The 558640-nt window shown below is 42.7% G+C and overlaps 9 protein-coding genes, 2 non-coding genes and 4 pseudogenes across 42 annotated transcripts; 5 read left to right on the top strand and 10 right to left on the bottom strand.

Moving 5' to 3' along the window:
* Nucleotides 1–14026: 14026 nt before the first annotated feature.
* Nucleotides 14027–47503, top strand: GSS (glutathione synthetase). Of its 4 annotated transcripts, none has more exons than XM_059705943.1 (13): nucleotides 14027–14131; nucleotides 22103–22237; nucleotides 28755–28900; nucleotides 31076–31151; nucleotides 31444–31583; nucleotides 32225–32341; nucleotides 37506–37586; nucleotides 37688–37765; nucleotides 39305–39371; nucleotides 43785–43979; nucleotides 44442–44523; nucleotides 45813–46002; nucleotides 46969–47503. In XM_059705943.1, the coding sequence occupies exons 2-13, from the start codon at nucleotides 22109–22111 to the stop codon at nucleotides 47090–47092; spliced, it is 1425 nt and encodes a 474-aa protein (XP_059561926.1). In that variant the 5' UTR covers nucleotides 14027–14131; nucleotides 22103–22108; the 3' UTR covers nucleotides 47093–47503. The 4 variants fall into 4 exon arrangements, with proteins under 4 accessions (XP_059561926.1, XP_059561924.1, XP_059561923.1 ...); XM_059705941.1 differs by lacking the exon at nucleotides 14027–14131 and adding an exon at nucleotides 20384–20517; XM_059705940.1 differs by lacking the exon at nucleotides 14027–14131 and adding an exon at nucleotides 20554–20574.
* A 454-nt stretch (nucleotides 47504–47957) lies between these two features.
* ACSS2 (acyl-CoA synthetase short chain family member 2) lies at nucleotides 47958–113678 on the bottom strand. Of its 3 annotated transcripts, XM_059705936.1 has the most exons (19): nucleotides 113406–113677; nucleotides 104409–104604; nucleotides 64136–64227; nucleotides 63826–63929; nucleotides 63502–63574; nucleotides 62533–62608; nucleotides 62259–62373; nucleotides 61712–61750; nucleotides 56642–56779; nucleotides 55326–55496; nucleotides 54899–55032; nucleotides 54547–54679; nucleotides 54409–54465; nucleotides 54141–54221; nucleotides 52877–52985; nucleotides 50099–50167; nucleotides 49579–49755; nucleotides 48938–49012; nucleotides 47958–48793 (listed from the first exon to the last, which is right to left on the bottom strand). In XM_059705936.1, the coding sequence occupies exons 1-19, from the start codon at nucleotides 113581–113583 to the stop codon at nucleotides 48666–48668; spliced, it is 2145 nt and encodes a 714-aa protein (XP_059561919.1). In that variant the 5' UTR covers nucleotides 113584–113677; the 3' UTR covers nucleotides 47958–48665. The 3 variants fall into 3 exon arrangements, with proteins under 3 accessions (XP_059561919.1, XP_059561922.1, XP_059561920.1); XM_059705939.1 differs by lacking the exon at nucleotides 49579–49755 and having other exon boundaries at nucleotides 113406–113678; XM_059705937.1 differs by lacking the exon at nucleotides 61712–61750 and having other exon boundaries at nucleotides 113406–113676.
* LOC132239535 (mortality factor 4-like protein 1) lies at nucleotides 83414–84750 on the bottom strand (annotated as a pseudogene).
* Nucleotides 84529–88541, bottom strand: LOC132240100 (small ribosomal subunit protein uS4-like; annotated as a pseudogene).
* A 3564-nt stretch (nucleotides 113679–117242) lies between the features above and the next one.
* On the top strand, nucleotides 117243–138209 carry GGT7 (gamma-glutamyltransferase 7). 2 transcript variants are annotated; one of them, XM_059705921.1, is made up of 15 exons: nucleotides 117243–117459; nucleotides 124135–124370; nucleotides 124722–124873; nucleotides 126090–126207; nucleotides 127087–127154; nucleotides 127365–127438; nucleotides 127760–127956; nucleotides 129804–129891; nucleotides 131424–131551; nucleotides 131726–131814; nucleotides 133374–133523; nucleotides 133629–133746; nucleotides 134519–134656; nucleotides 135786–135878; nucleotides 137466–137528. In XM_059705921.1, the coding sequence occupies exons 1-15, from the start codon at nucleotides 117291–117293 to the stop codon at nucleotides 137526–137528; spliced, it is 1881 nt and encodes a 626-aa protein (XP_059561904.1). In that variant the 5' UTR covers nucleotides 117243–117290. The 2 variants fall into 2 exon arrangements, with proteins under 2 accessions (XP_059561904.1, XP_059561903.1); XM_059705920.1 differs by having other exon boundaries at nucleotides 117245–117459; nucleotides 135786–135885; nucleotides 137466–138209.
* Nucleotides 138210–153032: 14823 nt separating this feature from the next.
* Nucleotides 153033–258831, top strand: NCOA6 (nuclear receptor coactivator 6). 14 transcript variants are annotated; one of them, XM_059705923.1, is made up of 16 exons: nucleotides 153034–153242; nucleotides 170407–170482; nucleotides 188547–188650; nucleotides 194254–194535; nucleotides 199469–199624; nucleotides 209529–209651; nucleotides 221191–221319; nucleotides 222004–222864; nucleotides 224892–225038; nucleotides 227963–229079; nucleotides 235355–235476; nucleotides 238853–241846; nucleotides 244695–244763; nucleotides 247803–247839; nucleotides 252474–252622; nucleotides 258270–258831. In XM_059705923.1, the coding sequence occupies exons 4-16, from the start codon at nucleotides 194301–194303 to the stop codon at nucleotides 258311–258313; spliced, it is 6183 nt and encodes a 2060-aa protein (XP_059561906.1). In that variant the 5' UTR covers nucleotides 153034–153242; nucleotides 170407–170482; nucleotides 188547–188650; nucleotides 194254–194300; the 3' UTR covers nucleotides 258314–258831. The 14 variants fall into 14 exon arrangements, 13 of the variants coding, with proteins under 13 accessions (XP_059561918.1, XP_059561906.1, XP_059561910.1 ...); XM_059705927.1 differs by lacking the exon at nucleotides 170407–170482 and having other exon boundaries at nucleotides 224928–225038; XM_059705926.1 differs by lacking the exon at nucleotides 170407–170482 and having other exon boundaries at nucleotides 224925–225038.
* LOC132240311 (U6 spliceosomal RNA) lies at nucleotides 160303–160408 on the bottom strand. Its single transcript, XR_009454241.1, has one exon. It is a non-coding gene; the product is annotated as a U6 spliceosomal RNA (small nuclear RNA).
* LOC132240408 (small nucleolar RNA U13) lies at nucleotides 177745–177851 on the bottom strand. Its single transcript, XR_009454317.1, has one exon. It is a non-coding gene; the product is annotated as a small nucleolar RNA U13 (small nucleolar RNA).
* On the top strand, nucleotides 238213–238312 carry LOC132240331 (U6 spliceosomal RNA; annotated as a pseudogene).
* A 1182-nt stretch (nucleotides 258832–260013) lies between the features above and the next one.
* TP53INP2 (tumor protein p53 inducible nuclear protein 2) lies at nucleotides 260014–268696 on the bottom strand. Of its 2 annotated transcripts, none has more exons than XM_059705951.1 (4): nucleotides 268458–268696; nucleotides 264561–264735; nucleotides 263870–264038; nucleotides 260014–263392 (listed from the first exon to the last, which is right to left on the bottom strand). In XM_059705951.1, the coding sequence occupies exons 2-4, from the start codon at nucleotides 264682–264684 to the stop codon at nucleotides 263140–263142; spliced, it is 546 nt and encodes a 181-aa protein (XP_059561934.1). In that variant the 5' UTR covers nucleotides 264685–264735; nucleotides 268458–268696; the 3' UTR covers nucleotides 260014–263139. The 2 variants fall into 2 exon arrangements, with proteins under 2 accessions (XP_059561934.1, XP_059561933.1); XM_059705950.1 differs by having other exon boundaries at nucleotides 263870–264158; nucleotides 268458–268693.
* PIGU (phosphatidylinositol glycan anchor biosynthesis class U) lies at nucleotides 268352–377920 on the top strand. Of its 2 annotated transcripts, none has more exons than XM_059705945.1 (12): nucleotides 268352–268445; nucleotides 295992–296056; nucleotides 309486–309545; nucleotides 312703–312765; nucleotides 320196–320305; nucleotides 322531–322631; nucleotides 335537–335634; nucleotides 352279–352433; nucleotides 354025–354168; nucleotides 356298–356422; nucleotides 363170–363312; nucleotides 377498–377920. In XM_059705945.1, the coding sequence occupies exons 1-12, from the start codon at nucleotides 268367–268369 to the stop codon at nucleotides 377609–377611; spliced, it is 1257 nt and encodes a 418-aa protein (XP_059561928.1). In that variant the 5' UTR covers nucleotides 268352–268366; the 3' UTR covers nucleotides 377612–377920. The 2 variants fall into 2 exon arrangements, with proteins under 2 accessions (XP_059561928.1, XP_059561929.1); XM_059705946.1 differs by lacking the exon at nucleotides 268352–268445 and adding an exon at nucleotides 287985–288760.
* Nucleotides 369073–372235, bottom strand: LOC132239533 (large ribosomal subunit protein eL8-like; annotated as a pseudogene).
* A 196-nt stretch (nucleotides 377921–378116) lies between the features above and the next one.
* Nucleotides 378117–379795, bottom strand: MAP1LC3A (microtubule associated protein 1 light chain 3 alpha). The gene is made up of 4 exons (XM_059705965.1): nucleotides 379486–379795; nucleotides 379121–379176; nucleotides 378932–379038; nucleotides 378117–378707 (listed from the first exon to the last, which is right to left on the bottom strand). The coding sequence occupies exons 1-4, from the start codon at nucleotides 379523–379525 to the stop codon at nucleotides 378545–378547; spliced, it is 366 nt and encodes a 121-aa protein (XP_059561948.1). The 5' UTR covers nucleotides 379526–379795; the 3' UTR covers nucleotides 378117–378544.
* Nucleotides 379796–400345: 20550 nt separating this feature from the next.
* On the bottom strand, nucleotides 400346–422996 carry DYNLRB1 (dynein light chain roadblock-type 1). 6 transcript variants are annotated; one of them, XM_059705960.1, is made up of 5 exons: nucleotides 422237–422528; nucleotides 412277–412352; nucleotides 411115–411263; nucleotides 405975–406142; nucleotides 400346–400722 (listed from the first exon to the last, which is right to left on the bottom strand). In XM_059705960.1, the coding sequence occupies exons 1-5, from the start codon at nucleotides 422253–422255 to the stop codon at nucleotides 400679–400681; spliced, it is 456 nt and encodes a 151-aa protein (XP_059561943.1). In that variant the 5' UTR covers nucleotides 422256–422528; the 3' UTR covers nucleotides 400346–400678. The 6 variants fall into 6 exon arrangements, with proteins under 6 accessions (XP_059561943.1, XP_059561942.1, XP_059561947.1 ...); XM_059705959.1 differs by lacking the exon at nucleotides 422237–422528 and adding an exon at nucleotides 414002–414059; XM_059705964.1 differs by lacking the exons at nucleotides 411115–411263; nucleotides 422237–422528 and adding an exon at nucleotides 422590–422996.
* A 5365-nt stretch (nucleotides 422997–428361) lies between these two features.
* ITCH (itchy E3 ubiquitin protein ligase) lies at nucleotides 428362–558362 on the bottom strand. 6 transcript variants are annotated; one of them, XM_059705913.1, is made up of 25 exons: nucleotides 558253–558362; nucleotides 553663–553746; nucleotides 523397–523487; nucleotides 512636–512777; nucleotides 508774–508898; nucleotides 506431–506568; nucleotides 499607–499652; nucleotides 487615–487772; nucleotides 486015–486204; nucleotides 483890–483985; nucleotides 482035–482209; nucleotides 472795–472864; nucleotides 464126–464210; nucleotides 460938–461066; nucleotides 454659–454731; nucleotides 453522–453593; nucleotides 449975–450063; nucleotides 448179–448338; nucleotides 447784–447917; nucleotides 447247–447387; nucleotides 439405–439525; nucleotides 438902–439006; nucleotides 435893–435989; nucleotides 434265–434337; nucleotides 428362–430631 (listed from the first exon to the last, which is right to left on the bottom strand). In XM_059705913.1, the coding sequence occupies exons 3-25, from the start codon at nucleotides 523464–523466 to the stop codon at nucleotides 430532–430534; spliced, it is 2589 nt and encodes an 862-aa protein (XP_059561896.1). In that variant the 5' UTR covers nucleotides 523467–523487; nucleotides 553663–553746; nucleotides 558253–558362; the 3' UTR covers nucleotides 428362–430531. The 6 variants fall into 6 exon arrangements, with proteins under 6 accessions (XP_059561896.1, XP_059561897.1, XP_059561900.1 ...); XM_059705914.1 differs by having other exon boundaries at nucleotides 553676–553746; XM_059705917.1 differs by lacking the exon at nucleotides 434265–434337.
* Between the last annotated feature and the right edge of the window lie 278 nt (nucleotides 558363–558640).

Raw genomic sequence — 558640 nt, 5'->3', positions numbered from 1 at the left:
TCTTGAAGTAGAAAATAGCTCGGTGGTGTGTTTGAGGCCGTCACAATGCTAGTGCCGCTGGCGTGGGAGTGAGGGGAGGGTTTTAAAAGGTGAGAGTAGACAGGCAGGGGCTGGCTCTCAGAGTCTTGTAGGTCTTGGAAGGGGCTCTGGGCTTTATTGCATGTGTGACAGGATGTTAGGGCAGGACAGGAAGTGGTCTGAAGTGTAGTAATGATCACTCTGGCCGCCATACAGAGAACGACTGGAAGGGGCAAGAGATAAGGAGGCTGTGCCCAGCCAGGTGAGAGAGGAGGGACCTGGCTAGGCAGAAGCACTGAAGGTAGAAGAGAGAAGACAGAGAGCATGAACCCAAACTCCGAGGCTGGGCCAGGTTGAGGCTGGGCCACAGGGGCCATAAAGGGAGGTAAGGCTGGACGGAGCAGTTGGGACTAGACTGTGAAGGGCTTCAAAAGCCAGATTAGGATTTGGTGCTTTATCCTGCAGGAGTTGGGGAGCCATCAAAGGCATTTTTATGTTTTTCATCAAAGAGTTCTGAGCAAGGGCATCTGACCATGTGGTCAGATTTATGTGCTCACAAGATCCCTGCGGCAGCTGGTGTGGAGGATGGACTGAAGGGGCGAGACCGGTGGCAGGAAGACTGACTTAGGAGGCGGCTGCCATAACGGTCCACCTGTGAGGTGGGGAGGCCAAAGAGGGGCCCTCTACCCTTGCACCCTGGGGGTGGTGGGGCCCCTGCTTGTCCAAGGCTCGTCCCCCTTCTGGGGCCCTGGGCAGCTGCAGAGGTACTGAGTGGGCCCCAGCTCTGATACTTCAAGCAGAAATAGGATGAGGGCAGCCAAAAGGCATCAGGACTGTTTATCCGGAGGAGCGATGCCTCAACATGGATTTATGGCTGAAAGGTTACTAGGGGGAGGGGGTGGGGAACCAGCTGTCCCCCATCCTCACGAAGGGCAAATAAAGGAGGGGACTGTGGCCTCAGCTGCAGCAAGAGGGAGGGAAGTTAGACACAGGAGGGGCAATATCCTGGCAAGCATCAGAGGATGAAAGGGCCTTTCAGCGATCATGCAAACCAACTCTCTCATTGGGGAAACTGAGGCACAGAGGGAGAGTCAGGTCCTTGCCTAAGGTCACAGTGAACTAAAGCACCTCTCCCTTTCAAAGACTCAGGGGCCTCCCAGAACACTCCCAAGAATACCTCCCGACTGCCCAAAAGAAGCTGGGATCTGACTGCCGCAGAGAAATGCGCACGGGCAGCCCTCCTGGAGATGGAGGAGTGGGCGGAAGACCGTTGCTGGACTGAACTGTTCTGGGTCTCTGATTTGCTGAATCTGAGTTCAACCTTAGTCTTAGGCCCCCACTGTCTCCATAGCTGTGTGTCTGTCCCCCACCCCAACCAATCTCGGCATTTTGGGTATTTGGTGGGTGTATCCTTTATCTCCGAAGGGTGTTGGTCTTTCTCTGTCACCCAATCTCTCTCTGGCCTGTAAGACTCTCTATTTCTTTGTCTTGGCCTCTGACTCAGTCTCTCTAGAGCTGAGCTGGGCCAACCTCCCACCCCCAGTGGGCCCTCACTGGTAGAGCGCCCCCCTGTAGACAATGCTCAGGCCCAGTGCCCGAGCTGGAACAGGTGACAGCAGCTGTGGATCTATCTATAGCTCCGTTGCCTTTCAATTGTTCCTAACTTCAAACAATGGTTGGGTCCTGGATTAGAAACACCCCCCCACTCGGCCTGCTGAAACGGATCCCAGGGGGCAGGGGGTGAGGCTCATGAGGCCCACGTCATGGTCTCGTGTGTCTGCCTCTGTCTGGACCTCCATGTCCCCACCTATAGCGGTGGGGTCACAGGCCGTCAGCTCGGGGCTGTGTGAGTAAAGGACCAGGGGACAGGGGAACAGGGTGTGCGAACAGCAGACCTGCATGTGCACATGTGAGCACGGGGTGTGTGGGTTTCCCTCCTCCAGCCTTGGTTGACAGGCAGTCGTGGGCACTGGGATGCTAATTCCATGAGGGCGGAGACCTAGTCCTTCTTATTCTCTGCTGAACCCCAGCCTGAGCCTGGCCAGGGCAAATATTCAATATACATTTCTTACTTTGACCCTTCGGAAGAGTAAGGGGGTGCTCTGTAGCACAGGACTCACCCATGAGCAGCAGTATAGAGTAGTGACAAAGAACAGCTTATCTAGAGTCAGACTGCCTGTGCCTGAATCCAGGCTCTGTCAATTACCAGCTGTGAAATCGTGGAAAATTACCCTTAACAATGGATATTCATAAAGAGCACCTACCACATAGGATTCTGATGACATTATAAGAGTCAAAACATCTGAAGTGCTTAGAATAGTGCCTGGTACATAATGGACACTCAATAAGTTACTGTTGCTATTTCCAAGATATTAAGTAAAAAAGATGAGATATATAAAATTATATGTGTGTGGGATATGTAAAAAAATCAAAGAAAGAAAAGTTGTTTATGTGCTTACCTGTGAAGGGACCATCTTTGGAAGATAGTAACAAAAAGTTGGTGAGGCCCTAGCTGGTTTGGCTCAGTGGACAGAGCGTTGGCCTACAGACTGAAGGGTCCTGGGTTTGATTCCGGTCAAGGGCACATGCCCAGGCTGCAGGCTCAAACCCCAGTAGGGGGCATGCAGAAGGCAGCTGATAAATGATTCTCTCTCATCACTGATGCTTCTATCTCTCTCTCCCTCTCTCTTCCTCTCTGAAATCAATAAACATGTATTTTTTTTAAAAAAGTTGGTGAGAGTGATTGCCTGTGCAGAAGGGAATAGGTGGCTGGGGGTTAGGAACAGGAGTGAGACTGACTTTTTCCTTTGCATACCCTTTTATACCTTTGAATTTTGAACATGTACGTATTACCTATTTTTTAAGTGTTTGCTAAATGCCTAAGGGTCACTTCCAACATGATGCTTGACAAAGCAAGGCCATACTTTGTGTCAGTGGGGCGAGCCTGGTGAGCTGGTCCTCAGGTTGTGGGCTCACTGCCCTCAGCCCTGGGTCTGAGTCCCCAGGAAACCTTTCTTCCAGCCCAATAGCTGACAAGATGTGTCCATGAAAACCATCCAGGGCAAATGGTAAGCCACATGGAGGCTTCCTAGTTTCCAGGCCAACCAGCAGGAGTGGAGAGGGTGGTAGAAATAGGCTCCTGCTCTCTTCCCTGGCCCCAGCCCCCAACTCTTCAGTCCAAGCTATTCTTAGAGCCCAGATAATGCCAGCAGTTGCTACTGCTCATATCAGCTTCCAGAACCACCCATCCCTGAGGCCCCGTGCTCCCCCACCCTCTGGTGTGCTAGCCTCCTGCCAGGTCCTGCTGGCTAGCTCTTCCTCTGTCCTGCATGGGATACACACATTCTGGCCACAGCAGGTAGGTCAGGGGACTGGGTCGTCAAGCCCTCCAAGACTCCCCTTGCCAGGCAGCTGACTGGAATAGGAAGGGCTGAAGGATATCCTAGAGCAGCGGTTCTCAACCTGTGGGTCGCGACCCCTTTGGGGGTCCAACGACCCTTTCACAGGGGTCGCCTAAGACCATCGGAAAACACATATATAATTACATATTGATTTTGTGATTAATCACTATGCTTTAATTATGTTCAATCTGTAACAATGAAATTGGGGGTCACCACAACGTGAGGAACTGTATTAAAGGGTCGCGGCATTAGGAAGGTTGAGAACCACTGTCCTAGAGTATGAGGTGTCCCCCTAGGGGCCGCCATCCAGATATTCTGACCCAACCCCAGGCTCTAAACTATGCTCAGAATATGAATGAAAGGGGTGGGGGCCATGGGCATGGGCAAGCCAGGAGAGCTAGGGTGAGGGTCGAGTAGTAGGGAGGGGGCCTGGGAGGGCCAGTGTATGGAGGAGGGAGGAAGCCAACAATAGGAGGTCTGGGGAAGAGATGGCAGAAGAGGGTCTGATAGCACTGGCTCCAGAGTCAGACTGTCTAGCTTTGTCCCTTGCTTGCTCTGTATTTCTCTTGAAGCTTCAATTTCCATCATAAAATGGGCATAACCTTGTTTCATGTGGAGTCAATGTATACATACACTCGTGTGTGTGTGTGTGTGTGTGTGTGTGTGTGTGTGTTAAGTTCCACAATTTTGTCACCTGTATAGGTTTGTGGACCCACCACCACAGTCAAGATACTGAATAGTTCCAACAACATGCCATCCTTTACACCTGGCAACTTCTCATCTGTCCACTTCTAAACCTGTCAATCCAAAAATGTTATATAAATGAAATCATACAGAAGATAATCTTCTGAGATTGGCTTTTCTTACTCAGCATAACTCCCTGGAGACTGAGCCAAGTGTTTTGCTTGTATCTATAGCTTGTTCCTTTTGTTGTAGGTAGTACTCCACATAATGGCTGTACCACAGTTTGTTTAACCCTTTACCTACTGAAGGACACAATTGAGGTGTGTCTTCGGGGTGCCCACACCTTCCAAATTCTTATTCTAACTGTCTAGGGACAAATGCCAAGAACTCTTCCCACCCACTCTACCCTCTTTCTCAGACCTGGTATTAGCATTCTGTCACTCCCAAGTATGCCAACGCCCAATCCTTAGGCACAAGTAAGACGAAGAGTCTCTGGAGTTGCTGGATCTTATGTAAACTTGTAAACGACAGATCCATCTGTTGATCCTGCCCTAGAGGCCCTGCCAACTCCCAGCCTCATCTCAGGCAGCCCCACCCTTTCATTCATTCCACTCCAGTACACCAGCCTTCTGAGAGTTTATAAACTACACCAAACTCTTTTCTGCCTCAGGGACTTGGCCTCCGCTGTTCCCTCCACCCACAATACTCCTTCCCCAAACTAGGGCATGCTGCCTCCTTCTTGTCCTTCAAGTCTCAGCCCAAATGTCACTTCCTCAAAGAGGCCTCTCTTGACTACACTAGCTAAATTAGGTCCCTTCTATAAATGTTCTCTTTTCCCCATTGGTATCACATATCCCAAGTTTTAAATTTATTACCATTATTGGTAGGTCTGCTTATTTATCATCTGTATTCCACTCCCCTCAAGACTAGGTCTTTCTTGACACCCAGGAACAGACCGATCCCACTCTGCATTCCCAGCAGCTAGAGAACTTGGCACAGAAGAGGTACCTATGGGTGCCTGCTGAATGGGGATGTCCACCTGGGGTTGGGACACCTGCCTCTCAAAAACCATCTTTCCCAGGGCCCTCACTCTGCTCCCAGCTGCCCAGTGGGTATTGTGACACATGCTGTCCACCCACCCAAGCCTGGAAAATCCTCTCCTTTCTTTGCATCCCTGGGTTTAGCTGAGCCAGGCTAACAATACAGTACAGTGCTTCAGAGTTCTGGGGTCAGACTGCTTGAGTGCAATCCCTCAGTTACTCTGTTCCCCATCTGTAAAGCATGATTAATAACAGCACCTACTCCAGGGACTTAAATGAGATAATATGTACAAAAAGCAAAAGCACAATGGCTCACACATAAGTGTTCAATACATGATCATTACTGTTCTTTTTCTTATTAGCATTTTCACCCCAAACTCAGTAGAATAAACAAGGGAAATACCATCAATACAGAGTCCATGATAAGCGCCCCCGCCAAAGGGTCATTCCTAAGACGGTGGGACTCTGTTTTCATCCCTACACAATTCCCTTCTAGCTTTTCTCTCTCCAGCCCCTCCCTCCTTGGTGAAAGTATGGAGACATGGAAGGCAGGAGGACTATAGCTCCTCCCCGGGGAAAGGTTCCCATCACTAGTTTCCAGGTGACAACTCCCTTCTCCCATATATAGCGTTTTCAGTCTCGCCCAACACTTCCCAGCTCCAAGATATCCCTACACACAGCCAACACAGTACAGGCCCAGAGCTCTGCCATTCTCTAGCCACAGGCAGAGTAAAGGGTCATCTCCCCATCAAAGAGCTGCATCCATTCCGTTTTTATGCACCCATCCATCCATGCACATATTTACTGAAAAATAAACTTTGCTATTAATCTGAAAAATCCCAATGGGATATCACTTCACACCCACTAGACTGGCAAAAACAAACAAGCCTGACAGTACTGAATCTTGGTGAGGATGCAGAACAGGGACATTCTAACACACTGCTGGCAGGAGTGCAAATCTGCAAAACCATTAAGGAGAGACATTTTGTGTCTTCTAGTAAACCTGAATATGCTCATGACCTTCAACACACTGCATGAGGAGGCACATGGATTGTTTATCATTGGCAATAGCAAGGTACTAAAGACAACCCAAAGGACCTTCACAGGGGGAAAGATAAATGAAATGTGGTATTTTTATGCAATGAAACCTATGGCACAATGAAAACAAATGAACTAGTTACTCTTATCAACATGGATGACTTTCGGAGAACCAAGATGGCGGCATAGGTTAACGCCAGAGTTTGCTGCTTTGAACAACTACTTCAAAAGTGAAACCAAAAAACGGAAGGGACATCACCCAGAACCACAGGAACGCTGGCTGAGTGGAAGTCCTACAACTAGGAGGAAAGAGAAACGCACACGGACACTCAGAGGAGGCGCAGTGCTGAAGTCAAATTCTGAGGTGCGGAGTGCGCGGAGCGGGCTGGCGGCGGAGGGCGCGGTTGGCGTTTTCAATCGGGAGGGAGTCGAAGACTCTGAGCTCCAGATCCGGGCGAGTCGTTAGGGACCCAGACTCAAACGGGAGAAGTGGGACTGTCTGGCTTCGGTCAGAGCGAGTGCAGCTTTCTCTCCGAGCTTTGCAGTGGGTGCTGGGACTCAGAGAGGCAGAGCCCCTGGGGACAGGACTGAGAGCCGCCATAACTGCTCTCTCCGGCCCACCCTGTTGATCCTGTGCGACCCGCCCCGCCCAAACCCTGCACAGAGGCATTTGCCGGATAGCCTCAGGCAAAGGCTAGATTAGCACCTCCCTAGAGGACAGAAGTTCTCTCACTGCTGACACAGCTGATTCTCATAGCCACTTGGCCTGGAGGTCAAACCCTCCCTGGAATTAGCTACAACAATCAAGATTTAACTATAAGACTGCGAACAAAGACCACTAGGGGGTGCACCAAGGAAGCATAACAAAATGCGGAGACAAAGAAACAGGACAAAATTGTCAATGGAAGATATAGAGTTCAGAACCACACTTTTAAGGTCTCTCAAGAACTGTTTAGAAGCTGCCGATAAACTTAATGAGATCTACACGAAAACTAATAAGACCCTCGATCTTATATTGGGGAACCAACTAGAAATTAAGCATACACGGACTGAAATAACGAATATTATACAGACGCCCGACAGCAGACCAGAGGAGCGCAAGAATCAAGTCAATGATTTGAAATGCGAGGAAGCAAAAAACATCCAACCGGAAAAGCAAAATGAGAAAAGAATCCAAAAATGCGAGGATAGTGTAAGGAGCCTCTGGGACAGCTTCAAGCGTACCAACATCAGAATTATAGGGGTGCCAGAAGATGAGAGAGAGCAAGATATTGAAAACCTATTTGAAGAAATAATGACAGAAAACTTCCCCCACCTGGTGAAAGAAATGGACTTACAGGTCCAAGAAGCTCGGAGAACCCCATACAAAAGGAATCCAAAGAGGACCACACCAAGACACATCATAATTAAAATGCCAAGAGCAAAAGATAAAGAGAGAATCTTAAAAACAGCAAGAGAAAGAAACTCAGTTACCTACAAGGGAATACCCATACGACTGTCAGCTGATTTCTCAACAGAAACTTTGCAGGCCAGAAGGGAGTGGCAAGAAATATTCAAAGTGATGAATACCAAGAACCTACAACCAAGATTACTTTATCCAGCAAAGCTATCATTCAGAATTGAAGGTCAGATAAAGAGCTTCACAGATAAGGAAAAGCTAAAGGAGTTCATCACCACCAAACCATCATTATATGAAATGCTGAAAGGTATCCTTTAAGAAGAGGAAGAGGAAGAGGAAGAAAAAGGTAAAGATACAAATTATGAACAACAAATATGCATCTATCAACAAGTGAATCTAAGAATCAAGTGAATAAATAATCTGATGAACAGAATGAACTGTTGATTATAATAGAATCAGGGACATAGAAAGGGAATGGACTGACTATTCTTGGGGGGGAAAGGGGTGTGGGAGATGTGGGAAGAGACTGGACAAAAATCGTGCACCTATGGATGAGGACAGTGGGTGGGGAGTGAGGGCGGAGGGTGGGGCGGGAACTGAGAGGAGGGGAGTTATGGGGGGGAAAAAAGAGGAACAAATGTAATAATCTGAACAATAAAGATTTAATTAAAAAAAAAAAAAAAAAACATGGATGACTTTCCAACATAAGACTGAATGAGAAAAGCAAGCTGTACAAGAATGCATACATTACCATTTAAAGTCCAAAAAAACAGAAAAAATAGCATCATATATTGTTTAAAAACACATACCTAGTAAAAGGGTTAAAAATGCATAGGACCTATCTCATACCATACAGAAATATTAACTAAAAATGAATAAAAAACTAAATGTAAAAGTGAAAACTATAAAACTCTTAGAAAACACAGGTGTAAATCTTCATGATTTTGGATTAGGCAATGGTTTCTTAGATATGACACTCAAAACACAAGCAATCAAAGGAAAAAATAGATGAACTGGACTTCATCAAAACATCTGTGCTGCCCTAACTGGTTTGGCTCAGTGGATAGAGCGTCGGCTTACGGACTGAGGGGTCCCAGGTTCGATTCCGGTCAAGGGCATGTACCTTGGTTGCGGGCACATCGCCAGTGGGAGGTGTGCAGGGGGCAGCTGATTGATGTTTCCAACTCTCCCTCCCTCTCTGTAAAAAATCAATAAAATATATTTTAAATAAATAAAAACAAACAAACAAACAAAACCATCTGTGCTGCCCTAGCTGGTTTGGCTCAGTGGATAGAGAGTCGACCTGAGGACTGAAGGGTCCCGGGTTCAATTCCGGTTAAGGGCACATGCCTGGTTGCAGCTCAGTCCCCAGTAGGAGATGTGCAAAGGGCAGCCAATCAATGATTCTCTCTCATTATTGATGTTTCTATCTCTCTCTCCTCCCTTCCTCTCTGAAATCAATAAAAATATATATTTTTTTAAATCTGTGCTTCACAGGACACTATCAAGAAACCAGAAGATGAACCACAGAATGGGAGAAACTATTTGTAAATCCTATATCTGATAAGAGTCCGGTATCCAGAATATAAAAAAATTCTTATAACTCAATAAAAAGACAAATAGCCCAATTTTTAAATGGGCAAAAGACTTGAATAAACATTTTTCCAAAGGTGATATACAAGTGGCCAATAAGCACATGAAAAGATACGCAACACCATTAGTCATTAGGAAAATGCACATTGAAATACAATGAGGATACCATCACTAGGACTGTCATAATCAGACAATAACAAGTGTTAGTGAGAATGTAAAATTGGAACTCTAATAAATTGCTGGTGGGAATATAAAGTAGTATTGCCACTTTGGAATACAGTCTGGCAGTTCCTCAAAAAATTAAACAGTTACCATATGACCCAGCAAGTCCACTGCTAGGTATATAACCAAGAGAATTCAAAACATATATCCACACAAAAACTTGTACATTAATGTTCACAGCAGCATTACTTATAATAGCCCAAAGGGGAAACAACTCAGTTGTCCATCAGCTTCTAGATGGAGAACAAAATGGAATACTATTCAGGCATAAAAAGGAATGAAATACTTTTAAGTGCTACAAGATGGATGAACCCTGAAAACACTATGGTAAGTGGCAGAAACCAGACACAAAAGGCCACAAATAGGATTCCATTTATACTAGCTGTCCAGAATAGGCAAATTCTTAGATACAGAAAGCAGGTGAGTAGTGACTGCCAGAGGCTGGAGAGACGGGAGGAATGGGGGAGTGATTATTAATGGGTGTGCGATTTCTTTTGGGGTGGTGAAAATGTTCTGGAATTAGATAGTGGTGATGGCTGCACAATCTTGTGAATGTAGTAAAAACCACTGATTTGTAAATGTTAAATTTAAAATGTTAAATTTTATGGTATATGAATATCTCAATAAAAAATTGCACAGATTGGTAAACACCAAATTCAGGAGAGTCTTTACCTGGGGGGGAGAGGGAAGGGTACACTTCAGAGGACCTTCAGCTTAATTAACAATGTTTTATTTCACAATGTTTTATGGTGGGTATAAGGGTGTTTGTTACACTAATCTTCAGACCTTTCTCAATGTTTTCATAATAAATAATATTTAAAAGTAGTGCCCTGTCCAGGTGGCTCAGTTGGTTGGAGCATCATCGCGTACACCAAAAGGTTGCAGGTTTGATCCCTAGTCAGGGTGTGTATGGGTGGTAACCAATCAATGTTTCTCTCTCCCCCTGCCTCTCTCTCTAAAATCAATAAAAACATATCCTCGGGTGAAAATTTAAAAAAAAAAAAATTTTTTTAAGTATTTACTGAGTGCTGACCTAGACCAGGCACTGGGCTACCTGAGTGGTCTGATGGTGATAAAGGCAGATCCCAGCCTGCCCATAAGTGGGTAAGTGAACAAACAAGAGAGGCTGTAAGTCCTCTATCCTTTCTGTGCTTGTTTCCTCGCGGATGAAATGAGAGCTGGAGAAGAAGCCTCTTAGTGGAAAGTCTCTGAGGACCATGTCTCCCTGTGACCAGCCACAGCTTTGAGAGTTCATGCACGATGGGAGCACAGGCCCCGGAATCAGTCCAGGTGCCATCAATCACTGCAAGCCGGCCTAAGGCAAAGCCCGACTGAGTCTCTGTTTCTTCTCAGTAACACAGGGACAGTAACGTCTCCCTCCCAGGATTACCCTAGGGGTGTAAATGAGATAACACATACAAAGTATCTGGGACAGGCCTGGCACACAGTAAATCCTCAACACATGGAAAGGCCTCACTTTGATTCCACAGGCATTCCGGAGCCGCACTGCAGGCCTGCACTAAGGGCTGGAAGACAGAGGAATTCCACTCTGAATGGCCAAGCAGTGGACCCCCGGCCAAATGGGGAAACAGCCTCATAAACAACATACCAGGTGGTGTGATGTCACTGCTAAAAAGAGACAGCAGCCACGTGCACATTGCAGACCACGTACAATGCAGACCCTGGGATGGCAGAGACGCCCCACTCAAGAGGTCCAGGCTTGAAAAGAAGCAAAGTCTTGAGACCAGAGAGACCTCAGGCAAGTTCTCTAATTCTGGGTTCCTTGACTTGGGATCCCTGAGTGGGCCTAGGAGGTCTGTGAATACCTCTTCATGGTGTGCAAAAAGTTTGTCTAATGGAGATTCTTAAAAATGTCTGTGGCCACAAGACTAACAAACCACTGAGGTGACCTAACTTAGCATACCTTCTTATCCACCCTATGGAGATACAGTACAGTAAGTCCTCACTTAATGTCGTTGATAGGTTGTGCTACTTTAAGCAGAGCGATGGATAACAAAACCAATTATATCATAGGCTAATTGGTATAAACAGGAGTTAAGTTCCTGCAATCCTAACGAGACAATCCTAACGAACAAAATGAAGTTACTGGAGGACCTGCTGTGCCTACCTGGAAAGGCTGTGCTATTAAGTGAGGTGGTTTATGAGAAGCACCTGGAGCATCCTCCACTTTCACCTAATGTTGGTTTCCTTCCCCCTCTCCCTCCCCAGCTTATTCCCATCATTCAGGATGTATTGAGCACCTACTACTGGGCAGGCACCATTACAGGTGCTGGGTGTAAAGTGGTGGACAGACAGGTATTGTCCCTCATTTCATGGAGCTCACATTTTAATGCAGGGAAATACCAGATACATAAAATTAATAATTTCAGACACTCATAGGTGCTATTAAGAAAATACATAGGATAATGTGATACAGACAGATGGGGTGAGGATGACGTCTGAAGAGGAAACATCTGAATAACAAGTAGGAGCCAGTCATAGCAAGATCTGGGAGCAAACCATCCGGGCAGAGGGAGCAGGAAGGGCAAAATCTCGCGGGGTAGACCCTCACTCCCAGTTCCACCACTAACGGGGTGCCGGTGCATAAGTCACATTGCTTCTGAGGCTCAGCTGCCACATCTATAAAACGGGAATAAAAACACCTTACCTGCCACAATGTGAGGGGACTCAACCAAAAGGCTTTTAAGGTCTGGAATCCTCCCCAAATCTCACCAATAGACACCTGACATATCATTTGACACCCATCTTGGAGCAGGGGGACCTGCATAGAAAATCCTGGGTCATGCTTTTTGTTTTTATGCTGAACTAGAAATAGCTTTCTTGGTTCCTAGTTAACACAGCAGGCTTCTCCTGCCACCCGGGGCCTATTGTAGTAACTGCTGCTTCATACTCTTCCTCCGGGATGAAAGGAGACCAAGGAAAGACACCATGGAAACACTGTTGTAATAACCAGACTACTCTCCCTTCCCGCCCCCTAACAAGGTTGGAGGGCTCGGTCCGTCCTGCAGACAGAGAATGTAAATGCTTTAGTTAAGAAGTTGGGAGCACCCTGGCCCCTTGGTTGGACCACTGATTTATAACCAGTCATAATATTCTCTCCTAAATATCTCTGGAATCTGTCCCCTTCTCTCCATCTCTCAGCCACTGCTTCCTCATCTCACAGCTTCGTGGGAGCTCTCTCTCTCTCTGGCCTTAGCCTCAGACTTCCAAACCCCGTGCCACACTGTAACCAACGCCAAACACACATAAAAGACCATGTTTCTCCCCTGCTTAAAAGTCTCAAGACAGCTCCCCACTGCTCACTGGACAAATGCCAAACTCCTTAACCTGGCACCCGAGGCTCCCTCCCCAAAGCTGAGCTCCTCCCAGGCCTGTTCCAGCTCCCAGGCCCTTCTCAGCACCCACACCAAACTCCCCACTGTCTCCCAAACAGGCTGAGCCGCACTTAGAATGATGTGCCTTTGCTGCTTCTGCTCCTGCCTCACTGCCATCCCTACTGTCTTGCCATCCCTACTGTCTTACCTGCCTTCCCACTCTACCCACCCGAGGCCCCTACAGCCTTCCCTGACTCCCCAGAAGAGCAGTTTGCAAGTCCACCTCCCCAATCAGATCTGAGAGTAGAGGCTGTGTCTTATTCATGGTTAATTCCCCGGAGCCTGGACTGAAATTCAGTTTTCACTAAAATTCCTATCAGGTGCTTCGGGTTGAGAAGAATCCTATCACAACCCAGAAAGAAGGGGAGCCATCAAGGAGTGAGGTGGGGGTAGGTACGAAGAATCTGCATTAAACACACATACACACACACACACACACACACACACACACACAAAACCTGCCCCAGACCCTGACGGAAGTGAGATTGGACATTCTGAGAAACACTGGGTCACCATCACTGGTTCCTAAATTTAAAATCGCTGGAAAAGTGAAAATGCCTTTCTTTGCAGGCAAAGTGGTTCTCAACCTTCCTAATGCCGCGACCCTTTACTACCTCATGTGGTGGTGACCCCCAATTTCATTGTTACAAATTGGACATAATTGAAGCATAGTGATTAATCACAAAAACAATATGTAATTATACATGTGTTTTCCGATGGTCTTGGGCGACCCCTGTGAAAGGGTCGCTGGACCCCCAAAGGGGTCGCGACCCACAGGTTGAGAACCGCTTAGTAAGCTTTCCCTGCAGCTGTCCCGGCACCAGAGGAATCTGGTGGGCTTTTCTGGGACCCGACGGAGTGGGAGACAAGCCCGGGTCCAAAACCGGCTCAGCCCCTAACGTGTAGGGGACCCCGCGCGGGTCGCTGCCCCTCGCTGGGCCTCCATTACCACCCCCGCCCCGCCAGCTGTGAGCCCCGAGGCAGTGGCTGCCCCATTCCGGGGAGGTGTCCCCCTTTCACCTTGGACATCACCAGCTCGGACGCCCTACGAGCTACGCAAACCCGCAGCGCCCCGCCGACCCAGCCCGACTCCTCCTTTCCTCCCCAAAGTCTTGTCCGCCTGGGAAGCCGACGCACCCCTATACCAAGGCTGCCCTCACACGGGCGGCCCCTTCCGGCCGCCATCCGTCTCCACAAGCACGGCCTCCGGCCCCGCCTCGCTCTGCTGGCCGCGCCGGGCGGGCCGCGCAGGCGCTTTGGAGCCCGTGGAGGCCCCGCCCCCTGGACCACGGGTAACGGCGCGAGAGACCCGAGTGCGGCGCGCGGCGGGATCGCGAACAAGTAGGTTGGGGGCGAGGCGACGGCGGCCGGCAGGGGTCATGTTTCCTCCGGAGGAATGCCGCGAGAGAGGGCACTGGCCGGTGTTTGGAACCCTGGAGGCCAGTGATCTCGCCGATCAAAGTCATTGACAGGAACCAGGAAACCTGTCCAGTGAGGGGGTTGGGCTCAGATTTCCCAGGTCTCCTGACTTCAGATGCGGTCGCTGTTGGGAACATGGTGCGGGTGAGACGAGAGCCCGAGTTGTGGTGTTTTCAAGTGGGAGCGATTAGGACCCAACTTTGTCCAGAGTGAGAGCGATCCAGCCCGTAAAGTGAGGCAGGCCTGGGCAGGAGACCGCGTTGTTGCCCGGGGCCCCGCACAGGCACGGGCCCCGCCCTCGGGATGAAGTCCAACCGGGTGTCCGTGTGGGCGTGTTAAGGCTCTGGGTGATCTGGCCCCAGTCTGTCATTCATTAATCACTCATTCCCTTTTTTAATCTTTAAATTCTTTATTAGTTAAGGAATTACAAATGTGTCCTCATCCCCCCCATTAGCCCCCCCTCCCCCCTGCCCCCCACTCATGCTCCCATCCCCCTGTTGTCCATGTCCATTGGTTTGGCTTATATGGATGCATACAAGTCCTTCCGTTGACCTCTTCCCCTTACCCCCTCCCTCCCCTACTTTCCCTCTGTGGAGTGATAGTCTGATCGCTGTTTCTCTGTCTTTGGATCTGTCCCTGTTCATCAGTCTATGTTGTTCTCTATATTCCACAAATGAGTGAGATCATGTGGTATTTATCTTTCTCTGACTGGCTTATTTCACTTAACATAATACTCTCCAGTTCCATCCATGCCGTTGCAAATGGTAAGAGTTCCTTCTTTTTTACAGCAGCATAGTATTCCATCATGTAGATGTACCACAGTTTTCTAATCCATTCATTTACTGATGGGCACTTAGGCTGTTTCCAGATCTTAGCTATGGTGAATTGTGCTGTTATGAACATAGGGGTGCATTTATCCTTTCTGACTGGTGTTTCTGGTTTCTTGGGATATATTCCTAGAAGTGGGATCACGGGGTCAAATGGGAGTTCATTAGTTTTTTGAGGAAGCTCCATACTGTCTTCCATAGTGGCTGCACCAGTCTGCATTCCCACCAGCAGTGCACAAGTGTTCCCTTTTCTCCCCATCCTCTCCAGCACTTGTTGATTTGTTGATGATAGCCATTCTGACAGGTGTGAGGTGATACCACATTGTCGTTTTGATTTGCATCTCTTGTATAATTAGTGACTTTGAGCATGTTTTCATATGTCTTTCGGCCCTCTGTATGTCCTCTTTCGAAAAGTGTCTATCTAGGTCCATTGCCCATTTTTTGATTGGATTATTTATCTTCCTATTATTAAGTTTCATGAGTTCCCTGTAGATGTTGGAGATTAAACCCTTATCGGTGATATCATTGGCAAATATGTTCTCCCATGCAGTGGGTCTTCTTGTTGTTTTGTTGATGGTTTCCTTTGCTGTGCAAAAGCTTTTTATTTTGATGTAGTCCCATTTGTTTATTTTCTCTTTAGTTTCCATTGCCCTAGGAGCATTATCAGAGAAGAAATTCCTCCGACGCATGTTTGCAATTTTGCTGCCTACGGATTCCGCTGGATTTTTTTTTTTTTTGATTTTTCACAGAGAGGAAGGGAGATAGAGAGTTAGAAACATCGATAAGAGAGAAACATCGACCAGCTGCCTCCTGCACATCTCCCACTGGGGATGTGCCCGCAACCCAGGTACATGCCCCCGACCGGAATTGAACCTGGGACCCTTCAGTCCGCAGGCCGACGCTCTAGCCACTGAGCCAAACCGGTTTCGGCTCCGCTGGTATTTTTATGGTTTTCCATCTTACGTTTAAGTCTTTTATCCATTTTGAGTTTATTTTTGTGTATGGTGTAAGTTGGTGATCTAGTTTCATCTTTTTGCATGTATCTGTCCAATTTTCCCAACACCATTTATTGAAGAGACTGTCTTGACTCCATTGTATGCTCTTGCCTCCTTTGTTGAATATTAATTGGGCATAGTGCTTTGGGTCAATTTCTCGGCTCTCTATTCTATTCCATTGATCTATATGTCTGTTCTTATGCCAGTACCAAGCTGTTTTAAGAACAGTGGCTTTGTAATACAGTTTGATATCTGGTATTGAGATCCCACCTACTTTGTTCTTCTTTCTCAGGATTGCTGTAGCTATTCAAGGTCTTTTTTTATTCCAGATGAATTTTTGGAACGTTCTTTCTAGATCTGTGAAATATGCCGTTGGTAGTTTAATGGGGATTGCATTGAATCTATAGATTGCTTTGGGTAGTATGGACATTTTGATGACGTTGATTCTACCAATCCATGAACACGGTATGTTCTTCCATCTGTTTATGTCTTCCTCTATCTCTTTTTTCAGTGTCCTGTAGTTTTTCGCATATAAGTCTTTTACCTCCTTAGTTAAGTTTATTCCTAGGTATCTTAATTTTTTTGGTGCGATGGTAAATGGGATTGCTTTTTTAGTCTCCCTTTCTGTAAGTTCACTATTGGTGTAAAGAAATGCCTTAGATTTCTTGGCATTAATTTTGTATCCTGCTACATTGCCGAATTCATTTATTAACTCTAATAATTTTTTGGTGGAGTCTTTAGGGTTTTCTATGTACAGTATCATGTCATCTGCAAATAAGGACAGTTTTACTTCTTCTTTTCCAATTTGGATGCCTTTTATTTCTTCTTCTTGTCTGATTGCAATGGCTAGTATTTCCAGTACTATGTTGAACAGGAGTGGTGCTAGGGGGCATCCCTGTCTTGTTCCTGTTCTCAGAGGAAATGGTTTTAGTTTTTGCCCATTGATTATGATGTTGGCTGTGGGTTTGTCATATATGGCTTTTATTATGTTGAGGTATGATCCTTCTATTCCTACCTTGCTGAGAGTTTTTATCAAGAAAGGGTGTTGAATTTTGTTGAAAGCTTTTTCTGCATCAATTGATATGACTATGTGGTTTTTATCTCTCTATTTATTTATGTGATGAATCATGTTTATTGATTTATGGATACTGTACCATCCTTGCATCCCTGGGATGAATCCTACTTGGTCATGGTGTATGATCTTTCTGATGTATTGCTGGATCCGATTTGCTAGAATTTTATTGAGTATTTTGTGATCTATGTTCATGAGGGATATTGGCCTATAATTCTCGTTCATTGTGTTGTCTCTATCTGGTTTTGGTATTAGGGTGATGCTGGCTTCATAAAATGAGCTAGGAAGTGTTCCTTCCTCTTGAATTTTTTGGAATAGTCTGAGGAGGATATGTTTTAGTTTTTCCTTGAATGTTTGGTAAAACTCCCCTGTGAAGCCATCTGGCCCCGGGCTTTTGTTTGCTGGGAGCTTTTTGATGACTGCTTCAATTTCTTCCATAGTTATTGGCCTGTTGAGATTTTTAGAATCCTCTGGATTGAGTTTTGGAAGATTGTATTTTTCTAGGAATATGTCCATTTCCTCCAGGTTGTCTAGTTTGTTACAGTAGAGTTGTTCATAGTATTTTTTAACAATTCTTTGAATTTCTGAGGGGTCTATTGTTATTTCGCCTCTTTCATTTCTGATTTTGTTTATTTGAGTCCTCTCTCTTTGCTTCTTGGTGAGCCTGGCTAGAGGCTCATCAATCTTGTTTATCCTTTCAAAGAACCAGCTCTTGCTTTCATTGATCTTATGTATTGTTTTTTTTGGTCTCTATGTCATTTATTTCTGCTCTGATCTTTATTATCTCCTTTCTTCTGCTCACTCTGGGCTTTTTTTGTTGTTCTCTTTATAATTCTTTGAGTTGTAGAGTTAAATGATTTACTATCATTTTTTTCTTGTTTTTTGAGGTAGGCCTGCAGTGCTATAAACTTCCCTCTCAGGACTGCTTTCATTGTGTCCCATAGATTTTGGGTTGTTGTACTGTTATTGTCATTAGTTTCCAGGGTGTTTTTAATTTCTCCTTTGATCTCACTGGTAAACCAATCATTATTTAGTAACATGCTATTCAGCTTCCAAGTGTTTGAGTTTTTTGTATTGTTTTTATTGTGGTTTATTTCTAATATTATGCCCTTGTGATCTGAGAAGATGCTTGGTATGATTTCAATCTTCTTGTATTTGGGGAGACTTTGCTTGTGACCCAATATGTGGTCTATTTTTGAAAATGTCCCACGTGCACTTGAGAAGAATGTATATTCTGTGGCTTTGGGGTGAAATGTTCTGAAGATGTCAATTAAGTCCATCTGATTGAGTGAGTCATTTAGGATTGCTGTTTCTTTGCTGATTTTTTGTCTAGAGGATTTATCCAGTGATGTCAGTGGTGTGTTTAAGTCCCCTACTATGATTGTGTTGTTCTTGATCTCTCCCTTGTTATTTTCCAGGAGGTTTTTTATGTATTTGGGTGCTCCTGCATTGGGTGTATATATGTTTATAAGTGTTATATCCTCTTGTTGTATCGACCCCTTTAATATTATGAAGTGGCCTTCCTTATCTCTTGTTATGGCCTTCACTTTGAGGTCTATTTTGTCAGATATAAGTATTGCTACCCCAGCTTTTTTTTTCATTTCCATTTGCCTGAAAGATATTTTTCCATCCCTTCACTTTCAGTCTGTGTGAGTCCCTTTTTCTGAGGTGGGTCTCTTGTAGATAGCATATATATGGGTCATGTCTTTTTATCCATTCAGCCACTCTATGTCTTTGGATTGGAGCGTTTAGTCCGTTTACATTTAAAGTTATTATTGAGAGGTACTTGCTTGGAGTAATTTCTATTTTCGTGCCTGTGTTCTTTCTTACCTTTATATTTCTTCTTTTTACAGCATTCCTTTTAGCATTTCTTGCATTGCTGGCTTGGTAGTGATAAACTCCCTTAGCCTTTTTTTGTCTGCAAAGCTCCTGATTTCCCCTTCAATTTTGATTGATAGTCTTGCTGGATAGAGTATTCTTGGATTTAGTCCATTGCTTTGCATCACTTTGTATACCTCCTTCCATTCCCTTCTAGCTTGATGTGTTTCTGTTGAGAAATCATTTGATAATCTGATGGGGGATCCTTTGTAGATAACTCTCTGTTTCTCTCTTGCAGCCTTTAAGATTCTCTCTTTGTCTTGTACATTTGCCATCGTTATTATGACATGTCTTGGTGTGGGTCTTTTGGGGTTCATCTTGCTTGGGACTCTCTGTACTTGTGTAACTTTTTTCTTCCCCATATCTGGGAAGTTTTCTGTCATTATTTCTTCAAATAGATTATCTAATCCTTGCTGCTCTTCTTGTCCTTCTTGCAGCCCTATTATGCGTATGTTACTTTGTTTCATGCTGTCCCAAAGCTCCCTTAGGCTCTCTTCCTGCTTTTTAATTTTTTTCTCCAGTTGCTGTTCAGATTGAGCTTGTTTCTCTGCCTTATCTTCTAACTCACTAATTCGGTCCTCTTCTTGTAGTCTGCTGTTGAAACTTTCCATGGTGTTTTTGATTGTAGCTATATCACTTTTCATTTCTTCCTGATTCTTGCATAGGTTGTTGATTTTCTCATCCATCCGGTGAATGAATTGTACAACCATTATTCTGAATTCTTTTTCTGTCATGTTGCATGCTTCAATTTCATTAATTTCCTTTCTTGGCAATTCCTCATTGTCTTTCCTCTGGGTGTTGTGTCGTCTCTTCATTCTGATTATCTCCCGATGGTTCAAATGTCGAGTTGCGTGGGCCTGGGCCGTGTGCAGTGGGAACCTCCCACCACCCTAGTGTCACTGAAGAGCTCTAACACTAAGATATGTTGTTGTTGTGGGTTGGTGGGAACCAGGCTCGCTCAGAGTCAGTGTTGCCAGCGCTCAATGTGGCCTGGTGCACGCCCTTAGAATCAGGGACCCTGCCTGCACCGTGCTGAAACAGAGACCCCCCTGGAGCGTGTTGAAAATCAGCGCCCCCTAGTGTGCGCCAGGAGTCAGAGTTCCCCAAGAATCCAATATCAGAGTCTCTTTTGCTTCCCGCAACCTCGCCTTGAGAATCAGGGTCCCTGTGTGCCCTTGCACCAAGAATTGGAGTCACTGGCTCTTAGTATGAATGCACAGCGAATCAGGGATCTCAGGCGCAAGTGATAAAAAAAACAGTCAACTCACTGGTGCCTGGTGCTGCCTCCTGCCCAGAGAATCGGGGTTCCTGGGCCCACGCTATGCGGGACAAATTCCCGGTGTTCGCGCGTTTGCTCCCAGCCCAGGACTCCTGAAGCCAGCACTGCGCGCAGGATCAGTTCCCGGTGTTCGCGCCTTTGCTCCCAGCCCAGGACTCCTGAAGCCGGCACTCCGCACAGGATCAGTTCCTGGTGTTCGCGCATTTGCTCCCAGCCTAGGACTCCTGAAGCCGGCACTACGGGGGACCAGTTCCAAGGTGCTCGCGCACTTCCAGGTTAAAGTTCCTGTAGCGGCACTGAGGCCCGGGCAAGGAGTGGGTCTATCAGTTACTATGGCACTGTCCAGTGAGCCTGCGGGGAGGGGGATGGGATCTGCCCCGGGGATTTCTGAACTTTTGGTGTCTGCAGGTCTGTAGCTGTGGTCATAGGTCTCTGTCCCCAGTGGCTGCAGGGTCCTGGTATGCGTCTGAGATCAGACTGGGTGGTGCTGAGGCCAGGATCCTAGTCTCAAGCAGCTCTGTTTCCCAAGATGGCGTGGTCGCTGTGCCCATCCTGGCTGCCCAGGAGTGTCCGCGCAGGGAGCAGGGCTCCACCGCCTAAGACTGCCTGGTTTAGCAGCCCCTTAGAAGACCTGCAGAATCTAACTGTCCCTAGCTCATACACACACACCACACACATCCACACACTCCTCTATCACTTCCTTGCGCTCTCACACTCTCTCCCTCCCTACCTTCCTTCCCGTCGCCATTTTTTGGATCTCACTCATTCATTTTACATCCATTGACTACAATGGTAGGTGCTGGAGGTGAAGTGATCACGGACACGGTGCAGGGAGGTGTAATGGGCTGTAGAAGCCCCGGGTGGAGAACAGGGATGGCTTCTAAAACGAAGTCATGACCTGGTTGGACGTGCTGGGAAGTGTTCCAAACTCCCGCACGTTCCCAGACCTGGAAGGAGAGAAGCTGATGTATTCTGGTCACTGAAGGCCTCTCACTCTGAACCCTGGATCTTGGGTTCAGTGCTAGGCTCCTGACAGTGGAGATGGAGCGAAATCAGGAAGTCCGAGGACTGTATCTTTAGATAGGCTCCACAGGATTTGGGGGGATGGGGCATACCAGGGGTATATACAAGGTGATATAACCCTGGGTGGGCTAATCAGAGGAGGAGATTTGTGGGGGAACAACAAATTCTACTCCAAGTGAGCAGTTGGATATTCTAGTTTGAAGGTCAGCAACGCACTCCCATGTAATTTATTTGAGATCTGGGTTTTAGGGGCTAGAAGGAAAATTTTAATCTTGTACAGTGGTTCCCATCCCAGGAAAACTTGTTAAAAATACAGTTTCAGTCCCTCCCCTCAGATTTCTTGAATCAGAATTTCTGAATGGGGTTTAGGAATCTGTATTACCTTTCAAGCCCCACCCCCATCCCCACCCCCAGAATATTCAGCCAGTTTTAGAAACCACTGGTCTACCCCATCCTCCTCTGTTTCACAGGTAGAGAGTCTGCAGCTTGGGATTGGAAGGAACTTGCCCCAATAGCATATGATATTAGTGCCTCTTTCTACAATGAAAAGCATTGAGCTGAGAGTCCAGAGACATGGGTTCAATCCAGGTTTTACCAGTCATTAACTGGGGAAAGTAATTTTACCTCTCGGAACCTCTGCTTCCTTACTTTGAGAATAATACCATCATTCTAGGAATCAAAAGCGAGTGTGGCCGTGGAATTGCTTGCCAAGCTTTCTGTCTTGTGCTCATGAAGCTCCCCTGTACCATACCACCAGTTTCAGGGGTTGCTGGCCCCTGGCTATCTGTCACCAAGCCCTGCCCTCTCCTTCTGTTGCAGGTTGGAATGGCCAGCAGCTGGGGAAGTTTCTTGCAGGATGAGCAGCAGCTGGAGGAGCTGGCACGGCAGGCGGTGGACCGCGCCTTGGCTGAGGGAGTGTTGCTGAGGACCACACAGGAGCCCAGCTCCTCAGATGTAAGCCCTGGCTCCTCCACACAGCACTGATTACACTGCCCTGGGTCCTTCTGCCCATTATCTGGCCCCTGTCAGGCCCGAGGCAACTCCTTTGGGTCAGAGATCACATTTTTGCTTTTTTTTTTTTTTTAATAACTAACCTTGACCTTTAGAAGTATAAAGCACCATGCTAGAGGAATCAAATTTAAGTCTGGGATTTGAAGTGTGACTTAGGCAAGTTACTTAGTTCTCTCAGCTGCAGTTCCTTCAAATATTAAAAAAGGATAATAATGGGGCCTACCTCATCAAATTGGTAAGACAATTAGAAGACAATTCATGTGAAGCACTTTGCCCAGTTAGCTATTATTTTTTAGGACCCCTAATCCTACTTCCTTCTCTGTAGTTGGTTAGTAGTACATCCTTCCAGGTCTTTCTCTGTGCATTTATACACATGTATATGTTTATAAAGAAGTATATAGGGTTATTTTTTTAAAAATATATTTTATTGATTTTTTACAGAGAGGAAGGTAGAGGGATAGAGAGTTAGAAACATCGATGAGAGAGAAACATCGATCAGCTGCCTCCTGCACATCCCCTACTGGGGATGTGCCTGCAACCCAGGTACATGCCCTTGACCGGAATCGAACCTGGGACCCTTCAGTCCGCAGGCCAACGCTCTATCCACTGAGCCAAACCGGTTTCGGCTATAGGGTTATTTTTAAGACAGTTTTTTTTTATTGTTGATGCTGTTGCAGATGTCCTCCATTTCCCACCCCTGCCCCCTTTGCCCACCTCCACCCAGCCCCCGTATAGTTGGTTTGTTTTTTTAAGATTTTTTATTGGTCTTTAGAGGGAAAAGAAGGGAAAGAGAGAGAACCATCTATGTGAGAGGGAAACATCCGTCAGCTGCCTCTTACATGCCCTCTACCTGGGATCGAGCCCTGACCAGGAATCAAACTGTCACCCTTTCAGTGCATGAGCCACACGGGCCAAGGCTGTATAGTGTTGGTTTTTTGTTTTATTTTTACAAATAAGATGAATCATACATATTACTCCGTGGCACGATTTTGTTTGTTTTTCATTTAGCAATCTGTTTTAGAACTCAACTTCCTCCATTAGGATCAGCTTCATTCTAATGTATAGTATTAGGTGTGGATGAATCACAGTTTAACTTTTTTCTACTGGTGACTATTTAGGTGATTTCCAATGTTTTATGACTACACATAGCACTACTGGGACCATCCCTGTATATGCCTGTTTGGACACCTATATGAGTGCCTCTCTATGATTAATATATAAAAGTAGAATTGCTAAGTCCAAACCACATCTTTTAAAAAAATCTCATCCTTAAAAAATTTTGTGACTAAGTAAGACATTTTCATGCTTCAGAATTTAAAGGAGCCCTGGCTGGTGTGGCTCAGTTGGTTGGGAGTTACTGATTCAATTCCTGGTCAGGGCAAATGCCCAGGTTTTGGGCTCAATCCCCAGTAGGGGGTGTGCAAGGAGGTAGCTAATCGATGGTTCTCCCTCATCAATATTTCTCTCTCTCCCTCTTCTTTCCTCTCTCTCTAAAATCAATAAAAAACATATTTTTTTAAAAAAATAAAAAAACTTTTAAGACTATAAGAGTTTACAGTTTAACTCTTCCTTCCATATTCCCTAGCTGCCCAGTTCTCCTGCCCTGATGGTAACCTATGTTTTATAAACAAAACATTTATTCTTGTTTATTTTTTTCAGATAGCTTATTCATAAATAGAAAAATGTATATATTCCTTTTCCCCACTTTTTATACAAAGAAGCAAACTAGACAAGCTCTTCTGTACTTTACTTTTTTACTTAACATTATACTTATGACTATCCAGATTGGTAACTAAAGAGCTGCCATCATCATTTTTACCAATACACTCTTTTGTCTCTCTGTGTCCAGAACCTAGTTAGAGGGCTGGTGGGCAGTTCAAACTCAGTAAGTGTTTGCTGTTTGGGCATCTATATGAGTGCTTCTCTATGGTCGATATATAAAAGACCCGAGCGAGTTAGAATGGCTGTCACTAAAGGTAGGCTGATACTGTGGAAGGTGTGCCTCTGGCTTTAGGAACATCATTGCTTGGTTTGTGAATCTGAGATTTTGTGAACTATTTGTCTGAAACAGGGTGTAGCACTTCTCTTCCAAGATTTTATTTCTTCTGTTAATCAACAGGTATTGTGTGAAAGTCCAAGACTAGGTCTTTCTGGAAGTTAATGGAACCTAGAAAAGGCACAGTCCTCAATTTCCCAATCCAGAGAAAAAGACAGGAAGTATCCTTTGCACTTTTGCAATCATTGATTCATTTAATCCTCACCACAACTGAGATGAGGAAACCAAGGCCCAGAGAGGCTAAGTAACTTGTTAGCTCCACGTCATTAAGAGGTGTAATTGACAGAGCCGGAATTCAAACCCAAGGCCTTTGCCTCCTGAATCTATGCTCTGAGCTTCCATGCTTTACTGCCTCTCCCAGGATACTGTAGAGGCCACCTGGAGGAAGGAGCAATTGGTTAGTGGCATTTGAACTAGATCTTAAAAGACAAATGGAAGATGACACTTTCAGGGATCATTTCTATAGTTTGTTAAAAGACAAATGTGGGAATGGAATAGCATAGCAGAGGCCCCAATGCAGGAAAAAGAAGGCAGGCCAAAGTCAGCTAGCCAAGGGGCTCTGCATACTGGGTGGAAGAAGAGTCGGAACTTTGTAAATCAGGGTCACAAACCAATTGTGTGCAGACTGAATAGTTTAGGGAGTGTTTCCTGCAGTGTTTAGGGAGTTAATTAATTTTTAAAAAGTACACTTGAACAGGGTACAAAGTCCAAAAGGATATTTAGTATAGAATGTCTTCTCCAGCTACTGTTTCCCTGTCCAGGGGCAAGCATTATTTAGTGTGTGTGTGTGTGTGTGTGTGTGTGTGTGTGTGTGTGTTTAACCAGAGTGTCTGAAAAGTCAGAGCCAACATTTTTTTAAATCATGAAGTTTTTTAAAAAATCTAGATACCCAGCTTGTCTTGAAAAATCAGATCAGCCGTTAACTCTGGACCACTTTCCTGCGTACCAACAATTGGTGAGAGCAGAGTTCTGATAGCCCCTTTGTTTTTTATTTATTTATTTTTTAATATATATATTTTTTATTTCAGAGAGGAAGGGAGAGATAGAAACATCAACGATGAGAGAGAATCATTGATCGGCTGCCTCCTGCACACCCCACACTGGGGATTGAGCCCACAACTCGGGGATGTGCCCTTGATCGGAATCAAACCCAGGACCCTTCAGTCTGCAGGCCAACACTCCATCCACTGAGCCAAACTGGCTAGGGTCTGACAGCCCCTTTAGATAGAGGGGACTTCTTACTTCTTCCCATCACTCTCTGTTGTTTCCCTCACTATAAAGCAGAGTGTTTACTGTCATGTATGTGCTATAGTTTTTCTAATGGTAGAAGAATATTACTCTGTTTCTGTGTTTCTATCAAAAGTATAAAGACTGTGTCCTGGCCGGTGTGGCTCAGCTGGTTGAGTGTGTCCCCGGCACCCAAAGATTGCTGGTTCAATTTCTGGTCAGGGCATATGCCCGGGTTTCCGGCTTAATCTCTGGTGGGCCGCTTTCAGGAGGCAGCCAATCGATGTTCCACTCTCACATTGATGTTGCTCTCTCTCCCTCTCTCTTCCTCTAACTCAAAAGATCAATTAAAAAATCGGAAAAAAATGTACAAAGATAGTGTTTCAGCTGTTAGCCTATGGACAATGAAGAATAGCTATATGCTATTGATTTCAAATTCAAGTGGGCATGAGACCTGGGGGCAGAGGCAGAAGAAAGTCTTCGCAGAAAAACTTCTGGGGAGTTTTTGAGGCCAAATGGGATTTGTTGGAAGAGGCAGAGGTCTGCGTACTGAAGCCGAGGAAATGCCCTCGTGGTCATCACACAGGCACTCGGGATTCGGTCACCGCCCCTATAATCCTTAGGAATTCACACGCATAAAAGCTTCAGGCTGGAAGAACTCACTCTCACAAATACACTTCCCCAGTTTTATTTTAAAATAGATGCTGCCCCATGGCTGCTGTGCTCAGTGGTTAGAGAGTAGGCCCTCGCACCAAAGGGTTGCAGGTTGGATTCCCAGTCAAGGGAACATGCCTGGGTTGCAGGCTGATCCCAGGCCCTGGCCAAGGTGCATGTGAGAGGCAACTAATCAATGTGTCTCTCTCACATCAATGTTTCTCTCTCTCTCTCTCTCTCTCTTCCCCCCACCCTTCCACTTTCTCTAAAAAATCAATGGAAAAACTATCTTCAGTTGAGATTTAACAACAACAACAAAAATAGATGCGGAGGAGGGCAATTTGGGAATTATTTACCAAAATTTTAAATGGATTTACCCTAATAACCTGACATTTCCACTTTTAGAAACTTACCTTCTCACACACAAAATACCTAGAATGTATATTCTAGGATATTCAATGAAGCATTGATTGTAATGGTGGGAAAAAGGAAACCACCTAAATGTTCATAATGGAAGGCTAGATTTAATGAATTGTGCAAAACCCATGAATGGAATATTGCACAGCCATTAAAAAGAATGAAAGTATATGGAAATGTCTCTGAAGCATTTATAAAGCAAAGAACAATGTATGTATCATATGCTTTGATGTGTGTGAAAAAAGAGAAAATGTGTATGTACACAGATTAGTCTAAAACAGTGGTTCTCAACCTTCTGGCCCTTTAAATACAGTTCCTCATGTTGTGACCCAACCATAAAATTATTTTTGTTGCTACTTCATAACTGTAATGTTGCTACTGTTATGAATCGTCATGTAAATATCTGATATGCAGGATGGTCTTAGGCGACCCCTGTGAAAGGGTCATTCGACCGCCAACGGAGTCGCGACCCACAGGTTGAGAACCGCTGGTCTAAAAGGATATGTGAAATCCCGCTATATCATTTGCCTCTGGGAAGGAGAACTGGTTCGTTGGGGCCAGGGTGGGAGTGAGGCGTATTTTTCACTATGTATCCTTCTGTCTCTTTTGCATTTTCTGTCATGTGTTTGTATTATCTATTCAAAATACTATTTTTAAAGTGAATATTTAAATGCTGAGTTCTAATACCATTTATGGGTATTACCATAATTGCAAACTGATGTTAACTCATAGGTTAAACTCTGAAATGTTTCATAAATAAGTCACCAGATCATCTCGTACCCAAATTCTAGCTCATTTGTTGCTAGGAATCTCAGAATGCATGATCCCCTTCTAGAAATCGTGTTCTCGATGGGTTTCCTGGCTCTCCCGAGGTTCAAAGAATTGAAAATGTGGCTGAACTCCAGGCCTGGCAACCTGAGTCACCATCTCCAACACTGAGGGGGAAACGACCCCTGGAGCCAGTTCACTTCTGCTGCAGCCTTATCATCAGGACACCTCCCTCTCCCCCTCCCCTAACCAGAAGGCAAGGGGATTGGCCTAGTCTTGGATATCAGCTGGCTAGGAGCTGTGTGTGTGTGTGTGTGTGTGTGTGGCAGGGGGAAGGGGGGGACGGTCAGTAACCATCCTGGCCCAAATCCCAGTGCCACATAACAGCTTAATATAATTTTGTACTCCATATTGAGCCTCTATGAGACTCAGTTTCCTTTTTTTAAGTATGTATAATAATAGTATCTTCATCATAGGGTTAAATGATGAATCCATGTAAAGTATTTAAAACATGCCTTGTGCCTTGGCTGATGTGCTCAGTGGTTAGAGTGTCAGCCCGGAAGGTTGCAGGTTGAATTCCCAGTCTAGGGCACATACCTGCATTGCAGGTTCGATCCCCAGCCTGGGTCAGGGCATGAGTGGAAGGCAACCAATTGATGTGTCCCTCTCACATCAATGTTTCTCTCTCTCTCCCTGTCCCTCCCTCCCTCCCTCCCTCCCTCCCTCCCTCCCTTCTACCCTCTCTAAAAAAAAAAAATCAATGGAAAAAAATACCCTCTGGCCAAAACCGGTTTGGCTTGGTGGATGGAGCTGCGGACTGAGGGGTCCCGGGTTTGATTCCGGTCAGGGGCATGTGCCTTGGTTGCGGGCACATCCCCAGTGGGGGGTGTGCAGGAGGCAGCTGGTCGATGTTTCTCTCTCATCGATGTTTCTGACTCTCTGTCTCTCTCCCTTCCTCTCTGTAAAAAATCAATAAAAATATATTTTAAAAAATTAAAAAAAAAAACCCTCTGGTGAGGATTAACAAAAACAAACAAAAACCAAAACAGTGCCTTGCAACAGTTAATGTGCAGTAATTTTTCGTGGGTTTTTGTTGTTGTTGGCTATTTTTCTTTTTCTTTTCTTTTTTAATGTAAATGGATAAGATATTACAGTCTAGAAGTTATCTTTGTACCCCTTCTTCATCCTGTTCTCCTCCCTCTATTCCCAGAGGTAACCACTATTCTGCAGTATGTGTGTCCTCAATAAATGTAGGCCACACTTTCCATAGGTTATGTTTACAGGAAGACAACACATTCACAGGTGGTCTACCCCTGCCCACTCTCTCTCCTCCATCAGGTGGTGAGCTATGCCCCATTCACGCTCTTTCCATCACTGGTCCCCAGTGCTCTGCTGGAGCAGGCCTATGCTGTGCAGATGGACTTCAACCTGCTGGTGGATGCCGTCAGCCAGAACGCAGCCTTTCTGGAGCAAACTCTTTCTAGGTACTAGGTGGTGGGACACTGGGGGGCCGGGAATTGCTAGAAGAGACTGGAAGACTGGAAAGCCATGAGGTGTTGCTCTGGCATCTGACTTGGTAGAGTGGGATACAAGCACACCCCCAGGAGAAACAGAATGTAGTAGAAGTCAGGAGATCTGGCTTCTAATCCTGGCTCTACCATTTATTTAAAAACATGGCCTCAAACAAGTCCCTTTCTTTTTCTGGGCCTCAGTTTCTTCATCTGTAGAATGGGGAGGTTGGTCCTTTTCAACCCTGACATTCTGTGATTCTCTGATCTGTGACCACTTCTTTGAAGAGACTGAAATTTCCATTTGGAATTAGAGAAGATCAGCTTGGTTTTAGAGAAAACAGAGGGCAAGTGAGGTTATTGAGCTTAAAGTCAAATCTACTTCTTCTCCTGAGTGACCCTTATTGCTTCAGGGCCTCTCTGGGTGGGATGAGGCACAGACTGAGCAACGAAAATACAGAACACGTGAAATGACTTACTCCATCCACCCCTTTCTATCTCTTTTCTTTTGATTTAGTTTTCCTTCAGGTCCTTGGGCAAGGGAAATTACTTTAGAATTACATTCTTTATTTTAGAATTAAATATATATAAATGTGTGTGTGGAGGGAGGGAGGGAGAGAGAGAGAGAGAGACTAGACATATGTAATTGCATGTCTGATTAATTTTTCAAAAGAAAACAGTTATTTTGTTAGAGATGAAATATTTTAAAAATGTGTACATTGGTGTGAGGGTGAATATGACAAAGGATCATAATGGTAAGAAGCTTGGAAACTAAAACACAATGGAGCTAAAAACACAATGAATCATGAATGTGTAAACCCTACCACCTCTGATTCTGGACTGTGGGAAATGTGGCCAGTCTGATTTATGACCTTTACCCTAAAGATGCTATTATGTGGGAGACCTTCTCTGCAGCCTGTCTCTGAAGCCCCTGTTCCCTCTGCTCTGAAATACATACAACCCCCTAGCTTGTAATGGAGAAGAGCCCCAGGAACATGTGAGCTAGCTCCCTAGGGTCTGGGTTTGAGGGAAGCATCTCTTTGGAAGAGGGAAAATGTGTCTCAACTTTCCAGGAGACTGAAGCCCAGCTGGGGACTCTACTCCTCACCAGGGGCTGGGAAACCCTATGAGAGAGCTGGCTGCGGAGCAGAGGAACTTCATGGCAGGCCTGAGCCTCTGGGCTCAGCGGGTCGCTGTAACAAGGTGAGCCTGCGAGTCAGGGTTGAGCAGGCATGCAGAGACCACCCTGAATCTTGAGGGACAACAGGTGTGGCATTGGTTACCTGTGGATGCCTCTCCCTGAGGCTCCAGAAAACCATATGGATGGGCTCCCACCATGTGTCACAATAGCACACTGGGCCATGATGATGAGCCAGCAGACACGGTCTCTACCCTTATGTGGTTTATAGGCAAATAGGAGAGACAACGCTAATCATCACGCAAATAAAGGGGAAAATTGCAGCTGCAATCAGTGCTATAAAGGAGAGGCCCACAGTACTATGAAAGCACACAGCAGGGGGAGCTGACCCAGACAGGGAAGGCTTGAGGAAATCACAGCACATGAGGACAGGTCGAAGAGAAAAACAGGATACTTGGCTTGCATCAGAAAACTCCTATTGGGGCACAAGGCATAACTGCTGTCTTCCAATCTCTGAGGACAGCATGGAAGAGGAAGAGAAGACTTGTCTGGGAGGTCCCAAAGTGTAGGGGAAACTACAGAGTGAATGTGAAGTCAGTCAGAAAACTTATAGTCATCAGAGCTACTTAACTACAGAATGGTTATATCACATGCCATTTTCTGGTTCTTGGGACCAGATACTGTGTTCAGTTCTGTACATGTAATATCTTCTCTACTCTTCACCACAACTCTGTGACGTAAAAATAATTGTTTTCCTCCTCATTTTACAGTTAAGCAAACAGTCACAGAGAGGTAAAATGATTCTCTAAGGTTGCCTACTAGTAAGTGGTAGAGCTGGATTTGAACCCAGGTCATCTGGCTCTAGAGCTGGGTTTTAAACCACTATTTTCTGGCGGGTGTTCAGGTTTGGGCCAATACAACCCAGAGAGGATTCAAGAATCAATGGACGGGGTGGAACTCCTTGACCTTTAAGATGCCATGTAAGCTAGAAAATAATCTGTTTCCTCCTCTAGCACCATCAAAAGGGACACCTTTACTGCTCGTCTCTTTGATATCTACAAGCAAGTCCTGAAAGAGGGCATTGCCCAGGTAAACATTCTCTACTCCACCCGTCTGGGACCTGATGCTCCCTTTTTTTTTTTTAACCAAAGAAATTATCCCAGGCCCTAAACTCATGGAAATCTGCCTCTCATTGTCTCCACTGGATTTGTACATCACTGGCCAATCCTGGGATGACCAAAACAACGATTCTGCTGTGTTTGGGAGTGTTAGCCAGTGCCTCTAATCTCTATGTAGTGTTCGTGGTGCCTGTCTGCTCCGTGGCTAGGCCCTCAGAGTCAGCCCCTGGGCAGATGTCCTCAGCCTTCAGTTTTCCCCACAGACTGTGTTCCTGGGCCTGAATCGCTCAGACTACATGTTCCAGCGCAACGCAGATGGCTCCCCAGCCCTGAAACAGATTGAAATCAACACCGTCTCTGCCAGTTTTGGGGGCCTGGCCTCCCGGACCCCAGCTGTGCACCGGTGGGTCCCTTGGGCAGCCCTGGGCACACCAGTAGGTGACAGCCTGATGAACCAACAGTCACAGGCGGGGACAGGGATTTCCAATTCTCCACCTCTGACTATGCCTTCCTGGGCCCTGGGTCATGTGTCATCCCTCCCCACAAGCAGTTTCACTTGTAATTAGGTCTTGGCATTTCAGGTAAAGAAGGGACCTCACAGTTCATCTAGTCCTACCCCCTTATTATACAAGTTAGTATTCCAGGCAGAGGGAACAGTACCTGCCTGTTCCAAGGCAGAGAGAGACACAGGTTTCCCATCTGAGGGCTGGCATCTAATTCTAGCCAGCAGTGATGCTCCAGGTTGCTGTACTTCCAGAGGGTCTACAGCAGGGTTCCAGACAGTACCTGGGGCTCAGGGAAAAGGGTTCCAGCTCGTTGGGAGCTCACAGGGTCTCGGGGCTTCTCTGTGCATTTATACCAGGAGCTAGGGTAAAGGTAGCCCGCATGTTCTAGCCTAAGGTGGATCCTACAGGAATATGATGGAAAGGTGTTTTTTAATGCTCAGCTGATTCTCAAAGTGATGTTCCTCTAAGTGTCTGAATCTCAGGCATAGGCGTCTTTCAGGTCCATTCAATTACTGAACAGATATCTCTCCTCCAACAGGCATGTTCTCAATGTCCTGGGTAAGACCAAAGAAGCTGCCAGGATCCTCTCCAATAATCCCAGCAAGGGACTGGCCCTGGGGATCGCCAAAGCCTGGGAGCTCTACGGCTCAGCCAAGTAAGGGGGAGGAAAAGTGGCAGAAGAATCCTGCTTTAGATTCAGCATGTATGGGTACAGCAACCTCTTTGCCTGACATCATTAGGGAATGAGCGAATTGTTCTAGGAATAGAAAAGGTTAACACTTTAAGAGCCCAAATAATTTTGGGCTTTCTTCCCAAATAAGAGATGCTAACTGTAATTTAATCTTTCCATGTAGGCTCGAGGTCATCGTTATGATGGTCAGTGAGGTGCTGCCTGGAGTTCTAAAGGCTGCGAGGCTGTTTGCCTGCACTAATGGCCCCAACTCTGAGGCTCTAAGCTCTCATTCTTTTCCTTCATAGTTTTGTTGCCAGCGTGCTTGAATTTGGAATCCTCCACTCCCGTGCCTATACCTCCTTTTTTATTTGCTGTGGCTTGGGAAAGCAAATGTCTATTGAGTGTGAGAACCTCTTTGATGAATGAATGCATAAGCTTTGATTTAGGGATTTTATAGTGTACTTTAATTTCTTAGAGGCAGTTTTTGCTTCCTTCCTATTTCTCAACCATGTTCTAAGTGTGTGAAGATGCTAGGTAAGTGACTCCCTGATAAGTGAGGGGCCACTGTACTAACAGTTATTGCAATATTAATAAAGCATTAGTAGTTGATCCTGAGTGAGCTCTCACTGGTGCCATACTTTGTGCTAAGCACTTTGCATACAAGATCTCACTGAATCCTCAAATCAAACACTCCAAGGTAGATACCCTTCCTCTCCCCGGTTTTGCAGATGAAGAAAGTGAGGTTCAGAGAAATTAACTGTTCAAAGTCAAAGTGTGAGTTGGTAGCAGAGCCCAGAGTCCACCTTCCTCCAGAACTGACATTCGTGAGCACTTTATTGCCTCCCAGAGAGCCTCTCTGGGTTTGCTAAACCTCACTAAGACCCAAGAAACCTCAAACTGAGTTTTTGTTTTGTTTTGTTTTTATTGATTTCAGAGAGGAAGGGAGAGGGAGAGAAAGAAACATTGAGAGAAAATTATTGATCCACTGCTTCCTGCACACCCCCTTCTGGGGACAGAGCCTTCGATCTGGGCATGTGCTCTTGATCAGAATCGAACCCGGGACCCTTCACTCTGCAGGCCGACGCTCTATCCACTGAGCAAAACTGGCTAGGGCGACTCTGAACATTTAGAAGTTGTCAGATGAATATTTTGTCAGGTAGAACTCTAGGCTAGGTTGTATTTTTTATTGTTGTTAATCCTCACCTGAGGATATTTTTTCCATTGATTTTTAGAGAAAATGGAAGGGAGGGGGAGAGACAGAGTGAGAGAAACATTGATGTGAGAGAGACACATCGATTGGTTGCCTCCTACAAATGCCCCAACCTGGGTGGAGCTCAGCCTGCAACTGAGGTACGTGCCCTTGACCAGAATCAAACTCACAACCCTTCAATCCACAGACTGATGCTCTAACCACTGAGAAAAACCAGTTAGGGCAATGGCTAGGTTGTATTTTAAGAGAGTGAAGCCAGGAGATGGATCAGCTGGGGAACTGCTGATGGACCACTGGTGCAGAGAGGTTCTCCAGCCCAGCTGTAAGTAACATGTAGAGAGAAGACTTGTGCACCCAAAATTAGGGGCTGGTGGGTAGGAGGTATGGAGTATCAGAGCCAGGACTGGTTTCCCTCATTTTGAGAGTCAAATAGGTATTTCTGCTGATCCAGCAATGACCTTTGCTAAGTCTGTTCTTTTCTGTAAGCATCAGTTTCATTTGTAAAATGAGGGTAATGATAATACCTAAAAGAGTGGTAGAGAGAATTAAATAAAATCATGGATTTGAAAAATTCTTTTAAAAGCTCAAGGATCATTATGTAATACTTTTAATATTAATAATAATAACTATCTTTTAAGAAGTATTAGTTTTATTCTACAGAAGAGCAAACTGAGGGCTTTGAAGAACTTGCCCAGAATCACACAGCTAATCTATACTAATAAAAGGGTAATATGCTAATTAGACTGGACATCTTCCGGACAGCCTTCTGGACGTCCTTCCGGATAAAGCCATGGTGGCGGGGCCAAGGCAGAGGCAGTTAGGGGCGATCGGGCCGGTAGGGGAGGGCGGTTAGGGGAGACGAGACTGGCAGGGGAGGGCAGTTAGGGGCAATCAGGCAGGCAGACAGAGAATTTAGGGGCGATCAGGCACACAGGCAGAGGCAATTAGGGGTGATCAGGCAGGCAGGGGAACAGTTAGGGGCTACAGGCAGGCAGGCAGAGTGGTTAGGTGTGATCAGGCAGGCAGGCAGGTGAGCGGTTAGGAGCCAGTGGTCCCAGATTGCGAGAGGGATGTCCAACTGCTGGTTTAGGTCCAAACTGGCAGTTGGACATTCCCCAAGGGGTCCCGGATTAAAGAGGGTGTAGGCCAGGCTGAGGGACTCCCCCCCAACCCCCCCCCCCGCACAAATTTTGTGCACCGGGCCTCTAGTCTATATATATAAAAGCCTAAGCGACCATTAAGACCAAACAACTGGCCAGTAGCTATGACATGCACTGACCACCAGGGGGCAGACACTCAACGCAGGAGCTGCCCCCTGGTGGTCAGTGTGCTCCCACAGCCAACCTCCTGCAGTCCCTCCCCCCAGCTGGCCTGCCCCTATCAGGCCAGGCTAAGGGACCCCACCCATGCATGAATTCATGCATTGGGCCTCTACTAAGTTTAGAATTCATGTCTATCTGCCTCTAAAGCCTGTGTTCTCTCTACTACATTGTTCTCCCTCCAAGAGGAGTGGTGCCATAGTATCGATTGAAAAACTGAGGCTCCAGCATTTGTACAGCAGATGAATTTTCATTAATTATCTCATACTTGTAAGAATTTTTTTAAAGGAAACATGGAAGATTATAATTTCAATTTAGACATTTAGCTCTTTGAAAATATAGTATCTGTAATTGGAATGAGCAAAGATAAGAAAGGAGATTCTTGTATAAAAGGTTGGGAACTATGATCTATTTAACATCCTTATTTTATAGATGGGGAAGTCAGGGCTTAAGGAAAGAAACCGATTTGCCCAAGGACAAGTGATACCGAGGTCACTGACAGAGCGAGGCCTGGGATTCAGGAGTCTTCACTCCCAGCCAGCATGTTACTGCCACTTCACTTTCCTTAGTTGAAAACTTTTCTAGTCCTCCTGGTGGACTGCTCAGACTGAAGGGAGGAGGAGGAGAATATGTTTTCTGAGTCTGGCTCTGATTATTTAGCAGGGAGCAGGCTGACTTCATTAACCAAGGCATATAGTTAACCTCAGCTTCCAGCCTCCCTCCTCTGCCTCTTAGAGGTGGGCCAGGTACCACCTTTGCACCCGGGAGCAGATCAAGCTACAAAGTGGAAAGCAAGCCATTGTCCCTCAGGACTCTCTCAGAGCAATACGGCTTGTGGGAGCACCATTTGTAGCTTGTCTCACAGATACCCAACTCAAAGCCAAGACTCAGCTTAATGTCATGTCTTAACTCAAGAGATTTCAGGCAGGCCAGGAGAGGCTGCATACTAGGACCTGTATTTAGGCTAAATGGAAAAGAGGCAGGCAGAGTGTAGTTCAAAAGGTTCTGCTCAGTAGGAAGATGTAGAGACAGACAAGAAGCCAAGTACAGGAGGTCAGGAATCCACACTTAAAATCCTGAGCCAAAGTCTGGCCATCCAGTAGTCTCAGCAAGAAACCAGGGGCACAGAGCAGTACAGCTACAGCAAAATCGGAGTTGGGTGCTGTTGAGCATTGGCCTTAAGGGAGTCTTGGGGGGGCTGGATCTGCCTTTGACAACTGAAAACAGATCGGTTGGTAGCCAAACAGGCAGTTGTCTGGCATTAGCTTTTCCCTGAGTCCTTGAGCTCCTTTTTCTTTAAGAAACATGTGAATACGCAGGGAGTAAAAGACCAGGAGATTCCATTAATACTGTGGAATCAAAGTGGCCCTGGCCAGTGTTCTCAGTGGTTAGAGCACACACCAAAGGGTTGCAGGTTCAATTCCTTGTCCTGGGTGCATATCTGGGTTGCAGGTTCGATCCCCAGCCCCAGTAGGGGCACATGTGGGAGGCAATCAATTGATGTGTCTCTCTCACATTTCTCTCTCTCTCTCTCTCTCTTCCCTTCCTATTCCTCCTTTCCTCTCTAAAAAATCAATGGAAAAAAATATCCTTGGGTACATCACAGAAATGTTGGGAGGCCCCAGGAGATAATCCCTTAGTTATAGTTGGTGCTATATGGTTCCTATAGGATTCCATTAGCTATTCTAATGTTTCATGTAAGAATCACAAACTCTTATTATATCTTTGCAATCTGGTAATAGGGTTATTAGCCCCAACCCCCAGCATTGTTCTGTATAAAATATTCTTTAGTACTCTTACCTGTTTATTGTTCAGAAAGATTTTAGAATTATGTAAAGTTTTTTGTTGTTTGTTTGTTTTTTAAATATATATATATATATATATATATATATATATATATATGTATATGTATTGATTTCAGAGAGGAAGGGAGTGGGAGAGAGAAACATCAATGATGAGAGAGAATCATTGATCAGCTGCCTCCTGCATGCCCCCGACTGGGGATCGAGCCCAAAACCTGGGCATGTACCCTTGACCGGAATTGAACCCGGGACCCTTCAGTCCGCAGAACAACGTTCTGTCCACTGAGCCAAATCGGCTAGGGCTTATGTAAAATTTTAAGAAATAGTCCTCTTGGGTTTTTGAGGTGTTTTAAATTTGCACAAAAATTGCAGATCGATCTCCGAAACCGGTTTGGCTCAGTGGATAGAGCGTCGGCCTACAGACTCAAGGGTCCCAGGTTCGATTCTGGTCAAGGGCATGTACCTGGGTTGCGGGCACATCCCCATTGGGAGATGTGCAGGAGGCAGCTGATCGATGTCTCTCTCTCATCGATGTTTCTAACTCTCTATCTCTCTCCCTTCCTCTCTGTAAAAAATCAATAAAATATATTTTTTTTTAAAAATTGCAGATCGTTGCAATATTTCACCTGCCTATTATTTTTTCAAGTTTCCTATTTTCAGGAAATAATACGTTGTAGCCTCGGGTATCTATGCCTGAGGCAGTCCTGAGTTAAGAGAATATCTGGTTCAGGGAAGCCGTGCTGTCATTCTCACTCCTGAAGGGGGTGGTGTGGAGGGAGGATAAGCACGATGGGCCACCTGTGCTCTTCCTCCAGAGCTCTGGTGCTACTGATTGCTCAGGAGAAGGAAAGGAACGTATTTGACCAGCGTGCCATAGAGAATGAGCTACTGGCCAGGTAAGGAAAGGTGGGGAAGACCTCCAGATATAGCCCCAGGATTGGGGCGAGCACACAGACCAGAGCGTCCACTCCCCATGACCCTTGCCCATCTTTCCCAGGAACATCCGTGTCATCCGGCGAAGGTTTGAAGATGTCTCTGAAAAGGGATCTTTGGACCAAGATCGAAAGCTGTTTTTGTAAGTGTTCAGGGTGCATTCCCCAAGGATTCAATAGAGGACTGGTTATGGAAACTCGTCCTTTCACCCACTTCCCCCAAATGATCCTTTCTTCTGGGAGAAATGATAGCTTGCTTCCTTCTTTCTAAATTTTAGTGGTGAACTCTGAAACATCCCATCATTCCAGGAAATTTTGGAGGCTAGCCAAGTTCTGCTTCTAAAGGGCTATATCAGCACTGTTGACATTCTAGATAAGGGCCTTCTTAAAATAACCTTGGTTTTCATATACCCTTAGGCTCCCAAATTTTTCATTTTTTTTGTTTAATTTTTTTTTTTTTATTGATTTCAGAGAGGAAGGGAGAGGGAGAGATAGAAATATCAATAATGAGAGCGAATCATTGCCCCCTACTGGGGATTGAGCCTGCAACCCCAGGCATGTGCACTTGACCTGAATCAAGCCTGAGACCCTTCAATCCACAGGCTGATGCTCTATCCACTGAGCCAAACCAACTAGGGCACCCCAAAATTTTCTTGTCCCTCTTGGTGGCTAGTTAAGTCAGGCCTCAGCAGTTGGGCTGGGCAGTCAGGGAGGAAGATGAGTAGCTGTCTTATTCTGTGATTGATCTGGGACCTGCTCTTAGCTCAGGAAGACCTCAAGGGGCTAGGTCTGTGCTCTAAGCCACCACCCGATGACTTTAGTACATTTTTGTATGGTATTGCTTACAGCACACATATTTAGATCTGGAACTTTATAATTCTTAAAATTAAGAACCTCCATGGAATTTCACAATACCATTTACTACTTTCAAAATGTACTTTTATCATAACAAAATAAAGTCATTAATTTACTTTCCAGATAACCCAGAAAATTTTTTTAAAATTTTATTGATTGATTGATTTTTAGACAGAGGGGAAGAGATAACAAATAGTCGTTCCATTTATTTATGCATTCATTGGTTGACTCTTGTATGTGTCCTAACTGGGGATCAAACCAGCAACCTTGGTGTATTGCAAAGCTGCTCCAAACAACTGAGCTACCCGGCCAGGTCATAACCAGAAAATACTAAATGAACCAAAGAAAGGGGGGAAAGTTCAAAAGACAGCCTGTGTCTTAACTAGACTCATAATTTTGCATCTCCCTACCATCACTCCCACTATTTTAAAAAAATCTCAGCCTGTTTTCAACTTGTTTACACAGTAAACACAAGTACATTACTGCTGCTCAGTAATTTTAAGCCCAATTTTTTAAAAAATTACCTAATTTGATTCTAGTTTCCCTCTGGCCTTCCTAGAATGATTCTAGATCTGGAATATCCTAAAGCATTCTTTTCTGGACACCTCCATGTTTTTGTTGTTGTTGTTTTTAACACCTCCATGTTTTTAGTAGAAGCAGTGGTGGTGTGGTATCTACTCTCACTAGTTCCAATGAACCCCTGTCTAGGCTGCCCCTGTGGACTTTCAAAATAGCCAAACTCATTTTGATGTGCCCTGAAATAGATCGAACTACTGAAAACTTCAGTTATAATTTAACACAACAGCTTTCTCCATCCTGTGTTCTAGGGATGGCCAGGAAATTGCTGTGGTTTACTTCCGGGATGGCTACATGCCGAGTCAGTACAATCAACAGGTTGGTATTTTCTGTTCAACTATTCTTGGCCTCTGGGGACCCACGATCACTCCTCAGACACCCAACTCAGGTGTCACGACAAACCGTGTTTTCCCTGAGCTTTGGATTCATTACTTCCTCAGGGAACTTGCTGCTGGAATCTCCAATCCTATACGCTTTTTGCTACCTCTCTCTCTCTACAAACACTGAATTCTAGAATCTGAGTCCTCAGGAATCCACAGTGCTTTAGCCATTCACACTGTTTCTGGGGATATGCTAGTAGTGTTTAACAATCATCTTTCTGAAGGGAAAGTAATTTGCAGCATTTGCTAATTTGTATTGTGTAAATTCTCCCCATCATGGCCAATTTCAAGCTACCCAATTTAACATCTCTAAACACAGAGTTAGGAAGAGATGGGTACAGTCAGCTCTTACAAGCTGATGCAAACCAGTTTTACCACACCACTGACCATTTCCTTCCTGTCAACTCTTACCACTCCCTTTTATGCATCAGAAAGTTTATATCACCTGCCCATTCTTGTTAATGACAGTAATGAGATCACCTTATCTTGTTATCCCTACCATGTAGTTTCAAAATTACTTTCCACATCCATTATTTCAGTGAATCCTTACAACCACCCTGTGAGGCATATAAGTATTCCCGTTATACAAAAGGAGAAACCAAGGTTTGGAGAGATGCAAGGCTTGCCAAAGGTCCCACCAGGAGTTCCCAGGCTTTGTGACTCTCAATCCAATGGCATTCCCAGTATATCATTCCCCTACCCCTAATCTACAGCATGGAAAGACTAAAAAGCCTTGCTTTCAGTGGGGAGAAGGTAAAGGAAGCAATAAGTTAGGAAATACCATTCGGGGTCATGAGCCTTTGGCTCTGCCTCTGTGTGCCCATGGGTAGGTTCCTGACCCTTTCTGGTCAGAAAGCTGAGGGAACTACACTAGAAAATTGAGAGAGCTCCTTCTATATCTATTGTTCTTTGAATATGGGATTCTCCCTAAGGCCCAGCTGTAAAGGGAGCAGCTCTACAGGAGGGCCTGTGGTTAGCAATGGTAGGAACTCACTGACTAGGGAAGAGAGAAGCTATCCATTTAGAAAATGGATCCATGTTCCAGGACAGGAGGTTTGGGGGAAAGAGCCAAATAAAACTTTAAAAAGAGAGAAGTGGAGTTAATAAGGAAGGAAATTAGTGCATAAGGAGGACATTTTTAAGGAACTGAGAAGTTCAGACCAGGTTTAGAACATGGAGATAAGTCTGCAAGGCTTAGGACTTGCTAGTGGACCATGGACAAGCCCCTGCTCATCTCTGAGTTTTGCTTTCCCTGCTTCTAATATAATGGTACTTATCTGGGTTTATTTCTGATGTTCTGGGCACCTGTAACTCTGCCAGGAATACCAGCCCTAGTAGTTAGGTGCCTGGGGTTATGGGTGAAGATCAGCCACTGCAGATGGATGATTATATCAAAGGAAGAACAGCATGGGCAAAGGTGGGGTTAGGATAGGGAGGCAGGGCATTATTTCTCAGACCATAGCCTTGATCCTCCTGTGGGCAGTATGATGTGGTCTGGGGTCAAGGACAGACTGCCCCCCCATTGCTTGAGCATGGGACTAGAGTGGGCATGACCTTCTGCTGTTTCCCTGCCTCTCACACCCTAAAGTCCTGGCACACTGGACTTTTCATCTTGTGATTACCCACCTATAGGCCTTTGCCCATATTATTCTGTTAATCTGAGAACAGTAGGTCCTTGAATAATGTTGTTTCATTATAATGTTAATGAGGAGAAAAATTGATTCTGGCCGGGGGCCACTGTCTCTGTGAAGTTTGCATGTTCTCCCCATGTCTGCATGGTACTCCGGTTTCCTCCCACGTCCCAAAGATGTGCACATTAGGTGATCTGGCTTGTCTGAATTGTCCCAGTTTAGTGAGTGTGTGGGGGAGGGAGTGGGGGGTTGTATCATGTTCAGGCTTGGTTCCTGCCTGGCACCCTGAGCTGCTGGGATAGGCTCCTCTACCCGCAACCCTGGGTTGGACTAAGTGGGTTGGAAAGTCATTATTTTGTTTTTATTAATCTTTCTTTTTTTTTTTTTTTTTTTTTTAAATCTTTATTGTTCAGATTATTACATTTGTTCCTTTTTTTTTTTTTCCCCATAACTCCCCTCCTCCCAGTTCCCGCCCCACCCTCCGCCCTCACTCCCCTCCCACTGTCCTCATCCATAGGTGCACGATTTTTGTCCAGTCTCTTCCCACATCTCCCACACCCCTTTCCCCCCCAAGAATAGTCAGTCCATTCCCTTTCTATGTCCCTGATTCTATTATAATCAACAGTTCATTCTGTTCATCAGATTATTTATTCACTTGATTCTTAGATTCACTTGTTGATAGATGCATATTTGTTGTTCATAATTTGTATCTTTACCTTTTTCTTCCTCTTCCTCTTCCTCTTCTTAAAGGATACCTTTCAGCATTTCATATAATCCTGGTTTGGTGGTGATGAACTCCTTTAGCTTTTCCTTATCTGTGAAGCTCTTTATCTGACCTTCAATTCTGAATGATAGCTTTGCTGGATAAAGTAATCTTGGTTGTAGGTTCTTGCTATTCATCACTTTGAATATTTCTTGCCACTCCCTTCTGGCCTGCAAAGTTTCTGTTGAGAAATCAGCTGACAGTCGTATGGGTATTCCCTTGTAGGTAACTGAGTTTCTTTCTCTTGCTGTTTTTAAGATTCTCTCTTTATCTTTTGCTCTTGGCATTTTAATTATGATGTGTCTTGGTGTGGTCCTCTTTGGATTCCTTTTGTTTGGGGTTCTCCGCGCTTCTTGGACCTGTAAGCCCATTTCTTTCACCAGGTGGGGGAAGTTTTCTGTCATTATTTCTTCAAATAGTTTTTCAATATCTTGCTCTCTCTCATCTTCTGGCACCCCTATAATTCTGATGTTGGTACGCTTGAAGCTGTCCCAGAGGCTCCTTACACTATCCTCGCATTTTTGGATTCTTTTTTCATTTTGCTTTTCCGGTTGGATGTTTTTTGCTTCCTCGCATTTCAAATCATTGACTTGATTCTTGCGCTCCTCTGGTCTGCTGTCGGGCGTCTGTATAATATTCGTTATTTCAGTCCGTGTGTGCTTAATTTCTAGTTGGTTCCCCAATATAAGATCGAGGGTCTTATTAGTTTTCGTGTAGATCTCATTAAGTTTATCGGCAGCTTCTAAACAGTTCTTGAGAGACCTTAAAAGTGTGGTTCTGAACTCTATTTCTTCCATTGACAATTTTGTCCTGTTTCTTTGTCTCCGCATTTTGTTATGCTTCCTTGGTGCACCCCCTAGTCGTCTTTGTTCGCAGTCTTATAGATAAATCTTGATTGTTGTAGCTAATTCCAGGGAGGGTTTGACCTCCAGGCCAAGTGGCTATGAGAATCTATTAATCTTTCTTGAATGTGTGTATAGCTCACTTTTATTTCAGTTTTTAATAATAGAAATGTTTGGGTCTTTATTTAGAAGTTTGGTGATATTTTTGTAACCAGAAATATGCCATAGGAACTTAACTCTTATTTATATCAATTAGCTTATGGTAAAATTGGTTTCACTTAGTTGCAGTTTCTAAGAATCTATCGACAGTGTTAAGTGAGGACTTACAGTACTTCTTCCCTATTAAGTCTCACCTGTCTAACTCTACCTGTCACTCAGATTTCATCTTATTAAACAACAATAACAAATACTTATTGAGAACCTACAAAGTGCCAGGCAGGAAACTGTGTTAGACACTGGGGATACGGCAGGAAACAAAGACAACAAGGGACCAGTCCTCATGGAGCTCACAATCTGGTCAGGCAGATGGACACCAGAAAGTAAACAAAAATTGAAAAAAATGCTTTTCTTTTAGTTGGGGGAAAACTCTGAATGAAACAACAGGGTGAAAAAAAATAGAGAATATGGTGAAACCCACATTAAATAGGATGATTTACAAAGATGACTTTGAGGCCAAACTTAAGAATGAGAAGGATTCAATCATCCTTTGGAAAAGAATTCCAGGGAGAGAGCCCCTGGATGGTGTTGCTCAATGGTTAGAGCATTGGCCTCCACACTGAAGGGTCTCAGGTTTGACTCCTGGTCAAGGGCACGTACCTGGGTTGCTGGTTTGATCCCCGGCCCCAGTCAGGCATGTGCGAGAGGCAACCAATTGAACCGATCAATGTGTCTCTCTCACATTAATGTTTTCCATTTTCATCATAGTCATGTATCATTGAGCTAGACTGGGAGCTCCCTGAGGGCAAGAATTCTGCAGATTGGAAGGGGATACACCTCCCTCACAAGGATGTTGCAGTGACCCTGGGGATAATGAATGAGAATAGAAAGCACGATACCTGGCACTTAACGGACAGCTGATGTGAAATAAAGTAGAATTCCTCGTTTTCTCTTTGCAGAACTGGGAAGCACGCCTGCTGCTGGAGAGGTCATGTTCTGTCAAGTGCCCAGATATTGCCACCCAGCTGGCTGGAACTAAGAAGGTGCAGCAGGAACTGAGCAGAGTGGGCGTGCTGGAGGTGTTGCTCCCTGACCAGCCTGAGGCTGTGGCCCGCCTCCGTGCCACCTTTGCTGGCCTGTACTCACTGGATCTGGTGTGTAGGCAGCCTATTTCTCCCACCGCAGGCCTCTTAGGTGGTAGGGACCCAGAGCCCAATGCGTTGGGGAGGCTGGAGCTGGCACTGGACTGGACTTGGGTCAGTGATGCTCTGTCCTGGGGAGAGGAGCTAGAATCCACTGTAAACTCTCTCAGCAAAGGTGGAGATGGGGATGGTAACCGGAGGAAAGGCTGAGGCGGACAGCAAGGGTTAGGGAATATCTGTACCCACTTTCCAGATCTTCTGCTGCAGACTCCTGAATTGTTGCCAGAGAAAACTTACTCTCTTGTACTTGCTGCTGCAGGAGTCTTTCTGAGGGGCCACATGCACCCGGTCTAAAGGGGCTTACCGTTCTCCCTGAGGCTCTTCCTCTGACGCTGCTCTGCCCAACCAGCAGGACCTCGCCTCCTGCCTCTTTGGCCAAAGACTGCCAGTGACTGCTTTCTTACCTCCTGCCAGGGTGAAGAAGGGGACCAGGCCATCGCTGAGGCCCTGGCTGCTCCTAACCGGTTTGTGTTAAAGCCCCAGAGAGAAGGTGGAGGTATGTGGATCCCCCTTTGCTGGGCTGCTCAGGGAAAGGGGCTAGGAGACTGTCACCAGTGCTGACCAGCACTTGCTATTAACACAGGCTCTCACCTTGGACAGTGTCCCAGGAGACTATGACAAGTGCTTTGGAGCACAGGGGAATCTAATTAACCAGCACTTGAGGGTTTGGACAAGTTTAGTCTGAGGTGTCTGTGGGTGGATTGTGGGGAAGTGGGATGGGGATACATCAGGACTTTAGATGTCTTCCTGCCTAGTGTGAACTTCTTGAAGACAGGGATCATTTCTGCCTCACAGAACGAGAGGAAATGGTTTTTGATCTTAGTCTTAGGGGATAGGTAGGAGTTCCCAGGTGGAAAATGGGGAAGAGCATACCATACAGAAGGAGCAACCTTAAGCAAAAGCACTGGTCCATGAAAGTGTTGAGAGATTAATGCGTTACGGTGAGGCTGTAGTACAGCATGGGAAGTAGGAGGCAGGGTTTTGAGCTGGTAAAGGTAGTTTGGGACCTAATTATAAAGGACATTTACTATATGCAGGAAATTGGATTTTTCCCAAGGGTAGTGGGATGTCGTTAGAGTTTTAAGACCAGAGAGGAGGCTGGCATAGGTGTCCAGAAGAACAATGTAGAGGCTTGGAATAGCACTGTGACAGTGTGGGGTGCAGACTGAAGAGACATGTCTGAATGGGTGAGGTAATGGAGAGGAAGGAGTTAAATATGACTCAGGAATACCTTTTGCCTGATTGGGAGTAGGAAGGTCCAAGATGGGCAGGTTTAGGCAGAAGTAATGTATTCTGTTTGGATATGTTGAGTTTGTTTTCGGGACCCAATGGATATTCATGTGATGTCTAGAGCAGGGAGCTTGAGTTAAAGATTTGGAAGTTAACAAGTTGTAGAATATAGATGGAGTCTTGGAAGAGATCTTCCTTAAAAAAAAAAAATAAAAATGTGTACATGGAGGAGAGAATGAGGATCGGGGACTAATTCCTTGGAAATCCCAACATTTAATGGGGGCAGGAGCCAGTCAGAGACGCTGAAAAGTAAAAGCTATAGACAGGTAGGAGGAGAACCAGGGCAGGATGGTGTGGGGAAGGTGTGTTCACTTGTGTGAATCAAGACTCTTTTGTTAAGGTGACCTTTCCTCCTTGGGAGCCAGGCCTGCCCTGGCTTCAGTGAGCTGGTGTCAGAAACTGAGGCTGCCGATTACCCAGACAGCCCCAGAAGCGGGGGAACGGGGTGGAAAAGGTGGACACAGGGTCCATGGTGACTGGCCAGTGGAATTGCAGGTAACAACCTATACGGGGAGGAGATGGTGCAGACCCTGGAGCGGCTGAAAGACAGCGAGGAGAGAGCCTCCTACATCCTCATGGAGAAGATTGAGCCTGAGCCTTTTGGGAATTGCCTACTACGGCCTGGGTGCCCTGTCCGAGTGGTCCAATGTATCTCAGAGCTGGGCATCTTCGGGGTCTATGTCAGGTGAGCCAATCCGGAGGGGCTTTTCCTTGCCAGAGGGGTGACCAAGAAAACCTGGAGGGAAGCACTGGACAGGTCATAGCTCTGCCTATCCTTAGCTACATTTCCTTATCTAACAAATAAAACCAAGGACCCAAGACCTGCCCACCTAACAGGGCTATCAAATGAAGCCCAGATGAGAAGTGTTTTGCAACTATAAAGGAAATTTCAAGTAGTATCAATATGGATGAGAAAATAACCCTGGACTAGAAGGAGACCCCAAGGAAGAAGAGAGTTTAGGTCTAGTTCCCAGTCTTCTGGGGTTTGGGGAAAGGTGGAATGGGCCGGCTAGAGGATACTCAGTGGCTTTGAAAATCTGAGTGGCCCCTAGATTTGGATTTGAGCACTAAAGAATCAAGAATAGAGGAAGACTTGGGTATTTATAAGGAACAGTTTCTGGTCCCTCTTACTGCTTCCTAGAAAATACTCCAAGGTCAGGGCAAGATAGGAATACCAGATCCTGCCATGCTCCCCACCAGAGCCTGCCCTCTCTATAATCATCCCCTCTCACCACTCACAGCATCTCTGCCTGCCACTCCCAAACTCTCTCCACCATCCCATACCCTCCCGATCACCATATCCATCTTGAGAGGAAAGTAGGGAAGGGGATTTATAACTATAGAACATGAAATGTGAGCCTAGCATCATGTTATGTGCTTTTCCTGCTTTATTTAAGCCTCATGACTGTCTTGCAAAGTGAGAGGTATTATCCCCACTTAAAATTGAAGAAATTGATATTTAGAAAGGCTGAGTAACTTGCTCAAAGACACAGAGCTAGTATTTTCCAAGCTAGGATGCAAACTAAAATCCTAGCACTTTCTTGGGTATAGTCAGTGACTCATGTACTGCTCAGCTAGAACCAGGGAAGGTCATGGGTTTGAAGAGTGAGTCTAGGTGACAGTTGTGTGTCTCCTGCTCCCATTTCTATAGGCAGGGAAAGACACTTGTGATGAACAAGCACGTGGGACATCTGCTTCGAACCAAAGCCACTGAACATGCAGATGGTGGTGTGGTAGCAGGAGTGGCAGTTCTGGACAACCCATACCCTGTGTGAGGGCACAGCCAGGCCTGCCCAGACTTCGCTCAAGAGACCTTCTATCCCTCATACTTGTCAGCCCTCTCCTAGTCCTCTTGACAGGTGCTTTTCTCCTCCTACCTTTGGAGGGCTAGTCTCTTCTAGAGAAGGGTGAATTCTGGGTTCGTCCCATTTGAAGACCAGGAAAGCTGTGTTTCCCTTAGGTGAGATCTAGAAGCCCCTAAATCCTCGGGGTATGGGTACAACTGAAAGGAGGCTGATCAGAGGTAAGAGTCCAATACCCTGCCACCTTCCTGTCAGCCCCTCAGCCTTTTCAGCAGGTCCCAGTGTCTGACTTGGGATAGAACTTAGGGGTAGGAGGAGGGGGATGGAAGGGCATAGCCTTTCCCTACCTCTGCCTTAAATAAAACTACATTTCTGATTCTGTGATTCCTTGGTTTGTGCAATCAGGGGAACGAGGAGCTTTAATCCGGGTCAGCCCACTTAAGGTGGATTAGAGCAGGGGAAGTGACTTGGCTCTAATCAGAGTCACCCTAGCTCCAGACCCTATGAATAGGGCCCTGAAGTTCCAATCCTTAGCCACTCACTAGTGCTCCCAAGGGGTCATAGGGAGAAGAGAGGGGCCCTAGCAGGAGCTGGAGGGAGGGCAGCAATGATGGAACATCACAGTTATGAACTGGCTTCATTTGTTTTCCTGCTTAGCTCAGTAATTTGTCAACGGGCCTATGAGTGTAGACCAACCTAGTTTGCCCAAACCAAAAGTTTTAGAAGGAGGATATTGGGGTATTCCTGGGAAAAGCCACTCCCCTTAATATCCTCATGCAGATCAGAGCAGCTAGCAAGTATCCAGCCTATAAGATACCTAAGAAAACAAGTCACCACCTTCTTGAGGTCACAGACTTTATTCCAACAACCACAGGGCTTGAGCAGAACCAAGGCAAGGAAAGAGTTTCATTTGAGAGTGTCTGTCATGGGCACAACTGTGTTCAGATGAGGGTGGGAACAGAGGGCAAGGAAGACAAGTTCCTCTGGCCCTAGGAATAAAACACATTTACTCTTGCAAAGAAGCAAATGATCTGAAAACCATCTGGAAACAGCCTGCTTGCACAGCCCCTGGAGCAAATGGGCAGGCAAGCACTGCCATCTGGCACAAAAGACCCAGAGCAGAAGAAGCAAAGTGTTTTTAAAAGTAATAATTATTCCAGGTCTCATACAAAGGTGTTTCTAAGGGTAAGTGCATGCCCACGATAAGTACTGGTGCTTCCTGAGAGTTGACAGGATTACAGAGCTGCCTACCTGCTTCTTCAGTCTAGGCCCTCACTTGCTTTCCGAACACTCAGTTTGGGTTAGGGACATGACCTTCACCCTATTCTAGGCTCCAAGACCTCTTTGAAAGCACTGCAGCCTGATACTGACCTGGGTCCTGTCCTATCTTCCTGGTAGTCACAGAAAGTTGCCTCCACCCAGGGGTAAAGCTGGTCCTCCGTGTGGGTCAGCCCTGGCCCTTAGCACTCCTGGATAGGGGCAGGGAGGGTGGGCAAAACTTTGGAAAGGCAAGCAGGGGGGAGTCCGGGATAAAGAGCCGTCTTGTTCACTGGACAGTCAAGCAGCGGTGGCTGAAGAGCTGGCTAATGACAGATGGGTCAGCCACAGTAGATATGTCTCCCAGGTCATGGTCATTCTGAGCGATCTTCCGAAGCACCCGCCTCATGATTTTCCCTGGGGGACCACAGGCTTCTGGTTACCTAGTGACTACAATGACCCATTCCAACCCTGCCAAAGGCTTCCATCCACACATTCCACCACTAGTGGGCCTCCGTCAATCTCAATCCCAATCCAAGTCCCTCCAGCCTCTGAACATACCTGAGCGGGTTTTAGGCAAGCCAGGTGCATTCTGGATGTAATCCGGTGTGGCAATGGGGCCAATCTTTTCTCTAACTGTAACAACAAATCATTAGGCATTTCTTCAGTATCATTAGCCAGGCTCCCCAAAACCAAAGTAAAGATAGCTTTGTTCCTTGACTGGAATCGAACCTGCGACCCTTTAGTCCTCCAGCTGACACTCTATCCACTGAGCCAAACCAGCGAGGGCACATTATCTCTTTACTATCTCATTTATCTTAATCCACCGCCAGGCTCTAGATTAGAATCAGCTTGCTAGATTGGAAATCCCACTTTTCTGGCAGTGTAGCCCTGGGCAAGTGATTCAACTTCTCTGAGCCTCAGTTTCTTTGTCTTTATAATGAGGGTAACAATTGGATCAATTTTGGGGATGATTATATGCATTTAAAGCACTTAGCACAGTGATGGTACAGAGAAAGAATTCTATAAATGCCGGCCATTATCCTAGTGGAGAGACTAGTGGAGACTGAATGGAAAGAGGGCAATCTGCCCTCTGGGACCTGTTTGTGGTTTGGGAGCAGCTTACTCCAGCCTTCAACAACCTGCTGAGAACTGGGACATCAGGACAAACCCCACAGTGTCTGCCCAGGTAGGCTCCTCACTCTGCTTCTTGAGCTCCTCGGTGAGAGTGGAGCTGAAGGTATAGCCATCACACAGGGTGACAAAGCAGTAGAGGCATTCGCCCTTCACAGGATGAGGGTGGCTGACCACGGCTGCCTCTGCGATAGCCTTATGTTCCACAAGTGCTGACTCCACCTCTGCCGTGCTCAGCAGGTGTCCTTGTCAAGGGAAAGGAAATGCCATGAGAGATCCTGGCCTCTACCCGTACCCCTACCCCTACCCCTGCTCCATCTGCCAACAGGACAGACCTGGTCTAGTCAAATGGGAAAAGCCCTTCATTCATTCCTCACATGGCATGTTTCAGTTGCCCCACCATTCCAGTTCCCCTCCTCTAGGCACATTCCAGTGTTTTCACTCTTCCTCCAAAACTTGGGCCCAGAACTGAATGCTTCACTACAAACATGGTTTGGCCAAAGGACATCCTGGTTCTCAAAGGCTTTTAACTGGGACTTGCTGAGAGGTCAGGGCTAATGAGAAAGGAGAATGGTCCCTGGCCCTCACCAGATACATTCAGCATGTCATCAATCCTGCCAGTGATCCAGTAATAGCCATCCTGGTCTCGCCGGCAACCTGGGAAGAAAAGAGATCCACAACATAATCAATACCCACAGTAGGATGTATGATCCACATTACCAAACCACCACACCCACTGCACTAGCTTCCTAGCAAGTCTTTCTGCTTCTACTCTTGCCTACTGTGGTAGCCAGGCTCCAAAGTGGTCACACTGATCTCCACCTCCTGGCATTCATACCCCTGTGTAGTCCTTTCTGATTGTGCTAGGGTTAGTCTGTGTAGTCAATATAATTTGGCAGAAGTGATGGGATGTCATTTCTGTGATTAGATTATAGAAGACACTGTGGCTTCTATCTTGGTTGTGTTCTCTCAGATTATTTGCTCTGGGGGAAGTCAGCTGCCATGTCATGAGTGGCTTATAAAGAGGCCCAGTGGCAAGGAACTGAGGGTTCACACTAACAGCCACATGAGTGGGCTTGGAAGTGAGTCCTCCAGACATTCAGAACAACTTGACTGTAACCCACGAGACTCTGAACAAGAACCACCAGCTAAGCCACTGTGTTGCTGATCCTCTGAAATTTTATAAGATAATATAATATTTGTTTGGGCTTTGTTTGTTTATTTGTTTTTAATCCTCACCTGAGGATATTCTCTCCACCAATTCTTCAGAAAAGTGGGGTGGGGCAAAAACATCGATGTGAAAGAGACACATCCATTGGTTGCCTCCCATATGTGCCCAGACTGGGCCAGGGATGGAACCTTCAACCCAGGAACGAGCCCTTGACCGGGAATCAAACCCAAGACCCTTTGGTGTGCAGGCCAACACTCTAACCACTGAAATACACTGGCCAGGGCTATTTGTTCTTTTAAACTGCCAAGTTTGGGGTAATTTGCTCCACAACAATAGATAACTAGTACACCCACCCAAAGTTTATTCTCCATAAATTAGACAAATATTTTCTAAACAGTAAATCAGTCCTCATCACTTCTCTGCTCAAAACCTCTAAAAGTCTCCCACTGTACATTGGATAAAATCAAACTCCTCACCATGGTCCACAAGGCCCTATATTATCTACCGCTCCAACTACATATAACGTTCTCTTTGCTCACTACACTCTGGCCACACATGCTTCAGTCTGTTCCTCAGATATTTCAAGCATGTGTCTGCACAGAACACTTAACACTAACTCCAGATTTCCCATGCCGGGCTCCTCCTCACCTTTCAGGTCTGTGATCAAATGTCAGTTCAGAGAAGCCTCTCACCATCCCATATATGACTATGCCAGCAGACACTCTATCCCATTCTGTTTAGAGCACTTTTCCTTCATAGCACTTACTACTAAAATAAGCTAGCTTACACTATGGAAGACAGTATGGAGTTTCCTCAAGAAACTAAAAATGGAACTCCCATTTGACCCCATGATCCCACTTCTAGGAATATATCCCAAGAAAACAGAAACACCAATCAGAAAGGATATATGCAACCCTATGTTCATAGCAGCACAATTCACCATAGCTAAGATCTGGAAACAGCCTAAGTGCCCATCAGTAGATGAATGGATTAGAAAACTGTGGTACATCTACACGATGGAATACTATGCTGCTGTAAAAAAGAAGGAATTCTTACCATTTGCAACAGCATGGATGGAACTGGAGAGCATTATGCTAAGTGAAATAAGCTAGTCAATGAAGGAAAAATACCACATGATCTCACTCATTTATGGATAATAAAGACCATTATAAACTTATGAACAAAAATAGATACAGAGGCAGAGCAGCCTCAAACAGACTATCAAACTACAGTGGGAAGGCCGGGGAGGGTTGGGGGGCAGGAGGGGAGGGTAAGAGATCAACCGAAGGACTTGTATGCATGCATATAAGCATAACCAATGGACATAAGACACTGGGGGGTAGGGGAGGCCAGGGGATTGTCAAGGACGGGGGGGAAAAGGAGACATATGTAATACTCTTTGTAATACTTTAAGCAATAAAAAAATAAAAAATAAAATAAAAATCAATGGGAAAAAAAAGCTAGCTTACTTGTTTGCTAAGTTTACTGTCTGCATCCCTTTAATAGAAAGTAAGCCCCATGAGAGCAGAGAACTTGCCTATCTTATTCATAGTAATATCCCCTGTGCTTAGATCAGTACCTGGACATAGTAAATGCTTAATAAATATTTGTGGATGAATGAAATGGTGGATGGACTCAAGGGCAAACACAGCCTCCAGATATGGGGACACACATGACATTGTAATACTGTCACATGCCCCATCTCTTTCAACACAGGAGTAATGACAACAAGAACCTTTCCTCATACATCAAATCTCAGATGGCGCCCTAACCGGTTTGGCTCAGTGGATAGAGTGTCGGCCTGTGGACTGAAGAGTCCCAGGTTCGATTCCGGTCAAGGGCATGTACCTTGGTTGTGGGCACATCCCCAGTAGGGGGTGTGCAGGAGGCAGCTGATTGATGTTTCTCTCTCATCGATGTTTCTAACTTTCTATCCCTCTCCCTTCCTCTCTGTAAAAAAATCAATAAAAATATATTTTTTTAAAAAATCTCAGATGGCACCATGCTGAGACCCATCCTGCAGTATTCATCCCAGCTCTTACAGGCTCTGTAGCTCTGCCTCAGTATTAGACACTGACGCATTCGACACATTTCTCTCTCACTGTTTCTTCACCCTTAGCCAATTCTTCCTGAAAATGAAAGGGAAAAGTATATGTCTTGATAGGAAGTGTCGGTAGGGGAAAGCCAAGGCTCACCATCTCCTGTCACGTAGTACCCAGGGAACTTCTTAAAGTAGGTGGTCTCAAAGCGTTCATGATTCCCATAGACGGTGCGCATGATCCCTGGCCAGGGCTGCTTGAACACCTGGGGAGTGAGGAAGGCACAGTGATCAGATCTGTTACACTGTCTCACTGAAAGACAATCAAAGCTTTGCCAAATCTAAGGAGAAGTGGCCTGAATGCCATTCCTGAGATGTAAGACAAAGTACAGGCTTTAGAGATAGACAATCCAGGCTTGGAATCCCAACTATGCCACTTACTAGCTGTGTGACCTTGGGTAAGTAACTTTACCTATCTGAGCTTCAGGATCCTCATCTGTAAATCAGAGAAAAATCTGAAGATTAAATTGATAGCAGGTAGAAGATACTTAGCACAATGTTCCATTTATAATAAGCACTTAATAAATTTGAGTGTCCTTTTGGGTAATCCCTCAGGAAAGCAGGTCCAGTTTGATGCAAATGAAAACAGTCGTATAAAAATGTGGGACCCACATGAGTAAATTATTGCCCCAATCAATAACATCCTGTGGCAGCAGATGGATGAGATGATGGCTAAGAGGCAGAAGACCTAGATTCAAGTGCTGCCCTTGTTACTACCTTGTTCTTAATAAAAGTGAAGTGGGATGGAGAGTCAGGGCTGACAATATAAGTACTAATACAAATCACAACAGCTAAAATTTATCTAGCACTGACTGTTAGGTTCTGTGCTAAACTCTTCACATGGATTATCTAATTTAATCAATCCAGCAACTATAGAAGACAATGGTCCTATTACAATCCTGTTTTACAAATGAGAAAATTTAGGTTCAGGGGGTTAGGCAACTTAACTTCTGTGACCTCTTCTGAGGTCATAAAAGAGGCAGAGCCAGGATTTGAACTCAGGCAGGTTGATTCTGGAGCCTATATGATTTCCCACTATGTTATGAAGCCTCCTTTCACATTAGAATTGTTTATTAAAGGAAAAGTTGGTACTAAGTCTTCCAGACCCAAAAAGGCACCATTAGGGATCTTTGAACAGAGCCCTTAGAAGTCTCATGGGCCAAAAGTCAGAGAGGCAGGCAAAATATCCAGAACGATTCCCTGCAGGGTCTCTACAAAGGATAAACCTTCAAGTTTGGAACTTTAATCACAGCAGCTACCAGAAGAGATTAGGTTATAAACTTTGAAGCAGAGTAAGGTACCCCTTGGTGGACCCTATCCCCCAGCTCCTCCTCAGAGACCACAAAGGGCCAGGGCCTCACCAGATAACCTTCCGCTTCACCTTCCAACTCTTCCCCAGACTCATTCAGGATTGCAGGAGCTACACCAAAAAATGGAAAGGTCTGGAAGCAAACAAGAGACCCAAGGAGAGAAATGAAGCAACTCTGACTCAACTCTACCTCTCCCAAGGAGAGGCAGAGCCCCAAATTCATCACACATCTCAGTCCAGTCCTCCACCCTCTCCCTAGGCCAAACGCCCCAAGATTCTACCCCTGTTTAGCCAGGACCAGCCAAAGGAGCCTCACTCACAGCAGAACCAGGCTTCATGGGTGTTGCACCAGGGAGCGGGGTCAGCATATGGCCACCCTGTAGAAGTCAGAGATCAGGGGTTTGAGTAAGTCTTCCCATATTATCCCTGAGCCCCAACCTTCTGGACCCTTTACTCACTGTCTCTGTCTGCCAGAAGGTGTCCACAATAGGGCAGCGTTGGGCACCTACTACCTGGTGGTACCACAACCAGGCCTCAGGGTTGATGGGTTCTCCTACTGTGCCTAGTACCTGTAAGGATGCCCGGCTATGCCTTGGGCAGGGAGTGGGGAGAGAGTTAGGCTCTAAGTACCACTGGGAATCAGAAGACATACCCATGTTCTCCTGCCACCCGCGCCCCTCCGCCCCCCCCCCCAACAACCCCCATTCCAGATCAGAGAGCTGGAACAGTGGCATGGAAAAGACTGTGCACAAAGGCCAGTACCCAACTCTGAGGGACACCCATGGGGCAGCAGCTGGGGAGGGGTCTCACTTGGTGACAGGCTTATCTCCAAACTTCATGAGCAGGCGGATAGCTGTAGGTGCTGTGTAGAACTTGGTCACCTTGTACTTGTCCACAATACTCCACATGCGGCTCACGTCCGGGTATGTGGGGATCCCCTCAAACTAACCCCAGTGAAGACTGGTCATTCCTGGTCCTTCCCAATAGTCCCCTCCACCCTGCTACCATACCCTCAGACTCAGTATTTTGCCCTTTCTGACAAACCCGTGCCTTCACTCCTTTACCAGATAAGCCAAGAGAACTTCCCACTTAGGATTCATAATCCCCTCAGAACTGAGTAACAACTGTGTAAGTCCTACTTCCTCTAGACCAAGTAGCCATTAGAGGCAGTCACCCAGGATCATCTCATCCACCCCTAAGTAGGCCAGGTAGCCATGGGTCCCAGCTCCCCTCTCACCAAAACACTGGTGGCACCGTTAGCCATTGGTCCATAGGTGACATAGGAATGGCCAGTGATCCAGCCAATGTCTGCTGTGCACCAGAACACATCCTCTGCATGGAAGTCAAACACGTACTTGAAGGTTGTGGCCACATAGAGCATGTAGCCTCCAACTGTGTGTACCACACCCTGCGGGGAGAATAGGGCCTCAGGATGGGGCTTGGGTTCACCCCCACTGACCACCAAATATAGGCTGGCTGGGCAGAGCTAGAGGAATATCCTCCTCAAAGATTTTGGCTCTGCCATCACCTCTTTCACAGAATCCATCTCTTCTATCTCCTTTTCTCCATGTTCCCATATCACACTTCACACACATATACATTCAGTCCATCATTCACACCCACACCCTAAAATGGTATTTCTGAGCTACCCACATCACTCTGACATATGAACACTCTGAGTACACAATAGTGTCTCTGTTGTGCATTTGTGCACACACACTCAATTTACCCGTTGACAAAATGAAAGTGTGTGTGTGGTGGGGGGAAGAGACAATCTTATTCTCTTACTCCATCAATATCCCATCCCTAGGAAAGAGAGGCCAAAATTGTGTTTCTAAAGGCCCATTAAGGGATGTTCCAAAGAATTTAGGGATGGGGTAGGTGGAAGGCAGAGTAACGTATCTTTCAAGTCAATGGAACAGGGTTTTCTTAAGTATTTTTTGGCTCTTGTTGTGCTCTGGGAGGAACTAGATGTTAAAGTGTGGCATGTTGAAGAAACTGAACTCTAAGAGCTGTAGTCTAGGAGCCCAAGAGAGATCCCTGTGCCTACCTGTGACCTTGAGTAGACAAGGCAGCTCTCCTTCAACCAAACCATGTAGGCATGGGCAAGAAACATCAATATAAATCACATGGACTGATCCTTTTCTCCTCTTTTTGGCATTATGAAAGCCCCCACTTGAATTATCTCATCCTAGGCCTCACAATTGTCTAAATTTGATTTAGAAAAGGTAATATGAGCCCGGCCGGCGTGGCTCAGTGGTTGAGCATTGACTTATGAACCAGGAGGTCACAGTTCGACTCCCAGTCAGGGCACATGCCCAGGTTGTGAGCTTGATCCCCACTGTGGGGCATGCAGGAGGCAGCCAATCATCAATGATTCTCTCTCATTATCGCTGTTTCTATCTCTCTCTCTCCCTCTCCCTTCCTCTCTGAAATCAATAAAAATATATTTTAAAAAAAGGTAATGTGACATTTCTGAAACTCAGGGTCGTAGAGTAAAATTTATGTCATTACATGCTATACACACGCACACGCACACACACGCACACTTGCCTTGGGTTTGCCCGTGGAGCCACTGGTGTACAGGATGAAGAGCGGGTCCTCGGCATCACACCACTCAGGCTCACACTCATCCTCTGCCTCGTGTATGAGTTCATGCCACCACAGGTCAACCCCCTCATTCCAGGATATCTGCAGAAGGAAGACAGGAAAGGACAGGAAAGAACAATGGGGACAGGAGATAAATGGCACCTGGAAAGACCAGAGTGGGACTGGCAGGTGGGGTGCTGGGAAGGAGGAAGGGCCCTGGGAGGGTGGAATGGAGCAGAGAGACAGGCTTTTCCTGAACAGTATCTGGTAGATTTCCACCCCATCATCACCCCCTGCCAGTATTCTTTATCACAGCACCATATTTCTTTCCCACACAGCACCTATTTCCAGTTATTTTATTTAGTTGTTTGCTTGATTACATTAGTGACCTCTATGAAGGCAGTGGCATGTCTGTCTTTTTTCCCCCATATCCCCAACACCTAGCAAAATGCCTGGTTCTCAAAAGGCACTCGATAAATTTTTGTTGGATGAATATGCACACACAGACCTGCATACACACATATGTACTTATGGGAATAGTAGCTCATCGGCAGGGATGCGAACACCACACAATTCAGAAATGCAAAATTAGCCAGAACCTACAGGCGAGGCAGGCATCTGGTTCTGTTAGTTAGTAGTGAAAGAAGTCAATAGATCTTGGTCCAAGTGCCTTTTCCTGCATGTCCAGACTTCATTCTCCACTTGGAGGTTCCTACCCTTGCTCTGCCCCTTTATATCACTGCTACCAATAAGTTTTCCATAAAGACATTTGCTTGAGGTTCCATTCATCAAGAAGCCTTGCTTTAAGTTGGTGGAGAAGGACCAAGGTGGACTTCTAGTGGAGGGATGTCCTCCTATACTGGAGTGCTTTTGATAACTATTTCTGGATTTGTCATCCTTAACTTTTTCTAATCTCTGCTTGAAACTGCTTTATTTTCCTGGTTATATCATTTATTTGAACAACTAGTTTTCTAAGTCTGTTCTTTGCTGAGTGAAGTTGGATTCCCTGAATTTGTCCAAAAATTGCACTGGATTTCAATTCCAGTTCTGCCACTTCTAGCTATATATGACCTTACACAAGTAACTTTACCTTGTCACTCCTTTTTAAAATGAAGATAGTTGCCCTAGCCAGTTTGGCTCAGTAAATAGAGTGCAGACTGAATGTCCTGGGTTCAATTCCAATCAAGGGCACGAACCTCGGTTGCAGGCTCGATCCCCGGTCCTGGGGGTGCATGCAGGAAGTGACCAGTTGGTGTGCTTCTCTCACATTGATATTTCTTTTTCTCTGTCTCTCCCCCTCCCTTCCACTCTCTCTAAAAATCAATGGAAAATATCCTTGGGTGAGAATTAACAAAAATAAAAATAAAATGAAGATAGTCATTCTTGCCCCAGTGGTCTCTCAGGATTTGGGGAACATCAAAAGAGAAAGGTATTACCTAGTAAACATCAAGTCTTGGTTTATCCTGGGGGGGGGGTGGGGAAGACTAATAAATATCAAGAAAGATAGAACTTAGTTCAGTTCCACTGACCTCCTCTGGAAGATGAATTTAAGGGTATGATGATAGGAACTGTTTGGGGTTTGCTTTAGTTGTCCCAAAGCCCTTTCATATTCATTAGCCTCTATGTTCAATGGCCCTGGCTGGCAGGTAGACATGATACTATGTTCAATGGCCCTGGCTGGCAGGTAGAAACACCTTACTCCTGTTGTATGTCTATATGATAATCTGGTATGTGCATATCCTATATAATAAAAAGCTAATATGTTAATTAGACCGAACAGCAGAACGACCATCCGGACGACCTTCTGGACGAAGCCAGGGCTGCGAGGTGCTGTGAGGGCTGAGCCCCTTGCATGAATTTTGTGCCTCAGGCCTCTAGTTTTGTTTAAAAACCCCCAAGTGTTAGACACACTTTGATGAATTATTAAATGAATCTCCAACCACTCCCCTTACTATCTGCCCCTTAGTTTACAGAAATTGAAGTTTCTGGCACATAAGCATCATAAGAATGACAAGCCCAGGCCAAATGAGACACCATTAAAATTTTAAGAAGAAAAAGAGGAGAGAAAAGCTACCATTGAGCTCAAAAACACACCCTATTTTTTATTTTTGTTAATCCTCACCTGAGGATATTTTTCCATTGATTTTTAGGGAGAGTAGAAGAGAGAGAGAAAGATAGAAACATCGATGTGAGAGAAACACATCGATTGGTTGCCTCTTGCACAAGCCCTGACCAGGGCCCAGGCCAAGGAGGAGCCTGTAACCAAGGTACATGCCCTTGACCAGATTGATCCCAGGAACCTTTGGCCCGCAGGCCAATGCTCTATCCACTGAGCCAAACCGGCTAGGGCAACACACTCTATTTTTTAGTGGAATAGCCATATGGATCTACACATACCTTGTCACATGAACACTTTTTTTCTTGCAAACAAACTACTTTAGATGAGGTCATTAATGTATTTAAGCAGAAGTGTGTCAGTGCTTTGGGCAAATGGTGCTGGTCTACAATACTGGTGGAATTGTCAGAAAAAAGGCACTAGGTACATGTAAGCTGCAGAATGTGTTTCTCTCACATCGATGTAAGGGTAAGTTACACTGTGGCAATGAGAGGACTTATAATCTTATAAAACTGCTTCCTTTGTGAATATGTGAGTAAGAAGGTGAGGGAGGCATGCTTCAGGTGTGGAGCTGATAATCTGCACCAGGATGTAGGGTGAGTTCAATTAGTGCTGCAGACACTGGTTGTGTTTTAGGTGTGTGTGCCTATAAGGGCCCAGAGCTTTGAACCAGGAAAAAGTTTGAATTTTCTGCAATACAAATTGAGGAGTTAGTTGGCCTTTGTCCTTGGACCAGGATAGTTTCAGGGAGGGAAGCTGCCAGGTGTGAGAGAAACATGAGGAAGTTTGAAGGTGACATAGTTGAGGAGGGAACATACAAATTGTGCAGGCCCTCCCTTGAAGGGAGTTGGAGCTCTGCCAAGAATTCTGCAGCTTTGACTGCAGTTCTCAGTAAGCCCGTTTTTATGGTCTTTGGTTTTTTGGTAACTGGTTGTCTTTACCTCCAAGAAACAAAAATCCAGGAGTCTGTGGCCTGAAGGTCTCTGGTATTAAAGAATTATAAGAGCCAAACCGGTTTGGCTCAGTGGATAGAGCATCGGCCTGAGGACTGAAAGGTCCCAGGTTCAATTCCGGTCAAGGGCATACACCTTGGTTGCGGGCACATCCCCAGTAGGGGGTGTGCAGGAGGCAGCTGGTCGATGTTTCTCTCTCATTGATGTTTCTAACTCTCTATCCCTATCCCTTCCTCTCTGTAAAAAATCAATAAAATATATTAAAAAAAATTATAAGAGTTTCTTTCTTTTCTGGTTTCCCTCTTAGAAATGCCAGTGTATCTATGTTCAAAGCTATTAATAAAAGCTAACATTTATGGAGTAGTTACTATGTCCTGAACACCTTTACAAATGGGAAAACTGAGGCAAGAGAGCTTATGCAACTTGCCCAAGCTCCCATAACAGCAGGTGATAGAACCAGGATTTTAACCCAAGGAGTCTGTCTCCAGAGCCTATAGTATAATCACCAAATTTGTTACCTCCTTCAAGAGAAAAAGTCTTACTAGTAGGTCCCTGCCTGAAGTTTTTGTTTGTTTGTTTGTTTTTGGTGGGGTTTTTGTTTGTTTGTTTTAATTTATTTCAGAGAGGAAGGGAGAGGGAGACAGAAACATTAATAATGAGAGAGAATCATTGATTGGCTGCTTCCTGCATGATCCCTATTGGGGGCCCAGGTATGTGTTCTGACCAGAAAGCAAACCATGATCTCCTGGTTCATAGGTAGACGTTCAACCTCTGAGCCACACTGGCAAGGCCCCTGCCTGAGTTTTAAAAGAACACAGTGTCATCCTGGCTGGTTAGGCTCAGTGGATAGAGCGTCGGTCTGCGGTCTGCGGACTAAAGGGTCCTGGGTTTGATTCCGGTCAAGGGCACATGCCCAGATTGCAGGCTTGATCCCCATTAGGGGGCGTGCAGGGGGCAGCCGATCAATGATTCTCACTCATCATTGATGTTTCTATCTTCTCTCCCTCTCCCTTCCTCTCTGAAATCAGTAAAAATATATTTAAAAAATAAAAAAAGAACACAGTGTCCCCTGGGAATCAGATGGGTCTCTACCATGCTAATGAGAATAGAGAAAAGGGGGATTATTTTTACCATTAGCCTAAGAAGTTATAATCATAGCAGATTTAAGAGTAAGATACCCTATGAGGATGGTAAAACTCAGAAGAATTGTGGGTTTTCTCCTTTGTTTTATTAAGGAAAGCGGTTTCCTTTTAAGCATGTACTATCGTCTTTCCATTCCTGATGAGGGAACTGAAGCCCAGAGAGCAGAGGCAACTTATTCAAAGTCATACAGCTAAAAATTGGTCTCTGGACTCCAAACCCACTCTCTCCTCTATACTAATCTGCTTTGACTCCCCACTTAGGAATTTCCCTTCCTAGAACTACCTACAATGTAACTTTTGTTCAATTAAGTACTTAATTACATCAGAGTATATGTGCAATTTGTAAATCCCAAAGTAGTATATAAACATATTTAGGAATCTTCTCTGCTGTCCTATAAAAAACTTAGGCTTTCATTTGTAATACATATCAAACTCCCCAGCTTGATGGTGAATTCCCAAGGTTAAGATCTAAACCTCCTCTACCTGCTCCTCCTCCCGTCTTTCTGGCTCTGCCCCAACTAAGTGCACAGTATAAACTTTCTGACAGGTTACTTGGTCCTCTCTCCCACAAAAGTCCTGAGCTACAGGAGAAAAATGAGTTGTCTGTTGCTACTTTCCTGAGATCCATGCTCTATGTCAGTTCAGAGAGGTAGCAACAGGCACTTGATTTTACAACACTTCCAAGTGACTTCAATGTCAAAGGACCCAGGGAGAAAAGGGTTAGGTCTGGCAGACACCTCAATGGGGCAAACAGGCAAAAAGCAATGGACACACAGACAAGCACGCAGGAAAGCAGTACCCAAAGCAGTGCAGAGGTGGATACCTGGGGCAGGATGCACTTGGGTTTTTCTTTCAGCTTACCCTGTTAAGAGCCCACGGAAAGCATAGTGAGCAGGGTCCAAGTATAGTGAAGTGAGAGGGAAGGGTAAGAGGGAAGGGCGCCCAAAACCTCTGACTGCCTTCTTTTCTAATAAGAGCGATATCTTGAGAGCCAGATCTTGATCCTTCCATAGTGGGACCCCACAGGAACCCAAACCAAGCCACAGACCAGTAATCAAGATGATTATATTTAGTCACCCAAGTCAGCCCATTTCTAACCCAAGTCCAAGCCATGAGTGTCCCTCATGCCAACCTGCATGGAAGTCTCCCTCACAATATCTCATGCTAAGGTTCCAAGTTGCAAAGGGCTCCCTAACTATTTTCAAGTTCAAAGTCCTCAGCTCCCAGCTAGTCCTGCCAAGGATACATTTCTAGGATGGCTCTCAGATGCAAGCATTATAATGAGGAAGCAAAGAAGGACATCAAGAACTTATGGGCAGGAAAAGGGAGCCAACTGGAGCCCATGGAGGGCATAGCAGTGCCAGACTCACCTGCACATCCGGACATGGCCTCTTAATTGGGGGGGCCTGACTGAGAGAGTCACCTGTTCCCAGCTCTGACCTCCTCAGGTGCTTGACCACAATGCAGCATCTCACGGGGAAACCCCTGGAGAAAAGAAAAGCCTGAAGTGGTAGGATGGTAGGCTCAAAAGAGAATTTGGTAGGGCCCACCCAGGTCCATCAGGTTAGGAGAGACAAAGGAAACATGGCACTGGGGAAAATCCAAATTGACCAAAGTAATAGCCAACTGGCCAAACTCACTTACTTCTCCCGACACTTCTCCAGGGCCTCATCAGCCAGTTCCTTCAGTTTCACAAGTTTTTCCCCCCTGTAGAAGGCATCTTTGGGGAGCAACAGACATTCCAGGCCTTAGGAAGGCACCATACTCCTCACCCCTTATCCATAGTGAGCACAATGTTCACAGAGTCCTTCCTGAGTTGCCTCTTAACTCTGGTTCTTCCAGCTGATTTGAGTTGATAGAGGGTTGGCTGAGGTAGAACCAGGAGCTAAAGAGTAGGCAGTCCCCACCCTCTACATCAAGCATGTCAAACTTGCTGCCCGTGTGGCCCACTACGAATATTTTTGTGGCCCAGCCAATATAATGGTATGTAAGAAACATTTTAATAAAAATTTCATAACAATTTTTACAATATCCTGTTATACATAATTATTAATAACGGACTACAATGTTCGCTAATGACTGATTACTATAATCATATTGTATTCATTTCCCTTACGTGCCTTACACGCAGGCACACCATTTCTCTCTACTAATACCAGCAGCGAATATTTTAGCAACCAATTGCCACATCATTAGTCTTTGACTTGTTTGGTGTGCGCAACAAGATATATTTTGCTTTGGGAGAACAAGAAAAATAGGTTTACTTGCGTTATGCTTATTAATTTGTGCAGTTATTCAATGTCTGGTAGTTAATGTTCAAGAAAAAATATTAATTTTTATTAAAATGTTCTATTATTTTATGTTAATGATTACTCATTTATTTCAGCCCTTTGAATTTAGCATGTCTCTATCAAAATAAACCTGAGTTTCTATGAAAATTGAAGCTTTTATTTTTTGTGTGGCCCACATAAACTTAAACCTTGTTTATTTGGCCCGTGTTAGCCTTTGAGTTTGACATGCTTGCTCTACATTGAGCAGTCCAAAGCTCAACTAGCTGATTGGAACAAAGACTTGGGGTACAGGGCTTCTGGAGAATGGGTGAAAATTAGTCACCTGCAGTGATGAGGAGGCTGCAACTGGCATCCAGGATCCGCTCACATAGAGACTCTGCAGAAAAGCCTGCAAACTAGGGAAGGGAAGAAAGACTGAGGGAAAGGGGGGCCCAGGGATAAGTGAACAAGGAAAGGAGTCATGCCTAAAACCTTCAGAGTCTTTAAGTCAGGATCCTAGAAGAAACTGGATAACTGATATGGAAACTATAACAAAAACATTTTAAACTCCTTAGTCTGGTTCTTAAAATCCTCCATCATCCAGGCCCACCCTACATCTCCAGAGTCCCATCCCCAACCAGTCCCCCTTTCCAGCACAAATTCCTACCACAATGGAGTGGAGAGCCCCAAGGCGAGCACATGCCAGCATTGCTACCACAAGCTTTGGTATCATGGGCATGTAGATGGCCACTCGGTCACCCTTCCGGATGCCTGCAGAAAAAGGACACAGACCATGGACGATGGATCTTTCTTGCTGCTACTCGCTCCCTCTCATCCAGCTACCACTACCACCACCACCCCAGATCACCTCTTCTATTCCCATTACCTGATTCCTCCCATCCTTATCTACTTCCCCCAAGTCCTCAGATACCCCAAGGCCAGACCCTCCAGTCCCTTCCCCCCACCTTCCCACTCACCCTGTTTTCGGAGAACATTGCTGAACTGGCACACTTGGACCAGAAGTTCATGATATGTGATTTGGGTAGTCTCCTCTGGCTCATTGCCCTCCCTGAGATAAATCAGAAAGAACCAGTCATTAGGGAGTATAATCTCTTCTGCAAACAAAAAAATAGGAACATAAAATCCATTCAGTAACACCAAGGCCTGTGAAGGTGAGCCATCCACAATTTTACCTTAAACTGACTGTTCAGATACTTTGCCCTTTCAAAGTGTACTTTATACACAAGCTCTGTCATTGGAAAAATGTATTGTTAATCTCTCAGCCTCATTTAGGTTGATAAAATGAGATGATGGTCCTTTATATTCTATCCTAGGGATGTATTAAGGAGAAATTATATCACAGATGTAAAGTGGGGTCTCCAGATCACTTGCACCCAAGTCACCTAGGGAAACGTGTTAAAATGTAGATTCCTGAGCCCCTACTAAAACCTAATGAATCAGAATCACAGGATTCAAAAATCTACTACTTTATTACAAGCTGTTATAAAGAATCACTAGGTGATTGTGATATAAATTTAAAGTTTGAGAATCATCAGTCTCCATCAGCTGATTTCTGCCCTCCGCAGCCTCGCTTCCCAGTCCTCCCTAGACTTCACCTGGTTTTCTTTGATAGTCCTTCATTTGTTCATTTGCTTATTCAATAACTACTATGTACTATATACATGTATAGAAATAAGGCACTGATGAACAAGAGAAGCAAGATCCCTGACAACATGGAGCTTATATTCCAACGATAGTGGAAGAAATACACAAGTAACAAATACAACCAAGATAATTTCAGATTATGATAACCATTACTTGAGGAGAAATACTTTTTTTAAAGACATTTTAAGGAACTTTCATGATTATATGTGAATATTTAGCTATAAGAATATTCCCCCTCAGTGGTTTTTCTTTTTCAATTTTATTTTTCGAGTAAGTAATAAATACAAATGTTACTGCATAAAAAGATATATGACGAGAAATTCCCTCCCCGCCACCCCCAATCACCCTGCCTACTAGAACAACTGTTACCCTATGTTGCATAAGTTTCCAGAAATAGTCAATATGCAGACAAGGCCACTCCTTGTAGGATGGAAGGTATAGATAGGGAAACTGAATTAATGTGGAGTGATCAAGATAATCACTTTGGAAGAAGTCTACACTTTTAGCATCTTTCATAAAGTCCTTGGAATATCACTGAAGATGGAAATTTTAAAAGTTTAAAAAACTGAATTTTAATGCTGTTCAAAAGAAAAGTAAGCACCCTATAGATCCCAACTAAGCACAGTGTAGGTAGACGTGGGAAAGAGCTGCTATAACCACAGGGCAGGCCTATCAGACAAGCATAAATACATGTATTTATGTTTATATATAGTCACTGTTTTCTATACAATGATAGCATACAGTACACATTATTCTGTGTCTTATTTTTATGAGTATACTATAAATCCAATAAATCTTAAGTATAGAGCTCAATAATCTTACTTTTTAAAAAACTTAATATACATTGATATCATTCTCCATCAAGACTTATTGTGTTTAATTTTCTTTGTCATCTGCATAATATTCTACTGTTTGTATGTACCATAATTTATTTAACAAATAAATGCTTCAATTAATATCTTTATTCATGTGTTATTTTATTCACTTGCAAATATATCTGTAGGGTGAATTACTAGAAGTAAAAATTGTTGGGTCAAAGGATATGTGCATTTTAAATATTGATAAACATTAGAGGATGATACTCTAAATTTAGATGGTCAAGGAAGGCCTCTCCCTGGGGAGGTGATATTTGAGCTAAGACCTAAGTAATGAGAAGTAGGCAACTATGTGAATTCTTGGGAAGAGTGCCCCAGGCAGAGAGAACATTGAAATTTGGAAAGGCACTGAGGTGGTAAAGAGCTTGGCCATTTCAAAGAACAGAAAGGAAGCCAGTTTAGCTTAAGTATAGGGAACAAGGAGGGTAAAAATGAGAAGTAGACAGCACCAGATCATGTAGGGCCTTGTAGGCAATGGTAAGAAGTTTGAATTTTATTCTAAGTGGATTTCTCTTGGCTCCCCTTAAACACACACAAAGGCCCACCTCCACACTTTTGATCATACCATTGTCCCTGCTCAGAATACCTTCCCTCCTCCTTCAGGCACCAGCACCGCATAGTTCTCCCTAAATACTACGCTACCCAGAGTACTTATGAAGATGGTAACTGAAATCCAGAGAGAGGTAATAGCTTGGCCAAGGTCACACAATCATAAATGGCAGAGCCAAGAATAGATCCTCAGGTCTTCTGATTTCAAGTCCAGACTCTTTCCCCTCACAGTGAAAAGGACAGGGGCTAGCAAGAAGCCAGGCCTTTGGAGGTTACACAGAAGATTATCAGCCTCTTTCCACTTCCTGGCTTACTGAGTAAGTTACTATCCTTTCCTTGGCTTAGCCCCCCTAGGGCTGAGAGGAGCCAGGCAGAGAGAGCTTTCTAATGTGGGAAGAAACAAGGAGAGAAGCAGCTGGCAAATGGCCCTGAATGCCAAAGGCAAAAAAGCCATTTCCTTAACTGGCCCACTGACATGCCATAGGAACTTCAGAACCGCTCCAGTTAAGGCTAAATGCAGAACATACCACATACCCATGCACATATGTTTCCACATGTATACCAATATACCAGCTCACCTGTGTACACTGAAATGCATATTACATATAACATACAAAATATTATAGGCATAAAATCTGCCTATTTACATACATAGACACAAATAAGCATAAATATGTGGATCCAGGAGCCAAACATGGGTCCTTCTGCAAGTACACGTACCACATTTATACACCCACCTATGTGCACAGCTTGCCCCTCCAGAAACTCTCTATCAAATCGTTGTTATATTTTTTTCATGAAACTTCCCATTATTTGAAATTATCTCATGTATTTTATTTACTTGAATATTATGTGTCTTTCACTAGAATATAAACTCCATTACAACAGAGACCTTGTCTGTCTTGTTCATTGCTAACCTCTAGCACCTAAAATAGAGCCTGGTACATAGAAAGTACACAGGAATAGATAAGTACAAACCTAAACAAGAATAGCTTATTTGAGCCCATTTCTAATTACACACACACACACACACACACACACACACACACACACACAGTGTACATTTGTCTCCCTGGCTCTGGGCTCAAGTTATACATTATTAATATAGGCACCTTACTCCTTCCAGTGTCTTCTTTCTCTGACATACATACCGGGCTGGGCCCCCTGGCTGTTTGGGAGGGGGAGGGTACAGAGTACTGGCATATTGCAATACCTCAAGCCCTCTAGGATGTTAGAATTTTTCAAAGAATATCCAATTTAGTCTCCTAGCTCGAAAGAGATCCAAGAGGCCACTTTTTGTGCTTAAGGTCACATGGTAGACTGAGGCAGAATAGGTACCAGGACTCAGGGTCCAGTCCTCTTTCCTCTACATTGGGAGTTGCAAACTCAAAAATCAACAGGATCCAGGCAGGTAACATAAATGAGTGAAGTGGACCATATAAAAGAAAAATTTTGATAGCAACAAGAAATAGTTAACTTTCCTTTTCATTCTTTCTTTCATTCATTTTTTTAAAAAGAATAATTTATTGATTTTTAGAGAGGAAGGGAGAAGAGAGAAACATTGGCTGCCTCCTGCACTCCCCCTACTGGGGATTGAGTCTGCAACCGGAGCCATATGCCCTGACTGGGAATGGATTGATGCCCAACGAACTGAGCCACACCTGCCAGGGCTCCTCTTAACTCTTCTATAGGAAAACAGCAGTGCATGTGCAATGACACGGTCTAAATTTTTTGAGAGGAGGGGGGAAGGAAGGGGCAGGGACTGGAAAACTGGAGAATACTAGTACATGCTCTGGGAAAAGGAAACATCTAAATACATAAACTTAGCTCCTATTAACTTTTGCACTTCAGGAATAAAAGCTCAAATTTGCCATTTTTTTTCAGTTTTTAAGAGGCCTGGAATCTACTTCTGAATTTTTAAGTATTGACAACTAAATTTTAAAAGTTTAAAACACTGTGATCAAACAAAACTATTAATAAAATTTAGCTGATGGGTTACCAGTTGGGAACCCTTGCTGTAGACCAAACTAACTTCCCCTTTACCTGGAGGCTCTACGATATGGGACAATCCAAGGTATACAAGTCATCTCATCTTCATCCTCCAAGGAGCTTTCTCTACCTAACTTACCCTTACACTCTCCAAGTTTATTGTAATCCATATTAATTCAAAATATATTTAGAATTAGGATAGACTACTTCTCTTCATAAATATTTCTACCATCCTAGACCAAACTCACCATTAGGTAAGTCAGATCATGTCACTCCTCTACTCAAAATGCTCAGATATCTTCCCATACCATTTTGAGTAAAAGTAAAACTCCTAACAATTGCAAACTAGTTCCTATATGAACTAAACTAGTGGTTGCCAACCTTTTGGACCTCTCAGACCACCAGTGGTCCGCGGACCACCAGTTGGCGACCGCTGATCTAGACCCTCATTACTTCTCTGTCCTCATATATACTCCTATTCTCTCTTCCTCTCCCTGTCAATCTGCTCCAGCCACATGGCCTCCTGTTTGGCAAAAACACCAAGCACACTTAACCTCAGAACTTTTGCCCTCTATTTGGAGCATTCTTCCCCCAGATAGCCACATGATTTAGTCCCTATATTTGAGTTATTGCTCAAATGTTGACTTCTCAGTGAGGTCATCCTTGAACACTTCATATAAAAAGTATTCCTTGTCCCACCTCTCACAAGCCCCAGATTAACAAGCTCCAAATTAACATATTTCATGAAGCCTTCCCTATTTTCTCTTTTTCTGCACCCACCCCAAAGCTGATACAGTTCTTTCTTCTTCCCAAGGCCTTTATCTCACTTTCCTTGTGACCTATCATTTCTACCTTGCATTACATTTATTGAGGCTTTATCTTTCCCATTATACACTGGGCTCTCCTGGGGTAGGGATCATCATGTCTTCTTATACTCTGTCTCCTCCAAGTGCAGTTCGCACAATAAGTACTTAAGGTTCATGGTCAAATAATTGGAAAATGATAATTTATTAATGACAGGGAAGATTAGGGCTCCCCCTCTCTATGTGAGAGGGATAGTCATTGGATTAGAAATTTTAGTTCCCTAGACTAACAGAAAAGTAAAGCACAGGATAGGAGGAAAGAGTCAAGGAAAAAATATGCAGAGAAAACAGTTCTTCACAGAAGCTTCCGAGGGCAGTATCTAACCTGGTAAGATACACCTTTCAGAGGAGAAACTCCCAGATGAGAAGAGGAGTCAAACTTGTTATGAAAGAAACACTGGACTGAGCTGTTTAGCATGAAGAAGAGAGGATATTGAGAAACATAACAAGTCTCAAATATCTCACCCAGTTTAAGCCATCCTCATCTTTTGCCTAGATAATCACAATACTCCAAACTGGTCTCCCACTTCACTCTTACCCCCTTTCCAATCCATATATCAACCAGAATGATTTATATAAAAAAATAAAACAAACTACATCACCTCCTGCTTAAAACCCTTTATGGCTTCCATTACATGTCAAAAAATCCCAACTTTTACTATGTCTTGTACCCTCTCCAATTCATCTCCTGTCATTGTTCTATTCTGCTTAATAGGCTCCAAACATATTAGTCTTCCTATTGATAGAACACGTCATGTTCTTTTACTAGCTTTCCCCAACTCTTTGAATGGTTTGCTCTATCTCATGTTTCAGATCTCAGTTTAAATGTCACCTCCCTTTTTTTGTTTGTTTTTGTTTTTAGTTTTTTTTAATTTAATTTTATTGTTTAAAGTATTACAAATAGAAGTACATATGTCTCCTTTTTCCACCCATTGGCCTTCCTAATGAGGCTTTCCCCAACCACCCTAAGGGCATCTGCCCTTCCTGTTATTCTTCATCACAAACCTCGGTTTATTTTTACTTTGGTTAAGTCTCACCTGTGGATATTTTTTCCATTGCTTTTGAGAGAGAGTGGAAGGAAGGGAGCGGGGGGTGGGGAGAGAAACATCAATGTGAGAGAGACACATGGACTGGTAACCTCTCACATACACCCAAACCCCGGCTAGGAAGCAAACCTGAAACCCAGGTCTGTGCAATTGACCTAAAACCAAACTCTAACCCTGCAGTGCATGGGCTGATGCTTTAACCACTAAGAAACGCCATCGAGGACACTCTATTTCTTTTTTTTTTAATAGAATTTTTCTCAAGCTATAAATTTTTATTTACTTTCCTTTTTTTTCTAATTGTCTGTCTCCCCTACTTTACAGTAAGCTTTCTAAAGGCAGAGACCAAGTTGGTCTTGTTTACCACTGAATGCCTAGTGCAGTGGTCGGCAAACTGCGGCTCGTGAGCTACACGCAGCTCTTTGGCCCCTTGAGTGTGGCTCTTCCACAAAATACCACATGTGGGCGCGCACGTACAGTGCGATTGAAACTTCGTGGCCCATGCGCAGAAGTCGGTATTTTGTGGAAGAGCCACACTCAAGGGGCCAAAGAGCCGCATGTGGCTTGCGAGCCACAGTTTGCCGACCACTGGCCTAGTGCATTGCAAAGAACCTTGTATGCTCTAGTATATACAGTAGAAGTTCAATAAATATTTGCTGAATGAACCTGAAGGATTAATACGGGAAAGAAGCAAACTAGTGTTACATAACTATAAATGGAAGAGCTAAGTCAAATAGGAGAGTTCAATATAAGGAAAGCCTTTCTAACTGTCAGAGCAGTCCAATGATGGAAGATACTCCTTCAGGAGCTCACTAACTCTGGAGATACCATGTAGAATCTGGGATTTGCAGGAATACTAAAGAACAGACTCCATGATGTGGTTGAGATCAAGTAAGACCAGTGTGTATCAACTTGTGGTCAGATAGTGTTAATAACACAAATTTCAAGGCCCAGCCCCACGTAGCTGCAGAACAGGATACCTATTAGATCAGCAGTTCTCAACCTCTGGGTCACGACCCCTTTGGGGGTCGAACGACCCTTTCACAGGGGTCGCCTAAGACCATTGGAAAACACATATATAATTACATATTGTTTTTGTGATTAATCACTATGCTTTAATTATGTTCAATTTGTAACAATGAAAATACATCCTGCATATCAGATATTTACATTATGATTCATAACAGTAGCAAAATTACAGCTATGAAGTAGCAACGAAAATAATTTTATGGTTGGGGGTCACAACATGAGGAACTGTATTAAAGGGTCGTGGCATTAGGAAGGTTGAGAACCACTGTACTAGATCATTCTCCAGGGAGTGGGGTCCTTGGAATTTCAATTTTATAAACAACCCATGTGATTCATATTTGCTGAGGTTTGAGATGGCCTTTAAGGCCCTTCCAACTTAGAGATTCTTTGATTCTGTAAAATTAAGAAATGATGTGTTCTATGATCCATAAATCACTGAACAAATGTGAGGCACTCAGATGTAAGTATACCTCCAAGTCACTTTCCCTTTCACAAAGGGAGCAAGGAATGGGAACAACATAACTTGAACAATTAGCAGCCTAATGTTCCCTCTGGGCACTCCTGTCAGTAGCCAGGAGAGGAGGGGGAAGGGCTGGAGGAAGAAGTGGGAGGAAGCACACTCCAAAGATTTAGAATGCCAGAGGAGGATGGCTGTGCTTTTGATGTCCACCATGCTTATTTACAAATGAGAAACCTAATGCACAGAGGAAAGTAATGGCTTGGAGGTTACTTAGCACAGTAGTAGCAGCATTATTCTGAAGCAGTGCTATCCAACATGGTAGCCACAAGGCACATACAGCTATTGAACACTTGAAATGTAACAGATGAACTCCATTTTTTATTTTACTTAATTTTAATTATTTGAAATATTAAAAGTATCCTGTGGCTAGTTCTAGACTCTAGATATCTCTAGTTCACGGCATTCTACTTCTAAATGACATGGGAGAAAAGCAAGAAGCCCCTGAATCTGAGGTTCAGGCTATGGGACTTCTGCTTTGCAATGTGGGCTATTACTGTACCCTGTCCTTCTGCCAGCTATTTTCAGGCCTCGATCCAGGGACTTTGTGCCTGTTACCCTTGGCCAAGGTGGTTTTGGTGCCAGTTGGATTCTGTACCTATTCTCTGTTGAGAAGGCAGACCTGGGCTAGTACAGAAGGGAAATCATACACTTTTCCCACTGCATTCATACCTATTCCAGGAGGGAAATCATACACATTCATTTCTACCATCATATGCCCCTTGCTAGCCTTACCCAAAACAAGTGAATAAAGGCAACCCTCTCAGATCCTTTATTATCACAGCATTTGGAATGCTGCTTAAAACAGAATATGCCTGGAGCAGAAAAAGAAAGTGGGAAGAAAGCCAGGGATACCATTTTACATGTACATCAGGTCTTTCAAGTACAGCAGACACACTAAAAAATATTCATTACAATGGTTCTTTTGTTATTTAGATAGGTAGTATAGTTTAAATCATTGTTTTCTAGCTAGTATATTCTATTCCTGTGGGTACATGAGCTGGAAAAGTTTTAAGAGACTAAGTGTTCAGATTCCCAATATCCATATGTAATCTTTCCTAACATTGATCTGAGTTGGGCCTCCTTTCCCACTTTCTCTTTCACAAACACCCTTCTCCCAGTTTATAAAAAAATCTCTCTTGAGAGAGAGAAACCAAGATGGCGGCATAGGTAAACACCGGAAATTGCTGCCTCCCACAACAACTTCAAAAATACAACGAAAAGACAAACGGACATCATCCAGAACTACAGGAAGGCCTGCTGAGTGGAAATTCTACAACTAGAAGGAAAGAGAAAAGCACACTGAGACTCAGAGGAGCTGCGGAAGTAAAGTGCAGAGGTACGGAGGCTCAAGCACACACGTGGAAAGGGGCTGGCACCTGAGGACGCGGCTGTCCTTTTGAATCAGGAGGGAGTCACAAGCTCCCGACTGCTCTGAACTCCAGTTCCGGGAAGTCTCTGGGGACCCAGGACTCATACGGGGAGAAACTGGACTGTCTGGCAGCGGGCAGAACTCAGAACTTGAGGGCGGCTTTCTCTCAGAGGTGCTTGCAGCAATTACGTAGAGCTGAGGATCAGCCATAGCTGTTTGCTCCGCCCTGTTGATTTCCTGAGACCCCACCCCACCCAGGCTATGGCAGAGGCTTTTGCATATGAATGCCCTAACCCTTTGTGATCTGAAAATTACCTAACAAATTGCAGCTGGGCCAGACAGACCCAGAACTTCCAAGAGAAGGCCCAAGGCCCCACAGCAGCTTGCATTGCTTCACAGCTGGGCCTCATCTGGGCACCTCCAAACCCCAAAAAAGGAAGGGGAATCTGCAGATCTCTTCATAGCTTCTGCTGGGTAGCCTCAGGCAGAGGCTAAATTAGCACCTCCTCAGAGATCCAAGAGCCAGTGTACCCAGTGGTCAGAGTGGCACCATCCAGAATACAACTCCTCAGATCCATAAGGGACAGACTCAGGGGGCAGACTCAGTGAGCACAAAAGCCCCACTGAAGCAAGTCTTGCCCCAGAAGGGTGTCTTCAGCACATAAGTTCTCCCACTGCAGACACAGCTGATTCTCACAGCCAATTGGCCTGGAGGTCAATTCCTCCCAGTGATAACTACAAAAAATCAAGGCTTAACTACAACAAGACTGTGCACAAAGCCCACAAAGGGGTGCACCAAGAGTGTCCACCTCAGGTAATTGGAGAGGCTGAGCCACTGGGCCCTATAGGACACCTAGCACACAAAGCCACTCTACCAACACAGGGAAGCATAAAAAATGCGGAGACAAAGAAACAGGTCACAAATGACAGAAATGGAGGAAAGCAAATGACTGGATATAGAGTGCAAAACCACGGTTATAAGGTTGTTCAAGAGTTTTCGGGAAACCGCCAATAAATTTAGTGAGACCCTGGAAGATATGAAAAAAGACCAACTAGAAATTAAGCATACACTAACTGAAATAAAGAATAATATACAGAGATCCAACAGCAGACAAGAGGATCCCAAGAATCAAGTCAAAGATTTGAAATACAAAGAAACAAAAAATACCCAACTGGAAAAGCAAAAAGAAAAAAGCATCCAAAAATCTGAAGATAGTGTAAGGAGCCTCTGGGACAACTTCAAGCGTACCAACATCTGAATTATAGGGGTGCCAGAAGAAGAGAGAGGGCAAGATATTGAAAACCTATTTGAAGAAATAATGACAGAAAACTTCCCCTACCTGGTGAAAGAAATAGTCTTACAAGTCCAGGAAGCGCAGAGAACCCCAAACAAAAGGAATCCAAAGAGGACCACACCAAGACACATCATAATTAAAATGCCAAGAGCAAACGACAAAGAGAGAATCTTAAAAGCAGCAAGAGAAAAAAAGTCAGTTACCTACAAGGGAGTACCCATACGGCTGTCAGCTGATTTCTCAACAGAAACTATGCAGGCCAGAAGAGAGTGGCAAGAAGTATTCAAAGTGATGAATAGCAAGAACCTACAACCAAGATTACTTTATCCAGCAAAGCTGTCATTCAGAATTGAAGGTTAGATAAAGAGCTTCACAGATAAGAAAAAGCTAAAGGAGTTCATCACCACCAAACCAGCATTATATGAAATGCTGAAAGGTATTCTTTAAGAAGAGGAAGACAAAAAAGGTAAAGATAAAAATTATGAACAGCAGTCGAAACCGGTTTGGCTCAGTGGATAGAGTGTCGGCCTGTGGACTGAAGAGTCCCAGGTTCGATTCCGGTCAAGGACATGTACCTGGGTTGCGGGCACATCCCCAGTGGGGGATGTGCAGGAGGCGGCTGATCGATATTTCTCTCTCATCAATGTTTCTGACTCTCTATCTCTCTCCCTTCCTCTCTGTAAAAAATCAATAAAATATATTTAAAAAAAAATTATGAACAGCAAATACATATCTATCAACAAGTGAATCTAAAAATCAAGTGAATAAAAAATCTGATGAACAGAGTAAACTGGTGAATATAATAGAACCAGGGGCATGGAAAGGGAGTGGACTGACAATTCTTGGGGGGAAAGGGGTGTGGGGGTGCAGGAAGAGACTGGACAAGAATCATACACCTATGGATGAGGACAGTGGGAGGGGTAAGGGCAGAGGGTGGGGTGAGAACTGGGTGGAGGAGAGCTATGGGGGGAAAAAAGAGGAACAACTGTAATTATCTGAACAATAAAGATCTAATTAAAAAAAAATCTCTTTCCCTCCCTCCCCCTTCCTCCCTCTCTCTCTCTCTTCCCAATCCTTATTATTTCTGTACAATGTTGAGGTTAATAAATAAATAAATAAATAAACCTCTAAAGTGTCAAACAAAGGGACAATTTGAGAATGTATAACTGGACAGAGAAAGCCCCAAGAAGGCAAATCATAGAGCTTCTGTAAGAAATCAGTATTGAAACAAGTAACATCTTAATTCATTCAGGTGACATACTCATGACAAACAACTTGCCTTATATTAGAATTATAATTCAGAAGTTAAATAGTATTCACAGGGTCATATATTAACATACTTATTTTAACTGAGAAAGAAGTTAGGTATTTTCTAACAGAAAGTAAATCTGATTTGGTTGATTATATTGACAGTGAGAACTGCTATGCAAATTAGGTTATATGATGGAAATTTTCTATAAATTATGAGCTAAACTTGCAGTTCCAAGGTTTTGAAAAAGATATATAAAATATATACATGTATACAATATAAAACACATTGCACATTGCAATTATTTAACATTATGATAAAACTAGAAGCCTGGTGCATGACATTCATGCACTGGAGGGGAGATCCCTCAGCCCGGGACCCCACGGGAGATGTCCGCCTGCTGGCTTAGGCCTGCTCCTCCAGCAGGCAGACATCCCCCAAGGGGTCCTTAGCGCTGCCTCAAGGTGAGAGAAGCTCCCACTACTGCCACTACACTTGCCAGCCCTGAGCCCGGCTTCTAGCTGAGTGGTGCTTCCCCTGTGGGAGCGCACTGATCACCAGGGGGCAGCTTCTGCATTGAGCATCTGCCGCCTGGTGGTCAGTGTGCATCATAGCAACTGGTTGTTCCCCTGTTCAGTCGATTTGCATATTAGCCTTTTATTATATAGGATGTTTAAGTATAAACTTTAAAATGTGTGAAGTTACATAATTTTTCAAAATTCTTTTAAGTGTACAATTTTTAAAGTTTAAGGCTATTGAGCTAAATAATATTTCAAATATTATTGTCACCACATCACTGTTTACCACATCAGAAGCATCTAAGGAGGTTAAAAAAATACAAGACAGAAGTCTTATCATTTGGCGATTCTGATTCAATAGGCTGAGGGAGGTCCAGGAATCTGGATTATTAAGAAGATCTTTAGGCCCTAGCCAGTTTGGCTCAGTGGATAGAGCATTGGCCTGTGGACTGAGGGGTCCTGGGTTCGATTCTGCTCAAGGGCACGTGCCTGGGTTGCGGACTCGATTCCCAGTAGGGGGTGTGCTGGAGGTAGCCAATCAATGATTCTTTCTCATCATTGATGTTTCTATCTCTCTCTCTCCCTCTCCCGCCCTCTCTCTCTCTCTCTCTCCATATATATATTTTTTGTTTGTTTATTTTTAAAGAAGATATTCAGGTAATTATTTGGAGTCACCAGACCTAGACTTATTGTTGACCCCAAATTCAATGGTGAATTTGCATGAAATTTCCTCTCTCTTTTTAAAAAAATATATTTTATTGATTTTTTACAGAGAGGAAGGGAGAGGGATAGAGAGTTAGAAACATCAATGAGAGAGAAGCATCGACCAGCTGCCTCCTGCACACCCCCTATTGGGGATGTGCCCGCAACCAAGGTACATGCCCTTGACCGGAATCAAACCTGGGACCCTTCAGACTGCAGGCTGACGCTCTACCCAGTGAGCCAAACCAGCCAGGGCTCCTCTCTCTTTCTGTAAAAAAATATATTTTTTATTGATTTCAGAGAGGAAGGGAGAAGAAGAAGAGAGAGAGAAACATCAATGATGAGAGGGAATCATTGTCTGGCTGCCTCCTACACATTGGATCGAGCCCACAACCCAGGCATGTGCCCTTGACTGGAATCGAACCTGGGACCCTTGGGTTCACAGGCCATCACTCTATCCACTGAGCCAAATCGGTTAGGGCTCCCCTCTCTTTGAGCCTCAGTTTCCTTCTCTGTAAAATATAAGATGAAAGGGGGGAGTCAGGAGGAAGGGGAAAGTTGGTGTTAGTCCAGATAATATCGAATGTATCTTAGACTCCCTGATTCTCATTTCTCCCTTTCAAAGACAGGAGAATGGACCCTAAAAGTCAGTTTCAAGAAAAAAAGGTTTTACTAATATGGATTAAAAAACAAAACAAAAACAACTTAGCTGAGGTATAGACCAAATAAAAGTAATGAAACCCGACATGCCTGTCTTACATGGGTTTGTGTAGATCAAATAAAAATCCTGCTAATTCCTTACATGAGAACAGTATAAAACTGCTGTAGAGAATATTCCCTCACATGATCCTCACAGCTACTTGAAAAGCAGGTATTATTATCCCCATTTTAAAGATATAAGAAATCCAGAGGGAGTGGTTTGCCAAGGCCACACAGACACAGGATGGCTATGGACAAATCTGTAACCAAGCCCCACATTTCTGATATCCAGGGTAGTGTTTGTTCCACTGTGCCAATTTGGAGTGTATTTAAATAAACATGGAGAAGGCTGTGTACTAAGAATCTCTAGGAGCACTGTGAGAAGCAGAGAAGACTGCCATCCACTTTGAGCTTTAGCCTATGGTCAATATCTTGAGAACTTCCTGAAAGACTCAAAAATTCAGCCCTACCGGTTCCGCTCAGTGGATAGGGCATTGGGCTGCGAACTGAAGGGTCCCAGGTTTGATTCTGGTCAAGGGCACATACCCATCATCATTGACATTTCCATCTCTCTCTTCCTCTCTGAAATTAATAAAAAAAATATTTTTTTAAAAAATATATTTTATTGATTTTTTACAGAGAGGAAGGGAGTGGGATAGAGAGTTAGAAACATTGATGAGAGAGAAACATCGATCAGCTGCCTCCTGCACACTCCCTACTGGGGATGTGCCCGCAACCAAGGTACATGCCCTTGACCAGAATCAAACCTGGGACCCTTGAGTCCGCAGGCTGATGCTCTACCCACTGAGCCAAACCAGATAGGGCTAAAAAAATATTTTTTAAAAATTCAGGCAAGGAAGCTTGCAGATGTCTACTTTCATAGTCCCTGGCAGAGCTAGGAACACTTAGTCATCCTTTTGCTCCTACAGACTTGACCCCACTCCCCTGAAATAAGGAAAAATACAATATCCCTAACATTTTCTTCCTAAGTAAAATTCCAGCTCATAGGCAAAAATCTTGCTCCACCACATTGTGAGCTTCATAAGGACAAGCACCAAATTTCCCTTGCATATTGCTATATGCTTGGCACATAAATATAAAATTAATTTTTTCTAAACCTGCTACTGGAGCATGGCTATCTATAAGTTGGACCCTTAACTAACAGAACAAAAGTTTCACAATATTGGACTTGGCAATGATTTATTGGATATGACACCAATGACAGAAACAATAAAAGAAAATAAATAAATAAATTGGACTTCATGAAAATTTAAAATGTATACATCAAAAGACACTATCTACAAAGTAAAAACGCAACCCTCAAAATGGGAGAAGATATTTGAAAATCATATATCTCATAGGGATTACTATCCAGAATATATGAAGAATTTCTAAAACTGAACAAAAACAACAACAAAGCAACCAATTCAGCCCAGCCAATATTGCTCAGTGGTTGAACCAGGAGGTCATGGTTTGATTCCCAGTCAGGACACATGCCCAGGTTGTAGGCTTGATCCCCAGTGTGGGGTGTGTAGGAGGCAGCAGATCCAACAACTAATCCAATTCAAATGGCCAAAGGACTTAAATAGTAATTTCCCTGAAGATATAGGAATGGTCAATAAGCAGATGAAAAGATGTTCAACATTACTACTCACTGGGGAATTTCTTTTTCTTTTTCTCACTGGGGAATTTCAAATCGAGTTATATCACCTTACACATATTAGGATGATAACTATAAAAACAAAATACAGAAAATAACAAATGTTGGTGAAAATGTGAAGAAATTGGAACTCTTGTTGGTTAGGTACAGTTGCTTGCTGTGGAAAACAGTATGGAGATTCCTCAAAAAAATTAAAAATATAATTACCACATGATCCAATAATCCCACTTCTGGGTATATACCCAAAAGAATTGAAAGCAAAGTCTCAAAGAGATATTTGTACACTCGCGTTCATAGCAGTATTATTCACAATGGCTAAAACATGGAAGCAACCCAAGTGTCCACCAACCAATGAATGGATAAGGAAAACATGGTATGGACATACAATGGAATATTACTCAGCCTTAAAAAGGAAGGAAATTCTGATACATTTTACAACATGGATGAACCTTGAGGACATCAGGCTAAGCAAAATAAGCCAGTCACAAAAAAGACAAATAGTGTATGATTCCACTTATGTGAGGTACTTAGAGCAGTTAAAATCATAGAGACAGGAAGCAGATTGGTAGGTCCCTGGGGCTGGGAGGACAAGAGAATGGGGAGTTATCCTATCTAATAATAGACAAACATGGTAATTGACTGTACCTTTGCTATGCCTCCCATTGGCTAATCAGCACAATATGCAAATTAACCACCAACAAAGATGGCGGCTAATTTGCATACTGCAGGCAGGGCAGGATAGCGCCATCCTGCCTGCCCTGCTGCCATCTGGGCCTGCTATCTGCGACCCAGGGCGGCGGGCGTCTGTGTGCGACCCGACCCAGGGCGGCCGGGCGGGGCAGCAGTGATCGGCTGGCCTGCCCGGGCATCCCATGTGGGAACCAACCCGGGGCGGCACCCCAACCCCCGGATCGGCCCTGCCGTGTGTGCAACCCGGGGAGGCGGGGCAGGCACCAAGGGATCGGGCCTGCCATCTGCCACCCGGGGAGCAAGCCTAAGCCAGCAGGTGGTTATCTCCCGAGGGGTCCCAGACTGTGAGAGGGCACAAGTGGGGCTGAGGGACACCCCTCTACCCCTTTCCCCTGCCCCCTCCCCCGCCAGTGCACAAATTTTTGTGCACCGGGCCTCTAGTTGTTTAATAAGTATAGTATTCAGATTTACAAAATGAAAAGAGTTCTGCAGATGGGGAGTGGTGATGGCTGCACAACAATGTGAATATACTTAATACCAGTGAACTGTATACTTAAAAATGTTAAGATGGCAAATTTTATGTTATTTATATTTTAACACAAAAAAGAAGAAAAAGTTAACAACAACAACAAACTGCTGCTAACAGCGGTTCTCAACCTGTGGGTCGCCAACCTGTGTGTCGCGACCCCTTTGGGGGTCAAACGACCCTTTCACAGGGGTCTCCTAAGACCATTGGAAAACACATATATAATTACATATTGTTTTTGTGGTTAATCACTATGCTTTAATTATGTTCAATTTGTAACAATGAAAATACATCCTGCATATCAGATATTTACATTACAATTCATAACAGCAGCAAAATTACAGTTATGAAGTAGCAACGAAAATAATTTTATGGTTGGGGGTCACCACAACATGAGGAACTGCATTAAAGGGTCACGGCATTCGGAAGGTTTAGAACCACTGTGCTAGAAGCTAGTGGATTGTCTATGTAGCATGGCTAGCCATACAAATAAAATTAGGTTACTGTCAGTTTGGGATGTCACATTTGGATTCTCTGACTTAAAATACATAAGACAGTTATCCTCAAGAGAAGCTGAAACTAAAGTTCAACAAGGGGTCTGTGTTACTATTCATTCTGATAAATTTCCATGTATGAAAACATCATAGTAAAAAAGAAACAAACACTGGTTTCAAAAACGAGCCTCAGTCAAAAATCATATTCAGAAATGCAGGTGTTGATATACTATAAAAAAGTTTCCTGCAAGCTGGGCTGGCATGGCTCAGGGGTTGAACGTCGACCCAAGAACCAGGAGGTCACTGTTGGATTCCAGTCAGGGCACATGCCTGGGTTGCAGGGCCAATCCCCAGTGTGGGGCATGCAGGAGGCAGCCGATCAATGATTCTCTCTCATCAATGATGTTTTTTTCTCTCTCTCTCCCCCTCTCTCTTCCTCTCTGAAATCAAGTAAATATAAATATAATGAAATATATATAATGAAATATATATAATCAACCTCTGTTATGTGTTCCAGAATGAATAACTTCAGGATCTTATTTCTTTTATCTAAATAAAAGAATGATTCTCCCAGTTAGTAAAACTATAAGCTCTGTTTTTTCTCTCTTTGAAATTTAAAGAAAAAATTAATTGAAGATCTGAAAAACAATTTCTAAAAGCCTGGCTTTTCCAGAAAAGTCTAGCTATACAATGCATTGCATCTTATCATGTTAAAATGTGCATTAGACACAAATACAAAAACCATAAACAAGCCACCACTCTTCAACAATCTGAACAAAGGTAAAATGCCTAAGGAACAATGTGGATGACTTGCCAAGGATAAGCTCTTTACTTTAAGCACCAATAAAAAAGAAGAAAAAGCACAAATGGATGAGTGTGATCAGTTATATGCACTGAATTGAACCTTTGGCACTAGGAATCAGAGCATTTTGTCATATAACATTAACATATATTAAACAAGTACATGGTGTCAAAGGAATAGAACCACCAGCATTCAAAAGCAGCTCTATCAACTAGGCAATAGAACACTCTACAGCAGGGGTGGGGAACGTCCAGGCTGTGGGCTGTATAAGGCCCAAGAAATCATTTGATCTGGTCCTGCCAAGGCAACTGCAGTTGGCACTTGAAATTCGATAAATCTAGGAGCTTTTTTTTTATAGCAACATAAATTTATATTAAGTAAATTATATTAAGCAAATGATGCAGAAAAAAGGTTTCCCACCCCTGCTCTACACTATGTTTCTCCATTATCCATCAATACACTGGTAGCAACTTTGAAATAAAAAGGAAAAGAAAAAAGGAGCTGTAACCCCTTTTATTTTAAAATCAAACAGAAAACAGACATCAATTCTGTTATACACTAACATTTTCAAAGTACATAATTTGTACAAGAGAAAGACTAAGATCAGAAATGTGTTACAGAGATCCGGGAAGTCCTTCAGGACTTGTCCGCCTGGTCCCCCAATATTGCAAAATTATCTCGTGTCTTTTTCTCTCATTTGTTGTGCGGCTCCTCTTTCAGATACTGAACCCTACTCCACGCAGAACGTGGAGGGAGTCTTACTCGACATCTGGTGCCCGACGGGTAATCTGGAAGTGCAGGCCTTGATGGAGCGAGAAAAGGAAGTTTTCACCGAAAAGGTGTGGAAAACTCACCGAAAAAAGGTGAGGGGAATTCTACTGCACGCAATGCCCAGGATCAACTACAGAAACCCGGGTCTAGAACAGCTACAAGACCATGTGGATTCCTGTAACAACGGATCCTAGAAAGTCAGCCACAAAGACAGAAGAGACAGTTCAGAGATGGAGATGATGAAGATTCCTTGCCATGCTAGCAGTCAGCAGCCGTGCGTCGCTGCAGGGTGCCCAGGACCAGACCAGAAAGGACCGGACCTGCATTTTCCACCATCCAGAACCAACATTTCATTGCTGGCATGTACACACGAACTGTCGGACATTGAAACTTGGACTCAGAACTGTTGGACATTGAAATTGGGACTTGTTCTTATATTTCTAGTCTACAGATACTTGATTTTTTAAAGAAAAAATAAGGGGGAGATGCCGGAGTCCATTCTTTGTCTTCACTAGCTGAGTTTAGACAGAGACTCCCAAAAGCTAGTAACCTTTGAAGTCCTAGCAAAGGTCAGAACTGTGCACCACCCAGTTAATCTAGGAACCACCCAGTTAATTTAGGTAATAATAGTTGAAGCATCCCCACCTTAGTTCACTTAATTCCTTAGATACTTATGTAGATCCTTGTTGATTATTGTTAATCAGATACTCTGCCTATTCCTGGAAATCTATTGATGAGCTAATCAGATACTTTGTCTATTCCTGGAAATTGTCTGCTGATCTGTGTGTCATTGAAACCTCCTTACCCTAAGGGCTACTCCAGATCAATAAAAGATTGGAGCGGCCTGAGCATCAGTGGAAGTCCTTCGGGACTTGTCCGCCTGGTCCCCCAATATTGCAAAATTAAAAAAAAGAAAAAAGAAATGTGTTACAGAGATCCAAATGTAAGTGTAACTAAGTGCCTCACACAGCTTTCCGCTGGTACTCAGGAGGAGCCACTTCATAGTCGCTGTCACTAAACAAAAGTTGCAGAATTCTTTGCCAGGTATTTTAGGAAATCATGAGATAATTCAGTAATGAAGCAAGGCTCTTCTCATCCAGAGGTGTAGAGGCTAGCATCACTCTAATGTGTACAAATAATCTCAGTAGATATACCTGGGACATGGGTGCCTCAGGGTGATCTGCGATGAATTCAGCATACAGCAGTCTTTCAAATTTGTAGTGTCTGAGTACCCAACATTACATTGAAGTTACTTATTCCTTTATCCCTGTCACAACTTCATTCACAGCATATTCCTTATTATATGTTTCTCTGAGATTTCTTATAATTTGCATAATCCTCCAGAATGGAATCCACATTCTTCTTGGCAGGAAGATAAAAGAGCTGTTTCTGCCAGGTAATTAAGTCCCAGTCATCAACAAGCCATGATTTTAGTTCTTCAGCAATCTTTCCTTTAATGTCAATTCTGTTCATGAATGTTTTCTTGTTTTCAACAGTAGGATCTACTCAAGCTCTTTTTAAAATATATATATATTTTTTATTGATTTCAGAAAGGAAGGGAGAGGGAGAGAGAGATAGAAACATCAATGATGAGAGAGAATCATTGATTGGCTGCCTCCTGCACGCCCCCTACTGGGGATGGAGCCCACAACCTGGGCATGTGCCCTTACCTGGGGCTCGAACCATGACCTCCTGGTTCATAGGTCGACTCTCAACCACTGGGCCACACCAGCTGGACCTGACTGGTTTTTTTAGGTTCTTGCTGTTTCTGAAGTTAGTAACCATGTATTTGAGTACTCTGCTTTCTGGAACCCATTCTTCCCAATTTTCATTCCAACCTCTATAATGTATAAAGTATTTCACTTGTTTGTCCCTTTTGGCAACCTTTACACCCTTTGCTTCACAAAAAAGAGGACCATGAAAGCATAGCACTCTCTCACCCTCCTGGAATTTAGGCTTCGCATCCTGATTTGGAGCCATTTATAGGGATATCGTTTGGCCTCTTCCTTCTCCCACCACTTGAAAATTAGACAATCCACCAGTCCAGGAGGAAATGGTAAGTTTAATCCTCCTCCTCATTATTGCCTGCTCCAGCCCTACCTTGGCCCTTTTAGGCATTCTTCTTCTCTGTGAGGCCTCCCTATAAGGAAAGTCATAGATGTGCTTCTGGGAGTCTGGGAGGACAATGAAGGACTGGATATTCATTACCTGTTTGCAAACACTGATATGGAGCAGGTGGATCGGCACTCAGACATGGTGGATAAACTTGGCCAAGCTAAGCTTGAAGACCTTTTTTTTTAAAAAAAAAAAATCCTTGATCTTTAGGATCAGGATGTAATCCAGTTCATGTTGCCCTTGTCCAGCACCTGGATGCAAATGAGTCACTGTAGCAGTGTGCTGCCTTCAAATGGAGGCATGCATCAGCAGCTCCCGAGCAGCTTTATGATCTTGGGCAGAGTCATGTTATCTGCCAGACTTCACGTTTGTTCCACAGCCCATACTTGACAATCAGCTTCAGCTCTTGGCCAAGGTGAGATTTGAAGGGTCTCTGTGGGGGTCACTTAGGTTTTGCCACAAACCCAGCTCTGGACCACTTGTGTGTTGGCTCCACTCTCCTGTCTGCATCTAAGAACCAGCTGCAGTAACTGAGAAAAAGCTGTACGTACTTGTAACTTTTCTATACATTTAAGAAATGTTTCAAAACTTTAAAGATTGATAATTTAGATTAGGGAGGGCTCATAGAAAGTGTCCATGAAAGGGCGAGGACTACGCCCTCCACCTTGCCCCAGGGTAAGGGCTATGCCCTCCATCTTACCTTGGCCATGTGCTCGGCAAGGCTTCTTCCCGGAAGCCAAGCCTCTGCTAGCCACACCCAGGACTTCTTTAAACTAACCAATGACAATCAAGGGAAGTCGCCATAGATATGACCACATCCTGTGTAACAAGACACCGACTTGCACCTGGCCAATCGGCAGGGCCCGCAGTCCTTTCTCCTCCCCTTACTCCAACCCCCTATAAAACCTCGCTCCACACGGAGCTCTCTCTCTCTGCCACCTGCTGCTGTGCCAGTAAGGGGGAGGGGGCAGGGGAGCCAAACCTAGGTTTGAAATAAATGACTCTTTGCTTTTGCATCGGACTCGCTGGCTCCCTGTGGGTTCTTGGGAATCTTGAAATCTGGGCACAACATCCAAATACTTAGTTTAAATTTTATTCTGTAGGTTAAAAAAAGCCAGAGAGGCTTCTAGACTAAAGGCCCCTACTCCACCTTAGAAATTTTTACCTACTAAAATCCCAAGTAATGGTGGAACAGAAAAGAATGATCTTTGCCAGAGTGGCCACCCAACAATCAATGCCACTGCTTGCTAAATCACAAAAGGAAGGAAATAAGAAGCTAGTCATTACTTCCATAAGCTTAAAGTCTTTAATTAGAGAGATCTAAATCACCCACCATCTAAAGTCAATCTTGGGAAACAGTGATCAAGAACAAGAAAATGCAGGAGTAGGAAATCATCAAAGGAATGAAAAAAGAAATAACTTAAGTATGGTCAATCATAAAATACTTCCTAGAAAAGATGGATTTTGAACCAGGTTTGAAAAAAAAGAGTCTAAGTATTCATCAGAAGAAAAAAGGGTATTTTGGAAAGAATAGAAAAGTCATATATGGCTGCCAGTCTTGAATCCCTCTGCCTAACAATGTCCTTGGACATATGTGATATGTATGAGTGTTAGCACCACCTCACAGTAGTAACTCTTTTCAATGTGCTTTTTATCTTTCATCTCAGTTAATTCTTAGAGCAATCTTTTGAGATTGGCAGGATAAGATCTGCAATCCCCATTTGAAAGGTTGGGAAACAGGCTCAGAAGCATATTCTCAGATGCTGAAGGTCCCAAAGCAGAGGTTAGCACCTCTGCTTGCAGATGCAGATATTCAGGCTAAACTCTCTATATGATCAAGAGAGTGATCTTTTCAAAATGTAACTCTGATATGTCATACCTTTACTTGAAATTCTTCATTGGCTCCCTAGCATTTGTTACAGCTGTAATTTTACATCTCTATGTATAAAACACAAATTCCTGATCCTTCCCCAAAGTTTCTACTCCTAGGTTCTCCAACTCAACTCATGGAAATTCAATTTTTCCAGTTGCACAAGCAAAAATGCCTTTAAGATATTCTTGACTCCATTCTCTTATACCCCATATCAAGTTCATTAGCAAATCCTACTGGCGCTGCCTACAAAATATTCCAAAAGCTGACTACTTTTCATGACCTCTACCATTATCTTCATTATCATATATTTTCTGAACTATTGTCAGTGCCTCCTTACTGGTTCCCTTGCTAATGCCCTCTGCCCCACCCACTATTCTCAAGGTAGGATACAGACGATATATAAAAGTAAAAAAAAAGTTTAATGAAAACATGAATGAGAACATCTCAGCTAAGGAAAGGATGCTATTTCTTTGAGGTTTGCTCTTAAATGTTTTGGGGTTTTTTAACTCTCAACCGAGGATATTTTCTCCATTGATTTCCAGAAGGGAGGGAGGAGTGGAGGAGAGAAAGAGACACACACACATTGATTGGCTGCCTGCTTCCCACACGTGCCCCCACTGGGGCCTCTTGGTCTGTGGGCCAATGCTCTAACCACTGAGGTATGTGGCCAGGCCTCTTAAATAGTTTTAGCCTTATAAATTATCGTTATAAAATGTGCTTGACATTTCTAAAGCCAGCCCTAAACCCTCTAAGTAAACTTCTAGGTAGACAAGTGACATATTGTCAAAGAAGCTAATGCTGTGAGTAGAAGCATAGTATCTACAACAAAGCACGTAGGTGTTCTTCTTCCAGAACAAGTTATATCAGCTATGTGACTCTAGCTAAGTCACATCGACTCTCTAAACCTTAAGTTTCTCTGCCCTGGCCAGTGTGGCTCAGTTGGTTGGAGCATCACCCCATACACCAAAAGGGGGCGAGTTTGATTCCTAGTCAGAGCACATAACCAGGTTGGGGGTTTAATCCCTGGTCCAGTCAGGCGTGTGCGGGAGGCAACCGATCAATGTTTCTGTGTGTGTGTGTGTGTGTGTGTGTGTGTGTGTCTCTCTCATATTAATTTAAAATTTTAAAAAAATATTTTAAAAAACAAACAACAAAACCCTCAAGTTCCTTATCTATCAAGTGTTAGTGTGAAACATACCAGGTTCTAAAAAACAAATATACAAGTACAACATAGCGACATAGTTTATTATTACAATAAATAGAAAATTCTTAGGTATTATGTGAAATTGTAAACTGAATGGTGGAGTGTGACTGTCAACAGGGCTAATGTAATCTTAGATAGGTAAAGTCAGAGCAAAAATGGTAATAGTTCTCATTCCAAGTCAAACCACAGCTAGAATACTTAATGAGAGATATTGGCCAACTAGAGTATGTCTAGAGGAGACTGACATGGATGATGAAGGAGTTGTTAAAACAAGAACACTGGACTAGATCAGGGATTTTCAAACTGAGCTTTGCAAATCCCTAGAGGTTCCACACACATACCTCCCAGGGACCCAGTGACAGGTGAAGAAACAATAGAATGGGTCTCTGGTTCTCCCACCCATGCTTCAACCAGGATTAGCTCTGCTCTTACCTGTTTTAGGTGTGGGCCTTGGCATAGTGATAAAAGTAGCTAACACACTGCTAAGCACTAAGCTCTTTACACAGATTACTGTAATTATTCCTCACAACAATATATGTCTTAGGAACTGTTATTATTCTAATTTTACAGATGGAAAAACTGAGGTTAAAAGAGGTAAGGCCCAACCAGCAAGTGTAAGGATTGAAACCCAAGCAGAGTCCAAAGTCTGTTCCTATTAATCACTATGTATTGTTGTATTGTATCAATACAAAATCCATGCACTGGAGGGGGGGTCCCTCAGCCCGGCCTGCCCCCTTTCACAGTCTGGGAGCCCTCAGGGGCGGGAGGCAACCCAGTGATCAGGGGAAGGCAATGCCCCATCACACCTCTGCTGCTCCCACAAGTCTCGGCCAGCCCTGGATACCTGAGCCTCAGGCGGCCCTAAGCGGCTGGGAGCCGCCATTTGAGGCTTGCCTGTGCCTTGGGCTGGCCTTGGGTGGCTGGGGGGCTGAGGGGACTGGGGGACACTGGAGGCAGGCAGGGCAGAGGGGACTTGGTGCTGCCATCTTTGAGGGCGGGGCAGTCAATTAGCATATTCCCGCTTTATTACATAGGATATCATATACAATATTATATTTGAATAAAAGGAATATAATGCTTAAAAATGAAAATTATTAGATGATCTTCAAGGCATCTTCTATATTTAAATTACTATAATTCTATACCATCAGCCTGGCAAAAGGATATAACTGCCCTCAAATACCTGAAGGAATGTCTATGGGGCTGGAGGGAATAGGATTATTTATGTGGCACCAGGACATAGAACTAAGACCAAGGGAAGAGAACAGAATGGGGGAAAGTTATGGAGAGGAGATATATCTATAAGAACCTTGTAACAGAACTGCCTAACAATGGGACAGGTATCTGTGGCCTTGATAGTGGTCCAGAATCAGAATGATCACTTGTGGGGATTGTTGGAGGATGGAGATAAATGGGACTACAATTCCTGCTTTGTATAGGAAGCGGACTAAATGACTCAAAAGACAGCAACTAAGAGTCTCAAATTCTCAGTGGTTCAAGGTATCAGACACTGGGGATCATTACCAGTGCCCAGTCTCTCCCATACCAAATCCAGGAAAATGAGGGAGGCCCATCCCCAGCTTCATGCCTTCTGTACTTACTGTTATAAATGTGAGTCTGCCCTAAGGCAAGAACCAATAGTCCCACCTGACTACCTGCTATCTTCAAAGGTCAGGAGCCCAGCCCAGCCAGTGTGGCTCAGTGGTTGAGTGACGACCTATGAACCAGGAGGTCATGGTTTGATTCCTGATCAGGACACATACCCGGGTTTTGGCTTAATCCCCAGTAGGGGGCATGCAGGAGGCAGCTGATGAGTGATTCTCTCTCATCATTGATGTCTCTCTCTCCCTCTCCCTTCCTCTCTGAAGTCAATAAAAAAAATATTTTTAAAGAAGGGCAGTAGTTCAGTACTGGGTTCCTCCCCTTCCTCCAGCATCTCCACTACAGTTCCCTACATTTGTGACAGAAATTCTGAAAGTCACTGCCAGAAATAACTTGAGCAAGTATCCTGTACACACACACACACACACACACACACACACACACACACACAGTTTATAGGTGGGGAAAAGAGGGCTCAGAAAAGAGCATTATCTTAAGTCATTCTCCTCATTAAATATTTACTGAATACACTGATATAAAAAGTCAGATTAGCCACAAACTCAGGTAGCTGACATGGAGCTCAGGACACTGAATCAAGTCTCAAGTCAGTCTCCACTTATTATACATGTATAATTACAAATGTTAGTGTGTATATAATAATAATAAGGTATTATTATTATAAGATATTATTATTATTACTATACATTTATTATTTATATCCCACCTGTTTCTAAAAAGTGATTATTCATTTGGATAGCACAGCCTACTTATCTCATTTTCATTACTTTAGGGAGTGGTTCTTTAAGGCGTCAAAGGTCATGAAACTCAGGGAAGCAGATTAGAGATGCATCTTAAACAGGAAATCATCCAGCCCTCCTCCACAATCTGCCCACCTGATTCAAATGGAGAAAGACTGTTCCCAGTAACAGTTATTTCCCCACATATCTCCCAATAGCTTAAAATGCTTATGCTACCGGCAACAGTATTGCCCCAGGAAAGGGGATGAGACTCTCTTCCTCAGCTCCTTCACCACAAACCTTCTAAAATCCTCCCTTTCACTATTTCAACAGAAGCCTGGCCTGCCTACTGAGTCACCATAAAGTCACTACTGGTTACAACAGAATTTCTAAAGCCACTTCCTCTTCAGAAACAATCATAGAATTCTGAAATATGAGAGCTGGAAGGAGCTTTGCAGTGTATCTATAGTTCATCTCTTACCACTCCCACAAAAGGAAGGCTCAGAGAGGGAAAGAGAATGGTCTGATTTGAATGTACTTCCTTATCAAGTATATTTTAATCAGTAAATACAGTGTTGTGAAACCACTGAAGATATAGATGGAGGACAAAAACGTTCCTCCATTCCCATATCACTGAAATGAACTTCAGAATAGACCTAGATAATTAAGAGTCCTTGTATATGAATGCTAGGACAATATACTCTAGGACTCTGGATTTCTATGCTACCTTGACAATCTACTCCTTGTCAGAACTTGGGTTTGGCTCACCTTCCCAACCATCTTCACCTTTTCAAATACACACACTCACACATAACCCACAGGAATCTGGAGAGTTTTAAATATCACACTCTGAAATTCAACGTCAGGAGCACAGAGATCCTGAGAGCAGAGCTTATATCATAAGGTCACTCCTAAAGTCACCTACTTCACAGAAGCTCCAGTTTCTAAGGAAGGTTTGCATAATATTCAGAACTGTGGAGAGACTGCAATCATTTCAGTTGAGGATGAAGGGTGAGATGGCGCAAAGATAATAACAGCCACAGGCAACTGAAAGCAAACAATGAAAAGAATGAACTATACTAAATTTCTTGGGCTTTGGAGATGAAAGTCCTTTATTGGAAAAACCTAGATATTGAGCAGCTGTTAAAATCATCAAAATAATAACCATTAACCCCTCTTTACACCCTCTCCCCATAAATCCTTTCATTAATCCCTCAAACTCCCTACTGTACACTGGTTTCCCTTTAACTAGCCAACCCCCACTCCTTAAGCTACCCCTGATATCCTTCACTGACTATCTCCCCTTAGATGACTCATTCCAATAACTTTTTTCACAGATCACCTTCTCACACATATACACATAAATCCCCACTAACACCTCTACCTGCCATACTAGGGAGAAGAAAGTGAAAGTCTGAAATCAAAATCTTGTTTGGAGGTCAAATTTAGCTCCTGGATCAGATAAATGTGTGCCTTTGAAAAAGGTAAAGTGTTATATAAACTAAAGGGATCCTTGACTTTTCTCTTTTTTTCTCCCCCTGTGTACCCACTATCTACACACCCAGTTACTTATATTGGTTTCTTTCCTCCAAATTATTCTAAAATTTCATCTTTCCATTCCATTCCCGCCAGCAGTATCCCAGTTTAGGCAAATCTACCCTGACTAACAAATTCCCAGATCTCTGACTTCACACTCCCACTTCCACATGTATCCAAATTAATCTTCTTAAGCCCAACTGTGACCACATCATTACCTGCATAAAATCTTTTCAGAGGTCTCCAAAAATAGTCAAGATCTCCAATTCCTGGACCTCATCCACTGTTGAAAACAACCTTGATTCATTCCTCTTTCTCTCACTACCCACACCCAATCTAAGCAGCTTCCATGGGTTCTTCACCCAAAATAGACACAGATTTGTACTAATAACCTTCAAGCTACTACTATGATGGTTTAAATAACCACCATTGCCCACCTTGATTTTTATAGTAGCCCCCTAATTGGTCTCCCTGCTTCTACTCTTGTCCTATTCTCAACACAAAAAAATCTATTATTGCCCTTCTAGTCTCAACACAGCCTATCCTCAACATAAAAGACAAATTCTAAATGTAATTCAAATTATTGCCTCATCTATACTCAAGATTGTCCAGCAGCCCCCATTTTGAGTGAATAAAACCCCAAAATCTATATTGACTTTCAAGATTCTACTTGATCTAGTGTCCTGCCGACCTCATCCCTTACTCTCTTTTTGTCTAGCTCACATGTCCTCAGCTACACGGCCTTTCCAGGTACTCCTCAAACATACCAGGCAGCAGCATACTCCCACATCTGGACCTTTACACTTACTCTTCTGTGTACCTGAAATATTTCTTCTTTCCAATCCAACTATCTGCATAGCACACTTCATTTCCTTCAGATCTCTGCTCAAAGGTCACCTTTATCAGAGTTCTTCCCTTATCAATCCCTATTCTTCATTCTCATTCTCTTTTCCCTTATGCTACTCTGTTTTTCTATAGCATTTATCACTACCTGTCATTTACTGGTTTATTGTTTACTGTTTGTCTTCTCAAACTGGAATATAACTTTCATGAGGGCAGGGACTGTGTTGGTTTGCTCAGAATGGTGCCTGGTATAGAGTAAGTTCTCAGTAAGTATTTATTGAATGAATAAATTATTCCCTGAATAAACCCTTTACTCCAGAGAGACTAGGACTTCTCACTGTTCCGATAATAATAATGGTAGCTAATTTTATTGAGTACTTTCAATGTACCAGGAGTTGGACACATGAGCTTATTTGTTTTTATCTTACTCAATTGACAACTTCATGAGATTAAAAAAAAAACACCTATTTTTATCCACATTTAAAGTTGAGAAAACTGAGACTCGAAAGGTTAAGTAACTTGTACACAATCATACAGTTAGTGGCAGAAATAGATTCAAATTAAATTAGTTTGACACCAAAATCCATCCTCCTAACTTTTGTTATACTGCCTGCCTACATGCTTTCTCCCTTCTGTGAACTACTTTAACTTTTTGCAGTTTGGCCCATAATTGCTTGAGGCTGTTTTATATAGGCCTATTCTTCTCAAACAGAATTCCATGAGACCAGGGTCTGAGCCGTTTAAACCTGATAACACATTTTCTCTGATATTTTTAAGACAGTTAATTTAAATTGAATTTATGTCTAACATGACTAATTCCTCTTTTCATTGTCAAAGCCAAGTGTTTAACAACTAGAACAGTGGTTCTCAACCTTCCTAATGCCGTGACCCTTTAATACAGTTCCTCATGTTGTGGTGACCCAATTTCATTGTTACAAATAGAACATAATTAAAGCATAGTGATTAATCACAAAAACAATATGTAATTATATATGTGTTTTCCAGTGGTATTAGGTGACCCCTGTGAAAGGGTTGTTCAACCCCCAAAGGGGTCACGACCCACAGGTTGAGAACTGCTGAACTAGAATAAGGAAGTAGTATCTTATGGTGAAAAGAGTAGTTGACTAAGAGTGAGAATATCTGATTAGTCTCAGCTCTATCTCTAAGCAATATATAATCCTCAAGCAAATCACTTAGCCTTTCTGGCCTTAATCTACCCATCTATAGAGTTGGCCAAATGAACTCTAAATTGCTTCAAGTTTTAAAAATACCATTATTCCATGAACATTTACAATGTATCAAGCTAAAAGTAAAAGGCCAAATTCTTCATTAATATGATTCTATTTTTGGCTAATTAGAGTAGTTTCCTAAGAGCACTATTTCCTTTGAGGTTTATTTCAATATACTAGTATGTATGAGACATGCCCCTAAACAAGGAACGAGCTACAAATGTGGTTAGCTAATGGCACTACAGCTATCTAAATGACACAGTACAGGTTGAAAATAAAGTCATACTATGGCTCCATAAGAAGTATTATCAACTGGAGTAAATCACTGAAAATCTGAAATTGTAAAAAACATTAATAAAAATTAGAGCAGGTAGCAGGTGGGCTCCAAGGCAAAGAACTTTAGAGGAAAAGGAAGGCTTCCTAGAATATAAAGGCTATTATAGAGTGTTTGAAAAATATTGAGTATATGATAAAGGTAAGTTGTGAAAGAAAAATGGCAGGCAATTTTAACTTCAGAAAAAAACAAAAATTTGTACATAAAAGGAAATGCAATCATAATATTACTCTTATGTAAACATTGATTTTTAAATTAACTTAAAAACAGAGCTATAATTATATTATAAAATGAAAAAAATTGGAGGAGTATACAAGAATTAAGTTCTCATCTACCATAATAGGAAGTCAACACTTTCTAGGAACCAAGATGGTGGCATATATAAACACTGGTACTCACTGCCTCCCACAACCACATCGAAATTACAACTAAAATACAGAACAACCATCATTCAGAACCAACTGAAAACTGGCTGAATGGAAGTCCTACAAGTAGAGAAGTAAAGAAGAAAGTGCATTGAGACTGGTACAAGGAGTGAAGGTAAGGAACGAACTGGTCCGACACCCACATATGGCATTTCTTTAATTAGGAGGGATAACTCCAAGGCCTCCTGTGAGAAGCAAGGAGTTCCAGCCCTATATCAGACCCCCAGCCCAGGGTTATAGAGCTGGGAAGAGAAGTCCCTGTAACTTCAGGCTATAAAAACCAGCAGGGATTGTGGCAGAGTGACACAGAGGCTGTGGTAGTCCCAGGTGTTCTTCTTAAAGAGCAGGCACACAAACATACACTGTCCTGATTCCTCTGAGCTTCAGCACCAGGTGGCAGCTTTGGAGAAATCCAGGGACATACAGGGAGGAACTGGACTGTTTGGCATCAGGACAGGAACTTGGGGGTGGCTTTCTCCCAAATAGGGGTGCTTTCAGGGATCATTGTTCCTATGTTTGAACCTCCCCCATTGCAGAGCTGACTGGAAGCCATATCTGAGTTTCCATCAGCAATGGCCCACACTGTTGGCTCCACTCTGTTGATTCCCTGAGACTCCACCCCATCCAATTTGCAGCCCCACCCAAGCTGTTTGCAGCTGCTTTTCCATATGAATGGCCTGTCTTGGTTCATGCTTCAGACTTTGCTAAAACCTCTTAAACAAGCAGCAGTTGGAGTCAGCGTACTTCAAAACTATCAATAAAAGGCCTACAACCCAGCACTAGTACCAGACTGCCTTGCCTCACAACTGGGCCTTGCCTGGGCACTTCCAATCCAATACAAATAGCAGCAATCTGCAGATCTCTCTATAGCTCCTGCTAGGTGGCACCAGGCAATGGCTGACTTTGCACCTCCCAGGAGGGCCCAGAGCCAGTGACCCGGTAGACAGCTTTAGACCATACCAGATTACAACTCTACATGTCCACAAACAACCCACTCAAGGGGCAGGCTCAGTGAGCACCAAAGCCCCACTAAGCAAGTCCTGCTACATAGGGGTATCTCCTGCATAGCAGCTCTTCCATTGTAGACGCAGCTGGTCCTCACAGCCAATTGGCCTGTAGGCCAATTCCTCCCAGTGACACCAATCAAGGCTCAACTATAACAAAACTGTGTACACAGCCCACACAGGGGTGCACCTACAGTGCCCAGCTCAGGTGACTGGGAAGGCTGAGCCACTGGGTCCTACAGGACACCTAATATACAAGGCTACTCTACCAATTCTAGGAAACATAATAGCTCTACCTAATATATATATATATATATATATATATATATATATATATATATATATATATATATATATATATAAACAAACACAGGAAGCAGCCAAAATGTGGAGACAAAGAAACATGTTACAAATGAAAGAAATGGAAACAAGCAAGCTACTAGATACAGAGTTCAAAACAATGGTTATACGGTTATTTAAGGATCTTCATGAGAGCTTCAAGGATCTTTAGTGAGATTTTCAAGGAGCTTAGTGAGAATGTCAAAGACATAAAAAAAGACTAGTCAGAAATTAAGCATACACTAAAATAAAGAATAATTTACAGGGATTTAACAATAGAGTTTTTGGAGAATCAAATCAACATTTGAAATATGAGGAAACAAAAAACACCCCATCAGAAGAGCAAAAATAAAAATGAATTAAAAAATAAAGCCGAAACTGGTTTGGCTCAGTGGATAGAGCATTGGCCTGCGGACTGAAGGGTCCCAGGTTCAATTCTGGTCAAGGGCATGTACCTGGGATGCGGGCACATCCCCAATGGGAGATGTGCAGGAGGCAGCTGATCGATGTTTCTAACTCTCTATCTCTCTCCCTTTCTCTCTGTAAAAAATCAATAAAATATATATATATTTTAAAAATGAAGATAGTGTAAGGAGCTTCTGGGACAACTTCAAGTGTACCAACATTCACATTATGAGGGTACCAGAAGGAGAAGAGAGAGAGCAAGATATTGAAAACCTATTTGGAAAAAAAAATTAAAAAAGGAAAGGAAACCTATTTGAAGAAATAATGACAGAAAATCTCTCTTACCTGGTGAAACAAATAGACTTACAAGTCCAGGCATCACAGAGAGTCCCAAATAAGAGGAACTCAAAGAGGCTCACACCAAGACACATCATACTTAAAATGCCAAGGGTTAAAGATAAAGAGAAAATCTTAAAAGCAGCAAGAGAAAAGAGTTAGTTACCTGCAAGAGAGCGCCCAAATGACTGTCAGCTGATTTCTCAACAGAAACTTTGTAGGCAAGAAGGGAGTGGCAAGAAATATTCAAAGTGATGAATAGCAAGGACCTACAACCAAGATTACTCTACCCATCAAAACTATCATTTAGCATTGAAGGCCAGATAAAGAGCTTCACAGACAAGAAAAAGCTAAAGGAGTTCATCACTACCAAACCAGTAATACATGTAATTTTGAAGGGTATTCTTTTTTTTTTTTTTTAATATATTTTATTGATTTTTACAGAGAGGAAGGGAGAGAGATAGAGAGTCAGAAACATCGATGAGAGAGAAACATCGATCAGCTGCCTCCTGCACATCTCCCACTGGGGATATGCCCGCAACCCAGGTACATGCCCTTGACCGGAATCGAACCTGGGACCCTTCAGTCCGCAGGCCGACGCTCTATCCACTGAGCCAAACCGGTTTCGGCTTGAAGGGTATTCTTGAAGAAGAAAAAGGAGGAGGAGGAGGGGAAAGAAAATATATATGAACAATAAAATGTCAATAAATACATATCTATCAACAATTGAATCTAAAAATAAAAATATATAAACAAGAAATCTAATGAACAAAATAAACTTATGAATAAGATAGAATCAGAGGCATGGAAAATGGGATAGACAAATGAATCTCAGAGGAAGGGGGTGGGATTTAAAATCTGTAAATTTTAAAGATTTAAAATAAGAAAAATACTTTCTAAAAAAATAGATGAAGATATGGCAATATAGCATATTTTATAAAATATGGTGGTAACAAAGGGAAGTAACCACATATCTTGCATATTTGTACTTTACTTTCTTATAACAAATGTGATTTATTTGTAGTTTGCTTTTGCTTTGCCGTGAACATAAAAGAATTGAATAATAATGGCCCATATGGAACTTGTCTCCCATTCTTTTACCCCTGTATCCATAACACCTACATAGGGCTAAGTACCCAATGACTTTAACAAGTCTTGCTGGTTGAATGACCATTGTAAAAATGGAGTGAAGATGTCTTGTTATGGAGTTGCAGAATTTTGCACTGAAAGTAAATTTAGAGATAATCTAATCCAGTACTTCCTAAATTGGTGTTCCATGAAATATTTCTTCTTCTTCTTTTAAATATGTTTTTATTTATTTCAGAGAGAGGAAGGGAGAGGGAGAGTTAGAAACGTCAATGTTGCAAGAGAATCATTGATCAGCTGCCTCCTGCATGCTCCCTACTGGGGATTGAGCCTGCAACTGGGGCATGTACCCTGACTGGGAATGGAACCGTGACCTCCTTGTTCATGGGTCAATGCTCAGTCACTGAGCCACACCGGCTGGGCAATATTTCTTGTTATGATATTAATAGCATGCTGCCATAAATGGTTGGGGCTCAAATAAATGTGGGAATCTCATGTTAACGAAGTTATTAATCAGATGTGCTTACTGTGGGGCTTCTTGGAGACTTTACTATATCTCTAGTAAACAGTGATTCCTGGAGCATTCTTTGGAAAACACTGATCTAGTCTGCTCTCCTCATCTTACAAATAGGGAAAGAGAGGCTCTCTGGAGCCTGTTCAGGTATGGATGGTGAGAAACTAGAAAGGACCTCAGGATTCTGGAGCACCATGTACCTGCATTATTTCAAACCCGGGGCAGGGGGTGGGGTGGGAGTCAGACACGAGCATCTCCTGTGCAGATCTTTAAAGGTTTGCTGATCCTTAAGAAACCTAAGAAGTGGGCTCAAGTGTTGGCTGGAGCTACAGAAAATTTAAACAGATATAGACCATGAGTTTCAGTGGCATAGTGATCCCAAATTGAGCAATGGCAATGTGATTATATACTCATTCACATTTGTACAGTGTTTTCAATAAATAAATATTTCACCTTTTATTTGATTCTCATAACTATCTAAGGAGAAAGATAAGGATGGGATTATTAACCCCATTTTATGACAGAGAAAACTGACTCTCAGAGAGTTCCCTGTATTTATACAGCAGGTGAATGGCAGAGTTAGAATGAGAATCTAAATTTCCTGTCTCTCAGGTTAGGGCTTTTCTCACTATATCACATAAACTGGGCAAATTTTGACCGAGTACAAATTTAATTCTTTAATGACACATTCAGTCTGCTCCAACTGGCTCAAAAATAGGATCAGTTCTCAAAGTGCTCATAGATGGTGGCAGAAGCAACATCCAATTACTGGAATTATAAGGTCCTATTTGGGTTCAGTATATTAGTACTTCTAATAGAGTTATGTTGCCAGGAAGAGGGGCTCATAGAAAATTCCTGCTGGGGAGGCAGCATGGCCTATTTTTACAAGCAAGGAGTCAGATAGACTTGGTTTTTAATCCTGGCTCTACCACTTATTCTATGATCTTATTCAATGTGCAACCCTTCTGTGCTTCATTTCTTCACTTGTAAAGTGGAGCTAACAATATATATTTTGCAAAGCTGTTGAGAGACTAACGAAAGGAATTAGAGGGATAGAATAGTGTCATGGTCAAACCTGTAAGCTCTGGAATTATACTACCTGGGTTTGAATCTCAGCCCACTTCTTGCTAGCTGTATAACTTTGGATAAGTCACTTATTAATGTCTCAGAAGTTCAGTTTCCACATATGTGAAATGACGAAAATAAATAGTGCATTCTTGGTTGTTGTGAGCATCAAATGAGATATTTGTTAAGAACTTGAACACAGAGAGAGCACTCTTTCCCTTTCCTCCTAAGAGCAGAGCTGTCCAGAGGGGCCTCCTCACAGCTGTGCATCTTCACAGCCATGCTGCTTCCTAGTTGAACTATAGCATGCTTGAACTCTTCCATAGCTGGGCTGTATCACAACGGAGCTATTTGTGCTCTAAGGCAGAAAAAGGAAACCTGAATTTCTAGAGTTACGTTTACTGATTTCAGAATAGATGGGCTTCAAGGGTTCTTCTAGCTTTGAGATTATTTGACTCTGAAATTTCTGTTCAGTGCTCATGGTTGATTCAAGTTCTTTATGTTTTCTGACACAAATATTTCTCTCGCCCTTCATTCTTCTTAGTGGTACATAGCCACTGGCCAAATTCTCCTTCACTGTCATAGACATCTGCATCAGATATTCAATTTGGCAAATATTCCTAATTGCAGAGATGATGGCCTAACGAAAATGTCAGCAACAGCATAGGAATTGCCCCCATATTGATGCACAGCCAGGGGCCACGCAGGCAATCTTTGTGTCTCCGGGTGTCATTTACAGAATGTCCTGGGGGAGAGTATTGGTACCCTTACTGATATCCCCAGACATTCTGGTTAATGACATGTCTGTTTCATCTGGAAGTTTTTAAGGAATTACACAGTTTACTTTTTGCCTTGTTACTTTCCCCCTCCTACTGTTCTTCGCTGACCAGAGACTTCATTTCATCCAGTTCTTCCTCCCATCCCATCCCTCCTTAAAAATAACTTTTGTGTGCTGCTGATTTCAAGTAAATTAAGCTCTAATTGAAATAATTTCCCCCCTACGGTTTGAATGCTCAGCCAGCTTGACACTCTCAAGGAGAATTTGCTTTTTCAATTGTTGTTAATCAAAATAAATCCCTAAATAAGTCATGAGTCATTGTTATCAGCGAGTGTGTACATATCCCTGAACTTTTCGGGGGCAGAAAAAAGGATTGAGAATCTGTTTAAAAGATTCTTGAAGAAACAGCCTTAGTTTTTTTTTCTTTGGAAAACAATGCTGTGAGTGACCTGCTCTCTCATTGTATCCTCATTTCCTGGAACACGGTGCACCTGTTTTTACTATTAAGCTCTTTAACGTGACTATGTAGTTATTGAAAGATTATAATGAGTTCCGTTCTCAATGCTTTTTTTCTCTTAAAAGTTTAGTTTTCTAAAATCTGATTTTATATCTTAAATATATAAAATTCCCTGGTTTACTTTCTCTTTGTCACTTGTCATTTGCTCTGAAATTTGTCAGAGTGCTTTGAAAATAGTAAATGGCTGTACTAATCTAAGGGGATATTTTTATTACTGGCTGGTTGGTTGACGCTGGCAGAAACACCAGTGAAGGTTGAATCGTCTTCTCCATTTGTTCATATAAAAACTCCTTGCTAGTTCGTGGACATAGTTGGTATTTGTAGAATCTTTTACTTGGAGATTCTGATGCACTTACCAGATAGTAACAGCACTTTCTTGGGGTTGGGCGAAGGAGATTGTATAGTTCCCCTTGTCAAATCTATGACATTTGTTACTAACATGTTGGATTTCCAAGCTCATGAGGATTTATTAATGTTTATCCCCTCTGTGTTACATTATGTCATGAATCCATGTTTTCTCAGATATGCAGCCTGTTAACAGGTAATTATTTGACCTGATTCCTACAATCATTTAATCTCAAATATTTAAGAGTTGATGAGCTAATTTTAATATATTAGAATGGGATTTTCCTACATTTCAACTTTTTTTCACGTAATTGATCATTTATTCTGGGATGTCAATCGTTTCTTCTTCCTGCTCAAGTGGGATTGACTTATGTTTCTGTCTTCCAGTTTAAGGACAGTCCATAGTTCACGCAGCTTTTATGTGGTCCTTCTAAAATTGTAGGAATTAATTAATGACAAACGTGCTGGGTCAAGTCTTAGGATTAGTCATAGATGGTTCAGATGTGTGTAGGTGTTACCATTGTCCACCTAGTAGATCGTGTAGGAGAACACAGAATGTCATTAATGGCAGTAGAGGATGCAAGAGCCCATTTAGGTTAGAAGTCAAACAACACTTGCAACCTCTTAATATGTCGTACCATGGAGAGCTGCCCCACTTTTAATTGGTTAAGTCATTGCAAGGTTATCTGTGGCCCTTTGGTTACTTTTTTTCTTTGTATTTTCTAACCTTTTTTCCATTTTGTTGTTAATTCGATTAACTTTTTTTTTTTTTTAGAAGGCTGGTAGATAAGGCAGAAAGTATAAAACTAAAGCATTCAATATAGCTTTTAGGAATTAGTGACTGAAAACATGACAGCTAGAGGAACCTGTAGAACAACACTTGGGATATAATCAGCAAGATCCAGACTGTTAGAGATTATATCGGACCTGGCTTCGTCACAAATATATGACAGAAAAAGGCGGGAAAGTCTTTAAATCACAAGAAATTTAAGACATCTATTAGCTAAATATAATGTGTGGACTTTCTGATTTAAACATATCAGCTATTAAAAAAAAGATTCCTGGCCATTGGAAAATTTTGTACACTGTCTGGATATTTGTGATATTAAGGGATTAGTGGTTAATATCTTTAAGTGAGGTAATGATATTTTAGTAATTTAATTTTATGAGAATTTTGATTTCTTATCTAAAGGAGCTTAACATTTTTTAATAAACCCAAAACCTAGATTCATGAAACATCTTTCTTTAGTTATACCTACCATTCTTAAAAAGAAAAAAAAAAAGAACTTGAGCACAGTGGTGGTGGTAGTAGTGGAAAATCCAACACCAATTTATCTCCCAAAGCAGCAAAAATAAGAAAGTTACTTAGTCCTGTTCTTTTCCATTTACTCTTTTCCCTCTTTTCTCTCCAGCTGGAAGTTGGAGAGGAAAGAACACCAGACTGGAACACCAGACTAGAAGTCAGAACACTTGGCTTTCGATATCAGTTCTATTTATGTGATTTTAATAACTTCCTTGAGGTATTTTTCCTCACCTGAGATATTAAATTAAATATATGTAGTTTGCGACAGAACCAAGATGGCGGCATAGGTTAAAGCCGGAGTTTGCTGCTTTGAACAACTACTTCAAAAGTAAAACTAAAAGACGGAACGGACATCACCCAGAACCACGGGAACGCTGGCTGAGTGGAAGTCCTACAACTAGGAGGAAAGAGAAACGTATACGGACACTCAGAGGAGGCACAGTGCTGAAGTCAAATTCTGAGGTGCGGAGTGCGCTGAGCAGGCTGGCGGCGGAGGGCGCGGTTGTTGTTTTCAATCGGGAGGGAGTCGCAGACTCTGAGCTCCAGATACAGGCGAGTCTTTAGGAATCCAGACTCAAACGGGAGAAGCGGGACTGTCTGGCTTCGGTCAGAGCGAGTGCAGCTTTCTCTCCGAGCTTTGCAGCAGGTGCTGGGACTCAGAGAGGCAGAGCCCCTGGGGACAGGACTGAGAGCCGCCATAACTGCTCTCTCCAGCCCACCCTGTTGATCCTGTGCGACCTGCCCCGCCCAAGCCCTGCACAGAGGCATTTGCCGGATAGCCCCAGGCAAAGGCTAGATTAGCACCTCCCTAGAGGACAGAAGTTCTCTCACTGCTGACACAGCTGATTCTCATAGCCACTTGGCCTGGAGGTCAAACCCTCCCTGGTATTAGCTACAACAATCAAGGTTTAACTATAAGACTGTGAACAAAGACCACTAGGGGGTGCACCAAGGAAGCATAACAAAATGCGGAGACAAAGAAACAGGACAAAATTGTCAATGGAAGATATAGAGTTCAGAACCACACTTTTAAGGTCTCTCAAGAACTGTTTAGAAGCCGCCGATAAACTTAATGAGATCTATAAGAAAACTAATGAGACCCTCGATGTTATATTGGGGAACCAACTAGAAATTAAGCATACACGGACTGAAATAATGAATATTATACAGACTCCCGACAGCAGACCAGAGGAGCGCAAGAATCAAGTCAATGATTTGAAATGCGAGGAAGCAAAAAACACCCAACCGGAAAAGCAAAATGAAAAAAGAATCCAAAAATGCGAGGATAGTGTAAGGAGCCTCTGGGACAGCTTCAAGCGTACCAACATCAGAATTATAGGGGTGCCAGAAGATGAGAGAGAGCAAGATGTTGAAAACCTATTTGAAGAAATAATGACAGAAAACTTCCCCCACCTGGTGAAAGAAATGGACTTACAGGTCCAAGAAGCGCGGAGAACCCCAAACAAAAGGAATCCAAAGAGGACCACACCAAGACACATCATAATTAAAATGCCAAGAGCAAAAGATAAAGAGAGAATCTTAAAAACAGCAAGAGAAAGAAACTCAGTTACCTACAAGGGAATACCCATACGACTGTCAGCTGATTTCTCAACAGAAACTTTGCAGGCCAGAAGGGAGTGGCAAGAAATATTCAAAGTGATGAATACCAAGAACCTACAACCAAGATTACTTTATCCAGCAAAGCTATCATTCAGAACGGAAGGTCAGATAAAGAGCTTCACAGATAAGGAAAAGCTAAAGGAGTTCATCACCACCAAACCAGGATTTTATGAAATGCTGAAAGGTATCCTTTAAGAAGAGGAAGAGGAAGAAAAAGGTAAAGATACAAATTATGAACAACAAATATGCATCTATCAACAAGTGAATCTAAGAATCAAGTGAATAAATAATCTGATGAACAGAATGAACTGGTGATTATAATAGAATCAGGGACATAGAAAGGGAATGGACTGACTATTCTTGGGGGGGAAAGGGGTGTGGGAGTTTCGGGAAGAGACTGGACAAAAATCGTGCACCTATGGATGAGGACAGTGGGTGGGGAGTGAGGGCGGAGGGTGGGGCGGGAACTGGGAGGAGGGGAGTTATGGGGGGGAAAAAAGAGGAACAAATGTAATAATCTGAACAATAAAGATTTAATTAAAAAAATAAATAAATAAAATTACATATTAGAAAAAAAAATAAAAATAAATAAATATATGTAGTTTGCTTACTGTACCAGGTTGTTGTAATGAATTTATAGATTTTAAGGCGCTTCATGAACTACGAAACATTATACTATAATGTGAAGGATGACTTTTTATCTACCACAGACTATAAGATAGATGTTTTTACCAGTAAAAAGCAATTTTGTCACCAAGTTTTTTCTCGTGGACAATTCGATCCAGTACGTTGTAACAGATGTTGGTAGTTGCTCCTTTCATCCACTCAATGAATATTTTTCCTTTAGTCACATCAAAGTTGTACTTGAGGAATGGGCCAGGACAAGGGGTCTTCCAGTAAAATTCCTTGGCAATGTCTCCCCAAAACTCTGCAACATAAAGAGAAGCCCAACATCACTAAGCTTCTCAGACATATTTATCCTCAGATGTCTTACCAGTCTATGCACCGGACCAAGTCACAACTTCCCTGCCTTGTACTCCTTCCTCTACCTGTCTAATCTTATCAGCCACCACTCTCCTAACCCTCCATCTACTCCCATGAGCTGAATCTTGACTCAAATTTCTTTCTTCTCTCCTCAAAATTCCCGCTTCATTTTTTGCCATCTATTCAAATTGCAGCCACTCAGGGCTTATCACAATGCCTAGCACAAGGCTAGCAATTTTTTAATGAATTAATTAGTGAAAGGAAGAAATCCTTTACCCACAGAGCCTCCCATGACCATGTCATTGTCTTAATTTGTTCACTCACTCTCAGCAATTATTTAGTAAGCAGCTTTTTAAAAAAAATATTTTTATTGCTTTCAGAGAGGAAGGGAGAGGGAGAGAAAGATCAATGATGAGAATCATTGATTGGCTGTCTCCTGCTCACCCCACACTGGGGATTGAGCCCGAAACCTAGGCACATGCCCCAACTGGGAATCGAACTGGGACCTCCTGATTCATAGGTCGACACTCAACCACTGAGCCACGACAGCCGGGTTGCTCTTTAGTCTATTGTTACTTGCCCAAGTGTTACCTGTTCTGTGTCAGATGTTGCTTTAGGCTCTTTATATTATTTCATTTAGTCCTTACCACAGTCCTAAGATATGGCCTTATTTTCATTATCCTTTTATTGATTTAAAAATTGCCCAAGGTGCCCTAGCCAGTTTTGCTCAGTGGATAGAGCATCAGCCTATGGACTGAAAGGTCCCAGGTTCAATTCCAGTCAAGAGCACATGCCTGGATTGCAGGCTTAATCCCCAGTGTATGGCGTTCAGGAGGCAGCTGATCAGTGATTCTCTCTCATCATTGATGTTTCTATCTCTCTCTCCCTCTGAAATTAATTAATATATATATATTTTTAATTGCCCAAGGTTATAGTTACTAAGCCAAGACTTGAACTTCCCTGAGGAAGATATTTTTTGCTAAAATCTGAAAGATGAATAGAAGTTTTTCTTTACTCTCCCCCACACCCCAAGGAAAGAGTACTATGGGATGGAAAGGAACCAATGGTATACTGTTAAGAGGAACTCCTTAAGGCTGAAGCACTGAGAATCAGAGAAAGAATAGCAGGAAATGATGCATAAAGTGAGCAGATCATACAATCTTTCTGGGCATGGTAATGAACTTGGTATTTATCCTAAGAGCAATGGATTTTAAGCAGGAGAGGGACATGATAAAATTTGCAATCTTAAAATATTTGTCTGAATCTCTGGAGAAAATGTAATCAACAGGTATAATATATAATTGCAGAGCACTAAGGATATTCTCAGTTCTGGATCAGGAGGTAGAGGAGAGAAAGACACCTAGAACCATAACAATGGAAGGAATTTTAGAGAGTATCATCCCCTCATTTTAGTGTTAAGAAACCAAATTCAGCCGGAACCGGTTTGGCTCAGTGGATAGAGCGTCGGCCTGTGGACTGAAAGGTCCCAGGTTCGATTCCGGTCAGGGGCATGTACCTGGGCTGCGGGCACATCCCCAGTAGGAGATGTGCAGGAGGCAGCTGATTGATGTTTCTCTCCCATCGATGTTTCTAACTCTCTATCTCTCTCCCTTCCTCTCTGTAAAAAATCAATAAAATATATATATAAAGAAAGAAAGAAAGAAAGAAACCAAATTCAGCCCTAACCGGTTTGGCTCAGTGGATAGAGCGTCAGCCTGCAGACTCAAGGGTCCTGGGTTCGATTCCGGTCAAGGGCATGTACCTTGGTTGCAGGCATATCCCCAGTGGGGGGTGTGCAGGAGGCAGCTGATCGATGTTTCTCCCTCATTGATGTTTTTAACTCTCTATCCCTCTCCCTTCCTCTCTGTAAAAAAATCAGTAAAATATATTTTTTAAAAAAGAAACCAAATTCAGCCCTGGCTGGTGTGCTCAATGGTTAGAGTGTCAGCCATGCACCAAAGGGTCTTGGGTTCAATTCCGGGTCTGGGACATGTGCCTGGGTTACAGGTTTGATCTCCTGTGTCAGTAGGGATGCATGTGTGAGGCAACCAATGTACGTGTCTCTCTCACATCTCTCTCTCTCTCTCTCTCTCTCTCTCTCTCTCTCTCTCTCTTCCTCTTCCTTCCCCTCCCTCCCTTCCTTCCACTCTCTCTAAAAATCAATGGGGGAAAAAATATCCTCAGGTGAGAAAAAGAAACCAAATTCATAGATGTAAAGTGACTTGCTCAAGGTTATATGATTCAGTTTATACAATGTACATAGTTGGTTTTGAATGTATAAGACAATGTAATTGCTTGCATAATGTACCATTTGTAATCAATTAAAGAAATCCAAATTAAATCATCCTAAATGCCATTATCTATATATATAAAAGCCTAAGTGACCAGTTGACCGGTAGCTATGACACGCACTGACCACCAGGGGGCAGACACTCAACGCAGGGGTGCTGCTCAGCCAGAAGCCTGGCTCATGGCAGGCGAGCCCTAGCTTGGGCTCCTCCCCGGCCGCCTGCCGCTTCACGCACTACTACATCCCCCAAGGGGTCCCGGACTGTGAGAGGGCGCAGGCCAGGCTGAAGGACCTCACCGGTGCAAGAATCCATGCACCGGGCCTCTAGTATAACTATAAAAACTAGCAAAGATTTTAAAAAATTGAATCTAATGCCTGAGTGGCCTTAGGAAACAGATAATCTTATATGATAATGGCATTGTAAGAAATCAGTACAGTCTTAGTGAATGACAGGGCAATTCCTGACAATGGCCATAAAAATTTATATACCTTTTCATGTGATAACTCAACTTTGGGGAATACACTCCAAGAAAATAATCCCAAAGGAAAAAAGTGATTAGTAAAGAGATGTTTATAGACCATTATTTATACTAGTAAAACTGGAAACAACCCAAAAACCCAACAATGAAAAAAACCAAACTGGTGAAAATTAGTAATACTAGTAGTAATACAATAGACTACTAAATGACAATTAAGAAGAAAATGAATGAGAACTGGCCTTTTAGTGAATGCCATTTATGTACCAGGGACTGGGCTAATCTCTTTTAACCTTTTCATGGCCCTATGAAACAATCATTAATTATCCTAATTTTATAGATGAGAAAACTTAAGCTCAGGAAACACAGGAAAGTCTCCCAAGGACCACACTGCTAGAAACCAGAATACAAAATCAGATCTGACTCTAAAGTTCATTTGCTACATCTATATTGAGTACATGTGTATACTCAAAAATGTTTTAAGTGATAATAGTAGACACAGAGAATGTAAAACTATTTATGAACTGCATTTGTGTCCATCAACAAGAAGTGAAGAAAACTGAGTTTTATAATCACTTAGTTTTGTTTTTCAGTTGTTTTGGTTTTATTCTTGGGTGGGGAATGAAGAAATTTGGATGTTTCAGTGTACACATTTTAAGTACTGACGAAGTTCAGAAGAGGAAAAGATGAGCACAGACTCAGATAATCAGGGAATGTTTTGTGGAAAATTAGTGGGGTTTGACTACAGGAGCAGAAGGAAATGGGCAAAAGCAAGAAGGTGGGAAAGGGACTTTTGGGTATTCAGTATATCAATGAGAATGACTTGTCTAGAATGAGGAGTGTGGTAGGGAGTAGTGGGAGATAAGGATAGAGAGGTGGAGTGGAGTTAGTTATCCAGAGACCTTGAAAAAAAGCAGAATTTTAATTTGAAACTGTAAAAAATAGGAAACTATTATAAGTTATTCAAGTGACATAAGAAGGCAGTGTTTCCAGAATACTGATCTAACAGTTTCTAGATAAATATATCAAAAATTGAAGGTGGGCCCTGACCGGTTTGGCTCAGTGGATAGAGCATCAGCCTGCGGACTGAAGGGTCCCAGGTTCGATTCCGGTCAAGGGCATGTATCTTGGTTGCAGGCACACCCCCAGTAGGGCGAGTGCAGGAGGCAGCTGATTGATGTTTCTCTCTCATCAATGTTTCTAACTCTCTATCCCTCTCCCTTCTTCTCTGTAAAAAAAATCAATAAAATATTTTTTAAAAATTGAAGGTGGGTGAGACTAGGAGAGAGAGAACCAATTAGGAGGCTGCTTCCTTGAACTAAAAGGGTCTATGGAAATGGGAATAAAGGTAATCTCAGAAGCATTTTGAAATAATGTTTGACAGAATTTGGAGAAAGACAGATTGTGGAGTCAGGGAAGAGGAACAGCATAGCTCTTAGGAATATAGGTTCTTCAGGCAAGAATACCATGGTCACAAGGAGGTAAAAAACCTGTACATAGAAAATTATGACACTGAAGAAATTGAAGAAGACACAAATAAGTGAAGGCATATACCATGTTCATGGATAAGAAGAATTAACATAATTAAAATGTCCATACTACCCAAGCAATCTATAGATTCAACGTAATTCTTATTAAGATACCAATGGTGTATTTCACAGAACTAGAAAAAAATATTCTAAATATTTATATGGAACCACAAAAGACCCGATTAGCCACACCAATCTTAAGGGGGAAAAAACAAAGTTGGAGGAATCACACTATCTGATATCAAACATAATTTCAAGGCTATAGTAATCAAAACAGCCTGGTACTGGCATAAAAACAGATATATAGATAAATGAAATAGACTAGAGAGCCCAGAAATAAACCCACACCTTTATGGTCAACTAATATTTGACAAAGGAGGCAAGAACATACAATAAGGTAAAGATAGTCTATTCAATAAATGGTGTTTGGAAAAATGGACAGATATGTGCAAAAAAATGAAACTAGACCACCTTCTTACATCATACACAAGAACAAATTCAAAATGGATGAAAGACTTAAATGTTAGACTCGAAACCATAAAAATCCTAGATGAAAGGATAGACAGTAAAATCTTGCATATTTCTCATAGCAATATTTTTTCTGATATATCTCCTTGGGCAAGGAAACAAAAGAAAAAATAAACAAATGGGACTACATCAGACTAAAAAGTTTTGCACAGTAAAGGGAACAATCAACAAAATGAAAAGACAGCCCACTGCAGGGAAGAACATATTCACCAATGATACATCTGATAAGGGGTTAATATCCAAAATTTATAAAGAACTTAATATCATCAATCATCAGAGAAATGCGAATTAAAACCACAATAAACCCTGACTTGTGTGGCTCAGTTGGTTGAAGCACCATCCCATACACTAGAAGGTGGCTGGTTTGATTCCCAGTCAGAGTACATACCCAGGTTATGGGTTGATCCAGGGTCGCGGCACATGAGGCAGCAACTGATTGATGTTTCTCTCTCACATTGATGCTTCTCTCTTTCTCTCTCTCTCAAAAATCAATTTTAAAAAACACCCAATGAGCCCTAACCGGTTTGGCTCAGTGGATAGAGCGTCGGCCTGCGGACTGAAGGGTCCCAGGTTCGATTCCGGTCAAGGGCATGTATCTTGGTTGCAGGCACATCCCCAGTAGGGGTGTGCAGGAGGCAGCTGATCAATGTTTCTCTCTCATCCATGTTTCTAACTCTCTATCCCTCTCCCTTCCTCTCTGTAAAAAAATCAATAAAAAATATATTTAAAAAACAAACAAACAAAACACCCAATGAGATATCACCTCACACCTGTCAGAATGGCTATTATTAATAAACTAGAGGCCCAGTGCCTAGTGGCTGCCGGCTGCCAGCTGGGGCCTCCGTTCCCCGGCTGCCTGCCTCTGCCACCCTTTGCACCCGCCTTGGCCTGGCGCCACCCACTCATCTGCTCCACCATCCTGCTGCAGTCCCACTCTCGTAGGGGCCCATCGGGGATGGCAGTGCCTCCACTACCACCTGCTGCCAGCACCTCATCGCCAATGCCTGCCATGTTCCATGCCACCCCCTGGTGGTCAGCGCACGTCTAACTCCCTGTCTGTTGAACTCCCACCCATAGTGACAATTTGCATATTAGCCTTTTATTATATAGGATCAACAAGCAACAATTTTTGGCAAGGATATGAACAAAAAGGAACCCTTGTGCACTGTTGGTAGGAATGCAGATTGGTGCAGCCACTGTAGAAAGCAGTATGGAGTTACCTCAAAAAATTAAAAGTGAAACTGCCTTATGGCCCAGCAATTCCACTTCTGAGAATCGATCCGAAGAAACCCAAAACACTAATTCAAAAAGAATATATGCACCCATGTGTTCACTGCATCATTATTTACAATAGCCAATATTTGAAAGCAACCCAAGCACCCATCAGTAGATGAGTGAATAAAAAAGCTGTGGTACATTTACACAATGGAATACTACTCGGCTGAAAAAAAAGAGAAGGGAATCCTACTTTTTGCAACAGCATGGATAGACCTGGAGAGTATTATGCTAAGTGAAATAAGCCAGTTAGAGAAAGACAAATACCATATGATTTCACTTATATGTGGAATCTAACCAACAAAACAAACTAACAAAATAAAAAGACTCGTAGATACAGAGAATAGACTGACAGCTGTCAGAGGGGAGGGGGTTGGGGGGGCAAGGTAGAAAAGGTAAAGGGATTAAGCAAACCACAAATAAACTCATAAACAGACAACAGTATGGTGATTACCAGAGGGAAAGGGGGGTGGGGGGAGGTAGAAGAGGGTAAAAGAGGGATAAATGGTGATGGAAGGAGACTTGAGATGGTGACCACACAATATAATATACAGATGATGTATTATAGAATTGCATACCTTAAACCTACATACTTTTATTAACCATGTCACCCTAATAAATTCAATAAAAAAGACTACCGTGGTTCATATCCCAGCTCTACCACTAAGTAGCTTTGTCACCTTGTCCAAGTTAGTTATCCTCTCTAAGTTTCAGTTTCCTTCTCTGTGAAATGTGGTTGATAACAGTCTCTACATCAAATCTAACATGATTTCTGGTTAGTAAGCAGGAAGAACCCTATAAATAAGATATATAAATGGACCTTATTAGGGGAGAGCATGATGAGAGGTTTACAGTTTTCGATAGAGACACTGGCAGGGATTAGGCAATTAGGTAGGCGTGCCGGTTTGGGAGGGAAAATTGGTAAATCCCAGTCACAGTTATATTGAATATGGTATAACAAAGGTGTGTGAATAAAATGGTCTACAGATCTATGAAATTTGGAGCCAGAGCATAAGTGAGAACCTGGGTTCAGAGCTACATGTATAGAACAGGAGCTATTTGGTGGCAGTTATAGCTCACCCCTGGGAAACAGATACAATCACAATGGGATGAAACATAGAGAGGAAGAGAAGTGAAAAGAGGTCTAAAGACTCAAACTTGGACACTGCCTGCAGCAACCAACGGCTCTACACTTGATTCAATCCTGTCTTGCATTATTCAGTAATGGTTTTATGTCGCTTTTATTATCAAACCAACCATCATTTATTGAATGTCTAGGTGCACCAGACACTCTCTAATGCACACTTTACTTAGTACCCACTTTTGTCATCATACAAAACTATGAAACCAGTATCATTATCCCTATCTTACAGATAAAGAAAAGGAATCTCAGAGAGGCTTAACAATCTGCCCAAGGGGACTCTTTCCCCCTCCCCACGTGGGAGTCTGTGCTTGTTTCTCAAAAAATTTCCACCTTTGCTATATACATTTAAAAAATCTGCCCAAGCCCTACACGGTTTGGCTCAGTGGATAGAGTGTCGGCCTGCGCACTCAAGGGTCCCAGGTTCAATTCCCGCCAAGGGCATGTACCTTGGTTGCGGGCACATCCCCAGTGGGTGGTGTGCAGGAGGCAGCTGATCAATGTTTCTCTCTCATCGATGTTTCTAACTCTCTATCCTTCTCCCTTCCTCTCTGTAAAAAATCAATAAAATATATCTTTTAAAAAATCTGCCCAAGACCACCCAGTAAATGAGTGGTACAGCCAGAATCTAAATCCAGATTTTTCTGGGTTGGATGTCTGGCTTGTGCCACTGCCAAACATCATGCTGCCTTCAACAGTTTTGATCCCTTCCTCAGACTGAGGGGCAAAGGCAGGGAACTTCGCTCACAGTCTTCAAGACATGCACCTATCAGAGTTTCTGAGTTATTTCCAGCCCAGCTCGCTAGGGGGGGAAAAAAAAACTTGACTGAAATGTGACTTGTTCAGTCTTATGTTGGATAATTTAAATATTTCTGAAATATGAAAAATAGTCCTGGGACTTAATTACTAACCGCGGGAACCCCAGCACGGGAATCAGGCCGGTTCCGGCCCCTCAGCCGTGGACACTACCCCGCGTGTTCCGGGCGTCAGGAGGCAGGGGCCGAGCTGGTGTGAACCGGGCGGGCCAGGAATGTCCTCCTGGGGCCTCCTCTCCGCAAGGTGCCCCTCGCCTCGGGAACCCCTCTTTCCACCTGAGGAGTCTTCCTCTTCTCATGAAGCTTTCACTCTCCTCACAGAACCCCCATTCCCTCACGGAAACCACATCTCGGGAAACCCCCACGTCGCCAGGACAGTCCTCAGCTCCTAGGGAGCCCGCATCTCCCCACAGAACAGAACGCTCCTTCTCCTCGAATCCCCGTCTCCCCCCCGAACCCCTCGTCCATCTCTTCCTCACGGAACCTGCGTCTTCCGCAACTCTTCCTCACAGAACCTGCGTCTCCTCACGGACCCCTCAACTTCCCAAGGGGGGTCCCCAACTCCCCTAGGCAACCCCGACCTCCTCTCGGAACCCCCACGCCCCCACGGAACCCGCCCGATTCCTCACTGCCCGGGGAGCCCATTCCTCTCCTCGCCGACGCCCCCAAGCGCGCGCGGGCCCGGCCTCACCTCGCGGCTCCTCCACGGAGACTCGGTGCAGCTCGCGGTAGCGCTGCAGCGAGGAGACGTGCGCGGAGCGGCTGAGCTCGGGCGGCGGCGACCAACTCCGCGCCCGGCTCCGCGCGCCAGCCTCCTCCCGGCCCCCGCTGCCACTGCCGCTCCGGCCGCGCTCCTCAGGAAGCCCCATCGCGCCTAGCTCCGAGCGCTGTAACCGTCTTTGCGGTAGTTGGGGGAGCTCGGGGGCGAAAAACAGGCCGCCCGGGGTGGGGCCTTACGAAAGAGGGCGGGGCCTGGAGGGTGGGCGTGGCTTGGGCAGACGGGGCGTGGCTGCCCCGAGGGCCGGAACCGTGCCTTCTGGGAGCGGGACCAGGGTTAGCAAAGGCACGAGCAGGGGAAAGGCGAGCGCTGCTCAGGTGCTAGGGGAGGAGAGGAGCTGACTCGCAGGAGGGGTGGGACAGTAGCATGAAGTAGAAGGGGCGGGGCCGGGTGTGGCAGGAGAGGGCGGTGGATCCTGTATTGACAGAGGCGGCAGGGGGCAGGCGTGACAGGGGAGGAGGCGGGCCCATGAAGTGACCAGGATGGGGTGGGGTTTGGGACTGACAGAGGACAGGTTGGGTTAAGGCGGGGCTTGAACGCGAAAGAGCGTGGCTAACGAGAGGGGGTGGGTCAAGTCCAAGGTGGAGTCTCCCCGTGGTCTGATTGCACAAGCCTGTCACCCACAGAGTTGAAAAGCCAAGCGGAGTAGGGGTTTTTTCTGGGTGTCTTCTGGGATTACTTTCCCGCAAAGCACTATCCCTCCACTCTGAGTAAACTCTTCCCCTCCATCCTCAGGGAAAAAAAAAAAAAATCCTCCCACGACGTCTAGGGCATGGCGCCTCTCTGTTAACGTTTGTGCTAGCTCAGCTTTTCTCTCTCCTTCCCCCCGCCCCCCCACCGAGATTATACCTTCACTCTCCCTGGCTCCACAAATTCCCATCCAGCTCTAAAGTACAAGATTCATTGAAGATTAGGAGGTGTGTCCAGGTCTTTGCTAATATACCTACCTCCTCATTGCACAAACGGTATATTCAGGGAAAGGAATGTGTGCAAGGTCCCAGAGCAAAACAACGACCAAATTAGGGCCAAACCTAAGCTTCTTGACTCCAAGTCTTTTTATCGCCTCACAAGCTAAGGCTTGTGAAATACTGTACCAAAGGCTATGCAAATAGGAGAAATTACTCATATCCTTCTTCCCTTCCCAGTCTCTTTACTTTACCAAGAGACCACGCCCACCTGCCGCACCTGGGCTCAATTTACCTCTGGCTGACCTCTAGCTGTTCCACTCCAGAAAGGAGGGGCCAGGCAGGACCCTCCATCTCCCACCTGCACTCACCACCAAGAAAAGCCCACACCACCTGTCAGTTCACAGAATGTCTGTCAAGGCAAGGAGGAACCTTAAATATTTAACTCCAAGAGTGATTTTGAGGCCCAGAGCTGACAACCCCCATCTCCTGAAGCTTACACAGGGTTTGTGACCACATCAGGCCCATCCCCCTTTCCCACCTGTTCCCTTGTTCTTTGCCCAGCTAACCACAAGCCCAGCACATCTTAAAGTGAAAATAATACTTCCACGTTCAAACCTATGATCCAGAGCCTACCCAATCCTGAAGGGAGGGTCTCAGATCGCATGGACCCCACAGAGAAGACAGATGCTTTATCGAAGAGACATCACACTCAACAGGTGCACCCACTTCACTGAAGGTACATGGACTCCACTAAGGGAGCACAGATCTTGCTGAGGGGTCTCAGATCTCACTGAAGGGCTATGGACCCTGCTAATAGGACTTTAATGGTGTTGAAGGTCACAGACCCGACTGGGGGGACATGGGTTTCCCTCTAGGGCAGTGATGGCGAACCTTTTGAGCTCGGCGTGTCAGCATTTTGAAAAACCCTAACTTAACTCTGGTGCCGTGTCACATACAGAAATTTTTTGATATTTGAAACCATAGTAAAACAAAGACTTATATTTTTGATATTTATTTTATATATTTAAATGCCATTTAACAAAGAAAAATCAACCAAAAAAAATGAGTTCGCGTGTCACCTCTGACACACGTGTCATAGGTTCGCCATCACTGCTCTAGGAGATACCAAAGATATAGATTTTACTAAAAATATGTTGACCCCACTAGGGGGACTCACACCCCACTGAGGGAATGGACATCGATGACGGGACACAGACCTCATTTAGTTAAGACGTGCCCTACTGGGGGGATAGTACTTTACTGAAGCGTAACAAGCCCCATGGACTTCACTGAGAAGATACTAGCCTCTCTGGGGGGAGAAAGGCACAAGCAATGGGCACACAGTCCCAGGTACAGACAGTCACAGCTTTGGGCCGCCCTCTTCCTCTTCCCTCTCCCCAAACCTTCTCCCAAGTCCTAGAGCTGTTCCCGGCCCATTACTGCCCTCTCCTGTCGACAGGTATCAATGCATGTTCTGGGCCCATAATAGATTCCCCACCCCACCCACTCCACCCCTACCCCCCTTGTAGCTTTTCAAACTGCCCTGGAGGGAAAGAGGGGATGTGTGCCCAGGGGCTTGACCAGTCCCCTCCCTCTCCCTCCCTCTGCACTGTATGAAGAGAGTTTGGACAAGAAGCCTAATGAAGAGCGAACCCCTCATCCTTGGAGATGGGAAAGTAGCGCAAGCTATAGCGTAGTTGGAATTCCTCAGCGTGGGAAGAGGATGGGTAAGGTTGGATGAGATGAGAATCCACAAGGTTAAAGACATGAAGATAATGATAATAATGACATTTATTGAGTAGGGCCAAGACCTACACTAAAAGCTTTCTACCTGTTGCTTAGTCCTCACAACAACCCCCCCGAGACGGATACTATTAATCTCTCCAGTTGTCAGATGAGGAAACGGACACTAAAGAAGATGAAGTGTCTTACCCAAGATCACACCGTGTGTAAGTGGTAGCACAGGAAATCGAACACAGACACCTAGACTACAGAGACCCACTCCCCACTCCCCACTTCCCCACTCACCCACCCACCCAACCCCACTCCTGCCACACCGTCATGCCCATTGTTCCTTTCTTAAAGCGTCCTTTCCAGAACCACATCAAAAACTCTTAAAATGATGGTAACTATTCAGGTTCCGGAGACCCCACCCCAGAGTCCTAAACCATGCTCTCTAGAGTGGAATCTGGGCGTTTGCTCGTAGGGATCCTAAGACACACTGGGTTTAGGTCAGGGGTACCAGAAGGGGTTGGGCTTGAAAGAGGAGTCTGAGAAGGGGGGGGGGGGGGGCAGTGAGGGATCTGACGTCTGAGAAGGGACGTCCAAAGGAGGAGCGCAGTCTGAGGATGGAGCAGGTGCTGGAGGGGGCCAGGGGCAGGGCGTCAGGTCGAAAGAGGAATCTGGGGTCGGAGGAGTCCGAGATCGGAGGAAAAGGATCTTGGAATCCAAGAAGGGGCCTGGGACCAGAGGGGTCTGGGATCGGAGGAAGAACCGGGGTCGAGGAGAGGTTTACGGCCAATGGAAGAGTCTGGGGCCTGAGGAGGATTCTAGCTCCAACTGGAAGAGCGGATTTGGCCCCCGGCTGCATAAGGTCCTGAATCACTAAGGTCGCGCTTGTAACGTGCCCTTCTCCACGATCTCCCACTTCGCGACCCGGCATTGCCCTCGGGACTCTGCAAACATAATCCCATCTCCACCTGCGCGCCAGCTGCCCGCTGACAGCGCTGAGCCAGGCGGGAGCGAGTCAGACCCCGACAAGCGCTAGGGTGTGGGTGAGGCGCCCCCTCCCGGCGGCCCGGGAGCGCAGGCCCCTCCCTCCCAGCCACCCACCCCGGCCCCGCCGCACCACTTCCGGCAGGCGCTGCGCTGCTGGGGGGCGCGGGTGAGGATGGCGGCGGAGAACCAGGCCAGTCAGGAGAGCGCCCTGGGCGCCTACTCGCCCGTGGACTACATGAGCATCACCAGCTTCCCGCGGCTGCCGGAGGATGAGCCGGCTCCCGCGGCCCCTCTGAGGGGCCGCAAGGACGAGGACGCCTTCTTGGGAGACCCCGATACAGGTGAGGCCCGCTGCCCCCCCTTCCCCCCCGCCCCCCCCCCCTCCCTGCCCCCTGGGATGCCCCTGGTCCTCCATCTGCACGGGGCATCACCTCCAGCCTCCATCACCCGAATTCATTCCCTTCCTCCTGGACCTTTCTCTTCTCCCTTTTTTCCTGTTAATTATCTGATGGGATTGGGAGTGCATCTCTGCCTTGGAGTCCTAGGATGCGACAAGGGAGAATGATGCCAGAGACTGCAGTAGGAGGGGTGGGGGTTACCTTTTGGGAAGAACCAACTGATCAGGAGGGAATGTTGGAGGGGAGATTCTGAGGCACAGCTGTGATCACCCAGAAGAGGCTTTTCTCTAGTCACAGAGAACAGGATAGCAGAAACCAAGTCGCAGGCTGCAGTAGGATGAATAGAGAGGCTAGGTCTTAAGAACTTCCCCACAGCCAGGGATGGTGGGAGGGAGTGACCGTGAGGGAGAAGCTGGGAATCTCTTCGTGTCCAGGGAGGGATAAAGAGAAGATGATGCTGCCTGTCTGTATGTGCTGGGTGGTGGGATCCAGGGGGATGAACTGAATGACCTCTCAGAGTCCTTGGGGACCAGAGTGCCTTTGCTGCCCTGTGGTTTACCTCACCCCTACCAGAGCCATGGATCAGGCCGGGATGTTAGTAAGGTACCCTGGAAGCAGGCCCCAGCATTTTACTGTGTTCTCTTCAGCCCTCTGCAGAGACTGCAGGGGTGGGAGTAGGGAGGGAGGAGACCGTGCTTGGGGGAGACCTGAGGGCCAAAAGCTCTCTGAGCATTTCTTCCCTAGGGCTCTCTCTCTCTCTCTCTCTCTCTCTCTCTCTCTCTCTCTGCTATCCATGTGGCCCAGCTCTATTCTTCATCCTCCATCCCCCATCCCTCTTTCCCTCAACGTCACTTCCTGGCATTAGAGCATCCTTCTGCTTCACTCTCTCTTCCTCCCAGTGCCTGCACTTGAGTCCTATCCCTTACCAGCCTGGCAGACCCTGCTTTTCTGGTTCAGCCCTCGCTAGCCTGGCCCTTCTGTAGTTACTCCCAGTCTGACAGTCCCAAATTCTTTCCCCTTCCACAACTTTCTGGTTATCTGGCCCTGACCACCAGCCCCTGCCAACCTGAATAGACTGTACCCCACCTGGAGGGGGTGTGAGGTGACAATAGGAAACCTTATGGGCATCAAAAGTCAAAGCTGCAAATTAAAACTTTTTTTTTCCCCAGAGGGAGTAGCTCTGTAATCAGGAGGTAGCAGGGAGAGGGGTGGGAAGATGTGTCCTGGTAGATACCAGTCTGAACCAGGTCCATTATTCAGGGTCAGGAGTGCCAGGTCTGTCCCCGCATTGCCCTGATTCACTGTGTGACAATGGGCACACCTACCCTTGACTTCCCCTTCCAGCTCAACTGGGAATGCCTATCTCTCCCAACCTAGCGATTGGAAACGCCTGTTTTCTCCTGGCCCCATATAAATGCATTTATCAAAACCTGTGTTATTTATTTGTGTGATCAAATAATTACTCAATGTCTGTAAACCCTTTGAGGGTGGGATCATGACTGTTTTGTTCACCATTCAACCCAGTGCTAAGCATTCAATAAACATTGCTGAATGAATAAATGAATGAGAAAGAAGATCTCAGAATGAAAGAATGGCAGCAGAGGGAGTTCTCAAAACTTAGGGAGTACCATGGTGAGTTAATACAGACTCTGCCCTAATCTGTACAAAAATCCAGGCGAGACCCCAATCACCTGAGTTGCTGGGAACCTATACCTTATGCCAAGGTTGTGCACTAAGGTTCCAAGGAACTTGCCATCATACCTGTGTGGTCTTTTCACTGCCATGTCTCCAAGCACTGCTTCAAAGCCCAAGCCTCCTTTGGCACAGCTGGACCAGCCTGCTGGCTAACGTGGCCTCCTATGTTCTCAACCTGGTAGTGCTACCTTGTGGCATTGCCCCATCCTCTTATCCAGAACCATGGTTTGCCCGGCTAGCCTCTAGCCTGCCACACCCTAGAATCAAGTGTTAGGCACCCCACAGCAAATCCTGTGGCAAACAGAGCTAGGTGCCCAGCCTACGTGGCTCAGTGGTTGAGTGTTGATCAATGAATCAGGAGGTCACAATTCAATTCCCGGTCAGGGCACATACCTGGGTTGTGGGCTTGATCTCCACTGTGGGGTGTGCAGGAGGCAGATGATCAATGATTCTCTCTCATCATTGATGTTTCTAACTCTCTCTTCCTTCCTCTCTGAAATCAATAAATACATATTTTCTAAAAGAACACAGAGCTAGGGGATAACCACTCCAAGTTTGGAGTAATACTGTCTTTCCTCTCTTCTGAGCTCCAAGCCCAGATGTTCCTCTCTATTCCAGGCATTCGCTTCCAGATGTCCTGCAAGTACCTCACCTTCAGCATGTTCTATGCTGAACTCATCATCTCTTCCCCATATACCTGCTCTTCTCCCAACGTCATTCTCAATGAATAATACTGCCTTTCATCCAGTCTCCAAGGTAGAAGCTCAGGAGCTACCCATCATCCCCCCTCTTCTTCTTACTTCCAAATGGTGATCAAATGCTCTTTGCCCCCCTTCTAAGTATCTTTCAAATTCCATCACACCATTCCTGTCATCACCACTGTAGACTAAGCCATTATTCTTTCTTATCTGTATTAGCCATAGGCTTATAGCTCTTCTGCCAGCCTCCTGCCTCCCACCCAATCCCAATCCATGCACTTCATATACATACTTATATATACATATATATGTTATTTTTTATTGATTTCAGAGAGAAAGGGAGAGGGAGAGATGGAAACATCAATGATGAGAGAGAATCATAGATCGGCTGCCTCCTACATGCCCCTCACTGGGGATCAAGCCCGCAACCTGGGCATGTGCCCTGACAGGGAATCGAACCATAACCTCTTGGTTCATAGGTCAACACTCAACCACTGAGCCATGCCGGCCTGGCCCACCCTGCACTTCTGATCATGTCACTCCTGGAGAGGGTTCAACAATCTTTAGTGATTCTCCCCTTCAGGAAATAAGCAAGCCAGAAAGGACCTCAGTCTCCAGCCAAGATCTCTCTCCTTAGCTCTAGATTTGTCAAGTCAACTCTATTCAGGGTTCTTTTGTCATAAACTCGGCTAAAATTGAGCTACATCTAAAAAGAAAATTTTATTAGGTAGCATAACTGAAAAGTTCAGGGGTATGGGGCTTTAGTTATAGCTGCATGGAAGTGCCTAAAACGGAATGGGCTTGACTCCATTTTTTGCTTTGTTTTCCTTTTTATGGGCTTCTTCTTCAGAAAGCTTCCCATTTTGTCAGGACAGGTTGCCCCCAGCAACAACAGGCTTACATCTTATTACCTTAGTAACCTAAATAGAAAGACAGCTTTTCCAATAGTTACAGCAAAAAAACAAAGATTGAACCTAATTGACCTGGCACTGATCATATGCCTGCCCCTGAACCAGTCACTGTAGAGGTGCCTATTCTGATTGGCTAGGCCTAGGTCATATACTTACTCTAGTCAGTAATGAGGGAATGAGGCATGAGAAGGGAAATAGTATTGTTTAAAAGAAAATGGAATGGGGAATGGTATCTAAGCAGATAAAAATTAGATGGCTACTAGGTCTGCTGCCTCCAGACAATTCCTGCTGGTTTTTCACAAACTCAGAATAGCTAAAATTGAACTCATCTTTTTCCCAAAAGACTTGTGTGTTCTGCTCCCCAAACTAACCTTTTACACAGTGTCCTGCTATTGCTCTTACATATCAGTAAAATCAATGGTATTATTGCTTCAATACTTACACAGTAGGGTGCTCAATAAATATTTTTATTGAATAAATCAATAACTTAATAATTGATGAAATTTAAAAATCTCGAGTAGCTCCATCTCTGATATTACCTTCATCTCCTGGTTTCTCATACCTGATTGGAGATAACAGATCTAAGGGAAAGTACCTGGAAATATCAACTAAAATTGCCTTGTAAGGTTGGTTTTTGAGGGGGGAAAATGGCTCTTGATGACCTGTGGAGCAATGAAAAGGTGGTTTTTGAATTATACAGACTCTTGATTCCACCATTTACTTATAACCTTAAGCAGGCAGTATCACCTTTCTTGGCTCCAGTTTCCTCATCTTTAAAATTGGAGAGAATTGGTCTATCTTATAAAGTTATGGGAACACTTCAATGAGGAAATGTCTGTAAAGTACCTGGTAATGCAGTCAGTCTCAATAAATGTAAGTTCCAAACTCTTTCCTGAGTTCTTTTGAAACCTCTAGGTGCCAAAGAGAGTTCTGTGCCCAGAGTAGGTGTTTAACATCTGTTCAATGAATTCCAATTTTATTTACAGATTCTGGTATTGAGCATTAGATGGAAGCACGATCAACTGAAACAGTTTTCCGGAAGACAATCTTCCTTTTTAAATAAAAATTTAAAAACAAATTACATGTTCAAGGTAAAATAAATAAACAAACAAATGAATAAAGAAGGAATAGTGAGGAAAAGTTCCCTTCTCCATTGTTGTCTTCCTCTAATTTTTCCTTTTTATTTAAAGATATATGTATTAATTAAAATAAAATTTCAAACAAAATATTCTCCCACCCCACCTTTAGGATCTTTTCCCAAAAGTAATGACTGTAAATAATTTATAAGAAATATATATATGTGTGTGTGTGTGTGTGCGTGTGTGTTGCGTGTGCGCGCGCTAGTTTCTTATTTACATAAAAGAAGAGTGGATTATGAAGGGCCTTGACCACTAGGTCAAGGAGTTTAAGTTTTTATCATGTTGGCATTGGTGAACCAATTTTAAATAGGAAAATATACCAGTCAATTTTTAATATTATCCCACAGATTTTTAAAGAGGTTATACTCCTAGTACACAGTAGTAGGTGCTCAAAAATATATTTATTGAATGAATGCACTTTTATTTTTTAATATATTTTTATTGTTGATATTATTACAAATATTTCCCATTCCCCCCTCTTTCCCCTCCTCCCAGCCCCTCCCCCCTCCCCTCAGCTCTTTACCACCCTATTGCCCGTGTCCATGGGATGAATGCACTTTTAAAAAACACATTGTGAGTACAGCAAGGTATTAAGGTACCAAGCTAAGGACCTTTAGGACATTTAGAAGCCTGGGTTCAAGGCTGTTAGCACCCAGGAGAGGGAACTATGGGATAGAAGAGGGTCTCTCTGTGTTGCCCAAGGTTGAAAAAGAATGGAAATAACTTTGAGTGAGCGCTTATGGGGTGTTTTGTATACATCGCTTCATGGAATCTCTATACTCACCCGGCCAGTTAGGGATTAGTTCCATTATTAGGATGCAGAAAGTGAAACTTATAATTTGAAGTGACTTAGCCATAGTAACTCAGCAAGTGAAGTGGCTTTCAAGTCTTTCTGCCCCCACTCCTACATCCTCAGATCCATTCTCCAGATAGCAGCCAGAGGGATGGTTTTTTGTTTGTTTTTAAATATGTTTTTTATTGATTTTAGAGAGGAAGGGAGAGGGAGAGAAACATGGATCGGCTGCCTCCTGCACACCTACTGGGGATTGAGCCCGAAAACCTGGGCATGTGCCCTTGACTGGGAATCAGACCGGTGACCTCTTGGCGCATGGGAGGACACTCACCTACCGAGCGGCAATGACCAGGGCCAGAGGGATCTTTTTAAAGCATAAAACTGATGGCTTCACATTCTCGCTTAAAACTCTTCAATGGCCTCCCATGGCTGTTGGGGTAAAATCCAGGCTTTTCACTAAGCCAAGGCCCAGTGATCTGGCCTAGCCTCCACCCCACTGCTCACGACACTGGAACCACACAGGGCTTGGGTTAATTTTTTTTCTAATGTGCCATTTCATTCCTGCCGTAGGGCCTTTGCACCTGCTGGTCCTTCTTTCTGGAACACTACATACTCACCACTTGCTCATTCTCATCCTTCAGTTCTTAGCTTAAAAGTCACTTCTAAGCTAAGAGGCTGCTGAGGGGCTGTGGCTGATTTTCCCAGCTAAGCAGCCCCCAACACACACCACTATTGTCTTATTTCATCCTTTTTATTCATAGCACCTGCCACAACTTGTAATTATATACTCACCTGTTTACTTGTTTATTACCTTCTTTCTCCACAGATCTGTGAACCCCAGAGGGCGGGAACTGTCTGTACCTTTCCCCTAGCATCTAACATAGGGCCAGAAACATAGCAGATCTTCCATATTTGTTGAATGAATGAATGAATGAATGAATGAATGAATGAATGAAGCAAGGTTGGAAGCCAAGGTCTATCCACTCAGTTTCGGTAACTGCCTCCTTGAGTAGAAGGCTGGGCCCAGCTCTGGGAGTATCTGGTTTCCAGGGAGGGTCCAACTCCCGCCTCTTCAGGAAGTGTTCCCAGTCCTGGGTCCTGGGTGCTCGGGAAATTTGGCCTAGGGGCAGTAATCCAGCTGCCCAGCTGCCCTGCTGGTGGTCCCTGTCTCTTCCCAGCCCAGACTGCCAACCTCGCCCGCCCTGGGGTGCATGGGGGTAGGTAGACGCTGGTGCTATATATTGGCGTTTGTTTGACGGGAGTGCGGAGAGAGGGGACAGGATATAACTCCGACTGGAGGGCGGCAGGGCGGGGTAAGAGACTTCCAGACTGACACCCGCCTCCGACCTCTCACTCCCACCTCCACCCCTCGCCACCCGCAGACCCGGACTCCTTCCTGAAGTCAGCGCGCCTGCAGCGGCTGCCGTCGTCATCTTCAGAGATGGGGAGCCAGGACGGGTCGCCTTTACGCGAGACCCGCAAAGACCCGTTCTCCGCAGCAGCCGCGGAGTGCTCTTGCCGCCAGGACGGGCTCACGGTCATAGTCACAGCCTGCCTCACCTTTGCCACGGGTGTCACTGTGGCGCTCATTATGCAGATCTATTTCGGGGACCCTCAGGTGAGAAGTCGCTTGGGAAGACCGTGGGAATTGGGGACTGGCTGAGTGGTGGAAGTGGGCCGGGAATTGAAAAGGGGGAGGAAGGTCCCAAAGCAGGGGGGGGGGGGGGGGGGACTCGGGGCATGAGAGGGACAGAGCAAGGAAGGGACTGATCAGATAGGAGGCACTTGAGGTAAATGAGGGAAAAGAAGGTAAATAGCGGAGAATCAAGGGGGCAAGAGGACAGGGCTCCCACCAGCACCCCCACCCCCACCCCCACCCCCACCCCCGTGGAGGTTCTGGGGTTAGTGGAGGTACCCTAGGGAAGCCGGGGGCTCCTACTGTCCCCAACTAGCCCCTTCCCTCTCCCAGATCTTGCACCAGGGCGCCGTGGTGACCGATGCTGCTCGTTGTACATCACTGGGCATCGAGGTGCTCAGTAAACAGGGATCTTCTGTGGATGCAGCTGTGGCCGCAGCCCTGTGCTTGGGAATCGTGGCTCCGCACAGTTCTGGCTTGGGCGGGTAAGGAGCTCCCCACTGTGGAGGTTGGGGTCCCCCAGGTCTAAGTCCCTGTCCTGGTCTGTAGACCTCATGTGGGGGTCTCCAAGTTTGAGCAGAGAAACAGATAGGCCCCAATTCCTTGCATTTGCTCTTTCTACACACACCATTTCATCCCTTTCTTCTTACATGGTGTCAGAGGAGGTGTTTTCAGAAGCTTCTTCTGTTTTAAAAAAAATTTGGAAAATGATGTTGTACATTGTAAGGTGGGGTGCACAAGTAAGGGTATACTGTCATTAATTAAGGCAGCGATACTTAACTTTTGGGCTCACAAATCCCTGTGAGTCTGATGAGAGCTATGGACTCTCTATGCTCCAAAAATACACCCCCCCCCCCTTAAAACAGAGGACAAATTGGCCACCCAGGAGCCAAACCCAGAACACAGACAGGTTTGGTTTGCAGACTTAAATTTTTTAAAATGTGTTTCCTATTGTTGAAAAGTTGAGAATGTCCAACATCTCTTGAACCTGAAGAGACCTGGTAACACAGTTCCATATGACTGCAATGATCTGGACCTGAGTAGAAGCCGCTTCCCATTCTGTGCCTTCTACTTTGCCTCAGGGCTACCACTCCCCAATCTTTGTTAGTTACTTGGCTGCAGGCCGCCATCTCAGATGCTACCACCATCTCAAATGCAGACAAGTCACAGAAAAGGGACAAGCTGACAAAGTCCATGTCTTGGTTCCTGTAAGACCAGTCTTCCAGACCCTACCAAAGAAATTCCCCTTTTGTTTGTGCACAGTCTGTTCTTACATAATTCAGTCCTGGGAGAGGGAGTGGAGGCATACCAAGGAGGCAGGTGCAGGAAGCTGGCAAGGGTCCAGCTATGGTCTGGGGGTGGGGGGGGGGGTAAGGGAAGGAGAACATCCTGCTCTCCCAGTCTCTGCTTTTTTTTTTCTTTCTTTCTTTCTTTTTTTTTTTTTTAAATCAGGGATTAAAGTCTCCAGTGACAGGCTGAAAGAGGTCCTTGAACTCTGGATCCCTGCCTTGATTTCGCTCCCCACCCTTGTGGTGCGGCTGAATCTCTGAATCCCTGTTGGGGAGGGGGCTCAAACACTTGTCTCCTGATGACAAACTAAGCCTACAGCCATCGCCATTGGGAGTTGAAGGGTGGCAGGTTAACTGTTCAGAGGGGTAGCATCTTTTCGTCACCACCTGCCCCCTTCTGTGTGTTTTCCAGTGGGGGTGTGATGCTGGTACATGACATCCGACGCAATGAGAGCCGCCTAATTGATTTCCGGGAGTCTGCACCAGGGGCCCTCAGGGAAGAGGCCCTGCAGAGATCCTGGGAAACCAAGGTGCGGACCCTCGTGAAAAGAAAGTATGGGGGGTGGAGGGGTGGTCTTCCTTTACTGCCCTTCTTCTAACCCAAGCATTACTTTGCTGAGTATTTGCTATGGAGGTGAGGAAATGAGTTGAGCAGGATGCTCTAAGGTTATGAGGGAGACAGGCAACCCTCCAAATAAAATACTGAGCAAAAAATTCTGAATGGTGGGTATCAGGCAGTACAGCAACATCTTAACTTCTGTGGCAACCTTGCCTATCTGGCACATAGAAGGAAGAAAAAAGGCCACTGAGCAGCCTGAGACATCAAAGTTGCTGCACTATCACTCACACATCCCACTCTGAGCCTGTCGACTACAACTTTCCCAGTCCTCAACATGTTGGAAGATTAGACAGGAACTGCTAGAGGAAAACCCACTGTCCACTGAGAGCAAAGGCAGAGAGAGAATAACTTGGAAAAATAGATATTTAGCACAGAGGTAAAAGCCAAACACACACCTGAGTTACACAGCTCATAGTAATGGTGGAATGCTAATGAAAAGGTAAAAGGAAGGTCTCTTGCCCACTATTTTAAAAAGCAGGAATAGGTATATCCAATGAAGACAGGTTCCCATCTAAATTGGTTATGTCCTAGCTCTTAAAGGGATTTGCTTAATTTATAAGTCCCTCAATTATGATAAAGGAGGCCTTTCTGCATTTGCTGATAGGAAGTCGGGGAGATGGGAGGGAGGATGCCTGCTGGGACAGCCTGTCCCTCCTCTAGGATACTTGGCCTATGTCTCTCCCCTGTGCCAGCCCCCCCATCCCTGGCTTGGGGCTCTGCAGAGTTCAGCCCAGCCCCCCCCTTCCAGTGACCTGGTCTCCTCTCTCCCTCGCCTGCCCGCCTTGCCCAGCCTGGGCTCTTGGTGGGGGTTCCCGGAATGGTGAAGGGGCTACATGAAGCTCACCAGCTCTATGGCAGGTAAAGACCCTCCCCCTGGGGACCAGGGGCCCTGCCTGCACTGCTCCTTTGGTGGCCTCCTACCTTCCTGGATTATTTCCTTCCAAACTCCCCTCCTAATATCCCCTTCCCTTGCCAGGACTCTCCTTCCCAGGAACCCCCTCCTCCCGGACCCCTCCTCATCCCCCCAGGACCTCCTCCACCCCCTTCTCTCTGCCCCCCACTTCTCAGGCTGCCATGGTACCAAGTCCTGGACTTCGCAGCAGCTGTGGCCCAAGATGGCTTCAACGTAACCCATGATCTAGGTCAGTGGGGCCTGGGGGGTCAGGGGAAAGGCATGCGGTTGATGGAGGGGGGGAGATAGAACCTCTGAGATTTGGGGCCCAAACCAGAAAGCACCTCTCTTCCAGTTTGCTCCTCAGATCTCTCCCACCCTTATCAGGAGGCAGATTCAAATGAAAAGATCTAGAGAGGCCCATATATACCCTACCTCTCCCATAACAGGCTCCTTGGGGGTTGGAGCTTAGGGCCAGACACTCAGCCCTTACTTACTCCACCTATTATGCATCTCAGCCATCGGGTCCAGCCCTGGCAATCCCTGCCCAGCCTCTTGTCCCTGCCCATAGCACGTGCCCTGGCAGAACAGCTGCCGCCTGATGCATCTGAGCACTTCCATGAGACGTTCCTGCCATCGGGCCGCCCACCACTACCTGGCTCGCTGATGCAACGGCCTGACCTGGCCATGGTACTGGATTTACTTGGCACCTATGGCCCCGCTGCCTTCTATGCTGGTGGTAACCTCACGCTGGAGATGGTGGCCGAGGTGAGCACATGGAGAGCCCATCTGCCCCAAAGGCCCCTATTGTAGGGGCATCCTTTCCCCCCTTTCTTCCCTGGGTTTCTCTCTACATATATTTACTTGAAATTCTAGAATAGGCAAAACTAATCTCTGGTGATAGGAATCAGAGATCAGTGGTTGTTGGAATGGGAAGGCTTGACTGGAATTCGGCAGGAAGAACCTACTGGGATGATGGGAATGTTTTGTCTTGATTGAGAGAGGTAACTTTGGGCTTCCCAGGGCTGGTGCCAACCTGTACAGAGGCCTGTCCTGCCCCTCCCAGGCTCAATGGAGAACCGGGATCAGCTTCAGCTTCCCTGAGCCCACAACCTCACCCTGCCCTTGGGTTTTCTAGGGATTGAGCAAAGGGCCTCCTTCATTGGAACTGGGGGGATTAACATAACATAAGGGCTTACCAACTAACCTCAAAGAGTCTTAGTCTGAAGCAGTAATTGGTTTTAGAATTGTTGTCAATAGTTGAAAATTCCTGATGGAAAATTATGTTCAAGATAAGGATACACAGACCAACTCAGTGGTTCTTTCATCTGTGCAATAGGGTGATTATATCTATCTCTGCCATACAGTTATGGGAACTGAATAGGTCCATCACTCATTCTATATTACAAAGTGCCTGCTCTGAGCCAGGTCCTGTGCTGAGCACTGGAGATATGGATGTGGTGATAGAAGTCACCTCAGATGGACTTAACTGGAAAGTCCAGCGGAGTACTGGCTTTAGGTCAGCAGGACCCAGGGGCTCCATCCCCATTGTGAGGACTTGGTCTATCTTTCTTTCTGTCTCATGACTCTACTTTCCTCTACTTGAATTCACTCTTGGTCAGATCCTTCCCACACCTGCTCCCATCAGCTATCCTTCCAGTAAGCCATCCTAAGGAAAGAGCATTTCTCATTCCAGTAATTACAGCAAAAGCCTCAAGGTTATGTCCCATTGGCCTGTAATAGGTCTCATGACTATTCCCAAACCAACCACTGCCATGAAAACAAATGCTCTGATTAACCAGACCTGCATTGTGTATCCTCTCCTAGCAGTGGAGAAGGGGATGAAAGAGACTCTAACAAAGACCATCAGAGCTTCAAATTAAAAAAAAACCAAAGTTGTCACACAAAGGAACACACACCAGCCAAGCAATTCAATGTATAGTTCATTGAGGGTGGATTAGAAGTCAGAGGTTTCAAGTACTAAAAAAGGGAGGACATTCCTATTGTTATGCTAATTTAGGGTTGGAAGATTAGCATGCTGAATAGTATGAAATGAGCCCATTGGTTTGTACAAGATTGGTTCACTGGTCAGTAATTGGTCATGTCATTCCTACCAGGGCCATCCATGGTTTTGTAGTGGCTTTACTTATTTGTAGTGAAATGCAGAATTCAGTTTGATATCTCTCAAGCAAGTACTGCTGTAAGTGAAAAATCTTCCTTTCTCATAGGCAGAGAGGGCAGTAGTCATGAGTTCAGGAACTGCAGGTCACCCAAAGCTCACTGGGGAATAGCAGGACATGAGGCGGAGATGTAGGCAGGGGCCAGATCACAAGGAGCCTTAAATACTGAACTAAGAAGGTCATTCATAGAATGTACCCAACACAATGTCTTCCACATAGTAGGTGCTCAATGTTAGTGCTTTTTTCTCTTCCTTTTTTCCTGGGGTACCCAGGGCTGATGGGGTCCCTAAAGGTCATGATGGGAAATGCAGAAGGCACAAAAGTTATAAGCATCTGATCTGTCTGTGATTCAAACATATACCATAGGCCAAATGCACATGCTCACTGTGTAGTGTGTGGCTTAAAGTGGTGGTGGGGGCATTCTCTCCCTTCCAGGCTCAGCATGCAGGGGGTGTTATAACTGAGGAGGACTTCAGCAACTACAGTGCCCTCGTGGAGAAGCCTGTGTGTGGCGTGTACAGAGGTGACTTCTCCCCCAGCTCCCCAGGGTCCCCACTCAGGAGAATCCTCCCAGTCCATGGCTGTATGCTTTTGGCCTAGAGACTCCTCCCAATTTACCAGGAGAGAAACTGAGTCAGTGAGCTGCCTGGGCAGCTAGCTAATGAAGCAAGCCAGAGTCAGCTTACCTTCTGAAGTAGTCTTGGAGTCAATTATCCCACATATTTAGGATATGGGGAAGGAGGTCTGGTCAAAGGTTCAGGCCTAGAAATTGGGGTTCTAGCCATAGGTTTTCTTGATTTGGGCTCTCTGTTGTCTTGTCCCATCCCTGGTCCCACTCTCAATGCCCTATACATCATAAGAAGAACTCATAAGACTAAAGTCCATATAAGCTTCTGGTTATAACAAACTTTTCAAGACAGTCATAGACCTCCCTCTAATTGTGCCGAAAGGAAACCGAGGGCCCAGGGAAGGGAAAGAACTTAACCTGTCAAATTCAAAACCAATGATAAACCCATAAATTCAAGTTTATGGCATAAATGAAGTCCATGTTTGTTGAACCCAAAGTGGTAGGTTCCTAGGTCATAAGTTGTTTTTCCTCTAAGAGGCCCAGATTACTTCAAGCCCCAGAAGAGACTGCCTCCGAGTTCAAGTTTCCAGGCCTCAATCTCCAGCCCAATTCCTCTACCAGAGGCAGTGGCATATGGAACAGAGAAAGAGCATAGCTAGGGAGCCAGGAAGACCTGGGTTTGAGTACCAGCTATGCCATTCACCTTGAACAAGTCACTTCCCACTCTGAACCATGGTTCCCTCCTTAAAATGGAGATAATAGTGCCTACCTCTTAGGGTAGCCATGAGGATTTGATGAGATGATGTTGGAAGTTGCCCTGATCAGAATGGGCACTGAATATGTATTTGATTTTCCATTTCCCCCTAAAGCCTGTGTTCTCTTGGCAATGCCAGAACCTTGAGTACTCTGGGTTCCACTTGTATCCTGTAACTTTGGACCAGCTGATTCTCTGTGCCTCAGTTTTCTCACCTATAAAATGGAAATGATAAAAGTACCCATTGTGAGGATTAAGTGAGTTAATTAGTTATGGTTTGTGTTATATCAGATATTATTATTCCTTTGGTGTCCAAACATCTAATAACTAGAGCTTTATGTAGGAAGAGGAGGTTGCTGCTCCCAAGAAGTTTCAGGGGTGGGACCATCAGGAGCCCTGAATAGTATATCCTGCCCTATGGTGGGCCAGGAATCTGAACATCTGGACATCTGTCCCTGCTGTGCCAATAGCTTCATTGAAACTCTGGACAAATCACAGTCCTCTTCAGCCTTAGTTGCCTCATATGGAAGAGGAAATTGAAGACCAGTGTTCTGGATTGGGGTCCTGGCCCTGTCCTTGACTCGCCATGTGAACTTGCGTGTGTCCTTTTGCCTGTTACCGCTTTTCCTGTATCTGATGAGGGAGTTCAGTGCTGTGGTCTCAGTCTATGTGATGGTGGGATGTGGAGATGCCTTGACTGTCCCTGCCATCTGGTCATTTCCTGTCCTTTCAGGCCACCTGGTTCTCAGTCCCCCACCCCCGCACACAGGCCCTGCCCTCATCAGTGCTCTCAACATCCTCGAGGGCTTCAATCTCACCAGCCTGGTCTCCCGGGAACAGGCTCTTCACTGGGTGGCAGAGGTAAGGCCAACCCTTCCATTTGACCCTGTGTTGGGGGACACTGAGAGTGGGGGGATGGGGTACTTCCATGGGGCAGGACTAAATCCCCTCCAAGTTTTCTCACACACAAGTATTCTGGGTGTGGGTTCTGGGAGAAGTCTGGCAGCCTCTGCCATACCTCTGCTCTGTTTTCAGACCCTGAAGATTGCATTAGCCCTGGCCAGCAGACTGGGAGACCCCATCTATGATTCTACAATCATTGAGAGCATGGATGACATGCTAAGGTGGGTCTTGTGGCAGGGCCCTGGGGACTGGACAGATGGTGGCGATGTGGGGAAGGGATCAGGTGTAAAGCAGCTGATAGAAAAATAGGCCTGAAGTCCCAAGTCAATTCCAGCTCAACCCTAACTCACAATGTGACACTGATGCTTCTCCTTGCACCTCAGTGTTCCCATCTGTACAATGAGTTGCTCTACTTCATATGGCTCTCACAATTTTTTGACCCTAGCAGGGCACATATATGGGCCCATCTGGTCCTCCTTTTGAGTGGAAAAAGAAAGCCTATTAACAATTAAAAGAGTCTCCAGGAAAATATTAGAGGTGGTGGAGAATTTGATCAAAATGTGTCTATATTAGCAGCATAACATAATAGTAAAACTGTGGACTGTAGTCAGACTAACTCAGTTCAAATCCCAGATTCTCAGCCTATGCAGGCTTACCCTCTCTAAATCTGTTTCTGCAAGGGGGCCTGACAATAATGGTGCCAACCTCATGGTTACTTGTAAAGACCAAGCAAGATTATACATACAAAGCCCTGAGCATGTTGTCTGACACATAATAAATATTCAACAAATATCATCATTAGTATTAATTAGCAATAGGGATAAGAATGGTTACCATTTAACTACTATAACTGACTTAAAGGCTAGCTAAGGGAAAATCAGAAACCAAAAATATAGTTAATGTAAATTTGTATTTTCATGATTTCATAAATTTGCTTTTAAGATCAATACATATTTAGCTCTAAAATACACACACATGCCTATAATAAATCCATTCATTCAATAAAATTTTAAAAATATATATATATTTTTATTGATTTCAGAGAGGGAAAGAGAGAGAAACATCAGTGATGAGAGAGAATCATTGATCGGCTGCCTCCTGCATGCTTCCTACTGGGGATCAAGCTCGAAACCTGGGCATGTGTCCTGACCAGGAATGGAACCGTGACCTTCTGGTTCATAGGTCAACACTCAACCACTGAGACACTCTGGCCAGGCCATCTAATAAATATTTATTAAGAACTTACTATATGACAAGTCTTTCTGTGTCTTCAAAAAAAATTCTAATAGCAAGTAAAGATTCTTGTATATAAACCTCCCCTCCACATCCCCCCCCCCCCCACACACACGCACACATACACACACTAAATTCTTAGTGAAACTTAATTTTGAGATTATACACATCAGGTTAAGTGAATTCAGTTTGTACATGTCAAAACAAATATCTTCTGAGCATTCACTATACTCTAGGAGGTACTTTCATAGAAAGGATTAAATGAGTAAAGTCAAGTAACTAAAAGACTCTTGACTTAGGCACTGAATAAATTAAAAGTTGGCTCTAGAAGAGAATCTGAATAACACACAAATAAATTCATTCAGTTCAACAACTATTTCTTGAATATTTCCAATATGCTAAGACTAAGTAATCTATTTTTTGGTATAGACCAATGGGGGAGGCAGATATTAATCAAATAATAACACAAACAGACATCACAAAGAGTGGTAGGTGGAATGTAATGAGAACTTGCTGTGTGTTCATCTCCTACCCCATGTCTTTTCAGCAAAGTAGAGGCTGCCTACCTCCGGGGCCACATCAATGACTCCCAGGCAGCCCCTGCCCCACTCCTGCCTGTTTACGAGCTGGATGGGGCTCCCACGGCTGCCCAGGTGCTGATCATGGGCCCTGATGACTTCATTGTGGCCATGGTCAGGTATGCAAGCTCAGACTCCACTTGGCACAAGAGATCACCTAGGTGGGGGCTGGGCAGGAGTGAGAGTGGGCTCAGGGTTCACCTGGCCCCAATCTCGGCCCCCAGCTCCCTGAACCGGCCCTTTGGCAGTGGCCTCATCACCCCCTCGGGGATCCTACTCAACAGCCAGATGCTGGATTTCTCGTGGCCCAACAGGACTGCTAACCACTCTGCACCCAGCCTGGTAGGGTCTTGCTTCCCTCCTACCCTGGGGACTCCAAGGCTAGAGAGGGATAAAAATGTGTTACAGTATGGCTGCTCCTCCCTCCCTACTTCCTCTAGGAACTTCTACTGTAAAGAAAAGGAGCCCAGACAAGGTGTTTACTTCACTCCAGCCCAAGTCTGGGGCTGGGAGCCTCGTAGATCCAAAGAAACCTTGTCCCATTCTGTCAAGGTCTGATTGTGTGACCTGGGGAAAGTCATGTCCCCTCTCTGGGCCTCAGTTTCTTCTCACCTGTACTGGTATAATGAGGATAGTGGCCCCTGATTTTGTGCTTTAGGTACTCTCTAGTACTAATTGTCTATGTCTGTGTAATGCTGAGCTGATGGGGCTCAGCCCTATTGCTGGGCACCAAAGGAGAAAGGAAATAGGAATTATTGTGTAGTTGGAGGCCAGCACTCTTACACCCTGCAAGCTGGGGCCCCGGCAGGACAAAGACAGAGATGACCAGGGTGGAGATAATTCTGTTCATCCCCATAGCCATCTTTCTTGGCTTGCCCCTCCCCATCCCCTGCCATCCATAGTAGCCTCAAAACTTAGTAGGTTCACTATCCACCCCAGTTATCCAAAGACCCTGACCATTTCACATATAGCAAACTGTGGCCTGGGGAGAGACCGGTCTCCTACCTGTGGGAGATGTAAGAGAGGGAGAGAGGTTGGAAGAGTGGTTGAGTAGTCCTTATCCTATCTCACCCTACCTCTCATCTCCCTTGTGGCCTTGGTCCTCTGACAACAGGAGAATTCGGTACAGCCAGGGAAGCGGCCACTGTCTTTCCTACTGCCCACTGTGGTCCGGCCGGCAGAGGGGCTCTGTGGAACCTACCTCGCCCTGGGGGCCAATGGAGCTGCCCGGGGCCTCAGCGGCCTAACCCAGGTGAGGTTTCCTCCATGTCAGGCCTTCTGTGGCCAGGAGCCAAGCTGTGGCCTGGGCTGCAGCCTTCATGTCTCTTGCTCGTTCTCATCCTTTACTCACAGCAAACAAGGGCTGGAACTGCTTTGTGGCAGGGCCCTTCTGGACACTAAGGAGATGGGCTGTGCAGACTTTCTTAGTGAAAATGTAGCCCTGAAGCTCCCTGTCTTCCCAGGTTGCAGGAGAAACGCAGGGCCAGTGGAATTGAGAGGTGATAGGGCATCTGGACTGCCTGAATTCTGTCAATCTCAAGTTCCACCATGCTCTACTCAACATCTGAATAGAGAAGCAGCCCTCTTTAGGATTTGCTTTTGAAAGGAAGGGTCTGCTACACTCCAAAATGCCTCACAACAATTCCACAAATGTCTTGAGCACCTGATATATGTGCCAGGCACATAATTTGGCAGGTGGTGAGTTAACTAACCTGAGCTTTGGAATCAGACGCCCCTGGGTCCCAGGCCAAGTACTGCCAGTTTCCAATTGTGTGATGTTGGAGAATTCACTTAACCTCTCTGAACCTGTCTCCTCATCTGTAAAATAGAGATAAAAATAGCTAACATAATCAGAGTTCTTACTAAGTCCTGGGCATGGTAGTAGGTGTGTCAACTCTCTTAACCTTCCCAACTTTGGAAGGAATCCTTATTTCTATTTCATAGATAAAAAAACGGAGGCCCAGAGAGGTTAAAAAATTAGGTCCAGTTTAGTAAGAATGGGCAGGCAGTTGGTTCCCACACTCCAAACCAATAAGCTAAAAGTACCCACATTGTGACCTAGACTATCCCCAGCCATTAACTCTGTCCTGGCCAAGGACAAGGGAGGTCAGCCCTGGGCTGGGAGACTGGGTGCTAGCAGTGCCTCCTCCCTGGCTCTCTCCAAACTCTGGAGTGAATCACTTTTCTTCTCTGGCCCTCATTTACCCCTCTGTGAAATGGGGACATTCATCAAAGGTCTGCCTGTCTTCTGGGACTGTTGAGAAGCTCAAATGATACCCCTGGTTCAAAGAATCTAAAGACTAAGGAGTCTGGACCAGGAGGAAGGGCCATAGAGTCCATCTCTGGGGTAGCCATGACTTCTGCCCTTTGGTTGTCTGCAGGTTCTGCTGAATGTCCTGACCTTGAACCGGAACCTGAGTGACAGCCTGGCCCATGGCCGCCTACACCCGGACCTGCAGTCCAACCTCCTGCAGGTGGACAGTGAGTGTCCCCATGGAGTAGGCACAGGGCCTGGTGGGGAAAGAAGCTCCTCCCAAGGGTGTCCCTGCCTCAACCAGGACCAACTCCCTGCCATTGAAAGTTTTTCTTCCAACTAATTCCTAACAGTACAAGATCTGGGGGATTAGAACCATCCTGCCATTTCCTGGCTGTGTGGCCTTGGGAAATTTCTGTCTCCACTCTGAGCCTCAGTGTTCTCATTTATAAAATAAGAAGCAGTTGTTCATTCTGCAAACCAGTAAGTAATTCAGCAGTTTGTATTGAGTATCGACTGTGTGCCAGGCATTGTCTTAGATGCCAGGGATACTGCATTTACAGGGTAGGTGGATTGTAGGGAGGAGAATTTAAGTTGGGGAAATACAAGAAGCACCCTGAATAATAGCCCAGCAAGAGATGAAGACCTGAAATTATGCAAGAGGGTGAGGACTTACTCATTTATCCAATAAGTCTTGGCTTAACATTTACTATGTCCTCACTCAGTTCTAGGCTCTGGGGATCAGTAGTGAACAAGACAACATCCCTGCCTTTAAAAAGTTTATAATACAGTGGAAGGAGACACAGTAAATAAATAAACAAATACAGGTAGCATTAAGTACTTTGAAAGAAAACAAAGCAAGGTAAAGATAACATGGGCTGATATTTTAGATAGTGATGAGAAAAGTCCTTGAAGATTGGAATGAAGTAAGGGAGGCAGTTTTGTGACTCTAGGAAGAAACAATCCAAGCAGAGAGAAAGAAAGTGCAAAGTCCCTGAGATAGGAGCATGTTTGACTTCCATGATGGACAGCAAGGAGGTTAGAGCAGAGTTAACGAAGGGAGTTGAAGGAAGTGAAGAGAGGAGTTTAGAGAGGTAGTGAGGACCCAGTTGATAGTGGGTCTTAGAGGCCTTGGTAAGGACTTTAGATTTTATTCTAAGAGTCATCAAAGCTGTTAGAGGGGTCCAGCTGGTGTGGCTCAGTGGTTGAGTGTTGACCTATGAACTAGGAGGTCCTGGTTCAATTCCCAGCCAGGGCACATGCCAGGGTTGCAGGCTCAATCCCCAGTAGGGGCATCTAGGAGGGGGCTGATTAATGATTCTCTCATCATTGATAGAGGGTTTTGAGTGGGGGAAAGTGATATGGTTTAGTGGGTTAAAAGGACTCTTTGACTGCTGTGTGACTAGGCTATAAGGAAGGCAGGACTGAAAGCAGAAACACCAGTTAGTGGGCTATGCAGTAATCCTAGCAAGTGATGATGGCAGGTGGAGGTAAGACCCCAAAACCCCTTTTCCAATATTAAGAATGATTGTATATTATGGATCACTTACTGTAGGCAAGGCTCTGAACTCAATGCTTCCTGTGTATTATATCCTTTAATCCCTGCAACAACTTTATATAGTAGGTTCTTGTATAATCCCTATTTTATGCACGAAGATACTGAGGCTCAGAGAGGTCAAGCAATTTGACCAAGGTCATACACCTCCTCAGTGGAGCACCCAGGACCAGGACTCAGGTCTGACCATAGGACTCCTGAGCTAGTGCTCTGAAAACTCTGAATGTGTGTATGTTGTGGGATGGTTTTCAGGTGAGTTCACAGAGGAAGAGATTGAGTTCCTGGAAGCAAGGGGTCACCACGTGGAGAAGGTAGATGTCTTATCCTGGGTCCATGGCAGCCGGAGAACCAACAACTTCATCATCGGTGTGAAGGACCCTCGGAGTCCAGATGCAGCTGGAGCCACCATCCTGTAGAGCAGCAGGGTGGGGTGGGGGTCTCTGCTCCCCCCCCCCTTTGCATGTTCCTAGAGTCCTTCCTTCTCCCAGGTTTGGTCTTAGGAGGACCCCAGGGATGCCCCAGATCAGGGGCGAGAGGGGATGCTTATCAAACTCTTCCCCAGAGTAACTGGAAAATTCTCCATCCAGAGGCCTGTGGTGGTGGTGGTGGTGGTGAGTGTCAGTGTTCATATCAGGCAGACAGGACCTTGAGGAGTCAGACTATCTGTCTGTCTCCTTTCCCTCAGCCATGCTGGCCTTGAGCTTAGGGATGTGCTTGCAAACCCTTCTCAAGGGTCCTCACAACCCCACAATCTCCAGTCTGGCCTTACCTGGGCCTTGTCTTCCAGTTCCCTTCTCTTGTCCTCAGCCTCATTTCTTAAATGACTAGGTTTTTTTTCTAATGGGCCATCCTGGGAGGTTCCTCTCTTCCTCCCACCAGGTTGAGGCAGGCACATTGTATCTGGGGTCCAGGGTATGGAATCCCTAGGGGTGGGGGTGGGGACCAGCTCAGGGGCTTCCATTTGCAAAGGGGAATTAAAGAAAGAATATTGCTTAACCATGGCTCTGGCTTGATTTATGTTTTGGCTGTGTTGGGAGTTGAGTGAGAGACCTCAATTCACCTTGTCCTAGTAGCCTTGACTCCAGGGCAAACTAGAGTCAATTTTATGGGGGTCATAATATCTGCCATCTATCTAAGGCTTGTATTATAAAAATTATAAAGTAATTAATAACTATAATTATAGATGGCATCTATTGAACGCTTTATGTGTGCCAGGCCCTATGCTAATTTTATTTAGTCTTCTTTACAAATCTCATGAGGTAGGTACTATGCCCATTTTACAGATGGGAAGCTAACAAAAAGAGGTTAGAGACTTGTCTGAGGGTCCTCATGTATGAAATGGAAGAATTGGGATTCAATCTCAGGATGTCTAACCCTTAATTTGTGCTCGTAACCATTTGCACATCTACTAGGTGAATTACTTGTTATAACATATACTGTATACAATATATATAAGACAGTATGTACCTTTTATACATTATGGCATTTATGCATGCACATATCCATGCATTGTCGTCCAGACACTTTGTTAGGCACTGGAAATTCGTCATTGAACAAGAATATTTTTTATGGGTTTGCAGTTTACAGGGGGAATAAAACATTAAAGAAATAAGACACAGATAATTAGGGTAATTGCCATCACAAGAAGCTCTATGAGGGATGCTAGGAGAATGGATACCAGGAAAGTTAATCTAATTCAGGGGTGGGGTGGGCCAGCAAAGATCTCCCCAAGGAGGTGATGAGGGTGAGTAGGATCGAAAGAAAAGGATTAGATGTGAGATGTGAGAATATCATTTTAGGCAAAGGGATCAGTGTGTGTAAAGGTCCTTAGGGATGTGCTTGCAAAGAATGTGCTATGTTAAAGGAGGTGGGAGAAAGCCAATGTATTCTTCCTAGAGCAGGGATTAGTCAACAGACGTTTTCTGCAAAGGGCCAGACAGTAAATATTTCATGCTTTGAGGCTATATGGTCCCTGTAGTAACTACTCAACCTTACTGTTATCATAAAAAGCAATCATAGACATTATGTAAACAACTGTCTATGTTCCCATGAAACCTTATTTTATAAAAGCAGGGCCCAATTTAGCCTAAAGAGTAGTTTGCTGACCCTTCTGTTAGAGCATACTGAGAGAGGATGATGGTATGAGATGAAACTGAAGATATAGGTGTAACACTCTTATGAGGCATGTATTCATCTCCCCATTTTATGGATGAGGAAATTGTAACTCGAAGGCATGAAGTGACTTGTCCAAGATCATGCAGCTGATAGTTGGCAGATCTGTGATTCAAAAGCAGTCTTTTTTACTCCAAATATCATGTCCCTCTCTTCTCTTAAAAAACCTTTATCTGGTTACAGATGTGAGAATTATTTGAATATCAAAGAATCCATAAATATATGATGTAGATGATCCATGCCCTCAAAACCTCAACTTTCCAAAAATCCAGTAATTTAATATGCATACCCCAACTCCTTTTTTGTAGATATAACATATTATTTTATTTAAAAATAAAAATGGGATTATATTATTCACACTGTCTACAACTTCCTTTTTTTTCTACTTACCAATATAACATGAGCATTTTTCCATGTCAATATCAATACATATATACTAGTATCTATCTAGTCATTTATAACAATGCATCATAGTTCATTGTAGTGTTTAACCAGTTTCCTATTGAATATTTGGGTAGTTTCCAATGCAACTTAGAATATCCTTGTAACTTACCAACTCTCCTAGGATGTCTTTCAAGTGATGGAACTATAGGACTTTCCATGTAGCATATTTTTTGGGGGCCATGTGGGTCTCTTGGGGTCATTTTCTTTCTTAAATATACTAATGACATCCCTAGCTGGTGTCTCTCACTTGGTTGGGTGTTTTCCAGAGGGATTCCAGGCGAGGGCACATGCCAGGTTGTGGCTCAGTCCCCGGTAGGGGGCATGCAGGAAGCAGCTGATTGATGTTACACACTCACATGGATGTTTCTCTCTCCCTATCCTTTTCCCCATCTCTAACAAAATCAATAAACTGACCTAAGTGGTTTGGCTCAATGGATAGAGCATCGGCCTGTGGACTGAAGGATCCCGGGTTCGATCCAGGTCAAGGGCTCCCCCCTCCACCTGAGCCCTGGTCAGAGTGAATGCAGGAGGCAACCAATCGATGTTTCTCTCACATTGATGTTTCTTTGTTTTTCTCTCTCTTTTCTACTCTCTAAAAATCAATGGAAAAATACCCTCGGGTGAGAATTAAAAAACAATAAGAAAAAGAAATAAATAAAGATCAATAAAAATATATATTAAAAAATAAAAATAAAAAATCAACAAACTAGCCCTACCCGTTTGCTCAGTGGTTAGAGCGTTGGCCCTCAGCCTGAAGGGTCATGGGCCCGATTTCCATCAAGGACACATACCTCACTTAGAGGCTTGATCCCTGGCCCTGGTCAGGGCCCGTGCAGGAGGCAACCAATCGATGTGTCTCTCTCACATTGATGTTTCTTTTTTTCTCCCCCTCTTTTCCACTCTCTCTAAAAAAAATAATTACAGAAAATATCCTTGGGTGAGGATTAACAAAAAATTAAAAATTAATAAACTATTCTTTTTTGTTTTACTATGCTTTAATTGATTTTAGAGAGAGGAAAGGAGATAGAGAAAGAGAGAGAATCATCAAGTGGCTACCTTCTACTGAGGGTTTAGTCCACAACCTAGACCTGTTACCGGGAATCTAACCGGCGACCTCTTGGTGCACTGAACAATGCTCCAACCAAGTCACACCAGCCAGGGCAATAAGCTATTCTTTTAATAAAATAAAAATAAAAAATATACAAATGACCACCTGGCCAGGTTGCTCAGTTGGTTAGAGGGTCATTCTGATGAGCCAAGATTGTGGATTCAATCCCCTGGTCAAGGCACATACAAAAATCAACCAATGAATGCATAGATAAGTATAACAACAAATCAAGGTTTCTCTCTTTCTCCTCTCTCTCATGCAAATCAACCAATAAAACAAACACACACACATGACAGATTTGAATAAAAAATTTATTCACTGGAACAATTCTTATTTTTAGAACAAAAGTCTGATATCTTAGAAAATCCTTTTTATCACTTAACATATGGAATATATTATTCCATGACTATCTTCTTAAGTATCTACTCTTTGCCATGCACTGTCTAAGGCACCTGGGGATACTGGTGAATAAGAGAGACACAGTCCTTGCTTTCCTAGACATTATATTTTTAATCACAATTACTTTATTTAGACTGTACTATCTTGATCTACCATAGAAAACATCAAATCCACCTTGTATTGAGAATTGAATTTTTGCTGGCTATGAATTGAAGAGATGGATGCTTGGAAATTTCAAAAGGTTTTCTTTTTTTTTTTTTCTTCCTGCTCATCACTTGATTTTTAGATTCACTTGTTGATAGATATGTATTTGTTGTTCATAATTTTTATCTTTACCTTTTTCTTCTTCCTCTTCTTAAAGGATACCTTTCAGCATTTCATATAATACTGGTTTGGTGGTGATGAACTCCTTTAGCTTGTTCTTATCTGTGAAGCTCTTTATCTGACCTTCAATTCTGAATGATAGCTTTGCTGGATAAAGTAATCTTGGTTGTAGGTTCTTGCTATTCATCCCTTTGAATATTTCTTGCCACTCCCTTCTGGCCTGCATAGTTTCTATTGAGAAATCAGCTGACAGTCATATGGGTACTCCCTTGTAGGTAACTAACTGTTTTTCTCTTGCTGATTTTAAGATTCTATCTTTGTCTTTTGCTCTTGGCATTTTGATTATGATGTGTCTTGGTGTGGTCCTCTTTGGATTCCTTTTGTTTGGGGTTCTCTGCGCTTCCTGGACTTGTAAGACTATTTCTTTCACCAGGTAGGGGAAGTTTTCTGTCATTATTTCTTCAAATAGGTTTTCAATATCTTGCCCTCTCTCTTCTTCTGGCACCCCTATAATTCGGATGTTGGTACGCTTGAAGCTGTCCCAGAGGCTCCTTACACTATCTTCATATTTTTGGATTCTTTTTTCTTTTTGTTCTTCCGGTTGGGTGTTTTTTGCTTCTTTGTATTTCAAATCTTTGACTTGATTCTTGGGATCCTCTAGTCTGCTGTTGGGTCTCTGTATAATATTTTTTATTTCAGTCAGTGTATGCTTAATTTCTAATTGGTCCTTTTTCATATCCTCGAGGGTCTCACTAAATTTATCAGCGGTTTCAAAAAAATTCTTGAAAAACCTTATAACTGTGGTTTTGAACTCTATATCTAGTAGTTTGCTTTCCTCCATTTCTGTCATTTGTGATCTGTTTCTTTGTCTTCGCATTTTGGCTGCTTCCCTGTGTTGATAGAGTGGCTCTGTGTGCTAGGTGTCCTATAGGGCCCAGTGGCTCAGCCTCCCCAATTACCTGAGATGGACACTCTTGGTGCACCCCTTTGTGGGCTTTGTGCACAGTCTTGTTGTAGTTAAGCCTTGATTGTTGTAGGTATCCTTGGGAGGAATTGACCTCCAGGACAATTGGCTGTGAGAATCAGCTGTGTCTACAGTGGGAGAACTTCTGTGCTGGAGACACCCTTCTGGGGCAAGACTTGCTTCAGTGGGGCTTTGGTGCTCACTGAGTCTGCCCCCTGAGTGTGTCCCTTATGGATCTGAGGAGTTGTAATCTGGATGGTCCCACTCTGACCACTGGGTACACTGGCTCTTGGATCTCTGAGGAGGTGCTAATTTAGCCTCTGCCTGAGGCTACCCAGCAGGCAGACAGTTAGTTAGGTAATTTTAGATTGTAAAGGGCCAGGGCATTCATATGCAAAAGCCTCTGCACACAGCTTGATTGGGGCGGGGTCTATGGGAATCAACTGGGTCTCGGGGAGTCAACTGGGCGGAGCAAACAGCTATGGCTGATCCTCAGCCCTGCCCCAAGTGGTCTCGGTTCTCACTGTTCCGTGGTAATCGTTGCAAGCACCTCTGAGAGAAAGCCGCCCTCAAGTTCTGCCCGATGCCAGACAGTCCAGTTTCTCCCCGTATGAGTCTGGGTCCCCAGAGACTCACCTGGAACTGGCGTTCAGAGACGTCAGGAGCTTGAGACTCCCTCCCGATTGAAAAAGACACCGGTGTCCTCCGTTGCCAGCCCTTTCCACTTGCATCTCCGTACCTCTGCACTTTACTTCCGCACCTCCTCTGAGTCTCAGTGTGCTTTTCTCTTTCCTTCTAGTTGTAGAATTTCCACTCGGCCAGCCTTCCTGTGGTTCTGGATGATGTCCGTTTTCTCTTTTAGTTGTATTTTTGTTTTTGTGTTGTTTTTTTTTAAGTTTTTTAAAAATATATTTTATTGATTTTTTACAGAGAGAAAGGGAGAGAGATAGAGAGTTAGAAACATCGATGAGAGAGAAACATCAATCAGCTGCCTCCCGCACATCTCCCACTGGGGATATGCCCGCAACCCAGGTACATGCCCTTTACCGGAATTGAACCTGGGACCTTTCAGTCCGCAGGCCGACGCTCTATCCACTGAGCCAAACCGGTTTCGGCTTAGTTGTATTTTTGAAGTGGTTGTGTGAGGCAGCAATTTCTGTTGTTTACCTATGCCGCCATCTTGGATCTCAGGAGGCATGACTTTTTCCAAAAGGTTTTCTGATATGATATTCTCCCAGGCCTCAAATAGCTCCAACATACAACACCTTGCTTCTTAAATAAGAGATTTTGCTATTTCCTTCATATCTTGGTAAAGAGATGAAGCTTCCTAATTTCAAAACTTCCTACAAAATTACAATAATCAAAATATTGTGGTACTAGTATAAGGATAAAAATATCAATGGAACAGAATTGAGAGTCCAGAAATAAACCCATATATCTATGATCAATTTTTAGTTTTTTATCTTTTAAATCCCCACTGGAGGATATTTTTTTCCATTGATTTTTAGAGAGAGTGGAAGGGGAGAAAGAGAAAGAGAGAGAAACATCAATGTGAGAGAGACACATAGATTGGTTGCCTCCCACACGCACTCTGACCAGGCCCAGGGATGTAACCTGCAACCTATGTATGTGCTGTTGACTGGGAATTGAACCTGTGTCCCTTCAGTGCCAGGCCGACACTCTAACCACTGAGCAACATCACCCAGGACTATGGTCAACTTTTTTTTTGACAAGAGTGCCAAGATCATCATTCATGGAGAAAGAATAGTCTGTTCCACAAATGGTGCTGCTACAACTGGATATCCACATACAAAAGAACCAAGTTTGACTCTTACCTCTCATCACAAAGAATAATTCACAATGGATCAAGGTCCTAAATTTAAGAGTTAAAACTATTAAACTCTTAGAAATATACAGGTTTGTTTGTCACAACCTTGACTTTGGCAGTGGTTTTTATAGCACTAAGACCAAAAGCACAAGCAACAACAACAACAAAAATAAATTGGACTCCATAAAAATTAAAAACTTTTGTGCATCAAAGGACATTAAGACAGCCTGACTGGTGTGGCTAAGTGGTTGAGCATCAACCCATGAACCAGGAGGACACATGCCCGGGTTGTGGGCTTGGTCCCCAGTGGTGGAGCATGTAGGAGGCAGTGATCAATGATTCTCTCTCATCATTGATGTTTCTATCTCTTTCTCCCTCTCTCTTCCTCTCTGAAATCAATAAAATAAAATGAAAAATTTTCAAAGGACATCAAGATAGTGAAAAGACAATCCCCCAAACAGATAAAAATATTTGCAATCTGAAAAGGGTCTAGTACCCAAAATATATAAAGAACTTAGAGTTCAACAACTCCAATTAAAAGATGAGCAAAGGACTTGAATAGATATTTCTCCAAAGAATATATACAAGTCAATAAGTCTATGACAAGATGCTCAATCAATATAATAAGTCACTAGAAAAACAGAGAACAAAACCACAGTAAGATGCGACTCCACAGTTTTTAAAAATAATTTTTAAGAAAGAAGTGAGTATTGACAAAGGTGTGAAGAAATTGGAACCCTAAATACATCGCTAGTGGAAGTATAAAATGGTGCATCCACTGTGGAAAAATTTGGCATTTCTTTGATAAGATAAATAAAGAATTACCATTTGATCCAGCAATTCCACTTCTAGATATATACTCCAAAGAATTGAAAACAGGTGACCAAACAAAAAGTTGTACATGAATAGCAGTACTATTCACAAAAGCCAAGAGGTGAAAACAACCCAAATATCTATCAATGGATGAATGGATAAACAAAATGTGATATATTCATACAATGGAATACTATTCAGCCATAAAAAGGAACAAAATACCAACATATGCTACAACATGGATGAACATTGAAAACATGCTAAGTGAAAGCCAGACAGAAAAAGGTCATACATTGTATGATTTCATCTGTATGAAATGTCCAGAATAGGCAAATGTATAATGACAGAAAGCAAATTAGTGGTTACTTAGGAATGGGGAAGGGGGGCGGGGTTAGAAGGAAGGCAATATCTAAATGCTACATGGTTTCTTTTTGAGGTGATGAAAATGTTCTAAAAAAACTGACTATGCATATAAGCCTAACCAATGGACATGGACACCAGGGGGGTGAGTGGGGGGGGGGGCAATGGGGGGGGTAAGGACACGTATGTAATACCTTAATCAATAAAGAAAAATAAAAATTGAAAAAAATAAACAACAGCCAAAACCGGTTTGGCTCAGTGGATAGAGCCTCAGCCTGCGGACTGAAGGGTCCCAGGTTTGATTCCGGTCAAGGGCATGTACCTGGGTTGCGGGCACATCCCCAGTAGGAGATGTGAAGGAGGCGGCTGATCGATGTGTCTCTCTCATCGATGTTTCTAACTCTCTATCTCTCTCCCTTCCTCTCTGTAAAAAATCAATAAAATATATTTTTTAAATAAATAAATAAATAAACAACAAAAAACATCTTCACAGAAAAAACAAAACTGACTATGGTGATGATTGCACCTATCTGTGACCATATTAAAAAATAATGAATTGTACACTTTAAATGAGTGAATTGTATGGTTTGTGAATTCTCTCTCTCTAAAGCCGTTCTTTTTTTAAAAAAGATAAAGCATTTGGCAATATCAACTAGAAAGGAACACATGCAAACTCTGTGACCCAGCACTGATAGTTCTAGGTATATATCCAGCAGAAAACTGCACACATATTCATCCAAAGACATGTACAAAAATATTCATAGTAATACTATTAAAAATAGGCCTAGAGCCCAGCTGGCGTGTTTTAGTGGTTGAGCGTTGACCTATGAGCCAGGAGGTCAACAGTTTGATTCCTAGTCAGGGCACATGCCCGGGGTTGTAGGCTGGATCCCCAGTGTGGGTCGTGCAAGAGGCAGCCGATCAATGATTCTCTCTCATCACTGATGTTTCTATTTCTCTCTCTCTTTCCCTCTCCCTTCCTCTCTGAAATCAATAGAATTAAAAAAATATATACCTAGAGTGAAAAATGAAGTGCTTATCACCAGCAGAATGGATAAATTGTGATCTATTCAAAGAACGAAATGCTATGAAGCAATGAAAAGGAGCAAACTACAACTATTTGCAACAACATAAATGAATTATAAAAACATAAAATTTAGCAAAAGAAGCCAGACTCAAGAGAGTATATTATGTAAGATTCCATTTATATAAAATGTAACACCTGGAGAGCCTAATTTATGGAGTTAGAGGTCAGGATACTGTTTTGACCTCAGGGGCATGGGTAATAATTGGAAAGGGGACATAAAGAGGCTTTTGTAGGCAGATAATGTTCTGTTTCTTGATTTGGGAGTTTGTTAGATGTGTATTCACTTTGTAAAAATCTATTAGGCTTTACACACTTATGATTTGTGTATTTTTATGTTATACTCTAATACAAAAGGATTTTTTTGTTATCCTCACCCAAGGATATTTTTCCCATTGACTTTTTAGAGAGAGTGGAAGGGAGTAAAGAGAGAGGGAGAGGGAGAAAGAGAAACATTGATGTAAGAGAGACACATAGACTGGTTGTCTCCCTCCCATGCCCCCACCGGGGCTGGGGATGGAACCAGCAACCCATGTACATGCTCCTGACTGGGAATTGAACCCGCTCCACTTCAGTGCTTGGGCCAATGCTCTATCCACTGAACAACACTGGCCAGGACAAAGAGTTTTACATTTTCAGAATATTTTTGAAAACAGGCTTTTAAGTCCTAAGAATATTTCTCCTGGTTTTTTGTCACTTCTTGATACTCTGAAATTTTTTTCAGTTGTGTAATTATCACTGTATTTCTATTTTTTAATCTTTTTTCATAAGAGCAAACCATTACTTGCCCATAATAAGCCTTTATTCAAAGTAAAAGTGACCCTTCTATTTCCTATTGCAGCAATTTTCAACCCTTTTCATCTCATGGCACACATAAACTAGTTATTAAAATTCTGCAGCACACCAAAAATATAATTTTTGCCAATCTGACAAAAAAAAAAAGGGGTGTGTGACCAGCTGTAAACACCCATCAGCCCCTCACCCAGGCTGGCCAGGCACCCCAGCGGGATCCCCACCCTGATCTGGGACACCCTTCAGGACAAACCAGCCAGCCCCCACCCATGAACCAGGCCTCTATCCTATATAATAAAAGGGTAATATGCAAACTGACCCTAACAGCAGAACGACTGGGAATGACTGGTCACTATGACACACACTGACCACCAGGGGGCAGACACTCAATGCAGGAGCTGCCCCCTGGTGGTCAGTGCGTTCCCACAGGGGGAACTCTGCTCAGCCACAAGCCAGGCTGATGGCTGACAGTACAGCGGTGGTGGTGGGGGCCTCTTCCGCCTCCTCAGCAGTGCTAAGGATGTCCGAATGCAGCTTAGGCCTGCTCCCCGCTGGCAAGTGGACATCCCCAGAGGGCGGCCGGGCTGCCAGAGGGATGTGTGACTGCCAGCTTGGGCCTGATCCCCCAGGGAGCGGGCCTAAGCCAGCAGGTGGACATCCTCCAAGGGGTCCCAGACTGCAAGAGGGCACAGGCTGGGCTGAGGGACACCCCCCCACCGAGTGCACAAATTTTTGTGCACCGGGCCTCTAGTGTGTGTGTATATATATATACACACACACACACACACACACACACACACACATATATATAACATAAATTTAGAATTTTAACTATTTTTAAGTATACAGTTTACTGGCATTAAGTACATTCATATTGTAGTGCAACCATCACTACCACCCATCTCCAGAACTTTTCCTTTTTCCCAAACCGAAACTCTGTACCCATTAAACAGTAACTCTTCATTCCCCCTCTCCCCAACCCTTGGCAATCACTATTCTATTTTCTGTCTCTATGAATTTTACTACTCTAGGGAACCTCACATAAGAGAAATCATATAATATTTGTCCTTTTGTGGATGGCTTATTGTGGGGGGTGGGTACGGTGTTTTGGCCAGGTTTAAGCCTCGGACTAATGAAAGGACAGGGTCCTCTCATTGCCACATGCAAGTCCCAGCTGGAGGGCAGGGCCCTCCCAGCACAATTATAGCCAACGGCTGTGGTTGTAAGCTTGAACCTATGGTCCAAACACATAGCCCCATGTACATTGTGATAGAGTTCAGGTGCATGTAGTTGAGTAGGGTTGGAGCTCACGAGAATGCTGTAAACAACGTGATCACACCCCTACTTTGCCTCGTGGCATCTGCTATAAAATAAAGACACGGCTTGTGGGCGCTGGCATTGTCTCCTCTTCAGGGAGCAGCGTCCCACCGAGACCCAGCTATTATTCTCTTGTCTGTCTTTCCTTAATCCTTTCACCCCCCACCACTCAGGATCACCCTTGGTCGTGCTGGCATGGCACAGCTTATTTCACTTAGCATAATGTCTTCAAGGTTTATTCATGTTGTAGCATGTACCAAAATTTTCTCCCTTGGTAAGGCTAAATATTCCATTGTATGTAAATAACTCATTTTGCTTATCCCTTCATCTGTTGGTAGACACTGGGTTGCTTCTACCTTTTGGCTATGGTGAATAATGTTGCTATGAACATGGGTGTACAAATATCTCTTCAAGTCCCTGCTTCTACTTTTTTTGGGTAAATATCCAGAAGTGGAATTGCTGGATTCTATGTTTATCTTTTTGTGAAACCACCAAACATTTTCTCCATAGCTGCTGAACCATTTACATCCCGACCAGCAATGTAAAAGAGTTCCAATTTCTCCATATCCTCACTAGCACATGTAACTTTTTAAAAATAGCCATCCTAATGGGTGTTCAGTGGTCTCATTGTGGTTTTGATTTGCATTGCCCTAATGACTAGTGCTGTCAAATGTCTTTTCATGTGTTTATTGGTCATTTGCATGTCTTCTTTGGAGAAATATCTACTCAAGACTTTCACCTATTTTTAGATTAGATTTTTGTTGTTTAGAATTTTTCAGAGCTTTCTTACCACTAGAATTTTTTTTTTTTTTGAGACTTGGAGGTGTATTTATGTCATCTCAGCCTCTAGGCTGTCTTTTGGCAGGACCTTTGTCTCTGCAGGATGAAATAATCAGAGTTTCTAATTTAGTCTTTCACATTAATTAATTAATCATGTAATTCATTAACTGTATCATTATCCAAAGAGTCACTCTCTGAGCATGATTGATTTCTAGGCTAACACAAAAGAATATATGCTTATATGAAATTCAAGAACTGTCAAAGTTGATCTATAGTACTAGAAGTCAAAATAGTGGTTACAGCCCTAACTGGTTTGGCTCCGTGGCTAGAGCTTTGGCCTATGAACTAAAGGGTCCCAGGTTTGATTTCGGTCAAGGGCATGTACCTTGGTTGTGGGCACATCCCCAGTAGGGGGTGTGCAGGAGGCAGTTGATCGATGTTTCTCTCTCATCGATGTTTCTAACTCTCTATCCCTCTCCCTTCCTCTCTGTAAAAAATCAATAAAATATATTTTTAAAAAATAGTGGTTACAGCCCTGGCTGGGTGGCTCAGTTGGTTGGAGTATCGTTCTGTACACCAAAAGGTTGCAGGTTCAATTCCAGGTCAGGGCACATATCTAGGTTGCAGGTTCAATCCCCATTTGAGGTGAGTACAAGAGCTAACCAATCAATGTTTCTCTCTCACATAGATGTTTTTCTCTCTCCCTTCCTCTCTCTTAAAAAAACAAACAAACAATAAAACATATCCTCGGTTGAGGATTAATAAAAGAAAATAGCGGTTATCTCTGGGGAAGCAAGTATTGATTGGGAGGGGACAATATGGGAGGGAAGAGGGAACAAAGGAAACTTTCTGGGTTGATAGCTCTATTACTTTATCTGGGTGGTGGTAACACAGAAATATATAAAAATTATTAGGTATACATTTAAGATGTCTGCATTTTGCTTTATATAAATTATACCTCACTTTTAAAAGTTAAAAGAAAAAGCTTGCCCGAGCCGGTTTGACTTAGTGGATAGAGCATCAGCCTGTGCAGACTGAAGGGTTCCAGGTTCAATTAAGGTCAAGGGCATGTACCTTTGTTGCAGGCTCCTCCCCAGCCCGGACCGTGGTCAGGGTGCGTGCCGGAGGCAACCAATCAATGTGTTTCTTTCACATCGATATTTCTCTCTGTCTTTCCCTCTCTTCCACTCTTTCTAAAGTCAATGGAAAAATATCCTCGAGTGAGGATTAAATAAGTAAATGAAAGTTTTTAAAAAAAGCTTAACATTCTTTTTCTAAGCTCTTCTTATAAATCCATTTGGCATTAACTTCATAGGCTCAAAAGTCTGAGGTGGCCGCTTGTGGTTCTCTTCATTTTTTTCTGCCTTGGGGCCCAGCACCTAGCACAGTGTCCAGGATTCATACATAAAACAAACTAGAGGCTTGGTGCACGAAATTTGTGCACTGGGGGGGGGGCAGTCCCTCAGCCCAGCCTGCGTCCTCTCGTAGTCAGGGAGCCCTCGGGGGATGTCCAACTGATGGCTTAGGCCCACTCCCCGCCTAAGCCGCAGTTGGACACCCTTAGCACTGCTGTGAAGGCGGGAGAGGCTCCTGCCACCGCCACTGCGCTCGCCAGCCTTGAGCACGGCTTCTGGATAAGCAGAGCTCCCTCTGTGGGAGTGCACTGACCACCAGGGGGCAGCTCCTGTGTTGAGCGTCTGCCCCCTGGTGGTCAGTGCACATCATAGTGACCAGTTGTTCCACCATTTGGTCGATTTGCATATTAGCCTTTTACTATATAGGATATTTACTGAGCACCTCCTCTGTGCCAGGCACTGTGGTATGTGCTGAGGAAACAGCGGTAAACAAAATTGATAGTCTTCCTCCTTATGAAGCCCACAGTCTAGTAGCACAGATGGGGAATAAATAAAGCCTAGTGCAACCTATTGAGGACAAGAAAACCTGTCTGGGAGTGATCAGAGGAGGCGCCCTTGGGGTAGCAATGTCTGAGCTGGAATCTCAGGGCTGATGAGTTATCTAAGGGAGGTGGGAGCATTTTAGGTGTGAGGGATCAGCATGTGTAAGGGTCCTGAGGAGAGAAGTACAATATGTGAAAGAAGTCACTGTAGTTGCAGTCCAGAGAGGAAAAGAGGGCCCTGCGATATGACTGGAGTTGTGGAAAGAACAATAGTTAAGCAACTATTTGGCCTTTATCTTTTTCTTTCTTTCTTTTTTTTTAAATATATTTTTTATTGATTTTTCACAGAGAGGAAGGGAGAGGGATAGAGAGTTAGAAACATCGATGAGAGAGAAACATCGATCAGCTGCCTCCTGCACACCTCCTACTGGGGATGTGCCCGCAACCAAGGTACATGCCCTTGGCCGGAATCGAACCTGGGACCTTTCAGTCCACAGACTGACGTTGTATCCACTGAGCCAAACCGGTTAGGGCTCTTTCTTTTTTTTTTTATTGTCTAAAGTTTTACATGTGTCTCCTTTTCCCCCAATTGATACTCCCCCCCCCCCCACCCCGGCCTTTTTCTTAAGAGCAATGTGAAACCATCAAATAGTTTTAAATAGGGGAGGGACAAGATCAGATTTCTGACTTAGAAACATTACTCTGACAGCAGGGTGGAGAGTACAGATACCAGGGAGGATGTAAAACGGCCCTGGGTGGCTTGGACACCAGTCCGAGCATACACTGTGTGCTCAGTAACTAATTGTGGAATGGAAGAACCCATGACTCCTTTTCTTAGATGAAACAAGTATGCCCATGCTTTGCAATACGTTTACAACCCACTTGCTCATCTATCTTCTGTGATGTTTCTGTGGTAACATACCTTAGACTATTTTACAGATGATGAAGCTGAGGTTCAGAGACAAAGAAAATCACACAGCTAAGAAGGGTGAAAGCCAGATATGAATCCAGGCATCAGGTCTGATGACACATCAAATCCAGTGCTGGAGGGGCCTCCCTACATCTGGAGACAGAGGAAGGCACCTACTGAGCTTGCAGGGCTGATGGTGATGGGAAAGGGTGGAGGGACTTAGAGCCACATCATAATCAAGGCTAAAGGTTATCTCTGTCAGCTACCACGTGTCAGGTGCTTTCCCTGCTGTCCCTCATTGCCTCTTTGCAAGCACTATGATCATCCCTGTATTTCACATAGGTAAACTGAGGCTTGAAGAACTGAGTTGTCCAATAATACTCAGCTGGAAACCTCCCATGGGGCTGCGCAGTGACTCTGAAATGGAGGCAGGGGTCACTGGGGAGACTTCAGCGCCAGGAGACGAGACCCACTGGGTCCCAGGACCAAGCTCTGCACCCCAGTGAATGGGTGCGCGCTCCGCCTCGCGCGCTCGGGGACGTTTGGTCACGTGGCCAGGCCCCACCCACCCCGGTCCGCCCCGGTCCGCCCCGCCCCGCCCGCACTCCCTCCCTCTCTCTCCCTCCCTCCCCCTCCCTCCCCGGCCCGGTCCGGCCCATCCCCCTCCCCGCCGGCTCCCTGAGGCCCTGCCGGGTCGGGCTGCTGGCAGCCGGGCGCCGACGGCCGGACAGACGGGCGCACGCGAGGACGGACGGACGAACTCACGGAGGGCCGCGGGCACGCACGGCCCGGGCCGGTGCTCCGAGGCCCGCCCGGGAGGGCTGGGGCCGCGCTCAGGTGAGGTGACGGCGACGCGGGCCCTGAAGGGGTGGGCCCGTGGGCAGTCCGCGGTCCCGGCTCGGCTGGCTCCGCTGGCAGGAGGCACCGCCCGGGCCCGGCGCGGGAAAATGGCGCCGGCCGGCCGTGGAGCACGGCCCCCGTGCGGGCCCGGCCCGGAGCCGCCCCGCCCGCCCGCCGTGCTCGTGTCCCCGTCGCCATGTTGGGGAGCGGGCCCCGGGCCTGCGGGCGGGGGCGCTGGCGGGAGCGGGAGCGGGAGCCCGGCCGGGCTCGGAGAGGGTGCCGGTCGCGAGGCCGGGGCGCCGAGCGAGTGCCGGGCGGGCCGGGGTCTGCACGGGCTGGCGCTGCAGCTCCGAGCCCCTGGCGGGAGCCGGACGTGAGGTCGTGGCCGTGTCGCGGGCCAGGGACACTGGGTCCACACGGAACCAGGGTCGGGGTCGGTGGAGCTTGGGAGGCAAGACCTGGAGTTGGGTTAGACCGTGGGCGGCGTGCAGGGCCCCCGGGCCGCTGGGACCCGCAGGGGCGCGGGTCCGAGCTCGGGCTGTCAGGACGGTGGCAGCTCTTGGCGCGGGGAGGCAGGGGCTCTTAGACATGGGGGCTCTCTGGCTATCAGATGGGGGCAGCCTCCTCGGAGTCGCGGCGCGGAATTGCAAAGGATCGATGTGCCCCCAGGATCCTCCACTCCTTTTTGGGGGAGCAGCCCCCCCAAAAAGGGAAGGTTTTGACAAGGAAGAGGAAAAAGAGGGACTGAGGTTTGGGTGCAGGAGCTGGCCAGCAAAAGGGGTGCAGAGAGTGGAACTGGTTGGCAAGAAGAGAGAGCCTCCCTCCATCAACTTAGGGAGTTCGTGTGTGTCTTTAAAGGGAGGGACCGCGCTGTTTGTGGGCGGTGACCCAACGTGTCTTCCCAGGAAGGGGACAGCCCACTGTTTTAAGAGCAGGGTCACCTGGGGAGGTCATCGGAAAGGCATTATCGGAGCCAGGAAGAATAGTGAATAGCGAAGGAGCGAATGTGTAAAAACTGCACACACCTGAGAGGCCCTGTAGCAATATCAGATGGTGTCGTCACTTTAGCTGAGACAGAGAAAGGTAAAGTTGACTTCTCCAGATCTTAAAAGTGCGTGTCCGAGGAGGTGCTGGCACTCAGGGCTGCTGCCTCGTTCAGCATGCTGCCTTAGAGGAGTCTGCTAGCGGGCAAAAAATGTTAAGAAGTCGAGCATGGCAGCTTATGTCAAAGAACTATTAATTTATTCTGTTTCTGTAAGGAGTTCTGTCAGTTCGAAGGCTAAGGGGATACCAAAAAAGTATAGGTAACCAGCTATTTGATCATTTCCAGTCTACCTCCATTTGTGCAAAGGAGCTAGCTATCTTCAGGATCCTTTTGACTTCCCACTTTCTGGAGTGCTACCAGAGGCTCCTTCCCCTTCTAGGTGTTTAAAGCAAAGGGACATAAAAAGCCTTAGAAAAACAAAGCAAACAGTGAACAATGGTAGAAACCCAGGATCTCTATCATGATAAAAATTTAATTAAAGAGAAGAGTTGAAAGTTCAAATGGGGTATGGGAGAGTTCTGAGGGAAACTATGCAAATCAGCCGTGAGCCATAATAGTTCTAGGGCTCCCATTTAATAAAAAAGGACTTTGAACAAGAAGGTTGTGAGGACATTCATAGCAATAAGATTTTCAATATATATTCAATATGTGTATACCATATGTATATAAAGCAACATGATTCATTTGTTCTGGATCTTTGTAATGCAAGAAGGCCTAGCCTTGTTTGTGCCATGGGGCCCTCTAGCTTCTAGTGAAGCTTATGGACCCCTCTCATAAAACAAAATACATTTAATGACAATTTGATGACAAAGAAAACCAGCTATATTGAAATATAGTTACCAAAATATACAACTTATGATGTAGTAATATAGGTTCTACTTCTTTATCAGCACATTATAAAATTTTATAATTTTAAAGATGTGATGAGCACAAATAATACTTTAAGATATCTGCAACAGCTGTAATATGATATAAAGATATCTGTGATTACTGTGACAGTCACAGATCCTGCTAATACTAGAATGGTTTGTTGTTGCCTGCATTCATAGTTGAAGAAAATAACTCAGAGAGCTTAGTGAAAATAAAGAGATAATTTACTTTCTTATTTAAGTTCATGGACCCACCCCCTAAATTCTATCCATGGACTCCTGTCTATGAACCCTAGGTTAAGAAACTCTACTCCTACCACGAAGCATTCAACATACATTTACTGGTGCTAGCCATCAGTTACATACCACGCATTATGCTAGGCTTTGAGGAGTCAAAGGTCTTTAGAACAGGGTCTTTTCACTTTGGATATTCAGTCTCATGAGAGAAGTAAACATGTAAATAAAGATAGTTTAGAATGGTAAATGCCATTGGAGAGTTATCAGAGGTTGTAAGAGCATGTCTCTGCTCTAGGAATCAGGGAAGGTTTTGTGAAAGGATGACATTTGAGATGTGTCCGGAAAGGTAAAGGAGTTTGCCAGAGAGAAGTTGAAAAGTATTCCAGGCAAAGTCATGCATATCATGCATTTTTAGGGAATGTAACTGAATGTGGCTGGAGGTGTGTGTGTGTGTGTGTGTGTGTGTGTGTGTGTGTGTGTGTGTGTGTGTGTGTTAGAATTTTTGGTGTTGATAATTGACATTGTGAATGGTGAGAGAGAGAATTTTTTAGATTTTTAGCTTGGGATGGTGACTGTCAAAGATATTAAAAAGATGAAAAGAAAATGAGGTGAAAATTTTCACAGATAATAAGGGAGAAGATGTTTTTTGGTAAAGTAGTAGACTTTCGGAAACCATCACAAAGCTGTAGAATGTGTAGTTTTTGCTTCATGAAATTAGAGGGGTCAGCAAACAACAGTCAGGGGAAATATAGAGTGTAGGAAAATAACAATGATCTATGTCAGGGGTACACAAGCTATGACCCACAGGTCAAATCTGGCCCACTACCTATTTATGTAAATAAAGTTTTATTGGAACACTGGCACACTTATTCATTAACATATTGTCTTTGGCTGCTTTCACACTACCAATGGCAGAGTTGAGTGGTTGTGACCGAGAATATATAGCTCACAGAGCTGAAAATATTTACTGTATGGACCTTAACAAAGACATTTGCCAGTCCCTGATCTGTGTGTGTGTGAATGTTGGGATATATGTGCTTCCAGCGTTCAGCTTCTGTTTTTCCATCCAGTTCCTATATAATGGAGATTAACTATCTTGGCTCTATCCTTCTGGCTGGGTCCCCCGTGCTCTGTGTATCTGCAGTATGACATAGATCCCTGAATATTATATATTGCTCAGTGATGCCAAGGTCTACTGTTCTCAGTTCTGCTGTATGGCAACTCTGGTAATACCAGGTTTTTTTCCTTTTCCTTTTTGTATTAAATTTATTGGGGTAACATAGGTTTCAGGTGTGGGTATATATGTTACAAGATCTGTATATATTGTGTGCCCACCACCCAAAGTCAAATCTCCCATCACCATATATCAGGACCCCCTTAACTCCTCACCCTAATTCCAGGTTTTTACAGCTTAGACTATGCTGGGGCTTGTTTTGCCATTTTTCTATTCTTTTTTCCAAAAGATTTATTTATATTTTCTGATCACTAATCCTTTCCTGGTTATATTACAGATGCCATTTCCCAGTTTGTTCTGATCTTTTAAATCTCTTTAAGTTGTCTTTTGTTAAAAAGAAGTTCTGAATTTCAGTAAGCTCAAATTTATCAATCTTTCCCTCTCCAGAGATTTTGAAGTTATTCTTTAGATTATCATCTTGAGTCTCTACTGATTTGTCTTTGATGTTTATATCTTTAATCCATCTGGAATCAACTCTCATGTATGGTGTGAGGTAGGGTCCAGTTTCATTTTCTCTTCCTATGTACAATTAATTATCCCAGTACCATTTATTGAATGGCCTTTGTTTTCAAATTATGAGTTCTTTTGGCGGACTCTGAGGTCCTAATTCCAGCCTCTACTGCTTGCTAATTGTGTGACTTTGGACAAGTTGCCTCAGTTTCCTCATCTTTAAAATAGGATAATAGTATTTATCTCATAGGATTGTTTGAGGATTAAATGAGTTAATTCAGGTAACATGTAGAATAGTGTGAAACCTAGAAAATGTACAATAATGTTTCCTGTAATTTAGCAGTATTGTTCATATCTGATTCCCAGCAGTAAGCAAGCGGAGAGGCTCCATATGCTCAACACAACTGTAGGATTAGTTTGGTTTTCTGGTCAATACAGAATGGTTGAGAGTTAGAGTAAGTGTTACAGGAGATGTTCCCAGGTTGTCTGTTAGTTTTAACTGCTGCCTTAGACTGTCAGATGAGATGGAAGTCCTCCCATCCCAACACTTTTTACAGAGAACTTCTGTAGCAGAGGATGCAAACAGGCAGCCTGTGGTTGGTTTTGACCGGCAGACATCTTTTGTTTGATTCAGACAGTAATTTTTTAATATGTTTTTATTGATTTCAGAGAGAGGAAGGGAGAGGGAGAGAGGGATAGAAACAGCAATAATGAGAGAGAATCTTGATCAGCTGCCTCTTGTATGCCCCCCACTGGGGACAGCCAGCAACCCAGGCATGTGCCCTGACTAGGAATCAAACCATGACCGTCTGGTTCATGGGTCAACACTCAACCATTGAGCCACACCAGCCAAGCTAATATTTTTAATGTCTTAAAAATTTATACAGATTTCATACTTTCTCACTTATCTTGAAAAATTATGAGATCTGTCAACACCAAACCCATATTCTCTCATAGCAGTACAACAGAAGCTGAAAGTTTTAGGTGGGATGTGTTTTCTGGTTTTCTGCATGGTCCTCACTATTCACGTGATTTGCACATTTACTTTTATCACCTTATAGGTATTTAATTTTCTGATTCTTACTGAGGTTTTAAATATTATCTCTCCTGCCCTGGCCAGGAGTTGTTCAGTGGTTAGAGCATTGCCGGTGTACCAAATGGTCATGGGTTCAATTCCTGGTCACCCCGGCTGGCCCAGTTGGGGCACAGGCAGTAGGCTGCCAATTGATGTGTCTCTCTCTCTTCCTCCCTCTCTCCTCTCTTCCTCCCTTCCACTCTCTAAAAATCAGTGGAAGAAATATCCTCGTGTGAGGATTAACAACAAAAAAATCTCTCCCCTAAATCAATAAATGATATACAGTGGGGCCTTGACTTACGAGTGTCCCCACTAATGATTTTTTTGCGATACCAGCTGTCTCTCGGCCGATTTTTTGCATTGAGTTAGTTGATAGAGTAATTTGAGTTAACGAGCTCCCTAACGAGCTCGGTCTCCGAACGAATTAAACTCCTAAGTCAAGGCCCCACTGTAGTGGGATAGGGTCAAGATGGCCAGAAATTGACAGATGAGTTTGTGGGCTGATAATAACTAAAAAGACTAATTCATACTTGATCATAATGAGTAAGTGATAATTGATATTAAAAGATGAGATGACATTTAGTTCAAATCATTGAATATCTAGGCATCTATGTGCTGGGTACATTAGAAATTACCACATTGACAACATAAACTAATGAACAAAAATAGATACAGAGACAGAAGCATTGAACAGACTGACAAACCTCAGAGGGTGGCGGGGAGGGTTAGAGATCAACCAAAGAACTTTTTTTTTTTTTTTCAGGTGATCATCATAGCCGGGTTCTCTTGTCAGGGTCTCCAGCCAGGTTCTGTAGCCATTTCTCCAGCCAAGTTCTGTCTAGGATCTCCAGCTAGGTTCTCCAGCCAGGTTCGGTCGCCAGGTTCGATTGCCGGGTTCTTCAGCCAGGTTCAGTCACCTGGTTCTAGTCAGGTTCTCTTGCCATGTTCTATCCAGGTTCTGTAGCCAGGTTCTGTCTCTAAGTTCTGTGGCCAGTTTCTGTCCAGGATCTTTTGCCATGTTCTCTCGCTTGGTTCTGTCTCTAGGTTCTGTGGCCAGTTTCTGTCCAGGATCTTTTGCCATGTTCTCTCGCTAGGTTCTGTCTCTAGGTTCTGTGTCTAGGTTCCTGTGTCTAGGTTCTGTGTCAACCAAAGAACTTGTATGCATGCACATAACCAGTGGATACAGACAGTAAGGGGATGAGGGCATGTGCTGGGGGGTCGGGGGTGGGAGTGGGTGGAGAGAGGTCAATGGGGAGAAATGGAGACACATGTAATACTTTCAATAATAAAACATTTAAAAAAAAAAGAAATTACCACATTGATGATAGAAAAAAAAAGTAGCTGGCCAGCTTTATGAAATACTACAGAAGAGTTACGTTTTGTTTTGTTTTTACTTGTGATGTAGAGCTGTTTTGCAAGAGAGCAGTTGGATGAGAGAGAGGAAATATAGGAATTCATTCACTTGTCAAACATTTATTAAGCCCTATCATGTACATTTGGGTAGAATTCTATAGGATATGAAGATGAATCTAGCCAAGGTTTAAGTGTCATGTGGGTTATAGTAATGTGTGATGGACCTGTGATATTGGAGAATGGTGCCTGAAAGAGGTAGCTTTTGAATGGAGCAGCCAGGAATGGTTAAGATCATAATACTTGGAGATGAGGTAGTTTTTTGCAGGGTGAGTGAAAGCATGATTGTAGAGATATGGGTGTTTAGGAGATAGCAGAGCCCAATTTGGCTGGAGAACAAGATTATAACAGGGCTGCTGATAGTTAAGGCTGGAAATGGAGATTGAACAAAACCAGCAGTAATAATAGTAGCTCACATTTTTTGCATGCATACTATTTGCCAGATAAGTTAGTACAGTAAACCCTCAATTTTGTGGACTTCGGATTTAATGGACAAAGTTTCCGGTCCGTATGTCATAAATGAAAATCAACACCTTGTTAATGTTTAAATGTTTTTAACTAAGATTTTCTTATAATTAAATTAAAAGGTTATTTTTTTGTTATTAATTCACTGCTATTTTTAACAAATTTTAGCAAATAAGCATATGTTGGAAAAAACACTGTAGTGATTTTACCAACATATTTACATAACTACAACTACAGTCTACATATTTATTTATTTATTTTATTTTATTTTTTAAAATATGGAACGCTTCACGAATTTGCGTGTCATCCTTGCGCAAGGGCCATGCTAATCTTCTCTGTATCGTTCCAGTTTTAGTATATGTGCTGCCATTTTAGTATATGTGCTGCCGAAGCGAGCACAACAGTCTACATATTTAAATCGAAGAGTCACAGCCTAAACAACTATTAGCATGTGATCACACCGCCTCCATCACGATAATTGTTGTTGCCTGGTGTGACTTTGCAGCAGTTCCCACCTGCACTAAGCCACGCCCCAGCCATATGCGCTTGTTTACTCTCTGTGACTGGGGAATGCATGCATGTACTAGACATATTCATAATGCATGCATTTACTATATATAAAATTACTGTAATACATATAGAAAACTTTTCCGTGAAATTAAACTTTTCATACTTCATTGTAATTACACAAATGTGTCTACATAAATAAAAACAGGTAAACTAATTTGTCAATTTTTTTAACATATGCATTCGGGAAACCTTTATTATAAAACAGAATTTTGGCTTTTATGGACACCCTCTTGCCCGAATTAGTTTTATATCGAGGTTTTCCTGTATTTCATGTAAACCTCACAACAACCCTGTGAGACAGGCACTGTTTTTAATTCTATTTTTTTACAGGTAAAGAGACTGAGGCATAGAGCTAACAATTGATGGATAGTCGAGGCAGTACAAAGCTTATACTCTTAGCCTCGACATACTATACAATTGAATCATGGAAGACTTTGAATCCTTTTTATTTCCAAGCTGGGAAATTTAGACTTGATTGACTGAAAAATGGGGAGCCAACAAAAGTTTTTAGCCATATGATGACATAATTAAAACTGTACATTAGGAAAGTAAGCCTGGTCTTGAAGTGTAGATACAGAACTAGTTTGCTCTCTTGCTCCTCACTAGATAGGGTGCTCCTTGAGAGCTGGACCTGTGTCTGTTCCATCCTCCCTCCCTGTGGCCCCAATGTCTCCCTTGTGTGTTGTCTGGCACATTTTTTTTTTAATTTTAATCTTTTTGTACTTCACCTTATTCTAAAAAGACAAGGTGGCTGCCCAGGAGTTTAATAAACATTTGCCGAGTTAATAAACAAACAGAGGTATATATAAATCTATAATAACTAGAAGCCCATTGCACGAAGATTTGCACAATAGGCCTTCCTTCCCCTGGCTGCTGGCACCAGTTTTCCTCTGGCACCCGGGGCGCAGGCCTTGGTCTGGCCGCAGTGGAGAAGCCAAGCCTCTTCATTCTTCAGTCTTTAGTCTTCACTCCAGCTGGAGCCTTCAGTCTTCGCTCTGCACCTGCATATGCAAATTCACTGCCATCTTTGTTGGGTTAATTTGCATAGTCGCTCTAATTGGCTGGTGGGCATAGCGGAGTGACACCAATTTGCATGTTTCTCTTTTATTACTGTAGATAAAAGTGTAATATGCTAATTAGACCAGACGACTGAACAACTTTCTGGACGACCTTCCGGATGAAGCTGGGGCTGTGAGGGCCGAGCCCCTTGCATGAATTTTATGCATCAGGCCTCTAATATATACATAAAGAGAATACTATGACTTTGTTGGAGGAAGTAATACTGCCCTAGGGGATAAGCTATATTTTATATATAAATCCTATAAAGCAAAAAAATAGAACCACATCTTCTTTAACTTGTGAAGAATTGTATATTCTATGTCAGTTAAACTATTAATGATCAATTAATATTAACTATGTCAGTGAAAAAGCTGTACTCATAGAAACAAAGAGTAGAATGGGGATTGCTAGGGACTGACAGGTGGGGGAAGTTGAGAGATGTTGATCAAAGGGTATAAACTTCCAGTTATAAGATGAAAATGTTCTGGTAATTTAATGTTCAGCATGGTGACTAGAGCTAACAATACTGTATTATATACCTGAAAGTTGCTAGGAGAGATCTTAAATGTTCTCAACACACAAAAAAGGTACTTATGTGAGGTGATGCATGTGTTAACTAATCTTCTATAATAATAATAAAAGCCTAAGCGACCATCGCAACCGAACGGACGACTGAACAGGCTGTGTGGGGCAACTTGGCTGGCAGTGGGGGTTAGTGAGGGGCGACCAAACGACTGAGCAGCAGGCTGCGTGGGGCGATCAGGCCGGCCGGGGGGTTAGTGAGGGGCTACCAAATGACCCTGCATGGGGAGACCAGGCCTGCAGGGGGGCAGTTGAGAGTGACCAGGCCAGCAGAGGGACACAGTGAGGGGCAACCAGGCTGGCGGGGGGGGGGGTAGTTAGGGGCGACCAGGACTGTGGGGGAGGGCAGTTGGGGGTGACCAGGCGAGCAGGGGGGGCAGTTAGGGGAGATCAGGCAGGCAGGCAGGTGAGCAGTTAGGAGCCAGTGGTCCTGGATTGTGAGAGGGATGTCTGACTAAAGGCTTCATGGAATAGGCAGTTGGACGTCCCCCGAAGGGTCCCGCATTGGAGAGGGTGCAGGCTGGGCTGAGGGAACATCCCCCCCCCCCCGCACGAATTTTGTGCACCAGGCCTCTAGTATTGTTATATTTGTTATAAATTTTTCAGTGTATACATGTATCCATCTTGTCATACACCTTAAACTTATACAACTTATGTTCATTATGTCTCAATAGAGCTGGGGAAAAAACAATGTCAGTTAATAATGTTAATGATCACCAAATTCAGACAGTATTTATACTTCAAATAAGTATTTAGGTTTGTATTTAGAATTAAGCAGTTGTAAATCCTCCCCCCCACACCCCTTGCACACACACACAAGGAGGCAACAGAAGTTCCCATTAACCAGCTCCTTTACTGATATTGAACCATTGAATATAGAAATGAACATAGTATCATTTATGTACATTTTCTAGAGATCAGACAGCAGCTGTCTCACAGGAAAAATAGTTCCAAGTTTGTGAATCAAATTCCTGTTTTGGATTTTACTGAGGGATATTATTTGTTAGGTTAAGTCCCTTGCCATAATTTTAGTTGTTATATGGAAGTAAGATTGTCTCTTTTATAAAATATAGACTTAAAAAAATTCAAACACTTGGAGAAATTCAAAGACACTGTTGTTAACTACCAAATACCAGTAAAAGTGGGAAGACAGGTAAACCAGCATCTGACTAAACTTAATAGAGACAGCTTATTATACCCTAAATAATGGATTTATTAAACATTCTTTCTCATTGTGGATATTAACAGCAGTTTGTGCATACACATGCATGTACATATCAATATGAAATATATTGATATAACTAATATAAGTAAAGTTGAATCTAGGAATGCTTCCTAAAGAAAATGAGCCTTTAACTGAGTTATTTTAGGTTGTGTTTAACTCTTCAGTGTATGAGGAGATGACTCATTCAAAAGCATTGAGATTAGAATAAATGTGGAGAAAAATGTGATTAGTATAGTCAGTATATGTCGACTGCTTACCAGCTTTGAGAGATGTATACAGTTGATGAGTAACTAGTTTCTGCCTTCCAGTAAACTCATTCATCTGGGGAAGTGATGTGAACATAAATTAAAAATCAGTTCTTGGTGTCTCTTGGTTTATAGCTGCATCACTTCACTCTCTGATTCTATTGTCACATGGCATTTTCCCTATAGGTCTCCAAATTTTTCTCTTCTTATAGAAAGACACCAGTCATAATTGGATTAAGGACCTACTCTACTCCAATATGACCTCTTCTTAACTAATTACACCTGCAGTAACCCTATTTCCAAGTCAGTCACATTCTGTGGTACTGGGGGCTTAGGACCTATGTTAAAATATCTTTTGGGGGAACAAAATTCAACTAATAACAGGTGACATGATAAAAGAGGTATTAAATTAAAACTTACTAAATAAAAGGAAGGGTAAGATTGCAATAAGCTGAGTTAAAGAGAGAAGAACCAAAGGGAATGATGGACATAGGAAAGTATAAGGAATATTTAGGAAATGAAATAGTGAGAAGCATGGTTAGCTGGTGTGTTGAAGAGCTGTGGAGAGATAAAGTCAGAGTAGTTTCTCCAATTGTCTCCAAAAGGTTCAAAGTGGAATTAAATTAAGGACTGTGCACCCTGGCCGGTTGCTCAGTGGTTAAAGCATTGGTCCTCAAAACCAAAGGGTCACTGGTTTGATTCCCAGTCAAGGGCATGTACCTGGGTTGTAGGTACGATCCCCAGCTGTGTGGAAGGCAACCAATCGATGTGTCTCTCTCACAAAACCAATCATGTTTCTCTCTCTCAACAAAAAATAAAACTAGGTACTGTGCATTTCATTTGCATGTTATTATTTTTGTAGTTTGTTTTTTCTTTAAACTGTAACAATTCCCATTTGTCTGCTTCCTCACCTTTTGTCCCCATGCATTGATTTGTTGAGACCACAGCAGTTTTCTTGTTGAATGTCAAATATTCTGGATTTATCTGTTTCCTTTGTGGCATTTAACTTGCTCCTTTATTCCTTGTATTTCCCTAAACTGAAAGGTTTAAGGACATGGTTTGATTTTAAGGAATTGCTTAGACATGAAAACTTGATTATATTCTAGCTAAACATTTTGGCAAAAATAATTAATATTCTTCATATTGCACAATATCACCGGGTACATAAATCACAGGGTTCAAGTTGTGACTGCCAGATCTGCCCGTGGTGAAGTTGCATTTATTTTCTTCTGTGACTAGCATATGTTTGTTTTGTTTCTTTAAATCCTTACCTGAGGATATTTTTCCATTGATTTGGGGAGAGAGTGGAAAAGAGGGAGGGAGGGAGGGAGAGGGAGAGAGAGAGAGAAACATTGATGTGAGAGAGACGTCGATTGGTTGCCTCTCGCATGCCCCCCGACCGGGATTGAGTTGCAACCGAGGTACTTGGCCTTGACTAGAATCAAACACGAGACCCTTCAGTCCATGGGCTGATGCTCTATCCACTAAGCCAAACTGGCGAGGACCAAATATGTTTTTTATTTATCAATGATGAGCATTTTTTCAATCTTGTTTTATCTAATTTTCATATTATTTGACCATTTGTTCAGTGTTGATTTGGTGTTTTCCTTTTGTTTGTTTGTTTGTTTACTTATTGTTATTTTCCTTTTAAGTTTGTACTATGCATTTGCAAATTTTATTCAGTATAACAAAAAATAATGCATTGTTATGAAAGACAAATTTCAAGTTTCAAAATATAGCTAAAATGAAATATAACCCCCCAAAAAGAGAGATACAGAATGTAAATATATAATAGGGCATTTCTTTGACAGGATCTTGTGATGAATCATGTTTGCTTTTTTTAAAAAAATAATTCTAAGTAGACAAACCTAAAAAACAAATCTCTTGACACCCTAGCTGGTTTGGCTCAGTGGATGTAGCATCTGGTCTGTGGACTGAAGGGTCCCAGGTTCGACTCCAGTCAAGGGCACAGTGAGGGGTGTGCAGGAGGCAGCTGATCAATGATTCTCTCTCATCACTGATGTTTCTATTTCTCTCTCTCTCTCTCCCTTCCTCTTTGAAATAAAAAACAAAACAAAACACCACAAAGCTCTTGAATCAAAAACTTCTTTTGCTCTGACTGGGTGGTTCAGTTAGTTGGAGTGTTGTCCTGTGCACCAAAAGGTTTGATTTCCAGTCAGGTGGGTATAGGACGTAACCAATCGATATTTCTCTGTCATGTTTTTTTCTCCCTTCCTCTTTCTCTCTAAAAATCAATAGAAGCATATCCTTGGGTGAGGATTAAATAAAGCACACAAACTTCTCTTATTTCTATTTTGAAATGGAAGTAAGTCTTAAATCATAAAAGCTGTTTTACATACCCACACACAAAGTACCCAGAATTTAATTTTATTCCTTGTCCTCTGAGTGTTTCATTTGGCTGTTTTTTATATACATCAATTCTTTTTTAAATTTTTATTTTTTGTATTGATTTTAAGGGAGAGATCGAGAGATCAATTTGTGCACTTACTTGTTCCACTTATACATTCATTGGTTGAGTCTTGCATGGGCCCTGATCTGGGATCGAATCCTTGGCATATTGGGATGATGCTCCAGCCAATTGAGCTACCTTGTCAGAGCCTATACACCAATTCTTTATCACTTTTAACCAACTATTTTTCAGTCATTCCTATTATAGATTTTTTCTTCATTTCTTTTTTTTTGTTATGTTATACTCAAATAGGATTTTCCTTTCAAACCACAAAAGTTGTATAGGTGAATTGAAACAAGCAGAACATCATTTGAGGTACATGAAGAAAAAGTCAAACATCTCCAGTTCCTCTCCTCTAAGCTACTCAGGTGAAATAGCCTAGTGTTTCTTCTATAATTTTCTCTATGTTCGTAGAAACACATATACCTACAGATTCATCTTCTCTTATTTTATAAGATTATCATGCTACCATATACATTATGCTACAACTTCTATTTTTTTACTTTTTAGGATGTCACATATTTTCTTTTTTATCATGAAATAGATACCTAATTCCTTGTTCCAACTGCATAATGTTCCATTTTTGTAGGTTCTATCAGTGAGCCACACCTGTGAGGGCTACTTTTCTAGTTCTTTCAAAATGAAATATTTCACTTGTAAAGAAGTGTCACATAGGAACTTTCCCTACTACTAAGAAGCTTTGAATAAATTGTTGACTCAAGCCTTAATTTTTCATCCATTCCATAAGGGTATTGGACCAGATTATTGCCAAGGTCTCTCTGGTTCTTACTCTGCTCAGATTCTTGTCAAGTTATTTTTAGGGAATTTTTATTAGGTCCTAGATTGTAGGATTTGGTCAACTTTTCAATGTGATTTGTATATTTAGAGCATGGATTAAAAGACTGATACTCCAAATGTGTTATTTTTTTTTTATTGTAGCTTTAACATGGTGCTATTCATAATTAGAACATGATGTATGAAGTAGCCTTTCCCTAAATTTTACTTTATCCACCTACTATGGTATCTAACAAGACAGGAAAAATCTCATTGAGCCTCTGATTTATTCTTTTGGTTTACAGTGTGCATGATTAAATTACTAGCTATATCTGTGTTAGGATGAGTGCTAGTTTTAGGAATAAAATTTTATATTTCAGCCCAGCAGGTGTGGCTCAGTGGTTGAGCATCGACCCATGAACCATTCCCGGTCAGGGCACATGCCTGGGTTGCAGGCTTAGTCCCTAGTAGGGGTGTGCAAGAGGCAGCCAATCAATGCATCTCTCTCATCTGTGTTTCTGTCTCTATCCCTCCCTCTTCCTCTCGCTCTAAAATCAATAAAAAACATTAAAAAATAAAATTTTATGCTTCACTAATTTATGTTTTGTTTCTTATACTAAAATGTCAGGATTGAAGTTTTAAGAGTTAATGTTAATATTCCCTAATCTCTTAAATTGTCTGTTATTCCTACAAAGAGCAAACCAGTGTTGTTACAGTATTGAAATGCCAGTGTCTTTGACAGGCATTTTGTTGATCCTTTCAGGGAACTAAATTTTTATAATTTGGCTAAAAGTTTGCATAAATTTTCCCTTGCAGCCCTGGACTTGGAAACAGGAAGCATGTATAATTTTATATTCACAAGAACCTCACAAGAGGGTGTAGGGAGGATGGGATAGGATTTTACTTTAGTTGTGCTATGGCAGATTGTCTTGGACAGTTCATAGTTGGCTGTTTATTTAGACACTTTTTAAATGCCTTATAAATTATCCTGAAACATATAAGGCAATCTCTATATATAAAAGGCTAAGCAACCATATGACCAGCCAGTAGGTATGACACCCACTGACCACCAGGGAGCAGATGCTCAACACAGGAGCTGCTGAGCTGCCGTGACTTGGCAGCAGTGGTTCTCGGGTGACATCAGCACCCTGGAACCAGAGAGGAGGGAGCCCGATTCCAGGGTACCTCACCCGAGAACTACCCTCTTGCAATCCAGGACCCCTCAGGGGTGTTAGCCAGTTTCAGCCCAATCCCCTCAGGCCAGGCTGAGGGACCCTACCTGCTGGAGGGACCCCGCTCACTCTGCAGACAACCTTCAAGCCCCAGCACCAGCCCAGGTGCAGCCAGCCAGGAAGGGGATGCAGGAGTTGGCTCCAGGGGGTGTCTGGCCTATCTCACCCAGTCCCACTCTGCTGGCCACCTTCTAATTAATTTCCTTTCAATGTGCACGAATCCGTGCACTGGGGCACTAGTGTGGTTATAAAAGGCCAACTTAATTTCTTAAGTACTGTAAGTATGATATCCAGATTTAGGTTTATAAGGCAGATAATGTTGGAATTCTAAGATTCTTATTTTACAAAACTGCTTAAAACATTTGAATAGAGATATTCATTTGTTAAAGTGAATGCATATAGAATAATAATTAACATTCTTAATAAATAGTCCTTGAATTTTCATAAAGCTAGAAGCAACCTGAGATTCTATTTAGTTTGAGCTTAGTAATTTATCCTCTCATTTTATAATTTAGGAATCTTAGGCCCAGAGAAATTGTGTCCTGACCAAAATCATGCAACAACTTTATGGGAAGATCATGTCTAGAACTCATGGTACATCCTGCCATGCTCAGCCTAGCTCTTTTTCTATTCTGTTACCTGTGTTTTATTTATTTTTATTTTTTAAATATATATTTTTTGATTTCCGAGAGGGAGGGAGAGGGGGAGAGAGATAGAAACAAACATCAATTATGGGAGAGAATCACTGATTGCCTGCCTCTTGCACGCCCCCTACTGGGAATTGAGCCTGCAACCTGGGCATGTGCCCTTGATCAGAATCAAACCTGGGACCCTTAAGTCTACAGGCCGATGCTCTATCCACTGAGCAAAACCAGCCAGGGCTGTGTTTTTGTTTTTTTATTATGCTTTTATATTTTTCCACTTATGTCAATTTGTGTTTTATTATCATAAATAATTTCAGTCTATTCTCAAGACATACCCAGTTGATTTTATAACTAATAATTTGTCATTTGTATGAAAACCTTTAAAAAAATATCTTTATTGGTTTTAAAAAGAAAGAGGAAGGGAGAGAGAAACATCAATGTGAGAGCAAACTATCCAGATTGGCTGTCTCCTGCAGGCCACCTACCAGGATCGAGCCTGCAACCAGCCATGTGCCCTGACTGGGGAATCAATGGCAACTTTTTGGTGCACGAACAATGCCCAACCAACTGAGCCACATCAGCCAGGCCTGAAAACATTTTTATTTATTTTTAATCCTCACCTTTGGATATTTTTTTTCCCATTGATCTTTTGAGAAAGAGTGGGATGGGGAAAAGAGAGAGAGAGAAACGTTCGTGTGAGAGAGACACATAGACTGGCTGGTTGCCTCCCACACGCACCCCGACGTCAAACCCACAACCAAAGTGCATGACCTTGACCAGGAATCAAACCCATGACCCTTCGGTCCACGGGCCCATCCTCCAACCACTGAACCAAACTGGCCAGGGCTGAAAACATTTTAAAAAGTGGATATCGAGGTTAGGAAATCTTTGCTTGGGCATTTGGCTTTATTTACTTTTCTTAATATGAATGGTGCAGCAGTTGTGAACCCAGGACATCTGTGTTTTCCATTTATTTGTGTGCTTGTTTGTTTTTTACAGTTGTCATTTGTAATAAAGCTTTTTCAGAGTATAGGTAAATGTTAAATTAAAAAGTATAATCAGCATACTTACAGTTTTACAACAGAAAGAGCAGGAAAGTGACAAGAAAGACTAAGTCTGTAGCTAATTACATATATGCCATAGGGCAAATCATGTAACCTCTGTGGGACTCTGTTTCTGCTCCCTGCTTAATTAGAATCCTTCAGGGGTTCTCCCCAGGACAAATGTATTGGTTTTTAAATATTTGTTAATTGAAATGTGACATACACAATGTGAAATGCACAAATCATAAGGATGTTGAATTATAAAATGCACCCTATTGTAATCACTACTGATGTATTTTGAAAAGTATCCCTGGGTGATTATGATAAGCTTTCATTGTTAAAACCCTGGACTTGAGACTATAGGTGATCACATGCCTTTTACAACTCTTTCTAGAGTGAAATTAGCAGAAACATGGTAGAGAGAACGAATTTGGGCAATCACGAAAATTTTACTTTGAAGAGGTTTATGGGGCTTATATAGTCTTCTTCTGATGTCTCTCTTCCTGTTTGCCCTTTTTTCCTTTCTGTCTAGGTCCTGGATAGAATGGAGAGGGGTCCTACTGAACCTCTAACTATCTTTTCTGAGAGTGGTCAGAGTTCTTACACAGGTCTGTTGATTCTATGAAGTTGATTTATAAAAGACTTGATTTCTACTTAAAGGATTAAATTAGAAATAGACTTTTTAAAAAGAAGGCATTTTGATCTCAATGTCTGTAGAATATTTTACTTTGGCAAGCTGCATTTGGCCTATGGGTTGGACCCAAAGTGACTGAGTTAAATCTGCATAATAGAAAAGCAGTTTAGTCATGTCTTTTTCTGTTCTGTTGGAAATATGCAATATGGAAGAATTCTTTATTGACTACATGGAAAGTACCAAGAAAAGATGAAAAGTTGAATATCTTAGTTGTCCATGATTCTGGAGGGGATTGAAGGCATGGATAAATCCAAGAAGGAAAATATTTGTTTGGTCCTCTTTCTGATGTTCTCAGAATTGATAACATTGGGGAAAAAATCAAAGCTATCTTGCAAGTCTCTGATTCAGAGGAGAGCAAGTATATATAGTCGGTTTTTGTTTTGTTTTGTTTTTCACTCATCTACTTCTCTTATCACCATGAATGAACTTTATCATTAATCAGTCATAAAAACTCTAGCTCAGTGATTTCCCAAACTTGTCTTCACATTCCAGTCACTGATGGAGCTTTGCAAATTACTTATGCCTTTGTCTCCCTTCCTCCCCACACCCAACCCCTTTGGGATTTTGTTCTTTAGTTGGCCTGGGAGTATGGCCTGAACTTTGGAATTTTTAAAAGATGCTTAGGTGATTCTAGAGTGCAGACAGGTTTGGGACTTATGCTCTAGCTGGTTAAAGCAAATCTGGCCACTATGCAGTTTATCATTTTTTCCATAATTATTTAGGTAAATAATTAGAATCTTGCACTTTAAATCTTTTTTAAAAATATATTTTGTATTGATTTCAGAAAGGAAGGGAGAGGGAGAGAGAGATAGAAACATCAATGAGAGAGAATGATTGATCGGCTGCCTCCTGCATGTCCCACACAGGGGATCAAGCCGGAAACCCCCTGCATGTGCCCTGACCGGGAATCAAACTGTGACCTCCTGGTTTATAGGTTGACGCTCAACCACTTAGCCATGCTGGCTGGGCAAGAATCCTGGGCTTGAAACCTAAGTTTTTACTAGAATGTAAGCTTTATAAAAGCAAGTACCATGTCTTTATTTTCTTCGCCATTATATCTTGAGCTTTTAGAACAATACCTGGTATTTGAATGTATATGTGTGTGTATGTGTGTGTGTGTGTATATATATATATATATATATATATATATATATATACACACACACACACACATATATATATATCCCACATTCAAAGGCTGTTAAATCGCATTGTTTACCCATGTCTTCAGAAAAAAATCACTTCCACTGTCGTGGTAAACAACCTGCTTCCCTATTTATAATGGTCTGGCCCTCTAGCAACTTCAGTGCGAAATTATAGCTAATTTGCCTACAAACGTCAGGTGGTCATAGTAATCTGGCACTCAGTGTATATTGCATGCTTAATTTATTTGTTGAATGAGTGAATGAACCTATCAGTCTCCAGTGAGCTGAAAGTGTGCTTTAACTAATACTTGAGTGGTCTGAGATATACATAGAGTGGGGTGATGTTGGCTCTGTCACTTATTAGCTGTATGACCTTAAGCAAGTTTGTCCTCTATGCCTCAGCTTCCTCATTTGTAAAATGGGGGTTATAGGATCTATTCCATGGGGTTGTAAATGGGGGTTACAGTATCTATTCCATGGGGAATAATTGAGTTAATAATGCAAAGCACTCAGAGCAATGCCTGACACATAATAATGTTCTGTAAGTTTTAACTACTGTAGAATTCAAGAAGCCCTGGTTTCTCAGCAGTTTGGGTAATTTATCTGTAGAATACTGTTAGAGGGATAAGGTGGAATAATGAAATCAGCTGCATTAAATGTAGTTAAATCTTGACTAAGAGGTGATTTTTTTTTTTGTCAACTTAATGAGGCATAATTTACATACAATAAACTGCATGCATGGTGGTGTTTTTTTTTTCTCATAAATTTAGTTCTTTTATTTTAAAGTTTAAAAGTTACACAAATAATAGATACTTATACATAGGAAAATGTTTTGAACAGCTGCATTGCTATTGGAGTGACTCTTACAGAGTTAGAATTATGTCTGGTTTTGGTTTCTGTATTTTAACTCTGGAGTCAGAGAAATCCTTTAATCACATATCATAAATAAATAAATAATGCTGCAATGAACATAGGGGTGCATATATTCTTTTGTGATGAGTTTTAATAATGTACTTATTAGTTTATAGTATTTCTTCTGAAACAATCATCACATCAAGTACAGAAAATTTTCAATTCCCTAAAAAGTTTCTATACTCTTGATTTTCAATCTGTCCCTCCCAGCGCCCCCATTTTTTAGAATTTTGTATGAATGCATTCATACGTTATATTTTCTTTTGTGCTAGCTTTCACTCAGATAATGATTTTTATATTTATCCATGTTGTTGCATGTATCAGTAGTATTTCATTCCTTTTTAATGCTAAGTATTGCTTTGTTGTATGGATATAACATGTTTGTTTATCCATTCACCTGTGTTACTGTTTTTTAAATATGTTTTTATTGATTTCAGAGAGGAAGGGAGAGGGAGAGAGAGATAGAAACATCAATGATGAGACAGAATCATTGATCTGCTGCCTTCTGCACGCCCCCTGCTGGCGATCAAGCCTGCAACCCAGGTGTGTGCCCTGACTGGGAATCAAACTGTGACCTCCTGGTCAACACTCAACCACTGAGACACACCGACTGGTCTGTTTCTGGCTTTGATGATTATGAATAAAGCTACTGTAAGCATTTCTGTACAAATCATTGTGTAAACATGTTTTCATTTATTTTGGGTAAATCTCTAGCAGTGGGATTGCTGGGTTGTATGGTATAGTACAGGGGTGGGCAAACTTTTTGACTCAGGGCCACAATGGATTCTTAAACTGGACCGGAGGGCCGGAACAAAAGCATGGATGGAGTGTTTGTGTGAACTAACATAAATTCAAAGTAAACATCATTACATAAAAGGGTACGGTCTTTTTTTTTTTTTTTAGTTTTATTCATTTCAAATGGGCCGGATCTGGCCCACAGGCCGTAGTTTGCCCATGGCTGGTATAGTATCTAACTTTTTAAGAAATTGCTGAACAGTGTTAAAGGAGGTGAGTATTCAGCAGGATTTCCAGTCAGGGTGCAGTTACTTTTTTAAATTTATTAATGCATAAAAAAATTACCACAAATTTAGCTTCTTAATAAAACACATTTATTGTGGCACATTTTCATGGGTTAGGAATCTGGGCACAGCTTAGGTGGGTCATCTGTTTTAGGGTCTTTACAGGCAACAGATAAGGTGTCGGGTTTCAAGTCTTGTCTCAATGCTTGACTAAAGAAGGAACTGCTTGCAAGCTCACTTGGTTTGTTTTGGCAGAATTCACTTCCTCAAGGGATGTTGGATTAAGGGCCTTGATTTTTCACTGGCTATTGCCTGCAGGCTGCTCTCTGTTCCTTGCCATGTGGCCCGGAAGGCAATATACAGAGCCTTCTAGGGCAACAGTTGCCAACTGGTGGTCCGCGAGGTCCGAAAGGTTGGCAACCACTGTTCTAGGGAAATAGAAGTGTCCATCTTTTATAAACTATCTAGAGGCCTGGTGCATGAATTCGTGCACCAGTGGGGTCCCTCACCCAGGCCTGCAGGATTGAGCCGAAACCGGTTCTCCAACATCCGCCAAGGGGTCAGACCAAGGGACCCCACCAGTGCACGACTGGGGCCAGGGAGGGATGCGAGAGTTTGGCCAGTTGAGGAGGGACCGTGGGAGGGCTCCAGGGTGTGTCCGGCTCATTTCACTTGGTCCTGATAGGCCGGACCCCAGCAGCAAGCTAACCTACCAGTCAGAGCGTCTGCCCCCTGGTGGTCAGTGCACATTATAGCAAGCGGTTGAGTGGTCTTAGCATATCATTAGCATATTACGCTTTGATTAGTTGAATGGACAACCAGACACTTAGCATCTACACTAATAAAAGAGAAAAATGGTAATTGGCGTACGATGATACCCTTTTCATTGGCTAATCAGGGCTATATGCAAATTAACTGCCAACTATGATTGGCAGTTAACTGCCAACTATGATTGGCAGTTAACTGCCAACTAAGATTGGCAGTTAACTGCCAACTATGATTGGCAGTTAACTGCCAACTAAGATTGGCAGTTAACTGCCAACTAAGATTGGCAGTTAACTGCCAACAAGATGGCGGTTAATTTGCATATGTAGGCACAATGCAGGGAGGCGAAAGGGAAAGCAGGAAGAAGCCCCCTGCCACTGACAGTGATCGGAAACCCAGGGGGGAGCTAAGAGCTGGGGGCAGGGCAAAGGCGGCCCTGGGGCCGCCTTTGCCCTGCCCCCCAGCCATGATCGGAGAATCAGGCGCCTTTTCTGCCCTGGCCAGTGATAGCAAAAAGTAGGGGTGGAGCCAGCGATGGGAGCTGGACACGGTCGAAGCTGGCAGTCCCGGGAGCTAGGGGTCCCTTGCCTTGGCCTAAAGTGGAGCCCACGATCGCGGGGCCGCTGCAGCTGCGGGTCCCCGCTGCCCGAGCCGGACGCCTCAGCCAGAGGCATTAGGCCTGGGCAGGGGCGGAGCCTGCAACCGCAGGGAGCTGGGGGTCCCCTGCCCAGGCCTGACACCTCTGCCAGAGGCCTCAGGCCTGGTCAAGGGGCCGATCCGGTGATTGGTGATCGGAGGGTGATGAGGGTCAACTCCTCTGGCCGAGGCATCAGGCCTGGACGGGGGGCTGAGCCGGGGATTGGGGGGATATGATGGTCCCCTTGCCCAGGCCTGAAGCCTGGGTCAGAGGCGTCAGGCTTGGGCGGGGGGTGGAGCCAGCGATCAGAGGGAGATGGGGGTCCCCTGCCCAGACATGATTCCTGGGCCAGAGGCCTCAGGCCTGAGCGGGGGCCAGAGCCAGTGATCGGGGGGAGATGGGGGCCCCCTGTCCAAGCCTGACACCTCTGGCGGAGGCGTCAGGCCTGGGCAAGGGGCCGACCAGGTGATCAGAGGGTGATGGGGGTCTACGCCTCTGGCCGAGGCATCAGGCCTGGGCAAGGGGCAGAGCCAGTGATGGGGGGAAATGAGGGTCCCCTGCCCAGGCCTGACACTCCCCCCCCCCCCCCAGTGCACGAATTTCGTATACCAGGCCCCTAGTATTATATAAGATCATGGAATTGACATCCCATCACCTTTGCCATACTGTGTAGATTAGAAGCAAGTCACTAGGAGCCCACATTCAGAGAGAGGATATTACACAAGTGTGTGAATACTAGGAGGCAGGAATAATTGGTGATCATCTTAGAAGTCCATCTACCATAGAAAGCATGACTTAGTGCCAGGCTGGGATTAGATAAACATTGGGCGGCGGGGGTGGGGGGGGTGGGGGGGGAGAAAAGTGGCATGTGAAATTTCCTTTATCTTCCCTCTGTCAAACTGTATCTCTTACTTCTCTCTACCTTTCACATTAGCCTCTCTTCCCTTCAAGAACAGAGGCATAAAGGTCATTCCCACAATGAGATTTTTTTTTTAATCCTCACCCGAGGATGTGTTTATTGATTTGAGAGAGAGACAAAGGGAGAGAGAGAGAAAGAGAAATATAAATGTGAGAGAAACATGGATGTGAGAGAGAAACATTGCTTGGCTGCCTCCAGAATGTACACCTACCGGAATCAAACTCCCAACCTTTTTGGTGTATGGGACAACTCTCCAACCAACGAAGCCACTGGCTGGGGTTTGAGTACATTTTTTTTTTTATATATTCAATTACGGGTTTACTGAATCATGTATTGTTTAGATATGTGTTTTAAAAACATCTATACTAATAAAAGGGTAATATGCTAATTAGGCCAGACATCTTCCAGACATCCTGGACAAAGCCACGGTGGCAGGGGCCGAGGCAGAGGGAGTTGGGGCGATCAGGCCGGCAGGGGGGAGCAGTTAGGGAGCGATCAGGCTGGCAGGGGGGAGCAGTTAGGGGATGATCAGGCTGGCAGGGGGGAGCAGTTAGGGAGCGATCAGGCTGGCAGGGGGGAGCAGTTAGGGGGCCATCAGGCTGGCAGGGGAGGGCAGTTAGGGGGCCATCAGGCTGGCAGGGGAGGGCAGTTAGGGGGCCATCAGGCTGGCAGGGGAGGGCAGTTAGGGGGCCATCAGGCTGGCAGGGGAGGGCAGTTAGGGGGCCATCAGGCTGGCAGGGGAGGGCAGTTAGGGGCGATCAGGCCGACAGAGGAGCAGTTAGGGGGTGATCAGGCCGGCAGGCAGAGGCGGTTAGGGGCAATCAGGTTGGCAGGGGAGCAGTTAGCATCAGGCCAGCAGGCAGAGGTAGTTAGGGGCAATCAGGCAGGCAGGTGAGCGGTTAGGAGCCAGTGGTCCCGGATTACGAGAGGGATGTCCAACTGCCAGTTTACGCCCGATCCCTGGGCCTAAACTGGCAGTCAGACATCCCCCAGGGGTCCTGGATTGGAGATGGTGCAGGCCTGGCTGAGGGACGTCCCCCCCCCCCCACACACACACATGAATTTTGTGCACCGGGCCTCTAGTGTTATATAAATTGAGAGCGATACAAAAGTAGAATACTATCATGAAGCACCCATGTACCTTTTACCCAGCTTCAACAATTTATTTTCAACTTTAGCAGAATGAACATTCTGGGCTGGGTAATTCTTTGTTTCAGAGACTGTCCTGTGTATTGTAGGATATTTAACAGCATCCTTGACCTCTATGAGCAGTACTCCAAATATAGTAAAGATATACTACATTTTATTCATTTAATAATTGATGGACATTTGGGTTGTTTCCAGTTATAAATAAAGTTGCTATTTACTTTCATAGTCAAGTCTTTGTGTAGATATGTTTTCATTTATTTGAGCTAAATACCTAGAGGGATATTGCTGGGTCCTATGATAAGTATATGCTTAACTTTATAAGAAACTACCAGGTTGTTGGTACCTTTTTATATTCCCATGAATATGAGAGTTCCAGTTGTTCTATATTCTTGTCAACACTTGATATTAATCATTCTTATAAATTCTAGCCATTATAGTAGGTGTGTTATTTCTTTGTGGCCATATGTTTTTTGCTGTTTGTTTCTTTTTTTTCAATTACAGTTGACATACAATACTATATTAGTTTCAGATGTATAACACAAAGATTAGACATTTATATTATTTGCAAAGTGATAGCCCTGATAAGTCTAATACCCATCTGACACCATATCCGGACTGTTTTTTCCCTCACATCACATGGGTAATGTCAGATGGGCCAAAGTCGTAACAAAGTTTGTGGGAAGCAAATCTCACATATGTGTGTGACCACCACGCTTATGAGCTAGCTACAAAAGGATCCCCATAACTATTTTTATAACTGGCAATTTATACTTCTTAATCTCTTCACCTTTTTCACTATTCCTCTAACCCAGCCGTGGGCAAACTACGGCCCGCGGGCTGGATCCGGCCCGTTTGAAATGAATAAAACTATTGAAAAAAAAGACTGTACCCTTTTATGTAATGACTAGAGGCCCAGTGAACAAAAATTTGTGCACTCGGGGGGGGGGGGGGGAGGGGTCCCTCAGCCCGGCCTGTGCCCTCTCGCAGTCTGGGATCCCTCGGGAGATAACAACCTGCTGGCTTAGGCCTGCTCCCGGGTGGCAGAGGGCAGGCCCAATCCCTAGGTGCAGCCCCTCGTTGGGCTCAGAGCAGGACCGATTGGGGAGTTGGGGCGCTGCCCCTGTCATGCACAGAGCAGGGCAGATCGGGAGGTTGAGATGCCACCCTCAGTCACGCTCAGGGTAGGGCCGATTGGGGGGTTGGGACACCGCCCCCTGTCACACTCAAGTGGGACACCGCCCCCTGTCACACTCAAGGCAGGGGCGATGGCGAGGTTGCGGCGCCACCCCCTGTCATGCACAGAGCAGGGCCCATCAGGGGGTTGGGGAGCTCCCCCCTGTCACTCACAGAGTAGGGCTGATAGGCGAGTTGGGGCACTGCCCCGTCACACACAGAGCAGGGCCCTTGGGGGGGGGGGTTTGGGGTGCTGCCCTGTATTACCCACAGAGCAGGGCCAATCAGGGGGTTGGGGCGCCGCCACTGTCACACTCAGGGCAGGGCTGAAGGGGAGGTTATGGCTCTACCCCATCACACACAGAGCAGGGCCCATGGAGGTGGGGGGTGGTTGGGGCGCCACCCTCTATCACCCACAGAGCAGGGCTGATCAGGGGGTTGGGGCGCCGCCACTGTCACACTCTGGGCAGGGCCAATGGGGAGGTTATGGCTCTACCCCGTCACACACAGAGCAGGGCCCGTGGGGAGTGGGGGGGTTGGGGCGCTGCACCCTGTCACACACAGAGCCGCAGGGCGATCAGGGGTTTGGGAGCTCCCCCCTATCAGGCACAGAGTAGGGCTGATCAGGGGGTTGGGGCGCTTTCCCCTGTCACAAACAGAGCAGGGTGGATAGGGAGGATGTGGGCCCGCCCCCTGTCACACACAGAGCCGCAGGGTGATCAGGGGGTTTGGGCGCTGCCCCCTGTCACGCTGATCCCGGTGCCGGGAGGCCTCGTGGCTCTGCTGATCCCGGTGCTGGGAGGCATATTACCCTTTTACTATATAGGATAGAGGCCTGGTGCACGGGTGGGGGCCGGCTGGTTTGCTCTGAAGGGTGTCCTGGATCAGGGTGGGGGTCCCCACTGGGGTGCCTGGCCAGCCTGGATGAGGGGATGATGGCTGTTTGCAGCTGGTCACACATCCTTCAGGGTGGGGGTCCCCACTGGGGTGCCTGGCCAGTCTGGGTGAGGGGCTGAGGGCTGTTTTTAGGCTGGTGGGTGACTGAAGTTCCCAACTGCTCCTTTTTTTCTTTTTTTTTAAAATTCTGGGCCAGCTTTAGCTCTGGCTCCAGCTCTGAGGCCTCTGCTGCTGAAAGCAGGTATCTGGTTTGTTTGGGTTCTATAATCGAAACTCTGTATCAACTCCAGCTCTGAGATCCCGGCTCGCTGAAAGCGGGTTTCTGGGGTTTTGTTTAGCTTCTATATTTGTAACAGTGTTTCAAACTGCAAGCTCAGAGGCCGGCAAGGCAGGCGGGGAACGTTGGTTTCCTCCGTCACTGAAGCAAGCAAGTCTCATGTTAGCTTCAAGCTGCCTGGCTGCCGGCCGCCATCTTGGCTGGCAGTTAATTTGCATATCTCACTGATTAGCCAATGGGAAGGGTAGTGTTCGTATGCTAATTATCATGTTTCTCTTTTATTAGATAGGATAGATATATAAAATATTTTTTTCTTTTCCCACAAAAAGAAGCATATTATAGTCAATGTTTTACTCCTTGTATTTTTTTCTCTGAACAATATATCTTGGAGATCTTTCCATATCAGTATATTAAAAAGCATCCTTATTCTCACTGCATTTCACTTTTATTGCATGTACTATAATGTAATCAATCTCTGTTGATGGACATCTAGGTAATTTCCTATATTGCTATTACAAACAATGCTTTAGTGAATAACTTTGTGTATATGTCATCTTGTGTGTCTGTAAGGATCACTAAGCAGAAGTGAGATCTCTAGGTTAATGGTATGTATAATTGTAATTTTGGTAGATATTACCAAATTTCTGATGTTACATCAATTTGCACTGCTACTAGCAATAAATGAGAGTGCCTACTTTCTCATAACCTTGCCAAGACAATGCATCATCAAATTTTTGGACTTTTGCTAATCTGATGAGTGAAAAATGTTTTTTTTCTTCTTATGCATGACATTCAGCATCTTTTCATATGTTTAAAGTTCATTTGTATTTCCTTTTCTGTGAATTTTCTGATTATATCTTGTGTTCATTTTTGGACACAATAATTTGTCCAAATTATTGTTCTTTTCATTTTATGTATCTTACATATGCACACACATACATACAATACCTATAAATACAGTATGCTTTTTTCCTATGCTTATATATGGGAAATTTGCTTTTTTATCAGTGATATGACTAAATATTTTGTCTCTGCTTTTTAAAAAAATTATGATTTTTTTTTTCCTTGCAGAATTCTGTGATTTTTGTGTTTGAATTTATCAATCTTTCTTTTATGCCTTTAGATTTTGATTTGTAGTTACTAAAACCTTTCCCACTCCAAGGTTATAAAAATTTCTTCTGGTCCTGGCTGGCGTGGCTCAGTTGGTTGGGCATCGTCCTGTGCACCAAAGAGTTGCCATTCAGTTCCCAGTCAGGGCTCATACCAGGGTTTCAGCTCAATCCCCGGTAGGGATTGTGGAGCATGCAGGAGATGGCTGATCCATGTATCACTCTGAAAATGATGTTTCTCTCTCTCTCTCTCAAAAAAAAAATATTTTCAAAAATAAAGGAAACTTACTTTCTTTAAAAATTTTTTTCTTCTGGCCTGGCTGGTGTGGCTCAGTGGTTGAACGTTGACCTGTGAGCCAGGAGATCACAGTTCAGTTCCGGTCAGGGCACATGCCTATGTTGCCGGATTGATCCTCAGTAGGGGCTATGCAGGAGGCAACCAATCAATGATTCTCTCTCACTATTGATGTTTCTATCTCTCCCTCTCCCTTCCTCTTTGAACTCAATAAAAATACATTAAAAAATTTTTTTCTTCTGTACTTTCTTCTAATACTTTTAGGGTTTCATTTGTTACCCTGAAGTTTTAGAACTATTTGGAGTTATCTTGAGGTGAGGTAAAGCTCTAATTTTTTTTTTCAATGTGGCTACCTAGTTCTATTTAGTGAAAAATACATTTTTCCCCTTTATGACATATTAAAATTCCACTGACTATTTATATTCCAGTACCACACAATTTCAATTATTAAGACTTTATGTTTTAATACCTAGTAGGAGGAGTCCCTTTATTACTCTGATTTTTCAGAGTTTGCCTGACTTGTTTCCATATGAATTTTGGAGTTAGCTTGTTTATTTCAAAAAAGAAGTTTGCATTTTTATTGGGATTGTTAAATTATTAACTAGGGAGAATTGATATTTCTGAATCTTTTTGTCCAAGAATTTGGTGTGTCATCCTGTTTTCAGATCTTGTTTGTATTTGGATCCTTCATTAGTGTTTTTAAATTTTCTTTTTGTAGCTTTATATTTACTTTTTTCCCATTGATTTTTAGTGACAGTGGAGGGGGAGAGACAGAGCGAGAAAAACATCAATGTGAGAGAGATACATTGATTGGTTACCGCCTTCACAGGGATTGAGCCTGCAACCAAGGTATGTTCCCTTGACGGGAATCGAACCTGGGACCATTCAGTCTGCAAGCCGATGCTCTATCCACTGAGCCAAACTGGCCAGGGCTGCTACATATTTTTTTAAAATATATTTTTATTGATTTCAGAGAGGAAGGGAGAGAGAGATAGAAACATCAATGATAAGAGGGAATCATTGATCTGCTGCCTCCTGCATGCCCGGGCGGGAATTGAACCATGACCTTCTGGTTTATAGGTCAACGCGTAACCACTGAGCCATGCCAGCTGGGCGGGTTTTCCTCTTCTGATCAAGAATTTTGTCAAATGTCTTTAGTATCTGTGATGATGAACATATGATTCCTTTCCCCTAGTTTTCTAATACTGAGCCTTTGGTGCATTCCTAGAAGAAACTTCAGTTGATCATTGTGCATTATTATTCTTATACTCTTGTATTCTTTCTTTTTATTTATTTCTTTTTATTTTCTTTATTGATTAAGGTATTACATATGTGTCCTTATACCCCCCATTAACCCCCCCACACTCATGCACTCACCCCCCTAGTGTCTGTGTCCATTGGTTATGCTTATATGCATGCATACAAGTCCTTTGGTTGATCTCTCCCCCTTACCCCCACCCTCCCCTCTCTTCCCTCTGAGGTTTGACGGTCTGATTGATGCTTCTCTGTCTCTGGATCTGTTTTTGTTCATCAGTTTATGTTGTTCATTATATTCCACAAATGAATGAGATCATGTGATATTTCTTTCTCCAACCAACTTATTTCGCTTAGCATAATGCTCTCTAGGTCCATCATGCTGCTGCAAATGGTATGCGTTCCTTACTTTTTACAGCAGCGTAGTATTCCATTGTGTAGATGTACCACAGTTTTTTAATCCACTCATCTACTGGTGGGCATTTAGGCTGTTTCCAAATCTTAGCTATTGTAAATTGTGCTGCTATGAACATAGGGGTGCATATATCCTTTCTGGTTGGTGTTTCTAGTTTCTTGGGATATATTCCTAGAAGTGGAATCACTGGGTCAATGGGAGTTCCATTTTTAACTTTTTGAGGAAATTCCATACTGTTCTCCACATTAGCTGCACCAGTTTGCATTTCCACCAGCAGAGCACGGGGGTACCTTTTTCTCCACATCCTCACTAGCACTTGTCATTTGTTGATTTGTTAAGGACTAGAGATCCTGTGCACAAAATTTGTGCACTGGGGGGGTGTCCCTCAGCTCAGCCTGCACCCTCTCCAATCTGGAACCCCTCGAGGAATGTCCAACTGCCCTGTGGGATCAGTCCTAAATGGGCAGTCGGACATCCCTCTCACAATCCAGGACTGCTGGCTCCCAACTGCTCGCCTGCCTGCCTGCCTGATTGCCCCTATCTGCTTCTGCCTGCCAGCCTGATCACGCCTAACCACTCCCCTGCCAGCCCGATTGCCCCCAACTGCCCTCCCCTGCAGGCCTGGTTGCCCCCAACTGCCGTCCCCTGCAGGCCATCTTTTGGCCACATGGGGGCGACCATCTTGTGTGTTAGAGTGACGGTCAATTTGCATACTGGACCTGACTAATTAGCATATCCAGTTGTGAGTAATTAGCATATCTGGGCTAATTAGTGTATCCCCCTCTTATTGTATAGGACTGGAGGCCCGTTGCACAAAGAGATTCGTGCAATAGGCCTTCCCTTCCCCTGGCTGCTGACACTGGTTTTCCTCCAGCACCCAGGACCCAGGCCTTCTCTCCGGACGGAGCCTTCAGTCTTCGCTCTGCCGCTTTGCCCCTATATATGCAAATTAGCCGCCATCTTTGTTGGGTTAATTTGCATACTCTCCTGATTGGCTGGTGAGCATAGCGGAGGGACGGTTAATTTACATGTTTGTCTATTATTAGGTAAGATAGCAATTCTGACAGGTGTGAGATGGTACCTCATTGTTGTTTTGATTTGCATCTGTCAGATGATTAGTGACTTTGAGCATGTTTTCATATGTCTTGGCCTTCTGTATGTCCTCTTTCGAAAAGTATCTATTTAGGTCTGTTGCCCAGTTTTTTGATTGGATTGTTTATCTTCCTTTTGTTAAGTTTTATGAGTTCCCTGTAAATTTTAGAGATTAAACCTTTATCGGAGATAACATTGGCAAATATGTTCTCCCATGCAGTGGGCTTTCTTGTTGTTTTGTTGATGGTTTCTTTTGCTGTGCAGAAGCTTTTTATTTTGATGTAGTCCCATTTGTTTATTTCCTCTTTAGTTTCCATTGCCCTAGGAGCTGTATCAGTGAGGATATTGCTTTGGCATATGTCTGAGATTTTGCTGACTGTGGATTTCTCTAAGATTTTCATGGTTTCCTGTCTTATGTTTAAGTCCTTTACCCATTTTGAGTTTATTTTTGTGTATGGTGTAAGTTGGTGTTCTAGTTTAATTTTTTTGCATGTATCTGTCCAATTTTCCCAACACCATTTATTGAAGAGACTGTCTGACTCCTCTTGTATTCTATTTAAAATTTGACTTAGAAATCTTGCCTCAGTGTGAGAGAGATTGAGCAGTATAAGAGAGATTGATCTGTAACTTTCTGCCTGAAGTTTGTTTCAATTTTTATGCTCATTCTGTATTTGCTTCATAAGAAAATTGGAAAGTTTTCTTTCTTTTTGTATACTGTGAAACAGTTTCAAATCATTAGACTTAATCTGTTCTCTACTGGGTTAATAGTGTTTCCATTAATTCTGTGCATGGCACTTTTGGGGGCATTATCATATTTACATAAGCCAGCAATTTTCAACCTTTTCATCTCATGGCACACTAACTAATTACTAAAATTCTGCAGCTCACCAAAAATTATTTTTTTGCCGATCTGACAAAAAAATATATGTATAATATTTTATTCATTTACATCAGACAGCCGTTGTGTTGACTGTTGTCGCTTTTTTCATTTGATAATCTAAGGCAGTGGTTCTCAACCTGTGGGTCCTGACCCTTTGGGGGTCGAACGACCCTTTTACAGGGGTCGCCTAAGACCATTGGAAAACACATATATAATTACATATAGTCTTTGTGGTTAATCACTATGCTTTAATTATGTTCAATTTGTAACAATGAAAATACATCCTGCATATCAGATATTTACATTACAATTCATAACAGCAGCAAAATTACAGTTATGAAGTAGCAATGAAAATAATTTTATGGTTGAGGGTCACCACAACATGAGGAACTGTATTAAAGGGTCGCGGCATTAGGAAGTTTGAGAACCACTGATCTAAGGGAAAAGAGGTCATTGCTCCTGACTAAGGTTTTGCATGTTTTAAAAACTCATGTGGCACACCCATTGAAAATTGTTGACATAGACAGATGTGAACAGAAGCCTGAGTAAAATAGTCTCTTTGGTCTTTTTAATTTTCTTTGTGTCTGTGGCTCTCTTATTTTTTTTAATGTATTTTTACTGATGTCACAGAGGAAGGGAGAGGGAGAGATAGAAACATCAATGATGAGAGAGAATCATTGATCGGCTGCCTCCTGCACGCCCCACAAAGGAATCAAGCCCGCAACCCGGGCATGTGCCTTTGGCTGGAATCGAACCTGGGACCCTTCATTCCGCAGGCTGGCGCCCTATCTACTGAGCCAAACTGGCTAGGCCTCTTATTTCTTATTCTATATATTAGAGTTATCTCCCCACTCACTAGATTAATTAGTGGTTTAACTGTGTTACTGATTTTTCCCCCAATGTACCAATTTTTAGATTAATTTATTAGTTCTGCTAATGTTTTTCTACTTTCTCATCAATTTCTGCTTTCACCTGTATTAATTCCTTTATTTTGCTTTCTTTCAGTTTACATTATTAGTTTCCCCCCTAACTTTTTGAATGGATATTTAATTAGTTTATTTTTCATTTTATTTTGATAAAGGTATTTGTGACTGAATAGTCTTCTTTGCTGATTTGATTGTATTCTTTAGGTTCTAATATGTAATATTTTCCTTATTGTTTTCTAGAAATTTTGCAATTTTCATTAATTTTTTTAACCCAAGTTAAGGTTTTGTTATTATTTTAAGGTAGAAAGGCCTTTTTTTTTAAAATTTCATTTTAAATTTATAATTTTAATGCTGGTCATCAGTTTTATCCTATTGATACTTTTTGGGTTAATTGAAATTTTCTTTATGGCTTTCTTGAAGCTTAATTTTTATTAATGTTCCATGAAGACTTAAAAATGGCATTTTATTGAATTAAAAAATAATTAAGGGGTCGTTTTTTCTCTAATAATTTATTAATATACAGTATATATATTCATCTATAATTTTGAAATTATAAAATCAGTATTTGGCAGTAATGTAAAACCAGAATAGCAAAGTTAAAGATATTGTAAATAGATATTGTTTTATTAAGCAGGAAATTTTTTCTGAGGCATGCCAGAAAAAAATTATGTACTTTTTATACATAATTTCTGTGTGTATAATAAGGAATACTTTAGAACTTAAACTGAAAATTCAATGAAGAGTAAAACATATAGATATTATCCTATCTAATAAAAGAGAAACATGGTAATTAGCGTACGTCCGCTACCCTTCCCATTGGCTAATCAGCGAGATATGCAAATTAACTGCCAGCCAAGATGGCCAGCAGCCAGGCAGCTTGAAGCTAACATGAGGCTTGCTTGCTTCAGTGACGGAGGAAACTAACGTTCCCCACCTGCCTTGCCGGCCTCTGAGCTTGCAGTTTGAAACATTGTTACAAATATAGAAGCTAAACAATACCCCAGAAACCTGCTTTCAGCGAGCCGGGATCTCAGAGCTGGAGTTGAAACAGTGTTTCGATTATAGAACCCAAACAAACCAGATACCTGCTTTCAGCAGAGGAGGCCTCAGAGCTGGAGCCAGAGCTAAAGCTGGCCCAGAATAAAAAAAGAAAAAGAAAAAAAGGAGCAGTTGGGAGCTTCAGTCACCCACCAGCCTGAAAACAGCCCTCAGCCCCTCATCCAGATTGGCCAGGCACCCTAGTGGGGACCCCCACCCTGAAGGATGTGTGACCAGCTACAAACAGCCATCATCCCCTCACCCAGGCTGGCCAGGCACCCCAGTGGGGACCCCCACCCTGATCCAGGACACCTTTCAGGGCAAACCAGCCAGCCCCCACCCGTGCACCAGGCCTCTATCCTATATAGTAAAAGGGTAATATGCCTCCTGACACCGGGATCAGCGTGACAGGGGGCAGCGCCCAAACCCCCTGATCGCCCTGTGGCTCTGTGTGACAGGGGGTGGGGCCACAACCTCCCTATCCGCCCTGCTCTGTTCGTGACATGGGAGGCCACCCCCACCCCCTAATCAGCCCTGCTCTGTGCCTGATAGGGGGGAGCTCCCCAACCCCCTGATCCGCCCTGCTCTGTGGGTGATAGAGCACGGCGCCCCAACCGCCCCCCACGGGCCCTGCTCTGTGTGTGACGGGATAGAGCCATAACCTGCCCATCGGCCCTGCCCTGAGTGTGACAGTGTGCGGAACCCCAACCCCCTGATCCGCCCTGCTCTGTCTGTGACAGGGGGCGGCGCCCCAACTCCCCTATCGGCCCTACTCTGTGAGTGACAGGGAGGAGCTCCTCAACCCCCTGATCCACCCTGCTCTGTGTGTGTGGGGGGAGTTCCCCAACGCCCTTATCAGCCCTGCTCTGTGGGTGACGGGGTGGCGCCGCAACCTCCCTATCGACCCTGCCTTGAGTGTGACAGGGGGCGGTGCCCCAGCCCCCCAATCGGCCCTACCCTGTGTGTGACTGAGGGTGGCATCACAACCTCCCAATCTGCCCTGCTCTGTGCATGACGGGGGTGGTGCCCTAACTCCCCAATCGGCCCTGCTCTGAGCCTGACCAGGGGCTGCACCTAGGGATTGGGCCTGCCCTCTGCTACCCGGGAGCAGGCCTAAGCCAGCAGGTCGTTATCTCCCGAGGGGTCCCAGACTGCGAGAGGGCACGGGCCGGGCTGAGGGACCCCTCTCTCCCCTCGAGTGCACAAATTTTTGTGCACCGGGCCTCTAGTAGATATTATAAAGTTGGAAAAAACTAAATCTATACTTTATGAAGCTTAAAAATGAATTTTGAAATCCTATTAGAAGTGCATTGTTTTTTGTTTGTTTGTTTGTTTTTTAATTTGATTCACTTTAATAACCTGGAGTGCCAGGAGGAGGGGCTGGTTTTTGTGTGTTTTGTTTTGTTTTTTGTTAATCCTCACCCAAGGATATTTTTCTCGTTGATTTTTTTTTTTTTTTTTTCAGAGAGAGTAGAAGGGAGGTAGGGAGGGAGGGAGAGAGGAAAAGAGAAATATCAATGTTAGTGAGACACATCAATTGATTGCTTCCTGCATGCACCCCCACTGGGGCAGGGATTGAACCTGCAACCCAGGTATGTGCCCTTGACCAGGAATCGAATCTGTGACCCTTTGGTGCTCAGGGCTTATGCTCTAACCATTGAGCACACTGGCCAGAACTAGAACAGGTATGTCTTTTATTTAGTGTGTATACAGAATATTTTGGTTTTGGCACCAAGTATCTGCAAACAGTGCAGCATGATGTTAATTTATTTTAATTTAACAGATTGAAAAATGAAGGTATAGGAAGGACTCTAATGCTTAGGGTCCCAGTTTCATGATTATTATTAAGTGAAACTGGTATATGTCCCTTAGTTTGCTTCTGTACTCTGAAAGCTTGTTGATGAATGGTTTAGATCTCAGAAAAAAACATGCTTAAAGAAAACCCTATTTTAACATTGTTTGGAGATATTTGGTTGACTTGATAACTTGTGATATTTACATTAACTTCTGTTGCAAAAATAGGTTACCTGTGTAATTTCTATATAATATTGTAACTTTCTTTTTCTTTTTTTTTAGAATTTTTATTTGGACTACCTTGAAATATAGTCCCTAAAAATGCCAGCTTGCGTGGATGTAGAGGATGACCTGGATAAATGATAAAAATTAAAAAAGATATTTTGGTGAGTAAAACCTTATGTAAGAGAGTGGATATGGCTCGGCTTAATTCCAAGCAATGGGATGGCTGTACCATTACATAGCAAGTGAAAAACTGTTTCCTTCACCATCTAGTGTTTTGTCAAAGGTTAAGATAGTTTTTCAACCAGATATGGGAGACTTCAGCATATTTAAAGAAACGAAAATTCACTAAGTTTGAACCTTCTGTTCTTCTGGGATTAAGAGATTGCTTAATCTCTTTTTTCTTGAAGAGTCCACAGACCTCCCAAGAGGTACATCATAACACTTAAATGCATTTTAAATATCTGGTTTCCTCCAGCAATACACCAAACCCACATCGTTCACTCAGGCCTAGTGCTGTTCTAGTCAATCACATGAGTCATACCTGGATTGTCAGACTTAATTAGAAATTGAAAACTGATGGCTTGTGGGCCATATGCAGCTGGAGTGTGTTTCACTTGGCCCATAGAGTATTTTCAAAAATGTAAATCTCTTTGAAAATCTGGAGATTTCACTAAATATATGGATTTTTGTCTTTCCTTAAAATTCAAAATATCTGTTATTTCTGGGCCTTTACAATTCTTCCCATCATTCCAAAGGAAAATAATAAGCTGGGGCAAAGTTGTAGGTGCTCATCATAGATGGGTATTCAAGTTTCCCATTGCTCAAACCATTCATACAGTATGTGCAAATGCATTTAATAGCCAGTGTTCTTCTCTTATTTATTTTACCTGCCTGACTCCAATAGGTATGTGAGTTTTTGATAATCTGATGTGGATAATAGTGTCTTTTGTCTTTTGCTCAAATGGCAGCCAAGTCAAATAATTTGAATAGCCTGTGACAATATTTTACCGATTATTCAGCTACTTGCACCAGGTAAAAATTCTGAAGAGAAAGGACTGGTGCAGATAGCTAAATATAACTAGAGGCCTGATGCATGAAATTTGTGCACTGGGGGGGGGGGTGTCCTTCAGCCCAGCCTGCACCCTCTCCAATCTGGGACCCCTCGGGGGATGTCTGACTGCCGGTTTCGGCCTGATCCCACAGGGACATCCCTCTCACAATCCGGGACTGCTGCTCCCAACCACTCGCCTGCCTGCCTGATTGCCCCTAACCGCTTCTGCCTGCCAGCCTGATCACCTCCTAACCACTCCCCTGCCAGCCTGATCGACATCTAACTGCTCCCCTGCTGGCCTGATCGCTCCCAACTGCCCTCCCCTGCTAGCCATCTTGTGGCTGTGGGCATCGCCATCTTTGAGGGCATGGCAGTCAATTAGCATATTCTCTCCTTATTGGCTGTGGGCATCGCCATCTTTGCGACAGCATGAGGGTCAATTAGCATGTTTCCTCTTTATTAAATAGGATACTAAGAGGCCCAGTGCACAAATTCGTGCATGGGTGGGGTCCAGCTGGCCCACCCTGATCGAGCAATCAGACCAGGCCAGCCAGGGTGAGGGGCCACAGGCAGTTGGCCGGCCAGCCCCGCCCCCTGGTCAAACTCCCAGTTGAAATCTCTGTCGAATTCCCAGTTGAAGGGACAGTTTACATAATAGCCTTTTATTATATAGGATGATATAAATATGTTTTTTAAGAAACTTTTTATTATGAGCAATTGTAATCATATATAAAATTATGCTATAAATAATACCTATATACTCATGACCTATTGTTAACCTATATTAACATTTGGTTTTGCCATATTTGCTTAATCTATTTTAAAGTAAATTACAGATAGCATGACATTTCACCCCTAAATGTTTCAGTATGCATCTCTTAAGAAATGATAAGAACATTGTCCTGTGTGACCGCAGCAACATTATTATCACACCTAACAAAATTAGTAATAATTTCCTAATTACCCTAAAAATGTGCTTTACATCTTTCTTTCAAACCAAGATTCAATAAAGGACTATACACTCCATTTGATGTTTAAGTCTTTTAAATCTCTTTTAATGTAGAATAGTTTTATCTACCTTTTACTAAGAGGGCAAGCTAATTGTGCTACAGAAATCCTATATTCTAGATTTGCCTAATTATTTTTTCATGGTGTTAAATTGTTCCTTTGTCTCCTGTTAAAAACTTGCTAGATTAAGTCAGCCTGCGGACTAAAGAGTCCTGGGTTCAATTTCAGTCAAGGGCACATGCCCGGGCTGCCGGCTCAATCCCCAGCATGGGGCGTGCAGGAGGCAGCCAATCAATGATTCTCTCTCATCATTGATGTTTCTGTCTTTCTCTCTCCCTTGCTTTCTGAAATCAATAAAAATATTTTTTTAAAAAAACTTGCTAGATTCAGGTTAAACATTTTTGGCAAGACTGTTTCATAGGTACTAAGATTGAACATTGTGTTCAGGTAGTGACAGTTCTTCCATTGTAAAGTTATTTTTCCCATTAACAAGCAACAAATCTGGGATGATACTTTGACATCATGTGCTATCCAGTTGTGTGTGTGTTTTTCACATAAAATTTTATCTTTATTAATGATCCTTGCCTGAATTATTTTATTAGGAATTTCAAAATTATATTTTTAAAATGATATATATATTTTTTACATTTAAGTTGGCATTCTTCTATAATAAAGAGCTTTCCTTCATTAACTGGAGCTATTTAGGTACCCTGAAATGATTTCATTTACAAATCTATTTCATTCTACCTTGGAAATGTAGCATAAGTAATATGCTTATTTTTAAAATTTCTCCTGAATATCACATTTTTTTCTTAGATTCCTCATAAAAATTCAAAAGAGCTCCAGTAAGAATTGAAAATCAATAAGTAGCCGAAACCGGTTTGGCTCAGTGGATAGAGCGTCGGCCTGCGGACTGAAAGGTCCCAGGTTCGATTCCGGTCAAGGGCATGTACCTGGGTTGCGGGCACATCCCCAGTGGGAGATGTGCAGGAGGCAGCTGATGGATGTTTCTCTCTCATCGATGTTTCTAACTCTCTATCTCTCTCCCTTCCTCTCTGTAAAAAATCAATAAAATATATTTAAAAAAAAAAAAAAAAAGAAAATCAATAAGTAACCTAGAAATTTATTATGTGAGTGAGCAAGATAACTGCTATTTAATCTTAGCAAACCCAGAGAAATAGCACATATTATCTTTTGATAGATGACCATAAGTGACCAAATGCGTCCCTTGAGATAGCTATAGTCTGTTTTCTCTCTCTAAGAGTTGGTTGCTGAACTGCATTTCAAACTCAAAGATTAGTCATTATTTTTATATGAAATCCTTATTAATAGATTTTAAGTGGAATCTTCTCAATGAAGTTATCTAAAAGAAGTTACTTTAAAAAGTTTTCTGGAAAGAAGATCAACCATTTTTTTCATAGCCTGCCTTTCAGTTTCTTGTTTTCTAAGCACTTGTGTAGTGCCCATAGGTGTTGTTAAACTGGTAATTCCTGAATTTAAATTAACTGACTTGTGTATCTGCCAGTAGAGAGCTTTTCAAATCTTGATACACAGCCTTATACCATGACCAATGGCCTCCTTAGAAGACCGTCAAAGTCCAGGTTTTTCAGTTGGTTTCCTTCTTCCCAATTAAAGGTTCTTTTGGAAGATGTCTCTTAAATTTTAAATTCTCTTCTTACAGTTGTTTCAACTTTGGAACAGCTGCTAAATAGCTACCATTTTTCATGCAGTTTAAGCAATCACTTTTTCTTGCTGAGCAGCAGCTTTTAAGCCCTAAAAATCTTTTTAAGCTTTGTTTATTTACCTTTACTAGTAAAGTTCTTTAAACTCTGTAAAATGCAGATGGCAGTTGACTAATGGCAGTGGTATTTCTTTTTAAAAATATATATATTTTATTGATTTTTTACAGAGAGGAAGGGAGAGGAATAGAGTTAGAAACATCGATGAGAGAGAAACATTGACCAGCGACCAGCTGCCTCCTGCACACCCCCTACTGGCGATGTGCCCTCAACCAAGGTACATGCCCTTCAGTCCGCAGGCCGACGCTCCATCCACTGAGCCAAACCGGTTAGGGCAGGGCAGTGTTTTTTCTGAATGCTGTTGTTTCTTAACCACTCAATCTCACTGTTCCTTATTGATAATTATAATACCAGACTATAAGATGCTTTGATCAAATGTCAAAATTTCCCCCCATCCATATTTACTTATAACATAGGACTTCCCCTCCTCCCCCATAAGATTGCTTAGATTCATTTTTGAAAAGCATTTTCTCTTGAAGTTTATTGATTATTTCAAAGAACAAAGGTTAATACATTTCTCCATTTATTCAAGTAATATAACCATATTACAGCATATTTAGCTGTAATATTTAGCCTAGCACAATTATTGTTTGCATTTTAGTGTATTGATTTTCAGTCCTTTTTTCTTATCCGTCTTAAAAAAGAAAACATAGTTGTAATTATAGTTTATATAAGAATTTGTTTTTTTTTAATCCTCACCTAAGGATATTTTTCCATTGATTTTTAGAGAGAGTGGAAAAGAGAGGGAAAGACAGAGAGAAGTATTAATGTGAGAGAAACACATCGATTGGTTATCAGTTGCCTCCCGCATGTGCCCCAATTAGGGACCGGTATGGGGAGGAGCCTGAAACCAAAGTATGTGCCCTTGACAGGGAATCGAACCTAGGACCCTTTGGTTCACAAGCCAACGCTCTATCCACTGAGCTAAGAGGAGGGCTTTAGAAACTGGCTTCTTGGAAACTTGTCAGGACAGGAGTAAGGCAAGTCTTGGGGAGCACCTTGTGTTGTGAGGTCACCCAAAGGTTTATATAAATTCTCAAAAAATACTTGCTTTATTTTCTTTTTTATTTATTTTTAAAAATATATTTTTTGACTTCAGAGAGGAAGGGAGAGGGAGAGTTAGAAACATCAATGATGAGAGTCATTGATCGGCTGCCTCCTGCACGCCCCCCACTGGGGATCCAGCCCGCATGTGCCCTTGACCAAAATTGAACCCTGGGCCCTCCGATCCTCAGGCCGACGCTCTATCCACTGAGCCAAACCAGCTAGGGTTGTTCTATTTTTTTATGATCTCTTGTTCTCTCCTCCCCATACTCTAGACTTACAAAGAGGTAGCATCCTATATAATAAAAAGGTAATATGCAAATTGACCCTAATGGCAGAATGACCTGGAACGACCAGTCGCTATGATGTGCACTGACCACCAGGGGGCAGATGCTCAACGCAGGAGCTGCCCCCTCGTGGTCAGTGTGCTCCCACAGGGGGAGCTCTGCTCAGCCACAAGCCGGCTGATGGCTGCGAACACAGCGGCGGTGGCGGGAGCCTCTCCCACCTCCTCAGCAGCGCTAAGGATGTCCGACAGGCCTAAGCCGTCAGTCAGTCGGACATCCTCTGAGAGCTCCCAGGCTGCCAGGGGTATGTCTGACTGCCAGCTTAGGTCTGATCCCCTGGGGAGCGGGCCTAACCCAGCAGGTGGACATCCCCCGAAGGGTCCCAGACTGCAGGAGGGCGCAGGCTGGTCTGAAGGCCCCTCCCCGTCCCCCCTCCCCCCGTGCACAAATTTTGTGCACCAGGCCTCCAGTATAACATAATGGACATAAATACAAAATAAAAAGAACTATGAATTCTACATTGTTGATTATATAATTATGCATTGCCATGCTTTTTCTCTATTCTCTTTTCAAAGGTTTTCTTTTTGTCCACTTGGCACTTGCTTCTGGAATAATATTCACCATGGTTTTGGATGACCTTCCAAACTTAGAAGACATCTATACTTCCTTGTGTTCATCAACAATGGAAGACTCAGAGATGGATTTTGACTCTGGACTAGAAGATGATGACACAAAAAGTGATAGTATTTTGGAGGATTCCACAATCTTTGTGGCCTTCAAAGGAAATATAGATGATAAAGACTTCAAATGGAAATTGGACACAATATTGGAGAATGTGCCCAATTTGTTACACATGGGTAATTTGCTTTAATTACTTTTGCCTTCTAAGTATTTGCCCTTCTATGACTATCTTGAGTTTTACAATGTAAAATTTTGCTGTACTGGTTTGAAAGACTCATTTTATTTTTTATTTTTCTATTTTTCTTGTGGAAATAATTTTTCTTTTATTTATTTATTTATTTTTTTTATTGCTTAAAGTATTACAAAGGGTATTACATATGTGTCCATTTTATCCCCCCGCCCTAGACAGTCCCCTAGCCTCCCCTATTCCCCAGTGTCTTATGTCCATTGGTTATGCTTACATTGAAAGACTCATTTTAATTGTAAAGTTGGAATTTTAGGATTTTTTCCCCTTTTTTTTTTTTAAAGAAATGCTATTGTGTTTCTTTTAAGTTCATGGAGAAACTGAACTTAACATAGCAATACGTAAATAACCTGCTCTAGTGGATAGGAGTAAGTCTCAAAACCCAAATATATTTATTGTTTCTAACTCTCTGGCCTTCAGTTTCCTTATGTATAAAATGAAGAGTTTAGACTGGATCTTTAAGTCTTTTACTCCATGGTTCTACTTAAAGTATGCTTGAAATTGGTTCTTAAACTTTAGATCAGAGGATACTAACCAACAGCCTACTGAATCCAACCATAAGCCGCATCTTTTGGCCCACTTTCATTTTTTTGTTTTGTTTTGGTTTTTTAATTTTTTTAATGTTTGAATTTCACTGCCAATGCTTTAAAATTTTAAATATTTTACATAAAAATTCACATTTTGGATTTGTCTGTAAAAATGGAAAGATCTGATAGCTTTGTGCTCTTTCTCTGCCCCAGATGATGCTGAATAGCACCAAAGCCAGCCCCTCACCTCATCACAATTTCCATCTGATCTCTTCACACATTTAGATTACTGTCTTGGTCTTGTGGCCATTTGTGTTTTTGTTTTGGGGCAGTTTGGCACTTTATTTTATTATTTATTTATTTATTGTTTAAAGTATTACATATGTCTCCTTTTTCCCCGATTGACCTCCCCCCCCCCCATTGTGTTTTTGAATCTTAGTTTAGGTGTTCTCCATCTTTCCTGGTTGGACAGTTATGTAATTCCTTCAGACATAGTGCAAAGCCTAGGTTTTATCTTTCTATCACAAATCTTGATTTGATCAAGTGCTCATTAGATTTTTTTAGGCATGGGTGTTTTTTTTTCTTTCGAGATTTGATGTCAGGAGGGAAGCTGCTGTGTGTTTTTTTTTCAAGTACTTTTTTAGTGTGTTGTGTAAGATTTCTTCGTAGTTAATGTACTATTTAGCACAGTATTAGAGACTTTTATGTGTTAAAGTTGCAGTTATCACCGTCATTGTCACTATAATCACAGTCATAACATATCATTTTATAAGGGCCCACCTAGGCCTGAACTTGCTCATTGCTCTTAATTACCCACATTTTCCCCCTTATTTTTAAATTGCTGACTCAATTTTTTCATTGCTTTTAAATAAATTACCAAACCCTGACCTATACAGTTATTAGATTATATACTTGGTGCAAAAATATGTTTGTTTGTTTTTTATTGTTTTATTGCTTAAAGTGTTAGAGTATTACATATGTCTCCTTTTTTATTTCCCGCCCTTGACAATCCCCTGGCCTCTCCTACCCCCCACTGTCTTATGTCCATTGGTTATGCTTATATGCATGCATACAAGTCCTTCGGTTGGTTTCTTACCCCCCTCCCTTCCTGCCCCCCAACCCTCCCCGGCCTTCCCACTGTAGTTTGACAGTCTGTTTGAGGCTGCTCTGCCTCTGTATCTATTTTTGTTCATAAGTTTATAATGGTCTTTATTATCCATAAATGAGTGAGATCATGTGGTATTTTTCCTTCATTGACTGGCTTATTTCACTTAGCATAATGCTCTCCAGTTCCATCCATGCTGTTGCAAATGGTAAGAATTCCTTCTTTTTTGCAGCAGCATAGTATTCCATTGTGTAGATGTACCACAGTTTTCTAACCCATTCATCTACAGATGGGCACTTAGGCTGTTTCCAGATCTTAGCTATGATGAATTGTGCTGCTATGAACATAGGGGTGCATATATCCTTTCTGATTGGTGTTTCTGTTTTCTTGGGATATATTCCTAGAAGTGGGATCACGGGATCAAATGGGAGTTCCATTTTTAGTTCAAAAATATGTTTTAAGTCGTATCTTCTCAAATATGATGGAACTTTTAAAAACTTTTGATAAAATGTAGCTACATATAGACAAGGATTTTTTTTAAACCAAATCACAAGTAGATAATGTCATAGCCTATTTGATGTTTGTCTAGACCACATACAAGATTCCAGTACACTTCAGATTAGGAAGAAGCCCTGTAGCACCTGTACTCTGTGGAAACAGCATCCCAAGCTTCCTGCCTTTTGCTGTTCAAAGGCATAAGTGTCATGGAAGGAAATTGACCTGAGAATCAGAGCAGGATTTTAATGTCATCTCTGATGCTGCCAGGTAGCCACAGGATCCTAGGCCAATCACTTAGCCTTTCTGGGCTTCAGTTTTTTTTGCCTATAATATAGACTTGAACTAAATATTGCCTAATTCTTTCTAAATTTCTTTTTAAAAAAAATATATTTTATTGATTTTTCACAGAGAGGAAGGGAGAGAGATAGAGAGTTAGAAACATCAATGAGAAAGGAACATTGATCAGCTGCCTCCTGTACACCTCCTACTGGGGATGTGCCCACAACCAAGGTACATGCCCTTGGCCGGAATCGAACCTGGGACCTTTCAGTCTGCAGGCTGACGCTCTATCCACGGAGCCAAACTGGTTAGGGCTCTTTCTAAATTTCTGTGATTGTATTATCTCACTGCTCTTAGCAACTGATCTCTTTTTTCCACATTAGAACAAGTGAATTTCATGTCTGGGTAAGTTAACTCTCAATATATAATGGTTTTGGAGTTGGCAGGGGCTTTAGGCAACATGTAGGCACTTTCCCCTATCTGTGGATATTTCTTATTTTGAGGACAGATATGCCCACAAGTCCATTTTCCTTTTTTTTTTTTTAGTCCTCGCCAGAGGATATTTTTGTCCATTGATTTTTTTTTAGGGAGAGTGGGAGAGAGAGGAAAGAGAGAGAGAAACATCGACGTGAGAGAAACACATCAATTGGTTGCCTCCTGCATGAGTCCTGACCAGGGCCCAGGCCGGGGAGGAGCCTGCAACAAAGGTACATGCCCTTGACTGGAATTGAACCTGGGATCCTTTGGTCTGCAGGTCGACGTTCCATCCACTGAGCCAAACCAGCTGGAGCAAGACCATTTTCTTAATATTAAAATATATAACTGAATAGAGGATACAAAAGATTTTAACTTAGCTGAGTTTTAACAAAAGGGAAAATTATTTTGTCTGGCGTTGTTGAAAAACAAAAAGGTTTTTAGTCTGCTACCTGGTCCTGGGATTTGTTTTTCCATCTGTAAAATATAATTACAAACAATATTACCTCCTCAATTAGTTAATTTTTATATCTTCTTTTAAAAATATGTGCTGAAGTTTGCATTGATTTTTCAGACTTGCTGAAATGTAATGTTTTCATATCCTAACTGAAGCTTGGTTGTCAAATTATGTTGTTTGCCCTGACCAGTTTGGCTCAGTGGATAAAGCGTCAGCCTGCAGACTGAAGGGTCACAGGTTCGATTCCAGTCAAGGGCATGTACCTTGGTTGCGGGCACATCCCCAGTAGTGGGTGTGCAGGAGGCAACTGATTGATGTTTCTCTCTTATCGATGTTTCTCTCTCATTGATGTTTCTAACTCTCTATCCCTTTCCCTTCCTCTCTGTAAAAATCAATAAAATATATTTTTAAAAAAATTATGTTGTTTTCCCCCTCAGTTTCATGTGCTTCAGTGGAAATTGTACTCTTGTTTAAGGTAGGTAAAGATTTAAAAATCAAAGACATAAAGAATCAAGACTTGCCGAAACCGGTTTGGCTCAGTGGATAGAGCGTCGGTCTGCGGACTGAAGGGTCCCGGGTTCGATTCCAGTCAAGGGCATGTGCCTGGGTTGTGGGCACATCCCCAGTGGGGGATGTGCAGGAGGCGGCTGATCGATGTTTCTCTCTCATCGATGTTTCTGACTCTCTGTCTCTCTCCCTTCCTCTCTGTAAAAAATCAATAAAATATATTTAAAAAAAAGAATCAAGACTTAAGCCCTCTTTAAACTGAAACATTTATAGGACATTATAAGATATGTTTGCTCTCTGTCTCTATAATTATCTTCCACAGGGATGCTCAGTGAATATTTAAATATGAGTATTAAAATTTCAAATATTTCATTTGAAGAGGTAAAATTGCTTAACCTTTTTTCTTTTTTCCTTTTTTTGCTTAACCTTTTTATAAGTAAATTTACTAGTGTCTTTTATAGTGCTGTTTCTTTAAATAAGCTGCAGATTCCTTTGTACGTATTCAACAGTTGACATATCTGCCAATTGAATTTTTATAGAATCTCACTTGAAATTTGATACTTAAATGTTCTCAGTTTCTCAGTTCACATACATTAATCTGAGTCCAGAATAGGTATTATTCTATTAATTTAAACTTAACCTCTCTCTTCTCTCATATTCCTTACTCTATTTTACTGCTTTTCATTTATTCAGTAGCTGTGGTGTAGTAGGTCCTGTACTAGATTTTTGGGACATATTATCTCATTTAGCACTCACAATCTAAGTAGTTTTTTCATGATTTTAGAGAAGAGAATGGTAATTTTCAGAAAGATCAAATAATTTGTTCCTGGGCACCCTGGTGCTAAGTGGCAAAGTTAGGATTAGGTTTGAAGTCTATCTAACATCCAAGCCTAAGCTTCTTAGTTAGCTACTCCAAGCTAGTGCTTTGCCTTTTCTTTTTTCTTTTTGTTGTTGTTTGTTTCATGTCTTCTAGTTGCTAAAAGATTGCTAATATTATTCTCTTTCTTTCACAACCAAGAATCCAGCAAGCTAAAGGTACAGAAGGTGGAGCCCTGGAATAGTGTGCGTGTGACATTCAACATCCCCCGAGAAGCAGCGGAGCGGCTACGGATCCTGGCTCAGAGCAACAACCAGCAGCTTCGGGATCTGGGGATTCTCTCCGTTCAGATTGAAGGTGCCCATCTGGACCCAAATCATAACAGCAGCAGAATGTAGCATGATTTCCTGTGCTGCTTTAATCCTCTCTTCAGTTTTAGAATGCCAAGTAACTTATGTAACCTGTGCTTCACATTGTAGCACTTTAGGATAAAGAGGAATTGAGTCTCTAGTTGGGTCCTGATGCTTCAGCATCTGTAGCCTCAGACTGTTCCCGTGGCTGATTTTGGCTGTTGGCCTATCATACTTTGATTTTACTGGCATTCTGACCAGAAACTGATTTGTCTTTTGAAGAATATCTGATTTCAGTTGCTTCCTTCTACCAACTAAGCCTTAGTTTTTATATCTTTACTTATCTAACAGAGATTAGGAGACCCTGAACAATTCTTTTGTAGCAGTATTCATTTTTCAAATACTTTGCCAGAGTGATCTTTTCAAAATGAAAATATACTACATAAACACACACAGCTTAAACTTAAATCCCTGCTATGGCTTGCTATTGTTCAAAAGACCAGACTCTTTATTATGACCTCAGGCTTTGCATGGTCTGACCTCTACCTTTTTCATCCAGCCTTATCTTGTACAACGCTCCTCTTTGCTGTGTTCCAGCCTTTCCAGCTTGCTTTTGGTTCCTTGAATATGCATTGCTTCCTCCTGTCACAGGTCTCTGGCATTGATGGCTTCTCTATATGAATATTGTTCCCTATCATTTTCCCTTAAACACCTACTCAGCCTTCCAGTATCAGCTTACATCTTCTGGAGGATGTATTTTCTGAACTCCTGGACGCAGTCATAGTTTTTTTTAGGTATACTCAGAAAAGCCTGTATTTTCCCCCTCAGATCACACTTTTCATTAGAGCAGTTATTTGATGATTGTTTTGTTCCCCCATAGATTGCAAGCTTAAGTAGGATAGGGAGCATGTCTTGTTTGGCTTACTGTTGGATCTCTGCTTGACTGTACATGTTTTAGGTTCTTTGGTAAATATATGTTGGATAAAAGCAAGGGAAACACATATATAATGGCAACACTTTGTTTCAGCACTCAGAATACAGTGCTAAATAAAATATAGTCCTTGTTTTTATGAAATCAGAAGGAGTACATGACCTTGGTGAGGCAAACAAACCTGTTAGAGGTGTAAGTACCAAGTGTGGGGGAGCACAAAGGAGGTTCTATCTTTGGGTGCCCAGTGAACCAAAACCATCTCCTTCCCTCTTATGTGATGCAGGCAGGTGGCAACCAACCTTTTAAGCTTTACCTTCCACTGGCAGGCCAAGCCTTCCTGACCCTGTGCTCGCTTAGAACCTAAATGCTCCACAGAACCTCAGCAGCTGAGCCCAACCGTTGTTGCTCACTGGTTGAGTGTCAACCTATGAACCAGGTCACGATTCGATTCCTGGTCAGGGCTTGTGCTTGGATTGTGAGCTCGATCCCCAGTAGGGGGTGTGCAGGAGGCAGCTGGTCTATTGTTTCTCACATCGATGTCTCCTTCCCTCTCCCTTTCTCTCTCCAAACATCAATAAAAACATTTTAAAAGAAAGAAAGAAAAATGGGATTCAACATCATTTGATAAATGAGGGAATAGTGGCTTAAACAATAACTAGTTTATTTTGAAAAATGTTGGGTTGTCTAAAAGGATTCAGGAAAGTAAAATCAATTCACAGCAAGCAATCTATAGGTTATAGTGAATTTTTAGGAAGAGTGGAAGTGAAACAAGTATTGGATATAATAACACTATATTGACTGTTTATAAGCACATAAGCACATGTACTCTTTATAAGAAACACATAAGTGAAAACCCCAAATGTTTTGTGGTCTCTGTTACTTACCTGAGTTAAAAGGGCCTTTTTGGTAGTGTTTTCCACTGGAGAAAGGAAACACCAGTTTCTTTTAATCAGACCTACTTCCTACAAGTTCTTAAAAGGGTAAGATGCTGGCTCTCCTTTATTGTTATAGCCATAAATTAAAACGTAAGTACCAGCAAAGAGGCAAAATAGATAACATTTCTAGATATTATTAAATTCACATATTACAGAAAGAAGGTCTTTAACTTTTAGGTAACGTGTATCCCTGGGGATCTCCTTTCTCTCTCCACATTCTCTTAGAACTCAGGAAGGAGTGAAAGCGGTGGCAGCAGCTGTTGCTTTTGTGAAACTGGTAGTAAGTTGATGCCTTTGTAAGTTGTATGGGGAGGTGTAGCCACTGTCGTAGTGTCTGCTGCAAGGGTGGAGGGACAGGTTGTTCCCTGAACAGTCTGTTTTCCAGTGAAGAACACTCCTTGTACCTTCCCTTTTTTGAGTTTTGGCCAGGGAACTGGGGAGACATCTTTTTTGAGGGCATTTTGTGACCCTTCTGTAAATTCATGGTGATTTAAAGCAGAAGTCGGCAAATATTTTTTGTAAAGGGCCAGAGAATAAATTTTTTTGACTTTGTCACAACAACTCAACTGTTGTAGCACAAAAACAGCCATAGGCAATGTATAAATGAATAAGTATGGCTGTGTTTCAATAACACTTTATTTAAATAAACAGGCAACAGGCTAGATTTGGCTCATAGGCTATAGCTGACCTGTAACAGGCAAGTTTGGGAGCCAGTAGTATTCTCCATATGTTGGTGTTTTGTGTGTGTGTGTGTGTGTGTGTGTTTGCGTGCGCGCGTGTGTGTTTTAATATGTCTTTATTGATTTCAGAGAGGAAGGGAGAGGGAGAGAGCGATAGAAACATCAATGATGAGAGAGAATCATTGACTGGCTGCCTCCTGCACATCCCCTACTGGGGATCAAGCCCACAACCCAGGCATGTGCCCTTGACCAGAATCAAACCGGGACCCTTCAGTCCACAGGCTGACACTCTATCCACTGAGCCAAGCCAGCTAGGGCTCCACATGTTTTTTGTTGTTTGTTTTTAATAAAACTTAGCAGTAGTTACATGTAGTTGGCAGTTAGGGGAATAATAGCAGTATAATGTGGAAATTGTGTTTATTCATATGGGATTGTTCCTGGGCAGGGGAACTAGAATAGTGTGAATAGAAGGATAAATATCCACATGGGGCTGGGGGGAGCCTTTAGTTCAGCTGCTGCATAGGTGGAAGTCCTTTCAGCTTTATTTTAAGAAAATTAAAAATGAGAACTTACATTCAAGTATATTCCCCAGAAGTGCACCCCCCAACATTCCATGGCTCTCGGCTTGTGACAAGTTTCATTTCCTCCTGTGCCTGCCCTAATGGCAGTCACACTGGCTCGGAGCACCACTGCATCTGCATTATCTTAGCACCTTTCACCAGGCATTTCCACTCTAGTATTTTGGGGCATGTTGTCTCTACCAATTTTTGTTTTTATTAAAGCTCTGGTTGCAGAGCTGCATGAGTTTTGAGTTTGCCCCAACAATGTTTTTCTACTATAACCTGTTATTTTCAGTGTGAGATTTTATAGAATGTGAGATTTTCCAGGAATGCATTTATCATATAGAAAAATACCTATAATTCTTTATAAGGTTATGATAAGATGACTCTTCATCATATACTCAGTAAATAGCTAATGAGTATCTACCAGGTACCAGGCACTGTTCTGTGTATATAAAGGGCATAACTAGGATGGACTTATAAGTTATCACTTTTGAGAGTAAAGTAACTATCCTGAGACAACAGACATAAAGGAATTAGGACAGACTATTGGTTACCTTTGTTTAGTGATGGGGATACAGGCAAGAAAGCAAGTAAATAAGTACTTACATGGGATGTGCTCTGAAGAAATAACAGGATGTTCTGATAAGGTGACATAACATTGGATAAGATGGTTAGAGGAGGCCTTTCTGGGCCTGTGACACTCAAGATTATGTGAAAATTGAGGCATTGACTTAATGTGAGAATAGTGCAGGAGACCTAGGCAGCGGGAACAGCATTCTCGAAGACCTTGAGGTGAGAAGCAGGTTTGTGTACCCAAGAAACTAAAAAAAAAAAAATGCCACAAAAGCTGAATTTATTTTATTGAAGGAGAAAACAGTGTAAGTTTTCAAGGTTAGAGACATAGGCAAGGGCCACATCTGGGCAGTCCAGTATAGTAGCCACAAGCCATATGTGGATATTGAGCACTGGAAATGTGCTTTAAGTGTAAAATTCATACTAGATTTTGAAGACTTAGCTCTCCCCAAAAAGAATGTAAGGTATCTCATTAATGATTTTTATATTAATTGTATATTGAAATAATAATATGTTACATGTATTGGGTTAATAAGTAAGTATATTGCAGTTAACTTCATCAGTTTATTTTTACCTTTTTACTGCAGCTTCTAACAATTTTTAAATTACATGTGTTGCTTATATTATATTTCTGTTGAGCAGCACTGGGCAAGATAAATAGAGGCATTGTAGACCCTATTAAGAAGTTTGACTTGCATTTCTAAAGCAGTGAGAAGAAATGGAGTAGTTTTAAGTAGAGAAATGACATCTGATGTCCATTTTAAGAACAGTACTCATTCTGTATAGGATGTCCTAGCAGGATTGGTATATTAATAGTTCTTTCCCTTTATGGGAAACCCTCAGGATCTATATTTCTCTCTTTTATTCCTAACTCCCAAAGGCAACTAAGAGCATCTTTGTAGCCCTGGTGATTGGTCAGTCTCTCTCTCTCTCTCTCTCTCTCTCTCTCTCTCTCTTTCTCTTTCTCTTTCTCTCTCTCTCTCTCTCTCTCTTTAATATTTTTATTGATTTCAGAGAGAGGAAGGGAGAGGGAGAGAGAGAAACATCCATTATGAGAGAGAATCATGGATCAACTGCCTCCTGCACGCTCCCTACTGGGGCTCGAACCTACAACCTGGGCATGTGCCCTGACTGGGAATCGAACCATGACCTCCTGGTTCATAGGTTGACGCTCAACCCCTGAGCCACACTGGCTGGGCTGGTGATTGGTCTCTTATTGGTAGGATGTTTGTTCCCTGTAACTAACCAACCTGCCTGGTTAAAACAGAAAACTAACATACATCAGTGACAAGACAGAGGAAACTGCTGTGCTCTCATTAGCTTCCTTTTTTTTTTTTTCCCATTAGCTTCCTCCCTTTTTTTTTTTTTTTTTATTGTCTAAAGTTTTACATATGTCTCCTTTTTCCCCAATTGACCTCCCCGGCCCCAGCCATTCCCACCCTGGGCAAGCCCTCACCACCCCAGTGTCTGTGTCCATTGGTTATGCTAATATGCATGCGTACAAGTCCTTTGGTTGCTCTCTAAACCTCCCCTCCCACTCCTCCTATTTGTCTCTGGATCTATTCTTGTTCATCAAATTATGTTGATCATTATATCCCACATATGAGTGAGATCATGTGGTATTTTTCTTTCATTGACTGGCTTATTTTGCTTAGCATAATGCTCTCCAGTTCCATCCATGCTGTTGCAAATGGTAAAAGTTCCTTCTTTTTTATAGTGGCACTAGGGGCCTGGTGCACGAAATTCGTGCACTGGGTGTGTGTTGGGGGGAGTGTCCCTCAGCCCAGCCTGCCCCCTCTCACATACTGGGAGCCCTTAGGCGTTGACCCCCATCACCCTCCAGCCCGGGCAGCGGGGACCTGCAGTGGCAGCGGGGGGTGCCGCGATCGCGCGGGCTCCGCCCCTGCCCCTGCAGGAAGCCTCTGGCTGAGGCGTCCGGCCCGGGCAGCAGGGACCCACAGCTGCAGGGGCCCTGTGATCGTGGGCTTCGCTTTAGGCCCAGGCAAGGGACCCCTAGCTCCGGGGACTGCCAGCTTCGACCGTGCCCAGCTCCCATCGCTGGCTCCACCCCTACTTCCTGCTATCACTGGCCAGGGCGGCAAAGGCGCCTGATTCTCTGATCATGGCTGGGGGGCAGCTCTTAGCTCCTCCAGCTCTTAGCTCCCCCCTGGGTTTCCGATCACTGTCAGTGGCAGGGGGCTTCTTCCTGCTTTCCCTTTCGCCTCCCTGCATTGTGCCTACATATGCAAATTAACCGCCATCTTGTTGGCAGTTAACTGCCAATCTTAGTTGGCAGTTAATTTGCATATAGCCCTGATTAGCCAATGAAAAGGGTAGCTCGTACGCCAATTACCATTTTTCTCTTTTATTAGTGTTGATAGTATTCCATTGTGTAGATGTACCACAGTTTTTTAATCCACTCATCTGCTGGTGGGCACTTAGGCTGTTTCCAAATCTTAGCTATTGTAAATTGTGCTGCTATGAACATAGGGGTGCATATATCCTTTCTGATTGGTGTTTCTGGTTTCTTGGGATATAGTCCTAGAAGTGGGATTACTGGGTCAAATGGGAGTTTCATTTTTAACTTTTTGAGGAAACTCCATACTGTCTTCCATAGTGGCTGCACCAGTCTGCATTCCCACCAGCAGTGCACGAGGGTTCCTTTTTCTCCATATCCAGCACTTGTAGTTTGTTGATTTGTTGATAATAGCCATTCTGAAAGGTGTGAGATGGTATCTCATTGTTTTGATTTGCATCTCTCGGATGATTAGTGACTTTGAGCATGTTTTCATATGTCTCTGGGCCTTCTGTATGGCCTCTTTCGAAAAGTGTCTTTTTAGATCCTTTGCCTTTTTTTGATTGGATCATTTATTTTCCTTTTGTTAAGTTGTATGAGTTCTCTGTAAATTTTGGAGATTAAACCCTTATCTGAAATATAATTGGCAAATATGTTCTCCCATGCAGTGGGCTTTCTTGATGGTTTCTTTTGCTGTACAGAAGCTTTTTATTTTGATGTAATCCCATTTGTTTATTTTCTCCTTAGTCTCCATTGCCCTAGGAGCTGTGTCTGTAAATATATTGCTACGACACATGTCTGCTATTTTGCTGCCTATGGAGTCTTGTAGGATTTTTATGGTTTCCCATCTTACATTTAAGTCCTTTAGCCATTTTGAGTTTGTTTTTGTGTATGGTGTAAATTGGTGATCTAGTTTCATTTTTTTGTATGTATCTGACCAAATTTCTCAGCTCTATTTATTGAAGAGACTGTCTTGAATCTATTGTATGCTCTTGCCTCCTTTGTCAAATATTAATTGAGCGTAATGGCTTGGGTTGATTTCTGGGTTCTCTGTTCTGTTCCATTGGTCTATATATCTGTTCTTGTGCCAGTACCAGGCAGTTTTGAGAATCATGGCTTGGTAATATAGTTTGATATCTGGTATTGTGATCCCTCCTACTTTGTTCTTCTTTCTCAGGATTGCTGTGGCTATTTGGGGTCTTTTTTTATTCCAGATGAATTTTTGGAGTTTGTCCTAGATCTTTGAAATATGCCGTTGATATTTTAATGGGGATTGCATTGAATCTGTAGATTGCTTTGGGCAGTATGGACATTTTAATGATGTTGATTCTACCAATCCATGAACATGGTATATTCTTCCATTTGTTTATGTCTTCCTCTATCTCTTTTTCCAATGTCCTATAGTTTTCTGAGTACAGGTCTTTTACCTCCTTAGTTAAGTTTATTCCTAGGTATCTTAATTTTTTGTGTGCAATGGTAAATGGGATTGTTTTTTCATTTCTCTTTCTGTGAGTTCATTATTGGTGTATAAAAAGGCCATAGATTTCTGGGTATTAGTTTTGTATCCTGCTACATTGCCGAATTTATTTATTAGGTCTAGTAGTTTTTTGATGGAGTCTTTGGGGTTTTCTATGTATAGTATGTCATCTGCAAATAAGGACAGTTTTACTTCTTTTCCAATTTGGATGCCTTTTATTTCTTCTTCTTGTCTGATCGTTATGGCTAGCACTTCCAGTACTATGTCAAATAGGAGTGGTGGAAATGGGCATCCCTGTCTTGTTCCTGTTCTTAGGGGAAATGAGTTTAGTTTTTGCTCATTGCTTATGATGTTGGCTGTAGGTTTGTCATATAAGGCTTTTATTATGTTGAGGTATAATCCCTCTATTTCCACTTTGCTGAAGTTTTTATCAAGAAAGGGTATTGGATTTTGTCAAATGCTTTTTCTGCATTGATTGATAAGATTATGTGATTTTTATCTCTCAATTTGTTTATGTGATGTATCACGTTTATTGATTTGCGGATATTGTACCATCCTTGCATCCCCGGAATAAATCCCACTTGGTCATGGTGTATGATCTTTCTATAGTAATGCTGAATCTTATTTGCTAGAATTTTGTTGAGGACATTAGCTTCCTTTTTTATCATCTGATTCTGACTTGAGTGAATGAAAACTTTCAACTCCTCAGCCACAGGCCAGCTATACTTTTATTTGTCCATAAGGTGGTGCTGTTCTCCAGCATAACAGCAGTCAAAATTTTAAAGGCGTGAAGCACCCCAAAACTTACTTCAAATACTTATTAATTAATTGATTGATTGATTTTAGAGAGGAAAGGAAAGGAAGAGAAACATCCATCTGCTGCCTCCTACACAGACCCTACTGAGGATTGAGCCCTCAACGCAGGCATGTGCCCTAACCAAGAATCGAGCCGGCAACCTTTTGGTGCATGGGATAGCGCTCACCCAATTGAGCCACACCAGCCAGGGCTCAAAGACCTTTTTACCATTAAACCAAGTAATATTTAAATTGCCTCTAACTTTAGGGTACACTCAATTAGAACACTTCTAGTGACATTACCTACCAGGTTATTATGAGGTTCAAATTAGGCAAAATTTTGTAGGCATTAACAATCCTATACATGCCGAAACGGGTTTGGCTCAGTGGATAGAGCGTCGGCCTGCGGACTGAAAGGTCCCAGGTTCGATTCCGGTCAAGGGCATGTACCTGGGTTGCGGGCATATCCCCAGTAGGAGATGTGCAGGAGGCGGCTGATCGATGTTTCTCTCTCATCGATGTTTCTGACTCTCTATCTCTCTCCCTTCCTCTCTGTAAAAAATCAATAAAATATATTAAAAAAAAACAACAAAAAAAAAACAATCCTATACAAATGTTATTCTAATCATGAGACAGATGTCTCAGAGATAGATTAGTAACAACCTATCTACCCTTTTTTTTTTAATTAAAGTTGACATACAATATTATATTAATTTCTTGTGTGCAACATAGTGATTAAACATTTATGTACCTTACAAAGTAATCGCCCCAATAAGTCTAATACCCATCTGATACCATATATAGTTATTACAGTATTACTGACTATGTTTCTATGCTGTATTTTACATGACTATTTTTATAACTGGCAATTTGTGCTTCTTAATCTTAGCCTTCACAAACTTTTTTACCCATCCCCCCATCTCCCTCCATCTGGCAACCATCTATTCTCTGTATTGATAAGTTTATTTCTATTTTGTTTGTTATTTTTTTTGTTTTTTAGATTGCACATATAAGTAAAATCATTCACTTAACATAATACCCTCTAGGTCCATCCATGTTGTCGCATATGGCACAATTTCATTCGTTTTTATGGCTAAGTTATATATGCCATTGTATATGTGTATCACATCTTTATCCATTTGTCTGTCTATGGGCACTTAACAACCTATTTACTCTTCATTGCATCAATTTCTCTGGTGGATATCTATTTATATTGCAGTTATTGAAAGAGAAAATGGTATTTTGCTCACAAATATTACAGTGTCCCCATTCTGTTTTTTCCCTACACACACATTCTCTCCCTCCCTCCCTCTCCCTCCCTCCCTCTCCCTCTCTCTCTCTCTCTCTCTCTCTCTCTCTCTCTCTCTCTCTCTCTCTCTCTCTCCCTCTCTCTCTCTCGCTCTCGCTGGTTGGAAATAAATATCCAGAGTTCCAAACTCTTTGCTGATGCTATGTATCATTAATCATTGCCCATCTCTATATTGTGAGAATTGGTTATGTTCTCATGCTTCATGTAAGTAAACCTGTTCAGATGAGGTTGAAGAAAGACCCATCTAGTATTAAACGTACAGAAAATTACAACTCTTGTATACCTTTTTTTTAAAACAAAATTTGCATTTATTCTGATGATTTCCTTTTTATAAAATGACTGTCATTTTCAGGGGAAGGTGCTATCAACCTGGCTTTGGCTCAGAACCGAAGCCAAGATGTGAGAATGAATGGACCCATGGGAGCTGGAAATTCAGTTAGGATGGAGCCAGGATTTCCTATGGCAAGTGGTCCAGGTGAGACCTCTCACTCAATTGTATGACATTTTACTAGTTGCCCTTTTTTTTTGCTTTATTTGCTAATGTATGATCATTTGGGTCCTACAAGATAGGCAGGGTTTCCTGACACATCTCTGTTTATTAGTTCAGGAAATAAAGACATGGAATCACTTTTAGGAGGCCATCTAGATTCACAGAGCATGAAACATATAGGTTTTACAATCTTTGGGGCTCAAGTTTAAACGAAGATGAGCACTGAGCAATGCAGCAAACATTGATTAAGCTCTTGAATGATAGCACCTATGCTAACTGTTGAAAATAGAAATGAATAAAATATATCCTACCCTCAGGATGTTTATAGCATAATGGAGAATGTAGTTTTCTAACTCTCTAACTTTCTGTGAGCTAAGAGTACTTGCGTGCTTATGTGGAATCTGTAAAAGTATGTAGGAGAATATGTGTTTTTATATATTTAGAGCTTGAGAGAGTTATAAATTATTTGCTACCTTTTCAAGTAATCCTGAAATTTCTTCTTTGGAGATTGAATTCACAGAATATTACAATTGAGTTGGCTCTCTCATGTAAGCTGAGGAAGCTGTGGAGCTCATGAGAGGAAGCAGTTTGCCCAGGGTCTAGTAGCAGTAGGCTTAATATCTCAGATCTAACTCCCAGTTTAGTGCTCTTTTCACTACATTCATGGCTTTCATACTTTTTCTGCTGCAGGACCCTTGATTCAAATAAACCAGAAAGGCACAGCTTCTGTGGTTAAAGCAGAGTAAGCACTTGAAACTATACCAAATCATTCACCTCCCCACCTAGCACAGCAGCTCTTGAAGAAATGCAGGAGGATGGAGAGGCTCAATTTATAAAGCCATTGTTTTGAACAGTAGCTGAAAACTTGGCCTTACAGAATTGGAAGTAGGTTTTTATCCTGACACTGCCATTTAGTAGTTACCTTAAGCTAGTTATTGCATCTCTCCAAGCAACAGTTTCTTCACCTATAAAATGAGATAATAATGCCTATAATCTATTGAGCTCATGCTTGAAGGAAGATGAGCCATATAGCAAACATTTCTGTGTGCCTATTATATGTCAGGATCTGTACTATTGGACTGTTGTGGGGTACCATATTGTAGATGGGAAATACCCAGCCTGTGACCTATCGTTGGAAGTCAGTAGATGTAATTCTCCATAGAAATCTGAGCATTTAGTTTTAAGGCAGTTTAATGAGAGATTATAGGTGGCACTGTTGCCACTAGTGAAGAATCAGGGTCAGAAGAAGAGTGGGAAAAACCTAACCAAGTTGCAAGTAGTTAGTAAAAGAATAAATAGAATGAGGATGAGATTCAACCTGGGTTCTAGTCTCGATTCCTGGCCAAATGACTTAATATATACTGGCTATACTTTACTGTAAATATATTTATTTATGTCCTGTAAGCAATGCTATATAGATCACTTCCAGCCTTAAAATGTTAGGACCCTCTTAAACCGATGTCATCACCCAAATTGCAAGCTCTCCTAGTATCTAGCAAATAGCTCTCTTAATATTTGGCTAGTATCTGTCAAATAGCAGGCATATTTATTAAGCATCTCTGAGAAGTGAGTCTTAATTATAGTAATATATGTAGTTTATTGACAACATAAGAAACTTAGAAGCTTTAGGTTGAAATTAGGTTAGATTTAGTGAAAGCCACTAATTGTGATATAATATGAAGTTTCAGAAATAATGAATTAGTAATGATCTGTAGTCACAATAACATTTTAACCCCTAATCTTTCTTTACTGCCAAGCATATTTCAGGCATGTTTTTCTCTGTTGTCCAGGGGTACAATGGATGCAAACAACTTTAATATTAGTTTAAACTAAGCAGAGGAATTTTTCTAGGGAAAGCGACCTTAGTACCCTATAAAACAATAATAAATGACTTTAGAATTGTGTATCTACAGTGTATGAGATTGCAAATTTTTCTTAGCACTACTTTCTCTATTGGCAACAGCAAGTTAACTGATAAGCAAAATTCTTTTGTAATTAAAACCATATCTATAGCCTATTTGGTTTTTTCCCATAGCTTTAGAGAAGCTCAAGATTAGTGAGGATTCCATAGTAGTCATTTCATCATGGTTTCTCATCCTTGTCACTATTAATGCTTTAGGCTGATAATCCTTTGCTGTGGGGAGCTGTCGTGTGCATTATGGGATGTATAGCAGCATCTCTGGCCTCAACCACCAGATGCTAGTACAGCGGTTCTCAACCTGTGGGTCCCGACCCCTTTGGGGGTCGAATGACCCTTTCACAGGGGTCGCCTAAGACCATCGGAAAACCATCCCATATTACATATTGTTTTTGTGATTAATCACTATGCTTTAATTATGTTCAATTTGTAACAATGAAAATGCATCCTGCATATCAGATATTTACATTGCGATTCATAACAGTAGCAAAATTACAGTTATGAAGTAGCAACGAAAATAATTTTATGGTTAGGGTTCACCACAACATGAGGAACTGTATTAAAGGGTCGCGGCATTAGGAAGGTTGAGAACCACTGTGCTAGTACAACATGGCACCTTCCCAGTAGTGCCAGTGAAAACTGTCTCCAGACATTGCTAAATGTCTCCTGGGGGACAAAATGTTTTCCCCCCCAAAGTTGTGAACCATGGATTTAGTCCAAATTCTCCCTAGTATTGGAATGTATTTTATAGTATCTCTACTGAGCATGTAGTCACATGTGCTTAAACATTTCTGAGTGTAGGAGGCTGATTATAGACTAAGAAAACCTGCTCCTTAGCTCCTAAAAACTTTCTTACTAATTATCATCTTTGAAAAATGGAATGGGGTTCCTAAGAAACAAATCCAGTTTCAACATTTACCTAACTGCCCTCCTCAACTACAAAACATCTAAAATGCTAGATAAAAATAGAACATTTAATGCAGAATTGAGCTTATAAAAGAAAGTAAGGAAAATCCCCAGGGCAAAAAAATAAGTCAAAGAAGAAAATTTAAGTAGCAATAAAGAAATGAGAAGACTCTGCAGGGGCAACGGGATAAAACATGAAGCCTTACTCAGATCTACATAATGAAAGAAGTTAGAATTCAGAATCCCTCATGAAGCGAGAATTCTCAGTGAAATATTGATTCAAAAATTTTTACCCTCTGGCACAGGAAGACAAATGCAAAACTTATCTCTCTTGACCTAGGCTCCTAGTTGGGGGCTGGGGAAATAGTGGTTGTGGAATTGTTTTCTCTACCCTCATGCATGTTGGACATTTAATATACAGGGTAGTGCAAAACTAAGTTTACAGTTGTACTTGAAACACAGAGTTTATTCTTGTATTATTATTTATTCTATTTTCCTTACGAACAACTGTAAACCTACTTTTGCCCCACCTTGTATTGAAATGACCCAGGAACAGCCAAGCTAAGTCAGTAAGTAGTTTTAGACTGGCCTCAACCCAGTAATAATTGTTGAAGCTCTGGAGAGGCACATTCTCAACCCAAGCCATTGCAGATTCTCATAGTTAAAGCCTATTATAAATGAGACTTGAGGCCCAGTGCATGAAGTTTGTGTATGGGTAGGGTCCCTAGGCCTGGCTGGCGATCAGGGCCAATCAGGGTCTTCCGGCTGCCGGCTGGGGCCTTCCTTTGTTCTGCGCCGCCCCCTGGTGGTCAGTACTCGTCATAGCGAGTGGTCAAACTTGCAGTCGGTGGAACTTCTGAGGGGACTATTTGCATATTAGCCTTTTATTATATAGGACTAGGGGCCCGGTGCACGAAATTCGTGCACTGGGTGTGTATGGAGGGGGGGGAGTGTCCCTCAGCCCAGCCTGCCCCCTCTCACATACTGGGAGCCCTCAGGCGTTGACCCCCATCACCCTCCAATCGCAGGTTCTGCCCCCAGCCCAGGCCTGATGCCTCTGGCCCAGGCGTCAGGCCTGGGCAGGGGACCCCCAGACTCCTCCGATTGCTGGCTCTGCCCCTTGCCCAGGCCTGATGCCTCGGCCAGAGGCGTAGACCCCCATCACCCTCCAATCGCCTGATCGGCCCCTTGCCCAGGCCTGACGCCTCCGCCAGAGGTGTCAGGCTTGGACAGGGGACTCCCATCTCCTCCCGATCACTGGCTCTGGCCCCCGCCCAGGCCTGAGGCCTCTGGCCCAGGAATCATGCCTGGGCAGGGGACCGCCATCTCCCTCTGATTGCTTGCTCCACCCCCCGCCCAAGCCTGACGCCTCTGACCCAGGCTTCAGGCCTGGGCAAGGGGACCATCATATCCCCCCAATCCCCGGCTCCGCCCCCCACCCGGGCCTGATGCCTCTGGCCCAGGCATCAGGCCTGGGCAGGGGACCCCCAGCCCCCCGCCCAGGCCTGATGCCTCGGCCAGAGGAGTTGACCCTCATCACCCTCCGATCACCAATCACCGGATCGGCCCCTTGACCAGGCCTGAGGCCTCCGGCAGAGGTGTCAGACCTGGGCAGGGGACCCCCAGCTCCCCGTGGTTGCAGGCTCCGCCCCTGCCCAGGCCTAACGCCTCTGGCCGAGGCGTCCGGCCCAGGCAGCGGGGACCCACAGCTGCAGCGGCCCCGCGATCGTGGGCTCCGCTTTAGGCCCAGGCAAGGGACCCCTAGCTCCCGGGACTGCCAGCTTCGACTGTGCCCAGCTCCCATCGCTGGCTCCACCCCTACTTCCTGCTATCACTGGCCAGGGCGGCAAAGGCACCTGATTCTCCAATCATGGCTGGGGGGCAGGGCAAAGGCGGCCCCAGGGCCGCCTTTGCCCTGCCCCCCAGCTCTTAGCTCCCCCCTGGGTTTCCGATCACTGTCAGTGGCAGGGGGCTTCTTCCTGCTTTCCCTTTCGCCTCCCTGCATTGTGCCTACATATGCAAATTAACCGCCATCTTGTTGGCAGTTAACTGCCAATCTTAGTTGGCAGTTAATTTGCATATAGCCCTGATTAGCCAATGAAAGGGGTATCGTCGTACACCAATTACCATTTTTCTCTTTTATTAGTGTTGATTACTAGAAGCCCGGTGCACGAAATTCATGCACTGGGCGGGGGGGATTCTCTCAGCCCAGCCTGCCCCTCTCACAGTCCGGGAACCCTCAGTGGATGTCCTGCTGACGGCCACAGTCTGGCAGCAGAGGCTCGGAGCAGGCATCTCGTGTGTGTGTGTGCGTGTGTGTGTGTGTGTGTGTGTGTGTGTGTGTCTGCTGGGGCCTGCCCCCAGCCGCATTGGAGGCTCAGAGCAGGTACTGTGTGTGTGTGTGTGTGTGTGTGTGTGTGTGTGACCGCTGGGGGCCTGCCCCCAGCTGCGTACGAGGCTCAGAGCAGGCACTCTGTGTGTGTGTGTCTGCTGGGGGCCTGCCCCTAGCCACACCGTGGAGGCTTGGAGCAGGCCCCCTCTGTGTTGATCTCTCAGGCTCCTGGCCTCCACTGCGTGTTGTACTCTCCCTTGAGCTGTGGCCAGGGTGGGGTGCTGCCTGCAGGCTGCGCTTTCCTGCTTGTGGATCGCCAGATCGCCACAGAGACCCGGGGGCAGGCCCTCCTGGGTGCTGCCTGCAGTCTGCACTTTCCTGCTCTGGGATAGCCATGGCGACCCAGGAGCAGGCCCACCTGGGGGCTGCCTGCCCTCCGCACTTTCCTGCTCTGGGATCGCCATGGTGACCCAGGAGCAGGCCCACCTGAGTGCTACCTGCAGGTTGCACTTACCTGCTCTGGGATCCCCATGGTGACCCAGGAGCAGGCCTTGCTGGGTCGCACTTTTCTGCTCACCGATCGCTGGATCACCACGGCGACTCGGGGGCGGCACTTTCCTGCTCTCGGATCGCCATGGGGTCCCGGCTGGGGGCGGGGCTTAGGCGGCACACAGGGGTCCTGGCTGGGGGCGGGGCTTAGGCGGTGCAGGTCTTAGGCAGCACCCGGGGGTCCCAGCTGGGGGCGGGGCTGCACACGGGGCCCAGATGGCAGCTCGCACTTTCCCGCCCTGCCTGCAGTATGCAAATTAGCCGCCATCTTTGTTGGTGGCTAATTTGCATATTGTACTGATTAGCCAGTGGGAGGCGTAGCAAAGGTACGGTCAATTACCATCTTTGTCTATTATTAGATAGGATACTCCAGGTTTATAACATTTAGGGCTATACTCTCTCCCTCTAGATCAATGGTTCTCAACCTTCCTAATGCCGCGACCCTTTAATACAGTTCCTCATGTTGTGGTGACCCCCAATTTCATTGTTACAAATTGAACATCATTGAAGCATAGTGATGAATCACAAAAACAATATGTAATTATATATGTGTTTTCCGATGGTCTTAGGCGACCCCTGTGAAAGGGTCGTTCAACCCCCAAAGGGGTTGTGACCCACAGGTTGAGAACCGCTGATCTAGATAATGGAAATATTAGGGTGTTTAAATTTGTGAAAATCCTAAGAAGAGGACAAGACACTATCAAAGCATAAGAGAATTGGGGGGAGAGGGAAAGAATTTATAGAAGTTTTTAAATTGAAGTAAATAACTTATTCATTAGACACAGCTAAATTGGAAGGTAAACTTGAATAAATTACCCAGAATGCAGCACAGAAAAAAATAAAGGAGATGGAAATATGAAAAAGGTCAAGAGATGTGAAGGATAAAATTAGAAGGTTTAACATAAGTCTGAAAAGAATTCTGGAAGAAGATAAAGAAATTGAGGAGGGACAGTAGTCAAACAGAGAATGGCTGAATTTTTTCCAGAATTGGTGAAAGAAATGAGTCCTCAGATTCAGAAGCCCAGTAATCCTTAGGAGCACTACAAATAAAAATGAATCCACATCTGGACACAAAATTGTAAAGCTACAGAACATGAAAAGCAGAGAATGTTAAAGGCAACTCAAAATAAAGACCAATTATTATTATTTTTAATCCTCACCCGAGGATATTTTTCCATTGATTTTTAGAGAATGGAAGAGAAAGGGAAAGACAGAGAGAAACATCAATGTGAGACAAACACATTGATTCATTGCCTCCTGCACGCACCCCAGGGAGGATCCTGCAACTGAGGTATGTGCCCTTGACCGGAATCAAACCTGGGACCCTTCAGTCCACAGGCCAACTCTCTGTCTACTGAGCCAAACCAGCTAGGGCAAAGACCAATTATTTATGAAGGAAAGACTATGAGACGCACAACAAATTTTTTTTAAATATGTTTTTATTGATTTCAGAGAGAGGAAGGGAGAAGGAGAGAGAGATAGAAACATCAATGGTGAGAGAGAATCATTGATTGGCTGTCCTCTGCATGCCCCCTACCAGGGATCGAGCCCGAAACCCGGGTATATGCCCCAACCGGGAATCGAACTGTGACCTCCTAGTTCATAGGTCAATGCTCAACCACTGAGCCACACTGGCTGAGCCTGCAACTAATTTCTTAACAGCAACATTGGAAGTCAGAAAACATTGGAATAATATTTCCAAGTGATGAGAAAATTATTGACAGACTTGAATTTTAAACCTAGCTACACTGTCAACAGCAGTGTGAAATAAAGGCCTTTTCAAAGAGACTAAGAGAATTTACCATTAACAACCCTTGCTAATTGAACTGCTCAAGATGTACTTCAGGAAGAAGAAAATTAAACCTAAGATGGAAGAAATAAGAGCTGAGAAGGAATGGTGAGCTAAATAATTGGTAACCCGGGGTAAATATTTCAAAATAAACATTGACTTATTTAGTATAATGATAACCATATATTGTCTTTAGACTTTAAGTCAAATATGTCTGTTGGCATTTTAAACATAATCACTAAAATAATAGAAATAGATTATATGACTTCATAGAAAGGAAGGCATGATGAAAACAATAAAACTCAGGAAAAATAGGAGAACAGCATAGAAAAAGAAGGATAAAAAGCAGTGGTATCACAAAATGATAAACCAAAACTTAACAGTAAAGGCAAATGGATTCTGAACTTTGATAAAAATAAATCAGATTCAGCTATGTGCTTTTATAGAAAAACATATAAATTATAAGGACTCAGTTCATAGCTAAAAAGATAGGAAAAAATAATCCAAATGAATATTAACCAAGAAAAGGGAGAAGAATTATTTTTACCAGATAAAACAGAATTTAAGATAAAAAGCTTTATGGAGGATAAATAGGGCCACTGTATGATGTAAAAGGAAAAGTTCAGTCCTGACCGGTTGCTCAGTGGTTAGAGCATAGGCACACGGACTGAACGGTCACGGGTTCGATTCCCAATAAAAATCATGTACTTCCATTTCAAGTTCAGTCCCCATCCTTGGTCAGGGTGCGTGTAGGAGACAATCAATTGATGTCCCTCTCTCACACCGATGTTTCTTTCTCTCTCTCCTACTTCCCTCCCACTCTCTCTAAAAATCAGTGGGGGGAAATTATCCTCTCTTTTTGGGTGAAGATTTTTTTTAAAAAAGGAGCCCTAGCAGATTTGGCTCAGTGGATAGAGTGCCCCCCTTCAGACTGAAGGGCCCCAGGTTCAATTCCCGTCAAAGGCACATACCTTGGTTGCAGGCTCGATCCCCAGGGTGTATGCAGGAGACAACCAGTCAATGTCTCTCTCACATCGATGTTACTCTCTCTGTCTCTCCCTCTCTCTTCCATTCTCGCTAAAAATCAATGGAAAAATATTCTCAGGTGAGTATTAACAAAAAAAAAATTTTAAATAAAATAAAGGAAGTTTATCAGAAAGATAATTAAACTTTTATTTTCTTAATAACCTATCCTTAAAATATGTGAGACAAAGATGGACAGAATTACATGGAGATAGCAAATCTTCAGAGAAATTTTAACAAACTTCTGTTAGTAATTGATGTATTGAGCTTATAAAAAAATTAGTAAGGATAAAGTTTGAATAACATAATTAAAATAATTTGATATAATGGGTATACAGTTGGCCTTGAACAACATGGGATTAGGGGCTTCATGCAAAAACCACCCATGCAAAAATCTGTGTATAACTTTTGGCTCCCCAAAAACTTAATTGCTAGTAGTCTACTACTGATTGGAAGCTTTACTGATAACATAAACAGTTGATTAACACACATTTTGTATATTATATGTATTATGTGCTGTATTCTTAAGCTAAGTAAACTATAGAAAAGAAAATGTTATTGAGAAAATACATTTGCAGTACTTACACATTTATTGAAAAAAATCCACATGTAAGTGTACCTGCACAGTTCAAAACCATTTTTAAGGGTCAACTATACATGGAAATCTAGGATTCTTAATCTTGTCAAGCATAAATGGAACATTTGTATAAATTGGTCATGTATTATTCCAAAAGCAAGTTTTAGTAAATTCCAAATATTCTCTAACCTATAGTTCAATTAGTCAAGTCAGCGGTCCAAAAAACAAAAAAAACCTAACTGAAATATTCCATATTTTTAGAAATTAAAAAATACATTCAAAATACACAATGATTTTTTAAAAATTAATCATGATGGACATTAGAACATATTTGGAATAATGAGAATAGCACACATCAGAATTTGTAAGGTATAGCCAATACAGTACTGGGAAGAAAATTAAACCTTCGGATACTTATATTAGAGCAGAACATCAGCTGAAAAGTAACAAGCTAACTATGACTTAATTAAGAAAATGAACAGCAGAGTGATAATTTAGGAGGAAAGAAAGAAGTAAAGTATAAATTTTTAAAAAAGAACAGAGCAGCAAAGCTAAAAGATGTTTCTTTGAAAAAAACAACTAAAATGATGAATCTGATAAGACAAGAAAAAAAAGAGGTACAGGCAATGTAAAGAATGAAAAAATGTACACTTTTAAAAAAGGATGTATTTTATAGTATGTGAATTATCTCAATTTTTAAAAAGAATGGAAAAAATGGGTATCCCGTGAATAACTTTATGCTAATAAATTATAAAGCATTGGCAAGTTAACAATTTTCTTGAAACTATAATTTAACTGAAATAGACTTAATAGGATATAGAAAACTTGAAAAATGTATAACTACTTAAGAAATTGAAATAATTAAAAATCTGTCTTACTGTGAACCAATTAGTATAACCCACAGGCCCTATTGATTTTACAGGTGAGTTTTACTAAATATTTAAAGAACAGTTAGACATATTTTTCCAGAGCATAGAAAAGGGGGAAAGATGCTTTCCAACTCATTTTGAAGCTATTTTATTCTTGACCAAAATTAAAGGACAGGAAGAGAAAATAATTATAGGCTATTATCACTTATGAATATAAATGCTAAATTCTAAAAAGTCTAAGGGTATCAGAAGTTAGAAAGATATGGAGCAAGAGGAGTTCTCAAACATCTAGTTCGAGTATGAATCTGTATAACTACTTTTGAGAGCAGTTTACCAACATCTAGTAAAATTGAAGATGCTTATATATTTTTTAAAAAATATATTTTATTGATTTTTTACAGAGAGGAAGGGAGAGAGATAGAGAGTTAGAAACATCGATGAGAGAGAAACATCGATCAGCTGCCTCCTGCACATCTCCCACTGGGGATGTGCCCGCAACCCAGGTACATGCCCTTGACCGGAATCGAACCCGGGACCCATCAGTCCGCAAGCCGATGCTCTATCCACTGAGCCAAACCGGTTTCGGCAAGATGCTTATATTTTAAAACCTAGCAATTCTAATTATATAGTGTAAAGATAAGCTCATGTGTCCACGAGAATACATGACATTACCAAATTCTCAGAAAGAAAAGTTAGGGTGGGTAGGGGGTGGGGATCTAATATTTATCAACAGGAGAATGAATGTATAAAATAGAGCACTATTATGGCAGTCAAGATGGACAAAACTCAAAAAATAAGTGAAAATGGACACTGAAGAATACATATAGTATGGTGCCACTTAATGAAAATTAAAAGCATACAAAAATGCAATACAGTTTTCCTACATATGTAGAAAAGAAAACATGCATGAAACTGTTAATCCCAGTTATAAGATAAGAGGGAGGGAATGGAACGAGTTGGGAAGGAGTATATATACATACATACACACACACACACACACACACACACACACTAGAGGCCCAGGTGCATGGATTCGTGCACTGGTGGGGTCCCTTAGCCTGGCCTGTGTCCTCTCGCAATCCGGAACCACTCAGGGGATGTAGTAGTTCACAAAGTGGCAGGCAGCTGGGGAGGAGCCCAGGCTGGGTGCTGCACCGCTCCCGCTCATCCTGGCCCCACAGCGCTGCTGTGGAGGCAGGAGAGGTTCACACCACGCCAGCGTCTGGCATCAGTCAGCTGAGCTGCGCTCCCCACTGTGGGAGCATACTGACCACCAGGGGGCGTTGAGTGTCTGCCCCCTGGTGGTCAGTGCGCATCATAGTGACCGGTCGTTCGGTCATCGGTCACTTAGGCTTTTATATAGAGAGAATATACACACATATATGTATGTATGTATGTATATGCATCTGAAGGAGATAGGTCAAAATGCTTAGATATATGCAAGGTAGACGATGGTACAGAAATTTCTCATACTTTTTCATATTCTTGAAATATTTCATTAAAAAAAACAACATTATGCCAATTCCAATACTCTATTCTAGACTTTTTTCTCTCTCTCTAGGATTAATAAGAATGACCAACCCGGCCACTGTTATGATGCCCCAGGGTGGAAACATGTCATCTTCCATGATGGCACCAGGTCCCAATTCAGAGCTGCAGCCCAGGACTCCTCGCCCTGCTTCACAGTCAGGTAATGACCTCCAGTCTTTTAGGATCAAAGAGGCTAGAACTCCCTGCACAGATCATTACAAAATTCAGCTGTCTCGGATGCAGTTCCCAATTGCCCAACTTAAATGCCACCTTCTTTACAAAATCTGCCCTAATTTCTTCAAGCTAAAAGTCATCATTTCCTTCTTAGAATTTCTCATTGTTCTAAGTTTTACCCCAACGTTCCTAAAAAAAATGCATTTAGTGGCCTACTTAGTCCTGCAAGATACTCCATGACAGAGAATTCTAAACATTGAAGTAAATTTGGTAAATGCATCCTTCTCCTGGAGATACAAAATTAACATTTTGGAGGCACTGAGAGTCTTCCAGTGAAGTTGTTAGATCCAATGTTTCCCAAACCTAATTGACTATGTTTTGTTTTATTTTCTTACGACATTAATGAACACAGTTGCCAAAATATGCTTTGAAAATACTACTCCACATTTTATGTTTGTCTCTTATGTCCACTTTGAATCATAAGCTCTTTAGATAAGATTTATCTTTCTATCATCTTGGTACATTGCTTTTCATATAGAAGATACTCACAAACATTTCATTGAATGGTACCAGCAGATTTTACTCTATATTTGCAGAACTGCCAAGACTACTGCTCTATGACCTAGGTTTCAGTAAGTTAATTTTTGCTTTGTTGACCATTTTTAAACAGATGCAATGGATCCACTCCTCTCTGGGCTCCATATGCAACAGCAGAGTCATCCCTCAGGATCTTTAGCGCCTCCACACCACCCATTGCAGCCCGTGTCTGTGAACAGACAGATGAACCCAGCTAATTTTCCCCAGCTGCAGCAGCATCAGCAACAGCAGCATCAGCAACAGCAGCATCAGCAACAACAGTTGCAGGCAAGACCCCCACAGCAACATCAGCAGCAACAGCCACAGGGAATTCGACCCCAGTTTACTGCCCCAACTCAGGTGCCTGTTCCTCCAGGCTGGAACCAGCTGCCTTCTGGAGCCCTTCAGCCTCCTCCAGCCCAGGGTTCTCTGGGCACAATGACTGCAAACCAAGGGTGGAAGAAGGCTCCCTTGCCTGGTCCAATGCAACAGCAACTTCAGGCAAGACCATCCTTAGCCACGGTACAGACACCTTCCCATCCTCCCCCTCCATATCCCTTTGGCAGCCAGCAAGCCTCACAAGCCCATACAAACTTTCCTCAGATGAGCAATCCAGGCCAGTTCACAGCTCCTCAGATGAAGAGCATGCAGGGAGGGCACTCCAGGGTTCCAACCCCCCTGCAGCAGCCCCACCTCACCAACAAGTCTCCTGCCTCCTCACCCTCCTCCTTCCAGCAGGGATCCCCTGCATCTTCCCCAACGGTTAACCAAACTCAGCAGCAGATGGGACCAAGGCCACCTCAGAATAACCCACTTCCCCAGGGATTTCAACAGCCTGTCAGCTCTCCTGGTCGGAATCCTATGGTTCAACAGGGAAACGTGCCACCTAACTTCATGGTGATGCAGCAGCAACCACCAAATCAGGGGCCACAGAGTTTACATCCAGGCCTAGGAGGTGAGGAACACTGAAGCTATTTGTGTTGGTAAATTTACTGAAGATAGATCTTAGTAAAACTTCAATTTTGAGATAATGGAGGAAGTGAAATAAGGATGTAATAATTTGGTTGTGTGAATATAGTGGTGACATTTGATATAAATTAGTTAACTTGATACATTATGCAGTATCTTACTGGTTACATTTAAGCTAACCCTCTGGATAAAAATACAGGTAAAATTCAATATAGATATGCTCATTTTGTTTTCAAATTATTTTTGCTTGATCTTGTACTAGTAAATTAAAATGTCCAGAAGAAACATGCATTTTATTAAAAACTTATACTGCTCGGCTGTAGAAAAAATTAAGATTATGCAATACAGCAAAAATAAAAAGATAACTAAGGATCTTATTGGGGGAAAGGCCCTTCTAGTTTTCAATTTTGATAATCCTAAGTTAGTAAAATAGCATGGTATTTGTAAAATTTGATTAAAGGGGAGTAAGTTCAGAAATCATTGACTTTTACAGTTTTATAATGTCAATGCCTGCTCCTTAGAGAGGGAATTCCACCAGTTATACCTAAAGGAGATTTATTTATTTATTTTGTAAGGTGCCTCTTGTATGAAGAAAAAGCAATGGAGCTTAATGTGTGAGAGGTAAAACGATTACAGTAAAACTTATCCATCTCCATGTTTATTATTTATTCTTATTAATCATTGATCTAGTGCACATGAATGTGCTTGGAGCTTTTCAGTAAGGTATAGAGAGTATCAGTAATGCTGTCATCTGATAAACATTCCCCCCCCAAAGACACCCATTGCCTACCCAGAAAAAACCTTGCATCTTCAGTGCAACATAGCAAAGGCATGTTCCCATGGTTTCTGGTGAAGCTAAGTTGCTCATCAGCCTTTCACTCTTGTAATTAATTGTATGGACATGCAGGCTCTAATATTTGAATCCTAAGAAGTTTTCAGAAAATGCAACAATGTTTCAGCTCCAAACTTCACTGTCTGGGCATCTAGCCCTGCATCAGTGGCAGCTGGGTAGTCCCTCCTGCAAATGTGATTTCTTATTTAATTACAATGGAAGCATGCAAATGGGGACTTGTCACTGCTAAAGAAAAGACAAATGCATATTTGTCTACAAAGCGTTTTTCAGGACATTGAAAATTTGGCCCTTAAAAAAAAATAAATGGACTAATACAAAAAAATTAAAGTGAGCTTTAGGTCTTGATGCTTTCATAGAGCAGATGATGTGCTCACCTAGGTGATCTGGCCACATCAAGGCCTACGTTATAAACAATGAGTGTGTTCTGAGATTCTCCTTACTATAGATTTTCTGAAATTAAATCTTCCTCTAAAAGGAAGTAATATTTTAGTGAGATTCCATTAGAGCATGGTTTTGGTACCATAGCTGTCAGAATTGCAGCAAACCTTATGAGGGGAAGGCATAATGATAAATTTTACATAGCCTCACTTTGAAGCTCCTATGAATTGCTTCTAATCTTTTGTCTTTTTCAAAGAGACAAACACAATATTGGGGGGACGTTTTCTACAAAGGATATTGTCATCTATTTCCCTCAATGGAGAAAAAGACTACCTATCTATACTTATTATCAGGACCTATCTTTTGTTTCATAGTATTTATCATCAATTTGTTTGAATATGAGAGAACTTATTTCATTGGTACCTGTATTAAAGTATGTAAAGTTTTGGAGTCCACTCTATTACAGAGAAAAGTAAAGAGCTCTAAACCTTGCTGTGATGTGGCCTCAGATCACATTTAGGGAGCAGATTGCCATCTTTTCCTTGGCATGTTCTAAGTGTAAATTTTTTAGTATTTCTTTTTCATTTTGACAATGCTCATGTAAGAGATTGTGTTGATTTTTTTAACCATCTTTCCCAACCTTATTATTAAAGATCTTACCAGTGTGACAGAGAGCTAAGCAAGTGGAGACTTCATGCAGCTCATCCTTCCTTATTCATTCCACATCTAAGAAAGAGTGTAAATTTGCTAGGTAACTGCCTTACTCATTGTTTTCTATTAAGGAATGCCTAAACGCCTCCCACCTGGCTTCTCAGCAGGACAGGCCAATCCGAACTTTATGCAAGGTCAGGTGCCTTCGACCACAACAGCCACCCCTGGGAGTTCAGGAGCCCCTCAGCTGCAAGCAAATCAAAATGTCCAGCATGCAGGTTTGTTTTCTATGATTTATTCAGCATGCATTTAATAGTAAGAGTATTGTGTAGTAGATACTGTGATGAGCAACAAGGATAAACATAAGTCCTGGACTTTCACCTTAATTTCAAACCCATGAATATGAATTATTCTTTCAAGGCAATAACTGATCTGTCGAAAGTAGGTACAATGTCTCAAAAACCTGGAAACATCTAAGAAAGGAGACAAATAACAAGTTTTGGCAATTTTTAAAAAAAATTTTCTGATAAGAACCAAATAATAAATATAAGGTGTCCCAAAGAAATGTATACACACACTTGAAATAATTATAAAGGCAGCATTTATTAAAATACATTTCATTTTCAAAATTGAACTATCAGCTATTAAAGTGTGTATACATTTCTTGGGGACATCCTGTATTTTTTGGCTTTGCAACTACTTAACTATGCTGTTATGCAAAAGTAGCCAGAGACAATATGTAAATGAATGAGTTTTGCTGTGTTCCAAACACTTTATTTACAAACTGGCAATGGGTCTGATTTGGCCCATAGACCATAGTTTGCCAACTCCTGAGTTAGTAAAAAGGTAAAAGGTGTTTGTGGCAGAGGAAACTATAGGTACAAAGGCATGGAAACACATGACATTTTGGACAGCTACCACTTTAAAAATCTCTGTATAGTACATGTTAGCTATGTTTATGCTGAATGTCTGTATTCTGATTTACACTGTGGTGTTTGAAGACCGAATTTTAATCAGTACTGGTTTAATGCCAGCAGAGTATTGTATATAAGAAGAAATTTCGGAGGAGAAATAGGTTGTAGCATCAGCTAAAAAGTATTTGTAAAATAGTATTGTATAAGTCCAGACTTCATGTTTCTAATTGCTTAGGTAGCATATGACTAATCCTCTTACCCTTTCTCATTCAGGCAGTTAGGACTGAGGTAGTACAAATATTTTTTTAACTCCCATCCCCACTTACAGTTAATTTAGTTATGTGGTTCCAGTTTTAATTGTAAATCATTAAGGAATGAGAAAAGTACTAACTTAATGAAAAATAATTCAAACTACCTCTTGAAGAGTGAGGGTAGGGAAACTGCTTGTCTTTCCCTATCTGCTAGTGCAAAACTGCATTCTTGAGCTATGTGAATTTGTGTTTTCTATAGGAAGTGTTGAAACTGATAAAGTAATTTATAATTCCACCCAAGCACAGGTATATTATTTTTTATATGGTGCCTTCCACATGCTCATATTGTTTTGATTTCCTCATTATCCCATCTAATATATCTCTACTCTTGACTATCATTTTCTGTACTCTTACCCTGCTTTATTTCTACCTTGTTAGCTTTTACTTCTTCCTGTAAAAATACTTGCCTGTTTGTTATTGTCTCTTGTCAACTACACTTCAAAGTATCTGGGATTTAATCAGTCTTATTTATTGATATTGCCTCAGCACCAAAAGTGCCTTGTACATATTAGGTACTCAATATATAATTGTTGATTGAATGATGGCTATGGGAAAATCCCAAAGACCCAAAATAAGTAAACACTGCAACAAGCCAGGCAGTGTTCTTTGTCTAAATAAGAAATCTCTGAGAAGAATAGAACGTGTCCCATGTGGTCCACCAGAAATTGCCAAAAGCAAGGTCACTGAAGTTTTAACATCCTTGTTAACTATCCTCTATCTACAGCTTCTGGGTCATCTGTCATTTAACTCCTACCAGGGGCTCAGCTTTCAGATCAGGATTAAATAACTTTTACCACACTGGGGCAGAGGAGACTTGTCCTTAGGAAGTATTAGGTGTTCTTTTCTTTATATCACACATCCATATATCACACATATAGAGTCATTACTGGTTTTTCAAGAAGCACTTTGAGCCCTAGCTGGTTTGGCTCAGTGGATAGAGTGTCGGCCTTGCAGACTGAAGGGTCGCAGGTTCGATTCCAATAAAGGGCACATGCCCAGGTTGCAGGCTGGATCCCCAGTGGGGAGTGTGCAGGAGGCAGCCAATCAATGGTTCTCTTTCATCATTGATGTTTCTCCCTCTCCCTTCTCTGAAATCAATAAAATAAGAAGCACTTTTAAATGTCTTCTCAGTGTTGTTGAGGTTTTCCTAAGAGGATGCATCACATTCTTTGTTTCCTTGACTCATCTAAAACAGTTTTTTTCACTAACCTACAGTGCTTTTCATTAATTTTCATCATCTTGAGGTAGTTACAAGTCATTTTTTAATCTACTCACTGTCAGTATTTATTAAATTAATGAAAGGCTAAAATCAGACTGCAGCCCATGACAAATTCACACATGTTCTCTTAAGGTCCAATCCCCACCCTAAACTGAGATGCTACTAGACCCTGCAAGTAAGGGCAGCTATCACAGGCAGGATGCCATGTTCTCCCCAGAGAGCCCCAGGAAATAGTTCTAATTGAATTTGGTTATCACTTTAATTAACCCCATTCCATGATCTCCCCAACATGCCCTCCAGATCCCACCTTGACATCCTCAGCTGTAGGTGGAGACCCAAGCAGGCCTGGAGGGTGGACCCCAGCCATCATTATAGGAAAAATCCCTTTGGCCAGAAACATTCAGTGGGTTATGGGGTCCAAGTCATTTTTAAGTAATGAGATGTTGCCTTATTCTTCATTTAATCTGAAAGAAAGTAGCTTTGTTCTTTGAAATGTTATCCCTAAGTTATCAAATAAGAGTAATGAAATGGATTTCTCTCTATTGTATGGTTATAGAGAATGTAACAATTATCCCACAGTCAAATCTCCATACTTTAGGAAATTCAATGAAAGTATGTCAAGCACAGCACATTTGTTTATGTTGGTAAATGGATATATGGGTGATGAGTGTTTTTCTAATTGAGGTAATTTGAGTATCTTAATCCAGTAAGATAATAGTTTTCTGAAATTGTACTTTTTTTGGTTTGTTTTTTTAAAGGTGGTCAAGGAGCTGGTCCTCCTCAAAACCAGATGCAGGTGTCCCACGGGCCACCAAACATGATGCAGCCCAGCCTCATGGGAATTCATGGCAACATGAACAACCAGCCGACTGGTAGTTCTGGGGTTCCTCAGGTGAACCTGGGCAACATACAAGGCCAGCCTCAGCAGGGCCCACCATCTCAGCTGATGAGCATGCACCAGCAGATCGTGCCCTCCCAGGGCCAGATGGTCCAGCAACAAGGAAGCTTGAACCCTCAGAACCCTATGATCCTTTCAAGAACTCCGCTTATGCCACAGGGCCAGATGATGGTGAACCCTCAGAGCCAAAATCTTGGGCCCTCACCCCAAAGGATGACCCCACCCAAGCAGATGCTTCCCCAGCAGGGCCCACAAATGATGGCGCCACATAACCAGATGATGGGGACTCAGGGGCAAGTTTTGCTCCAGCAGAACCCAATGATAGAGCAGATCATGACCAATCAGATGCAGGGGAATAAGCAACAGTTTAACACTCAGAACCAATCCAATGTCATGCCGGGACCAGCACAGATAATGAGGGGACCAACTCCAAACATGCAAGGAAACATGGTGCAGTTTACGGGACAGATGTCAGGACAGATGCTGCCCCAGCAAGGGCCTGTGAACAACAGTCCTTCTCAGGTTATGGGAATTCAGGGCCAGGTCTTACGACCACCGGGGCCCAGCTCACACATGGCCCAGCAGCATGGTGATCCTGCTACTACAGCAAATAATGACGTCAGCTTGTCTCAAATGATGCCTGATGTTAGCATGCAACAAACCAACATGGTCCCCCCACATGTGCAGGCCATGCAGGGAAACAGTGCCTCGGGAAACCACTTCTCAGGCCATGGGATGCCTTTCAATGCACCTTTCAGTGGAGCACCCAATGGAAATCAGATATCCTGTGGTCAGAATCCAGGCTTCCCGGTCAATAAGGATGTCACACTAACAAGCCCGTTGTTGGTCAACCTATTGCAGAGTGACATCTCTGCGGGCCATTTTGGGGTAAACAATAAACAAAACAATACCAATGCAAATAAACCGAAGAAGAAGAAACCTCCTCGGAAGAAGAAAAATAGTCAGCAAGATCTAAAGTAGGTTGTGATAATTTTGTGTGTTTTTTAAACAAAATATATTTATTTTAAAGTATTTACATATTAATGTCATGTTCAAGTTGTAATGACTGTTTTTTGCACATAGGTATCAGAATGATACATGAGTTAATTATGCCCCCTACTGACTGAATAAGTATTTTGAAAACAAAATAACATTACAGAGAATAGAGAACGTGGTCCACACAAATCCACCACATAAAAACCACATGTACCTTTTAAATATAAATGGATATCATAAAAAGGACCTTTCAGATCTTAAATATATTTAAGATAGAGTTTATTAGAGAAAGGAGGACTTGAGAAGAAAGTATAATTTTGGAATTGACTGCTCGGAATCATATTACACAATTTTAGGAAGCATTATTCACATTATATTATATACCAGCAGTGTTCAACCAGGGAATTTTGCCAAGGACATTTGGCAATGTGTGGAGATGTTTTTGGTCATTACTACTTAGGGTAGGGGCAGAGGAGGAACTCAGTGTTACTGGCATCTAGTGGGTAGAGGCCAGGGATGCAACTAAACATCCTAAAATGCGCAGGCCAGTCACCACGATAAAGACTTATCTGGTGCAAATGCTAGTAGTGTTGAGGTTAAGAAATTTGCTCTACATGAATATTCCTTCTTAAGTTGTATAACAAGCCAACAAAGACAAATGGAGTGTTATAACTTGTTTAAACTTTGTTGAATGGGTCAAAGACATTACATCTCTTATATCAAAGAACACAATTTTAACCCTTTTTATTTGGGCTACAAAATTGTACTCTAGATAGTTTCATATGTCCACCATTTAGCTCTATTCTAGGGATGATACAATCTGTACATAAGCTTTTGATCTGCTAATGATATATTTTTTAAATCTTTATTGTTGAGTATATTACAGATGTCCCCCTTTACTCCCCCATTGCCCCCCTCCACCTGGTTCCTGCCCCGCCCCAGGCCTTTACCACCCTATTGTCTGTGTCCATAGGTAAGATCTTTAGTTAATCTCTTCCCATCCCTCCTGCCCCCTTCCCTCTGAGATTCATCAGTCTGTTCCATGTTTCCATGCCTCTGATTCTATTTAATTCACCAGTTTGTTTTGTTCATTAGATCTTATTTATTTTTAGATACAGTTTTTGATATGTATTTATTCATATTTTTATCTTTTTTTTCTTCTTCTTCTTCTTCTTCCTCTTATTAAAAAAATACCTTTCAACATTTCATGTAATACTACTTTGGTGGTGGTGAACTCTTTTAGTCTGTGAAGCTCTTTACCTGACCTTCAATTCTAAATGATAGCTTTGCTGGGTAGAATAATCTTGGTTATAGACCCTTGCTCTTCATCACTTTGAATATTTCTTGCCACTCCCTTCTGGTCTACAAAGTTTCTGTTGAGAAACCAGCTGACAGTCGTATGGGAGCTTTCTTGTAGGTAACTAACTGCCTTTCTCTTGCTGCTTTTAAGATTCTCTCTTTGTCTTTAACCCTTGGCATTTTAATTTTGATGTGTCTTGTTGTCAGCCTCTTTGGGCTCCTCTTGTTTGGGCTCTCTGTGCTTCCTGGACTTGTAAGTCTTTCTTTCACCAGGTAGAAGTTTTTTGTCATCATTTCTTCACATAAATTTTCAATGTCTTGCTCTCTCTCTTCTCTCTTCCCCTGTAATGCACCCCCATAATGCAAATGTTGGTATACTTGAAGTTGTCCCAAAGACTTTATACCATCTTCATACTTTTGGATTGTTTTTTCTTTTTGCTTCCTCATATTCCAAATCATTGATTTGATTCTTGGAATCCTCTACTTTACTGTTGCATCCCTGTAAATTATGCTTAATTTCTAACTGGTCCTTTTTCATGTCTTTGACATTCTCACTAAGATCCTTGAAAGTCTCACTAAGTCCCTTGAAGCTCATGAAAATCCTTGAGTAACCTTATAATCATGGTTTTGAACTCTGTATCCAGTAGTTTGCTTGCTTCCATTTCTTTCATATGTGACATGTTTCTTTGCCTCTGCATTTTGGCTGCTTCCCTGTGTTTGTTTCTATGTATTAGGTAGAGCTGCTATGTCTCCTGGAATTGATAGAGTGGCCTTATGTAGTAAGTGTCCTGTAGGGCCCAGTGGCTCAGCCTCCCCAGTCACTTGAGCTGGGCACTTTAGGTGTGCCCCTGTGTGGGCTGTGTGCACAGTCTTGTAAGTTGAGCCTTGATTGCTGTTGGCATCACTGGGAGGAATTGACCTCCAGGCCAATTAGCTGTGAGGACCAGTTGCAACTACAGTGGGAAAGCTGCTGGGTAGGAGACACCCCAATGGAGCAGGACTTGCTTTGGTGCTCACTGAGTGTTTGAGTGTGTCACTTGTGGATTGTAGTGTTGCAATCTGGTATGGTCTGAACCTGTCCAATGGGTGCACTTGCTTTAGGGCCTCCAGGGAGGGGCAGTCAGCCACTGCCTGGGGCCACCTGGCAGGACCTACAAAGTGATCTGAAGATGGCTGTTATTTGTATTAGGCTTGGAAGTGCCCAGCTGTGAAGCAAGGCAGGCTGGTACTAGGACCAGGTCTTAAGCCTTTTATTGAGAGGTTTGGAGCATACTGACACCAGCTGCAGCTTGTTTGAGTGATTTTATGAAGTCTGAAGCCTGAGAAAGGGCATTCATATGGAAAAGCTGCTGCAAACAACTTGGGTGGGGTTTCAGGGAATCACCAGGGCAGAGCAAAGTGTGAGCCAGGCTGATGGAGACTCAGATATGACTGCCATTCAGCCCTGTGACAGGGGAGGTCCCAGCACAGGAACAATGACCCCTGCAAGCACCCCTGTCTGGGAGAAAGCCACCCCCAAGTTCCTGCCCCAATGCCGGACAATTCAGTTCTTCCCGTATGTGTGTAGGTCCCCCAAAGCTACCCGGTGCTGGAGTTGAGGGTCCGAGTCTGAGTAAGTTTGTGCCCTGTCCCTTTAAAAGGAACACCTGGGTCTCCAGCAGCCTCTATGTCACTCAGCTGCAATCCCCACTGATTTTTACAGCCTGTAGTTGTAGGGCCTTCTCTTCCCAGTTCAGGAACCCTGGGCTCGGGAGCGGGTGTGGCGCTGGGGCCCCTTGCTCCTTACAGGTGGCCTCCATAGAGATAATCTCCCTCCTGATTAAAAAAGCAGCACACATGGGTATCAGACCAGCCCGTTCAGCACCTCTGCCCCTCCTATCAATCTCAATGTACTTTCTTTATTTCTCTTGTTGTAGGACTTCCATTCAGTCGCTTCCAGGCGGTTCTGAATGATGGTTGTTCTGTATTTTAATTGTAATTTTGATGTGGTTGTGGGAGGCTACTGGCATTTATGTACGCCACCATCTTGGTTCCTCCTGATTGTGATAGGTTTTACCTCAAATCTTACTCATTTATTTCTATGTGGACTTCTTTTGATGGGAAATTTTAAACCTATATAAAATTAGAGTAGTATAATGAAATCCCCCCTCTTCAGTAATTATCAGCTCATAGCCTATCTTGTGCTCTCCCCATTACCCACTTGATTATTTTAAAGCAAATTCATTTTTTTCTTATTTAAAATTATTTTTAAAAATTTTAACTTATGGCTGTTATAGACAGACGAAGGGAGAAAGAGAAACATTGATTCCCCGCCCCAATTGTCCTGAACTTCATGGTTGATTCTCGTATGTGCCCTGAGTGGGGATTGAATCTGCAACCTGGTGTATAGGGACAATGCTCTAACCAACTGAACTACCCAGCCAGGCCTAAAGCAAATTCATTTTAAATATTTCAGTATGTACTTCTGAAAGATAAGGAGTTCTTTTGCAAGATCAGTAAGGATACCTAATTTATATTTCATTTACTGAAACTAAGTGTTCATTTAAGTCATGTTTTTTGTTTTAATAAGATAGTTCCAGAAAAAAATATTGATTAAACTGAATTTTCTGCCATTGATTACAAAACTGGAATTCAGAGACATTTATTAACAGGGAATAGTGACAAATGAATGTGAAATGGCCTAATTGAAGTACATTGCTAGAACTGTAGAAAAGAATAGGGGAGCTTTAGTTAAGTATAAATGTTCAAAATGAAACTATCTCCCAGCTTCCCCATATTTCTTTGGTTATCTATATATATAAAAGGCTAATATGCAGAGTGTCCCCTTGGGAGTTCAACCGGGAGTTTGATCACTCGCTATGATGTGCACTGACCACCAGGGGCCGTCACAGAACATGGCGGGTGATCAGTGGCGGTGGCAGGGTGTGAGGAGTGAGGGAAGGAGGAGGTGGGGAGGTGGGAGGGAGTTGTGCGGTAGCAGTGCCTAGGCAGCAAGGGAAGGAGGAGGTGGGGAATCTGATGGGCCCTGATCACTGGCCAGGCCTCAGGACCCTACCCATGCACAAATTTCGTGCACTGACCTCTAGTACTCTAATAAAATATGCTCACTTGATGCTTCTTGAATCCTATAAATCAATAATTGTATATTAACAACCTGTATTTTTCTGAATTCAGACTCAGTAAGCCTTTCAGTTATATAATTTTTTCAATAGATCTAAGTTAAATTCTTTACTGCTATCAACCTGTGGGAATAATATTTTTTGTGGTACGATTTATTCCTCCCAGTTGTCTAGGAGTAAAATTGCAAGGTTGTACAGAAGTTATTGGTATGCATTTTTGCTATCTTCATCAGCCCTGAGGGAGATTGCTTATTTGTTGGGATTACAGATAGTTAAAAGGCCTTATACAGTGTCATTCCTAGGAAAGAGAGACAATAGGTTTTATGGGAAGAACACCTGCTCCCAGCTCTTCCACTAGCTCACTGTGGAACTTTGGGCCTGTCTCTTACACCTCTCTGGGCCTTTGTTTTCTCATCCATACCATAAGGTGGCTGGACAAGATACCTGAAATTTTTTTTAGCAGTATAGTTATTTGAAAGTAAATGATACTATAGAATCCTTACCTATAACTTGAAGTGAGTGAGAAGTTATATAAGGAACTAATTGATGCAGGCATATGTCCTATGGCTTTTTATTTACTTATTTTATTTACTTATTTTATTGATTTTTTTACAGAGAGGAAGGGAGAGGGTTAGAGAGTTAGAAACATCGATGAGAGAGAAACATCGATCAGCTGCTGCCTGCACACCCCCTACTGGGGATGTGCCTGCAACCAAAGTACATGCCCTTGACTGGAATCGAACCTGGGACCCTTCAGTCTGCAGGTCGACGCTCTATCCACTGAGCCAAACCGGTTAGGGCTCCTGTGGCTTTTTTTTTTTAATAGTATTTATTTTTATTTTATTTTATTGTTTAAAGTATTACAAATAGTAGTACATATGTCTCCTTCCTATGGCTTTTTAAATGGATTAAAGGTAAAGCTCAAAATACTACACAGAATACAGTGAGATAAAAATACTGTCTAAAAGTAGATGACCAAGATCAGGGCAAAGGGAACCTAAAGGTAGGAAAGAAAGGTGCAATTAGAAGAAAGCTTACAAACAAAATGAGGGATGTGAGCACTGTGGTTCTTTGGGAATGTGGATGTTAGTAAATAACATTTTCTTCATTTCTTCCCCACTAAGTTTTAAGCTACACTCGGGTAAAAGTGAAAGCATCCCAAACCCAATAGGGATGTCTGCAAATATTCATTCTGCAGCAAAATTAATTGCTTTGTTCTGGTATTCTCTGTCTCTTCTGAATACCATTTTCATCAGCAGCCTACAACTTCTTGCCAGGTGTTTTAAATGTTGAAGCCAGCTCCGTGAAAAAGAGACAATCTGGACACTGGTTGAATTTTACATAGCACAGATAGTGTTGTTTTTCAGGGACAGTACCTTATAATGTTGGTAGCCCAAACTAGGATCCAATCTTAAAACATCTAAAAGATGTGCTAATAGATTTTAAAGTTTAATGAAATTATCAGATTATTTTTTAAAGATTTTTTTTATTGATTTTTAGAGTGGGGAAGGGAGAGGGAGAGAGAGAGAAACATCGATGTAATGATCTGCTGCCTCCTGCACACCCCCTACCGGGGTTCAAGTCTACTACCTGGGCATGCGCCCTGACCAGGAATCAAACCAGCAACCTTTCAGTGCATAGGACGATGCCCAACAAACTGAGCCACTCTGGCCAGGGCCCAGATTATTTTTATGCCAAATATTAAATATTTTATCAGACTAGGGAGATGTAAATAATGATATGCATGACCATGCAAACAGATTTTAGTTCTTCAGAAATAGGGGAAGAGTTTTGTGTATGAACTATCCAATTTACTCAAATGTGCAATTTATTTTTAGTGCCCCAGATACTCGCCCCGCTGGTCTAGAGGAGGCCGATCAGCAGCCATTGCCTGGAGAACAAGGAATTAACTTGGACAACTCGGGCCCTAAACTGCCAGAATTTTCAAACCGACCACCAGGTGATAAAATGTTAAAGATTATATGCTTGTCATCATTTATACATTACAAGACTTCTCTTCAGGGAAACAATAGTATATTGTTTTGTCTCCTAACTATGGTAGCAGTTTAATATGTCTAGTATTTGGAAACTTTGCTTTGATAGTAAGAAAAATTTCAAATATAATTTCTGAAAGCATATAGATTCTGTTCAGATGAGTGTTTAAGTCTTCATAAGATCAGACTGAAATGTCAAGTGCCTCTTTATTCCTGTCAATATAAAGGTTATAGTTGGCATCAAAATGGAATAAGATTAAATGAAAAGATATTTTCACTTTAATCCTGCTTGCCTGCTTCTTTCCTGTAGCCTTGCCTACTGGAGCTTTCTCAGAGCAGAGAACTACCAGGGTTTAAAATAAGTTTTTAAATAGAAGTTTTATTATGAATCTTTGAACATAAAAGAATACATAAAGAGTTATAAAAAGGACACTGTGTACCTACCACCTAACCTAAAAATAAAGTGGACCAATATTGTGGAAGCCCAGTGTGTTGTACCCCTCTCTGATCATAACATAATATTACCCTCTAAATGTTGAAAAATTATTTTGAAAAGGAAAATGTTTTCGAAATTCATTCATTCCAACCTAGGAATTATAGAACCAAGGCCAGCTGCCATTGTATCTCTATACCTGAGCAGTGATTTGTAACCTTACTCCCCTGTTACACAGTTGAAAACACACAAGCCTGTCACATTTAGGACACTCTCCTCTATGTGTACAAAGGACTATGTTTTTTACTTCCTCATAAGTTATTTCACCTTTTTGGCATGTAAGAGAGTGGTATCATTTTAGGAATAAACTTTAATCCACCCTTAATTTATGTATTTTAAGTGAATGAAAAAAATTAGCTCTATCATGATATCAGTACTTTGTGTTATTTATTACAAATTCTTTGGGCACACTACACTTCCCGTCAGTGAGTTGCAGCAGCACAATTGAGGCTGGGCAGTTACCAGTCTTTGGCATGTCTAGAAGGCATTCGAACAGGAAGGTACCTACTTCCCTCAGTCACACCTGAATTCTTAATATATGAATCCCAGGGGTCCTCACACCTGGGATTATTGCTTCCTGTCTACAGTTTGCAAACTGGGAGCCTGCAGGCTGAATTTGGCTTATAATGTGTTTGAGTTGTCATGCAGTGTCTTAAACCAAACAAAGAGCCTGAATTTAAATGCCTTTAGACAGAGCATTTGCTCAGCGGTTTGACTCTGTCCACAGAACTACTTCTGTCTTATATTAGGCCACTTCTCTTCACAACCAGTCTGACCCCTAAAGGCATATGAGTTTGCATCCCTTGATTAATAAATTTGGTTCTTGATTATATTATATGCACTGTGTGTATCCTGGCTTTTCCTCTCCACCATTCTGTTACGGCAACCCCATCTGTCTCATCATTAGTGTCCTTTGGACTGCTGCCTCCAGCTTCTAGAACGTTATAGCCGCCATGCCCTTTGCTGTTACTTTCGAGAGGCTGCAGTATTGTCTAAGCTACGTTCTTTGCTATTTACTATACTGTCTGGTGGCCTGATTTTAAAAATACAAGGCATTTGTGTCATAGCCCTGACATCAAGGGGCTTCTATAGAAATTACAATTTTCTTAACATGGGAACCTGAGTTAAACCTATGGAAATGCCATGTTACTGACTTTATAACTGTAAAGAAGTTACTTGAGCCTAAAACAAAAAAGGATTTTTAAAAAATCTTCACAGCTGGATTCTGCACATTGTACTCATTGGTACCGTGGAACTCTTTGGCCAGAAGATTTTAATTCACTCTTGAGCACAGGGTCTGACCCTGTGGATCAGCAGCATTTGATAGCTATCTGAAAATCTTGAGCCAGCATTTCTTCCAATGCCAGAGTCAACCATTCTTATTCCTGCACCTTCTTAAAACTTTCCAAATGTATTTTTCATGCAACAATGGAATAAATCTAGTTTGTGAAATTGTATCGCAACTATATGCCCACTTTTTCCCACTAACCTACCTTTATTCTTGGTTAATGTTTTCATCCTTTCAATTGATGATGTAAGGTTTGGGGTCTAAATGCCAAATAAAATCTTCACAAAAGAATCATTTGAGATGTTGCCTTCTACAAATCTATAGGGCATTGTCCCTTAGAGTTCTTTTCTTGAATTTATTATTGATTTCAGAGAGAAAGGGAGGAAGAGAGAGAGAGAGAAACATCAATGATGAGAGAGAATCATTGATTGGCTGCCTCCTGCATTCCCCACATTGGAGATCAAGCTCATAATCCGGGCATGTGCCCTAACTGGAAATCAAACTGTGACCTCTTGATTCATAGGTTGATGCTCAACCACTGAACCACACTGGCTGATAAGAAATTATTTTTTATTCCTGAGGACTATGCTTCTGGCTTACTTATTCTCCAGTTATGGATTCATAGAAAATAAGTTTAGCATGTAAGAAAATAAATGAAAATTAATATACTTAGAAAATCTTCAGTGCCCTCATTTTATTTTCAATGTGTATATCAACCTCTATTAGCTCCAACTATTTATTAAACTGATTTATGTTGGAAGGGCAGTTTAATTCAGTTGGGTTCCCCCAAAGGATTGAACCTGAGAGATGCAGCATGATGTGTGGAGCCAATGGATTAGAGTAATTTTAAATTCCTCTTAAGTAATTGAATCCTAGAATGTTATATTTTACTTCTGTAGAAAGACTTAAAAGGCTATCTTGGTGCTCACTTCAGCAGCACATTTACTAAACAATACAGAGAAGATTAGCATGGCCCCTGCGCAAGGAGGACACACAAATTCGTGAAGCGTTCCATAAAACAAAAAAAAGGCTCTCTTCGATGCTGATGTTTTCAACAAAACCAAGTCTTAAAAAATTAATCTGAACAGAAAATTAATTAAACTGAAAAAGTGAATCCTAATTGCTTTACTTCATTCACAAATAAAGTGAAATATTTATGCCTGCATGAGACCCCAATGCTGGGTGGTCAGCTTCTTGCTGTTGATGGAGTTTTTCTCGTTTCATCTAAATGTTTTCTCGTTTCATCTAAATGTATAAAATCGGCCACTTGTAGTGCATGACACAGATTGTCTATCAGAATCTTAGTAGTAATGCCTCATTGAGACCCTAAAAACTGAGGAACTCAAGTTGATGCTATGCTTTTTGCTTCCTTAAGCAGTGTGCCCTTGGCTTATGTCAAATAATGGGGAGGCCTTCCCCATCCCCCCTGGGAGCGGGCATGCCTGAGCTGTTTGTGCACAGTCTGTGTTGCCTAAATGAGTATTGCTTGGCGATACTCTGAAGGTAGCAAAGCTTTTCTTGCTAAAAATCTAACTTCCCTGATTTTGGGGGCTTGTTTTAGGTTATCCTTCTCAACCAGTTGAACAGAGGCCACTTCAGCAGATGCCTCCTCAGCTCATGCAGCATGTGGCACCCCCACCACAGCCATCACAGCAGCAGCCACAGCCACAACTGCCACCACCACAGCAGCAGCAACCACCACCTCCCAGTCAGCCACAGTCCCAGCAGCAGCAACAGCAACAGCAACAGCAACAGCAGCAGCAGCAACAAATGATGATGATGCTTATGATGCAGCAGGACCCCAAATCAGTTAGGCTTCCAGTCTCCCAAAACGTCCATCCCCCAAGAGGCCCCCTGAACCCAGAGTCCCAGAGAATGCCCATGCAACAGAGTGGCAGTATGCCTGTCATGGTCAGTTTGCAAGTGCCACCGTCACCTGATAAACAAAGAATGCCAATGCCTGTGAATACTCCTTTGGGAAGCAATTCAAGGAAAATAGTATATCAGGAAAACCCACAGAATCCTTCCAGCTCACCACTGGGAGAGATGTCCTCACTTCCTGAAGCTAGTAGCAGTGAAATACCATCTGTCTCAGGAGGCCCAAATAACATGCCTTCACATTTAGTAGTTTCCCAGAATCAGTTAATGATGACAGTACCCAAACCTGGACCATCACCCCTTCCAGCAACTCAAGGTGCAACTCCCCAGCAACCCCCTATAAATTCCCTGCCCAGCTCTCATGGCCACCACTTTCCAAATGTGGCTGCTCCGACACAAACATCTCGGCCGAAAACACCAAACAGAGCCAGCCCCCGGCCTTACTATCCTCAGACACCCAACAACCGCCCTCCCAGCACAGAACCTTCAGAGATCAGTCTGTCACCAGAAAGACTCAATGCCTCTATAGCAGGACTGTTTCCCCCACAGATTAATATTCCTTTACCTCCTAGGCCAAATCTAAACAGGGGCTTTGATCAACAGGGCCTAAATCCAACAACTTTGAAGGCCATCGGGCAAGCACCTTCAAATCTTACCATGAATAATCCTTCCAATTTTGCTGCCCCACAGACTCACAAATTAGATTCTGTGGTGGTGAATTCTGGAAAGCAGTCTAATTCTGGAGCAACAAAACGGGCAAGCCCAAGCAACAGTCGTAGGTCTAGTCCTGGGTCCAGTAGGAAAACCACTCCAAGTCCTGGGAGACAAAATTCAAAAGCCCCTAAACTTACTCTGGCCTCTCAGACAAATGCAGCCCTGTTACAGAACGTGGAGTTGCCAAGAAATGTATTGGTCAGTCCCACTCCGTTGACCAACCCCCCTGTACCTGGGAGCTTTCCTAACAACAGTGGGCTGAATCCTCAGAATTCTACCATGCCTGTGGCTGCCGTGGGGGGCACTCTCGAGGATAACAAGGAGAGCTTGAATATGCCTCAGGACAGTGATTGCCAGAATTCCCAGGGTAGGAAGGAGCAGGTAAACGTTGAGCTAAAAGCAGTACCTGCCCAAGAAGTTAAAATGGTTGTCCCTGAAGATCAATCCAAAAAAGATGGACAACCTTTGGATCCTAACAAACTTCCCAGCGTCGAAGAGAACAAAAATTTGGTGTCACCTGCTATGAGGGAAGCACCAACATCATTAAGTCAACTTCTTGACAACTCTGGAGCTCCTAACGTGACCATAAAACCCCCAGGGCTTACAGATGTAGAAGTAACACCTCCAGTAGTTTCTGGGGAGGATCTGAAAAAAGCATCTGTCATTCCCACACTGCAGGATCCGTCTTCTAAAGAACCCTCAAATTCCCTAAATTTACCTCATAGTCATGAGCCGTGTTCAACACTTGTTCATACAGAATTGAGTGAGGTCAGTTCTAACGTTGCACCAAGCATCCCTCCAGTAATCTCAAGACCTGTCAGCTCTTCCTCCATTTCCACTCCTTTGCCCCCAAATCAGATAACTGTTTTTGTAACTTCCAATCCCATCACAACTTCAGCTAACACATCAGCAGCTCTGCCAACTCATCTGCAATCTGCACTAATGTCAACTGTCGTCACAATGCCCAATGTGGGTAGCAAGGTTATGGTTTCTGAGGGACAGTCAGCTGCTCAGTCTAATGCCCGGCCTCAGTTCATTACACCTGTCTTTATCAATTCATCTTCAATAATTCAGGTTATGAAAGGATCACAGCCAAGCACAATTCCTGCAGCCCCACTGACAACCAACTCTGGCTTGATGCCTCCCTCCGTTGCAGTTGTTGGCTCATTACACATACCTCAGAACATAAAATTTTCTTCTGCTCCTGTACCGCCTAATGCTCCCTCCAGTAGCCCTGCTCCGAGCATACATACAAGTCGACCCTTGGTCCTTAACTCACGAGCCACCCCTGTTCAGCTTCCTTCCCCGCCTTGTACAACAACTCCATTTGTCCCACCTCATCCCCCTGTCCAGCAAGTGAAAGAATTGAATGCAGATGAGGCTAGTCCTCAGGTGAGCACCTCAGCAGATCAAAGCACTCTGCCCTCTTCACAGTCAACTACAATGGTTTCTCCCCTTTTGACCAATAGTCCAGGCTCCTCTGTCAACCGGCGAAGCCCAGTTTCATCTAGTAAGGGCAAAGGAAAAGTGGACAAAATCGGCCAGATTTTGCTGACCAAGGCATGTAAGAAAGTTACAGGCTCTGTTGATAAAGGGGAAGAGCAATACGGTGCAGATGGAGAGACTGAAGGTCACGGGGTTGAGACCACAGCTCCAGGGCTTGTGGGAACAGAACAGTTACCCACAGAACTGGACAGTAAAACCCCAACGCCCCCAGCACCCACTCTGCTAAAAGTGACCTCTAGCCCCATGGGCTCGGGCTCCACCTCAGCAGGACCCAGCTTACCTGGCAGTACCCTCCCCACCAGCGTACGCTCAATTGTAACCACTCTCGTACCCTCTGAGCTCATCTCCGCGGCGCCAGCTACAAAAAACAATCATGTTGGCATAGCATCTGAGCCACTTGCAGGTGGCCTAGTGGAGGAGAAGGTGGGATCCCATCCAGAGCTGCTTCCCAGCATAGGTATGTACTCGGGCCTGGCATCATCTCCTCCTGTCCGTTTGTTGACCTATCCCACAAGAGAAAGCATGGTTCTTTTTCTACTTGGAGGAAGAAGAATAGGCTCAGTGGCAATAGTGGTGTTTCTTTTATTGGAAGTACATCGGGGAAATATATTTTTTAAATTCCATGTTACGTTTACATTGATTAACGTGGTCCTGAGATAATGATATGCCTTTCATTTATATAGTTTTCCATTTTACAGGGAAACTTCTACATATGTCACATCATCTTCATACCAAACTATGTTAGGTAGCCCTAACCCCATTCTATGGGTGAGTAGATTGAAGCTCAGAGTAGTTCAGTATTTGTTTAAAGTGTATATTGTTAGCCTCCAGTTTGACATTGACCCTGAAATGTAAACAGCAGTTTCTGCAGGTTCTCCTTACCATGGTAAAACTGCTCTCAACAGTTTCAGAGCAGGGTTCTCCTAGCCCCTTCCTCACTCGACTCTGTCCCAGAGACTATTCCATCCAAACTGCTGCTCCAGAAAATCAGGTTTAATGATAATAGGCATGGGCAAAACAAAGTGCTTAAGAGACAGGCTTGGGTTGGTATCACAGCACCAGCATTTACCAGATATGTGTGCTTTTAGGCAAGTTCCTTGACCACTCCAAACTTCAGTTTCCTTCTTTGTAATATGGGGACAATAATAGTTGTAAGCATTCAATGAGATGATGCATATAACATGCTTAGTGCAAAACTAGAATATAGTAATAATTTAGTAAATGGTAATAAAATTGTTATGCTTCTTTTTTATGCAGTCTCTATAAATTAGTCTATCCCGTTTATGTGTATCTAATCCAGATTGTTTCCTGTATTAAAGTGGCCTAACAATGGAAGCATAGTTTCCTAATACTTCCCCCTCTTCCCTTTGCACTCATCCCCCTCACACACACACACACATGTTCTTCCTTCTGTGAATCTTAAGTGGTACAGAAGCTAGGAAGGACCTTTGCTATATCCTAGGCCAGTTAATAGTGCCTATCTTGTTTATGCAGCCAAAATGCTTCGAGTGCCTACCCCTGCGTGGTAAGCACCCAGGAGAAGGGGCAGAAAGAACACAAGCTTCAGGGTAAGATCAGAGTTCAAATTCTAGCTCTACTGGTTACCAATCAGAGTTGGATAAATTCCTTAACTTCTTGTAAGCCCATGTGCTTCACTTGTAAAATGGAGATTGTAATTCTTGCCTCACAGAGTTTATACAAAGATTCAATGAGCCTAGCTAGCACAAAGGGGCCAGCACACTGCCTCATAGAGCTCTGGAAAGGTCACTTCCCCTTCTCTGCCTTTTCACTTCAATGTTCAAGACACAGAGAGGGAGAACGGCCTTTAAGGAGTTCACTAAGAGACTTCACAGGGCTCAGCGCTGTAGGGTTCTGGTTCTAGTTCTACTGAGGTAGGTGAGCCCTAAGGATTAAAAAGCAACCTCATATTACTTACATATAGTCTCTGCTATTAAATGTTTCCATTCTACTTCCTTCCAGGGAACTTTTCCCTCTGGTACCAAGAAAATAATGATGAGGTGATTATATCTGGATCATATTTAATCCTAGAGAAATGTGTAAGCCTTGGGAAGATGAACCAGCAATTGGGAAGTTCTTAATTTTAGTTAAGATTGTTTCCATTTTTTTCCAAGGGGCTGCTGTGCTTTCACCTTGAAAATGTGAGAAAGCAATACTGGAGTTAAAAGTAGAAGTTATAATTTTAAACTTTATCAAATAAGCATACAAAAATTCTTAATACAAATGCATTAAGGTGCATTTTTTTTACCGGGGTGGGGAGAGAAATCTACAAAATTCATCATTTCCATAGGCGGGTAAAACTTACTGCAGTTTATCTAGGATGTTAGACTGAAGTATCAGGATGGGAGGACATACCCTTGAGTGACTGTGGCATATCTGTGCTCTTTAATCTTTACTGTATGACCCAAGAAGTTTCCATTCTAGAGTATATTGTGTATTCTATTCCATTCCTCTTCAAGGGCCTACATTCTCTGTCCTTCAAATACCTAATTCTTATGTTTCTTCCTTTAGTGTACCTTAAGATTTCTCAGTTTAGAATTGATCTCCCATGCTTTGGACTCCCATAGCACTTTATATGAATCCATATAACATAGTGCATTCCAGCGTGCCACATATGTATATCTTATATTTAATACTAGATTGAATTCCTGATGGGCAGAAAGGATGTAATTTGGTCTCTAAGGGTGCTTGGCACAGTGCCTTGCCCCTAGTAAGTTCTTGGTACCTGCCAGATAAGTAAATAACATATCAAATTGATTTTTTAAGTATGAATTGAATACCTGTTTTCTTTCCATTGCTCTTGCCAGGTGCTGTAGAAAAGTACAAAATAAATTATATGGTTCATTTCAAATCTCAAGGAGTATAGTCTTTAGAGGGATGAGACAGAATTTTTTAAATGATCAGGCGAATGGTGTAATTCATTGTTCCTCTGAAAGTGGTTTGGTTTGCCTACTAAGGTATACTTTTGGGTTTTTAAAACACCGGACAGAACTTAACCCCAAGAAGCAAAAATTATGAGTGCTATTGTTCTCATAGCCACCTCCTTCCTTGATCTTTGTACACACAAAAGAAAAAACAAGTATCCTAGTGTTAGTCTTTATTACTCAGTGTTGTAGTAGTTAATTTTTTAAGTAAGTTTTGAAATATAATTTCAAAGTCAACTTCAAGTACTGTGTTCTAAGAGTATATATATTTCAGCAGTTGCTTAGACCTTGATTCAATCAATGCTTTCTGTTTTGTTTAGGAAATAAAATAAAAGACCTATGTATTTTTTCTTCTTGCCTTAGCCCCTTCACAGAATTTAGTCCCTAAGGAAACTCCAGCCACAGCACTGCAGGGGTCTGTTGCCAGACCAGGTAAGGTGCACTTTGGAAAAAACTCTCAGAGTGGAATGGGTTACAAGTGAAGGAACTATTGCTGTCCTGAATGTGCCAGGAAGTGGCTGAAACTATCTTAATCAGTTTGCTTCAGAGCAGTCTTTGGTTAATAGCAGAGCTTGTGAAGTACTATTTGAGGTTATTTTCCCCCCAACCAGCTTACTCCCTTACACATTCCTGGTGTCAGCCAGGGAACTCAAGAAGAGCATCTCAGTGCCCATTGTCTGTCTGTCGCCCAGCCATGGGTGGTTTCCATTGCAGAGTTCACCCTGTTCCATAACCCTGACATTCATAGCTGGCAGCTGACTGGCTAGAATATGGTACTTACTGAGGTGACAAACGTTACTGCACTAAGATAGTAATTGCATTATCATGACAGGAGTGGAGGCTTGTTTTGAGAACCTCTGCTACAGTGAGGTAGCAATGCCTTCAGGGAAACAGAGTCATTTCAGTCATCTCTGGATGGCATTAAGTTTCTTCTCATGATCAAGATACTGTAAATAGCACTAAGGATGGTGTTTTTGGAAGGTGAAGTCAATGGTAATCTGACAAATAATTGCTGTGGGATGCTGGGCCAGCTCTGAATGCATGCGGATCTTGATGGCAATAACAACACTGCCTTCATAGATTAGACTGCCAAACAGGTAAATAACATAGATATGTTGTAGTTTAGTCTTGCCCACATCATTGTCACTGTAGGTCATTCTAGGGGTACCAGAAAATAAAAGACGTATGATTGCTTTCCACAAGTAGGTTAGAATCTCACAGCACAATTGATACACTTGACGGCATTTGTAAGCAAGAAACACAATCATGTTTAATTTTGTGTGTAAGCCAGTGAAAGTGAGGTATAACTTGTGATTGATTATGTTCTAAACCTGCTTCAGGGTGTTCTGTCCTGTGTGACAGGACTTTCTACTGCACACTCTTGATAAAATCAGGCCTCTGAACAAATGAACAAAAGCATTTTAACCACCCAGACTCTTCCTTAGCTACCATCTGGCCCAGGGGTGGGCAAACTTTTTGACTCGAGGGCCACAATGGGTTCTTAAACTGGACCAGAGGGCCGGAACAAAAGCATGGATGGAGTGTTTGTGTGAACTAATATAAATTCAAAGTAAACATCATTACATAAAAGGGTACAGTCCTTTTTTTTTTTTTTTTTTTAGTTTTATTCATTTCAAATGGGCTGGATCGGGCCCGCGGGCCGTAGTTTGCCCACGGCTGATCTGGCCACATGATACCTGACATTTGTGGGAATGGAACAGATTATTTAGATAAAGGGTTATGATGGTAAACCTCATTTTTGGTGAGAAAAGTAGTAACTAAAAAAGGGAAGGGAATTCTGTTTCCTGTCCCAAATTTTTACTCCAGAAAATGGGCTTTACGGTATCATATGTCCTCCTCAAAATAACTGGCCCAAGAATCCTGTTCCTTTTCAGAGTTTAACTTAGATGAATCTCCTTAAAATACCCACAAAGCCACTAATTGCCTTCACCAAACCCTGTTTAATCCCGATTTACATGAATTAACTGTGATAGTATTGAATTTTGTTCCAAAAGATCAAGCTAATCAAGATTTTTTTGTAATCACCCTCTTTTGACAAAGCCATTTTCATTTTTGAGCACATTACCTAAGTTTCTTTGCTCCAGCAGAGCCAGCAAGGCAGCAGAGACTCAATGAGTTGGCATCTGTTTCTTAGGGAGGGGCTTCCATGTTATATGGGTCAGATATGGGAGCTTAGGAGCAAATAAGAAGCAAAGATTCTCTTCTGCCAGCATCTTGCATTAAAGGCAGAGTAATCCAGCCCCCTTGCATGAAGCTGCATCAACATGAGTATCATAGCAACAATAATAATAACTAGTACTAGGGGGTAGGAGTCGGGTGGAGGGGGTCAATGCGGGGAGGAGAACATTTGTAATACTTTCAACAATAAAGACAAATTTAAAATTTTGTAAATAAATTACTTAAAAATAATAATAGCTAATACTGAGTTATTTACTAAGCACCAGGTGCTGTACTAAAATTTTTATATGTGATATTTCATTTAATCTTTGAAGCGGGTAAAGTGGTTTCAGATGAGGCATTGAGCACAGAGTGGTCAAGTAATTTGTTTAGGGTTCCATGGCTAATAAGCAATGAAGTCACAGTTTTAACCTAGGCACTCTAGGCTTCATTGCCTTTAGATTACCATGTAAGCAATCGGGTATGTTAGACATGTACACTGAGTATGAGTTGCTGAATTATCTAAAAGTAGGGACAGGACTGTAGGAGACCAGAGTCAGGAGAGATCACTGCTATTTGATGCATCGGGAAGTCTTTAGAAAAGATGGAACTACCTAAAGGCATATAATGTAGGAAAAAGATGTTTTTCTGCTGGAGCTGAGAAAGAAGTGCCTGGTAAACCCATAGGGTGCTTATTTAAGCAAAACGCTGATAGACAAATTACCGAGGTTTTTCTTTCTTGGAGAGGGCATTGCTGGGAGGTTGAAGAACAGGAACATAATGGGGTCTATAGGCAATATCTCAAAGCAAAGCTGTCTGCCCTCTAAAATTCCATGAGGAAGTCCTTTGAAGGAGAATGCATTCTTAATAGATTTTACGACATATTAAAAGATTACTGTCTTTTTTTAAGAAGTGTCAGAAGAGTGGAAATATTTTAAGAATGAAAACAAATCTCTTCTACATGAGAGAAAGAGGCTTATTTTACTAACCAATTATACCTGGGTGGAATATGAACCAGGCAGTGTGAATTTAGTTCTATTGATCCAAACAGGATTATTTCACAGTGTGGAGTAAAAATAAAAATAGACCAAGTATGTGTCTTACGCCCCAGACAACTGAATTGTGTCTGTGCCAGCTCTGTCTCTAGATCATGTAGGGTGAGGATACTGCTGGGCACTGAGACATGTTAGCCTAAATAGGGCATTCAGAATCTTGTGGACACCTAGCTTCTCCCTGTGGACATATACACCATACACTTCCGCATCTCATTTCTGTCCTTTGTATTTTTTACAGAACTTGAGGCAAATGCTGCCATAGTCTCTGGACAAAGGTAAGATGATCATTTCTGCAGACTTAGCATCAATATGGCATAAGCCTCTTTGAAGGGTATCTGCTTTCTTAGCCTTGAAACCCCTTCTAAAGTAGGGAGCTGTCATGAGTCCTAACCTTTCAGAGGTGACATTTTTTTAAATAAAACTTGGTGGCTAAATTTCTATCTTTCTTGATTGTTTTGAAAACTTAATGAGATAATATGTTCTGCACTCAGCATAGTGAGTAAATAGTAAATATCCAGTATATAGGAGCTGTTGCTATCATAGTCATTAATAATAATCCTTGCAACACCTTCTGAAGTATAGCTGTTTGATTCTCAACGCAGAAGAGAAAAAAAGCCCGGCGTGGTCTGACCCCAAAAACCCATGCTTTATTTTGTTGTTTTCTATGCTGTCTCACATAACCTAACAAAATGAAATGCAACTGTGGCTTCTACCTCATTAGGCCCATGGAGAGGAGTATTGTTGTTTTCAAAAAGCCATTCCTTTTCAGTGTAGGATTGCACTAGATAACATTTTAAACAATTTCTTATATTTGTACATCAATTTAGTTTGTAAAACACATTCACAATCATTCTGTCATTTAATCCTCATATTGACCCTGGGAAGTGGTGGTGATAGCCAGTATTTGTTTGAATGCTAGTCCATGCCATGCACTGAACTACAAGCTTCCTAGATGTATTACCTCATTGATTTTCACAGTATCTATTGGGAAAGTAAATTCTCTTTTACAGATAAGGAATGTATAGATCAGAGAGGTTAGCTAATTTACTCAAGATAACAGATTTAGTAAATGGTGAAGCTGAGATTCAAACCCAGGCATCCTGACTCTAGAGCCCTCACATTTCACTTACTTATTGTGAATGAGATTTATAGATCAAGAATCTGAAGCTTAGAGAGAATTACAAATCATGTCCAATAAATGCATAGTAAGACTTGACCCCTGTTATTCTGGCTCTAAAATTGCTATTTCTACTGTGCCTGTCTAGGCTTTTTGTTTTTGTATTGGGCTAATAATTGAATTCATTTACATTTCTCAAGCATACACCAACTATGTGACTAGAGAAAGAAGATAATCAGACCAAAAAACACCCTTTGGGTATTTGTTTCTAGAGCTACCTGAACATTCATCATATAAACACCAGGACAGTATTGCTGTGGCTTTTGTTTTGACAGAGAAAGAGGCACTTCCATTAGAAATCTTTCTTCCTCGGAGGCTATGACCATTTTCTGGGCTCCCAGCCAGAAAGCCGTCTTCACCGCTTCTAAAAGGATGTGTAAATCTCTCTGACTTGTAATTCCACCCCAGCTTCAGCCTCACCTCTCCTTGACTTAGCTTGGCTTCTGGGGCAGTCATTACATATAAAACTAAGATAATGAACAGGGTGGCTAAATTCCCAGGCATAGTGCCACTAGCAAAGGGTCTGCTGGCAAGAGTGAACAGATCAGAAAATTACAAAGAAGAAAATTACCAATAAGCCAGTATTCCTGTGACTCAACAATATTCACTGTGTATAGTGTTTATATACAGGTGTCTTCAAAAATGTATACACACTTTAACAGCTGATAGCTCAATTTTAATAAAAATGATATGTATTTTAATAAACACTGCCTTTATAGCTCTAGCTGGTTTGGCTCAGTGGATAGAGCATCGGCCTGCAGACAAAGGGTCCTGGGTTCGATTCTGGTGGAGGGCACGTACCTTGGTTGAAGGCTCCTCAGGCCCTGGCCCTGGTCAGGGCTCATGCAAGAGGCAACCAGTCGATGTGCTTCTTTCACATTGATGTTTCTCTCTGTCTTTTCCTCTCTCTCCACTCTCCCTAAAAATCAATGGAAAAATATCCTCAGGTGAGGATTAACAACAACAACAAACACAAATAAACCCAGGCTTTATAATTATTCAAAGTGTGTGTAAATATTTTTTGGAACACCCTATATAAATGCTATTCATTGTATACACACACACACACGTACGTATATCTCACACACATCTATTCATATGCAGTTATGTATATACTCAATATATATTATCACGAAAATGGGATTATACTATACATAATGTTGGTAGCATTTTTCCTCACTATGATACCATGAACAGTTTTTTTTTATTGTTGACACTATTATAGATGTCCTCCATTTTCCCCGACTTGCCCCCTTCTGCCTATCCCCTGCCCCAGCTTTCACCACATTGTGTCTATGGGCTATGCATATATGCATATATGTTTTCTTTCATACTCTGTATCCCCATGACTATTCTGTAATTATCAATTAGTATCTAAATCCCTTCACCTTTTTCACCATCCCTCCAACCTCCCTCCCATCTCATTTATTGCCATTTTATTATTCATACTAGGGGCCTAGTGCATGAATTCGTGAACCTTGAAAGGAATTGTGGGCCGCGAGGCTGCAGTGGGCACAGGGGCGGGTCTCGGCCCATCCTCCATGCCCCCGCCCCACCCCTCCTGCCTTGGCCCCCAGTCCCCTATCTGCTGGCAGCCCTGCTCCCACTCCCGCCACCGCTCCCACGTGCTGATAGCACCGCCTGCTCGCACCTGCTGACGGCATGGAGTGATTGGGGCTGGCGCCAGCAGCAGGTGCAAGTGGGGCCAGTGCCATCAGTTGGTGCGAGCAGCAGCTGCTGCCCTGATCGCCCCTCAGGAGCAGGGGGAGGTGGAGAAGTCCTGTGGGGCGATCTGATCCTGTGCCGGGTGCTGGCAGCAGATGCAAGCAGCAGCTTAGGCTCCAGCAGCAGATGCAAGCAGGGCTGGTGCCAGCAGCAGATGTGAGCGCTGGGCAGGACCGTGGCGCACCAGAGCAAAGAATTTTCAGTAACCACCAGAGGCTCACCCCAATGACAGTGACCGGCACCCCACCTTGGTCTGGCAGCCCCACTCACCTGCTCCACCATCTTGCCACAGCCAACGCCCACCATGTTCCATACCCTGTCACTTGCTGCAGACACTCGCCATGTTCTGCGCGCACCCCCTGGTGGTCAGCGCGTGTCATAGCGACCAGTTGTTCGATTGTTCTGCCATTCAGTCTGTTTGCATATTAGGGTTTTATATAGATAGATAGATTTTTTATCCTTTTTTCTTCTTTTTTTAATATTAAAAAAAACAACACAGGAAACTGCTTGGATAGGCCAGGTTGTGTGGAACAAAACCTCGGGGAATTACCAGGGAGGGTGGACAGTGTAAGCCAGGTTGATGGAGTCTCAGCTATGGTGCCTGCCTATCAGCTCAGTCTTGATGTGGTTTATTTATTTTTTATTTTTTTTAATTGATTTGAGAGAGGGAGAGAGAGATAGAAGCATGAATGGTGAGAGAGAATCATTGATCAGCTGCCTCCTGCATGCCCCCAACTGGAGATCGAACCCACAACCCAAACATGTGCCCTTGACCAGAATCAGACCCGGGACCGGTCAGTCCACAGGTTGATGCTCTAGCCACTGAGCCAAACTGGATAGGGCTCGATGTGGCTTCTTTAAATTCTTCATTGTGGACTTACATTCATCTAAATTTAAGGCAGTTCTGAATGATGGTTGTTCTGTAATTTGGTTGTATCTGGGAGGATTCCAGTACCACATTTACCTACGCCATCATCTTGACCAGAAGTCTCAATGAACAATTTTTATCATTAACCTTTACAACATAATTTTTCATGACTGCATATAATGTACCATGATTTAATTAACTGTTATTAAGCATTTATGTCCTCTGTTTTCATTAATATGAATAAAATGCTTTGACAACCTGGTGTGGAATTGGAGCTCTGTAAAAAGATTTGTTTCCTTAGGCATCTAGAAATGGAATTGCTGAGCCAGAGAATTACACTAGGGTTTTTCAGCCTCAGCATTACTGACAGTTTAGATGAGATAACTATTGGGAGTCAGGGCTGTCTTATGCATTATAGGATGTTTAGTAGCAACCTGGTAGGTGCCACTTAAAGTTGTTAATAGCATCCACCTCCCACCTACCCCAAAATGACAATAAAAAAAAATGTCTCCTGACATTGCTAAATGTCCCCAAGGAGGCAAAACTACCCCCACTTGAGAACCATTGCAGTAGACAGTTTACACTCCATCAGGAGTTTCTGTCCCTATATACTCAATAATACTGGATATTACCAGTTTAAAATCTTCACATACTAAAAAAGGGGATTTAAATAGGGACAATCAATATACCCATCAGTGTATTGTGAATATATTCCCATGTATATTCTTCTGTAATATGACTTGTAATAAGTTACTGTCTAACTACACCAGGTTCATGGTAAATGCCAGCATATGTTAGTAATTTCTAGATTTTAGGTGCTATTAACTTTTGAAGGGGAATAATATTATCTTAGGAAATGGGTGAGGAAATTGGGTGATTGTGTGAAGTTCCAATGTCTTTTACCTGTTTTCTACAATTTTACCAGCATTATGCTTTAATCTTTATTTTTACTAATGTAACAAGTTAGACTCGCTTATAAATTTTAATTATAGAAGGAATTGTGCTCATTGTCCCAGGGTTCTCTCCAGAATGACTATATAGTTCTCCTGCCTTATGAATGAAACTCTTATCTGAAGAGCCCGTTTTTGTGTGACTTGATTCCCTCACCTCCTTGGAAACTTTGTGCTTCCGTCTGTCAGCAGTGATCCCAAAGAGATAATTGAAAAGTCCAAAACCCCAAGTCGGAGAAATTCCCGAACTGAAGAACCAACTGTGGCTTCTGAAAGTGTGGAAAACGGACATCGGAAGCGATCCTCTCGGCCTGCTTCAGCCTCCAGCTCTACTAAAGGTTAGCAGTGGGGTGGGGGTACTATTTGTAGGTCAAATAGAAGAATGGGATCCTTATCACAGCAGCAGAGGACTTTGTCCTTCATCTTTGCATCTGTTCCTCAAACCTGTCAAGTTACTTTGTCTTCTGTTTGGTCCTTTATTTGTTAGTTCATTTAACTATGTGTTTTTTGTATACGTACACAAGAACAGCAAGCACTGTTAGAAAAGAACATAACAGGCAGATTGATTCATTATCACCAACGACTTCAGATATGTCCTCAATAACATGGCCCAGCCAGCTTTCTATGTTTCTGTAATCAACTCTCTTTTCCTCCCTCCCTACTGTTTTTAAACCTACAACCCTTACTTTCTCCTCTCTTCTCAGCAGAGACTCTCACCTCTTCCCAGAAAAAATAGAATCCCTCTACTCTGACTACCAAGACATAAATCTACCAATGTCGTCCTTTGCTCCTACTATAATAGAGTAGTTGTCCCTCCTCAAGTTGAAGGCCAATGCCTCCACTTTTGCCTTTGATCCCACCTTCTCAGATCTTCTCGATACCATTACACTACCAGTTTTCTCTGTTAACTTTATCTCCTTTTTTAATGAACTCTGCCCTTGGCTTTTATGACCCAGAACTCTCAGTAGTTTTCTGACTACGCTGACTGCTGCTTCTTAGTCCCTGTACCCAGACATTGTGTGTTGGCCTTCCTCAAACTTCAATCCTAAGTTGTCTTTTTTCTTCAACTTGTATTTTCTCCCTAACTTATTCATGCTTCCCTTCAGTTAGAACCTTTCATATACTCATGTATTGATTTCTAGTACAGACCTCTAGAGATTTTAGATAACTGCATGTATATCCTTAACAGGACCTCACATTCAACATGTCTGAAAACAGACTTGTGATTTTCACCCCAGTGCTAGGTGGTACTCTGCCATTGTTCCCCACCTCAGTGAATGGGACTGCCATCTATTATTAGGCAAGTCCTCCTTGGCACCTCTCTCCCTCACTCTCACATCCATCACAAAAAGCTGCCGATTTTATGTTAGGTGGCCCAAATTCATCCACTTTTTCCATCTTTATTGCTATCCTAGCTTCAATGATTTACCATTACCGTTCATTACCATTACGATTAAAGTCTAAAAGTGTCAACATGGCCCTGGCCGGTGTAGCTCAGTTGGTTGAGTGTAATCCCAAGAAGAGATGGAAAGCTGGAACCAGTTTTAGAAAAGGGGTGGGGAATAGGCTTGTATGCTTAACCTGGACATTATTCCAAAGTGATGATAGTCATGTTAGAATACCTGCCCCATACATGTTTTGAAGTTTAGCAAATAGCTTAGGAGAGGCCATAATGACTTTGTGATCTTCAGAGGGGTGCTGAGTGTCTCCCTAGAGGATGGCAGAGCTCTGGCCAGACCCCAGTTGTGTCTAGATCTCCATATCAGCACTCAGGTTATCAGTTCTTAACTGTCCTAGGGTAAGTTACCTTTTAAATCAGAAATGAGTGCTGTAGCTCTTTGGATTTTTAAGTGTTAGAGCTCTTGGATCCAAATTAAAGCGCGCGCACACACACACACACACACACACACACACATATATATATATATATATATATATATATATATATATATATATATATATATATATATATATATATATATATATATATAATTTGGCCAGCTATGTTGTATCCAAATATGAACCAAAGCCATAAAATAACTTTCCTATGATTGTATTTGAATGCATATCCATGGAGTGATCATAAAGTATCAAGGTGGTTTCTAAAAGTTATGGTTCTCAAACTTGGAAATGTGTAGTACTGGGGACCTGGAATATCTTCCTGCAGCATCACTTCTTAAAGTTTTGAAGAGAAAAAGCACTTTGCCTTTTTGTACTCATAAGATTTTAGTCATATATGCAGAAACAAAATCAGAAATAGTGTGTTTTTCACAAGAATCTAGAAAGTTAAGAAATATTATGAGCAGTTTATAATGAGAAGTATTGGTACTTTTGTATTATTGTTGAAATGGTAACATTAATCATGTTTCTGCTGTGAAAACAGTTTGCTTATATCATGTTGGTTGAGGCTGACTAGACTGCCAGCTTGGAGCAGGTGGGATGGATGATTTCTGGGCAAGTTCAGGGAGGCCCACATGGTTGATAGGTCATGCTCTAATCTGTTGTTTTGTTTTTGGTTGGTTGGATTTCCCACACACACACTTTTAATTACAAACACAGAAATTGGCTCCCCCAAATCAGTGAACTCTTTTTAAAATTGTACTTGATCTGAAGTGTTTTTTATAAATATGCAAATGAGTAGTTCTACTCCTGGCATGATGAGTTCCCCATTAACACACAAATGATTCTTTTTCCCTTATCATTCTTAATTTACTCTTCTGTGTATAATTTTGTGTTATATTTTCAACCAGGAAAAAGGATCAGTAGTTAAAAACATGAAATTCAATGCATTAGTTAGAAACCAAGGAAAATAGGCTAATATTAGGGACGTTCATAGCAACTAGTAGTCATCAGCAGCTGTGGGTGTCCCTGTGGGGCCCTGAGATACCTCTGACAGCAAAGTGGGGTGAAAACACTACCGTACCCACAGCCAGTGACTTGAGAAGCAACAATCTAAAAACATAGAGTGGCCTGCCTGGCGTGGCTCAGTGGTTGAGCGTCAATCTATGAACCAGAGGTCATGGTTCGATTCCGGTCAGGGCACATGCCTGGGTTGTGGGCTCAATCCCTGGTGTTGGGCATTCAGGAGGCAGCTGATCAATGATTCTTCCTCATCATTGATTGTTTCTATGTCTCTCTCTCTTTCCTTTCCTCTCTGAAATAAAAATATATATATACAAATAAAAATAATAAAAACAGAGTGTACAGATATTCTTAAAACAGAAGTGTTTTATTGTGGAAATGCAAATGAACAGACATAATTAGATATATCTTATGGGAGAAAAACCCTGAACAATAACAGTCTGAAACTGCATTCTTGTAGCATCATTTAGAAACCAGACATGCAAATTTTGAAAGGAAATGTTCAGAATTTTTTTGCAATTAAATAGAAATCTTGGCTAGAAGTAGTACAGTAAAAAGCCCAATGAAGTGAGCAAAGTCAAATTCAGTTTCTAAAATTCCTTAAAAGTAAAGCAAAGCCCACCTACTAGAAGATTTAATAGAGTCTTGGACTGTAGATTTGGCCAAGTTTGCTTAATGTCAAAATGAGACAACCAGGTTGAAAAAAAATGCCCATATCAAATTACCAGTTTAAATGGATAACTTCCTAAAAGACTGTTATTAACCCAGTTTTTTATCATATAGTTAGCTCTAAAATAAGAATATATGAATGCTGTAACTCCGCTATTAGTTTTTGAACCATTTGTATATCTTTCTTTACATTAATTTATAAAACCCTTGGTGGTTTAAAAAGCAAATTTTTTTGACTATATATGTGATGGTTTTGGGGTTTTTTTGCCAGTATAATATTGAAAGGGGGGATCTTGGAATTGGGATTATGCTCAGTCAGATTAATTAGGCAACCTTTAGGAATAGGCCTGATGCACACCCTGAAGGTACTATCAGTCACCTAGAATTCCTTACCTTAAAGGGTTTGCCTCTAGATTCTCTTATTGTACTCAGGGGAGTAGTAAAAATGATAACATTTTGTTGCGAGTATAAAATTGAATCACAAAACAAAAAACTCATCTTTTCAGACAGATTTATACACACATTAAAAATGAATTTGTTCTGTGACCCAAATTGGCTAGATTTATCCAGGGAAGGTGATAAGAGACTTCAGAACCAGGTCAATATGTTTTTTTCCTCATGGTATCTTTTAGATACCATCCTCCACCTGGTATCTAAAAGGTTACTTTTTTTTGTTGTTTCTAGCACAAATCAGTTGTTTACTCAGGGTCCCACTCATTGATTCATCCTCAGGAGCAGAGGCAGCCTGCCAGATCTTTGGGTTCTTTGGAGCAGTAACAGATGGAAGGAGATGGGGAGGGAAAGCCTGAGGTTGCTTACCCAGGCCCCCCTCCCTACACACTCTTCACCTCTTTTCCCAGCCACATATGTGTTTCTCAGACACACCACTTGATCCTTCATATCACAACAAAGGAAAAGCTTCCAAAGTTGACCTAATTAATATTTTTCTAAGGATGAATATTCAGTCAAGACAAAACTCTGTATATTTTTACTGCAAATGACCAGTTTGCTACTGTGACAATGAAGCTTAAATGTTGAAGGTAAAAGAATTAAGGGGAATTTTGGTTGTATGAGACTCTAAATTGCATACAATTAAAATGAACACCATTATCAGCATTCTGTCAGATTAACTGTCCTCTGATTAGCAAAAGACTAAGGAGAAATCAGAGAGACTGATTCTACCCGATAGCACAAGCAACATGACCTCCCAGCAAAAAAAAAAAAAAAAATCAATTTCAATATGTGACATATTGAAATTTCCAAAAACATTGCATCACCTCTTGGAAATTCATCAAAGCCTCACTTCTTAGTAATTAATACTGCTTTTTACACCTACCTTTTGAATCTGGGTTCTTAAAATATTATGATACAAAAGAGAGAAGAAAAATTGCTTAGAACACTAAATCTAAAATGCAGCATCCGAAAATTCAGCCTAGTTTTCCAAAAGAGATAAATCTGATTCATTTCACACATTAATGTGTTAGAAAAGAATTTTTTCTCCTTGATATGAAATAACTTTAAAATACTATTTCCATATTAAAACCAAAATATCTACGTAGCAGCATGAAGAATGAGGGTGAATTTTTAAGATCAATATTAGATTTTAAATGTTTACATTTGGAGAATTTCAAACTATTCATTGTACTCTGCTGTAAGAAACTTGTGTGGAAAAGTTTTTTAGAAACATAATTTAAATATGAGATAAAATTGAATTAATTGATGTAAGACACTATGATAATACAAAATGAATTAAGTCACTATTACCCTGTGTGTAAATCACTCAGTTTGTGCACCTCTTCCTTGAAGTCCTCAGGCTCACCTGGACTCACAAAGTAGGCTGTGGCTTGCTCTGAATTGCTTCTATGCCTGTATGTATCCACAGCCATGATGATATACCTGGTTAGACCACAGTAGACACTTGTTGACCAAGGGTCATGGCCATGTTACTTAGAAACTTTGGCTCTCGCATGGCAAAATGAATTCATTACTGCAAAACAATGGCTTGGCTCCAAAAGGGATCCAGAGGCTTGTTTGGCACTCAGGCACGATTTACTCACTTGCGTGTCGCATCATTCATTGATTTCTCATCAAAAGCACTGTCAGTCTATCCATCATTTCTTTGGGTGATGGGATTTGGTGATAGAGATTGTGGGGTTAATTGCCTAGCTAAGGAAGCGGTCCTCATCCTGCCACTTTTCCCAACCAGGTACATGTGCTTCATCTCCCACCACCTGTATCACATTTTCCCAGTTGCCAGGTTCTAGTACACAGGGAGTACCCTCCTCCCACAGAAGCCGGAGACCCTCTTCACACTGAGTGCCCCTTCTGAGGCCCTTAGACTGATTCAGAGCCAATAGGGCTCCACTTAGGTTAATCTGTGTTCTTGCGGACTACCTAAAAGGCACTGCTATAAAAAGTTGCCTCAGCTGAACATGTCCTTCCTTTCCCCCACAGACATAACCAGTGCGGTGCAATCCAAGCGAAGAAAATCCAAGTAAACAAGCTGGACAGCGACTTGATACTTGTAAATGTGTATGAATTTTACAAAAAGCAGTTTTGAGCTGTGACTTTTTAAAATCACTTTCTGTACAGCTAGTCATTTTAATAATGTGGCCCTTTTCCTAGTCCCTGCAACCTGTTTCATAAAGTGCAACGAGAAAAGCAGAATTGTTGAACCCTTTTGGTGTTGATGAAGTTCAAGGTTTCTAAAATGTTGCCATGTATTGAGAGGAGCTAATGTGATTATGTTATTAGTTTTCACATTTCCTAAGCAGCCTAGAGTACAGGGTGAGCATTTTTAGGTCTCATGATGTATTGTGCTGTGGAAGTATTGTGTGAGTAGCAGTAGTGGGGACAAAAGGAATCTTCTCATTTGGAAATGTTGTAAATAATTTTATTAAATAGTGTTTTGGATGTATTTGTTGTAGAAATGGACCAGTGAATAAAGAGAATCTAAGGATTTGTACAATGTGAAATACTGAATGTGTTAAATAAATGTAATTGTCTTAGAACATAAGTGTATGTTATTGATAGGGGATTATTGAGCAAGTGCTTTTCTTTGAATCATAAGTGAATAGGAACAGCCTACTTTGTGAATTAGAATCCCATTTTGTCCTGATTGCACCTGAGCTGCATCTGACAAGTTGAGGGAAATGCAGTCTTGCTCACTGAACTCATTCTTGGCTTTGAAGAAACTAGCCCTTTACAACACTGTACCTCGCACTTTATATGTTGGTCAGATCTCTTTGTATTGCAAATAACAATCAATTTAGAGAGGATCAAAGACCCAGGATTTTCTAGAGACAGGAAGTCATCAGCAACCCAGATAGCACCTTTTCTCCACTTCATACAACTGCTTCTCTGGGCACATGATGGATTGCTCCAAAACAACTGTTTATACCTCCTCCAAGATAAACCCAGCCTGACCAGCAACAATCTTTTTAACAGCATCAAGAATCTAGCCCAGTTTAGGTCAGCTTTCCACCTTCATTCCAGTTCTGTGGTTAGATGGGCAGTCCCCAAATAAAAGCAGTCGTTTTGTGTTATGTTCTTCAAAGATGCCCATTACATTTCACTCTTTGGCTGCCCTGTAACTCACCTGCATCAGGCTTAGGGGTGACTTATCAACATCCCCAGGTTTTCCCTTTCCTGGCTTAATTCTTACCTAAACACTGCTTCTGCTCCCATCCTACTCCCTACCTACCTTCAGGGGACTCAGATGCTTGGGGCCCTGTCCTTGTCTTGGTCTGGGTCTCAGCCTTCTGCTATGTCTCCTACGAGCTAGACATATACTCCATCCTTTGCCCTGCAGTAGCTCCTTGCCATTGCCATAACGCAGTGCCTGAGATCAAAAGGATGAGTTGGTGATTCTCTGTCATGCTCTTAGTCTCGTCTCTATTCCAGCTGTCTTATTGTGTATGTTTTACATCATAAGGATTCTCCCGAGATCAGACGAGATCGGGCGCGTTCAGGGTGGTATGGCCATAGACGATATAAGGATTCTCTAAAAGTAGTTATTTATGAGTCAGACCCCATGCTGTCTGACTCTGTTCCCAGCAAGCTTATCTACCCTCTTCCTTCTCTTATGACACACACGAGAACCAAAGCCAGCCTAATAATAATACCCTCTGCCAGTACTGTGCTTGAGATTACAAAGTGCTTCTCAGACTTTACCTCTATTCAGACAGAAAGTCTAATGTGCTTTAAATAGATTTTTATTTTGTTTTTCTTTATATTTCTCTCTCCCATAGAGGAATAACATTACAATCTAACAATCAAAATTCTGTTACACACATACACAGGCATGCCACAGGACCATGTTGAGGTGGTTGTGTCCTTGAGTCTGTTGAAATGTCACAACATGGTCAACCAGAGTCTCCTCGTTCCAGCCAGTCTCAACACAAAACACCCAAGAGGGATGCAGTCTACTTGGTTCCATTTGGAACTAGGTGGCAGGACAAGTGGGGAAATATAGGGGGTATAGTGTGTCTGCATTCGGTCCCCACATAAAGCCACATGGATCTGAGGAGGCCTCCAAGAGCTCTGGTGGGGTCCTTATTGCACCTAAGATATTAGGGGTCAGAGCAAATTGATCAGGATACCGGCAGGAGTTGGGAGCAGGCATACTTCAAAACAGCAGCAAATTGCATTCATACACAAGTGATACCCTGCTGGGGCCAGACTGGCAAAGGCTGGAAAGTGACACCCAGCTTGAAGAGAGCACTCAGACATATGGGGAATCACTGTAAGTCACCCTCTGATGTAATGGGGACTCACTCTAGAAACCAGTCCCTCTGACAAACTCAGTTTTGGCAAAGTGCTGGTAGTATTGACATGAATTAATATAAACTGGAACAAACTTCTCCAGGGTTCTCTGAAAATATCAGTCAAGACAGACTCTCTAACCCCTCACCTGTCTAAGGTTGCATAGGACTTTGTGAATTCCGGTTCCCTCATATATTCAAGTTCTGTGGTTTAAAAAAAATCCTGAAGCATGCTCAAGGTGAAAGGCACATACACAGTCAATACAGTATGATGCTTCAGGAGTTAGACTAGCAGGAGACTGAGTAATGTTGGTTCTTAGAAATCTATACACAATTAAAATATTGCCACACTCAAATACTACAGAATCTATAGGAAAGTACAAAAACCTATGAGCCTTGCAATCAGCCAGGTGATGAGATTGGAAGGTTCTAGAACTATAGGAGCTCCAGAAATATGGGTGAGGGAGGGGCCTTTTGAAATTTGAACCTAATGCCCTATTATTCACTCTTCCCCCACAAGAAGGATCATGGGAACTACCCTGGACTGAGCCTAGGCCCCAGCAAAGGAGTAGACAAGAGGAGTTGGAGGGAATTTCAGCTCTTGGAAGTGCTGAAGACCCTACGCTGGCTGTGAAGTGACCGAGGGGGTAGCTGGAAGAAAAATGTGACAAGGTCATAACTGAAGGAGAAGCTTGGGGCCAGGAACAAGGTTGCCAACTACTGGGGCCCTAGTGGACTGGCGTGGGGACTTTGATCTGTTCTTAGTGTAGATTTGGCTTACTCCCTTGGACAGGAGACCCCAATAGGGCTTCCTCTATCACCATCCCAGTATCCATGGGGCTACCCTCTCCCTTACCCATACATCCCACATGAGGCTTGGGGCTACAGGGTCAGGAAGGGCAGCTGCCTTTGCCCTCATGGGAATGCAGTTATCTCCAAGCCTCCACTTAACTGTGAGACCTAGAAACCTGGAATTAGAGTGAGGGGGGAAGACCTATGTTAGTTTCTAACAGGAAATCTTAAGTTTCAAGGAAGAAAGAGCACATACTAGTAAAAGACAGAAAGAAAAAAAGGGAAGCAACTTGGGGCATCCCAAGAGGCTATTGCTGGTGTCTGAGCCCAAAATTCAGTCCCACCATGAGAAGGGGAAGTTGGTCACCCCTGTTCCCTCTGTTTCACCCAGGGATTCAGGTTCCCTCCTCCAGGTATTTACAGGAAGAGAAGGGGAGGGGAACCATAGGGCACCCATTTCTCCCCAGCAGCCTAGAAAGGAAGAGAGCACTCAGGAAGAAAAGGGAGTGTGGCCCTTAGGGCCCAGAACCTGGAGCGGGACTTTGGGGATTAGGACAGTGAAGCTCCTGGCCTCCTACCTGGAGTGTTTATTAGCCATCCCGGGCAGGGTGTGAAATACAAAGCCAGAGGCAAGATGAAAGCTGAGCTGTCAGTCTTGGGATGGCTTCACCCCACAGCTTGTCCTTCTCAGCATCATTCTTCTGCATTCTTACACTTGGGTGTGCAGTTTCCCCGCCTAGAAGCCCTCTGGCCTGCATCTCTCCTAAGCTAGTTCTAGCACCTTGGACATGTGAACAGATGGCCCGGATGGCAGGGCTTTGCCCAGCCTCTACTCCTGGGGTGACATGTTGGGGGTAGGTTTAACTAAGCCTTTCAGACTTGGGCCTGCAGAGGGGTGGATTTCAGGAAGAGATTTGGGAGGTGAGATTATAGGAAAGGGAAGTGGGGGCAGACTCCAGGCTCCAGCCTGAGAGCAGGGTTAGGCCAATCTCTGAGCAAGCACACAGTACCAGCTCCCATGGTGCCCTGCTTCCTACAGCTTCTCAACCTGTCCTGTCTACACTTCCAGTAGGCTGCCTCTTCCCCTCAGTTCCCTCCACCTTCTCCCTTTAATTCACATCTCACAGTCCTCTTCTACATACTTTACCTTTCCAGGCCTAAGCCACTACAAGGAGCCCAGCCCCCAGGGTGAGAGGGAAGGGTGAGACTAAACATAGAAACCTTTAGTCTCAACCTCCCTCCTCCACCCCACCCTTTGGGAGGGCATTATTGGGAATGGAAAATAAGGAAGCAGGAGCGAGTGTAGTGCCAAACATGAGATAGGGCGAGGCTTGTAAAGTGGGAATTGAAGGTAAGGAAACAGCTAGATCTGGGACTGGAAAAGGAGACTGAGAAATAGGGGTGGGCCAGAGGTAGAGGAATGGAGGGCAAAGATAAAGGGGAATGTCAGGGCAGAGGCAAGGATGGGGACCAGAAAAGGAAGGATGGAGTCAGTATGGGAGATGAAGGATTAGATAGATGTTGGGCAGGGGGCCCGAAGAAAGAGGGTAAAGGGCAGAGGAGGTCCAGAGGTGGATTAGAGAATCAGAGATGGGAAAATCAAGGGGACTTTAGAGGGGGCTATCACCCCACCTCACACACTTGAGGGAGGTTGTGTAATCAGCCCGAGGTGGGCTGCGGGCGCCCCTGGAGCAACACACTGGCTGCCGCGGAGGGGCCCGATAGCGGTCGGGGGTCGGCAAAGGGTTTGTGGTTGGGCCGGCGGACGCTCAGTAGTTGAACTGGCGCTGGCACGGCTGGTAGATAAAGTTGCCCTGGTGCTTGGGCCGACGCGGATGGCTCTCGCGGGCGCGGTTCTGCCGTTGCATCACCTTGGCGCTCAGGGCATGGCGCTCCGCCCGCTGCCGGGCCCGCTGCAGCCGCCGCACCTGGCCCGCCCTCTCCAGCAGCGCAGCCCGCGCCGGCAGAGGGGCGGCTGCGTGGTGCGGGGCGCGGAGCTCGCGGCGGACAGGCGCCAGCTCCCTGCGGGAACAGAGCGGGGCCAGGTCAGGGCCGGACCGAGCGGAGCGAAGGGTCCCCGCACCCTCGCCCTGGCGCAGTGCTGTCTCCGTCCAGAAGGGGGCGCCCAGGTCCCAGCCCTTCCTCCAGGCTAACCTGGGGACACCTCCACGGTTCTCGCCCCGTGACAGGTAAAAACCGGGCCCCAGGGAGGATTCGACTCCAAACTCCAAACTCCTTGCCTTTCATAAAAGCTTCTTGAAGCCGCACCCCCGTGACGTTCTGGCCTTGCCCCTCCAACCCCATGACCCGGCCCCGGACTTTTAGCCACGCCTCCCCGCCTAAAGCCCCGCCCCTTGGCCCTCAGAGCCGCCCTAGCCCGGTCCCCGGCCCGTAGGCCGACCCTTGGCCCCAAAGACTCTCCTCTAAAGGCCCCGCCCCTGCACCTGGGCAGCTCCCCAACCTCCAGGCCGACCCCGCCCTCCGGCCCGGCCCGCTCACCCTTCGCTGAGGTCGCCGTCGGGCAGGTCCGCGTCGGGGTGCGGGGAAGGGGGTCCAGGCTCCAGCACGATGGTGCTGCCGGTGACATACACGGACATGCTGGGGTGCTCGATGAGGAGGTCCTCCAGGGGGCTGCTCTGGAGGCGGGCGGGCCCGAGTCCGGGCCCTTCTGCAGTGAAACAGGCGGGAGGGGTGACAAACCAGCTCTCGTCCATCAAGGAGGGCGCGGGCGGAGGGCGGCCGGCCGGGGCAGGAGCGGCCCCGGGACTGGGTGGAGCCGCGTAGCTGTCTACGGGGCGGGGGCAGGGGAGCCATGCGGGAGGGGAGGCGCAGCGGGGAGGGGCGCGCGCGCGCGCACACACACACACACACACACACACACACCGGACACGGGGGTGGGGAGAGAAAGGGCATCGTTAGTCAGACCCGCAGCCCTGCCCGTCGCGCCCACGGGGCACCCAGGGGCCAGGAGTCTCGCTAGGGCCCCAACACTGCGCCGCCAGAAGACGGCCCGGCTTGCATGGGACGGGACCCTGTACCCCACCTCCCAGGTCACTGCCTCAGCCCCAGTTTGCCCAGGAGGCCTGCGGGAACTCCCCAATCCCCTGGCAGCTCCCTTCCCGCCGCTGCTGGGCCACCTGACCTTCCCAGGCCCAGGAGTTAGAGTCCTGGCCCCCGACCTAGGCCTCACCCGGCAGGTCAATGATAAGCCAGCCGTCCACTTCATCCTCCTCCGAGACGAAGGCTCGGGGGCAGTCGAGGTCCTCAGGGGGCGGGGGGTTGCTGAAGAACAGGCTGGTGAGGCGCTGGAACATGTTGGGAGAGCGGAGCGGCCTCGGGGGGGCGCTCTAAAGCAGTGCAAACACCTGGGAGGCGTAGAGAGGCGTCAGAGTCACCACTGACTGAAGTCTACCCCTGCTCCTGGCTGGGGAAACCACCCCCAGTCCCCAGACCAGATCAGAGTACAGCAGGGAGGTGTGGGGAAGACTTGCAGTGTGTGGGCTTTCTGGTGGGTCAGCCTGCTTTTAGGTTTTTCTATTTCCTGTGTGACCTTAGGAAGTAATTTAACTGATCTGTGCTTTAGTTTTCCCATCTGTCAAATGGCAATGAAAACAGCTCCCTCCTCTTGACCTTTATAAGAATTAAATGAGCTAATAATAGTATTCTCCTCTAGGCTCTAATAAGAATTAAAGGAGCCAAGCACAAAGAGCTTAGGACAGTATGTGGGCAGGGTAAGCATTCAATACATTAATCACCTTGTTATTATTAATATTACTGCATGCTTCAGGGACATGGAAAGAGTGGTATATGTGACCAGACTCTGTCAAGGAAGGTTTCCAGAGGATTGGACATCCAAGCTGGATCTTGAAGGGTAAATAGGAGTTCTCCAAGCAAGGAAGAAATTGCCCAATGTTGTGATTATTTATCATCATCATAATATTGCTAACATTCATGTGCCAGGTACTCTACTAAGCACTTTACTTCTATTACCTCATGTAATCCTCACAACAACTCTAGGAAGTGAGTATAATTATCATCCCTCTTTCATAGGTGAAGAAACTGAGGCTCAGAGACGTGAAGTAACTTGCCCAAAGTTTCACAGATCCTAAGACAAAGAGGTAGGATTTGAACCCGTGTAGTCAGATGCCAGAGGCAGCACCATAATCACTATATTCCATTGCCTTTGCTGGGTGTCTGTCTGAATTAGGCATTTTTAACTTGGTGGCTAAAGGCCATGGTTCTTGTGTATTTTTCTGGGAAGATGGATCTTGGTTTTCATCATGATTTCCCAAACAGCACCTACTTGTGTGGCTCGAAAAGTGCTGGCTCGCAAAAATCTCACAGAACTGCTACCGTGTGATTGCATGGACCTCCGTTCTGTCTGTGAAAATGAGCTTGGAAGATCCTATTCCCACAGGCCCTCCCCCTTCTTACCCCTTATTCCCAAGCCCATGCTCAAGGGCAGTATCCCTGGCTAGGAAGAAGATCACATTGCCTGGCCCCAGGGAGACAACAGGTCAGAGGGAGGTGATAGTAGAGGGAGGGAGATATCACACCCCAAGAGCCCTTACGGATTAGCACTGAGGGTTAGACCAGCATTCAAGGCCTCAATCAGCCCTTCCCTGGGTAAAGATGAGGAAGGAGACCTCTTACTTCAGGAATGCAGACACCAAGGAGGTGGCTATAGATCTGCTCCTCTTCCCACCTCAGCCTATCTCAGGACTAGACCTGGGCTTGGGGTACCCTCTGGATGTCCCTAAAGCTTCACCCTCCACATCTGTCCCCTGAAGATGATCAATAATTTTGCTATTGGGCCACTTGTCACCTTCCTTGAAGGATGTTTCCACACTTACATTCCCTGAAGGCATTCTACTCTTACCGTTAACCCACCTGGGATATTTATGTGCTTGTGACTACCTCTCCTATTCCCTGGGTATGTTTTCACACTTGCCACAGAATCCCCTAAACTCCATATCCTGAGAGTATTTCCACATATGCAGACCCACAGTAGGCTCCAGAAGGAAGTGCTCCCTGGGTGCTGGCTTCCCTGGTGGGAGATCTATGGGGATTATGAAAGGTTGAGCCATTCCAACTAGTACCTGCCCAGCACAAGCCACATATCCCTAACCACTTGTAGCCACAGGAAGGCATTAGTGACTCAGTTACCAAAAATCCAGAAAGTTTGGCCCTTCCTGAAGGAAGGGAAGATTGGGGCCGTGATGAAGAACCCCCCGCCCCCGGCTCTTTCCATTGAGAAGGTGAAGAAGTTAAGAACTCTTTCAGGGACTATCATATTCATCCAGTCCATTTCGCAACCTGAGGATTAGAGGACATAAGTCTCTCAGGCAGGCCTAGCCCCAGGTCACTGAGCATCCAGTCCAGAGTGTACACAGAAAAACCTCAGTGCGAATAGTGCCCCAAATACTCATTATGCAGAAGAGATAGGTCAGATGTGAGTCAGGCCTTGATCAAGTCACTGCTCCCCTCTGACCCCCCTGCCCACCTATAATTGGGTGTGGGGTTCCTGACACCAAGGTTTATCATGCATTTTCCAGAGCACCCACTGTGTACCAGAGCCTGCTCTGAGCCTCCTCAAATTACAGACAGATTGAGATAAGAAGGCTGGGGTGGGGAGAGAGCTGCCTGCCCGAGGTCACACAGCAAGTCAGTGACAGAGCCAAGAGTAGCAGCAGCAGCAGGCAGCCAGTGCCCGCCCCTCTCATGACCACTGGGGAGCCTCCTGGGTTTTCTTTCCCAGCCCTGCCAGCTTCCTGGTTCTCACATTCCCAGCCCTGCTCCAGGGAGAACCATTCCCTTTAATAACTGCAGCAGCTGTGCCCAGAATAGCACTTGAGCCCCAAGCCACCTCTACCCCAGCCCATCCTTGAGCAAAGCCCATCCAACTGTAGGCCCACCCACTTAGAAAGTCAGAAGCTCTCTTCTCCTGCCCTTTCTCCTGCCCCTCTCCATGAGCAGAGAGGGGCAGCACAAATCTTACATCCACCAGCACTAGGCCAGGTCATGTCCTTCTACCTGATAACTGGGTGTTGGGGAGGTGATGAAGAGCCAAGCTCTCACCCCCACCCCCCCATCCCCACTCCATCAGCAGCTCTGGAGATGCCCTGATACAGCTAATAACTCTGGTGGTCAAAACAGCTGGGAGACAGCAATTTTATTGGGCTCTGGGACTCCAAGGTACAAAGTGAGGGTCAGAGCCACAAAATGGGACCCAATCTCCAAAGAACCCCTGGAAAAAGACCCAGAAGTGAGGAGCCCTAGGAGCCCTATCAAATTTGGATGGTACAGTGTGTTCTCAGTGATAGGAGGATGTGTAACTTTTCTTGTATTGAGTTCCTACTAGGCATGTGCCCATGGCTAATGCATCTGTCAGTCACCCAGTAGGCATGACTCTAATTGGCTGCATGACCAGGAATAATCCACTTCCCTTCTCTGGGCCTCAGTTTCCCCTTCTGTGAAAGGGGATCTAAGAGCCCAAACTAGTTTGGGGGCTGGGAGTGAAATCAGATAAAGCCCACATATAGGTCAGAGATTAAGAGGATGTTGTTATGTTTGTCCCGGAGGTGCAGGGAGGGGATTCCGCCACCATCTGGCACTGCCCCAAGACATGGGGCTGGAACTCCAGGACTCCGGTCAGCTCCATCGACCCCACCACCACCAGCCTAGACCCAGCAGCACTATCCGAGCCCCTCTCAAGTCGCAAGGAGAAAGTAGGGGTTCAGGGGCCTGACCCCAACCCCTGGATTAACCCAAGAAACTGTCAAGGCCCCTCCGGCCCCCACTGCTTTTCAGCGTATCTTACCCATGGGCCCCGTCCCAACCCAGCGCCCACCGGGTCAAGGCAGGACAAGCGACCCTAAGGAGGGGGGCCGTGGGGGTGGGGAGGGCGGGGCTGGCCTTAGTGACGTTTCAATGTCAAATGCAAATAGAGAGACGTCATGGTCTACCAGGCATGCGGCAGCCAATCGCGAGACGGGAATGTGGCCCCGGCGGCCACCGACAGAGACAAACAAAGACCCAGGAGCTGGGGGCGCGGGGAGCCCCCTAGCCAAAGCCGGTCGGGACTCACCGGGGTACCCAGGCGGTGCGGAGGGCCGGGTGGCGCTGAGGTAGTTGTTCGGCGGAACGGCAGGGGTCGGCGGCTGATCACAGGCCGGACGGCATCGCGGGGGCTGGTCAGGGAGGCGGCGGGGCTACGCGCGGGACTCCCGTGGCTGCTGCGCTCGCCCGCGGGGCTTTGCGTGTGTGCACCCGCTGCTGCTGGGCTCGCAGCACAAATTGGAACGTTCAAACAGCTGATTGTGACGTCACAAAGGGGCCCGCCCGCCTCGCGTCACCGGCGGGCGGAGCGGTGACCAATCCCAGGCTGCGGATCCCCCTCCCCGCCTCCTCCACGGTCCGCTGACTAGTGCTCCAGACTCGGAGCCCAACTCCGAGCCGCGGGGTGCCGCCGGGAGGTGCGGCTGCTGGGAGCTCGGATCCCCTGCCCCAGGGTGACCCACAGATCTCTCAGTGAGAAGATCCCAACTCCTTCCTATGGAACCCCCATCTTCCTGCACTCCCTCCTGATACCCCAGCGCCCGCACCCCTCCCGCTGCCCCCCAGATCCCTTCACCTGCATATTAGATCCAGATCCACCGATCTGTATTCCTCAGTTCCACACCACGTCCGTGCACCTCCATCCTCCCCACCACTTGCCTTCTTGCTGGCCCTCCCTTGTATATGTCTCACCTCCTCATCCCTACACATTCTCTGTTTTCCCACCCATTTTGTCTCACTGGGCAGGTTTGAGAGGTGGGGGGACTTGCCTCTTCACTAGTTCCGGGACAGCACCTGGGAGTGTAGAGGAGTTGGTTTGCTGAGGAGAGATTTTACAGAGCACGACTTGGAGAGGAATTGCTCTGGGCTGAATAAACAGAGACTGCTCCGTACTGGAAGTTTACGCACCTTATTTAATCTGTTGCTACTGGGGGCTGGACAAAAAAGTGACAGGACAAGCATTTCTAGTCCAGATTTACACGCAGGGAAAGTGAGGCTCACAAATCTCACTGTTAGTTTGTGGATGCATATTCAATAATGCATTCAACATTTATTGAGTACCTACTGTGGCCACTGCCAGACCATTAGCTGACATTTCTTGAACACTTACTGAGTGCCAGACACTGTACGTATATGTATTTTGATCTTCACAACAACCCTCAGAGTGCTTCAGCCTCTTGCAGGAGACGAGGCCCTGTCCTGACTACCCTAAACTTGCTGTGTGACCTTAAATAAGTGATGTTACCTCTCTGGGTCTGTTTTCTTATCTGTAAGCTTAACATGTCCAGAGAGTCTTTCCAACTTTCCTGCCTGAGGATTCTGCCAATCCCATGCTCTAGGCTCCCAGGTCTCCCAATGGCCTGGGAAATGCCTGGAGAGAGACCACAAATACACATCCTCCGAATCTCCAGGGCCAGAGATTCTGGGCCCTCTCTCAGTAAAGCAGGGTTGGTGGGGTGGGTCTGAGAGCTGCCCATCTGGCCCAACAGAGGGGAGAGGAGGGAGCTAGGCCAGAGCTTCATGCTCTGGTGAGAAAATCCTGTCCCTGCCTCGTCTGAAACCCCAGAGGGACTCCTCAGCCCTAGCAACTAGGAGAGGGAGCCAGGAAATAATACCCTGAGGTTTCCAGAGGGAGGAGTTTTGGCCCCTGGAGTGGTATTACCAAAGTGTCCTCATTCAGTGCAACCCTGAGTCTCTGCCCATCACATCTACTTCCTGTTAACTTCATACCCTCTCTTGACCTCCTTGTTGACTTCAACTAAATAATCCCTAACATGCCTTTCCTGTCACACTACTTGCTTCTTCTAAAACCTTCTGTGGCTCTCAAAAGTACCACACTCCTTAACACGACATGCATGGCCTTTCATGATCCAGCCCCAGTTATTTCCAGCTTCCTTCCTCCACTCCTCCTCTTGCCTACACCTTGTTTGTACTAAGGTCAAACTCCTCATTGTCTGTTCAACACTCTCTACAACCACGCCTGCTAAAGAACTTCCCCATGTCTGGAATGCCCTCTTCAGGCTGTTCTAAATTCATGTCTTTCTGTCTTCAAGATTCTACTCACCTCTTCTTCCTCTACGTAGCCTTCCCTGTCTCCACCCATGTGTCCAGAGCTACCTTGATGGACATTTATTTGTTCGCTGAACAGTAAGTGATGGTGACTAATTGTGTGTGTGTGTGTGGATGTGTCTTCCCAAGTGGATGGCTGGTATCTCAAGGGTAGAATCTCTGTCCATATTCTCCCCACACTGGGCCTGTGCTGGGCCTGGCAGAGTAGGTGCTATTCAAAGGCTTAGTAGTTACAGCTCAAGAAGGGTTGGCACAGAAGTCTCCACCTGGCCCCTCTACCCTGGTATAAGAAGCATGCTATTGGGGACAGTGTTTTGGTTCTCCAAGCCTAGGGAAGGGGGTTCCTGGCATATACACTGATACCCTAAATGACCTGGATTCTGCTCCTAACCTTAGCTGATCCCCATGTACAGTCTGCTAGGGCAGATTCCAGTTTTCAGCTTCTTTGTAGAGTCAGGGGTACCCATGGAAGTAGGGGGCTGGGGCCCAGTGGAGTCCCAGCCTGAAACTCCTGGGACCCATCCCTCTCCACTACAGAGATTTATCATCAGGGAGGAGGAAACCTCAAACCTTAATTCATCCAAACTCCTTATTTTATAGGTGGAAAAACTGAGACACACTAAGACATAGCGAGAGCAAAGTATTTGGTCCAATTGTCTTAACAATTAGAGCGTGGGCCTGGGCACTAAAGGGTCTCGGGTTTGATTCCAGGTCAAGGGCACATACTGGGTTGCAGGTTCGATCCCCAGCCCCCATTGGGGCTCCTGTGGGAGGCAACCAATCAATGTTTCTCTCTCTCCTCCTCCCTTCCATTCTCTCTAAAAAACAATGGAAAAAATATCCGTGGGTGAGGATTTTTTTTTTTAAAAAAAAGCACGTGATTAGAATTATAAAGCAGCAGAGCCATCTGCTGACACTGACCCCAAGGAGTGGACTTAGTATTCTGGGTCCCTCACTTGGGCCTAGGGGCTATAAAAAGAGGCAGTGAGACCCATGCTGGGGGTGATCCTGGAGTCTCATTTCTGATCAGATGTAGGGTGCCACTCCTGTGTACGTACATGGATAGACATGTGCATCTATGCATATACATGAAGGCATCCATATACAAACATACACACATGTGCCCATGAGCTCACACCCGCAGGGTCAACACATGCCCATCCAATCCCTGACCAGATGTAAGCACTTGCCCAATTTTATGGGCCCCAAGATTGGAAGTCAAGAGGCCACCCTTTCATTCCAGTTAGGGCTTTGGGCTTGCCCTCACAAAACCCTGGGGGCTCCCCAGTGACTTGCCTCTCCCCTCCCCCTCCCCCTACTTCAAAGAGCAGAAATGTGTCAGCCTGGGTGTGTCCTTCATGGGACTTTAGGTGTACTCAAAGGTATAAATAAGCCTACTGGAGAACTGAAACCCAGTGGGTAGCTTGGAATCTGAGTTGAAACCAGCAAGGCCCTATCATGTAGAAGCAGAGTCTTCCCTCCTCCCCTGCCCACTAGGTTTACAGAGTTAAACAAGTAATATTAATGATGATACTATTGGGATTTCTATGTGCTAGGTACTATTCTAATCCCTTACCTGTGTTGATAACTCATTTAATCTTCACAAGAATCCCCTAATATAGATAATACTAGAGGCCCAGTGCACAAAAATTTGTGCACTGGCGGGGGCGGGGGGGTCCCTCAGCCCGGCCTATGCCCTCTTGCAGTCTGGGACCCCTCGGAGGATGTCCACCTGTTGGCTTAGGCCTGCTCCATGGGGGATCGGGCCCAAGCTGGCAGTCAGACATCCCTCTGGCAGCCCGGCAGCCCTTGGGGGATGTCCACTTGCCAGCGGGGAGCAGGCCTAAGCTGCAGTCCGACATCCTTAGCGCTGCTGAGGAGGCAGGAGAGGCTCCCACCACCACCACTGTACTGGCAGCCATCAGCCTGGCTTGTGGCTGAGCAGAGCTCCCCTTGTGGGAATGCACTGACCACCAGGGGTCAGCTCCTGCATTGAGCGTCTGCCCACTGGTGGTCAGTGTGTATCATAGTGACCAGTCATTCCCAGTCATTCTGCTGTTAGGGTCAGTTTGCATATTACCCTTTTATTATATAGAATAGAGGCCTGGTACATGGGTGGGGTCCGGCAGGTTTGCCCTGAAGGATGTCCCGGATCAGGGTGGGGGTCCCGCTGGGGTGCCTGGCCAGCCTGGGTGAGGGGCTGATGGCTGTATTCAGGCTGGCCACACCCCCTTTAGGGTGGGGGATCCCCACTGGGGTGCCTGGCCAGTCTGGGTGAGGGGCTGAGGGCCGTTTTCAGGCTGGCCAAGCCAACCCCTCACCCCCCCCGCCCGCCGGTGATGGAAGCTCCCAGCTTCTCCTTTTTTTCTTTTTTTATCCTGGGATTTATTTACCTTCTATAATTGAAACTTTGTAGCCTTGAGAGTAGCTCAGAGCTGGCCAGGGCAGGCGGGAGGGAAGCTTGGCTTCCTCCATCACCAGGGGCAACCAAGCCTCCTGCTCGCTCCAGCTCCGTGGCCATGGCTGGCTGAAAGCAGGTATCTGGGGTTTATTTATCTTCTATAATTGAAACTTTGTTGCTTTGAGTGGAGCTCAGAGCTGGCCACGGCAGGCGGGAAGCTTGGCTTCCTCCATCATTGGGGCAACCAAGCCTCCTGCTTGCTCCAGTTCCATGGCTTCCGGCCGCCATCTTGGTTGGGTTAATTTGCATATAGTCGCTCTGATTGGCTGGTAGGCGTGGCTTAAGGCATAGTGGAGGTACGGTCAGATTGCATGTTTGTCTTTTATTAGTGTAGATTCTTCCCATTCTACTGGTGAAGAAACTGAGACAGAGATGGGAAGAAATTGGATTGGCAAAGCCACCTAAAGTAGACATACTCACAAATTCCCCCAACAGATAAGCCTATATTTTACCAAGGAGCCATATCCCCTGAACTCCTATGCAAAAAGCTTTGTTATTCAACCCAGAGATGTCTGCATTGAGGGTAACTCTGTGTGTGTGTGTGTGTGTGTGTGTGTGTACATCATGAAAAACTGTGGTCTGATTGTCAGTCAATCCAGATTTCAATCATGGTTCTATTAATCCTGGGCTCACTGCCTGTCCCTGGACAAGTCACTTTCTTTGTCTGAGCCTCAGTTTCCCATCTGCAAAATGGCTGGCTCCAAGATTTCTAAACAGTACTCCATTCCCAACCTCCAAGCATCTGTGTTAGTTTGTGTGAAATGTGCTTACTGCCCCTGATGAGGAAGTGATGGGGTCAGGACAGGATTCATTTCAGGGAGAGGAGGCAGGTGGCAAGAAGCCAAATGCTGGTCTTAGTTTTAGTCCATCTGTTCATAGTGTGAGGGTGGGGTGGTGACTTTGGTGTTCTGTGGGTGTGCTCTGAGTGTGGACAAGTACCCATGTGAGCTGCTCTGGTGTGAGTGCCCTGCATGAATTCACACATTTGGAACTTTTGAAGGGAAATGATTGCATCCCCTCCAGCTTTGAGGCTGGGAAGGAAAGAGTGGACAACAGGGTTCCCAGCCACTCTTCTGGGAGCAAATGGATTCCCCTAAAGCTCAGAGCCCTGTCCTTTTCTGCTCACAGCTTTTCCTTGCCTCCCTACTACTTCCAGATGCAATTCACACTGCTGGCCAGGCATCCTCTCATGGTACCTGGTACACAGTAAGCATTCAATAAGTGACGACAAGAGGCATGATTGAAGCTGCCCTCACCCACCCTATTTATCCTGTCAACACACACACACACCCTGCGCAAATGATCACACTCTAAACCACCATCAGCCTTCCTGCTTCCAGGATTTTGCTCTTGCAGTTTCCTCCTCCTTCGGGACCCTGTCCACTTACCCACCCCATCTCCTGTGTTTATACCCTCTCTATTCAGGACTAATCAGCAGCTTATATTTATCTAGCATTTACTTTGTGCCTGTAACTCTCCAAGATGGACTCTGCTGTTATCCCCATTTTACAGATGAGGAACTTGGTGCTCAAACGGCTGAGGCTCAAGATCACTGCGCTAATAAGAGCCAGTGCATATTTCTGTACCTTTAACTGTGCTTAGAAATATAGTATATACACGTGTGTGCAATAATAAATAGCATAAAAGTTATAAAGCCTACATGTGAAAAATATACAGGTTTTTTGCCTATCACCCCCATGTTAGCCTTGAAGGAACAAACTGCCATGTTGTTGAGGTGCCCACATAGCAAGGGCTCAGGCGGGGTCTCTAGAAGCCAAGGGAGGCCCCCAGTTAACAGAGAGCAAGAAAATGGGGATCTCAGTAACATGGCCACACGAAAATGAATTCTGCCAACAATCTGAGGGAGCCGGGAAGCCAAACTTTCCCTAGTTGAGTCTCCAGATGAAGACACAGCTGGCCAACACCTTGATTTCAGCCTGTGGGTCCTGGAGCAGAGAACGCAGATAAGCTGTGCCTGGACTTCTGACTTATAGAACTGTGAACTAATAAATGCCTGTTGTCATATATATATATATATATATATATATATATATATATATATATATATATATATATTTAATGTGGCACATCTTATTTATTTTAAATTTTTAAAATTTTTCAGTTACAGTTGACATACAATATTTATATTGGTTTCATGTGTATAGCATAGTGGTTAGACATTTATATATCTTAGGAAGTGATCACCCCAATTAAATGGGTGTTGTAGTAGGCCCCTAAGTTTGTGGAGGTTTGTTACACAACAATAGAGAACTGCAACACATAGGTTGAAAAAGTTTTTGCATAAAAATTAAGAGGCAGCTTGAGTTACTAATTTAACTCTAGTATATTTTGTCTCAGTGCAAATATTTTTGTGAAGCTCATTAAAAGTGTTATAACTTGGAACAATGATTTTTTTAAAATATATTTTTATTGATTTCAGAGAGGAAGTGAGAGGGAGCAAGAGAGAGAATCATCAATGATGAGAGAGAATCATTGATTGGCTGCCTCCTGCACGCGCCCCACTGGGGATAGAGCATATACCAGGAATCAAATGGTGACTTCCTGGTTCATAGGTTGATGTTCAACCACTGAGCCACTCTGGCTGGGTGGAACAATGATTTTTTCTATCTTGTTTCTTTTGCCAAAGTCATATAGTTGAAATGGAATAATTTGAATATGTGAGATATAACTCCAGGATATCTATTAGCCAAAGGGCACTTCCTCCAGGAAGTTCTCTAAGATCTCTCTGGGAGAAAGTAACCTCTCCTCAGAGGTCCCCAAACACATGATTTTCCTGTCTCTTTGAGCACTACCTGCTCGCAGTTCACCACACACCCGGGATGCCTAGTTACCTTCTGGAAGACAGATACCTTTTCTGTACTTGAGAATCTCATTCAGTGTAAACAGAAACATAGAGACATTATGGTTCAGGGAGATAAAGTTTAGGAGAGTGAATAAGCCAGGGTGCTAGGGGAATCTAAAAAAAAGTGAGGGTGGGGAGATTTGCCCTGGCTGGTGTGGCTCATCTGGGTGTTGTTCTGTGTACCAGGAGGTTGACTGTTCAATTCCTGTCAAGGGTACATGCCCAGTTGCAGCTTTGTTCCCTGTGGGAGGCTCCCTCTTTCCCCCTCTCCCTTCCTCTCTCTTTAAGAATCCATGACATTGAAGGTGTTAAGCCTGAACCATGTGGGACCCTGGGATTTCTTTGGGTAATGGAGGTATCTGGGCTCAATGGTATCTTTCAAAGATTCTGATCCATTCTCTGGATCAAGCTGTTCCCCTCATCCTTTCCCTTGGTTTTACCTACCTACCCTCTGGGCCCAGAATGGCAGCCTCAGTCTTCACCATGGCCTGCTCTCTGTCCTCAGACGCCCTCCTATTCTATGAAATTCTTTTGGTCCAACTCCCTTGATTCCAGCCAAGAGTTTACCGCCAGGAGCTTTTGGCAGAAAAACCAGGAATAGAGGTTCTGAATAGAGTGTAAATATCTATCAATTCCTGGAGTTGCCTGGAGACTCCCTGCTTATTCTCCATTGCTTGTCTGGTTTTCTGTGGATACTGCCCTCCCTTTTCTGCCAGAGGAATTCACTGGGCCTACTTTGCTCCTGGGGGCAGAACCTTACCTGTGAACCTTAAAAAAAAAGTGCCTTCTTGTAGGAGAATAAACCCTTCCACCTGTAATGGAATGGTTATTTAAACATCATTTAGTGGACTAAGTTTACAAATGAGGAAACTGAAGCCTAGATGAGGGGGAAGGACTTGTGCAAGGTAACAGAAGGAAAGAATGAAAGGGATAAGGGATAGGACAGGAACTTGAGGCTTCTACTTCCAGTTCTTACCGCTTCACACTCTCCTAGAGTTCAAATACATTCAACCTGTATTCTCTCAAAATTTAGTATATAGCCCTAGCCAGTTTGGCTCAGTGGATAGAGTATTGGCCTGCAGACTGGAGGGTTCCAGGTTCAATTCCAGTCAAGGGCACATGCCCTGATTTCGGGCTCAATCCCCAGTAGGGAGCATGCAGGAGGCAGCTGATCGATGATTCTCTCTCATCATTGATGTTTCTATCTCTCCCTCTCCCTTCCTCTCTGAAATATATATATATTGAACCTAGTATATAAAGTTAACAGAATTGTAGTATATTCATCCAATGGACTATATTAAGCATTTAAAAAAGGAATAAACTGATATCAGCAAAAAATATGGATGGACCTCAAAACACAAGGCTGAACAGAAGAAACCAGATGCAAAAGAGTAGATACCATATGATTCCATTCATATGAGCTCCTAGAACGGGTAAAAGTAATATGTGCTAACAAAGCAGATCAATAGCTGCTTGGGGGTGGTGGCAGGACCAACGACAAATGGGAACAGTGATAGAAATGCTCGATATTTCCTGTCCGTATACTAAACCTAGTTGGATGGGTGCATTTACAGCATGTCCCCCAAAAATGTATGCACACTTTAACAGCTGATAGCTCAATTTTGAAAATGAAATGTATTTTAATAAACACTGCTTGTATAATTATTCAAAATGTGTGTATACATTTTGGGGGGACACCTTATATTTGTCAAAACTCATTACACCTCAACTAAATTGGTTTAAAAAGAATAAAAAGGCAACATTAAAGTATACTTATTCAATTCAGTTAAGAAAATACAATATCATCACTGACCTACATGCCCAAAATCAACATTGACCAACTCATTTGAGAAGGGCAAAGTCAGCAGTTCATAATTCCCAGGTCAGATGTTTTTTCCATGTTTGAAATGAAGTTGTCACAGATTTGGGTCAGAACATCATTTTCCTTAGACTTTTTGTTCAAGAACTTCCTCTGTCATAATAACTATTCCTGATTTGAGTCAAATTAGAAAGCTAGTGACTAATGCCTCCTTGATGTTTAATACAGGTGACTTATTGACTTGCCAGATTTAATTTTTCTTCTGAAGGAGCCTTCAAAGCTTTTTAGCGCTGTCCTTTAAAAAAGTATTTGCACAAGTGTTAATAATCATGGCTAATATTTATTGATTGCCTTCTGTGTTCCAGGTATTCTAAAGGTTTTTCATGTAATCTCTCATTACAGTTTCACAATGATCTTGACAGGGAGCTACCCTTATTATCCACATCTTGCAGGTTCTGAAACTGAGGCACAGAGAGTTTGAGTTATCTGCCGAAGGTTTGACAGCTACTAACTGACAGACTGGTATATGAATCCTGCCAGCCTGGCTCCAGAGCTCTTACACTAAATTCCTGCATATCTAGTTGGATGGGTTCTTCAGATGACCTCTTTCCACTGAATGGACTGAGAGAGAGATATTTTTGGAGGTGGGAGGAAGAGTGGTGGGGTATTGAAGGGGTGGAACAGAGAGGTAAGAGGTCGGAGCCAGCCGTCCCCGTTTTTCTGGGCTGCCTTGCTCAACCTCACATCGATCAGGACCTCTGGAAATATGACCCTATGGTCAATTGACTCTGGTTTTCAGCCCAGAATACTAGGGACAGGGAGCCAAGTAGGTGAGAGGTGACAGATGAGGCTCTTTGGAATGATGCCAGGAACAGCCCAGGTGCCTCCTTCTGAGCCAGGGTGTCCTTAGGGAAAGCAGGTGAGACAAAGGGCTTGACATGAATCCTCCTTTCAGAAGGAGAGGCAGCCTCACTCCTTTGCCTGGGGTGGTTGTACTATCTACCTGAAGTCAATTTTTAAAAATTAAAATGTAGTGCTGGCCAGTTTGGCTCAGTGGATAGAGTGTTGGCCTGTGGACTGAAGGGTCCCGGGTTTGATTCTAGTCAAGGGCACATGCCTTGTTTGTGGGCTCAATCCCCAGCAGGGGGTGTGCAGGAGGCAGCCCATTAGTGATTCTCTCTCATCATTGATGTTTCTATCTCTTCATCTCTGAAATCAATAAAAATATTTTTAAAAATTAAAATGTTTTTTAAATGATACAACAATTTACATAAATATTGTATAAATTCCAAGAAAACTTTTTTAAAATATATTTTTATTGATGTCAGAGAGGAAGGGAGAGGGAGTGACACACAGAAACATCAATGTGAGAAAGACACATGAGAGAGACACATCAATTGGCTGCCTCCTACATGTGCCCTAGCGATCAAGATATGTGCCCTTCACCGGAATCGAACCTGTGACCCTTCAGTCTGCAGGCTGACACTCTATCCACTGAGCCAAACCAGCTAGGGCAAACCTCACTCTTTTTCACACCTGCATTGTATCCCATTATAGTATGCATAGTATTTACCAGTCTCCTAATGAAAGAAAAGTTGTTTCCAATATTTTATTACTACAGATAATACTGCAATTAATATTTTTATCCATTATTTTGCATATTATTTGTAAGAATATCTATCAGTAGGGATTAGTAGGTTGAGATTATCTAAAAAATTTTAGTAGCAATGTAAAGTTGATAGATATTGCCAAATAGCTTCCAGGATGTAACAATTTATACTGCTTGTAAGTTATTTTGTTTCCACATCAATCTATACTCTGTCCTGCAGACTCACATTTTTCACTCAGCAATATAACTTGGAGTTCTATCTATGTCAATACATGTAGATATACCTCATTAAAGGAAAACTGTCTTACAGTTTCCCATTGTATGGCTGTTAGATAGCTTATTTAGTTGATCACTTATTGATGGACATTTGGGTGGTTTTCAATCTTTTTGCTATCACAGACAAATGCTCTAGTGACTATTCTTGTATGACTAGAATAGACTCAGAGAAGTGAATTGTAAGATGATAGGTATACATATTTCAATTTTAAATAGATGCTGTTGAATTGCTCTCCCAAAGTATTGTACCAATTTAGACTTCTACTAATGGTGCATAAGAGCTTTAGGTTTACATTTAGGACTAGCCCATGTACTTCCTCCTGAATCAAAGTTCAAAGTCCCAGTTATCACTGGGATCATTCAGGCCCTGATACCCAGCCCCCTATCGGATCTGAGTGGACAAGCTGAGTGTTGGGAAGGATGAACACATATGAGGGCCAGGGTGTCCCCCATTAGTCAAGTGGTCACCCAGATAACACAACTCTTTCCAAAGAAACGGCTACTTTGGGAGAAAATGAGCTCTCCCTATCTCCAGAAGTGTTTGAGTGGAGGTTTGGTATCAACAAATGCACTGAGCAAATTTTACTGTGTCTAGGGTCGTCGTCTTGACCCAGAGAGGAGTCAGACCCAGATCCTGCCCTTTCAGAGCTTGATACTCACGGGGAAAATAGATAAGTAAACAGATAATGACATTCTGTCTACTAAGTATTGAGTTGGCCTTCCTTTTCTGAAAATATCTGGAATTTCCTGCTACACACATGGAAATGCTGAAAATAAACACAATAAACATCCTTTTAAATGTACAACAGGACTTGCAATAGTTTGGATTTTAACAGACAATTGGGGAGAGGAAGCCTTGAGCTTATATGAAATTTGAGGTCTTGATAAACTAGGACCCTTTGGGTCTAGTCCACATTGAAAGAGTGGACTAGGGATAAACAAACAAATATCTGACTACTAGCAAAGGAGACAAAAATCTGTGTGTCCTATGTGTTTGTCTGGACTTGGTCTTTAGGTGGGGGAAAAAACTATTTCCTGAGAATTTGAAACCACATGCCTGACCTCCGTGTATCTGGGGTTCATATTTATATCACCTGCATGACTGGGAATCCCTGAGGCTGAGAAATCAATATAAAAGGAGGCCTACTCCAAAACTCTATCAGATGCCTAGCAGAGACAAATGCAAACCCTTCACCCACCCCCCATTGCAGACTACATAGGATTCCTATATATAAAGCCCTTCCAAACATTAACTAATTCGAAAGGAAAAAACTGATGAAATACACAAGGAAAAATCCACCACAAGTAAGATTCAACTAACAGAAGAATCACACTCCCAACAACTTCAGGTAACAGAATGATCAGACCGTGATCGTAAGTGTGGGACAGAGGTAGCTGGTAAATGCTTTGGGAGCACAGAGAAGAAACTACCTCCCTGATGGAATCAAAGTCTTCATAAAGGAGGAAACTTTAAGAACGGAATGGACCTTGAAGGATATGTAGGACTTGGCCAAATAAGGACAGATGCTGTTGGGAGTAGCCAATGGGGTGTACACAGTAGAATGTACCAAGGGAATGGCTACTTATTAACTGACTTTCTCAGGTGCAAAGAGGGCAGAAACATAGAGGAAGAGGGAAGGGAGGGAGGGAGGGGGACAGATCATGCTGGCCCTTCCTTTGCAAGCCATCTTAAGGACTTAGTTCTTTTTAAATTTATTTTTATTTCAGGAAGGACGAAAGAGAGAGAGATAGAAACATCAATGATGAGAATCATTGATCGGCTGCCTCCTGCATGCCCCCCGCAACCTGGGCATGTGCCCTGACTGGGAATTGAACCATAACTTCCTGGTTCATAGGTCAATGCTCAACCATTGAGCCACATTGGCCAGATAGGACTTAGTTCTTAAACTAAGTGCAAAGGAAAGCCAGTGAAGGGTTTTAAGTGAGAGCTTAGTGATTTCATTCATTCATTCATTCATTCATTCATTCATTCATTCAACAGCCATGTCAGGGATAGAGAATGAGTTGAGGATGAAGAGTGGCAATAAGAGACTATTCAAGAGAGTATAACAGACATCTAGGTGAGAAATCCTGCTGGCTTAGACCAGGGTGGTGGCAGTGAAAATGGAGAGGAGTAGATGAATTTGATTGATATCTAGGTCAAAGTTTGAAGATAGAGTGTATACAAGGGATGGGGAAGTGGGAGCTACGTAGACTGATTCCCAGGTTTTTGGCTGAGCATGTGAAACATTGGTGGTGCCATTCACAGAGATAAGAAATTGAGTTTTTGGAAGAAAGATCATGAGCTCAGGTTTAGATATTTGGGATTTAAAGTAGCTTTGGGATATCCAGGTGGTGATGTCTAAGAGGTAATATATATATATATATTATTATATATATTATTATATATATATATAATATTTATTTTTAAATTGATTTTAGAATGTGAAGAAGGGGGGGGAGAGAGAGAGAGAGAGAGAGAGAGAGAGAGAGAGAGAGAGAGAGAGAGAAACATAGGTGTGAGAGAGATACATCGATCAGTTACCTTTTGTACTTGCCCCAACCAGGGGGTTTAAACCGGCAACCTAGGTATGTGCCCTGACTGGAATCGAACCCACAACCTTCTGGTGATGGGACAAGGCTTTAAGCAACTGAGCCACACTGGCTGGGGCACTTTAATTTTTAAAATTTATTGATTGATTTGAGAGGAAGGGAGAGAGAGAGAGAGAATTTGTTGTTTCATTTATTGATGCATTCATTGGTGGTTTCTTTTTTATTATTGATTTCAGAGAGCGGAAGGGATAGGGAGAGAGAGATAGAGACATCAATGATGAGAGAGAGTCGTTGATCAGTTCCCTCTTGCATGCCCCCTACTGGGGGTCAGGCCCACAATCGGACATGCATGTGTCCTGACCTGGAATCAAACCGTGACCACCTGATTCATGAGTTGATGCTCAACCATTGAGCCACATTGGCCAGGCCATTCATTGTTTCTTGTATGTGCCCTGACCAGGGGTTGAACCCACAACCTTGGTGTTTAGGGACCACACTCTAACCAACTGAGCTACCCAGCCAAAGCTCACTTAGCATGTTTTCAAGGTCATCCAATTATAGTATGTATCAATACTTCATTCTTTTTTATTGCCCAATTATAGTCCATTGTATAGATATACTATATTTTGTTTACCCATCCATGGCAAATAAAATGGATATTTGTGTTGTTTCCACTTTTTGGCTATTATGAATAACTATAAATAAGCTATGAATATTTATATACAAGTTATTTTTATTATTGTTATATTAAATCCTCACCTGCGGATATGTTTATTGATTTTAGAGAGACATCCTAACAGCTAAGCTACATGACCAGAGTGGCAACTCTATGTGTAACATTTTGAGGAACTATCAAACTATTTTCCAGAATGGCTACAGCATTTTACATTCCCATTCAGTGATGTTATGAGGATTTCAATTTCTTAACATCCTTGTCAATACCTGTTATCAGTCTTTTATTGTAGCTATCCTAATGGGTATAAAGTGATAGCTCATTGAGGTGGATTTTTTGTTTGTTTTGTTAATCCTCACTCCAGGATATTGTTTCTCAAGGATATTTTTTCCCATTGATTTTAGAGTGGAAGGGAGGGGCAGAGACAGAGAGAGAGAAACATCAATATGAGAGAGACTCATCAATTGGTTGCCTTCCACAAGGGCCCTGACTGAGGTACATGCCCTTCACCAGAATCAAACCCAAGACCCTGCAGTCTGCGGGCCAACGCTCTAACCACCGAGAAAACTGGCTAGGGCTCATTGAGGTTTTGATTTATATTTCCCTAATAACTAATAATGTTGAGCATCTTTTCACATGCTTATTGGCCATTTGTGTATCTTTGGAAATATATCTATTCAAATCATTTGTCCATTTTTAATCAGGTCATTTGTCATTTTATTATTGAGTTGTAAAGAGTTCTTTATATATTCTGGATAATTGTCCCTAATCAGATATATGATTTGTAGATATTTTCTCCCATTCTGTGGTTTGTCTTTTTATTACCAGAGAGCCACCCAAGTCAAAGGGGGATGGCTCTCCCCTCCTCGGCTCTTGTCATACTCGTGAGAAAGAATTCAGACGAGTGACAGAAAGCAGTGGTGAAGCAAAGCAAGCAGATTTACTAAGGAAGCAAAGCAAGCAAACTTAGTAAGAATACAATTGGATAAAGCACAAGTGGACAACTCAGCTAGTCTGAGCACCCCAGGCACCTGGTAGGGGCTCAAGGGTTTTATACTCCCCCCGCATAGATTTCAAGGTTCTCCTTTTACATTGTTGCAGCTTTCCCCAGAATTTATAAGAACATCTTGCGATTTTATCTTGCTTGCTTCTTTGTTCAATGGGTGAGATAAACTCCCCCCTTTTTTCCCCTTCCCCTCCTCCTGCCCTAGCAGCTATCTTTCCTGCCTAACATCCCTTCCCCCCCACCCCCTCAAGTGATACCATCCAAATGCTTTGGGGGTTTTGTTGTTTGTCCCCCAGACTTCATCTGTCCTTGGGTTTAGCTGGCACAAATGTCATTAATTGGGTATTTGTTTTTATTTTCCCAGGCCAGGGTGATTTAAGCTATGTATTCTCTGGTTAGGGAAGATGTCTAGCGAGCTGGCTACAAGCTGCCCAAACCATTTGGCTTTATTTAATTTTCTCTCTCTAACTTTAAGTTTCCCCATTCCAGTTGCCCAGGAATTTTCCTAGCTTCTTACTATCCTGCCACATTTTCTTTCTTTCTTTATTCTTTTAAAATATATTTTTATTGATTTCAGAGAGGAAAGGAGAGGGGGAGAGAGAGCGAAACATCAAAGATGAGAGAGAATCATTGATTGGCTGCTTCTTACACTTCCCACACTGTGGATTGAGCCTGCAACCTGGGCATATGACCTGACCAGGAATCGAACCATAACCTCCTGGTTCATAGGTCGACACTCAACCACTGAACCATGCTGGCCGAGCCATTTTAATTTCTTGATAGTGTCCTTTGGGGTACAAAAGTTTTTAATTTTGATGAAGTTCAAGTTATTTCTTCTTTTGTTGCCTGTGCTTTTGTTGTTATAAGAAGCCATTGCCTAACTCAAGGTCATGGAGATTTACTATAGTATTTCTGTGTTTTCTAGGAGTCTTCTATGACCTTATATTTAGGTCTATGATCCATGCACACTCCTGTTTAAGAACCACTGGTTTGGGTTACATTTTCTACTTATCATGGCTAATCACTGTTCTTCCCAAAGACAATCCAAACCCTAAGAATTTTTAAGTCATTTGTTAGGATAATACAAATAATAATAAAACAGTTGACAATGTATATATTGAGCACTTGCTATGTGCTAAGCATTTTACATTACATAATCTTGCTCAATCTTCACTATGTTACCTAATCTTGCTCAATCTCCTCCATTTTTCAAGATGTAATATACTTTACTTGAAGATGATGTAATACATATCTCCTCCTTTTATGTAAAAGGAAATAACAACACTTGTTTTGTACTGGTCTCAGCCTGTCAATAACCAGTATTGTAGCTGGACCAGCCCTTGTGGTTCTGACTATGATTTCAAGATGCCTTTTAGCAATAACCATCAGGAAACTTTGAAAAGATAAGGTTTATTACTTACAAGACCTGCAAGACCTGAAAATTACACAGCACACCTGGGGCCACATAGCAAGGTTAAGGAGAGAGAGAGCACACACTAACAGGCCACAGGCCTGAGTGGCTGCTTTTATTGGGCAGCGGCCTAGAGTTTGTAGGTGAAATTTAAAACACATGGGCTCACACTTTATTGGTGAATTTAAAAAGCAGGAATTTAAAGCCCCAGAAGAAAGCAAAATAAACAAGTAGCCCAAATGATGTTATTTAAATCAACCAATATCTCTAAAACAAAGGAGTCTCAATAGGAGGAGGCCATCTGGCTCTTAATCTAATTGTGTGACTGGCAGCGTGTTTATTCAAGATAGCTGTCTTTGAAGTGGATGCCTTGGCAATCAAAGCTTAGGACAGGTATTTGCGTAACATAAAAGAAAAAAAAAACCAAGGTCGAGGCCTACGCTACACATTTACATCTTTAGGAAAGAAGGTTGTACGGACTAAGCTAATGTGTGTTAAGAGTATGGCACAATGCTTAGCAGAGCAGGGCTCAAAGGATGAGAGTGCCTTTATTCCTTCATGATCCCCTCTCCCAGTGGAGACCTGCTCCTCCCAATGGTCGAGAAAGCTATCTGTTCCCAGGCTGATTTTTGCATTCAGCTAGCACCCTGTTCTTTCTTCCTTCTCTCATCATGGTTTGAGATTTTATTTTTATTTGTGTTATTCTTAAGACTGTCACATCTCTGCAACTGCTCTCTAAGTTCCATTAAAGCAAGAAATAAAACTTTGTCATTGCAATATTCTCCAACACCCTGTATAGATCCTGGGGATGTAATGATACACACACACACACACACACACACACACACACACACACACACACACTTTCTTGTTTAAAATTCTCCAAAGGCACATGCATTGCACTTTGAATGAAGCCCAAATTCCCAACTATGGGAACAGGTCCCTACCTGATTCGCTCCTATCTGCCTCTGCACCTCCTAGTCTACTACTCTCTTCTTGGACCATACCTTACTTGTTCTTTCTTTCTGACTCAGCTTGGAAGCTCTGATTAATTTCTCATCTTTTAGATCTCAGCTTAAATGTCACCTCTTCTCAGAGCCTTCCCTGATCACCCTGTCCAATGTTAATGTTATCATCATAATTAGGTAGTTAATATGAATAATAGGAAGAGAGCAAAGGGGAGGCCAGACATTATAAGCATGGTCATCTAGGTAGCTTCTGCAGGAAGCTACAGCTTCAAGCTCCCCAGGGAACCAGTGGTCCATTTCCTGCAGATCGGTGGGGGAAGGGATGGAACCAAGGGGGAGATGAGTGTATGGGCTGTGAAGTCTGGGTGACATAGGGAAGGCTCTTGCCTATCAGTTTAGCCTGGGGAACAATAAATTGGCTAGGGGGCAGAGCCCATCAGAAGAGTGCAAAATCTTGGAAGGTCCTGGTTAAAATTCCCAGACAAAGAGTTCCCTTCTCTTGTCTCTTGCTCTTGTTCTCCTTTGCCCCTGACCTGTACTCCCCGGTGTGCTCGCTTGCCATGTGGGTTTAAGCAGCCTCATGGCCCATGGCTGTGCAGACCCCACACACAATGGATTGCAGCTAGGAATATAAGCTAAACTAGCCAGTTGCTGGACTGGACTGGACTTTAATATGGAATAGAAATTCTGGGCTGCTGAAGACAAGATTGGACTTTTCCCATGGTGGGACCTTGGAGGGGAACCTCCTTAATTTTACATCATCAATAAAGCTTTCAACAAGACCTTATCCTCCCACTGGGGCCCTGGGAAAGTCTTTTCCTCATAGCACCCACTTCCATGGATAACATTACCACTACCCTTCCACTAAGTTATTCTTCATCATGTAACCTGTTTCATTTTGTTTACAGATCTGAAATTTCTTCATATATTTAATATTATTATAGCTAACATTTAAGCACTTTTCATACATTAATTAATGAAGTGGTGTGCTTCTGAATTCTTATCAAAGGGCTCTCCAAACTATAAAACCCTGATTTGGAGTGTGTGCTCATTTCTGTAATGTAAACACTCACATTAGGAGGGATTTCAAGCTACCAACCTGTTTTCACTGAACACGGATTTGGGAAGGGCAGGGCAGTAGTACACAATATCTATATATATAAAAGCCTAAGTGACCATCACAACTGAACGGACAACCAAACAGGCTGCGTGGGGCGACCAGGATGGCAGGGGGGTTAGTGAGGGGCAACCAAACGACTGAGCAGCAGGCTGCGTCGGGCGACCAGGCCGGCAGGGGGGTTAGTGAGGGGTGACCAATCGACTGAGCAGCAGGCTGCATGGGGCGACCAGGCCAGCAGAGGGAGGTAGTGAGGGGCAACCAGGCTGGCGGAGGGAGCAGATGGGGGCGACCAGGCCGGCGGGAGGGCAGTTGGAGGTGACCAGGCCAGCAGGAGGGGCAGTTAGGGGCGATCAGGCAGGCAGGCAGGTGAGTAGTTAGGAGCCAGTGGTCCTGAATTATGAGAGGGATGTCCGACTGCTGGTTTAGGCCCGATCCTGGGAATCGGGCCTAAACCAGCAGTCGGACATCCCCTGAGGGGTCCCGGATTGGAGAGGGTGCAGGCTGGGCTGAGGGGACCCCTGCCCCCATGCATGAATTTCATGCACCGGGCCTCTAGTTATACAATATTTGCCTTAGTGAAATACCAAACCACCTCAAGAGCACAGTTAAAACAAAGTGTAGTAAAAACAATTAGGAAGTGATGAGTTTTGAATAAATATTCAAAAATAAATACTACCTTGTTTTTAATAAAATTTATTTAGTTGTAAGTTTATATAATTTAATTTTTTATAATGGCTGTGTTTAAAAGTGGGAGAATTTCTAAGCATTCCTCAGTTGTTTCTCGCAGGCCAGCAGGAGCCAACAGCCAGTTCATTTTTCAGATGAGAGATCTGAGGCACGGAAAGGTTAAGCAACTGTTCCAGGCCGCAGGCCTAACACATCTGTCTCCTAAGCCAAAATGTACCCTCAGAATCCAATATAGTGCCTGAGAACATATGTCGTTCAATACACAATTGCAAATACATGAATACATAGTTAATTGTCTCTAAACACACAAAAGAGAAACACTTAAGCATTGAAAACAAACACACCAGAGCGAAACTAACATCTCCTTAAAACTCACTCACAGCCCCACGAAGATCAATCCCCCATCTGACTACCCTCCGCAGCGCTCCAGCTCCTGAGCGCCTTTACAGTTCACCAGCTGTCACCGGAGACGTCGCCCACCCCTTCGCCACCGGCTTGACTCGCCCGGCTTCCCGTCGCCCGCCCTGCCGGGCCGCAAGGCTTCCTGGGAGTGGTAGTCCCCTGTCAGGCAGCTGCGGCGGCAGCAGCAGCCAGGCGCTCCGGGCCGCGGAACTACAGAGGCGGCGCACGGGCCCGAGGCTCTTCCGCATCGCCTATCGCTCCCCGGCGGCGTGCCGCCCCAGCTATCATGGCGGCTCCCTTGGCCCTGGTGCTGGTGGTGGCCGTGACGGTGCGGGCGGCCTTGTTCCGCTCCAGTCTGGCCGAGTTCATCTCCGAGCGGGTGGAGGTGGTGTCCCCACTGAGCTCTTGGAAGAGAGGTGAGGCCACCGGCTCGAGTAGGCGGCCAGGTCCCCGCGCTCTCCGGGCCTCTGTGAATCGGAGACGGGGCAGTGGCCGCCAGCACCACGCTCTGACCCGCTCCGGCGCCCTCCGCGGGCGGGAGGGCGGGGCCTAAGGACGCGTCTTCCTGGGGGAGGGGGCGAGGGACTGTTTGGTGAGGGCTGGGCCCGGGAGCGGGATTACCGGCGGGATGGAGATCTGAGGGGGTGTGTCCCACTGGGGCCTTGAACCCAGGGAAGTGGCCTGAGGAAGGGATACTTAGAGGGCGTGCCAGGTGGAGTGGGAATTGAGGGGGCTTGGGATTTCACGCGGGGTCCCTGGCGGTGCTCCCTGGAGGGTGGGACGGTGTGTGAGAGGCGGGGGGGTACCCCAGGTGAGGTGTTTAGGCGTCTACTCTCAGTCTAAGCTCGCAGTGCAGCTTTTCCTACTGTTTTTTCTTTTTATTGTTATTTTTAAAATTTATCGTTATTGTTCAAAGTATTACAGATGTCCCCCTTTCCCCCCATTGACCCCCTTCACTCCACTCCCCCCAGGCCTGCACCTCATTATTGTCTGTGCCCATGGGTTATGCATTTATGAATTTAAGCTCTTTGGTTAATTCCCCCCTTCCCTCTGAGATTAGTCAGTCTGTTCCATGCTTCTATGTCTCTGGGTCTGTTTTGTTCATCAGCTTATTTTGTTCATTAGATTCCACATGAGTGCGATCATGTGATACTTGTCTCTGACTGGCTTATTAGCATGATACTCTCCTGGTCCCTCCATGCTGTCTCAGAGGGTAAGGGATCCTTCTTTTTTCACTGCTCCATAGTATTTCATGGTATAAATGTACCACAGCTTTTTTTATCCACTCATCTACTGATGGGCACTTGGGCTGTTTCCAGATCTTCACTATTGTAAATTGTGTTGTTATGAACATAGGGTTACATACATTCATATATATACACTGAGTGGCCAGATTATTATGACCACCCCATCAGTACTTCATTGGGCCACCTTTTGCCTTCAATACTGCGGCGATTCTTGGCTCCACAAGATGTTGAAAGGTGATGCGAGGAATCTGACACCGGGCCTGATGAATAGCACTGTCCAGTTCTGTGAGATTTGATGGTTGTGGAACCAGCTGCCTGATGGCTCTTTTAACTTCCTCCCACAAATACTCAATTGGATTGAGATCTGGTGATTGTGGGGGCCACCTAAGCAGGGTAAAGTCTCCCTCATATTCTTGAAACCACTCCTGCACAATATGAGCACCGTGGCATGGTGCATTGTCTTGTTGGAAGAAGCCATCTCCATTGGGATACGCCATCAACACGATAGGATGAACCTGATCAACAACGATACTTAGGTATGTTGTGCTATTCAGACATTGTTCCACATGAATTAAAGGGCCCAAATCATGCCAGGAAAACATGCCCCAAACCATAACACTGCCCCCACCAGCTTGAAGGGTTGTACTCATGTAAGTGGGGTGCATGCTTTCATGCTGTTTCTGCCAAATTCTCACTCTGCCATCTGCATGATGCAACTGGAAACATGATTCATCGGACCACATGACTTTTTCCCAATGCTCGACTGTCCAATCCTTGTGGTCCTGTGCGAATTGGAGACGTTTTATCTTGGTAACTGCAGACAGAAAAGGTGTTTGAACAGGCCTTCAGCTGTTTTGCTGATACTTGCTCCATGTCTCCGAGCGCCAACAATCATCCCATGTTCAAAGGCTGTTAAATCGCGTTGTTTACCAATATCTTCAGAAAAAAATCACTTCTACTGTCGTGGTAAACAACCTCCTTCCCTATTTATAATGGTCTGGCCCTCTAGCAACTTCAGCGCAAAATTATAATTTGCCTACAAACATCAGGTGGTCATAATAATCTGGCCACTCAGTGTATATATACATATATATCCTATATAATAAAAGGGTAATATGCAAATTGACCCTAATGGCGGACCGACCAGAAAGACCGCTTGACCAGTCACTATGAGGCATGCTGACCACCTCTCAGTCCCATCCCCCGCCTGACAGGCTACAATCGCCAGATGGCAAACAGAGAACCGGGTTGGGTGGCGGCGGTGGGTGGGGCCGGCTGCAGGCAGCTGGGGAAGATGGCCCTGATCACAGGCCAGGCTTAGGGACTGTACCATGTACGAATTTCGTGTGCCTGGCCTCTAGGGACTGTACCATGTACGAATTTCGTGTGCCTGGCCTCTAGGGACTGTACCATGTACGAATTTTGTGTGCCTGGCCTCTAGTTATATATATATATATTTACACACACACACACACACACACACACACTAGAGGCCTGGCGCACAAAAATTTGTGCACTCGGAGGGGGGGTCCCTCAGCCTGGCCTGTGCCCTCTCACAGTCTGGAACCCCTTGGGGGATGACCACCTGCTGACTTAGGCTTACTCCCCGGGGGATTAGGCCTAAGCTGGCAATCAGACATCCCTCTGGCAGCCCTGGAGCCCTCGGGGGTTGTCCACTTGCCAGCGGGGAGTAGACTTAAGCTGCAGTCTGACATCTTTAGTGCTGCTGAGGAGATGGGAGAGGCTCCCACCACCACCACTGTACTGGCAGCCATCAGCCTGGCTTGTGGCTGAGCAGAGCTCCCCCTGTGGGAGTGCACTGACCACCAGGGGACAGCTCCTGCATGGAGTGTCTGCCCCCTGGTGGTCAGTGTGTGTCATAGTGACCAGTCATTCCCAGTCTTTCTGCTGTTAGGGTCAGTTTGCATATTACCCTTTTATTATATAGCATAGAGGCTTGGTGCATGGGTGGGGGCTGGCTGGTTTGCCCTGAAGGGTGTCCCGGATCAGGGTGGGGGTCCCGCTGGGGTGCCTGGCCAGCCTGGGTGAGGGGCTGATGGGGGTTTGCAGGCTGGTCACAACCCCTTCAGGGTGGGGGTCCCCACTGGGGTGCCTGGCCAGCCTGGGTGAGGGGCTGATGGCTGTTTGTAGGCTGGTCAAGCCCCCCCAGTGGGGACCCTCACCCCATGGAGGTTTGGCCAGACTGGGTGAGGGGCTGATGGCTGTTTTCAGGCTGGCCACACCCCCTTTAGGGTGGGGGGTCCCCACTGGGTTGCCTGGCCAGTCTGGGTGAGGGGCTGAGGGCCGTTTTCAGGCTGGCCAAGCCCCCTGGCGATGGAAGCTCCCAGCCTCTCCTTTTTTTCTTTTTCTTTTTTTTATTCTGGGATTTATTTACCTTCCATAATTGAAACTTTGTTGCCTTCAGTGGAGCTCAGACCCGGCCACGGCAGGCGGGAAGCTTGGCTTCCTCCATCACTGGAGCAACCAAGCCTCCTGCTTGCTCCAGCTCCGTGGCTGCCGGCCGCCATCTTGGTTGGGTTAATTTGCATATAGTCGCTCTGATTGGCTGGTAGGTGTGGCTTAAAGCATAGCAAAGGTACGGTCAATTTGCATGTTTGTCTTTTATTAGATTAGATATATAATTTATTTTTAAAGAAATGTTGAAAGATGTGAAGTGTCCGAAGCAGGGTTTGAAGATTTTCTTTAAAAACATTTTTTTTTACTGCAGTATATACAGTGCCCAGAAAATAAATGTAGAGCTTAATGAATTTTTACAAACTGTATATACCATGTGGGCAACACCCAGATAAAAAAAACAGAACATTACCAGCACCCTAGAAGCCCCCTTCCTGTGCTTGAACTTTAAATTCTAGAGTTTTGATGTTATAAACTTTTTTTTGTTGTTGTTAATTCTTACTAGAGGATATTTTTAGTGTTTATTTTTGTTGTTAATCCTTACCTGAGGACATTTTCCCATTGATTTTTAGAGAGAATGAAAAGGTGGGGGAGGGACACAGAGAGAGAAACTTCGATATGTGAGAGACACATCTATTGGTTCCCTCCCACACTCACCCTGTTTGGGACAGGGATTGTTCCTGCAAACCAGGTATTTACTCTTTACTGGGAATTGAACATTTGGGTGTACGGGCGTCCCTCTAACCACTGAGCAACGCCAGCCACGGCAATCCCATAAATATTTTGGAATGGGAAATGGCATAATAAGTGAGTGTTTAAGAATAATTAGAGCCCGGCCAGCATAGCTTAGTGGTTGAGCTATGAACGAGGAGGTTATAGTTGGATTCCTGGTCACGGCATATGTGGGCTCAGTCCCCAGTAGGGATGTGCAGGAGGCAGCTGATCAATGATTCTCACTCATCATTGATGTTTCTGTCTCTCTCCCTCTCCCTTCCTTTCTGAAATCAGTAAAAATACTTTAAAAAAAAGAATAATTAGAGCTAAGAGTTCTAAAAATACTATATATCATTGACTGACTTATTTCACTTAGCATGGTATGCTCCAGGTACCTCCATGCTGTCTCAAAGGGTAAAAGATTCTTTTTTACTGCTGCATAGTATTTCTTGGTAATAAATGTACCACAGCTTTTTCATCCATTCGTCTACTGATGGGCAATTGGGCTGTTTCCAGATCCTATCGTAAATTATGCTGTTATGAACATAGGGGTGCATATATTCTTTCTGATTGGTGTTTCGGGTTTCTTAGAATATATTCCTAGAAGTGGGATCACTGAGTCACATGGCAGTTCCATTATTTAATTTTTTTAAGAAATTCCATACTGTTTTCCATAATGGCTGCACCAGTCTGCATTCCCACTAGCAGTGTAGTAGGATTCCCTTTTCTTAACATCCTCACCAACACTTCTCATTTGTTGATTTGTTGATGGTAACCATTATAGTATCTACATGATATCGTTCATGTGGAATCTAATTAACAAAATAAACTGATGAATGGAGTGGATCTGGAGACATGGAAGCATGGAACAGAGTGCGGAATCTCGGAGGGAAGGTGGGGGAGGGTGAATGGATGGGAGGTAATCAACCAAAGAACTTGTATGCATATATGTATAACCCATCAACACTGACAGGGTGGTGAAGGCCTGGGGTAGGGGATGGGGGTGGGCTGGAGGGGGGTCAATGGAGGAAAAAACAGGGACATATGTAATACTTTCAACAATAAAGATTTTTAAAATAAGTAAATAAATAAATAAAAATACTGTATAATAGAGATTATGATAAGCCTCATTTTATCCTCCAGTTATTCTCTGTTAGATGGTGTTATTTTCCTCATTTGACAGTTGAGGAAACTGAGATTTAGAGAAGATAAGTAATTTGTCCCAGTTTCCCAGGTGACAAATGGTAATAAAGGTAGTAGTAATTCATATGTATGATGGTAAGAACTTAGATTTTATATATCTGCATATAATATTTGCATTTAATTTTTTGTTGAAGCCACTTGGTTCCTGCTTTCTTCTGGATACCATAAGACCCAAGACAGTATTAGGCCCTCCTTCCTCTGCTCTCTTAGCAGTTTATACATACCTCTATTAAGAGCATTTCTTTTTTTGTTTTTTATATTTTTATTAATTTCAGAGAAGGGAGGAGAGAGAGATGGAAACATCAGTGATGAGAGAGAATCATTGATTGGCTGCCTCCTGCATGCCCCACACTGGGGATTGAGCCCACAACCCAGGCATGTGCCCTAACCAGGAATTGAACCATGACCTCCTGGTTCATAAGTTTACTCTCAACCATTGAGCTATGCTGGCTGGGCTTAAGAGCATTTCTCATTTTATATCATAATTCTTTGTTTATATCTAGTTTCTCTACTGTATTATGAGTTCCTTGAAGATTAGAACTGTTTTAGTCATCCCTGAATTCTTTGTGTCTGGCATAGAGTAATTGCATAGTTAACTACTTATTGAGCAAACTAGAGGCCCAGTGGGGTCCTTCGGCCTGGCCAGCAATAGGGGCCAATCTGGGCCATGGGAGGTTGGCTTGGGGGAAGGCCCGAGGGAGGTTGGTTGGCAGGGGGAGGGACTGTGGGAGGTTGGTTGTGGGAGTGCACTGACCACCAGGGGGCAACTCCTGTGTTGAGCGTCAGCTCCTTGGTGGTTAGTGGGTATCATAGTGACCGGTCGACCAGTCGTTTGGTCGTTCAGTTGCTTAGGCTTTTATATATATAGATATTGAAGAAAAGAAACCATAAGATCTGGTTGCTTTTAGGATTGACAGGGTGAAGGATCCAAAATAAGGCAATGTAGTATGGTCATTAAGAGCACAGGGCAATGGGGGGATAAGCACACATTTGTAATACCTTAATCAATAAAGGGAAAAAAATAAAAATAAAAGAGCACAGGGTCTGGGATCTTAAAGAGGGTTTTAGTCCCTCTCTGCCTCTGCCACTTACTATCTGTATGATCTCCAACATCAGCTTTCTCATTTATAAAATAGGAAGTTATAATATGTACCCCATTAAATTAGATGATCCATGTTGAAGTTCTTAGCACAGTAATGAAAGTCAAAATGGCTAATTCTAAGATTTTGAGTTTCAATAATACGAAGAACAGTGATGAAACTGGCTGAAGTAAGTGAGTCAGAAACGATAGCAATTTAAATAAATCTCCATTAATGGACATTGGGATTATTTTTAATTTTTCCCCACTCTTGAGCATGGTAATGAACTTTCTTCTTTGGATAAATTGCCCTGAGAACAATCATTTCTGAGTCAAAAAGCATACACTTAAAAGGTACATATTGAAGAAAAATTAATGCAAATGTCAAACAAAGCACATAAGCAGCGGTTCTCAACCTGTGGGTCGCGAACAATGAAAATACATCCTGCATATCAGATATTTACATTATGATTCATAACAGTAGCAAAATTACAGTTATGAAGTAGCAACGAAAATAATTTTATGGTTGGGGGTCACCACAACATGAGGAACTGTATTAAAGGGTCACGGCATTAGGAAGGTTGCGAACCACTGTGAGTGATTGCTCCTTTCACCACCTATGAGCAATGTTTCTCACAAGTTTCTAATTTGTTATCTTACTGTGTTTTGAAATGGAGCAGAATATACATAAATGAAACAGTTTAAAGTAGGTGGAAGTTTCAAGGAGATCAAAGGAAATTTATAGTTTAATATAAAACGTTCCCATAATGAGTGGTTTGCCACAAGGGAAAGGGATACTGTATGGAAGAAAGCTCCCCATTATCAGAAATGTTCAAATTAAGACTTAGACCCACTTTCTGGGAATAAGGTTAAGGGGTTTAGATAAACTATAAGGCCTTTTTTTTTTTGTCCTGGGAGTATCTAACACTGGCTTATGGCCATCTGCATATGTCTTTGAAGTAAAATGAACTTGGATGTCTTACTTTTCAGTGGTTGAAGGCCTCTCACTGTTGGACTTGGGAGTGTCTCCATATTCAGGAGCAGTATTTCATGAAGTAAGTGTTCTTGTTTTCTTTTATGGGTACTAAGAGTAATTTATAGCCACAAATACCAAAGCCTAGCCTCCAGTTAGTACAAACATTTAAAAAGATCTATTTTTTGAAAATCATATTTAGAAATAGCCCTTTTGTACATGTCCTTCACATAAGAAGTTTTCATGGTTGCAGTAGAAATGATCCATATTAAGATTGGACTTTGGGGAGGCACATGAGACTTCTGTAGAGGTTACCATTTTTAATGGCAAGTGAATTATAAACAGTTCCCAGTTTCTGAATAGGTTGTATGCTAATTGGCATGTAATTGGTTCTTTGGAACATGTTTTCCCATGAAAATTGTGATAGCAATGTTGGTTTCTTAGAAAGCCCATAAAAGCCTATTTAACCCATAAAATTAGTTCGTAAGAATAATAAAATCACTCTTAATTCACCATTCTTGCTTGGGTTACCTGACAAATCTTTTTATTTTATTTTTAGCATTTGTTTTTAAATATATTTTTATTGATTTCAGAGAGGAAGGGAGAGGGAGAGAGAGATAGAAACATCAATGATGAGAGAATCATTGATTGGCTGCCTCCTACATGCCCCCTACTGGGAATTGAGCCCACAATCTGGGCATGTGCCCTGACCAGGAAATGAACCATGACCTCCTGGATCATAGGTAAATGCTCAATCACTGAGCCACGCCTGACGGGCTTGACAAGTCTTCCTGCATCATCTTGCTCCTTTATTCTGCAGTCAGAGCCATCTTTATAAAATGTGAATCTGATTTTGTCGTTGTCCTGCTTAGTACCTTTGAGTGCTCACCATTGACCTCAGGATGAAATGCAAACACCTTTTGGGACATAATGCCTGGTGGGCCCTACTTACCACATCAACCGTATTTCTTTCCATTCTTCTCTTCCTATTTTATTTTATTTTTATTTTTCAGAGAGAAAGGGAGAGGGATAGAGAGTTAGAAACATCGATGAGAGACAAACATCTATTAGCTGCCTCCTGCATGCCTCCTACTGGGGTTGGAGCCTGCAACCAAGGTACATGCCCTTGACCCGAATCAAACCCGGGACTCTTCAGTCCACAGGCCAACACTCTATCCCAGGGGTGGGCAACCTTTTTGTGAGTGCGTGCCAAAACCAGCAAAATCTCTGACTCAAAATTCTTCTGTGTGCCAACCCTAATTTTTTGAGAACATGTTACGCCTACTTGATATCTCTTAAGGTGTACATATGTGAAGAACCTTGAAGAAATAATAAAATTCATTCGAGCGACAAAAACACAGTATATGATGATGAAAAACACATTTATTTTTTAATGTATACATGTACACTGATAGTCCGGGAGAAAACTTTATGACTCCATTTGATATTATCAGTGGGACTTTTGCTGCTGCATCACAGATGACAGAGATTTTACATCAGGTTTATATTTCGTGACTTTCAGAGATATGCACGAGCTACTACTTTCATCCGTCAGGCTACTCCTATTATGAGACTTAACAAAATTCATCACTGAGAACAAAGATTCACAAGCGTATGTGGATGAAACCAAAACACTGGTCGGATCTAGGAAGGCAGGGAGAGTTAAGGCAGAGGCATAGAAATTGCTCTTCCCCTCTCTCATCAATCCATGTCTATGGTCTTTAAGATAACTTGTTATGTAAAATTACTTATTTATCTAAGATGCAACTACACTGAATTTATCTGACAAATAAAGAAGTCGATATTAAGAAAAAAATTGTAAATGGAAGATTATAAGAGAGGGTTTCGCGTGCCAGAAAAAGTTACTGGTGTGCCATGTTTGGCACTCATGCCAGGGGTTGCCCACCCCTGCGCTATCCACTGAGCCAAACCAGTTAGGGCCTTCCTATTCTTATTGACCATATTATTTTAAAGTAGAAGTTTTCTAATTTGACCATTTAATCCCCAAAATTTACAGATGTCTCCCTAATACCTACTTTGAGCACTATTTTTTTCTTTCATCTCATTTTCTAAAGCATTAAGTTAGTTCTCATGGAGATAACAATTGTCTTTTGCATTCATAATTCATTATCTTTGTATTGCTATCTAATCAAACCATAATAACAAGAACTACTAGCAGAAGTAGGTTAGGAATAATTTAAGAGAATAAGCACACAGTTCAGTTATTGGGAACAGGTTGTATGGGCATATCAGAGAGTAGCCCACTAGCCAGGAGGGCTCTGGGTGCTATAGGCCCTGGGCAGTATGTTTTCTAGACAGACTAGGAATCCCCTGAGAGAATCCTGACATACTTTCGTTATGCTCCAGCACCATATTATCTATGTATCTTTTTCATGCCATTGTCTCCTTATGGAGGGCCATTCTTCCTTTTTTGGGGGGTTTGTTCTCTATTCTGATATTAGCTTAGGTTTTACCCTTCCAGGAGCCATCACTCATCACCTTAGACTAGGTTTGATGTTCCTCCTGTATTTTGCAAAGTATCTTGTGCTTATCCTTTTTATGACTCATATCACACTCTTGAAATTACCTTTGTACATGTTTCGCCCATTATAATATATGCTCGTCAGAACAAGTACTGGCACCTTTTCATTTATTTTTTAATACTAGTGTGTAGCTCTATATCTGCATGTGTATTCTAATCCCTCCTTCCCTTCTCTCTTCCTTTAATAAAAACTTGTTAAATATATACCAAATGCCAGCTATGCTGCAAGGTGCTGGGGATACAGAACAAAATACAACCCTTGGCCTCATGGTACTTATATTTCTGAAAGAAACAGACAGTGAGTTTGTAAAAAAGCAAACATTTCAGAGCAAAGAATATCACCAGGGATAAGGAAGGTCATTTCATCACAATAAAGATGTCAATTCATCAAGAGGACATAGCAATTTAAAATTTTTATGTACTTAATGGCAGAGTTTTGAAATACATGAAAACTGATAGACCTGCAAGGAGAAATAGACAAATTTACAATTATAGTCAGAGATTTAAATATTCTTCTCTCAATGATTAATAGAATAAGCAGATATATAAAAGACTTGAAAAACACTATCCACCAACTTGACTGCATTGACATTTATGGAACATTCCATCTAATGAGAAAAACACATAATTTTTAAGTGTATATGAAACATTTGCAGGATAGATTATATTCTGAGCCATAGAATAAAACTCAATAAATTTAAAAGGATTGAAGTCATACAAAGTATATTCTCTATCTACTATGGAACTAAATAAAAAATTAGTATCAGAAAGATATCTGGAGAATCTCCAAATATTTAAAAATTAAGTAACTAATCCCTAAGTAACCCATGAATTAAAGAAGAAATCAGAAGGGAAATTAGAAAGTATTTTAAACTGAATGAAAATGAAAATACACCCTGTAAAAGTATATGGGATGTCACTAAAGTAGTACTTAGGGGGAAATTTACAGTTCTCAATGCCTATATGAGGAAAGAAAGGTCTCAAATGAATGACCTCAGTGCTACCTCAAGAGACTAGAAAAAGAAGATAAATTCAAAGTAAGCAAAATAAAAGAAATAAAGATCAGAGTAGAAAAAAATGAAATAGGAAACAGAAAAACAATAGAAAATTACTGAAACAAAGTTGGTTCTTTGGGATGAACATAAAATTGATAAATTTTGGGGGATGGTGGATAGGTTGTGGTGATGGTTTCATGAATGTATTCTTAGGTCAAAATTTATCAAATAGTATTTTATACTGATTTTTCCTCTATAAAGCTAAAGTTTAAAAAAATGAGATTTCAGTTAAGTGGTAAGTACATGTAGAAAATTAAAGTTGGGTAAAGGGAAAGAGTGACAGTCATATATGTGTTAATATTAGATAGTGTTCAGGGAATACTCTCTAAGGAAGTGAAATTTGAATAAGAGATCTAAATGAAGTGAGTAAGCTATATGATGTTCCTGATTTGGGAATGAGCTTGGCATTTGTGAATTGCAGAAAGATGGCCAGTGTTGCTAAGGCAGAATGAACAAAGAGGAAAATAATAGAGACAAATTTTGAGAAGAAGTTAGGGGCCAGATTATGTATAACTTTTTATAGACATGGTTAGGAATTTGGATTTTCTATCCATTTTTAATATAATTATTTTTAATATTTTTATTGGTTTCAGAGAGGAAGGGGGAGGGAGAAAGATAGAAACATCAACATGAGAGAGAATCATTGATCTGCTGCCCCCCACTGGGGATTGGGCCCACAACCCGGGTATGTGCCCTTGACGGGAATTGAACCCAGGACCCTTCAGTCCGAAAGCCGATGCTCTATCCACTGAGCAAGATTGGCTAGGGCAATATAATTATTTTTAATGTCCAGAGTTTGTAATAGGGGGGCCAGAGCTTCCTCCCAGATTCAAGTTTATAAAACCTTAATTGGCTGGTGAGGCCTATTGGAATACTTCTTATTTAATTTGGTTTCTGGGAGGACTTCATTCACATCCTCAATGGTCATTTGAGCAAATGGAATTATGTTCTTCATGTTCTCCAGCTCTTTCATGTTCTTCAGTCGTGATCTCTGAGGGAGACAAAAAAACTCAGCAAAACTTTAACATCTTTTTTTTTTCTTTAGTATCCACTTGGACAGTTTATTTATCTTCTGGCACAGGCATCTTCAGGACATTAAGCTTCTCAAAGCCATGTGCCAAGCTGGCCTTCACCCATGACCTTGTAGTAATCCCAATCAATAGCAGTGGATTCTCAGGTAGAGTAGCTAACCTGGAGGTAAGGATCTCATTTTGGGATTTCAGTGAGTTTTATTTTATTTTATTTATTTATTTTTTAAATATATTTTATTGATTTTTTACAGAGAGGAAGGGAGAGAGATAGAGTGTTAGAAACATTGATGAGAGAGAAACATCGATCAGCTGCCTCCTGCACATCTCCCACTGGGGACGTGCCCGCAACCCAGGTACATGCCCTTGACCGGAATCGAACCCAGGACCCTTGAGTCCGCAGGCTGACGCTCTATCCACTGAGCCAAACCGGCTTCGGCAAGTTTTAGAACAAGTTTTCACCCAGCCATCATGAGATCTTTCAACAACCCCACTGTCCACAATAGCAAGTAGATTTTACTTTTACATATTGAAAGACTTTTAAACCAGGAAAGAAGTGTTCATATTTATTTTACATTTGATAAATATTGTTGTGGACACTGTGAGGAAAATTGAATCTAGGGGCAAGAAGTGAAGCAAGGAAGAAATGGTGAGGATACTTATGCAGTAGTCTAAGCAGGATGACGGTGGCTTGGAACTAGGGTGGTAACAATTAATATGATGAAAAATTATTAGATTCTTTAAAAAGTGATAGATTCAAGTTATATTTTTAGAGGTAGACTTGTTAGTAAATTGGATGCAAGATATGAAGGCAAGAGAGGATTTTAAAGATAGCAGACTTTTGTCCTAAGCAGTTGAGTGAATGGTGGTGTTATTTAACGAGATGAAGCATACTAAAGGAGGAACAGGTTTTAGTGGGGTGGAAAAAGAGTTCAGATTTTACCATGTGACTTTTGAAGTGCTTATTAGATATCCAAATGGTAGCGTTAAAGCAATTGGTTATACCAATGTGAAATGCAAGAAGACAGGTCCAGGCTGGAGGTATAAAATTGGGATCAATCTATAGATGATATTTGAAAACATTAGACTGGATGCCATTACCTAGCATGATAGCCAGCTTCCATCCAAGATGTCCCCTAAAGATTTCCAACTTCTGGTATTCACAGCATGTAATCTCTTTCTCATTGTACCAAAGTTGGTTTGTGTGACCAGTGGAATATGGCAGAAATGGTGGTGTGTCACTTCCTAGATTAGGTTATAAAAGACACTGCAACTTCTATCTTAGACTTCTGCAGCTTCTTTCTCTCTCTCGGATCACTTGCTCTGGGGGAAGCCATGTCATGACCAACCTTATGGAGAAGCCTTTATGATGAGGAACTGAATCTTCCTGTCAACAGCTAAATGAGTAAGCTTAGAAGCAGATACTCAAACCCCTTTAGAGACTGCAACTTCATGAGAGACTCTGTGCCAGAGCCACCCAAATAAGCCACTCCTGGATTCCTGACTCTCAGACACTGTGTGAGATAATAAATGTGTGTTGTTTTAAGATAAGTTTTAGGATAATTTGTTACAGAGAAATAGATCACTAAGACTCATAGGGAGTAAATTTACATAAAGAAGAATACAGATACCTAGAGCACTCCAATATATCGATGTTGGGAAGGTGAAGAGGAACTAGCAAATAAAGTTGAAAAGGAGGAATGTTAAGATAATGTAGTACATGGAAGCCAGATGAATGAAGTGCTTTAAGGAGGGAGTGAAAACTGTGTCAACTGTTATTGCAAGATGGGGAAAATTTGGACTGAAGATTGATTTGCCCAAATTGAGATCTTTAAAGACTTTGGCAACAACATTTTCAGTGGACTATTGGGACGAGACTGATTAAAGTATACTGAGGCAGATATAACCTTTGTGAAGAGTTTTGCTCTAAAAGAGGCCAGAGAAATGGTATGGTAGCTAGAGGAGATATCTATGAAGACTTTTAAAATATTAGTATCTGCATATTTAATTGCTATTGGAAATAATTCTATGGATCAAGAAGTTGATAATGTTAGAAAGAGATGATAATTGAATGAACCGTGTCTTTGAGGAGGCAAGAAGGAATGGGATCCAGTTGATAGGTGGAGGATTTGGCTTTAGATAAGAAAAAAGGAAATTCATCACTGTTAATATGAGACAGGTAGAAAATATAGGTATAGATATAGAAAGTTGGTCAACTGGGTAATAGGAAAATAAGATATTTCTCATTCAATTGCTTCTCTTAGTGGAATAAGAAATGAGCTTGTTGGTTGAAAGTAAGAAGTGGGGAGGGAGGTTGGTGGTTGAGGAGAGGGGAAGATATGAAATAGTCCTTTCAGAAAGTGTATGTTGAATGAATAAATGGAAGAGCTATGTCTAACCTCTTAACCATAGTTTAAAATGTCATTTCTCTGGGAAAATGCATTCTTAGATACAATGAGGAAGGCTAGAACACATTGTTACTCTTTTTCAGGGGTGTGTGTGTGTGTGTGTGTGTGTGTGTGTATGCACATGCACTTGTATAAAAGAGGATAAAGGCATGAGATAGTGATTTCTAGCTAGAAGAAGCATGTTAACTCATTCTTTACATGTATAAAATAATCCCTTTAGGACTGTTAATTTTTTTAAACATATATTTTATTGATTTTTTTACAGAGAGAAAGGGAGAGGGATAGAGAGTCAGAAACATCGATCAGCTGCCTCCTGCACACCCCGCACTGGGGATCGAACCTGGGACCCTTCAGTCCGCAGGCCGATGCTCTATCCACTGAGCCAAACCGGTTAGGGCTAGGACTGTTAATTTTTAAGAACTCTGAATGAAGGGGCAAAACAGCTGCTTCCCTCAAACACAGGGGAGACAACTTCAAACTCAGAGCCCTTTGCTCCTCATTCATGATTATGGGTTAATTTTCTTATAAGCTGGGTGTTCATAAATTTATAGCCAGCTGTATTTTAGTATTTTGGAGTAATCAACACTAATAAAAGAGAAAAATGGTAATTGGCGTACGAGCTACCCTTTTCATTGGCTAATCAGGGCTATATGCAAATTAACTGCCAACTAAGATTGGCAGTTAACTGCCAACAAGATGGAGGTTAATTTGCATATGTAGGCACAATGCAGGGAGGCGAAAGGGAAAGCAGGAAGAAGCCCCCTGCCACTGACAGTGATCGGAAACCCAGGGGGGAGCTAAGAGCTGGGGGGCAGGGCAAAGGCGGCACTAGGGCCGCCTTTGCCCTGCCCCCCAGCCATGATCAGAGAATCAGGTGCCTTTGCTGCCCTGGCCAGTGATAGCAGGAAGTAGGGGTGGGGCCAGTGATGGGAGCTGGGCACGGTCGAAGCTGGCAGTCCCGGGAGCTAGGGGTCCCTTGCCTGGGCCTAAAGCGGAGCCCACGATCGCGGGGCTGCTGCAGCTGCAGGTCCCCGCTGCCTGGGCCGGATGCCTCGGCCAGAGGCGTTAGGCCTGGGCAGGGGCGGAGCCTGCAACCGCGGGGAGCTGGGGGTCCCCTGCCCAGGCCTGACACCTCTGCCGGAGGCCTCAGGCCTGGTCAAGGGGCCGATCCGGTGATTGGTGATCAGAGGGTGATGAGGGTCAACTCCTCTGGCCGAGGCATCAGGCCTGGGTGGGGGGCTGGGGGTCCCCTGCCTAGGCCTGATGCCTGGGCCAGAGGCATCAGGCCTGGGTGGGGGGGCGGTGCCGGGGATTGGGGGGATATGATGGTCCCCTTGCCCAGGCCTGAAGCCTGGGTCAGAGGCGTCAGGCTTGGGCGGGGGGTGGAGCAAGCGTTCAGAGGGAGATGGGGGTCCCCTGCCCAGGCATGATTCCTGGGCCAGAGGCCTCAGGCCTGGGCGGGGGTCAGAGCCAGTGATCGGGGGGAAATGGGGGTCCCCTGCCCAAGCCTGACACCTTTGGCGGAGGCGTCAGGCCTGGGCAAGGGGCCAATCCTGCAATTGGAGGGTGATGGGGGTCAACGCCTGAGGGCTCCCAGTATGTGAGAGGGGGCAGGCTGGGCTGAGGGACACTCCCCCCCCCCCCCACCCAGTGCACGAATTTCGTGCACCGGGCCCCTAGTAAAATATAAATAAATAAAATTATGTCAAGCCAAATGAAAAGAATACTTTTGAAAAGAAAGTCCATCATTGCTTTGCATTGTTAATCTTCAACAGATTTTAGTTCTTAGGGAAAGGTGAGAATAGGTGAAAGTGGAGAAGGAAAATCTGTACAGGAGAGAAAAAAGGAATTTAGCAACCACAGGTTAGATTTAATGACTTCCTTCAACAGATGTGCTGTGTTCTATGTTTAGCTAAGTATTGATTGTTAAATTGTGAATTTAACAACCTTTATTGGGAGTGTAGGCTTCTCTATAATAGTATTATATGCAGTTAAACTATTGCATATATGTTAGTTCATAATGGAAACCAGCCCATTTACTGATAGGCTTTTTGAGAACTATTTGTTCTGATATTTCTGAGACTAATTTAGAGCCATTCTAAACTATCTGAAACATCAAAACACTTTGAAAGGAGGCTATTGGTAATATAAATATCAAGTTACTACTTTTTACTAACAAAGATAAATGGGGAAAAAAGAATCCATTAGTAGATAGTTGTAAAAGCTTAATTCTTTTAGAACTTTGAAAGGCAAAGCTGATGCCCCCATTTTCAAAAAGAGGTAAAAAGTTGATCTCAGGTAGCTAATATTTTGAGGTTTACTGTATGCTAAGTACTTTGTGCAAATTACACTTCATCCTTCCAAGAACCCTGTGAAATAGGTCACTATTCTTATTTTACAGCTGAGGAAACTAAGGCTCAGAGGGGAAACAACTTGTCCAAAGGTACACAGGTGAAACTTGGTTTTAATATACTTCTATTGATTTCAGAGAGGAAGGGAGAAAGAGAGATGGGAACATCAATGATGAGAGAGAATCATTGATTGGCTGCCTCCTGCACACCCCGAATTGGGGATCAAGCCTGGACCCCGGGCATGTGCCCTTCAGTCTGCAGGTCAATGCTCTATCCACAGAGCCAAACCAGCTAGTGCAGTGGTTCTCAACCTTCCTAATGCTGTGACCCTTTAATACAGTTCCTCATGTTGTGGTGACCCCCAACCATAAAATTATTTTCGTTGCTACTTCATAACTGTAATTTTGCTACTGTTATGAATCGTAATGTAAATATCTGATATGCAGGATGTATTTTCATTGTTACAAATTGAACATAATTAAAGCATAGTGATTAATCACAAAAACAATATGTCATTATATATGTGTTTTCCAATGGTCTTAGGTGAGCCCTGTGAAAGGGTCGTTCGACCCCAAAGGGGTCTCGACCCACAGTTTGAGAACTGCTGAGCTAGTGGAACCTGGTTTTAAACTTGTGTCTGATTCCAAAGCTACCTTGTTCTCACTACAAAGCCTGTCGATGACCTTTACAATATGATAGGACACATTTTTGTGTGTATTTGGGTTTGGGAAGAGGCGCTCCTGAGTCACCAGCATGGACTCACTAAAACCAAGTCATGCACTTTCCTATTACAGTAGCAGACCAACCCTCCTCCATAGAACAATTAGAAAAGCAGGATGAATACAAAAAAACATCTGCTTGAAGTCACTGGAAAGTACCAAGATAGCCAAGATTTAAGAGGCCGAGGTTCCAGAGAAGAAAGTACAAAATGTGAGACTGACATTCCGAGCTGCTTTCTCCTTGATGCATTTACCAATTTATAAGAGGCACAGGCTGAGAGGCAGAAAAACAGAACAGAAATTGGCTGGTAGAAGGTTAAGGAATTATTGGCGATCTTATGGTGCTCGGGAATATGAATTTGAATGCATGGCTAACCAAGGTGGCAGGGCTCTGGTAGAGGACTTGGCTTTCACTTGGGCCCTCTGAAGGACTATTCTCAAGAAAGAAGGGTAGATATTATTATAGACTAGTTTTGTAAAGACTGAATCCAGCTTCTAATTTGCTAAACCCCTGATTAGATTAATGTGATATTATTCTATTCTAATTGCTTGCCAGAACTTAAAGAAATCCTTTCTGGCCTGACTGGTGTGGTTCAGTGGTTGAGTGTCAACCCATGCACCACAGGTCACTGGTGAGATTCCCTAGTCAAGAAACAAACATGCCCGAGTTGACCCCTCAGTAGGGGCCTGCAGGAGGCAGCCGACTGATGTTCTCTCTCTCCCATTGGCTTTTCTATCTCTTCCTCTCCCTTCCTTTCACTCTCTAAAACAACAACAAAACAAAACACCAAAAAACACACACAAAATAACAAAAACCTTTCTGAAGGAAAATAGCCTCATTTAGAATCTCTGCAATTTTTCATACACAAATGTTCATCATTCAGTCCAAAATTACTAAGCATAATAAGTGGCAGGGAAAAAAAGCAATAAAAACATTCACAGGTGATCTAGATATTGAGTTATCAAATTTGGATTTTAAAATACATAACTGCAACCAATAGTTAATATGTTCAAAAAAGAGATGCCAAGACAGAGAATTTTACCAGGGAACTGTAATATGTAAGAATGAATCAAATGGAAATTCTAGAACTGGAAAACAGAATAACAAATTAAGACTTTAATAGCAGGTTATACAAAGGTAAAGAAAGGATTAGTGACCTGGAAGATAGGTCTGTAGAAAATATTCAGATTGGAACTTGGAGAGAAAAGGATAAAAAACGGAGAAAAAAAAGAGCTTTATGAGACACAGCAAAAAAGGTTTAACATACATACAAATGGAGTCCCAGCATGGGAAAAGAGACAGAATGAGGCAGAAACACTATTTAAAGGGGTGGCTGGAAGTTTTTTCAATGTTTTTGAGAGATTTTAATCCCAAAGCCCTATAAACACAAGCAGGATAAATTAAAAGGAAAGCATACATCATAAAAACTGCCCCAAACCAAAGATATTAAAAGTAGCCAAAGAATAGTAAAATGGAAACTAACTTTTCACCAACAAAAGTGGTGGAATTCAAAAGACAATGGAGAGTTAGAATTACCTGCCAACATAGAATTCTGTATTAAGTGAAAATATCTCTCAGAAATGAAGGCAAAATAAAGGGACTTTCAAGCAAATGAAAACTGATAAGGCTCTGGCCGAGTAGCTGAGTTGGTTAAAGAGCATCATCCCAAAAAATCAGGATTGCGGGTTAGATCCTGATTAGGGCACATACAAGAATCAACCTATGAATGCATAAATAAGTGAAACAACAAATCAGTGTTTCTCTTTCTAAAAAAAAAAAAAAAAAATCAATAAAAAATTTAAAAATAGATAGAATTTGTTGCCAAGACTGTTGCATTAAAATAATACAAAAGAGCAGAAGGATTATGTCCTTTACAGCATCATGAAATATAGGAAGGAGTAAATAACAATGAAAATGGTAAAAATGTGGGTAAATCTACATAAATATTTACTGTATAAAATAATGTCTTGTGGGTTTTATATATAGAATTAAAGTTGTAACAACAGTAATACAAAAGACTGGGAGGAGCTATATGGAGTTAAAGTGTTCAGAGGTCTTTATATTGTCTAGGAAGTAGGAAAGGTAATAATTTATATTATATTCTAATTAAAGCCAATGATTTACATCATAATGTGAAGGTTTACCATTGAAAGAATAGTAGCTAAATATATAGGGTGGGGCAAAAGTAGGCTTACAGTTGTTTGTATGGAAAATAATAATAAATAATAATACAAGAATAAACTCTTACCCTGGCTGGTTTGGCTCAGTGGTTAGAGTGTCCACCCTTGGACTGAAGGGTCACTGGTTTGATTCCCAGTTAAGAGCACGTACCTCGGGCCCTAACCAGTTTGGCTCAGTGGATTAGAGTGTTGGCCTGCGGACTGAAGGGTCCCAGATTCGATTCCGGTCAAGGGCATGTACCTTGGTTGCGGGCACATCCCCCGTAGGGGGTGTGCAGGAGGCAGCTGATTGATGTTTCTCTCTCATCGATGTTTCTAACTCTCTACCCCTCTCCCTTCCTCTCTGTAAAAAATCAATAAAATACATTTTTTTTTAAAAAGAGCACGTACCTTGGTTGTAGGTTCCCCAGCCCCGGTAAGAGTGTGTGGAGGAGGCAACCAATTGATGTGTCTCTTTTACATCTATTTTTCTCTCTCTCTCCTCCTCCTCCCTCCCTTCCACTCTCTCTAGAAATCAATGGGAAAAATATGTCCTTGGGTGAGGATAAAACAAAGAATAAACTGTTTCACATACTCACAACTGTAAACCTACCTTTGCCCACCCTGAATAACCAACAAGCTAATAGAGAGGAAAATGGAATAATAAAAATATGCAGAAGCAAGCAAGAAAGGAGAGACAATAGCATAGAGAAAATGGGACAAATGGAAAATAGTAAGATTAAAACAAAAGTAAATCAATAATTAGATTAACTGTAAATAGACTAAAAATCTAACTAAAAGGTAATCATTGTCAGATAATGTTAAAGACAAATAATTATATGCTGTTTTTAAGAAATACATCTTGCATACAAGGACACAAAATTGAAAGTAAAAATATGGAAAAAGATATATCATGTAAACATTAACCCAAAGAAGCTATTATATAAGTCTTAGAACTAAAGTTCACCTTATACCTGTAGTGTGTTAACACTTCTTAAACAGATATTTATCGTGTTGGGTTTTGTTTATTCTCTTTATTCAATTCAGCAGATATTCCTAGTGGCACAAAATTATCCAGTGATACAAATTTATTCTCCCTCATATGTACACTGGCCAGCTAGCATAGAACAGTATTCTAGGAAAGAAAGACATTGTTACTCACAGGCTAGCTTCTAACCCCACCCCCTACTATGGAAACTGATAATAGTAAGACTTATGTTAATTTGCTTGTTTGTTTTTCTCCTGCAGACTCCATTAATAATATACCTCTTTCATTTCCTGATTGACTATGCTGAATTGGTATTTATGGTAAGCAACCTTCCACATAAAATGAATATGTATATATTTTAAATTTTATTGTCTTTAATCTTTATGTTTGTAAGAAAAAATCTATTTCAGGAGCCCAGGAATTTCTAAGAATATAAAAGCAAAAACGTATTTTTAATTTGGATTCATGGAACTGTAATTTTACATTTGACCCTTGAACAATAGGAGGTTAAGGGTGCCAATCCCGCACACAGTTGTCTCTCAGTATCCAGGGGCATTGGTTCCAGGACAACCTCTCCACCCTTTCCCTGCCACCCCATGGATATAAAAAAATGTCCTTGAGTGCCCAAGTCCCCTATATAAAAGGATGTAGATCAATGCATATAGTTGGCCTTATGCATCTGTGGACTTCCAACCCTGGATGGAAAACAGTACAAATATTTACTGAAAAATATCAGCATATAAGTTGACCTATGCAGTTCAAACCCAGGATGTTCAAGGTCAACTGTATTATGGAAGTATGAAGAGTAGTTTATGACATCTGACCAGTTCTAATTTCTTATACGTTTAAAATTTCATATGTGGAAAAAACCTAGCTCAGGAGAAACCAAGATGGCGGCATAGGCTAATGCCGGAGATTGCTGCCTCGAACAACCACTTCAAAAAACAACTAAAAGATGGAACGGACATCATCCAGAACAGCAGGAAGGCTGGCTGAGTGGAAATTCTACAACTAGGAGGAAAGAGAATATCTTACCCAGACTCAGAGGAGGCGCAGTGCTGAAGTGAAATACTCAGGTGCGGAGTGCACGCGGAGAGGACTGGAGGCAGAGGGCGCGGTTGTTGTTTTCAATCGGGAGGGAGTTTTAGACTCTGAGCTCCAGATCCGGGTGAGTCTCTAGGGACCCAGACTCAAACGGGAGAAGCGGGACTGTCTGGCTTCGGTCGGAACTCGAAGGCAGCTTTCTCTCCGAGGTTTGCAGCGGTTGCTGGGACTCTGTGAGGCAGAGCCCCTAGGGACGGAACTGAGAGCAGCCATAACTGCTCGCTCCGGCCCGCCCTGTAGATCCCCGGGGACCCGCCCTGCCTAAGCCCTGCGCAGAGCCATTTGCCGGATAGCCTCAGGCAAATGCTAGATTAGCACCGCCCTAGAGATCCAGCACAGAAGCTCTCCCACTGCAGACACAGCGGACTCTCATAGCCAGTTAGCCTGGAGGTCAAATCACCCCCGGTATTGCCGACAACAATCAAGGCTTAACTACAACAAGACTGCGCACAAAGACCACTAGGGGGTGCACCAAGAAAGCATAAAAAATGCGGAGACAACGAAACAGGACAAAACTGCCAATGGAGGATATTGAGTTCAGAACCACACTTTTAAGGTCTCTTAAGACCTGTCTAGAAGCCGCCGATAAATGTAGTGAGATCCTCAAGAAATCTAATGAGACCCTTGATGTTATGATAAAGAACCAACTAGAAATTAAGCATACACGGACTGAAATAACGAATACTATACAGACTCCCAACAGCAGACCAGAGGATCGCAAGAATCAAGGCAAAGATTTGAAATGCGAAGAAGCAAAAAACACTCAACCAGAAAAGCAAAATGAAAAAAGAATCCGAAAATGCAAAGATAGTGTAAGGAGCCTCTGGGACAGCTTCAAGTGTACCAACATCAGAATTATAGGGGTGCCAGAAGATGAGAGAGAGCAAGATATTGAAAACCTATTTGAAGAAATAATGACAGAAAACTTCCCCCACCTGGTGAAAGAAATAGACTTACAGGTCCAGGAAGTGCAGAGAACCCCAAACAAAAGGAATCCAAAGAGGACCACACCAAGACACATCATAATTAAAATGCCAAGAGTAAAAGACAAAGAGAGAATCTTAAAAGCAGCAAGAGAAAGAAACTCGGTTACCTACAAGGGAATACCCATACGACTGTCAGCTGATTTCTCAACAGAAACTTTGCAGGCCAGAAGGGAATGGCAAGAAATATTCAAAGTGATGAATACCAAGAACCTACAACCAAGATTACTTTACCCAGCAAAGCTATCATTCAGAACTGAAGGTCAGATAAAGAGCTTCACAGATAAGGAAAAGCTAAAGGAGTTCATCACCACCAAACCAGTATTATATGAAATGCTGAAAGGTATCCTTTAAGAAGAGGAAGAAAAAGAAAAAGGTAAAGATACAAATTATGAACAACAAACATGCATCTATCAACAAGTGAATCTAAGAATCAAGTGAATAAATAATCTGGTGATCATAATAGAATCAGGGACATAGAAAGGGAATGGACTGACTATTCTTGGGGGGGAAAGGGGTGTGGGAGATGCGGGAAGAGACTGGACAAAAATCGTGCACCTATGGATGAGGACAGTGGGTGGGGAGTGAGGGCGGAGGGTGGGGCGGGAACTGGGAGGAGGGGAGTTATGGGGGGAAAAAAGAGGAAAAAATGTAATAATCTGAACAATAAAGATTTAATTAAGAGAAAAAAACAAAAAATAAAAAAAACCTAGCTCAGTGTCTGGCATATAATTAGGTAGTCAAGAATTGTTTAAGAATAAATGGTCACAAGCCTATTGCTTCCTTTGGGGGAAAAAAAAAATTTCATATGTGAACTATGTAGCCTTGAATTTTCTAGCTCCAAGATTCTATGATTGGCTTTCATTATGGTGCCAGTGTTGAAGATATCCTCAATGCCCTAAGCATTGTGCCAAGAGATTCTGTGACAAGAACTTAGGCCTGGTGAGACTTTCAGGGGTAAGAAATTGAGAAGACAGGGCTATGTTTTGAGAGCATAGTAATTTGAAACACCTGCTTAATCTAGGGTTGAAAATCTGGGTGAAATAGGAGGTCCATTGAGCTCCTCCTTAATAATTATAATGAGTGCTGTTTATTGAGGACTTACTCTGTTCTAGGCACTTGACATACATCAGGCCTACAAAGCAGTGGGTTTTATTTCCACTTTACAGAAAACTTAGTAACTTGCAATTACAGAGCAAGTTTTCCAGTCATACCTCCCTGAAAAGGCTTTCTCTTTGGGTAGTCAAAGTGAGAGGGCTGAGGTTCTGCCTGACTTTAAGAAGTCAGTTCTGGATAGTACACCGCCTTCCAAAACTTCAGACCCTAGTAGCATTCCATTACTCCCACACTAATTGGGTTCATTTCCTGTTATTACTCTTTCTCTTGACAGATAACTGATGCACTCACTGCCATTGCCCTGTATTTTGCAATCCAGGACTTCAATAAAGTTGTGGTGAGTAGTCAGTGTGTTGGACAAAACTAGTAGAATCTGGTAACCTGCTGGTATCTGTTATTAAAAAGATCAAAAGTCATGCATGTACTTAAGGATCCAACATGTTTTAAGACACTAAGAAGTAGGAGTGCAGCTTCTGGTTTGTTCAGCCAGTCCTGCAACAGCCGAACAAGACAGCTTTACTAATAGATACAGAAAGGTTCGCTTAATCTTTGTGGCTTAATATCCTCTCACCTGTGCCAGTTCAGACTTTTTGAAGGATGTGGAATTGAACTACAATTATATTAATGAGGACCCTTAAAAAATTATTTCATACCTTTCACCAGTTTTGTTTTGTGTGTTTTTTTACAGAGGAAAATTATAGCTTTTAACTCACTGTGTTATGCCTATCTGAGGTAAAATTGGATTCCCAGTGTAGCTTCTATTTCCCTGCAGAGAGCAATCTTAATTAGAAAAATTGGCATGTATTAAATAGCTGTTGAAAGTGTTGATGCAAACTTTAGTTTTAATCCATATGTAATAGCCAAGGAGAATTGTATAGTGGGACTATTTTCATTTTCCTTGGTTCTGAGAGAGTTAACAGATTAACCATGTGTACTATCTATGTAGTTATTTTAAAAGTTGGCTGCAGTCCTCCTTGATTGGCTGAGAGCCACTGGGAAGATTTAAACCAGGGTGAGAGAAGGCTGCATCCCATTAGTGTTGTCTGTTTGTGGTTCATTTTCACTTCTGTTACCAAGTAATAGAACCAGAAATAGCAGTCTGCCTTTCTGTAGCACTGGTCATCAGTAACAAATAAAGCTAGTGAATTCTAGAATTTTGGACCTCAAAGACACTGTTAAAATATCTAGTCTGAGAGTTTTTTACTTGGGGTCCCTTATTAGGTCTATAAAACCCTTGAGATGGTATGAAAATTTGTATATGTATGTGCATATGTCATTCTTTTTCATGTGGAGAGTCCATAGTTGTTAACAGTGCTCAAAGAGTCCTTAATTCCTCCCCTAAATGATTAAGAACTACATTTTAGAGACTTAGTAACACTAAGAGCAGGGAGTATATATCTTAAACTAATGGAGCATGTGACTATGTGGATGCTAAGTGAAGTAAGTCAGAGAAAAAAAGGCAAATACTGTATGATTTCACTTGTAAAAAGTCAGACTCATAGAAACAGAGTAGATTGGTGGTTATTGGGGATTGGGGATGGGGGAAGGGGATTATTGGTCACTTTTAGTTATAAAATAAGTAACTTCTAGGGAATCGAATATACCTATAGCATAGAGACAGTAGTTAACATTGTTGTATTGTAATCTTGAAAGTTGCTAAGAGAGTAGATCTTAAATGCTCTCACTACAAAAATTAATTATGTGAGGTGATAGATGTGTTAACTAACCTTATTGTGGTCATCATTTTGCAATATATAAAGGTGGGCAAAAGTAGGTTTACAGGTCATATGGAAAATAATACAATAATCTATACTAATAAAAGGGATCGGGCCTAAACCAGCAGTTGGACATCCCAGATTGGAGAGGGTGCAGGCTGGGCTGAGGGACAACCCCCCTCCCCCCACCTGCACAAATTTCATGCACCGGGCCACTAGTTAATAAATAAGAACAAGAATAAATTTTCTTGTACTCACAACTATAAACCTACTTTTGCCCACCCTATATATGTATATCAAATTATTGTATTGCATATCTTAAACTTACACAATGTTATATGTCAATTATATTTCAAGAAAGCTGGGGGGAAAAATTTTATGGGTGAGATGAAATGCTTTAACAAGATTCCCTGGAAGGCCAGAGATGATACTAGTAAACTGAGCATGAGATTCATTAGCAGAGGAATTCAGAGACAATTTAACAATGATTATTTTCTTCTCCGAGATAAATTGTGTATGTAAACCATAGTCTTTGTTTTTGAAGTTATATACTAAAATATTAGGGGTGAAGGGTCATGATATCCACAACATACTTTCAAACGGTTCAGAAAAAAAATATGTTTTTGTGTGTATAGAGAGATTTAAAAAATGTGGCAGAATGTTAACAGTTGCCCAGCCAGAGTGGCTCAGTTGGTCGAGTGTTGACCTGTGCTCTGAAAGGTTGCCAGTTCAATTCCTGGTCAGGGCACTGTGGAAAGCAACCAATAGATGTTTCTCTCTCTGCCCCCGCTTTCTCTCTCTATGCATGTCCTTAGGTGAAGATTTTTTTTTAAAAGAAACAAAAAATGTTAACAGTTGATGGATCTAGGTGTTTTATTGAATTTTTTTTCAACTTTTCTGTAGTTTGAAATTTTTCAATGTAATAGACTAGAGAAAAAAAAATAGGTCCATGTCTTTACCTACCAATGTGTGTATACATGTGTGTATGTGAATCGAACCATGACCTCCTGGTTCATAGGTTGATGCTCAACCACTGAGCTACATGGGCCGGGTGAGTTTACTGGTTTATGTGACAGAAACATCAAGGAAAATATTGTTGGCTTCATACACCAATAATTTATTTCTGAATTTATATGAAAACATATAGAGGTTTTTGAATTTTTTCTCTGTGTGATTTAAAGAGGGAGACCAAAAACCAAATGAGCTAATTGTCACTACCTTGTTTTTTAGCACACAAGACATTCTGTTATCATTGGCACCAAGTTAAATTTTGGAATAGTTTTGTTTCTTCATCCTCAGAATTCAGCCTATAGGAATATTTTGTTTTGTGGTCAGAATAAGAATTTCATTTAAACTGCATCAAAAATTGCCCTAGCCAGCTTGGCTCATTGGGTAGAGCATCAGCCTGCGGACTGAAGGGTCCCGGGTTCGATTCCAGTCTAGGGCACATGCCCGGTTGCAGGCTTGTTCCCCAGTAGGGGGTGTGCAACAGGCAGCCAATCAGTGATTCTCTCTCATCATTGATGTTTCTATCTCTCTCTTCCCTCCCTTCCTCCCTGTAATTAATAAAAATATATTTTTTAAAAAGCTATCAAAAATTAACTCATTCTAAATGGCAGATTTTGATGATACTAATAAACTGTGGTTGGTTTGGATAGAGTACTGGCACATGTCTTCCTCCAAATCTTCCCCACTTTTTCAGAATGGGTCCATATCATACAGTCTGGAAGCAGTTTAGTCTTGCTGGGATTTGAGACTTTTTTTTATTCCTGGTAATGGAGCTGTGTCTATAATGAAACTGCATCCCAGAAAATTGTGATGCAGAGAGGGGGAACTCCATCCCCGCCCCATCTCCAACTGTTAGCCTGTAGAATATGAATGCTGATTGATTATGACCAGTTGACTCTCATGACACTTTACATCTCCCTTACTTGACAAAAATAATGCTCGTCTAGTTGTCCTTTGCTGAGATGTGCTTCCTGTTTAAAACTAAGAATTCATGTGAGAAAGCTGCAGGTGATTTGGTAGAGAGTGATAAAAAATCTGTATCCCCTTAATGTGCTTAGAGAGTTGTGAATTTGGAGGATAAGCTCCTGAATTTGGAATGTGCTGAAGGCTAACAGTTGGAGATGCAGTGGGGGTGGAGTATTCACCTCCCATCCCTCCATAGGTTTTGGGGATGCAAAAGGGTGTAGGCACAGCTTCAATGATTAGAAAACAGCTCTTTATTTGAAGTAGGGGAATTATGTCCTTGCAAAATCAAATCTTGTGAGGGACAGGAAAGGGCTGCATGGGGGAGTGGGTAAGGAAAGGAAGGAAGGAATACTCCATCCTGGAGATTTTTTTTTTTAATTTAAAAAATTCTACTGAAATATAACACACATATGGAGGAGAGTGCAGGCATCTGTGTACAAGCTGATTAATGATCACAAAGGTGCCCTGGCTGGTGTGGCTCAGTTGGTTGGGCATTGTCCCTGGTCAGGGTACATGCCGAGGTTGTGAGCTCGATCCCTGGTAGGGGGTATGCAGTGGGCAGTGGATCAATGTTTCCCTTTCACATTATTGTTTTTCTCTCTCCCTCTCCTTCCTTTCTCTCTATAAAAATAAATAAATGATTCCTTTAAAAATATGATCACAAAGGTAACAGATCCAGGTAATTATCCTTTAGGTTACTTTTAACCTCTCCTGTGTAGCTTGAAATCTCATCATTGTCAAGGTGCTGAATATATCTAAAAATACCTGCCTTTTAAATTGTACTTCTTAATATATTTTTATATTTCTTTTTTAAAATATATTTTTCTTGATTTCAGAGAGGAAGGGAGAGGGAGAGAGAGATAGAAACATCAATGATGAGAGAGAATCATTGATTGCCTCCTACATGCCCCCTTCTGGGGATCAAGCCTGCAACCTGGGCATGTGCCCTTGATTGGAATTGAGCCTGGGACCCTTTAGTCCGTAGGCCGACACTTTATCCACTGAGCCAAACTGGTTAAGGCTATTTTTATATTTCTAATATTTTCTTGGTGTGTGTGTGTGTGTGTGTTTAATTTTCCTTAGATTCTTAGCCACTTTCCTATCTCTAACTGGATGCAATGAGGATTTTAAAGAGAAATTTTGTCTATGTTTAGGGAAGCTGAGTCAATATTGAGCCAATAAGGCATAATGGCAGCTGTGCTGGTGATACTGGGGAAGACAAAGGATCTGGGGACTGCTGGCCTAACTGCCATTCTCTCCTGGAAACTCTCCTTTCATAAAATCTTTCTATTTTAATGTATTTTGGAAGATTGGGATTATAAGGAAGTACTTTTCTTTCACTGTTGGCACAGTGTCACCTTTGCCCAGGGTCTACTCATCCCTGTTTAGCTGCCTTCTTCTCTGAGTGTAGTCCTGCAGGTTGGCTTCCAGCCTGGGGAATGGGTCTGAATCCCGCCCCCCCCCCCCCCCCCCCCCCCGTCTCTCTGGCTGCTCCTATATGAACTCCCTGTGTTTCCTTTTAACAGCCTTCTTTGTGGATCTCACACCGTTCAGGTGGCCTTCTTTGTGCAATAGAACTCCAGAATCCTTAGCTAGTGGGGCCTCAGTCCTTTTACCACTGCTACTGCAGCTGTCCTCACTCAGTGCTCTCTGTTTGCTGAGCCAGCCACCTTTTCTTGATAAAAGCACCATAGTCTATATTTTGTCCTTTTTTATTTATTTTATTTTTTTAAATTTCTTTATTGGTTAAGGTATTACAAATGTGTCCTCATTTCCCATTAACCCCCAACCTTCCCCCCCCACCCCCCACCCACTCACGCTGTCATCCCCCTCTTGTCCGTGCCCATTGGTTTGGCTTATATGCATGCATACAAGTCCTTTGGTTGATCTCTCCCCCTTACCCCCTCCCTCCCCTAGTTTCCCCTTTGTCCTTTTAATTAGAGAACCCCAACTGTGAATGACAGCATAAATTTTACTGATGATAATTCCTACCACTTAACTTGGACTCTCGGCGGTGATCAAAGGGAGGTTTTTGAATTTTGAAGTTTGTTCAGGTTTTCTGATTATGCCTCTAGCTTAAATTATACAAGAAATCCGGGGTTACTTGTATTCCTGTGATGACCCTTTGATTTTCTTTTGAACTGAAAGATGACTCTTTTTTTATTTTTACTTAAAAATTTTAAATTATTAATACCTAAGATATGAAAAAATATATAAAGAATAATACGCTCAGCCAGCATGGCTCAGAGGTTGAACATCAACCTATGGCTCGATTCCCGGTAAGTGCATATGCCTGGGTTGCGGGCTCGATCCCCAGTGTGGGGCATACAGGAGGCAGCTGATCAGTGATTCTCTATCATCACTGACGTTTCTCTCTCTCTCTCCCTCTCCCTTCTTCTCTGAAATCAATAAAGTATATTTAAAAATGCATACTATGTTATCATTTGCAACAGCATGGATGGATCTGGAGAGCATTATGCTAAGTGAACTAAGCCAGTCAATGAAGGAAAAATACCACATGATCTCACTCATTTATGGATAATAAAGACCATTATAAACTTATGAACAAAAATAGATACAGAGGCAGAGCTGCCTTGAACAAACTGTCAAACTACAGCGGGAAGGCCGGGGAGGGTTGGGGGGCAGGAGGCGGGGGGTAAGAGATCAACCGAAGGACTTGTATGCATGCATATAAGCATAACCAATGGACATAAGACACAATGGGTAGGGGAGGCCAGGGGATTGTCAAGGGCGGGGAAAAAAAGGAGATATATGTAATACTCTTTGTAATACTTTAAGCAATAAAACAATAAAAAAATGCATACTATGAATCTATTTTGGCTTAAAAATAAAACATTACACATAGAGTTGCCTCTCTCTATACTTTCACCTCCTAATTCCTCCTCTCACCAGTTACCACTGTTCGGACTTTAGTGTTTATTATTACTACACATGGCCTTATAAATATCCCTAAATCACATGTAGTATTATTTTGCATGCTTTTAACTTTATATAAGTGGTACAATGCAGTATATATTCTGTTGTCACCTGTTGTTTTCATCATTAAATCTTTACTCACACAGTTAAATGCTAACTACTATGGCTTCTCTGAATTACTCTGTTTTATAATAGGTTGCAGCATTGATTTTATACTGTCGAAATAAGATTTTCTGATCATTAAACGAGCAAGGCTACCCATTTTTGGGTTCAAAGACTTTTTCCATCTATAGTCTGACCCATGTTTACTTATAGGGTTGCCTAACTCTTTTTCATTCTGGAACATACCTGTGAACTTGTTGGGACATACCAGGGTAAGGCAAAAGCTCTCCACCCCCATCTCACTCCCTCTTACCTATCCAGCTGCCCAGCCACACCCAGCCCTCTTTCTCTTCATCCTGGCCATTCCCCACTTCCTCTGTGGAAGTCAAAAACTTGAAACAGGGGAGCTCAGAAGAAAACTCAGGATACTGTGACATTCAGGGGATCATTTCACTTTGCATGAAAACATTTCACTTTGCTGATGGGACTTTGGAGTCTTTAGGCCACTGATAATAACTCTTCAGAATGGCTAAGAGCTTTGCTTTGCCACCTAGTCATTCATATAGCCATTCAACAGGTATTTATCGATTGCTCACTGTATTGGCAATAAACACTGTCCCTACGCTGTGGAACTCAAATAGTCTAGTGAGGGAACCACATATTAGTCACATAAATTTAAAAAAAAGTTATAACTGTGAACAGTGCTATGAAACAATGTACATAATGGGGAGATTTTACCTAATCGAGGTTGGGGGTGAGTGTGCCTTCCTGAGAAAGTGATTATTTTATTGAGATCTAAAGACTATGTGGGAGTTCACTAGGGTAAGAGAAGAGGTTGTTCCAGGTTAAATATAAAGGCCTGGGAGCAGGAGGGGCATGGTATGTTCATGATATCTGAACCCAGAAAGTGAGAGGTGAGGAGAGTGGGAATGAGATGTGCCTGGAGAGGTGGGGCCACGTGGGTCATGGAAGGACTTTTGTTTTTATCCTAAAAGCAACGGAAAGTAATTTGTTTCATGTGTTTTGTCATTTTTTCCAGTTTAAAAAGCAGAAACTCCTCCTTGAACTAGACCAGTATGCCCCAGATGTGGCTGAACTCATCCGAACGCCAATGGAAATGCGTTACATCCCTCTGAAAGTGGCCCTGTTGTAAGTATTCTCTGACAAAACAGGCTCAGTGCCAACAAATGCGAGGAAAATCTGATGAGACTCTCTCATGTTGTTTGTTGTATTTTTGGAGATTCGCAGTCTTAGTCATCAAGTATTTGCTGTAGTTCTGTTGCACAACTGGGGTTCTGGCCAGCAAGAGACAGAGCTATTCTTTCTCTGTCGGGACAAAGCTTCATACAGGAACATGCACAATCCACCCTTCACAGATGCTTTTTCACTCCATCTGAGCTCTAGCCTACTTGTAACCACTGTTTGTTTCTTTAAAAAAAAAGAGAAAAAGATCATTCTTCAGTTGTGATAATATGGATTGAATAAAATTCTGATCTTTATGTGGTTGTTGTTTTGAGCAGCTTCTATCCTTCATGTACAAGTTAGCCCCCCATTTGTAGTTCAGAAAACAAGTACAGTTCCAAACAGACCCATCCCGGATGCCTAAAATGGGTGACCAGTTTGGGAGAGTGAAACTTACGGAGGCTCTGTGAACGAATGCCCCAAGAGTGCTCAGTGCTGCCAGTAAGTTTAATTCTTTCAGGTTATTCCTGTTTATATTCCTGAGATAAGCAAATGTGAATAATCATTCAATCAACTAATAGTCATTGAATAGTAATAATATACTAGTTTTAGGGATACACAGTAAACAAGTCTGACAAGTTTCCTCATGGAAAAACATGACCTTAGAACTTTAGAATTAGAAGGAGCCTTATGAGGACAGTTTATTCAACCCTCTGCCTGTGTGTGAATCCCCTGTTCAGTAGTCCAGATAGTTGGCTGTGTAGCTGCTTCTTAAACATCACCTTCTATTAGAAATGGTTCCCCCCACCATCAGTTTTGAGGTATCAGTTCATATCTATGTACTTCAGAAATATTGCTGGGAACTATTTAATAGAACCAGAGGTTTAGAAACATTATGAATGCCTTATGGACTAATATGTCTCCTGAGGCTAGTTTTGTAATAGCAGCAGCCATTTCTTTAAAGGTTGTGTAATAAGCCTATCTGTAATTGCTGGGGGAAAAACACACCAACAATTTCTAGGCCTTTGTCTTTAGAACTGCTAGTGTTACAGCCCTGGGAGGTATTGGATTTAAGGTCTTTATTTGTAAATAATAATTATAATCTCCCTGAGACACTGGTATGTTTCTTCCTATCTGATAATCAGAATTATGTAACTGGTCTCCCTTTTCACACTGTCTGCCAGGAAACGCAGAGCCAGATTTGAAGCTGATTATTACAGGGCTGTAGAAGACAAGTTGGGTCTTCTTTCCCCGGCCTTTACTTTCTCCTTTTATTAATGTTTTCCCTGGTCTTGTATCTTTATTTCTATTTTTATTTTACTGTTATTTTTTTATTCTTGGTTCTTATTTGAGTCACCTCTAATCTTTTGTGGAAGCAAGATAGAAATAAATAAAAATAATAATCTATTATGACTACATGAGCTTTCCTTGCCACATTTCAAATTCATTTTCTTAGTCCATTCCTTTTCATCTCAGGAAAAAGACTAGATGTTTCAGCTCAATTCCATCCTAGAGGAAGTTCAGTGTCCTGTGAGGTGCTATGGCATCTAGCTTGTCGAAGTCAGCAGATAACTTACTTTGTCCTTGGGATCTGGCTGGTGGATACTGTTTTACTACCAAGAGGGCTAAACCTAAGCTGCTGTACCTTTTGAATGGGGGTAGCCTGTGTCACAGTGTAGGAACCTGACTGAGGAAAAAGTGCTTTTTTGGTTTTCAGACATGCATGTAGCCATTCCTAAGATATATGATTGTGGGGAAACTTGGTATAATTTTATCATTTTGAAATCTGAGGTAGTAGAAAGAATATAGGCTTTAGAACTGGTGAGACCAAATTTGAATATATTCATTAGCTTGTGAACCTTGGGCAAGTTAATTAATCACTGAGTCTCAGCTTCCTAATCTGTGAAACAGGAATAATGTTATTGCTAGTTTAAAGGATCTTTGTAATGATTAAATAAGACAGTTTTCTATAGACAACATAGCATAGAATAAGGAGTGAAAATTCAGTATCTTTTACACATTGGCCTCAATCCCACTCCATTCTCTTTTACTTAGGAGAACTAATTTCTAAGAAGCTGCCTTCCCTTGAGTATGTTTTTAGTAAATCTCTTTAATTTTCTGGATATAGTGGCATAGACTCCCTGGTCCTTTGACCAGGATTACTAATACCAAATATGTGTGCTTTTCCCCAGCTATCTCTTAAATCCCTACACGGTCTTATCTTGTGTTGCCAAGTCTACCTGTGCCATCAACAATACCCTCATTGCTTTCTTCATTTTGACCACGATAAAAGGTAAGACACCCAAAAAGTACAAGCCCTGATTTGTGTAACACTTATACTGTGGACTTTAAAAAAATACAATGCAACACTTAAAAAAATTGTTTTTAAATTACACAAGTATGAGTGGATAAAAAAGCTGTGGTATATTTACGATAGAATACTACTCAGCTGTAAAAAAGAAGGAAATCTTACCTTTTGGGACACCATGGTTGGACCTGGAGAGTATGCTAAGTGAAATAAGCCAGTCAGAGAAAGCCAAATACCATATGATTTCACTTATATGTGTAATCTAAAGAACAAAATAAATTAACAAACAACCCATAGTTACTTAAAACAGACTGACAGCTGTCAGAAGGAAGGAGGGTTGGGGAACTTGGTGGAAAAGATGAAGGAAGTAAGCAAGACAAAAACAGAAACAGACATTATGGTGATTGCTAGAGGGAAAGAGGGGTGGGGGGCGGTGGAAGAGGACAAAAGGAGAATAAATGGTGGTGGAAAGAGACTTGACTTTGAATAGTGGGCGCACAATGCAGTATGCACATGATGTGTTACAGAATTGTACACTTGAAACCTGTATGATTTTATTAAGCGGAGTCACCCCAATAAATTAAATTAAGAAAAAGAACTACAAAAAAAAAAAATTACAGCCCTAACCGGTTTGGCTCAGTGGAGAGAGCTTCAGCCTGTGGACTAAAGGGTCCCAGGTTTAATTCCGGTCAAGGGCATGTACCTTGGTTGCGGGTACATCCCCAGTAGGGGGTGTGCAAGAGGCAGCTGAACTGATGTTTCTCTCTCATCGATGTTTCTAACTCTTTATCCCTCTCCCTTCCTCTCTGTAAAAAATGAATAAAAATATATATATTTAAAAAAATTACAGCCTGGCTGGTGTGGCTCAGTGGATGAGTGTCAACCTGTGAACTAGGAGATCACAGTTTGATTCCTGGTCAGGGAACATGCCCAGCTTTTGGGCTCAATCCCCAGGTGGGACATGCAGGAGGCAGCCCATTGATGTTTTTCTCTCATCAGTGTTTCCATCTAAGCCAAAATAAAGATTTATTTAAATATCTTGAGCCCTGGCCCGGCTGTGGTGGCTCATTGGATTGAGCATCGTCCCATGGACCAAAAGGTCCCGGGCTTGATCCCCAGTAGGGTGCATGCAGGAGGCAGCCAGTCAACGAGTCTCCCTCATCATTGATGTTTCTATCTCTCTCTCCCTCTCCCTTCCTCTCTCAAATCAATAAAAATATATTTAAAACAACAAAACAAAACATCTTGAGCCCTGGCCTGTGTAGCTCAGTTGAGTATTGTCATGTGCACCAAAAGGTTGCTGGTTCGATTGATGTTACACCCTCATATCGATGTTTCTCTCTCTTTAAAAATCAATAAACTATTCTTTGAAAATTTTCTCAAAATTCTATCATTCAGAGAGTTACTGTTAAGATTAGAAATTTTTTTTCTAACTGGCTTATAATGAGATAGCAGCCCTCTGCCTCTCTCTTCTCACCTGTAGTTCAGCTTCTTCACAGCATTACTTCTGGCTTTTGCTAGTATTTACTTCCATATTTCTAAATAAGACTTCATATTGCTATTTAGTGAATTATAACTTTTAGATATCGATTCCATTCTCATGGAAGATAAAGATTTAGCTTTTTTGTACCAATATCTCCACTTCCCTTTGCCTCATTTTATTCAAGGGAGTTATGCCACAGTTTTGATTAAATCAGTAATTGGTACCTGTATTTTATGACACTATATATATATATTATTTACTGCTGGGCAAAATAGTAAGTAAGATTACTTTTTCTTTCTTATACAATCTTCTATGTTTCCTGTGGTCAATAATTCTCTCCCCCCCCCCCCCCTCCAATTGCTTCACTAGATCCGTCAAGTGCCTAAAAATAGTTTTAAAAAATTCTTAAAAACTTCAAATAGTCTATCGGTGCTATTATTTTTCTGGAGACCTTCCTCATGAATCCTCCATTTTGCCCCAAGCTGTCCTGGTGGTTGTCCAGGGCTGGTTCAAAACTGCTATTGTGGGACTTTTCTTTATAATTCTCCTGCATTGTATTCCTTATTTCCTGGATTTCTTCTCTCCTTTATTGATTTTTTTCTCTTTGTTTTGCTGAAGTAGTTCCTCGAGTAGTTTTCTAAGAAAGGGTGTATTAAATACATATCTTGAGTCATTTTATGTCTGAAAAATGTTTTTGCTCTAGTTCAACACCAAATTAATAGTTGGGGCAGAGTATACAGTTCTAGATTGGAAAAACTTTTCTTTCAGAATTTTGAAGGCATTGCTTTACTGTCCTCTAGCATCCTGGTTGTTATTGAGCAGTTGGATACCATTATATTTTTTTTCTGAAAGATTTAGGAACTTCTTTTTATCCTCAGTGTTTTGAAATTTCATGATGCTGTGTCTTGACATGGGTCTTTCTTCATTCATTATACTGGGCAATTGGTAGGTCCTTTCAGTGTAGAGACTAGTGTCCTTTAGTTCCAGAAGGTGTTTCTATATTATTTTTTCAAATTCTCTCTGTTTTCTCTGCCCACTTATTTGTTCTATTAGATATTGGACTTCCTTGATTGATTTAATTTGCATATTTTATTTTCTATTGATAGTTCTAGCTCTTTTACTTCCCCTTTTTCTGGGATATTTCTTTGTTTTTATCTTCCAACTCCTCTATTGAATTTTTAAGTTTTGTATTTCATTTTTAAGTTTTTCCTTGGTCTCAATTATTTTTTGAAGTAGCCTATTTTTTTTTTATTATTTTTTTATCATCACAGTAGTCTTTCTTACCAGAGTTTTGGTGTTTTTTTCCCCAGTTCTCATTTGTTCCAAGCATAGTCTTTTTGTCTTCCTGGTCATCCCTCCACCACTTTCTTTTCCTGTTTCTTTCGGGCTCTGTCTTTCATATGGGAGAATTTTCTCTCATTTATGGTGATCCTTGACTGTCTGTTTATGTTTAAGAGTGAGGCACTAACAAGATGATTTGAGACTGCAGGGGCAGGACTTGTTAATGGATCATTCTCACTGTAGGGAGATTGGGTATTGGGCTGACTCTTTTGGTTGGAAGTACCCCTAATGTCATCATTTATAAGTTTTCTTTTTCTCTGAAACTATTTACTGTTTCCAGAGAGGAATTTTCCAATTTCCTGCCCAACAGTAACAGAGTTGGAGTTGCAGTGGGATGGGGGTGGGGGGTTCATGTGACCAACTATTGAAGTGTGAGAGTAGGAACAGAGGAGGTGGCAGATTACAATGTACAGATTTTATGTAATCTCATTTCTCTTTAGCCCACACTTCTCCTCAGACCATTACTGTGCTTAGTACACCCTAAACTATGCCTCTTCAGTTAATATTCTCCAAAACTGTAGTCTCTGGATGGAGTAGAAAGTTGGAAGTTAGAATGCACATAGTTGAGATGAGACCTGGGGTTCTGCCTGATCTGTATACAAACTTTCAGCTTGATTTTCATCTCTGTACCTTACCTCACCTTCCATAGTATCTGATGCCTTCAAGGTGATGAATTTCTCAGAAGTTCTGTGAGATGAGTTGGCTTTATTTTTATTGGTATTCCTCTCTGAGATCCCTGAATTGTAATTTCTTTCATATTGCTCAGTCATTTGTCCTTCTTCTACCTGCTTTGTTTCTACTATTTATTACATTTTATTTTGCTATAATCTCCTCTCCTGTTGTTTGTGGTTTAAGACTAGTTTTATTCTTTTATTATCATTTTAAGTGAAGTTTTTGGAGAGAGAGATGATACACATGTGACCAATCTACCATTTTTAACTGGAAGTCTGTTAGCTTTGGGGTATATATCTCCATATTTTTCCCCTCCATTTTTCTTTCAAACTTTTAAATATTGTATCTATTAACTATCACCACAAAAATGTTATTCAACAACCACTTCAAATCTCAGTGGCTTAAAACAACAACAAGCAGTAGCTTCTATATCTGTAAGTCCACATGGGTCAGCTAATCTGGGTTGGACGTGGCTAGGCAGTTTGTTGGTTTAATCAGGGCTCATTCCTGCATCAGTAGTTAGCTATAGTTGGTTAAACTAGACTAAACTCTTCTCCACATGTCTGTCATCTTCCAGGGGACTAATTTAGGTATGTTCTTTTTAAAAAAAAATTTTCTTTATTGTTGAAAGTAGGTATGTTCTTGCCATAGTGATAGCAGAGGCACAGCTGTGAGCAAGCCCAGTCAGGCATGCATTTCTTACGTTTCTGGTTGCATCACGTGCTAACATCACAGCAATCAAAACATGACACATGGCTGAGCCCGGGGTGGAGACTTCCATCCTGCCCACAATGGAAGGGCACTGCAAAGTTACATGGTAAACAGCCTGGACATAGAGCGGGGGTAGAATCTGAGCCAAAAATACAACCTACTACATATGTCAATAAACATCTAGTCTGTCAATTTTAATGGCTATATATTATTCCATTATATGGATGAATGTATAGAAATTCTTTTTTTTAAATATATTTTTATTGATTTCAGAGAGGATGGGAGAGGGAGAGAGAGAGAGAAATCTCAGTGATGAGAGAGAATCATTGATTGGCTGCCTCCCGAACCCCCCCCCCCCCCCCCCACCAGGGATAGAGCCTGCAACCCAGGCATATGCCCTTGACCGGAATCAAACCCGTGACCCTTCAGTCCATAGGCTGATGCTCTATCCACTGAGCCAAGCCAGCCAGGGCTATAGAAATTCTTCAACCAACTTCTATACTAATTAAATATTTAGCTCATTTTCCAGTTTTCAGATATTTAAATAATACTACAAATTAATTTCTAATGTACAGTAATTTTCAAATCATATTCAATTATTATCTTATAATAAAGTCCTAGAAATAGAACTATTGTGTCACTGGATATGTACCCTCTTTATGATTTCTGAAATTTATTGCTAAATTGCCTTCAAGAGTTTTACCAATTTACACTCCGGTAAGAAGTGTATGAGAGTCCTTAGTTTTATACATTGTTGCTAAATAGTTTGCACACTCAGGAAATAAAGAATCAAAAGTTTTAAATAGAACCTTTTACTTACAGTTTACTTATCTTTTCTAGGGTGGCATATAAGAATGACTTAGGTCTTTCTCTAGGCCACTTAGTACTAACTTATTATTAGGTTACTTAAAATCACCTGCATTGTCTTGTTCTGAAGATTGTGCTCTGAAATAGTGAAGATTGTTTACTATTTGCAGAGCACCAGGCTCAGGTAGACTCATTTATCAAGGTATTTGGTATCCATTAAAATACGGATTATATGTTGCAGCTGGGCAGAAGGTACTGAGCTCTGCTCTTTAAAAATGTCACCTTTAAAATAGCTATGCGCAGCCCAGCCAGCATGGCTCGGTGGTTGAGTATCGACCTATGAACCAGGAGGTCATGGTTCGACTCCTGGTCAGACACATGCCTGGGTTGCGATCTCTATCTCCAGTGTGGGGCGTGCAGGAGGCAGCCACCAATTGGTGATTCTCTCTTATCATTGATGTTTCTATCTATCTCTCCCTCTCCCTTCCTCTTAGAAATTAAAATAAAATAAAATAGCTGTGCGCAAAGCTAGAAATACTGAAGACATGCTCTCTGAAGATGCATTTAATAGGAGTCTTACACAAAAAATATAAATTATACCATTTTAAAAACATCTTTTGTATAACCTTTTAAGTCAATGGGAAGGTTTTGTTTGGGGGAAAACCTGTAAAAATGTTATATGTGTCTTTTTTCAGTCTAACGCTCTCCCAACTGAGCTATTTCGGCTCCTCTATATGTATCTTTTTTGCAGCCATATTATTTTTGGTCACCCAGAGCAAAAAACAATTTTTATTGTATCACTTCAGATTTCTGTCAAATGAATTTATAGACATTTTTGTAATGATATACATACAATTTTGTTTTACTTTTCTCACTTATTTCATAAGAATCGTGTGACGTTGGTCACATATTTGCAATTACTTTCAATCTTAATTTAGTTTTAAAAAAAATGGGAGTTTAAGTACTTGGTAAGAATAAAAGATATTCAAACATAGAAAATGAGAAGTCTGCTATCACCCCTCCCTACCTCCCCTCTGTTCCTCAATTATATTTGTCATGGGGTCGCAGGCCTTCCCTTTTGCTGGACATTTGTTATTTTCCACTGTTGGCAGCTGTAGAGAGCATCACAAATAACATTTCTAATCTGTTAAAATATTTGGAGAATCCTGTTTTAGTTAGGTCTCTGAACTACTCTTAACTCTTTGAGTATATTAGTAGTAATTCCTACAAAAGTAGATACAGGAGGTTAGTTCACTTATAAAATCTACAAGTCATGTTTTTCATTTCATATTTATTCCACATACTTTAGATATTTAACAAAATTAATAAAGGAATAATTCACTATTTAAAGAAGAAAACAGTTGGGAGAATTCACAAATGAAGGAATTTTATATTGAAAAACATGAAAAAATATTCAACTCCATAGATAATTAATAAAGAAAAGCAAATTGAAATAACAAAGAAGTGGCTTTATTTTTCCCCTTTCAAGTTGCCAGAGCGTTTAGAAGAAAACTTTCAGTGCTGGCAAAGGTGCTATCCAAATAGGCGTTCTCCTACAGGGCAAGCTGACTTATACATTAATATAACTCTTGGCAAGCAGGTTGACAATAGCCTTAAAATGTTTGTACTTTTGCTTTATTAATTTCACTTTTGAGAATCTATTGTAAAAGAATGTAGACATACAAACAAAGCTTTATGATGTGAAGTCATTAAATGCAGTTATTCATGATGATTGGAAAATACTTCAAAATAGAGAGAGAAAAGGCTAAGTAAAACACTGTTTGTTCATATAGTTAAATATAGTGTGCCCATGAACAGGATATTTAAAAGCAGTTGCAAAATAATTATATATTTTAGTAAAATATAATCTCAACTATGTTAGAGTGCAACAAAAAGAGAAAATATATTCTGAAAGATAACTTGTTTCTGTATAGTGACTTTATGGGTGATTTTCATTTCTTTTCTATATCTATTTTCCCCCCAAAGTTTCTTCAATGAGCACATAATTAAAAATAAATTAACTTGATGAACAAGAAGACAGGGACAGTGGAAGCACACTTCGCAACTCTATCCCACACTGCCAAGGATCAGGTGCCCGCAGAAGGGAGTGACCTCATTTGCTCTGTCTTCACTCCTTCTATTTGTTCTACCTTGGCTTCCTTGTGGCAGTCCAGGGTTGCCCGGGACATACTGAGTGACAGGCCAGGACAAGGTCCAGGCCATTATATTGTGATGTCCTGTTGGGGAGTTGGCTGGGAAACACAGGTCTGTGGGCAAGGTTGATAATAGTTTAGTAGAGAAGCTTGAGTTTCACTTCAAAGGTAGGGGCTTTGGTCTAGGATTCTCTGCCTCTCAGTGAGCTAATGAAAATACTCCATCCTAGTCTTCATTAAGCTTTAAAAAGGAAAACAGACAAATGTTAATAAGTACTCCTGTACATTGTTGGTATTTATCAATAATGAAATGTTCCAGACTAGAAATTCTCAAGGTTTGTCACCTAAGGACCCTTACAACTCTCCTTAATGTATTAAAAGAGGCCTGTGTGACAAGACTTGCTTCCCAATGAAAAAGAAGTATTACTACTGAGGCAGTCCAGCGCAATTAGGAGTTCAGGCTGCTCTGATGTCAGACAGATCAGGTAGCCAATCCCAGCTCCACCACTTCCTGGCTACATCACCTTGAAGCCAGTCATTAACTTTTTTGGCCTCCATTTCCTTATCTATAACATGGGGGTTCAAACAATCCCTACTGCATGGAGTGACTGTAAAGAGTGAATGAAAATGTAAATGCATATACATGCATCCAATGAAGTGCATGTAAAACACTTAGCATGGTGCCCTTGCTGGAGTGGCTCAGTTGGTTGGTTCAATTTCCAGTCAGGGACATACCTGGGTCATGGGTTTGATCCCTGGTTGGGGGCACATATAGAAGGCAACAGATTGATGTTTCTCTCTCTCTCTCTCTCTATCTCTTCCCCGCTTCCCCTCTCTCTCCCTTTCTCTCTCCCCCCGCCCCCTTCCTCTTTCTCTCCTCCTCCTCTCACTAAGCATGCCCTCAGCTGAATTAACAAAAAAGCAAGCATTGCCCAGTCAGTGTGGCTCAGTGTTTGAGTGTTGACCTATGAACCAGGAGGTCATGGTTCAATTGCTTGGGTTGAGGGCTCAATTTCCCTTCCTCTCTGAAATCAATAAAAATATATTAAACAAAAATAATGCAAGCACTTTAGCATGGTGTGGGGTCATGTGCTCAGTGCGTAATAAATGGTGGTGCTGGTGGTGCTGGTGGTGCTGGTGGTTACTTTTAATAATACCCTCCTTTTAAAAAAATGCTTTTACTTATTTCAGAGAGAGGGAAGAAGAGGGAGTGAGAACTAGAAACATCAATGATGAGAGAGAATCATGGATGGGCTGCCTCCTGCACTCCCCCTACTGGGGATGGAGCCCACAACCGGGGCATGTGACCTCCTAGTTCATGGGTCAGTGCTCAACCATTGAGCCCCACCGGCTGGACAATAATATCCTCCTTTTAAAAAGATCACTCAGAATTGATAGTCTCCCTGAGGCTTTTTGGGGAGCACTGGGGGGAGGTTAAAACAAGAGGTTTTCTTCCTGAAGCCCAGCCCTGGAAAAACAATGGCAGAGATGATCCTGAGGCCTGAGGATTCCCTCATTTCCATCTTGGGTTCCTCTAGAGCAGCGGTTTTCAACCTTTTTCATCTCATGGCTGACATTGCTAAATTACTAAAATTCTGCAGCACACCAATATATATATATATACACTTTCTATTGATCTGACAAAAATAGTTATAATTTAGATTTATTTACAAAATAATAATAGTAATTCCTATCCTTTTTGCTCCAAAGTGACGTTTTAAAAAATCAGGTGCCTATACTTGTATACAAGAATTTTCAGTACCAAGAATTAACTAATCAGAAGCAACCTTATTATGCGATGTGTCTAATAAAATGCAACTCTGCTATAGGATCTACTAGTATATATTTATGGTTCAAGACGGCATTCATGCCAGACAGCTATTGTTATATTGGCTGTCGTCATCATCATTATTATTATTTACAATCTAAGGGAGAAGAGGTCTAAATAGTCAGGTATTGCATGTTTTAAACATTCTGGAGGCACACCAGTTGAAAATCACTGCTATAGAGTAAAGCCCTTCCTATGGAAAGAGTCAGAGAGGAGCCAAGGACCCAAGTACAAAGCAGCCTTGGGTAGAGTTTTGTCACATTAACCCAGCTTCAAAACCTGCTTGTTCTAGTTACCAGCTTTTTAACCTTAGGCAAATCACACAGCCTCAAGAGCTTCAGTGTGATCACAGAGTTAGCATTTGCCTCCTGGATTAGTGGAGGAATAAATGAGAACTATAAAATGCTTAATGTGCTTCCTTACCAGAACTTGCTTAACAAATAGTTGCTCTGCTTATTGTGATTTTTATGGTACAGCAAGATTGAGATCAAGAAGGTAGCATATTGCTCCAACCGGTTTGGCTCAGTGGATAGAGCGTTGGCCTGCGGACTGAAGGGTCCTGGGTTCGATTCCGGTCAAGGGCATGTATCTTGGTTGTGGGCACATCCCCAGTAGGAGGTGTGCAGGAGGCAGCTGATCGATGTTTCTCTCTCATCGATGTTTCTAACTCTCTAACCCTCTCCCTTCCTGTCTATAAAAAATCAATAAAATATATTTTTTTAAAAAAGAAGGTAGCATATTGATGCAATTTAAGAATGTGGAGTCTGGAATGAGACACTCTGGGTTCAAACCCTATTTCTGTTATTCACTAGTGTTGTGACCCTGGACAAATAACTTCTCTGTTCTTCAGTTTCCTTACGTGTAAAATGGGGATAGTAATAGTACCCACTCATGGAATTATTGGAAGGACTGAGTGGGGTGACTAGTTCCTCCTTTTAGGAAGCACCATTAAGAGTATGTCTGTTATTTTTAGTGAACAGTTGACCCCACACTAATAAGAATGATCATTAAATGGATACTGTCATTTAATGAAACATTATCTATATAGAACACTAGCCTTAGACCATCAATTACACTCTACTGATTTCTAAGATACTTTGAAACTTCTATTGTAAACTAGGCTTTTCTAGTCACGGCTTTAAGGCAAGCATGTCAGACTCTTGGCCTGCGAATATTTTTGCGGCCCAGCCAATATAACGGTATGTAAGAAATGTTTTAATAAAAATTTTTAACTTAATTTTTACAATATCTTGTTATACATAATTATTAATAATGAACTACAACATTTGCTTATGACTGATTACTATAATTATGTTGCATTCATTTCCCTTATGTGCCTTACGCACAGGCGCACCATTTCTCTCCACTAATACTAGCAGCGAATATTTTAGTAGCCCATACCACGTCAGTAGTCTTGTACTGACTTGTTTGGTGTGCGCAACAGGAATTATTTCACTTTTGGAGAACAAGAAAAATAGGTTTATTTTCATTACACTTATTAATTTGTGCAGTTATTTAATGTCTGGTAAGTTAATGTTCAAGAAAAAATATCAACTTTTATTAACATGTTCTATTATTTTATGTTAATGATTACTCATTTATTTCAGCCCTTTGTATTCAGCATGTCTCTATCGAAATAAACCTATGTTTCTATGAAAATTGAAGCTTTTGTTTTTAAACCTTGTTTATTTGGCCTGTGTTAGTCTTTGAGTTTGACATGCTTGCTTTAAGGTGATCTGTTATCTTAAGCCATTGAAAGGGAATAGCTATGTGTTTTGAAAGAAAGAAAAGAAATCAATCTTTTTCTTATGACAAAGACAATGCATGTTCATTATAGAAAATTTAGAAACTACATAGAAGCAAATGTATGAAAAATCATCCATAATCCCACAAGACAGAGATAACCACTGTGAACTTTGTTGCCTGGCCTTTTAGCCTTTTTAAACAAGTTTGTTTATGCATATGGTTTTTAAATTTTTATAATTCTTTATTGTTGAAAATATAATTTTTAATTTTTATTGATTGAGGTAACATTAGTTAATAAAATTGTTTGTGCTTTTTTTTTTTTTGTTAATCCTCACCCAAGGATATTGTTCCATTGTTTTTTTCTTTGTTTTTTAGAGAGAGAGTAGAAAGGATGGGGAGAGACAGAGAAAAACATCTATGTGAAAAAGACATATTGATTGGTTGCATCCTGCATGCACCCCGACCAGGGCTGAGGATCAAGCTGCAACTGGTACATGCCCTTGACTGGAACTGAACCTGGGACCCTTTGGTCCAGGGACTGACACTCTCTCCACTGAGCCAAACTGGCTAGGGCTGTTTATACATATTTTTTAAGAAATCCTAGTATATATCTCTTTTGTAACCTTCACTTAATAGGATTATAAACATCTTTCCGTGTCATTGCAAATTTTTTATACCATCATGTTTAATGATTCCATAATGGCCCATTTTATGTAGGGAATGAAAACATTATTAGTAAAATGAATATAATTTAAGCCCGGTCAGTGTGGCTCCATGGTTAAAGCATCAGCCCTCGTACCAAAAGATCCTGGGCTTAATTCCCGGTCAAAGCACATGCCTGCGTTGCAGGTTTGATTCCCAGCCCTGTTGGGGTGCATGCGGGAGGCAACCAATGGATGTATCTCTCTCACATAGATGCTTCTCTCTCTCTTTCTCTCTTGCTCCTCCTCCCTTCCTCCTTCTCTCTTTTTCACTCTCTCAAAAAAAAAAAAAAATCAATGGAGAAAATATCCTTGGGTGAGGAGTAACAATCAATCAATAAACAAATAAATGTTAATCTGGAAAAAAAATAAACACATGTCTTGAAGATAGTACATAAGGAAGGGTGTTATAAAAATAGTGTTGGGAATGTGCTCTCCTTAGAGCACACCCGCACCCCTCCTTTTCTTGGGCATGAACTTTTGTTCTCTTTTTCCTAAACTCTAAGGGTCCCCATAAGACTTGCAACCAGGGAAGCAACAGCAGCTCGTCCTGGGCTAATCCCCTGAACCTGTCTCCAAGGCCCCCTTTTCTCTGACTTTTCAGTAAGCTAAAAGCAGTCCTGCCTTGGCCCACTTCTGTCATGTGACTTTTACTTCTCAATGAATGAGTCCAGGAAGCCTGGTGTGCCTCACTTCTTTCTTTGAAAGTTTTTAGAGAGCCAAAGCAGCACCATCTAGGCTCTCTCCTGTTGCTTCTTCTATCCTAAGCTCTTCTTTTGTTTCACTGTCCCCAGCTTTAATAAATATATTCTCAAGAAAAAAAATAGTGATGGGGTTTTAGAACATCTAAAAGGATAGGTTTCACACTCTGAAGAGCTTAAACAATAACTGTAGGCATAATCAATTGGTAACTTAAATAGGACATGGTGTTAATAGACTTGATCCCTTTATTCATCTTTGGGCTGAAGTGTTGTTTTTTGTTTTTAATTTTAAAAATTCTTTATTGTTGAAAGTATATGTCTCCTTTTCCCCCCATTGACCTCTCCCAGTTGCTCCTCCCCCCAGCTCTGGCCCTCACCCCCCCCCCCCAGTCTGTGTTTATTGGTTATGCTTATATGCATGCATACAAATCCTTTGTTGATCTCTTACTCCCCACCCCTTTGGGCTGAAGTTTTATGAAATCTTTATAGTTCTGGAAATGTTACAATAAATATTCCTGTGGTATTTCGGGTTGCTAAAGGTAAATGATTTTTACTTCCTTGTTTTCCTTTCATTGGAATTCAAGCCAGGAGGCTTCCTGTGAGTTTCCAAAGCACCTTGTATATCAGGGGATATTTGACAGGTGATTTATTTGAAAAGTTATAGAAAGTTTCTTGATTTGGGGACCCTCTGAATCTAATTCTGATTGATGAGGCTGGATTATTCCATACATCTATTTCTTTTTACAGGTAGTGCCTTCCTCAGTGCTATTTTTCTTGCCTTAGCAACATACCAGTCTCTGTACCCACTCACCTTGTTTGTCCCAGGACTCCTTTATCTCCTCCAGGTAAGCAATTGCTGGTCAGAAGCCAGTACTCAAGTGACATTTGATACATGGCCTGTTCTCTGCTTGGGGGAAAGGGGGCATGGCTTAATCAGGCAATGGGACTGGGTCTCCAATTCACACTTACTAGTACAGCACAGGCTTGATTGGAACATTGTGTTAAGATGGAAAGCAAAATAGTTGTCAAAGATTAATGGTACTATGTCAAAAGAACAGTGGAATCAGTCCAAAGGGGCTCCTGCTGGCTATATTTAGGATATTTTTAGCATCAAGTAATTGTAAAACACTGAATAAATAAAAATCTATGTGTCCATAGTTATGCTCAGAAAAGGGGTGAGGAGAGGGGAAAAAAGTACACATTATCATTAGGTTTGGCTGTTTTACCAATTTCTTACTCTGAAAATTAATAATTAACAGGAAAGAATTAAGCAGCTCCCTACCTTTTAAAAAGGAACTACGGTTCTTTCCCAATTAATAAGGCAAACTCTACAGAAGAATGCAGCTTATAAATGTAGAAGGAATGACAGAATAGCAGATCACCAGTGAAATGACTGACTCTAGCAGAGATCATCAAGGATGCCAAATCTTCAGGTGAAAGATTTTTGGAGAACTAGGCTATTTGCATGGTGCCAAAATATTACGCCCCACTCCCACCTCTAAATTGTCTGCTAATAGAAAAGGGAAAAATAAATATTTACAAAGCAATGCTCTGGCTGTCACCACCTTAACCAAGTAATCCAACTCAGCATCACTCATAGCAGAACAGCCTGACATGATGTGCTTCTCGATGTGATGCAGCACAAAGCACACAGCATCAACTCCGAAGCATTCTGACCTAAATGGGTAACCTTCATTAAGCCTCTAGATATGACTTGTGGTTTTTAGGAAATACAAGCGTGGAGGAACAAGTTAAATGATACCATGAGGAGACAGTAAAACAATCAGAATGTAGGATGGTCTATAAGATAGCTAGCTGGTCTGGTTCCCTTGAAAAGTTGTTGTCATGAAAAAGATCAAGTGAGAGTACTGTTCTAGACTAAGGAGACACAATAACCAAGTGGAATGGGTGAGTCTTGATTGGATTCTGGTTTGGAAAAAACAGCTGTAAAGTATGTTTGGGGAACATTTAGAATATCTTGAATATACATTAGCTATTAGATGATGATAGAGAATTGTTAATGTCTTAGATGTGATCATAGTATTGTGGTATATAGGAAAGTCTCCTTACTTTTTTAATATGTGTATATATATTTATTTTTTAATACTTATTTTTATTGATTTCAGAGAGGAAGGGAAAAGGAGTGAGAGATAGAAACATCAGTGATGAGAGAGAATCATTGATCGGCTGTTTCCTGCATGCTCCACACTGGGGATAGAGCCCGCAACCCAGGCATGTGTTCTGACCAGGAATCAAACTGTGACCTTCTAGTTCATAGATCAACACTCAGTCACTGAGCCATGCCAGCAGGGCAGAATCTCCTTACTTTTAGGAGCTACATGCAGAAGTGTTTTGGGGAGAGATGTCATGATATGTAGAAAATTTATGCACAGAGGAAAATTTATATACACAGATAAAAAGTATGGCAAAGTGTTAATATTTAATCTCAGTGACAGATATATGGTTGATTAGCGTATTCTTTCAACTTTTTTGTGTGTTTGAAAATTTTATAGTAAAAAGGAGGGAAATAGAATACAGGCTCTGAAGTTGTCCTGGCTTGGATGGGTATTTGCTTTGTGATCTTGGGAAAGTGACTACTTCTCTATGCCTTGGTTTACTCACCTATAAAATGGGGATAATATAATAGTAGCTACTGAAAAGGGTTAATACATGTCAAATATTTAGAACAGAGTATGATAAGAGTTCAATAGATATCAGTTATGGTTATTAGTGCTCAAATGTTCAAAGAAAGGACAGGGTCACCAGCTTGAAGGTACATGGAGTGATGAGGGAGAAAAGAAAATGTTTCATTTTCTATGGTCAAAGGAACTGTGAAAGTTAGTTTGTACTTCTTTGACACTGCAAACTTGCCTCCATTCTGTTGGTAGAATTTTGAGAGGGTAGGAGGTGGACAAGCTAATGTCCAACCAGTGTCAGAGGCAAAGCTTTTTTTCTCTTCCCCATGTGAGACACAGGAAGGCTTCAGCATCAAAGGCAGGGGATGCTGCATCTAGCTCACTAGTGAGTCACTTATGAGAGTGGTAGTTTGAGCCCTCTGGTCTCCTCCCCCATCTCTACTCTTCCTCTGACCTTGGCTTAGGGCCTAGTTTCCCAATGAGAGACAAGCTGAAAATGTTATGATCTGATAGCGTGTAGAATAAAATAGAGAGCCCTAAAGTGCACAGGACCTTGAGGCCGAGCTGTGAGGCTAGCAGAGGTGCCGTCAGTGAAGTTCCTAGTTTCCTCCATCCTTTTGCTTGGGATTCCTAAAGCCTTGGATCCCCTTACATGGCTTGAGATTCTTATTTTCTTTGAAAGAAAGTAACAGAAACCAGGGGAAAATACTTTGTGAGTGCCCTTAAGGATCCAATCTGCCCTCTTGTCTTTGAACTGGAAGGGTTACTCCTGTGATTTCTATACTTTCTGGAGTTTGGGGTAGATTACATGGTTCTACCTTGTATCAAAGGAGCCAAACCCAACCAGGTTTTTCTTGATAATGGGTCCCTTCCCTAGGCATTTTTGGGGCTGTTCAGAATTCTTCACATCTTTTCTCTTTCCCCAGCAGCTTTCTGTTGTCTCTGCTGCTTCCAGAAGGGGGTCAAGGCAGAGGTGGCAATGGTGTTAGCTTCCTTTTCTTTTAGAACAGGTAAAAATGAGAGTAAGGGAATGATCATGCATTTACACGTCTCATCCTTAAACTCTAAGAGCTTAGGTATAAAAAATTTTGTTGAGTTTCTTTTCTTTTTTTAAATTTTATTTTTCAATTACAGTTGACATTCAATATTATTTTGTATTAGTTTCAGGTGTACAGACAGCATAGTAGTCAAACAATCATATGATTTACAGTGATTTCCCCAATATTTCAAGTACCCACTTGGCACCATACATAGTTATTACAATACTAGAGGCCTGGTGCATGGATTTGTGCACTGGTGGGGTCCCTTGGCCTGGCCTGTGTCCTCTCGCAATCTGGGACCCCTCGGGAGATGTCGGAGGCCCGGTGCACGGATTTGGCCCGATCCCTGCAGGCCAGGCCGAGGGACCCCACCAGTGCATGAATAGGGCCTCTAGTCCTAAATAATAAAAGGGTAATATGCAAATTGACCAAACAACGGAATGACTGGACGCTATGACACACACTGAATACCAGGGGGCAGACGCTCAATGCAGGAGCTGCCCCCTGGTGGTCAGTGCACTCCCACAGCGGGAGCGCCACTCAGCCAGAAGCCAGTTCATGGCTGGCTAGCGCAGCGGTGGTGGCGGGAGCCTTTCCCGCCTCCGTGGCAGCGCTAAGGATGTCTGACTGACAGCTTAGACCTGCTCCAGAGAGCAGACCTAAGCCATCAGTTGAACATCAAACCAAGGGATCCCGGACTGCGAGAGGGCACAGGCCGGGCTGAGGACCCTCCCCCCCCCCCCGAGTGCACAAATTTCGTGCACTGGGCCTCTAGTATGCATATAAGATCTTTGGTTAATCTCTTCCCGCCCTCCCCACTCCCCTGTTCCCTCTGAGATTCATCAGTCTGTTCCATGTTTCCTTGTCTGTGCATTGAGCATCTGCCCCCTGGTGGTCAGTGCATGTCATAGCTACCGGTTGAATGGTCGCGTAGGCTTTTATATAGAGAGATATAGATTATTGACTATGTTCCCTATGCTGTACTTTATATCCTTGTGACTATTTTGTAACTACTAATTGTACTTCTTAATTCCTTCATAATTTTTCACCCAGTCTCCCAAATCCCCTCACCTTTAGCAACCATCAGTCTGTTCTCTGTATCTATCAGTCTGTTTCTTTTGTTTATTTTGTTATATAGATTCCCCGTATAAGTGAAATCATATGGTATCTGTCTTTCTTTGTCTGATTTATTTCACTTAGCATGATACTCCCTAGGTCCATCCATGTAGTTACAAATGGTAAGATTCTATTCTTTTTATGGCAGAATAATATTCCATTATATATACACTAGAGGCCTGCACGAAATCTGTGGGGTAGTGTGTGTCCCTCAGCCCAGTCTGCATCCTCTCCAATCTGGGACCCCTCAAGGGATGTCTGACTGCCCGTTTAGGCCCAATCCCGGGCAGTCAGACATCCCCCTCACAATCCAGGACTGCTAGCTCCCAACTGCTCGCCTGCCTACCTGCCTGATTGCCCCTAACTGCTCCTGCCTGCCAGCCTGATCACCCCCTAACCATTCCCCTGCCAGCCTGATCGATGCCTAACTGCTCCCCTGCCGGCCCGATTGCCCCTAACTGCCCTCCCCTGCTGGCCCAATCGCCCCCAGTTGCCCTCCCCTGCCAGCCTGGTCGCCCCCAACTGCCCACCCCTGCAGGCCTGGTCACCCCCAACTGCCCTCCCCTGCCGGCCATCTTGTGGCAGCCATCTTGCGTGTTGGAGTGATGGTCAATTTGCATATTACCTCTTTATTATACAGGAGATATATAAACTTTTTTTATCTACTCATTTGTTGATGGGCATTTAGATTGCTTCCATATCTTGGCTATTGTAAATGAACATAGGAGTGTTAGTACTTTGGAAGAGTTTCTTTTGTTAAGACCTTATTTAAAGCGTTTCTTTGAGTTTATTCTGATAATTGACTTCTTTTCACAATATTGTCCTAGAGAGAAAATGATTTCTGTTCAGAAAAAGCTTTTCTCCCTAGTGATTTAGAGAGTTGGGGAAAGGGAGATAATTATACATTTCTCCTCTTCCTTAGTATAGTTTGGTTTTTCTTGAAGCAGTCTGAGAATCCTCTTACTTCCCTAAATATTTTTACATATTAGCAACAATGTGACTTGGGGGATATAATTATAGGTTAAAACTTTCAGGTTGAGAGTGCACATAGTCCATTAACCACATTTGGCCCACTGATGTTTTATTTGACCCTAGTGTTTAATTATTTAAAATTAGTTGTCAATGTTTTAAAAATTAATGTTAAAAATTTATATTTCTAGCTTCTTTTGAAAATTTTGAAGATTTGTCTCCTTTAGAAAAAGTATGCTCTCTTCATTTTACCACAATCCCATATGCTTCATCTCTTTTCATTTGTTACCTGCCTCATCCTGTAGGTATTTGAATATTTGTGTGTGTCTATGTTTATGTCTACAAAAAAGTCTAGAAACAATGACCAACCCAGTATCAGTGAGCATCCTTGGGACCCAGATTGTGATCTTAAAATGCCATTTACCCATCAAAAGAAACCAAGGCTTCTGAGAGAAATGGCTGATTGTAGGTGTAGGGCAGGCAATGTACAGGATAATCCTGAAACATTGTGATACCAGATAACAAGGAAGCTATCAAAGGCTAGCTGCTGGGGTCACCTCAAAAGGACTCAGGATCCAACTTGGAGATGCTCCCAGTGACAAAAAGCGGGCAAATTGAGCATTGGGAAAAGAATTGCAATGGATTGAAATCTATAAATATATTTAAATTCATAATGATATCTAAAAGAAAATCTAATTGGTCAAATTAAGAGAGCTGAAAGAGAACCAATCTTGAAAACTGGATAAATAAAAGGAAAAAAAATAGGCATTTATCCTGCCTTTTCTGTATCATGAGGTAACCATATAGTAACTGAGAGGAAGCATCTCTTTATGAAATTATTTCAGCTTACAAATGGTAACAAAATGATAGGATAGTATAATTCTGCAACCCCAGTTGATCTAGGCATAGAGGATTAGTAGCTACTAACATCAAAAAACAAACAAGCCCCAGCCAGTTTGGCTCAGTGGATAGAGTGTTGGCCTGTGGACTGAGGGTCCCGGGTTCGATTCTGGTGAAGTGCACATGCCTGGGTTGCAGGCTCAATCTCATGTGGGGCATGCAGGAGGCAACCGATCAATGATTCTCTCTCATCATTGATGTTTCTATCTCTCCCTCTCCTTTCCTCTCTGAAATCAATAAAAATATTCTAAAACAAACTAACAAAAATCATGCCTCCTGATGAAAGAACACACTGCCACCAAAGTTTTGCCAAAAGGATCAAAGCCAAATTTGATCAAGCCTCTGGATCCAGCTGCCAATTTATAAGAAATACTGAAGACAAAGTATGTAATAGCAAAAACCAGATTGTAGGACATTCCATAGGTTAAATGCCTCAGGTACTTCAACAGATGAATTCTAAGGAAGAAAGAAACAGCAGTGCATGGGAGTAAGGTGGGGTATAGGACCTGTGCATTAAAAGAGACTTGAAAGTTGAATCAGATTTTTTTTTTAATAGACAAGACTTAACTATTATGTAAAGGGATGCACATTTATGTGGCAAACCATAAAGAAATGCAAGGAAGTGATATTTTTCTATCAAAGCCAGGATAAATGTGGTTACTTTGAAGGGAAGAGGGGATTGTGGTGGGGACAGGACACAGAAAGACTTGAGGAGTCACTGGAAATGTCTTTCTCTTGACCCGGGTCGTGGTTATAAGGATATTTGCCTTATAATCATCGCTGAGTTATATATTTTACGTAGTTTTCTGTATTTTAAAATAAAAAGGTTTTAAAATTGATCAGAACATTTCAGCACCATTCTTTCAACACTTCTACTTACACTCTTTTTATTTTCAGTTAGTATTTGCTATTGAGCAAAAGAGGTAGTAAATGAAAAGAGGTGGGTAAAATGAATCCTCATCTGTTCACTGTGAAATTTGCAGTCTGGACTTGTAGATTAAGTTTGGCTCTAGGGTTTATAAATAACAAGAAATCAAAGGATTCCTTGAGTTTCTTTTTAAAATATTTTAGGCATGCCTCATTTTATGTAACAGGAGTAAGTCCTGAAAGGTTAAGTGCAAGTTCAGTGTTTATAGGTAGACTTGGTAAATTATACATTACTTTATATTTTCAGAGCTTTGTTTCCCAAAGCAAACCTGACTCTCAAGACTGTCTTAAAATAAAATAAAAATTATACCTAAAATTTACTGCACATTTTATAATCACAGATTTGCCAGGGGGAAAAAATCATTTCCACCCAAACATTGACGCTAACACTTTAGGTCCAGTAAGCACTGAGAACATAATAGCAACTGGAAACTTGGAGCTTGCTAATGGGATTTTCAAAGAGTGAAACCTCATCTCCTGGGTGTGTGCTTAGGACTCTCTCCCCTAAGAGAGCTGCTTTGAACAGTGTACCTGATTCAGTTCTTCATGCCTGTCTTTTTCACTTCCCACCTGTTTCTTTTTAAATATCATTAGTAGAGAAGAATGACAAAAAAACAACAACAACACACACACAAAATTTGCTTTCAAGGTTCTGTTTTTTTCCTCTGGGCTGTGGTTCCCTTTCTTCCCTCCCTTTGTCCCTTCCTTCTATGCTAGATGGCAGTATTTTTCAGGAAAAGGGAAGGATCAAGATAGATGACCAAGGACAGGTAGAACTGTAGAAAGGAACTCAGAACCTAAGTGCCTTCTTCTTTGAATTTAACTATGGATGCCTCTTTGTTGAATTATTTTTCATCCCCAGAAATGTACTATTCTCTTGAAACTATATTTTAGGGCAGTGTTATCAATAGAACTTTTTGTGGTGATAAAAATGGCCTATATCTCTATATTGTTAATATTGAGCAATGAAGTGTGCTAGTGAGACTGAGGAATTGAATTTTTAATTTTAATAGATTCCCATTAATTTAAGTTTAAATAGCCACACGTGGCTAGAGGCTAGAGTACTTTATTTATTTATTTATTTATTTATTTAAAATCCTCACCAGAAGATATGTTTTTACTGATGAGAGAGAGAGAGAGAGAGAGAGAGAGAGAGAGAGAGAGAGAGAGAGAACATTGTATGAGAGAAACATGCATGGCTTGCCTCCCATTTGTGCCCGGCAAAGTAGGTATATGCCCTGACCAGGAATCAATCAGCACTGGAGGATGGTCCCACCAACTGAGCCACACCAGCTTTGGGGGGAACACACAGTTTTACAGAGGGGTGAGAATGAGCTTAGAGAGGGTTGATCAGATTCCCCTCCCCTTATATCTGTTAACAGTAATGTTATCACTAGCTTAAATCTCTTGATTAGCTTCCCATTGTCCTTAAAATCTTTACAATGGAGTTATGATGTCTATAATTTATTTTTTCATACTTTTCCATAGACCATCTGGCACTATATCCGTGCCAATTAGCTGCCTCAATTCAGATGGCAATGAGTTACTTTAATGAAGCATCTCACTCCATTGTGGTCATATAGTTTGTATCAGAAAGGCCACACTCCACAGGTGGCTGTTCTCAGTGCTTTGCTCTCTATAACTTAAGCTTCACCTTTGATAGTTAGCATGTGAATGTCAGAAACTGATTGGATTTTTATTGGTGAGACTAGAGGCCTGTTGCACGAATTCGTGCATGGGTTGGGTCCCTTGGCCTGGCTGGCGATCGGGGCCTATCAGGGAGGGGGGCCAGCCAGCAGCGGGGAGGGACCACGGGAGGTTGGCCAGCCGGTCAGGGGGAGGGACCACAGGAGATTGGCCAGCTGGGGGGAAGGGGACACCTGAGGTTGGCTGTGGGAGTGCAGTGACCACCAGGGGGCAGCTCCTGCATTGAGTATCTGCCCCCTGGTGGTCAGTGCACATCATAGCGACTGGTCGACTGGTTGTTCTGGTCATTCGGTCATAACGGTCGCTTAGGCTTTTATATATATAGATTATTAATTAGCAAAATGAATTTTAGAAGTAAACAACTCCAAGGGCAACAGAACTCCTGCCTCTGGGATATTGCCACTTCTGCTCTGAGTGAACCCCTTGCAAGTGGCAATTTAAGCAATTAAAGTGGCTTAGTTAGGTGGAGGATTGTCCTGGATACCATAAAGGTTGTGGGTTCTATTCCTGATCAGGGTGCACAGGAGGTAAGCAATCAATATTTCTCTCTCACATCTGTGTTTCTCTGTCTCTTTCTGGGTGTGTCTCTCTCTGTCTCCTCCCCCACCCCCCATCCCCTCTTCTCTAATATCAGTGAGCATATCCTCGGGCGAGGATAAATAATAAATAAAAGGGGAGAGAGCTGGGACTTACTCGACCTTCTAGGATAGTTTGTGTGAACTGTTTTGTGCCTGCTTGCTAATGAATTTTTGTTTAATAAATGTTGCAAAATATGCCAGAATCTGCTATGGAGCTTGCCTTTTTTGTAGAGGAGAATCTATCTCTCACCAACCTCAAACTTCTTTCAAGGTAACTGTTAAAGAACCTATGCACTATACATGACTAAAATGGTCACCAATTTACACACTTTAAAATGGTTAAATGTACGTTATATGAATTTCCCCTTTAAAAAAATTGGATATTATCATTAGCTTATTGCTCATATTTATCTAGCTTTGACCATGAAGAGCTCCTTCAGATTTGCTCCTGTGTTATTTTGACAAGCCCCGACTATTTTTGAGCCTTTCCTTCCCTTTTTTTCTGGTACCACAAGATGTTCCAGGCTCATCTTGTATTTTCCTCACCCAGCCCTGAAATCAGTACTTCTTCAGGGACACTTGGATTCCTTTTATTGAAGAATGCTATTTAGAAACCAAGGGTTTTAGGTATCCTTATTGTTATTAGGGAATCATTGCTTCTAACAGAGCTATGAAATAATGTATGTATACTAACTGACATATACACACATCTATAATTCTTTTTTTAAAAATATATTTTTATTGATTTCAGAGAGAAAGGGAGAGGGAGAGAGAGATAGAAACATCAATGATGAGAGAGAATCATTGATTGGCTGCCTCCTGCACGCCCCCTACTGGGGATCGAGCCTGCAGCCTGGGCATGTACCCTTGACCAGAATGGAACTTGGGACCCTTCATTCCGCAGGCAGACACTCTATCCACTGAGCCAAACCAGCTAGGGCCATCTGTAATTCTTTACCTTTCTATCCGTTTATACTGATACCTATGATTCTAGCCAACACCACAGGGTTCACTTTAGTCTCTCCCTTTTCCTTATAACTTCTTTCTCTTAACAGTGAGAAACCTAGCTTTCATTGTCTGCAATATATTTTCTTGTCTGTTCAATTCTAGTATGCACATAAAGTAGTTCTAGAATTGCTGTGAGAATACCCCCATAGAAATACACTTACTGACTTGATTATAGCGCTCATATATAGTTCTTATTGTCTTTAGCCTTACAGTATTCTGTCAACTTACTGTTTCTCATAGTCACTTAGTTTAGTTCTTTTCTACCCCCATATGACCCTTTAGTGTGGTTATGTTATTGATTTGTGATATAGTTAGGTTAACTTATTACTGTTTATATTCATTTTTTTAAATATATTTTATTGATTTTTTACAGAGAGGAAGAGATAGGGACAGAGAGTTAGAAACATTGATGAGAAAGAAATATTGATCAGCTGCCTCCTGCACACTCCCCACGGGGTATGTGCCCACAACCAAGGTACATGCCCTTGACTAGAATCGAACCTGAGACCTTGAGTCCGCAGGCCGACACTCTATCCACTGAGCCAAACTGGTTAGGGCTATATTCATTTTGGATTTCCCCTATGTCCTGGTTGATTTTAATTGTTTGGGGGGTATGTGAAGGGACTGAAATATGATTCTAAGAGTCAGCTTTACAAAAAGATATATTCAGCAACTCTAAGACTGACACAGTGTCCCAGACCCACAAGGAAGTGAGACAACAATCTTTCTGCTTTTCTAGTCTGCTGTTGTCTCTGGGCAAGCCTATCTAGCTCATCCATGACTTGTGTTGTCAAATCTTCATTGCACCTACTTTTCCTTGGACCAGTAGTTCTGACAATGTCACATCCTTGTCTTCATTTCAACTATTAGATTGATTTATTGCTCAGAATTCTCAGTATGTTCCTGTTTTTTTACAAGCAGAATGCCCTAGTCCCGAGATAAAATTTCCCAATGGGGACATTTGAGGAGGTCAAATCAGGTTGATTCAGGCCATGTCCAGCTCAGAGTCGAAGAGTGACTAAGATAGGCTTCTCGTCTGAGTGCTCCATTATGAATTTTTTAATACAAACCACATGCAGAAATAGATGATATCCTATATATTTTTAAAAAGATATATTCAGAGGATTATTATTCTGTCCTCATCCCTGCTATCTTTTTTTTAAATTGATTTCAGAGAGGAAGGGAGAGGGAGAGAGAGATAGAAACATCAATAATGAGAAAGAATAATTGATTGGCTGCCTTCTGCATGCCCTCTACTGGGGATCGAGCCCACAACCCAGGCATGTGCCCTTGATTGGAATCGAACCCAGGACTTTTCAGTCCATAGGCCGATGCTCTATCCACTGAGCCAAACCAGCTAGTGCTCATCCCTGCTATCTTGGTCTTTGCTTTCTACCTTTCCTGTCATCCTAAGTAATTATTTTCTTTAGTTTTCGGTTTATCTTTCCTGCATTGCTTTTGCACAAATGAATAGATCCATGTATTTTTTATTTTATTTATTCATTTAATTTTTTTTTTTTTTAGATAGGGAGGAAGGGGGGGTGGGGAGAGAGAGAGAGAAACATTCCATAGATGCCTCGACCGGGGATCAAACCTGCACCCCAAGTATGTGCCCTGACTGGAATCAAACCCGTGACCTTCCAGTCCACTGAGTCACGCTGGCCAGGGCACATGTATATTTTCTTACATCCTCCCCTTCTTTCTTGTACTAGATACTCTTTTTGTGTTCTGCTTTTTCCACTTAACATGATTTCCTGGAAATTATTGAAACAGAGATATTCCTTATTCTTTTTTTTTTTTTTTACAGCTGCATAGTACTTCATTGTGTGTTAACTTCTCTCCAGTATATGGGAATTTAGATTGTTTCCAGAATTTTGCACTTAAATTAATGCTTCAATGAGTAACCTTGTGTATGTGTACTCTTGTATTATTGGAGGTGTATTTTTGAATTCCAGGTAGATTTCTAGAAGTAAATTACTGGATCCAAAGATAAGTGCATGTGTAGTTTTGTCAGGTCTTTTCCATTTCCCTCCAGAAAGCATATACAAATTTTCTATTCCCACCAGTAAAGTAGGAGAGGACATGTTTTCCCACAGGTTCACTAACAAGATGCCAGTCTAATCATGAGAAATGATGTCTCAGTGTTGTCTTAATTTGCATTTCTCTAAATATAAGTGAGTTTGAACATTTCTTTCATATTTGTGCATTGTCTGTTTATTCCTCCCCCCTCCTCATTTTCTGTTGGATTTAGATACTTTTTCTCTAAATTTTTAAGAATCCTTTATGTATTAAAAGTATTAAACCTTTGCAAATATTTTCTTCTAGTTTTTCAGTTGTCTTTTGACTTTGTTTATAGTTTTTTTTTTCCTTTAACAGCTTTTATTATTTATCAAGATATACTTTATCTGCCCTAACTGGTTTGGCTCAGTGGATAGAGCATCAGCCTTCGGACTGGGGGGTCCCAGGTTTGATTCCGGTCAAGGGCATGTACCTTGGTTGCGGGCACATCCCCGGGAGGGGGGGGGGCGTGCAGGAGGCAGCTGATCAATGTTTCTCTCTTATCGATGTTTCTAGCTCTCTATCCCTCTCCCTTCCTCTCTGTAAAAAAATCAATAAAATATATATATTTTTAAAAAGATATACTTTATATACCATACATTTTTACCTATTTAAAGTATACAGTTTAGCCCTAGCCGGTTTGGCTCACTGGATAGAGCGTCGGCCTGGGGACTGAAGAGTCCCAGGTTCGATTCCAGTCAAGGGCATGTACCTTGGTTGCAGGCACATCCCCAGTAGGAGGTATGCAGGAGGCAGCTGACCGATGCTTCTCTCTCATCGATGTTTCTAACTCTCTATCCCTCTCCCTTCCTCTCTGTAAAAAATCAATAAAATATATTTTTAAAAAAATAACTGTACATTTTAATTGTTTTTAGTACATTCACAGAGTTGTGCAGCCATAACCACAATCAATTCTACAACTTTTTATCACCCAAAAAGGAGCCCCATATCCATTAGCAGTCACTCTGTTTTCTCCCAATGCCCTCTCACCTCCAGCCCTCTATCCTGCACATTTATACTAATAAAAGCCTAGGTGGTCCTTGTGCCCTCGGGCAACATCATCACAAGATGGTCACCACAAAGATGGCCACACGCACAGTGGAGGCAGGGCCTGGCGGCCGCTCCTGCATGGTAAGACCTAGGAGTCCCACAGCTCCGTGCAGCACAGAGGAGGCAGGTCCCGGCAGAGGAGGTGGGTCGTGGCAGGGGAGGAAAGTTGGGGGCGATCGGGCCGGCAGGGGAGGACAGTTGAGGGCGATCAGGCCAGCAGGGGAGGGCAGTTGGGGGTGATCAGGTTGGCAGAGGAGGGCAGTTAGGGGCAATCAGGTCAGCAAGGGAGGCAGTTGTGGGTAATCAGGTCGACAGGGGAGCAATCCTGAAAGACACTATACACTTTATATATTAAAAGACACAATCCTGAAAGAAACTGTACACTTTATGTATTAAAAGTATTAAACCTTTGCAAATATTTTCTTCTAGTTTTTCAGTTGTCTTTTGACTTTGTTTATGTATTGGGCCAGCAGGGGAGGGCAGTTGGGGGCAATCAGGTTGACAGGGGGGCGGTTAGGGGGCATTCAGGCTGGCAGGCAGGCGAGCGGTTAGGAGCCAGCGGTCCTGGACTGCTGGCAGTCGGACATACCCCAAGGGGTCCCAGATTGGAGAGGGTGCAGGCTAAGCTGAGGGACAACCTCCCTCCCCTGCATGAATTTCGTGCACCAGGCCTCTAGTTTCATATAAATGGAATCATGCAATATGTGGGCTTTTCTTTCATTTAGCATGAGGTTTTTTAGGTTCATTTCTGTTGTAGCATGTATTATTAGTACTTCATTCCTTTTTATTGCCAAACACTATTCCATTAGTATAGTATTCTTATAGTATGCTATATTTTATTTATTCATTCATTGAGTTGATAGACATTTGGATTGTTTTTACTTTTAGGCTATTATGAATAATGCTGCTATGAACATTCATGTATAAGTTTTTGTGTGGACATATATTCTCATTTTATTTATAGTGATTTTGTTGCACAGAACTTTTCATTGTAATGTAACCAAATTTAATCAGTCTTTTATTGCCTCTGGATATTTTAGCTTTCCCCTACATCATAGTTAAAGACAATTTTACCATGCTTTTTCTAACATTTCATGCTTTCATTAAAAAAAAAATTTACATCCCTAATTGATTTGGAGTTTACTACAACAATGGTGTGAGATATAGGTCTGATTTTATCTTTTTCCAAATGGCTACCTAAATTGTCCTGGCACCATTTATTAAAAAATAAGTATTTTGGTATAATGATGAACTTTTTGTTCTATTCCACTAGTCTGTTTGTCTATACAGTATATGTGCCAGTATTACATTGTTTTAATTATAGAGGTTTATAGTGTATTTTTTTAAAAATATATTTTATTGATTTTTTACAGAGAGAAAGGGAGAGAGATAGAGAGCCAGAAACATCGATGAGAGAGAAACATCGATCAGCTGCCTCCTGCACATCTCCTACTGGGGATGTGCCCGCAACCCAGGTACATGCCCTTGACCGGAATCGAACCTGGGACCTTTCAGTCCGCAGGCCGACGCTCTATCCACTGAGCCAAACCGGTTTCGGCTGTAGTGTATTTTAATGTCTGATAGGGCTAGTCAACACTTCATGATTTTTCCTTATCACTTGTTTTCCTAGCAATTCTTGCATGTTTATTTTTCCATACGACCTTTACATTGTTTTGTATAATTCCATAAAGTAGGTATTTGACATTTTTATTAGGATTGCATTATTGAATTTAATTTATAAATCTGTTTAAGGAGAACTGACATATTTATAATGTTGAATCATTCTAAACAAGAACGGGAGATTTCTGTCCATTGGTTTAAGTTGATTTTAGTGTCTTTCAGGGTTGCTTTAAAATTTTCCTTGAATAGGTTTTGCACATTTCCTGTTAAATTTAAATCTGAGTTTTATTTTCTTTGGTGTTATTATAAATGTGGTTTCATCTACCATTGTGTCCTCTAATTTTTTATTATTTGTGCATTTGAAAGCTATTCCTGTGTTATTTTTTTACCCTGCCACTTCACTGAATTTTGTTGTTGTTATTTTCATCATAAATAGTTGTTGCATATATCTAGATACTAATATGATTTCTTGAAGCTGTTTGTGAGATATATATATTAACAGCTTTCTTATGTTGAACTAACCTTGAATTTTTGGAAAAAACTCAACCTAATTATAACACAACTTTATCATAATCTTTTTCATGTGTTGCTGAATTATATTACATAATATTTCATTTAGCACTTTTGCATTTGTATTGGTTAAGTGATTTTGGTATCAAGCTTATATTATTTGCTATGAACGAGTTAATTTAATATTACAGTCATCTGTTCCTTGTATGTTGATAGAACTTTCCTGTGAAACTGGCTGGGCCTGCTCTTTACCAGGCGGACATTCCCCGAGGGGTCCCAGACTGCAAGAGGTTGCAGGCCGGGCTGAGGGACACCCCCCCCCCCCAGTGCATGAATATCATGCACCGGGCCTCTAGTTGATGAATAAAATAGAACTAGAGGCATGGAAACATTGAACAGAATGGCAAATCTCGGGGGGGTGTGGGAAGAGATTAACTAAAGAACCTGTAGACACAGACAATAGGGTGGTGAAGGCCTGAGGTGGGAACTGGGTAGAGGGGGACATTGGGGGAGGGGGAAAGGGGAACTCTGTAAGTACCCTCAAAAGTATAGATTTTTAAAAAATAAATAAATAAATGTCCCCAGCCCAGTGGTGTAGCTCAGAGGTTAAATGTTGACGTATGAACCAGGAGATCACGGTTCAATTCCCACTTAGGGCACATGCCTGGGTTGTGGGCTTGATCCCCAGTGGAGGCATGCAGGAAGCAGGTGATCAATGATTCTCTCTCATCATTTTTTAAAAATATTTTTTTATTGAATAAGAGTGGTGAAAGGGGACATCCCTGTCTTGTTCCTGTTCTTAGGGGAAAAAATATTTTTATTGATTTCAGAGAGAAAAGGAGAGGGAGAGAGCAATAGAAACATCAATAATGAGAAACAAACATCAATCAGCTACCTGGGAGTGCTATATTTTATAAGCTCTCATGAGACCAAATTTATTAAATATGCTATTCACATGTGCCACTTGGTTACTGGTTTTTGTCTGTTTGATCTATTCAGTTATACACTGATGAGTAATTTGTCTGTTTTTCCTTTGTAGCTCTGTCCATGTCTGTTTTATATATTTTGAGACTGTGTTATTAGCTATATACAAATTTAGAAATGTTAAGTCTTTCTGATGACTAGCACTTTTTATGATTATGGAGCATCCTTATCTCTGTAATACTTTTTACATTAAAGTTTATTATCTGGTAACAGTATAACCAAACTAATTTTCTTTTAGTTAGTGTTTACCTAGTATATATTTTCAATCCTTTGATTTTTCAACCTTTTTATTTCCTGCATTTTGCAGGACAGATCTTGAAGTTTAAAGTGATAACCGCCCTCTATTATTGTCCTCCCTAAATGTACCGTTTTGCCTTCTCTCCTAGCGGCAGTACATCCCTGTGAAAGTAAAGAGCAAAGCCTTCTGGATCTTCTCTTGGGAGTATGCCATGATGTACATGGGAAGCCTAGTGGTAATCATTTGCCTCTCCTTCTTCCTTCTCAGCTCCTGGGATTTCATCCCTGCAGTCTACGGCTTCATGTAAGTAATGACCTCATTAGAAAACTCTGGAAGCTAATTTGGTTTTCACAACTCCAGCTGGAATCAGAGTGCGAGCAACCACAGGGAGCACCTAGACACCGTGGTCTTCAACTTTAGTGTGCATCAGAATTACCTTCAGGGCTTGCTAACACCCCCATTGCCGGGCCCCACTTCTAGAGGTTTTTAGTAAGTCTGAGGTAGGGACCAAGAATTTGCATTTCTAACAAGTTTTCAGGTGATGCTGATCTGCTGGTCCAGGAAACGCACTTTGAGAACCACTGGTCTAGGGCATATATTTGATCTAGTGCATTCTCTAGGAACATCCAAAGCGACTGCCAGCCTCTGCCTAGAAGGTTTTGGTTCAGTCCCAAAGAGGAATGGGTGTATTCCTTTGCTGCAAGAGGGTCTCTTTAAAATAAAGCCACCTCCCACGTGTCAACCTTTTTAGAAAAAATCAAAATGGGTTTGCAGTAAGAATTCTGCAGACATTTCCAAACACTCTCTGTATGGTATACTAAAGCAAGTAGCCACTGCCCAAGCTTCAAGGAGCTCACAGCCCAGTGGGGTGGTAGACACTTAAACCAGGGTGGGGAAGGGATCTGGAGTGGCAGACTCCCCTTGGGGATTCTGAGCTGCTAATTTGTGTTAAATCCTGGCTGAATATAACAATATCTTAGTAACTTTCAGCTCTTCATGCGCTGCCTTGAATAGGAATTTGTAACGCCTTGGATAGGAGTGAAAAGCCTTTCCTGGTTTTCTGCTGGCCACAGACTGTGTTCTGTACCTCATTTCACAGATGAGGAAATGTAGTTACAGCAGAAGGCAAGGCCTTGCCCTGGGGGAAGCTGTGTTAGTGAAATCTGACCACGAGTCCTTCCCTATTTGTTCTTCATGTTCCATATGTTCCCCTTTTAAAATTGTGAATGACATGTTTCCACTCCATATTTTTTCAAATAAAAAATATAATGTAAATTTTTAGAAGAGCCAGAATTGCAGCCAATTTTTATCTGATACAACTCAACAAAAAGTTTTCCAGTTAAACCCGTACTTCTCAAATGGGGTCTGGTATCCTCGCCAGAATCTGCTGGTGATTCCTCAGCCCCTAGAAGTCTCACTGCAGTGGCTCCTGCTGTGGGATGCTGAGCAGGAATGGGGAGGAGCAGAGTCTTTGAGCTTGTTCCTCTAGGCAAGTCTTTGGAATGCCCCGAATAGATCCTGTTCATGTAGAACCCATTCCTCTTTTGTTACAGTACTGAGTATCTCCTAATTTTAAACATATATGTCTTGGCAGTACAATAGGAGCTGGTCTTTTTATTTCTAGCATGAATCCCTGCCTCATTTCAGATATTTGATACATGCCAGAGTTTGGCTCAGCTAATATTTATTATAGGTTGTCATTCTCGGCCCCTTGTTTTTGTTAATTACCTATATCCAGGGTGCCTAGAGAGCCCCTCACAGCCTGACCTCTGTGGAGACAAAGTCATTCTTCACAGCCTAGTAGTGATCAGCGTCTTCAGGAGAAAACCAGGTTAAAGCAGACCATTTATAACTTTGCTCTCTTTTTTCTCTCCCTTTGTTTTCTTCACTCCAGACTTTCTGTTCCAGATCTCACTCCAAACATTGGTCTTTTTTGGTACTTCTTTGCAGAGATGTTTGAGCACTTCAGCCTCTTCTTCGTGTGTGTGTTTCAGATCAACGTCTTCTTCTACACCATCCCCTTAGCCATTAAGCTGAAGTAAGTGGTTGGACCTGCTCCTTCTTTGTTCAGAGAACCATTTGTAGCCTTGCAGGTGCCTTTCAGATTGGGAGCATCTGCTATTAGGTTTCTGCCATCTTTGCCCAGGGAACCCTGCCCTCAATCGCCCTGGGTGTCAGTGGCCATAGCCAACAATAGAGTCACACATGAGTGCAGGCTGCAGGGAGCACCCTGATATTTCTCCTGGCCTCACTCTGGGGCACTTGCGCCCACACTGCTGCTGAGTCCACTCACTGTTTTGGATAACAGCAGAGGTTGGAGTTGCAGGTTGTCTTTGGAAAAAGTGAATTTTATTGGGTGTCCTGTATCAGCAGCCCAGTGACAGTTCGCCCAAGGGGACTCAAGATGTGTTAGGTCAACAGGTGAAAGGCCACAGATAGTTCCTAGTTAGACAACAGCACCACCATTATGTGAAACACCACCACCACCACCAGGCTCAGAAGTGTGGGGACAGAGCATATGAAGATACCTGACCTCCCCCACTGCTGCCCTCCTGTGCCCGGATATGAAGCTCCCTGCAGTGTCTGCTTCCAGTGTGGAACAGGGCCCTGCAGGCCACCTGTCTCTAGGCAGTGTCGCAGGAGGTTCTGGTCTCCATCCTTGTTGGCACTACATTTTTACTGGTCTTTTCAAAGAAATGTTACAGCTGTTACCAGCTACCTAAAAAGCCAAAGCCAGTGATTTGGATTATCTTTAGGAAGATGATCACTGAGGTAGCTGAATCCTTAGAAGCTATAGGGTTGCGTGACTTTGCCAACCTGAGTTTCTGTAGTTGCTCTGTAGACGGATTGGAGTGTTTGGGTGTGTGCATGTTTATTGGATTTTCATGTTTGTCAGATTTACATCCATTGAGTCACCCTGACCTTTGACCTGCAAGAAAAGAATGCCATTAACCTCTGAAGAAAACCTCCATGAGTTGGGCATCCAGGAACTGTGCAGATGTAGGCCATGTGCATGTTGCTTAGAAACAGCTAACAAGGGTGTAGATCTGGCCTCTTTCTGTTTGCTTCCCTTTTGCATGTGGTGAGCTCTTGGAGGAACACTGGAGACTGAGCTCTGTCCCCGCCCTGCCCGATCAGAGCTGTCACTGTGCTAGGCACTCAGGAGAACAGTATCGGTGGTGCTTAGGTGTTCTGAAGACAAACGGCTCATTCGCCTACTAGCTAGCTCGACTTTCCTGAACCTGATTTCCTCATCTGCACAGTGCAGGTGACAGCACTGCCTACCTCGAGGGGCAGTTGAGGTGTAGTGAGGATCACGTGCAACACTGTAAGAGAAGGGCCCAGGACAGAGCTTAGCAGAAGCCAGGGTTCAGGGAATGGTAACCATTTTGTTATTGGCTTAAGGTAACAAGAACTCCAGTTCCAGCCCTTACGAGCTGAAAAGCTGCCCAGCTCTCAGTTCTCTTTCTGGAAAAGAGTTCATTGTAGCTAAGGGTCTGTAGACCCCACTGACCCAATTGTCAGAGGAAAAGCATCAGCAAGGAAGCGCTTCCTGCCCTGCGTCCAGTTGTCAGAGGGGCCTCTGGCCAGGGAGACTACCTAGTTACAAGCAGGCTTTTAAGCCCAGTAATAAAGAACGGCCGACTTCATTTGTTTTTTCCTTGGTGGCTCCTGGGGGCTGGTTGTGGGGAGGGGGATGGGAAATGTCTCTGTGCGCTGTTTCTCTAGTGTTTGCTGAGCCCTCCTTACCACCTTGGGCATCTCTGGGTCCCCACAGATTTTTGTTTGTTTGTTTTTAAATATATTTTTATTGATTTCAGAGAGGGAGAGATAGAAACTTCAATGATGAGAGAGAAACATTGATTGGCCGCCTCCTGCACACCCCTACTGGGGATCAAGTCTGCAACCCAGGGATGTGCCCTGACCGGGAATGGACCCATGACCTGGTTCATAGGTCGGCACTCAAACACTGAGCCACGACAGCCGGCCACAGTTTTCGGCTCTGCTACTTGACCTGGGCCCAGTGTCTTATGGGTAGCAGAGTCAGCCCTTGCCTAAAGCTCCCTGGAGAGTAGTTTTGGGTTTGAGGGATAGAGTCAGGAGTCTCAGGGGTGGGGCTGGTGCCTGACTGATCTCTGTCTGTATGTCTGTCCTGCCCTACCCCAGGGAGCACCCTGTCTTCTTCATGTTCATCCAGATTGCCATCATCTCCATCTTCAAGTCCTACCCGACAGCGGGGGACGTGGCCCTCTACATGGCCTTCTTCCCCGTGTGGAGCCATCTCTGCAGATGTGAGTACCCATTCCTGCCTCTCATCCCCTGGCGGCAGGTGCGTGTCAGCCCAGCCTTGGGTGAAGCAACCAGGGAAAAAGGAATTGATGGGCACTTGATGGGCATCTGCTATGCCAACAGTACCAGGAGAGAGGCAGTGACATGAGGCACAGTAACCGCCTCCTTGGTGCTATGGACTAATGATGAAAATAAAAATAACTACCATTGATAGAGTACTTACTATGTACCTGGCCATTGTGGTCCTAAGAGTATTACATGCATGAGCTCATTTTATCTTCATTCCAGCCTTTGAGGAAAGTATCCCCATTTTGCAGATGAGAAAACTGAGGTACAGCAAGGTAGAGCCGCTTGTTCAAGGTCACATGTCTGGTTAGTGGAAGGGCTGGCATTGGAATCCAGATCTGTGAGCCTCTAGCCAATACTGTCCAATAGGACTTTCTGTGATGATGAAAGTGTCCTATGTCTGCACAGTCCAATAGAGTAGCCACTAGTGTGACTAAGAAACTGAATTTTTAATTCAGATTAAATTAACCTTAAAAAGCCATACCTGGTGAAGGCTATCATATTAGTGCAATGCTAGACCTAGGGCTTTGAACCGTTTCTAAGAGCTGCACCCAAAGGTCTATAGAAGACAGATGGCAATACTGGATTTCCTGCCCAGGTGAAAACCCCTTTAATCTCTGATCATCCCCTGCTCGGAAGGTGACCGAGTGGGGATCTAGTTGTGCTTCCTAGCCCCCAGTGTTCCCCTCGGGGGCTCTTAGCCCTCTGTGTGGGTTCTTTTCAGTGTTTGTGGGCTCCGTAGGCTCATGATTCACTTGCCTCTGTGTCCCCAACACCTAGGATCAAATCTGACACACAGCACAACTCGGCAAATGTTTGTGGATGGGGGTTTTAAACCTCTAATAAAGAGGCAGTGTCAGCGGCCCAACACCACCTGATTCTCTAACCAGAATGGAAAGGAAGCTGTTGAACTTTCCTTGCCTACAGTGGGTGTATAACAAGGTGTCAAGAATGAATTCTGAAGGGCAGGCTTCAGAGGAAGTGACTTTTTATTGTTGTTTTGGGGCTGTCTGGGAGTCAACCAGGAAGTGAAACTGACCAGCTGCCAGAAAGAAACCTACCTGTAAGAGTGGGCCTCTGAGCAAGGTAAACAGCTGAGTGGGCGGGCCAGGCAGGCCTGCTCTTGCAGGTGATGGCCTGGTGGGGCGATGACCAGTCCTGCCTGACTGGGAGGAGGAAGTGGCATCTTCTGCCTGTGACATCCTCATTGCACAGATAAGAATCACCAGTCCAGCGGGCTCAGGGTCAGAGTGGGGCCCCTTGGCAGAGAGTAGCTAATGACAAATCATGAAGCCACCAAACACGTGAACACACCCAGTTTGTGACCTAGTGGGTCTTGGGGACATCGAGCCCCTTTCCCTGAAAGTAGAGTACTTTTTTCCTAGCTGTCTCTCCAGCACAGAGCATCTCTCCCTCAGGTAACATCTCTCATCCCATATTGCCGAACACAGTCTGGCCCAAACTGGCCCGGGTCTCGTTCCTGGCTCTCCTGTGTGTTGTAAGGCAAATCATTTAATCTTTCTGGGCCTCCCGTTTTCCATCTGTCAAATGGGGAGAATATCATGAGTGTTTTAAGTTTGAGACAGTGTAAATAACAATAGCACTGTGGTTATCAGAAGTAATAATTCCGTGGGGAAGGAGGTCTTCTGCATAGTTCCATGATCAAAGTTTTAGGCTTGGTAACCAGAGTCATTCAGAGTCATTCAAATAAACATATTCTTCAAAACTTGAAATAAGCTATTTTATGCCCTTGGGGTGATGAGGCACAAAAAATAAGGATGGAGTTTCCGGGAACCTGGACGGTCTAATGGATGCTGTCTGAGGGCCCTGCAGAGAGGGTTGGCAGCTGTCCCTCAGTGCCAAGTGCCGGCGGCACAGTACTCACGCTTGGGGTGTCTGTTTGGGGCATGACAACTGTGAGTCATGACACCCAGTGAGGAGTGTCTTCAGCCTGGTCCTGAGAACCTGTGAGTGGAGGCTTTGAGAAGTCTTTAAGCCTAAGTTGAATATATTCAGACTTTTAATGTGGCTAAGAATTCAGTTTAAATGTTAGTTACCAGTGCTAACATGCCTGCTAACACATTCACCTTTTTGTTTTTCTGTCCTGCTCAGCGGGGAGAAGAGGCACAGGGGCCCTTCCCTGAGTGTAGGCCCCAGACATACCAGGACTATGGTGCCTGGGGCCAGGATGAGTCATAGGACACACAATTGTGGTGTTAGGGAACAGCCTGCTGGCAGAGCCCTTGGCACCTGCCGAGGTCCAGCTGAAAAAGCCAGTTACCAAAGGGCTGGATTTTGTGTTTTATTTTGTTTTAATTGACTATTATATAAAGATAAAATACTATTGATAAAAATATATATAAATTATAAAAGAATAATAATACAATAAATTCCCATGTACCCAGCACCTAGTTTAAGAAAGGGAATGACATCCTAGCTGGTTTGGCTCAGTGGGTAGAGCATCAGCCTGCAGACTGAAGGGTCCCAGGTTCAATTTTGGTCAAAGGCACCTACCTCAGCCCTGATTGGGGCCCGTGCAGGAGGCAACCAATCGATGTGGCTCTCTTGCATTGATGTTTCTCTCTCTGTCTCTCCCTCTCCCTTCCACTGTCTATAAAAATCAATGGGAAAATATCCTTGGGTGAGACCTAACGAGGGAGGGAGGGAAGGAGGGGGTGAGGGGAGGGAGGAAGGAAGGAAGAAAGGGAACAACTCTATGACCTTTGAAATCCTTAAATCCCCTCTGTGCTCCTCCTGATGGGACTGGAATTTTATTTCTGAATGTCTGAGGCTTAGAGAGAGAACGTGATTTGCCTGAAGTTTCAGTTTGTCAATAGTGGAGCCAGAGATTGGATAAGCCAACCCAGTGAATGTAGTGGGGAACTTGATTCCGTCTGGCCTGGCAAGTCTTATGAAGGGTGAACCCTTTCGTCTCACTAGGCCCTGGTCATCTCTGACATCTCTGACACCTTCTGGTGCCTGGAACAAGCTGTCCTGTGCCCTGGGTCCCTACTGCATCTTCTCTGGCATACAGCTTTAATCCTCTGGCTGTCAGCCAGCAGGAGTGAGGAGCAGCTCCCCAGTCCTGCAAAGGTCACCGCAGGCCAGAAGCCAGCTGGATGCTGGTGACATTTCCTCCAGGCACATGGGAATGTGTGTTTGCAGGTCTTCATAATTGCACCCAGGAGCTGCCTGTGAGCCTCTCTCAGTCTCTGTGCACTAGGTCACCTTCTTGTCACCTGATCTGAAGCCCAGAGTTGCTGGAGGAATGGAATAAAGACCCACCTGGGCTATCAGGCCACTGGAGTTCTCTTTCAGGAAAAATGTATATTCTTTTCAGCAAAATAATTTCCAGAGGGTGAGAAAACACTGAAATGTAAATAGTGATATCGAAGTGGAGCAATGATAAATAGGTTTATTATTTCTCAAGGTTGTAACATTGCTTAATAATAACAACAACAACAATAATAATTCTCAGTGCACACATCCCTTTTCCCAGACTTCCTGTTCTGGGAGAGAGGTTGAGAGGTCTCAGGAAGGCTTTAACCTGTCAGCTGTGAAAGCCCAGAATTGTGGAAATTTCAAATCAGAAAAGAGGACCTCAGAAGCCCTCCAGGCCAGTGTTTCTAAATTGTGGGATTTCAAAGACCACTAAAATTTCAGAAAGCTCTGATGACAGAGTTGCCAACTTTTTATTTTACTGATGACATTAAAACAGTCAACTACCAGCCCTAGCTGGTGTAGTTCAGTAGGTTGAGCATCATCCAGTGCACCAAAATGTCGCCAGTTCGATCCCTGGTCAGGGTGCATGCAGGAGGCAACCAATCGAAGTTTCTCTCTTCCTCTCTCTCTGCCTCTCTCTCTTTAAAATCAACAAAAACATTTTTAAAAACAAAAAACAGTCAACTACCAACCATCCATTTTCATTTCATAAAAGAGAGGACTTTTTACAAAAGCAACAACCAGCAACAAAAAAACACCTGTCATTTCTCAAGAATGAACCTTAAATTGAAAGCATTCAGCTTTCATAAGAACTTTGAACTACCTGTCCTGGTCATTTTCCCTGTGACAGCGAAGTCTCTGTTGCAGACTGCTGTGGGTCTCCTCTTTGTAAGGTCTACAACTGTGACCCAGTGGTTCACAGCCGTGGCTGCATATTGCAATCACGGGGGAACATATTTTATTTTATTTTTATGGGGTAAGCTTTTAGAAACCATGATGGACCCATCCCTAGAGACTCTGATTTACTTAATGTGGCTTCCACAGATGATTTCATTTTGCAACCAAAATTGAGAACCCTGTGTAATCATTCTCTCTCCCAATGCATGAAACCCCCACAATAGCATTTCAGCCAAGTCTTTGGACAGCTGATACCAACAGCCTTAAGGTTCCAGAGTTTCCCTATCCCTTCAGTCTCCCAAAATTCTGACTTAGGAGAAGGGATTTCCTGAAAGTCAGGATCAGATTGGGGAAGGGAACTTCAACTCATTAAATGCCTACCATTACCAGACTTAGTGCGAAGGTTTTTTTGTATTGTTTTTATTTTTTAAATTTAAATTTTATTTTGTTTTTTTGTTAATCCTCATCCGAGGATATTTTTCCATTGTTTGGGGGGTGTTTTTTTTGTTGTTGTTTTTTTGGGGGGTTTTTTTTAAAGAGAGTGGAAGAGAGAGGGAAAGACAGAGAGAAATATAGATGTGAGAGAAACACATTGATTGGTTGCCTCCAACCAGAGCCAGGGCCCGAGGAGCCTGCAACCAATGTACATGCCCTAGATCGGGATTGAACCTGGGACCCTTTGATCTTCAGGCCAACACTCTATCCACTGAGCCAAACTGGCTAGGGCTTTTTTATGTTTTCATAAGGTATTCTTTTTTAAAAAATTAATTTCAGAGAGGAAGGGAGCGGGAGAGAGAAATAGAAACATCAGTGATGAGAAAGAAACATCAATCCGCTGCCTCCTGCAAGCCCCACACTGGGGATCACGCCCACAACCCAGGCATGTGCCCTGACCAGGAATCAAACCATGACCTCCTGGTTCATAGGTCGATGCTCAACCACTGAGCCACGCCGGCTGGGCAAGGTATTCTTTTAATTAATTTATTTTAAATAATATTTCTTAGTTCACTTAAAAATAAAGTGTAAAGAAAGAAATAAAAAATAGCATATAATCTCACTTTCAGAGGTCCCCTGTTGAATTAGAAGGGAGAAAAAAGCACAGTGTAGTAGGCAGAATAATGCCCCCTTCTCACTTCCCACAACCATGTTCACATCATAATCCCCCAAACCTGTGATTATATCACCATCCGTGGCCAAAAGACCTTCAGGTGGGAGAGTATCCCGGCATGTCCAGGTGGGCCCAATGTAATCAGGTGGGAGCCAGGGGTATGTGGGAAATATCTGGACCTTCCTCTCGGTTTTGCTGAGAATCTATAACTGCTCTAAAAACTAAAGTGTGTTTTTTGTTTGTTTGTTTGTTTGTTTTAATCCTCACCTGAGGATATCTTTTCCATTGATTTCTAGAGTGAGTTAAAGGGAGGGGGAGAGAGAAAGAGAAACATCGATGTGAGAGACTCATTGATTGGTTCCCTCCTGCATGCACCTGTACCCCTAACTGGGGCTGGGAAACCTGCAGCTCTTCGGTCCATGGGCCGATACTAACCACCGAGAAAAACCGGCCAGGACTAAGGTCTGTTTTTTTAAAGAAGTGGTGAGGGAGTCAGGAGAGGAGTTCGGAGTGGTGCCATGTGAGAGGACGTAATTCCACGTTGCTGGTTGAAGATGGAAGGGGTCATGAGCCAAGCACGCAGGTGGCCTCGACCCACTACAAAGCCAAGCGAGCGGGTTTTCCCTGGAGCCTCCCGAGGGCAGGCAGCCCCGAAGGTACCTTGTTCTTTAGCCTGTGAGACCCATGTTGGACTTCCGGCCTCCGGATTTGTGAGATAGTAAGTTATATTGTTTAAGCCGCTGAGTTTGTGGTAATTTGTTATAGCAGAATAGAAAACACACAGTAATCCGTCCGTGCCAGGTTTTCCTGTTCAATCCGTGTAACACGCCTATGAAATTGGCATTTTAGCCCTGTTTTAGAGATGGGGAAGCTGAGACTCAGAGGAGCTTGCTGACAAAGCAGGAATTTTAACCAAGGTCTCTCAAGCAGAGGCGAGTCTGTGCCCCACTGTCATGCTGCCCCCCCCGTCCAGCTGAAGGCACCGGCCTGCCTGGCTGCGCTGTGTAGCAGGCCCTCCCTGGGGCTTCATGGGGAGCTGCTCCTTGGTGGGATTCTGCATTCCCTCTGGGGTGGTGTGATGTTGGAGGGAGGGTGTCTGAAAGAGGCGTTTAAATCACCTACGGAAGAGTGAGGGACATTTGAAGAGCAAGACAGGAGACTTGAAACATGAATTAAGGAGAATGGAAGATGTGTTTCTAGGACCCTCTGAGATTGGGTTAGAGAGCATGTCTTGCTGCCCAGAGGCACAGGAGGAGGTACGGAGTCCAAGTCCCACTGGCTTTGGGCACAGGGAACCATGACTCAAGGGTCTTAAGTTGGCACCCAGTGCCTCTGAGTAGCAAGGGGAGAGGGGTGCTCTGCGTTGGGCTGCAGCAGGCTCTCCCTGGGCCTCTCGGTCCTGCAGGGCCATCACAGAGAATCAGCACTGGCTCATTGTGACCATCTGTCTTTTCAGTCCTGCGGAACATTTTTGTCCTCGGCTGCATCATTATCGTCTGCTCCCTGCTCTTCCCCGTCCTGTGGTACCTCTGGATTTACGCAGGAAGTGCCAACTCCAATTTCTTTTATGCCATCACACTGACCTTCAACGTTGGGCAGGTAAGAGTTAAGGGTGGCCAAAACCGGTTTGGCTCAGTGGATAGAGCGTGGGCCTGCGGACTGAAAGGTCCCAGGTTCGATTCCGGTCAAGGGCATGTACCTGGGTTGCGGGCACATCCCCAGTAGGAGATGTGCAGGAGGCAGCTGATCGATGTTTCTCTCCCATCGATGTTTCTAACTCTCTATCTCTCTCCCTTCCTCTCTGTAAAAAATCAATAAAATATATTAAAAAAAAAAAAAAGAGTTAAGGGTGGCCTGGGACAGGGATTCATTTTGTATTCTCAGACATTTGACCTAGGCTGTGGGTTCTGCAAACTAGGGGTTTGGATGTGAATGAGGGGACAGTAGCTCATTGTCTGGTAGAGAAGATGGGGACATGAGAGCAATGGGAAAACTGCCTCTGCTAACATTTATTGGGCTCCATGCTGAGCTATTGCCTTGTCGAATTCTCACAGCAAGCATAGTGTTGCCCTAGTTTATAAATGGGAATCGAGCCCTGGCTGGTTTGGCTCAGTGGATCGAGCGTCAGCCTGCAGACCGAAGGGTCCTGGGTTCAATTCTGGTCAAGGGCACATACCTCGGTTGTAGGCTCCTTCCTGGCCCGGGTCCTGGTCTGGGCATGTGCAGGCGGCAACCAATCAATGTGTTTCTCTCACATTGATATTTCTCTCTGTCTTTTCCTCTCTCTTCCACTCTCTTTAAAAATCAGTGGAGAAGTATCCTCGGATTAAAAAACAACAACAAATGGGAATCACGGCTCGTGAAGGTTGCCTTTTGCCCAAGGTCACTGGAAGAGCCAAGAACAAAATGTAGGGAAGGCTTGGTTTCTGAGACCACCCTCTTTCTGTAACAGTGCCTGGCTGCACAGCACCGTGTGAGGGTGGGGAGGGCAGGAGCAGGGGGAGGAGAGGCTCCGGGGACAGCAGGAGCAAAGACAGGGACCTGAGAAATGGTTGGGTCTGGAGTGCAAATTGCACGGCTGGGAGTAGCAGGAGAGGAGGCCATGGGATCACTAAATGAGAAGTACCAGCAAGGAGCCCAGCCTCCTTGACCCAGGGCAAGCCTCCCCCTTGTGCTGTAGAGCAGTGGTTTTCAGCAGCAGAATCACTGGGGGGAGCTTGTTAATCTGTATTAAATTCTGTAGTTATATCTGATTGTTACCATTACATGGCTTTGATTGTCAGTAAAATAAGCAGATTTTCTAATCCCACCTCCACAGATGTTGACTCGGTAGATGTGGAAAACGGTCAGAAATCTGAAGTTTTCACAAGCTCTTCCAGAGATTCTGTTTCAGGTGGATGAGCAAACACCTCCAAAGGTCCCTGTTGGTTGTGCTGCGTCCTCTCAGGGCGGCTCTGTCCTCGTCGTGGAGGTCCTGTGGGATCCGTTGTACCGTTTACCATTTCATTTGCCTTTGGCACAGCCAGGCGTTTCCTGTGCATAATGGGCTGGAAGGGAAGCAGGGCTAGCTGGGAGACTGATGGCACTGAATAACCCCAGGGGGAGGCTTGCCTCCAAGGTTAGCTGCTGGGAAAGAAGGAGGGAGTTCGGGCTTTTGCTATGAATGATGGGTCTGGTATTTCCTGCATGGACATTTCTGGGCAATTAATGTCCAGCCCAGCTATTTATCTTGATTTGTGAACAGCAGGAAGAGTGATGGAGGGCCTGTGGCTTGGGTGGGACCAGGCCTGTCACATAGTTATTGATGGTGGGTGCTCAGCACCTCCTACCTGTTCCTGCAGGATTCGACTTAGTGTCTTGGAGGAATCTGGAGGGCTGTTCTGGCTCTTCGGTCTTTCTGAAATCCCCTTACTTTTCCTTTGAAAGTGATGACTGGCATGTGAGGGCATTGGGCCTGCCCTGGGACGCTGGGAGCTTGGTGAGCGCCACTGAAATACCCCCCAGTTTGTTGTCCTGTCATGAGTGTCAGGTGGGCCAGCAGTGGGATTGCAGTGATTAGGAAGCATCTGTGGACCTGCCAGATAACAGCTTTCTATGTGTTTCCTTTGGCACCTTTATGAAGCAAGGGTCTCTGTAAAAGGCATGGAGATCTCAGCAAGTGGTCAGGTGCCATCAAAGGCAAGAGGAACTGAATTGTTGGGACAGGAGGATGGTGCTGGGGGTGGGAAGCAAAGGCTGGGTAGATGGAGTGTGTTAATGACTCAGCTACAGCGAAAAACCAGACTGAATTTTTGGCATTGCCTTTACCTTTAAAAAAAATCTTAGAAAAAAATTGTTTTCAGTATATTTTTATTGATTTCAGAGAGGAAGGGAGAGGGAGAGAGAGATAGAAACATCAATGATGAGAGAATCATTGATCAGCTACCTCCTGCCCGCCCCTCACTGAGGATCGAGCCCACAACCCAGGCATGTGCCCTTGACTAGACTCAAACCTGAGACCCTTCAGTCCACAGACCGACGCTCTACCCACTGAGCCAAACCAGCTAGGGCTAAAATGTATTTTTAATCATACAAGCAATACATGAATTCATTATTGGAAGGGAAAAGAAGTCCACATAGAAGCATATGGAATGATATTGGAGATCCGCCTGGGCCCTATCCCTTCCCCCGTGCAGATGTGATCACTGGGTCAGTCTGGTGTGTGTCTGCAGACGTCCCCTGTATGTTTACAGACAGCTTTACATACATACGCACACACAAGAGCTGTTCTGTTTATATAAAGAAATCACATCCTGCACTGCTGCTTTTCACTTAGTGATCTGATCTCACGATAATTCTTTAATGGCTCCGCTATCCCATGATTAGATGTACGATGATGTATCCTGATGGACACCGAGGTCGCTTCTGATTGTTTTGCTATAAATAGAAGAGTATTGCCTTGCGTATCCCTCCACATACTCTTGTATAGGCATGCCAGTATTTTCTTAGGATAGATTCCAGGGGGTGGAATTTGCTGGAGCAGAGGGCATATACATTGTACATTTGGCCAGATATTGCCAATTTGCCCTTCAGACAGATCAGACCAACCTCCAGGCTTCCCAGCAGTGGTCCAAGTGACTGTAAGCTATGGTTTGTTCAAGCACAGCCAGCACAATGTGTCATCGGCCTCCTAGGGTCTGGGCTCTGTGGCTCTGAGCCAGAGACAACTCTGTGGGGTCAGATGCTTCCGGGACTGCTGGCTTGGGGCTTTCTGGCTGCCACCTCCAGATCACTAAAGGGGCTTGTCAAGTGGGGGCCCTTATTCACCAAGGCAGGCACTCCAGGCATATTGATGTCTGGGAGCACTGGCTGAGGTAGAAGAGCAGCCCTTGTCATGAGGGTTATACTTACCCTGCCCTCGCGCCTGTTGGTAGTCACAGGGTTTAAATATGAGACATTCAGAATGTTAGTATGAGTTAAATGTCACCTCCTCAAAGAGGCCTTTCACGAGGTTCCCCTGCCCACTGTCTCTTTCTTAGCCCCCTTTATAGCACTTGCCCAACCTGTGACTATATTATTCTTCTTCTCTCTCTGCCTGTGAGCTTCTAAAGGCAGAGCTTGGCCTGTCCTACCCACTGCAGGGTCCCAGCTACCAGTGCTTGGCACAGAGCATTGTTTAGCAAATATTTGTTGAATGAATGAATGATCCAAAGATAGCCAGGGGAACGTCATGTGATTAATGGCCAAATGTGCAGAGTAAGCACTGGAGGAATCTAGAGGGAGCAGATACCTTTCCCGTTGTGAGTGGTCAAGGGAGGCCACAGGGAATGAGGAGTAGGAACTGGACCTTACAGACTCAGAGAGTGAGAAGGGAAGGGGAGATCACCTAGGAGGTGGGCAGGAGGGAGCCAAGTCACCCCCAGTGGCTGAGGTCCGTGGGTGGCTGCTCTGTCCACAGCCCTCCTCCAGCTTCTGCCAGAACCTGGCCTCTGGCCAGTGAAGCCCAGCATGTCCACAGCGCAAGGCCCCTCTGCTTCAGTCTGACCTGTAGTCCGTGTTGCCATTGAAAAGTATGACATTCAGGGACGTGCCCCAGTCCCACAGCCAGCTCTTCTCAGCTCTCCCAGCTGAGACGGTGCCCGAGCCACTGGTCCTCACTCTCCTCTCCCTGGGCAAGACACATCAGAGGTATCCTGAGAACCGATGAGTGTGGATTTTCAGCAGGCGACTGGAGCCAGGCCGTCATTGCTGAATCAGAAGCTGAATATAGGGAACATCTTGGCCTGTAGATTTTAAGCCCAGCTCTGTTAGAGTTGGTCAGTGCCATACCCTATAATAGAACAAATTATTGGTAGATTTTTAGTTTCACCAGCAGGTAAACACTAGTGACCTCGGCCCACATCCTTCCCCCTGGGGCCATTAAGTGTTTTTCAGCATGTGGCATGGATCATTAGCTAATTGTGCCTCAGAGTCAGTGACCAGGAAATGACAACACCCATCCATAGAGGGGAGCGCGCGCGCGCGCGCGCGCGCGTGTGTGTGTGTGTGTGTGTGTGTGTGCGCGCGCGCGCGCGTGCGTGTTTACTGAGAGAGATCAGTTGATTGAGGTCCCTTTCCACTTCCTTACTGTGTGATCTTCAGCAAGTGATTGAATTTCTCTGGGGGGCAGTTTTCTCCCACCTCTCAGGGTGTTGAAAGAATTGGACATGTTATGTGTGGTCCCGTTGCCATTATTCATATGTCGACATGGGAAATAGTACAAACTTCCTTTTCAAATACCCAGAGCAATTTCCTAGGAAACCATTTGGACCCAGAAACTGAGGGAAATAGAACAGTCCCCCTCCTCTTTGTTTCTGACCCTGTTCTTCTCCAGGTCAGCGATGACATATAAACAAAAAGGAATGCATTTTAATTTGGCTTTTCTTTCTTTCTTTTTTTAGGTGACTTTGAGGGTACATTTATTAAGGCAGGAGACAGTGAAACAAGGAAGGGCCTAGCATAGAAGAAGCAATAGGAGAGCTAGGTGAGGCTGCTTTGGCTCACTGGGAAGTCAGAGAAAAGGGGGCCTGGGGACAGTTTCAGGGAGTTAGCCCTGGATGAGCTGCTGCTACCCATTGCTCCCCTGTTTGCAAGCCTCATAGGATCCCCCAGAGTTTAGGAGATGCATGCCAGGGGGCAGGGCCGGAGCGGGGAGCAAGAAGAGGGGAAGGAAATGGCATGGTTGTGTTCCCCAGAGGGGGGTGTGCACCAAATTTAGCATTTTAAAAAGAGTAATATAAGATGTCCCACTCACCCTGATTCAACTTAAAGTCAGGAAACATAGGAACCTTTCCCCCAAATTATAATAGGGGTTCATGTTTAAAGAGAGCTTGCTAGAGGCCGGGCTCCTATGATCTTTGTCTTCTGGATCATGTGCTTTTGTGGCCTGGACCTTTCCCTGTGCTTTGCAACTTCTCTTGTGCACATGGAGAAAGGGGTGTGTGTGTTATTGTTGGCATCACAATGGAAGTATGACTTTTTGTCCTTTTAATAAAACGCCTTGGTGACCTGTGTTCGTACATGAGAGAGGAAGCTCCTTTTTGAGTCCCGCATATGTAGACCCATCACACCTGATGTAACTACTCCCCTACTGACAGCCTTTTAAGTTGTTTTATTTTATTTTATTACTAGAGGCCCAGTGCACGAAATTCATGTGCGGGTAGGGTCCCTAGGCCTGGCCAGCGATCAGGGCTGATCTTTGGGGCGACTGGCAGGCAACTGGGGGGGGCCCCCCCCGCTGGCACCCGCCTTGGCTGGCCTGGCGCTTCCCACTAACTGCTGATCCCCCCCCCCCCCCCCCCCTGCTGCTTGTCTGGGCCTTCGGGCTGGGGGCAGCTCCTGCGTTGAGCATCTGCCCCCTGGCAGTCAGTGTGTGTCATAGCAACCAGTTGGTCTGCCTGTTGTTCCGCCATTCAGTCAGTTTGCATATTAGGCTTTCATTATACAGGATGATAAGGAATTCACTTAATTCGCCTTTGAGGGAGGCACTGTTATTATTCCCTGACACAAGTGAAGAAGCTGAGGCTTGGAAGTCACAAAACTCCAAAGAGGTACACTTATTCTTGCCCTTGTTCATTATGTCCTCCCTGTAGACTGCGGATTCCACTGGGGCAGCCCCCTGGTCTCTCTCCTTCACCACTGTATCCCCAGCACCAAGAATATTCACTGACTGTTTATTGATGAATGAATGGAGTGAGCAGGAATTAGAAACCACATTTTACAACCAGTGATCTCTCAATCTTAAACACCCTAACCTCCCAGTTCCAGTTTGCTTTGGTCCAAGCTGGGCCTGTGGCAAGTTCTGCTGGATTCCTAGGGGATCAGAGCCAGAGCCCCTTCCCCTCCTGCCTGTGTGGCAGGCCCTGAGAGTCCCACTCCTGCTCTGTCACACCCTGCCCATCCCTTCCAGCAGAGTCTGGAACACGCTCGGAGCTGCTGCCTCCTCACATGCGAGGCCGCCCTGGTGCTGCTTTGTGCTACAGACCCTGTAGGTCCTGGGCTGGCCCTGTTTTCTGTCTTCAGGGAGCCCTGGAATCTGGGCACCAACCAACTGGCGTGTTGGGCCCTGCTCAGCACTCGCTTATTCACTTCAGGACAAATGAAACCCCAGTCCTGTCTCCTGGAACTGCTTCTCACTTGGCCTGATGCCATTCTGGGGAGTGGCCATGTGAAGGGACATGGGTCAGATCCGCAGTGTTGGGTGGTCTGTAGCCCCTACTTGTGACCAGATGGCGGCCCATTCCCGGCTTATTCCTGTGGGTTGTGTGGTGGAGGGTCCCTGTGACGCAGGCTGAGCCCTTGTCCAGCTGGCTGTGCATGTTTACCTGATTTCCTCTTCCAGTGGCATTTACCAAGGTCTTCATTCCTTTGTCCCCCTCATCATCAGACATCCCAAGCTTATCTCTCACAAGCTTTCATATCCTCCCCCGACAGCCAGAGTGACAGGAAAAACCTGGGTTAAATGCATGGGGGCACAGCCAGCCAGAAGGCCTGGGCTTAGGAACCCCTAATTCCAGTAATTCCCAGCCCATCTGGCTCGCTGGCCTTAGAGGAGTCACAGAGCTCCTTGGGCCTGATTTACTTATTTGCAAGTATGAATTAGGTGCCTGCTGTGCACCAGACGCTCAACTGGGGTGAACGAGGGACGTAGCCCTGCTTCTAAGCAGCCCACAGTCTGGGAGAGAAAGAAAAGGAAATAGGCAGGATTGGGGTAGCCGGGTAGTGCTATGAACAAGACAAACAGCTCAGAGCTGGGCAGTTAAGGAAGCTCTGGAGGGAGGCCCCTCTAAGTGGAGTCCTGAGACGGGGTGTGTGGGGGGAGCTCTGTAGGCCTGGTGAGTGCCACCTGATAGGAACGAGGCCATTTCAGGTCAGCAGTGTCAGAGCCACGTGGCCTCCTGAGCCTCACTGTGCTGAGGACCAGTCTGAGCTCTGGTTTTGAGCTGAGGACAACTGCGATAAGATTCATGCTCTGAAAGCCTCACTCTGCCAGGAAGGGGAGAGAGGTGAGGGCTGTAAGCTGGAACCTGAGCCCAGGGAGGAGGCTGTTTCAACCTGGCGAGAGGGGGTGGTTGCCTGAGTTTCCTCAGCCTAGAGGGGGTTGTGAGGGGTTGGGTGGGGAAAGCTTTGTTCAGTTGGAAAGTGCCACATAGAAAATGATTGCCAAAGGAAGCAGTTTTCTGTCTCTAGATCTTGCTTCCACACCCACTGTTCCGTGTTAACATCTTATATTACCATGACGCATTTGTCAAAACCAAGAAACTGACCCTGGTCCATTATTACTAAGTAAACTCCAGACTTGATGTAGATGTCCCAGTTTTCCCTGTCATGGCCTCCTAGGACCCAGTAGGAGGCACCACATTACATTTAGTTGTCAAGTCTCCCTGTGTCCTCTGCTCACTTTCCTCATTTCTCATGGCCTGGACAGTCTTGAGGAGCATTGGCCAGGGAGCCTGTCGGGCGCCCCCACTTCCAGTGTGGCTGATGCTTTGTCATCATGAGACCAGGTGTGGGTTCTGGAACACTCGGGCAGTAGGACCTGCTGGCCACCTGAGTTCATGCTGCTGCCCTTCATCGTCTGGTTCCACTGTTTCCAGGCTCCTCCAGGGGGAAGTTGCCGTTTTCCCTGCCCCTGCTCTGTCCTTTGGGAGCGAGTCACCAAGCCTAGCCCACCCCAGGGGTAGGGGGTGATAGTGGGCAAGAATTAGGCTCTACTTTCTAGAAGGGGGATTATCTTCATAGTTTATTTATTTAGGCTGGAGAAGAATTTTTATTTTATGTGCAAAAAACTCCACAGTGCACACTTAGCTCAGCTTAGTGGCCGGTTCCTTGGCCTTGGCCTTTTCCAGCTTGGCAATGCGAGCCACCGACGCTGGACCCAGGACGTTGCCTCCCCAGTGGCAGCGGATCTCAGCATATCTGTCCTTGTAATTGGTCTGGATAGCCCCCACCAGCTTAGCCAGAGCTGCCTCGTCTTCCGAGTTTACCTGCGTGAAGGCAACCGTGGTGCAGGTCGTCCTGTGGACGAGACGCCCAGCCGGGCCTTCCCCTTGCTCATGCAGTAGGGAGCCCCCATCGGCCAGCACAGGCAGGGCAGGAAGACCACCAGCTGCATGGGATCCACGTTGTGTGTAGTCACGACCAGCCGAGTCGTCTTGTTCTCTCACTGCAGGGTGGTGACAGTGTTAGCCCCTGCTCAAAGGACAGGTGGCCTCTTGGTGGGGACATCCCCTTTGCCGGCAGCTTTTTTCTCAGCCTGAGCCACCAACCTCTGCTTCTTCTCTTGCTTTGTCTCTGGCCTGTACTTGTGGGCCAGCTTCAGCAGTTGAGTAGCTGTTTGGTGATCCAAGGCCTGAGTGAACTGGTTAATGGCACATTCAGACACGTATAGAGAATAGCCCTTTGCTGCTGTAGCTGAATGTAGCAGGGCCATTTGATAAAGCAGGTGAGGTCCCTTTTGGGCTGGATGTCCTGTCCAATGCCAGAATTCCTGGGCCTTTTCTCAAACGGGATTTATCTTCTTGGCCTCCTGCTTCTTCATGACAGCAGGGCGGAGCCGCCTTCCTTCTTCCCCTTAGGCGAGACGAGAGAGCTCATATATTATTATTATTACTACTACTACTACTACTACTACTACTACTACTACTACTACTACAGGCCCGGTGCATGAATTTGTGCACAGGTGGGGTCCCTTGGGGTTGGCCTGCGGGGATAGGGCCAAAACCCACAGCCCAACGCCACCTACTGCTCCTGCCTGCCACTCCCACTCATCCCGGCCCCACTGCGCCTGCCTCGGGCTCACACCCAGTCAGTCCCGATTGGGAGAGGCTCGCGCTGCTGCAGCGGCGCTTGCCAGCCCTGAGCCCTACATCTGGTGCCCGTCCCAAGTGGGGATTGCCAGGACGCAATGCAGTGGGATGCCCTTGCTGGCCCAGCATCTGAATCTGTCCCACTGACCTTCATGTCGGTTGTCAGGTCCATCTGACAGCCGCTTTTATATCCTTTCTTCCTTGCCAAGCATCTAGGAGGGGAAGTGGCCACCGTGCCTGAGGCCAGTTTCCAGGAGGCTGGCAGCACTGTCATGATCAGTTGTGCCAGCAGCACCAGTCCGTTGGTGCCTGGCTTGTTCTCCCATTTTGGACCTGCAGGACTACTGAGGGAGGGAGTGGCTGCCACTGGGCTGGTGGGCCACCAGGACAGGTCAGTCAGCTGAGCAGCGCTCCCGCTGTGGGAGTGCACTGGCCACCAGGGGACAACTCCCTTGTTGAGCATCTTCCCCCTGGTGGTCAGTGTGCATAATAGCAACTGGTTGTTCAGTCGCTTAGGCATATATGTATACACACACACACACACACACACACACACACACTAGTGGCCTGGTGCATGAAATTCATGCACGTGGGTGAATTCCCTCAGCCCAGCCTGTACCCTCTCCAATTGGGGACCCCTTGGGGGATGTCTGACTGCCGGTTTAGGCCTGATCCCAACTGGGCCGTTTAGGGATTAGGATCGGGCCTAAACTGGCAGTCGGATATCCCTCTCACAGTCTGGGACCACTGGCTCCTAACCACTCACCTGCCTGCCTGATCACTCCTAACTGCCCTCCCCTGCTGGCCTGATCTCGTCCCAACTGCCCTCCCCTGCCGACCTGATCTCGCCCCCAACTGCTTTCCCTGCCGGTTTGATCTCACCCCCAACTGCCCTGCCCTGCCGGCCTGATCTCTCTCCCAATGGCCCTCCCCTGCCAGACTGATCATCCCTAACTGCCTCGGCCCCCACTACCATGGCTTTGTCTGGAAGGAAGTCGGATGTCTGGAAGATGGCCGATCAACCTGGTCTAATTAGCATATTACCCTTTTATTAGTATAGATTATATAGGATACGATTGCTTAAATGGGGGGTTGGGGGGAAGCCTTTTTCAGCAGGAGGAGATGCTCTTGGAAGACAAAAACACATAATCCCTATATCTGGACTGATAGCCAGCCATATGCACTATACTGGCAAACGGGTTATTAAAAAATTGAGCCACTTTCTTACACCTTACACCAAACAGCTGTTGCCCTTAAAATCCCTCCTTAGCCCCCACCTTAGGTTCTGCCTTCGCAGTTCACCCAGATTTGGTTCTGATTGGTCGGTTTCTATGCCAGTCAGCATCTCCAGGCCTGATCAGAGAGGTGAGGCTGATCAACAGCCACCCCACACTGCTGGCGAGCAGGCTGAACTGCTGATCTCTCGGAGAGAGAGAAGCATGGCTGCTGGCGAGGCCTGGAGAGAGAGAGAAGCAGGGTCTGACCCGCTGCTTCTCTCTCTGCAGTCCTCACTAGTAGCCGCGGATCAGCCCCACTCTCTCTCCCTTGAGAGCTCAGCAGTTCAGCCCACTCGCCAGTCCCCGCCCACTGGAGCCTGCTATGCGTGCTGCCTGGAGTTCGGTCGAACCTTTGGTCGTTTTGGGTGTTATGGACCCTGGGTTTTTATATATTAGTAATATATTATTAATATATTTTTAAATATATTTATATTGATTTCAGAAGGGGAGAGAGAGAGAGAGAAATATCAATGATGAGAGAGAATCATTGATTGGCTGCCTCCTGCATGCCCATACTGGGACCAAGCCTACAACCCAAGATGTGCCTTTAACCAGAATCGAACCTGGGACCCTTCAGTCTGCAGGCTGATGCTCTATGCACTGAGCCAAACCAGCTAGGGCTTATTTTTAATTCTTCTGCAAGAATATCAAAAGGAATTTCCCGCCCTAACCAGTTTGGCTCGTGGTCCCAGGTTCAATTCCGGTCAAGAGCATGTACCTTGGTTGCAGGCACATCTCCAGTACGGGGTGTGCAGGAGGCAGCTGATCAATGTTTCTCTCTCATTAATGTTTCTGGCTCTCTATCCCTCTCCCTTCCTCTCTGTAAAAAAATCAGTAAAATTTTTTTTTTTAAAAAAAAGGAATTTCCCACCATTTATGTATTATTCAATTATGTATTAGATGATTATTTTTATCAACATAATACATGCATCTAATTTACAAAGTTAAGGCTTTTAAGGAGAAATAATAACTCCCTAAAGTCTTCAGCTATTTATTTGTTCAGGAACTTCTGGATAACATGCTTACTCTATTTGTATTTCTTGGTTCTTTTCTCTTTTGTATAGATTGAACTATATGAAATTGACAATATTTATCTGTTTCTGAGCTGTAAAAAATGGCAATTTAATATGGTTCAACCTGATACCTAGTATTTTGACTTCCTATTACTTGTCCAGCTGATTGTGTGACATTGGAGTTGGCTCATTGCTTTTGTGAATTGTGAATTTGCACTTGCCCTTCATCTGACCTGGCCTGGGGATCAGACCCCACCAGCTGTAGGCTTCCCCAGACCAGGAGCTTGTGCCTGTGTGAGAAAGGGGCTGTAGGATGTGAGGTCAGTGTTTGCTGTGGTACCTGCCCCCATAGGGCAGCTGTGGTGCAAGGCCTCGGGGGCTTGCTGGACTGTGTCTGCTCCGCTGATACCCACAGTGCCTGAGTTCTGTGCCTCTGGCGTACTGGTGCATGGCCCTGCAGGGTCATGGCCACGAGTCCAGCTCTCCCTGGATAGTTTTAGACCAACTATTGAACCTTTTGTGCCTTAATTTTCATCATCCTTCCAGACAGGCTCCAGTCGTGTCCTTATCCTAAAGCCATCACTGGTATTGGCCCTGACCTCCTCCTCCAGACCACTCTGCGCTCTCCTTCCTGTCCACAGTGTGAGAGGCTGCCCAGGATTGGGGTCTCAGGGTCAGGGGCGGAGATCCCAGGCTCAGCTCAACCTCTGATCTGCGCCAAGACCCTAGCCAGGTGGTCCCCCTTCTCTGGGGCTTCTGTCTCCCCATCTGTGCCAAGAGGTGGTTGGTGCTGATAGTCTGAGAGGCCTCCGAGTGCCTGAGAGCTGGTAGTGTCTGCACTGGTGAGCCCCTCCCCTCATCCTTCCATGGGGCTGGCCCTGCTCCTCCTGCTCCAGGCACTGGAGGTCTTGGGAGCTTGGGCCACATGGATTGTAAGACTGTAGGTGCAGCATGTGGGGACCTTGGCAAATCCCAATTCTGCTCTGGGCCTCTGAGAGGGAGGGTGGGCTGCACGTCTAGGGCTCTTTCGATTCTGTGGTTCATACAGGAAAGACGGAGAGCTGGGTGCACATACCATTGTGCCCAGTGCAGGGAGGGAGGAGCACTCGGCAGACATCACAGAAACGAATGTAAAACGGCAATTTGGATGAGTTTGTGCTGCCAAATAGAGGTTAATGGGGCCAAAACTCAGTCTGGGGCATATGGGTGGGCTTTTCTGAGGAAGATCTTCTGAAGTCTGAAGGGGGCAAGCAGGTGTTGACTAGATGAAAGTGGAGAGAGCATTCCAGGCAGAGGAAACAGCCAAGATCCTGCAGTGGGAGGGAAGAGGCCAGTGTGGCTGGAGCAGAGTGAGGTGGAACATGGGGGAGCGTGAGGCATGTACACGGCAGGGACCAGGTGCAAGGCCTCAGAGCCCCAGGGAGCTTATCTTCACCCTACTAGCTAGCCACAGGAAGCCTTTGGAGCAGCGGTTCTCAACCTGTGGGTCGCGACCCCTTGGGGGATTGAACAGCCCTTTCACAGGGGTCGCCTAAGACCATCAGAAACACATATATAATTACATATTGTTTTGTGATTAATCACTATGCTTTAATTATGTTCAATTTGTAACAATGAAATTGGGGGTCACCACCACATGAGGAACTGTACTAAAGGGTCGCGGCATTAGGAAGGTTGGGAACCACGGTCTTAGAGGGTTTGAACATGACCAGATGTGTTTTGAAAAGCACCCTCTGGCTGCTAGGGAAATGGACCGAGGGAAGGGGAGGTTTGAGATTAGGGAGCCCAGAGAGGAGATGCTGTTGATGGCAGTGGCTTGTCCAGGGCGGTAACTGTTACGATGGGTAGAAATGGGTGGATTTGCGAGCTTAGGACAGTGGTCGGCAAACCGCAGCTTGCGAGCCACATGCGGCTCTTTGGCCTCTTGAGTGTGGCTCTTCCACAAAATACCACACGTGGGCGCGCATGTACAGAGCGATTGAAACTTCGTGGCCCATGCGCAGAAGTCGGTTTTCGGCCTGGGCGAGTCTATTTTGAAGAAGTGGCGTTAGAAGAAGTGGGGGTACGTTCGCTGAGGTCGACCCCCTCAGACTGAGGACGTTTTTAGCAAAGGCCAGCTTAGGAGTACCCTAATTAAGTTAATAACAATGTACCTACCTAAATAGTTTAAGTTTTAAAAATTTGGCTCTCAAAAGAAATTTCAATCGTACTGTTGATATTTGGCTCTGTTGACTAATGAGTTTGCTGACCACTGGCTTAGGAGGTAGAACTGACAGTACTTAGTGGCTGTGTATATGGGAGAAGTATCAGGTGATCCTGTGGCCGGAGGACCTGGAAGATGTGGGGCCTGGGTTCCCAGTGGGAGAAGCTGGTTTGACAGGGAGCCTGGCTAGGGTGCATCCTAGAGGCCTGTGGGTACCCACGAGGTGAGGTCTGGCTGCAGAAGTACCAGTCTGGAGTTCAGGCCAGGGCTTGAGAAGGAGGTGTAGACAATGGTGGAGGGAGGGAGGGCCATACGGGCACTTCTAAGGTGTCAGTGAGACCTTGCAGGGTCAAGTGTAGATCCTGAGGTGGTAGGGTCTCCCAACACCCGCCTAGCTCCTCAGGGGCCCAAGGTTTAGGGGGAGGTACCTCGAAGCTTCTCACACTCTCTCCTCTCCCCCCACAGATCCTGCTGATTTCTGATTACTTCTATGCCTTCCTGCGGCGAGAGTACTACCTCACTCACGGTCTCTACCTGACGGCCAAGGACGGCACGGAGGCCATGCTTGTGCTCAAGTAGGCCTGGCCGGGCACAGGGCTGTACGGACTCAGGGGGTGGACAGGCCAAAAGCTGGGCCAAGCCCTCGAGCCAGAATTGCCAGCAGGCAAGTCCTCAGGCAGATGAGGTTCAAGTCCAGGGTCACGATCTTGGCACCAGAGGAGAGCCAAGGCTGGCAGCAAGGCCTATGGGGCTTTGCCAGGCGCACCTCCACTTGGACCCACAGTTTTTGGCTCTGCACACAAAGGAGCCCCCTCCCAGACAGGACAGGGGAGGAAGCAGGTGAGCAGGGTTTGTTAGGTTGTTGACTTAATAAATTTCTTTTTGGTATGAAGTCTACCCTGGGCCCACAGGACACTCCTGGAAGGTGTGGGCCCCTAATACCACCATGGTATACTACACAAGGGTGTGGGCCCCCAGAATGAACCGTAAGTCCACACAACAAGTTGTGCACTGGTGAGCCGAGAATGGCGTGGGATAGGCCACCAGCAGCCCTCCCCACTCCCCAAGCAGCCGGAGGCAAAGGGCCAGACAGGCCTGAGCAATCTTTATTCTGCAAAGGGACAGTGACCACAGATCCATACACCATGTCAAGACCAGGTGAGCCAGGGGCCAGTCCTTCAAGGGTGGGTGGTTCCAGGCAGGAAGCAGAGCCTCGGGTGGGGGAGGGGCAGGCAGGCAGGGGCCTAAAGTAAAAAAGACAAACCAGACAGAGCGCGGGTGGTGGGGGCTGCTCCCCACCGTCCACCAGCCAGCACCCAGAGGGGCAACCCTAACGTGACAGGCCCAGGATGCACACAGGGCGGAGGCGGAGTGGTTGGTATCCCCTAAGGGGTAGCATCCCTGCCCGGCCCCCCAGGGGCAGAGGAAGCGCAGTTCAGGAGCCAAGAGCTCCCTGGGCAGAGCCTGACATGGCCCCCCTCTCCCCTTCCAACCCCTCCCCCTACTGCTGGCTCAGAAGCCGAAGGTTTCCTGGGAGGCGTAGACCATGTAGAGGAAGCCGTCGTCATCCTTCTCCTGCTCATAGATGTCCGCGATGGGCGTGGACACGCTCACCATGCTGTGCTGGTTCACCAGCAGGAAGAAGGCCTGCGTGGGGTTCAGCTGCAGGCGGCGCCTGAGGAGGACAGGAGGGCGGCCCACAGTGAGGGGCCTGGCTGCCGGGTGTCGCCCCGACTCCCTCCCCAAAAGGACGCCCTGCCTCCACTTCACACCCATCCCCGACCTTGAACTTTCCCAGAGAGGGACCCAATGCCCCTCCTACGCCCACTCCCACTCCTCAGAAGGCCCTGGCCACCCCAGCAGGACCCAAGGCCCCCCTGAGGGTCGCCGCCCACGCACCGGATTATCTTGACCAACTCGCTCATGTTGACGTGGTCCGGGACCAGGAACTTGGTCTTGTCCAGGACTGGCAGCTGCTTCTCACCCTTGTAGCGCTCTATGATCACCTGGGAACGGGGCGGGCGGGCCGCGTGAGTCGGGGCGGGGCCTGGGGCGGGGCCTGGGCCGGGCGGGGAAGGTGGGACTCACCGGGATCTTGCTGGGGTGCTGGTCGCGGATCTGCTGCACCTCCTTACAGCGGTCGGCTGCGGAAGGAGGGCAGGCGCTGAGGCTGGATCTGGGTCCTCCGTGCCGTTTGCCCCGACGGCCCTCGAGGGGCGGCCCGGCCTGGCCCCACCTCCCCCAAGCCCCCGCCCCCCGGGCCGTCTGGCCGGCCTGGACACAGGACAGGGTGGGGAGGGCCCAGCCCAGGTCAGATCTGCCTCCCTGCCTGGGGTCCGGCTGGAAGCTGACGTCACAGGGCTGACGTCACCTGCGCTGGAGGTTGGGTCGCGCCCCCAACTCCCCAATCCCCACCCCCTCCCCAGATTCGCAGATCGCCCACCAGGCCTCACCGAAGCTCCGCCGCTGCTTGAAAGGCCGGTCCGAGGGCATCTCGCGGGCCCGGCGGGGCGCGCAGGCCGGGACTCCGGGGCGGGGAGGTGGCTGCGGTACCGGGGCGCGGGGGCTCCACACCTCGCGCGCAAGGGCTCTGGGGCTCACGCTGAGCCCAGCGTCCGAGGCTCCGGGAGGTAACTCGCTCGGGTGACGTCAGGTCACAACATTCCTTAAAGGGGAGGCCGGCGCGCTGCTCCCATTGGGCCGACGCAAAACCCGCCCGCCGGGACCTTGACGTCAGGGCGCAAAGAGCCTGGATTCCCCGCCCGCACCAGGAAGGGGTGGCGGCTCCCAGGGGCGTCACAGTCGCGTGACGTCATGGCCTGCGTGGCCCCTCTGTCCCAGGCGGGGCTGAGCAGAGATTGGGAAGCTAGGAGGCAATGGTGGGAGCGGACCCAGCGCTTCGCAGTGGGGAAATCACTGCCCGGCTGCAGCTCAGCATCCTCTCTCCCCTGTCACTGCCCTCTGACGGCGCCCAGCCAGGCTGCTAGTTCCAGCGACAGTGAGGTGCCGACGAGGATGACAGAGCCAAACGGCGTCCTTGGGGCTTATGGTTGGAGAAGGGAAAAGGTGGGTGGGCGAGATCAAAACATAAAAGAGCAAGTCACTAAAAAGGAACAGAGCTTTTCAAAGAAATCCCTAGAATTGAAAAACAGAGCTATGGGCATTCAAGTCTCAGTAAGGCAAGCAAGCAGATGGCACACAGCAGAAGAGAATCTCTGAACGGGAGAATAATCAGAAACAACTAAAGAAACAAGGGGATGAAACATGTAAAAGGGAGTGAGTGGAAGGTAAAGTGAGAACTCTCATGTCCAATCAGAATTCCAGAAGAGAAAAGAAAGAATATAGTAGAGGCAGTTCCTTAAGAAGAGTTTCCAAAGTTTCCAAAGGATCCTCACATAAAATCCAGAGCAGGATAAATAAAACTGAAATCAGCACCTATGCATTTTGTAGTGAATTTGCAGAACTTGAAAGACAAGACACCAGTTGGGAAAATGGTGAGCAGCTAAACTGGTAAACATGTAAGTCATCTAAACAAGTACTTAATTAGAACATGAATAGTGATGATTAATTTGTGGAGCGCAAACAAGGAGCATGAGACACAATAACAGGTAAGACTGGCGAGGGTAATCAGAGCTCAGGTGTTCTAAGAAGCTTGGTTTATTTGAGAGGAGGAAGAGGAGGAGAATGATGATTGTCCAGCTTTCTACAATGAAGCACGTATTTCAGACACTTAAGAGGAATCACTAAAACTATGACTTCTGGTACAGAAAAGAGAAAAAGTTGGTAAAGGGTATTAAAATATAATGGCAGGCAGGAAAGAAAAAAAGGAAGAAAAGTAAAAAGACTGGACTGTAAAGGGTGCCAAACCAGAGGTAGGAAATGTTTTACATTCATCTATTAAAACAGAGATGATCAAGTTGATCAAGCAAAATAAAATGCAGCTCTATGCCATTTATCAGAGCACATTTAAGACCTAAGGGCACCAAAAGTTAAAAAAAGGGGGGGGGGTATACTTGAGAAAAACTAAGCACAAGATATCTATAGGAAAATCAGACAAAATAGGCTTTAAGGCAAAAGGCATTATTAGGGATAAAGGAGCGTCACCAGTCCAGCTGGCTTAGCTCAGTGGGTGAGCGTCACCCTATGAACCAGGTCAGGGTTTGATTCCCAGTCAGGGCACATGCCCGGGTTGTGGGCTCCATCCCCAGTGTGGGGCGTGCAGGAGGGACATACAGGATTTTCTCTCATCAATATTTCTATCTCTCCCTCTTCCTTCCTCTCTGAAATCAATAAAATATTTTAAAAGGGTCACCACAAAATGATGAAAAGAATTTTCAAGATGTAACAATTTTAAACTTGTATGTTAGAGATTTTAAAAAGGGCCCTGACCAGTTTGGCTCAGTGGATAGAGCGTCGGCCTGCGGACTGAAAGGTCCCAGGTTCGATTCCGGTCAAGGGCATGTACCTTGGTTGCGGGCACATACCTAGTAGGGGGTGTGCAGGAGGCAGCTGATCGATGTTTCTCTCTATCCCTCTCCTTTCCTCTCTGTAAAAAAATCAATAAAATATTTTTTTTAAAAAAGGGGTTGAAAATGTATAAAGCAAGAGTGACAGGATACATAGGAAAAGTGTCAAATCCTGTAGCATGGTAGGAGATTTAAGACCTCTTTCAGTAACTGATTGATGAAACAGCCCCCCAAAATAGATGTTAATGCTGTTAATAATCCTGATCAATGGACTCTGACAGAACCATGAACCCAGTCCAGTATGTTACTTTCAAGCACACAAGAAACCTTTACAAAAAAGTTACCTAACTACTGGACCCCAAGACACATCTCAACAGATATCAATGAATCCATTTCATACAGACCATATCCCCTGATGATAGACACGAGCGAAATAAACTCCAAATGTTTGGACATTTAAACATTCTTCTAAAAACTTATTACTTAAAGATAAAATCATATAGAAACTAAAACTGGATCAAACAAAAAATGATAATACATATAAAAACTCAGGTGGTGGGGCATAGTAAGCTGCAATTAGGAAATTTATAACCTTATTTGGTAAGAAGAGATAAGGAAAATGAGCAGTGTCAATGTTTAAAAGGGTAAACAGCCCTAGCTCGGTTGGAGCATCGTCCTGTATACCAAAAAGGTGGTGGGTTTGATTCCCAGTCAGGGCACATACCTAAGTTGAGGGGTCCGTCTCTGGTTGGGGCATATATGGGAAGCAACTGATCAATGTTGCTCTCCTCTCTCTCTCTCTCTCATCAATAAGAAAAAACATGTCCAGATGAGGATTAAATTTTTTAAATTAAAAAATGAATAACAGTGTAAAAAAGAAAAAGTGAAGGAATATAATAATGAAGAGCAGAAATTGATTAAATATAGAACGAAAACACTAGTATGAACCACAAAGCTAGGTCTTTGAAAAAAACAATAAACACCAATTTCAAAAGTTACATAACTACGATATATCAGACATGACAACAATAAGATTATACACTCTATGCCAGTAAATTTAAAACACAGATGAAATGGACAATTTTCTAGGAAAAGATCATTTGCAAGACTAATGCAAAAAGAAATAGAGTAGACTCATACCTAAAAAACCAACTAGTCCAAATGGTTTTCTATGTGAGCTCTCCCAAAATAAAAGTTAAAACCTAACCTGCAGCAAACATTATACTTAATGGTAAAACACTATAGTATATGATAAAATGTTAAGCATTGTTTATTTTTTTTTTATTGCTTAAAGTATTACAAAGGGTATTACATATGTGTCCTTTTTTTCCCCCCGCCCTTGACAGTCCCCTAGCCTCCCCTACCCCCAGTGTCTTATGTCCACTGGTTATGCTTATAAAGCATGTTTTCTTTAAAGCCAGGGACAAAATTTAAAATTGTTTTCACTGAACAAAATGCAGTCCCTGCCAGAGCACCAAGGCCAGGAAAAGATAAGAGCAAAACCATCACTCACAGCCCGAATAACCAAAGGAATCTACAAACGAAAGAACTGCTAACTAAAAAAGTCTGACAACACGATTCCAAGTTGGAGAGGAATATGGGAACTTTTTACACTGCTATGGGAGTGCAAATCATTTCAGCCACATTGGAAAGCAACTTGGCAAAATCTACTAAAGCTGAAGACGCCCATATCGTATAAACCAGGAATTTCACTTCTGGTGCACATGAGTCCAAGAAAATAGTTAGGCAAGTTTATTGGAGCATTTTCATAATGGCCAAAAAAAGGGACCCACCTAAATGTCCAATTAAATGTCTTGTGTATTCCTACAATAGAGCTACACACTGTTACAGTGAAAGGGGGAAAGGAGGAGTTAGCAAACTTTCCCTTTAAAAGGCCAGATAGTAAATATTTTTGGCTTTACAGGCCATGTGGTTCCTGGCAACCATTGTTCTGCTAGGGTGTGGAAGCAGCCTTACACCACTGGAATGGGCATGGCTGTAGCCCAGTAAAGTTATCTCCTAAAACATATTTGGCCTTAGTTTGCTGACTCTTGATCTAGAGCTGTGTGTGTCAGCGTGGACCTATCTCACAAACCCAGCGTTGTAGGAGACTGAGTGCAACACAGCCAGTCAGAGCAAACTAAGAACTAGGTCGGCCATGGCCTTGGGGAAGTGGTTACACCTCTCTTTTGTCAGACTAGCCCAGGCTGAGGCCACAGTGGGGGAGGGGACCATCCCTCAAATCTCAAGGTCTGTGCTCACTCTTCCTCTTACCTGACCCGTCAGCAGGGCTAACACTCCCTCCTCCAGTCCTCTGGTCTCGCTCCTCCCTGCTTCCTTCTCTCCCCCATCTTTTCTGACTTGCAAAGGCCTGGCCTTGTCTCTGCTTGAAAGTCTAGCAAACATGACAAACATGACCACCTCCAAATGAACCCATGATCTTCCCCTAACATGTAACCTTCCATGTCCTCATCCGTCATTTTTGACTCCTTTTCCTCACGCCTCCCCCAACCCCTCATTCAATCCATTCCCAAATCCTATTGGATCTATATTGAAAACATCTCCAACCCTGGCCGGGTGGTTCTGTTGGTTGGAGTGTTGTCCCATACACCAAAAGGTTGTGGGTTTGATTCCAAGTGAGGGCACATACCTAGGTTGGGTGTTCGATCCCAGGTCCGGCTACATGTGGAAGGTAATCGATCAATGTCTCTCACATCAATGTTTCTCTCCCTGCCCCTCTCTCTAAAAATCAATTTAAAACACACACACATATCCTTGGGTGAGGATTAAAAAAATAAATAAGAGCCCTAGCTGGTTTGCCTCAGTGGATAGAGCACTGGCCTTCAGACTAAAGGGTCCCAGGTTCGATTCCGGCCAAGGGCACATGCCCGGGTTGGGGGCTCAATCCCCCCCAGTAGGGAGAATGCAGGAGGCAGCCAATCAATGATTCTCTCTCATCATTGATGTTTCTATCTCTCTCCCTTCCTCTCTGAAATCAATAAAAAATATATTTAAAGCAAATAAATAAGAAAATATTTCCATAAAAAAAACATTAAAAAAAGAAAAGAAAATATCTCCAGAATCTGACCACTTCTCACCACTTAAACCACTGCCACTCAGACCAAAGTGGCCACCATCTACTACCATCATCTCCTCACTGGCCTCCTTGCTTTGGCCTTGCCTGCTTCAGTCTGGTCTCGCTACACTGACAGAAGACAAGAGTGAGGTGCTGGACCATGCTGTTCCTGCATCCCACCCATTCAGAGCAAAAGTCAAAGGCTAAGCAATGACCCATGAAGCCATGAAGCCTGGGATCTGCCTCCCTGCTGCTCCTGCAGCCTCGACATTCACCCTCATACCCTTGGCTTCAGCTGTGCTGGCCTCCTCACTGTTTCAGGAACCTGCTTGTTCCCCAGGACCTTCCTGTATTTACGTCCCCTTTGGAACATTCTAGCCCAAGATCTCTGGTTGCTCACACTCTCATTTCCAAGGTCTCCTCAGGGAGGCCTTCCTGAATGATCTTATTTAATATTGCAGCCCCCATCCCAGTCACTCCCTATCCCTCTCCCAGTACCTTGCTTAACTTTTTGTCAGAGCAGTTACCATCTTCTAATAGGCTAAATGATTTTTTAAGCATTTTATTATGAAAAAATTCAATCACACAGAACAATTAAAATAGTTGTTCAATAACCATCCATATACTCACCACTTAATACTTGCTCCATTTGGTCTATCACCATCTGTCCATCCATCCACACATTTTATTTTTTTGATGCATTTCAGAGTAAGTTGCCATTATGATAAAAACTCTCAACGAAGTGAATTCAGAGGGAACATATCTCAACATAATAAAGGCCATATATGACAAGCCCATGACTATAATTGTTTAAGAGTGAAAAGCTGAAAGCTTTTTCTCTTAAGATCAGGAACAAGACAAAGATGCTCACTCACACCACTTCTACTCAACAAGTATTGGAAGTCCTAGTCAGAGCAATTAAGCAAGAAAAAGAAATAAAAGGCATGCAAATAAGAAAGGAAGAAGTAAAGAAGTCACGATTTGCTGGTGACATATCTAGAAAACCCGAAAGACTCCACCAAAACACTGTTAGAACTCATAAATTCAGTAAAGCGGCAGGATACAAAAATATATTGCATTTTTATACACTAATAACAAACTATCGGAAGTTAAGAAAACAATTCCATTTTAACTTGCATTGAAAAGATAAAATACCTAGGAATAAATTGAACAAAGTAGGTGAAAGATCTATACACTGAAAACTAAGGCGTTAATGAAAGAAATGAAAGAAAACAAACAGAAAGATATTCCGTGCTCATGGAATGGAAGAATATTGTTAAAATGTCTATACTACTCAAAGCAATCTATAGATTCGATGCAACCCGGATTAAAATTCTAATGGCATTTTTCACATAAATAGAAGGAACACATCTAAAATTTGTGTGTAATCACAAAGACCCCAAATAACCAAAGCAGCCTTAGAAAGAACAAAGTTGGAGGCGGCATGCTTCCTGATGTCAAACTATGTTACAAAGCTATAACAATCAAAACAGTATGTATTGGCATAAAAACAAACCCATAGATCAGTGTGCAATAGAATAGAGCACAGAAATAAACCCATGAATATATAGTCGATTGAATTATTACAAAAGAGACAAGAATACACAATTGGGAAAGGACAGTTTCTTCAGTAAGTGGTGATAGGAAAACTGGATAGCCGATGCAAAAGAATGAAACTGGACATTACACCAAGCATGTCAAACATACGGCCCATAACAAATATGTTTGCGGCCCAGCCAATAAACAGTATGTAAGAAATGTTTTAATAAAAATTTTATAACTTAATTTTTACAATATCCGGTTATACATAATTATTAATAGCGAACTACAATGTTGGCTAATGACCGATCACTATAATCATGTTGTATTCATTTCCCTTACGCGCCTTATGTGCAGGCGCACAATTTCTTTCCACTGATACTAGCAGCGAATATTTTAGCAGCCCATTGCCACGTCATTAGTCTTGTACTGACTTGATGTGTGCAACAGGAAATATTTCGCTTCCAGAGAACAAGAAAAATAGGTTTATTTGCGTTATGCTTATTAATTTGTGCAGTTATTCAGTGTCTGGTAAGTTAATGTTCAAGAAAAAATATCAATTTTTATTAAAATGTTCTATTATTTTATGTTAACAATTACTTATTTCAGCTCTTTGCATGTCTCTATGGAAATAAACCTATGTTCCTATGAAAATTGAAGCTTTTGTTTTTTTGCGGCCCACATAACCTTAAACCTTACTTGGCCTGTGTTAGTCTTTGAGTTTGACATGCTTGCATTACACCACACACAAAAATCAACACAAAATAGACTAAAGACTTGAATGATAAGACCTGAAACCATAAAACTCATAGAAGAAAACAGAGGCAATAAGCTCCTTGACATCAGTTTTGGTATGAATTTTTTTTTTTTATTTGACACCAAAAGCAAGGCAACAAAAGATAAAACAAAGTGGGACTACATCAAATTAAAAAGCTTCTGCATAGGCAAAGGAAACCAAGAAAATGAAAAGACAACATACTGAACAGAATAAAATATTTAGAAATCATATATCTGATAAAGGGTTAATACTCAAAATATATAAGGAACTTATGCAACTCAATAGCAAAAAAACCCCAAACAATTCAATTTTTAAAATGGGCAGAGGATCTGAACATTTTCCCAAAGATATACAGATGGCCAATAGGGACGTGAAAAGGTGTTCAACTTCACTACTCATCAGTGCAAATCAAAACCATGAGGTATTCCAACACCCTTTTTTGATAAAAACTCTCAGCAAAGTGGGAATAGCGGATCATATCTCAACATAATAATGGCCATATATGACAAACGTATAGCCAACATCATACTTAATGGGCAAAAGCTAAAACTATTTCCCATAAGAACAGGAACAAGTCAGTGATGTCTGCTTTCACCACTCTTATTCAACACTAAAGGCCCCATCACAAAATTCATGCAAGGGCCTTGGCCCCAGCCCCCGCCCGCCGCCGCCTGGTGTGTGTGTTGGGGTGGGTGGGGGGAGGTTCTTTGCCGCCTCTGCCGTGGCCCCTGTCCACTGCGGCTTTGTCAGGAAGGACATCCGGTCTAATTAGTATATTAACCTTTTATTATTATAGATAGTACTAGAAGTCCTAGCCACAGCGATCAAACAAGAAAAAATAAAAAGTAACCAAATTGGAAAGGAGGAAGTAAAACTATTATTATTCGCAGATGACATGGTATTTTACATAGAAAACCCTAAAGACGCCACCAAAAAACTACTAGAATTAACAAAGGAATTCAGCAATGTAGCCAGATAGAAAATTAAAACCCAGAAATTGATGGCATTTTTTTAAATTACTATTTATTTTTATTTTATTTTATTTTTTTACTTTCTTTTTTTTAATTTTTTTTTTACTTTCTTTTTTTTTAATTTTGTTTTATTTGATGGCATTTTTATGCACCAATAATGAAATCTCAGAAAGAGAAACTAAACAATCCCATTTACCATTGCAACAAAACAATTTAAGATACTTACTAATAAACTTAACCAAGGAGGTAAAACACTTGTACTCAGAAAACTACAGGATGTTGAAAAAAGAGATAAACAAGTGGAAGAATATACCATGTTCATGGATTGGTAGAATTAACATCATTAAAATGTCCATACTACCTAAAGCAATCTACAGATTCAATGCACTCCCTATTAAAATACCAATGGCATATTTCACAGATCTAGAACAAATATTCCAAAAATTTATATGGAACCAAAAAAGACCTCAAATAGCTGCAGCAATTGAGAAAGAAGAACAAAGTTAACAGATATCCAGTTATACTACAAAGCTACCGTAATCAAAACAACCTGGTACTGTCACAAGAACAGGCATATAGATCAATGGAACAGAACAGAGACCCAAGAAATAGATCCAAGACATTATGCTCAATATTTGACAGAGGAGGCAAGAAAATACAGTGGAGTTAAGACAGTCTCTTCAATAAAAGGTGCTGGGAAAATTAGACAGATACATGCAAAAAAATGAAACTAGACCACCAACTTACACCATACACAAGAATAAACTCAAAATGGATAAAAGACTTAAGTGTAAGCTGTGAAACCATAAAAATCCTAGAAGAAACCATAGGCAGCAAAATCTCAGACATCTCTCATAGCAATATGTTTACGGACACATCTCCCAGGGTAAAGGAAACTAAGGAGAAAATAAACAAATGGGACTACATCAAAATAAAAAGCTTCTGCACAGCAAAAGAAACCACAACAAAATGAAAAGGGAGCCCACTGTATGGGAGAACTTATTTGAGAATGATACATCTGATAAAGAGTTAATATCTAAAATATATAAGAAACTCATACAACTTAACAAAAGGAAGACAAACAATCCAATTAAAAAATGGGCAAAGGACCTAAATAGGTACTTCTCCAAAGTGGACATACTGATGGCCAAGAGCCATATGAAAAAATGCTCAAAGTCACTGATCACCAGAGAGATGCAAATTAAAATGACAATGAGGTATCAACTCACACTTCAGAATGGCTACCATAACAAATCAACAGATGACAAGTGCTGGCCAGGATGTGGAGAAAAGGGAAACCCTAGTACTGCTGCTGGGAATGCAGACTAGTGCAGCCATTATGGAAAACAGTATGGAGTTTTCTCAAAAAATTAAATATGGAGCTGCCATATGACCCAGTGATCCCACTTCTAGGAATATATCCTAAGAAACCTGAAACACTCATCAGAAAGAATGTGTGCACCCCTATGTTCATAGCAGCACGATTTAGTGAGTGACCAGGAGGGCATGGCGTCCTGGAGAAACAGGGTCTGGGATCATACAGACCAACTTTAGCTCCCATTGGGAGGGTCCAGGAGGAGTGATCTCTGAGTAAGGGCTGGCCATTCCTGTTCACAGGTTCTAAAAGGAATTTCCCAAAGATTAGAGGGACTGAAACCCACTCAGGGGTCTCCAAGCCACTGGTGTGGGATGCCCCGCCTCACTCCTGAAGCTCTCTGGCTCCACCAACCCCATTTCCCACATGGGGCCTTGGACCAGGTCTGTCCTCTGTCTGGGTCTCATTCCCTCGGTCCCCTCCCCTCTAGCTGGGTGAGTGCTCAAGTTCTCAACCCACCTCCCTGAATGCTGGGTAGGGTTACCACCCTCTTCCCCTCCTCTGTCCTCAGCCCCTATCCTCCCCCAGACACCAACCCTCAGAGCTGGCCAGTCACCTGGAAAGGTTGCCTTCCCTTGGCCTTTCCAGCCTCTGGCTGCCCCTCCTGCCGCGGCCCTCAGCTCTTCTCACCCCTGCTCATGTCGTCCTGGGTCATGTCCATGTTCATGCTCACCAGTGACTCCAACATGACAGTGATTCCCAATCCCCATCTCCAACCCCTGGCTATCCCTCCGAATTTCAGGTTTCAGTCCTGCCTCCTAAATAAAGGTCAACTCAGAGGTTTCGGCTTCTCAAACTCAACCATCTTCCCCAATACCTGCACCTACAGCTAATCCCCACCGGCCCTCACATCCCATCACCCCCCTGACCAGGCCTCATCGGGCTCACCCCTTGCCTGCCAGTCCTCTCAAATTCATCTGCCCCGCCCCTCTCCGCCGTCACTCCCCTGTGTTGGCTGTCCCCTGAACCTGCTCCACGTGGCCTTGGCCTCACACTTTCCTAGTCTCGGCCTAGACCGCACCTGACCAACGCACCCCTCCCTGCAAACCAAGCCCAGGAGTCCCGTGACCACCACTCTTTGAGCAAGACAAGGTTTCTGCTTCCACCCGCTATCAGTGGCTTCCTTACCTGTCCCTGCTTCCTCCTCGCCCAGCACAAATTCCACAGCCCGTCATTATTCCGAAAGTGCTTGATTCCCTCATTCTTTCGCTGATTTAACCTGGAAAAATCCCAGTCCTAGTTAAAGCCAGCTGTGCGCTCGCTCCACAGCCGCACCTGTGGCTACACATGATGGTGCAAGCATGCTGACCGCAACTACGCTCAGCGGGGTCTCCCCAGCCGCCCGTGCAGCCCCAGCCCTGCAGGCCTTCCCGTCCGCTGTGCCCCAGTCCTGCCTCCCCTCAGCGGGCAGTGCAATAGCTGCCCCTGTCCCAGCCTCAGGCCAGCCCTCCCCCTGTGCCCAGTGCCATCCTCCCTCCCTCTCCTCCAAGAGACCCCTCGGTGTCTCCCAGCAGCAAACAAACATGTTCTGGTAACTCCCACCCTCTCTCCCTGTTCCCCCTTCTCGACGCCCTTCCCAACCTTCTGCTATGACCACTTTCTCCTTGAAATTCTTTCTTCTCTTAGTTTCTATGGCGGAGACGAACTGGTACCCCAGCCACTGCGGTCCCGTTCCCCTTCAAACAGGGCCCTGGATGTCTCCTCGGCGGCCATGCGCCCTGCTGGACCTCCCAGCTCCCACCGTCGTTAAGAGGAGCAAGATGACCAAACTGGGTTCAATAAAACTGAAGTGTGGAGGGACATGGTGTGCGTCCACACAGCAAGACCGCAACCAGGTGGAAATGGGGCCGGAGACGCGTGGTCTCTACCTGGAGGTCCCCATCACCTGCAAGCCCGCGAAGCCCTCTGGCCGGGCCCCTGGGCCGCTGGCTCCTCCGGCTGCACCCACCCGCGTGGCCTGGTCCCCCAAGAAAGACAGACTTCTCTGAGTGCTGGGTGGGGCTTCTGGGAAATCACCTTAAAGGGAAAGGGCACATCCTCCACCAGCTGGCTGCCTGGAACTTTTAAAAACTTTTTAAAAAATATTTTAGTTATCGATTTGAGAAGAGGAGAGAGAGGAGAGAGAGAGAGAGAGAGAGAGAGAGAGAGAGAGAGAGAGAGAGAGAGAGAGAGAGAGAGAGAGAGAGAGAGAGAATTTGTTGTCCCTGACCAGGGATCGAACCCACAACCTTGTGGTACTGGGCTGATGCTCTAACCAGTGGTCGGCAAACTCATTAGTCAACAGAGCCAAATATTAACAGTACAACGATTGAAATTTCTTTTGAGAGCCAAGTTTTTTAAACTTTAACTATATAGGTAGGTACATTGTTATTAACTTAATGAGGGTACTCCTAAGGCTTAGGAAGAGCCACACTCAAGGGGCCAAAGAGCCGCATGTGGCTCTCGAGCCGCAGTTTGCCGATCACAGCTAACCAACTGAGCTGCCCAGCCAGGCTGCCTGGGACGTGAGTCTGATGGCTGCGGCTCCAGCAGCTATCTTGAGTCGCAAGGACAGGCTATACCCCAGGGGTGGTGGAACTAAAGGTGATAGGAGCCCGGGTTCCAGGTGACTTTGTAGAGTCACCATTCCATCTGGACGGCTGACTAGATCTATTTTTATCTTGTTTCAGCCACAGTAGTTTTGAGTTTTGTGAAGCCAAACTGAATCCTAATTGAAATACTTTTTGTTTCAATCGACTCTCCTGGCCTCCCTTCTCATTCTCTGCTGGCTCCTGCTCCTCGCGCAGACTCCAGAGGCACAGTCCCAGGTGATGCCTTCACACCCTTCCTCTCCTCTCACTCCTTCATTCTGTTGAAATCATTACGTTCCCTTGTCTTTAATCACAGGCTTATGGCTCCAAATCTGTATACCCAGCATGGACTGGCAGAAACAGTCTTTCACACATATCATTAGACACATTGATGTCCAATAGGCTCAAATTAGGTCATTTCAAAATCATTGACCCCCAAACCGCCCCCCCCATGCCCCATCATCCTCATCTCAGTAAGTGGCAGCACCTGGTTGCTCAGCTAAGCACCTAGAAGCCCCTTGAGGTCTCATTCCATCACTCCCGTCATCAGCAAGTCTTGATGCTCTCTCCTTGGAAATCCCCCACCAAATATCCCCATTACCCCCGTGGTCCAAGCCACCCTCAGGGCTCACCTGGTGGACTGAGCTCCTGATTCAGCTCAGACCCTGCATTCTCCACACTGCATTGTCCACATTGTAAGTATGTGGACAATGTTAAAGACAGGAGGACACTTTGCAGGAGGAAGCCTGCAATGGCTTCCCTCTGGTCTACTACCCCTCCAGATTCCCCTGGAGTTCTAGAAAATTCTCATTCTTCAGTTACTTCATTGGAACAGGGCTAGAAGCACCTAGATTATAAGCATAGTTTTAGGTTATTGCAAACTTTTGAAATTTAATTTTTACCCAAATAATACTCATGGTATAAAAAATTCAAATAGCAATTTAAATAGCTATTCCTTCTGATATTTATGTTCATGTTTCTGAGCTATTTCTTTTTTAAAAAAATATATTTTATTGATTTTTTACAGAGAGGAAGGGCGAGGGATAGAGAGTTAGAAACATCGATGAGAGAGAAACATCAATCAGCTGCCTCCTGCACACCCCCTACTGGGGATGTGCCTGCAACCAAGGTACATGCCCTTGGCCGGAATCGAACCTGGGACCTTTCAGTCCGCAGGCCGACACTCTATCCACTGAGCCAAACTGGTTAGGGCCTGAGGTATTTCTTTAGCTCTTACCATAGAAGGGGATTTGACTGCGGCCTCTCCTCGCCCTTCCCTTCCGCTAGCAGTTACGGCACCACTCAGGGCTTGTAGTGTTTTGCCTACACAACTATTCACAGCTAAGCCACATGATATGCTCTGGATTTGCTTTTTATTGTACAATTTTTTTTTTGTTTTATTTTCTGGAGTTTTGGCTTAATTTTTCCATTTCTTGTTTTGTTTTCCAGGCCACAATACTAAATTATCCCTAAATTCCTTGAAAAACTTAAAATTCCCTCCAAATACATCTTCTTGGAAACAGCCTCCTACTCTATTCAGGACTCTTGAGGTTTACTGCCCAGTGCCCTTCACCCCCATCCTGAGTTATCCCTTTTCTCTCTCTCTTTTGTTGGAGTCTCAAACTACCTAGATCCCATGTCTTGCTTTCATTGCCTTACTCCCTTACTTCTACATACAGTCTTCAGGAGTTTTCTGAAAAAATGCTGCAAGGCAGATAAATACAAATGACCTTATATGTCTGAAATTATTTATCCCACTCTTACACTTAATAATTTAGCTGGGTATAAAATTCTAGGTTGTAAATACATTTTAAAAATCAGACCTTTGAGGGCACTGATCCACTCTCTTCATGTCTAGTGATGCTGTTTGGGATGCCCAGTGCTCTTGTAATGTCTAATATTTGGACCATTTCTCTTTTCTCTGAATCGTGTCTGTCCACAGTGTTCTATTTCATGATGATGGAGCCTGGCATGGGTTAAAACTAATTGCTTTGGACACTCAGATCTTTCAATCTGGAAAGTTATATCCTTAGTCCTGGAAATTTTTCTTTTAGTCTCTTGCTGAAATTTCCTACCCCCTCCCCTTTTCTCTTTCTGGAACTCCTGTTAATTAGATGTTGAATATTCTAGACTGATCCTTTTAATTTTCTTACACTTTATCTTCCATTATTTTTCCCATTTTTTTTTGAGATTTTTCTCAATTTCAACTTGCAACTCTTCTGTTGAATTTATTTCCTTCATAGTTTTAATCTTTCAAGAATTCTTCCTTATTTCTGAATATTTTTGTGATAGCCTCTTATACACTTAACCATGGTAAAGGTGCTATGCCAGTTGTTCTCAACCCTAGCTGCATGTCATGTGGGTAGGTTTTACAAACTAATGACGTCTAAGGATTACTTTAGGGGATATGATTTAATTTGTCTAGAGTGTGTCCCAAGCAGTTTTTTTTTTAATTGGCTGTCTCATCTCTACTAGAAATAAGCATTTGTCATCATCTCCTGTATGTTTAGACGGAGGTCTGTTGAGTAGTAGGCATTTTCCAAGCAATTGTTGAATGAATGAACAAATGAATAAAGCACTGTTTTGTAAAGGAAGGTTGTAATATAAGAACAACTTACAAGCAATCTATTTTTGTTCATGTTTTCTCTAAATATACCTAAAAACCTAATACCTGACAATCAAACAATAGTCTTGCATGTCAAAAGGTATTTAAAACTGAGAAAGTTAGCCTGGTCCATGTGGCTGAGTGGTTGAGTGTCAACCTATGAACCAGGTCACAGTTTGATTTCTGGTCAGGGCACATGCTGGGGTTGTGGGCTCGATCCCCAGTATGGGGAGTGCAGGAGGCAGTGGATCAATGATTCTCTCTCATCAATAATGTTTCTATCTCTCCTTCTACTTTCCTTTATGAAGTCAATAGAAATATATTTTTAAAAAAGAGAAAGTTTAAATTATGAAATTCCCAATTTCATCTTGCCTTTTAGGCAGTCTTTAACATATTTCTTGTGAACTAGGAAGTTCAAGTGTAATTGTTTTCATCTCAGTTTCTGCTGTGACCTCAAGGCAATAGTGACTTCATAGCAAAGAAAGGAGCTGGGCCGATGCAGGACTAAGAAGGTGACCCAAAGTGAGTTCAGACTTCTGCCTGATCTTTAGTCTATGAAAGAGCTGGCAGTTAGAGAACAATTTTTAGAAGCTGGTGATATCCTGTGACTTCTGCTACCCATGGAGATAGGTGGTGAGTGATTCTGCTGCACCTGAGCCAACAGAGGGAGACCATGAGAACCAGGGACAAAAGGAAAGTGACAAGGGACCAGCCAGAGAGAGTGTATCATTCAAAGTAAGGGAATAACAGTTTGACCCAGTGATCCCACTTCTAGGAATATATCCTAAGGAACCCCAAACACTAATCAGAAAGACTATATGCACCCCTATGCTCATAGCAGCACAATTTACAATAACTAAGACCTGGAAACAGCCCAAATGCCCATCAGCAGATGAGTGGATAAAAAAGCTGTGGCACATTTATGCCACGGAATACTATGCAGCAGTGAGAAAGAAGAGTCTCTTATCCTTTGAGATAGCATGGAGGGACCTGAAGAGTATCATACTAGGTAAAATAAGTCAGTCAGAGAAAGACAAATATCACATGATCTCACTCATATGTGGAATCTAATTAACAAAATAAACTGACGGAGTGGATCCAGAGACATGGAAGCATGGAAGAGTGTAGAATCTCAGAGGGAAGATGGGAGTGGGTGGGAGGTAATCAATCAAAGAACTTGTATGCATATATGTATAACCTACGGACACAGACAACAGGGTGGTGAAGGCCTCGGGCAGAGGGCGGGGGCAGGCTGGAGGGGACCAATGGAAGTAAAAAGGGGGACATATATGTAATACTTTCAACAATAAATAAAGATTAAAAAAAACCCACACAGCCCTACCCAGTTTGGCTCAGTGGATAGAGTGTCAGCCCTGTGGATGAAAGGGTCCCAGGTTCCATTCCGGTCAAGGGCACATGCCTGTGTTGCAGGCTTGATCTCCAGTAGGGGGCATGCAGGAGGCAGCCAATCAATGATTCTCTCATTATTGATATTTCTCTTTCTCCCTCTCCCTTCCTCTCTGAAATCAATAAAAATATATTCTTTAAAAAGATTAAAAACAAAGGGAATGGCAGGTCGGAGGACAAGAGAAGTGGACGGAGTTGGGGGTAGGGGCAGGCCTTTGAACTCATGTACCAGAAGCCCAAGCTTCAGTTTTAAACACACACCAGGCTCTGAGAGCCAGAAGTTCACAACAGTATTGGTAAAGTATGAACTTTCCTCTCCCCATCTCACTGTGTCTTAGCAACAGGGGACAAAAGAGGTGATAGTACAAGGTGGGGAAACAAGGTCAAGGCCAAGCACTTGCTGCCTCTCCCCAGCCCCCACTGCAGGGCAAGGCTGGCAGCGGGCCCAGGCTGGGGAAGGGGCGGCCTCTATCTCTAAATGAAGTTCAAAGGTTTTGTTGTTACACAGGACTGGACACCTCCTCTGCCTACGGGAGGGCCTTCAGTATCTAAAGTGATGGGCAAAGCCTGGGACTTCCCTGCATTCCCTCCAGGGACAGGGGAAGAATGAGCCCCAGTGAATAAATTTAGTGGAGACCAAGATAAAGTTGGTCTTTGATCCAACTGAGCTTGTTTAACGTAACAATAGGTAGTACTTTGAATGTGTTATTTCTCTTCTCAATTGAATATGATGGATCAGCTAAAGTTCATTGACGTTGGATTGTCTACCAATTCGATATTTAGCAATTTAATTTCTACCTGCTGCAAATGATTGAATTTATGGAGATCTCCATAAATTTTCCAGTACTTTACTAGAACCCGATAGTTTAGGATTCTCAATGGAAGTGTACAAAAGCAGCCCGGCTGGTCTAGCTCCGCGGCTGACCATCACCTCTGAACCAGGTCACGGTTTGATTCCTGTCAGGGCGCATGCCCAGGTTGTGGCTTCATTCCCAGGGTGGGGCGCGCAGGAGGCAGCCAATCAATGATTCTCTCTCATCATTGATGTTTCTTTCTCTCCCTCTCTGAAAATCAATTAAAAAATTTATATATTTTTAAGGTGTATAAAAGTAGTTGATCTGAGGGTCAAACATATGAAAGAGGAGGAAGCCTGTAATTCCTAGAATGTTTTAAAACACATTTTTTTTTTTTTGAGAAAAGGTGATACCAGCTCACAGAGGAACATCAGAATTTCAGCAAAGAGCGCTAAGTGCTGAGGCGGAGGGGAGATGAATGATGGAGGCGGCAGCTGCTGCCTTTTCCAGAGGCAACCACTCCTCTGAATTGCAGGCCTCTACACTGGGACCTCAGTCAAGAGCTGTATCTTGACGGGTGAAGTTCCTATCTGATGGGAATCGGAACAGGGTTGCATTTGGTCAGTAGGTGTGGATATGGGCTGGGAAGCAGCAGAACTTTCTAGAGTACTATGATCTTGAAAGGGGTGGAGGTAGGTTGACAGGTGTACAAATTTGTCACTTAAGTGGTACATTTAGGATTTGTGCATTTCACTATATGTAAATCTTACTTATCTACCTTCCAAAAAAAGGTAAACTAGTTAAATGATATGGACATTGAAGTGTTTAAGAGTGTGTACTAATCTGTAATTGTCCTTTGAAAACACCAAGTAAAAAAAAGGGGGGGGGGGATGGATGTTGGAATGGACAGTTATGTAATAGATATGGCAGGATATTAACTGGAGAATATATAATTATTTCAATTCTGTAAGTTTGAAATATCTCATAATCCTGTGAGCAGGCACACCCTTGTTATAGTCAAATGTACTTCGGAAACCCAGAAGCCATGCCCAGGACAGCGGTCAGTTTATGATGTCAGTAGATACTGTATTCCTGTACACATTCTACTTTTTAAAACATATATATTATTATTGATTTTAGAGAGGAAGGGAGAGGGAGAGACAGATAGAAACATCAATGATGAGAGAGAATCATTGCTCAGCTGCCTCCTGCATGCCCCCTACTGGGGATCAAGCCCACAACCCGGCCATGTGCCTGTTGACCAGAATTGAAACCCGGACCCTTCAGTCCACAGGCCAACGCTCTATCCACTGAGCCAAACCGGCTAAGGCAGTGGTCGGAAAACTTACTGGTCAACAGAGCCAAATATCAACAGTACAACGATTGAAATTTCTTTTGAGAGCCAAATTTTTTAAACTATATAGGTAGGTACATTGTTATTAACTTAATTAGGGTACTCCTAAGTTGGCCTTTGCTAAAAACGTTCTCAATCTGACTGAGGTACGTTCGCTGAGGTCGACCCCTTCCAACTCTCCCATCCACACGCGTCTTGTACGCTTGTTTCAGACACCTCAAAACAATGTACCTCCGACGCGCTGTGTATCCCCTGGCCCGCCTGCTCCGTCTCCCGTTGCCCGACACCCCCCACTTCTTCAAAATAGACTCGCCCAGGCCGAAAACCGACTTCTGCGCATGGGCCACGAAGTTTCAATCGCTCTGTACCTGCGCGCCTGCACATGGTATTTTGTGGAAGAGCCACACTCCAGGGGCCGAAGAGCCGCATGTGGCTCGCGAGCTGCAGTTTGCCGACCACTGGGCTAGGGCCACATCCTCATCTTAAGTACAGAAACACTAGGGTTGCTGCATGTGTTGCATGATTATTTAAGCTTTTTAAAACATGCATTTTTACATGTTAAGATGAATCCAGTTCCACATGCTGCATGACAGACTGGCAAGCATCCAAGGGGGCCTCCCATGTGTGAAATCCCACTCCCAAGGGACTGGGAGGTGGAGCATCTTTATGGCCATGAGCCACCTGTTTTCCCCCAAAGTCAGACTGAGCCTAAGCTTTTCCCAGGACCTCAAGGGAGTTTTAGGATGGGGAATTTTAAGGCAAACAAGAGGGAGGGACTAAGGGAATGAGAGCCAGGTCCCCACCTCCTTCCCAAGGGACAGAAGCCTTTCCCTCCTCTAGAGAGCGGACCTCCCTACCCCCCATCAGATCTTCTTCCTCATTCTTCTTCTAGGAGGAACTCAAGCCAGAAGGACTCGGGAATCTGACTTGGATCCCAACCACCCACAGCCTCTGAAAATAAAGATACTGGTTGCTGAACCTCACTTTTAAACTGAACCTGATAAACTACGGATCCAGGGCCAATTTGCTCCAGTCCTGCAATCCCCCTCTTCAGGGTTGCTTCCTGGGTCCCTAGGGACAGGACACACATGCAGTAGTTTCCTAGGGAATGTTTCTATTTGAAGATTTGGGGGAAATTATTTAAAAGGTTTATTTTTATATTAAGACAAACATGGATGTTTTATGGAATGGAACACTCTTATGATCATTCATTAAAATAGGAGATTTGAAGAAATTTGTAGAGCCCTTATAAACTACATCCCTATGTTCCAAGGGTACATGTTTTACTTCCCTGATACTGTTTTTTTTTGAAAACTTCACTGAAAATTTAGAAAAGTATTTTGCTAGATGGAAGAACTCACACCATAGATGAGGTTACTTATGGGGAAAGGGAGGACAATGAAGGGGGGATTTCAAGGTTTGCACTAAACGTTTTAAATCTTTCCCCTCTGTAACAAGAAACAAAAGACAAAAAGAAAAACCTAATAAAAATTAAATACATGTGGTTAAAATACCAGAGTGCTGCTGAGTAATGGGTGGCCTACAGAGTCAGAGTAGCACCTTCTGGGACCCCCACGCATGAGTCTAAGGGAACATGGGTATTTACCCAGGATGAGCTCACTCAGGTGAATGGGACCACCCAGGATTTCTTCGGAAGGCAGTTCAGAAAGAGCAGAACTTCTGGAGTCAAATACCTGTGTTCCTATCTGTGAGACCTTGGGCAAGGCATTCTCTAGACCCCAATTTCCTCATTTTTAAGATGGCTTTGATACCCTGTCTGTAGGGTATTGTGAGGATATGCGCCATGGTATGTAACACACCAGGTACATTCTGGGCACTCAACACATATTACTTCTTTCCTTTCCCCAGGGCAGTGTAACAGAAAAAAATCTTTCAAAACAATGGTGGGAGCCTGGCCAGAGCGGCTCATTTGGTTGAGTGTTGTCCCATGTACTGGAAGGTTGCTGGTTCAATTCCCAGTCAGGGCACATACCTGAGTTGTGGGTTTGATCCCGTCAGGGAGCATCCATAAGGCAACCAATCGATGCTTCTCTCACATGACATTTATTTCTCTTTCTCCCTCCCTTCCTTTCTCTAAGCATGCCCTCGGGTGAGGATTAAACAAACCAACCCCCAAAACACTGGTGGGAGTGATAAATGATACAAGGGACGGCTAGGGAGAAGAGACCCAGAAACCAGGGTACCGATCATAAACCAGGCGCAGCTCAGCAAGCATGGCCACAGGTGCAGGAAGCAGCAGGCCTCTCACACAATCTGCTGGGAGGGCTGGAGCTGGCCCCAGGGCTCAGCCTTCAGACCACGTGATGACACAGGAAGAGGGAGGCCTTTCAACCCAGTGTTTAAAGACACACAACAGGGCAAGTTTCAGTTATTTTTAGTTAAAGAAAAGCAGCCTTTTCCAAGGGCAACAAAGTGAACTGAAGGTCAGGAGGAAGCAGGGTGTGGGCCTCTCATAAGCTCTTGTTCCGAAACCTGGACTTGAGGGAAGAGCCCTCCTGGGAACTCAGGGGAACTGGCCAGCAGAGGGATGCCTTTGGTGGGTGGGGTGGAGCTGCAGCCCACACTGGTCACTGGATTGGTCTGCATGGGCTCTAAGGTGATTTCCACCTGCCAGTTGGTTGACATGATTCACACTATTATTCTTGGGGGGCATTAAATTAAGAAATGACGCGTGGAGCCAAGAGAGTGGCTTATTCAGTTGGATTCTGGATCACAATCAGGAAGTAGTCTTTATCTGCAGAGAGAGAAAAAAGAAAATACAAATTACTAAATGTAAAATGTGAGAAAAACACACTAGAAAGGAAATAGGTCATTAAACCACCAACCATAAAAGGGAGTGGGTGAATACAAAGCACCATTGCCCAGGCCACTTCCAACTGCTGGGAGACAAGGTAAACTGGCAGGTCTCCTGTGAGGGCCTCAGCAGTGAGAGCCAGCGGCGACCTCTGTGGCGCATGCTCTTTTCTAATCTTCCCAGTACCGACAGGGAGGTAGGATAGCCTCTGTTTTCTGGGTAAGGAAACTCAGGTTCCGAGAGTTTAAATAAATTGCCAGTGGTTCTCAAAATGGAGGGCATCTGAATGACCTGAGGGCTGGCTGGGCTTAAGACAGACACTGCCAGGCCCTACCCCAAGCTCTTTGGATTCAGTAGGTCTGGGGTACAGCCCAAGGGTCTCTCTCTTTTTCTTTCTTTTTTTAAAAATATATTTTATTGATTTTTTACAGAGAGGAAGGGAGAGGGATAGCGAGTTAGAAACATCAATGAGAGAGAAACGTCAATTCAGCTGCCTCCTGCACACTCCCTACTGGGGATGTGCCCGCAACCAAGGTACATGCCCTTGACCAGAATCGAACCCGGGACCCTTCAGTCTGCAGGCCGATGCTCTATCCGCTGAGCCAAACCAGCCAGGGCAGAATCTCCTTTTTTTTAGTTAATCCTCACCCGAGGATATTTTTTCCACTGATTTTCTGAAAGAGTGAAAGGGAAGGGGGAAGAGGAAAAGAGAGAAACAATCATGTGAGAGAGACACATGGATTGGTTGCCTCCTGCATGCAACCCAACTGGGGCCGAGGATCAAACCTGCAACCCAGGTATATGCCTATGACGGGGAATCGAACCCATGACCCTTTGGTGCCTGGGCTAATGCTGTAACCACTGAGCAACACTGTCCAGGCTTGAATTTGTATTTATTTTTAATGAGTTCCCAGGTGGTACTGAAGCTGCAGGTTCTGGGAGAACACTAGTTTAAGGTCACCCAGCAAATCAGTGTCAAAGGTAGATACCAACTACAACCCCACTGCACTTGGGCTAATCTGCCGCAGGCTGGATGAGAAAACTTCAAAGGCGCCGATCAAAGGGGGCCAAAGCTACATGGATTCCAGCTCTGGGGATCCCATCCAGTAATGAGGAATGTCCGTCATGAAAGCATTGCAAGTTCAAGACCTCAGGGCTGAGTCTGACGGCTCCTCGTTTTATAGAAGAAACTGGAGAAGCAGTGTTTCAACTTTGCCCTGATTATCAGATCGTGAACATTTACCAAGGCTTCCATGTGGCCAGTCCTGGGCCAACCACTTCTTATAATGGCATCTCCATGAATCCTCAATCACTGTATGAGGCAGGCACGTACTAGTGTTTTCTCACTTTATACTGAGGCTCAGAGAGTTACATATCTTGCTCAAGCCAAGGCAAAAATGTGAGGTGGGCAGTCGGGTCTGACCGCCCTGCTGAACAGAAGTGAAATGTCTGCTGACTTAAGCCTAACGCTAGCTGTTTCCCATAACGGCTGGCTGATGGGACTGGGAAGACGCAGATCTTATATGACTGATAGTTTCATGACTAAGCAATCTGTTTAAGTAAATAATCACTTACTAATAAAAATAATTAAAGCCACCGATAAAAGCGGACATAATTAGCAATACTAGTGTCTTTCTTTTTTTTCTTCAAAAAAAAAAAAATCAAGCTCTAATTCAATAATATCATTCCAAGTGTTTTGCAGGAAGCAGAGTTTTAAAGCTTGATTATGCTGTCAACTCAGCCTTACATCAGGGAGGTTAACAAGTGAAAACCAAGTCTGTCTGAAAACGTCTCTTCATGTGGGCTATTCTGGGCCAGGATGGGGTGAAATTTGGTACAAATGTGGAGATCCACACTGTCTGACACCACCTGCTGCTATTTTTGGTCTCCTCAGTTTGATCAATGAGGAAGCTTAGGTGGGAGGACAGGGACATGAACCTCCTTCCTGGGCAGGACTGTGCTAGGTTGCTCCCACAATATGGGGTGCTAATTACAGTCCAGGAAGGACCCACCTCAAAAACACACAGCAGCCGGGCTGTTCTCTGCTGGGCGCTGCCCCCATGGGGCCTGTGCTCTGTGGCCATCCTAAGGTGACCCAGCCCTAATGCCTCAGAGGCTCTGCTGGCAGTGTATTTTTCTTGCCATATCAAAGTGGTTGTGTCAAGATGTCAAATCACTGGTTTTCATCCTAAGTAACATGTCCCACAGACATCCCTGATCCCCATCTCTACTGCTGACCCCACCTCCAACCCCACAGTGGGGTGCAGCAATGGAGGGAGGTTTAGGAAGTCTTTCATTTATTTACTCAATAAATATTTGTCAAATGTGTTCACAAGTTTCTGTACTCTTGAAACTGTCTAGTGGGGGAGACAGGATTAAAAATGCAGATAAGGAGGCTGGTTAGCCGAGTGGAAAGCAGTGTCGCCAGCAGCAGGGCGGCATGTGTGAGGGAGAGGCCCTTAAAGGCAGCAGGGTGGCTGGCTGGAGAAGTGGTCAGGGTGTTCAGAAGGAACACTCACTGTGTCTAAGGCACCTGGAAAAGTCACACATCCCGCCAGGAAAACAAGGTGTGTGTGGGGGGGCCCATGAGGATGTGAGTGCTGGACAGACAGCGAGTGAGCAAGTGAGAGCGCATGCATGCCCTCCCTGCAGGCTCTTAATGTCACCAGGGCAAGGGTCTGGCCACCTCCTCCTGCCTCCACTGACAAGGCTGAGGGGCTTCTGGGCCTGTGCACCCAAAGGAGAACCTCTGACTGGACTCAAGCACCAACTGCACCCATGTGCTTTGAAAGTCTGGGGGTCCCTCAAGGGCAAGTTGGAGATGCCTTTGCTGCTGAGATGGGACAAACGGTCAGGAGCTTTCAGATAACTGCTGTTCCAAGGGAGACGTTCTTGAAGCTTTATGTCAAGAGACACGGTCCATGGGGCCTGATTTAGAGATTGCATAATCTGTCCTTGCCTCACACCGAGAGTCCCGTATGCACTGCTCTGATGTGCAGGTCAGTAAAGGGACCGTTCCTGGCCTAACTTTTAGGGAAGCAGAGTTATCTATAGTCGCACAGCAAGAATCTTGGGAGGGAGTCCATCTGCCTCTGAGCCTTTCTGCTCTACCCCCTGCCAACATACTCAACCAGATGGGGTGTCTCAGAGGGCCAGAGCAGTACAGCCCCCTATGTGATGCTTTCCAGATGTGAAAACAGAGGTTCAGGATGTTCTATGACTTGTTTAAGGTCACAATCATTAAGAGCTGAAGTTGGGAAAATGAACTCTGCCTGCTACAATCTGTTTTCTCTGACAGAATCAGAGACATCATCAGACAGTGATTAAATTGATCGACAGTGTACAGCATGTTATCCTATGTTCTTTTCTGGACTGACCTCCTCTGTCCCCACCCCTCCAGGAAGTGTCCCAGGGGGACTGCGGGTTCCTGTGACTGGCTCTATGGTTCCCTCCTTCACATCCTTCCAAACTGCCAGACTGGGCTGGAACAGGCCTGGGATCAGCACCAATACGGCTCTGCTGCTGGGAGTGTGACGCCCTCTCCCTCCATCAAGTCACCCCCGAGTTCTACAGCCAGTCTCTCTGCCGTCTGCCGCCACGCCCGGGGCATTCAGAGCGCCGGGCCCCCAACTGTCTTCTTCACCGAGGCCCCACAAGCACACTGCCTCCCGCTCACGGGGCCAAGTCTGCACGGTCAGTTCTGTGTTTGAGGCCTTTTCTAAATTGGATCAAACGTTTCACCTCCCACTCCTTCTGACATATATTCTGATGCCCTAGACCCGTGGTCGGCAAACCGCGGCTCGCGAGCCACATGCGGCTCTTTGGCCCCTTGAGTGTGGCTCTTCCATAAAATACCACGTGCGGGCGCGACACGTACAGTGCAATTGAAACTTCGTGGCCCATGCGCAGAAGTCGGTATTTTGTGGAAGAGCCGGTATTTTGTGGAAGAGCCACACTCAAGGGGCCAAAGAGCCGCATGTGGCTCGCGAGCCGCAGTTTGCCGACCACTGCTAGACAAACTGCTCTGCAGCTCACCTGCCTTTTCAGGTGCACAATTAACTCATGCACACAACTATGTGGCTCAGAAAACAGGGAGAGCGAGAAGTAGCCATGCCAAAATAGTCCTGGCCCTAACCAGTTTGGCTCAGTGGTTAGAGTGTCGGCCCACCGACTGAAGGATTGGGGGTTCTATTTTGGTCAAGGGCACATACCTCAGTTGCAGGCCAATCCCTGGTGCAGGTCAAGGGCATGTGGGAGGCAACCAATCAATATGTATCTCTCATATTGATGTATCTCTCTGTCCCTCCCCTTCCCTTCTACTCTCTCTAAAAATCAATGCAAAGAGTATCTTCAGGTGAGGATTAACACAACAAAAAGTCCTGGAGAACCTGCCCACCACCCAGTCTGAATGCGGAGTGAGGTGAGGCAGGACAGGTGGCTCTGCTCTTCCCTCCTGTAGTCCCAGTCCTTGTGGGATCCTCCCAGGATGAGCATCTCATCACCCTGAGAACGATCCTATGACCTAAAGACAGATGTTTGTACCACTCAACCCCCAAATGCAAGCCAAGCACTTCATGTGAAATAAAAACAGCAATCGGTTCCAATGTTGGAGGGAAAACTGGCTGTATGAGGCTCAGAGAGATAGGACTATACTTTAGAAGTGGGCAACTGAACATTTTTTCAAAGATAAAATGACTATACAGTATTTTTGCCTTCTGCTTTGGTTAGGAATCACCAAATCTTTTCCCTTCAAGCCTAGGTTTCCTGCCCATCCACTTTGCTTACACTTTTCTATACCCTCAAGATTCAGCTGAATGTCCCCTCTTCTGGGAAGCCTCGGCTGACTGCCCCAAGCAGGCCTAGTCACACCCTCACTGTTCCTAAGCGCTCCAATATCCCCACATCAAGGGCGAGGGTTACACTGTGTCATGCTTACATGTCTATCTCCCCCATGAGACCAGGGTTCCCCTCCAAGGCCCAGAACCCAGGAGAAGGTCTGACCCACAGTCACTGTAAATGAGTATTTGTCGGGGATGCCAGCCAGAGAATGGACAGACAGAGAGGCAATCAACTCTGTACCTTCAACTCCTCAGGCTTTTCTGTGGAACCTGAGGAGACACCAATGTGCTAAGCCTTCCTGATAAGCAGCAGTGATAGCCTGATCCTAAGAGGGAACATGGAAGACCTCTTACCTGGTGCAACCATAATTTCATTTTTCTTAGAGCGAATTCGAAGGAAAGTGAGGTCATTCTGGGGGTCAATTTCACGCACGGTGCTCCGGGCCTTCAGGATGAAGTTGTGCATGAGGTTGGCGTACTGGGTGGTGGTGGGGTTGTCCATGGTGCTCTTGATAGGAATGCCTGTGTGAGAGCAGACAGGGACTGAGCAGGATGCTCAGGCCTTTCTCCCAGCTCCCAGCCCCACACCCCTAGTTCTGGAGTCCCGGGCTGGCAGCTAACAATCAATGCCACTATTTACTGAAAGATGGCAGGCACAGTCTGAGCACTTCACCGCTAGTCCCCAGAACTACTCTGAGGGTGGTGTCAGCATCTTCACTTGCCAATGAGGCAAAAAAAACCCTCTGAGCAGTAAGGTGACCTGCTCATGGTCACACAGCAGATAAGCGGGGGGCGGGATTCGATGCAGGCCTGCTGGCTCCACTGCTGGGCTCCTTCCTTAGGGCTCCCCTGTCCTGACTAGTTTCTGGCAACAGAGGAGACTATCACTCAGAACACTCAGAACCTGAACAAGGAGGACAGCACTTACATATCTTGAAACACAGATGAGTAGGAAGAAGAAAATAGGCCAGTTTGGGCCAAGACATAACCATCAGTCGTGTGTTGTTCCTATGCCCACCAAGGGAGGCTTCGTGTCCACGCTGTCTGTACACATGACAATTAAAGCCCATTTCTCTGCTGCTTACACCCTTGTAACCAGCATTGTTACTGCTTTCAAAGAGCCCACAAAATGGCCATTCCACTGAAGTCATCATGCCTCTACTGTTTGATACTAAGGTTGGGCTTTTTACTTAATTGCTGTTCAATGAACACCATTGTCCTTTAAGCCTCTTCTATTTTAAAGACTGTTTCCTTGTGATGAACTATTCCGTGGATCTCCCTCACAGGACAGTGCCTATTGTCATGGAGGTGAGGTGTGGGGCTCAGCCTGAGTGACCTCGGGCCACGACTGGATCATCAGGTGCCTATGAATCACTGTCATGCCAACAGAAGGCTCCATCAATGAGGCTCCAGGTGTACATAGATGACAGATACTTGGATGAATATGGCACAAGTGGCTCCTCACATGTAAGTGGCTGGATTTGGGACCCAGGCCCTGCTAATCTGGTCCGCAATTGAGCAGTCTAAAGATCAGCCAAAGGCAGTTACCCTCAGGCCTACCCATGGGTGGCAAGAAACTGGCCCAACCTCGTCTTCTTAGGGCACAGGAACACAAGAGTAGGCAGAAAATGACACAGTGACAAGAGAAGCAGCTGAGTCAGTGAGGCTGTTTGAGCCAATTGAAGTCATAAGAACAAGTTGTAGTGATCACTTGCCTTTAATAGACAAGACAACTAGGTTATCAGGGGTGCGGTTGGGCCCTGGCTGGCAACAAGGTGCCCACCAGGGCCTTGCTTGATATTGGACTTTTCTAAGAATCACAGTATGAGCAACTGCAGTGATGACTGAGTAGAAACTCTGAAATCTGATGACCTGAACTTATACCCCTGCTTTGCCCCTTCATGGCGAGTGGCCTTAGACAAGTGATTTATTTTATTCTTCTATTTCCTCATCTGTAAAATGCCTGTGCTTCAAAGTGCTGCTGTGGGGATTAAATATGGTTTAAGAATGTTTAGCAAGAGTATCCTATATAATAAAAGCCCAGCGACCGAATGGCGAAATGACCAGAACGACCAGTCGACCAGTCACTATGATGCGCACTAGTTACCAGGGGCAGACACTCAACACAGGAGCTGCCCCCTGGTGGTCGGTGCGCTCCCATAGTGGGAATGCCACCTGGCTGACCGGGATGAGCGGCACTCCCACAGCGGCCGATCCCCGCAGGCCACCCCCCCCCACCAGTGCATGAATCTGTGCACAGGGTCTCTGGTGTATGTAATAAATGTTGGTGGTTTGTTATCAATATCACCCACAATAAATCCCACCCCCAGGTAACTTGAGCAGCCAGTCTCAAGGCCTGGAAAAGTTTAGGTGATCAAACGTCTTGACCTTCTCTGTTATATACAAGGGCACCTTCTCTCAGGTTCCTCTGCCTGGAACTTCCCTTTCTTCGCCTATTCTCTCACAACTCCTACTGGTCCCTCAGGTCTCCACCTCATGGTGGCTCCACCCCGGCAGATACGGTCAATGCCCCATTCTACCATCCCAGCACCACACAATTTTCCTTCGGCACAGTTAGTTGAGTTTGACATCACACCTTTATGTTCATCCCTAGTCAGGACCAGGTCTGATTTTTTTGCCAGTGTCCTTAGAGACATTGCATTAAGCATTTATGGTTGCTGATAAATGAGAAGTCACAGGGCTACTTTCAGTAATTTAGAAATGCATTTGATTACATTCCTACCAAGTGAGAGGATGTGTAAAGGAGACAAGGATCTAACCACTTGTTGGCTCATTTTAAAAACCTAAGAAAACATGAAGGTGGTGGTGGGGCAGAACTGGGGAGAATTTCAAGTAAGGGAATCAGATCATAGAATGGCAGATTCATAGGATGCCAGAGCTGGGGCCACTTCAAAGATATGTCAATGATGAGGCCGCCTACCGCAAGCCACTGCCTTCACAAATAGAGACTTGCAGCCTGCAGAGCTGGCTGGTACGAGGGAGGCACAATTCTAAGCTGAGGCTCAGATCTGTCAGGTGGCATAGCCAGGTCCTTCCACCAAACCCAGCTCCATCAGTCAATACCAACACCAACAAAATTTAACACAGTTATTAAGCGCAAACTCAGGTGCTGGAGATACAGTAAGTGAACACAAGAGATAAATCCCTGACCTCCTGGAGCTTACACATTGAGTCTTTTATTTTGCCTTGTGTAGGTAGCAACAGAGGACAGCAGGGGAGCTGGAGAGATAGAAATGGAACAGAATGTTCCTTAAGTTCTTGCTAAGTCTGCTTAAACTCACACTTTTATAATGAAACTCATTTGCATTTGCTCAAGACAGAAATGTCAAAATGCAGTGGTAGATGGTGGTAAGTGATTGAAACAAGGGTGTGTCATGAGTTCAGGAGCAAGAGCAATCTTTATGGGCTGGTGGTCAGGGAAGGCAGTCCATAGGAAAAGGCAGCTGAGCTAAATCATCCTTAATTGAAAGCTTCCAAAGGACTTAAAGGCCCCATGAGCAGTGAGTTCTGGCCACCCCAACCACAGCTGGGTGACCGTGGGCAGGTCTCCTCGCCTCTCTCAGGTCTTTTTTTTTTTCTTTAATCCTCACACGAGGATATTTTTCCATTGATTTTTTTTTTTTAGAGAGAGTGAGAAGGGGGGTGGGAGAAATATCGATGTGAGAAAGACATCGATTGGTTGCCTCCCAATTGGTCCGTGGGCCGATGCTCTAATCACTGAGCGAAACCGGCTAGACCTGCTTCAGTTTTCTCATCTGAAAAACGGGCAAACAACCCTGCCTTGCGGGGGTCACTGTGTGAAATGTAAATGAGAGATTGAAGAGTCAGTTCTATGAATGGGACATAAAAATAAACACACACAATAATTTTAACATTTACATGGCACTATATATCAGACACTACTCTAAAAGCTTCTCTTAGAGCAGTGGTTCTCAACCTTCTGGCCCTTTAAAACAACTCCTCATGTTTTTACCCCCAACCATAAAATTATTTTCGTTGCTACTTCATAACTGTAATGTTGCTACTGTTATGAATCGTAATGTAAATATCTGATATGCAGGATGGTCTTAGGCGACCCCTGTGAAAGGGTCGTTCGACCGCCAAAGGGGTCTCGACCCACAGGTTGAGAACCGCTGTCTTAGAGGAAGGTAGTATGATTCTATTTTACTGATGAGAAACTGAAAGAGAGAGGTTAAGTGACTTGTCCAAGATTTCACAGATGGTAAGTAGGTAGAGTCAGGATTCACATACAGGCAGTCTGGTCCCCATTCCATATTCTTCACTGTGCAATTCTGCCACATTATTATACAAAAAGTGCTCAAAAGGTAAGCAGCTGGCACTACACTTCCCCAATGAAAAAGTTCAGCTTTTGGGCAGTTTTAAGGCAGGAACGAAGGCTTATGGTTTGCAAATACTAGTGAAGGCCTCAGCGTCCCAGCTGAGGAGTCATTTTCTGAGGCTGTTCCCTCCCATTTGGGGTCAAAATGTCCAGGCCCAGTCCTGGCCAGTGTGGCTCAGTTGGCTGGAGTGCTGTCCTGTACACTGAAAGGATGTGGGTTTGATGCTCAATCAGGGCATATACCAGCCGTGGGCAAACTACGGCCTGAGGGCCGGATCCGGCCCGTTTGAAATGAATAAAACTAAAAAAAAAAAAAGACCGTACCCTTTTATGTAATGATGTTTACTTTGAATTTATATTAGTTCACACAAACACTCCATCCATGCTTTTGTTCCGGCCCTCCGGTCCAGTTTAAGAACCCATTGTGGCCCTTGAGTCAAAAAGTTTGCCCACCCCTGGCATATACCCTGGTTGCAGATTAAATCCCTGGTTGAGCGCATGCAGGAGACCCTGTTTGATGTTTCACTCTCACGTCGATGTTTCTCTCTCTCTCTCCCTTTCTCTCTCTAAAATCAACGAAAGCATGTCCCTGGGAGGGGATTTAAAAAAAAAGTCCAGTCACAGAAGACAGTATCTCTCTGAGTGACATACAAACAGCCTTTCAGGTCTTGGACCAACCACTCCACGTGGGGCAGCAGAGGTCTGAAGAGAAGGGGAAGCCCAGCCGCCAGCTGGTCAGTAGCAGACCTAACACGGGACCTGCTCCGGCCTCCAGAGCCCTGAGCGCTCCCAACCTGCTGCCTCCTTCGAATGCAACGACCACGTGGTCTAATCAGAACCTGACGAAGCTGGGGAGCATCCTCTGTGTAACTCTGGGCGGGCCATGTCTAATGACTTGGAAAACAACATCCTACTGAGGACGTGCCACCCCCACTTTGTCACCTGCCGGGACCTTCATTCTGCTCTACAGAGGCAGGCACTGTTGAGAATTCTGCCTTTCCAAAGCACGGCCCAGAATGACAATGCATACACACAGGGGCCCTCAAGGAACCTCAAATAAATCAGAGATAAATGAATACACTGAACTACAGAACTTGGGGAGGCCAGCAGGGTGGCCCTGAGCTGTAGACCTACAGCCACTCTCTGGTCCTTCACAGGAAGTGAGAGGAAGAGTACAGCTGCATTCCGACAGACTTGCAATGAAATCCTGGCTCTGTAACGGCAGGCAAATCAACTGAACTTCTAGACTCAGTTTTCTCCATTGCAAAATGGAGGCAAAGGGGCTGTTTTAAGGAAGAAATAAAACAGAATGTTTATAAAGCACCACAGAATAGGTAGGTGTGTAAGAAATTAATTAGTCTCCCTCTTTGCCATGTCTATAGCAGTTTGAGAAAATTAGTTATCTGTACTCTTCTAGTTGTGGAAATAACGTTCCAGAACAGAAGGGAAAAGCTATAGGCACAAAGAAGTTGACCAGAGTATTATCTAGCAAAAAATCAGAAACAATATAAACGGGGATGATTAATAAACATTGCACTGCCCAGCCAGTGTGGCTCAGTGGTTGAGGTGGCCAGTTTGATCCCCAGTTGGAGGCATGCAGGAAGCAGCCCATCAATGTTTCTCTCTCATCGATGTTTCTTTCCATCTCTTCCTTCCTCTCTCTCTAAATTGGTAAAATATGTATTAAAAAAAATTGTACTGGCAGTTAAAAAAATTTGTTTATGTAAAACATGAAGCAAAACAAACAAACCTCATGAGTAAACATATGCAAAAGAGTTAATAACTATAATTATAACCAAGAGAAAATGCACCTGAACAAGGGCTGAAAAAACATGGTATATTGAAAAGTATGACCTGTCAGGGCAGTAGGACTGAATGAATTTTTCCTTTTTTAAAATTTAGAATTTCAATAATAGTGCTAGGACACTTGAGATGTTAAAAAACAAAGGTGATGCCCTAGCTGGTTTGGCTCAGTGGATAGAGCGTTGGCCTGCGGACTGAAGGTTCCCAGGTTTGATTCCGGTCAAGGGCACGTGCCCAGGTTGTGGGCTTGATCCCCCAGTGGGGGGCTTGATCCCTCCAGGAGACAGCTGATCCATGATTCTCTCTCATCATTGATGTTTCTGTCTCTCTCTCTCCTTCTCCCTTTCTCTCTGAAATCAATAAAAATATTTATTTTTTTAAAAAGTAAAAATTCATGTACATGAAGGGGCTTAGTAAACAGTAAGTGTTATGCTGTGTTTGGGCTGTTTTGGGGGCCTGCCTGCGTGCTGGTCATGGTGGGAGCGGGGTGTACCTTCTGTGTTCACCACGATGATTCCCTGCACTCCCTTCTGGCTCTGAAGTCGCTTCAGTGTCTCCTCCACTTCTGCCTGCCAGATAGAACAAGACCAAGGTTAGGAAGGGCCAGGAAGGCTGGATTAATTCACTCATACCCTTGACAGATGAATCACACGTTCATCTTCCAACAACAAACAAGTAACACCTGGGCACGTGGCACTTCCTCAAAGCTCCCAGGTCTGTTTAGAGTGGTGCCCAAGCCACTACCAGCACCTAAATCATCTACTCACACCCCCAGGATGGGGCAGGGCTCCTCTTGGCCCTTTGCCTACCAGGCACTATTATCACTCCTGTCTCAGCTATTTGGGAGCAGAATATAAATACCATTCCTAAGAGTATAGACACATCCATGACTCATGTATCTGGTATACCTAGGAGACAGGACGCTGATGCTCTGAGAAAACGCAAACAGTGGTGTCTAACAGGAAGGAGATACACTGCTATTTGTAGCCCAAACAGCACAACTGAAAACATTCCAAAGGAAACAAAATGACCCCATGAGGATAGACTCAGTGACTTAATAACCTAGCATCTGAGACAGTGTGATGCATGGCTCATAGCCACAGGAAATGTGCCTGGGGTAGGGGTTCTTTAATCCTGATTCTCCAGAAACTAGTCAGGGGGGATATTCTGGCACATGGAATTTGTGAACAGAGGGGACAATCACACATTTGGTTCCTCACCCTGCCATGCAAGGCATTCTCTATCATTATTTGCATCTTTTACCTTTTCCTGCACTCTCCACCTACATTACATACCTCCCTGTGTCCTAACAAGGCCTCTTCTCTGCTGAAATCTAACAAATTCTTCTAGACCACCTAACCCATTACATCCTCCAAAAAGCCTTTACTGATCCCCAACTCAGTGGAGTCTGCTACTTCTGACTCTGCAAACTCTTAAATTGTACCTCTCTGGCGATGCATTAGGTATTTTATTACTTAAGAGTCCCTAGAATGGTTTGCAGAATAGGGACTCAATAAACAACTGCTCAGCTGAAGTAGGTCTAACTCTTCCTGTGGATGGGAAACTGGCCTTGAAGTGTGTGTTTTCTGGAGGTCCCTTCCAGATAGGTCCAGGATCCAGCCAGAAGCTCCCCAAAAGCTGAGAGTTGGACCATGTTGGCAATAGAGGTTCCTTTCTCCAAAAGAGTGGTTCCCCACCCCCAGAAGCTAATGAGTTGGCCTGGGAGGGGAGTTTCTAAACATTGGATGGAAACAGCACAATGAATTATTGTCTTTCTAGTAGGCACAAGGCTAACAACAATCCAGTCACTGCCATCCACTCCCCTATGATGTAATACTCTCAAATGCTGGAGAGAAGGGCAAACAAATTCCTCCTACATAATGGCAAATAGTCTGCTGCCTCTAAAATCTGGAGCCTGTGTAAAAGGACAGGGCTACATGAGAGTACAGTACAGTGGGTCATGCACGTATGAGATCATCGTTCATTCAACAGACTGTCACTGAGCTCCTCCTATGCACTATTCCGGAGAAGGGGGGTAAAGTACGATAGTAGTCAATACCACACAGTACTCAGTCTGACCTGGTAACCTTCCTGGAAATTAATTCTAAGGAATAATCCAGAAGAAGAACACAGCAAGATGTTTGCTGCAGTGACATCAACATTAGCAAAAAGCAGAAAGAGCCATGGCTGGTGTGGCTCAGTGGTCAGGGGCATGTACCTGGGTTGCCGGTTTGCTCTGAACCCTGGGTCGGGCGGGGCATGTGCAGAAGGCCACCAGTAGATGTGGCTCTCTCACCTCAATGTTTCTATCTCTCTCCCTCTCCCCCACTCCCTTCCACTCTCTCTGAAAAGCAATGGAAAAAATGTCCTCATGTGAGGATTAACAAAACAAAAAAATATTTAAAAAACCCAGAAAGCTGGAAATACCCAATAATTAGGGAAAAGACCAACTAAATTAAAAAACATCCATTCATAGGAAAAATACACTTACCAAGAAAGGAAGGACATGAAAGTATACAATGAGCCCTAACCGGTTTGGCTCAGTGGATAGAACGTCGGCCTGCGGACTCAAGGGTCCCATGTTCGATTCCGGTCAAGGGCATGTACCTTGGTTGCGGGCACATCCCCAGTGGGGAGTGTGCAGGAGGCAGCTGATCGGTGTTTCTCTCTCATCGATGTTTCTGACTCTCTGTCCCTTTCCCTTCCTCTCTGTAAAAAAATCAATAAAATATATTAAAAAAAGAAAGTATACGATGACCTATTCAGTACCTGATACAGGTCAGATACTGGGATGAATATTTACAGACACATATGACCTCTGACCCTTCCATAGTGAGTATGATCTCCACTTTACAATGAAGAAACTGAAATTCAGAAAGAAGAGTTTTGCCCAAGGACACATAGGTCAAGAGAAGAGGTGAATATACCACTGACCACAACTGATGAGGACCTTGCCCTCAGGGAGCTCATATTCTGATAGAGCTTTAAATAACAAGTGACCAAGATTCTGGCAGGGGATAGGGCAGGGGAGCCCGGGGATGCCACTCTGGCTGGTGTGGTCAGGAACACCTGAGCATGTAATCGTTAAGCCAAGAACTAAATGATGACAAAGAAAAGCATTCCAGGCAACAGTATGGAAGCAAAGGCAGAGAAGTGGGAACAAACTTGGCATGTTCAAGCAATAGAGATGATCAGTATTGCCAAGTTTCTTTGCTAACCTGATAGGCAAAAATAAAATAATATAAAGTCAACCTTTCTTTAATTTTTAAGAACAGGCATATAGATCAATGGAACAGAACAGAGACCTGAGAAATTGACCCAAGCCATTACGCTCAATTAATATTTAACAAAGGAGGCAAGAGCATACAATAGAGTCAAGACAGTCTCTTCAATAAATGGTGTTGGGAAAATTAGACAGATACAGGCAAAAAAATGAAACTTGACCACCAACTTATACTATACACAAGAATAAACTCAAAATGTGTAAAAGACTTAAGTGTAAGTTGTGAAACCATAAAAATCCAGAAGAAACCATAGACTGCAAAATCTCAGACATCTCTCATAGCAATATGTTTACGGACACATCTCCCAGGGTAAAGGAAACTAAGGAGAAAATAAACAAATGGAATTACATCAAAATAAAAAGCTTCTGCACAGCAAAAGAAACCATCAACAAAACAAAAAGGGAGTCCACTGTATGGGAGAACATATTTGGCAACGATACATCTGATAAAGGGCTAATGCCCAAAATATATAAGGAACTCATACAACTTAACAAAAGGAAGACAAACAATCCAATTAAAAAATGGGCAAAGGATCTAAATAGGTATTTCTCCAAAGTGGACATACAGATGGCCAAGAGCCATATGAAAAAATGCTCAAAGTCACTGATCACCAGAGAGATGCAAATTAAAATGACAAAGAGGTATCACCTCACACTTGTCAGAATGGCTATTATCAATAAATGACAAGTGCTGGGGGGATGTGGAGAAAAGGGAACCCTAGTACACTGCTGGTGGGAATGCAGACTGGTGCAACCATTATGGAAAACAGTATGGAGTTTCCACAAAAAATTAAATATGGAACTGCCATTTGTCCCAGTGATCCCACTTCTAGGAATATATCGTAAGAGACCCAAAAAAACCAATCAGAAAGAATGTGTACACCCCTATGTGCATAGCAGCACAATTTACAGTAGCTAAGATCTGGAAACAGCCCAAGCGCCCATCAGCAGATGGGTGGATAAAAAAGCTGTGGTAGATTTATACCATGGAATACTATGCAACAGTAAAAAAAGAAAAATCTCTTACCCTTTGGAGGGACCTGGAGAGTATCATGCTAAGGGAAATAAGTCAGTCAGAGAAAGACAAGTATTACATGATCTCACTCATATGTGGAATCTAAGTAACAAAATAAACTGAAGAACAGAGTGGATCCAGAGACATGGAGTCATGGAACAGAGTGTGAAATCTCGGAGGGAAGGCAGGGGAGGGTGGGTAGGTGGGAAGTAATCAACCAAGAATACTGTATGCATATATGCATGGCCCTTGGCCACAGACAATGGGGCAGTAAGGGCCTGGGTTGTGGGAAGGGGTGGTGGGGGCGGGCTGGAGAGGGTCAATGGAGGAAAAAAAGGGGACATATGTAATACTTTCAACAATAAAGAATTATTTTAAAAAATAATAAAAAATAAAGTAAAATAGAATACCTAAAAAAAAAAGTTATCCGTGAAGTTAAAATGGAATCTTGATCAACCAAAGGACTTGTATGCATGCATAACCAATGGACACAGACAATAGTGGGGGGCGGGGAAGGCCTGTGCGTGGGGGTGGGGTGGGCTTGGAGAGGTCAATGGGGGAAAAATGAGAGATATGTAATACTTTCAACAATAGAATTAAAAAACAAAACAAAAAAACCAAAAAACAACAAACTAAAAAAATGGAATTTCTTTTGAGTCTTTTGATTTTCAAAAACTCTTGTATGTTAGAAATAATACACTTTTGTGTATCATATAAATTACACTTCTCCCACTTTTTTCATTTAATCTTGTGATTTTTTTCAGTAATCAGAAGTTAAAAATTTTTATGTAGTCAAAATTTTCCCCTCTATAAGACTAGAGAATAGCTTCTCCAACCCGATCCCAACCAGTAGGGTGGAGCATGGCTGGGTAAATGGGGGCCGTGAGGTCTAGAGAGGAGTCCATGAGGCATAGGGCAATAGCTACCTGTCAGGGCTCAGAGAAACTGCTTAAAACAAACTTCAAATACCACCCAATAGGCGCCAACAAAGAAAACAAATGTTGCCAAAAAATTAACATACCCCAATAAGGACATTTGAAGATGGAAAAAGACAGTTCTAGTTAGGCATCCAAGTCATGCCAGCTCTGCCTCAAATTCAGTCTGCTATCCCTGGAGTGCTACCTACTGGTACCAGAAATATCTAGGTAGATATGCAGCCCCCCGGGTGAACTCACAGAGAGGGCCCAACTGGTACCCTCAGCATTCGGGTTCTGCAGTACTATCAACATGAGTGTCTGCATCAGGGAAAGGACAAAACGCCAGGTTTCTGTCCCAGGTGTGTGTTGCTGACAAATGGGAAAATAAGTAGCAGTAAAACTCCAGGATTATTTATTGGTTCAGCATAAGAGAAATAACTATCTGAAGCAAATAATTCACAAGGGAACTGTGATCAATTTAACTACTAACCATAAAAATTTGAAAAAATTTTTAATCTTCACCCAAGGACATGCTCAGAGAGAACAGAGAGGGAGAGAGAGGAGAGGAAAATGGGGGGAGAGAGTGAGAGAAAGAGAAACATCGATAGGTTGCCTTCCATACGCTCCCTGACCGGGATCAAACCTGCAACCCAGGTATGTACCCTGAACAGGAATTGAACCTGAAACCTTTTGGTTCACGGGACAATGCTCAACCATCTGTGCCACTCCAGCTGGGCAAAAATTTCAATTTTTATAAAATCAAAATGAATCGAAAGGATAGAAAAACATCTGCATCAAGTATAATGGACAAAAGAGCAATTCCAAACATAACACAAGCCTGGCAGGTATGGTTGAGTGGTTGAGCATGGACTCGTACACCAGGAGGTTACCAGTTCGAATCCCAGTCAGGGCACATACCCAGGTCAGGTTACGTGTGGGAGGCAACCCATCTATGTTTCTCTCTCACATCAATGTTTCTCTCTCTCCCTTCTACTCTCTAAAATCAATAATTAAGTAAATAAATAAAAAACAAATAAGAGAAATTACAAGTACATAGAAAAATGTTCATTATTCCCTATAAAAAAAGAAGTGAAGAATTATAGCAATGCTGAGGTAACTTTTTTCACTGTTTGCAATGTTATGGCAAAATTGGTACAAAAGCAATATGACCTTTTGGAAAAGCTACAGGATAACACTACTGCAACAACCATAAAGCGCTGGTCCTTTCACCTCAGAATTTCTTTTCCTGAGACTTTGCCTAAGTAAAGAATCTAGTAATTAAAAAAATAAAAATAAAACAACATCTACACAATCATAGGCATTCATCACAGCATTATCTCTACTAATGAAGAACTCGATGCAACACAAGTGTACACCAGGGGAATGGTTTGGCAAATTATGGTACAGCTGTTTCACTGATTATTACACAGCACACAAATATTCATCACAAAGATGATGCAACAAGATTAAAACAAATAAAAAAGAAAAATTAGTATATACACCTTGAAAAATATGCATATCTGAACAAGGAGGAAGGACAACATAGAGAAGAAAATAGTTGTGTGGTGGGAGTAAAACTGGTGAGAATTATAGATGATCATTGTTCTAAACGGCAATTTGGCAGGTTCTACCAAAATGTAGAATATGCATGCCAGAAGTACCACTTGTAAGAATCTATGCTACATAAACACTACATAATGACTACCATGAATGTAATAAAATAAAAAGGACAAGAATAGTTACAGCACACTGTCTGAAGTGAAAAACTGTAAACCACCTAGATGTATATATAGCAATAGAATACTATACAAGAATGAAGCAGTCTTTTTCCTTTGGTCTTGTTGCTACAGAGAGAGCAAGGTGGGTCAGCAGCAGCTCTACAGGAGCCATCTGAGGAAATTCGGCCAGGTTCTCGTTCTTGCCACGTCTGCTCAAACCGCCGCGGTCTGATCTGGAAATAGGGCCTCAACATGTGCCGCCAGACATAGATTTCATTAAGTTGGACTAAGTGAACTTCCCTGAATGGGTCATTCAAGACATCTACCTTATGACAGAACGCTATCTCTTCGTACAGAAAATTAAAAAAAAAAAATCTTCAAAAAGAAAAAAAAAATGTAGATTTATATACTGATACAGAAAAGTGTTTAAATTCTTTTAAAAAATATTTTTATTATTGATTTTAGAGAGAGAAAGGGAGAGGGGGAGAAACATCGATGTGAGAGGGTAACATCTATCAGCTGTCATCTGCATGCCCCCTACTGGGGATTGAGCCTGCAACCTGGGCATATGCCCAGACTGGGAATCAAACCAGCAACCTTTCCATGCATAGGACCAGGCTTAACCAACTGAGCTACACTGGCAAGGGTGACATGAAAAAATGTTTCACTTTTTTTTTTTTAAATATAATTTATTGATTTTTTATTTTACAGAGAGGAAGGGAGAAGGATAGAGAGTTAGAAACATCGATGAAAGAGAAACATCAATCAGCTGCCTCCTGCACACCCACTACCGGGGATGTGCCCACAACCAAGGTGCATGCCCTTGCCTGTAATTGAACCTGGGACCCTTCAGTCTGCAGGCCGACGCTCTATCCACTGAGCCAAACCGGTCATGGCAATGTTTGACATTTTAAGTGAACAGAGTAAGTTGCAGAATGAGATATCTATACATAGCCTAGAGTAAACTTGGTATGTATAAACATATATGTTCCAGTTTCATGTAATAAACAGCTTACATGTATGTGTGCTTATGCACTAAACCAATCTGGAAGGAAACACACCCAACTGCCAACAGTTGATACCATAGGAAGTGAGATGGGCCTTCACGTACCTTCTACATTATACACTTTGGTACTGCTTGAATTTTCTAAATATATTTTGCTTTTATGAGTATAAACACACAACAGCATGATACAGGTTGCAGTAAGCTACAATTTATGTAAGAAAAAGAGGGGGCGTATATATGCTCATACAAGACACTAACGATCCTATCTAATAAAGAGGCAATATGCAAATTGACCATCACTCCAACACACAAGATGGCCACCCCCATGTGGACACAAAATGGCCAGCAGGGGAGGGCATTTGGGAGGGACCAGGCCTGAAAGGGAGGGCAGCTGGGGGCAACAAGGCCTGCAGGAGAGGACAGTTGGGGGCGACCAGGCCAGCAGGGGAGGGCAGTTGGGGTGACCAGGCTGGCAGGGGAGTGGTTAGGGGGTCATCAGGCTGGCAGGCAGAAACGGTTAGGGGCAATCAGACAGGCAGGCAGGCAAGCGGTTGGGAGCCAGCAGTCCTGGATTGTGAGATCCGGGTGGGATCAAGCCTAAATGGGCAGTCGGACATCCCTCGAGGGGTCCCAGATTGGAGAGGGTGCAGGCTGGGCTGAGGGCACCCTCCACCCCTGTGCACGAATTCCGTGCACCAGGCCTCTAGTATTTCAGAAGAGACTGAGGCTGGGGGTCAGGGTTAAATGGGAGATTTATTTTTCACTTCTATCTTTTCAGATTATTTTTTACTGTATGCAAGTATCTGTTAAAAAAATTACTTTTTTGTTTAGTCTAAAAAGTGATATGAGCCTGGCCAGTGTGGCTCAGTGCTTGGGTGTGGGCCCATGCAGCAGGAGGTTACTGGTTCGATTCCCTGTCAGGGGTTGCAGGCTTAATCCCCAGCAGGGGACATGCAGGAGGCAGCCAATCAATGATTTATCACTGATGTTTCTATTTCCCTCTCCCTCTCTGAAATCAATAAAAACATCTCTTTAAAAAATTCTTGCCGAAACCGGTTTGGCTCAGTGGATAGAGCATCGGCCTGCGGACGGAAAGGTCCCAGGTTCGATTCCGGTCAAGGGCATGTACCTGGGTTGCGGGCACATCCCCGGTGGGGGATGTGCAGGAGGCGGCTGGTCGATGTTTCTCTCTCATCGATGTTTCTGACTCTCTATCTCCCTTCCTCTCTGTAAAAAATCAATAAAATATATTTTAAAAAAAATTCTTTATAAAGTGATGTGATACTGATGTCCAGGCAGGAGTGTGCAGATTACTCCAGTGTAGGTGCCCAGGAGGCTGCAGACCTGGCCCCACAGTCAATGTGGCACTAAGGCTTATGGGTTTTTTAAAAAAAGTGATATGAAAGATGAAGTTACATGTTTGAAACTTTATCACATTTTTTTTAGTGATGTTAAGAGATTATTTATGGTGTAATAATAAATGAAAAAAAGAGTCCATAATTGGACATTCAGTAGTAGCTAACCACATATAGCAAAAACTGAAGAAATAAACATCTCAAGTAATATGGTAATTATATAAGGGGCTGCTTCTAGGTCATGGCACTGTTTCTTTTTCAATTTTTCTTATAAGCTTTATTTATTTTTTTGTTAATCCTCACATGAGGATATTTTTCTCCTGATTTTTAGGGCGAGGGAAAGGCAGAGAGAAACACTGAAACACCTCGATTGGTTGCCTCCTGGACGAGTCCTGGCCAGGGCCAGGGCCAGGGCCAGGGCAGGGGCGGAGCCCGCAACCAAGGTAAGTGCCCTTGACCAAAATCGAACCCGGGACCCTTTGGTCCGCAGGCCAAACCGGCTAGGGTTAGGCTTTGAATTTTTAAGAGTTTTGAACAGTAATACATAGTCACATGGCTTAACATTTAAAAGGTATTTTCAATTTTTTTTTTTTTTTTACAAGTTGGATTAAAAACATGAAAAACAAACCTGTAAAGGCGCAAGGAGCCGAAACCGGTCCCAGGTTCGATTCCGGTCAAGGGCATGTACCTGGGTTGCGGGCACATTCCCAGTGGGAGATGTGCAGGAGGCAGCTAATCGATGTTTCTCTCTCATCGATGTTTCTAACTCTCTATCTCACTCCCTTCCTCTCTGTAAAAAAATCAATAAAATATATTAAAAAAAAAAAAAAAAGGCGCAAGGAGCCCAGTTCCAGCCAGCAAGGCAGGGATCCCCAAGAGTGGTCCCGCCCGTTTCTGATTCCTGCACCAAGTCCCGGCGACGCGAAAGAACCACACGGAACCACACGGATAGAAAGGCAGGAGTCAAGTTTCAAGGGTTCAAATCCAACTCCGCCATTTCCTGAGAGAAGGTGCTAGGCTTCTCCAGGCTTTAGATTTCTAGTGTGTAAAATGGGGATCATGGTCTTCCCCAGGCTTCTGATCTCTAGTGTGTAAAGTGGGGATCATGGTCGTACCCATCTCACAGAGACGTGGTGAGGAGAAAAACCAAACTACGTACAGCGATTAGTGCCTGTCATCAATGAAGCTTCCGGAAACGTTCTCGTTGCTACACTCGCGCGACAAGGCCCAGGATGCTAGGACGCAGGGGCCTGCGGTCCAACTCCGTCAGACCCTAGCCAAGGCCCGATCTCCAGCTTCCGGTCAAGGGGACCGGGATCCCCTGCTCCCTCCGGGGACCCCTCCGTCAGGGACTAGAGGCCCACGCCTCTAGCGTTCCGCCCTCCAAACCCGCGGATTCCCTGCCCGGCGCTCTGAGGCGCCCCCGGAGGGTCTAAAGCCAGGCGGAAGGTGTGGGGCGGCATCGCTCGGCCACCTTCCGGCTGCCAGCCACCAGTCTACACGAACACTCACCATTTTGGACGGATAGGGTAGCTCCGCGTCGTCAACACTGCCCAGGCCCGCTGCGTTTCTGCGCCTGCGCAGATCACCAAGTCAAAACAGACAGCTTTAGTGACCAATCAGGAATCAGCGTGAGGGGGCAGGCAGATCTTTGGTTTCCCAGGGCTCGTGGGAATTTGCCCTGCGCCGTTCGAAAGTGAAGAGCGAAGGAGCCCTTCAGCTACGGAAAATTCCCCACTCCCGTTGTGCCCTAAAGATGCTATTTTGCAGTGTCGGAAGAGGCTTTCAACTCTCAACCGAAGTCTGAACTGGCTTTGAAAGCCCCGAGTGGAGGGTGGTGGGCGGTTATGAAGGCGAGGAAGGAAGTCGCTGAGAGGCCCCCCACCCCCTCTGCGTCCCTATTGAGGCAAAGTGAGGCGCGGAGCCCAAATGCGCCGAAGGTGCGGGAAAGTCCAGCGCGACCCCCTTGGGAATGTTACGTGCAGGCTCAGATAGGAAATGGGTAGGGCTAGCCTGGGAGTCGGCCGTCGGAGGACTCCGAGCTCGGCCCCACCCGTGTTACCTTGAAGAAGCCACTTCACATCTGTGCTCGCTACCTCCCCCTTCTCACCTTTAAAAGGGGCCCCCTTCTTTCGAAAGCCCTATGTTGTTCCTTTCCCACTCTTGAGCCATCTACTCTCAAAGACCACAAAGGTTTCTGGATTTTCTAGCAGGAAATAAATTGCCATTTAGTGAACCTTGTGTCTCGTTACTGGCCCATGCTATCTCCAGGAACCTCAGCATCCCTTTTTACAAATGCTTTTCCTTGAGGCACTGGAGCTTGCTAAATTCAACACAGATGCGCTAACTCCAATTTTTTAATTCTACTTTAGCCTCTCTTAACTGGGGAAGGTTTTGGTGCTCCTTCCAGGGGTGTCTGTACTACAGTTAAAAGGACTGGATAGTGATGACAGTAAGGCAACCTGGCAGACACCAACTGAGGATCAAGGTTAACATTACTGCTAACGAGATAGAGATTGATGTGTGCCCCCGTTATCAGGCACTAAGGGCACATCATTTCTGTAGTATTCTTCACAAAAATCTATGGCCATAATTATGGAGAAAACATTAAACCAAATTTGAGGGACATTATATAAAGAATCTGACAGTACTCTTCAAAAAATGTCAAGGTCATGAAAGATAAGAATGAAGGCACAGATTGGAGGATATTGAGAAAAATGTCATTGGTGGAAAAATTGGTGAAATCTGATTAAGGCTGTAGTTTAGTGTCATTAGTTTTGATAACTGTTCCAAGGTATACCGGATGTTAACATTTGGAAAAGCTGAGTAAAGTGTGTGCAGGAACTCCGTATCACGTGCAACGGTTCTGTTCTCTGTAAGGGCTGCAGACTGGATCTCAAAACATCCCAGAAAATAAGCACACAAGGGTTCGTCACCATCTTACTTATATGGAGAACCAGGCTAAGGGGTGAAAGGATTTAACAAGATCACAATCACAGAAGCAAAATAGAAACTGGCCAATCGTTCATAGGACTGGAGCCAGAATGAGAGGGAAGGAGGAGTTAAAGGTAGTTGTTGGCTCTGAGTGGCAGGCTTAGGAGTTTTGGAGTTTATTCTGTGGTCATGGAGGAATCACTAAGATTTTAAGCACGGAAGAAGCACGAGACTGAGGTCTCCCACAGACCATTTTCAGGCAGCACAAGATGGACTGGAAGGGAGAATGGAAGCAATGACAGGTTTCTACACTCAACCTGGGTAGGAGTAAAGATGTGGGCTGTGGCAATGGAGGCAGCTCTGAGAGAAATTATTCAAGTTTTAGAGATGGATTTGATAGGATTTGGAAACCAATTAGATGGAACAGCTGAATAAGTTACAGAAGACTCCAAGAATTGCAGTTTGTGAGTAGCAATAGAGCAAAACGTTTAACCCTGCAATCTTTGGAGTCAGTTCTGGATTCCAGTTTGCCTTCTTGCCACTAAATAGCGGTGGACACTTCAAGTTAATGACTTTGAATATTTATTTTCTTATCTGTAAAATACAGGTGATTATCTCTGAGAATGACCAGGATGACTAAATGACTGCATGTAACGTTTCTGTTTGGGACATAGTAATAAGTGTTGACAGTTGCCCTGAGATTAAGTGAATATAGGCATGGTATTGATTGCCAGGGCAGTGAAGACAAATAAAAAGCAGGTTTGAATCAGAAATGAAGAAAAATAACAGTATGGCTGTTTTCAGTGATCTGCAGATAATGATTGCAAATTCTCAGCATCCTTACCTGTGGGATGCCTTGAGGAAATCCTCTTGCCCATAGCGTCTTTGCTTAATGGGAACCTGTTCCTGAGAGACCAACACTGTCTGAGATCTCTACTGAAGATCCTCCTCTCCTTGCTAACCACAAAAATTCCCTTGAATCCTACCCCCAAATGTCCTGACCACAAAGAAGCCCTAAAGACACATAGGAATTGACAAGTGAAATGGGTTAGGAGTAACAGCAGTATGTTCTGGTGTTACTCAATCTGACACTTCCTAAAAGTTCGGGAAAATAGCCAGTCAACCGCAGCTGAGTCCCAGTTTGATTCATTGTAGGATTTAGGGCTGGAAAGCCAATGGTCAGTAAGAGCAATTACTTCTTTCCCCAAGGAATATTTCCTCATGCTGTGGGGGACACCTGTTCCCCCTTTGATTAGTCACACTGAAGCTAGAGTTTTCTAGCTGCTTATATCGGGCAGATTAAACAGGAGAGGGTGTATTTCTCAGAACCTGCAGTTTCTGTCCTCCAGTCACTGTTAGATCAGCATATTAAGAAATTCTACATCCTTACCTGTAGGATACCTTCAGGAAACCCTCTTGCCTTAGCCTCTCTCCCCTGGTTCTATTTTATTAAATTTTTATTTTTATAGTTTTAGTCCGCACGGAGAATGTTGTTTTTTTTAAATCTTTATTGTTCAGATTATTACATTTGTTCCTCTTTTTTCCCCCCATAACTCCCCGCCTCCCAGTTCCCGCCCCACCCTCCGCCCTCACTCCCCACCCACTGTCCTCATCCTTAGGTGCACGATTTTTTTTAAAAAATATATTTTTCATTGATTTTTTACAGAGAGGAAGGGAGAGAGATAGAGAGTCAGAAACATCAATGAGAGAGAAACATCGATCAGCTGCCTCCTGCACATCTCCCACTGGGGAGGTGCCCACAACCCAGGTACATGCCCTTGACCGGAATCGAACCTGGGACCCTTCAGTCCACAGGCCGACGCTCTATCCACTGAGCCAAACCGGTTCCGGCTTAGGTGCACGATTTTTGTCCAGTCTCTTCCCACATCTCCCATACCCCTTTCCCCCCCAAGAATAGTCAGTCCATTCCCTTTCTATGTCCCTGATTCTATTATGATCACCAGATTATTTATTCACTTGATTCTTAGATTCATTTGTTGATAGATGCATGTTTGTTGTTCATAATTTGTATCTTTACCTTTTTCTTCTTCTTCCTCTTCTTAAAGGATACCTTTCAGCATTTCATATAATACTGGTTTGGTGGTGATGAACTCCTTTAGCTTTTCCTTATCTGTGAAGCTCTTTATCTGACCTTCAGTTCTGAATGATAGCTTTGCTGGATAAAGTAATCTTGGTTGTAGGTTCTTGGTATTCATCACTTTGAATATTTCTTGCCATTCCCTTCTGGCCTGCAAAGTTTCTGTTGAGAAATCAGCTGACAGTCGTATGGGTATTCCCTTGTAGGTAACTGAGTTTCTTTCTCTTGTTGCTTTTAAGATTCTCTCTTTGTCTTTTGCTCTTGGCATTTTAATTATGATGTGTCTTGGTGTGGTCCTCTTTGGATTCCTTTTGTTTGGGGTTCTCTGCGCTTCCTGGACCTGTAAGTCTATTTCTTTCACCAGGTGGGGGAAGTTTTCTGTCGTTATTTCTTCAAATAGGTTTTCAATATCTTGCTCTCTCTCATCTTCTGGCACCCCTATAATTCTGATGTTGGTACACTTAAAGCTGTCCCAGAGGCTCCTTACACTATCTTCGTATTTTCGGATTCTTTTTTCATTTTGCTTTTCTGGTTGGGTGTTTTTTGCTTCTTCGCATTTCCAATCTTTGCCTTGATTCTTGCGCTCCTCTGGTCTGCTGTTGGGAGTCTGTATAGTATTCGTTATTTCAGTCTGTGTATGCTTAATTTCTAGTTGGTTCTTTATCATAACATCGAGGGTCTCATTAGATTTCTTGAGGATCTCACTACATTTATCGGCAGCTCCTAGATAGTTCTTAAGAGACCTTAAAAGTGTGGTTCTGAACTCAATATCCTCCATTGACAATTTTGTCCTGTTTCTTTGTCTCCGCATTTTTTATGCTTTCTTGGTGCACCCCCTAGTGGTCTTTGTGCGCAGTCTTGTTGTAGTTAAGCCTTGATTGATGTGGGCAATACCGGGGGTGATTTGACCTCCAGGCTAACTGGCTATGAGAGTCCGCTGTGTCTGCAGTGGGAGAGCTTCTGTGCTGGATCTCTAGGGCGGTGCTAATCTAGTGTTTGCCTGAAGCTATCCTGCAAATGGCTCTGCACAGGGCTTGGGCGGGGCGGGTCCCCGGGGATCTACAGGGCGGGCCGGAGCGAGCAGTTATGGCTGCTCTCAGTTCCGTCCCTAGGGGCTCTGCCTCACAGAGTCCCAGCAACCGCTGCAAACCTCGGAGAGAAAGCTGCCTTCGAGTTCCAACCGAAGCCAGACAGTCCCGCTTCTCCCGTTTGAGTCTGGGTCCCTAGAGACACGCCCGGATCTGGAGCTCAGAGTCTGAAACTCCCTCCCGATTGCAAACAACAACCGCGCCCTCCGCCGCCAGGCCACTACACGCGCACTCCGCACCTCAGTATTTCACTTCAGCACTGCGCCTCCTCTGAGTCTGGGTATGATATTCTCTTTCCTCCTAGTTGTAGAATTTCCACTCATCCAGCCTTCCTGTGGTTCTGGATGATGTCCGTTCCGTCTTTTAGTTGTTTTTTGAAGTGGTTGTTCGAGGCAGCAATCTCCGGCGTTAACCTATGCCGCCATCTTGGTTTCTCCCCAGTAATCTATGTTTTTAATTTTTAGAGGGAAAGAAACACTTATGCGACAAAGGAACATTGAACGGCTGCCTCCTGCATGTGCCCGCACCAGAGATCAAACCCAAAACCCTTTGGTGTATGGGACAACGTTCCAACCAACTGAGCCACGCAGGCAGGGCTGCTAGTTCTACTTTAAACAAGAGATTGATCACCTTGTTTCCCAATAAGAAAAGGTCTTCTGAAGCTAATGAGCAGGACAGCTTATTGAGAATAGTTTTTTTAAAAAGGTATTTTTATTGATTTCAGAGAGGAAGGGAGAGATAGAAACACCAATGATGAGAGAATCATCGACTGGCTACCTCTTGCATACCTCCTACTGGGCATGTGCTCTGACTGGGAATCAAGGAGAATCAAACCATGACCTCCTGGTTTATAGGTCGATGCTCAGCCACTGAGCCACACTGACTAGTCAAAGAACAGTCAGTCTTGATAACTAGCTGGTGTTTCTCTACTCAGCACCATGGCTGGGGTCCTGACTTAGATGTTTTCATCTTGGTTCTCTTCACAATAGGTACCAAATCCAGTATCACCTTGGTGGGTCTTTATAGTTTTTTTTCTACCTACCCATCAGAACAGACAGGCTGTAACCTGGCCACTTAAAAAAACAGTCAGAAATCTGTAAGATCTGGTCTTTTATGCAGGTAGGGAAAACCTTCTTGCTCAAGACTAACAGAAAAATGTGCAAATGAAAGACCAAAAATCTTTAATTATAAAGTTACATCTTTTAAGGAAATGCAAGTGAGGCAGCCCCCTTAAGGGCCTTTATTAAGAGCACTTGACTCCCTGTGATATTTGTAGAGTTACCTGAGTATTTGAAATTACATTTCAAGAAAGAAAAAAAAAAGGAATGCTAATACAGTAATATACAATCCAGTGGTGCTATTTCGTTTTTAGTTAATGAAAGCATAGCATATATACAAATAATTTTGTAAATAACCCTAAAAGGAAAACAAATAAGAGGGGGCTGGAGATACCAACAATATTAAATAGAAGTAGTTAACCTTAGGAGTTTAGAAGGATGGAGTTACATTCCAAACCAAGGAGGAATATAAATATAGCAAAGTCTAATTCCATGAGGCATCCCCGGCAACATTTTGGATTGTTAATTAGATAAATAAAAAGGGGCAGAGTGGGCTTGACTGAAATAGCTTATTTAGCATGAGACCTTTGTGGGGAGGTGAGTCATATTTCACTTAAATTTCTAGGACTTGACATTAGTATGTCACTCTCTTGCTGAAAAATGAGTATCTCAATCTTAAATAGAGTTATTGTAAGTCTTAATAAAATTAGATTCTTCTGCACAATATAAGATCATAAAAGACAGAGTAGGAATTCATTATTATGAGTGGCTGGATCAGTTTTAAAGCACTCTGTTTGATTAAACAAGTGAGGTCCTTCCCTACTGCCTAGGCTGTGAAATGCTGCTTTCCCCAACCTCCCAAAAGAGCAGAAGAATAAGGCAATTTGCTCATTTTACTTTGTTTTTATTTCAACATAACATGCAGTAAAAAAAAAAAATTTTTTTTAACAATTTATTAGCATTTACAATGCTCACAAAGAAAAAGGACTCTAAAAGCGATTTAGTTCAGATTTAAGAAATTGCTCTAATTAAACACTTACAATAAATCTATTTCCAAATGTTCAGCTTATACCAAAATTTAAGATAGTATTTGGAGATATTTATGTCTGCTATATGCAGTATTTTTTATAAAACCTCTGATTCTTGGGATATCCAGCCCCCATTTTCCTAACACAGCAGGGAAGACATATACATGTGGCCACTTAAATTAAAGGAAGAAATGGAGTAAGGGAGATCTCAGGCTGCAAAAATATATACAAGCATTTACCTTTTCCAGAACTAAATGTTTTCTCCATAAAAATATTAAATAGCCAAGCCCTATAGAACTAGGGCCGGGGCTACTTAAAATATAACTATTCTGTATTTTAAAAATATAGGGCAGAAAGCCTTTTGGGTGATATTTATACATTTTCACACAATATTTCTAGGTCCTTAAATGAATAATCAAGCATTATGTAGAATCAGAAAAGTCTACTTTCTTACATTATCTCTTAATTTAATCTCATAAATCTCTAGTAAATATTGCAGGTAACTACATTTCAGTATCAGAATTTATCTCTATGGGAAGTCTTTATAGAGGCTTAATTAATTTTCATAGCCATATATTACCAAAGTTCAGGCTTATGTAATGGATGGGTAGTTGGCAGACATTCGCTCTGTAAGACAAAGCAATAGCATTTTCCCCCCTTACCAAGAAAAAGGCAGAGAGTCTCAACTTTGGGGAAAAAAAACCTAGGGGTTTTAGAGACCATACTACATATATTTCCTGGCATATGTGGAATAAAAAACAAAATAAATGTAGGGTTGGGGAAAGCCTAATCTCCCCCTTCATACTGACAATTTCTGAATGAGGCAATCCTTTCACGCACATAAAATCTGCTTTAGGATGGCAGTGTTTTAGAGTACAGATACATGAGTTTAAAATGTTTTTGTTACTGTTCTAGGATGTAAAAGGAAGAGTGAGACTTTTGATACACATATACATAATTAAGGAAACAATCTAGTGGAATAAGACAAGTCAGATTTCAATGATGTGTTAAATCTCATGTTAAGGTTTTGACTAGTCATTTGCAGATCCGATTTCTGGAAATGTTGAATAAAAGTCCAGAATCACTGGTAAATAAATCTCAATGATAACATTAATTTACTTATACTCAGATAACTCTCTCTAAACAGTCACAGTCCAATTTTACAACAAGATGTGCAACAAGCAGAGAAGGAAAAGGACAAACATTGCAAGTAAGTTCTTGTCCTTCCGTGGTTCAAGTTCCCAGAAGTTACTCTTGTCCAAATCCTTCTGTTTCTTCAATGGCAAATAACAGCTTTTCCTTCAGTTGCTCATAGCTCTTATAGGGTGGTAGGTCCAGGCGGTTAAAACTAAAAGTAAGAATTGTTAGTATGAGAAAAAAAAAATATACACAGAAACGTATGGGCAGAGTAGTATATAACAAAGCTGGTTTTTAAAGCCAGGCAAAACTGGTTTAAGTCCCAGATCTATCCCTGAGCCTTTGAACAAGTGCTATTACCTTTTTGAGTCTTGGTTTCCTCTTTGGTAAAATAGGAAAAACAGTATCTCTCAGTATAGAATGAAGAACAAACAAGCATATACATAGCACAGTGCCTGGTGCTCAGCAGGTATTCAGTAAAACATTGGTCTTCTCATGCTCCTCCATCCACCCTAATCTAGATCTGTGGTCAGCAAACTTTTTCTGTAAAGAGCTAGATAGTAAATATTTTAGGCTTTTGTAGGCCAGAGGTCTCTTATCAAAAGGTTTTAAATTAAAATTTAGATTTTAGAATTTAGATTTCTAATAGGCTTTAAAAAAAAGGGGTTTAAATTTACCACTTTAAGAGTAAGAAATAATGTTCTTCTCTAATATCTAATATTCTGCCCCTACTGAATGACCATCTCTGTCCTATTCGTAGCTGTTGAGTTTTTAAAGGGCATCTTCTAATTTTGGGCTGTATTATTATCACATTCACAAGGTAACAAGTAATGAAGCTGCTCTGAAGCCTCAGCCCTCTGCCATATTTTTAGGATAAAGCCTAAACATTTGGCAAAAGAAGAAATAATACTATCCACAAAGGACAAATGAATTTACAATTATTACTTCTGTTAGTTCTCACAAATGGAAACATGGAACTTGATAACATAATGAGGCTGGTTCTCATGTGTGACTAAGATAAGCTGTTCACAACAGTGTAATGGCACAGTCTGTTCTAGGTTTCGAAATTAAAAAGAAAGGGACAAGAGGTCAATTCAAAACACGTGTACAAGATAAGTATACAAAAATAAATTGTATTTTTATACACTAGCAATAAAAAAAAAATCTAAAATGAAACTGAAAAAACAATCCCATTCATACTAGCTTCAAAAAGGATAAAATATAGCTTGGCTGATGTGGTTCAGGGGTTGACCATTGACCTGTAGGCCAGGAAGTCACGGTTCAATTCCTGGTCAGGGCACATGCCTGGTTGCAGCTTGGGTTGTAGGCTCAATACCATGTGGGGTGTGCAGGAGGCAGCCAATCAACGATTCTCTCTCATCACTGATGTTTATATCTCTCTCTCCCTCTTCCTTCCTCTCTTAAATCAATAAAATAATAATAATATATATGTATGTGTGTGTGTATATATATATGTATATATACACACACACATTTTTTAAAGAATAAAATATTTAAGAAATTTAACAGAAGAAACGCAAGGCTTGTATAATGGAAAAATATAAAACATTGTTGAAATAAATTAAAAAGACCTAAATAAATAGTCTTGAAAGATATCCCATCCATGTGCATTGATAGGAAGACAAAATATTGTTAAGATGGCAATATTCCCCCAAACTGATCTACAAATTCAAAGTGATTTGTATCAACATCCCAACTGACCTCTTTGCTGAACTGGACAAGCTGATCCTAAAATTCACATGAAAATCCAAAGGACCCAGAATAGCCAAAACAATCTTGAAAATATTGGAAGACACATACTTCCTAAATTCAAAACTTACTACAAAGCTAGAGTAATCAAGATAATGTGGTACTGCCATTATGGATATACATACAGATCAATGGAAATAGAATTGAGAATCCAGAAATAAGCCAGTGTATTTATCGTCAATTGATTTTCAACAAATGGGTCAAGTTGTTATTTTTATTTTTTTTTAATTTAATTTTATTTTATTGATTTTTTACAGAGAGGAAGGGAGAGGGATAGAGAGTTAGAAACATCGATGAGAGAGAGCCATTGATCAGCTGCCTCCTGCATACCCCCCACTGGGGATGTGCCTGCAACCAAGGTACATGCCCTCGACTGGAACCGAACCCGGGACCCTTCAGTCCGCAGGCCGACGCTCTATCCACTGAGCCAAACCAGCCAGAGCAAGTTATTTTTTTAAAAAACCACACATATGTGTATGAAAATGTAAAGGAACAAACAATAAAACAATTAAAAAGGACAGATGGGGCCAAAACCGGTTTGGCTCAGTGGATAGAGCGTCGGCCTGCGGACTGAAAGGTCCCAGGTTCGATTCCGGTCAGGGGCATGTACCTGGGTTGTGGGCACATCCCCAGTAGGAGATGTGCAGGAGGCAGCTGATCGATGTTTCTCTCTCATCGATGTTTCTAACTCTCTCTCTCCCTTCCTCTCTGTAAAAAAATCAATAAAATGTATTTAAAAAAAAAAAAAAAGGACAGATGGGGAAAATAAAGGACTATCCATCAAAGTCCACATATAACCACAGAAATGTCTCACAAAATAAAGTCAAAGTATTTCTGAGCTTTTGGTCAAATTCCAACAAATATTTTAATTAAGATTACAGTTGGTTTTTAGTTTTGTACATTTTTGGAAATGTGGTTCAATGGCATTTATGAGAAAACTAGGGGCCCCGTGCACGAAATTCGTGCACTGGGTGTGTGGGGGGGGGGGGGGAGAGGGGAGGGGAGTGTCCTTCAGCCCAGCCTGCCCCCTCTCACATACTGGGAGCCCTCAGGCGTTGACCCCCATCACCCTCCAATCGCAGGATTGGCCCCTTGCCCAGGCCTGACGCCTCTGGCCTAGGCGTCCGGCCCGGGCAGCGGGGACCTGCAGTGGCAGCGGGGGGGCACCGCGATCGCGCGGGCTCCGCCCCTGCCCTTGCAGGATGCCTCTGGCCTAGGCGTCCGGCCCGGGCAGCGGGGACCCACAGCTGCAGTGGCCCCGCGATCGTGGGCTCCGCTTTAGGCCCAGGCAAGGGGCCCCTAGCTCCTGGGACTGCCAGCTTCGACCGTGCCCAGCTCCCATCGCTGGCTCCACCCCTACTTCCTGCTATCACTGGCCAGGGCGGCAAAGGCGCCTGATTCTCCGATCATGGCTGGGGGGCAGGGCAAAGGCAGCTCCAGGGCTGCCTTTGCCCTGCCCCCCAGCTCTTAGCTCCCCCCTGGGTTTCCGATCACTGTCAGTGGCAGGGGGCTTCTTCCTGCTTTCCCTTTCGCCTCGCTGCATTGTGCCTACATATGCAAATTAACCGCCATCTTGTTGGCAGTTAACTGCCAATCTTGGCAGTTAATTTGCATATAGCCCTGATTAGCCAATGAAAAGGGTATCGTCGTACACCAATTACCATTTTTCTCTTTTATTAGTGTTGATAACATTTCTGTTCACTATGTTAGAAAGTGGTTCTCCCAACAGCTATCTAGAATTGATTTCTTTCTGTGCCGTCAGAGAAAAGGTAAAAGTTTTCTAACTATCAGATTTAAAAAACAACTCAGAGGTGGGAAAAGGGATTGACTGGAAATGGGCAAATTGTTTGGGGGTAATGAAAATACGTTAATACTGGATCATAGTGATGGTTACTAGTCTGTAAATCTACTAAATATCATTGAATCAAATGGGTAAGTTTTATAGTAAATTATGCCTCAAAAAAGTTAAGAATAATTCAATACAATGGGGAAAATATTTCATTTCTAATAGGCTTTAATATCTACAGAACAACTGGAAAAGGCTGTTTTCTCTACTTTTTCTGATTTTACTTACCAGGTATGACTTCTGGGTAACCAATTTTCTTTCCCAACTTTTTCAATGCAGAATTTTTGAGGTCCATTGCTCCCTAAAACATAGTGAAACCATCAACAGTTAAATAATACAATGGTTCTCAAATTGTGATCCCCAATGTAGCAGCATCATATCAGCATCACCAGGGAAACTGTTAAAATTACAAAACTACAGACCCTATCCCAAACCTACTAAATTGAATAAAAAATTTGGGGGGGAGAGGCTCAGAAATATAGGGTGTCCCAAAAAGATGTGCATGAGTGCAAGAGTCCCCACCCCCTGAATATTTTCTACTTGGTTGTCTGGCAATCACCTTAAACTCAGCAGACTCTAAGCAACTCATTGCCCTCCCTAACACTTTCAAACCATGTTCTCTACATGTCACAGTTTCTCCATTTCTCCGTATTTCATAACATATTATCTTTGACATTCTTTCTTCTTATCTCATCTTTTAATTGAGTACAGTTTCTACTTTTGGAACTTCTCTAGCACTTATCTCCTCTTTTCTATTTCTACTTTCATCTCCTAAGATCAGTTTCTCATCATTGCTCTAATACTTTCTTCCTACCTCCAGGCTCTTCCCTATCTTTTTCTTTTTTAAAAAATAGTTTATTATTATTTTTTTAAATATTTTTTTTATTCATTTCAAAGAAAAGGGGAGAGGAAAAGACAGACAGAAATATTGATGAGAGAGAATTATTGATCGGTTGCCTCCCGCACACTGCCTACTGGGGATTGAGCCCACAATTCTGATAGGGAATGGAAACCGTGACCTCCTGGTTCATAGGTTGATGCTCAAACACTCATCCACAACAGCTAGGGCTCTCCCTATCTTTTAATGCATGCTCTGCTTTTTCATCAAATCTTCCTAAAATGCAGTTTCAGCAAGTTTCCTCTCTTCAAAAAGTTTCCGTAACTTCTAATACCCTCAGAGTAATGTCCAAATTATTTTGGTCTGGCTCTTAAAGGCATTTAAACTGGTTCCCAAAATTGCCTAGTTCTTTTAATTCTGACCCTCTGCTTCAGCTGAAGCAGGCTTAGGGATCACAAATTCTCTCCTATCCTCCTATGGTACTTGACATAACATTGGTGTTAAAGGAAGACTTGAATCTACTTTATTATCTAGTTGCAAAATAAATATTCTCATGGTTATTCATTTCAAAACAACACACTTTAATCAGTGACTACTATGTGACAAATACTGTGCTTGATGCCAGAAATAAAAAGATGAAGGTATGGACCTATATCTTAAGGAGTTCCAGGTATAACAGGGAAGAGTGGTAAACACATCATTAAAAATATAGTATAATACAACCAACAGTGCCTGGCTCATAGGAGAGACAAAAATGTTGGCCAAATGACTCAATGAACAAACAGATTTACAAATAGAAGACTGCTATCCTAAGTTAAAATGTAGGGTCGAGTTGAAGGGCTTAAAATTTCCAGGTAAGAATTACAAAGTGATTTTAAAAGTTTAGACAAATCCAGGTTAACTATGACTATTTAAGAAAATGGCTACACTTATTTTTATTTCTGATAAGTTGTATACACAATGATGTAACAGCAGTGTGATAATTTTTTCTATAGGAAAAGTAATCCTATATACATACCCATGAGGTCAGCAAATCCTCCAACTGGTAATCGGCAGGTTCCAGTAACAAACTGTAGAAGTCTCATTCTCTTCTCATTATCAATTTCTTTAACAAACTGTTTAAAGCACATTTAAGGAGAAATATAGGTCATATGTTTAACATAATAAACAAGGAAAATCTTTTTTAAAAAAAATATGTTTTTACTGATTTTAGATAGGAAGGGGGAGGGAGATGCCTCCTACATGCCCCTATAAGGGATCAAGCTTGTAACCTGGGCATTTGCCCTGATTGGGAATCACAAGAAAAATCTTAAATAAACTCCCAGTGTCAAATGCACGAGATAATAATGACTGTATCCGCTACTGTGGATGGAGGACCTTCTCCATGTTTGTCAAAGCCCCACCAGCCTTCCCCTATGTAAATCTTAGGACCACATCCTTAGGGGAGACAGAAAAAGAGGGTGCCCTGGGCCCAAGAGCTCCCTACTCATGTAGTTTCAAGATCAGTTCTAGGGCAGCATTTCCTTCCCCACCCCACATCTGCCTGCCCTATAGGATATTCATTACATAGGACACAGAGCTTGAGGCAGAATAGACTTTTGAATTTATGAACAAGTGAAATCAAACTCACAGAATTCTGATCCAGATTTACCCTAATAACCTCCTTTTCTCGATGTTTTTTAGGTTTTAAGGTACAGCTAAATGTTACCAAAATTATATAGCTTTTAACTCCTAAATAATAACTCTGATTAAAAGTATTAGGTTTCTGGAGGGTGCTTTCATCTTGTAGCACAGGTATTATGGCTTAGCCAAATTTTTTTTTGGTCAAGAATAATTTTTATCTGCCTTGGCCTATGTGGCTCAGTTGAACATTGTCCTGTGCACCAAAAGGTTGCTAGTTTAATCCCTGGTCAGGGTGCACTGGAGAGGCAACTGATCAATGTTTCTCACATCGATGTTTCTCTCTCCCCATCCCTTGCTCTAAAAATCAATAAAAACATGTTTTTTAAAAATGATAAATATCTTATTGTACTACTATCAAGTGTTTCAAAATACAAATCCTATTTGTTACAGAAGCTCAGTTAATCTGCGTTTCTTATGACTAAGTAAATAGCAGAAATTAAAAAAAATTTTTTTTAATTTTAAATGTTTTTTATTGATTTTAGAGAGGAAGGGGGAGGTGGGAGAGAGAAACATTGATTTGAGAGTGAAACACTGATTGGCTGCCTCTGATACGCACCCCAACTAGAGATTGAACCCACAACTTAGGCATACACCCTGATTGGGAATCGAATCTGCCACCTTTCAATGTATGGGAGAACGCTCTAACCAACTGAGCAACACTGGCCAGGGCTAAAAAAATTTTTTTTATTGTGGTACAATATATATAACATAAATATTTACTATTTAAGTGTACAATTCAATGGCATTAAGTACATTAACTCTGTTATGTAACTATCACCACTGTTTCTAGAACATTTTTTTTTATCATCCCAAACAAAAACTCTAAATGCATTAAACTTATCTTCCCACTGCCTCAGTTCCCCTCCCCAGCCCCTGGTAACCTCTATTCTACTTTGTTTCTATGAATTTGCCTAATCTAGGTACCACATATAAGTGGAATCGTACAGTATTTGTCCTTTTGTGGCTGACTTATTTCACTTAGCATAATATCCTCAAGATTTATCCATGTTGTAGCCTATGTCAGGATTTCCTTTTTTATTTTTTTTTGTTAATTCTCACCCAAGGATATTTTTCCATTAATCTTTTTTAGAGATAGTGGAAGAGAGAGGGAAAGACAGAAACATTGATGTGAGAGAAACACATCGATTGGTTGCCTCCTGCACACGCCCCAACCAGGGCCTGGGCTGGGGAAGAGCCTGCAACCAAAGTACGTACCCCTCAATTGGAATCAAACCTGGGACCCTTTGGTCGACAGGCCAAGGCTCTATGCACTGAGCCAAAGTGGCTAGGGCAGAATTTCCTTTTTTTTTTTTTTTTTTTAAGGCTGGATGATATTCCTTTGTATGTATATACCACAATTTGTTTATCCGTTCATCTGTTGATGGACACTTAGATTGCTTCCACCTTTTGGCTACTGTGAATATAGTTATGAACACAGGTATACAAGTATCTGAGTCCCTGCTCTCAATTCTTTTGGGTATACCTAGGAGTAGAACTGCCGGATCATATGTTAATTCTTTTTTTTTTTAACCCACAACCTAGGATATGTCCATTGATTTGAGAGAGAGAAAAAAAGGGAGGAAGAGAACATTAAATAGAGAGAGAAACATTGATTAGCTGCCTCCCATATGTGCCCTAACTGGAGATCGAGCCCACAGCCTAGGTATATGCCCTGACTGGGAACCGAACCAGCCACCTTTTGGTATATGGAATGAAACTTCAACCAGGATCATATATTACTTCTATGTTTAACTTTTTGAGAAACCACCGAACTTTGCCACAGTGGTGTACATTTCATATTCACAGCAGCAATGCAGAAAGTTCTAATTTCTCCACATCCTCTCCAAGGATGATTATTTTTTCCCTTTCATAATAGCCACCCTAACGGGTGTGAAATGATATCTCCTTGTGATTTTGATTTGCACTTTCCTAATTATTAGTAATGTTGAAAATCTTTTTATGCGCTGTAACCAACATTTTTTTGAAGAGACACCAGTATGATTCGAAACCAAGTCTCTTTCTTAAGTTTGCCTTCTAAACATTATGTAATTCTTAATGAGGTATGAATAATGAAAACCATACTTTAGACAGTTCTATAAAATTCCAAAGCATCTTATCATCTGGAGTTATACTCTGAGCAAAGGTGAAAGTTGTGTACAGCTTACTTGGCAATAGTCTTAAAAGGATGGTGCCATAAACCATGTTCATTTATTATAATGCATAGGATGGAACCAGGGGTCTGCAGATACTGATACTTTTTTTTATGTAACTTATTTTCATATATAGTAAACACATTTCTAAAAAATTACAGTGTGTTTGTCAATAGAAATAAAGTGAGACAAACCTGCCAAAACCACATTATTTGTTTGCTTGTCCTAGTATAATGACGGTAGATGGTATGTCTTTGCCAGTCATTCAAATCAATCTCTTGCATTCCACATAAAAGGACCTTTTGGGATGAAAAAGACAAATGATTTCTATAGGTAAGTGTACAACCTATATAATAATGCTAGACATAGATAAGAACGAATATTAAACAACATTCAAAAAAAATTAATCAAGAGGCTATGGATTGTAACTATGTATCAATAACTGTATCTATAATACTCGGAAAGGTTGAGTTTCTGATGTGTCATATATAAACAGATTCAGGTAAATAAGCCATTCATTGTAGAGAGGTTCTGATAGTAATCCTTTTTTTTTTTTTTTTTTTTGGTTAATTCTTTTATATGATTTTAAACATCCTGCCTACATAAAAAATATTGCCACTGGAAAGTGAGCTGAAAGCAGACAACTGAAGGCATTATTTATCAGCATGCTGCAAAGGAAAGAAGAAAAACTTATTACCTCTAACTCCTTTGCATCAAAGTACTGCAAATACTGCTGGGGAAGAATTTCATTGAAACCCTCAAAGAAAGCTTGTGTCTGTTCTTCAACACCTCGAGACAATCTCCATTCAGCTACCATTCTGGTAAATAAATATTAAAAAAAACTATCAGGAAGTTTAGATGTTACGTTTAAATTCCGAGTACAAAAATAATTTTAAAAAGCTTTACTATTATGAAAACCTCCATATATGAAAGAATATAATGAACCCCAAATATAGATATTCCAGCTTCAATACAATGCCAATCTTATTTCATTACACCACTACCCATACTCTAAATATAATTTCATTTTAAACATAAATATTTTAGTATCTCTCTCTACAAGATGAGGTCTCTTTCTAAAAAACATAACCATGCGCTAGCTGGTTTGGCTCAGTGGATAGGGTGTTGGCCTGAGGACTGAAGGGTCCCGAGTTTGATTCTGGTCAAGGGCACATGGCTGGGTTATAGGCTCAATCCCCAGGAGGGAGGGTACAGGAGGCAGCCAACCAATGATTGTATCTCATCACTGATGTTCCTATCTCTCTCCTCTCCCTTCCTCTTTGAAATCAATACAAATATGTTAAAAAAAACAACACCCCACATAACCGTAATTCTATTATCACACAAAAAAGTGAATAATTACTTTATATCAAATATTCATTGCTTAAATTCTACCGAATGATTCCATTTTAATATATTGCTAAGATCAGAATCTAAATAAAGTTCATACATTGCAAAAGTCTCTTAAGCTTCTTTTAATTTCGAATAAAAATTATTTTTAATGAAAATTCCTCTCTACTAAATATTCTAGATTACAATTTCGACTGTCTTCTAAACTTCATCTACATAGTTACATAGCTAAGACATAGAACAAAGTTAAAAATCACAATAAATATAAACTGTGTTTTTCCATTTTATTACAGAATATTTATTTAAAAAAATTTAATGAGTGCCTGGCTGGCATGGCTCAGTGGTTGAGCACTGACCTATAAACCAGGAAGTCCCAGTTTGATTCCTGGTCAGGGCACATGCCCAGGTTGTGGGCTTGATCCCCAGTGGGGGGCATGCAGGAGGCAGCCAATCAATGATTCTCTCTCATCACTGATGTTTCTTCCCCCCAACCCCCCCCAAGGACTTAAGGTGTATTTATTTAGAAAAGCCTTGCATTATGGTCATCATTGATGTTTCTATCTCTCTCTCCCTCTCTAAAATCAATAAAAAGCTATTTTAAAAATAAAAAATTTAGTGAGCAAACAAATGCTTATTTTAGGTATTTGATTACTTGATAAGTAAAGGCAACTAAAATCCAAAAGTTTCCTAAAAACTCTAAAATTTTGGAAAATGGAAGTGTTGGTTGTATTAGAATAATTCTTCTGGTAATTACAATTATAAACGTTGAGGAAAAAATATTTTTATTGATTTCAGAGAGAAAGGAAGAGGTAGAGAACATTTTGATGGTTGCCAGATTGGGGGGTGGGGGGGAGCTTGAGAAGATGGGTGAAAAAGGTGAAGGAATTAAGAAGTTGAAATTGGTAGTTACCTAATAGTAATGGGAATGTAAAGTACAGCATTGGAAATACAGTCAATAATATTCTAATAACTATGTATGGTGTCAGCTGGGTACGAGATCTACTGGGTCATCTGACCACTTTCTAAGTTATATAATGTCTAATCACTGGAGTGTACACTTGAAACTAATATAATACTGAATGTCAACTGTAATTAAAAAAAATAAAAAATGATTTAAAAAATGACTACATATGCAAAGAAAAATGTGACCCATAATCAAGAGAAAAAAATCTATAGAATAAAGCACATGGATGACTTAATGTTGAAGTCAGCAAAGACTTCATATTAAAGAATTTATAGAACAAGATAGAAAAAAATTAGTAACGAGATGGAGATTCTCAGCAGAGAAACACTTAAAAAAAATTGATCTTAGAAAGAAAAAGGGAGGGAAGGAAGGAGGGAGAGAAAGAGAAAAACATGGGTGTAAGAAAAACATCAACCAGTTACCTCCCGCATGTATCCCGACTAGGGATTGAACCCGCAATCTGGGTATGTATCCTGAACATGAATCAAACCCGCCCCTTTTGGTGTACATGGTGACATTCCAACCAACAGCCACACCAGCCAGGGCAGCAGAGAAACTCTTAAAAGAACCAAATGGAAATTACAGAATATCTGAAATTAAAATTTCATTGGTAAGTTTAAGAGAAGTAAATTCAAAGGCAGATCAATCAAAATGATCCAAACTGAAGGACAGAGAATATAAAAAATATATACAGGTCTGGCCAGTGTGGCTCAGTGGTTGAGCATCAGCCCATGAACCATGATGTCACAGGTTTGATTCCCAGTCAGGGCACATGCCCTGGTTGTGGGCTCAATCCCCAGAAGGGGCTTGCAGGAGGCAACCAATGGATGTTTCTCTCTCATCAATGTTTCTATTCCTTTCTCTTTCTCTCTAAAACAATATACAGCATCTGAGAACCATAATATGATATTAAAAGTTAAATAAATATGTAACTGAGGTCTCTGAAGTATGTACAGAGGTAAGCAAGCAAAAGGATGATCCACTGAGATAAAGCCTCAAAATAGTCTCCAACTGCTGAAATAAATGGCATCAATCACACATACAAGCTCAGAAAAGCCAAGCATACATATCCTGCTTGGCTTTTCTGAGCTTGTACGTGCGATTTAGATCAGAGTCAAATCACATTTAGATCAGAGTCAAAATGCTAAAAACCAAAATTAAAGAGAAAATCTTAAAAAGTCACAGAAAAAACACATTTCATTCAGAAAAACAATGGCATACATAAAAAACACCAGAAGCCAACAATAAAATGACATTATGGGAAGTGCTAAAAAAAAAACAGAGGAAATAAAATCCTATAAACCTAGAATTCTGAATCTTGTGAAAATATCCTTTGAAACTGAAGGTGACATAAACATGTTTTCAGTAAAATCTACAAGAATTTATTGCCAACAGGTACACATTAAGATAAATGGAAAAGAAAGTTTTTAAAGCTGAAAGGAAATTATCCTATATGGAAAAATAGATCTGTGGGAAGAAATGAAGAGAACCAGAAATGGTAATGTTAGTAAATATAAAAAAGTAATTTTTCTTGATTTCATTAAAAATCTATTGATTGCTTAAAGCAAGACTAATAATAAGAACAATAATAATTATGGGTTTATAACGTAAGAAATAAAATATGACAACAAAAAGCACAAATGGCTGGAGTGAGATAAATGGAATTATACTATTATGAGTCTCTTATCTGGTATAAGTAGTAGTGTGATATTAATTATGTTATATTACCATATATAATATTAATGTTAATAAAATGTTAATTATAAGTGATAAGTTAAGGATTTATATCATTACTAATGTCCCGGTGCACGGATTCATGCACACTGAAAGGAAATTAATTAGAAGAAATATTTTAATATTGCTATTCGCCTTTTCTCTATAATAGAAGTGTCAACCAAATTCACGATCAACAATGACAGATCAAAACACATGCGTGCGATTGGTGCCAGCGAGAGCTTTATATGTAATCGTGCATGCACAAGTCAACTTAGCCTTTTATAGATATAGAATAAACTTGCTTAATTAGACATGCTATCTGATGTAGCTAAACTTTTTCGAGCCCAGTAAAGCACCCCAACTTCTCTTTCAGGTAACTGTCAGCAACACAGTAATAAATATCAACATGAAGCAGATTATTATGGTAGATCATGCAGGGAGAACAAAGGGTAAAATATTTAACTGCAGCAGTATTTGACCATATTCTGCGCAGTGAGAAAACCTGAAATCATTTTCAAGGTCCACCATCTCTTACCTCTTTTCATTCGGGTCAAGTTTCTAAACTTTCTAAATCTATGTTTTCCCACTCAAGAAAAGAAAACAGGATTCCACCAAGTCTCCTATCTACCTACTCCAGGACTTCTGTGAGGATCAAATGAGATGAGGCACGGGAAAACGCTTCACAGATATTTGGTTAAACTGTAAAATGTTTGCACCTGGCTATAAAGCAAGTTGGGTTCCTGGGCAGAAGACACTCCAAGGAGGCTAGATGCTGTGGAGAGGAAGTTGGGTGTTGCTGCGTGACATCATTACCCGGCACCCACAGCGACCATTTCTAGGTTGGGCTGGGCTATGGACGGCATTTTGCACCATGGGGTCTTGGCAGTGTCGGCTGTGATTTTGTGGGGTGTTGCTCTGGGGTGGTGGCAGGGCTTATGTCGCACTTGGGGGAAGCTGAGTGTTGGTTTGTCAGCGCCAGGTCCATGGTGCAGTTTATTTTTAAATGGCCAGTGCACATCATGGCAGCTTCTGCATTAAGCGTCTGCCCCCTGGTGGTCAGTGCGTGTCATAGCTACCAGTTGCACAGATGGACACTGAGCCTTTTATATATATAGACTAGAGGCCCGGTGCACAAAAATTTGTGCACTCGGGGGGGGAAGGGGGTACCTCAGCCCAGCCTGTGCCCTCTCACAGTCTGGGACCCCTCGGGAGATAACAACCTGCTGGCTTAGGCCTGCTCCTGGGTGGCAGAGGGCAGGCCCAATCCCTAGGTGCGGCCCCTGGTCGGGCTCAGAGCAGGGCCGATTGGGGAGTTGGGGCGCCGCCCCATGTCATACACAGAGCAGGGCGATCGGGAGGTTGTGATTCCACCCTCAGTCATGCTCAGGGTAGGGCCAATTGGGGGGTTGGGGCACCATCCCCTGTCACACTCAAGGCAGGGTTGATGGGGAGGTTGCGGCGCCACCCCCTGTCATGCACAGAGCAGGGCCCATCAGGGGGTTGGGGCATTTCCCCCTGCCACTCACAGAGCAGGGCCCATCAGGGGGTTTGGGGCTCTGTACCCTGTCACGCACAGAGCAGGGCCCATCAGGGGGTTGGGGCACCGCCCTCTATCACCCACAGAGCAGGGCCGATCAGGGGGTTGGGGCACCGCCACTCTCACACTCAGGGCAGGGCCAATGGGGAGGTTATGGCTCTACCCCGTCACACACAGAGCAGGGCCTGTGGGGCGGGGAGGGTGGGTTGGGGCGCCGCACCCTGTCACACACAGAGCAGGGCCAATCAGGGGGTTGGGGTGCCACACCCTGTCACACACAGAGCCGCAGGGCGATCAGGGGGTTTGGGCGCTGCCCCCTGTCATGCTGATCCCGGTGCCGGGAGGCCTCGCGGCTCCGCTGATCCCGGTGCTGGGAGGCATATTACCCTTTTTACTATATAGGGTAGAGGCCTGGTGCATGGGTGGGTGCTGGCTGGTTTGCCCTGAAGGGTGTCCTGGATCAGGGTATGGGTCCCCACTGGGGTGCCTGGCCAGCCTGGGTGAGGGGATGATGGCTGTTTGCAGCTGGTCACACACCCTTCAGGGTGGGGGTCCCCACTGGGGTACCTGGCCAGTCTGGGTGAGGAGCTGAGGGCTGTTTTCAGGCTGGGGGTGACTGAAGCTCCCAACCGCTCCTTTTTTTCTTTTTCTTTTTTTATTCTGGGCCAGCTTTAGCTTTGAGGCTTGGCTCCAGCTCTTAGGCCTCCGCTGCTGAAAGTAGGTTTCTGGCCTTTGCTTACAATGTTGCGATCCTGCTGGCTGAAGCCCCGGCAGGTTTCTGGGGTTTTGTTTAGCTTCTATGTTTGTTACATAGTTGCTTGCAGCTCAGAGGCCTGCAGGGGCAGGCGGGAACGTTGGAGTCCTCCATCACTGAAGCAAGCAAGCCTCATGTTAGTTTCAAGCTGCCTGGCTGCCGGCCGCCATCTTGGCTGACAGTTAATTTGCATATTGACCTGATTAGCCAATGGGAAGGGTAGCGGTCGTACGCCAATTACCATGTTCCTCTTTTATTAGATAGGAGGATAATCATTAGAGTACTCACTAAGAAAATTAGAGGTATAGTTAACCAGGAGAGATTAAAAAAAGAATAAAAATTATTCTATTAATTCAAAAGAAGGCAGAAAAGGAGGAATAAAGAAAACTGGGGAAAATAAGAAACAAATAGCAAGGTGGCAGACTTAAGTCCAATCATCAATAACAAAATGAAATGTAAATGTACTGAACTGTGCAATTAAAAAGTAAAAAATAAAGATGTTCAAACTAGATAAAAATAGCAAGATCCAGAAACATGCTGCTGATAAGAAACATATTTTAAATACAAAGACATGGGAGGAAAATATACCATGCAAATACTAATTATAAGAAATCTGGCCTGACTAGTGTGGCTCAGCTCAATGGTTGAGCACCAACCTATGAATCAGGAGGTCACTGTTTGATTCCTAGTCAGAGCACAGGCTCAGGTTACGGGATCGACACTCAATAGGGGGCATGCAGGAGGCAGCCGATCCATGATTCTCTCTCATCATTGATGTTTCTATCTCTCTATCCCTTCCTCTCTGAAATCAATAAAAATATATTTTAAAAAATTAAGAAAGCTGGAATGAATATATTAATATTTAAAAAGTAGAAAAGCAGGCAAGATACCCAGAAACTAGAACTCAAGAAGAAGCACATATGTGAAATCTAACCCTGAATTGGTGTCGAGAATATGTGAATGAACTAAAGACTCTTGAGACTAAAAGTCTGAACCAATGCAGAGGACATACTAAAAACCATCATTTTACTTATAAATTTTATCAGATCCTACAAATACCCCATGAAAATATCTGCATATAAATTTGAGATGCTTATCAATGACATGTTACATGGCACAGTGAGTATGGAATTGGTACTTAAAAGAGTTATCTAGCACTACCTCTACCATTAAAATTCCCACTTTTGGAGAAAAAGTGGAAGTTGTACTATAGCCAAAATTATTTTCTATCATTTTTATAAACTTCAAAATTCTGGTTAAGTTGAAAATATACCAGCAAGGTGGTAAAAACCCCATTAGTACCCACTACACTAATTTCTTGTAAGGTTTAGTTTGAACTACCTGCAGGATAGTCACTCTACCTTGCTGCCTCCACAAAAATCTGTCCTACTTCTCTCATTTTTTTGTTGCCAGATTTGTTGAAGACGAAATTTAGACTGTCTACTGAATTTACTCCTAATTTCTTATAATCTGGTTTCCAATCTACCACCTGGATAACTGTAATAAGTATTCTCTTAAGGGTTATCATAACTTATTAGCCTCCAAATCTTCCAAAGATTTTTCATTTTCTTTGGCTTCTGAAACGCAGGACATGGCAGAATGGGTTATCAACTCTGAGCTGCCTGATACTGTCTGTGATTTGTGCTTTCCAGCTTCCATCTCTCTGCTCATAACTTTCTTATTTTTTATTTTTTTACAGAGAGGAAGAGAAAGGGATAGAGAGTTAGAAACATTGATGAGAAAGAAACATCGATCAGCTGCTTCCTGCACACCTCCTACTGGGGATGTGCCCCCAACCAAGGTATATGCCCTTGACCAGAATCGAACCTGGAATCTTTCAGTCCACAGGCTGACGCTCTATCCACTGAGCAAAACTGGTTAGAGCATCTGCTCATAACTTCTACTCTGATTTCTACACAACTGAAAGGCTCAACTGAAAAATCATCGACTACTTACTCGATGATTACAACTAGATGAAATGATGTCTCCCTCTTTTGACTTCCCATAGCACTTTTCTTGTTCCTCTCTCAACACTTATAAGGTAAAAAAAGTGATCATTCATGTTCTTAATAATGTAAGATCAGTTCTCATAATGATTAGTTAAAAAGCAAAAAAATTATTTTCTAAAATATTGTCCATTAGGATTACTAGGCAATTATCAACGTGCTGTAGTCCAATAGAAGGGCTAAACTATGTCAAAAGGAACATTCTCTCTCACCTGATATATTCCTCTTTATTTTCTTCTGTTACAAGAATATTGCCACCATTGGGTTTCAAATCATGACTCTTGATTTCACCTAAAATTTCTTTATCGACGGAGAAGTACATTTCCAAACCACATTCCTCAATATTGTTTTCTCTGCACAAATGAAATTAACACTACTTGTTATACTAATCCAAATATATAAAAAGTTTTTAACTAAAGGACTATGGTCTTAAATAATTACTATTAAATTATAATATAAAAATAAGAAAAATAAAAAATTATGCTCTCAAGTCATAATTTTTGCTGAAGATCTTGGGTATTATTTCTTTAAAATTTATCATACTGAATAATGACATTTAATGTAGACCACTTAAATTCAATAAACTAATTACATTTTTATTTTGTACGCCATAAGTGTCCACAGACACAAGCAGTGGACCTTTTTAAATTCAAAATATCATGGCAGTTAACTGGTTAAAGTTTAGATATCAACACTATAATGAAAGTATATAGATTATATTTTGATAAAATAAATGGAAACAAACTTACTTAACCCAGATGAGAGAATTGTAAAATTCTGGATCAATAGATTCTAAATCCTTGAGTCCAACTGGTTTGTTCAAGATACGCTTGTAGAATGGCAAGGAAAAACCTGTATCAATGAATTTCCCATGGAACAGAGCCTATGAAAGAAACAAACAATACCATTTAAGATAATTTTATGATATCCATTGTATTTCAGAATGCTAGGTGAGTTCCTCATTTAAAAAGGGCTCCCCTGTTACATGATTTCTTATGACACATTTCTAGAAAAAGAGCAAATATAACAAACCCAATCTTAGAAATGTCTTAGTGATGAGAAAATTTCCAATGAGAAAGTTAAATAACAATGCTTTAGTATTGCTGAATTAGCAAAGTCCACACAGTTCTCCTCCTGTACTTACCATGGCAATAAACCTGCCAATAAAACGAAAATATTTCAGGTGATCTGGATTGATATAAGAAGCGGGGTTTATCTGCAAGCAGTAGTTATCCTTCCCTGCATATTCAAACAGGCAATACATTGGGTTCAACACTTCATGTGACAAAAGAAAGAACCATTCCCTGAAATAAAAAGAAAATTTTGGGTAAAAAATTGTGTAAGTAACTATGCCAACAAATCAAAGGGCAGTGCTACAAAGTTAGAAATTTATACTCTTCAACTGGTGATAATTTCCTAAACTACCATGTTGATTTTACTGCTTCTGTTCACTCTGACATCTATTTCACAGAGATGATATTTATACTGCTTATTATTATATTTCAAAGAATTTAAGACACCATCAACTTTAAAACAACTACTAAAACTTTTTCCCCAATTATAATTGTGATACATATCCCAATTTCAGAGATGTTAAAATATGAAAATGTTAGTCTTAGGATCAATAAAATACTATACATAGCCAAGTTTAAACTTCATCAATTGACCCATGTGGTTAGAGCAGCTGAAGCGAGTCTAATATTATTCCAATGATTTCTAAGTCCCATAGTGATCCCCATCAAGTACCATTGCTCTCTAAATCCTAGACAAATACGTATGAAAAACAATCCAATTTCACAGAGGCAATGAAACACTTAATTCAAGCCACTCATTCATTAGAAAAATGCTCTGAGAAACTCAAATGCAAATGCTGTGAAAATACCAACCAATATTAACATAAGATTATTGGTACTAATTATGTAATGTAAGTAGGTCTGATAGAACAGTAGGCAAAGCAGATCTGGGGCAATACATGTGATATAATCTTGTGTCTGAGATTTCTTTTCTGTTAGTTTCATGGTCTCTGCTTATACTTTAATGATAGTTCATGTTCTAATTAAGAATAAAAAATTGCCCTCTTCCTAAATTATCTTTAACCCATACAAAATTAAATGTTTCTACTCATATTTATTATTTACCTGTGGGTACTTCAAACACTTTGAAGTGTGATAAATAAAAAACTACTAAATTGTAGCCAACAATCAGTGAGCACTCTAGGTCATTTTACAGATAAAAATATTTGCCCCAGGTCATATTAATGAGTGCACAAAAAGGACTCAAATCCAGTTCTGACACCAAAGTCCTTGCCTTTCCACAGTGCTACTGCTATGCAAATTTTTAAACTGATATGATATAGTGTAGGGAATAAGCAAAGCAATTTCTTGCTTCAGTCTACCTACTAGGATTTGACTGGAAGCTCCATTATTAAGAAAGCAGATTTAAAGATTTCAACTCCTATTTTATACATACAGTCTTCTATCTCAAAACAGATATATTATCCTGAGTTGGAAATTGAGTGACTATTATCTGTACCCATTAATCTGTGATGGGGAAAATGACCTGATGACTATAGGAACAGACATGAGGTAGTAGATATAACACTGGCTTCTGGTTGTGATACAAAGCTTGCATCCAAGCTGCACAACTTAATTATGTGCCTTAGGTGAGTCTCAACTTCATTATTACCTGTAAAATTCTACCTCACAGCGTTACTCTGAGGACTAAATGAGTGATATGGGTGAAACCAACTGGCAGTATCTCAGAGTTACCTTCTGAATTAATGTTGTTGAAATTCTACAGCTGCAGCATAATAAAGGTACAATAATTCCCTACATTTCATTTTCCTGAAATATAAGATTGAGAAAATAATACTTGCAAGCAAAGTGTAATGATACCTTTGGAGGAAAGGAACTAAGTTCTGAGTATTCATATTATCACTACCTTGCTACACCTCCATAATCTAAACCTTCTTCTCCTGGAAAAATCACCCACAAACGTCTTCGCAGATCTTGGGGACTGAAGCTCATTATCTACAAAACAATAAAGTAAAAGAATTGCTAAAAGTAGTTGTTAAAACACCATTCTACCACTTCTAGGTTTGAAATCTCCTTCATCATAGGTAACTTAACCCCTAGAGTGCCGAGGAGCGCAATCGTGCTCCTCCTGTCTTTCGCCAAAAGTGCCAGGAGTGCTTTATTTTAACACTGTATGTTTTGTTCAATTTTTTTTTCTACTAGTATTTTATAATACAATCAGCAAACAATATATGTCAAAGATGAAAACAAATGTAGTAAAGGTTTACTTAAGTTTTTGAATATGTAACTTCATTTACTTGCGATTCATAATTTTTTTCCTAAACTGCTGTAAAATCAGCAAAAATGCCTTGGCAATTTCAGCATAGTTCCTAGGATATTGGTTGGCACTCAAAGGGTTAAATTCCCCATTGACACAGAATCAACACCACACATACACAAAATACATTAATGTTTCATATATATTTATACACTTTATACATATTAATTTTCTTGTAAATGATCCTACTATTCACTTATAAAGTTGCTTCTCTCACTTGCTTAGAGCGGTTAACAGTGGGCCTGGTCAGAGGTTAAGTGCTTTTTATGGTTCTGTGTTGGTAAATTTGGGTTTAACAGCCAAAAGGTACACATAATAGCTGATTGGCAAACTTGGAAATGAAAACCAGTGGCTGCAGAGAGGATAAAGTTAACTTTGGAAACACTCTCAGTAGAAACTTATAAATACCTAGAAAAAATACTCAAATTTTGTGTCCCACTACAGTAGTTAATAATAAGATCATCTTCATCTTTGAAGGATAGTACCATTATTGAGCTACAATAAATAGGTTATTTGGGTTCTTTCTCTGTAAAACAATTTTATTATCTGCCAAAATGGGGCCTGTAGAACATTACAAATGTTATTATTCTTAGAAGAAAAATGGCAGGGCCTGGAGAGAGAGAGAAGTTGATACAATGCCTCTATTTTTATGAAATGATATGAATGAACACTCACATTTAAATTCCAAAGAGGCTCAGTAAGTACTTTGCTTATGCCAAGGCTTCTCTGTTTCCACAAAACAGATATATCACTTTTATGAATTCATATCCCACTCAAACAAGAAAATCTCAGATGTAACAAAAAAATGCAATGCTTATGATATGTTTATGACAAATATTCAGTAAGTACTATAGGCTAGATATATAGCAATGCAAAACAAAAGGTTAAAAATTGCTCTCTCTGGCTATTCCTTGTCTTCATGGCTGCTCCCCAAACCCTAGGGGCTATCACTGATGTCGCTTGAGACTTTCCTCCAAACCTGAGACTGTTCTCCTGGAAATTCTGGTTGTTCCTTTTCCCTGTGTCTAATATCTGGGGATTCACTGTTCTCTGGGAAAAAATCTTTAAATATTATTCTTTAACAAAAGCCTAAGATGAAGGAAAAAAATTTTATCCTTCAATTTCCCTCATAAGTAATCATGCTATGTTAATAAAAACACTTACTGCCCAAAACAACTTTATCCAACAGTTATCAAAAAAAATCTGATGCTAATTTTGCTATCAAAGTTGTCGCACTTCCAAAGCAATCAATTTTTTCTCGTTTTAAATTTCGTATTTAATTCAATAAATGTCAAATATAAGATGACAATTTTAAACAAGTATTTTAGCACCATCTGGTCTGTCATTCTGCAAAAGCCTCTGATTTCTGAAGCTAAAAGATAAAGGACATTTAATCATGTTTTGCATCTTTTCAGCATTGCTATAGGCAAGTTATGTTCTAAGAAAGTGGCCCACCAGAGACTGAATACTCAGTGACACACAGTAGCTATTAATATAAAAATTAGGAAAAGGTAACGACTGGAGTAGTGAATGGCATTGGAACTCACATCAGATCAAGGGAATCACTCATAATTCTCTAAATAGTCTTAGCTCTGCTGCTAAAAAGCTATCTGTTCCTACTTAGCAGGATGCCAACCGGCTTTCACCTTTCAATGTTAATAACTGAAGTTCCATTAGGAAATCAACGTATCTATTTTTGAAAGGAAGTCAGCTACTGTCAACTATCTCAGACAATCTCTTTTTCCTTTGCACTCAGTGTGGCACTTGAAGCTGTAACTATCACAATTATCACAGGGGCTTGATAATAAAGACTCACATCCACATCATAAAACAAGGACTAACTGTATGTTTTCATATTAACACATTTTTTTCACTGATCATTTAATCTTCCCTACAAAAAAATCACTTAACATTCAGTTGCATTTGCTTAGTAAAGTTGCAAAATAAAGGTAAATAATAAATTAACTCCGGTTCTTAAGACAACTAAAATAATTTGTTGCCCACCTAGTGTGGCTCTGTAGTTGAACATTGACCCAGGAACCAAGAAGTCTCTGGTTCGATTCCAGGTCAGGGCACATGCCCGGGTTGCGGGCTCCATTACCAGTAGGGGGCATGCTGGAGGCAGCCGATCAATGATGTCTCTCTCATCAAGGTCTCTATCTTTCTATGCCCTCTCCCTTCCTCTTTCTCTTTCTTTAAAAAAAAAAAAAAATATACACACACACACACACACACACACACACACACACACACACACATATATATATATATATATATATATATATATAAAATAAAAGCCTAAGTGACCAGAACAACCAGTCACTATGATGTGCACTGACCACCAGGGGGCAGATGCTCAACGCAGGAGCTGTTCTTTGGTGGTCAGTGTGCTCCCACAGGGGAAGTGCTGCTCAGCCAGAAGCTGGGCTCACGGCTGGCTCTGTGGCAGCGCTAAGGAGCAGTAAGCCAAGCAGTAAGGAACAGCGTGCAGGTGGGCTGTAAGGAGCAAGGGGTCCCGGACTGCGAGAGGGTGTAGGCTGAGCTGAGGGACAGCACCCCCGCCCCGTGCATGAATTTCGTGCACCAGGCCTCTATTGTGTGTGTGTGTGTGTGTGTGTGTGTGTGTGTGTGTATGTTTATTGACGACTTCTGAAAACATCTTTTTTTAAATATTGGAATTAATGACCACTTTCCTATATAAAAATATTTTAATTATAGGAGTACCATGCTTACTATAAAAATGCAAGTATTACACAACTATAAAAACTATAGTCTTCCCCACTTCTTTTCTATCCAACGTTCATATAGATATTTCCAGACTTTTGTCTACCAAAAGCCTATTTTCTTACTTAAGTATCTATTTCAAATCAACCACTTAGCTTAAAAATAGAAACCTGAAACTCACTAAGTTACTCTGATTATTTCAAAAGTATAAAACATACACATATACAAAACACACATATAAAACTATCTGAATGTTTCTAAATTTTAAGTACTAAGGTAACTGGAAATGAGATTAGACTTAAAATTCAAGGCTCCAACTCGATAAGTTCCAAACGGTTTAAATTGCCAACACCAAAAGATGGTTTGGGCTGGCAGCCAGGGGACAAACCATTGAGTGTGAATCAAACAGTACCTGTTGAAAGGAATCCTCAAACAATGTTTTTCTTGTTACTGTAATCTTTATGTGCTGTGGCATGGCCAGTTGCTGAAATATAAAAATGACTTAAGTCAACTCTCACCATTTAAAATGGCCTATCACAAAACCAAAAGGGTAAAGTTTTATTTTTGCTTACAAAAACAAGTAGACTCTGAATATGACACTATATTCAATAATGTTTAAACATGCATTTGTAAGCCTTCATGCTAATTATATATCATTTAATATATATAAAACACAGAGGAAAAACAAGATTTCATATGCACACAGCTTACTTACTGAGTCAAATCTTTAATTTTATTTTCAAAACACTAATTCAGATTACTCTTGCTTGTCCAGTAAATTGTCTGAAGTTTAAAAATATTCATCATAGTTATTTTAAATAGTACATTAATTTTACTTAGAACCCATAATGAAATAATTCAGTAAATATTTATATATCAGAAATATCTGATCACATCTAAGAAAAATGCTCTGAATATAACCATACATATGTATCTATCAAAGTAATACATATATGTATGTATCTAGCAAATGCTAGCTATGAAAGGGACCAGTTATAATTTATACATCAGAAGATGTTTTAACTCATTTGAGGATTTCTACAATCTGAACATAATGGTTACTGGAAAGAGAGTAGCACTGTTTTCTTATTTGAATTGTTTCAAATTTATTATTGTGGACAAAAGCCACAAATTATCTAATTAATAGATCTATTTCTTTGCCTTAAAAATAGGAGAAAGAGCCCTAGCGAGTTCGGCCAACAGACTAAAGGGTCCTGGGTTCGATTCTGGTCAAGGACACATATCTCAGTTGCAGGTTTGATTCCCAGCCCTGGTCGGGGCGCGCGCAGGAGGCAACCAATTGATGTGTCTCTCACATCGATATTTCTCTCACTTTGTCTCTTCCCCTCCTTTCCACTCTCTCTAAAAAAAAAATATATAAATGAATGGAAAAAATATCCTCCAGTGAGGATTAAAAAATAAAAATAGGAGAGATTCTGATGTTTCCCATTTTACCTGCTTTTCTATGAGTTAATTATTTTCATAATCACTGACTATAAGTAACAAAAACAAAAGAAAGGGAGTATAGAAATACAGACCCAATACTAACCTGACACCAGAACCGGAAATACTGAAACTTTGCCTTAAAGTCCCGTACATAGGCTATTTGGGGTCCATTGTCTCTGAGGAAGAATGGAAATATGACATATATAGCTGCTTGTAAGATAAAATATTGAAGGAAAGCAAAATACCACACTCCCTCAGTATTGAGCAATCAAATACAAAAACACCCTAGTATAGCAAAATCCCATTACCACCTTTTAAAATTTTTATTTCCCAGGATAATTTTTAAGTAAAAGACAAAAATAAATTTTCGTTTTTTGAAAGCCAATGTTGTGGGATTTTTCTCTTCTATACAGCCAAATCTAACAGGACTAGGTAAAGTAGGTTCTATCTGAGAATGTTGTCTATCCCCCATATCCATTCTCTCCTTTGTCCTTAAATCAGACTGTTGATTTTTACCTGGGCAGACTGCTACCTAGGATAAAGACTACATTTCCCAGTGTGGCTGTGAGACTTAACAGTGACTAATGAGTTGTAAGTTGAAGTGTTGCATAGGACTTCGAGGAAGGCTCTTAAAGAGAGCTGAGAGACCTGAAAAAATATTTTTTTCTTTTTTCAATTTGTTCTTCTTATTCCAGCCTACAGTATAATTATGACAGCTGAAGTCTCAACAGCTATCACAAACTATGAGGTAACTGTGAGGATATAGATCACGGTCTGGGATGGTAGAACAGAAAGAAAGAAGCCTAGATCACTGATGACACATCCTGGGGCTATAAAACTCAACCTGAAAGTCACTTTTCCCCTGGAATGCTTTTAATTTCATTCTCTAAATGTTCAATATAGAAATACAATTAATTCTGTATACTGACTTTGTATCAGACCATACTGTTACATTTACTTACTAGATCTAGAATTTTTTTTTCTAGATTCCTTATGAGTTTCTATATACATAATTATCTGAGTGAAAAAAGGACAGTTTTACTTTTTCCTTTCCAATCTATTTTTTTTCTTCCTTTCTCTTATCTCATAGCACTACCAATACAATGTTGAATGGAAGTAGTGACAGAACATATCCTTGTCTTATTTGATCTTAAGTGTGATGTTGATTGTAGGTCTCTTGTAAATATTATTTTTCAAGTAAGAAAGTTTCCAAGGCAGCTGAGAGTTTATCATAAATATCAAAACTGTATTTTGTCAAGTGCTTTTGTGAAATTATCATGATTTTTCTCTATTAATCTATTAATGTGGTAAATTACACCAATTGATTTTTATATGTAAAATCAATCTTGCATTCCTGGGATATATTCCACATGATGATAGTGTAATATTCCTTTTCTATCTTGCTAAATTTAATTTGCCTTTATTTTGTTAAAGATTGTTACCTTCTGTTCATATAAAGATTACTCAAAAAATTTTTTATAATGTTTTTGTCTGATTTTGGTAGGAGGGTTATAGAAACCACATAAAATTAGGAAAGGTTCCTATCTCTTATATTTTATGACAGAATTTGAACAGGATATTATTTGTTACTTATATAGAATTTTGATAAAATTTACCAGTGAAGCTATCTGGTCAAGAATTTCCTGTTTGGGAAATTATTTAATTATGAATTCAATTTCTTTACCACATATACGGCTATTCAGATTTATTTCTTCTTATGTCCATTTTGGTGACTTGTGTCTTTGAAGGAATTTGCCCACTGGATCTAAATGTCAAATTTATTGGCATAAAGTTGTTCAAAATATTATCTTACTAGAGGCCCACTGCATGAAAATTCGTACAAGAGTAGGCCTTCCTTCCCCCAGCTGCCGGCACCAGCTTCCCTCAGGAACGCGGGACCTGGGCTTCCCTCCTCCCGCTGCCTGCAGGCACCAGGACTGCGGCTGGCTTCGCCCGGGCCACCTGTAGGCACCTGGGACCCCGGGTGGCTTCACCCAGGCCCCAGCTTTGTCAGGAAGGACATCCGGAAGGACGCCTGGAAGACATCTGGTCTAATTAGCATATTACCCTTTTATTAGTATAATCTTTTCATGTCTACGGGATATAGCGATGTCCTTTCACTTTCTAATATATTAGTAATTTGTTTTCTCCTTTTCTCTTTCAGGTTTACTAGGGATTATCAATATTATTCATCTTTCTCAAAGATCCAACTTCTAGCTTTGCTTTCTCTATTGTTTCATATTTTCATTTCATTATTTTCTGCTTTTATGCTAATTACCTTTCTTGTGCTTATTTGGGATTTAATTAACTTTTCTTTTTCCATCTTCTTAAATATTTGAAGCAGGATGATTGATTTTATACCTTTATTTTCTAATCTACTCTTTTAAGCAATAAATTTGTCTCTGAAGACTACTTTTGTTAAATCCCACAAGCTGAGATATGTTGTATTTTTATTATCAGTAAGTACAAAAGTGTTTCCTAATTCTTTGTGATTACTTCTCTGAGCCATGGATTATTCAGTAGTGTGCTGTGTAAGTCCCACTGGAACATTTTTAAATGATGGAAAGAAATATACTTCTGTATTATATAAGCCACTATTGTTTTGAAGTTTTCTGTTATATGTACCCAAATGTAATTATAATTGAAATGAATGATCTAAAATTACCTATTTATAATTTATTTCCATACATAAATCATTTCTGATTTCATTAATACCTAATTGGCTTGATTTCCTAGTGCTGCTTTAAACATGAAAGTTTTTAATACACAAAAAGTATAAAATTAAAAAGTAATGAGCGGTCAGGATAGTCCTGATGTCAAGCCAGACAAAAAAACTACAAGAAAAGGAAACTACAGACCAATATCTCTTATGAACACTAATACAAGAATTCTCAACAAAATACTAGCACACTAAATTCAATAGATTAAAAGGAGTAAAATTTTAATACTTTTGACAAAGTGGTATTTATCTTAAAATGCAAAGTTGGTTCAATATATGTATAAAAAAATCAATGTAATCCACCACACATTAATAACAAAGGGGAAAAATCATCTCAATGCAAATAAAAGTGTTTGATAAAATTCAACATCCTTTCATGATTTAAAAAATAACCCACAACAAACTAGGAGTAGAAGGAAACTGCCTCAACAAAAAATAACATATAGCAAAATCCCACAGTTCATATCATACTCAATGGTGAAAGAATGAAAACTTTCCCACTAAGATAGGGAACAAGGCAAGGATGCCTACTTTCACCATTTCCATTCAACATAGTATTAGAAGCTCTACCAGCCGTGGGCAAACTACGGCCCGCGGGCCGGATCCGGCCAGTTTGAAATGAATAAAACTAAAAAAAAAAAAAAAAAAAAAGACCGTACCCTTTTATGTAATAATGTTTACTTTGAATTTATACTAGTTCACACAAACACTCCATCCATGCTTTTGTTCCAGCTCTCCGGTCCAGTTTAAGAACCCATTGTGGCCCTCGAGTCAAAAAGTTTGCCCACCCCTGAGTCTAGCCAGAATAATTAGGCAAGACAAAGAAATAAAAGGCATCCAAATTGGAAAGTAAAAATTATCTGTTTAAAGATATGATCTTATATACAGAAAACCCTAAAAATTCCAGATTAAAAAAATCCATTAGAAATAAAAAGGAAATTCAGCAAAGTAGGATATAAAACAATACACAAAAATCAGTTGCACTTCTATAAACTAATAAACTAAGAAAACAATTCCGCCGGAACCGGTTTGGCTCAGTGGATAGAGCGTTGACCTGCGGACTGAAAGGTTCCCAGGTTCAATTCCGGTCAAGGGCATGTACCTGGGTTGCGGACACATTTCCAGTAGGGTTTGTGCAGGAGGCAGCTGATCGATGTTTCTCTCTCATCGATGTTTCTAACTCTCTATTTCTCTCCCTTCCTCTCTGTAAAAAATCAATAAAATATATTTTTAAAAAAAGAAAAAAAAAAGAAAACAATTCCATTTACAGTAGCACCAAAAATGACAAAACAGTCTGGCCAGTGTTGTTCAGTGGTTGTGCGTTGATCCATGAACCAGGAAGTCACCGTTTGATTCCTGGTCAGGGCACATGCCTGGGTTGCAGGCTCAATCCCGCAGTAGGGAGCATGCAGGAAGCAGCTGATCAATGATTCTCTCTTATCATTGATGTTTCTATCTCTCTCTCCCTCTCCCTTACTCTCTGTGAAATCAATAAAAACAAGCAAATAAACAAAAAAACAACAAAACATTTAGGAATTAACTTAACAAAGAGAATAAAAGGCTTCCACACTGAAAACTATAACACACTGTTGAAAGAAATTAAAGGCAAATAAATGTAAACATAGCCTATGTTCATGGATTAGAATACTTAACATTGTTAAGATGTCAATATTAACCAAAGCAAACTTCAAATTCAGTGCAATTTCTATCAAAATCCCAATGACTTTTTCTCAGAAGGAGAAAAATCTACCCTAAAATTTATATGGAATCTCAAGGGACCTTAAAACGCCAAAACAATATTAAAAAAGAAAAACAGCCCTAGCAGGTTTGGCACAGTGGATAGAGCATCAGCCTGCAGATTGAAGGGTCAGGGTTCAATTCAGGTCAAGGGCACATACCTTGGCTGCAGGCTCCTCAACGGCCCAGGCCCTGGTCAGGGCTCATGCAGGAGGCAACTAATCGATGTGTTTCTCTCACAATGATCTCTCTCTCTCTCTCTTTCCCTCTCTCTTTCACTCTCTCTAAAAATCAATGGAAAAATATCCTTGGGTGAGGATTTAAAAAAAAAGAAAAGAAAAGAAAAGCGAAGTTGGAGGACTCACATTTCCTAATTTCAAAATTTAATACAAAGCAATAGTAATCAAAATAGTGTGGTACAAACTAAAGACAGATATACAGACAACAGGATAGAACGTCTAGAAATAAACCCTTGCATATATGGTCAAATGATTTCGAGAAGGGTGCCAAAACCATTCAATGGGGAAAGGACAGTCTTTTCAACAAATGGTGCTAGGATAACTGGATATCCATATGCAAAAAAATGAAATTGGACCCTTATCTCCATTGCAAAAATTACTAAAAATGGATCCAGGACCTAAATATAGGTGCTGAAGCTACACAACTCTTAGGCAACACATAAAATGAAAAAAGATATTTGCAAATGACATATCTGACAAGGTTTAGTATCTAGAATATATAGAAAATTTCTAAAACTCAAAAAACAACTCTATTAAAAAATGGGCAAGGAAAAAAAAAAAGGCAAAGGACTTGAACAGACCTTTCTTCAAAGATATACAAATGCCAATAAGCACATGAAAAGATGCTCAACATCATGATTCATTAGATAAATAAAAATAAAAACCACAATGAGGCACTACTTCATACCCATAGGATGGCATTTTAAAAAACAAACAAAAAACACAGAAAACAACTGTTGGTGTAGATTGGAAAAACTGGAACCCATGTGCACTGCTGGTGAGATGTAAAATGGTGTACCTGCCATGGAATATAGTATGGCAGTGACTCAAAAACCCCACAAAATTAGCATTTGATCCTGCAACTTCACTTATCTGTATATACACAAGCAAGGATTCGAACAGGTATCTGTACCTTCATGTTCATAATAGCATTATTCACAACAGGCAAAAGGTGGAAACAACCCAAATGTCCATGAATAGATGTATAAACAAAAAGTGGTACATACATAGACAGAAATATTATTCAGCTTAAAAAGAAAAGAAATTCCGATACAAGCTACAACATAAAAAATCTTGGAGACATGATGCTAAGTGAAATAAGTACCAGAAAACAAATATTGTCTGACTCCATTTCTATGCGCAGTCAAATTCATAAAGACAGAAAGTAGAACAGTAGCTGAGGGAGGAGGATTGGAGAGTTATTGTTTAATGTGAATGTCCTTAATGCTATTAAACTGTACACTTAAAATGGTAAACTTTGTTATGTATGTATTACCATAATAATTAAAGAAAAACACCTAAATAAAACATATTAAGCAAATGAACAAAACAGTTACTTTTCAAAAATGAAAAAGAAAAACAAAGCTAAGGGAACTTTTAAGTTAAAAATAATAGAAATTAAGAAAATAAGCATCAGAAATCGGGGATTAATTGGTGAGCAGTACTATACTGGTAATTTCTAAGTAGTTTCATTTACTGCTATGTGCAAAGATGGCAACAATATGAAAAGTCTATAGCAGAAAATATTCAAGAGGGTAATAGAAATACAAAATACTTAGTGAACACAAACCTATGGGCAGACCAACTCAAGAAATGGTAAGAACTGCACTTTTTGCTAATTCAGATCTTTTACATCAAAATCTTGGGATCAGTTTTTCTTTTAATCTACAATGTTTAGAAAACTTACAGGGCAGATTTTCCAGTGCGGGGATCTATATAGGTGGTTGTTCTTCTATTGTGGTCCACAAAATATGGAATTCCATCCACTGTGAATCTCATTTCCCAGCCTTCAGGTAAGGGCTTTTCATTTAATTGACTGAAGAACATAGGAAAAAATATAAACAAACAAAAATGTTAAAGAGTTGCTTGTTTGCCAAATACAGAAACTAAAAACACACATAAATGCAGTAGGAATCTTCTAGAAAACCATTTAGTCCAGTATACCCAGTTGTTTACTAGACCTGTTTACCTATATCCTCTTTATCCTATAAAGCATGTGAACATGTCAACAGATCCATCAACCACCACTCAGTCTTCTCTTACCTACTTGGCTTGCATTCCCCATCTACCTAATAACCCATCTAAACAACCCATGGTAACCAAGTTCTGCCTATTCTGCCTTAGATGTCTTCATGTTTGTCACTATTTTTAATCCCCTGCACCATCCTTACTCTGGCTTTATTCATCTCTCTTAAACTTTCACAACAACCACCTAACTGGTTTTTCCTGCCTCTAGTCTCACTCTGGTCCTCTACTCCTTTATTTCATATTGCTGACAGAGCACTAAAATAGAGATCTTATCAAATCAGTTCTCTCCTTAAGGTGATATCACTGTTAACCACTACCAACGATCTAAACTGGATGTGAGGGTGACGTGGCTATATTTGTCACCCCATGGACAGGAGTTGAAGGCATTTAAGCTCACTGTTTTACAGAGCCACCGTTGGAGACGGGTACGTCATTTTCCTTACGTATACTTTGGAAGAACAAAAGGCTAAGAACATTGCACAGAACAGTATTTTTTAAACTATGTCAAGAGGTTCAGAACATTTAGCTGTATTCACAGAACTGAGTGCAATGTCAGATAAAACAGACTACCAAAATTTAAAAAAAGGTAACACTTCTCATTTGTTGTAATTGTATTTGCAAGACAGACTTAGTAACAAGTTGTTGTCTCAAAAACAAAACAAATGGAATAGAACTGGGTTATCTGTATTAAAATAGGATTCTAACTTTAGTTCTGAAACGTTAAAGGAAAACAGGGAACAAAAAAATGGTAGCAAATTACAGTAAGGTGACATGGTCTATTCTATCCTTAGAGATAGAATTTTAAAGAGGAGTTAGAAGTGCTACTTTTTAAATTCTTCCTTTTTGGGAAATTAAAAATATTTTAGTTAAATACCACAACTCCATTTAAAAAAAAGTTGTGATTTGTTGGTACCCAGAAATAGATTTTAAATTTAAAGCATGCCTTTAGAACAGCAGTTCTTAAAACTCTGAGCGATGAATGTATGAAGTGAAGAATTAATCAGACCTAAACAGAGAGCCTTTGCCCTGGGCTACTGGGAGCTTGTTTGCAGGCCTCTGGAATGTCCTGCCTGTCAGGAGTATCTTTGCTTGGAGGCTTTGAACACTCAGACAGTTAACAATGTATTTTCTGATGGAGACTTTGGAATATTCCACATAAGTCTGACCTCTGGCATAACTGAAAACTAAAGGTTTTAGCCCGAACTCTGGGAAAGGCCTGGCGAGTAAAGGTTAGCCACATAGGCAGTACACGATGGAGCCTTAATAAAAATTCTGGACACCAGAGACTCAGATGAGATTCCATACTTAACAACACTCCACACATACTGTTTCACATTAATTCTGGGTGTTTGGAACCCTCTCAGATTCTTCTCTTTTCATCTCTTCCTTCTGTTAGGTCTAATTTGTATCCTTTTCCCTGAAATAACGTGACTGAATACAAGAGGCTACAGTGAGTTCAAGTCTCTCTGAGTAATCAAACCTGAAAAGTGAGTGTGGGGACTTCCAAATTTGTAGCCAGTTGGTCCCATTTTATGGCTAATGTCTGAAGTGAGGGCAATAATGTGGAGACTGTGCTCTCTGACGGTATACCTAGCCAAATTTCTTGCAGAATGGAATCCTTCTGGCAGTCTGCTAAATGCATAGTATTACATATTGCTATAGGCTGAATTATGTACCCCCTGCAAATTCTTATGTCGAAGTCCTAACCCTCAATACCTCAGAATGTGACCTCATTTGGAAATCACTGCAGATGTACTTAATTCAAATGAAAATGGTGGGCCACTAATCGATTATGACTAGTAGCCTTATGAAAAGGGAAAATCTGAACAGAGCGAGTGCCATTTCAAAACTGTAGTTATGCTGCCACAAGCCAAGGAACTACCAGAAACTAAGAGAGAGGCCTGGAGCAGGCCCTTCCCTACCACCTTTAGAAGGGTAGCCTTCGCAACACCTTGATCTTGTAGCTCCTCAACTATGAAACTAATTTCTGTTGTTTAAGCCACAAGTACTTTGTTCAGGCAGCCTTAGCCAATTAATACACACACCGTTACATAATGTTACAAAGAAAAGCAATTCTAGCCCTAACTGGTTTGGCTCAGTGGAAAAACAATTCTATATACATAGTTATTAAACAGCAAAAAGACAAACTTATAATAGTAATGTAACTCTTATTAATATACTAGAGGCCTGATGCATGAAATTCATGCAAGAGTAGGTCTTCACAGCCCTGGCTGCCTTGGCCCTCACAGCCCTGCTCCCTGCACACTGGTCGTCTGGAAGGTCGTTCAGCTGTCAGGTCTAATTAGCATATTAGCTCTTTATTATATAGGATTAACTAGCTAATTATTGTAACGATGTATGTAAACAATATTTTGATATATCTGCAACAACTGCAGAATGATGATCTCTACTGGGGGTAAAGTCCTAGGCATTGCTAATTCTACTCTGGTTGTACCTTATAATCACAATGGAAATTCAGGGAAAGGTTAATGAAACTGAATGTTTAATTTTTTTCTCCCTAAGTCACAAGCTCCCTGAATTTTATCCAGTGGATCCCAGGTTGCAAAACCCTGCTTTAGAGTTACTTATCTGGTCTTACTAATAATAAACAGGTTTTTTTGAATACTTAAATGTATTGGCACAAGCCAGTGATTTTACCCCCTATACTCTCAAGAAATCCACATCCATTATATTAAATAGTTTAATTTTTTTCTGTTACAAGATATGTGAATGAGTAATGTTTAAGACCTCTGTGGAAAGAATATGTAACTGATCCTTTTCCTAACTGAATCAGAAACGGTACAATCTTTAGGAGTTATTTATAAACCAGTAAACGAAAGTTCTTACCCTTGACTTCTGGGGTCTTCCCATTGTGTAATACGAGTGTTGTGGTTGACAAAATATACTCTACCATTGCCATCTGTTCTCTTTTCTTAAATTAAACAAACAAACAAAGCAAAGCATTAGAGCTGGCATAGTCTTCTTCGCTAAACTAAGAAAATGAGCTGAATTTGCCCATTTCTCATTATACTGTTGATTTTGTAGTTTTTAAATCACAACTTTAAAAGGTTTATTATTTCACTAATAAATTTATATACACTAAAGTTATAAAAATATGATTACATCCTAGAAGCTAAACATAGTTAATTCACAATGTCCTGCTCAAAGAATCTTTCTGCTCAATCCAACTAACAACAGCACTATTAATTAACCATTTTAACTTTTCAGAGATGACTTCATTTATCCTTAAAGTCTCATTGGGTAAGTGATTTTAGTTTATTTTGAAAAAAAAAAACACAAAAAAACAAAAACCTCAGTTATTTGCCCAAAATCTCAGAATTAAGTGGCAGTGACAGGATGGAAACTCAGGCCTTCATTCAGGCATTCCTCCCCGCCCCCCCCCCCCATACTATATCATCTCATTTCTTAAAACATAATGGGGATAATATAACTTGTTTGTTACATGCTTGGCATTATTCAACTAGGAAAGACATTGTTTCAAAGTATGTCCTATTCCTTAATATACCCAGCTCCCAAATCCTAAATATCTATAGTAACTTCCTGCACAAGGGCTGGGCAGCAGGGCTCAGTTCTTTAATTTACTGCGTCTGAAGTTGCTGCTTGTCTTCCTCCCCCTGCCCTTGCTTTAGGATTCTCCTTGTTTTCTTGTTCCTGTTCTAGAAATGTTCCCTGCTTCCCTGAGCTCTCATTAAGGTCGAGAAGACATGTGGAGTTATTTCCTCCTTTATTAACCAGATAGTTTTGAAATTTTAATATTAATACTGTTCTGAACTATTCACACTTCTGTGCTCCATTACCAATTAATTCTTCAAAAGATAGGTCACTTCTTGTATCTGAATTTTTTAATTTGGCCAAGATATCTCAAAATAAATAACTGAAGTATCACAGAGTATACATTCCATTCCAACTTTTCAAAATAAATAACTGAAGTATTACAGAGTATACATTCCATTCCAACTTTGAGAAAAAAATTTTCTAAAAATTAGCAATTTTCAAATGAAATTTTGAATTTAATTCCATGCTAAGAAGTCAAATTTTATCTCCTGTAGTTAAAAAAGCTGTACCTATTTTTATGTTTTCTTATTTTTTTTAACTATATTTTTATTGACCTACTGGTTTGGCAAAATGGTTAGAGCATTGGCCTTGGGACTGAAGGGACCTAGGTTTGAGTCGGTCAAGGGCACATACCTCAGTTGCAGGCTTGATCCCCAGCCTTGGTCAGGGTTTGTGTGTGAAGTAACCAATCAATGTGTCTCTCTCACATCAATGTTTCTCTCTCTTCTCTGTCTCTCCCCCATCCTTCCATGCTCTCTAAAAATCAATGGGAAAATACCCTCAGGCAAGGATTAACAAGTATATATTACTGATTTCAGAAAGGAAGGGAGAGGGAGAGCTAGAAACATCAATGATGAGAGAATCACTGATCAGATGCCTCCTGCATGCCCCCTACTGGGGGATCAAGCCAGCAACCCTGACTGGGTGAACCATGACTTCCTGGTTCATAGGTTGACACTCAACCACTAAGCAACACAAGCCAGGCTGTATCTATTTTTAAAATAACATTTATTTAGAGCCTTTGGATCTTTCTCTAAGCAAAGTATTGCAAGATGAGTCTTAGGCCAAATTATATAGCCTTGTCAAGTTAATATTTGTTATTGTTTTTTAAAAATATATTTTTATGGATTTCAGAGAGGAAGGGAGAGGGGAGAGATATAAACATCAATGATGAAAGAGAATCAATGATTGGATGCCTCCTGCACACCCCTACTGGGGATCGAGCCCATGACCCCGGCATGTGCCCTTGGCCGGAATTGAACCCAGGACCCTTTAGTCCCCAGGCCATCGCTCTATCCACTGAGTCAAACCAGCTAGGGCAAGTAAATATTTGTTAACTTTTAACAGTATCTCTAGCACTGCTTCCATGATTTCATGTAGCAGTGATGATATGGGGGTTAGAAGGGGCATATTTTTCAGTATCATGAACCCACTCCTGACATATCAGTACTTTCTTCTTTTTAAAAAAAATCTATTTTTATTGATTTCAGAGAGGAATTGAGAGGAAGAGAGAGAGAAAAACATCAACAATAAGAGAGAATCTTTGATTGGCTGCCTCTTGTATGCCCCCTACTGGGGATTGAGACCGCAATCCGGGCATGTGCCCTTGACTGGAATCGAACCTGGGACCCTTCATTCCACAGGTCGATGCTCTATTCCCTGAGCCAAACCAGCAAGGGCCATATCAGTACTTTCTATTAGCTGAGACTAAAATGGAAACAGAACTCCAGGTGTGCATGATATACAGAAAAATGGGACTCTGCATCTTGTGACAGAATGAATATTAACACTGGTTTTGCTGATCATGGCATCTTGAGTGTGGAAACATGTAATCAACTTTAAGATTGATTCTGAGGCAAAAAGAAGCACCCACTTACTACAGCTGGCTAAAGGCAACAAAGTAAGTTCATGTTCTTGGCAGTCACATTAAATTTTAAAAATTAAAATATATTTGCAGAACCTATAAATTTCTTGATTCCAAAGAATTTTGCAGAGTAATATTTTTCATCTAAAAGTAATATCCTAAGCATATATTCATCTTTTATCTGCCATGTAAGTTCAGATTTTAGGATGAGAGATTTTCTCTTCAAAAGCAAACATGAGGGGGAGAGATCAACCAAAGGACTTGTATGCATGCATATAAGCATAACCAATGGACACAGACACCAGGGGTGTGGGGGCATGGGGGGGGTGTAGAGGTAAGGACACATATGTAATACCTTGATCAAGAAAGAAAATTAAAGGATAAATGCAAGTATCCAAAAAAAAAAAAGCAAACATGAGGCAAGATAAAGTTAATAGAAAACGTATTTTCTATTATGTTCTAAGTATATACTGCTGATATAAGCATTTTTTAGAAGAGGCTTTGAAAAACAAAATTTCAAAGGTGGATGGATGTACTTGCAAATTGAAGGCTCATCTGTTCAATGAGAGGAAGAACTGCGGCTGTAGAACTGATTTCTTTGTTGAAAAATCACATGATAAACAATACTGAAACTACTGAACATCAAATCTGAATGCACATCAGAACACTTCCTGACTTGATGAATAAAACAGTAAAAAGGAGAAGCTTCTTCTTGTTCTATGTATTCTTTCATAGCAACTCTCAAAATAAATAAATATCTTTATACTTGAAGGGTAAACCCAGCTACATAAAAAGGCCTGTTAGACTACATTTTTTGAACCAAAAGTCTCCTTAACCAAAACTATTCTTCATTATCCAGCCTCTATAGTTTGCATGTGTTAAGAAAATCTTTTAAGACAATAATGTCTGTCCTAGCATTTAAATGTCTGAAAAGGTGAGGAAATTAGATTTAAATATGTATGGTGTCACAAAAATAAGGCTGTCAATTTCATAACGTAAACACAGAATATAAACTGGGATTTTATTTCCTGGGTCAATCCTGAGGATGTCATGTGGATCTCATCTGTCACAGTACCACAAATAAGGCATATGCCCCCAAAGCAGACAGTCATAAGCAGTGCTCAGTCTGAGTAACAGAATGATCATGAACTCATTTAGGAAGGGGAGCACACTTCAATTTCAAGGACTGTGACACCTAAAAATAAGCAGAATGTATGTAAAACAAACAAGGTAACATTCTTATAACCTGGATAAGCTGGGACTGGGTGTTTAGAGGAAGTATTTTAGGGAGATGATGGCTAAAGTAAAAATAAGAAAGATTCTGATGATGAGGATGATAAATACATAAGGCAAAACCAGCTGCAGGAAAAGCTTTTTGAATAAAGGAAACAATCACTGTAATTCATGCTGCTATGAAGAAGCAGCAATTTTTCTTGCAGCTGCTCTGGAGGAGTAAAATGGTGTTTCTGACAAAAGCCATTGGATCATGGTTTTTCTGTAATAAAATTAAAAGGATACATACATATATCCTTTCAGTGCTTCAATTTCTTTTTTGCAACACAACATAGACAAACTCAAGAAATAAAGTGTTTCTTTAGTTTAGTTCATACAAAATCCATCCATTTCTGGGAATGCAATCTGACAGATCTTATTCAATATGCCTGATAAGGGCAACATCCCCTCTTCTAAAGTACATTCATATCAACCATACACTGTCCATACTCCGAGGCTCCAACAGAGCCAAAAGACTCCTTAACAGTAACTACTCGGCTTTGGTGAAGACAGAAATTTACAATTTTCAAATGTCCAGATTTTATTTCAAGCTGGTGGTAATACAGTTATAAGTATGAACAATTATATTTTTTGATTCTCAGGAGCATTAAGAGCAAGGGGTTTTCTCAAAGGCAGGCTTATATTATACAGCTAGTATCATTTTTATAGACATATGAATTTTTTTCCTCCATCCCTCGGTAATGTAATGCTAAAGCAATCTATGTTAGGGACCAATGCTTCCCAATAAGACTACCTAGAAATACCACTTTCTGAAGTTACCCAAATATTCTGAAATATCTACAGCTCTGTTTCCATAACAAGCTCTTCTTTGCTGTTTTCCACTTTCTATATCCTCTTTGGCTTCTGTGAAAAATTGTTTCTACACCGACATATAATACCTTCTGGAAAATTGCTACAGTTTTATGACATCCTATCTAATAAAAGAGAAACATGGAATTAGTGTCACTCCGCTACCCTTCCCATTGGCTAATCAGGGCGATATGCAAATTAACTGCCAGCCAAGATGGCATTTAACTGCCAACAAAGATGGCAGCTAATTTGCATACTGCAGGCAGGATGGGACAGCGCCATTCTGCCTGCCCCGCTGCCATCCGGGCCTGCTATCTGTGACCTGGATGTCAGGCGACCCCTGTGCAAGCCGACCCAGGGCTGGCGGGCGTGACCCTGGCGGTCCGCCAGCTGTCATGCACCCAACCGGCCCTCCCGCTGGGAGATCCGGGCTGGCGGGGCGACTGCTGCCCGTCAGCCATCAGTCACGCCTCCCGACGGGAGATCCGGAGTTGCCAGCAGTCGCCCCGCTAGTCCGGATCTCCCGCAGCAGTTGCCCCTCCAGCCCGGATCTCCCGTGGGAGATCCGGCACTGGTGGGGCGACTGCTGCCCGTCAGCCATCAGTCACGCCCCCAACCAGCCCTCCCGCTGGGAGATCCCGGCTGGCGGGGCGACTGCAACCGCCAGCAGTCTCCCACCAGCCCAGATCTCCCGTGGGAGATCCGGCACTGGTGGGGCTACTGCTGCCCGTCAGCCATCAGTCACGCCCCCAACCGGCCCTCCCGCCGGGAGATCCGGGCTGGTGGGGCGACTGCGACCGCCAGCAGTCTCCCTGCCAGCCCGGATCTCCCGCAACAGTCGCCCTGCCAGACCGGATCTCCTGCAGCAGTCACCCCTCCAGCCCGGGTCTCCCGCGGGAGATCCGGCACTGGCAGGGTGACTGCTGCCCGTCAGCCATCAGTCACGCCCGCAACCGGCCCTACAGTGTTGACCCAGGCTTCCGGGGACAGTGTGGCTCTCTGTCACCCCAGCTTCCTTCATCACAGCTGTGGAAAGTGACAGCAGGGAGGAGGAAGTCCCACCCCCACAGAATCATCCAGAATCAGCCGTTAGTCACACAGCTCTCAGTGGCCTGACAGGCAGGATTCTCATTCTCCTGCATCTCAGACAGTGTCAGTAGATAGGTAGGACAATGTCCAAAGTGAAACGGTTGATACAGGGTAGCTCTGTCACCGAAAAGTGCCAGCGTTATTGACAGAAAATGTCTGCAGAGCAACGTGTGTCTGATCTTGAAAGAAGGCGGCGCCTGCGACAGGATGTATCTGAACAGCAGCTACTGGAAAAACGTCGCTCTGAAGCCGAAAAACAGAGGCATCATCGACAGAAAATGTCTAAAGACCAAGGTGCCTTTGAAGGGAAAAGAAGGCGGTGGTAACGACAGAATATGTCTAGAGAACAGTCATCAACAAGAACTACCAATACCAGTAGGAACTGCCTTCTCAGTGAAAATGGAGCACATGAGAATGCAATTCTCGAACATAGAATATTCCTAGACAGAGTAGGAATATTCCTACCTGAACCCATTTTCGCACATGGTCAGTTATATGTTGCTTTCTCTCGAGTTCGAAGAGCATGTGATGTTAAAGTTAAAGTTGTAAATACTTTATCCCAAGGGAAATTAGTCAAGCACTCTGAAAGTGTTTTTACTCTTAATGTGGTATACAGGGAGATATTAGAATAAGTTTAATCACTTTATCAGTCATTATTTGCATCAGTGTTGTTTTTACATCATGAGTTTTTTGTTATATCATTTTATTATTGTTTATTAATAAAATTATGTATTATTTTCATATACATTGTACTCATTTCCTTTTATCTCTCACACTTTTATTATAGAGAAAGGGCAAATAGCAACATTAAAATATTTCCTCTAATTAATTCCCTTTCAATGTGCATGAATTTCGTGCACCGGGCCACTAGTATAACACTATAAAACAGAATGTGGTGTATTAACAAAGTTTTAATAATGAAGTACCAAATGTACTCAGTAACATTTGTTACTCATGCTCATGTGATGTGCTCAATGGTATACAACACAAAGTCACCATCCTTACACATGCCCCTTCCACTGTTTTTACAGGTAACATCAACTCAACCATACTCTGAACTGTCTTGGAGGCATCCATGTGATAAAAATTTTATTTTTTAGGTTTTTTCTTTTGAAATATTATTCACAAGATGTGGCAAAAGTCATTCAAAGAGCTGTAACCGGTTTGGCTCAGTGGATAGAGCGTCGGCCTGCGGACTGAAAGGTCCCAGGTTCGATACCGGTCAAGGGCATGTACCTTGGTTGCAGACACATCCCCAGTAGGGGGTGTGCAGAAGGCAGCTGATCAATGTTTCTAACTCTCTATCCCTCTCCCTTCCTCTCTGTAAAAAATCAATAAAATATATTTTTAAAAAAAGTCATTCAAAGAATCTCATAAACCTTCAACCAGTTTCTCCCAATGGTGACACCTTATATAGCAACTAGAGGCCCGGTGCATCAATTCATGCACCAGTGGGGCCCTCTCAGCCTGGCCTGCGGGATCAGGCCAAAACTAGCTCTCCAACATTCCCTAAGGCAGTGGTTCTCAACCTATGGGTCGCGCGACACCTGAAAATACATCCTGCATATCAGATATTTACATTACAATTCATAACAGTAGCAAAATTACAGTTATGAAGTAGCAACGAAAATAATTTCACCACAACATGAGGAACTGTATTAAAGGGTCGTGGCATTAGGAAGGTTGAGAACCACTGCCGGGCCCAAGGGGTCCTGGATTACTAGCTGGCACAGGCCAGGCCGAGGGACCCCACTGGTGCACAATCGGGGCCAGGGAGGGATGCTGGTGGTTGGCCAGCCGGGGAGGGACCGCGGGAGGGCTCCAGGGCATGTCCAGCCTGTCTGGCTCAGTCCCAATCGGCCAGACCCCAGCAGCAAGCTAACCTACTGGTCAGAGCATCTGCCCCATGGTGACCAGTGAACATCATAGTGAGCGATTGAGCAGCATTAGCATATTATGCTTTGATTGGTTGAATGGACGACCAGACACTTAACATATTAGGCTTTTATTACATAGCATAGTACAATATCAAAATCAAGACACTGACAATGGTAAATTACTATTAACTACAGATTTTATTTAATTTTCACCAATTTTTAAAGTTGAATTCATTTATGTGAATGTATAGTTTTATTTACTTTTATCCCATGTACAGATTTGTGTAATCACCACCATGGTCAAAATACACAACTCTATGCCCAGCAGGTGTGCCTCAATGGTTGACTGGTAACGTATGAGCCAAAAGGTCATGATTCAATTCCCAGTCAGAGCACAAGCCTGGGTTCCAAGCTTGATCCCCAGTAGGGGCTGTGTAGGAGGCAGCCATTTGATGATTCTCTTCTCTCATCATTGGTATTTCTATGTCTCTCTCCCTTTATCTCTCTAAAATCAATAAAAATACATTAAAAAGCAAGCAAACAAAAAGAACTCTTCCACCACTACGTAAGAACCACTTAAGTTACCTCCTGTATTTGTACAGTCATCTTTGGATCTTTCTTCTGGTACCTATTAATGTGTTTTGCATCTCTAAAGTTACAGCATTTTGAGAGTGTTATGTAAATTGAACCATACAGTACATAATCTTTTGAGATTGACTTTTTTCACTAAGCATTATGCCCTTGAGGTCCATCAGATTGCTATATGTAATAATCCATTTCTTTTTATAGCTGAGCAAAACATTTTTAACTTTAAAGGAATAAAATAATTCTAAATTCCAATAAAAGTTTACTATAATAAAAGGTCAACTTAGAATTTTGGGGAAATTTAATGCCTACTTGGCACTCTAAATTAAACCAACACTCCCCAAAATATTCCCAGATATTAATTCAAGCAAGGACAAGATATCATCCACAAATATCTGAGTTTTAAAAAGACTAAATTCAACAAAAAAATGTATGTAACTTACCCCATCCAGGTGGCAGGGGACCAAGAGGATCAAATTCTTTATTTTGTGTTGTTGCAAACAAATCTTGATTCTAAAGAGAACAACAAAAAGGGTGAAATATTGGACTTGGACAACTTGAGAGCAACCTTGTAAGTTCTGATATGCTTTTCTTGGCCTTGTGCAACATAACACACTCTAACAGAGTTCACATCTTAAGAGAAGTGTCACATGATCATGGATAAATGCCAATACACTTTGGTGGAGAAAAAAAAAAATCCGTGCAAACAATATTTAATGTTTCAAATTATTTGAAAATCAAATATTACAACTGCATAATCCTCATTCTCTCCCCCGCCCCCCCATGACCACTTTTTCCTTCTTAGCTACAAATCAGTAAGTTAAAAAAATACTTCTGAGTAAGCAACAGTTTATTCTTGTATTATTATTTATAAATTATTGTATTAACAACTGTAAACCAATTTTTGCTCGCACCTGTGTATAACCTCCCAAAATAATTTATAAATAACAGTACTGAGTCATCAGAGAAAAGAAAAAAATCTTGTATTTCTTTTTTTTCTCTATAAAGTTGCATATTTTTAATATATACTGTGTCAAATTAAAGTGCATATTGTAATGATTAAATCAACCACCAACATGACAACAAAAAAACACACAAAGAAACATAACTAAAATGTCAAGAGCCATAAAGATAAAGTCATTAGAGGAGATAAAATTAAATGATACAAAATACTTGATTCAATCAGTCAGGAAAGGATAAATACAAGAAGTGGCAAATAAAAGCCAAATACCAAGATGATAGATTCAACACAAATACATAGAAATTTATAGTAAATGTTGATGAAATAAACTTCCCAATTAAAAAAGCAGATATTATCAGACTTGAGAAGAAAGCAAGAAGCAACTAGTATATGTTGTTTAAAATTACTAGTCGAGCCCAGTTGGTGTGGTTGAGCATTGACCCATAAACCAGGAGGTCACAGTTCAATCTGCGGTCATGGCACATGCCTGGGGTGCAGGCTCAATCCCCAGTAGATGGCATGCAGGAGGCAGCCAACCAATGATTCTCTTTCATCAAAAAATCTTGTATTTCTAACTCAAAAAGAGAGGATCACATACAGAACATAGTATATACAAAGAACTGTGGGAAGAGAATCAGTGGAGCAAGAACAGGTGGTCAAATGACTAAAAGGAAAGAATTTCAGTTGAAAGGAGTTGATAAGCCTAGAACTACATACAAGACTTAATCAGCCCTAACAGGTTTGGCTCAGTGGGTATAGTGTTGGCCTAGAGACAGAAGGGTCCCGGGTTTGATTCTGGTCAAGGGCACATACCTTGGGTTGCAGACTTCTCCCTGGCCCAGGCCCTAGTCAGGGTTCCTGCAAGAGGCAACCAATCGATGTGTTTCTCCCACATCGATATTTCTGTCTTTCCCTCTCTCCTCCAATCTTTCTAAAAATCAATGGAAAAATATCCTCGGGTTAAAAGAAAAAAGAAAAAAAAGACGTAATCTGTCATCATTTCACCCATGTACTAGCTGGTTTAGCTCAGCGGATAGAACGTCAGCCTGCGGACTGAAGGGTCCTAGTTTCGAATCCGGTCAAGGGTTGCTGCCTTGATCGCTAGTAGGGGCTATGCAGGAGGCAGCCAATCAATGATTCTCTCTCATCATTGATGTTTCTATCTCTCTCTCTCTCTCTCTCTCTCTCTCTCTCTCTCCCCCTTCCTCTCTGAAATAAAAAAATATATTAATAAAATAAAATAAAATGTGTAAACATATTCTTACATAACCACAATACCTTTACCACACTCAGCAAAATCAATGTTAATTGTATCACCTAGTACTCAATCCTTCATTAAATGCAGGATTGCTTATTCGTTCAAATCAGATGCAAAGTCATCACATTACATTTGGTTGATTGTTTGTCTCAGTCTACAGTAGGTTCCCCCAATTGTTTTTTCCCATGTCACTGACTTATTGCAGAAACTGAGTTAACTGATTGAAAGTTTTAAAGCTTGTAAGAGAGATACCCGTTTCTGATATAACAGCTCTTGGAAGATAGACCTGTCAAGAACTGGTCTTGAGGGGACTGGGGGGAAAAAATAAAAAGAACTGGTCTTGCTCTTCTTGCTAGATGCAATAATAAAAAGGAGTAAGAGTAGGGAGGCCAGGAAGAAACACTATAAAAGAACTGAACCCTGATTATAGAACATGTCTGAAAAGTTTGGCATATGAAAAACCATTTTGATTATTTTCTAATACCCAACCAACCCTATCCCTCTGACTCTCCCTGGACAGATAAGCTGTGAAGCCATGGGCCAGGAAGAGCTATCACAGTGTTACATCATCAACATATACATTCTGAGGTTAAAAATGCTCATGTATGTGTCTACTGCCCTGTAACCAGGGTCAGACAATGGCAAATTCATATGCCCAATAACTAGACTTTCTCAGCAACACCCCATGACCCCATAACTTTTTATGTAGTTGGTATTAAGAATATTCAATTCACCCTGGCTGGTGTGTCTCAGTTGAGTGTCATCCCCTGTGCGGAGAGGTCACCAGTTCCATTCCCAGTCAAGACACATGCCCGGGTTGTAGGCTTGATCCTCAGTAGGGGGCATGCAAGAGGCAGCCTATTTATGTTTCTCTCTCATCAATGTTTCTATCTTACTCTCTTCCCCACCCCTATCTCTCTCTATAAAATCAATTTAAAAGGTACTGAAAAAAAAAAAAGGAATGTTAAATTCATTCAATTCAGTTCATGTCCCTGGCTAAGTTAAGGAAAATTAAAATAAGTTCTTTATGATTTAAAACCATTCTATGGCAAGACATTCTATAGCAAGAGCAAAAAGAATTTCAGAAAATTAGTCAAATTATTTTGAGTAGGAGAAAAACAAAAAAACAAAAAAATCATGGATATTGAGTAAAAGCTACAATTCAAGCAAAGTTCCAAAGACTTTGAGAATCAAATTGGTCAGGTTTAAAATGAAACCATATACTGTAGGTGCTCCAGAAATTTGCTAATTTGCCTTTAATAGAATGTTTAAAAAGATTAGGCACTGTAAATGTGAGACAGAAGGTACATTTACAATTGTGAATATGAGGGAAAGAAAACATGAAAACTAATACTTCTAAGCATATAGTATGTGCCAAAAACAAGAAAACTTATTTTACAGAATCCTCAAGAAAACCCCCTGAAGTAATTATAGGTATGTTATAAAGTAACGAATGGCCCGGTGCACGGATTCGCACACATTGAAAGGAAATTAATTAGAAGAAATATTTTTATATCGCTATTCACCCTTTCTCTATAATAGAAGTGTCAACCAAATTCACGATCGACAATGACAGATCAAAACACACGCATGCGTTTGGCGCCAGCGAGAGCTTTATACGTACTGTGCATGCACAAGTCAACTTAGCCTTTTATATATATAGGATAAACTTGTTTAGTTAGACCTGCTTTCTGATGTAGCTAAACATTTTCCAGCCTAGTGAAGCACCTCAACTTCTCTTTCAGGTAATTGTCAGCAACACAGCAGTAAATATCAACATGAAGCAGATTATTATTGTAGATTACGCAGGGAGAACAAAGGGTAAAATATTTAACTGCAGCAGTATTTGACCATATTCTGCGCAGTGAGAAAACCTGAAATCATTTTCAAGGTCTACCATTTCTTACTTCTTCTTAGTCGGGTCAAGTTTCTAAGCTTTCTAAATCTCTGTTTTCCGGCTAATAAAAAGAAAATAGGATTCTACCAAGTCTCCTATCTACCTACTCCAGGACTTCTGTGAGGATCAAATGAGATGAGGCATGGGAAAACACTTCACAGACATTTGGTTAAAGTGTAAAATGTTTCCACCTAGCTATAAAGCAAGTCGTGTTCCTGGGCTGAAGAAACACCAAGGAGGCTAGTTGTCACTAGGGAGAGGAAGCCAGGCGTTGCTATGTGATGTCATTACCCAGCGCCCACAGAAACTGTTTCCAGGCTGGGCTGTGGGCTGCATTTTGTATCATGGGGTCTTGGCAGCGTTGGTTATGATTTGGTGGGCTGTCGCTCCAGGGTGGTGGCAGGGCCTGTGTCCCACTTGGGGGAAGCCAAATTTCCTTTGTGGATATCACAGCAGCTCATGCGTTGAGCGTCTGTCCCCTGCTGGTCAGTGCGTGTCATAGCAACCAGTCAGACACTTAGTATATTAGCTTTTTATATATATACTAGAGGCCTGGTGCATAAAAATTTGTGCACTCGGGGGGGGGGGCGTCCCTCAGCCCGGCCTGTGCCCTCTCGCAGTCTGGGACCCCTCGGGGGATGATCATCTGCTGGCTTAGTCCTGCTCCCCGGGGGGACTGGGCCTAAGCTGGCAATCAGACATCCCTCGGGGGATGTCCACTTGCCAGTGGGGAGCAGACCTAAGCTGCAGTCGGACATCCTTAGCGCTGCTGAGGAGGCAGGAGAGGCTCCCATCACCACCGCTGTACTGGCAGCCATCAGCCTGGCTTGTGGCTGAGCAAAGCTCCCCTATAAGGGAGCGCACTGACCACTAGAGGGTAGCTCCTGCATTGAGCGTCTGCCCCCTGGTGGTCAGTGTGTGTCATAGTGACCAGTCATTCCCAGTCCTTCTGCTGTTGGGGTCAGTTTGCATATTACCCTTTTACTATATAGGATAGAGGCCTGGTGCACGGGTGGGGCCCGGCTGGTTTGCCCTGAAGGGTGTCCCGGATCAGGGTGGGGGTCCCCACTGGGGTGCCTGGCCAGTCTGGGTGAGGGGTTAAGGGCCGTTTTCAGGCTGGCCGGCAACTGAAGCTCCCAGTCTCTCCTTTTTTTCTTTTTCTTTTTTATTCTGGGATTTATTTACCTTCTATAATTGAAACTTTGTTGCCATCACTGGCGCTCCCACCTCTGAGGCCGCAGCTGGCTGAAAGCAGGTAACTGGGGTTTGTTTAGCTCCTATAATTGAAACATTGTTGCTTTCAGAGCTTAGAGCAGGCCGTGGCAGGCGGGGAACCTTGGCTTCCTCCATCACTGGAGCAAGCAAGCCTCCTGCTCGCTTCAGCTGCGTGGCTGCCGGCCGTCATCTTTGTTGGCAGTTAATTTGCATATCTTGCTGATTAGCCAATGGGAAGTGTAGCGGAGGTGCAGTTAATTACCCTTTTTGTCCTTTATTAAATAGGACTAGAGGCCCGGTGCACAAAAATTTGTGCACTCGGGGAGGGAGAGGGGAGGTCCCTCAGCCCGGCCTGTGCCCTCTCCCAGTCTGGGACCCCTCGGGAGATAACGACCTGCTGGCTTAGACCTGCTGCCGGGTGGCAGAGGGCAGGCCCAATCCCTAGGTGCAGCCCCTCGTCGGGCTCAGAGCAGGGCCATTTGGGGAGTTGGGGCACCACCCCATGTCATGCACAGAGCAGGGAGGATCAGGAGGTTGCGATGCCACCCTCAGTCACGCTCAGGGTAGGGTCGATTGGGGGGTTGGGGCAACGCCCCCTGTCACACTCAAGGCAGGGTCGATGGGGAGGTTGCGGCGCAACCCCTGTCACACACAGAGCAGGGCCAATCAGGGGGTTGGGGCGCTGGCCCCTGTCACTCACAGAGCAGAGCCCATCAGAGGGGTTGGGGCGCCGCCACTCTCACACTCAGGGCAGGGCCGAGGGGGAGGTTATGGCTCTACCCCGTCACACACAGAGCAGGACCCGTTGGGGGGGGTGGGGGGGGTTTGGGGCACCACACCCTGTCACACACAGAGCAGGGCCGATCAGGGGGTTGGGGCACTACACCCTGTCACACACAGAGCCGCAGAGCGATCAGGGGGTTGGGGAGCTCCCCCCTATCAGGCACAGAGCAGGGCTGATCAGGGGGTTGGGGAGCCTTCCCCTGTCCCGAACAGAGCAGGGCGGATAGGGAGGTTGTGGCCCCGCCCCCTGTCGCACACAGAGCCGCAGGGCGATCAGGGGGTTCAGGGGGTTTGGGCACTGCCCCCTGTCACACTGATGCCGGTGCCGGGAGGCCTCGCGGCTCCGCTGATCCCCGTGCACTGGGTGTGTGTGTGGGGGGGAGTGTCCCTCAGCCCAGCCTGCCCCCTCTCACATACTGGGAGCCCTCAGGCGTTGACCCCCATCACCCTCCAATCGCAGGATCGGCCCCTTTCCCAGGCCTGATGCCTCTGGCCTAGGCGTTCGGCCCGGGCAGCGGGGACCCGCAGCTGCAGCAGCCCCATGATCGTGGGCTTCGCTTTAGGCCCAGGCAAGGGACCCCTAGCTCCTGGGACTGCCAGCTTCGACCGTGCCCAGCTCCCATCACTGGCTCCACCCCTACTTCCTGCTATCACTGGCCAGGGCGGAAAAGGCACCTGATTCTCCGATCATGGCTGGGGGGCAGCCTTTGCCCTGCCCGCCAGCTCTTAGCTCCCCCCTGGGTTTCCGATCACTATCAGTGGCAGGGGGCTTCTTCCTGCTTTCCCTTTGGCCTCCCTGCATTGTGCCTACATATGCAAATTAACCGCCATCTTGTTGGCAGTTAACTGCCATCTCAGTTGGCAGTTAATTTGCATATAGCCCTGATTAGCCAATGAAAAGGGTAGCTCGTACGCCAATTACCATTTTTCTCTTTTATTAGTGTTGATATAGATGATGCTTGATAAGGTTAGTTAACTTACTCAAAATCATATAGAGAAAGTGTGGAACCAAGATTTGAACCCAGATGTGTCTGACTCCAAAATCCATGCTCTATCCACTGGACACCCATGTGGAAACCAGCTTTAAAGAAGGCAGAAAAGCTAGTCATTAAAACCTAGAAGAAATTTGTCCAGGTGTACCAAAGCTGATTATAATTTAGAAAGAAAAGAAAATGTAAAACAACATAGAAAAACAAAAGGGTAAGGTAGACAAGAGATAAAAATCGATACAGTGATAGCTATCTACAGAAGTTGGCAGGAAAAATAATTGTGTAAAAATGTAATCCTATATAATAACACCCTAATATGCAAGTCGACCAAACAGTGGAATGACTGGCCACTATGATGTGCACTGCCCACCGAGAGGGAGGCAACTGGTGGCGGCGATTGGGGGGCAGGGACAACCAGTGGGCGGTGCCAGGCCGCAAGCCAAGGTGGCTGCCAGTGGGGGCACCCCCGATCACCCTGCCTGCCAATCGCCCTGCAGAGGGAGGCGATGGGCAGCAGTGGCAGGGGGCGGAGCTGGTGAACAGGTGGCGCCAGGCTGCCAGCCAAGGCAGGTGCCAGTGGGGGGGTCCCCCGATTGCCCCCCCACCCACTGGTCACCCCACAGATCAGCCCTGATCACCAGCCAGGCCTAGGGATCCTACCCTATATATTGGGAACAGTGTCAGATTTAAAAATTAAAACCTGGCAAGGCTACTCTAACACTGAATAAATAGGATGATGCAGTGATAACATGCATGGATGGCTTGCACATTTTGTGGTCAGCCCTGATTCTGACACTTATAACTGTGTGACAAAGCCAATTACTTAATTTCTCTCTGCTTTAGTTTTTCCACCCATAAGATGGGGAAAATAGTACTACTGCCTCAGAAGGATCATGTTATGTACTACTTTTTATAATCAGGGCAAAAAAATGTAGCTGCTCATAAAATAGCAAGATGCCTTTCACTTGTATGAAAAGTATGGTCACTGGTGCATGCAGTGTCCCTGATTGCGAGAGGGACATTCCCCGAGGGCGCAGGCTGGGCTGAGGGACACTCCCGCCCCCCCCCCAACCACCCAGTGCATGAATTTTGTGCACTGGACCTCTAGTCTTAGTCATATAATAAAGGTGAATTTGTTTCCTGACCACTGTGGCTCAGTGGTTGAGCATCGACTTGTGAACCAGGAGGTCACCGTTCAATTCCAGGTCAGGGCACATGTCCAGGTTGCGGAATTGATCCCAGTAGGGGGCATGCAGGAGGCAGCAGATCAATGATTCTCTCTCATCACTGATGTTTCTATCTCTCTCTCCCTCTCTGAAATCAATAAAAAAACATTTTTTTTAAAAAGGTGAATTTGTCAGTGAGTGATACCTAGTATGATGAGGTCCAAGAAATACACAGGATCATGGAGAAAAGAAAACAATGCTTAATGAAGACAGATGACTTTATTCTAGTGGATTCTAAATGGGATTGTACTGGTGGTGGTAGAGGGGAAGAGATGGCAATGAAGAGGGTCAACTTCTCTTGAACTCTTAGAGAGTTGACTTTCTTTAAGTTCTATATACTATTGGAAACAAATCCCTCTTGTTAATCATGTAGGATCAAATTTCTCCAAGAACTATTTTCTTTTCCTCAGAGAAAAGATCTGTGATTCTCAAAGACTGTAAAATTTCTAACATCAAAGATTGTATGACAAACCATTAATATATTTCAGTGTATGTCACCATTACTGCAACATTACTCGAAAGAAAAATATGTAAAATTTAAATGAATTTCCAAAAAGGAAATTTAAAAAAATACATTTTTTTTATTGATTTTCAGAGAGAGGGAGAGGGAGAGAGAGACTGAAACATCAATGATGAGAGAGAATCATGGATTGGCTGCCTCCTGCACGTCCCCTCCTGGGGATTCGAGCCTGCAACCCGGGCATGTGCCCTTGACCAGTATCGAACCCAGGACCCTTCAGTCTGTAGGCAGACACTTTATCCACCGAGCCAAACTGGATAGGACCAAAAAGGAAATTTTTATACCAAACATAATTTGGTTTTGAAGGCAGAATAATATTATTTAACATAATCCAATATAAAAGCAAATTTCTGTAGCTTCCCAAAACATCAAATAATTTATCAGGTATACTTTACCTTTATACATTGCAAAGTGATTAAATTCTATCATTAGTTTTGTACAACCACTCAAGAGTCAGGTGTTCTTAGATTCAAGCCTTCAAATGTTCTGCTAAGTTAGGCAGTACTAAATTTAGAACGGTTTTAATTATTTTCAAATTGTTTTGGTTTATTTTTACTATTCTTTTGTCCATGGCTTTTAAGTTGTCCTAAAATCTTTTTTTTTTTTTGACATTAACAAAATAAAGGAGGTTGAACTTCAGGAAATTTCAAATAGGAAAGAACAAACCAGATACACAGAATGGTTGAGATAAGGTCTAAAAATAATATCAACAGCAACAACTAGGTCACCAACTTACTTACACCTTCCTTCTAATTAGTGCTTTACATTTCCTATTCAGGAAAAGGTAAAAAACCAAATATTCTTATTAAGTTTATAATGCAACAGGTTGCTCACCCCATAAATGAATCTCTGATTAAACTGCTGCATTGCTCCTTGAAGCTGACTACGCTGGAGCTGCCACTGTTCATAGTTCCGGACGGATTCCAATGTTGGCCTCTGCCACGTTGTTGTTCTTGTGAAATGGTCAACATAATAAATACGTCCCATGTTGTCAACCCTGCGTTCCCAGCTAAATCAAAACAAAAAACAACCTAAATCAACAAATACTTGTGAAACAGATAAGAATTAAACAGGACTTCATCTTGGCCCTGGTGCATGTTTAGTAACATTTTACTTTAAGAAACTACTTGTGATTTACCTGAAGCCTTTTATTTTATGTATTCTGAAATGGTCTATTAATGAACTTAAACACAATATCTATTTAGTAAGTCTCAAATAGTCATTAAGAAAAAGTTTTCATTTTTTTTCCAATGTTCTTGTCATTGTTGCAAACTTAATAGGGACATAATTTATATATATATAGAGATAGATAGATAGATAGATAGATAGATAGATATAGATATTCACAGATATCAAAAAGCACTTTTCCACAAGAATACAATTATCTAATTTATCATTTCAAATGAGAATATAATATTAAGTAAATTGATATAATAACTTTGAGATTTCTAACTGATTGATTGTTTAGGCTTCTTCCCAATTTTCTGATATCATAAATAGTAAAATAATAAATACCTTTAATATATCAAAAAGTTTTTCCTTCCTTTGTATTTTTTCTTTAGGATAAATTTCCTCAGGGACTTACTAAGAGTATGTGCATTAATATGGTTATATATACTTCCTGTTATAACTGTAACTAATTTATACTACCCCCAGCAATGTTATGAGGTAAAGATCCTCCACAATTTCACAATAAATATTGCCTAATGATTTAACAAGTAAAACAGTACCTTTTAGTTGTGTATTTAAGACTATTACTAGCAAGATTAAATATTTCCCCATGTCTGCTATGACTAACCTTTAATAAAAATACATTTCTTCCAATTATATAATGTAAATGCTCAATATTCTGCATTAAAATATTCTTTTTAAAAAAATATTTTTATTGATTTCAGAGAGGAAGGGAGAGAGAGAGAGATAGAAACATCAATGATGAGAATCACTGATCAGCTGCCTCCTGCATGCCCCCTACTGGGGATTGAGCCTGCAACCTGGACATGTGTCCTGACCTGAAATTGAACCGTGACCTCCTGGTTCAGAGGTCGATGCTCAAACACTGACCTATGCCGGCTGGGCTGTATTAAAATATTTGTTAGCCCTGGCCAGGTGGCTCAGATGGCTGAACAAAATGCCATATACCCAAAGGTTTCGGGTTCAATTCCCAATGGGGCACATACCTAGGTTGCGGGTTCAATCCCTAGTCCGGGAAAGTACTAGAGGCAACCAATCTCTCTCTCTCTCTCTCTCTCTCTCTCTCTCTCTCTCTCTCTCTCTCAAATCAATAAACATATCCTAAGTGAGGTTTAAAAATAGTTTTTTATATATATATATAATAGGGATTTTATCCTCATTTATATGATAGGGATTATAATTCTTATTCATTTAAATAATTAGTCTTAAAGAAACTAATCCTAAAATCCAGTGATTTGAGGCAGTTAAAGTTCAGAAAGAAAAACCTGGAAGTAGTAAGACTTATAGAATCTTTAGGTCAAAACTGAGTGAAAATTATGATCATTCATTATGCTCCATCAAGTATCTGATTCTCTTCTTTCTAGTTTACATCTACCACAAAACAAAGTGGTTAAAGACAGGAAGAGTTGAAAAGTAAGAATGTAGCGAAGGTTTTGTTACAGACATAATCTATAGTTCTGAATACACACTTTTTCTCTTCATTAATTCAGATACTTACCCAGGAGGTAGAGGTTCTGGTCTATCCCACGTTGTTCTTTTTTCAATATGATCTACATAGTAAACTCGCCCGTGCTGGTCCACTCTCTGCTCCCAACTTAAACACAAAATTAAAAAGTCTGGGTATGGTACTTATTTTTAATCCTGTCTTTGCCTTTTTGTCTTATATGACCATGAGAGGCTCGGTGCACGGATTTGTGCAATGGGGGGGGGGGGGGTTGTCCTTCAGCCTGGCCTGCGGGGATCGGGCCAAACCGGCTCTCCAACATCCCCGAGGGGTCCCAGATTGCGAGAGGGGGGTTCTCAGGTGACAGGCCCCGGAATCAGCCTCCCTCCTCTCTGGTTCTGGGTGCATTACCCGAGAACTGCAGCTGCCAAGTCACTACAGCTTGGCAGCTCCTGCGTTGAGCGTTTGCTCCCTGGGGTCAGTGCGCATCATAGCTACCGGTCAGACGGTCGAACAGTTGCTTAGGCTTTTATATATATATAGAATATTATAGAACTGAGGCAAATAAGCATGTCAGTATATAAAGAAGATATGAAAAGAATTTAGGAACAGAATCAAGAAATGTTATACTGAGAGTGACACATAGTGGATGAGATCTCCTCTGCAGAAGTATCAAGTATCTGCTCTAGGAGAAGCCTTTTATTTCTAAAGAGGCTGTAGACTCAGGAAACAGTCTGTCTCAATCTGGTCAAGGTATATGCAGGACTTAAGTGGAAAAGAAAGCTGTAATTAAAACAACGAAATCTAAAGAAAAACTAAAGAACTACTAACCGAAAGACAAAGAATTACTTGGGTTCTAGAAACACTGAAATCAAAGAGTAAGAATTTATCAGATATGTCAGATATATATCTGCAATGGACAAACTCATTCTGAGTGTTCTAGTCTCCTTGGTAAGGTTTACCTCCAAAGTAAAGAAGACTAAACCATCATAGCTTAGAAGTACCAATAACTTCTAAGAGCACTCAGTTTCTCTTTGGTAATCCCTTGCACAAACAACTTTCTAATTTGGCTTCCCATGGAGGCTTTCCAAAAAGGAAAATGGTCTAACTACCCACACAAATCTCTCTATATATAAAAGCCTAAGTGACCATTAAGACCAGTCGACCGAACGACCAGTCGCTGTAATGTGCACTGACCACCAGGAGGCAGATGCTCAATGCAGGAGCTGCCCCTGGTGGTCAGTGCGCTCCCAAAGCCAACCTCCCGCAGCCGGCCAACCTCCTATGGTCCCTCCTCTCTGCCAGCTGGCCTGAACAATCCCGATTGCCAGCCAGGGAGAGGGACCCCACCTGTGCACAAATATGTGCACCGGGCCTCTAGTAATATATAATCTACTTACCAATTAAAATTCTCAACATGAGAGCTTATTAATATATTAACCAGCCCTAGCTGGCTTGGCTGTGAATAGAGTATCAACCTGTGGACTAAAGGGTCCCAGGGTCTATTCTGGTCAAGGGCACATGCCCAATTGTGGGCTCGATCCCCAGTCAGGGGCATGCAGGAGGCAGCCAATCAATGATTCTCTCTCATCATTGATGTTTCTATCTCTCTCTCCCTCTTCCTTCCTCTCTGAAATTAATAAAAATATATTAATATATATGTATATATATATTAAACAGTCAATTAATTTTGGTTAGCATTCTGAGCTCTGGGTTAATTTGAATGCCGTGTGTGTGTGTGTGTGTGTGTGTGTGTGTATAAAAATCTATTAGAGTATTATTAATTTAGTGATTAAAATAGGATTATGAGTACTAATTTTCTGTTTCCTATTTTATTTTAAAAAGTGATTCTTTTTCCCTTAAAACAAGCAATCTGAATTAGGTGACTATATTACTACTTGGCCTTGGTTAACTTTCTATGGTTCAGTCTTTCAGAAAAAATAAAAATAAAAAAATAATAGTAATAATTAAAAAAAAAATTTCTTCCACTTTGCCCTGGAAATGAGGGTAGAAATTTCAAATATGGTGAGCTTTATTTTGGTTCATTTTGATTCTAGATCCCCACCAAAAACAATTACAATTGTTTTAAGACAGTATTTTAAAGAACGGTATTTTCTTTATTAATAAGTATATATAGATGCCAAAAGAAAATAAATATTAACTAAAAACAGTTACTCACCCAGGTGGTAGTGGAGCTTGGGGTACAGGGTTTAATGGCCTAGGGCCCGAGCCTCCAGATATAGTAAGAGGAATTATTAATCCAGATGTTGCTCCCTCAGATGTACTTGAATTTGTATTTGTTGGAGGCAGAGAGCCTGTACTGGAGCCATCACTTTCAGAAGGGGCAGAAGGTGAACCATTAACAGAAGCTATAAAAGATTTGGAAAAAACAGGAAAATAATCTTCTATTTTCAGAAATCAGGATAAATTTTTAACTTTAAAAAATGAAGAGGTAGATGAAGAATATAAAATTTAATATATAAATATGTAGGAAAAGATTACTAAAGTAAATTAAATAATGGGAAAAAGCCAATGGTCCCACTAAATAGGCTTGTTTACATTTTTTAGGCTGTCTACCCCATGTCCTATTTTAATTATGAAGCACAGATCCTGATTTCCTGATTGCACAGAAAGTAAAAACTCTTAGAATAGATAAATGTTGGTATTGCATGGTATTATTAAGTTCATTTAACAATCTTCCACATCCTTAAAATTGTCTTTCTTATGACACCTTGCAGATTAGAGGTCAATTTTTGATGTTAATTATAATGGAAGACCTGACTAATAAACAATACTATTCTTATAAATAGTTGTTAAGTACATATTACATCTTCAGGAAATACTTATTGACAAAACAATTCCTGAAGGAAGTTACCAATATTATGACAAAGTAGTATATGATCTTAGAGGCTGGGAATATATTGTTAACAACATTATCTACAGAAAAGTGGGAAGATGTATAATTAAACACAAAGCCACTTAATGAAATAATTTGTGGACAACCAGTTTATTTTTCTAATAATATTTGGTTTAATTATTTTACATTCCCTGTCCACATACTAGCAAAGAGAAATAATAAAAGATTAAAGATTTATTCTGGCTGGTCAGGAATAAAATGGATATTCTACCTGTATATGTTTACACTTTTATTACATGAAGTATGTTCATTTATTGTATAGTTGTTGCTTTAAAATCTGAATATCATTTAGCATTACTTGCCATTTACTAATTGTCTTTCTAAAGGATATAATGAGAATAAGCAACCAGATCTTTGATTCTATGGCATACTAATGTCCAAACAGATACAAACCCTGACAGAAAGATGCAATCTTATCTGTACTGCTTATGTATAATAATAAAAGGAAATATGCTAATTAGACCAGATGACCTTCCAGACAGAGCTGAGGCTTCGAGGGAAGCCCGGGTCCCGGGTGCCAGAGGGAAGCTGGTGCCGGCAACCGGGGGAAGGAAGGCCAACTTTTGCACGAATTTTGTACATTGGGCCTCTAGTACTTTATCTAATGTACATGTGATTTTTATTCTGAATAGAGCTCATGCCTCATTAACTTCACCCCTGGAGGAAAAACTTAGGGAAAAGGCAAGTCTTAGTTACTTAGTCAAAGATCATTCTTGGCCAAAATCTTTAATATAAAATTACAGCTAGAAAACCAGTCTACCAGGGCCTCTTTACACTTACCTCAGGATCAATTCCCAAACAGAACATAACTTACAATCACAGTATAAGAGCCACATCCCTAGTATATGGCTGGAATACACACCTGGTCTACGTGGGGTAGGTGGAGGTGGTCGTGAAGGTCTTGGAGGTCTAGAAGGCTTAACACCGCCATTTGAGAGTGATGGAGAATTATTCCCATTGACCTTACTGTTTTCACCAGACGCTGCATCCTCAGGGTCGTCTGATCCATTTGTGTTCACTCTGAGTAAGAAGCGGGTAAAGGAAAGGGAAGGGGGGGAAACGCTCTTTTAATTTAGCAAAAACTAGCAAACTTAAGAGTTTTACAAGTTTGTGAAAAGTTTTCTAACTTCTGGCTAGCTTTTTTTTTTTTTTTAATATATTTTATTGATTTTTTACAGAGAGGAAGGGAGAGAGATAGATAGTTAGAAACATTGATGAGAAAGAAACATCGATCAGCTGCCTCCTGCACACCACCTACTGGGGATGTGCCCGCAACCCAGGTACATGCCCTTGACCGGAATCGAACCTGGGACCTTTCAGTCCGCAAGCCGACGCTCGGTCCACTGAGCCAAACCGGTTTTGGCTCTGGCTAGCTTTATCAAATACATAAACAGCCTTTGGGTAGGGCCTTACATATAACCCTGAGAGCCCATTCAGAAATAGAATGAGGAGCCAGGGCACAGAAATACTTGGGACCATTCAACATTATTAGGTACACTAGTGCAGATTTCAAATAAGTCTGCTGAGGTCCTATGTAAGCAGAAACAGAGTCAAATTTTCAAAATCCCAAATGCTTTAAGAAGGGCACTATTTTATCAGAAGCACAGATAACTTCATAATTTCCTTGATTTCCACTGGCCTTTAGGTTTAGGGCAAGTTTGGGGCACGGCTGAGTATTCCATGGTAGGAGAAAGAACTATACTTACTTCCCAGGGCATGTTCTCCTCCCATTCCAGCAAATGGTAAACAAAATGTTCAAAGTTAATGATTAATAGGGGAGGAGTCCAAATACCTTTTTTAAAGGAGCTATCTAGGGGACTGTCTAGGGCGGGGGGAAAAAATGGACACATATGTAATACCCTTTGTAATACTTTAAGCAATAAAAAAAAAATAAAGGAGCTATCATTTTTTCAAAGCAATGACATAAATTGGAGGGCAAGAAAGAGGGGAGAGGACACTAACAGGAAATGTCATTTTGAACTTAACTACTACTGTCAGCTAACTATAGTCGATTCCTTTTCACAAGTGGAATGTAGTTATGGATTAGAAAGCAGAACATGAGTCAGCCAGTTTGCAGATGTCTCAGCTATAAGCAGCAATCCACTACATAGTATTAATCCATAATCCTGGACCATAATCAAAAACAAAATAAAAGCTAATAGATTTAAGAAACCAAACTAGAGAGACAGCACCATGTATTAAATTATTTCAAACTATGTTCCCAAAAGCACTTTAGGGCCTTTCTTCTTAAAGTATGGTCTTTGAACCAGAAGCCAAGGACAATACATATCAGCCTGTTAGAAATGCACAATCTTGGACTCCACTCTTGACCTATTATATCTGAACTAACAATTTAACAAGATCTCCAGATGATATGTGTAAACAGTAGAGTATGACAAGCAATGCTTTGGGGGTTCCTCAAACGCTTATTTTGAATAAAGGCAATAACTTAGTAACTGGCAATCAGCACCTGGTTAGTGTTAACTGCCCGCAGGAAGGCCAAGACACCCCAGAATATAAAGTAAATGCAGGAAGAGTCAGTTTTGACACTGCTCCCCTGCCCCTAGCTGATGAGGTTCCAAACCCATTTTGAGTCTAGACCCCTTTGAGACTCTGAGTATTACCTCTTCATACTCTTTTAAAGAAAGATTCTTGATGCTTTTTTTAAAAGATAGACAGTTAGTAGAATAAACCAAAAGTGGGAAATTGAAGTTTTATTTTTAAACTTATCTTTATTGTTGAAAGTATTACAGATGTCCCCCTTTATCCCCAACTCCCATCCCCTCCCCAGGCCTTCACCCCACTATTGCCTGTGTCCATGGGTAATGCATATATGCATGTAAGTCCTTTGGATGATCCCTTCCCTCTGCGAATTCTCAGTCTGTTGCATGCTTCCATGTCTCTGGATCTATTTTGTCATTAGATTCCACATAGTAAGTGAGATCAAGAGATATTTGTCTTTCTCTGACTGGCTTATTTCACTTAGCATAATATTCTTCAGGTCCTTCCATGCTGTCTCAAAGGTTAAGAGATAATGAACTCTCCAAAAGAGGAAATTAAAAAAATAATCCCATTTACTATTGCTACAAAAAAATTAAGATACTTAGAAATAAACTTAACCAAGGAGTTGTAAAAGACCTGTACTTGGAAAACTATAGAACGCTGAAAAAAGAAGACATAAATAAGTGGAACAATATACTGTGTTCATGGATTGGTAGAATTAACATCATTAAAATGTCCATAATACCCAAAGCAATCTATAGATTCAATGCAATCCCTATTAAAATACAATGGAATATTTCATATATCTAGAACAAACTCTCCAAAAATTTATATGGAAAAAAGATCCGAAACAGCAGCAGGAATCTTGAGAAAGAAGAACAAAATTGGAGGGATCATAATACCAGATATCAAGTTATATGACAAAGCCACTATAATCAAAACAGGCTGGTACTGGCACAAGAACAGGAATATAGATCAATGGAACAGAACAGAGAACCCAGAAATCAACCCAAGCTATTATGCTCAATTAATATTTGAAAGGGAAATTGAGGTGTTTTTTTTAATATATTTTATTGATTTATTTTTATTTTTTATTAAATCTTTATTATTCAGATTATTAAATTTGTTCCTCTTTTTTTCCCCCCATTGCTCCCCTCTACCCAGTTCCCACCCCACCCTCTGCCCTTACCCCCCCACTGTCCTCATCCATAGGTGCACAGAAATTGAGGTTTTTAACTGACTCTATTGACTAGTTATGTGACCAAAGGAAAGTTAATCTCTCAGCACCTCAAAAGTCATTACCTGGAGTAAATGATTCCTAAAAACTTTCTCAACTACAAAATTCATAATAAATTGCACATACAGTGCTAGTGAAGTATTAAGAACACGTGAGGAAGAAAAAGCATTCAGGGCATGAGGTAAATCTGCTATGACAAACAAAGGGGCAGCTGAAACGAAATTCTAAAAATGCTATGTGCTTTTTTGGGGGGGGTTATTTATTTTTAAGTCTTTATTTTTGCAAGTATTACATATGTCCCTCTTATTCCCCCATCAACCCCCTCCAGCCCACTCCCACCCCCCGCCTTCCGCCCCAGGCACTCAACACCCCACTGTCTGCATCCATGGGTTATGCATATATGCATACAAGGTCTTTGGTTGATTACCTCCCACCCACCAACCCAGGCTCTCCCACCAAGATTCCGCAATCTATTCCATGCTTCCATGTCTCTGGATCCACTCTGTTCATCAGTTTATTTTGTTAATTAGATTCCACGTATGAGGAAGATGATGTGATACTTGTCTTTCTCTGACTGACTTACTTCACTTAGTGCTATGTTCTGTTTTTGAGAACTAAAATCGTGGAGATTTTTAACATTCATGCTGTTCACCCTTCTAATATCTTTTTATTATTATTATTAATCTTAAAAAGAAAGAGAGAAACAGAGAAACATTGATTTGTTCTTCCATTTATTTACGCATTCATTGGTTGATTCTTATATGTGCCCTGACCAGAGATCAAAACCACAACCTTAGAGTATTGGGACAATGATTTTACCAACTGAACTATCCAGCCAGGGCCCACCCTTCTAATAACTTGACCTCATTTTCTCAACATAATCATCTGACAATCTATATAGTATGACTCCTTAAATTTAATTCTTAAAATTGCTCCTCTTTGTAGATCTTAAACTCTGAAATCCCTCCATCTACAACCTTCTACCTGTCTCCTACTCTATCTTTTATTCAGTCTCATGATTAACTTTACCCCCTCTATTTTCACATTCCATCATCTCCATCATAGGCTATTTTCCCTAGTACCTTTAATTCTTTCATTCTTGTTCAATACTTCCCCCTCCCCCAAGCAATCTTTTCATTACAATTAATCCTTCATTTACTTTTTCCACTATTGCTCTCTGAGGACAAGAATGTTCCAGTTGATAAATCAGGTGTATTTTAGTAAAGTAAATAAACTAGGTAAAAATACCAAATTAAAGGGATAGGTAGGCTGTTCTACAAAAGCTCCTAATAAATTTTCCACTGGGCCTAGTAAGGAAAAGTCTTCAGGTATGCATTTCCAATGATTCACAGGATTAAAAGTTTTTGGTTTTTTTCCTGTTAGTATAAACCAGCCCTGGCTGGGTAGCTCAGTTGGTTAGAACATCATCTCAACACACCACGGTTGCAGGTTTGATCCCCTATCAAGGGCACATACAAGCGTTTTCTCTGTCTCTCTCATCAAAAAGGAAAACAAAGATGAAATCACAGCTCAAGTCTCCAGGGAGCTAAAGAATTAAAAATGACAGATGACTATGACAACTTACACCACAGGTTCAAAACACAAGGAGTGGTATACTGGTGTTAAAATTACCAGTAATAAAATAATAGCAGTTCAGTAGAACAAAGAGCTTTTTAAAGTCCTATACAATTATACAGACCCAGGCAAAAGATTTTTAAAAATTGCAATTGTGCTTCTTCAGTCTGTATCTTTTTATTCTGGTAGACTTCAGTTTCCTAAAGTTTGATCATTTCAGAGACTGAGGCAATATGGGCTACAATTCACATTATTCAAATACTTCAATTGGCCTATCTTTACTGTTTGAAAATCAATCACTTTCTACACCTCTAATCTACTCCTAGCCACATTCCAAGTGCCCACTAAAAACCTTTTCAATCTCCCCAAATACCTAATCCCAATCTGTAAATGATCCTGACTAGGGCTCTTCGCTAAAATGATTATCTGATACTTCAACTTTCTTCTTTACCTTGAAATTTCTCTAATCATCTTCATGTTTGTTTCCCATCTTGGGATTGGGGGAATCTCTCTTCACTTCTTCATGGCTAATGTGTCTGTGTGTGCTTGATTTCAGCCTATATCTTCTAGGACTTTCCATCAGCATTTAATGCCTTTCTTGTATCTTTCATCGTCTTCCTTCTTCTTCACCTTTCCTCTAAGTTCACAAATGCAACTAAACCCTGCAACTTAAAACACTTCTTCAATCCTAACTGCTCCTCAAATTGTTCTCCCATTCTTTCCTTCATTATAATTTCTAAGTATTTATTTAGTGCATTTTAATTTTTAAAAGGTTTTCAAAGTGAAAAGTAATTTCTAGTTATAAAATAGAAATTACCTCCAATCCTACATTCTGGAGATTACCACCATTAAGATATGGGACTATATTTTATCAGTACTTTCTCATTGGCTATGACTGTGATTCAGCAAAGTATGTTATCATACAATGCTTCATATGCTAGATGAGTTCTTGTCTTCCTTTTGTTACTCATTATATACGAGGTATTTTCCCCAAATGATTAAGAAACATTTCTAATGACTGCAGTATACTCAATCATATGGATGTAATATAATAATTTTATTTTCTCTAGTTTTTTTTAAATATATATTTTTATTGATTTCAGAGAGGAAGGGAGAAATAGAAACATCAATGATAAGATTTATTTATCAGCTGCCTCCTGCACGCCCCCTACTGGGGATCGAGCCCACAACCCAGGCATGTGTGCTTGACTGGAATTGAACCTGGGACCCTCCAGTTTGCAGGCCGAAGCTTTATCACTGAGCCAAACCAGCTAGGGCTCTTTAGGGGATTTTCTGGGCAATTTTTATTTCCATCAGATAGACTGCCAGAATAGAATAGCTGGATCAATGTATGCAAATGTATTCAAAACTGAAACACTGATGGTTAAATTAAAAATACGTATTTTTAAAGGTAATAATTTATTTCTTTCCCATTAGCTAGATAAGAAAATGCTCAGTTCACCATAAAGTTTTTAAATATTTTTAAATCACTGTCAATTTGGTAAATAAAAATGTTAATGTTCATCCTGGCTGGTGTGGCTCAGGTTTGATTCCTGGCAAGGGTACATGCCCAGGTTGAGGTTCAATACATAGTCAGGGTGTGTGCAGGAGGCAACTGATCAAAGTTTCTCTCTCATATTAATGTTTCTCTCTGTCCCTCCTCCTCTCTCTAAAATCAATAAAAACATGTTTTTTAAAAAATATTAATGTTCAACAAAATTTCACTTACAGACCATTTGAGTTTCTTCTTCCATAACTATATATGTCTTTTGTACATTTTTCTATTGCATGAGAATAGTTATCCTTATTATTTGGAAAAGCTTCTTATAATAATCTGAGGATATTAAGTTTTTATCTTTCATATTGGTTAAATACGTCATTTGCTTTTAATTCTATATTTTTTAAAATATGAAAGTTTTATATTTCTATGTAATTAAATATATTAAAAAGTAAGTTAACCAGTCATATTTTCCCCTGGAGGTTTTATAGTTTCATTTTTTTAAAATCAATTTTAAAATCAACCTGGAATCAATCTACTCTGATCTTGGGATGAGCTGAAACTCTAACCTGATTTTTCTTTTTCACATGTCCAATCATCCCTGAATTAATTAGTCTAACACCTCACTCTCTTATGCAGTATTTGATGAGTGTAAAATAACCCATCTCTTAAAAACATTATTTTCAACTTCTGTGACAATGCTTTTCTGATCTTATGCTCCCACCTCTAACCACTCCTTCATTTTGTCCTTTTCCTCCCATTCACTAAATATTGGTCCCTAAGGTACTATTCTTTATTTTTTTTAATAGATTTTATTGATTTTTTACAGAGAGGAAGGGAAAGGGATAGAGAGTTAGAAACATCGATGAGAGAGAAACATCAATCAGCTGCCTCCTGCACACCCTCTACTGGAGATGTGCCCACAACCAAGGTACATGCCCTTGACCAGAATCAAACCTGGGACCCTTCAGTTTGCAGGCTGATGCTCTATCCACTGAGCCAAACCAGTTAGGACAGGTACTATTCTTGTCTTCCTTTTCCTTCTCTTCAGATTTTCACCTATAGTCTCAAATTCCATGATTTCAAAGATTTTCTCTAAAATGATCCCCAAATCAGAAATCTCTAATCTTTGTCATGTCCCCATCTGAATTATCAAACTAAATGCAGGAAATATTGGCTCTGTGAATAACATTGCTATCCTCCCAGGCAATTTAATTTTTCTTCTCCCCTGTGCCTCTTGACACTCATTATCTAAGTCTCACTGATTTTTTTAGAGAGAGAGGGAGGAAGGAAGAAAAACACAGAGAGAAGGAGAAACACACACCCCAACTGGGAATGAAGACCAATCCTCTAACCTAGGTATGTGCCCTGATGGGGAACAAAACCTGCGACCCCCAACCAACTGAGCCACTCCACCTAGGGCTCCAACTTTCTTTCTTTCTTTTTAATCCTCACCAGAGGATATTTTTCCACTGAATTTTTAGAGTGGAAGAGAGAGGGAAAGACAGAGAGAAACATCAATGTGAGAGAAACACATCAATTGGTTGCCTCCTGAATGTGCTCCGACCAGGGCTTGGGCCAGGAGGAGCCTACAACCGAGATACATGCCCTTAACTGAAATCGAATCCGGGACCCTTTGGTCCACAGGCCAAGTATCCACTGAGCCAAACTGGCTAGTGCCCAACTTTCAATTAGTCTACTTTCAGTCAAACACTGAAGATTTCCAATAAAACACACTGTGTTCTTCTCCAACCCCATGATTATTTTCCTTTCTTCCACCGAGAACTCCTGCCTCTCTCCAATTCCCCCAAGACATGCATACCCAAGTTATAACTATGCCTGATGATCTTAGGTCAAATGCTATTTCTTCCATGAAGCTTTTATATATTTTATACAATGATTTACATTATTATAATAAAATAAAAAGTTCAAAAAAGATTCAAACTAGCTCTCAAGTAAAAGAATATGGGATGAAGATGCAAGCCTGAATTTTCAAAAAACAGACTTTGTTATTTAACTTGATAGATTTCCTATAATAATTTGTTGTAATCTAAGAAACATGTCTTGCCCTGGCAGGTGTACTCAATGGTTAGAGCATCAGCACCAGAGGTTTGATTCTGGTCAAGGGCACATACCTGGGTTGTAGGTCTGATCCCCGCTCCCAGCAAGCAACTGATAGGTGTGTCTCTGTCACGTCTATGCTTCTCTCTCTCTCCCCCACTTCTCCCCTTTCCCTTCCACTCTCTCCAAAAAAAAAATCAATGGAAAAAGTATCCTCACGCCTCAGGTGTCTTTATATTAGTGCAGCAGCAGCAGCATCACCAGGAAACTTGTGAGAAAAGCAAATCTTGGGCTCCATCCACCCCAGATGCAACTAATCAAAAACTGAAGATGAGACTTAGCAATCTGTGGTTCAACAAGTTCTCCAGTAGATTCTAATGTACTCTGCAGTTTGAGGAACTAGCACTGGTGGTTTACTTTAAGTTCCTTTTTTTAAAAAACTGTTCATTGTTCAAAGTATTATAGATGTCCCCCCCTTTTATTTTTAAACATATATTTTATTGATTTTTTACAGAGAGAAAGGGAGAGAGATAGAGAGTTAGAAACATCAATGAGAGAGAAACATCGATCAGCTGCCTCCTGCACATCTCCTACTGGGGATGTGCCCGCAACCCAGGTACATGCCCTTGACCGGAATCGAACCTGGGACCTTTCAGTCCGCAGGCCGACGCTCTATCCACTGAGCCAAACTGGTTTCGGCTAGATGTCCCCTTTTTATCCCCATAACTCCATCTACCCCATCCCTTCCCCACCCGCACCACCCTACCTTCACCACACTATTGTCTGTATCCAGGGGTTATGCATATATGCATATAAGCTCTTTGCTAATCTCTCCCCACAAACTGTGTGTGTGAAACTAAAACCTGAAAATGGGATTTTGAAAACCAACACTGGAAACCAATACATTATTTAGAACTGTCAGTGGGAACTCATCACACTATTGTCTTTACTACTCTGGCCAAGTGGTTTAGTAGGCTGGAGCATTCTTTCCATACACCAAAAGGTTACAGGTTCAATTCCCAGTCAGGGCACATACCTAGGTTGAGGGTTGAATCCCCGATTAGTGCATGTACAGGAGGCAACCAATCAATCTCTCTCTCACATTGATGTTTGTTTATTTCTCTTTCTCTATCTTTCTTCCTCCTTCCTGCTCAAATCAATAAAAACATATCCTTGGTGAGGATAAAAATAAATAAATAAAAGCAATTAGATACTGCCTAGCCAATGTGGCTCAGTGGTTGCACACTGACCTATGAACCAGGAGGTCACAGTTTTGATTCCCAGTCAGGGCACATACCCAGTTTGCAGGCTCAATCCCCAGTAGGGGGCATACAGAAAGCAGGTGATACATGATCCTCTCTCATCATTGATGTTTCTATCTCTCCCTCTCCCTTCCTCTCTGAAATCAAGAAAAATATATTTTTTAAAAACGCAATTAGCTACTCATTATGTGATACTGTAGCTTTGTTCCTTTGTTCCTGAGAAATATAAAACATCCAGACATGCTATGGGAGGAAACAGACCAACAAGACTACAATGATGATACACACAGTGCTTGAATTAGGACATAAAGGTAAACAACCTAAAGCTGTTTAGTAAACTTCTTAAATGATAGCTGGGGCAGGGAGGAGCAGGAGCCATTGTTCATTGGATATATTAGTGCCCCTGTGTGTGCATGCTTGCACATGGGCGCGCACGCTCTCTCTCTGCTTTTTAGTCATATAGTTATAAAATCTGCAAATAAAAGAAAAAGGGGTAAAGCCAGTCGTAGCCATAATTGTTATGTAGTAACTCTAAACAGCATTTGACAGTTTACAAAATGCATTTCAAACCAATCATCCCAGAGATATGCTCTCTGAAATAAAAGATAATGTAAAGGAATTCATACTTAACATAAAAGACATGCTCAAGCCCTGGCTGGTGCTCAATGGTTAGTGCATCAGCCTGCAGAGTGAAGGGTCATGGGTTGGATTCCCCGGCAAGGGTACATACTTCAGTTGCAAGTTCCCCCATCTTGGTAGGGGTGCATGTGGGAGGCAAACAATTGATGTATCTGTCTCACATGGATGTTTCTTTCTCTCTCTCTCTCTCTCTTTCTCTCTCCCTCTCCCCCCCCCCCCCAACCTTTCTCTCCCTCCCTTCCACTCTCTTTAGAAATCAATGGAAAAAATATCCTCGAGTGAGGATTTAAAAAAGAAGAAAAAAAGGGCATGTTCAAAACTAGTCTGGCAGTCTCAGAAATCTAGAAGACACTGTACCTGAGATTACTTATAAACGATGATTCACTTGGGAAGATGTAAAACACTGATTAAATAAATGGCATAAAACTAGGGCTATAGCAATGCTTTTGCAAGAAATTTAGACTTGTCTAGAGTGGTTTCATAAAGGTATTATAAGAAAGAGATTTACAAAAATGAAACAACAGAGTGGCATAACAGAACTTTTCAATGGGTACATAAAATTATATCACACTCTCATTTATTAATGCAAAAATATAGGTTTATTATACAAAACAGGAGTTAACTGACCAAAGAAAACAGAAATATTAAAATATTTTTATGGGGAAAAATTTTTATAGTGGAACTTTCAGGAATTCAAGAAATCTTCTATTAAATATAAAACTAAAAGAGGCACAAAAACCTAAGTTATCTTCCAGTTTACAGAGACATTTATGTAATTTTAAGAAATGTTTCTGTTGCTTTGTAATCACAGTGAGAAATGAAATAGTTATTTTTCTCTGGCCAAGAAGTTACTACCCCTTAATATCCTACACTTCTTTTGAGATTAGAAGATGATTCTTTGTCACAGGAGTGACTTTGTGAAGGCAGATCTCCATTATGTAAAACACAACAGCTTTATAAACTTTGATTTTCCTAAAAATCTTAATGAGTTATCTTTTTTAAACTTTTTATTATGAAATTTTTATTCATCACAAAAGTAAATAGAGTGCTGGCTGGTGTGGCTCAGTTGATTAGGTGTGGTCCTGTTTACCAAAAGGTTGCTGGGTTGTGGGCTGGATCCTAGGTGGGGGATCATGCAGGAAGTAGGCGATTGATGCTACTCTCTCACTTCCATATTTCTCTCTCTCTCCCTCCCTCTTCCTTCCTCTATCTCTAAATATCAATAAAAATATGTCTTTAAAGGTAAATAGACAAGTACAACAAAATCATCTCTTTTCCTAACTTCATCTCCCATTGCTGGTTTCCAGAAAAACCAATAAACACTACTTTAAAGTCTGTTAAGTCGGTTAACACAACCCAGGCATTCAATAGTTGCAGGCCCTAGTCTCTAGGGCCTAGAGACTGAAGGCAGATAGGCACATGAAAGCGCTGAATCTAGGCTAAGAGCAAACATCTGGTTCAAATCTCTGCCCCTGCTAATGAAGGCCCAGGAGATATTATAGCTAGTGGTGAACTTTATATGTACCCAATCCTTATATTTTTAGCTTTCCTAGAAAATAAATTTAACATCCTAATGATGGCCCTGGGATTCTGAACTCCTTGCCTTTGAAAAAAAAAAATGCCAATACATTAACTTTCTACAAGCTGAAGGAAGTATTAGCAATTCGGGCATCCCTGGCCTACACCAGAGAACTGCAGTCAGATAAGCTAAGAGTCCTGAATCTTTCATAAATATTTCCTTTCTTACCATGAGCCCTGAATTTTTTAAAAATATATTTTTATTGATTTCAGAGAGGAAGGAAGAAATAGAAACATCACTGATGAGAGAGAATCATGGATCGTCCATCTCCTGCACACACCCCAGTGGGGACTGAGCCCACGACCCTGGCATGTGCCCTTGAACGGAATGGAGCCTGGGACCCTTCGGTCCACAGGCCGACGCTCTATCCACTGAGACAAACTGGCCAGTGTGAGCCCTGAATTTTTTGACAGTCATTTATTCTTATATCAATCTGAACTTGAAGTTTTGACTAAAATGAATATCTTTTTCTGCATTCTTAATAAATAAGTAAAATCTTACCTTGTTTCCTCCTTGGGCCTGGAGCCATCATCATTCTGTGAAGCACCTTTAACATCAATAAAATTTAGAGAGAAAATGAGTTTCAAAGTGGTTTTCATGTTTTTCCTAAACATGGTATGTAAGCAAAGCCTTTTATTAAATCTTTCTAGTAAAGAACATACTAGAATTTAAATTGCAACATGACATTTAAAAGGAATATGTGATAAATATTAAGACTGAAATAAAAGTTTTACCAAAATTTTGTGCAAATGTGGATTACATGTAAGAAATATTAATTAACCAAGGTATATTACTCCGGGGCTACTTCTGCCTTTCTTAAAATATACGTTTGCTTAATTTGAATATAAATCTAATTATTTTTAGCCATTTGTATTCCAAATATCTTACCAAAAAAGTGCTGATCACCAGCAGAATAATTAATAAAATAGGTTCTGAAAACAGAAAAACCAGTAACATATCTCTAGTGCTGGGGCCTGGAAAACAGCTTCAAGAATAGGAAAGGCACAAATGGGTGTTAAAGTAGCCCAAAATGAATACTACAATGTTCACACTTTCTTCAAATTTTATTCATGGGAACTATATCTAGGATTCAGTAAGGGGCTGTATACTATAAAGTATAAAACATTAGAAGAAGGCTATTAGAGGTAGGCACACTGCCACAAAAACAAAGAAGGAAAAAAAACTATAAAATGAAGAAACAAGAACTCAAGTTTAACAGTCCAGGTCCATATAGTTAAAGAACAATAGCCCCTTATGAATATGGGCATAATTTCAAACAGTAAAATAATCACTTTATTATTCCAAAGCATAAGTAATAGATTAACTCCTTATGAGATGCTGAGTTACCACTATACTACACAGCAAAGTTGGCTAGCATCTCATCTGGTATACAAATATTGCATTTAAAAAAATAAATCTTTATTGTTGAAAGTATTACATATGTCCTCCAAATATTGCATTTTTTTAAAATGGTAGAAATGAGTAGATTAAATGTGGTATATCTATGCAATAGAAAACTATCCTATTAATAAAAGCCTATGTGGTTGTCACGCCCTCACGTCGTGGCGCCCTCAGTGATCACCAGGAGGCTGCGTGCACAGAGGGCATGAAGGGGGGGGGGGGGGGCTTGACGGCTGCGTGTGCGGCGCAAAGGCGGGGCCGTGGCTCCACGTGGCGTGGAGGCGGGACCCCTGGCTCCGGCCTACCTCTTTAGGGCAATCCATTGAGGAGCCCAGGATGAGTGGGCAGGGCCTACTTCTTTAGGGTGATCAATTGTGGGGCTCCTGCACTGTAAGAGGGCACAGGCCAGGCTGGGGGACCGCCCCCCCCCCCCTGCAAGTGCACAAATTTTGTGCACTGGCCTCCAATTCAGCAATAAAAAGGAATGAACTACTGAAACATGCTGTAGTGGATTAATCTAAAAAACATTATGCTAAGTGAAAAAACCTGACACAAAAGACCACATATTGTATGATTTCATTTATGTAACATGTCTAGAAAAGACAAAATTTTAAAGACAAACTAGATTAGTGGTTCCCTGAGCCTGAGGTGAGAACAGGATTTCCTATAAATAGGCTAGAGGGAGGGATCTTACTGGGAGATGAAAATGTTCTAAACCCAATTTACAGTACTGGTTGGATTATTCAAATAAATTACTAAAAACCATTAAATTATATAGCTGAAATGGGTGAATTTTATGAAATATAAAATACATATCAATAAAGCTGTTAAAAATAGTTTTTAAGACATGATACAATGATATAATTTTGTTTTATAAGAATTATTCTTATATGGAATACATTCCCTTAAAATAGCTGATAAATAAAACATAAATGAAATCAGAAAATCAAAATATCCAGCATAAGTTACTAAAATAGGTCAATTAGTATCCTACTTTTCTAAAAAATTAAGAAAACCAAGTGGAACAAACCATTTAAACCTATCAGTAACTACTACTTCTAAACTTTCTCATTTACTATAGTAAAGCATGGGTTGAAGGGTCTATGTAGGATATCTTATGAGCATACATAAAAATTTTCAAATGTAAGTCAAATTTTTAAAATACCATTACAGCAAAGTTTCTCTCTGTAAAACAATTAGTTGGTACTCAGGCCCAATTGACATCTGGTAATTTCAAATAATATTGGTAGAGCAAAATATTTAGGCTAGCTTCTTAGAATGTATTATGCTGATAAAAAAAAAACATTAGATGTATTCACACATGAAAATGGCTATTGAGCCTAAAATTAATGCAAGGAAGTCTAATGCAAGAAAGAATAAAATAAAAATGTAATGGAATATACACAATAAGAACCAAAGGTCACATATGCCCAAAAATATCCCCAAATTCATTTTGGGATATATCTCCAGAGATATGTATGTTAAATAATATAGATCTTCATAAGAATATTTTATAATCCTATTTTATAATCAAAATTTAATAGTAAAATTTCTCTTTAGGAAAACTAATGTCTTTGACAATAATACTTTTTGGTGCTTCTTGTTGGATGTCATATTTGGAAGAGAGATGTAAAACACTTCACTACCAACCTCCAAAGAACTAAAAATAGAACGAAAAATAAATGAATAGGAAGCTCTTATAGATATTAACAACTGCCCACATTCAATTTGTTGAGTTAACTTATATCTGAGGACTATAGAAGTAAGTCTACCAACTAGCAATAAAGGCTTCTTCCCAGAGACTTACAAAAGCAGAATAACTCTGTATTAACTATGGGAAAACACCAGGGCAAATTATGTGGTTACTTTCTAAATCAGCGAAATAAGGAAGAGCTTCAAGTGTCTCTCTCAAGTCTTGCTCTTGCTCTCGTGCTTTCTCTCCTTACCTCCTTCCCCTCCCCATGTCCCTCCCTCCCTTCCACTGTCTCCAAAAATCAATGGGAAAAATATCCTCAGGTGAGGCTTAACAGAGAGAGAGAGAGAGAGAGAGAGAGAGAGAGAAACAGAGAGAGATCAATGTGAGAGAAACACATGGATTGGTTGCTTCCTGCACACGCCCGGACTGGGCTAGGAATCAAACCAGCAACCCTCAGGTGTGTGGGCCAATGCTCTAACCACTAGGCAATGCTGGCCAGGGCATAAAGCTCTCTGGTTTTTAAATAAAGTTTGAAGTAAAGTGGGAAGAACAAATAAACATGCTGAGTAAATTTTGTTTCATTTGAAAAAGGTTTACATATATAACTGCCATTTTAAAAAAATATAACCAACAAAAAGAATGAATCAAAAATTCATAAGTACCAAAAGAGATAATGCTAAATCATCAGGAAAATCCAACATTCACAATATATCCAAATATACGGCAAGCTATATTATTTGACTACTTTTATATCCAAATTCATGCCCTAACCGATTTGGCTCAGTGGATAGAGCGTCGGCCTGCGGACTGAAGGGTCCCAGGTTCGATTCCGGTCAAGGGCATGTACCTTGGGTGCGGGCACATCCCCAGTGGGTGGTGTGCAGGAGGCAGCTGATCGATGTTTCTCTCTCATCGATGTTTCTGACTCTCTGTCCCTCTCCCTTCCTCTCTGTAAAAAATCAATAAAATATATTTTTTAAAAAAAACAAAACAAAAAACAAATTCAGACAGTGATTCTTTTTATTAACATTACTTAATCAATAAAAAATATCAAAGTTGCCGAAACCGGTTTGGCTCAGTGGATAGAGCGTCGGCCTGCGGACTGAAAGGTCAAAGGTTCGATTCCGGTCAAGGGCATGTACCTGGGTTGCGGGCACATCCCCAGTGGGGGATGTGCAGGAGGCGGCTGATCGATGTTTCTCTCTCATCGATGTTTCTGACTCTCTATCTCTCTCCCTTCCTCTCTGTAAAAAATCAATCAATAAATAAAAAAATATCAAAGTCTACAAGAACAGATTTCATTATAAGAATCACCAATGGTCGGCTGGCATGGCTCAGTAGTTGAGACCTATGAACCAAGAGGTTACGGTTAGATTCCCAATCAGAGCATATGTGGGTTCTGGGCTCGATCCCCAGAGTGGGGTGTGCAGAAGGCAGCCAATTAATGATTCTCTCTCACCATTTATGTTTCTAACTCCCTCTTTCTTCCTCTCTGAAATAAATTTTCAAAAAGAACTATCTATGTATTTTTCCACAAAGACTTCTGACTGAATATGCTCAGGAGGAAAAAATCTAAAAATCTATAAAACTAGAAAAATATTGGAATACCAAAGCTATGCCCCACTCCACCCCAAGTTCTAATCCAACCAAACAATGTCCAGGTGCTAAAAACTCAATTTTAGTGCTAAATTCTAGTTTTCATTTCTGACTTCTAAGTTATAGAAATGGAACCAATCAAAGAAAAATAGAAGTTTAATCCCCACCGCACGTACTTGTGGGCTGAACTGGGTTTTGTTTGTTTGCTCACAACTAACTCATGATTTAATTTAAAGTTGCTAAGTTTTAAGTGTGTTATTGGAAAGAAAATGAAACATAATGCTTTACAACATTATGAGTTAAATGAGTATACATGTAAATACACCAACATTATGCCTACAATATAAGCATTAAAAAAAAAATAGCTATTATAGCTGGCAACTCTAATCTTAAAATCCACTATGATTTACTTCCCAGTTAAAAACTCTTTACTTCAGCCCTAACTGGTTTGGCTCAGTCGATAGAGCATCGGCCTGCGGACTGAAAGGTCCCAGGTTCAATTCCAGTCAAGGGCATGTACCTTGGTTGCGGGCACATCCCCAGTGGGGTGTGTGCAGGAGGCAGCTGGTCGATGTTTCTAGCTCTCTATCCCTCTCCCTTCCTCTCTGTAAAAACCAATAAAATTTATTTTTTAAAAAACCTCTTTACTTCAAGAAATCATGTTAAATTCTGCCAATTATTTTCCTACTTGAGTGGTAAACTGATGACATAAATGTGAACTTCTGTAGATAATAAACAATAAAGTCATAAATATAAATAAGCAGTTTAGATTCTACTCTGAAATATGAAGACTAACATACTTTACTTTTGTTAATTATGAAATATTTGGCATTAATAATAGTTTCAAATTTGTAGGGAATAAACAGGAAGCTATAAAAACAGGGTTAGAGCAGTTTAGCAATGTGATTTAATTATTTATATTATCTTCCAGAGCTCAAATTTATAGAAAAATGAACTATTATAGAATACCCATGAATAGCTGTCAATTAAAATGAAGATATCAATTCTGAAGCAGTATGACCATTTCAGAAATTTCTCTTCATCCTCATTAACCCCAAAGAAACCATCTGGAAGATATATCAGGACTACCTGTAAGGTCCTGCTATTAAAAAAGATCATGAGTTAAAGAGGAAGTAGGAAGTCTTCCAAAGTAGAAACAGAAGAATAGCACCTGACAACTATAAAATGTTTCATAATGCAGTTTCTAAGTAAACAAAAAGAACTTTGTCAGGCATGAATCTGTTTTTTGTGCTGCAGTCTCTTAAAAATCAGATTCAGCCCGGCTGGCATGAGCATTGACCTATGAACCAGGTCAGTGTTTCATTCCCAGTCAGGGCACATGCCTGGGTTGTGGGCTCAATCTTCAGTGGGGGCATGCAGGAGGCAGCTAATCAATGATTCTCTCATTATTGATGTTCCTATCTCTCTCTCTCCCTCTCTGAAATCAATATAAATATATTTTAAAAAAGAAAGAATATTTATAAAAAAAAAGAAAATTCACTTAGTACATGAAAAGTGATGGAAATATCTAAAGAGAATCCACTGAGAAGTAGTTTTATTAAGCATGCTAACTCTGCAGGCACAATTTGGGTGCTATCAAACTTTCAATTTATAGTTCATGTTTACTCCCTTTAACAAACACTAGGAAATCATAAACTGTAAGATATACCAGCATTCATATAATGAATTGGTTTTTTCATTATTATAACACAAAGGCATCTCTACATAAATAGAAGAGAGGTGGCAAATGAATTTCAGCTTGTATTGGCTGTCTGGTACAGTACTAATAAAGATTTCGATGCCGAAACCGGTTTGGCTCAGTGGATAGAGCGTCGGCCTGCGGACTGAAAGGTCCCAGGTTCAATTCCGGTCAAGGGCATGTACCTGGGTTGCGGGCACATCCCTGGTGGGGGATGTGCAGGAGGCGGCTGATCGATGTTTCTGACTATCTCTCTCCCTTCCTCTCTGTAAAAAATCAATAAAATATATTAAAAAAAAAAAAAAGAATGCAAAAAAAAAAAAGATTTCGAGTCAAATTTAAACTTAAACACACACTGCTACAGACAATAAACTATGTCTGCCATATGCCACCTTAACAGCTATCATTGGCCTAGAGAATAAATACTTTATAAATCAATTTATTATCCATAGGGCCAACTGTGATTCAACTTTTATTTGGCTAGCCTTTCAACTTACAGAAAGACATCTAATTCATACAAACAATGCCCTAAAAGGAAAATGTTTTCAATTATCAATGTCTCTTTTTAAAAAGAAAATAATGGTGAAGCTTCTGTGGCTCAGTGGATTGATTGTCCCGTGCACCATACAGGTCGCTGGTTCGATTCTTGGGCAGGGCATATGCCTGGGTTGCAGGCTTGATCCACAGTAGGGGGCCTGCAGGAGGCAGCCAATCTATGTTTCTCTATCATCAATGTTTCTATCTTCCCTCACTCTCCCTTTTTCTCTTTCTAAAACAATCAATAAAAACATACTAAAAAAATTCCTTAAAGTAAAAATAAAAAGGAAACAATGTCTTAAATGTGAAAATAATAATAAAAATTACATGCAGCACACTAGACTGGCTAATGTAAGAAGAATCATTAATGACCCTGTACAAAAAGCGATTACTTACTTTCTGAACATGTAGCTTCACCATTGGTAACAACTTCAGATTCTAACTGCAGCCCATCAAGACAAACTGACAAGTCTCCTATTGTCTCTGTTGGTTCTTTGTCACCTACAAGCTGTAAAGTCACAACTACTTTCTCAACTGGAAGAGAATAAATTACAGAACAAATGGTCATTTTTTTTAAGTCATCTTAACTTAAAAACTTAATGTCAGGAAAAAAATCTACATATTGATTATTTTTCCCTTTAAGTCATCTTAACTGTTAAAAACAATGTGGAAAAAAAATCACATATGTGTATATAAATTGTTTTAATATTCTTCACTCAGGGTTTCAGATCTTATGACACCAAAACATTTTAAAAATAGAATTTGCTAACACTTAATAACATAAAATGCTAAATAGTTCAATGATCACATTTACTATATACATGCCATCCTTATATAAAATGAGCCAGCAGGGCCCTAGCTGGTTTATCTCAGTGGATAGAGTGTCGGCTGCAGACTGAAGGGTCCCAGGTTCAGTTCTAGTCAGGGCACATGCCCAGGGTTGCAGACTAGAATCCTAGTAGGGGGCGTGAAGGAGGCAGCTGATCAATGATTTGCTTATCATTAATGTTTCTATCTCTCTCTACCTCTCCTTCCTCTCTGAGATAAATAAAAACATATTTAAAAAAAAAGTGAGCCAGGACAATAAAATGAGCCAGCAGGACAACCAATAAAATTCAGCAACATATGTCTGATTTATATTGACTGCCAACATATCACTTAAGAATGTATTGCTCGCCCTGACCGGTTTAGCTCAGTGGATAGAGCGTTGACCTAGGGACTGACGGGTCCCAGGTTCGATTCCGGTCAGGGGCATGTACTGGCACATCCCCAGTGGGGTTGTGTAGGAGGCAGCTGATTGATGTTTCTCTCTCATCAATGTTTCTAACTCTCTATCCCTCTCCCTTCCTCTCTGTAAAAAAATCAATAAAATATATTTTTTTAAAAAAGAATGGATTGCTCTGGCCGGTGTTGCTCAATTGGTTGGGTGTCACCCCATACACCAAAAGGTTGCTGATTTAATTCCTGGTCAGGGCACATGCCCAGGTTTCAAACTCTATTCCCAGTAGGGGGAGTACAGGAGTAAGCCAATGTTCTCACATCAATTTTTCCCTTTCCCTGTCCCTTCTTCTCTAAAATTCAAATTTAAAAATATTTTTTAAAAAGAATGGATTATATCTCACCCTAAACCAGTATGACTCAGTTGGTTGGAGTGTCCCATAAACCAAAAGGTGGCAGGTTCATTTCCTGATCAAGGCACATAATCAGGTTGTGGGTTCATACCCGGTGGATGGGGACATGTGCATGAGGCAACCTATCAATGTTTCTCTCTCACATCTCTCTGTCTCTCTCCCTTCCTCTCTCTAAAATCAATTAAATATATATATTAAATAAATATATAAATATATATTTACATATATATATATATATATAGTTGCTTAAAAAATAGACTGTATCTCATAAGTTCTAACCAAGAAATAAAATTCTTAGAAGTATGTTTTAGATAGTCAAGGTATAGAAAATAACTGTTTTAAAATCATAATATATTAAAACAAACATGTTTCAAGTTTTCATATATGTATATTTAACAAAGATATATACATATAAACACACACAGATCAAAAGTAGGTTTACAGTTGTGAGTACATGAAACTCTTTAGTATTTATTATTTCATTTTCCATAAAATAACTGTAAACCTACTTTTGCCCCATCCTATATAAATAAAAACAACCATCTAAAACGAGGAAATTTTGTCCAGTAAGTGTGGCTAGTGACTGAGCATCAACCTATGAACCAGGAGGTCACAGTTTGATTCCCGGTCAGGGCACATGCTCGGGTTTCGAGCTTGATCCCCAGTGTAGGGCATCTCTCATCATTGATGTTTCTATCTCTCTCCCTCTCTCTTTGAAATCAATAAAAATATATTTTAAAAATAAAATAAATGAGGAAGTTTTTAAAATGAGCATTTGGAAAAGAAAATCTATCAAAATATTAACATTTGTCTCTCTGACGTTGGGATTGTTTTTTTCCTTCATCTCTGCTCTGTATTTTATAGTTTTCCATAATTGAGTATGCACTACTTTAATAAATATCTATTAAATAAGTGAATATTTATTTAAGACTTTGAATACAAAAGGAATGGCCAAACCAAGGTTACTCAGAATGCTTTAAATAATTCAAGATTCTTCTCCCTGTTAATAATTAAAAATAGTGAACATAATCATTCTGGATGTTTGGCATATGAATTTCCTGTAGAAAAAAGAAACTGAGCATAATTTCTATTACTTTTACATACATACGTTTCATATTGTTTGACTTTAATGTTTCATAGATATCTAGTGCAGCAGTTCCCAATAAAACATCAGATTTCAGTGTCTGGTGACTCCACACGCGAAAATGTAATTTACTCATAGGGGTGACGATACTAAAAATGAAGGTGAAAAAAACTTTTTCATTAAATATCACAATGGAATGCTACATAAATTACAATTAAGTTTTAATGTCTACAATCCTACTGTGCCCCTCACAGTTTACTGTATAACTAATATTGCCTATATTCCATAACCTTATGAAAAACACCTGGATGTTACATGCTTGCATGATCATTTTCCCTTGTAAATGAACTATAGTGGCAACTTCATCCATGCACTGTCAACAAAAGTGAAACTGCTCATCATGCTATAAATTTGGAAAACTAGTTTTAGTAGTATAAAAAAGTGAACTTATAAACTAAATCCTTATTTTACTTCATGTAGTGTGCTCAGCTTGAGATTACTTCATTTAATCTTCAAAGCAACCCTGAGATGGGATTTAGCATGTTCATCTTCAGATATAGAAACTCCCATTTAGAAGGTTAAGCACATTGCCCAATATCATACAGCCAGTCAGTGGCAGACTGTAATCTGAACAAGGCCTATCATTAAAATATATATTAAAAAGTTCCTCAGTCAACTATACAATGATTTCAGGATTATAATACCTTACATTTCACACTGCTGAAGACAAACTGTCCAGGGCAACTGTCAAATATAGACTCACTCATGCCATGCTAAATGCCAATAACAAATGCTATCTGTAATGGTAATTTCCAAAGCAAACTTTGGGAAATTTGTATTTATAATAAATTATATTCAAACTATTTGAGTCATCAATTAGAAAAACAGGAACACTATAAAATCTACCATAGTCCTATGGTTCAAAGCTAGGAAGACAAAATCTTGAAAGCTTTTAATATACCTCATTCTCTCTAAATCTTGATCAAATTTTGGGGAACAAATAAACACTCTTCTCCTTAGAAGTCCACCTAATGCCTATAACCCCATCATCATATTTCTACCACCATTTTCATAGTAGCAGGTAGTATTTAAAGCAAACTAAAATATTTTCACTTAATACTGCCTCTCTTTTTTGGTTGTGGTGGTAGTATTGTGTGTGTAGGGGTGTAATATAATGTATTAATTCTCTTAAAAATTCTCAAATGTTACTTTCAGGAAAACATATAGTATATACAGGGTGCCCCCAAAAGGTGTATACACCCTTTCAGCTGATAGCTCAATTGATGTTTCTTTCTTTTCAAATTTAACCCATTGGCATTAATAATTATTCAAAGTGTGTATACATTTTGGGGGGCACCCTGAAGTAAGAAAACATTTCTCTATTAGTCATCTGGGAAATCATAATGGAGATGGAATACAAGAACAGATAAACTTAATATTACTTTAATTTGAGAGGATAAAGTATACTGTCAAAGATGGTCTTATCTTAATTATTTCAATTCAACTCTAGAGAAGTCTGAAAAGTCTGCTAGCATAACAATGGAAGCTGTGTTAAAATCACAAGCCAATCTGCTGCAAATTAAAAATTCAGGAGAACATGAGCTATGTGTTCCCTAAACATCTGGGCTAAATAACAGTACTACCATATGGTACTACTTCAAAAGTTTCTTTTTTCTTAATGTTTTAAGCACTGAGGAGTTCATGTCATTATCAGCTTAAGAGTCTCAAAGTATGTATGTAGTGAGTACAGATAGCAGTTGGTAGAAAGCTGATGAGCATTCAGTCTATTATTCATTATAGAGATTGTGATATTTTATAGATTTCATTTCATTTTTGTGAAAATTTTACTCATATACTGTTTAATTTAGATTCAATCTCTAATGAGCCACTAATTAAAAACAAAGTCTAAGAAATATTAATATTGAAATGAATACAAATGTGGATCATTACAATACTTCTTTCTGTAAATAGGCCTCAAAATGATCTTCAATAAATTCGTGAATTTCACTCACTTGATCAAAATTATCATAAAGAACATTAAGGTGCCTCAGATCTTCAAAAATCCTTGTTAAAGAATAATATAGGTAATAAAGATTAAAGTAAAAAGAATAAATAGGCATATTCACTTTGCTTTGTTTTACTAGGAATAAATACTATCCACATAAGCATGTACCATGTGAAGAAAAGAGCTTTTAGTTTCAAATGTCTCATCTGACCATTTAGAAAAACTTTTTTTAAGGTAAACTGGTTTACTTCTTTGAGGGGAAAAAAACCAAGAAATCCAAATGTTAGGTAATGAAAGCAATTTGTGTACTATTAGGTACTAGAGGCCCGGTACATGAAATTCGTGCACTTGGCCCGGCCTGCGCCCTCTTGGACATCTTTAGCGCTACCGCAGAGGCGGGAAAGGCTCCTGCCACTGCCGCTGCGCTCACTGGCCGTTAGCTCGGCTTCTGGCTGAGTGGCACTCCCCTTGTGGGAGCACACTGACCACCAGGGGGCAGCTCCTGTGTGGAGCATCTGCCCCCTGGTGGTCAGTTCCCATCATAGTGACCGATTGTTCCGCTGTTTGGTCAATTTGCATATTAGCCTTTTATTATTTAGGATGTGACAACTAGTTACATTTAAACTACATTTTTATATACATTTGGTCCCCAAACCAAATATTTTAAAACCCATTTGTTGAGCTGGCTTGGTACGGTTCAGTGGTTGAATGTCAACCCATGAACAGGATGCCATGGTTTGATTCCCAGTCAGGGAACATGCCTGGTTATGGGCTTGATCCCCAGAAGGGGGAGTGCAGGAGGCAGCCAATCAATGAGTCTCTATCATCATTGATGTTTCTCTCTCTTTCTCTTCCTTCCTCTCTCTGAAATCAATGAAAACATTTTTTTAATCCATTTGTTGATAAATCATATGAAAAAAGCCTAATACGCAAATTGTCCCCTCTACGGGAAGTTCAACAGGGAGCGGCCCCTCCCCCCCGACCAGCCCTGCCCCTGATTGCCCCTCCCCACCCCAATCAGGGGCCGGGCTGGCAGGACAACCTCCAGCATCCCCTCCCTCGAGCCTGGCCCCAATCGGGCGGGCCAGCCAGACCCACTCATATACAAATTCATGCACTGGGCCACTAGTTTAACCTATAATTTCCTTCAATGAGTGCTCAAAACCAACATTTGAGGCTTTGTAAATAGTGTTGAAATTGAGCTACATCCTACATCTATGAATTAATATTGGAGAGAACACTAATATATAAACATATGCACATGGATATATATTGTAACAGTGCCTAACAGCACAACATTAGAAACCAACTGATCAATAGGGAACTAGTAAAATAAGTGATAGTCCATTCATACTCAGGAATATTATGTAGCTATATAAGGGAAGTTAGACCTCTATGTACTCAGCTAAAAAGATATCCATGTTATGTGAACTAGGTATAAAAACAAAGTTGTAGAAGAAAACATATAGTATAATTTTTTTAAAGGAAGAAATTCCCTGTGTAGGTACTATGTGAGCATCATAATAAAACAAAACTATCTTTTAAAATTAAATTAAAAAGTAAAGTGAGCTACTCATAGCCCTCTATTTCAAACCCTAACTTAAGTAAAGAGCTATTAAGAATGGCCATGACCATGGGTTCCCCCAGCTGTTATTCAGGGGCAAGAGTGATAGCATCATCAATTAAACTGGAGAAAGTAAAGGAGAGACTAGAAAAACAGAAATATCTAAAGAGAAACAAAAAGGGAACTAGAGATAGGAGTCCTAGGATGGGGGAAAAAGAAAAAGATGAAAGAAGCAAAGAAAACAAGTGAAACCTTTTTAAAGCTGCATTTCTCACCTACTAAACAAAATATACTATAGAAAATACTTTCAAACCTACACTGTAAGGGGTTGCTTCCATTTGGGACTGTTTGTATTGTTACATTTTTCTGTCTTCTTTGACTGTCCATCTACTGTAACTTCCACATAAGGACTTGGTCCAAACCAATTCTTTTTATTTTCTTTAAGTTTTGCTGAAATGACTAGAAGAAAAGAAAAAACATTTCAATATTTGAGTTGATAGTTTGATAGTTCATCTTCAAATCACTTTAATTTCATAAAGGTTATTTAAGCATTATTACTTTTACTCAGAGGAGCAGGCTTACTCTAATATTTACTAATTTTATTCACTCATGAATATTTTCTCCCATTCCAGTAAATTAATATAGGACTTCTCCACACCATCCACCCAAACTCCCATCAGTATCATTGGTATAGTAGCCCACTATCATTATCAATCATCCCAGAACTCTGAGGTCAATTAAATAGTGTACTGATAGTCCGGCCAGTGTGGCTCAGTGGTTGAGCATCGACCTATAAACCAGGAGGTCATATGCCTGGGTTTTGGCTCGATCCACAGTAGGGGGCATTCAGAAGGCAGCAGATTACTGATTCTCTCTCATCATTGATGTTTCTATCTCTCTCTCTCTCTTCCTTCTCTCTGAAATTAAAAAAAAAAAAATTAAAAAGCATTTCTCCCCTCCACCCCCCCCAAAAAAAGTATACTGATAAACTTGGTCAACAAATATTTAAATGTCTACCATGTGTCAGATATTGCTCTAAACTGTGGATAGAGCAGTTTCCAATAGAAAAGGCATTGGCTCTCAAGAAAATGAGATCCTAGTTAGAGAAAAATCCTTGTGACGAAAAACAAAGTAATGTGGCAGAATGGCTTGATAGTAAGGAAGACCTCTGAGGAAGTACTTTTACAAAGCATCTAAATGGCAAGGAGCTAGTCATGTGAAGACTGGAGTTGTGAATAGAGATTGGCATATCCAAGGAAAAGTACAGCAAGTGGGAAGAATGGTAAATGAAATCACATTAGGGTGTTAAGCCAAGATAAGGAATTTGGATTTTATTTAAACACTAGAGGCCCGGTGCACAAAAATTTGTGCACTCGGGGGGGGAGTGGGGGTCCCTCAGCCCGGCCTGTGCCCTCTAGCAGTCTGGGACCCCTCAGGAGATAACGACCTGCTGGCTTAGGCCTGCTCCCGGGTGGCAGAGGGCAGGCCCAATCCCTAGGTGCAGCCCCTGGTCGGGCTCAGAGCAGGGCTGATTGGGGAGTTGGGGCGCCGCCCCCTGTCACACTCAAGGCAGGGTCGATGGGGAGGTTGTGGAGCAACCCCCTGTCACACACAGAACAGGGCCCATCAGGGGGGTTGGGGCTCTGTACCCTGTCACGCACAGAGCAGGGCCCATCAGGGGGTTGGGGTGCTGCCCTCTATCACCCACAGAGCAGGGCGGATCAGGGGATTGGGGCGCCGCCACTCTCACACTCAGGGCAGGGCCGAGGGGGAGGTTATGGCTCTACCCCATCACACACAGAGCAGGGCCCATGGGGGGGGGAGCTCCCCCCTATCAGGCACAGAGCAGGGTGGATAGGGAGGTTGGGGCCCTGCCCCCTGTCACACACAGAGCCGCAGGGCGATCAGGGGGTTTGGGTGCTGCCCTCGTCACGCTGATCCCGGTGCTGGGAGGCATATTACCCTTTTACTATATAGGATTGAGGCCTGGTGCACGGGTGGGGCTGGCTGGTTTGCCCTGAAGGGTGTCCTGGATCAGGGTGGGGGTCCCCACTGGGGTGCCTGGCCAGTCTGGGTGAGGGGCTGAGGGCTGTTTTCAGGCTGGGGGTGACTGAACTCCCAAACGCTCCTTTTTTCCTTTTTTTTTTTTTTTTTTTTAATTCTGGGCCAGCTTTAGCTTGAGGCTTGGCTCCAGCTCTTAGGCCTCCGGCTGAAAGTAGGTTTCTGGCCTTTGCTTACAATGTTGCGAATCTGCTGGCTGAAGTTGGGCGTATTTGTTACAGAGTTTCTTAAACTGCAAGCTCAGAGGCAGCGGCAGGCAGGCGGGGAACGTTGGTTTCCTCCGTCACTGAGGCAACCAAGCCTCATGTTAGTTTCAAGCTGCCTGGCTGCCGGCCGCCATCTTGGCTGACAGTTAATTTGCATATCTCGCTGATTAGCCAATGAAAAGGGTATCGGTCGTACGCCAATTACCATGTTTCTCTTTTATTAGATAGGACTAGAGGCCCGGTGCACAAAAATTTGTGCACTCGGGGGGGAAGGGGGTACCTCAGCCCGGCCTGTGCCCTCTCACAGTCTGGGACCCCTTGGGAGAAAACGACCTGCTGGCTTAGGCCCACTCCCGGGTGGCAGAGGGCAGGCCCAATCCCTAGGTGCAGCCCCTGGTCGGGCTCAGAGCAGGGCCGATTGGGGAGTTGGGGCGCCACCCACTGTCATGCACAGAGCAGGGCGATCGGGAGGTTGTGATGCCACCCTCAGTCACGCTCAGGGTAGGGCCGATTGGGGGGTTGGGGCACCATCCCCTGTCACATTCAAGGCAGGGTCGATGGGGAGGTTGCAGCGCCACCCCGTCACACACAGAGCAGGGCCAATCAGGGGGTTGGGGCACTTCCCCCTGTCACTCACAGAGCAGGGCCCATCAGGGGGTTTGGGGCTCTGTACCCTGTCACGCACAGAGCAGGGCCAATCAGGGGGTTGGGGCGCTGCCCCCTGTCACGCACAGAGCAGGGCCCATCAGGGGGTTGGGGCACCGCCCTCTATCACCCACAGAGCAGGGCCGATCAGGGGGTTGGGGCACCGCCACTCTCACACTCAGGGCAGGGCCAATGGGGAGGTTATGGCTCTACCCCGTCACACACAGAGCAGGGCCTGTGGGGCGGGGAGGGTGGGTTGGGGCGCCGCACCCTGTCACACACAGAGCCGCAGGGCGATCAGGGGGTTGAGGAGCTCCTTCCTATCAGGCACAGAGCAGGGCTGATGAGGGGGTTGGGGCGCCTTCCCCTGTCACGAACAGAGCAGGGTGGGTAGGGAGGTTGTGGCCCCGCCCCCTGTCACACACAGAGCCGCAGGGCGATCAGGGGGTTTGAGCGCTGCCCCCTGTCACGCTGATCCCAGTGCCAGGAGGCCTCGCGGCTCCACTGATCCCGGTGCTGGGAGGCATATTACCCTTTTCCTATATAGGGTAGAGGCCTGGTGCACGGGTGGGTGCCGGCTGGTTTGCCCTGAAGGGTGTCCTGGATCAGGGTAGGGGTCCCCACTGGGGTGCCTGGCCAGCCTGGGTGAGGGGATGATGGCTGTTTGCAGCTGGTCACACACCCTTCAGGGTGGGGGTCCCCACTGGGGTGCCTGGCCAGTCTGGGTGAGGGGCTGAGGGCTGTTTTCAGGCTGGCGGGTGACTGAAGCTCCCAACCGCTCCTTTTTTTCTTTTTTTATTCTGGGCCAGCTTTAGTTTTGAGGCTTGGCTGCAGCTCTTAGGCCTCCGCTGCTGAAAGTAGGTTTCTGGCCTTTGGTTACAATGTTGCGATCCTTCTGGCTGAAGCCCTGCGGACTAAAGCAGGTTTCTGAGGTTTTGTTTAGTTTCTATATTTGTTACATAGTTGCTTAGAGTTGCAGCTCAGAGGCCTGCAGCGGCAGGTGGGGAACGTTGGAGTCCTCTGTCACTGAAGCAAGCAAGCCTCATGTTAGTTTCAAGCTGCCTGGCTGCCGGCCACCATCTTGGCTGGCAGTTAATTTGCATATCTCACTGATTAGCCAATGGGAAAGGTAGCAGTCGTACGCCAATTACCATGTTTCTCTTTTATTAGATAGGATGCTGGAAAGCCACTGAAGAACAGTTACAAACTAGGATTACTTTTAGCATCTCATAGATCTCATATTATATTAGCAAGAGCTTCCTACATTGTGCATCTTGAGATACTGACTCCTTAGCTTTAACCCTTGAGTTAGTCACTTTTGCCATAAATAGCCCTGTCCAAGCCCCTTGGACGGTACAACAAATATATGCCAGTTTAGCAGAGCACCCCATGGTTTCCACAAGTAACAACGCATTGCTTCCGTACAAACTAGGTGATCATAGTCAAGGAAAACTCTACCCCCTGGATATCTACTCTAGCAGAGAAGTTTAGAGTAGCAGTCACCAACCGGTGGTCCGCAGACCACTGATGGTCTGTCAGGTCCGAAAGGTTGGCAACCACTGGTTTAGAGAATGCCATTGCCCATCAACGCATTGTAGATGCTAGCAAAGTTTGTATAGCAGCTACCCAAGAAGCTCAATATACAGTACAAATCACAGATAGTCTGAGCATCCTAGCAGGCATAGTTCCAGACGGCAGCCCTGAATCTCTTGACTTCACACAGATCTAATAATTCTGTCCGTTTGTGTTTCTGTGCCTTTTTGGTAGAATTCCAACAAGCCATAGACTTACTATTCTAATGATGTATGCACATTCAATAAAGTAGAACTTCATCATTATTTTGAAATGCTTTTTATAATGAAGTTCAATCTAATTTGAAATCAATATGCATTACCAAAAAAAAAGGCCCAGCTGCAATGTTTCAGTGGTTAAGCATTGACCTATGACCCAGGAGGTCACGGTTCGATTCCCCGTCAGGGTACATGCCCAGGTTGAGGGCTCGATCCCCAGTCTGGGGGGTGTTTAGGGGGTAACTGATCAATGATTCTCTCTCATCACTGATGTTTCTATCTCTCTTCCTCTCTGAAATCAATAAAAATATATTTTAAAAAAGAAGGAAAAGCTATAAGAGATAATGCCAGAAAGGTAGGCAGTAAGGAGCCACTGAGGACATTTAAGTAAAAGAGTACTATTCAACAAATTTACTAGGTGCCCATAACATATCAGGTATTATTATGGGCACAGAGGAAACAGATGATCAGATTAACACTCAAACATCATTCTTCTGCTGTGGGAAAAATAAGTTAAAGGGAAACAAAAGTGGGGGATAAGAGGCTAATAGAGTCATTTTAATCAAGAAATAGACAGTGGTCGCCCTGGCCAGTTTTCTCAGTGGTCAGAATGTTGGCCTTGGGACCCAAGGGTCTGGATTCAATTCCACCTTGGTTACAAGTTCCCCAGCCCTACTAGGGGTGAGTGCAGGAGGCAGCCAATTGATGTGTTTCTCTCACACAGATATTTCTCTTTGTCTCCCACCTCCCTCCCTTCCACACTCTCTCTAGAAATCAATGGAAAAAATATCCTCTGTGGGGATTAAAAAAAAATTTTGAAAGTGGTTTGGACTAGGGTGGTGAACATGGATATGGGGAAAAATAACTATTTCCTAAGGAGAACCAATAGGATTAGATTGCATGTGGAAGTCGGGAAAAGAAGCAACAAGGATAACTCCCAGGTTTCTGGCATGAGTAGCTGGATAGAAGATGGTATCATTTAATAATATGGAAAAGAACATGATTGAGGAGAGTGGAATGGGCAAGAAATCAAGAGTTTAATAATGAGTGTATAAAATTTGAGATGCTTATGGGACATGTAAGGGCAAATGCTAAGTAAGAAATATTTTTCAGAACAGAATAGTATAATCAAGTGGAGACCAGACCCATCTCTGATTAATGTGTACTATAAAGCTCAAGTACTTAATACAGATCCAAATTCAATCATAGGATTGCCATGGAAAAATACAAAATTCCTATTTTTAATTCGTTTATAGTCTGAGAAAAGAGGAAACAAACCCAAACAATTATGCAAAAATATTACGTTTCTGGGAGCTCTTGTGGTCCTCTGAAACTAATTAAATCTAGAACAAAGAGCAACTGCAGACCTGATAGGAAGAAAATATTCTGCCCTTCATGGCTTTTTAGGGTTCAAACTTTTGAAAGCTATTTTGCCACATAACACCACCCAATCTCACAAAGTCATTTCAGGAAACTTTAAATGGGAAATGAAAGAGGAAGGAAACTAACACCAACTATTAGAATTTACGGTGTGTATGATGCTTATTGTCATTCCAATATTCATCATGACTATTCTGTGAGATAGGTATTATCATCTTAATTTTTAAAATATATTTTATTGATTTCAGAGAGGAAGGGGAAGGGAGAGAGAGCCGAAACCGGTTTGGCTCAGTGGATAGAGCGTCGGCTTACGGACTGAAAGGTCCCAGGTTCGATTCCGGTCAAGGGCATGTACCTGGGTTGCGGGCATATCCCCAGTAGGAGATGTGCAGGAGGCAGCTGATCGATGTTTCTCTCTCATCGATGTTTCTAACTCTCTATCTCTCTCCCTTCCTCTCTGTAAAAAATCAATAAAATATATTAAAAAAAAAAAAAAAGTAAAAACCTTTAAAAAAAAAAAAGAAAGAAAGGGAGAGAGAGATAGAGAGATAGAAACATCAACGATGAGAGAGAATCATTGATCTTGCATGCCCCACACTGAGGATTGAGCCTGCAACTAGGCCATGTATCCTGACCGGGAATCGAACCCTAACCTCCTGGTTCATAGACCCATGCTCAAACACTGAGCCATGCTGGCCGGGCATCATCTTAATTTTAGAGAATCTCAATGATTCCCTAATGCCAGCAAAATTAAGTTTTAACTCTCCTGGGGCATTTTATATTGTTTACTATGTACTCCCAGCCTCCTCCAATACCAAATCCCACCCAGCCCGTAGTATTCTAACCACCAGTAACTGTTTGCTGTTCCTCACAAAGGCCATGCACTTTCATGCCTCTATGTGCTACACCCACTCTTTTCCACCCAATAAAATCCTACTTCTTAAAAGACAAACGCCCCCTTCTCTTTGATTGAATACTTCTTTAAATCTAAGAAGTTAATTGTTCCTGCCATAGCATTTTCATATTTATATATGTCTCCTACAGCTTTTCATTTATAGTTTTTTAGTAAGTGTATTACGTAGTTTATATTTGGTTTAATTCACCCTGTAATAACCTTCATGGCAAGGATGTAGCCAGTCTTTATCACTCCTATAGCACTTAGTGATTTAAACCTGAGAAACATTTAAAACATTTGTTGAACCAAATGATTAGTCATAGTAGAAAACAAGTTTCCCTGCTTTATAGTCTCTCTCTCTCTCTCTCTCTCTCTCTCTCTCTCTCTCTCTCTCTCTCTCACACACACACACACACACACACACACACACACACACACACACACACACACAATATTAGTGTTCTTCTGATCCTTCTGTTCTGAAGGTCAGGGCTTTGAATTAATTTCAGTCCTTCACCTTACTTCTCTGGTGCAACATAAAAACTTTGCTAATTTAAATATAAAGAAAAAAAGTGACTCCAATTTATCTAACCTATTTTGGCAACCAGGAGACTATTGAGAACAGAGTAAAATAAGTAAGGGTGCTAAGACCAGTAAATTAGCCTTATGATGGGCTGATAAGAGATGAAACCAGTTAGGCAAAGGCTACCTCTATGGGTCAGAAGTCATGACAGGCCTCTGTGGCAAAACTATGTCTTAAATATGAAGGACCAAGCAATCAGAGCTAAATACATGGTAGTCTAGTAAATCTGGGGAAATACAATAATATTTAATTCCAATTAGTAATAACTAAAATCAAGATGGTTTCTCTTCCTCAAATGATGAGTTATGAGTAAAGACTGAGACTAAGAAATTTCTAGAAAATACCGAAGAACTTATTTTGCCAACATAGTATAATGTGTGCATATAGCAAACATCAAATAATACACAGAGAAATTCAGTATAGCTGAGGTTATATATAGAACATAATTAAACAGGAAATGGCTAGAGAAAAGGATGTAAGAAAACAGATTTACATCCCAGATAAGGGACCCACACAATAGGATTAGAGAAAAAGAGTACATGATCCAGGAAATGCAAAAGTAAAAATCAGCAGAATCTAATATGGACAGGGATATAAAGGATAATGGAAAAAGAGGTAAGAAAATTTTAAATATGTGATCCAACAGTTAGTCTTTTGACAGTAATGTTTACACTTACATTCTGGCCATAAATTAAACTTTTACAATAAATATTAATGGTCTTTCCCAAAACAGTACCATTCTTACCAGTCATTTTGGCTCCTTTTTAAAATCCTACCTAATAATAGAGAAACATGGTAATTAACCGTAACTTCGCTACCCTTCCCATTGGCTAATCAGAAAAATATGCAAATTAACTGCCAGCCAAGATGGCGGCCAGCAGCCGGGCAGCTGAAGCAAACAGGAGGCTTGCTTGCTCCAGTGATGGAGGAAGCCAAGATTCCCCACCTGCTGCAGCCCAGCTCTGAGCTCCAGATGAAACAATGTTGCAATTATAGAACCTAAACAAACCCCAGGTACCTGCTTTCAGCCAGCGGGGCCTCAGAGCTCAGAGTGGCCAGTGATGGCAACAGAGTTTCAATGATAGAATCCAAAAAAACCCAGGTACCTGCTTTCAGCCGGCAACAGCCTCAGAGCTGGAGCCGGCTCTCAGCTCCAGTGACAGCTATAGAAGGTAAATAAATCCCAGAATAAAAAAAAGAAAAAAGGAGAGGTTGGGAGCTTCAGTCGCCCACCAGCCTGAAAACAGCCCTCAGCCCCTCACCCAAACTGGCCAGGCACCCCAGTGGGGACCCCCACCCTGAAGGGGGTGTGACCAGCTGCAAACAGCCATCAGCCCCTCATCCAGGCTGGCCAGGTACCCAAGCGGGACCCCCACCCTGATCCGGGACACCCTTCAGGGCAAACCAGCCGGCCCCCACCCATGCACCAGGCCTCTATCCTATATAGTAAACGGGTAATATGCAAACTGACCCTAACAGCAGAAGGACTGGGAATGACTGATCACTATGACACACACTGACCACCAGGGGGCAGACGCTCAATGCAGAAGCTGCCCTCTGGTGGTCAGGGCACTCTCACATGGGAGGAGCTCTGCTCAGCCACAAGCCAGGCTGATGGCTGCCAGTACAGCGGTGGTGGTAGGAGCCTCTCCTGCCTCCTCAGCAGCGCTAAGGATGCAGTTTAGGCCTGCTCCCCGCTGGCAAGTGGACATCCCCCGAAGGCTGCCAGGCTGCCAGAGGGATGTCTGATTGCCATCTTAGGCCCAATCCCCCCAGGGAGCGGGCCTAAGCCGGCAGGTGGTCACCCCCTGAGGGGTCCCAGACTGCGAGAGGGCACAAGCCGGGCTGAGGGACCCCCCCCTTACCCCCCACGAGTGCACAAATTTTTGTGCCCAGGCCTCTAGTATATATATATTTTTACTAGAGACCCGGTGCACAAAATTCGTGTGGTGGTGGTGGGGGGGGGGGTCCCCTCAGCCCAGACTGCACCCTCTCCAATCCGGGACCCCTCGGGGGATGTCCAACTGCCAGTTTAGGCCCAATCCCCGGATCAGGACTAAACTGGCAGTTGGACATCCCTCTCACAATCCTGGACTGCTGGCTTCTAATCGCTCACCTGCCTGCCTGCCTGCCTGCCTGGTCGCCCCTAACTGCCCCCACCGCCGGCCTGATCACCCCTCACTGCCTCTGTGTGCCGTCCTGGTTGCCCCCACCAGCCTGGTCCACCCTTACTGCCCCCTCTGCAGGCCTGGTCGCCCCCAACTTCCCCCCTCTGCTGGCCTGGTCGCCCCTAAATGCCCCTCCCCTGCTGGACTGGTCACCCCCAACTGCCCCCCTGTCCATCAGCTGGACATCCCCCAGGGCTCCCAGGCTGCCAGAGGGATGTCGGACTGCCAGCTTAGGCCTGATCCCCCTAGGGAGCAGGCCTAAGCCAGCAGCTGGACATCCCCCAAGGGTTCCTGGACTGCAAGAGGGCGCAGGTTGGGCTAAGGGGACACCCCCCTCAAGCGCATGAATTTTCATGCACTGGGCCTCTAGTTTATAATAGATGTCATGTCTCTGAAATAAGTATCCTGCCCTAGCCGGTTTGGCTCAATGGATAGAGCATTGGTCTGTGAACTGAAGTGTCCCATGTTTGATTCTGGTCAAGGGCATGTACCTCAGTTGAAAGCTTATTCCTGTCCCTGGTTTGGGTATGTGAAAGAGGCAACCAACTGATGTATCTCTCTCACATTGATGTTTCTCTCTCTCTCTCTGTCTCTCCCCCTCCCTTCAACTCTCTCTAAAAATCAATGGAAAAAATATCCTCAGATGAGGTTGGGTGGTGTTATATGGCAAAATAGCTTTGACGTGGGTGGCACAGAAAAAAGGAAGACCCCGGCCAACAGCCAGAAGGTCCCGATTGGCCCTGATCGCCAGCCAGGCCTAGGGACCCTACCCATGCACAAATTTCATGCACCGGGCCTCTAGCTTTCATAATAGCCAAAAAGTATAAACAACCCAAACACCAATCAACTGATAAATAGGTAAATAAAATGTGGTATGTCCATACATGAAATATTATTTGGCAATAAAAAGAAATAAAATACTAATAAATGTTATCCAAGAATGAATTTCCTGAAATATAAATGTAATTTTTGGCTGGCCCATGTTGTTCAGTGGTCAGAGTGCCAGCCTAAACATCAAAGGGTTGCAGGTGCACACTGTGCCCCTACCCATCCACCTATCGGGGCACATGCAGCCAATCAATGATCTCTCACATCGATGTTTCCTCCTCTCTCCCCCATCTCTTCTTCTCTCCCTTCCTTCCACACTCTTTTTGAAAAGCAATGGAAACAATATCCTCAGGTGAGGATTAACAACAAAAATGTCATTTTTACATATCTACACATTTTGTTCATTCATTAAGCAAATATTAATTCAGCACTTGATATGTAACTAAAGATTTTCTTCTCTTAAGATTATTTTTTATTTTGGGGGGCAGGGTGAGTAAAGTAGTGGGTCTTTTAAAGACTTACCAGTGATCTGAAGTTGTGATTTCATGGTCAGGCTACCCATTGAACCAAGCTGTGATCCACTGTCACACATACCACCAATAGGACAGCAAACCTGAACATGGCAAAAGAAAAACTTGTAAACATCAAAAATTCCCATTTTAAAAATATGTAAATGGGGCTAACCAAGCCATTTCCACATCCCACTGAATGCGACATAATAACCAGTGGTCTTCACATTGCTAAATATAATTTTCAATTCTAAGTATTCATCCTGCCTAACCTACCAGAAAAATCTGACATGGTTGATCATTCCTCCTTCCGAGATTTACCTTCTTTCCTTGAGTTTCCAAGACAAATTCTCTAGGTTTATATCCTACCCTCACTAATTGTTCCTTCTTAGTCTCCTCTGACAATTCCTTCTCTCTGTATGCTTTTCACGTTGGAGTAACCTAGGGTTCAGTTATTGGCTCCTTCTTATCCTGATACTCAGTTCCTCAAAAATATCATCCATTCTGCACAGCAAAAGAAACAAAATGAAAAGGAAGCCCACTGTGTGGGAGAACATATTTGACAATGATACATCTGATAAAGGGTTAATTTCCAAAATATATAATGAACTTATACAACTTAACAAAAGAAAAACAAACAATCCGTTTAAAAAATGGGCAAAGGACCTAAATAGACACTTCTTCAAAGAGAACATACAGAAGGCCGAGACATATGAAGAAATGCTCAAAGTCACTGATCTACAGAGAAATGCAAATTAAAATGACAAAGAGGTATCACCTCACACCTGTCAGAATGGCTACCATCAACAAATCAACAAATGACAAGTGCTGGCAAGGATGTGGAGAAAAGGGAACTCTAGTACACTGCTGGTAGGAATGCAGACTGGTGCAGCCATTATGGAAAACAGTATGGAGTTTCCTCAAAAAATTAAATATGGAGCTGCCATTTGACCCAGTGATCCCACTTCTAGGAATATATCCTAAGAAACCTGAAACACCAATCAGAAAGAATGTATGTACCCTATGTGCATAGCAGCACAATTTACAATAGCTAAGATCAGGAAACAGCCCAAGTGCCCATCAGTAGATGAGTGGATAAAAAAGCTGTGGTATATTTATACCACGGAATACTACGCAGCAGCAAAAAATAATCTCTTACACCCTTTGAGACAACATGGAGGAACCTGGAGAGTATCATGCTAAGTAAAATAAGTCAGTCAGAGAAAGACAAGTATCACATGATCGCACTCATATTGGAATATAAATAACAAAATAAATTGATGAGTGGAGAATCGCGGGGGTAGAGGTGGAGTGGAGGGGGGAAGAGATCAACCAAAGAACTTGTATGTATATATGCATAACCCATGGACACAGACAATAGGATGATGAAGGCCTGGGGCAGGGGATGGGGTGGGTTACAAGGAGTCAATGGAGGTAAAAACGGGACATATGCTATACTTTCAACAATAAAGATTTACGTAATAAAAAAAATTTTAAAAATATCATCTATATACCAAAGAGTTCCAACTTTATATTTCTACTAGAGGCCCAGTGCATGAAATTCATGCACTTGGGGGGGGGCTATCCCTTGGCCCACCCTACACCCTCTTGCAGTTCGGGAGCCCTCGGGAGATGTCCGACTGATGGCTTAGGTCTGCTCAGGGGGAGCGGGCCAAAGCCGTCAGTCAGACATCCTTAGCGCTGCCATGGAGGCAGGAGAGGCTCCTGCCACTGCCACTGCGCTCACCAGCCATGAGCCCAGCTTCTGGCTGAGCGGCGCTCCCCCTGTGTTAGTGCACTGACCACCAGGGGTCAGCTCCTGCATTGAGTGTCTGCCCCTTGGTGGTCAGTGTGCATCATAGCCACCAGTCATTCCACTGGTTGATTTGCGTATTAGTCTTTTATTATATACGATCCCAAACTTTATTCCTCAACTCTAAACAACTTTACTTGGGTATTTAAAGACATCCCAAACTTAACACATCCCAAAATGAACTCCTCATCTTCCCCGTAAATTATCTCAGTTGATGGCAACTCCATCCTTTCAAATGGATGATCAGGCTAAAAAAAAACCTTGGAGTCACCCTTAACTCCTTTCTTTAATGTTTGCCTTCCAACCTGCAGGCAAATTCTTTTGTCGCTATTTGCGAAATACATCCAGAATTCAACCATTTCTCACCACCTCGACCACCAATATGTTCAGAGCTTCCTCTGACAGCCATCTTTTCCCTAGATTATGGCAATAACCTAAAAGGTCTTCCTGTTCCTACCCTTGTCTAGCCTCAGTATCTATCTCAACACAACCAGGATGACTCTTATCTAAAAGACCTAATATGATATGTGCTTCCAACTTCCTGATTTCCTTCTATTCTGCTCCCCTACTCAAGCACCTACTTCCACGTTACTCTAGCATGCTCTAGCCTTAGGGACCTTTATTCTATTTGATCTCTTGTCAATTTTACAATCTGTTCCACCTATCCTGGTCATTTTCTTCTACTGACTATATCCCTTTCTGACATACTAAGTAATTCACTTTGTAGTTCATGGGTTCTGACACTCTAGGCTAGAATACAAACTCTAGATGAGCAGGGGTTTTGTGGTGTTCATTGATGAAACCCAAAAGCCCAAAACAGTGCCTGATATACAGCAAATCCTTAAATAAATGGCTATTGAATTATATTAAATGAAAACCTGTAACATATCTTCTTCAGTCACTAATCAGGGAAGAGTTAATCTCCATGTGAAAATAGCATGATTCATATAACAAATCCTATATAATAAAAGGCTAATATGCAAATCGACTGAACAGCGGAACGACCAGTTACTATGATGCACACTGACCACCAGGGGGCAGATGCTCAATGCAGGAGCTGCCCCCTGGTAATCAGTGCACTCCCACAGTGGAGCGCAACTCAGCCAGAAGCCACGCTCACGGCTGGCGAGCTCAGCGGTGGTGGCAGGAACCTCTCTCTCCCGCCTCCGCAGCAGTGCTAAGGATGTCTGCTGGCTTAGGCCCGCTCCCCAGGGGGGAGCAGTCAGTCGGACATCCCCCAAGGGCTCCCGGACTGTGAGAGAGCACAGGCTGGGCTGAGGGACCCACCTGCTCCTGGGTGCATGAATTTCGTTCACCGGGCCTCTAGTACTTTATAAAAGTAGGAACACTTGGGCTTGATTCCTAGCTCAACACTTACTATATGGTATTATTTGAATTATGTATAACCTCGCTAGGTCTCAGTTTCCTGTCAGAAAAATGGGGCTAATACCACCTCTACCTCACAGGGGTTGTTGTAAACTTTAAATGTTTATGTTTTTGGGGAAAAAACAAACCTCTGTAAATATTTGTTATTTATCATTAATAGTATTTGAATTAAACTAAATATGATTTAAAAATAAAAAAAACTGTTCTTAGGCTTTTGGGGACTGAATAAAAATATCAGAAATATTTTAAATAGGCCAAGGTAAAGATTAAAGTCAAACAAAATTTACTTAGCACTTACTATTTGCCAGGTACTATGAAAAAAGTATACACATACAAAAAAGCAAACAAAATATATTTAAACCCTAAACATTGCCTTGAGTTTTTATACAAAGTGAGACTTCCATTTAAAATTTTAAATATAAAACAATTCTGATGTTTTCCCAAATCTACCAAAATGAAATAGAACAATAATTCCTACTGAGGTGAACTCTATGAAATCTAATGTTTCGTTCCTTGACTTGCATATATGAAAACATACAAAGCTAAAATTTTGGCCTTACTATAGTTTTGGTCTGATATATGTAGTTTTCCCTTCACCTTTTTTATTTATTTAAATTGTACCATTTCATATCTTTTATAACCTATAATTTACTAAAAGAGCCATTTTAAGATTTTAAAAATGATTTTTAGAGAGAAAGGAGGGCAGAGAAACATCAATGTGACAGCAAAACATAGATTGGCCACCTCTTGCAGACCCCCTTACCAGGGATTGAACCAGCAAACTGGGCAGGTGCGCTGACTGGGAAGTGAACCAGCAACCTTTTGGTGCACTGGACAACACCCAACCAACTGAGTCATACCGGCCAGGGCAAGCCCTTTTATTTTAAACTAGAAGCCTGGTGCACGAAATTCATGCACAGGAGCGGGGCGGGGAGTCCCTCAGCCTGGCCTATGTCCTGGCGCAATCTGGAACCCCTTGGGGAATGTCCGACTGCTGGTTTAGGCCCAATCCCTGCAGTTAGACATCCCTCTTGCAATCCAGGACCACTCTCCCCTATCTGCACACATGACTGCCTGCTCGTTCCTAACTGCTTGCCTGCCTGCCTGCCTGCCTGCCTGCCCAGTGTGCATCATAGCGACTGGTCGTTCCGGTCGTTCTGGTGTAATGGTCACTTAGGCTTTTATATATTTATATAGATAGATAGGGAAGGCATACACCATAAATAAAGTCATTAGAAGTCACCCAGAATATAAAAAAAATGAGGTGTTAACAGAAAAGCTTTAACACTGCATTTCAAAGGATATTCTTGTGATTCAAAGTGCTTGTTATAGAACGGGCCCTCAAAGACATCATTACCACATTCTGCATAGTTATTATCTTCTCAATACCCAAAAGACTGTTTACCACAGAACTCAACATCAAGACAAGTAAATTAAGAGGCAGTAACAAAAGTCCAATATCTGAATGCTGATTTCATGCATAATCTATATCAACAGTTGCCTGCTAGAAAAAATAGTATAGTGTAGGTTATTTACTCTAAATTAATATTAATTCAAAGTTGCAAAGAAAATCTAAAACCTCTAGAGATAAAACACATTTTAAAAACAAATTAACTTTATATAGAAAGACTGATGACAGTATATATAGACTATAAACATATTTAGGAACAGTGATTCTCTCCAGATAATTACAGAGAATTACTATGAAAGAATTGTGAGATGCTCTACAAAAACATGCTGGCAATTTTAATAATTTAAATTCTTGAAAAGAATAAAAATTACTGTTTGTATAACAGTAAAAAGGAAAACTACAGAAATGGACTAAATATCAATTGGCAACTGGTTAAATAAATCACATATTCATACCATGCAGCCATTAAAACAAATAACTTATTAATGGCTAAAATGGAATAATTCCATGAACATTTTAACATCACAGAATATACACAATGTTATTTTTGGAAACAAAATATATATTTGTACATAGACTTACAAATAAACACAAAAAAGTTTATATCCCAAACTGGTAACAGTAGTGGGTGAGGGAGGTCTGTGTGTAATAAAGAAGGTAATCATTGGGAAACTTAGGTTTTATATGTATTGTTTGAGGTTTTAAAAAGAAACCGTGTAACACTGATGACTTGTAGAATTTATAAAACAGGCAAGACAGGGGATATGCTGTCAGGGGGTAACTAGACTTATCAAGTAATATAATTTATACAACTGTCCTAACCATAGATACACTGTATTCCTAAAACTAATATACTACTGAATGTCCACTGTAACTTAAATTTTTTTAAAAAAAATTTTGACTTTAGAGAGAGGAAGGAGGAGAGAGGAAGGCGAGGGGGGGGGGGCAATCAATCAGTTGCCTCACATACACACACCCTGACCACCCTTAGGTGTACAGCACGATGCTCCAACCAAGCCATAGCGGCCAGGGCTAAAAAATTTTTTAAATAAATGAAGTAGAATAGTAGTAAAAATATATCAAAATGGGAAAAAGCAAAAAAACAAAACAGGCAAGACAGAGTAGACAGAATAGAGAATATATACAAGTCTTGTCTTCTCCCCTGAGCTCCAGACTCCTAGGTTTGACTATTATTTACAGCTGCCTACATGGTTAAAATGACTAAATCGAAACTATCACCTGGGCACACTCATTCAATACCATCCATCCAGTTACTCAAGCCAAAGATACAAACATTATCTTTCCCTCACAACATGTGCTTAGGATTCTACCTGCAAAATATGCCCTACTATATACCCTAAAATACATATCTACTTTTTTCCTTCTCTTCTTAACCATCTTAGTCCAAGCCACAAACATCCCTGCTATGTCAACAAATTACTACAAGTCATTAAAACTGGTCTCCCAACTCCAGCTCCCTCTCCCTCCCCACATCCATTCTCCACATAGCAACTAGGGTACTTTTTTAAAAATGAAGTTAGAATAGACACTTTTCGAAAGTGAACATACAGAAGGCCAAGAGACATATGAAAACATACTCAAAGTCACTAATCATCCGAGAGATGCAAATCAAAACGACAATGAGGACCCTAACTCGTTTGGCTCAGTGGATACAGCGTTGGCCTATGGACTGAGGGGTCCCAGGTTCAATTCCCGTCAAGGGCATGTGCCTTGGTTGCGGGCACGTCCCCGGTGGGAGGTGTGCAGGAGGCAGGTGATTGATGTTTCTCTCTCATCAATGTTTCTAACTCTCTATCCCTCTTCCTTCCTCTCTGTAAAAAATCAATAAGGTATACTTAAAAAAAAAAAAAAAAGATAATGAGGTATCATCTCATACCTGTCAGAATGGCTATCATCAACAAATCAACAAATGACAAGTGCTGGCCAGGATGTGGAAAAAAAGGAACCCTCGCGCACCGCTGGTGAGACTGCAGACTGGTGCAGCCACTCTTTTTATGGAGTTTCCTTAAAAAATTAAAAATGGAACTCCCATTTGACCCAGTAATCCCACTTCTAGGAATATATCCCAAGAAATCAGAAACACCAATCAGAAAGGATATAAGCACCCCTATGTTAATAGCAGGACAATGCTGCATAATAAAAGCGTAATATGCTAAGTGTCAGACAGATCAGTTGACCATTCGGTCGACCACTCAACCAGTTGCTATGATGCACACTGACCACTGGGGGGTATAAATATTTCTCTCTTTTCTGTATCCAGTGCGGCTAGCAGCCGTGGGCAAACTACGGCCCGCCGGCCGGATCCGGCCTGTTTGAAATGAATAAAACTATTGAAAAAAAAGACTGTACCCTTTTATGTAATGATGTTTACTTTGAATTTATATTAGTTCACACAAACACTCCATCCATGCTTTTGTTCCGGCCCTCCGGTCCAGTTTAAGAACCCACTGTGGCCCTCGAGTCAAAAAGTTTGCCCACCCCTGGGATACAGAATGGTCCGGTTCCTGAATAGGGGCGACTAGGGATTGAGAAAATAAAAGAGATAGACACAAATACAGTAGGGAAAGCTGGGACTGGGTGGGACCACTGTCCTCTAATGAAGAGACAGGGATCCAGAGCCAATACTGCACGTTTATTTTATACAGCAAAACCCAGGAAGTTTTACTAAAGCCCAAGACAAAGAAGATTATATGCATTCTTGTGGGTTCTTTGTAATCGTCACTTCTGCGTGGACCCAGATAATCATGTTTGTTCCTGGTGCTTGGCTGGATTTAGATAATGAAACCCACCTCCTGGTGCCTGAGCTGTAAGTCAGGCTGACAACACACCTGCCTCTGGCAAGGTGTGTTTCCAGGACGTGGCTCTGCCAACACCACTGGATTCCGCTGACAATAATTAAAGAAATGCTCATGTGCCTTCCCAGGCACTCTCTACATCTCCCCCCTTCTTTGGTTTTTAGTAATTGCATTTGGCACAGCTAAAATCTAAGGACTCTGAGTAAAATCTCCTGAAAATTTTAACATGTGCATGTGTGTTGGTTATTCTGTTAACAGCCAGAAGTTTGTTCTTGATGTTTTGGTTATGCTGAATAATTTGCTTACAGTTTTTGATGATGTAAATGGAAGTGTTTAAAAACAGAAAAAAGGGGGGAGATGTGGGGAGCGGCTACAGTGTTTGGACAGGTTCAAGCCTCGGACTAATGAGAGGGCACAGTTCTCTCATTGCCACATGCAACTCCCAGCTTGGAGGGCAAAGCCCTCCCAGCACAATTATAGCCAACAGCTATAGTTGTAAGCTTGAAACTATGGCCCGAACACATGGCCCCACGTGCCTGAGTGATGTGGGCTTGATAGAGTTCAGGTGCATGTAACGATCGAAACCCACAAGTATGTTGTAAACATCTTGACCAGGCCCTTACTTTGCCTCATGGAATCTAGTTATCAAATAAAGACACAGCTTGTAGTCGTGGCGCTGTCACTAGCTCTCCATCAGAGAGGACAGCATCCCACCCAGACCCAGCTTTTATTCTCTTGTCTGTCTTTTCTCAATACCTTCACTGGCCCCACTCAAGCTCACCAAACCTGGCTGAGCTGGCTCGGCACATAAGGCAGATGCTCCAACTGGTAGGTTAGCTTGCTGCTGGGATCGGCCAATCGGGACTGAGTGAGAGGGCTGGACACGCCCTAGAGCCCTCCCGCAGTCCCCATTAGCCCCGATCAGGACTGGGCAAGACGAATTCATGCACCAAGCCTCTAGTTTACAATAGCTAAGAGTTGGAAACAGCCTAAGTGCCCAACAGCAGATGAACAGATTAAAAACCTATGGTATGTCTACACAATGAAATACTATGCTGCTGTAAAAAAGAAAGAGCTCGTACCATTTGCAATAGCATGGATGGACCAGGAGAGCATTATGCTAAGCGAAATAAGCCAGTCAGAGAAAGATAAATATCACATGATCTCACTCATTTGTGGAATATAATGAGCAACATAAACTGATGAACAAAAACAGATCCAGAGACATAGAAGCATTGAACAAACTGTCAAGCCTCAGAGGGAAGGGGACAGGGTAAGAGATCAACCAAAGGACCTGTATGTATGCATATAAGCATAACCAATGGACACAGACAGCAGGGGGGTGAGGGCATGTGCTGGGGGATGGGAGTGACTGGGGAGAGGTCAATGGGGGGGAAAAGGAGACATATGTGATACTTTAAACTATAAAGAATTTAAATTTTTTAAAAATTGAAGTTAGATCATAACTTCCTATCTCACTTAAAATAGAATCCAAACTCATTATCCTAGCTTACAGAAACCCTATTCCATTCCACCCATGACTGATTTTGTGACTTCACCTCATATCGTTCTCCTCACCCATTGCAAATCTGGGTTTCTTTCTATTCCTCAAACACACTGTTATTCCAGCCTTCCAGCCTTTTGCACCAACTGTGCCCTCTGCTGGGAATGCTTTTTCCTCTACCTTTAAAAGCCAACACTTCTTGTATACCAGCCTCAAGTTAAATTCTCACCTCTTCAGAGAGGTCTGCCCTGATTACTCAATCTAAAGTAGCCATCTACTACATTTTATCAGATCATTAAAATTTTCCCATTTATGGACTGTAAGGCTCACAAAAGCAGGCACCTTGTCTATCATGATAATCAGTGCCTGGAATATTCTATAATTCTTTTTCTCAAGTCCACAATTTATATTAAGGTTCATTCTTTATGTTGTACAATACTATGGCTTGACAAATGAATAAAGCCATGTATCCATCACTACAATAAAACAGAAAGATCTCACCACCCTAAAAATCCCCTATGCTTCACCTATTCATCTCTCTGTCTTCACTCAGAACCCTTGGCTATCATGGATCTTTTTACTGTCTCTGAAGTTTTGCCTCTTCCAGAATATCAGATAGGTAGAAACATACAATTTGGAGCCCTTTTGGGCTGCCTTCTTTCACTCAGAAGTATGATAAAAGGTTCCTCCATATCTTAACATAACTTGACAGCTTATGTTTTTAATTGCTTAATAATATTCTACTGTTTGTACCACACTTTATCTATTTGCCTACTGAAGAACATCGTGGTTGCTTTCAGTGTTAGGCAATTATGAAAAAAACCTGCTATAAATATTCATGTGCAGGTTACTTGTGAACTTATTTTCAACTCAATTGGGTAAATAGTAATACAATTGTTGGGTAATGGTAATCCTATGTTTTAGCTCTGCCAAATGGCCTTCCAAAGTGGCTATACTATTGTGTGTTCCTACTAGGACTAAAAGAGAATTCCCATTACTCTATATCCTCACTAGCATTTGGTATTGTTCACTTTTTGAAATTAAGTCTAATAGGTAGATGTACAGTGGTATTTCTCTGGTGGTTAAATTGCAATTCCATAGAACATATAATGTTCAAAATCTTCTCATATGCTTGTTTGCCATCTATGTATATTGTTTGGTATGGAATCTCTTCAGATCTTTTGCTCCCATTTTGTTTTCTTACTGTTGCATTTTAAGAGTTCTTTGTATATTTTATATGCAAGTCTTTTATCAGATATGTTTTGAAAATATTTACTTGCAGGCTATGGCTACTTTTCATTCTTTTAACAGTGTAAAGGTTCTGGTCACCAATTCTAATGTGTGTGTGGCAGGAGACATATACCAGGTGTACCGGTTAATAATGCAAATTTTTTTCAATACTTGGGAGTAACACATATGTTGATATATGTAATTTGATATGTATGCTATTTTGTTGAATTGACAGTAAGCTGCAAAACTTCATATGTCAAATTTGCTGAAGGTGTTAACATCATAGATATTTTTATGCTTAAAAATGTCAAATTTCGTGCCAAAAAAAAAGAGCATTTGCGGGAAGTTTTAATTCATTACTTTATTTTGAAGAAAAAGTTATCGTATACTTCAGGAAGCTTATGGTGAACTTGCTCCATCTCAAGATACTTGTAAACGCTGGTTTAAATGCTTTAAAAGTGATGATTTTGATGTAAAAGACAAAGAACATCCAGGTTAACCGAAAAAGTTTGAAGACCAACAATTACAATTATAAGCATTATTGGATGAAGATGTGTGACAAACTCAAAAATAACTTGCAGAAAGATTAAACATTGCTCAGAAAACAATTTTAAGCAAACAATTTCCGATCGTTTACAAGCAATGGGAAAGATTTTAAACCACACTTTGATCATCAAACGACCAGAATGTGCCAGAAAACATGGCAAAGTAATTTTGCTTCATGATGATGCACCATCACACACTTCAAAACCAGTTAAAGACACGTTAAAAGATCTAGCCTGGGAAATATTAACCCACCCGCCATATTCACCACACCTTGCTCCTTCAGATTACCACTTGTTCTGATTGATGGCACACGCACTTTCTGAGCAGCACTTCAAAACATACGAAGAAGTGGAAAATTGGGTCTCTGAATGGTTTGCCTCAAAACAAGAAAAGTTCTATTGGGACGGTATCCACAAATTACCTGAAAGATGGGGGAAATGTGTAACTAGCGATGGACATTAATTTGAACAAAGCACTTTTGATGTTTCTCTTGAAATTATCGTGTTTTCTTTGATTACAAAATCCGCCATTATTAACTGGTACACCTGGTAGGGGGAGTTTCCCACACCAACAAGCAATTCTCCAACACCAACTGGGTGTCCTACAATTTAACTCAATTCTGACACTATCTACCTGGAGATAGCATCAGATCCTACAGTCCTACAAGACTGCCTCCTCCTGACCCCCCAGCCCCAGCACCACTTAGAGGCAGTTGGACAAGTCCAGGTTATCACCTAAGCTTCTGACCCATCAGATCTAGATTGGAAGTTCCAACAACCCCCTCCTCAAGGTCAATTAATTTACTAAAGCAGCTCACAGAACTCAGAGAAACATTTTATTTACTAGATTACTGATCCTATATAATAAAAGGCTAATATGCAAATTGACTGAACGGCAGAATGACAGGTCACTATGACGTGCACTGACCACCAGGGGGCAGACGCTCAATGCAGGAGCTGCCCCCTGGTGGTCAGTGTGCTCCCACAGGGGAAGCGCCACTCAGCCAGAAGCCCGGTTCACGGCTGCACTAAAGATGTCCGACTGCTGGCTTAGGCCCACTCCCCCCAGGGACTGCCTAAGCCAGCAGTCAGATACCCCCCAAGGGCTCCCGATCTGCAAGAGGGTGCAGGCCGGGCTGAGGGACACAGCCCCCCAAGTACATGAATTTTGAGCACTGGGTCTCTAGTTAATTATAAAAAAGGATGTAACTCGCCGAAACCAGTCTGGCTCAGTGGATAGAGCGTCGGCCTGCGGACTGAAAGGTCCCAGGTTCGATTCCGGTCAAGGGCATGTACCTGGGTTGCGGGCACATCCCCAGTGGGAGATGTGCAGGAGGCAGCTGATCGATGTTTCTCTCCCATCGATGTTTCTAACTCTCTCTCTCTCTCCCTTCCTCTCTGTAAAAAATCAATAAAATATATTAAAAAAAAAAAAAAAAGGATGTAACTCAGGTACAGCCAAATGAAAAAGATACAGGCTGCTCGGCTGGCGTGGTTCCGTCATTGAACGTCAACCTATGAACCAAGAGGTCACAGTTCAATTTCTGGTCAGGGCATATGCCCAGATTGCGTGCTTGATGCCAAGTGGGGAGTATGTGAAAGACAGCCTATCGATGATTCTCTCTCATCATTGATGTTTCTATCTCTCTCTCCCTCTCCCTCCCTCTCTGAAATCAATAAAAACATATCTTTTTTAAAATAATAAAAATAAATAAAGACCCTAGCCTTGGAGGGATAGCTCAGTTGGTTAGAGCATCATCCCGATACACCAAGGTTACAGGTTCAATTCCCAGAGTACATACAAGAATCAGCCAATGAATGCATAAATAAGTGGAACAACAAATTGATTTCTCTCTCTCAAATCAGTAAATTTTAAAAATTAAAGTTTAAAATAAAGATATAGCCCTAGCTGGTTTGGTTCAGTGGATAGAGTGTCAGCCTGCAGACTAAAAGGTCCTGGATTTGATTATGGTCAAGGGCACATGCCTGGGTTGTGGGCTTGATCCCCAGTAGGGGGCGTGCAGGAGGCAGCTGATCAATGATTCTCTCTCATCATTGATATTTCTATATCTCTCTCCCTCTCCCTTCCTTTCTGAAATCAATTTCACACACACACACACACACACACACACACACACACACGAAAGGAAGAAAAAATAAAACAAAATCTAGATCCTAACCCAAAACGGCTCAGCCAGGCTGTTCCCAAATTTCTGACCCTCAGAAACTGCAGGAGTTTCTTCCCTTATGGTTGTATAATTCCAATCTCTGCCTGTTTTCCCATGGACCTCTCTTCTCCCCTTTGTGTGCCTCTGATAAGGACAACTGCCTTTGAACTTAAGATTCAATTGGGTAACCCAATATGATCTTACCTGTGGTAACAAAGCTGTAAAGGAAAAGAGTTTTTGTATGTTATTGAAATTAAGCTGTTATAAATTCAACCCTCCAAAACAAAGAATTATCCAGTCTGACATGTCATAGTGCCAACATTGAGAAATCATGCATAGAGAAATAAAAACACTATGCCCACATAAAATCTGTACAGGAATGTTTATAATAACTCTATTCATAACCGCCAAAAATGTAAAACAACCCAATGTACCTCAACAAGTAAACTGATAAACTGTGGTATATTCATAGGCTGGAATACTAATCAATCAATCAATAACTACTGCCCTGGCTGGTGTAGCTCAGTTGGTTGAGCGTCATTCCATGCACTGACAGGTCACTGGTTAGATTCCAGGTTAGGGCACATGCCCAGGTTTTAGGTTGGATCCCCCATCAGGGTGTATACAGGAGGCAACCAATCAATGTTACTCTCTCACAGTGATGTTTCTGTCTTTCCCTCTCCCATCCTTTCTTACTAAAGTCAATAAAAACATATTTAAAAACTAACAAACAAAAAAACTTAGTGATAGATGCAACAACTTGAATGAATCTCAAAGGTATCATGCTGACTGAAACCCAATCTCAAAAGGTTACATATAAGCCCTAGCCAGTTTGGCTCAGTGGATAGAGTGTTGGTCTGTGGACTGACTTGTTGCAGGTTTGATTCCAGTCAAGGGCATTTACCTCAGTTGCAAGGTCCTGCCTAACCTGGGCCCTGGTCAGGGTATGTGCAAGAGGCAAACAATAGATGTTTCTCTCACATCAATGTTTCTCTGTCTTTCCCTCTCTTCCACTTCCTCTAAAAATCAATGGAAAAATATCCTCGGATGAGGATTTAAAAAAAAAAGTTAAAGGTTACATATGTTATTTTCTATTTATGTGACAGTTTCCAAAAGAGACAAGAAAAAATCTTTAGTTGCCAGGAGTTAAGAGTAGGGGATTGGTTATGTCTATAAAAATGCAGTACAAAGAAGGTTTTTGGTATAATGGACCTGTTCTGTATCCTTAGTGTTGTAGTGTTAGTTAAAAAGCAAATTTTACTGTATGATAAATTAAAACATTTTTTTAAAGGCTGCATACCCTATGTATGTGAAATGGGTTGAATAGTGTCTCCCTCAAAATTCATGTCTACCTGGAACCTCTGAATGTGACCTTATTTGGCCTTATGGGGTCTTTGCAAATGCAATCAAGTTAGGATGAGGTCATACCACATTTGGGTGGGCCATAATTCAATGACTAGTGTCCTTATAAGAAAATGTGTACACAGAAACATGCAAGATAAAGATGACGTAATGACATAGGGGGAACACCAAGTGAAGATGAAGGCAGAGACTGGAGAGATGTGTATAGAAGCCAAGGAATGCCCAAGATTACAGACAACCCTCAGAAACATGAAACAGATTCTCCCTCTGAGAGTTTCAACCCTGCTGACACCTTATTTTGGCCATTTGAACTCCTAAACTGTGAAAGAATAAAGTTGTTGTGTTATCTAAAACTACTTAGGTTGTGGTAATTTGTAACAGCAGTCCTAGGAAACAAATACCCTATGATGCTATTTATGACATTCTGGAAAAAGGCCAAATTATTGAGAAGAAAATACATTAGTGCTGCTTGAGTGGTTTTGGTTCAGTGGATAGTGTATCAGCCTGTCTAGTGACAGGTCCCAGGTTCGATTCCAATCAAGGACTCGTACCTTGGTTGCAGGCTGATCCCTGTCCCTGGTCAGGCGAGTGTAGGAAGCAACCAATCAATGTGTCTCTCTGACATCAATGTTTCTCTCTCCCCCTCCACTTACCCCCCCCCCGCCCCCTTCCACTCTTTAAAAAAAAAAAAAAAAGAAAAATATCCTTGGGTGAGGATTTAAAAAAAAGACCACATCAGTGCCACCTAGGGGCTGGGATTAGGGAGAGATGAAGAAGTACCAAGGCACACAAGATTGCAAGTGTTTATCAAAATTCAAATACCTGTATCTCTGAAAAGGATGAATTCTATTATATGTAAGTTATAGCTCAATAAACTTGACCAAAAAAAGAGCATTCTCAATGTGGGGGGAAAATATTGTTAATCTAGTTTCTACAACAAAAATAAATATGACTTGGTTTTCCTATCTTGTGGAGATCGCTGCAGGATCCATTTCTAGCATCTCTCTTCTACTTCTATATCTTAATGTTAGGTTAACCTTTCTTTCCTAATGTCCTTTCATCTTACAATCTATCCTTCTTTTACCTCCTCCACTCTTCTCCTAACACTCAATTTTTAAAGCCATTTCAACTTTGCCTCCATCTATAGCTTTAAAATTCATGAGACATAGATGAATGCCTCTGCATGAATTTCCTATGGAAAATAACTAACTTTTAAAGTGATTTTTAAAAAAGTTTTCCCGCCCTAACTGGTTTGGCTCAGTGGATAGAGAGTCTGCCTACAAAATGAAGGGTCACAGGTTCGATTCCAGTAAAGGGCACATGACCAGGTTGCAGGCTAGATCCCCAGTGTGGGGCATGCAGGAGGCAGCCAATCAATGATTCTCTCTCATCATTGATGTTTCTGTCTCTCTTTTTCTTCCTCTCTGAAATCAAAAGAAATATATTTAATTTTAAAAAAAGTTTTCACAATCAAGTACAGTGGTGTGGTTTACAAGGTATCTCCACCTAGTAAATCAATGTGACTTGAACCAATGAAGGTATCAGTTTGAATCTAGATCTAACATAATGTTAAAATAACCTGCTACGTATTATCCTGCTGGTTATAAAGAAACTTAAAATAGGGTCAATTCTTAACAATTTTATATCATTTATTTTGAGTGATGTTTACTATCACACTATAAAAATGTGACAGACAGAATGTCTAATATAGAAAAAAGGTGCTAAAACATTGCCAGAGGTAAAAACTAATCTTAACATCTTCCTGAAAGGCAGTAGAAAGAAAAAAGTGAAAGAGATAGACACAGTTCACAAGATTATTTCAGTAACATCTTGTCCCATAAGCAACAAACAGTCAAACACATGTCTGGCCTTATTTTAAAATATGTATCCTATTTATAAATTATTAAATAGAATATTATGAAATTTACTTGGTTTCTTTCTAGAAATAACACATCTAACACAATCAGTTATTTTTATAGGCCACATCTATTTTGACCTAGAAGACCTTTCAATAATTTAATATAGGCCTATATCTTCTTAAAAGCCACCAAAACGAATTTCAGGAAACATACAAAACTGATGAGCAGAAAAATTGCTTATTGAAGCAGAAAGTACAGAATTCAAAGAGCTCAAGTACAGTAGTATTCAAAGAACTAAAACCTAATGAAATGAAACCCTCAAACAGCCTTACTAAAAAACAGAAGCATAAATGGTAATTGTAAATACTGAGTAATCTTCCTTGAGTATGGACACTCAACCATGTTCCCAAACCACTACTCAAGTAGAAGAGTTATGTATCAAAGGATCTCTTTGGAAAATTCTGTCTTCATTCACCAGCTACTACTGTGAAGAATGGACTCCAGCCTCAATCCAGTTGGAAGTGGGATGGATAATGGAGTTGGTGATGGTTCTTTTTTGTGTGTGTGTGATGGTTATTGTGTATGCAACCAGTAGCCACCAGGACCCTGTGGGTTGAAAACTAGATTCTGTTCCCCAGGGCCAGTTACAGAGACTGGCTGGAAGGAACAATAGGTAGATCCCATTCTCTACTAATAATTGCAAAGGATCTGACCTTGGTGTATGGAGTTGCTGAAGGTATTGTCATCCTATCTAATAAAAGACAAAAAAGGTAATTAACCGTACCTCCGCTACACTTCCCATTGGCTAACCAGCAAGATATTCAAATTAACTGCCAACAAAGATGGCGGCTGGCAGCCACGCAGCTGAAGCGAGCAGGAGGCTTGCTTGCTCCAGTGATGGAGGAAACCAAGGTTCCCCGCCTGCCATGGCCCGGCTCTGAGCTCTGAAAGCAACAGCTCCAAAAGCAACAAAGTTTCAATTATAGAAGCCAAACAAACCCCAGATACCTGCTTTCAGCCAGCCGCAGCCTCAGAGCTGGGAGCGCCAGTGACGGCAACAGAGTTTCAATTATAGAAGGTAAATAAATCCCAGAATAAAAAAAAAAAAGAAAGAAAGGAGAAGCTGTGAGCTTCAGTCGTAGGCCAGCCTGAAAATGGCCCTCAGCCCCTCACCCAAACTGGCCAGGCACCCCAGTGGGGACCCCCACCCTGAAGGGGGTGTGACCAGCTGCAAACAGCCATCAGCCCCTCACCCAGGCTAGCCAGGCACCCAAACAGGACACCCACCCTGATCCGGGACACCCTTCAGGGCAAACCAGCCGGTCTCCACCCGTGCACCAGGCCTCTATCCTATATAGTAAAAGGGTAATATGCAAACTGACCCTAACAGCAGAAAGACTGGGAATGACTGGTCACTATGACACATACTGACCACCAGGGGGCAGACGCTCAATGCAGGCCCAATCCCCCGGGGAGCAGGCCTAAGCCAGCAGGTGGTCATCCCCCGAGGGGTCCCAGACTGCGAGAGGGCACAGGCTGGGCTGAGGGACCGACCACCCCCCCCCAGTGCACAAATTTTTGTGCACTGGGCCTCTAGTAGGAGATAAAAGTACTTTAGGTTGGGGTAGAAGATAAATAAATACTCATTTCTGTAACTTAAATTTCTCAACAAAAGATGAGAGAATGAACTCAAATCCACTTATGATGGGGAAAAGTTGCTTTCCTATTTACTGGAAAAAGTTATCTTAACAGGGAGTAGGATGTGGACCATCCTCTCTCCCCCACAACAGTGACACCTTGGCTCTAAACATCACATGTCATTGAAAGCTCCTTTCTCATTTTCCAACCAAATATTATCAGAATGGATTCTAAAGAATATGCATAAAGAGATGATTATCTTTTTCAAAGAGAAAAACAGGAAGGTACAAATTTCAAGGTTCAATACTATGAAAACAAAGTTTAAGGAAATTGGCACCAGAACTGAACTTTTAGCATTCATTTGTTGGTTTGAACTCTGTATCCAGTATTCCAGAAGTCAATTTTTCCCCTGTTCTCCCAAATAGCTTTCTGACAAACATTTTAATATTAACTACTATTACAAGTTATTTCCCAGCTTTCACTAGTTACAGCTAGAATTTAAAGGATTTGACATGCAACAATAAATATACTGTTGTGCTACTATAAATACTGCTCTTCTGAAAACAACGCTTGTGTAATATTATACAAACTAATCTACATACATAAAAGCCTGAGCAACCTTTACGACCGGTTCTTATGATGATGCACTGACCACCAGGGGGCAGACACTCAATGCAGGAGCTGCCCCCTGGTGGTCAGTATGCTCCTACAGCTAATTTCCCACAACCAGCCTATTTCCTGCAGTCCCTCCCCCCCAGCCAGCTGGCCCCGATCATCCCCAATCACCAGCCAGGCCGAGGGACCCAACCCATGCAGGAATTCGTGCACCAGGTCTCTAGTGATATATAAAGTTGAATTTCTTGGCTCCCAAAAAACTCTTGTTTCTGACCATCTCTCAATACCAAAGAATTCTCAAAATGTAAGACTCTGGTGGCCACCATCCCCAACCTTCCAGAAAACCTTTCTCATATCATTTCTGAACAATGAAGAACTAACACCCTGACCTGCGTGGTGGCTTAGTTGGTCCCATGCACCAAAAGGTCACCAGTTCAATTCCCAGTCAGGGCACATGCCAGGATTGCAGGCTCTACTGGTGCTAGCAGGGGGCAACTGATCAATGTTTCTCTCTCACATTAATGTTTCTCTCTCCCTTTCTCTCTAAAAATAAAAAACATTTTTTAAAAAGATATCAATACTGCCAGAACCGGTTTGGCTCAGTGGATAGAGCGTCGGCCTGCGGACTGAAGGGTCCCAGGTTCGATTCCGGTCAAGGGCATGTACCTGGGTTGCGGGCACATTCCCAGTAGGAGATGTGCAGGAGGCAGCTGATCGATGTTTCTCTCTCATCGATGTTTCTGACTCTCTATACCTCTCCCTTCCTCTCTGTAAAAAAATCAATAAAATATATTTTTTTTAAAAAAGATATCAATAATAATTAGTTACTGAGTAACATGTATGCACACTTTAGAAACAAATGCATGTGTTTTTATTAAAAGGAGTAACAAGCCTAGCTAGTTTGGCTCAATGGGTAGAGCATCGGCCTGCGGACTTAATGATCCTGGCTTCAATTTTGGTCAAGGGCACATGCCCAGGTTGCGGGCTTGATCCCCTGTAGGGGTGTGCAAGCGGTAGCCAATCAGTGATTCTCATCATTGATGTTTCTATCTCTCTACCTCCCCCTTCCTCTCTGAAATCAATAAAAATATATTTTCAAATAAATGAAGGGAAAAAAAAACAGTTATTGATACTGTATTAAAAACCAGAAAAACAAAAAATCAAAGAGAGAATCACTTACACCAAGAGCTCTAAATACTGGGGGTAGGAAAGGTGGCACAAATTACCACTTACCCATTAGGAAACACATAGGATTATGAAAGCAGGAGCCAATTACACTCCAAAAAAATAAAATTGGGTCTGCAGATTTTCACTTTACTATTTATTCTATCTCAAAACTACCTCCTCTACTTTGACTGAATCTGAAAAGGAACTGAATAAAAATATTGTTCCAAAGAAGGCAAAATACCCCGCACACCTTATTCTCCTCATAGGTAAACAAATTGAAATCCAGGAAATTTAGATGGATTGCCCAATTAGGCAAAGAATTCTTACACAGGACACCAAAAGTACCATACACACACACATACAAAATTTGAGAAATTAACCCTTGTCAAAATTAGGAACTTCTACTCTTCAAAAGATGTTAAGAAAATGAAAAGACAAGCAAAAGGCTGGGAAAATATATTTGTAAGACACATATCCGATAAAGGATTTATATCTTGAATTCACACACACAAAAATACTCTTACAACTTGATAATAATAAGGCAAACAACCCAATCAAAATGGACTGATCTAGGTCAGAACAGAAGATATGGCCAAAAAACTGAGATCTCTAGCCATGCTTGGTGTTAATTTCATTATTTAAAACCATGATTCCATAAAGGAACCAAAAAAAGGTAAAAGTGAAACAAACAAAAAACACGTCATTGCTGTACTTGAACTTACTCAGTTTAGTCCTTTTCAAAATAATTAAAGTACTAGAGGCCCAGTGCATGAATTCATGCACCAGCGGGGACCCTCAGCCTGGCCTGCGGGATCGGGCCAAACCTGGCTCTCCAACACCACCTGAGGGGTCCTGGATTGTGAAAGGGCGCAGGCCAGGCCGAAGGACCCCACTGGTGCATGATCGGGGCCAGGGAGGGGCGCGGGAGGTTGGCCAGCCGGAGAGGGACCACAGGAGAGCTCCAGTGCATGTCCAGCCCATCTCACTCAGTCCCAATTGGCCGGACCCCACCAGCAAGCTAACCTACTGGTCAGAGCATCTGGCCCCTGGTGGTCAGTGTACATCATAGTGAGAGATTGAGCGGCCTTAGCATATCATTAGCATATTTCGCTTTGATTGGTTGAACGGCCGATCGAACACTTAGCATATTAGGTTTTATTATATAGGATGTTGAGCTTAGGATCACTCCAACTCTCTCTTAGTAAAAACAAAAAAACCCCGCCCTAACTAGTTTGGCTCAGTGGATAGAGCGTTGGCCTGCGGACTCAAGGGTCCCAGGTTCGATTCAGGTCAAGTGCATGTACCTTGGTTGCGGGCACATCCCCAGTAGGGGGTGTGCAGGAGGCAGCTAATTAATGTTTCTCTCTCATCAGTGTTTCTAACTATCCCTCTCCCTTCCTCTCTATAAAAAATAAGTATTTTTTTAAAAAAACAACACAAATCCCTAACAAATACCAGTCTCAAAATTTCAAATCATCACACATTAAATCATGTTAAGAAGTGAATCACTGCCGAACTGGTTTGCCTCAGCGGATAGAGCGTCGGCCTGAGGACTCAAGGGTCCCAGGTTCGATTCCTGGTTGTGGGCACATCCCCAGTGGGGGGCGTGCAGGAGGCAGCTGATCGATCTCTCTCATCGATGTTTCTAACCCTCTATCCCTCTCCCTTCTTCTCTGTAAAAAATCAATACAAATATTTTTTTAAAAAAAAAGAAGTGAATCACTGAAATGAATGAAACAGATTTTCTTCTCCTTAGAATGACAAAAGGTAACCCCTTGTTTGAATACCTCAGGCTGACTTGTATTTTCTTAGAGAAACAGTAACAACAGCAAGTCCCAAGAGAAGAATCAAATTTCTTCAATAAGATCTTATATTTTCCTTCTCTAAAGTAAAATTTAAGTAACACAGGGACTCTTCCTGGCCTAAGAGCTCAATCCTTTATAAATGTTTACCCCATCAAGTAAATGGTTAACAGAAGAATAGAAAAATCCAAAACTGAAGAAAAATGTAATGAAGGTTCTGCCCCCCAAGAGGGAGGTGACCGGCGGTGGCCATCGCCCTGCCCACTGGTCACCCCACAGATCAGCCCTGATCATCAGCCAGGCCTAGGGACCCCACCCTATATAATGGGAACAGTCTCTTAGTATTAAAAATTAAAACCTGGCAAGGCTACTCTAACAATGAAAAAACAGGATGATACAGCGATGACAAGCATGGACTCTGGCTTGCACATTTTGTGGTCAGCCTTGATTCTGACACTTATAACTGTGTGACAAAGCCAATTACTTAACTTCTCTCTGCTTCAGTTTTTCCACCCATAAAATGGGGAAAATGGTTCTACTGCCTCAGAAGGATCATGTTATGTACTACTTTTTATAATCAGGGCAAAAAAATGTAGCTGCCCATACAACAGCAAGATGCCTTTCACCTGTATGAAAAGTATGGTCACTGCCCTAACCAGTTTGGCTCAGTGGATAGAGCGTCGGCCTGTGGACTGAAGGGTCCCAGGTTCGATTCTGGTCAAGGGCATATACCTTGGTTGTGGGCACATCCCCAGTAGGGGGTGTGCAGGAAGCAGCTGATTGATGTTTCTTCTCATCGATGTTTCTGACTCTCTATCCCTCTCCCTTCCTCTCTGTAAAAAATCAATAAAATATATTTTTTGAAAAAACAGAAAAAAAAAGAAAAGTATGGTCACTGGTGCATGCAGTGTCCCGGATTGCGAGAGGGATCCCCGTGGGGATCAGGCCTAAACCGGCAGTTGGACACGAGGGTGCAGGCCAGACTGAGGGACACCCCCCGCCCCCCAAGAACAATTTCGTGCAGCGGGCCTCTAGTAAAGGAATAAGAAATTATAAAACCTCAAGGGCAAAGACAAAGGGGGAATATGACCGCAAATAAATGTCAGCAATATTCTGAACAATGAAAAGCAGTAGTAGTTACATTCTGTACATTTCAATATACATAGAATCTATAATAATAAAAGCATAATATGATAATTAGACCAGACATCCTTCCGGACGACCTTCCAGACAAAGCCGGGGCTGCGAGGGAAGGAGGGAAGCCCGGGTCCCTGGTACCAGAGGGAAGCCGGTGATGGCAGCCAAGTGAAGAAAGGCCTACTCTTGCACGAATTTCATTAATCGGGCCTCTAGTATAGTTTATAATTAAGACCTATAGTAAATATCTTTCCTCCAAAACTTTCAAGAAAAAAAAAATCTAGGATTTCCCTTTGTCTACTGACATTCCACAGAAGCAAATGCAGCTAATCCCTCTCCCATGTTTTTTTCCTTCCCACTTCTAAAGCAGATCTATAGTTAAAATAGAGGCCCGATGCACGAAATTCGTACAAGGGGCTCGGCCCCTGCTACTGCCACGGCTGGGGGCCTCTGCCTCTGCCTGCCTCGGCCCCCACCGCCGCTGCGGCCACCTCTTCAGCCCCTGCCACCACTGCGGCCACCTCCTTTGCCCCCCCTTGCCGCTGTGGCTACTCCTCTGCCTCAGCCCCCGCCTTCCACGGCAGCCACCTCAGCCCTCACAGCTCTGGCTTCCTCTGGAAGGTCGTCCAGTCTAATTAGCATATTACGCTTTTATTATTATAGATGAACCACTTGAAAATCCCTTTTAATATTCAGGACATAGGTGCTGCTTCAAAAAACAAACAAACAATCGCTTCTCCATTGAGTTTTAGATCAATTTGACCCTACTGATATATCTCTATGATGGGGACAACTTAGTATACTTTTCAGAGGCTCAGTTTCAATACTCTTATTCTTCAACTAGAGGCCCAGTGCACAAAAATTTGTGCACTCGGGGGGAAGGGGGGGTCCCTCAGCCCAGCCTATACCCTCTCGCAGTCTGGGACCCCTCGGGAGATAACGCCTTGCTGGCTTAGGCCTGCTCCTGGGTGGCAGAGGGCAGGCCCAATCCCTAGGTGCAGCCCCTGGTCGGGCTCAGAGCAGGGCCGATTGGGGAGTTGGGGCGCCGCCCCCTGTCATGCGCAGAGCAGGGCGGATTGGGAGGTTGCAATGCCACCCTCAGTCATGCTCAGGGTAGGGCCGATTGGGGGGTTGGGGCACCGCCCCGTCACACTCAAGGCAGGGTCGATGGGGAGGTTGCGGCGCCACCCCCTGTCACGCACAGAGCAGGGCCAATCAGGAAGGTTCGGGCTCCTTACCCTGTCACGCACAGAGCAGGGCCCATCAGGGGGTTGGGGAGCTCCCTCCTGTCACGCACAGAGCAGGGCGGATAGGGAGGTTGTGGCCCCGCCCCCTGTCACACACAGAGCCGCAGAGCGATCAGGGGGTTTGGGCGCTGCCCCGTCACGCTGATCCTGGTGCCGGGAGGCATATTACCCTTTTACTATATAGGATAGAGGCCTGGTGCATGGGTGGGGCTGGCTGGTTTGCCCTGAAGGGTGTCCTGGATCAGGGTGGGGGTCCCCACTGGGGTGCCTGGCCAGCCTGGGTGAGGGGATGATGGCTGTTTGCAGCTGGTCACACACCCTTCAGGGTGGGGGTCCCCACTGGGGTGCCTGGCCAGTCTGGATGAGGGGCTGAGGGCTGAAGCTCCCAACTGCTCCTTTTTTTCTTTTTCTTTTTATTCTGGGCCAGCTTTAGCTCTGGCTCCAGCTCTGAGGCCTCTGCTGCTGAAAGCAGGTATCTGGTTTGTTTGGGTTCTATAATCGAAACAATGTATAACTCCAGCTCTGAGATCCCGGCTCACTGAAAGCAGGTTTCTGGGGTTTTGTTTAGCTTCTATATTTGTTTCAATGTTTCAAACTGCAGGCTCCGAGGCCGGCAAGGCAGGCAGGGAACGTTGGTTTCCTCCATCACTGAAGCAAGCAAGCCTCATGTTAGTTTCAAGCTGCCTGGCTGCCGGCCACCATCTTGGCTGGCAGTTAATTTGCATATCGCCCTGATTAGCCAATGGGAAGGGTAGTGGTCGTATGCTAATTACCATGTTTCTCTTTTATTAGATAGGATGATGAAAATGTTAGTAATCTCAAGTATTCTTAATACTCAGGCTATCTCTACTTCATTTACTTACTAAAAAGACTACTTACTACACTACTACATTTTTCATCTTAGCCAAAAAATAAGGAATGACTTCCATGTCTGTGTCAAGAAGATTTTCATTAGAAAGTATAAACGGATCAAAAAGCCTGGTCAAAATAAAATCCTACAAATCACTTTCTCAGGTTATACAGAATAAACACATTCCACCTTTCTATAATGTTCATCGGTTTCTTTAAACATTCTGAATCATAAATTAAGTATTGTGTCAAGTTTCTGCAGCAAAATTCTACAATTTTCCCATGACCAAACCATTTGTCAGTGCTTCCAAACCTTGGTAGATACAAAAATTCCATGTATAAAATAACAATCTGATGCCCAGCAGGTGTGGCTCTGTGGTTGAGCATCAACCTATGAACAAGGAGGTTATGGTTTGATTCCCAGTCAGGGGGGCTGTGGGCTCGATTCCCAGTAGGGGGCATGCAGGAGGCAGCTGATCAATGAATCTCTCTCATATTGATGTTTCTATGTCTCTCTCCTCCTCCCTTTCTCTCTGAAATCAATAAAAATATATTTAAATAAATACATAAATAAACAAATGCTTAATGAAACTTATCAGAGGTTAACTGAAATCACCAAAAACCAAAACTAGAAATGTAATAAGCAGTTGAACTACTTTGATACTTTATTGTTCTTTTCTTATTTCCTTTTTTTACATTTTTATTGATTTCAGAGAGGAAGGGAGCAGGAGAGAAAGAGAGAGAAACATTGATCAGCTGCCTCCTGCATGCCCCCTACTGGGGATCGAGCCCACAACCCAGGCATATGCCCTTGACTGAAATTGAACCCAGGACCCTTCAGTCCACAGGTCGATGCTCTACCCACTAAGCTAAACCAGCTACGGCATTTTCTCTTTTTAACAAGATTAATAATAATAGCTATCATTTCATTCATGATATTTTAATGTGCAGTCTCATGACAACCATGGGAAGTAGATATTATGCCCATTTTTCAGAGAAAAAGAAATAGGACCTTAGAGTACCTATGTTTATACTACATTTCTAGAGCTGGCAACCCAAATCCTATGCTTTAAATCATCACATTATTCCATTTTTCAAAAGCATAACCTTTTCAAATCCTAGTATTAAAAAAAACAAAATCCTAAGTAGTTTCATATTTGTAGATAAAAACTGCTATGTATCTAATTCATCTGAACACTTTATAAAATTGTTTGTCTAAAGGAGACTGGCAGCATTAATATTTAGTTATATTGCTAATTAACCTTCAACTATTTGTATAGCACATAAGAACTTCCTTTCTTTCTATTCTACTTGTTCAAACTGAGAAATCGTAAGACTACGTATGCGATCCATTATTAAGGAGTGTGCTGACACTGAGAGTAATGAAGCAAGATCCACAACATGAAAAAAGAGGGTATCCCTATACACACAGTATTATCCTCACATACCCCAGTTTTTATACAATGAAAAGGGAAAGGCTTTCAAAATTGGTCCTCTTTATCTACTGCAGGGTCCCACTGTCACAGACGGGGTGACCCAAATAAAAGATTTTGTCTCTTATACAAACATTTGTCCCTTCCTTTCTATTCCTATTACCACTTCTAGCCTGGTCTCCCTGCCTCCAGACCAGACCCCACCAACTCTAGTAAACACTATAAACCTCAATATTATGAAATAATCTCCATAAAATACCATCTGATTTTGTCAGCCAACAGGACTTAAGGCTATCCCACAATAAGGCTGGTCTCTTAATTTTTCAAAACTTTCTCTTATTACCAGGCCCACACTAAACCTCTTCAAACTAATATGAACTCCAAATAATCTCTTCACTGCACTCCCACCATCAAGTCCATTCCTGCTTCTGCATCTCTGCCCATTCTGAATCCCAGTCTTAAATAGCTTCCCTTTTCCTCTCTGTCTTAATAATTATTCCACATAACCCTCATTCAGCCCTAGACTACTTTGAGGTATTGCTTAAATCTTTATGTGGGTTAGGACTTTCTTCCCAAAGGGCAGGGAACATGAGTTATGCTGCAAAACGCCAAGCTCCAGATCAGAGGTTGCAAAGAGGTAACCCACAGGACAAATTCAGCCCACAGTGGTGATTTGTTTGGCCCACAGTGTTTATATTATGAATTCATAAGTTGCCAACATTTAAAAATAAAGATTTCTCACAAAATCTGGATTTCCAGCCCTAGCCGGTTTGGTTCAGTGGACAGAACGTAGGCCCGCAGACTGAAGGGTCCCAGGTTAAATTCCAGTCAAGGGAATGTACCTCAGTACCTCGGTCACAAGTTCCCCCTGCCCTAGTCAGGGTGCATGCAGGAGGCAACCAACTGATGTGAGACACATCAATGTTTCTCTCTGTCCCTCCCTCGCTCTTCCATTCTCTCTAAAAATCAATGGGAAAATATCCTCGGGTGAGGATTAACCTAAATAAATAAATAAATAACAAAATGAAAAATATGTATCTTTTTTAAAAATCTGGATTTCCAGTTTCTCTTTAGAAAAAAGTTAAGATGTTCAGACCACATTTGGTCTACACTTCCCACTAGGATCAATAGTGAACCAAGCATTGAATTATATATATATATATTTGAATTATATATTTTTTAAATGATTAAAATGGTAAATTTTACCTCAATTTAAAAACAAAGAAGTTAAGCAACTTAGTCAAAGTCATATTGCCAAAATTCAAAATCAGACAATCTAATTCTAGTACACACTGTTAACCCCTAAAATATGATTCCTTTATGGACTAGCATCCTTTCTTCTGTGACCAACTAAACTGATTCTCTAAAACAAAGGATCAAAGGACTAAATTTTAGAGTCTACTCTGTCTTTGCACAAATGACTAAGAAGCAAACCAAAGTTCACCTAAATACAGACGGCATTTCTGGATTTTTTTCCTGGTCTAAAAAAAAAAAAAGCCCTGCAATTGCCAGAGAAAGGGCTGCGGAATCTAATAAAATGTATTTTCTCAGAAAGCAAGTATGCTATTAGACATTTCTGGAGTGAGGTAAGTTCCATGCAGATAAATTCTTAGTTTAAAACTTTAAACTGATGATACAGTACAAAACTTCTCTTTCCTGGAGTAGAGTCTATCAGGGTTATCAGTTTGCACACATGAAAAAAAATTGCAAGTTTCTTAAGTGCAGGGAATGCTTTTTCATTATGATTCCCTGTAATGCCTAGCACAGAGCAACACTTAACATATATTCAATTATGTTTGAACCAAAAAATCCAAAGTTAATTATCTTAAGTTGCAATTCAATGCAATCCTTATTATAACATCTTGCTTTTTACAATAATTACTGGTGAACAAGTTTGTTTCCCTGACAAGAACACAAAATCCTTGAGGCAGAGGTTGTTTTTTTTTTTGTTTTTTTTTAATGTTTTGATTGATTATAGAGAGAAAGGGAGAGAGAGGGATTGAAAGATAGAAACATTGATGAGAAAGAAACATCATCAATTGGCTGCCCTCTGTAAACCTCCTACTAGGGATCATCAAGCCCACAATCCAGGCCACACCAGGAATTGAACCAGTGACCTCTTGGTTTTTGGTTCATGGGTCAAGGCAGGGGTTTTATATTAAGTGTCCCTTGGGGTCTAGCACAATAGGAGCTCAATAAATGCTGGCTGAACATTACAAACTTAATGTTTAAAGTAGAACTTAAAATGGCCTCTCAATTATAAAGCACTGGATATTATGAAGTGCTATTATATTTCTGAAACAGTCCTGTATTTTGATACAAACAAAGCCCTGAAAAATTAGTAAGCCAGTGCATGAAGTACTAAGTATAATCAAAGCGTGAGCTAGCTAGAAGGAATCTGAGCGATCATGTTCAATACTTTCAATACACAAGTGAGGAAACAGAGACCCAGAGAGATTTAAGTGAATTGCCCAAGATCACAGAATTTAAGTAACAAGCAATCCAAGGCTAGAACCAGGTCTTCTGAATACTGGCCCAGTTTTCTTTCTACAAAGAAATACTTTATGAGTTTAGGATGAAGTGGATACTTTTAGAAATATTTTTTTAAATTCTGGTATGGAGAATCTTTCCCAGAACATATTTTTGTGTTTATTTTTAATTTATCTTTATTGTTGAAAGTATTACAGATGTCCCCTTTTCCTCCCCATTGACCCCCTCCTTCCTACCCTCGCCTCCCCCCGAATAACATGTTTTTTTTAAAGTATTACATTAACATTAGATAAATGAAAGCTGCCTTGTTCCTATACTGCAGGTAACACCATCTCCTTTCCCCCCTTTTTTGCTCTACATATGTATTTTTCATTTCCATGTCTTTCTTTTTTATTGTCAGATCCTAAGAATTCTTCCTTTTATCATCTCGTTTATCTACTTTCCTCTTACTTATTCCTTTTCCTTGTATCTCACACAATGCACCCTACCATCTCCTTCTTTTCTCTCCATAATTATAAAAAGGAACAGATTAAGTACACATTTGATTATAGCACTGACCTGGGACACCATAATAAGCAAATCACAGTACTTGATCTCTCAGAATTTATAGGGTAATTAGTTAACAAAAAATAAACACAAAGGGTCACATAGATGAGTGAATAATAAACATTGATGTTTACAGTGGAGACAAGAGTCTAAGTATGGATGGAACATTTATGCGAAGGGAACTAGTAATGATAATGACAAGTAGTAGCAAGGTAAAGGTTAGGCAAATACAAGGGACCACTTCCTTCCTACTCAGCTTTCTCATCCACCAACTCATCTGCTTTACTTCACTCACTCAGTATTTTCTTATCGCTTTATCTTTTTCTATGCTCTACTTTTTATTTTAATCCAATAATCTTCCTTTTCTATCTTCTGATCTTTTAAAGTGGATCTGTCCTATCCTCATGTTTTCCTTTTTAATACTGCCAACTTCTTCTACCTTGTAGATCTAGATAATGTCTTAAGTTATAAACTCATTTTTTTCTAAAGATTTAATGTATTATTTTATTTGATCCTCACAACAATGCCAGGGAGGCAGGTAAGAAGCAATAAATCTTTTTTATAGATATAAACTGAGTCCCAGCAAGATTAAATAATTTGCAAAGTCAGTTTGTCAGTGGAAAAATCAAGTAAGAACTCAGACCTTGCCCTGGCTGGTTTGGCTCAGTGGATAGAGCGTCGACGTGCACACCTTGGGTGCAGGCTCCTCCCCAGCCCGGCCCTAGTCGGCGCATGTGAGAGGCAACCAATCGATGTATTTCTCTCACATCGATGTTTCTGTCTGCCTCTTCCTTCCACTCCCTCTAAAAATCAATGGAAAAATATCCTCGGGTGAGGCTTGAAAAAAAACAACAACAACCCAGACCTCTTCTTTCCAAGTCCTCCATTCTTTTCCCACTGCACATGTTGCCTTCCTTTTAATTCTTACACTTTTTTACCATATACATGCACATGCCTAGACAAGTATAACCATTTACAAAGCAGCACAAAAGGGAAAAGTGTGTATGTATCTAAGGAAGCCAGAAAAACAGAGAAGTCAGAGGACCCATATTAAGAGTACAGTGTAGCTCACATGATAATTCTCACAGAGAAGGCTTTGAGTTTCCAGATCTAGGTAGAAACTGCTTATTTCTTCAACTAACTGATGTAGGCAGCATCAATAGTGCTCTCTCTCCATACCTCCCACAGCAGTTACATGACCAAGGTTCACCCTCTGCACCATTCCTGTGCCACAACCTCTCTCACAGGCATGCCACCATACCTGAAGTTCTCACCGTTCAAGTCAGGAGTCAATTCCTTGGGTTAAGGCGTTGTCTCCAGAATGCCACTGTTAAATGCATGTTACCTGAGAGGGGAAGAAGGGCCCATTAACACATTGCTTCTATGGTTAAATGCATCAAATTAGCAATGACCTTGGGAATCAGACAGTACAAGATATTTTTGTTTCATTGGACAGAGAAACTTTTTTTTGCTTTTTAAATGTTTTACTGATTTTGAGAGGGAGAAAAAGGGAAAAGGGATAGAGAGATAGAAACATCAATGAAAGAGAAACATCATCTATCGACTGCCTCCTACATGCCCCCTACTGGGGATCGAGCCAATAATCAGGGCATTGGTCCTGATCAGGAATCAAACTGGTGACCACTTAGTTGATGGGTTGATGCTCAAGCACTGAGCACACTGGCCAGGTTGGATAGAGAATTGTTGATGGGGCAGGCAGGATAAGAAGGTGAGTAGCTGAAAATGCCTCATACATAGTATGGGATAATGCCCCATGTACAATAGCTACATGGCAAAATGAGACTAGCCATATAAACACATACTCTACCTACTGGAGTCATTATAAGGACAGTCCCTGCAATTTGAAGATTCCTAGGGATAGAAAAAGAAAACACTCCAAGGATCTTTCCAGTTCTGAAAAGAAGCAAAAGAGCTGAGCTGGCAGCAGTTTTCCAAGGACAGTGCATTGCTAGACTGAAGCAAGATAGAGGCAGGAACAGCTTCTGGTTAACTACGTACTTCTATTTATGAAGCTTGTATCCAGCATTTTTAGCTGAGGGCCAACCTCCCTGCAATTCAATTCCACACTCCCCACCTTGCTAATTTATACCGACTCAAAGCCAGTATCATTTACAGCCACAAAAATCAACATATCTTCACTGAGCGCTTATTATGAGCCCAGAATTTGGCTAGGTGCTATAAATACAGAAAAAAACACACAACACTTTATACACTTTTGCCTTAACTCATATAAAGGAAACCAATCCCCAAAACCTAAAATTGAGAGATGAGAAACAAGAAAGGAAGTAACAACCCAAAACAACAACAACAGGTAACTATTTCTTATCAGTACAGACACAAACTTCTTAAGCCAAAATGAAAACAAAACTTACTTCTAGGCCAGAGTTCCTTGTTAAACTCTTGCCTAAACAGTCAAGAGGCACAGATTAGAAAACGCTTTTTTTTCCTTTTGGCCAAATACTAAAAGCTCTTTAGTAGCATACATCCATCTTGGTACATTTTGGAGAACAACCGATTAAGAGCTACAAAACTTGGTTCTAGTCCTAACTCTTAACTAGTTTTATTTAGGTAAATGATTTAACCTGCTTAGGACTTTCTTCAAAAACAAACAGAAAACGAAGAGAAAGAACTAAGAATAGTATATACTTGTCACATATACCTCTCACTGGAGAACTAATGTCTACAGGAGGCATCACCATCAATCATAACTCACTTTCCCAGAGAACATAAAAGACCAAAATCCTCTTCAACACATTGCTTCTAGAAGCTACTTCAAAGTGGAGTTGGCCAATAAACCAAAATATATTTGCCACTGTGGACTAGATAATCTCTGCAATCTCTTCCAACTCTAAATTTTTAATACCAAGTTTATGAGGGTGGAAGAAAAACACTTTCAAAGGGCTTACATCAATAACGTTGACAGTTAGCCCTAGCAGGTTTGGATCAGTGGAGAGTGTTGGCCTGCAGACCAGAGGGTCCCGGGTTCGATTCCAGTCAAGAGCACGTACCTTGGCTGCAGGCTCCTCCCTGGCCTGGGCCCTGGTGGGGGCTCATGCAGGAGGCAACCAACTGATGTGTTTCTCTCAGATTGATGTTTCCCTCTCTCTAAAAATCAGTGGAAAAATATCCTCGGGTGAGGATCAACAACAAAAATAATAATAATGTTGACAGTTATATATTTCAGTCTAATCTCCCAAGTTCTCCTCCAAACTGAACCCCATCTGGTTCTAATTTTTGAAAGATGCTAATGAACAATCAGTCTGATACTATTAACATATATAGCCTGGCAATATTATTCAGATTTGCTAATGGGTTCTTTTGACAGGAAAGGAGCCCTTTACCCAGATTGGCCCTAAAATATTCTCATCTAAAAGTATGTCAACAATATTGACCTGAAGGACTTAAATCTTAGACATCTGGGCCCCACCCCGAGCTTCTAATTCATCAGATTTGGGATGGGATCCAATAATTTGCATTTCTTCTTTAAAAAAAATTATTTTTTATTGATTTCAGAGAGGACGGGGTAGGGAGAGAGAAATAGAAACAACAATGATGAGAGAGAATCATTGATTGGCTGCCTCCTGCACGCCCCTATTGGAGATAAAACCCAAAACCAGAGTATGTGCCCTGGACCGGAATCCAACCATGACCCCCTGGTAAAGAACGAAGCCCAATCCCTTGATCATCCCCCCACAGCCTCTCTCCAAGGTCAAGTCTTTTCACTTCTCACCTAGACCTCTGCAATAGCCATTCTCCCATTCTTTCACTTATCAGAGCAATCTTTCTAAAGCACATATGACCGCATATATCACTTACCTGTTTAAAAACTGATATTTATTGCTAACAATATAAAACAAGTTTTTAAACATTATACTTAGAACTTTTTATAATTGCCTCCTTTTACCTTTCTGGCCTCACATCCCATAATGCTCTCCTTCCCCATCCCACTCTCTGTTCCCTGAACCTTTTTTCTTCCACAATCCTCTGCATTCACACACAGCATTAAGGTCTTTCCTCTGCCTGCCCTCTTCCTTTTCCCCATCCCTTCACACTCCCACTTATCATCCAAGACCCAAATTAGGTACAGGGGCAGGTCCTGCATCTCTCTCTGGCCAACCCTCAAACAGACTGGTCACTTCCTCTCCTAAGTCAAAGCCTTTTGAGCTTTTCTTGGTATGTCCACAGTATTGTTTGCCTCTGTGGTCCCCAAAACCATCAGAAGTGCCGGGGGCATGTTTTAAAAGTAAATTCTTCAGGTCCAACCCAGAGGTGCTAAATCAATCTCAGGAGATGAGACCCTGGGATTCCTACTTTTAAAAAGTCCCCCTAATTATCCTAATGGTCAAATTTGGAGGCTAGTTTGTCTCTCCCAGTAGGTGTAAAGATTTTTTTTTTAAAGAAATGTAGAAACGATTTATACCAGAATACACCGCACAAGTATTCTGCACTTGTATTTTTTATTTCATATCATATTCCTGTTGACTTGCCTCATGCCGATGATGAAGGAATTCCTTTTGGACTCACACCCCCAAAACTAACATTCACTGTTCCAAAAACGTTGGATTTATTTCCACCTTCATATCTAAATCTTAAAAATGAAGTAACTGTACCTTGAGTAGAGCCATGAGTACACACAGTGCAGGCTCTCTCACCGGATCTGCCATGAGAACTTTCTTTCAGCTGAGTAATAAGCCCTTAGCCGATTTCAAGGTGGAAATACACGCTGCCTGTACATACTTCCGTAAGGCTAATTTGCATTAGGAATAATGACGGGGACCCCTCCCCCCAATTAAGTATAATGATAGGAAGCTGACTCCAGTGCCTCCGGAATTTTTCCACTCTTCCTTCCCCACCCCTCACTCCCCCCCCAAAAAAGTAAACTGAAACTGTGGAATCCTGTCAGAAAATGTAACCAGATTAAGACACAAGATAACCAAGAAAACAAGTTGAGTGGTTCCCGGGGCAGCATGACTGTCGGGTGGCAGGCAAGTGCCCCCGGTTACATCTCTCATCTCAGGCTCACCCTCGGGACGCAGACCCCGTGTGTCTCTCTCTCTCTAAATCGCGGCTCGGAACCCAGTCTGAACATCTGAGTCCCTCACCCAGTCATGAACTCATCGTGTTTCGACCCTCAGAAGACGCTCACGCCTTTTTTTCTTTTCTCTGCCGAAGACAAGGGCACTCACTCTCAGGAGGGAGGACAGTGACAGTTCCACGTCTGCAAAACTTAGCGCCGGCGGGGCCGCGGCAGCAGCCGGCACCGAGGAGGCGCCCGGCCGGGACCACCACGCCGAGGGACAATGGAGGGAGGCGAGGGAGAGAGAGAAGGGGAAGCAGCCGCTGGGCTGGGCCCCCCTCGCGACTGGGGGCTCCAGAAAGTCTCGGGAAGGCCAGCCGGGTGGCAGGTGGGCCCAGCCACCGCCCCTTAAAGGGCCACGTCGCCCGCGCTGGCCGCTGCCGCCGGGCCCCGCGCAAAGGCCGGGCCGCGAGAAGGTGGCCCCGGGCAGGGCTGAGGGGCGCGGGGCCGGACCCTGACGGTTCTCGCCGCGGCCCAGGCTTCCCATAACTTGGCGCCCGCGAGGCGAGACGCTCCGGGCGCCTCACCCCGAAAGTGGCCCTTGAGCGCATCGGGGCCGTCCCACCCCCCATCCGGCCGCAGCCACTAGCCCGAGCTCCCCGCGCCCCCACAGGCACCGGCTCCGAGGGGAGAGGGAGCAGTCGCGGCTCTGGGTCCTGGCTTACGCGTCACACTCCTCCACCCCTCGTTCTCCTCGGACATTCATCTCCCTTCTCCCCCACAACTGCCCCCAACCCGCCAGCTGGTGTTTACCGGGACTCGGGGCGGCGGCGACTCTTCAGTCCCTGGACTAAGATGGCAGCCGGTCCCGAGTCCGGACCACAGCAACTAGAGCGAGTTGGCGGCCACTGCGCAGGCGCCTCCGGCTCGGGAGCGGTCTGCACTACAATCCCCAGAAGGCCCTGCGCGAGCCAGCACCCTGCCTGCACTGGCAGGGACTGGTGAGCGCCACTGGTTCGGTTTTCTCGCCCCCAGGAGAGAGGGATTCTTGGACTGCTTCCAGCACCTCTAGGCTTTTATTCTTTAACACCCCCTCACACACATACACACCAGGACCTCTACGGACTGCAGCTATGATACCCAAACTGTAGTGTAAATCAGAATCACCTGAACGACTTAAATCTTAGCCATCTGGGCCCCA

This window comes from Myotis daubentonii, chromosome 8 (genome assembly GCF_963259705.1).
Source record: "Myotis daubentonii chromosome 8, mMyoDau2.1, whole genome shotgun sequence".
In the NCBI taxonomy this organism is placed as follows: domain Eukaryota; kingdom Metazoa; phylum Chordata; class Mammalia; order Chiroptera; family Vespertilionidae; genus Myotis; species Myotis daubentonii.
This window is presented reverse-complemented; position numbering and strand designations above follow the sequence as displayed.

Excerpts from the sequence above, each read along its gene's own strand:
- GSS (XM_059705943.1), top strand. The coding sequence starts at position 22,109 with ATGGCCAGCAGCTGGGGAAGTTTCTTGCAGGATGAGCAGCAGCTGGAG. Across the intron at positions 28,901-31,075 it reads CTGGAGCAAACTCTTTCTAG|CACCATCAAAAGGGACACCT; the intron begins GTACTAGGTGGT and ends TTCCTCCTCTAG. Across the intron at positions 39,372-43,784 it reads CGAGTCAGTACAATCAACAG|AACTGGGAAGCACGCCTGCT; the intron begins GTTGGTATTTTC and ends TTCTCTTTGCAG.
- TP53INP2 (XM_059705950.1), bottom strand. The coding sequence starts at position 264,684 with ATGTTCCAGCGCCTCACCAGCCTGTTCTTCAGCAACCCCCCGCCCCCT. Across the intron at positions 264,159-264,560 it reads GCTTATCATTGACCTGCCGG|ACAGCTACGCGGCTCCACCC; the intron begins GTGAGGCCTAGG and ends CCCGCCCCGTAG. Across the intron at positions 263,393-263,869 it reads GACGGCGACCTCAGCGAAGG|GGAGCTGGCGCCTGTCCGCC; the intron begins GTGAGCGGGCCG and ends CTGTTCCCGCAG.
- MAP1LC3A (XM_059705965.1), bottom strand. The coding sequence starts at position 379,525 with ATGCCCTCGGACCGGCCTTTCAAGCAGCGGCGGAGCTTCG. Across the intron at positions 379,177-379,485 it reads CAAGCAGCGGCGGAGCTTCG|CCGACCGCTGTAAGGAGGTG; the intron begins GTGAGGCCTGGT and ends CTCCTTCCGCAG. Across the intron at positions 378,708-378,931 it reads GAGTTGGTCAAGATAATCCG|GCGCCGCCTGCAGCTGAACC; the intron begins GTGCGTGGGCGG and ends TGTCCTCCTCAG.
- GGT7 (XM_059705920.1), top strand. The coding sequence starts at position 117,291 with ATGGCGGCGGAGAACCAGGCCAGTCAGGAGAGCGCCCTGGGCGCCTAC. Across the intron at positions 124,371-124,721 it reads TCTATTTCGGGGACCCTCAG|ATCTTGCACCAGGGCGCCGT; the intron begins GTGAGAAGTCGC and ends TCCCTCTCCCAG. Across the intron at positions 133,524-133,628 it reads TTCATTGTGGCCATGGTCAG|CTCCCTGAACCGGCCCTTTG; the intron begins GTATGCAAGCTC and ends CTCGGCCCCCAG.
- DYNLRB1 (XM_059705959.1), bottom strand. The coding sequence starts at position 414,044 with ATGCCCCGCCCGACCCAGGGTTCAGAGCAAACCGGCAACCCAG. Across the intron at positions 406,143-411,114 it reads TGAAGGACCAGAGAGTGGCT|GCATTCCTATCAAGAGCACC; the intron begins GTAGGTCTACAG and ends GCTCTCACACAG. Across the intron at positions 400,723-405,974 it reads TGAAATTATGGTTGCACCAG|ATAAAGACTACTTCCTGATT; the intron begins GTAAGAGGTCTT and ends CTCTCTCTGCAG.
- PIGU (XM_059705946.1), top strand. The coding sequence starts at position 288,631 with ATGGCGGCTCCCTTGGCCCTGGTGCTGGTGGTGGCCGTGACGGTGCGG. Across the intron at positions 288,761-295,991 it reads ACTGAGCTCTTGGAAGAGAG|TGGTTGAAGGCCTCTCACTG; the intron begins GTGAGGCCACCG and ends CTTACTTTTCAG. Across the intron at positions 312,766-320,195 it reads AGGACTTCAATAAAGTTGTG|TTTAAAAAGCAGAAACTCCT; the intron begins GTGAGTAGTCAG and ends CATTTTTTCCAG.
- NCOA6 (XM_059705922.1), top strand. The coding sequence starts at position 194,301 with ATGGTTTTGGATGACCTTCCAAACTTAGAAGACATCTATACTTCCTTG. Across the intron at positions 235,477-238,852 it reads ATTTTCAAACCGACCACCAG|GTTATCCTTCTCAACCAGTT; the intron begins GTGATAAAATGT and ends GGCTTGTTTTAG. Across the intron at positions 241,847-244,694 it reads AGAGCTGCTTCCCAGCATAG|CCCCTTCACAGAATTTAGTC; the intron begins GTATGTACTCGG and ends TTCTTGCCTTAG.
- ACSS2 (XM_059705936.1), bottom strand. The coding sequence starts at position 113,583 with ATGGGGCTTCCTGAGGAGCGCGGCCGGAGCGGCAGTGGCAGCGGGGGC. Across the intron at positions 61,751-62,258 it reads GGCCATGTCCGGATGTGCAG|GGTAAGCTGAAAGAAAAACC; the intron begins GTGAGTCTGGCA and ends GGCTCTTAACAG. Across the intron at positions 52,986-54,140 it reads GTGAAGCGGAAGGTTATCTG|GTGTTCAAGCAGCCCTGGCC; the intron begins GTGAGGCCCTGG and ends CTCACTCCCCAG.
- ITCH (XM_059705913.1), bottom strand. The coding sequence starts at position 523,466 with ATGTGTGACAGTGGATCACAGCTTGGTTCAATGGGTAGCCTGACCATG. Across the intron at positions 487,773-499,606 it reads AGGCCCAAGGAGGAAACAAG|AGTGAACACAAATGGATCAG; the intron begins GTAAGATTTTAC and ends CTTCTTACTCAG. Across the intron at positions 472,865-482,034 it reads ATCAGAGATTCATTTATGGG|AATCAAGATTTGTTTGCAAC; the intron begins GTGAGCAACCTG and ends TGTTCTCTTTAG.